We start from the raw sequence: 564,767 nt of genomic DNA on the forward strand, positions 1-564,767 counted from the left end.
TTTTCATTTTTTACTCTTAAAACGTAAAATTTCCCAATTTCTCTCTAGACCTTTTCAAAGAGCGTAAAAAACAAATAGTTAAGTATATCAAAGGGGTTTTGTACAATTATTAGTACAGTAACGGGGAAAATTTAAAAAAAATTGGAAATTTAAAATCCCCATGTTATTCTTATGGAGAATATGGTAAAAAGTTGTAGTTTCCTTGTTTATGGATATATTTTGATAAAACTTTGAAGATTTATTTATTTTATACTAAACAAATAATATTTTACTAAAAACACACGTATTTGGTTTCCTTGTAGCAGCAAACCTTGGTACTCGTTTCGTTAAACCTAATGTTATTTATTTAATAGACTAGCAACAGAGCCCATTGTGGTTAAATTAATGCAATGGTCTCTAGTAAAATAATGGTTATGAAATCCATACACCACTTTACTCACTAATATTTGGTACATATTAAGCTCATAACATTAGAATCACACACTTAACATAAGAAACACTCTTTAAACACAAATGCAAATTGTTAACAACAATATTTAATCAAGGTAAATTTAATTAAATAGCAATATAACAATAAGCTGTTAAACTATCAACTCATTTTCCGTATGGTTAGATTATGCATACTGGTAAATCAATTATTGCCATCTATAAAAATAATTGGTTTTTCTTTTCCGAGTCGGGTTAGCTCTTCTACCAGACCGATTTTCATAATTTTGGCCTTAAGCCGGGTTTACACTATGTAGCTAAACCTGCTACATTGCAGATTTGTGTAACATCTAGCAATGTTATATAACATTTGCTAGAAGTAGAAAAAGTAGTTTTACAAAAGTGCTATATAACACTGCTATATGTAGCAGATCCTGCTATATATAGCTAAAATTGTGCTATCCATCGGGAGTCGGTAAATATAAAAAAAAATACGTGCTACATCTAACATTGCCATATGTAGCAATGATATACATATATTTTTCGTCTAGCATCTGCTATATGTAGCGCTGAACGGTTTTGCTCATCGATCTTTGTTTACAACGGAAGGACTGGAAACGGAAAGTGGCAGTGCCTAGGATCGGGATGATATTATCGGGGCTATTGATATTATAAACTTAATTTAACTGTTCTGTGGACAACCGGTGTTGTGATCATACGTAAAACGTTTTTGAAGTTACCGTCGCCTTATTTAGCGTTTTAATTATGGATTGTCAGGGTATTCATCATCATTAAGGTCCCGTAATAAATCTGCTACACTGTACTTATTTCTCGAAGCAAGAAGCGGTCAAACCTAAAACTTGCTAAAATCTTCGCTCCTGTCTGTCTCTCTCTCTGACTTCCAAGATCACCACGATAGCTGCCACGAACAAGGTCTCTTCATCGCACATTTCGATACGGAATGCGAATGAGAATGTGCTACATATAACATATAGCACGAGCACCAGAATCACTAAAATTGTTTGTAAATTTTTCATACAGCAAAAGCTATAAAGCAATGTTATATAGCAAAAGTTATATAGCAGGTTTAGCTACATAGAGTAAATTCGGCTTTAAACTAAAGCTATAGACGCACCATAGATTTGTTATTAAGCATCAACACTCATTTTGACGTATATTTTGAGCTATGCACAAACTGCCTCCCTGTACATTACTTACGGGAGTTAAATTTGTTTTTTTTTTCGAGTTCGTTTGGCTCTTCTACCGCACCGATTTTCATAATTTTAGTCTCAAAGCTATGCAAGCACATATTTGTTATCATTAATCAATCAAATGTTTAACCCTACGAAAACAATTAAATTGGTTTTTTTCAATTTTTACTTCAATTAAAAATGAATTCCAGCAGTTACATTATCCTATATGTTTTTATCTAAAAATCTTCAGTGAAATACCAGATTCCATTGGAATTATTGATTATTGAGATTGGACGTACCTAAAGCACACTGCTAAATTATAAACGACCCAAATTGTTTAAAAATGGAGTTACCTATCATCGATTTTTAGTTAAAAAGATCTTACTTGCAAACTCAACAGTACCTAAGCTAATTGCCGACGTTGACGGGTTTCACCTAGCAAATCTTAAAAAATCAAACTTTAATAATTATTTGAAAATCTACACAAATTCTTTTCCAATGACCCATTAGGTTATAAAATCGGTCCAGTAGAACTCTAGATTTAGTTGTACAAAGATTTTTAAAACTGAATTACTAGATTTAATTGAAAATCAATTAAGACAAATGGAAATTCGATTAGTCTGCAGATTTGCTGCGGCGGGGGTATTTTGTACTACGATCGTATTTCTAAATAGTGCTTATAACCACTATTATAACATTTTTCAGCATTAAATTTCCTATAATTTGATACCCAAAAAGTTATTTTTACGAATATTAAAATTTTGACACTTTTTTCAAGGATGGCGGCCAAAAAACGTATATTGCGCCACAGTACGGATGTATATTTTTAGTATGTTGATTAGAAGCATACTACCTACCATTCACAGCAAGAATCATTTGTGTTGCAATTATTTCCACCTTAAGCTATATTTTCGATTATTTCTACTGCACTAAAAGCTGAACTTAGGCTTGCCTGTGCGTGACGCCTTCTTTAAAATTTGCCTGAAATCGTCGTAGCTGGAGAATGCTCCTTTATCTGTTCACCATTATGACAATCTAAAGTACCTTTCTCTTTTCCTGTCATAGAACAAGCAGCTATACTGAAGACTGCAGGCCTAGTGATGTCGTGGGCCTTGGGCCTCTCGTCTCACCCGCGCTCTAATCGGTTGGGTACTTCGTGGCTACGGGGAAATCATTTTTATCCGTGCCAGTTCCTGAATGGTCAACAAAATCTCTATACTGGAAGGGTAATGTGGGTTAACTTTAGTGTTAGTTCTTGCAGAAGACACGTGATAATGTTTATCAGGCATTCTTCGAGTGTGGACACTTTGTTGAAGAAAAGAGGCAGATCACCTTATCAGTGTGAGCTGCCACTACAGGTACGGTTATGGAGGTGAAGCTCAGAGGCAAGCTGGAGGACGGTTGCTCCTTCACGTACTCTAATCATAGGGGAAGGATGCTTGGACGAAACACAGTTTGTTCGAAGCGTACCTCGTGAGTAATTAGGACATGTGGACCAGGAATGAAGTCGTTCCCCAAGGCCCGTAGAAGGTTTGTTAAGTCTTACGCTGTTCATGTCCGGGTGCTCTCCTTTATGGATTCCCCCCACGTAAAAATCTACAGCATCTGTTTCTTGGATTAAAGATATCATGTTGCTTAGCTAAAATGCTTAGAGCGAATAATATTGTATCCAGAAGAAAATGTTGCAGCTCGTATTTTAACTGTTCTTTGTCACGAGTCATTTTTGAAATGTTACAAAAATAAATAATCTTATTACCTCACTTATTGTGAAATTAGTTTGATTTTCAAGTCTAATGCATAATTTTGTTTATTAGTGTAATATTTTCCGATTTAACTCTTTTTATGGCCATCTTAACCAAACCAAAATTGCCTACCATGTCCATGCCGTGCCGTTTTAATATAAACCACTATCATACATAGTACAGCATGTTCGCGGTTTTCACATAGCCTGCCGTGTCCATGCCATGCCGCTGCAGTGCCTATTCCGTTTTCATCTTATCGCTCTTGAGGGCGATTCGTGACAGGTGACCGGCTTGCGACAGTCACCAGCGGCAGCACGGCATGGACAGGGAACATTCTATAAAGATGACCGGCCGGGCGCCGAGTCGCCACAGTCAAACATACTTGGACTTGGACTTCGGTGCCCAGTCTGCGCCTCATCGGCTATTTTGTATGGAAATCTTCTGTCCGCTACGGAAACGTTCGAAGTCACCATGTGGAGCCATTAGCCTATTTTACCTAGCAGCTCGTTTGTTTGGGAAAGAATTTCATCCCGGTCTCATTAGTCAATATGGAAATGGCATTGAATGGTTCTAATAGACAGAAGGTTAGCGTTGCACAGTATGAACAAGAGTTTGAATTGTTCAATAAAATACCGTAAAATTCCCATATCGTTAATCGCCCTAATAAAAAAATACTCCAAATAGATATAAACATCTAGGAGGTGTCACGGCAGGGACACGACATGGACATGGCAGGTTACGTGTAAATCCACCTTAATTTTTACTTATATTGTAAAGGTATGGGTAATATATTTTCAACTGTTGAACTTTACGCGCTGTCCTCATTTTAAATTAATGTATTGAGATTTAATTTTATTTAGTTCAAAGGTTATTATTTGATTGAATGCTTAAAATTGGTCTCTTAATAGTAATTGTAATACATATTATCTTATATCAACTCAGTGATTAACAAACATTAAAGCTACGCTCTACCCGCCTGGCGCGCGCAAATGCAAGTGATTTAGTTCTTACTGCTTGTATCCCCAATTGTAAACCGTTTTAAAAGATATTGGTGTCATATTTTTCGTTAAATATTATTGTAGTTTTGCAATTTTTTTTATTTTGGGCTCAAAGGTTGGTAAACATGTTAAAATACACGTTTTTTATCACAAGTTTTAACGCATACAAATCATGTTTAGAGAAAAATAACAAACTGGGAAAGTGCAATAGACTCTTAAAAACAAGAATCTGCCGTTAGTTTATGAGAAATCCGAGCTGAGGTAGAGCGCACCCTTAATGTGTGTTATTTTCATCTTCCGTAGTAATATTTAGTGTGCGATTTGTATACGAGTAGAAGGCTCAGGCACAGGAACGGAGGAGTTTAGGAGGTAAGGATCCTCGTACTCTAATTCCAACTCCCGCCAATTTCATGGCCGGATGGCGCCGGCCATGTTATATCCTATCAGCTGATCCTCGGGGAGTGAGGTGACAGACTCGGATTATGTGTTGAGGGTAGCAATTTGCCGCTCCAGTTGTCTTCTGTTCACATTCTGCCTCCATCACCACGAGAGGAATTGTATATCTCTTCCCTGGAGAAATACATTTGCACACCCTTGAAAATACTGTTTTGTGGCTTCATCTTCCAATCTGCTTCATGCTATTAACTTTACATTTATGTCATTTTATTTCTCAAATCATTTGAATGAAGAATGTTTGAATAAAAATCCAGAATCTTTCTAGAAAGATTTAATATCGACAGATCACAAAATGTTTAATGTAGATATTCAATAGGTAGAACTTACTTTTTATGAAAAATATCGTTTGGTTACCTCCAGATACAGAGCAAATTAAAATAGTGGTATGTTTTATTCTATCCTTCCAAAATCTTATTTTATTATCAAAATTCTATTATTGCTGCCGTAATTAATTTTGTTCCGTACATTTTAGAGTGAAAGGAATTTATTAATAAAAATTAACTCATCTGCCTTACAAAATAAACTTGCCATTAACATAGAATTACGCTTAAAATATTGAATAATCAAAACAGGTATAACAATGATTAATTTTGAAGGTTACCATATAAATTATTGATCAAAGTTTATGAACCTCATAATAATTGTTTCATGTATAATACTAAATAATATTTTTGCTTATAATAATAAGCCAATCAATTTTATGTGAACACATTTTACAGCAATAAGATATAATTTCATTGGGTATAAAATGTTTTATAAATAAAATCAATGTAGGTAGTCCAAGTCGCGTTTATTTCAATATATTTTGTATTGTAATCAGCAATCACTATTTGTTAGATACTCGTAATAACGTGTTAAAAGGATCTTCGATTTAGTAATAGCATTGTAATAGGCATCGGCTAATCCACACGGCTCCAACACAGACCAGAACTTAAATGTTATTCTTAAGGGCATTTTGTCAGTTGAGATAATGAGATAATAATGAGTTAAAACAATGGCACACAACCAACACCAATTTTAACACTTAAAACATATCCATCGAAAAAAAATACAAAGTGGTAGTTTTGATTTATGGAAAGTAAAAGTGGTTTTGATGGTGGTTTTGATGGCATTTTGTCAGCTCTTAAATAAATCTTTCAGAAGCATTACAAAGTGTATATTTAAAAAATGGTACAATACCAACACCAATTTTAACACTTATAACAAATCCATAGACAAAAATACAAAGTGTTAGTTTTAATTTATGGAAAGTAAAAGTGGTTTTGATGGTTTTGTCAAACCAAAAATATTTGCTAAGTAGGTAGGTAAAAATACATCGGTTTGACAAATCTGTAAACAAGGATATTTTTTTAAATATTGAGTTTCTATTAGATGTAAAAGAAAGCCAAAGCTACTATAAGTTATAAGTTAAAGTTATAAGTTATAAGTTATAAGTTAAAGTTATAAGTTATAAGTTAAATATATATTTATTTATAAATAGCACAGAAATCAGTTATAGTTAATGCGTTATCATGAAAATTTTAGAATATTTAGACAATACATGTTTACGTAGTAATGTCTTCGACGTATCGTACGTCTTGACAAAACATTCTGATGGCGACAGCTTTTAGTTCTAGCTCTTTGAAATGAAATCCACATTAAACCTAAGCACTACCGGCAACTCTTTTATACCTAAGATATTATCAGCAATGCTGCAAACGTTTTTAATATTTCTTTAAAATCCCATTATTCAACAAAACTTAACTGTTTAATTGTCATGTGTCTTCACCTCTCTTCCAGAACATATTTTGTTACTTGTAATTATTAGTTCCAAATGTGAAATGTAAATCCACTGCATGTATTTGTTATATAGTAATTTATTTGTAAAGTTTATTGATACACATCTATTGCTAATTATGCTTTTTATTTATCACTGTTGAATTAGTAGTAGCATTTGGTCCTTTGGCTGTTATATATAAGTACATACTGTACTTTTAATTTGGTATTATAAATTTTTACTAGGTAATAGCAATGACGGTTTAATATTTATTGGCGCTTAACTAGATGGTGTTAAATAATTGCATAGTTTCATAGCTTTATGTACGTATTTTCCTACAATTTAATCATTTTCGGCATTCCTCAACGATGTTGACAGAATCCATAAACCAACATATAAAATGCAAACTATACCCTGATTGGATACATTTGTAAAATGAAAGCAAACAAAATATAAAACTATCCCAGATCCGCACGTGTATTCCTAGTTAACTACGGCGCATTTTATGGGCGATAGCGTCGGTGTCGGTGCTGTCGTATTTGAAAATAGAAAAACCGAGTTGAAATCAAAATGGAAATAATTCAACTGTGGCAGACCAAACTTATAATGACGTCAGTGGCGTATTCTCGCGGGGTTATGATTCAATATTTTACGTGATACACATCCCGATACAGTGGTTGTGGGGGAGGGGGGGGGTGATATTCTTGCCAATGTGGACGCCACCGCCACTGCCCGCCCGCGGATCCGCTTAATTACCCAATACGCTTTTGTTCTTTGACAGTTGTTTTCCATTTTGTCAACAAAGAATGAGCCGTCACAGTGCACGGTGTATTTTTTCAAATAACGAGCGCGTTTTTCACCCTCCGATACCGACTGCCGGTTTTTTGTGGCCGAATCAACCTCTCTCATCGGCAGATGTCAAATTAGAATTAGTTTGGGATTTGTTTTGTCCCGAGTTCCGGGCAAGGTGTATCGTATTTTAATTATCTCCCCTTCAGCGACGCAAATCACACTTTTTGTCCAGTAAAAGGCTTTTTGTTTTTCTCTCTTGGCTCCCTGATGGCCAATTTTCAATTTTCTATTTGTCAGCCGCTTTCTGATGCCAAGTTTTAATTCAAATTTCTTCCACGTCGCTGATTTCATTACATTGTATTTATTTTGAAATGGAAAATATTATATGCCGATTTGCTATAATAGCAATACAGTTTTTATCTGTATAATTCAGTTTTAAAAATCTTTGTACAACTAAATCTAGAGTTCTACTGGACCGATTTTATTAATTAATGGGTCGTTGGAAAGCTTAGGTCGTGTAGATTTGCAAATAATTATAAAAGTTTGTTTTTATTATGATTTATGGTGAAAAATTTCAAAAAAAACATGTTTTTCATAAGAAATACATTGAAAACGGTGTTTTTCACACTTTTTATTTGGGTGCGACTTTTAGCTGCCTTTTTTTTAGTGTTTCCAAGAAGTGTATGGTATCAATTTGTGGAAAATTTTACTCTCTTTCAGAATATCACCTTCCACTTTGGTTGATTTCCTCACCATTTAAAAGTTATTTGCAAAAAAGCTAAGCAACCTCCGAATTTATAATAATGAGAAAATATTGAGTTTGGGATATTTTTGTTAACCTTTGTACAACTAAATCTAGACTTCTACCGGACCGATTTTGTTAATTAATGAGTCATTGGAAAGCCTTACTCATGTAGATTTGCAAATAATTATGAAAATTTGATTTTATTTAATATTTGTGGTGGAAAAATCAAAATAACAAAAATACATTAAAAACTGTTTTTTTAGGTTTTTATTTTCAAGCTTATATTTGTATTCAGCTTTTGGCTGCCTTTATTAAATAATTTCAAGAAATACACAGAAGGTATTTGTGGGAAATTTTATCTTCTTTCAGAATATCACGTGCATTTTCTACAATTTACTCACCATTTAAAAGTTATTGTCAAATTAGATAAGTGACCTCCAAATTTTTAGTTGTTAAAAATACTGAATTAGGGATATTTTTGTTAAACTTTGTACAACTAAATCTAGACTTCTACTGGACTGATTTTGTTAACTAATGTATTGTTGGAAAGCCTAATTTGTGTAGATTTGCAAATAATTATGAAAGTTTGATTTTATTAAATATTTGTGGTAAATAAAGAATAAAAAGCAAAAATACATTAAAAACTGTTTTTTTTTAGTTTATATTTTAAAGTTTCTATTTATAGTTAACTTTAGGTTGCCTTATTTGAATATTTTCAAAAAACGCCGAAGTGTACTTTGTAGCAAATTTTATTCTCTTTCAGAATATCACCTTCCACTTTGGTCGATTTCCTCACCGTTTAAGAGTTATTTGCAAAAAAGCTTAGCAACCTCCTAATTTATTGTGGTGAGAAAATATTGAATTGGAGAGATTTTTGTAAACTTTTTACGACTAAATCTACAGTTCTACTGGACCGATTTTATTAATTAATAGGTCAATAAAATCTGTGTAGATTTCCAAATAATTAGTAAAGTTTGAGTTTTATTTATTTATGGTAACGAGAGGTCGTCCAGTGGTCGAAACTCGACCAAAAATATGTAATGTACTCACTTATCTATTTTCACCCCACACTGTAAATAAAACATGTGATTGGAGTTTCCTCCATTTGTTTTGATTTTCTGTTTATATTTCGTTGTTATTTCGTAACCAGCATAGCAACGCATAAGATCCATGTTAATTTTTTCAAATTTTTAAACTCATTTTTTGTGCTTATCTTTGAGCCTATTTAAATTTATAAAGGGATTCTGCACACCTACAGGAAAATAGCTTTCCAACGGTATGCGTAGATTTTCCCTACGATTCACACGAGCTGAGAAAAAAGGTTTTAAAGAAACATGCTTGCCTATTAATATATAGATAGATAGATAGATAATACGTTTGCCGGTATGAATAATCTAAAAAATTGTATGGTAGTAATAATGGGTTAGCCAGTATGCATCATCTGATCATATGGAACACATGTATTAACCTATAGTTTAACAGCTGATTGTTTTATTTTTATTTCCTTGATTTTTCTTTGTTTACATTTCGTTGTTTACTATTTGAATTGGTGGTTGAAGTCCGTAAAGTGTGTTTCTAAAAAGTGATGTTTTTAATCTGTACCATTAATAAGTATTGGTAAGTTAAGTGATGTATGGATTTCATAACCAAAAATTATTATTTTAAACTGTCAATTATAAATTATTCAAACAAGGACGTCCAGCAAAGAATAGAAAAAGGAAAACATGTTCAGGCAGACGTGAATCAACAGCTCATCACACAAGAATAGGAGGGGGAAATATTAGTGATGTAAATAATAGTTTACAGCTACCTATCACTTTTGTGCCTGAAGCCTTAAAAGATATAAACGATGAAAGTGAAATAAAGTTACACTCATGTGGTAGTCTTAGTGAAGTGTGTGAATTCTGTGGTGCTAAACACTTTGTCGGAGAAAGACCTGGTGATAAAATGTTTTCTAAATGCTGCTCAAAAGGAAAATTTACATTAGAACGGATTCAAACTGCATTATTACTTGAACAGCTTATGACTAATAACAATATTTATTCCGATAACTTTATGTCCAATATCCGTTCAATTAACAGCTCCCTGTCTTTTGCTTCGATGGGAGCACAAATAGTCCCCCCTTCAAGTTATGGTCCTTATTGTTTTAGAATAAATGGCGCTATTTATCATCGTGCTGGTTACATCCTAAAAATGGAGAGCAGCGTAAATATGCTCAGTTGTACATACTCGATCCTGATGAGGCTACTGCTCAAAGAATGAAAATCAAAGAAAACTCTGGATGCAATGAACATTTATTACAAACATTAGGCTTATTCATGTCAAAGTATAATTCATTTGCAGAAGCCTGCAAAATGATGTATGAAGTAGAGCAAGAATGCATGCAGGACACATAAGCATAAGCAGATAATGGTCCACAAACAGACCTTCATTATCCTATAGAATTTTTAAATCAGCTATCACCATCGGGAATGCCAATACACAAATTAAATTTAAAAATTGGAGCTGTAATAATGTTGCTACGAAATCTTAACACAAAACGGGGGTTATGTAATGGCTCACGATTAATTGTTAAAGAACTAAAGCCCAATTTAATAATTGCAGAGGTTTTAACTGGATCAGCAGCACGTGAAATTGTATTCATTCCAAGGATTGACTTAGCACAGACGGACACAGATTTACCATTTGTTTTAAAAATACGGCAATTTCCTTTAAAATTAGCGTTTGCTATTACAATAAACAAAGCGCAAGGCCAGACCTTGAATAAAGTTGGAATATACCTTCCAGCACCAGTATTCAACCATGGACAATTGTATGTTGCAATATCAAGGGTTAAAAGGTTTGAAGACATAAAAATTAAAATTATCCCTGGCAAAGAACAAGGAAGATTATTAAAACAATCAGATGAAGTCTTTACAAAGAATGTTGTTTACGATGAAATACTGTAAATAAAATATTTTTGTAAATTTTTATTTGTTTTTCATTATTTTACACTTTTAGAAAATTAGTTTATTTTCTAAACAATTTCATTCTTAAAAAAGTGTTCAGGTACTTAGCACAAAAGGACACAGATTTACCATTTGCATATATTATGTGCATATATTATGTACTACTGTACTTTTTAGGGACCGTTGTATTTAACTACAACGGGCTCTGTTGCTAGTTGGTATATATAATAAAGTTTCAACATACTACAAGAACTCATGTAAATTACTACTCATTTCCTTGGAAAAATCGTGAACACTACTTTATATTAATATTTTATATGTATTTACCGGCACGTTGAACTCAGGATAAGTGTAAATATATTTCCAAGTTTTATTAGACGATTGTATATTTACTCTCCGTAAGATAAAAAAACACGATCTATGCTGATTGAGTATTCTTTTTATCATTTATGCGAAAGTTAATTTTGAGTTTCTGATGCATTACCTAAGTCAATTGGAACATTAACACGTAATACTATACAAACTAGTAAAAATATACAAAATATCGATATTAATGACATTTTTTTTTACTTATTATGTTGCTTGTTAATCAAAGGTAATTGAACATGCGTTATACATATACGTATTACACATGTCTCCTTTGTAAATGGAAGATTAGGATAACCACTATTATATCCTATTACATCCTGAAATACTTAGTGATCGTGTGTTTGTGACAGGATGCCAGTCTACCTGTATAGAGTTAATAAAACTACCATTCGAGTAGATAACAAAATCTGTTTAATACATATACAAATATATATACAGGGTGTCCTGTAAGTAAACAGCCAAACTCCGGGAAATGGTTCTATGGATCAAAATAAAGAGAAAATCAAGAATAATATTTTTCCGAAATCTCCACGTTAACCAGATATCCACCATTTTGAATTTGTTATACAATATATATAAATATCATATACAAGTTTTAGTCACTTCCCTATTCTAAGAACTAATGTTAATACACCGTAATTTTAGCCACATACAAATAAGTTACCACGATTAATTCATACAAGGGGATTGAAGATCAGATACAAATATGAAGATCTCCCTGCAAGTGTTGTAATTTAGTATTTTAAAATATAATTATTTTGATTCGTGTTAACAAATCTGTTACGGTTTTCTTCTTCATTGGTTGTTCATCCGCAACATTTGTTTGACCTCTTCAACATCAATCAACATGTGTTAACATCAACCAACACTGTCTGCAACGACAGACGGTTATGTAAAACAATCCCTTCATTTGGCTTTGGCTGAAGTCCCTAGCCTCTCAGCAGGTGTCACCAAACAGCACATCACCCCGGGGACTGGGGTTGAGGCTATTATCATGCCGCGCTCTCAACCGTCTCAACCACGTAATCATTCCATTTACGCCTACATTCTACATTACATCCAAAGCTATCCCGCCTCGGATGACATTTTGGCGTGAAGCGTTTAGTTAGAGGTGACATGTGAAACCAACATCTTTTACCATGTCTTTATCATCTGTAGTGTTAACTTCTTCTCTTGGAAAAATGGCACAGTGATTAATATAATTAATTGTGAATCGGATTTGTAATCAATAACAATGTGTTGGATAAGTGTTAGCGATCCTATGCTTTGCCTGAGTTATAGTCAATTTATACAGAGCATTTTATAATGAAAGAGCAGATTTTATATCTATATATTAATAGGCAAGCATGTTTTTTAAAACCTCTTTTCTCAGCTCGTGTGCATCTCAGGAATAATCTACGCATACTGTCAGAAGTATATTTGCTTGTAGATGTGCAGAATCCCTTCATAAATTAAAATAGACTCAAAAATAAGCACAAAAATTAATTTAAATTAAAAAAAAATGACACGGACCTTATGGGTTGCCATGCTGGTGACGAAACGACGCATTATAAACAGAAAACCAAAACAAAAGGAAGAAATTCCAATCACATGTTTTATTTACAGATTTGGGTGAAAATAGAGAAGTCTGTGCATTACATATTTTTGGTCGAGTTTTCGACCATAGGACGACCTCTAGTATTTATTATTTGAAAGTTATTAATCAACCCAGTATGAGATAAAGCAAATAGATTAAAAACAATTAAACTTTATTATTTGCACTATCCAATATCGTATCATATTGTATCATCGGATAATAGGGTTTAGCTTAAAAAAACCTATGCAATACGCTCTTTAATTTGAAAACGCCGATGTTTGAATTAAGTCTCAAGTCCTTAATGTCAAGTCTTAATGACTTGTAGAGATAAATAAAGAAGAAGGTACTCTTTATCTTATGATAGTTCTGTATACAAAACACCGTTAATGTTATAGCTATAGGTACAGTATTTGTTATGCAAATCAAACTTAAACTCTTTGTTAATAATGTGTATGCATTAACATAGTTAAAAGAACGAATGCGAGTTCCGAGTTCTAACATTTTACAGTAGTCGTTTCGGCTACTGTTCCTTTAACCTGCTGTATAATATGTCGACATCATGTTAAAAATAATAAAACAATGGTTTTTGTAATGTGTTGATCGTTATCATATAAAACAACAATAGTACTGTACGTTAATATTATTCTATCTGTTATTACACCCTTAAGAATTTCCGATTTCTCTTCGATACAGTTTTAATGGAAGTTACATTCATATGGTACTTTTTTAGAGTACATAGGAAAAGTAAATTGTATAATGGTTCTTTTTATAAAGGGTTTAATCTTATGCCCCACAATTTTGAATCTATATTGATGAGTTTTTCTTTTAAATAGAAACAAAATAGTTTTTTTAATATCTTCAGTTCACATATTGAAATGTCACTGAATTATTTCAAACCCTCGTCACTTTTGTGACTTAAAAACTGCACGAATAATCAATCCTATTGTTAATAAATACAACAAAGGTTTCTATGAAAAAGTTACTGTAATCGCACCATCACAGAATCGTGTTTTTACAATAGAAACTAAATCCTTTACAAAAAACTAGCTTGTTTCAGTGATGCTAATTAAATAATCAAATAAAGTTATAAACAAAGGCACATCTCGGTGCTGTTATATTTAATGTGTTTCTGGCTATCAATCTCACTCTCTCTCTCTCTCTCTCAAACTTTTACTATTTACGATGAGCCTGGTTAGTTTTTTTTACAATTTTTATCATTTCGAACAAACAATGAGTTTCCGCTCGTCAAACTATGTTAACATAGACCGTGTGTCTCTATTGCTCTTTCATCTCTTTTGTGGTTAAACAGCTAACTTTTGTTTGATCTATTACATGTTTTATTAACAGTACTGCAAGATTGAACAATGAATGGTGTTTGGTTTTCTTTAGTTTTTGTATTGAAGGAATAATACACATATTAGTATTATTACATATTTTGAGTAAGTATGTGTGCGCGAAATAATAAAAAAATAGTGTGGCAATTCTTTCGGAGAACATACATATCCTTCACAAAACTCATAATGTTTTAATTAATCCTATTTTTATAACCGTGAATTACATGTTGAATTTTTATTGACAGTTAGTTCTACAAATTCATAATTAATAACTAACCGCAATAATGAATAAAATATAAGCTAGTTTTAAAAATTCCTGATTCTTTTGAGGCCACGGTCGGCTGCCCAAGATGAACATTTTCGCCCCCTTGGAGGTGGAAAGGGTAGCTATTATAGTAAGAGCAGCGCAAGTTGCAGACAAATTCAACCAGGACGAGGGGTAATCATTTCCGGGCGGGCAATTTATTTTATATTTTCCGAGCGGGAGAGAGTAAAAAGTTGGCGGGTTTATTTTGTTCCGAGTACGACAGGAGGTTTTATTTTTTAACTCCGGTAATCTTGCCCGAGTTACCGCTACCTTCTGATCCCATTTATTTCCCATTTAATTTTCATATATCTTCCAGAATCCCGCTTTACAGCCTCTGTATCCGTGGCTCCAAATCCCCTTTTCTACTTTCTGAAAGAAAGCGGATCTGTTTCTTTACTGAAGCCTTATAACTTGGCTTACAAGATTGGCGGTTACTTTACTTCTCTCACTCGCTCTCTGGTATCTCGTACACATTCACTTTATAACATCCATTTATAAATTGAGGTATTACAAACAATTCCGAGTAAAGAAACGAAAAATATTTATTTGAATATAACAGAAACATCAACAGTTTATTGAACAAATATGAGCAAACGTTTATGATCGCAAAATTTTAAATTACTGTATTTCGTTAACTAAATTGCAGTAAAAAATATTAATGATTTTTTTAAATAACAGAAAATACAGTACTATTTTAAGTTTCTAAAGAATGTAATTTAATACATGTGATGTGTAAAGTTATCTAACAATTTTATGGAAAACTGTTTTATTAGAAATAAGCATGCACCTATTTGATTGATGCGTTTACCTTTAAAAATAATTATTTTATGTTACTCAAATTCCTAAATTGGATGAATGGACGAATAGTGGCATATACATATCATAACCTATAAACGAACTGAAGCTCATTCATTGGTGGTGTTTGAACAGCGTTGGATGGAAAAGTACGTTTAGCCATGTTGAAACGTCCATGGATTATTAATCCATGGATTATTAATCCATGAAAACACCGATGGGTATTTCACATTTTATGAAAAATGGTAATTCAAATACAGAAGCTCATTCATTGGTGGTGTTTGAACAGCGTTGGATGGAAAAGTACGTTTAGCCATATTAATCCATGAAAACACCGATGGGTATTTCACATTTTATGAAAAATGGTAATTCAAATACGCCATCCGCATATTTTAGAAAAGTAGTCCTTTATTGGGCATCACCTCACATAGAATTGTGCTGTTGAGTTATTAACCAAAATAAGCCAACTGCCTTTTTTCAGAAAACCTTCATTAGGCAAGACCACGCATAGTATTGCCGTGTTATACAGGGTGTCCCGTAACTCTCTGGACACATGTATCACATGTATATAGCGTATTGCTTAGGTCAATACAAACACTTTTCACCGTAGGAACATGTGTCTGAGGTGCCTAGTTTTCCATGTGTCTGTGTTTATGTGTGTTTTACAAAGAAATTAATAGCTCCTAAACGGTTTAAGAAACAGTGTTAAGATTTTGCTAAAATTCTATGTTTATCTTATTGAGACCTATTTTTGTTTAAAACTATACTAAAAATCATCAACCGTTTCAAATTGGCGGCCATTTAAAATACTTAATGCCAAATTTCACGAAATCTGTTAACTTTACAAAAAACAATTGAAATGGACAACAAAGTTATTACATTGTATGTAGTTTTCAATGATACCTTATCTGTTAAGATTGGATAAATAGCAACAGAGAAATCTGTTCTTTTCGTAATGCATGACCACTTTTCTCCAATTCAACAATGCTAATTCTCCTTCTACATTGTCTAAATATCTTTACAATCATATGTTAAACGTCAATCAGGAGTTTTAAAACACAACAGCTGATGGAATCATTTTTTTTATAAGTATAAGTTGTTGTTTATTATAAGTAACATTAATATTTCTTTAAATAAATTTTTAAAACATTTATAATGTAAATTCTTTTTGTAATCAATTATAAAATACAATTGGACAATACCTTATGGCCCTTTTTATTTACAAGAGGCCTCCTTTACTTACAAGACCTGTTCAAAATGACGACCGTCACTTATAAATAACGAAAACAAATGATTCAATCAGCTGTTATGTTTAAAAACTCCTGATTGAGGTATAACAGATGACCGTAAAGATATTTAGAAAATATAAAAGGAGAATTATCATTGTTTGAATGGAGAAAAGTGGTCATGCATTACGAAAAGAACACATTTCTCTGTTGTTATTTATCCAATCTTAAAAGATAATGTATCATTGAAAACTACATGAAATTTACTAACTTCTTGTCTCCGTCAATACTTTTGTTAAGTTAACGGTTTTCGTGAAATTTGGTATCAAATATTTTAAATGGTCGCCGTTTTGAAACGGTTGATAATTTTTTAGTGTCATTTTAAAAGGAAATGAGTCTTTATAAGATAAACATTTTTGTATTGTAACACATTTGTATTGACCTAAGCAATAACCCTATATACATGTGTCCAGAGATTTACAGGACACCATGTAGAATTATTCACGTCTTGTTAAGCAGGAAACCCACTGGTCCGACACTCTCCGACACGTCACCTTCCGTCAAGGCTCCGACACGTTCCGACAAAATTGCTTTGCATTATTTTAAACGGACTGTAACCCACTAGTCAGACACGACACCTTCCGACACGTCACGTCACGACAACATTGCTCTCTGGGGCATTCTTGTCGGATGTCGGATCCGTCATTTCTCCACTCTGCGTGCACCAGGCCTTGATTTAGTCACTGTCTAGCTTTGTGTGTGATCACAATATGTGGAACAGATATGGAACATGTTATCACAAGTGTGTGATGTTTTTGTACAATTATTGGTTACGGAGAAAATTCAAAAAATTGTTATTTCAAAATTCTCATGTTATTCTTATGGAGAATATTGTAAAATATTGTAGTTTGCAAATGTTTTATTTTATACTAAGTTATTAATATTTTACTAAAAACCACACTTTTTTACCCTCCCTGTAGCAGCAAGCCTAGGTACTCATTAAACCTAATGTTAATTAAATACATTTAATTGAAAATAAACTCAGGTAAATATAAATTCGCTTAGTCGGCAGGTTTGCTGTGGCGGGGGTATTATTGTTTATGTTTTGTATTGCACTTTTTGCTAATTTCCCTGTAGTAAAGTAATTGTAACTGGAATTATCAAGGTGGGTCTAGGAAGGTCCTTGACCATAGTAATCTCTCATACTAACAGAGATCGTAATAAATGTTATGGTATTTTTTATTATTTGCTCTTGACTCCCTAACTACTGCTTGTGAACAGTATGTGATCACATGTTCCATCGAAACTGGCATCGTTGGAGTGATGGTGTATTTCTCGTCAGAGGCCTACTGTCGGAGCCCGTCGGACCAATGGGTTAATGCCTTAAAATTGCGGAAGGCGTCGGAAGGTGTCGGAGACTTGACGGAAGGTGTCGGTGTCGGAGAGCGTCGGACTAGTGGGTTTCCTGCTTTAAGACCACACAGTGACGCAAGGTGCGAGCCACATACAACAGTATGTATAACGCATAACGGCCCCAGCGTGGTCTCCTTTACATGCACGTCGGCATAAATCGTCCAGTTTGCGCACAACGATGTTTTATGTTCGGATCAGCAGGTACGGCGGTCCCCGGCGTCCGATAAATTAATCTACCTCTGTACCTCCGGACTAAATATCAATAAGCTATAATGGTGACGGATTGACGCGCCTTACCACTGACCAAATGTTCTTTGTTTTGTGAGTTGTTTCTTCCGTTTTTACCTATGATCTGAATCTTTCTATGTAAAATGTGTTGTGATTAGAAAACGCAATGTATTTAGTTGTTTTAGTATGCCTGGGATATATTTAAAGTGTATCATCTATACCATTATAAAAAAATCTAATGGTGTCTGTCTGTATGTGTATTACTAATATGTGCAAAAACTACTGAACCAACTGGGCTTAAATTTTACAAAAATATAGCTACCATACCAAGGACCATTATATGACTATTCAAACTTCGATACTGACCGTGGGCTTTGCCCCTTTGGCTTTAAAAGTAAATATTGATTGGTCTCCATGGCTGCGATGAGAACACTAATAATGTTTGTTTAAATTTGCTTTGACATCTAAATGTAAACAAAAAGAACTGCTAAACTGCATATTTCACAATTTCAGACAGCTGATACAAAGAAATTAAATATAATATTTTCCATAACTATGAGGTAGGTTTATTTTAACCTAACTTTTAATCGTTGATTATTTATTCTAAAACTATGTCAATGAATATAGAAAAAAAATTCTAGAACCGTTGCTGTATCAACTCCGGCTCTGCTTTGGCTTTTTTAAAGCGTCTAAGTTATGAAAATAATGTTATTGATATGTTTTCATGGAAACAGTATGAAAATTACAATGTATAGATGTTTTGTATGAATTTGGAGGCTACTTTAAATAAATTCTAACTGCTTAACATATGTTAGATTAACTTAACATAACTTGCACATCACATTGTTTTTTATATGTATATTTAGGTAAATTAAGTTATTGTGTTTTGCTAAACCTAAACTAAAGAATATCATCAATAACTAAATTGTACGTCGTTGATTTTTGTTTTCGGAAATCTTTTGTATATGTGTAACTATATTTAATTATCAAATGGTAATACAAAATACTCTTATTTAATCTTGACATAGCTGTCAGTTCACATTTACTTTATTTGATACATTTATTATTTGTGTTTTGGCACACCACTGATTAAATTAAACCAAGGAAAATATCATAAAACTAAGCAGTACAGTACACAGTGTTCTTTTGTTTCTAAAATCAATGAAATATCTGTTACTATGTTTACTTAATGGTAAGTGTGAAAATGTTAAAGGCAATGGACAATGGAACTGATTAAAAAAACTGGTTTGTATATTCAGTTGTTTGTTGATATGTTTGTAGAGTAGAGTCAGAGATGCAATGAAACATATACTGTATTTGCTATTACATTGTTTAGTCCTTGATGCTTTGATAATCATATTAGTTTAGTCTGCTGTCTTTAATGCTAAACTATTTGTTTAAAAGTTTTTATAGTACCTATAGATATACTTACTTACTTACTTACTCTTACTCCTGTGGCCACACAAATCCCAAGTGATTTTTGGCCTCGCCAACAATGCTCCTCCACTGCTGCCTATCTTCTGCTGCCTCCAAACTCGCTCCTAACCTCCTGAGGTCCTGCCTCACTTGGTCATTCCATCTTAATCTGGGCCGTCCCAGCGGCCGTCGTCCTTCTGGTTGCCCCATCCATACCTTCTTAATCATACTGTTATCATCTCTTCTATATACATGTTCCAGCCATCGTAATCTTCTGCTCTTTACCATTGCTATGATATCTGGGTCATTATAAAGTTCTCTCAATTCTTGGTTCTTCCTTATCCGCCATTCACCATTGTCATTAATAGGACCAAACACTCTACGTAAGATTTTATTTTCAAAAACTATCAATTTCTTTTCATTTTGCTTTGTAAGTGTCCAGACTTCTGCTCCATATAGTAGAACTGGTTGTATTATTACTTTATACATCTTTATTTTAGTTCTTCTGGTCAGGAGTCTACTTCTAAATAGTTTTGTTAGACTCCAATAGCACCGTTGAGCTGCTGCTAATCTACATTGGATTTCGTCGTCTTGTCTGCTTTCACTTGTTATTGTCACTCCCAGATATTTAAAATTGTCAGTTTTTGTGAATTTAAAATTTAAGACTTCCAAGTATGGTTGGTTATCAGGTAGTCTACTTATCTTCATTATCTTAGTTTTCTCTTCATTTATTTTTAATCCCACTTTTTGTGTTTCAGTGATTAGCTTTTCTGCTAGCTCCTTAATATCTTTTTTATTTTCTGCTATTAGTGCCACATCGTCTGCAAATGCTAGAACGTTTGTCTTCCCGCTAATCTTTGCACCTCCCTGAAGACTGCTCACCTCTCTCAGCGCTTCTTCAATGACTATATTAAATAATAATGGGGATAGTGCATCGCCTTGTCTTAGTCCTGTGTTAATTCTAAAGGTGTCTGAGTATTCATTTTCTACTTTTACCTATAGATATAGTTTCTTTAATATTTCAAAAGACTGTAAAGGCACAGGAATATTATTAAAGTTTATAACAGCTGACTTAGTTTTGCTATTGATTTATTGTGAGTGAAGAAACTGAAGATAGAAGAATTTGTGATTTAATATAAAGAAGAGTGAAATTTAAAAAATGTTCATTTTAATTTGATCATTATTATTTTCGCAACTTCAAAATTGAAATTTAAAATGCCAATAATAAATTAAAAGATACCCCCGCCGCAGCAAACCTGCAGACTGAGCGAATTTCCATTTGCCTGATTGGATTTACACTAAAATATCTCCTTAAAAATATTACATTTATTCCCTATTTAAATAGAATCAGTTTAACACATACTTAGGTTTGCTGCAACAGGGAGGGTAAAAGTGTCTTTTTTCATGTAAATAGTTAGTAAGAAATAAAAACCTTTTCCAAATTTGGGCAAAACATGTTAATAAACAACCAAACTACAACAGATTACTTATTCTCCATAAGAATAACATGAGAATTTTAAATTTACAATTTTTTGGAATTTTCTCCGTAACCATTAGGCGCATTATAACGCTTCAATATACTAAATTATTTGTTTTTTTAAGCTCTACAAAGTGGTTTGGAAATAAATTGCTAAATTTTATGTTTTTTGGGTCAAAAATGGGGTTTTCCATCAGACTGTTTATGAACGTAATGATCTTTGCACGTCGTTGAAATCGACATAAATGGCATGCGAGTAAATATAAAAATACCCCCGCCGCAGCAAAAGCCATAAAAGCCCCCATAAACCCCCGTTCCCATGGTCCGATCATGCTGGTTCGCGAACTCGTTCGAATAAACGTAGGTTTACACGTTTGTACCAAATTTCATCAAAATCGGATCATTTTTGCTCGAGTTATTGCGCTAACGGACACACACACACACACACACACACACACACATATATATATATATATGAATTTGAACGGATGGTGTTTTTGGCCTTTAGGGACCTCAAAACGAAAAAAAATCGGTCCTGGGTTCAGGTCTTACCATGAGTACTACGGTAATAGCTTATTCCCTATATGGGAAATTCGCTAATATGTAATTAAGGGAGATGAAGGTAAATCATGTATGTCAAAGATTTATTCGAAGATTTGGTCAGTTTTTCTCATATCAGCATACACAAGATTTAAAATCAATCCAAACCAAAATGGTGGTATCCACTACTTACGAGATTTAAAAGTCATAACTGAAACGTTTCTATTAAGGCCATAAAAGTTGAATTTTGTTTTTAAAAGCGTTGGCGGATGTGTAACTATTATATGCAACAGATGTAAAGATTGAAATGTTTCTATTTTGTGTCCTCTTCCCGTTGCAAAGCACGGATACAACAGCTAGTTGATTATATGGATAGAGTAAGCTTATGTACCCATGTGTGCCATTCATAGGCCTTGTTTGTGTGAGATTTACGTACACAAGGAGAATAAGTACACAATTTGTAAATATCGTTTATTGTGTTTATAAAAGTGAGAAAGCAAATGTTTTCACAGTTTCAAGTGATGCAGGGACAACTATACGAACATGAACATGACTGTTTATGAACGTAATGATCTTTGCACGTCGTTGAAATCGACATAAATGGCATGCGAGTAAATATAAAAATACCCCCGCCGCAGCAAACCTGCAGATTAAGCGAATTTCCATTTGACTAATTGGATTTACACTGAAATGTCTACTTAAAAATATAAGACTTATTCCCTATTTAAATAGAATTCGTTTAACAAGTACTTAGGTTTGCTGCATCAGGGAGGGTAAAACAGTTTTTTTTTGTAAAATATTAATAGGTAGTAAGAAATAAAAACTTTTTCCAAATTTGATCAAAATATGTTCATAAACAAGCAAACTACAACAGTTTACTTATTCTCCATGAGAGTAACATGGGAATTTTAAATTTACAATTTTTTGGAATTTTCTCCGTAACCAATAGGCGCATAATAACGCTTCAATATGCTAAATTATTTGTTTTTTTAAGCTCTACAAAGTGGTTTGGAAAGAAATTGCTAAATTTTATATTTTTTTGGTCAAAAATGGGAAAAACCTATTTTTACCCCATAAAACCCCCCGTAAGCCCCCGTTCCCATGGTCTGATCATGCTGGATCGCGAACTCGTTCGAATAAACGTAGGTTTACACGTTTGTACCAAATTTCATCAAAATCGGATCATTTTTGCTCGAGTTATCGTGCTAACGGACACACAAATATATATATATATAAACATATTAAATATATAAATATATATATATATATGAATTCGAACGGAGAGTGTTTTTGGCCTCTAGGGACCTCAAAACGAAAAAAAAATCGGTCCCGCGTCCAGGTCTTACCATGAGTACTACGGTAATAGCTAATTCCCTATATGGGAAATTCGCTAAAACGCGATCATTTTTGTAAAATAATATGAATTTATGCCGATAAGTTTTCTGGTTTTCGTACGAAGCGTCATGAATGGGCTTGATGAGGTTATACAAAAAAAAACAAATATTTTTGAGAGAAAGCCGATTTCAGCTTCAATAAGATATGTGGAATGAGTCAATACCCTCACTGCAGTAAACCTGTAGACAAGGCGAATCTTTTAGTGTCTGATTCTACTAAAATATTTTCATAAACAAGTTATATTTGTATTCCCTAAATAAAAAAACATTAGATTTAGCAAATACTTAGGTTTAATGCTACGGTGAAAGAAATACGTTTTTTGCGAACATCCAATAACAATTCTTCAATATGCAAATTGTTTTCAATCTCTACACAATGACTATTATACTGAGAATAATTGGGAATTTCCATGTTTTAAGGGTAAAGATTCGCTAACTCATTCTAGTTTATCACATCCTACAAATCCATGCAAAATTTCGTGAAATCATACTAAAATTACTCGAGTTATCGTATTCACGGACACACACGCACATATATGTGTGTATTTATATAAGCAGCATTTATATAAAAAGCTTAACGAACAGTGTTTTTTGTCGCTAAGGACAGCAAAATGTAAAAATTAAATCGGTTCCGTGTCTCTTTAAGTAATAGCTACTTCCCTGTAGGGAAATTCGCAAAAATAAAGGAACTCTTATATACACTCAAAATGAAATCTTAAATTTATACTCCTAATGTATTATTTTTTCAGATTATTTTAAAAATGGTATTCTTTAAATGTGTGTTATAACAACGTGTTGCAATTTTTTCATACATAAAAAATGCCCCATTCCTTGAGGTTAGTGTTGCTCTGCAAATCCCAAGTAACCAATTAACACAAAGAAAAAGGAGCGCTTACTGTATAGTGGAGAAAAATTGTAGCCAGCCAAAAGAAAATTTAGCAACTAATGTAGGCCTATTTCTATTTTTGTTTTTACGCAATTTGCTTATTTTACTTTAATGAAACCCCGTGTGAGCCAACAGATAGTTACTTGAGTACGTGGTTGTCCTTCTTGAGATAACAATGGAAAGGGTTGAGTCATAGTTTAGACCAAGAATCCTAATCTAAAATAGGAATAATTTAGCCCAGAACCCAAAGTACTACTGTGGGTTGATCCAATTTCGGTTTCCTATTTTGGCAACACTGACAATTGAACAGCTGTTAATATTGTTGCATGTTTGTAATCGAATACATCATAATTATGTCAGTTTATAACTAAATGGATCATTTTTTTTTAAACACTGCTCTACGTGTTAGAATTGTTCAATTGTAAAATACAGTTTAACAATAACAATATAACAAATAACTTTCCGTTATATTGTATTTAACAGTTCCGTACGAACTGTGTAACTTAATTTAAGAGAAGAGTATGGTCAATTTAACCGACCTACTGAGAGAACAATTCCGAACATAGTGAAGAAATTTGAGGAATCTGGAAGCATGAGAGATAACTATTTATTTTAGCGAATTTCCCTATAGGGAAGTAGTTATAAGACCTAGGCCCGGGACCGATTTACTTTTTCATTTTGATGTCCCTAGAGGCCAATAACGCTATTCGTTCAAATTCTTATATATGTATATATATACGTCCGTGAACGCGATAACTTAAATAATTTTAGTCCGATTTTTATGAAATTTACTTAAAAGATTTAAGGTGGGATAAACTTGAATGAGTTAGCAAACCAGCACGATCGGCCATGGGAACGGGCTTAATGGGATAAAAATTAGTTTTTATAATTTTTGACCCTCAAAACACAAAATTTTCAATTTCTCTCTAGACATTTTTAAGCAGATCAAAAAAAATAATTTAGTATATCAAAGTGTTTTTGTACGGTTATTGGTAACAGAGGAAATTCAAAAAAATTTAAATTTAAAATCCCCATGTTATTTTTGAGGAGATTATGGTAAAATGTTGTAGTTTGCTTGTTTATTATTGTATATTATGATCAATCTTGGAAAATGTATTTCTTTTATACCAAGCTACTAATATTTTACCAAAACACATTTTATTAGTTTCCTTGTAGCAGCAAACCTAGGTAGGCTACTCGTTAAACCTAATGTTGTTTCGTAGATTTAATTGAAAATCAATTCAGACAAATGGAAATTCGCTCAGTCTGAAGGTTTGCTGCGGCGAGGGTATTTTATTACAATAAAGTTAAAATTATAACTAACCAAACACTCATTTAAACTATTTATTCTCTTGAAGGGTGGTTTTGTTTGGATAAAATTTAAATGTTTGAGAGTAAAGGTGAAAACCCAACAGAAAATATTTGGTGTTTATATTCCAACTTTTTGTTGGTTATAAGAATACATAAGCCAGTCTACAGAACCCAAATTGTAGTGGTAAAAATACTATTGAGTTGTCAGCTACGTCATTACAATGGCGTCGTCCGACACTCACCATAAATCGGCTGTATATAGGCTATATTTATCCTCTGCACTGTTTATCGTGCACACTGATAGTAAATTCAAGCTGTATCCGGCTGATATCCCTCCCTGGCTATGGCTATTTACTGCAGAACGCCGTACGATGTGTCACTCGAGGCCACTCAGGTCTGCAGTATCAACCTGTGATTTGCACCTGTTGTTAACCTGTTGATCAAATATGTGGAACACTTGGAAATGTAAAACGTGATACGTTTTGGCTACTTTCATATTAAAAACGAGCTCTTTTGATGAAAACCCCCTTTAAATGCTTAACCTGAGCATTTCCCCAAAGAATTAGGTGTTCCTCGCACACACTTGCAATCTCGACCTCCACTTTCCAGGAATCAACTGGGCCAGGGGTGGGGACTAACCTAGGAACCTCCTTTTCCAAGATAAAGTAGTCATAACGCATCACGTTTAACGATATTTCTAGGTGTTACAAGGATTGGATCTACAGGGTTAGGCAAAAGTTTGGAACTCCCCAGTTAACTTTTTAACGCGTTGCAGTAGGAAAACCAAACTCGGCACATATTTACAACATAAGAAATTGCACTTTTTCATCCAAGTTACAAATTTGCCCCAGCAGGCCCACATTTTCAAATGTAAACACCTATCATCTGACCCCTCATTTTAAAGGTTTTATCAAGATAAATCAAATGGCGCAAACTAGAGGTCAATATCGCACCCCTGATCAAAATGGCAGTCATTTTAATTTAAGATGAGCAAGGCAGATAAAGTCTGGACAACCCCAGTTAACTTTATAACGTTTACAACATAAAAAAATGCTCTTTTTCATTACAGTTATAACTTGTACCCGACCCCCAAAATGGGGTATTCTGGGGGCAGCCCCAAATATTCAAACGTAAACACCTATCATGTGAACCCTCATTTTAAAGGGTTTCTCAAGACAAATTAAATGGCGCAAACTAGAGGTCAATATCGCACCTCTAATCAAAATGACAGTCATTTTGAAATATCTATAAGTATAAAAGAGGATGTTTGTATATATATATTTGTTTGGCAGTGATAAACTCAGACACCGCTGAACCGATTGCCACGAAACTTGGTACATACGTGTAGAATTTCATGGAATAGGTTTATACACCATCAATTTCGTGATCCATCCAATCGGCTCCGCCCCAGTGGCTCTGGAGTTTCCCATGTTAACCTTATGAGAAATGGAATTAATGAATCTTAACAGCTGTTTCAATTAAACAAGTTGGTTCTGTTCTATGATGTTCAATAGCATTAAAGTTACAAGGATTACCAACAGGGTGCAGCACTATTATTTCTTTTACATTTATGACAACAGCTAATTTGCAACCAAAAGGTGAGTGAGCGTAGCGAACGAACTTCAACTTGGAGGCGAGTTAGCGTAGCGAACGAGCTAACCTGAAGGCAAGTGAGCGTAGCGAACGAGCTAACCTGAAGGCAAGTGAGCGCAGCGAACGAGCTCCAACCTAAAGGTGAGTGAGCGTATCGAAAGAGCTCCAACCTAAAGGTGAGTGAGCGTATCGAAAGAGCTCCAACCTAAAGGTGAGTGAGCGTAGCGAACGAACTTCAACCAGGACGTGATTGAGCCATGCGAACGAGATCATCTTGAAAATTAAGAAGTTAAACGGGGCAAAGCCCGCGGGTTACAGCTAGTCCCCTGTTAAATTTTTAACAGGTTATAGCAGGAAAACTAAACTCAGCATACCTTTGTAAAAAAAAGAGAATTCACCTTTTGGTCAGTATTAAAATGATAAATTTTTAAAGTTAATGGGGGTGTCCATACTTTACCTTGCTTGCTCATCTTAAAAAATTAAAATGGCTGCCATTTTGATAAGGGGTACGATATTGACCTCTGGTTTGCGCCATTCAATTTCTTTTGATAAACTCTTTAAAATGAGGGGTCACATGATAGGTGTTTACTTTTAAAAATTTGGGGCTGCCCCTAAAATACCCCATTTTGAGGGGCTGGGGAAAAGTTGTAACTTTGATGAAAAAGTGCAATTTCTCATGTTGTAAATATGTGCCGAGTTTGGTTTTCCTACTTTAACGCGTTAAAAATTTAACTGGGGGGTTCCAAACTTTTGCCTAATCCTGTATAACAGCTAGCGCAACTTATAGCAGGGTAGGTTTTTACCACAGGTTATCAAATCAAATCAAATATTTCTTCATTGCCTTAAAAAGTTATTTGGCTCTCGTGTGCAGCAAAGGTAGTTTGCAGTCGCGTTACACATTCTATTTTTCCTACAGAAAGCATATAAATAATTAAGTCATTCAAACACTGTACAACACGTTTTCCATTAAGCGAATCCATTAAGTTCCTCATTTAAATGTTTTCTCAAAATCTAATAGTTTTATTTCAAAGCGTGAAAAGTGTCCAAAAAGCCTACTGTAACTCTGTAACCGTAGTATTAATAACTAGTGTACACGTTGCTCAAAATCGAAGTGTAATAATTAAATATACCAGATTTAGCATTACTATAGGGGCAAAATACGATAAGTAATAGCCGTTGTAGAACAAAGGGAATAGGCTGCGAGAGGCTGAATTTAACAGCAAGCGAATTATCACTAGAAGTAAAAAGCCGAAAATGGAGAATCAGTTGTTGATAAAAAGCAAAGAAGTAAAGTTTATTTAAAAACAAATAAAAGTCATCATAATTTCCGATGAGTTTAAGACTGAACTCATAGATTACGTACTTAACAGTTCCATATAATCAATATTTCTTGTAAATATTTCATTATTTTTCAAAAGCTGATCTGGATTTTTAAATGTTTCCCTCTTATAGCCGTATTAGGTTGTCCATGTTGATCTTCATCAATGATAATGTAATCTGCATGGTACCACCCATTTTCGCCAGTACGTTAACAAATTTCAGTAAATTTTTTATAGCGATAACATTTTGTTTACATGACTAAGAACTACCTGATTTTCTGCATAACCTCTCTGTCGCAATTTTATTTGCATCAATCAATTGGCATTCATTTGGCTAGTTACAGTTATATCGTAAATTATATCGACCTGAAAAAATGCAGAATTGAAAGGCCTAATGTCATTCAGATGGGTTTTTGTTTCCCTTAAATGTGAATAATAATGTGAATAATGTGGATCCTTCAATGACAGTTTTATTAAGGTTTCTTGTATGTAGTAACATTCTTTTAAAATCACTTGACTTTTATGAAAACATATATGTAATGATTTTTGTCCTTGCCATACCAGTTTAATTCGACTTAGAGGGGTTTTCTTTGCCAATCATCGTAAATTTAAGTCCATGTTTCCTACAAAATAGTAGCACTTCGGCTAACATCATTTTTAATTGTTTGTGGGAATCTTTCATATTGTAGCTGTAGGTGTTCTTCATTATATAGGTTGATAACAATAGTAATCTTTTATTTAATCTCTATTTCTTCTACTTGGTGGCGTTCTACGACTTTGCTATGGTTAACAAAATGGCTAACAAATAGTTTTTTTCAATGATTTCCCAAGAAATACAGTAGGCCGATAATGTCAATTCATTTTTATTATTTGGTAAAATATATAAAATAGTCCAGGCTTTTTCAATTTTTTCAATTACGAATGTAAATTAAAATTGTACATATTTAATTTCAACAAAATCAGTAAATGTACCCAGCGTTTCGTTGAATTGAAAAATAAATAACAGCAATTAAATTATACAGCTGATCAAAATGTTAACAATTATGTTCTTCATAAGGATAACATGGGAACTTTAACAGCCACTGGGCAGATCCGAAGGGATTTTTTTTCAAAATGTAGGGTCAGTTTGCAAATCTACACGACACGCTCTTTCCAATGAGACGTCAATGGATAAAATCGGTTAAGAAATGGCGGAGGAGTTCAACCGACAAAGTTTCATGTAACGTATTAATTATATAGATTTCGCAAATCAATCTAATTTCCACAATACCACAATTCATACCTATAGCATTGTTTGGTGTGATGGGCAGCGTCTCCTGTGATGTAAAACAATGTTTTGGTTATGTATTGAGGCATTATGGTAATTGCATTGATTTGCAAAAATTATTATTACTACTGGGTTATTTATTATAAGATTTTAGTAAAAAAGGATTCGTTTGATTTGGCTTTTAATTTTATGGGAAGTTAAAAGTGAACTCCTAACACCCACAGTAATAACCTTTATACTAGAAAATTGCTCAATATGTTTATTTGAAATATTACTCATATTAAGTTAAACGAATAATGTTATTAACAAAAAATTAGGTCTGATCAGGTTATTAAATATTTACATAGAATAGTTTGTTCTAACAAGTACAATGGGTAAAATTTATGCTATATATTAGTGTTGCGGAATAAAACTCCGCATGCGCCCGATCCTGTTTTACTGGTGAAGAGCCTCTTCGAGGCGAGGGTTAAAAATCAAAATTAAAAAAAAAATGAAACCAAATTTCATATAAAATTAGACAACGTGCATCGTCTGTAGCTCTGTCTGTACACAGACACACATGTACATACAGAGACATCATTTCGAAAACCAGTGGTAACCTTTTTTGCCGGATATATCCACTAAAAACTCAAACTCAATAATTTTGATGAAAACAATACTTTCTCCATATAAGTTATGGTATAGGAGAAAATTAAAATTAATATTCAAAAATGTACATGGGCCTTATGGGTTGCCATGCTGGTGATAAAATAACAATGAATTATAAATACTCCCGACGCAGCAAACCTGCCGACTAGCAAATTTCCATTTCTCTGAATGATTTTCAATTAAATCTATTTAAATAACATTATAGGATTAACGAGAGTCTAGGTTTGCTGCTACAAGGAAACTGAAACTAAAAATTGTGTTTTAGTAAAACAGCAGTGGCCAATCGTCACCGGGTGATGCTTTGCCGTTGATGCTTAGAATGGCCACCGTCACCGGGTGACGGTATGGGCCGAAATTATTTCGGTAGAAAAAACACTTTTACCTACGACCGTTTTTTAAAGTAGCCATTTCAGTCCAGTTCTTAGAATTGAAAAGTTTCACTTTACAGCTGTTTACTTTCATATCCGCATAGTTTCATTTCATATCCGCATAGTTTTCTCATATCCACACAGGTAACGGACCAATGAGGTTCAAGTATTGAGAGAAAATAATTAAAATTGTAATGCTTCGAACGTCAACTAATCAGCTGATCAGCTGATCAGTTGACCAATTTAATTGTTGATCCGACTTGTTCATGTTGATACTCGCGTATTCTTAATTAAGTGGGTGGAAGTCCAAAAATAAATGCAATATTTGCCGAATTGTACCTGATACAATATTATTTATGGTAAGAATGCTGCAAGCAATGTAATATTTAACGAAGTTTAACAAAAACGTAATTACAGGAAATCAGCTGATTATACAACAAGTCGTTGCATCACTTTCAGTGGCAATGACAATACACGAAAACATAACCTCTCTAAAAAGTTATCAGTAGTGATTGTAGGTAATTAAATCCAGATTGATAGTAATTAAAAAACGGTCGTAGGTAAAGTAGTGTACGCAACTCGCGTTAATAGTCTTTACGACACTCGTAGAAGTTTTTAAGGCACTCGCCAAGGCTCGTGCCTTAAATTTTCTACTCGTGTCGTAAAGACTCACTTAACGCAATCGTTGCGTAAACTACTAATAATCAACTCAGATGCAGATGAGAACAATATATATACCATTCGAAAGATCACATTCCGAACTTTCATTTTATTACATAAACAAAACCCTGTATCAGGTATATAACAATGTCACGACGATTAGAAATCAAATGAATTTTTTTCGCGGCACGACTTTTGCAGCCGACACTTGGGAACTGGCAAAACACGTCTTGTTTGGCATTACCACCCTGCTAGAGTAATTTCCGTCTTGGGATGTTGCGGGTGGTACCACTGGATAGTCATTGATTTTATCTTCATTGTGGTAGTGATATTTTAGAACTAAATATTGATTGGATAACCGGTACGATTTTATGAAAACAGCTGTTTTCGAAATTTCTAACAAATGGCCAACCGTCACAAGGTGACGGTAGGGAATACGAATTACATACAGTGTAAGTTATTATTACTAGTAATATAATATGTCATTTTGAAGAGGAAAACATGTAGCTTGTGATAGTGGCAGCCCTGCGCTCCGGGTTATTTCCGTTTTCTCTCACTAAGACGACGAAAGTGTGTCACTATTGTCAAGGTCTCATACACAAAGTGCCTTGTATTCGCCATTGCGTGTTGTTGCCGGTGAGTTTTCGCCCTCGTTTTATCCGCGATTGATTACTAAAACCGTTATTATTTCGTATTTTTAGAGAAATGTGTATGTGTATATAACGGTAATCTTCATGCATTTTGTTATACATAAATATTTACTGAATAGTGTCAAATTGTGTTTATAAAAGGTTGTATTTTTCTTTTGGTTGTATTTTGCAGTTTTCCGTTTATTTATATTATTATGCCCCTAGCACATAAAAACAAAAATTGTTACCCAACGACTCATACATTTTTATGTAGCAAGATGTTTATGTTGGTTTGAAGGAAAAACATTTGGTACAAAAGGTTTATACTAAATACTATGATTTTTTTTCTCACAAAATCGCTAAAATACAAAATCATTATTTTATTTATAAATAAAATATATTTTTACCATAAACTTTAAGACTTTTTGTATTCCTTACTTCATTAGATTTACAAACATGTATATATCATGATTAGTATACACATATATTATACTAGCAGAGTACCCGTCCTTCGTACAGGGTTGGCATATAAGTGTAACATAATTATTATTGCAGTTATACTCTAACTTAGCATTTGCAATGGGGGAGGACACAGTTTGATAAAATTTGCCTCTTTAAATTTACGGTATACTATAAGTATTACACATCTACCATAGCCATAATGTTTTAAATATTCTGCCACTTCACCTGAACAATAAAAAAAATATTAAAACTTCGCAAAATATCTCAAATTATTTATGCAATTAAAAACATAAACATAACTGTAGTGTAAACAATCCTACTTTGACAGTTCTCATTGCGTATCACAGTTGTTTGTTGCTGCTTAGTTCAAATTAGCTGTTTACATAAATGCAAAAAAATATAGTGCTGCACCCTGTTAGTAAATCTTATAACTTTTTAATGCTTTTGTATATCATAGAACCAACTTTTTTAGTTGAAACAGCTGACTAAATTCTTTAATTTCCTTTAAATATGGATAGCTGTTTACATAAATGCAAAAAAAATATAGTGCTGCACCCTGTTGGTAAATCTTATAACTTTTTAATGCTTTTGTATATCATAGAACCAACTTTTTTAGTTGAAACAGCTGACTAAATTCTTTAATTTCCTTTAAATATGAACTAGTGGAACCCCGTCGAAATCGACGGTTAATCTTGAGGTTTTATGTAAATTCAGCTAACTGCGTTGGATAGAGTGAAGTCATAAAAATCTTAGTTATATGAAGGGAGGATAAGCAATAATAAGTAGGCCTATGACGATTGTGTTCCCTAAAAAACGTGATTGATGAATTCGTTTAACACAATATTTCCTACCTTTCTTTTTATCGGCTTTAGGTTGCCCAAAAGGTTTTTTAGGAGTCTTATAATTGTTTGTTCATGAGTTTGTTTCATACCAAAGCCACTTTCACTATATGGGAGAATGAGTTCATATAATTAGTCTATCATGTTACGGAAAGAGTCAATATTTATTACTAACCACTAATTCCATCTGCTTTAGGAAAATCATTCAGATTGTACCCGGATTTATCTTAAAAGATGTAAATCTTCATCTTTTTTTTTTATAAAAATATATGATTCTCCAGAAAGCAGTAACTTTCTTACTTCGATCTCAGCAATTTTAAATCCTTCTTTTGCCACATCGACCCATGTATGTAATCATCCTGTTCTTACTTGATAATTCATTAACTTATGGGGTGGTTTTGACTTGGCCATATAGATCACATAAAGCTGTGCATGTATTTCGTTGATTGGAATGAACCATAATTGTAGAACATTTTATCACAAATCTTGAACATTTGCGGAACCAAATCCATAACCTAGTCCAGCATTGGTAACAAATTATGCAAATGCGATGAGATGTGATGACACTGTTGTGTTTCCGAATGTTTTGTATGTAGTGAGGTTTAGATGCGTTGTTCAACCTAGCTACATGTGTACATCAAAGTAAAAACTGTGTACACATTTTTTTAATACCTGAATTGACATTAGTTCACCTACTTTACCACAACCATAGACTCCGTAGTTAGTCTATTCCAAAACTTGAACACAGCTCTCATCCTCAACGTACTCATCTATGACACAATTTTCAACCCGATTATCAAAAGCTGTTATACCAATAAATGAATCTCAGGTGTTCTTTCTTGAATTTAAAAATAAATGGTGATTGAAAGTAGGAAAAAAGTGCCAACCTTACAATATGTATAAGCTAACCCGATAAGGAATGGTTATATGTTCCTTTAAAATTGATAAGTCACACTTATTTCATAATTTAAAATTTTCTTAGAGCAATAAAGCATAGATTTTTGAACAAAACATTTCAAACGTATCATAAATTCATCATTTTGTTGAAACTATAAAAAACTTGCCATGCAGTAAGAATCCATTTAAAATCATAAGTAATAATGTAAACATTTAATTTTGACAGTTTCAGTAAACCTTTGAATACAATTTTAATATTAACAGCTGGTTCATTAATAGTGTAAAATTATTCATATGGACGAAATGTAAACAAAATTGCAGAGTGAAATTTAAAGGCCTCTGTGGCAGAGCCCCAAGGAAATTTACATCGTTTCTCTTTTTAGGGCTCACCTACAGACCAATACACCCCTACCACCTTCTAGGGCTTTAGACACCCCTACCAAGTTTCTACGCCCAGCCGTTCTCTCAAATTAGCTGTGACAAAAACCTCGTTTTCCTCCATAATAATAACATGGGATGGGAATTTAAAGGCCACTGGGGCAGAGCCCCGAGGGAATTCTCCATGTTTCTCTTTTGATGGCTCATCTACAGACCAGGACCTTTCTTTAGACACCTCTACCGAGTTTCTACGCCCAGCCGTTCTCTCAAAATAGCTGTCACAAAGAAAAACAGTTTCAAATTAATATATAGATACTCATAAGGTTACCATGGGGAACTACATTGCCACTGGGGCGGAGCCCGAAGGGATTTTTGAGATAAGAATATGCCTATATGTTAATTGGGAATGTGAGCTATCATCATGCCAAATTTCAGCCCAATCCATCCAGTGGTTTATGCGTGATTGACCTTCAAACACACAAACAAACAAACACACAAACTTTCACATTTATAATACAGGGTGGGGCAATGAAAGCGCCCCAATTTATAAACAGTACAAACTCAATAATATTTACCCTATGGATATAAATAGCACACCAAAACACAGCTTATCTTTTGCCATTTTAACTTAACAAAGTCATTTTTCCATTTCTTGAGAACAAAATCCTACAAGTGACTTCATTGTCCTACTTGACATTCCTTTTTAGCCACTTGAAACTTCACCAAATACTCCTCCAGCACTTCTTCAGGAATCACTTTAGTTTTTGGATTATACTTAGCTTCGGTTCAAGCAAATCCGTGGGGTGACTTTGAAAAACCTAGAACGTCAAGTAGCTTATTAGAACAACCCCCCCCCCTCCCAAAAAAATTAGCCAACGTAAAGCTGTCAACAACAAAAGCTTCCTGGCAAATCTCTTCAGACTTTGAGTTACTTGGACTCATATTCTTTTAACATTTGCTGGTGTACAAAGAGTTTTGCGGCACCCACCGATTATTTTGTTGTTTAAGCGATTATCCTAAATAATTTTACCCAGTTAAAAACATTGTTTTCCAATCTAGAACAGCGCCATGTTGACCAAGGATGGAATACGGTCCAAACAATCTCTGGGTTTTTTGCACAAGAACCACTATTTTATAAATAGGTTTCCACATCAAAATCTCAGTGTTAATAGCCTCAGACATAATATTTACTAAAATGGCATAGTTTAACTGATGTTTTAAGCACAGCTGATCATTCATTGTTGCAACAATTCACATGTGACAGGTAAAACAAATTTTAGCGTTCTCATTGCCTCACCCTGTATTAGTAAGATTAGTAAGATAACTTTTTACAACACAAACGAACACTGTACGGTTTTAATTTTTTTCGGTTCTCCGTTTGTTATTATATTTCGTCCCAAAAACTTATTAAAAAAATATTTCCCTAACATGTTATATTTTTCTATGTTGGGAATTAGATTGTCTACAAAATGTATATAGTGAATTTCCCATAAAAATCCGTAGAAAAAAATACCGAGGCTGCTTTTGAAATTAAAAAAAAAAATCTTTTTTCTTTTTTTCACTTTACCGAAAAAATACACCGCCTAATTCATTATTATATCACTATTTATAGATTCTCCTGTTCTTTCCGAACAAAATGAATGTGAGGTTGGCTAGGTTTACTTGTACGGTTGAATTTATCGAATTTCCAGAAAAAGGTCTGCAAAATCGCCAAAATGGGTTGGCCATTCCCCACTTTTAACATTGGCCACTTTAACAGCTTAGTATAAAATAAATAAATTTGCCAAGTTTGATCAAAATATATCCATAAACAAGCAAACTACAACATTTTCAATAATCTCCATAAGAATAACATGGGCATTTTAAATTGACTTTTTTTGTTTTCTCCGTTACCAATAACCGTACAAAAACAATTTTATATACCTACTAAATTATTTTTTTTAAGCTTTTTAATAAGGTCTATAGATAAAGTGTTTGTGTTTTGAAGGTCAAAATGAGAAAAACCAATTTTTACCACATAAAACCCTGTTCCCATGCTCCGATCATGCTGGTTCGCTAACTCATTCAAGTTTATCCTGCCTTACACCTTTAAACCAAATTTCATCAAAATCGGACAAAAATTATTTTAACGAATGGTGTTTTTGGCCTCTAGAGACATTAAAATGAAAAAGTAAATCGGGAATTTCAATGAAATTTTAAAGTCTGTTAATATTTTTGGTTGAGTTTTTGACCACTGGAACTCTAGTATAACTTAATTACTTAATTGTAATATATTTGTAGCAGGAGACAATCCTGATTCCGTAGAAACCGTAGCCATACAATTTATAGAGGGTAGGGTAGATTTAGCTCGCTATTAATTATACTACATATTGTAGCAGTAGTTGTACACCAAGATAAGCGCCCAAGGCTCTGTACTGGTAAGACACTGTTGGTGGGGGGAGAGGGTAATCACAGTAAATGGCCCCCATTAGATCAATGGGCTCAATTGTAGGCCTAATTGATCGACAGTAGCCAGGTCAGATATCCTCAGGCCTCCTTGATAATGGCACTGCCATCTTGGATCTGACTGTTCCTATCTGGTGAACTCAGGAATTATAACATTAAATGGACTTAATTTTTACCAGTCCAAAGCTGAGTAAGAAAACTATACGGTATTTGATTTGACAATACAATGAAAAAGTTTAACGGATTTTAAGGCTATCACTCCATTTTAATTTTGGACTTTTACTTCATTTGCAAAAATATCAAACGGTAAGCTTATGTTTGGGAATCTGCAGGGGCTGTCTGGTCAGGTCTGCAAATTGTTCAAGCTCACCAAAAAAGGCGACAGTGAGTCTTTCAAATCAAAAAGTGGAATTTCAATAGTCAGCCAAAAGCACAGGAGATCGAGATGGGTCCCATTTTCAACCTCACTTGAGAACATTTTATCATTAAACTACAGTATAAGCTACCTTTATAAGTAGTTATGTTATAAAGAATCTACGTTATTCTTTGTATTGAATACACATCAACAAAATAGTGCTAACAATCATTATTATTACCACAAAACAGTACTGGCTAATCTATAGTTTTTCTGTCTCAGGAGGGGCTTCACATGGAGCCAGACTGTCCCTGGGAATCCCAAACACTGTGTCCATTAGAGTCGTAAACAGCAGCAATTTGTGTTATTATTTAAATGGTTTATTACCTGTCCATCAGTGATCCTATTGTGGAAAATAGGATCACCATGGACAGTTAATATAAACCATTCAATTCAATAAGAATAAGTGATTCTGGGCCACTAAGCATAATGCATTATTATTATTATTGTTCTAGTTTAAGTACCAACATTAACCACTTAAGTAATTTTAATGGGAAGGGTTCCTCTTTTTTTCTTGTCTTCTGTTCTAGGTCATTCAGTCAGATACCTTGTAGTTTTCTTTCTTCATCTGATATCACTCTTACTTTTCTTTGTTTATTGTTTCTTGTTATTATTACTTTTAGTCTGTTTATTAATATAGTCTGTAATGTTAAAAAAACTTTGTTATTAATTATGTAATTATATGTTATTGTAAACATATAACTACAGACTAAAAGTAATAATAACAATAAACAATAAACAAAGAAAAGTAAGAGTGATAACAGAAGACAAGAAAAAAGAGAATAGGTCTAAATCATTTATTTAGGAGACAAATGGCTAAAATGCCAACATGCATAGTTTTACCTAGAGGGATTATGAGCCATTGATTTAAAGTTTAAATGTGTTCCATTATGTTTATACCTAGTTTAAAACATTGAGACTGGCAATGGAACATAAATCGGAAATAAAACAAATAACATATTTTATTCTAAAAATTTTAACATTAGTTAGTTACATACATTAAACTTTTACACAATACTTAACTTGAAACACAACAAAATCACAAGAAACAAACAAAATGGACAAGTTTTCAACTTAGTAGTTTTTTAATAAAAGAAAATATTTTTTTTATCATCGCACAAAGGTCTTTAGAAATTTTATTCTATAAAATACTTTGGAAACACAATTAGTTGTTAATCTAAAAAGGAACTAACAAGTAACTGCTTGGTTATTAATTTGCTTCCAAGGCCAAGTTGGTCTAAAGCAAAAAATTATTAAACTAAAAATTACCTTTAAATCTGCAATACAGAACTAATACGTACACATTATAAGCAATTGATTTTATCCATCTATTTAATCTATCAGCCACAGTGAAACATTTATATACATAATTCACAGTATAAAGCTGTAGGACCTCCCCACTGGCCTCAAAAAGTGTAATATTTTAGACATAGGCTAAAATAAAATAACTTCTTGATCAGCATTGTACGTGTTATTAAATTTACGGAAAGTAAATAAAGATTTGTCTTGTAACACTTAAAACATATATTTACGCTTATACTGTTACTCACAAGACGGTAAATACACAAAAGATGGTAAGTGGTGATCGATTTCGATTGGACACCCCAATCATCATCAGACCCAATAGCCACCTAATAGGCGAATGACCCATTCGCCTATTGGGCCTGATGATGATTGGAGTGTCCAATCGAAATCGATCACCACTTACCATCTTTTGTATATTTACCGTCTTGTGAGTAACAGTATAAGCGTAAATATATGTATTAAGTGTTATAAGCCGTATCTTTATTTACTTTCCATAAAATAAAAGCATTGCACAGTGGTGGTTATTTTTTATTTACAGATTGTCTTGTTTCTGTTTTGTTATTGTTTTCATTTATTTGTTTGTAAGTTTAATATTATTTTTATTTGTTAAGACAAAAGTTGTTCTGAAAAGCAGTTGTACTGAAAAACGCTTCATCAATAAAGGAATTTGTATTTATTTATTTATTGTATATTAATAATATGTCATCCATAAACGATAGATAATACAGGTAGGTATCTAAGTAACTACCCCTTGACATTGTGCAAAGAATTAAAATAAATAATTTCTATACAAAAACCTTCAACATGATTTTGTTAAATCCATTTATGACACTAAGGTTTGAAATTCCTAACTTCAGTTTTCATACTGCATAAGAATATCAGTAGAAAATTTATAGGATTTTTAAATACTGCCAGCATTCACTAGAGGAAGTGTGTTTTTGTTACTTGTATTGAAACTTCAACCTCATTAGTACCAACTACTTCATATGTTTTAATCTATCATTTATCTTAAAGTTTGGAGCAAATATTATTAACTTTACTCAATACTAGGGTAATTTATATACCATCAAATCTATCATCATCACGACTAAAGAGTAAATCAGTCTTACACTACATGGTAAACAAAAGAAGTAACAGCCAATAATACTAGAGTTGATGTAAGTACGAGAAGAATCTCGGTTAGACTGCGATGCAATCTCTCTCTTGCAGTAGGTCAACGGTGGTTGATACTTTTTTCTTCACCTCGTCCTTCTTTGACTTCAATTCCTCGGTTTGCATCCTGTAGAACTTGAGTTGGTCCAGGAGTACCATCCTCTCAAGCTGAGCTGTAGACAATCCTCTAGTCTCCTCAGTCTCCACCAAAGTAGGATTAGGATATCTAAGAGCTTGAGGTGTAGGGGAACTTAATTTCTGTTGAATGTTCGGCACGGAAAACTTTGACTTAAAATCTTTCTTCTCGTTGTCCTTGTCATCTGGATTTACACACACCACTGAAAAGATTGAAGGGTTAAAATAGTGTTGGGAAAAGTCATACATAGTCTTATAAGTAATAGCGTAATAGTCATGTAAAATGTGCTTTCAGAAATTTTTTTTATTTTGCGGGCTTTGACAGTAGTTTTTATAAGTTATTACCTATTGTTATTAATAAACATTTTTCGTATAAAACTCAACTTTTATTAATACAATACTTCACACTTAAGAAACTCATACAACATAAACAATATTTCATTAGTAAACAAAATCAATAATAGATACAAGAAACCCTTCCCGACAGACCGCCACCATTAATTGATTTTCAATTAAGTAATCTATTGAATTAAAAATCATGTTTAACGAGTACCTAGGATAGCTGCAACAGGGAAACTAATAAAGTGAGTTTTTTTATTAAAATATCAATAGCTTAGTATGAAATAAATATATCCGCCAAGTTTGATCAAAATATATCCATAAACAAGCCAACTACAACATATTATAATATTCCCCATAAGAATAACATGGGAATTTTAAATGAAAAATTTTTTGCATTTTCTCCGTAACCAATGACCGTACAAAAACACTTTCATATACTAAATTATTTGTTTTTTTAAACTCTTTAAAAAGGTCTGGAGAAAAATTGCAAAATTTTGCGTTTTAAGGGTAAAAAATGAGAAAACCCCATTTTGACCCCAAAATCCACCCCCCTCCCCCTCTGTTAAACACCGTTCCCATCAAGCTTATCCCGCCTTACACCTTCTAACAGAATTTTATCAAAATCGGACAAAAATTAATTACTCAAGTTATCGTGCGGATGGACACACACACACACATATATATATATAAATTTTAACGAATGGGGTTTTTGGCCTCTGGGGACATCAAAATGAAAAAGTAAATCGGTCTCGGGCCTAGGTCTTACCATGAGACCTACGGTAATAGCTACTTCCCTAAAGGGAAATTCGTTAAAATTATATAATTGATTTTGAGACATTTATAATTTTATTTTATGAACAGAACTATTTTTGTTATTAGTAAACATTCATTTGATATTTTCATTATCAGCAAGTTTGGTTAGGTTATGACAGTTAAATTAATTTAAATTTAACCTACAAACGATATGTTTTGACAGCGACAGTGATAGAGATACCGGTAACAATTTCCCACGAACAGTTCGGCTATGCACGGTATGATGCGTTCTGCACGGCGCGGTGGTGGGCAGTGGCAGTCTGTCGGCAACTTCTCGTTAAATACAGCTGTGTCTTTCTTTAAATGAATTCAATAACAACAGTTGTTATTCATGCCTTTGAAGTATGCTACATTTTCAGCTGAATTAATTATTGAGCGGAGCGAGTGAAGCTCTTATACGTCGACTCTTATGCGTTTCGTAATACGCAAACTCCTCCTAGACGGCTGAATCAATCGTTTTCAAATTTTGCATGGAGATAAAGACCATATCGGTGAGTGCCAACATCTATACGGCGTTAAAAAAGTCTCTCAGGAATCCGCCCCACTGGATCTCAAAGTTGCAATGTAATCCTTATGTAAGTAGTATTTGACAAATAAACAAAAACATATGGTCAGCTGTTGACCTTTGAATGCAGTAGATAAAGAAATAGCTGATAGCATAGCATTAATCCACAGATATTAGAACAGAAACGGTATGGATCATAAATTATAATCAAATGACGACACTAGCTTGAGGTTCGTGACGTAGGAAGTGGTGAAGGAAGTAGTAAAGGTGAGCAGTCTAGAGTGTGGAAACTGTTTATGACGATTAGATTTAGGTATCTGCATTCCTAAAATTCTATGGGGAGGGAGGAAAACGGGTCCGCGACGTAGGATGTGGTGAAGGAAGTAGTCAAGGCGAGCTGTCCGGAGTGTGGGAACTGTTTATGACGATTAGATTAAGGAATCTGCATTCCAAAAATTCTATGGGGAGGGAGAAAAACGGGTCCGCGACGTAGGAAGTGGTGAAGGATGAAGTAAAGGCGAGCTGTTCGGGGTATGGGATCTGTTTATGACCAATAGATTAAGGTATTTGCAATCCTAAAATGCTATGGAAAGGGGGGAAAAAGGTCCGTGACGTAGGCAGTGGTGAAGGAAGTAGAAAATGCGAGCAGACCGGAGTGTGGGGACTGTTTATGACGATTAGATTAAGGTATCTCCAAACCTAAAAATGCTATGGGAAGGGAGGAAAACAGGTCCGTGACTTAGGAAGTGGTGAAGGAAGTAGTAAAGGCGAGTTGTTCGGCGTGTGGGATCTGTTTATGACCAATAGATTTTACGGTATTTTCAATCCAATAATGTTAAGGGAAGGGAGGTAAACAGGTCCGTGACGTAGGAAGTGGTGAAGGATGTAGTCAAGGCGAGCTGTCCGGAGTGTGGACACTGTTTATGACGATTAGATTAAGGAATCTGCATTCCAAAAATTCTATGGGGAGGGAGAAAAACGGGTCCGCGACGTAGGAAGTGGTGAAGGATGAAGTAAAGGCGAGCTGTTCGGGGTATGGGATCTGTTTATGACCAATAGATTAAGGTATTTGCAATCCTAAAATGCTATGGAAAGGGGGGAAAAAGGTCCGTGACGTAGGCAGTGGTGAAGGAAGTAGAAAATGCGAGCAGACCGGAGTGTGGGGACTGTTTATGACGATTAGATTAAGGTATCTCCAAACCTAAAAATGCTATGGGAAGGGAGGAAAACAGGTCCGTGACTTAGGAAGTGGTGAAGGAAGTAGTAAAGGCGAGTTGTTCGGCGTGTGGGATCTGTTTATGACCAATAGATTTTACGGTATTTTCAATCCAATAATGTTAAGGGAAGGGAGGTAAACAGGTCCGTGACGTAGGAAGTGGTGAAGGATGTAGTCAAGGCGAGCTGTCCGGAGTGTGGACACTGTTTATGAAGATTAGATTAAGGTATCTACAAACCTAAAATGCTATGGGAAGGGAGGAAAACAGGTCCGTGACGTAGGAAGTGTTGAAGGAAGTAGTAAAGGCGAGTTTTCTGGAGTGTGGGATCTGTTAATGACCAACAGATTAAGGTATTTTAAATCCAATAATGCTAAGGGAAGGGAGGTAAACAGGTCCGTGACGTAGGAAGTGAGGAAGGAAGTAGTAAAGGCGAGTTTTCTGGAGTGTGGGAACTGTTTATGACTATTAGATTAAGGTATCTGCAATCCTAAAATGCTATGGAAAGGGAGGGAAACAGGTCCGTGACGTAGGAAGGGTTGAAGGAAGTAGTGAAGGCGAGTTGTTCGGAGTGTGGGAACTGTTTATGACGACAAGATTAAGGTATCTGCAATCCTAATATGCTATGGAAAGGGAGGGAAACAGGTCCGTGACGTAGGAAGTGGTGAAGGAAGTAGTCAAGGCGAGCTGTCCGGAGTGTGGGAACTGTTTTTGACGATTAGATTAAGGTATCTACAATCTTAAAATTCTATGGGAAGAAAGGGAAACAGGTCCGCGACGTAAGAAGAGGTGAAGGAAGTAGTAAAGTGAGCAGTGTGGAGTGTGGGAACTGGAAACCATTTGTAGCAGTTAGATTAATGTATCTGCAATGGTGAAATGCAATGAGAAGGGATGGAAGCATGCCTACGACATAGAAAATGGTGAAAGAAGTAGTAAAGGCTAGCAGTGCAGAGTGTGGGGAACGTGTGTGGCAATTAGATTAACGTATCTAAAATACAAAAATGCTATGGAAAGTGATGAAAACAGGTCCACAATGTAGGAAGTGGCTTAGGAAGTAGTAAAGTATGAGCATAGTGTGAGAACCGTCTGTGGCAGTTAGATTAATGTATCTTCAATCCTAAAAAAAATGGTATGAGAAGGAAGGAAACAGCCCCCACGACGTAGGATGTGGTGAAGGAAGTAGTAAATGCTGGCAGTGCAGAGTGGGGGAACCGTTTGGGAAGTTGGATAAATGTATCTAATACTTAAATGCTATGAGAAGGAAAGGAATCAGGTCTATGACGTAGGAAATGATGAAGGAAGTAGTAAGGCTTGCAGTGCAGAGTGTGCAAACTGTCTTTGGCAATTACATTAATGTATCTGCAATCCTAAAATGCTATGGGAAGAGAGGGAAACAGGACCAAGACGTAGGGGGTGGTGAAGGAAGTTGTCGAGATGAGCAGTGTTGAGTGTGGGAATGGATTAATGCATCTGCAATGCTAAAATGCTATGGGAAGAGACTGTAGACTGTAGGTTAAAATGATTACAAAGCACGAATCGATACATACTTCGATACATGCAATCGTTTACAATAATTTTACAACTGAGTTGACAACAGCTGATTTTTACTCCATAGAGGCTAAAAACGATTTTTACTCCATAGAGGCTAAAAACGATTTTTACTCCATAGAGGCAAAAAACGATTTTTACTCCCTAAAGAGTAAAAATACTACTTTGGGTGCATTGCATGCATTAAAAACAACTGTTTTTACTGCAGTATGACAAAAACAATATAATATGAACCCTTGATGACTCCGCTCAATTTCGTGGATGACTCTGTGAACGCCACCTAGTTTACTTTTTAATGGTAGTCAGTTCAATCATTGACTGATACTGAAGTAGACATCCCATCAAAATGGACCAGTTGTCGCAAATCTTTTATCCAAAAGGAACATAGTTGTGTAAGCCAGTCACAGAATGTGCTAGCTTTGACTGATACAACTAGACATTCCATCCCAATGTTAAAGTTGTCGCCAGTTTTTTTGTCAGAGTTAATGTGAGCCACCGATAAATTTTGCTGATTTAAATTTCTAATTTCTGTCGAATTCACAGTCTTTATTACCGACTCAAACTAATGAAATGACTTATTGTGATCCATAGCAACTTTTATGACCCATCAACTATGTCACCAACAAAATAAAGGTAGAAATAGGGTTTTAGATACTAGCGCATTCTGTGACTGGCTCACACAACGATGTTTTTTTTATAAGAAAGTTGGCGACAGCTGGGCCATATAGATCTACTTCAGTATCCAATAGTCAATGGCACTAGATAAATCTAAAATTCTTTTTTCTACCTTATTTTTTGTTGAATGACATAGCTGATGGCTCTTAACAGAGTTGCTATAATAACAATAAATAACTTAAGTGAAACCACACCAACTCGACAGTCAACAGCTGATGAGCTCAGAAAACATAAATGATTTAATTTACCTATATGGAAAACAATAAACATTTGCTATTTAAATTAATAAAAAGCTGGCACCCCAGCCCCATCTTCAAACTCTCTAAAAAACTTAAATAATTAAATTACTTTAAATAACTTAAGTTGTTCCATCAGTTTAACTATGTAAAAAGTTTGAGTATTTGACAGAAATTAGTAATAATTTATATCAGCACAATCTGTCAGTAGCTTACATCAACTATGATGGTTTTGATAAAAAAATTGGCGACAACTTAAACATGGGAATGGAATGTTTGGTTGTATCAATATAGTGTGGTGGCTTAGAGACAATATCAGCAAGGATCATGACCTGATGTATTAAAGCTGCAGCTTTTGCAACTTTTGCACATTTCTTCCATACCCTTAATACAAACAATTTATGGGGGCATGCCCTGATTTTCAGGTCCCCCATCTTGAAATACCACACCATCTTTGTTTTCTATTCATTGAAAATGACCTAATATCACACAAAAGGACACATTTACGCCATTTTGTATATGACATGTTTTGTTCACAATTAAATTTCGCTACAAAATGAGACAAAAACAATTTGGATAGCTTAAATAGTCATGAAGATATGAACTGTTAAAGTTGAAAATTTTATATATTCATCTACGCTACATGTAGTTTTTGCTATATTACCTAAACGGTCAAGAGTACGTATCTGTTATAATAATATATTTGATTTGTAATTAAATTTGCTACAAAATCAGATAGAAATCAGGTCCTGGGATCAGGATGGTCTGGAGCAGCGAAAGTTGATCTGCTATCGAAGGTCCTCAATGGGTACATCCCTGAATGGGTATCCCAGACGAAGTCCCACGATTCTGAAAAAAACAGAGCTGTACTCTTTCGACGTCCTGTGAAAGGCCAACTGTATATGGGGACCATACAGGAGAAGAATATTCCAACAAGGGTCGCACAAGCTGAACGAATAACGTCCTTAATGCCCACACAGAGAAGCCATCTCTGGATAATTTCGGAATGAAACCAAGAGCTATGAGTTCGCTTCTCTTGTTATCCTTTTAACTTGATCATCAGGGTTGAGAGATGATGTGAATGATATTCCAAAGTCGTTGACAGAGGTGATTTTAACAAGTGAGTTCCCATTTATTGAATATAGTTAAAAAAAAGAGGCTATTCAGGTCTTGTTGAATGAAACTACTGTGCACTTGGATTAATTCAGAAGCATTCCATTTTGCATACACCACATTAAAATTTCATTGATGTCCTGCTGGAGGCACTGACAATCTTGTAATGACTTCATCTCTCTGTATACTTTGGCATCGTCAGCAAACAACAATAGTCTTGAATCTTTGACAACATCAGCCATATCATTAATGAATATTAAAAATAAAATTGGTCCCAGTAGTGATTCTTGAGGTACACAAGAAGAAGCTTCAAACTCACAAGACTTTGCTCCAGCAAATTTCACGGTTAAAAAGCGATTCCGCAAATGACGAGATAAGTGTGACTTACAGGGTCGAAAGCCTTGGATAGGTCCAAATACACAGAATCGACTTGATGGTTACGAGAAAAGGCTTGCATAATGTCATCCTGGTACAGAACCGAATTGGTCGAGGCAATCGCCCTTTCTTGGGGTCATGCTGACAGGGCACGATGACATTGTCCAAAGAGAAAGAGAGTATATGAAGTACAATTAATTGCTTTAACGATCTTAGCCAATGCAGGTTGTATCACTACTGGATGATAATTCCTGAAATCAGATGGGTCACCTTTCTTAAAAATTGGTAACACATATCCATTTTTAAGAACCCGAGGGAACTTTCCAAGCTTCATCAAGGCGTTGAAATACACAGTAATATGTGGAGAAAACACACTGCAACAGTATTTCAGTATCGCTGGAGGAATGCCATCCGGGCCAGATCCCTTCCTTGCATCCAAATGAGATAAGCGCTCCTCAACCTTACCACAAGTAACATGAAAGTCAGTCAAGCAGAGATCAAAGTCTGAATTGAAGGTAAATGTATCCACTGACTCCTCTTGATATACAGATGAAAAAGGTACAGAAAAATTACACAACTCCTCGGGGTTTTCAGTGACATCATCGCCGAGTCGTACTACGGTTGGAGTTGACTGTCTTCCTTTGGTTCTATTAAAGTTACCCCAGAAAGCCTTGATATTTGTTTGGAGATAATAATTTACTCTGTTGATATAGGGTTTATAGCACGCCTGAGACAGGATCTTGCACCGACTGCGGACATTACAAAGCTCTATATATACGTGTTCATTTGAGTATTGTTTGTACCGCTTGTATAGTCTCTTCTTCAAAAAAACTAGTTCTTTCGGTCCAGGAGGAAACCAACATGGGAATACACTTCTCTTGGTGCTCTTGAGGGGTGAACCAACTCATAATCTCTGCAATATATTTACATAGATCTGCAAATTCTTGGTCAACATGACTAGCAGGGTGCAATTGAGGGTAAGATAATCTCCGAATAAGGTAAATAAATCTCCTGGGAATTGCATCTTCTCATGTCAGAGGCCATTGTGCCATTGGCATTTTCTACGAGTAGTTTCAAGTTCTATCTCCATTCTCCAAACGTGGATGTTGTGATTCGCTTGGCAGAAGAGAGGTCAGTGTTCGATGTACTTTAGTATGCTCAACAGAAGAGAATACAAGGTCCAAAAGGGCACCATGCTCATTCACAATCAGGTTATGCAGGACTTAGAACAAAAAACAAAAAATAAATAAAAAAATAACCAAAATTTTAAAAAAATGACCAAAAAATAACTTAGAATAAACCCAAAATATCCATAAAAATTCCAAAAACCGGCATTTTATTGGGACATTAAAAATATATAGGCAATAAAAATAACGCAGGATAATTTTTAACTAGGTAAGGGATCTAAGGCAATAATAATAAAATAAACGGTATCAGCATTCTGACACATACTTTCTCCCATAAGTTTGTCAACAACCTTTATCATGTGTAAGCGATGAGACGGAAATGGGATTAGTACAATTTTGTTCAGAATTTAAAGGACTACATACTTAATTTTTATCAAAATCGTTCGGGCCATTTTTGTAAAAATCCGATTTTTCCGTTATTTTATGGGGTTTTTATGGGAAAATAACATAATTTACAATAACTTTTGAACCATAATCTTTACAGAAATGGGATTTGTACCATTTTGTTCAGAATATAAAGGACAATAACATACAACATTTTTATGAAAATCGTTCAGGCCGTTTTTGGGAAAATCCTATTTTTCCGTTATTTTATGGAGTTTTATGGGAAAATTCCCATTAAAAATAATTTTTTTTTAAATGAAAAACTATAAAAACTTTAAGGACTATAACATACTATGTTAAAATAAAACCGTGTTTTTTTTCTAAAATCCTATTTTTCGTTATTTTATGGGGTTTTTATGGGAAAATAACATAATTTACCATAACTTTTGAACCGTAATTTTTACAGAAATGGGATTTGTACCATTTTGTTCAGAATTTAAAGGGCTACAACATTCTCGACTTTTATCAAAATCGTTCGGGCCATTTTCGAGAAAATCCAATTTTTCCGGTTTTTTTATGGGTTTTTATGGGAAAATCCCCATTAAAAATCAAAGTTTCAAAAAAATGAAAAAAAACGCCTGGAGATACCATGGATTAGAACCTACATACCAAATTTCATCGAAATCGGACCACAGGTGTAGTCCCTAGCTCTGTACACATCCAGACACACAGACATACAGACACACGCACACACACACACACAGACATCACTTCGAAAACCACTTTTTTGGGTCCAGGGGGACCCAAAACGAATATATCCACTCAAAACTCAAACTCGAAAATTTTGACGAAAACAATACTTTCTCCATATACTATGGTATAGGGGGAGAAAGTAAATAAACGGTATCAGCAATCTGACACATACTTTCTCCCATAAGTTTGTCAACAACCTTTATCATGTGTAAGCGGTGAGAGTAAATATACAGAAATGGGATTTGTACAATTTTGTTCAGAATTTAAAGGAATATAACATTCTAAATTTTTATCAAAATCGTTTGGGCCATTTTTGGGAAAATCCGATTTTTCTGTTATTTTATGGAGGTTTTATGGGAAAATGACATAATTTACATTAACTTTTGAACCGTAATTTTTACAGATATGGGGTTTGTACCATTTTATTCAGAATTTAAAGGGCTACAACATACTAAATTTTTATCAAAATCGTTCGGGCCATTTTTGAGAAAATCCGATTTTTCCGGTTTTTTATGGGTTTTTATGGGAAAATCCCCATTAAAAATAAAAATTTCAAAAAAATGAAAAAAACGCCTGGTGATACCATGGATTAGAACCTACATACCAAATTTCATCGAAATCGGACCACAGATGTAGTCTCTAGCTCTGTACACATCCAGACACACAGACACACAGACACACACACAGACACACACAGACACACACACACACACACACACACACACACACACACACAGACATCACTTCGAAAACCACTTTTTTGGGTCCAGGGGGACCCAAAACGAATATATCCACTCAAAACTCAAACTCGAAAATTTTGACGAAAACAATACTTTCTCCATATACTATGGTATAGGGGGAGAAAGTAAAAATGAAAAAACAATAGAAAAAGTTCTATAGAAAAAAGTGGTTTATGTTACTAATCCTACCCCTCTTCATGGGGGGCATTTTATGAGTTTTAAAAGTTTAACGAGCTTCATCAAAATCAATCAATAAAAACCTAATTGCCCTTAAAAAAATAAAATAGTAACCAAAATCCCCCCCAAAAATTAAAGAAATAACCTGTTACAAGCCCTGGGTTGTGCGGCTGTAACTGAAAAAAAAACGGCAGATCTTATAAACAACATTGACTACCCGAGAGCAAGAAGAGCCTTCCATGTCATGCCAGTTAGCATGCGGCAGATTGAAGTAAGAAGTAAGCCAGTAAGACGTTTTTTAGTGGATTGCAAAGCATGATCTCCTCAAAAGTCAAACAGATTTCTAAGTACTGGGTATTAGGACGATTCGGAGGCAAATATACGCCCCCTACAATAAGTGTCTGAAGAGGTAGATTAACCAAAACGAAAACGCACTCAGTAGAGCAATTTTGGCGATCTACACTCCAAGATAATCGACTGTTTACAGCCACCAACACTCCACCACCACTCTTTTTGGAACTTGATATCAGAGAGCAGTCAAACCTATATATCTTGAATCCATCAAAGCTTATGGAGTTTTCATGCAAACTTTGACTGGGCAGCCATTTATGACTGGATCGTTCTTTTGAGCTTCAGATTGCGGCAATGTGTTTTACTGATTGAGACCTTTAATTTGATATTTATCATGAACTATGCTTTTATTTCAGATTTTCAACTTACTCCTTGTGGGCGGACCCCCCTTGGGGGAAAATGTCAAGAAGTACTTTAGAAAGTACTATTTAGGTTCAGTATTGTGTGAAGTTGCTGTCTTCTAATGCAATATGTGCGGGAAAAACAAAGGGGTCCCGGTCCCCACTTTTAAGACACACAGACCTGTTTATTGCATACAGGACAGGAATAAATAAAATTTATAACTTATAGTTTCTATCCTAAAAACTATTTAAGTTACTTAGAAGATTTTTATCTAATTTTGTAGAAAATTTAATTACGAATAAAATATATTTTTATAACAGATATGTAGCCTTGACCGTTTGGGTGATATATAGCAAAAACTACATGTAGGGTAGAGGAATATATCAAATCTTTTCAACTTTAACAGTTTATATCTTCAAGACTATTTAAGTTATCAAAGTGGTTTTGATCTCATCTTATAGCAAATGAAATTGTGAACAAAACATGTTATATACAAAATAACGTAAATGTGTTCTTTTGGGAAATATTAGGTTGAATTCAATTAACAGAAAGATGGCGTCTTATTTCAAGATGGCGGACCTGAAAATCGGGCAACCCCCCCTAAATTGTTTGTATTTAGGGTATGGAAGAAACATGCAAAGTCTGTAGCTTTAATCCATCAGGTCACGATCATTTTGCTAAGCCACCAAACTAATATTTTAGTCGGTCCTCACCCTTATGCAAGATTAATCTTGCCAAAGTATTTAAAAAAGTAGTGAAAGAAAATTGATAGATGCTTGTGCCAAGTATGAATCATGTTCTGAGCTTAAGTTCTGTAGGAAGGAGGTCAATCTCTATTCGTTAGTGTTTTCTAGTTGCCAGATTTTTATGCTTAAACTGTTTCGACATAGAAATGTGCATAAGTGGCTTAGGCAGTTCGTAGAAGGCTGTACACATTTGTACAGGGGCAGCAGCAGCACGTGAGTTTCCATCAAGACAATGAATTTTGGGAAAGAATATGCTATCAAGGGAAGGTAGCAATCGAAGTTTATGAAACTTTGCTTGCCAATTGGCGGGTTTCAGCCTACCAGGGCCATTGATGTCTTAAAGGGACTATATCTTGGTCCTTGACAGCATTATATAGACGTCTCATACCAGTTTGGAAATCCCTTCAGCCATATTGCGATCCGCAGGCAAAATTTTCTCAACTTTGGTTACTGCCTCACAGCACTGATGAACAAACACAACCAGCCTCATGCAAAACATTGTAAACACCTAATATGTGAACGACCATCTCGGCTTTAACTCCCTTCACCCCTTACGCCTATTTTCTATATCCATATACTTTACTCTGTGCACAAAGTCCGTCAACTGGCAATTTCTGTTTTACATCCTGAAATGCTAGGCCATAGCCTGAGGTAATTTTACACGTTACTTTAGGCTAGGCCTAGAAGTTGTGGTTACTTAGAGCCTTATTATTATACGAGGTAGCCAGTGACAAAACTGGCTGCTCCGATTGTTATGGGGCATTGATTATGGAGGTCATTCAAATCAAATCTATAACATTACACAAAGTAGCCAGCGACGTAGCCACACTTTGGTGACCGACTGGCTACCGAGCCCCGTCGCCACTCTGGTTGCCACTGGCTACCCATTCTGGTGACGCTGCGTTATAGCATTTGGAGCTTATTACACCAGGTCACCAGTCTCACGTTGCCACTTGGTCAGTTCACATTGCTGTTTTCTCTTGTGTTGTGACTGTTGTGAGTGAGTGAGTTATGTCCACACCAGTTAAAATATCTACAAGTATGTCCACGCCAGGTGAGAAAACGTCTAAACCTTCTGATTCAGTCGAAGGGATACGCGAAGGGAAGAAAGTAGAAAACAAGAAGAAAAAGTAGTGCCACAAAAAGGCAAACAAAAGAAGAAGCAAGAAGAGCTCGTGAATAAGTGCCACAAGTTGGCCGACACCGAATTGAACACTGAAGACCTTATTAGTGACATCAAAAAAGCACTTGTATTTGGGACTGTGCTGTCCCTTCAAAGTTCATCAAACAGTATGTAATATAATCCTTTTGATACTCTTGCACAAAGAATACGATGAACATGCATTTTTCTCATGTGTTGCCTCTTTTTTTTCAGAAGTAACATAATACGATATTTAGTTTCACTCGTGATTAATTCACTAAGCTGATAATTTACCATTCATACCAACACACTTCATTAGTTCGCAGCAAACTGACCAAAAAAAGGAATCATTCTGGCTACTGAACTGGCTACTAGGTTTGGTAGTCAGTGCGTCAGCAGCTACTGTCGCTGGTGACGTCGCCAGGCTACCTCGAGTAATAAGGCTCTTTGATAAAATCCATTGATGATTGGAAAGATTTGAACCCGAGGACTCAGGGACTGAGGTTCAGCACTTTAACACTAGACCAGCTCATCAACGTCAACTGGCGATGGACTTCAATAACGGATTATCACAGCTATGATAAAGAAATCTTAAACCTCACAGCTATGACAACGATACTCATCATATTCAGGTAGAAATGGGTTTGTATGGTAGTGGATAAACTAAATAACATGGCACTGGTCTTAAAAAGTTAAGCTAGCTTCCTTGGTAAAGACTTCAATTTACTGATATACCTCACAATCCCTAGGTTCACAACAGTAAACAACCTAATGCATTTGGCAAAATTATGTAAGACTAGCGGGGTAGCGGATTTTTATCCCCCTGGAATTTTACCCCCTGGGCAAACGTGACGTCACAAACCAGGGGGTAAAATTCCGGCCGCGAACTTTTGAGTTTCGCGACATCAGCTCGATGGATTAAACGCGGAATTAAACATATATTTTCACGGTTGTGAGTTTAATCAGAACACATCAAATTATAAAAACCTAGAATGTACGGCCCGGATTTTTACCCCCGGAATTTTACCCCCCGGAATTTTACCCCCTGGCCAGATATAAATTAGTGAGAATGATTAATTATCGTCATTCAGTTTTAATTTTTTGGTAAACATTTTATTATTAAGTATCCTATCTTAATTTATATGTAACATTAACTAATCGAACAGGGTTTTAATATTAATTTAGAGATTCAAGTGTCAGGATTCGATCTTTGAAGCCAACTGTTGGTTAATATGATCAAAATAAAACAGCGAATTCTGTTTACTTAGTTGAGATTACAAAATAAATAAATAAAGATAGGCTACTAAATAATGAAATGTTTACAATTAATTAAAAACAGAAATAAGAAAATCAATCATTCAATTTCTAAAATCAGCCAGGGGGTAAAATTCCGGGGGGTAAAAATCCGGCCCGTACATCTTCAATTGCCTAAACGCTAGTTATATGGACAGGGGGTAAAATTCCGGTTTTTATCACTAATCTTATTAATCACGCTCTGACTATTTTCATTAGACTTCCAAATCCGCGGGGGTAAAATTCCGGCCACGAACAAACTTTTGGCCGTTCAGGTTACTACGTCATAGTGACGTCAGCTTTGCCCAGGGGGTAAAATTCCAGGGGGATAAAATTCCGGCGACCCAGACTAGCAGAGTACCCGTCCTTTGTAAGGGGTTGGCATATAAGTATAAAATGCTCATTGCAGTTATACTCAAGCCTTGCGTTTGCATTGAGGGAGGACACAGTTTGATTTAAAATTTTGCTTCTTTAAATTTACAATATTCTATAGTATTACACATCTACCATAGCCATAATGTTCTACCACTTCACCTGAACAATAAAAAAAAAAATTATTACAAATTCACAAAATATCACAAATTATTCATGACATTAAAAACATAAACATAACTGTAAACAATCCTACTTTGACAGTTAGTTCTCATTGCGTATCGCAGTTTTTTGTTGGTGCTTAGTTCAAATTAGCTGTTTTCATAAATGCAAAAATATAGGCCTAGTGCTGCACCCTGTTGGTAAATCTTATAACTTTTTAATGCTTTTGCATATCATAGAACCAACTTTTTTAGTTGACACAGCTGACTAAATTATTTAATTCCCTTTAAATATGAATACTCATAAGGTTAACATGGGGAACTACAGAGCCACTGGGGCGGAGCCCGAAAGGATTTTTGAGATAAGAATATGTCTATATGTTAATCGGGAATGTGAGCTATCATCATGCCAAATTTCAGCCCAATCCGTCCAGTAGTTAAAGCGTGATTGAACTTCAAACAAACATACAAACCTTCACATTTATAATATTACTAGCAGAGTACCCGTCCTTCGTACTGGGTTGGCATATAAGAATAAAATTCTTAATGCAGTTATACTCAAGCTTAGCGTTTGCAATGGGGGAGGACACAGTTTGATAACATTTGGTTCTTTAATTTTACGGTATGATATAGTATAAACACATCTACCATAGCCATAATGTTTTACCGCTACACCTAAACAATAGAACAAATTAATTATGAAACATTCGCACAATATCACAAATTATTCATTAAATTAAAAACATAAACATAACCTGTAAACAATCCTACTTTGATAGTTATCATTGTGGATCACAGTTTTTTGTTGCTTCTTGGTTCAAATTAGCTGTTGTAAAATGCAAAAACAAAATAATAATAGTGCTGCACCCTGTTGGGAAACCTTATAACTTTTTAATGCTATTGCATATTGTAGAACCAACTTGTTAAGCTAAAACAGCTGACTAAATTCTTTAATTCCTTTTAAATATGAATACTCATAAGGTTAACATGGGGAACTGCAGAGCCACTGGGGCGGAGCCCGAAAGGAATTTTGAGATAAGAATAGGCCTATACAGGGTGAGTTTCTACTGACCGTGTTAACTTCGCCAGTGGGTTTTACTCACTAAAAGGAACAAAAAAGTTTATGGGAAGGTATGTCCGAAAATCCATATTTACCCAGATATCCGCCATTTTGTTTTTTATACAAAAATATTTTTATCTGTGAAGTTTTTTATTCGATGATTATGAAACTTGGTAAACATGTTACCATACACAAGACCTATAATAGAAAAAATAATAAAGTTGTTCCGATTTTAAATTTCAAAATGGCGGCCGTTTGAATTTTTCTAACTTAAATAACTCGAAAACGGCTAATTCTATGAAAAAATGTCAAGAATACTTTTTTTTACTGTAGCATTTTTAATTTCCTATCAAACGATACCAAGATCAAAAAGATCGGACAAAAGATAACTGAAATATACCGGTTTTTGTGTAAAAATAAGGCAAAAATTAAGGGTTCCCTGACTAACTTTGCCTTATTTTTACACAAAAACCGGTATATTTCAGTTATCTTTTGTCCGATCTTTTTGATCTTGGTATCGTTTGATAGGAAATTAAAAATGCTACAGTAAAAAAAAGTATTCTTGACATTTTTTCATAGAATTAGCCGTTTTCGAGTTATTTAAGTTAGACAAATTCAAACGGCCGCCATTTTGAAATTTAAAATCGGAACAACTTTATTATTTTTTCTATTATAGATCTTGTGTATGGTAACATGTTTACCAAGTTTCATAATCATCGAATAAAAAACTTCACAGATAAAAATATTTTTGTATAAAAAACAAAATGGCGGATATCTGGGTAAATATGGATTTTCGGACATACCTTCCCATAAACTTTTTTGTTCCTTTTAGTGAGTAGAACCCACTGGCGAAGTTAACACGGTCAGTAGAAACTCACCCTGTATGTTAATTGGGAATGTTAGCAATCATCATACCAAATTTCAGCCCAATTCGTCCAGTGGTTTATGCGTGATTGAACTTCAAACAAACAAACACACAAACTTTCACATTTATAATATTAGTAAGATGACCACTCACATGCATTTTAACAAACAAAAGCATGCTGCATCTGTAATTTAAATACAAACACAAGCAGTACTAAATTTCAAACTAATAACCTTTTGAATGACAAAGAAAAGATTTTTCAAATACTATTTTGGATTAAGATACACAATTGTTTTAAGCAGTAAATTTTTTGAGAAAACTCAGGCAAAATCGTATAATAACCCTTCAAAAGTAAATGGTTACATTATATCACCAATTTTTACTTTTTCCAAGATAGTAGCCACTTTCCAATTTAGGTTAGTTTATATTGATAATGTAAACATGATTATAGTAAACTACTAGCTGATGTACCTGTGCTTAGCGAGGGGAGGAAAATTCAGTACAGAATAACGTAGTACCATAGACTAACCAACACAAGGAAACTTCTCATCACATTGTACATTTTGAAGCTCGTTTTTCGTATCCATGGATAGCCTAGGTGGTATTTGGCCTCGCCAAAAAGTTGCATACATCTCTCCCTGTTCTCTGAATCTTCTTTCCTTGCTCTCAATTTTCACAAATATTTTTCCACCTGGTCCTTCCATCGATTCTTGGGTCTTCCTCAAGGTTTTTTTCCTGCTGGTTTTGTCTTCAAACTTCTTTAATTAGCCTGCCATCTTCCCTCCTAAATACATGGCCAGCACCTTAGTCTTCTGCTCTTTGCTTCTCCTGCTATGTCTGGGGAATGGTGCATGTCTCTTATTTCTTGGTTGTGCCTAATTCTCCATCCTTCTCCCTCTCTAACAGGTCCAAATATTTGTCTCAAAATTCTGATTTCAAATTAAACCAACTTCTTTTTTGTTTGCTTGTCTTAAATCCATCACTGATCACTAGTGTTGACGAAATGTTATCTCTATTATTTTAGGGTTAATTTTATCAATTTCATCATTTTGTGCTTTACTGTTCGGTTATAACTAGGCAATGAGTTATTATTTATGATAACATCGTTTTATTTGGTTGAACACGGTTTTAAATGACTGAAATAACAAGAAAAAAATTTTCAACAAAACACGACCCCTACTTAACAGTTCACTAGACTGAAACTAAAACTAAAATTGTTTTCAGCTGATCCATAAGGATGAGAATTCTACTAAGGGGGTATGTTTTATCTATGGTAGTACCGTCCAAGGTACCACCACCATTTGAATAAATATATTATAAAATATAAAATACACATTATAAATCATTTATACGAGGCTTGTCCAGAAAGTAAGTACCGTTTCGTTCTATCGCAGGCACAGCGCTAACAAGGATGTTACGCGCTAACAACAATGTTACGAGCATGCACACTAGTCTCCTTGGTTCATTGTTGAACAGCTGACGCAATAACGGAAAAATTGAGTTGTGTTTACATTAGTTAGTGTACACTCAAAATGTTTGAAACAATTTCTGATCCCGCGGACTGTGAAGTGCATTCTGTAACACGATTTTTGAACGCAAGGAATGTGAAGCCTGATGAAATTAATGGCCGATTTACAGAAATTTATGGAGAAAAAGTTATCATTGATGGAATGTTAAGAAAATTGGTTCGGCAATTCAATGATGGGCGAACCAATTTTCATGACGAGGCTCGCAGTAGGCACCCATCTGTTGTGAGTCAGGTTGAAAAAGTGAATTAAAAAATTCGTGAAAACAGACGTTTCACCACAAGAATGCCTTCTGATGAATTCCCACAAATTTCAAAATCTCTTTTGCATGATATTGTGGTTAATCGCTTGAATTATAGCAAGATCTGTTCCCACTAGGTTCCGAAAATGCTTACGGCAATGTTTCTCTTCAATGGCGGCATCTTTCTGTAAACAGGGTATAGAAAGGTGGAAACTACCTAGAAAAATAGTTTAAGATATCCTCTTTCTTGTAGAAATAAATTTTGTTGAAAAAAAAAATTATCCATGTTTTTTTTCCAAAACAGTACTTACTTTCTGGACAAACCTCGTAGTTAAATCTATCTCATAAATGATAGCATATAAAAATTTAATTACAAAATTACTAATCCATTATACATTTTTACACAATTTCTTTAGACATGATGTATAACAATTTGCTAAAGGTTAAAACCAGCTGTTAGTTAACTAGAGTATATTTTGTACCTAGGGCCGAAAATGAGCTCTTTCCTACAGTCACCCGACAAAGTTGGCTTCCTTGTATTGTTTATAGTACAGAAAGCTGCTAATTGCTGCATATTTATACTTTGCCGTACGGTTTATACTTTGTCGTACGGTTTATACTTTGCCGCACATCAGGATTCCAACGAAACAACGTGGTTCTATTAAGCACGTAATCCGTGTACGCTTGGAAATAGGTTGGCAACACTTAAAGATAATAATACTATGAGCAGCTGATTGACTATTATAACTACGATTTAACCTGTCATTTCGTGTTTATAGTTTCGGTATTTCTGAACTTTCTGGACTTTTCTTTTAAACGTTTTTAAAACATTCCTACGATCTTAATAAACAAGAAAATACCTTTAAAGCATTTTTTTTAGGCGCGGAAACCACTTCAAATTACAAAAGCATACGGAACTATATTCTCAAAACGCGGAGCACATTTCTTGCCGAGGAAAAACAGTGGAGTGATACGGACCGCGGGTACTACTTTCTTTAGGGCACCATTTGTGTTGCCAGCTGAACCTAAAAACATGTTGTATAGTGTTTGAAAGGCTAATTATTTATATGCTTTATAGTGACTGTAGGAAAAATGTAATGTGTAACACGAGTGAAAAAGGCCTTTGCTGCACTCGAGATCATTCCGCACGAGCCTGCGGCTAATAAATAATTTGCATATTTTGTTTTTTATAGTGTCCATCAACTTATACATACATTTTTTGTATGATAATTGCTATTGTGAAAGCGTTAAAATTAAGTAAATAATAATACATACTCTGAATGGTGTCACTCTATCATGTACGTAAAGAAAAAATTACGCATATAGTTAAGAGGCAGTATACATATTCAACAGCTACATGTGGGTCAAACGAAAAAAGTGTTAATGGGTTTTTTTTTATTACAATATGTAACAATGAATGTGATCCTAGAAATCTCCAAATGATTAGCTAGAAAAGGTTGCTAGTGACTGGCGACCTTTTAAGAAACCAATTACGGTTGTATATGACGTTCTAGAAATAATTATTTGATTTACTTATGTCATAAATTACATAGGCCCTAATATTTGTCATAGTATTAAAATTATTTTATGTAGTTTACTGTATTTGTATTCGTGGGGACTACTCACTATTCACTACAGCACTATTCAACTCAACTACTTGATGCCAAAACAGATTAACAGAATCATATTATACTGTAGTATCAAAAATATTTCAAGTATTGCAACCATTGCAACTGTCGGCTACTCTTACCATTTGAAAACTAAGACTAACAATAGTCGCAGATAGCTCAGAGGTAAGGCATGAGGCTCATAAGTCGGAGGACCCAGGATCGAGACCCATCCAGGTCAACAAAATTTTATCTAGTTTTTTCAAAATTTGTTTTTATGAACTATTTAATCAATTTACTCAACTGATAATTGTGCTTTTCATACTAAATCTTTATTATTTTGTGTTTTTATGTTTAGGCCCCATGGGATGTTTGGAAGTGATATTAAATACATTTTTTATTTAAATATTATTCACTAAAATATATTATTGGAACATATTTTTTGATATTTAATAGATTCAAAAACATATTTTTTATATATTTAATATATTTTAAATATTATATAAAATTGACATGAATATGCACTTGATATATATAAAATAGATTTTAAATATATTTATTCATATATATTTAATATATATTTTTGCTACTAGGGGAGCAAAATGTTAACATTGTCTCACTCCAGATTTGCAACATGAAGGCACGAAATAGTGAGCGCGTAACATGCAGACAAGGTCGTATGCGCACGAAATACGTTGGCAGCACTGGCTGTAAATCAGCTGGTCAGCTGTTGTACTGTGGTATCATTAAATGTCATATTAAAAGTTCACTTCTGTGTAAAAATATGTCACGTTTCTTTACCAATTTATTTGTTTTATGGTAACTGTAGGAAAAATATAATGTGCAACTCGAGTGCAAAGTGCAATTGCCTCACTCGAGAAACTTCCTCACTCGCCCACGGCTCGTGAGTAAGTATTTCTCTCGAGTGAGTCAATTGCTCCCTTTGCTCACTAGTTGCACAAATAACTATTGCCAACTTCGTCGAGAACTAGAAACGACTGATTGCTGCAAAACCCTTTTGGCCAGTGGTATGTACGCTATTTTTCACCACACTAGTAAAACCTCGCTAATCCGACCTCCGATGGTCCGACTGTGTCCAAGAAAAATGCCTAGAAAACTTTATAAATTGTGTTTTTTTTAGTCTAATGTGTTGAAATTCGTTGTATATTTAACCATTTCTGCCCATTATTAATATTAAGTAGGATCCCACATTGTTTTAAAAAATCACAGTTCATTTGACAAAAATAGATTGGTAGCAAAACAACGGAATGTCGATCAAAGTTTCAAGGTCAAGCTATCCGATTGTACTGACAATAGTCTGCTCCTTAGGCCTACACATGACACATCTGTCTGCTGTGCGCTTGCTATGTCACAACATTTTGTGATTGGGTATTTGGTAATCATGACAACTTTAGTAGCCTCTGATTGGGTGATTAGTAACCATGGCAACTTCTCGAATGGGTGGATGAAGAGAAACTGAAAAAAGAATAGAAGAGCAAAGAGAAAGAATAAGCGATTTTTTAATGTCATTGTTATCTTTATTGGTGTACAATTTTACGACTGTTGTTATGCTATAAGTAGGCTACTATTATTTTATCTAACCCGCCATGTTAAACTTCCCTATCCCACGTGTGATGTATACAACTTCTTTACTTCACGAGTGAAGTAAAGTTTAAAAACCTCACTCGGTGAGGTAATGAAACCCATTTAAATAACATTGAGTGCACAACTTAAAAAAATTCCGCTTCTATTCTCCCTGTTTGTCAATGATGTTGTGGATGTACTTGACTCCAACTGTCTCCTGTGTCCAGACGACTTGAAGATTTTTAGAACTGTTCGCTCTAGTGAGGACTGCCTTCGACTTCAGCAATGTCTTCGGCGTGTTGAAGATTGGTGCACCGATAACTGCATGAGGCTCAACGTTAAAAAGTGTGTGGTGGTTACATATAGTAGAGCTAGAAGGCCTGTGGATTATAATTACTCCCTAAGCAACCTGCCCCTCGCTAGAAGTGACAACATTCGAGATCTGGGTGTTGTACTGTCTGCGGATCTGAGTTTCTCACGCCATATTGAGGAAATTTATTCTAAGGCCACCAGGATATTGGGACTCATCATGAGATCCTCTAGATGTGGTCTGAGTATAGAGGCGCTTCGCACACTGTACATTTCTTTGGTGAGGTCAAGACTTGAGTATTGTAGCTCTATATGGTCACCCCACCAACAGTGCTACATTGATCGTCTGGAGAGCGTCCAGTGCCGATTTCTACGTCTTATTGGGTGTAGGATGGGTTACATGTACCGGGATGTACCTACCCAGGACATCAGAAGGTTTCTTGGACTTGATACCCTGGCCAAGAGGAGGGAAATCAGTGATGCCATGTTCCTGTTTAAGATACTAAATAAACGAATCAACTGTCCTGATCTGCTTGCGCTGATTGACCTGCATGTTTCCCCACCTAGATCCACTCGTTCCAATGTGCTGTTTGCTCGCCAACACTGCTCCACGAACTATGAACTTTATAGCCCTCTTCCTAGACTGCATCGACTCGGCAATCGGCTCTGTCACTATGTGGACTTCTTTGACTGCTGTCCACGGGTTGTCAAGAGGATTGCGTCTTCGGTTCTTGAGGAACAGTAATCTCGTTCTGCTGTGATTTAATTGTACAGGTCTTGTGTAATAATTTAATTCTTTGTCAATGCTTCCTTATCAATGCTCCCTAGTCATTATTGCCGTCTGTCACTAGTTTATTGATATTGCTTGTACTATTGATGTAGTATTATCTCTCTTGTTATCTCGTTGCATGTTTTCTTGTAGTATTTTATCGACTGTTATTGTTTCCAAATTTCTATCTATTGTTATGCTTGCTATTCAACTAGTTTTAGCGAATTTCCCATATAGGGAATAAGCTATTACCGTAGTACTCATGGTAAGACCTGGACGCGGGATCGATTTTTTTTTTCGTTTCGAGGTCCCTAGAGACCAAAAACACCATCCGTTCAAATTCATATATATATATATATATATATATATATATATATATGTGTGTGTCCGTTAGCACGATAACTCAAGCAAAAATGATCCGATTTTGATGAAATTTGGTACAAACGTGTAAACCTACGTTTATTCGAACGAGTTCGCGATCCAGCATGATCGGACCATGGGAACGGGGGTTTACGGGGGGTTTTATGGGGTAAAAATAGGTTTTTCGCATTTTTAACCCAAAAAACATAAAATTTAGCAATTTCTTTCCAAACCATTTTGTAGAGCTTAAAAAAACAAATAATTTAGTATATTGAAGCGTTATTATGCGCCTAATGGTTACGGAGAAAATTCCAAAAAATTGTAAATTTAAAATTCCCATGTTATTCTTATGGAGAATAAGTAAACTGTTGTAGTTTGCTTGTTTATGAACATATTTTGATCAAATTTGAAAAATGTTTTTATTTCTTACTAACTATTAACATAAAAAAACAGTTTTACCTCCCTGATGCAGCAAACCTAAGTACTTGTTAAACTAATTCTATTTAAATCGGGAATAAATGTTATATTTTTAAGTAGACATTTTAGTGTAAATCAAATGGAAATTCGCTTAGTCTGCAGGTTTGCTGCGGCGGGGGTATTTCTTTTTCTATTAGCATGTAATGTTAGTATTGATTTGATGTATGTATTATCTTTCTGTTATCTAGTCGCATGTTTTCTTGTAGTATTATCGATTGTTATTGTTACCAATTCTATCCATTGTTATGCTTGCTATTTAACCAGTTTTTTTTTCCATTAGCATGTGATGTTAGTCCCTATCTGCCTTTCAATAAATCCTACAAAAAAAAAAGTAAAAGAGCATGAGAAAAGGCAGAAGGGAAGAAAATTTAATTAGGATCTTCCAATATTGTATCTGATCAGCATGTCAACCCTGTAAAAATGGTGTTATACCGTATACAAATAAATAAATAAATAAATAAAATATACCTCTATGGAGCCAACGACCTTCAACCATTGACTAGACGACTAGACAATGGTTCAACGCTAGAAATCAGCTGTGCGCTTGAATTTTATTGTTACAGAATGTTCCTAACGTAGCTTTTGTTTGTAAAAGAACGTTACTGTTAGAATATGAGTGAAATGGATAATGAAAAATATTGTACGTAGCTCCCTGTATATTGTCGGGTTAGGTTAAATCTTGTACGTTACACGTTACGCAAGAGCGTTTTTACATCACTTAGGTGAATTATGCAACTCGCTTCCGCTCGTTGCACAACATTCACCTGCGTGATGTAAAAACACTCTTACTACACTTGTAATGTAAATAGCTATTATACTTTTTTTATGCGTCATCTAATGTTTTTATCGACATTCTTCTGTCCTGAAACAGCGTAGCAGTAGCCTACGACTAGCAGTAGCTTACTAGACTTTACTTAAATCTTGACTTTTAGACTTTGCTTAGAACAATAGTTCTGTTCTTTATTTTTCTGTACAATGTTTGGCAATTTGTTTGTTTGAGTAAAAGTTTGAAAAAGCTGTGATTTTAAAGTTACAGTTTTTATTACTGTACCAAGGCTAATGACATATAACATAATTATAATGATTGCGCAATAGCCTACAAATTGCATTTTTATGATGTAATATGCAAATTATCACATAAAAGTCCTTTTATACAGTTAGTATTAGGCGTTGTTTATGAGTTGGAAATAACTGTTTTATGTCATGTTGGATTAACCAATCATGTTGGATTAACCAATCATGTTGGATTGGTTATCATGGTCTGTTCAAAATACAGTTTTACTACGTTTTTATGTCAATAAACACGTTCCTCTGATAATCAGACCTTTTTGCTGTTTCGACCATCCTCCCGGTCCCGTAGGTGACAGATTAGCGATGTTCTATTGTACTATAAATTGAGAAAATATATACAATAACAGTCAACACAACTACCAACTTTAAGGTTATGTAAAGAAATATTATGAAGAATCAGCGACAATAATAATGTGTAAATAGTCACTAGGCAGCGGTGACAATAAAACAAGTCTATTAAAATGCATTTTATGTATACTACTTGTGTATTTAATATACATTAAGGTTTTAAGCAAATAAGCTAACAGCTGATTTTCGCCCCTAGCGCCATAAAAACCTGCTCGGCCCCAAAATAACGACGACAGCTGGCCTTTCCGCCCTTGACAGTAATACGTAGCTTTCAGCCTCCAGTTAATGTTTGTAAAGCGTCTACAAACATCTTAGTGTGGTGAAAACAAATTATTTTGAACTAAACAAACTTAAAATTTTAAGAGTCAGCTAATAGACTTAAAAAAATATTTTGATAAAGGTAGACTTTTATATAGATCATCCTTATCCTCTTACCAGACGAATAGAAGCATAATTAATTATGAAGATAAACATAGTACAGTAGGAATCTTTTTAACTAGCAGCTCTAGCGGTTAAAGTATGGTGGACTATTTTTGACAAACTTCTTTGTCTATAGTGTAACCATGTGATCGTGCTTGTCAAATTTTAAGGTTAAATCAAAACAAACAAATTGTCATATTCTTGGAACAGACAACATCTACCATTGACGACAGTTAATGTGAGAACTTACAATTGAAACATAAATCATTACTAACAACAACAACCCAATAGTTTATCTTGTATCTATCTCAGTTACATAAACTGCATTACTCTTATATCAAAATCATTGGCAGTATTATTTTACAAGTACTGTAACAATATTTCGATATTTGCTTGGTTCTGGTTGGTTAGTTATTTTTAAATAATCACACCACCAAGTATGGACCATAAATAAACACCATTCCCCTCGCCTGCATGTACTCCAACGCTCACGGTGGAAGAAGACCCTGTGCCCTGGGTGATAGGAATTTCCGCACAGTTCTCACCGCTCGGGCTCTTCCTTGCTAGTTAGATACAAGTATATTTCCGCCCCAACATACTTGAGCTGATAGAGCACGGTCCCTTAAATGAGTTTCCTCTGTACCTTACTTCTCTGTACCTTACCGTAGTAGTACAGTAGTGTTCCTAAGCAACAGGGTAAGAAGAATACTAGTTGGCAGTGAAACAAAATTACGCCAAATAAACATCAATATAAAACAGTAGGGATGGACGGGTCCCGAAATTTCGGGAATTTTTCGGGAAAAAAATATTCCCGATTATCGGGACGGGATTACATTTGACTCGGGAATTTTTCGGGACGGGATTTGGTCCGATCGTCGGCGATTTTTCCGCTTCGCGAGTGCCAATAACGCCGTTATTGCGAGCGATAGGTCCGCGAACGCAGGAGACGAAGTCATACCGACGATCGCGCCGTGACCGCGGAGTCCTACCGACGATCGCGCCGTGACCGCGAGTCATACCGACGATAACCCCGTGACCGCGGAGCCATACCGACGATCGTGCCGTGACCGCGAGTCATACCGACGATCGCGCTGTGACCGCGGAGTCCTACCGACGATCGCGCCGTGACCGCGAGTCATACCGACAATAACCCCGTGACCGCGGAGCCATACCGACGATCGTGCCGTGACCGCGAGTCATACCGACGATCGCGCCGTGACCGCGAGTCATACCGACGATCGAGCCGTGATCGCGAGTCATACCGACGATCTTGCCGTGACCGCGAGTCATACCGACGATAATCCCGTGACCGCGGAGTCATACCGACGATCGCGCCATGACCGCGAGTCATGACGACGATCGCGCCGTGACCGCGAGTCATGACGACGATCGCGCCGTGACCGCGAGTCATGACGACGATCGCGCCGTGACCGCGAGTCATGACGACGATCGCGCCGTGACCGCGAGTCATGACGACGATCGCGCCATGACCGCGGAGTCATGCTGACGATCGAGCCGTGATCGCGAGTCATACCGACGATCATGCCGTGACCGCGAGTCATACCGACGATAACCCCGTGACCGCGAGTCATACTGACGATAACCCCGTGACCGCGGAGTCATACCGACGATCGCGCCGTGACCGCGAGTCATACCGACGATCGCGACGTGATCGCGAGTCATGACGACGATCGCGCCGTGACTGTGAGCCATACAGACGATCACCCCGTGATCCGCGAGTTACAAGTTACTATAGGTACCTGTAAATTGTTACCCATTTTTTGTTTTTATAGATCAGTGCCACAAATGGTAAAAATTGATTTCGTATGTCTTTTTGGTAACTGCAATACAGTACGTTCTTTTCATGCACAGAAAAAAATCCCGTCTCGTCCCGTCCCGAAAATTGGGAAGGAAATAAAAATCCCGTCCCGTCCCGTCCCGAACTAAAAATTCAATCCCGTCCATCCCTATAAAACAGGTGTGCTGTATAATTTGACTATGATACTGAGGGAGATGTATAATAGGTGTATCTTTGGCCAGTGATCATTTGCATGAGACAACTCCTTTTGAAATTTAAATCAATGACTAACTATGATACAATCAAACATCAAAAACATGAATTATATGGACATTGAACATTCAATTCCAATCTTTAAAAGCCATGCTCTGGCGGAGTTATACAAACATAAAGCTACATATATTGATTTCCAATCTTACATATTGTCAACAATGACTATGACTATTATAAGTAACAATTAATTGGCACAAAGCAATAATATTTTGGACGTGTAAGCTATTATTAGACACAATTTTCATTGAAAAACTTGTGTAAAAGAACATATAATGCATTTAATACTGGATTATAATGCTTAGTTAATTTAACCCACTGATGATGACTGACGTGCTTAGCCCGTCACCGCATTTTGCGGCAAGATATCCTTACTGCTAGCCGACCAGGGCTCAAGTAGTTTATGGAATCTAATCTACGAGCACTAGTGTTATTGTGTGCTTATGTGGCAATCGACCCGTTTGGCCAACGGTGGCAAGGTAGCTCAGTTGGTTAAGGCTTCGCACTGACGAGTGTAGAGTTAAACCCTAACAACGTAGAATGTATACCGTACATGTGCAATCCATACTGAACTTACTAATGAGTGGTTAAAATAAACTGTATCCGGCTTGAGTAGAAATTGACGGCATTACTGGCTTTAATAAGGATCGCACAAAACACCTTTTTTTGCTTTTTTTACACTAGACTCTTCTTAAGGCACTTGTTTAAAAAGACATACTCCATTATGTTAATACCCCATAAGCTGCAAAATAAATTTTAGACGTGTTTTGATAGGAGGTTTGCACTTCACAATAAATGTGTTGGAAATATTTAAGAATGTTATCTTTTAGAAAAAGTTAACATTATGTTAAATTAGTGTATGAGGGCCGTCGAGAACCTAAACTCAGAATGCTTCCAGCTACAGTAACGTTACTATCACATTTCTCGTACTCCGTCTGCAATGGAGTGTTGAATTGAGTGCTGCCATTGCACTTTCCCGCCACTTGTGAGGTGATCTCTGAGATCAGATTTTGGTTTGCAAAAATTCACACGGAAATTAAAATATATCGCCAGGTTTAGGATTTTTAGGGAATGGGAGTAATGAGTGAAGACCAACAAAAATAGTGGTGGCCAAGTTGTTTTTTTTTTTTTTTTTGACAATTTTATGAAACAATCTCGGAGAAAATGTTCTATGAATTTCTCAATTGTGAATTGGTAGAAAACAAATAGAGGAAATAGATTTGAAACAGTGCTGGAACTGTAACTACCATTCTACCTCTAAAGAAGTCTCTGAAAGGGGCGAAATATTAGTTAAAATGTGTTACTTTATTGTGTTCTTTTAACTTCCTGGTACTCTTTCTTGAGAGTTAGTTGTGTATCCTCCCTTAATTCCTTTTCTTTAAGTTCTTAAAACCAAGTTGACTTTTCCCTTCATAAATTACAATTGTGAATCGGCAATTCTCACAGATATTGGTTATTGACTTCACCTACCAGTCAATAGCCACTAGACTAGGTGTAACACTGCTGTTATGATCGTAAACTGATATTTTTTTATGATCGTTTCTGATATTTTAAAGTTAATGCACCACTGTCTCACTCAGCCACTTCACTTCTTTGCCGTAAGCTTCACAAATCTGGTGATAGATTTCAATTCACTTTTCACTTTTCGCCAATAAAAACTGATCACAGAAAACAACTGCAATGATAGTGCAAATTTCAACACTGCACTGCAGATAAAAAGACACACACACTTCTGTAGCTGGATGATTAGTGTGTGTAGAAATATGTCGATGCTAGGATGGCGGGATAACACAGCCCCAAGTGGTGACATCTGTTACTTTCTAGATGGCCCTGCGATTGTATGTATGGGTTGTGTTTTACTTGCACTGTATATTTGTCATTGGTAGTGTGGCGAAAGTACCATACCATTGACTTTTGGACAATGAAGTAGACATGACCAGCTATCTCCAATTCTTTATTTTAAAATAATATAGTTGGGTGAGCCAGTTAAAGATTGCACTAGTGTCTAAAAATCCTATTTTCTACCTTATTGGTTGTCACTGAAATAGTTGAGGTGATATAAAGCAGAAGTTGAAAAAGTTCAAAGCTCTAAGAAAACAGAAAGCAGTCAAAAGGAGGTACGGGCCTTCTCTTTGGTATTACAGCTTAATGTCAACTATAACAGACCAAGAGATTGTACAATCGTTTTGAAATCCCTCAGAAAACTGATATTATATACTCGACTTGTTTGGTAACATGGTGGGCAGTGTGTGGGAAACACCCGATATGTCAGGTTGGTTGTTGGGTCCATCATCAGGTCAGGTACGGCGAGCTGTTCGATAGTGTGAGGGGGCTCTTAAACTCTTTTTTTTAACAATAGTATTGAGTAATTGACATCTTAAATCTTTTCACATTAAATATCTCTAGATGAAAATACGAAGGGGTGGATTGTAAATTAAAAACTGAGTTGGCTACAACTTAACTTTATTTTGTGGTTCAAAGTGGGCCTACAAAGAAAATCTAGGTTTAAGTACAAAATAATAAATACTTCATCATTCATAACATAATAAATTAATTACTTGTTAACTTTTTCAAAATATTCTTTTGAGCCATCAGGAGAAGGCTTTATGGTAGGAGATTCTGGTTTCCAATTGGCAGGGCAAACTGTAAAAAAGCAAAATCGCCTCCGTTACTAATCATGCAAAACATAAAAAAAAAACTGTATCAAACATTTAAATTATAATACTAGATTCATTTTAGAGTGCCAACTGTACATTAAATAACATTTTGTGGCTACCATCTTAAAATTATGTGACTAGATGCTTTCTCTGTATTGTCCTGTTTGATGATTTGGTTTATATTTAGATATAATAGATCTAGCAATTCTTGTAGTAGTAACCTGTTTAAAGGCTTAACAAACAATATGGTCGCAAAAAATATTACAATAATTTGTACAAAATGATATCTAACGTGGCTGATACAGTAAAAAAACCATACATATTGTTGAATATACAACACATTTTCATAACCAATATTTGAACATTCAATATTGATAGTGGGGAAAACATGTCACATAAATCATTATTTAGAGGAGAGTGGTATTTTAATAGTAGTAGTAGGTTTTTTGAGTAGTTACTAAGATGTAAATTAAGTTGAAATTAGAGTAGGCCTATCATGACATCAGCACAAATATATTTGAAGAACCAACAACCAACAGAATCTCTAACTAACTACTATAGGCCTACATAAATTAATTAGGTAGTGATCATTCAAACAAATCAAACTACACAAACACACAAGCTGCAATGAGGCTTACCTTCACCATGTTTGTCTGTGAACTGGAAAGCTTTCACCAGCCTAAGGACTTCGTCTACACTGCGACCAACGGGCAAGTCATTCACTGTTATCTGTCGCACTACCCCCTGCAATTGAATCATGCAAGTTACTTAGAAACCATCTATGTGGAGACCTGTGTGATGAGTAGAGCTCTGTTAGTTCAAGACAGGACGGGACAGGATTTTTTCTCCGTGATAACAAATTTGTTTTAAAAATCTTGATTAAACATTATTGATAATGGCAAAGCAAAATTAATTTTCAGTCTTAAAAACCAACAATAGATAAAAATACACATGTATAACAAAAGCTTGTGACTAAAAGATTCACATTATTAAATGTGAAACATCATTTTCACCAAAAAATACCTATAGCTAATCACAAACAGAAACTTAAAATGGACTACCACTGCACGTTTAAAAGCTTTAGATATAGAGTTTCTAAGGCCTCATATGGTTATCAGAAGAAAATCATTATATGGTGTATTGGCCTCTGAATCACTAAATTTAAGCTAAATAGTTTATGTTATTTGGGTTAGTCAAGTGATCCTTTTTTAGTAGTTTACTACTCTAGTTTCGGAAATCAGTAAAAGTCCATCATTAGGTAAAAAAATAAAAAAATATGAAAATTAAAGGAAAAAGATAAGGAAGGGAGACAGTTGAATCAAGTGTATGAAATATTTTGTTTGAAAATTGGTAAAATGTTCTCATATTAGTGTATACAATTTAGAATTAATTAAAACCAAATGGTGGTTTCCATTGTTTGATAGTTTGACAACAAAATTCCAAATGAAATTAAATCAGCAAAAAGCATGGTGGGATTTAAGAGGGGTCTTAAAACATTTCTCATCAACAAGGTATTGTATTCCCTTGATGAACTTTAAAATTTTAGGAGCGTTAATTTTTAATTTGTATAAACTTATGTTAGATTTTAAGAACTTTGTATCTATAGAATGTAAGAACATTGTAATATAAAAACATGTAAGAGAATGACACTATTCATGTACTTTGTGCTTTAATGAATAAAGATATATTGAATTGAATTGAATTACTTACCTGAATTAAAAGCCATAAAATTTTATCAAATAATGAAGTGGTATGGATGAATTTGGTTTCTAAAACCGTTGGTGGATGTGTAGGCCTAACCATTTTATACAATATGGAGAAGAAAACTAACTCTTCTCCTTCACGTCCTATTCCCGCTGCAAAGCACGATAGCAGCTAATTTATATTAAAAAATAAATATATTTATTTAAATCTAAAACTATATATCTAAACAATCTGCTTTGTTGCAGACATATTATTTAGCCACATATTTGGTACAGTTAGGAAGTTTACCTGTGGGTCAATAATAAACAGTCCTCTCAATGGAACGCCATCCTCCTCCAACAGAACATTGTAGTCTCGGGCAATACACTTGTTGAAGTCTGACAGCAACGGATAGTTCAGGTTACCCAGTCCTCCATGCTGTAACACAAGAGACAGTAGTCGATCATAGGGATTGAAAACTATTTCTTGTGGCATAATATATATTTTTGATATATTCTGGAACGTGTCAATGATATATGAAACACCCCTGTTGCGGCTAGTCTACATGCTTAGCAAATTTCCAATTGTTACGTATTGAATATTGATCTAGGTTCCCACGCCCAATTAGCCCAGCATCTATAGGGGGTTGAGTATCCAATGAAAATGTAACTCATTACATGACTCATGATTGATGTTGAAGACATCTTTGAGATGACCAAAACCGATGTTTTCGCCATCTCAGCTGGTGCACAACTTGTGGGGGGGGTCAGTATGAACACACAGGGTGCGTTATGAAACAGCGCTCTTATGTCACAAACTATACACGATAGAAACATGCTCTAAAGGGCATTTTGTTACACCCTTGAACTCTTTAATAATGTTGATTTGGACACAATAGAAACCTGTTCTAAACGACAAAAATCGTACTCATTTAAAATGTTATGAGAAAAAACAACATATCTATCTGCGATATTAGTAATTTGAGATTTTATGAAATTACTGACCGACTCAGTTAGGAAATTCTAGACCACTTCTCGATGAACAAGGATACGGTTGTTGGTCACGGGCCCAAACCCCTAGGAAAATTCTAAAAAGCCGCATTCTCAAGTTTTAATCCTGTGTAGTGAGCTGACAGATCTATCAGATGTCAGATGTTTTATTGAATTTTGGTTGCTAGGAAGAGAAAAATAAACAAGGAGAGATTCTTTAGGCTTTTCCAACAAAGTGGTTCATTTTTATTTGCTCTAAACAATTAATTGTTAATTACTTTTAAAAGTATGAAAAATTAAATAATAATATTTAGTGGAAACCTCTAGTCTTTTATTTAAGGTATTTCTCCTATTTAAATGAGGTTCTTTTCACTAAAATTGGTGACCCCGATTTGAACACATCAAGAAAACATAAGTCAATAGAAACCAATGAAGAAGTATTGGCAAGACTAAAACTGATGGGAGAGCAAAACCAAGATCTCAGAAAACAACTTAATGATGTCATTGGAGTTGACTCTGATTATTCAAGACAAAATCATGATTCAGAAGAAGATTTTTTGGTTAATCCAATGAATCAGAAAACTCAAGAAAGAAACAATTCAGTAAATCCAAGACCGTCTGACAACACAACTTTAATGCAATCTCCACAATTAAAATTTCCCCATTTTTGGCGTGAGAATCCAGCACAGATACAGATTCAGATACAGATACAGTTCATACAGATTGAGGTGATTTTCTCTTTATGGCACATTTTTGATGAGAGCCTTTGTTTCACATACGTTGTGACACACTTAGATGAGATGACTGCTTCCGAAATAGAGGATTTACTCTCAAACCCAAATCTGGAAAACCCTTACACGAGCCTGAAAGAAGAACTGATAAGAAGATTATCAGTCTCAGAACATAAGAGGATTAAGCAGTTACTCGTAGAAGAAGAACTCGGGACAGATACACCATCCCACTTTCTCAGAAGACTGAAATCGTTAGCTGGCAGCAGCGTTCAAGATGACTTGCTGAGGATCATCTGGATGCAGTGACTTCCTGCGCATATTCAAGGCATCCTGCAAACGCAGTTAGGCGCTGGGGTCAGTACCGAATCATTGGCCGTTACAGCGGACAAGATTCAGGAGGTTCAACCTTTGAGTTCACCTGCAATAAGCTGTGACGCTATTTTGTCAAACCGAGGTAAGCCAACGAATGTTAAAAAAACTTTTCCCAGACCCCACATAGTCACAACAATCTTAATCAAGGAGGAGGTTTTGAGGCAATTTTGGAGAAACTTTCAATGCTGGAGGAGAAAGTTAACTGTCTTTCAGATGACTTGATGACATATAAAAATAGTAAATTCAGATCACAAAGTCAAAGCCAGTCCAGTAAACAGCATAGTAACTCACCCCACAATGACATCTACTGCTGGTATCATAACCGTTATGGATCACGTGCCACCAAATGCGTGACTCCTTGCTCTTACTCGTCTACAAAAAACGAACTAGGCAACTAGATGCGGTGTCGACTAGTTGTCATGTGCCTAGACGCCAGGTTACAAGTAATTGATAACAATTCAGGCAATAGGTTTCTGATAGACACAGGTTCAGACATAAGTTGTATACCACTAAATTTAGTCAAAAGACCCTTAAAACCATTAAACAAGCTCTAAACAATTAATTGTTAATTACTTTTAAAAGTATGATAAATTAAATAATAATATTTAGTGGAAACCTCTAGACTTTTATTTAAGGTATTTCTCCTATTTAAATGAGGTTCTTTTCACTAAACCTGCAACTGGAATATGGGAACCTCTGTCCTTCTTTTCCCAAAAACTACACTCCCCTGTTGTATTGCCTGTTGGGTATTGAATTGCCTGTTGTAAAGTTACCGTCATTACTGCTTGTTACTTGTTACCATTATTACTAGGCATAGTCTTCTTGTTGTTATTTATTGTAGTTTTTAGGTCCCACTCATGTATTATTGCCAGATTATTATTGCACGATTTTTGTAACCACTGATATTAACTTATTATTTGCAACTTATATATAGTTCATAGTTTGACAAAATTGTATTAATGGAGAAACCGTTGGAATAAATAAATAAATAAATAAACTGGCAGCACGACTACAATAGTTGCAGGAGGTGATTTCTGTAGTGGCAGCGACTATGATAGTCACGTTTTTCTATGGTTTTGGTTAACTCTATATAATTGGTTGAAAACCATTGTAAAATCCGTAACCATTAGGCGCATAATAACGCCTCAATATACTAAATTATTTGTTTTTTTTAAGCTCTACAAAATAGTTTGGAAAGAAATTGCTAAATTTTATGTTTTTTGGTTCAAAAATGGGAAAAACCTATTTTTACCCCATAAAACAAATATAATTATATTTATTTATTTACTTATTTCATAGTCCCCCATAACGGGGGTTTCCGATAGTCCGATCATACTGGTTCGCTAACTCGTTTGAATAAATGTAGGTTTACATGTTTATACAAAATGTTGTCAAAATCGGAGCATTTTTGCTTTAGACTTATAAATTTGATATTTTTTAAAGTTGAACTATATAGCCTACTACTGATATCTCCATGTTCCCTATGCCAAAGAGTTATTTTTAATAAGTTAGGCCTAATTAATGTTTGTTTTTTTATACTGATGTTTTTTATTAATGTTTTTTAATAAAAGATTTAAAAAAATTTGGTCTATTATTATTATTTTTATATTTAACCAGTCTGTCATTAATTAGTAGGTATTTAAAAATGTTGAAAAATCAGGTTAAAATGTAGAACGTGCATTCGCCGTTAGTATGAGAAGGGAAATCCCATATCGACCTCGTCTCGAAATTTTATGAGAAATAAAAATTCCTGTCTTGTCTCGTCTCAAACTAAAATCTAATCTCGTCCATCCCTAGTTAATATTGCATATTTGTGACACGTTCTGGCCCTCGTAGAATAAAGTGAAAGTGGTGTGTGTTATGTTACCGAGAAGAATTATGAAGCATACAGTGGTTTGGGAATCAGGGGTGTAAGAATGGGCTGTTAACTGATTGTCCCAGACAATTAATAAGTCTAGTCATGAAAATACACACTTAAATAATTTACAACACTTCCCATATTAAAATTATGGTGAATATTTTCAGTTAAAACTTACAGTAACAAAGAAATGTACGTTGTCATTTCTGTTATAGAATTTTGGTAAATTATCAGTCGATCTGCATTATTGTACGTGCTCTTAGTTTTAGTTTTAAGTTAATTATATTATGGAGAGAATATGCAAACCCACAACAAAAATAAAACAAACTTAGTTGTGATATCAGTAAAATAAACAATGGTTAAAAAGATTACAAATGTTTTGCTATAAAGTCGCTCAGTATTGTACAATAAAATAAAGGCAAACAATTTTTTAAAAACCTTTGTAATTTGATGTGAGTTTAAAATCATATAACTTCATGTTGATGAGTGAATCATATACAGAAAATACCCCCGCCGCAGCAAACCTGCAGACTAAGCGAATTTCCATTTCACTGATTGGATTTACACTGAAATGTCTACTTAAAAATATAACATTTATTCTTGATTTAAATAGAATTAGTTTAACAAGTACTTAGGTTTGCTGCATCAGGGAGGGTAAAACTGTTTTTTTTGTAAAATGTGAATAGTAAGTAAGAAATAAAAACATTTTCCAAATTTGATCAAAATATGTTCACAAACAAGTAAACTACAACAGTTTACTTATTCTCCATAAGAATAACATGGGAATTTTAAATTTACAATTTTTTGGAATTTTCTCCGTAACCATTAGGCGCATAATAACGCTTCAATATACTAAATTATTTGTTTTTTTAAGCTCTACAAAATGGTTTGGAAAGAAATTGCTAAATTTTATGTTTTTTGGGTCAAAAATGGGAAAAACCTATTTTTACCCCATAAAACCCCCCGTAAACCCCCGTTCCCATGGTCCGATCATGCTGGATCGCGAACTCGTTCGAATAAATGTACGTTTACACGTTTGTACCAAATTTCATCAAAATCGGATCATTTTTGCTCGAGTTATCGTGCTGACGGACACATATATATATATATATATATATATATATATATATATATATATATATATATATATGTATATGAATTTGAACGGATGGTGTTTTTGGCCTCTAGGGACCTCAAAACGAAAAAAAAAAATCGGTCCCGCGTCCAGGTCTTACCATGAGTACTACGGTAATAGCTTATTCCCTATATGGGAAATTCGCTAAAATACTAAAATGCACTCGGATTCCTACAATATAGCCTACAATTAATTGTGTCATTACAATGTTAAGGTTGCTGGGGGAAGTGACGATGAGTAGTGGGGGGGGGGGGACTGATTTGCGAGCGCGGAGCAGGCTACCTTAGCACAGCGTGTCTCAATGCAGACTGAGCTCAGCGGCGTACTGCATTACCATATGATTACCGCGACCCAAGCGTCAGCGGCCCAAACTACGTCGCCAAAATCGGTAACAACTAATAGCATTAGGTGATAACTCTTATACGTGTATACTCAATGGTATAACTCAATGGCCTAGCTTAAAGTAATGTTGTAAGCAATTCAAGATAGGGTCTGCAGGTCAGACTTTTTTGGTTCGGGCGATAATCGGGTCGGGCCAAAAATCATTAACAGATTTTGTTTTGTTTTAACTTGTTATATCTGTGTTTATAATATTAATAGAAAATATAATATGAAAAAAGATTGCATTTATGTATATTATTTCATTTTCATATCTCATTTACAGCTTGGGAATTGCCTCAATTTCAGGAATGAAGAAAATAAAAATAGTAATAGGCTAAGCAACATGACAAGTGGAGAACTCATCGAAGAAAATATGTTGTGTAAACTGATTTACTATAAAACTCAAAAATAGTAATCAACACACACATTGTTAATGGTATAGTTAGTAAGGACTGTAACAATTGCATATCATGTCATACAGTAGTATAGATAGACCTACTGTAAGAGATTAAAATCTAAAAACAACTGATTTTGATGACTAATAAATGAAAAGAATTTAAAATCCATAAACTCAAGTCAAACAATATCACAATTAATTACAGTAGAGTAGAGAGTCAAAAATCCGAACATCAAAAATCTGAAACTTCAAAAATCGAACCGCTCCTTAGGGTTTTAATATATTGAATTAGCACAGAGGCAACAGATGTTTTACAATTTCGCGGGCCAAAGAGTCGACGCCTGGCAGGGAAATGAGTGAACGCGCCAAGCCAGTCTGTGTTTTGTTCGTTTCAAAAGTATAAGCTCTACATATTTTTCAAGAAACGATTACAGTTTAATGTAACGAAAATACCTAAGTAAAAAATCATTGTTTTTATTTCATTCACTGTATCCTAGAATTGTATTGTTACTAGTGTAGGCATAATTATGTGTCTATTAGGCATTACTTGGCTATGTTTGAAAATCCGAACAAATCGGTAATCTGAACTACCTACGGTCCCTATTGGTTCGGATTTTTGACTCTCTACTGTAGGTACCCAAAAAGGAACTCTTAACTAATAAACTGTCATAATCTGTCATACCTGGTCATAATAGGTCCAGAACGTACAGGATATGAAAACTCAGGACCCAATTGTTCATCCTTGAGTGACCCTGTAGTTGTATCGAGAAGGTGCTGATTTATTTTTTTATGCTGTGTCTTTTTACACCGATGACATTTCTACAGTCTTTTGTATGGGTAGGGTACAAGGTAAGTACAGAGTTTGTTTTCTTTGCACTGTTGCGTCACGGCTTTTGTCAGTAGATGACTGGCTCTGGCTAGTGGCAGTGCGACAATTGCTCTGTTGTGTCTTTGTCTTTATTTTTAAACGTCAGCAAGCTTAATATTTAATTCTCAGTTGACATTTTACTTCCTCTGCAATAATAGATACCAGTGGTCGTCCAGTGGTCGAAAACTCAACCAAAAATATTAAATGTACACGCATTGACTATTGGATGGATACTGAAGTAGACATCCCATCTATGTAGACCAGCTGTGGCCATTTTTTTAATTAAAAACATGTAGTTGTGTGAGCCAGTCACAGAATGAGTGTCTAAAATTCTACTTTCCACCTTATTATTTGTTGCTAACAAAAGTAATTCCAAAAGTTTAACTTGGTAAAAAGCATCGTGTATTCGACAGAAATTATTCTTTAGAACAATCTTCTTAGAGCAATCTGTTGGTGGCTCACATCAACTACGACAAATTTAATTTAAAAACTGGCGACAACTTAAACATGGGTATGGAATGTCTAGTTGTAAGTCAAAGGTATAGGCTTCCCTAATTTTCACCCCACGCTGTAAATAAAACATGTGATCGTAATTTCTTATATTTGTTTTGATTTTATATTAATATGTCATTGTTATTTTGTCACCAGAATGACAACCCATAAAGTCCATGTTAATCATTTTTTATTTCAAATTCATTTTTTGTGCATATATTTGAGCCTATTTTAATTTTTAAAGGGATTCTGCACATCTACAGGAAAATATCTTTCTAACCATATGCGTAGATTTCCCCTGCGATGCACACGAGCTGAGAAAAAAGGTTTTAAAGAAACATGCTTGCCTATTAATAAATAGATATATAATATAAGTGTTTCTTTGAAAATAAATTATTATTGTTTTTTAGACCCGAACAAATCTCTGACCCGACTCGATCTCTCGGGCCTTCCGCTGGCCCAACCCGACCCAAAAAATTCGGGGACCTGCAGACCCCTAGTTCAAGACCAGTGTCATGGGAGATAAGGCAGTAGTTTTAGTGGGTGATGTTTCCACAACTCACCACAATGACACTCAGTCTTGTACAATGATTCTCATTTTTTTTTTACCTTCCTTGGCGTGTTGATCCAGGCGAGATGGCTGAAGTGAGAGTCACACGACACCCCCACCACTGCTGTGTTGATAGCCTTGAACTCATTCATCCTATCACTAAAGGCGATGATCTCCGTAGGGCACACAAAAGTGCTGAAACCATTCATTTACTCTGGTCAATGTTTAGTTTTTAAATAATAAGCATCACCAACAGGTAAAAATATATTAGACGAAGCATAAAGAAAATATTAAGTTAAAGAACAGACTATATGAATAAACTATATGGCATACAGGGTCTAACTGAAGTTTAAACAGTGCCTCTTATTTGTGATACCTGACAAATGTTTATCATTATAAATTAACAACATTAAAATTTCAGAAGACTGTAGTACATTGCATCACCCTAGGTCCACGACTATGGTAGCGATGAGTGTACAATTGATTAGATGAAGCTCGGTTACTGAAAAAGGATGGATGAGTATTTGGAGATGAGTATTGTGAGGTAGGCCTACTTAATTGGAACCAAGGATTTGACGTTGACCTATTCCAAAAATAGCAAAAAATAAAAACTCATTGAATGCTACTGCGATGCAGATTTTGCTAAAAGTATTGAAGATAGGAAGAGTATCAGTGGTTATATGTTTAAAATATTTGGCAACACAGTGGCTTGGAAAACTAAGAAACAACCAATAGTGGCTCTTTCCACTTGCGAATCAGAATATATTGCATTTGCAACATGTGCAACGGAGTGTGTGTTCATAAAGAGATTATTATCAGAAATGCTACTTAAGGTTCAAATAACTCAGGTTGTTATTTGGGAAGATAATCAGTCCATAAAAATTGCTAAGACACTTGAAACTAATAGATCCAAACAAATTGGTGTGTAATTCCATTATATAAAGAAGCTGATAGAAAATGGTGTAGTGGAACTTAAGTATGTTACATCTGAAAACCAAGTTGCAGATATTTTTACCAGACTGCCTATCTTTAAATTCAACAAATTCAGGAGGGATATGGGACTTAAATGAAACTTGACATTCTTAACATTTGTGCCTGAAGGTTATAAAATTGCGGGGGAGTGTTGAAGCAATTTCAATAAGTCTGTGTATAATGTCATATTAATTATGATACCCCCGCCGCAGCAAACCTGCAGACTAAGCGAATTTCAACTTGTCTGATTACATTTTTATTAAAATATTTCCATAAATAACACATATTTGTTCCCAATTTAAATAACATTAGATTTAACGAGTGCTTAGGTTTGCTGCTACGGGGAAGGTATAAAGTGTGTTTTGACCATACGTCAATATTATACGATGAAATAAATAAATGTGCCAAATTGGATCAACATGTCATATATCCATAAACAAGTAAACTACAACAGTTTTCATTTTCTCCATAAGAATAACATGGGAATTTTAAATTACACTTTTTTTATTTTCTCTGTGACCGTTAGGCATACAACAGCGCTTCAAAAATTGGATCAACATGTCATATATCGAGAGTCGAGCAAATACAGTATATAGCAGTTTTTTTCAATTTTGTTCCAGGTCCATTGTATTGATAGCCGAGCAAATGCAGTTCCACCGGTAATAATTTTTACCTCCGTGTTATCCGAGTTTTTGATTATCCGGGGTAGTCTCGGTCTCGTTTAGCTCGGATAATCAGACTTCTACAGTACTGTGCCGCTAAAAAAATCACGATTGCTGATCGGGACAAAGCCGCTCCGGATGAGAGAGAGTCTACTGTATTCGGAAATCAGACGGAACTAAAAAAGCAACGATTCAAGATTCAAAAAGAGTTTATTCACACAGTAGAACAAATTTTTATACATGAATAGTGTATATTGTTACTTCCTACCTAAATTAGCAATAAGAAACAGTTAAACATAACAAAATACTATAGGCTACATTATTTAAAATTTAAATTACTAAAATCCTCTATAGTGTAAGGTGCAAGATCAAGTAAGAATGCCTTCAGTTTTTTTTATAAATTATACTGATTCTTATATTGTTTGTTTAAAAAAAAATCCAGCAAATTTAGTTATAGTATGTAAGAAGCATAATTGATTTATTTGAATTGTTTGTAGTGGTAACATTGTTTCTTTTTTCATTTCCCTCACTAAGTTTGATTTCATTCATAATTCTGTATCTCATGGCAGGCAAATCTCGTAGACATTGTAAGTACAAAATATTATTATCCATTATAATCTAGGAAAGTAAAATCTGAAATTAAAATTTGTATTAAAAATACTATTGAACATGGATATGGGAAAATAATATTCACTGTTGGTTAACCTCAAATTCTAGAATATGTTAAATTAGGTTATAAGTATGTTAACTTGCAAAAAGCACATTGTACGAAAGAAAATGGTAATTGAAATTTATATTTAGAATAGTTATATTAGTAATATTTATGCATTTGTATATTTTTTTTACAGACGAGTTCCTGTATTAAAATAGAGCTCTGCGGAAGGTCATCTTAAAGTAAGACTGTTTCAATTAAATAATTATTTAGGACTGAGATACAGAGGTATAATTTAAGTAAATCAAAAGTATATATTTGTTATGATTTCATTCATTTTATTAATAAAATTTCAGTGATGTACACGGAAATGAAATGGCTTCTTTTTAACTTAGGCTACATCCTATTGAAGTTATATAGTTCTGTAGTATAAATCATTACATTTATACTTTTATTGGACCTTACGAGTATAAATATATGCGCAACTCTGCTATACAGAACAACAAAATATAACAAAAAATCAGGAAATCACTATAGCCTACTTTTAAAGTTTTAACCAAGCCTAATTTTTACTAGCCTAGAGTGAAATATTACATTACAGCCTAGTTACTAAATGAGCATGAATCTATAGCAAGATTATTTCATAAACATGTCTAAATTTAACTTGAATTACCTTATCAAAGAAGAGCTAACATATGAGCTCTTATCAAGAGGACAAGATATTATTAACAATGATGTTCAGAGTTTAAGGAGGCAATTAAGGTTATGTCAAGACGTTCCAACAAATGTTATTAATTTGAAAGGGAAAATTATACTTAAAGATGAATTTGACACGATAGAAAACAAGTTATATAATGCAGAGGAACTAATAGGTCAGTGCAAGGAAGCTAATAGCAACTTATTAGTAGCCAAAATCAAAGCTAAGCTAGCCCATTTAGCCTTAAGAATTTCACATATGAAACTGTGTAAACTAGAAGAATCCTTTACGAATAGACTTACTGAATATGTGGATAAATTGCAAAAATTCACGTCGCTATTTGAAGCTATCCTAAATGACATCCCTCAGGAGGAGTTGGCGGAGTTTGAAGAAAGATTAAACACCTCTATTTTGGACGAAGAGGAAATCGACTCAGAGATAAATAAGCATGTTATTCACGGTAGACAAACATCTTCTACCCCTACCCAACATAACACACAGACACTGGAAGTCGTTCAAGATTTCAAGCCTATAGAAATTCCATTTAACAATCGCCTTGGTCCACAAGTACAACCACTAGCAGGCCCCTCTCAAGAGATTGAAAATGTAAATGTATTCGGAAAAATTAAGAATCCGTTAGAAAATTATCTCCAAAAATTCAGGATCTGTAATGGACTAGAAATCTATCCTCTGCTTGACTTTTTAAGAAACCTAATAACCATCACCATCGAGACCAATCTTACTTCACACCAACTGTTTGAAATCTTGCCTACATATACTTCTCAACCTCTCACGAATAAAATATTAGAACACAAGAACACAAATCAATCAATAGACCGACTACACACAGACATTATAAATACCTTCATACCAATAACACTGAAGGAGAAACTGAAACAAGAACTTATCTTTAGACCGCAAAAAACAAACGAACCGTTGTCAATCTACATAAATGAGGTCAAGACAAATCATCAAGTATTGAAGGGAAATCTCACTGAAGAAGAATTGGTTTGTTTCATCAAAAATGGCATCCACCCAGAAATCAGAAATAAATTAGTGTTTGAAAAAAATCCGATAACCTTCAGAGATTTAGACCAACTGTGCATTAACCTAAACAACGTTAATTTTAATGATTATGTCAGACACAATATGTTTCCTACAACGTCTAATACATCATCAGGACATATGCATAATAGGTCAATTGAAAATCAGGGAAATCATGGGTATGGACAAACGTCAAGTGGGACCTCATATCCACGAGACAGGGTTTGTTATAACTGTGCTAGACCAGGTCATACAGCAAGACAGTGCTTCAGAAAACCAAAAAACTCATAAACTTGGGAGGTGTAAGAACCGAACTTCACGTATCTTATCCTCCCAGAAAACAAAATGTTAGTGATAATACAAATCATAGTTTCGCATTCAAAAATGAATTAAGACAACTAGTTAAAGGGCACAACAAGTTAAAGAAACCTAGCATAACTAAAACCAAAGGTAAAACAATACATTCTTTACCATGCATGCAAATAAAATTAACTGGGAAGATACATGTAAAATCTCTACTCGATACTGGAGCCAGTAGAAACTTTATAAGTAAAGAGCTTTATGACAAACTAAACGCAGTAAATAAAATTAGAGGAACTAAGAAATGGACTGATATAATGTTAGCTGCAAACGAAGAACCATTGGACATCATAAATGAATGCAAGATAAAAATCAAGATAAGCAAGTATTCCTGGTATGAAAAATTTTTGGTGATAAAACAAAACTATTATCATATGATAGTGGGAGCTCCATTCATTCGGAACAAAGGCCTAATTATCGATTTAAATGACAACAGCTGTTATTTTAAATTCGCACCTTCAGACAAAATAAAGTTGTGTGGAGATGAAAATTGGCAGAAATTAGCAATAAATAATATTCATATCGGAACTCCAGAGATGACCACAGAAATAGAAGAACTAGTAAAATCATATCCCAATGTATTTACTGATAAGATTGGTGAGGCACTTGACCTACAAGTAGAATTAAAGCTTACTGATGATAAACCTATATGTATTCGCCCTTATTTCCTAAGTCCACCCACTTTGAACAAAATGAAAGCTATAGTAGACGATTGGTTAGCCCAAGGTATAATAGAACCATCCACTAGCGAATATAGCAGCCCAGCATTTTTAACAGCAAAAGATAGATTGGTAGTAAACTATTCGGAATTAAATAAGAAATTAGTGAAAATGAACTATCCAATTGGTGACCTCCAAAATATGTATCATCATCTACAAGGGGCTAGTTACTTTACAGTAATCGACCTAAATAAGGCTTTCCTTCAATGTCCTTTAGCGGAAAATTCTAGAGACATCACATCATTTTCTACAATTTTTGGGAAATATCGCATGAAACGTGTTTGTTTTGGACTCCAGGTTGGAAGCTCCGTTCTATCAAGCTACTTAGATAAAGTTTTTCAGGATATAAAGTTTAAATACATGGTAAATTTCTGTGACGACATAGTTGTTTACAGCACTAACAAGTCTCTGCATATGTCACACGTTAAGGAGGTCATTGACAGACTTGCCAAACACAAACTAACAGTAAACGTTGACAAAGCAAAATTTTTTTGTCGGGAAATCAGCTTCTTAGGACACTTAATTAAAGACAACACTGTAAGAATTGACCCAGAACGTACAACTGCCATTCAAAAGTTTCCCGAACCCAAAAATGTAAGACAAGTAAGGCAATTTACAGGCATGTGTTCTTATTGGGCTAAATATATCCCTAACTATGCCGATATATGTGCACCTTTACACAGTTTGAAACAGAAAGGAAATAAATTCATTTGGTCCCAAAAGTGTAAAATTGCCTTTGATACGTTGAGGGAGAAAATTTCAAACCCCCCAATTTTGCAGTTAGCTGATTTTTCAAAACCATTTGTTTTACAAACGGATGCATCGCAAATAGCGGCAGGAGGAGTTTTATTGCAAGAAAACGAAAATCAAGATCTACTACCAATTGCCTACTATTCCAAAAAGTTCAATGATAACGAGCTCAAATACAGTGTGTATGAGAAAGAAGCCTACAGTGTCATATTATGCATCGAAAAATGGCATGAATTTTTGGAAGTACAGCCCTTTAAATTGATAACGGATAATCAAGCTCTCAGCTACGTTCTAAACACTCGCAGGAAACTGGGAAGATTATCAAGGTGGGTAGAACGCCTGTTAAACCTCCCATTCACTGTCGAACATAAAAAGGGAAGTGAAAATATCTTAGCGGATACTTTATCCAGACTTTTTGATGAAGAAGACATCAATCATGACGAAGACATCACAACAGAAGTGGACTCTACGTTGAAGATTATAAATAAATCTGTAAATATTGTTAGGGAAGAAATGAGGAACAAGAAGAGAAATGTAAATAAAATAAATCATGTAAATAGTAGTAATAAGAAAATGATTAGAAACAAACGAGAAGATAGACATTTTTGTAATCTAATTCAAGAGATACCTATGGCATTAAATGACTTGAAATATCACCAGGGAAATGACCGAAAATGTACAGAGATAATTAAAAGCGTACAAAATAATACAAATCAAGAGTGTTACTACCTGAAAAATGACGTTTTGATGTACAAAAATCAATCTGGAAAAAGTAAAATTTATCTACCAGATAACTTAATAAATTTGGTTTTTACATTTTACCACAACACAATGATCGGAGGTCATTTGGGAATCTCTAGGACCCAAGGTAAAATAAATGAATATTTTTACAATCCAATTTTAAATGAAACTGTGAAACAGAAGATAAAACAATGTAAAATATGTGCTATGTCGAAGACCACGCAAAGGAAATACGAGGGTAAACTAATTTCAATTCCAGTTGAACAAACCATGAATACAGTTTTTATTGATATTCTAGGACCATTGCCAAGATCAAAGGGGCAAAATAAATATATTCTAGTGATCGTCGATGCATTCACTAGATATTTATGGCTTCACGCTCTTAAGGACTGTAATTCAAGATTGATAATCGCAAAACTTCAGCAAACCTTTGTGAATTTTTCAACTCCGAGGATATTAGTGTCTGATAACGCTTCATATTTCATATCCAAGGAATTCAAGGCCTATTTGTTTAAACATTTCATTGAGCACCGTCGTATAGCGATATATCGTGCAAATGGAAATCGAGCTGAGAGATTTATCAGAGATGTGTCTACACTATTGCGATGTTTTTACCACAACAATCAATCTAATTGGGATGACAATTTAGGTTTGGTCCAACTTAGTTTAAACACAGCTGTAAATTCGTCTACAGGTCAAACAGCCTTCCAAATGATGTTTTATCATGAATGTAATAACGCACTATCAAATGTTTGGAATATACAGGATTTGATTTCAACAAAGCTAACTGAAGATGAGAAGAAAGAAAATCTAACCAAAGCTATAAACAACATCAAGAGAAGCATTAAGAAAAATCAAGAACGTGCGAAATACAGGAATCCAAGATCGCCATTCGCTGTCAATTCTATTGTTTATGTCCGCACTCACTATTTGAGCAACAAAGTGAAAAACTTTTCTAAGAAGCTTGCTATCAAATATTCTGGACCATATAGGATATTGTATTTCATCACGGACGTAACAGTTTTGATACAGAACGTGAATAATTATCAAGACGTGAAGAAAGTACACATTGTGGACCTCAAACTAGCAGAAGACAAATGAATGTGATTCAAACCCGATGCTTACTCCGGACTGAGAGGACTGAAACTACTTCAGAAGATTGTATTACTTTTTTAGAGTAATATCAGGAAATGTATATTTTTATTAAGGAGATATACAGAAGGAAAAGCGAATTATTTTAGCAAACAATGGCGAAAGAAAACCAAAATTTCAATAATTAAATAAAATTAAATGTTAGTAAATATAGCGCATTCATTTAAAATAGTGAATCAGGATGAATGAATGTGTGAGTAAATGTATAGTTCAAATGTGAGTGTAAATGTGAGCAAATGGATTGATCAAATGGGTGAGAATGTGTGTGAAAGTTTTGACTAAAATTAGTAAATAAGGATACGTGACTCTGAACACTTGACACTAACTGTTACTTATACACTTATACGACAGGCCATACAAAACACACACTTTAACGCGCACTAAATATACTAAACTTATAACAAAAACACGACACATCACACTAAAACGCACGCACTTCAACTACTTTCAAACTAATGTGAGCAAACAGGATTTTAAATGAATGCAGTTGAAAGTAGTTTTATCTTATCTTTGGTATTCGTGATCATTATCATTCTTCCTTTTGGGCATAGTTTGCTAAATAATCCGTCTTGTTTTAAAAAGGGATATAGGAAAGTTTTGTTTGAATCAAATAAATGAATTTGTATTTATTTATATGTAGTTTTAAAATGGTAATTGATGAAATTACAAAGAAAAATGTTTAGTTAAAAGAAATGTTTTAAGTCAATTTTAATTTGGTTTCATGTAACAAAAAAAAGCAACAAAAATGAAGGCCTGCGCATTCTAGTGACAAACTATTTGCACTACATTAGGTTATCTGAACTAACCGGATATTGTATTCAGCCGAGCTATTCTATTATTCCATTATTGTGTATTTCATAGTATTGAATTTTGCAAATATTATTGTTGTTTGTTCAAGGGAAAAAAATTGAACTAAATTTACTATGATTTTTTTATTTTGAAGTGGCGGAAAATATATACTGATTCTTATATTGTTTGTTTAAAAAAAAATCCAGCAAATTTAGTTATAGTATGTAAGAAGCATAATTGATTTATTTGAATTGTTTGTAGTGGTAACATTGTTTCTTTTTTCATTTCCCTCACTAAGTTTGATTTCATTCATAATTCTGTATCTCATGGCAGGCAAATCTCGTAGACATTGTAAGTACAAAATATTATTATCCATTATAATCTAGGAAAGTAAAATCTGAAATTAAAATTTGTATTAAAAATACTATTGAACATGGATATGGGAAAATAATATTCACTGTTGGTTAACCTCAAATTCTAGAATATGTTAAATTAGGTTATAAGTATGTTAACTTGCAAAAAGCACATTGTACGAAAGAAAATGGTAATTGAAATTTATATTTAGAATAGTTATATTAGTAATATTTATGCATTTGTATATTTTTTTTACAGACGAGTTCCTGTATTAAAATAGAGCTCTGCGGAAGGTCATCTTAAAGTAAGACTGTTTCAATTAAATAATTATTTAGGACTGAGATACAGAGGTATAATTTAAGTAAATCAAAAGTATATACTTGTTATGATTTCATTCATTTTATTAATAAAATTTCAGTGATGTACACGGAAATGAAATGGCTTCTTTTTAACTTAGGCTACATCCTATTGAAGTTATATAGTTCTGTAGTATAAATCATTACATTTATACTTTTATTGGACCTTACGAGTATAAAATTTAGATTTGTCCTTTTCGTTTTTTAAATACAAAAGGGCAAATCAATCACTTTTTTTCCAATCAACGTATTATTGTAAAATAAATTAAAAGGTTAAGACAGAAATGGGAATTATAAGTTTCCCGTTTCTCCCCGTCTCTCTGGGGAATCTGCCGTGGCAGTTTCAGTGTTTCTAGCCCTCTCTAAAACACCCTTATAATCCTCACTAATTGCCGTGGCAGTTTCGGTATGGAGCATGATCTTTGGTGTTTATTTATTCTATGGTAAAACGTCGTGGCAGTTTCGGTGTCCCCAAACCAACACATAGCTACTATTACCAAATCCAGGGACAGCTGAACCTGTGTCAAAGGGAATGGTGTGACTTCATTATATACACAAAAAAGGGAGAACTTTTTACCGAGCGGATCAAAAAAGATGACTTTCTGTGGCAGACGAAAATGCTACCTAAATTAATCCAATTTTACAAAGAATGCATCTTGCCAGAAATCGTCGACAGCAGAGTGATTAGAGGGATGAAGATAAGGGACCCCAAGTACATAACTGACGCCCAGGAACTCGTGAAGGCGAGAAAACTCGCAGCAATTTCCAAGAAAGTTCAAATTAATTCGGTAGCTGATGTGTGAAAATAATACCAATTACATTTTGTAATGCCCAAATATTATAATTAGGCCTAACAATATTTTATCCTATTCATATTGCAATTTTTTAAATATCACCGCTCATTATCTGGACCAAAAATTATCTTATATTAAAATCAATGTACATAATTAATAAATTTGTTTTCATCTCTTTAGTAATTAACATTATACATTTCCCTTTTATTTACCCGGCTCTACTGGGCTTCCCCCAAGTTTATTTTATTTTGCAATTTTTAATTGTTACTCAACTTTGACATTTCAGTTTAGTACAGATTTTATTGTATTTTATTTTAGTAAATGACTTGTACAATACAATCTTACTAATATTATAAATGTGAAAGTTTGTGTGTTTGAAGGTCAATCACGCATAAACCACTGGATGGATTGGGCTGACAAGGCTAATAAGGACATGACACTATTCCATTGTATGATTACTCATGTGCACATTATGAATAAAGATTGATTTGATTTGATTTGATTATTATTCTATATTTGAAATACATTCATAAAATAGGACCGTGCACAATTTAATTTTTGTTTGAAATCACAAGGGTTCCCCCAATAAACTAATATTAATACTTACAAGTCAAGAGGATAGAAGAACAAGACCAAATATTGACCTCTAAAATCACTAAGATCTATTTCCTTGAAGTCTCCAGCGATGACAGCAGTTCCCTTGAAGGGAGGGGCTGGGTGTTGAACCTTAAGTGTGGAGCCATGTAGTCCTATAACCATACAGAATATGCATTATACACCCACCACCTAAAAATACTACAGGGTGCGGCAAAATAACCTCCTGATTTTTGTTGCGTTGTGGTGAGTAGTGGGAGACACTTAGAGTGGTGGGGATGGCGGCCGTCGACGCAGGGGAGAGGGAAGTTTATGTGGCATTCATTCGGCACGTAGACACCAGTCGCCATCATGGCGTGGACGAGTGAACACAAAGCCTTTGCGGTTGAAGCGTTCATTCGCAACAATGAGTTGGTTATCGCGGCACAGCGTGCTTTTTGAACGCGATATCAAATTCCTCCTCGTGGATCTGTACCGGACAGAAAGACTATTCTGTTGTGGGTAAAAAACTTCAGGGAGACTGGTTCAGTTGTGAAAAAACGGGGTGGAAGACATCGTAGTGCGCATACACCTGAAAACATCAATGCTGTCAGGCAGTCAGTGTTGCAGTCCCCTCAAAGATCAGCTCGCAAACACGCAGCCGCCCTTCGGATGTCTGACCATAGTGTTCGTCAAATCCTTCACATGGACCTCCATTTTCATCCTCATAAGATGGTTGTTGTGCAAGAACTGTCTCAACGTTATTGGCAGGATCGCACGGAAGCTTGTCAAAACATCTTGCAACGACTTCCACCAGACACCATTGTTTTTTTCAGTGATGAGGCACATTTTCATTTGTCTGGCAACGTTAATAAACAAAATTGTCGTTATTGGAGTCAAAACAATCCCAATGAAATCCACGAGAGACCACTTCACAGCGAGCGTGTAACTGTGTGGTGCGCTATTTCACGACTTGAAATCATCGGTCCATATTTCTTCGAAGAAGAAGGCGTTGCAGTGACTGTAAACTCACACAGGTATACTAACATGATTCAGAATTTTTTTTAACCAGCATTGCAAGAGAGGGATTTTGAACATGTATGGTTTCAGCAGGATGGTGCCACATCTCATACTGCTCGGTTAGCAATGGTCGTTTTGCGGCAGATGTTTCCTGGCAAATTAATTTCTCGGGGAGGGGACATCACGTAGCCAGCACGATCCCCAGATCTCACTCCATGTGATTTTTTTTTTTTTTGGGGGGGTTACTTGAAGGCCGAGGTGTTCAAACGTCGCCCCAGGAATCTGCCAGACCTGAAAGAGGCAATACGCCAGGAAATTCTGCGAATACCTCAAGCCATGCTCGAGAGAGTCCACGACAGCTTCAGAGTTTCGTCTGCAGCAGTGTATCAACAGCCATGGTCACCATTTAACAGACATTCTTTTTAAAACTAAGTAAAAGTAAACTTCCCTTATTAGAGAATAAGTAAAAAAAATAAAAACTGTTTTACAGTATCTTGAAAACCTGTTTTTTTTATTTACGTTTAAAAATAGGGAGGTTATTTTGCCGCACCCATTATTAGGGTATAGCCATGACTATTATTACTTTGGTAATCTTCTGCTTCTGTCATAGTTCCCAATTAAAAATATACATAGGTTAGTTTAATATAGTCAAAGTAATATGAAGTCATCAAAGATCTCACAGCAAGTGATCATCAGTACATAGTTTTTTGGGTTGACGGAATTTTACCACTAGAGCAGAACTGACGTCACTATGACGTAATAACCTTTAGCTCTCTCAAGTTTGTTCACGGGCGGAATTATACCTCCTTGATACAACTATTTTTTATCTGGGACGAAAGTAAAGGTAAATAAACCACTATTTATATTTGTCTTACCAGTTCAGAAGCCACAACAATGAGCTAATTGAAATAGAAAGAGAGTAAAAATTAGATTAGCAATGAAAGCCGGAATTTTAACCCGTGCCCATACAACTAAGGAAAACTGTAGATGTACGACCCAGAATTTTAACTGTTTTTCTAAACTTTATGTTTTGTAAACATTCGTGAATTAGAAATCGTGCTGAGTTAATTTGCGTGCTTTTATTAATCTATATAAATTAAATTAGAGTTTTGTTTGTACATTGCTCAGAATTATATATTTTTTTTTTATTTTTTAGTTTTATACATTAAAGAGGCCAAAAACAAGTCTTATCTTTAATTTCTGTCTGTCTATCTGTCTAACTGTCACAGCGCAGTAAGCATTTTACGTGGCCTTCTCCTGAAAAACGAAAGTATCGATCGGGATTAGAAATTTATGGAGGAACAAGTAAATTCAATTTAAACAAAGTTTTACAATTACAAAAAGAAGCCATTAGGTGTATCCTTAATCTCGATATAAACGAATCCTGTAAAAATCATTTTAAAGTATTAGAGTTCTTTACTGTTTACAGTCTCTATATTTATAAGACGATAATGTATGTTAAAAAACATGAATCAGAACTTCAAAGACAGAAAAAGGTGTAACGTAAAAAGCTCACACAGTGGAACACTAATAGCACCATTCGCAATGACCCCACCAATGAGACTGAAGCAACATGGCTGTGTTTTGTTTTTTACAATCATGATGGAAAATGTCCGCAATAAACCGAATAACAGATGATTAGTATTTCATAAATGACGTACCGTATGTGGTAAACATTGGGAAAAAACTTGACAAAATCAAACAAATTTGGGTTTTTGAACATCAGTTATTTTATTTCAAAAGTAGTGAGGCCATATTTTAATGGCAAAAGATACTCTCGCCAATCCAGTGAATACAAAAATACTATTTGAATCCCTATCGATGCTCTCGTTTTTCAGGAGAAGGGCACGTAAAATGACTTCTGGGCCATGACAGACAGACAGAAATTGAGATAAGACTTGTTTCGGCTCTTTAATGTATAAAACGTAAAAATACCCAAAAAAATATTTGATTTTTAGCAATGTACAGACAAAACTCAAATTGTATTTAGGCTATATAGATTGCATTTTTATTTACTGTTTCAATACTAGACTATCCAGGGTTTTATTTTTGTTGGGATGTTTGAAATAGACTAGGCCTACTATAATTAAATTTATTATAAGATAAATTGTTAGTTATTGTGATTTATTGAAGATTGTGGTAAAGAGAAACATTGTTAGTTTGAATACCATAATTCACCCAATAAATTAATAACATTTATTTAAATTACGCTTTACTTTCAGTAGCCTACAATGGCAAGTAAGTCTTCATTAGACTAAAACATTAACTTTAACGCAAACACAATTAAAAATAACATGAAACAAACCGATGAAGGGAAATATAATAAGGTGATTTATCCTTTAATAGAGATGAGTAAAGCTAATAATTGAGCGAAGCGAGCAAAGCTCACTTTCCCTCACTTTGTAACTTCTTTGTAAGGGCATCAGAATGTAATGGCTTGACCAATTGATATGAAATTTGGCCAACAGCTAAAGAATACTGAGCACAATGTTTTGTAAAAAATATTTGCAAATTTCCTTCTGGATTTTATTTTACGGGTCACGCAATTTCTTTTTTTTTGTTATTTTAATGTAAGTTGAAAGAAAAATTATATTGGGTTTATGACATATGGGTTTATCTAGTTTCATTTAAATAATAAGGTAAACATATGTTAATTGTTTGTAACTGTTTTGTTTACATTTCAATGTTTACTTTCATCATAGGTTAAAGTTGGAATGTAACAGTTTATCAATGGAAGTAACAGTTTAGCTATATTTGTTTTGAGCATGCCTCAATCAGGCCACGTCTTAATATTGGTCGTCGCACCGATAATGCAAATATTGTAAGAGAGTGGTGTCGTGAACAAGAAGAACCAGATGAAGCAGTGGCGGAAGAAGCTGATAATGATAGGCAGTTAACTAATCAATTCCAACATGAATTAGATGCATAAACAATTTTACACTTGCACTAACTGTCATCGCCAACAACTAACAGCTTCAAACCAATCACCGATTTGTTCGCGTTGTCGTTCAAATGCAACTAAATTCACGGCGTTAAATAATATGGATGTGTCAAGTGTCCTGAACGAATTAACTGACCTGACGATTGTAGAACAAATGTTGATTGCACGAGTACATCCTGCTATGCCCATTTACAAAGTACAAGCAAATGGTCAGGATGGCCAGTTTCACTACAAAGGTACAGAATGAACTATCAGATAAATTTATCATTCTTTAGAATTTAAATAATATCGGGCAAACAAACTGGTGAAAGGGAACATATTGTAGGTTGTTAGCTGCTTTAGCCATTGACAATCTTTAAATAATGCTTCGCTCATTTATGCGTCTAAAGTGTAACGGCAGACCACCCTAGTTTATAATATGGGTATACTTGTAATGAGGTATAGCCTAAAACAAGCCTCCATAATTAATTTTACTAGAGGTCGTCCAGTGGTCGAAACTCGACCAAAAAAATTTAATGTACAGACTTCTTTATTTTCATTCCACACTTTGAATAGAACATGTGATTGGAGTTTCTTCCATTTGAGAAAAAAGGTTTTAAAGAAACATGCTTGCCTATTAATATATAGATAGATTACAAATACTTAAACAAGGCACTTTTACTTTGCAATCACTAAGACATATAACCTCAATCTCAACCTCAGATCCGGTTTACCTCAGTTTCTCGATATTTATAGCAGATAAGATTAGCTGAGAAAAGGATCCAGAATGTGGAGCGAGAGGTTAAACTCCCTTGCTCCACTCTGCACTGTGATTGGTTCAAAATGACGTCATCTGTATATCGTGCAGTGTTGCCGCTTTCATTTCCAAACGAGTCATTCAACTAGTGACTACCAACTCACTTCTCAACTGTTGGGTTTCAAAAATACTAAATTCTGCTGTTGGTCGATTTGAGTGTTGACACTTGACTCAACAGTCAACGATTTCAAAAACAGGGCCCTATATGTGTGTTTTGTGAAATGTTATTAGCTGAGGATAAAATGAACCAATCTACCAAATTTGATCGAAATATACCCTACCATCATATCCTCATATAACCTACTACAACAGTTTACCTTTCTCTATAATAATAACATGGAATTTTAAATTTTAATTTTATACTGAACTGTAGGCCAACAAAAATAGGCCTTCAAAGTGCTAGGCTAAATGTTTAATTTTTTTAGCACTATAAAATGGTTTAAAAATAAATTGGGAAATTCTATGTTTTGAGGATCAAAAATTAGAAAAACAAATTTTAACCCCATAAATAGTCTGATGATAATTTGATCTAAGTTAGTTCTCAAACTCGTTTGATTAAAGGTAGGTTTACACGTTTGTACCAAATTTCATCAAAATCGGAGCTCGAGTTATTTTGCTAACAGACACACATAGGCCTACATATTTTTTATATGAATTTGAACACAGGGTATAGCGTTTTTGGCCTCTGGAGACCTCAGTACAATAATTAAATCAATCCCAGGTCTGCGTCTTACCACGAGACCTACGGCAATAGCTTATTGCCTATATGGAAAATTTCCTAACATGTATCACTTTACTGTTATATTCATTTTAGGTACCTACCTAACATAAAGTTTGATACTTACCTCTCATAAAACCAGCCAATGGAACTGGAGTTTGAACTACCGGTATTGGTATTTTTAAAGCACAAACAGAATTAGATGTTTCATGTGTGAATACACTAATATTGCTCCGTAGCTGAAATAAAAAATAATTACTGCATGATTAAAATCCATATTCATTCAATCCCTTAGGTTCTCTAAATTAAAATTTTATTTTTTAGCATTGAGATAACATTATCAATGGAACATCCAAAATAAGTTAATGTAAATTACATTTCAAACAACATTTTAAAACCAGTGTAGGCCTAAGCCCTTAAAAGTTAAACATAGAAAGAGATTTCATTTATAGTTGCCAAATTTGTGAGCAATTTTGGACTGTTAAAACTGGCTTAAAACTTCTACCAGTTTTGCAAAAACTAAATGTCTAAATGTAAAAACTAAAAGCATAACAGCTGCCATAGATTTCATTAAATCCATCGTTGATAGTTAAGAAAGTAAATCTACAGTCGTAGGGTTGTTTATGGACCTTAGTAAAGCTTTCGATTCCATTTCACATACCTACAGTAGACTCCCCAGGGTGTTCACAAAAAATGTGTCATTAATTTCCATGACTTTCCATGACTTTCCATGACTATCCATGACCATTTACCATTGATTTCCATGACTCACAAACTTTACCAGCAAATTATAATATAACATACACACACAAATAATACTGCCTGGACATGTTATTTTGCAGAAAATACTGAAATATGTAATAGCAGTTAACAATGGAGTACAATAGGTACAACAATGAACTAAAACAAACCGAAAACTCATAAAATAATACAACTATAATAAATTGAATTGTCGAACATTTGTGAAAAATCCTGAAAAATGCTACAACAGTCCGGGTTACGGCTGACTAGAGCATTGAATGGTCCCCTCAAATCCATCCATAATTGAAAATTTCCATGACTTCTTGCCTATTTCCCTGACTTTCAATGACCAAAATTTTTTTCCATGACTTTCCATGACTATCCCTGACTTTCCAGAATGTGGACACCCTGCTCCCTCTTATCCGGACTCCTCGGGACCAAGGCCAGTCCGGATAACGGTTTTCCCGGTTAAGCCGACGTCCCCAAAAATGGACCGTTTACGGTGATATTCGACTTAAATTTAGGAGAGCATTGTATTTAGACATGTGATCACTGGTCTCAAATCTTTCCCACGAGAACAGTCGTTACAGTACCACCCACTTCCTGCCGATCTAGTCCGGTTCTGACCAATGTTCTGATAAAAATTGTCCGGTTAAAGAGATGTCATTTCTGTCGAGTGTAGTCCGGTTAAACCGATGTCCGGTTAAAAGGTGTCCGGATAAGAGGGAGTCTACTATAGTTGTTACTTTCAAAGCTCAGTAAAGTGGACTAAATAGTACTGCATTGAACTGGTTCAAGTCAAATCTTTTTGATAGAAAACAATACGTAGAATTGATTCACTGTAATAATAAAATTATAAAATTGCTTAGGTACAATTTTTGTACTCGGGAAGTAAAACATGGGGTGCCCCAAGGATCTATACTAGGCCCTCTTTTATTCATCTTTTATTTGAGAAATTCTCTGCAACCCAATGATTAAGAAAATTTGAAATGGGACCTTATTGATCACTTTCCAAAATTTCATCTGGCCTATATGCACTAACAAGATTAAAACCCCTATGGGAAAAGGTAACTTTAAAAATAATATATTTTTCATACATACATTCAATCATATCATTTCGAGATTCACTTTATGGTGCAGCAAAAAAGAAAAATTAAAATCAATTCTAAAAATGCAAAAGAAAGCTATTAGAATGTTATGCAATTTAAAACGCAGAACTTCAGTCAAAGAATTATTTTAAAACTGAGAATATTACAATACAATACAATACACAATACAAATCATCTTTATTCATCAAGTATTTTATAGCAAATACATGAATTGCGTCACAGAAAGGAAAAGATAAGCAAAAAATTAGGTATACAAGTATCCTAAATAATAGATTACAAACATAAATCATAACATAACATATTTCTAATCATTTAAATTCCAAAACTCTTCTATTGAATATAATGATTTAGATTGCAAATAGTTTTTCAGTAGTTTTTTAAAGCTACTGTAATTATGTTCATTGAAAATATTTTTGGGTAGGCTAAATAAAAGTTTTTTGCCAATGAAACTGGTTTTTTTCTCAAATAACTTCAATCTGTGTTGTTCTACATGCCTGGTGTTTCGTAAATTGTAACTGTGGAAATTTTTAGTTTGATAATCTGAACTTTTTACATGTAGAATAGTTTCAAAAATGTATAAATCATAGACGGTCATTATACCCAATTTAGAAAAATATTTTTTAACTGATTCTCTGTTTTTTATACTAAAGATAATTCTAAGAGCTTTTTCCTGTTGACGTAGAATTTTGTCTAGGTTTTTTTTTGTGGTACCACCATATAAAGCTATTCCATAAGCTATATGTGAATTTATCAAAGCAAAATAAATAGTTTTAAGAGTTTCAATGCTTGAGACACGGGACATTTGTCGCAAAGCATAAATACCAGCTGTAGATTTTTTTACCACATGTTTCACATGCTCATCCCAGGTTAAATGCTGGTCTAATATTAGACCAAGAAATTTAGTGTGCTCCACTTGATTTAATTTTGAACCATTAAGATATATATCTGGTTGTAATTTTAATCTTGATTGCCTTGTGGAGAAAGATAAAATATTAGATTTATTTGAATTTATTAGTAGATTTTTGTTATTTGTGAATTCATTTACTGACAATAAATTTAAAAAAGACTTTAGTTCCACTTCTTCTTGAGATTTACCTGTAATTGTTATGTTTGTATCATCTGCATACAGACATACAGATCCTCCAGCATTTACAACTCCTGGAAACCCCCTTATGTAGCAAAGAAACAACAAGGGACCCAGTATAGATCCCTGTGGGACACCATACTTTACTGTTTTAAAGTTGGACAAGACATTTCGGGTGTATGCATATTTGCAATTTGGATAGTATGAGGTATGTCGAATTTGAACACATTGTTTCCGATTGTTTAAATATGATCTGAACCAATTATATTCTTTATTATTTATGTTTAGGCCATGAAGAATTTCAAGTAATTTATCATGTGAGACACTATCAAAAGCTTTAGAAAAATCCAAAAATATTCCAACAACTTTTTCATTGTTGTTAATTGAGTTGATAACTGATTCAATGAAGTTAATGCAATGAAGTTTATTATGACTGTTTAAAACTGTTAATACTGTTCTATGAAATGGCGACCATACAAAGTAGGTAGCCTATTTTAAGCCAAAGGAATGTATGTCTATGAAACAGTATTATTAGTAAAGAACAGATTTAATTAACTACAACTCATTGGAGACTATCACAATTACTTTACTAGAAATCAAAAAAACCTTGCCACAAGCTCGCATACCCTGCAACTTTTCACAAAGACACCTAAATATGCTGTGGTTCCAAATTTTATTAAGCTCCTAAAAAAATCAAATTTGAACCTTCAAAAAATAAATTTAAATTTAAATTTAAAAAATTTCTTATCAACAACGCTATAGCCTACATGCCTACTCCTTCGAAGAGTTTTAGTTCTTTGTTACTTTATTTTATATCTAGGCCTAAATTGAAACTTTTGATTTACCCCGCCGCAGCAAACCTGCCGACTAAGCGAATTTCCAGTTGTCTGAAATGATTTTCAATTAAATGTATTTAATTAACATTAGGTTTTATGAGTACATAGGCTTGCTGCTACAGGGAGGGTAAAAAAGTGTGTTTTTTAGTAAAATATTAACAACTTAGTACAAAATGAATAAATTTACCAAGTTTCATCAAAATATTCCATAAACAAGAAAACTACAACATTTTACAATATTCCACATAAGAATAACATGAGAATTTAAAAATAACAATTTTTTGAATTTTCTCCGTAACCAATTATTGTACAAAAAAACTGTGATATACTAGGCCTATATTATTTGTTTATTTAAGCTCTTCAAAAAGGTCTGAGGAGAAATTGGGAAATTTTGTGTTTAGAGGGTCAAAAATTAGAAAAACCAATTTTTACCCTATAAAACCCCCTGTAAAACCCCGTTCCCATGGTCCGATCATGCTCAAACCAAATTTCATCAACATCGGACAAAAATTACTCAAGTTATCGTGTTCATGGACACATATATATATATAAATCTATATATATATATAAATTTGAACGAATGGTATTTTTGGCCTCTGGGGACATGAAAATGAAAAAGTAAATCGGTCCCAGGCCTAGGTCTTACCATGCCACCTACGGTAATAGCTACTTCCCTATAGGGAAATTCGCTATAAAGAAATCATCGATAAAAATGAATGTTTCCTCTAACAGGAGAGTACGTAGGTGAGTAACCGTTTCATTTTATAATCAGTTGGTAGTTAAGTTAGTGTAAATGTGGGGCGTAAACTTAAGTGTACGCCTACCCGTTTGAACTCCCTTGCCTAGGCATCACTTTTACTGCTATCATTACAAGGGTTATAAACTTACTTGTTTGAACCTGGCAATAACTCAGCAATAAGAAGTGATCGCGCCTTATAAAATCTATTGCTGGCCGTTTTGCGGGAAAATACAGCCCCGTAGCATATAACCGATAATGTCACCAGATAGAGGACAAGACAGTGTCAATATTATGTACCTGCGGGGTACAGTTGTCGCAGCTAGCCTGGGGGCGCGGACCCTTGTGTACTAACCGTCCCCCGCGCCAAAGCCATGAAGACAGCGCTGAGGCACTGAACAACCCCAGAGAGCCGTGTGGGCCAGATGTTTTTGGAAATGAGCAATAAACACTCCCCTCTACACCCCGCACCATAGCGCGGCCGCGCGCCCAGACTAGCTGCGACTACTGTAAGTTAGGGGGGTAAAGTCAGCAAAAAGTAGTGTGCGCGCCCGAAAAAATCATAAATTATATGGTACGCAGCCGTATTTTCCGCAAAACAGCCAGCAATAGATTTTTTTGGGCGCGCACACTACTTTTTGTTGACTTAACCCCCCTAACTTACCCCCCAGATACATAATATTGATACTGTCGTGTCCTTTAAAGTGTCCTCGATCTGGTGACATTATCGGTAATATGGTACGCGGCCATATTTTTCAGCAAAACGGCCAGCAATAGGTTTTTTCAGGCACACGCACTACTTATTGCTGACTTTACCCCCCTCTAACTTACCCACCAGGTACATGATATTGATACTGTCGTGTCCGTTAAAGTGTCCTCTATCTGGTGACATTATGGGTAATATGGTACCCGGCCGTATTTTTCTGCAAAATGGCCAGCAATCATTTTATAAGGCGCGCACACTACTTATTGCTGATTTTACCCCCCTAACTTAACCCCCAGGTACATAATATTGATACTGTCATGTCCGTTAAAGTGTCCTCTATCTGGTGACATTATCGGTAATATGGTACGCGCCCGGATTTTTCTGCTAAACTTAACTGGGCTATGCTAATATTGATTGAAACTTTAAATATAGGTATCTATTATAAAATAAAACTATCACTAGTAGAACCTCGTCCAAATCGTCGGTTAATCTTGAGGTTTTATGTAAATTCAGCTAACTGCGATTGATAGAGTGAAGTCATTAAAATCTTAGTTAAATGAAGGGCTCCCACGAACAACGTTCCAAGGGCCAAATTTTTCAAAGTGGAGATATTGAGCGAACAATGTGCCTTCCTATAACAGTAGGGATATTTTGTTTTGTCATAACTGCAGTGGTACGCCTGCTACCAATGGTTTAGTGGAGCACAAGGTTTCCCAGACTCCAGCTACGCCGCACGACCAACGTCTCATCCGCCACAGCATGGATTCAGGGTCAAGCGTTCTATTGAGTCCCGGCGACCAATATAAGCTAAATGCCGGTAAAAAACGTAAATTAAAACTTGTTGTATGGAAGGATAAGATTCGCAAGAAGTCAAGGGATAGTGGGGAGCCTTACATTTCAAAAAAGAAAAAAGAAAGCAGTTCCTGGCATACTACCACCAAGTGAGGTAAGTGGAACAACGTTTCTATCGCCACCTGATGCTCATGTATAAGAAAGTTTTTTTTTTAACAATGTTTTTAATCTTATCTTATGTTTTATTGTGCATATCCTGCTAAATACCTAGTTAAAAAAATATTTTTTAAAGATGATCGCCTTTTGGCGAATTAACCACATTGTGTTTTAAGAATGCTTATATAGGACATTATTCTGGGGACTATTAAAAGAAGTTCGAATTTATTAAGTCAAATAAAATCAAATCATATCATTTATTTGTCTTTTGGATTTTTACAAATCATTGACAAAGTCAACACATCAGCCTATGTATAGGCCTACGTCATATACATACATACTACACATCTACAATAGTATAGGATTAAGTATCTAGAGGATGTAAAAATTAAAATGATAAATTAACTTAACTTTTTTTTCTTTTACGCTATCTATTAATAAAACATAAAAACATTTGAGAGCTTAGTCAATTTCTTAAAATGAAGGGAAAAAAAGAAAAAATAATGAAATAATATTAATTAGGAATAGTTAAATTCCAAAAACAGTAATTAAATACAAACAAAAATGTGTTCAAGTTTTTTTTTTTTTTTTTTGTGATGCAATCAAAGAAGTTCAAAGACAAATTTGTGTAAATCATTTAAGAAACTAAATTTTAAATACCTCTAAAAATCTCATGTAAATTCAATATAATAATATTAAAAGATAATAGTAATAACATAAATAATAATAATAATAAAATAAAAAATAAAATAAAATAAGTGCAAAGATTACATTATGTTAAAATTTGATTTCACTAATTTTAAAAAAGTCATCTAATGTATAAAATGGGTTATCTAGTACCGTAACCAATTATAGAGTTTTTTTTTTAAATTGATTTATTGAATATATTCTAATCATAGGCTCAAAGATATTGTAAATTTTTAAAGATATCACCACATGGCTATCCAACGATTTATTTAAGCGACAATATTGAATCACTGCTTTAGTTTATTTGTTTCAGGTATTATAATTATGAATTTTGTCTTTGGATTTTAATAGATGAGAGTTTTTTTAATATATAAACTGTGATTTCAAAAATATATAAGTCTATGACAGTTAAAATCTGAAGCTGCCTAAAAAGTGGTTTGCAATGTTCCCTAAAATGTACTCCAGCCATAATTCTAAATCACCTTCTTTTGGAGCAGTAAAATGTCCTGAATTCCTGAGCAGTTTCCCCACAGTATTAAACTGTATCGAACAATAGATTCAAAAAAGGAAAAGTACGCACTTCTGATGTAATTTTTAGGAATAATGTTTATAAGGCGTCTCATAAGATATATTACTCTTGATAGTCTCGTACTAATGTAATCGATATGTGAGCTCCAAGTTAAATGATTGTCTAAATAAATACCTAGGAATTTAGCATTTGTGACTAAATCAAGATTAAAATTATTTGGGTTGTATTTTAAACTAAAAAGCAAAATTGTGTTTTATCTGTGTTGAGCAAAAGTCCATTGCATTGAAACCAATCAGAAGCCTGAGACATTGTTTTTGTGACTAATTTATTTAGATAATTAATATTGTTATTAGAATTAAAGAAGGTTGTATCATCTGCATAAAGTGTAATATTAGAATCTACCGCAAATGGTAAATCATTTACATAAATTAGAAAAAGGAGAGGCCCTAGGACTGAACCCTGTGGAACGCCCCATCTTACTGTAACCTCATTTGACCATTGTCCATTAACCAGCACAGTTTGCTTCCGATTACTAAGATATGATTGAAAGAAATCTAGTGTTACCCCTCGGAATCCATAATAACTTAATTTTTTGTTTAATTTATCTTGATCCACGCAGTCAAATGCTTTGCTAAGGTTGCATAATGTGACCTGAGCTAAATCTTTATTTTCAAATGCCGATATTATTTTTCTTATTAAGCTATCTAGAGCATCAACCGTGGATTTATTCCTTCTAAAACCAAACTGATGGTTACTCAATATATTGCTGTTTTCTAAAAAAGTATAAATTTGATCATAAATTAATATTTCTATTAGTTTTCCAATAACAGGTATGACCGATACTGGTCGATAACTGTTAGGTTGGTCTTTTGGACCTCTTTTGTAGATGGGACGGACTCTAGAAATTTTAAAATTTTCTAAGAGCAATAAAGCATACGGTATATTTTTTATCAAAACATTTAAAACGTATCATAAATTCATCATTTTTAACCGACTTCCCAACTACCAACAAAAGGAGGAGGTTCTCAATTTGTTTGTGGCGATGTTTTTTTTTTTCTATGTATGTTCACCAATTTCTCTGTGATTCTTTTACCGATCAGTGTGGTTCCACCACCAAAATAACCAGGAGAGTTTCTATTTGGTACCTTATATATTATGTTTGAGTATAATATTTGTTTCGGTGAAAAATTCTGAAAACCTTAAATATTCAACATTTATTTTGTTTACATTTGTGCAGAGAAGGCAATAAATAATGATGACATTCCGACAGCTGTTAGTTGAAACCATTTAAATGAAGCTAGAGACAATTCTTCATGAAACAGTTGCTTCATATTGATCAATAAACTATTTCTTGCCATGCATTTTGTTTTGGTTACTATAAAAAATGTATTTTAACGTTTGATCTGATTTGTGTATACAGTAATTCTGTTTTTAGTATTGAATATTCTGACTTAAAAAAACATATATGTTTCAGTAAATAGCTGTTTGATATTGACAAATGAAGGTGTATTGTGATAACCAAAGCATTCGTAAAACAGGTCTAAATATAAATTAAATGCAATTATTCCTTACACGACCTAAGAAGTGTGACATTGCATAATCGTCAATTAATTGTCTTAAAAGTGTTAAATATTTTAATTACTAAACATGCATTTGCAGATGTGGAATGTTTATTGATATTCTCTACCCAGTTACTATATTATCATATCAATACTATTATGCCTGCTTCGGAAAGTCCTAGAGGAAGATGATTTACAATTTCGAAAGGCTATATCTTGATCAAACAAAACCACCTACATGGCTTGCACCACTTTTAGCTGAACCAATCGTTCATACACATATTTCATTTGCAGATGTGGAATGTTTATTAATATTCTCTACCCAGTTACTATAATATATCAATACTATTATGCCTGCTTCGGAAAGTCCTAGAAGAAGATGATTTGCAATTTCGACTAGGCTATATAGTAAACAAAACCCCCTACATGACTTACACTACTTTTAGCTGAACCAATCTTTTATATAATATTTTCCAAAGGTACTATACGTGTTATCGACTAATTTTCCACTTTTGAGAGATTTTTTACTGCTGGTAGCTGAGGAATAACTTTCATATTGTTCCAAAAGGCTTGAGACGTTACTGTATTTCTTTTTATAATGTAGAAGTACACCGATTGCAGGAAACGATGATGTCTGACATTTCAATGTATCAAGAAAAGACAATTAGTTTTTCATTAGGCCTAATGTAATGGACAACTCTCTCTTTCTTAGGGAATATCTAAAAATGTTTATTTTCATACCCATTGATTATGTAACCTGAACAGGTGACTCAAGCAGTTTTAAAATAATGATTGTTCTGTGGAACTTTTGATTGTTACAAACAGTTTTGCTTATCAAAAAACCTCAAGTAATTAATATATAAAAAATTATACAGTCACTAAAAATTATGAAATAATTTATTTTTGTAAAAAAATACAACCGACTTCAAACGCTCTAAAAAGAATGAAATAATTTCAATAAAGTAAACTTTTGTATTAGGCAAGTTCACGTATCTCAAGTCGGCTCAAACTGCAAATATGATTGAAATTAAATATTGTGCGTGTGTGTATTTTGAAAATCAATAAATTGTAGCTGCATAACATAAATATATAAAAAACATACTGAACTGTTTTGTTTATATATTAAAGGAAATATTTTATTGTGTTTTATGTTAACTTCAGAATAAATGCATTATGAAAATAACACACACAAATGTTCTATATGAATAGGAAAATAATTTAGTTTGATATTATGATAGGGAAAAGAAGCTTGTTTGGTGTTAAAACATTACTTTTCCATGTTAGAAACATTTAGATGCGTTATAATCTTTTTAAAGATGCTCGTTAATACCACTATAATGCCGATCTCTGATTACGGTAATAAAATAACACTTAACGCATAAATATGAAAAAGACATGCAGATTAACAACTTTAGTTATAGATAGTCACCTGCAATATGGACACCCTCCTTCAATTTTGTTTCAAAAATCATCATAGAGCCGCGCCGACTTGAAGTACGTGAGCTTGCCTAATACAAAAGTTTACTTTATTGAAATTATTTCATTCTTTTTAGAGCGTTTGAAGTCGGTTGTATTTTTTTACAAAAATAAATTATGTTGAAACTATTAAAAACTTGCCATGCAGTGGAGAATCAATTTAAAATCATAAATAATAATGTAAACATTTAATTTTGACAGTTTCAGTAGACCTTTGAATACAGTTTTAATATTAACAGCTGGTTCATTAAAAGTAGTGTAAAATTATCCATATGGTCGTAATGTAAACAAAATTTCAGAGTGAACTTTAAAGGCCTCTGGGGCAGAGTCCCAAGGAAATTTACCTCGTTTCTCTTTTGAGGGCTCACCTACAGACCAATACCTTTCTTTAGACACCCCTACCAAGTTTCTACACCCAGCCGTTCTATCAAATTAGCTGTGACAAAAACCCCGTTTTCCTCCATAAGAATAACATGAGATGGGACTTTAACCTTTCAGAGGGCGCATTGGTTTTCAAAACGGGAGAGGGCGCACCCGGAGGTTACTTCCAGGTCAATAAAAACAAACATTTATGAAGTAAAATTTGTATTTTAGTGCACAAATTAAGTTTTATTTTTAATTTTCAACATCAAAAATGTGTTTAGTTAACTCTTAATTATAAAATAACGTAATGTGGATTTTATGAATGTAAAATTAAACTATTATTCTATCAAATATTCTAACATAAAAGTATATGAAGAAATCTTTTACAAGAATATATTCATGAAATTAATTTAAATTTTACCACAATATCATAAGTTAATGTGGTTGTAGAAGATGATAACACTCTCAATACCTGATGTTTTAAGTAATTTAAAATAATGGGTATCTTAATACTAAATGACTCGTACATACGTCGTTCGTGAATCCCCCTTTCAGCACGGCTAAGAGTGTTGCAATTCAAAATTTAACTTCATCACTCATCTTGTAAAAACTATATATTTACTAAATAATGACATGAATCGTAAAAAAATAATTATTTACAGTAATTGTTTACACGTAATAATCAACGCACACAATAAACTAGAGGTCGCATCACGGAAGTTGCCTCCAGGCTGTAGGCTATAAGAATCGGCAGAGCGCACACGGAAGTTACTTCCAGCCTCTTACAAAACTGAACAAAACTAACAAATATAAAATAGTAGGGGTGAGTTTTGACCTTCACTCGATTCTAGGAATGCGGTGCACGAGGTACAGTGACACTCACACTGCCGACACCACTCAAAATAATATATTCGTGAAAAATAAAACATCCCTGGAGGTTACTTCCGTGATGCGACCTCTGGAAGGTTAAAGGCCACTGGGGCAGAGCCCCTAGGGAATTTACCACGTTTCTCTTTTGATGGCTCATCTACAGACCAAGACCTTTCTTTAGACACCCCTACCGAGTTTCTACACCCAGCCGTTCTTTCAAAATAGCTATGACAAAGAAAAACAGTTTCAAATTAATATATAGGCTAGATAACCTAGCCTAACCAACCAAACTTGCTGATGGTGAAAAAATCGCATGAAGGTTTACTTTTATTAAGGATAGTTTCAAACGATATTAGCAATGCCCAGTTAAGAAATTCCAATGCACACATCTATTTAAGCATGGTAACTTAGGCTACAATAAACAAAATTAGCATTGCCGACAATCCCTACTAACCCAGGTGGTTAAACTATCTAAACTTGCTGATAGTACAAAAATTTGGGTAATTCTGAGCAATTACTTGGTCAGCCCCAATTTTTTTCATATTTTACTACGGTCATCAGGATGTTCTCAGAAAGCAAGAAACATATAATTCAAGGCCTGCAAGGCCCAGTGTTGGGTAGTAGCAAACTTCAAGTAGCAACGCTACTGTAGTTTGCTACATTTTTTGTAGCAGTAAATGTAGCATTCACTACTTTTTTATGCTACTTTTTACAACAACAATATGTTTTTCTTTATCAGTACTTATAAATCACAGTGTGCTTTTAATTCATGATTTCAAGTCTGTAACCTGTTTTCTTAATGCTATATTTTCAACATGTGTTTTTAACAACCAGCTCATGTCTCTTGATGGACTACTGAATATGTTTGTCTGTAAAGTTTGGTTTAATATATTTTATATTTTGTTTTTAAACTATGCATAATTTAAGTGAGACATTTGCCAATTTATTTACGGTAATAATATTAAGTTACGAGTACGTTAGAGGAGTTGTTTTTTTTATAGGAGGTTAAGGATCACAGCTAAGGGGTCGTCCACATATTATGTAACACGTTTTTGCCATTTTTAGAATCAAGAATCAAGAATTTATTACAACAAATTACAAAAAAACATTTTGTATAGTTGAGGTCAATATGAAATGTCCAGTGGTTAGCATTAGGGCCTATAACATTCAATAACTAGGCTACTTTAAATAATTTAAACAACAAAGTTAGTCTAGTCAATAAAGGGATTGTAGAGGACATGGAGAGGGGGAAACCCTCTCCAAACCAACCTGATGTCCATTTTAAACCCCATTAAAAACCCCCGTTAAAATGTCCATTTTAAACCCCTCCCTCCCTCCCTGAGGTTGCACAATGCAAGCCTAAATCCCTCCTCCCACCTCTGTAAGAAATTTTCTTAAACCAGGGTGTGGGGTATGAAATCTAAAATCTATGAAATTTTCTCTTATACAGTAGTAAACATTTTTTAATTGGTTTTAATGTTATCAATAAAAACAAATTAATTACAACAAACTTAACAGTTTATATGAACACAATATCTAAACAGATGAATTTTTGTGAAATTTGGTACTAATCCATTAAATCTCCAGGCGTGTTTTTTTAAATATTTTCTTAAACTTATTGTTAATGATGATTTTCCCATAAAATAACGGAAAAATCAGATATTCTCAAAAACGGCCAGAACGATTTTGATAAAAATTTAGTATGTTATAGTCTTTTAAATTCTAAACAAAATGGCACAAATACCATTTCTGTAAAAATTATGGTTCCAAAGTTATTGTAACTTATGTTATTTTCCCATCAAACAAAAAAATAGATTTTATAAAAAAAGGCCGATTTAATTAAAATTAGTACCTATATATTATGGTCCTTAAAATTTTGAACCAAATGGTACAGATCCCATTTCCGTAAAAAGTACAGATCAAAAGTTATGACTTATTTTTTATTACCGTATGTTATTTCTCATAAAACCCCTAAAAAATAAAAAAATATCATATTTTAGGAAAAAGCCGGGTTTGTTTGAAATTAATGTTTTATGGTCCTTATAATTCTAAACAAAAATATAGTTCAAGCCCCCATTGCTGTAAGAATTACGGTCAAAAGTTATATTGCAACTTTTGTGATTCATCCCCATAGAATAATATGATAGTTAGCCCCTCTGGCTTACCCGTGATAAAGGTTTTTTTATGTAAATATGAAAGGCTATTTATTATAAATATTACAAATAAATAAGACAAATAAATCTAAATTACAGATATTACTAAAAATATTGGATGCCTGCTCCATCTTCGAATTCTGGAGCAGATCTCCATTTTTTCGAGATCTTCGCAGACTCATGCTTGTTGCCCTTAAAATTGAGCAAGTCAGTCTCGTTCTTATCCAATTAACTACTAGGCTGTAAGGCTTAACCCATTTTTCTGGCCATCTTTCAGCTAATGCTCTTATTAGTGTTTGAAAATCATTGCCTAGGATTCCGCAAACTGATGTTATCAAAGGAGTCAAAGAGGCATTACGGCTCTCACAGGCTGAAATACAAGCCTACAAGCTTATGGGGGAAAGTGTGTGTCAGCTTATACCGTTTATTTTAATGATTCATTACACTCACATTCTGAAAACTAGTGTTTTATTATTAAAAATGAAATGTAGCAAAAAAGTAGTTTGCTACAATTTGATTGTAGTTGTAGCTGTAGCAAGCTACATTTTGTAAAAATGTAGAAGTAGCAAAAGCAAGCTACATTTAGAGAATTGTAGTTGTAGCAGTAGCAAGCTACATTTAAATAGTAGTTTACCCAACACTGGCAAGGCCATCGTACAGGTTGCCGAGCGATAAGAATGTTCAAAGTCCAAGCGATAACAGTGGCTTGCGGGAGACGCGCGGAAGGCCAGTTGTGACAGTACCGTCATGGCTATGGCTAGTGGTTCCTCCGACTATCCTTTTCTATGTGACGGGTGTGAAAACACGTTACCTAACTTAAAATAACCTAACCTAACCTAACCTAACTTATTATGTTTTTTAGTCTCAAATACATCTCTAAGGCCAATTGTAACAGTACCGTTACGTTAGGTTAGGTTAGGTTAATTAATAACCTAACTTAACCTAACCTAACCTAACCTAACTTAACCTTGCGGGGCTTGAATTATGTTTCTTGCTTTCTGAGAACCTCCTGATGACCGTAGTAAAATATGAAAAAAATTGGGGTTGACCAAGTAATTGCTCAGAATTACCAAAATTTGAATGAAGGTTTAAGTTTTACTAATCAAATCAATATTTTCAATCAATAGAAGCCCAGTTAAAAAACTGTACCTACCATTGATGCTTTTGTGGGTCAGGCCTAGACCTACTACTTTAACTTTTACTTCATGATTGACCTAGTCATAAGTATTAGGCTATTGCTAGTTAAATTAAATACTAGATTCTATGTAGGTTAATTTTTGCACTCACTCACCAACTGATTGCAACCCCTTGCTACAAGTCTTCCAATCATTGTTTTGTTCTTTTTCAAATCCAATCAATATTCCTGACAAAATAATAAATAAGTTATAACTTAGCAGTTAAAACTTAGGTTACTTTTTGTTTTTGATCGTATTCTATTCTAAATCAAACTTCAATCCTCTTCCTCTATCTAAATGAATGAATGAATGAAAGAAAATGAAATACCGTATGGTATGTTAGGTAATTAGGCCTACCTTCTACCTAGTAGTAGTAACTTAGTAAATATTGAAGTTAACCTAAGGTCAAGGGTCGATTGAGGCACATTGAGGACGTGGGGTCTCATAGCTTATAATGTCATAGCTTATAATCGTGAATTTGTTCCATAGCTTATAATGTTGAAAATGTGGCATAGCTTATAATCAGTTATAAGCTATGCCACAATTTCACGAAAAATTATAAGCTATGCCACAATTTCTCTAAGACGTTATAAGGTATGAAACATTTTCAGTTTCACAACTTATAATGGTCAAATAGTGGCGCAGCTTATAATTCCGATTCTGTTCTATAGCTTATAATCCTGATTTTTAGTCATACCTTATAATTCTGGTTTTGGGGCATAGCTTATAATTGAGGAGAATGCTGCATTGTGGGAATGGCATCAGCTGCTCGCTTCAGTCAGGTCTACCATATATACGATATTTTATGGTAAGATACGATAATTGTACTCAACTATGATTTTATTGTATTATTTACAACATAAGATAAACATTTATTGATTTAAATGCTATACACGATTTTTACGAGAAATGGCAACAATGACATGCCATTGAAAACGAAGAGGAAGAGGATTGATTGCAGTGTTTCCACTTGACGGAAAATAATATTCCACGCAGAGTCACGAAATATCACACATTCAGTCACGAGTTATCCCACAAAATATCCCTCACTTTCCCGCTATTTTTCTTGGCTAGTTTCTACAAAAAATAATCTTACAACTTACAACTAAGTTAATGACTTTTTTGACATTAAAAGCGTGACAAAATAATTAATTTAAAAAGTAATTTGAAATATAAATAAATTGAGATATCCCATCACCTGTCTAAGGGAAATTCCTTACTACTTTGATGTAATTAATAGATAATATATATATATATATATATATATATATATATATATTGGTTTTCTGCAACAGGGAGGGTAAAAAAAGTGTTTTTTATGTTAAATGTTAAAAGGTACTGTAGTTTAGTAAGAAATTAATGTATTTTCCAAAACTTATTTTAAAAAACCCGATTTCGTGCGATTTTTGTCAAGTTTTTTTCCTAATGTCCATCACATAATCAAATAACGAACAGCTGTTCGGATCAAAATTATTTTTTCTAGCTGTCACTGATATGTTTACATTAAATGTTGTTTACAAATACCGCAAACGTTTCCAATAACGTTTTGAAAGCAAAACCCAAACCAAGTGAGATTAAAACGAGTTTCCTTACATAAAGGATTTAATTAATCGAAAGTTCATTCAATAATGTGTATTGTAACCGTAAATGAAATTAGAGATTCTTTGTGTATAAAATTGTTCTGAAGTTTTGATAACTGGCGAAAAAGACCTTGAATCAGTGTTGTATAGGGCTGGGAACTTGCATTTATAAAATCATCGTCGCCAATAGCTTACTAACAAGGCGTCACTCATTGACGGCGTTTCAATGGCGGTTGTGTGAAGTGTAAAGTGAAAAATCATAACTGCAATGGGTGATTGTAACAGAGGTTTGCCGGTTTACGGATGATGCTAAACTCGCTTTTCCAATGTGTCACTTTCGGTTTCTACTCACCGCTATGTGCTGCAATCGCTGGACCATACTGCCAATAAGCACTAGCGTCTAGACTGCCAGTGCAACTCCGAGGAACGAGGATCAGAGGCGCTAAAATTGTTATCTCTATCACTGTTGCTGTCAAAACGTATCATTTGTAGGTTAAATTTAAATTAAATATAATTAAACTGTCATAACCTAACCAAACTAACCAAACTTGCTGATAATGAAAAACTCGGATGAAGGTTTACTTATCGAAAAAATAGTTCTGTTCTAAAAATAAAATTATAAAATAAATGTCTCAAATTCAATTTTATAGTTTTTAAATTATAAAATTAAACTGTCATAACCTAACCAAACCAACCAAACTTGCTGATATGAAAAAAAATTGTTGACAAAAAGTTAGTGCTATCAGTGGGATTCGAACCCGGCACCATCCGATTATCAGCCCGACACGCTATCCACTTCACCACCAAGGCTCATGATTCAGTTCCGTATCGTTGCGGTAATGGTTGACGTCACGCCATCGGCACGGAGCGGTGGTGGGGGTTTTCCGATCTGATCCTCGTTCCTGGCAGTCTATACGCTTATCCAATAAGCCCATAGACTGTATCTTGGGTACGTAGGCCTACCCAAGGTTATTTGTCGCATGACAACCTATTCGACGACGATCCTTGATACCGGTACTTTTCCCTACAATACATGGCCTTACTACTTAGGAAATCAAATTAAAAAAGTTAAAAAACACAACATTGTGTGATTTTTTTCACATTTCCTTCTTATGTTAACTACATATACGAAACATAGTTTAGAGAATACGCAATCTTTTAAATAACAAAAAGCTGTTTGGATGAGATTGTTTTGTTCAAAATGTTTACATTAAAATTTGTTTACAAATAATTCAATTAATGGGAAATAACTTTGATTTTCGATAACTTTTTGTTACAAAATCCAAAACCAAGAGAGATCAATATCCTCGGAACTGGATTAACGCATTTAATTGGTCGGATATATTCCTAGCTGTAAACGTTGGTTTTTGGTACTGGTATTTTCGGGGTGGCGGAATTGTACCCCCCTGGAATTTGTACCCCCTGCAGGTTAGTGACGTCACGATGACGTCTCATTTTCTCGACCAAAACGGCGTGTACGGGCTGGAATTGTACCCCCTCATAAAACTTTGATATTGTTATGCACGAGTGGTTTGATTAAATCCACTGGCATCTAAAAAACTGTACGGACCGGAATTGTACCCCCCTGGAATTGTATCCCCGGTCAGTCTAGCCCTTCTTACAGGACCGGAATTGTACCCCCCTGGAATTGCACCCCCTGGTCGACGCAGAAGAAGATGTACGGCCCGGAATTGTACCCCCCCCCATTTCACCCAGGAGCTTGTCTATTATGATTACCAACTAAAATCAAAACAATAGCTATGTTGGATATTAGAGGGGAATCACACGAAAATGAACTGAAATGAAATGAAATGAAATGAAATGAAATGAAATGAAATGAAATGAAATGAAATGTCTTTATTGCTTTTAACATCATATAACATGCATTGCAATCGTCAAAATACTTAGATTATAAAATAAGTAGCATATCATACAGTGCAAACCATGCAAAAAAACTCAAACTTAAGTTAAAAAGAACAAAAACCATGCTTTCTACTCTACAATAAAACAATCCTGTTGAGGCAAACAAACCAATCTACTTACACAATAGGCATACCTTCAACTTAAAAAATCATTTCAAGACTGTCTGGGCATTTATTAATAAGCCATTTTTTTAAATTCCATTTTGAAGTTTTTACCTTCTAGTTTCTTTATGCAGTTTGGTAACTTATTGAAAAAAATTGTTCCCTTGACATAAGGGCTATTCTCTGTCCTTTTGAAATGTCTTCTCACTCTGAAAAAATCATTACACTGTCTAGTGTTATGGTCATGCATTTGTCCTACATTAGAAATTAAAATACCAGAACTACAGCTAAATTTAACTAAAATTGTAACCTGGTATACATACATTGCGTACAAAGTCATAATGTTGTTTGAAAAATGCCTTTGCTATGAGTCCTTGGGCTAACTTTTGCTACCAAACGTACAGCTCTTTTTTGTAACAGAAAAATTCTTTTGGTATAAGTGTGAAAAGAACCTCCCCACAGGACAAGCCCATAAGCCAGATATGGATACACCACTCCAAAATAGACTGAGCTTAATGTTTCACAGTCCAAATAGTTTGAAAGTCTTCTTAGCAAAGAAATACCACTCAAGGATTTAGCACCAACATGGTCAATGTGTTTATCCCATGTAAAATGTTTGTCAAAAAATATTCCAAGAAATTTACAAAAATCATTACCATCCAGAGTCATATTATCACCTGAGATGCTAAAAGCCGGAACATTGCGACCAATTGATAAATGTACAAGATCAGTCTTACTTAAGTTTACCTTTAAACCTATTTCCAAAAAATAAGCATTGGCAGCTTCAGAAAAATTGGTTAATAAAGCTTTAAGATTTACCATATTGTTTGCCTAGCACAGCCCAGAAGTATCATCTGCATACATACATGCAAAAACATTATCCATGACAATAAAACTATTTACATAAACTATATACAGAAAAGGTCCTAAAATTGAGCCCTGCGGAACCCCTGAGGTTACTACTCGTGTTTCCGACCTATGTTCTCTCTCTGTCGTACCATCATCAAAAGAAACTGTGGTGCATTGTTGGCGATTTTTTAAATAAGATTCCACCAGACTCACCAACCATCCTGGAACTTTATAGCCAATCAGTTTTGCCAATAAGATAGAATGGTCAACCCGATCAAAGGCCTTCGAAAGGTCTAGCAGAAGCGCTGCCACTTTACAACCTTCATCAAGTTTTTCAAGAGCAGTGTGAACAAAATCAACAGCAGCAGTGATAGTGCTCCGACCCTTCCGAAAGCCATGCTGAAAATCTGACAAAATTTTGTGATCATCAAAAAATTGTAATAGGCACCCAAGAACGAACTTCTCGAATACTTTACTAAAAGTAGACGTGAGAGAAATAGGCCTATAATTCTGAACAACTGAACCAAGTTACCCGACAACACCTAATGAATTGCTTGTTGTGAAAGGATATTCTAAGAAACTGCAAATTAAGGCCATTCCGAGTAACGTGCGAGAGACCTAACAGACTTCTTTGTACGTTATTCATCAATATTTTCTTAACCTTCCCAAGTACTAACTGTCCATGGGTTAGCTTAAATTCACAAAGGTTAAAACTTTGACAAACTGTGAAATACTTTGTACCAGATACCTACAACTAAATTTTACAACAGGTATTTGACTTGAACAAATAACCAATCCATTCTTATAGCGTAGTTATTGTATACAAACTAGTTTAGCTTAGTTATTAGGCCTAAGTGCAGTAATCAAAAGGTAAGTATTTCAAATTTATAGAACTAAGCCGAAATTCGCTGCTTGCGACTCCTCTTGAAAACAAAGTTTGTTAGGATCTGCACTGCTTGTATCGTTTTTAAAAAATCAATCAGCTTGGGTAATCAGGTTGTTCATGGTTAAAAGAAAATTAATAAAATATGCATATAGCCCGAGGCGAAGTAAAGGGGCGAAGCCAGATTTTTGGATAATCTCTTCAAGATTAATAGTTCCTTAGTATATTCTGTACAGGTTTGAAAATCCAACATATGTCACTGTAGAAGGCATTCTCTACTACTTCATTTTCATAATACCAATCAAGTTTATCGAGTGGGTGGGGGGTACAATTCCAGCCCGTACACAAGCCAAGCTAGCTGTCCAAGAGGGGGGTACAATTCCACCCCGTACACATTTGGCTTTCTGATGGGGGGTACAATTCCACCCCGTAAGTAAATATTTTGATGTTGATAGGGGGTACAATTCCGGGGGGTACAATTCCAGGGGGGTACAATTCCGAGCCGTACATCTCCTGCTCTTTTTAATATCTAATATAATTATACGGTTCACTGATCACTTGCCCACATTCAATAGATTAGATTTCGTTCAAATCAAAGTGTACGGGGTGGAATTGTACCCCCCCTAGGCGTGACGTCAGAATGACGTCAACGATCGCCGGGGGGTACAATTCCAGGGGGGTACAATTCCAGGGGGGTACAATTCCGGCGACCCGTATTTTCCTTAGAACCGGTGGTATCAACAAGAATAATTTTTACGTACCAACACATCACTATTTACAAATTAGTTATCGTTAGTGTTGCACTTTACAGCTATTCAATTTAACTGATGTCTTACTGTATAAGTTTTGCCTTTTCTTTATATGTCATAATATTAGGTTTATATAATAGTTTTGCCAGCACGTCCGAAAATATGCAAACCAACTGCTGTTCTTTATATAATAAGATTTCAACCACACAGCTAGTATATATCTATATATATAAAAGGCAAAGCCCTCACTGACTGACTGACTCACTCACTCATCACTAATTCTCCCACTTCCTATTTACCTAGGAGGCTGAAATTTGGTACACTGATTCTTTAGGCATTAAATAGGAAAACTAAATTGTTTTTATTCTGATCGGACTCTCGGGCTCCGCCCCAGTGGCTCTGGAGTTTCCCATGTCTACAAAAAGATAAAACATTGTAGATAACATAAAGTGAAATATCTTATCTTACTAATATTATAAATCTGAAATGTTGTGAGTGTGTGTGTGTTGTTCAATCACGCATAAACTACTGGACGGATTGGGCTGAAATTTGGCATGATGATAGCTCACATTCCCGGTTAACATTTAGGCATATTCTTACCTCAAAAATCCTTTCGGGCTCCGCCCCAGTGGCTCTGTAGTTCCCCATGATAACCTTATGAATACTCATATTTAAATGGAATTAATGAATCTTAACAGCTGTTTAAATTAAACAAGTTGGTTCAGTTTTATGATGTGTAATAGCATTAAAGTTACAAGGATTACCAACAGGGTGCAGCACTATTATTATTTTTTTAATTTACAGCTAATTTGCAACCAAAAGGTGAGTGAGCGTAGCGAACGAACTTCAACCAGGACGTGATTGAGCCATGTGAACGAGCTCACTTATGAAGTAAAACGGGGCAAAGCCCGCGGGTACAGCTAGTATATATATATATATATATATATATATATATTTAAATAAATCGATATAATAATATATATATACATATATACAAATTTGAACGAAAGGTTTTTTTGGCCTCTGGGGGCATCAAAATGAAAAAGTAAATCGGTCCCGGGCCTAGGTCTTACCATGCCACCTACGGTTATAGCTACTTCCCTATAGGGAAATTCGCTAAAAAGACGTCAAATTCAGGAAAAATCCCACATTATCCCACAATCCCACAAGCAGCCAAATTATCCCATATTTGGGATAAAAATCCCACAAGTGGAAACAATGATTGATTGAATTACGAAAAACATGCACGGCCACGACCTACCCGACCTACCAACCACGCCACGCCTACTGTACTGTGTGTGTACCCTGCTATAAAAAAATAGCGGGGTAGCGTAGCTGAAGCTGACTAGCGGCTAGTCCCTGCCCACCAAATCTGTTTGGGAGCGAAACTTCTACCCTCCCACCAGCCCAGCTCTTATTTGGGGGCTTCTGATTGACTGAGGGAACACCATTACGGCAACGACCCGGCTTGATGCCAACGGCCTTGGTAGTGTAGTGGATAGAGTGCCGGGCTGATGAACCTGAGCCGGGTTCGAAGCTCACCCGTGGCCGTATTTTTTAGTCTCGGATTTTTTTCATTATCAGCAAGTTTGGTTGGTTTGGTTAGGTTCTGACAGTTTAATTTTATAATAAAAAATATAAAATTGAATTTGAGGCATTTATAATTTTATTTTATGAACAAGATTAAGTTTTCAATTAGTAAACATTATAGTCAATCAGAAGCCTCCAAATGACACTGTTGGGAAAACTAATCCTGGAATAAAAATTCACCTGGAGGGAGGGTAGAAGTTTCGCTCCCGAACAGATTTGGTGGACAGGGACTAGCCGCTAGTGCTTAGCTGAGCTAGAGCTGCTGGCTGAAACCACTCTCAATTTATCTCGTTGGCTGATTGATTTTGTGTAAACTGAAACACAGGACTGACAGGAGCCTGTTTCATTATACCTTAAACTACAAAACTACTAATATTATTAGTAAATCAGCTGATCACCCAATTCAAATCAAATCTAAAGTTAGAGCTTGTAAGTGAACTTAACTTGTAGTTTATTATGTAACAGGCCCCAGTACAGTACAATTAAATATTACATTTACAATTCAATTAATCTCTTAATCAGAAAGTAATCTCCGCTCCTCGTCAGATGATCAGTGGGCAGTGCAATTGAAATTACCTACTGATATTAAATTAAATCTTATCTGACTAAACTGAATTTGAAGTCGATATTTCTAATTTCCAATCCAACTTATCCATCAGAAATTTAAAACTATAAAGCTGTTTATAGTCAAACAGTGAAACAGTTGCTAAGCTAAAACAGCTGTAAGCTGTAGCTGTACTCGTACCGACATTGCAAATAAATTGCAATAACAAAATGAAAATGTGACTAAGAAACTAAACGGGTAACTACAAATTTGTCATATAAATAGTGTAGAGGTTATTGTAATGTTAATTAATTCAGGCGCACTATTCTCACCCACAACGGCCACCAGTCAGTCACCAGCACCACAACTACAACAAGTCAACAAAAAAACAAATAAAGAACAAACAAAACACCACAAGCGTCTACAGCGGTCTGGCCACTGAGCCACGGCCGCCTTTAACTACAGGCCGTGGCCTGGGATCGAACCTGCAGCCCCTTTCAACTTCCAATTATATTGAATCTCCAATTATCTCACTAATGGCTATTATACTCTCGTAAACTACCGGTATGAATAATTCCCTATTCCTGGCCCTGGAAATCCTGATTCCTTTCGTTACCTAGTTTTTATAGGGATTTTGAGGAATTTTATTTTTTATAACCAACAGTACTGTTTAAGAGGCGGTCGGACAGAGATTCTCGGCTGCCGACACTGGCCGTCACTTTAACATGGAGCGCATATAATAATTCCTCGTTTTCTGGTCTATCCGTGTTCCAAAAAATATTTCCCACACTCAAAACATTGTAAATGTATGTAGGATTAAGACTGTACAATATAAAAATCATAATGTTTAATTATAAGCCGGATATAAAATAAATCATTTCTTACATTTCCCATAAGGAATTGCAATACTTTCTGCTAAAATATAAAATGACTGGCACTATGAATAATTCTGGTTCAAACGCCATATTGAAGAGCATATATTCATTAGTGTATTGAGTGTGACAGATATTTATTTTTCGATGGTTAACATTAAGTTTTGTATTTTTTTGTAAACGCTTGCAAAAAAGCCTTGCTTGCCGACTGAGTACTAGTTCGACGATGTCCCGGCCGATGGCAGCACAGTCGATTGTGGACTACAGACTTCATTGCTACAGAGCACGTTTTCAAACCGCGCCAAATAAAATGCATTTAAACTGGCCACAGATCTGTTTAAATAAATAAATAACGTTATGTGGTTACATCCCTGATGTATTATAATGCCAAGGAAATGATGATATTGAATTCACAGGAATCTAAGAATCTAATATTTTCGGACTGTGTATTTACCGTAGGTATGTATTAAAATATTACTGTCATCAGAGATAAAAGTAGTTTTACAACACCCGGTTTGATACAAACCATTCATCAATATAAAACAAGTTCCGTTAGAATAAACGTCTCTTTTGGTCATACTTAGTACGTTGATTAAGGACTTAGCTGTATAAAGATAGCTGCTGCAATTTACACGATTTGATACAAACTATTTGTCAGTAAGAAAACAAGGTCCAGTGGAACAAAAGCATTTTCTGACATACGTGGTATATACGATTAAGGTTTTCCAGGAACCAAATCCACCCTCCGGACCAGCACTGCGTCGTAGCCAAGCCGGCTTCTGACTCACGGATTATCTTGGAATTGCGATGTCCCGTTTTAGGTCTATAATATTCGAGCTAAGATAAAACCCCAAGTGCCCATCCGAAATCCTTTTTATATATTAGAGGCACAGGATAAGGCAAAATCTAGAAAAAAACATCAAGAGCAAGATTGCAACTTCAAATGGCTTTGAAACGTAAAAATACGACACATAGGACCTACTGTTTTTATTTTTTATATTTTTTTTATTTAAATCGTTCCATATATCTATATAAATAAAATACAGTTTTGTCTGTAGGCCTACATTGCTTAGAATCATGCAGTTTCTGGTTACATTAGGTTTCATAGCCTAAGAAAGCCGAAACGAGTCTTATCTCAATTTCTGTCTGTCTGTCCATTCTTTCATTCTGTCAGTGACGCCAAAATGTCATTTTACGCGGCCTACTCCTAGAAAACTAGAATACCGATCAAGGTTCAAATCATTTTCTGTATTTACTGGATTAGTGAGTTTCTTTGGCTATAAAAACATGGCCCCGCTTCTTTGAAAACAAAATAACAAACCATCAAAAACCCAATTTTGTTCGATTTTTGTCAAATTTTCTTCCAATGTTTACTATTAAATTTTATGAAATAACGATCAGCTATTTGGATTAGTTCTCACTTCTAGCTGTCACATATGATATGTTTACATTAAATACTGTTTACAAATACCGCAACCATTTCCGATCAAGTTTTGTAAGCACATCCAAACCAAGTGGGATTAAAAACGTTGTGCCTTACTTAGCCGGTTTAATTAATCGCAAGTACAACGATTGTTCTTGAGTTTTGATAACCGGGGAAAAGGCCGTGAATCAGTGTTGTATAGTGCTCAATGCTGGGAATATACCGATCATCGTTTAGAGATTACGTAATCTTTCAAATAAGAACCCTTTGTTTGGATAAGGGTTTTTTCTTCAAACTGTCATTAATATGTTAACATTAAAAGCTGCTTACAAATAATGCTATTAATGGGAAATAACTTTGATTTTCGAAAAAAAAATCCAAAACCAAGGTAGATTAATAACTTCGATACTGTTTGAATAGGTGAAACATGTTGTGAGTTCTACTTACTACAATTGAACTGTTGACGTACGTAAAGGTGCGTACCTCATATTAGTCTAATTAAACAGTTCAGGGGCTACATCATGAATTTTAATTTTACTTCGATACTGATACCAAGATACCACATCAAGTGAAAGATTTTTTGGACAAACCATAATGAATTTTTAAAGCGTTACGTTGTCAACGTATCAATGTTTTGTGGACTGTGTATTTATTTACTTATTTATATATTTGCCAACGGATGTACACCAATTTTACAGTTTGATTAGGATTAGGCCTAAATACGATTATCATAAAACTTGATGACACTATAACAACTTTTAAATAAATATCCCCTAATTCAATTCTGTATTTTTGTGAGTATGTCTGTTGATAACGCATTAATGTCCTTAATTCTCAGTGTTTCGTGGAAAAGACAAGAGCACCTTTGTAAATGAAAATTTCAACCTGAATAAAGTGTGCAGTAGTGAGGTTGATGTAGTAAAAGATGTGTGGAAAATGAGCATATTGTGCGGTGACGAACTGAGACCTGCTCCGGCACGTAATCGCTGAGACGCAAAGGGTGGGTGAGCGAAGGTAGCAAACCAGTGAAAGTGAAACATGCGGTGGGACAATAGACAAGGGCTAGGACACAGGCTGAGGGTAGTCGAGTTGATGCTTTCAAGTTTCTAGGTAACACAGGGTTGTCAACCATCTCAGATCCCGTTATGCGACAGCCACGAAACTGGTGGCCAAGGGTGGTACTATTACAAAAGTCTGTTTTGGGAGGACTGTGTTGTTGCTCGTGACGCCTGCAAAATATGGGATACGGGGCTCTATCCGACCGCCTCTTAATGGTTTATATTCAACATCCAACTGTTAAGGTGAAATTCTTTTCGTAATGTTGCCGCTCTGAGTTAGTTTTCTTATGATCTCCACTCTCCCTCCACCTCCAAACTCCACAACACAAAAAAAAATTTGTTTAATTTTGAATTGAAATGGACGTTGGTTTTGGTGTAAGTGTCGATTGTAGAACCTGTTCTGTGTTCTAAAGTTTCATGCTCGATTTTGCATTTTGCGTACAAAGCTAATGTCTGAAATGAAATTGTATAATAATTGAGGACACATTTGTTACGAAGAATGAAATTAACTGACTTAAACCTACTTATTTGGTATGTAATTTTTAACAGTTATAATTTCAATCTATTCCTAGCCTTGGCGTTATTGTTTTAGGCCTATTAACTTATGGAAGTTAGAAATTAGTTTCTAGCTGTAACTTGTAGATTTATGACAACCTGTTTTAATTTACCATCTCTTATCCTATCTCATGCGGCGTGGGGATCAGCACCTATTAACCAGATTGACAAAGTCCTTATCCTTCAAAAGGAAACCATCAGAACAATACTGCGGCTGGATTATCAGGAACACTGCAAACCCTTCTTTGTCCAAAATAAAATCCTCACCGTTATTTCACTTCATATTCTGGAAACCATCATCCTGGCCATAAATTCCTCGCCCAGTCTCAGACAAGATAAACACAACTAGGCTACTACAACACACGAAATAGGGCAAACATCGATCTTCCACAACACACACTCACAAAATTCAGCAACACCCCACTATACACTGGCTCATATTTCTATAATTTACTGCCGGACTATAAAAGCCACTGACAAACACAACACATTTATATACAAGCTTAAACAATACTTAATCAATAGGCCCTACTACACCACAGCAGAGTATATCGAGGAACACACTTTTCGACAGATTTCCAAAATGGGTACCTACTATTTGATCAGCTAGAAATATTCATTTGCGTTAAAAATGATGATGCATAGGATTCAGGAGGTAAGTAAAACTTTAGAATAAGATATCAAGATAATTGATTTGGGAAAACGCTTCGGTTTACTTACCCTCAACCAAAGACGTCATCACTTCGACCTCGTTGCCCTGCACAAGATTGTGAACGGTTTTCTCGACTGTCCCGAGCTGCTTAGCAGCATTGATTTGGTCACGCCCAGAGGAACCAGATCTAGAACTATCTTCAGGAGAAAATACCACTCCACCTACTACACTTACCATGTTGGACTATCACGTGTCCTGAGGATTGGAAGTGATGCTGCATCTCATCTAGACTTCTTTAATGAGTCGATTGCATCCTTCAAGCACAAAGTTCTTGCAAATTACACCTTATATCAGTATTAAATGTCTATGTATTATTAGGTATCCCATTTCACTGTATTATTTATTATCTTAGTTCCTTGTAGCTCTATCATACGTCCATCACATGTAGGCCTACTGTTTTCTTTTTGTTTTGTCTTGTTACCACAGTATTATTTATCACATTATTTATATCATTTATATTTATTGTTAATTTCCTAGGTTAGTCTCACTTGTCTCTGTTATGTACATGTTTCTTAGACTTAAACTTTTACCATTTATTCAATTACCGTATGTCTTGTATAATTTATGTCTTGTTACTCCTAGGTATAAGTAGTTTTTTTTCACTGTCTTAGAGCTTGCATGCATCCCTATTGTAGGCCTATTGTTCATCAGTTTTGCATTGTTGTACTTAGTTTTAGTATTTAGTCATGATGAGTATCTCACTATATTGTAATTCTTATTGTAAATTGGTGAAATCCGTTGGAAATAAATAAATAAATAAATAAAGATTAAAGATTTACGTGAAGGTATACACGTAATAAATACCTCGTAGACTAACTAAGTAGGCTTACAAATCTTTTTCTTCAGATGAATGCTCACACGGTTGCACCGGAAAAATAACAATTCGCAATTGAGCAAACATTCCTGACCACATTTCTCACACTTCGCTACATTGCTTAGAATAGCCTACTATGTTCTACCTCATCTTCATTTATTATTCGTGTAATATCAAGATTCTAAATGCACAAATTTTGCGGCCCAGTCACTTCTCTGGCATCGTTCTTGATGAGAACAATAGGCAAGATGAACGTAGTCAGGGCACTGAGCCGCTGTTTCGTTGTCATCCCCCCCTACCTGGCTACCTCCCAGGCACGAGCCTTTTAGTTATAGCTTATGTAAGTAATAGGCCTACTGTATTTATTGTAAAAGATAAATCAGAAATGGACATGCTTAATTTAGGCCTATAATTTTTTAATGTCGAAAGAACAATATATTTATTGCAGGGGTGCCCATCCCCCCCTAGACTCATGACGCAACCCCCCCCCCCCCAATTGAGCAACAGCATCAGCCCCCCCCCCCCCATAAATGAGGTACACAACAAATGAGAAAGATTTTTCCCCCGCCCAGCATTATTTGTAAAACTAAAAGGAGTTTTATACTTTTTTCAGTTTGTAAGCAAATCCAAAACCAAGTGAGATTAATAACCGTGTGATTTTGGCTCACATAACGGGTTTGATTTATCACGGGTAATATGTAACTACTGTAAATTAAATTAAATAACTAGCCATCATCCAGGTCGGGAACCGGAGATTCTGTGTGTATCAAGTTGTTTGAATTTTGATTACCGGGGAAAGACTGTGAATCAGTGTTGTACAGGACTGAAAAACTTATCTTTCTATATAAATAAAATTAGAGTTTTATAAGTCACCTCAATTTAAGGAATTTATTATTGTCAGAATATAGCGTTCGTAATCTCTGCTTAACGAATTGTTAGCGTCTTTCTCTTGATTTAACGACCCCCTATCCCTCCCTTTTGAAACATCACAGCTCCTTTGATGAAAATGAAATGGAAACAACGCTTGCGCCAACAATCGTCTGCTCAGTCTGTCTGCTGTGCGCTATGTTACAACAGCTGGGGAATCAAGGCTCTGATTGGGCAACGAGTAGGCTTAAATAATGGCGACTTGTTGAATTTGTGTATGAATTGAAGAGAAACCTAATAAATTACAGAAGAACAAAGAAAAAGAATAACAAGATTGTGCTCGTTACATTCTTTTTTTAAATAAAGAAATAGAATAGGTAACAAGATTGTTCTCTTTACATTCTTTTTTTAAGAGTATTTTTACTATCTCTAAATTTAATTTTACACTTTTTTATTACTTATCTATCAATTCCTATATTGTGATACAGCACCTACCGATAGCCTATCCGTCTATCATGAGCAGTAGCTTATAACACAAAATTTTTCTAAGGTTTAATATTTACGTTATTTATAGCAATGCAGTATTTGGCTAGTTATTAGTTGAGTGTTAGCTATAATTTTAAACGTTGTACAACTGAACCAAGATAAATAATTTGAAATGTCATAATTGCACAATAATAATGATTGTGCTATATTGCATTTCGTTTATAAAAATGCAAAACATGACGTTAATGGCTATTTACAGCGTTTTTAATTTTGTTTGGTTTGTCATCTGTTTATATACTATATGGGATTAACAGGCCCGTTTTTGACCCTGTCAGCGCCCTAGGCATATAGGCCTAGGTGTAATATTAGAGCCCCTTTAAAGGGTACCTTGCTTTAAAAAAAAATTAAGTTCCGGTGGGGGAGGACCCGAATATCTCACAAATTTATGAACCGATTTTAAATTTTTTTTCATCAATCATTTTCTTTTTTAATGCTCTTTTATTTGATATGTCACAAGGGGTACCTTGCTATTTAAAAAAATTAAGTTGGGGGCAATGGGGGGGGGGGAATATTGTCAATAGATGATTCCCGCCAACAGCATTTCAACATTTCAATTTACCGTGATCGCGCATGACAACAGTGACGTTTCCGTGACCGCGCATGACAACAGTGACGTTTCCGTGACCGCGGGAGACTATAATATGTCTACATACGGCCGCGAGGGATGATCAGAATTTTCCGCGATCGCAGAAGACGATGATGGTATCCACAAAACTGCAGGACATGATTAAAATTTTGCCGCAATCGCGGGAGAAGATTATCATGGATTCATGACTGAGGGATACGTATGATATCTACAGGACCGCGGGAGATACAATAACTATGGCCACGAGGGATGATCAGAATATTGCCGTGGTCACGGAAGACGATTATAATGTCCACACAACCGCGGGAAACAGCAAGAATTTTGCCGCGATCGTAGAAGACGATGATGATCTCCACACGACGGGAGGACATTATTAACATTTTACTGCAATCGTGGGAAACGATTACGATGTCTACAGAACCGCGGAATACAATAATGACTTCTACACGGCCACGAGGGATGATCACAATAATGCTTCCATCGCTCAAGACGATGATAATGTCCAAATGACCGCAGGAAAAGATCAGAATTTTGCCTCATTCGCCAAAATCGATTAACTCCATATGTCCGCGGGAGATTATTACCATTTTGCCACAATCGTGGGAGGCGATTACTATGTCCAAACGACCTACGGGGACGATATAATGATGTCTTCACGACCGCGAGGGGTGATCAGAATTTTATCGCAATTGCGCAAGACGATGATAATGGCCACACAATCGCGGGAAAAGGTCAAAATGTTGCCTAATTTGCGTAAGAGGATGTGATCTCCACAAGACCGAGGGAGATGATTAACATTTTGCCACAATCGTGGGAGTCGATTACTATGTCCACACGACCGCGGGGGACAATATGATGTCTTCACGGCCGCGAAGGGTGGTCAGAATTTGAACGCGATCGCGCAAGACGAGGATAATGTCCTCACGACCGTGGGAAAATATCCGAATTTTGCCTCATTTGCGGTAGACGATGATAATCTCCTCACGACCGCGGGATATGTTCATATATTGCCTCGATCATGGAAGACGATAATTTTATGTCCAAACGACCTGACTGCAAAACGCGGGAGACGATTACGATGCCTACATCAGAAGTACGGGTTATCAGAAGTTTACCGCGATAGCATGTAAATACTACCTCGAATTTCTTTTTAATTTCCAAATTTTTGGCGCCCCCCCAAAAAAGCCAATTGCCTCGCGCCCTAGGCACGTGCCTACCGTGCCTATTCGGTAAATCGGTCCTGGGGATTAACCATATTTTTCATTACCTCCCCACCCCCCCCCCCCCCCCTACTAGCTCAGGTAATCGAGTATCTACAAAGTTCCAATATTTCAATCAGGGAAGCCTTTTTATTATCATTATTTTTATCATAAAGAAAAGAAACAATAAACTGTAAAAAAGTGATGTACTGAGATATCTGAAGAAAATTTGATTCTTAGGTTATTTAAACATAATAATTGTTTTACATTGGAGCTTTTTAGGGACTTATGTCCCTACAAGCCACTAGTGTTATTTAATACTGTAATTATTTTTTGATATTTGGGTATCGGAATAATTTGCTTAAGTAACAATGGTATGAATAAAACTGTTTATCTAATAAACAACTCATGTTTACATGTTATGTTAATGTGTAGTACGTTCCAAAAATGCATAAACATTCATAGGCCCACGTGAGTACTAATAATTACGGTTATGAGGTATAATAGAACCAAGATACTTGTTCTTTAATTTTACTACTGTTATTCGTCTAGGAAACAAGCGAGCACAGCTTGGAAACAAAACAACGTTCTCGTGAGGTGTTGAATAGCAACTGTTCTCATTCCATTCAGACTGCCGACTCCGACTGCCGTTAGTGATATGATATCTGAAATACGATGTCATCTTGGAGAGTGGTGGAGGTGGGGGTTAAAGGGGAGCCTCTGTTTCCAGTTGAAGGGTGTATCAGAGGGTGTATAGTGTATACATTATATGTGAGGGAAACGAACACGGACATCGGTTTTCGCGGAAAATGTTATTTTATGTCACATGTCACACTGAGTACAAGTAAAAACTATCGCTACGTTCCTATCGGAAATTCCGTGAAGAAGTTTTAAACCTTCCATTAAGGTTCCAAGGTCTCACTCAAAATCACTTAATATTGATATTAAAATTATTCTCTGGCATCGAACACGTTTTCGGTTGTATTTGAATCCGAGGTCCCGCACCAGGACCTCGAAACCAGCGGGGACCTCGGACCCACGGTGGAAAATCACACCAATCGCCTCGGAACCGGCCTTATACGCACGCACGCAAAAATTCTCAAACTTTTAGATTTATAATATTAGTTGACTATATATGTGGTATAAAGTCAATGGATGAAACTATTTATTGGCTAAGTTAAGCTGAAATAAACAAAACAGAATCCTGAACACCAAGGAAACTAACAATGTTATTTTAACACCAACATTAACTTATTTCTGCCGAAATGATTTAACTTATTTCTGCCGATTGCACGATGGTTTTTTTTACCAATTTAAACTAATGTAATGATTTATTCTGAGCTATAGCAACTGTTATGGCCCAGCAACTATGCCAGTAACAAAAATTAAAGTATCCAATAGTTAATGATATAATATAAATGAAGATTTTTTTATATCTCCATCGTACTTGTAATAACGAGCTAGCAAAAAAATAGACGTGAGAGTTATTAAAACTATCACTAAGAATATTGCAACTCTACAAGTTGTTGCGTTATTGCCTGTCTGTATAGCCTTCATCTCTGGCGACGCAATGCCTGCCCGCATCTTAGACCTTCCGGGACTCGAATCTTAGACCTTCCGGGAATCGAATCTTAGACCTTCCGGGATTCGAATCTTAGACCTTCCGGAAATTAGACCTTCAGCAACTCTCATTTTATAAACATTTATTTTGAAAATATACATTGTGCGCCCAAGGTCTAATCCCGCAAGGTCTAAAACAGTATCAGTGGATGAGTTTTTTGCATTGACTGTAGGCCTACTCTTAGACCTTCCGGGACTTAGACCTTCGACATACTGCCAGATTAGACCCTCAGCAACAAGTACAAACTGCAAAATGTGTGTCAAAGGTCTAATTAGACCTTCCAGGACTTAGACCTTCAGCAACACTCCCCATTTACTTACTTTATGAATCCTCTCCTCATCCTCTCCCAGCTTCTTGTTCAAACGGCTAGACTATTCCAGGAACAATTCCATTTTACATTGAATCGTTTAAACTTTGATATTTAGTTTCTTAGATGGTACGACTTGAATTCGTCAAAAAAATAAATATAAAAATAACTTACTATTGATATTAGTTGCTATGATCTCGTTGATAAACTCTTCTTTTGTTGTTACCGGCAAATATTTTTCATTTTCACATTTTTAAGTCTTGAATTACACCCTATTTATTATACAGGTCTTGAATGATATGACAGGAGATTTGAATAGGCCTAGGTATATGATTCGTGCAATCACATTCTATTTTGTTTTTCAATCAAATAAGTTTGAAAAACAGAGAGATAGGCCTACGCAGTAGAGCCTGAAGTATGACTCACTGACCAAGCCACCAGCCAGCTACCTGTGCAGCTCCGAGCTCACACAATGTATAGACTCAAAGGTTCAGGCTATTACTGTAGTATAGTTGACTGGATTTACCTAACTCTGAAGTGGTAAATACTACAAATAGTACTTTGCTATATCTATTCTACATCACAGCAGCTTGGAGTGTAATTGGTTTTAAGATAGGCCTACATGTATCTTAAAACCAATTACACTCCAAGCTCTTAATAGCACCATCTGCAAGAGTTAAGTAATGTATTAACTCTAGCAGATGGTGCTATTAACAACTAAAATCAATTGAAGTTTTGTTTTCAGGGAATATGTCATTTACTGTAGCTGATCCAATTTACTACAACAAACCAGTATACCGTTTTGGTTTTTTAAGACCTAGAAATATGGATACCAAGAAGAATCTGTTGGACCACTACATTGAAGAGGATTCCATTAATCCCTCTGAAGATGCTATTAAAGTTTTCCTAAGGCTGAAACCAACTCTCATTGAAAGTGTAAGTAGGCTTCGATGTTTAAGTTATAAGCGATTTTACCAAAACACATACAATCACTCAGGCAATATGCTAAAGGCATCAGAATCAGTGCCTGGCATTACTAACTAACTTGGAACATCATTACAGAAACATCCCCACCACAGCAAACCTGCATACCAAGTGAAATTCCCATTATTCTGATTGAATTATTACCTACTAAAATATTCCCACAAACAAGTCATATAATTTTCCACTAAAATTAATATTAAATTTAAATACCAAGTTACCTACTTAGGTTTGATGCGATGGGGGAGGTAAAAGTGTTTCTTAAGCATAATACTGTAGGTAATATAAAGAATTTTCAATTTACATGACTTTATTACCGTAGTACTCATGGTAAGACCTGGACCCGGGACTGATTTACTTTTTCGTTTTGAGGTCCCTAGAGGCCAAAAACACCATCCGTTCAAATTCATATGTACAGTAGTCGCAGCTAGTCTGGGTGCGCGGCTGCGCTAGGGCGGGGGGTGTAGAGGGGAGTGTTTATTGCTCATTTCCAAAAACATCTGGCTTACACGGCTCTCTGGGGTTGTTCAGCGAGGCTGTGGGGGTGACGCCACCCCCGAAATCGTCTTTGTGTTCAGCACACGACATCTAGCCAGGCGCTTGGGTTCTACACACCCAGTATGGGCTAACTCCTTCTGCCGTTGTACAGGGTGTCTACCAACCGGGAAATCCGGGAAAACCGGGAATTGTACTTAAATTTTTACTGGCCATGAAATGTACGGGAATTGTCCTTAAATGCCAGACAATGTCCTTAAATTTTTAATGGGCCATAATTTTATTGATCGCTAGTTGGTTGCACATAAAAGGTTTATCAGATGTTTGTTTACATTTTCATAATTTATTACTAGAGTAATTATGCAATAAAAATCCCATTAACAATCTCAAACCCATTAATATTTTATCAGGACAATCAAGTGTCAAGTCAAGTACTTCCAAGAACTGTTGACTCAGCAGCTAGCTCATAAAAGTTATATCACACTTTTATTCCTTTACAACTTCTTTTTTTATTACTAGGGTAATTATTATAAGATCCCAAACCTATTTTATCGTGAAAATAATAGCTTTATAATGGCTGTTAAATTTCACTTCTTACTTGTACTTTCGGCTTGAAGATTCAATTTACCGCGGCCAGTGCCTACTGCCATAAAACTGTTTATGGTTTCATATTAAACATGTAAATAATCTACAGTCTCATTTTGTAAGTTAACCCCTTTTTTATGGACATTTTATCTTTCAATTGACAAAACCACAAGCATTGTTGTTTGCATTAATGTTTTATCACTATGTAGGCCTGCTTGGTTTCAAATTATGTCATTGCATTTTCTGTATCTTTGTCTTATATTGTTGGCTATTCAGGTTTCAATGTTTTTTGTTTCCCATATATTTATTTATTGAGTTGTATGCTTTAAGCAATCAAAATCTTATGAATTAGAATGATAGTAACTTTGCTGCTATTATAACCTCATTGTTTGTTACTCAGTTTATATAGGCCCTCCTAAATAATTATGCTTAGGCCTGGGTATTTTGATTCTTGAAAGAGTTGTAAAATATATTAAGAAAATGTAATTGAGCCTAAGATAAACAACTAATGATTGCTATGTGTCGATATTAACTTTACAAATGAAAATACAATAATCTTACTCTGTGCTTATTGCTTATTAATAGCCGCTTACCATACCTTGATTTTGTACTAAGAATTGAGTAACAATATGCATTCAAGATTTTTTTTTTCAAAAGTAGTCGAGAAACTAACGTTGTGCCAGGGCGAATCATGCCAAATTAATCCGCCTGGATCGGATAAGCTATGTTATGAAGTTTACGTGACGGATGGAGATATTTGTCGCTATCGCAGGAGACAATGATTGCGTTTCTCTGTTACACTATAAAAGCTTTAGGCCTACCTAAAGTATAGGTAGGCCTATGTTTGTTTACTTTCAATAAATTTCTATTTTGTAATTTTTAACTCTTATCTATTATTATTTACTTTTCTCTCTGGTACAACTACAGTGAATAACAAGATTAATACAGTTTGACAAATCAGGAAAATTATTCGGTAGGCCTAATGACACCGACAAAGGTTACGGCAAAGTGTCCTTAAATGTACGGGAATTGTCCATGAATTTTTTATCCAGAATGTAGTAGACACCCTGTTGTAGCCTGGGGTCCACGGTCGCTCTCCTGTCATCACAGCCGCAGGCTGAGGCTTGTTCCGTCCCCCCCCTCCCAGTCGTCGTAGTAGGCTGGGGCTCATCCGGCCTCACCTGGCCGTCGTTGCAGGCTGGGTCTGTTGTGACTACCGTCAATGCTACTGCAGACTCGGGTCATACTTCCAATCCGGCGCCGCTGTCGACTGGGCATCTGGTTTCTCACAGATTCCTGTCGGTGCTGTCATCTGGGAATCCGGCTCATCGCACAGACCCCCTGTCATTGTCGTCGTCTCATAATTCTAAAATACCATGATGGCCATAAATGTGACGTGCAACGTGGGGCTTTTAAAAGTGGGGCCCTGTTCGTTGCTCGTACTGATCGTCGCCTTCGTATGGGAATCCGGATCATCGCACGGACCCCTGTCTCTTCCGTCATATAGGTATCCTGCTCGTTGCAGGAATACCTTTTGTGGCCGTCGTTTTTGTCCCGTTGGTTTCTTGGACACTTGTCAATATTATCGTATGGGAATCCCGCTCATCGCACGGACCCCTGTCATTGTCGTCGTCGTATGGGAATCCGGCTCACCGCACGGACCCCTGTCTCTGCCGTCGTATAGGTATCCTGCTCGCTGCAGACCTTTCGTTGCCGTCGTTTGTTCGGGCGCCATAGATGTGACGTACTACGTTGGGCTTGTAACAATTGAGTCCCTTTTCGTTTCTTGGCCACTATGGTATGGAAATCTGGCTCATCGCACGGACCCCTGTCACTGCCCCTTCCACCGCAGTCAGACGTGATGACCTTCCATTGTTGTTAGTCGTCATCCCCGAAATTGTCTACATGTCCACATGTCCACATGTAGCCCCAGGAGAATCTGGTTCAACACACAGATCCCAGCGTCGTAGCGGTACTTGGGGAGCTCCGCCTGCCGCTGTAGTCGGGGTTCGGATCACCCACCTAACGTCGCAGCTACTACACCTTCACTGTAGGCTGGGCGTCCATCGTGGTCCCAATCGAGACTACAGCTGGTAGTCCTTGGCCCCGTCGGTCTCCGCCACCGTCCTGGGTGTCTCTCTGGTTCTGCACACAGATCCCAGCGTCGTAGCGGTACCTGGGAGCTCCGCCTGCCGCTGTAGTCGGCGTTCGGATCGCCCACCTAACGTCGCTGTAGTCGGCGTTCGGATCGCCCACCTAACGTCGCAGCTACTATGGCTTCACTGCTGGCTGGGCATCCATCATGGCCCCGATCGAGACTACAGACGGTAGTCCTCGGCCCCGTCGGTCTCCGCCACCATCCTGGGTGTCTGTCTGGTTATGCACACAGACTTGTGATGTCGCGGTAGCCTACCTTGAACTTAACCGACTCAACCCGCCACTGTAGCATAGGGTTCGAGCTCACCTGTCGACCACGGCTACAGGCTGAGGTACGTTCCACCCATAGAACTACAACAAGTGGAATGCCGACTCAAGCTGCACTAGGCGCTTAGAAACGAGCCGGCCCTACTCGGCTCCCCCCACCACAAGTCAGTGCTGTGGTGCAGAGTGTACTATAGGACACATGCTCCTAGCCTGTGTTTCGCATCACTATTTCACTAGTCTAATTTCTGAATTAATCACTTAATTCAAAACTGTTTAATATGATGACATGCCTGTATACTGCGTGGCACATAAAAACAAAAATTAAAACAAGTAACTAAGGCCAAAACAAATTATCCACTGCTGGTTTACATTGATCTCTAAAAGCTTTATGGCAAACCCGTCGTTAAAACCATAAAGCATCATAAAACACAGGCCTAAGGCCACTACTTCGACACGCCGATCGGGATTTGCTGATTTCGCACAACTAACCACAGTAGTCACTGACTACTACTAATAAATTTTGTATGATGAGATTAAATTGTTTTGGGCTTACTAAAATTTATTCAAAATACACTGACCTCGTAATATTGTATTCGTTACGTTATGGGTTTAACACACCATCGTTCGTAATCAACTCAACTTTGCCTAAGTCCATTGGTTTAACAGGAGTAAAAGTGTAAAATCTAGTAAAACTGATTTTAAAAACTAGTATTTTACACCTATTTAGTCATTAACTCGGTTTACCTTATATCTATTGAAATATAAGACTTACAATTTGTATTGAAGTGTCACACGAGTTAACTTCTAATTCACCAATGATCTCTTACGATTTCGACTCTGCTTTAGCACGCTAAGAGCTCTTGAGGTTATCGCTATCGTAGCTGGTGAGGAACCAATTATTCTACTTGCCGTCTGAGGGTTCCTCGGATCATTCCTCTCGCTCCCCTCTCTAGCAAAGTAGGGGGCTCAGCTGATCCGGAATGTCGCTGCTGTTTGCTAACCCGATAAAAGCTAGCCTGCCGCCGCTAAATAGTCAGACACTCGAGCTTGTTGTTGTTGTGTTGACTGTAGGTTATGTTGTGTTTGTTTCACACGACAATTAGTTTTAACTTCCAGTTGTCGGTTTATTTATCACTCCGCATTTCCTCACGTCCTTGAAACGGATTATTGGCCTAAGGCCATGATCTGCGGGTTTACTAAGTGTAGAAATTGTCGTCAAAGTACTAAGCCGGGTTGAGCCCTAGCTTGCGAAACACATCACTGGTGAGTCAATAAGCTATAAAACTCTGTATAAGGTTCATATCACACTCATACAGCATTAATAACTCTTGTTCTGCACTTATTTATTACCAAACACAGTGTATCATGCCTATAATTACTGATGATGTTATAAAACTAAGGTTAGCCTTCTAACCTATAACCTTAGTTAGTTTGACTCTCTTCAATTCATTACTTGTAAAGGAGGATTGGAGCGCAGTCTACAATGCAACTGTTGATGAAAAGTACAACAGTTTTGATAGCATATTTAAATATTATTTCAATCTTTCTTTTCCACGAGTTCTATTAAAAATAAATAAAAATAAAAAAACATGGATAACTGAGGAGTTAAAAGAGGAAAAAAACAATATTGTAGAACTTAGCCAACAGGCAAGAAGAACAAAGTCTACTGAACTTCATAAACAAGTTAAAACTAGAAATAGGCAGTTCAAAATAAATTCAGTAAATGCAAAGAAACAATTTTTCCAAAACAAAATTGCAAACTCCAATAACATCTCCAAAACAACTTGGGAAATCATTAACTCATAAGTAGCAAATAAAAAAATCAAATCTGGTGAAAATATTGTAATAGAATCTGATGGTAGACTGGTCTCCAATCCAACTCATGTTAGTAAGATTTTTAATGACTATTATGTAAATGTAATTGAAAATTTACTTGAGGATTTGCCTCCAGCACAGCCCGTGACTTTGACAAATAACTTGTTAAATCCACAAAAAGTGTTCCGATGCAATCCACTTAATGAGGACGAATTGGCTAAAGTAATTGATTCTTTGAAAAATAAAAACTCTTACGGATATGATGAAATACCAATAACAGTTATAAAATTTTCAAAAATCGCATTGATAAAGCCTTTATTACACCTGATAAATTCATCATTCATTTCTGGCATCTTCCCGGATAAATTGAAGATTTCTAAAATCATACCAATCTACAAAAAAGGGGATGAACTTAATGTAGAAAATTATCGTCCAGTTTCTATTCTCCCTTCAATCTCAAAAGTTTTTGAAAAAGCCATGCATGGAAGACTCATGCTATTTTTAGAACAAAATAGTCTTTTAGATGACGAACAACATGGTTTTTGCAAAGATAAATCTGTCACCACAGCTCTGATCAATTTTACGGAATCAATTATACAATCAATAGACAAAAAAGAATGTGTTGCTGGTATTTTCATGGACCTTTCCAAAGCATTTGATAGTATATCACATGAAAGGCTGTTACAGAAATTGCATTATCTTGGGATTCAAAAAACTCCTTTGCAGTGGTTCAGGTCTTATCTCACCAACAGGCAGCAATTTACAGAAATCAGTCATATAAACAACGCTATAATTTCAAAAATTCCCTCCGCAACACAAAGTATAAAGCATGGCGTCCCGCAAGGGTCTATTCTTGGACCTTTGCTTTTTATTTGTTACGTTAAGAATATGCCAAACTGTCTAGGTAACAATGTAATATATAGTTCTAAACTCGTACAGTATGCTGACGATTCTAATCTTATTGTATCTGCTAAATGTCAGATGGATTTGGAAGTAGCAGCTCATATAGAATTATCACAAATCCAAGAATTTTTTGTAAACAATCAATTAATGCTTAATTCACAAAAAACTAATTTTATTTCTTTCAGCACTAAGCAGAACAAAAATAAGTGTAGCCCTCATATTTTTATTGACAACAACACAATAAATCAAATTGATTGTACAAAATTTTTAGGTATCCATATTGATGAATGTCTTAGGTGGGATCATCATGTAGGAAGCATTGTGCGTAAGGTAAATTCTGGAATCTATGCCTTGAAAAGAATGTTTTATTTGAGTGACCTAGCAACATTAAAAATAGTTTTTCATTCCCATATCCAATCACATATATCTTATGCAATAGTAGTGTATGGAGGCACTTCCCAGAAAAATTTAGATAAGATACTTGTTTTACAGAAAAAGGCAATAAGAATAATGTTAAATCTAGATTATAATGAGTCTGTAAAGCAACAATTTGTCAATTTGAAAATATTAACTGTGTTTAGTTTGTACGTACTCGAATGTATAATACATGTAAAAAATAACCAGGAAAAATTTAAAACACATAGTGAAACCCATCAATACAACACTAGAAACAAAAATAATATAGTTCTACCGAAACACAACTTAGAAATGTATAAAAATAAGCCCTCATATGCCGGTGTAAAGTTTTTAAAGATAATACCAGATGAAATAAAAGATATTAAGGATAAAAAAAAGTTTAGACAAAAACTTAAAGAATTTTTGATAGAAAAACCCATCTACTCAATAGATGAACTGTTTATGAATGTATACAGCTATAGATAGTTTTATTTTCTGTATTTTTTGTTTAGGTTAAGTATTTGTACATAGTAATTACAAGCTTGACACTATTTATTGTACGTTTTGTACATAATAGGCCTATAAATAAAGATAATTTGAATTTGAATTTGAATTTGAATTTGACTGGTAGGCTATGCCTAGGGGTAGGCTAGACCAATAAATAGGCTAGTTTGACCCCCCCTCAAAATAGACACGTTACATTTTACAAACATAAAACAAAAAAAAACTTTTTACCCTCCCTTTTGCAGCAAACCTAAGTACTCATTAAACTATTTCTATTTAAATAGAGAATAAATGTGACATTTAAGGAGACATTTTAGTGTAAATTCAATCAGGCAAATGGAAATTCGCTTAGTATGCAGGTTTGCTGCGGCGGGGGTATTTAAATTTTCTCCATTACAATTAAGTGTAAAACAACACAAAATTAAGTTATTTGCCTTTAAAGCTCTTTAATATGGTATAAAAAAGTTGTGAAATTTTATTTTTTGAGGGCCAAAATCATCATGAGAAAACCCAATTTTTACCTAGTAGGGAACCCCATGTGCTGGTCTCAAAACCCACAGCCACAGGTCTACCTTTGTCAGTTAATAATTGTGTTGCAACGATTTACTGTGATCAATCTATAAAATCTGTAGTTAACCTTACTACTGATACGTAGACTAAATTCCATGATAATTATTTAGTTTTGAGGACTGTCTGCTCATAGACTATTCATGTAAGTCTCACTTGAACAGTTTAAATTTAAATATTAAAGGTTTTTAAAATTAACCTGTTGTGTTGATTGATCCTTAAGCTATAGCCTAAAATAACTACGGCCGTTTTGTGTTGCTAAGCGAGCACATCTTCAGGTTGTAGGAACGTTAAAATTAGTGATGGGTTCTGGTTCCTAGCCAAATTTGGTTCTCGGTTCCGGTACCATCGGTACCTCATTTTATTTTTTAGGATAGGCTACTTAGTTTTTTTATTTTTAAAACAGAAAAACCATAAGTATTTCAATTGAAAAGTATTTTGCATTAGTATTAGATTGGTACAAAACTTAAGGGATGAAGAAAATAAAACTTATTTGTACAAAAAAAAAAACACATCATTTAATCCTGCAGTCACGGAAACGTCATCGTGTAGACGTCGTCATTATCTCCCGCGATCACGGCAAAATCATGAACATCTCCCACGGCCGTGTAGACAACATCATGAACTCCCGCGGTCGCGGAAACGTCTTCGTCGTTGTCCACGGTCACGGCAAAAACCTGAGTATCTTGCGGCAATGTATAGACGCCATCGTCGTCTCCCGGGATCGCGGTAATACATCGTAGTCATCCGACATCGCGATCTTGGCAAAATCATCTCCCGCGGCCATGGAAACGTCATCGTTGTCTCGCGCGATCGCGGCAATATTGGTAAATTTTCGGCATTATCGGTACTAAGGGTACCGGTACCGTCTTTTCACCATCGGTTCTCGGTTCCGGTTCTTTTGCCAAGAACCGGCGGAACCGAGATTTGCCGTAAAGTACCGACCCATCACTAGTTAAAATAGGGTCTTCTCATGCATGGATGGAGGCACATTTAGGACACATAACACGAAACTCATACAACACATTTAAGTACCTATTTACAATAAAAAAACTTTGCCAAGTAGTCCGAACACGAGTTGCGTAACCGGTAGATGATGAGTCATGACTGACCCGTGTCGAGATTAGAAGACGCTTGGTAAAATAAACAGCATGGGTGTTTATAAAATTAAATGCGACGATTGTCCGAGTTTTTATATCGGACAAACTGCCCGTTCTTTCACTAAAAGATTCAAAGAACATCTACCAAGGAAAAACTCCAAATCTGCTTTAGCTAATCACCTCATTAAACCATAACTACTCCAACGTACACAATAATTCAGAAATCTAATAATAATAATAATAATAATAATAATAATAATATCACTTTATTGTCATAAAACATTTCACATTTCCAGCAAAGCTGGTGAAACAGATGACATTGTCATTTCTTAGCTAACAAAAATGAAAAACTAAATCTAAGAATTAAAATTAAAATTAAACTAGTCACTTTTTAAAAAACAATCATTTAAATACTCTTCTATTGTATAGTATTTCTTTTTTATAAGGAATAATTTGAATTCTTTCTTAAACTTTATAATACTATTGATGTTTTTAAAATGAGCAGGTAAACCGTTGTAAAGTCTCAGACTCATATAGTACGGTGATCTTTCGTAAACACATAGCCGATGTCTTGGATACTGCAAATTATTTTTTGAACGTGTTGGGTAGTGATGAATAAATTGATTTTTTATAAATAATTGTGGATTACTCTTAAAGTATACCAGAATTTTATAAATGTAAAGTGAAGGCATTGTTAAAATTCCATACGTTTCAAAAAGCGGTTTACATGACTTTTTTTGTGTGTAAATGATAAGATTCTTAAAAACTTCTTTTGTACCTTAAAAATTGTTGAGGCATATGATGTTGAGCCCCATAACTCAATACCATATTGCATAATGGAAAAAAATATCGCATAATAAACTATCAGCTTTGTTTTAGAATCAATTATGTTTCTTAAAACATACATCTGGAAACAAGCTGTATGTAATCTTTTAGCTAGTATTTCAATGTGAAGTTTCCATGTCAAATTTTTATCAATATTTATGCCTAAAAATTTAGTTTGTTCAACAAAAGCTAAAATATCATTTTTGTACGGTAATTCAAAAATTATGTTTTGCTTATTTTGTAGTGTTTGGAATTGCATAATATGTGTTTTAGCATTATTAAGTTTTAAACCATTTGCCGCAAACCAGTTAGTTAAGTCTACAATTGATTGATCAAGTTCTAATCTAAGAGTATGTACATCTTTTGCTTTTACTATGGCTGTAGTGTCATCAGCATATAATATTAGGTTTGATGATACATTGTTAGGTACATCGTTAATGAATATTAAAAATAACAAGGGACCTAAAATTGATCCTTGGGGTATACCACAATTGATGGTTTGCCATTTTGAAATGAAATTTCTACCATTTTTCTTAATGACAGTTCTTTGTTGCCTGTTTCTTAAATAAGATTGTATCCAAGACAGCGCCAGATCAGAGAAGTTATAATATTTAAGTTTATTGCTTAATACATTATGGTTCACACAATCGAACGCCTTGGAAAGATCGCAGAACACTGCTGCAGTACTCTGAGATCCATCCAAGCCCTCCGACACTCGATTTATGAAATCAGAGACAGCTGATATTGTGTTTTTTTCCAATCTAAAGCCAAATTGATTATCTGTAAACAGATCATTGTTTTCAAAAAAAGAGTACATTTGTTCATATGCTATTTTTTCAAAAATTTTAGATAGAGATGGTAAAATTGACACCGGACGATAGTTTTCTGGGTTTTCTACTGAACCTTTTTTGAAAAGTGGTTTCAGTTCAGCATTTTTTAATTGGTATGGAAAAATTCCTTCATCAAAACATTGATTTAAAATCAGACACAGTGGCTCCGCTATAAAGTTCATAATATTTTTTATTATTTCAACTGAAATCCCATCCCATCCTACAGATTTTTTATTTTTTAATTTTTTTATCGTAGTTTTAATTTCTGATACAGATACATGTCTGAATTTGAAATTATTTCTTTGATTAATCATAAAATTATTTACTAACTTGGATGCAGTATCCAAACAAGGTATGCAGTTAATATCCTTAGAGGTGTTTGCAAACTTTACATTGAGAAAGTTGGAAATAGCCTGACCATGAGTTATCAGCTTATCTCTGACACACAAATCAGGAAAGTCCATATCTTTAGATCTCAAGACACCAAGTTCAGACTTGACAACAGTCCACACTGCTTGGCTCCTGTTTTCAGCTGTGGTTATTACCTTACAGTTCAACATTTTACGGGCTCTATCACAAACAGCTTTAAATATTTTTCTGTAATTTCTGTAATAGTTTTGAAAATTCACATCCTTGTTAGTTTTAGAAATTACACATAATTCTCTTTTACGTTTACTTGATACAATGATACCTTTAGTCACCCAGCCTTTACTTGTATTCTTATGCAATCTACTAGAAAAAAATTTTGGTGGAAAGCAGTGATCAAAATGAACCAACAATTGATTGAAGAAACAATTGAAATTTGTCTGTGCATCCTGAGATGGCTTTATGTTCCAGTGAGTTTCAGAAATGCATTTGTAGAACATTAACTTATTTTTATTTGAAAATAATCTCTTCTTACTTATTCTTTTATGCAGTTTGGCATTACTATTTGAAATATCTATAAAAAGAGCCCTATGGTCTGAGACACCTAATTCGATATTCATTTTGGATCTCTTAATTTGGGAATTCAATTCTAAAAAATCACTAGTTAAAATGTTATCAATACACGTGACTGACTTTTGAGTAATCCTAGTCGGAGAACAAAAGTTTGCATTAAAACCATACATACTAATTAAATCTAAGAACAAATTTCTATGGTTGGGTAAGTTACAGGTTCTTAAAATATCAACATTGAAATCCGCTGCAATGTAGATCTGGTGAGTTTTAAAGTAAGTTTGCAACTTGGTTAAAAGTAACTCTAGTTTCTCCATGAAAGTTTTAAAATTATTTTCATAAGGTGTTCTGTTGATTGAAATTACAATAGCATTCAAAGAGGGTGATTCAATGCAGCAAACTTCAAAAACATGTTCCTCATTATAAATATAAAAATCTGTCCTTTCTTTAAAAACATAACCACGTTTCAGAAGAATACACGAGCCCCCCCTTGCAGTTAAGCCCCTACAAAAGTAGGCCCCAACAATGTAATTATTAAGACTTGATAAAAGATTAATTTGATTTTCTGCTAGACAATGTTCATTAAAACAAATTATGTCCACATTTGAATCTTGCAACAATATCTCAAGTTCATGGCATTTTTTAGTAAACCCTCCTTGTATGTTTAAATGCATCATCCAAACTACATTATTTTTATTGCTTACTTCACAAAAACCTGTACATCTTTCCCACTGTTCACTTTTCTTATATACATCATAATATGAACACTTACAAATAAAACAATAATTATCATCCTTTAAGAGGCTTAAGCTTGAATTAACATTAGGTTGAACAGTTTTGTTTTGTGAAAAAGATGAATCATGTGTTAAATCTATAGAATCTATTTCATTAAAACTAATTATATTTCTATTATTTATTATATCACATCTAAGAGGTGCATTCTGACCCATAACATTGTTTATGAACTCAGGGCAGTCAGAATTATTTAATTTGTAAAAAAAATTCATCTTTTTCACATTGGATAGAGTACTAGCATTATTTATAAAAAACTATTATTACTATTTACAATAATTTCACTGGTTTCAATATTTACACTTTCACTGCTCTGCTTTTTAAAAACACTTTCTGGTATCTTGAGCACTTCACTAAAAAGAAGATGACCTGGAACCGTTGGTGGGCTGCTGATGCTGATGGTAGGGTTGTCGTGTGTCATCGGCTGTGGTTGAGGTGAACTCTCGACGTTAGGTGGTTGGTTAGGCATTCCACTGCAGGGTGATGAGCCTGACATCATCGAAACATCAACATCAGGTGGAGCATGTCTGTGCAATCTAGGCAAACAAATGGATACTATAGAAGAATTTGAGATCTACAGAGTATCAAAACAACAACCTGACCATATATTAAATGAACAGCTGTCCTTTAAATCAAATCAAACATAATGACATTAACAAACCAAGTGACACAGCAGTGCCACAATATAACAGATGTTTAGGTTGGTACTGACTTAATTTCCCTAAATAGGAATCATATCCCTCAATAATTAGGGACCATTGTAAAAATGTCACATTTCCCCTGTAAAAATTACCCGTCTTTCTGTTAAATTACCCTTTCATCACAATGTTTAAGCAAGTTTTTCCTCCACTCAAAACCCACTAATTCCCACCGGTCCCCTAGTGAGTTGGGGTTATTGTTATTGCTGATATAATCCGATTGTAGTAATAAAAGGAAGCCTCGCCGACAAAAAACTTATTTAAGAAAGTTGTAGTTTTGATTTCAAAGAACAGATTTGAAACTTTTTTAGGTTAATTGGGGGTCGGAAACAATAACCATTTTGGTTATAGCCTACATAAAATCTATTTTTGAATCTGAAAATGTTTTTATTTCAGCTTTCATTATTGTCTTAGGAAACCTTACGGCTTACGGTATTTAACTACTTATAGTTCAATTCAATTCAATTCAAAACTACTTTATTCATTTCCTGTACATAATACATTGAATACATTGAATTGAGTTGTTGTTTCATTTCAGAATGTTATACAAGTGTTGGATGCTAAAACTATACTTTTCAAAATGCCTCAAGAATTTATGCAAGCACGTAACAAGCTGAATATGCCAGATCATTACAAGTAAGTAAATTATTACCAGTCAATCCATGAATTGCATTGTTATTTTGGAACATGGAATCTCATAATAACTTATAAGGTCTTTGTGTAGGCCATTTAAGTACCTATGGTGTTTTTGCAAACTGTATTGACCACAGATGATTGGATGAGTGATTGGACAGATTTCATTTTTTGGAAAATGGAAAATTAATACCACAGTTGTTGTAATGCGACCTAGGTTTTGGCAATCACTACTTTTTTACTTATAGCCCATAGAAAGCCAGAAGACAAAAAGATTGTGATTCCAGTAAAAACTGTGAATCTTAAGATGTGAATTTACAGTGTTTTTTTTTTCATTTCATCAATATTAGGGCCTACAGACATTTTCAGTGATTTTTATACCTAAAGATTGTGTGCAAATAAAAACACAAAACACATTAATGGCCTTCTAAATAAGGCACCCATAAAACACTTAAGTCATGGGTTTTCATAAAAAACAAAAAAAATTAGGGATGGTCAAGTCTCGAAATTTTGGGAAATTTTTGGGAAATTTTAAATCTCGTTACACGAGACGAGATTTCTTTTTGGCTGCGAAGGCGTTCTCATTTAATTAATTCTTTAAATGTAAATATTACTTTAATTATTTTAATAATATTACTTTAATGACATTTGAGAAGTTTTGTTAAGTGTAAGCAGTGTGAGTAATGTTTTATTACTATAAAAAGTCAAAACAAGTAACTATTTTATAAAAATTAATATTACTTTTATTTTATGATTTATTTTATTTTAGGATAAGTTGAACTCTATCCTAACTGATATCACTATGTTTCCTAATCATAGGCATTTTTAATAAGTTAGGCGTGATTAATAAAAAAATGTTATGCTGATGTTTTTTAATAAAAGATTGTAAATATTCTTGCCTATTATCATTATTTTTGTATTTAGACAGTCATCTAACAATGTAACAAAATCAGGTAAAAATTTTAAACGTGCATTTCCCGTTGTGTATGAGAAGGGAAATCCCGTCTCGATCTCGTCTCGAAATTTTATGAGAAATAAAAAATCTCGTCTCGTCTCGTCTCGAACTAAAAATCCAATCTCGTCCATCCCTAAAAAAATTATAACAATGTGTGGTGATTGGATAGCCTTCTTTGTTTGGTAAAAGGATAAAAAAATTGCAATTCTATCTGAAAATTTATTTGCATCTTTATTTTGAAGTATAATTTTCATTCATTTTTTCATTTTTTTTTATTCAAATCAAATCAATCATAAAAGTGCAGTCTCCCCAGTTTTTCCACCACAGTTCCATATTTCCACAGAAGAAATATGTCGTAAGTATTTTCTTGACTGCACTCTCCAATATTGTAATGTTGAATATTGGTTGTTGAGCCTAATTTTTGTCACCTTCATCTATCATTATCTCATTTTTGCCGGTTGACCAACTAAGCTGTACCTGTATGACATGGTAACCACCACAGCCACCTCTAATACAAGGCCACGGCGAGTGGCAGCGTCGCATCTGTGTCTTGGCGCGCGGTCGTCTTACCATTACAGTGTATGGAGGAGTCGCGTAACAACGTACTTATTCGCGTTTCTATTACCCTTAATCATTATTAATGACATTGAAATTGCTACTGCATCATGTCAGATAGATGTGTTGTGTCTGGGTGCAGGAGTAATTACGAAAGCTCGATTAAAACTGAAGGATACATGCAGTGTTTAAGATTCCAAGTAATCCGTTGCGTAAGCAACAGTGGACTCGTGACATTCATCGGTCTGATTGGCCACCTTCAAACAATTCTCGTGTCTGCATGAAACATTTTCACGAAGATGACCTTAGTTTTGTGGAAAAATACAAGAATAAAGACGGTTATTGGTGCGAATATAGACGCGAAAAGCCAGTTTTAGGTGAAAATGCCGTACCTAGACTTTTTCCCAATTTACCTTCGTATCTTAATATACGAAAAACGACAAAGAGAAAGACTCCTAAATAGGAGCAGGCAAGAAGAAGGCAACAGGATAAAGAATAGTCAACAGGATGAAGAAATTCAACAAGCAAAAGAAAACTAAGTTGGGGACTTAACTTAATTTTAGGGATGGACGGGATTGAATTTTTAGTTCGGGACGGGACGGGATTTTTTCCTGTGCATAAAAAGAAAGTATTGAGTATTTCAGTTACCAAAAAAGACAAAAGAAATAAATTTTTACCGTTTTTGGCACTGATCTATAAAAACAAAAACATTTTTGGTTACAACAATCTACAGGTACCTATAGAAACTTGTGACTCGCGGTCACGGTGCGATCGTCAAAATGACCGTGATCACGGGGTGATCGTCGGTATGACCCGCGGTCACGGCGTTATCGTCGGTATGACTTGCGGTCACGGCGTTATCGTTGGTATGACTCCGCCGTCACGGTGTGATCGTCGGTATGAATCCGCGGTCACGGGGTGATCGTCGGTATGAATCCGCGGTCACGGGGTTATCATCGGTATGACTCCGCGGTCACGGCGTGATCGTCCAAATGACTTCGCCTCCTGCGTTCGCGATTAGCGGCGTTATTGTCACTCGCGAAGCGGCATAATCGCCGACGATCGGATCAAATCCCGTCCCGAAAATCGGGAATATTTTTTTCCAGAAAATTTCCCGAAATTTCGGGACCCGTCCATCCCTACTTAATTTTGCAACAATTAAAGCTGTATATTTAATTAAAAATTAATTGCACATAATCAATAAATTAATAATAATAATAAATTGACGCGTATTATTAGCGTCATTTTGCACATTATAATGAATGTGGAAAGCCATATTAAGGCCTAGCTTCTGAGATCGTTTTCACAATGGCAAACATATTGCTAAATAATTATTAAAAGAAAATAAATGATCAATCAGTAGGCCTTCAAACAAGAAAAGAAAACTGAGAATTTTGTCGTAGCTATCTAGATTTATAGTTTGTTAGGTAGGCTAAACCAATAATATGAATATTTAAAATTGAAAGTAATTTTATTTAAACAATCCAAGATACTTTTTATTTTACTCTTTCATTTGTAATTGGAAGTTTTACGAGACATTTTCACATTCATTGCAATTATTACAAAACGATAAATAAATAGGCCTACAAGCAAACAAACATTGTTTGTATTTTAGTACAAAAACCACTGTTATAATGTCATTTAAATATCTTTCATTCATCTATACATATAGATAGTGAATATAGCAAAAGTCTCATTATTTAAGTTATAGCCTAGCGCGTGTGAAGACGGACCCAGAAGGGGTGTGATTGCGGCGTTGCCAGTTCGAACGTCGCGGGCTAGTATTAGAGGTGGCTGTGTTACCACGCTCAGTCGGTATTGCTCTTAGTATTCGGTTTTTGGCCCAAAAAGTGTTAACACATCATCTGTGTCTACTCTTAACTGTCACTCTATTGTTTGTTTACAGTAGTACTAAAAAAAGTAGGTAGTAATTAAGTGTTATACAGTTTGAGTCCTTTATTTATGCAATGATGTTTTAATGTAATATGAGAATATGTTATTTTTAGTTGTTTTTTTTTTACAAGTTAATCAATCTTAGACAAGTTTAAGCAAACAATAGGTTTTATAAAACTGTTAAAATCTGTAATTTAATCAATTGAGATTTAGAAAAAATGCTCCAAAAAACTTTTAATCGTGTTGAAGATATGGGATACGTGAGTTGTGATCATTGTCATGAACACCACAGCTCCATATTCTTTCCTCACTCACATGCTTAAAAAGGCTATTGTCACCTCTTTTACTAGGTCTATCACCTGATGTGATATTTGTTGCAGGTATTCCTTCTCACATATATACGAGCCGAACACAACCCAAAGTCAGATATACACTGGTTGTGTTGCACCATTAATTAAGAACCTGTTTAATGGGCAACACTGTCTACTTTTTACCTACGGAACTACAAATGCCGGGAAAACTTTTACTGTACTAGGTAAGTTGTTGTGACATGACTTTGGGGTGGATACAAAATAAAATATAATATTGTAGTCTTCATGTCCTTAACCCATTGGCGCCGACTTACAAGCGTTACTCGTACGGCTGCGGCAGGCCCTGCGGCTGACTTATGAGTGCCGCCTGTGTCGCCGCTACGCTACCACTAGTTATTTTATTATTATTTTTTTCCCCCTTTTTTAGTTTCTTTTTACTTTTATGGTGTTTATAAATATCTTGCTTCTTGTTTTAAAAGTAAACAACTTGTGATTTTTCTAGGGAATCAATTGAACTTTAGAATAGTAAGTGTAATTTGGTGTCTGGATTAATCTTGAAATTTGTAAATCAAGTTAACTTTCAAAAATGTTTTTTTAATACTTTTTTTAATCTTTATAATTTAATTTTTGGAATTTTACACTTTGATTATCCAGTTACCAATTTTTTTTGTAAATTATTTTACTGTGAACAAAATTGCAAAACAATTATCAATTTATTACCTAAAGTTTTCTTTATATAACAATTATAGTAAGAGAGTCTACAAATTCGGTAAAATGAATTGCCGACAGAGGGTGCTGCAGGCAGCACATTAATTCCTTCCCCAATGGGTTAATGGTTTTGATACCCCAAAATAGTCAGACATAGCCTTGGGCTTCCTTGGCCCAGGACTTCCTTGGGCTGGCAAACAAGTTTGTAAATTTATCAACTTCTTGATAAAATTGGCTCCTATAGTGTATTAAGCTTACATATTAATTGGAACTGGTGTGCTTGTTGCTCGAATTTGAGTGATTGCAAAGTATTACATAAGCTATTTCAAAACGAATAAGTCATAATTTCCAATGGGTTTAAAAGAGTCAACTCTTAATTGAAATGCTCACAATGTACACAACAGTTTGATATATTCAACATTTCTTCTACAAATTAATTGTTATAATTTTTCTAAAGCTGATCTTGGTTTTAGGGTTTTCTACGGATGTTTCCCACTCATAGCCGTATTATGCTGTCCATGTTTATCTTCATCATGTTTGTAAATTTCAGACATTTTTGTTTAATAGTAGCACAGGGTTGTCAGCGGCCGGGAATTCTGGGAAAATCGGGAATTATGGGTGAATTTTAACAGCCGTGAAAAAACTGGGAAATATGCGTGAAAATCGTATTATTCCGTGAATTTGATTGATATTGTTATTACAGTTTTTTTTTCAAGTAATTTTAATAGTTAAACCGTTTTGCAATACTTTCTTGATTGATTTTATAGTAAACCAAAATTTACGGTTTACTGGCGAGTGGCGATGGTTCGGAAGAAGCAGAAGGTAAGTTGGATGTACACTACCTACCACCATGAATAGGCCTACGCGGGAAGCCAACTCCGCCGGTCGCCGGAAGCAGACTACATTGTGCTGAACTGCAACTGACTTCCATCCAACTTAGTGTTAAGATTTATTTGATTCTGATATTACCTGGTGATACAGTACCTATTTTCAGCGATTATAGCCAAAAAGCCTTAAAAAAGTGTAGTATTAGGCCTACAAGTTATTTTTCCAACCCATTCCAAAAACTACAAATCTTCCTAACATTCCTAAACATTCCTAACGGCAATCCAGCTGGTGCTCAGGAAGCTAAAAAAAAAAAAACAAGGTCAGGAGTTGAGTCATAGTTATATACTGTAGGAATGTGGAGAGGCTAGGCATGTTGGTATGGATTAGGCATTCCCTGGAATGTAAGTCGTGTAAGGGGAGATGGACTGTCTTAACTTCTGGCATGTTTAATGCATATCAATATAAACAAGGGCAGAGTGATGTCATAGATGTACTGTAACTTCTGGTATGTGTTTTTGCATATCAATATAAAAATAATTCTGTAAGACAAAATCTTTACCAGAAAATTGTGGACGTCTGGTAAGTCGCAGATAAGTGGGAGTGGTCTTAAATTGAAGGTCTTGACCCCAGGGACTCGGGAAAAATAGCAGAATTCCCATAAAGTTACCAGAAAACGAGATATAACGTAAAATGTTCTCCATAAGAATAGCATTAGAAGCCATTTAATGCTGATTTTTGTTTACTTCAAAACAGATGATCGTGATTTATCATCAAGCCAGTACGCAATGTTAACATTTGGAGTACCCCACTTATTTGCCAGTCAATTCTGCAAAGTACTATAAAACCAGGGATAACGTTTTCTATAATAATTCAGACTTTTAGTTACGTTATAGAATGTCGAAATAAATTATTTCACTGTAAAACATTTTAAATTTGTGTATTTTTAAGTTTAACATTAAATAACCACTTTGACTAAATAATTAACGATTCAAGATTAATGGAAAACTTCTGCTTTGTTTTTATTTCAAAACATATGTTCTAGAATTATTCTACACTTTCTTTATTTTAAATTTGAGATTTATTGTAGTGTTTAATCAATATTTAGAATGAAGAGGAATAACCTTAACGGCCACTCTTAGAAAATAACCTGGGAATAAAGATGGAATAGGTTCGTACAGAAAATATATATATTTTGTCAATTAAGTAAGTACTCTGACAAGTTCCAATGGGAGGAAAAACAATATTGTTTGGAGATTTTAAACCGGTACTCTCTGTTGCTCGCAAAAAAGTTAAGAATCGGCCGATGATTAGGCGTAATTTGATAGAATATGTAACGACAATCGCACCTTGAAGAGGAACACCACCACACAAACTTACAATAATTGTAGTTTTTTATGTTGATCAGAAAAAAATCTAGGGTTAGGTTTGGTTAATGGGATGCCTTTACTTTACACTAATGTTGTTAAACCTTGACAAATGGAGTATAAACTTAGAAATATTAATTGGGTTGTGGGTAGGGATGCTAATTTAGCGGGTTTGGCCAAGAACTAAGCTTACCTCAACACACCTTTACCACTAGACCAAAGCTACCTTAATAAAACAGTTGTATTTATTCACAAACAAATAAACAATTATATGTCTGCTGTCTTTAGCAGATCTTAAACCTACGTAGTGATTCGAATGATTTATTGAAAGTTACATCAACAAAGGCAAACAAAGACAAACAACAAACTGTTTTTACACAAAAGATATGGCGTACAGGGATATCTATTCTGACTCATAGATAATATATTTCTTAGTTTGTTTAGATATTAAAATAATTTGTTTTATATTATTGAGCTTTTTAGGGACTTATGTCCCTACAAGCCACTAGTATCAATATAAACAAGGGCAGAATGATGTCATAGCTATGTACTGTAACTTCTGGTATGTGTTTATGCATATCAATATAAACAAGGGCAGAATTTTATCATCATAGCTATGTAGGCCTACTGTAGGAATGTCGAGAGGTCAGGACAGCTGGTATTGGCATGGCATTGCAAATAATTTGCAAGAAAACTGATGAAAATATTACGTTTCTTTGTCTGTATCGTATGTAAATACTGTCTCTAGTTTAGGCCTAATGTAACTAATGTTGTTTATCAAAATATATTATTGTCATTTGTTTGTTCATATCTAAGTTTTATTTTTGTTATAACTAAACCGACATAAATTTATTTTGTTTTGCAAACTTACATGTATAAGTTTATTCTGCAAAATGTTTAACTATGTTAATTTTCAACCTCAATTTTCAATGTGTGCTGAGTGAGTTTTAAGAGTTAATGGATTTTAAGAACTATCTAAAATAAACGTATATGTTTAACGTCTGTCTTGTCTTTATTATTTACCAAAATCCGTAATTATAATTAAATTTGTTTTTACATACATCATTCAGACATGGGTAAATTTAAGACAATCAACACAAGTTATTATTTGTCTCGTTAAACTCTGCCTTTTGAGATAGCTGTGCGCAATGTGAGGTTAGGACCTACCTTTACCATTGACTTCGAATAGCATCAAGTTTATACTTTTATCTTATCTTATTGGTTTTTTTTAGGTTATAATAATTTGAAAATAGTTTGTAACATTTTAACGTATTTGTGCACAAACTCTTTTATTAAATTATAGTTAACCCGTGTTTCGGCTTAACCGCGCAGCTGTTGTGTACTACTGTCTACTAGCCGTTCGCAAAATGTTCGGCATTTGTTTATTTCTTGTCAATTGACCTTGACATCGGCACAAACCTCAGCAACTTCTTTTCATAATCCATCATTGATTGGCACGCGTTTCGATCGATGTGCAGCTTGTTTCAAATTGAATGCTCTGTAATACAACTTTATAGTAACCTTTTAAAGCATTATTAAACAATTATTACACACAAGTAAGAAGAGTGGCCTTTATTTGAGTTTGAAACTGATCAAATGACTACTAGTCTACTGTACTAGCTTGATCAATTAATGTTTAAGGGAATAGAGTTTATAACCTCTGATAATTCTGAACAAATTATTAGCCAAATATAGTATTATGAGTGGATGTTATCAAAATGTCACCCATAATGACCCACCGCGCTACCCCTTACCCGCCCGACCATCAGTGCGTCACTAATTAATTATGTGTCACGAAGTGTTCACCGTTTCATCGGTCGGGGCTTACGTAGTCCCTTGGGCAATTTGGCTTGCTTTTTTTAATTTACTGATAAGTGTAACTTGTGTTGTGCCGTTCTTATAAGTATAATAGACGCCGGGAAAACCGGGAAAAATACGTGAATTTTGTTTGTAGATCCTGCTGACAACCCTGTAGCAGTAACATTTTTCACATTACTTAAGAACGTACCTACCTCATTTCTTGCATAACCTGTCCGTCACAGTTTTATTTTCTTTAATTGGCATTCTTTCTGGTTAGTTGCTGTAATAATGTATATTATATTTACCTTAGAAAATGTAAAGTTAAAAGGCCTGATGTTGCTCAGGTGGTTTTTTGTTCCCCTTAACTGAGAATAATTAAATCAAATCAAATCATCTTTATTCCAAGACACAAATTGTATACTGAGAAGTACAATAGTGTATAGGCTTCGTCAACTGCGGTGATGGTGGAAGAGCCAAAAAAAAAATATGTTAAGTCAGTTTGCACATCTACGCGACACGCTTTTTCCACTAAGACGTGAATGGTCAAAATTGGTTAAGAAATGGCAGAGGAGTTCAACTGACAAATTTTGTGTTGGCGTATTAATTATAAAGGTACCATTGATTTTGTTATTGGCCTCGATGTATTTTCTTGGGAAGAAGATTCTGTGCCTGTGTATGCTGGTTGCCCTATCGGTTATTAAGATATATAAGTGTGTGGCAGTGTTGTGTTATTTCTCGTTTATCTTCTTAAACTTTTTGAGAGTTCCTTGGTGTTTAGCATGTTCGATTCACATTTCTATTTAAAGTTTATAATGAGCAATTTGGAAGTTTTCAATTGTAAACAAACTACTAATCTGGAATACCATTATCAGGTAATGGAGATAATCCTGGAATCATCCCTCGCACATTGACGACAGTGTTCAAATCAATATGTGGAAAAGAGTACAAGAATGATCAAATAATGCCTGACAAGTTCAACTCGGCCATAGAAGTTACCGAAAGTACTCTGGCAGCAGAGAGAAAATTCAAAGAAGAAATTTTAACATGGAGCCACCGAACGACTCAAGTAAGTACTTGCCTAGTATAAGGACTTTATTTTTTAAACTTAAAATACTTTAACTAAACCTGAGAGCTATAACATTCTCCAACATCCCTTTAATTTACTCTCCTCTTATACAAATGCTTGTAAGGTCAAACAAGAAAACAATTGTCTGGGGTGCGCAATAATTCAATTTCGGATGAAGTGCTTTAAGGTCTCGACATGCCCCTGTCAGATAAGATAAGATAAGATATACAAATGCTCTACATTTACGATCAAATCAGAAATTATTTTGAAATAGCCTAAACAAGATCTTGAACAACAACCAATACGGTTTTAGAAAGAGAAAATCCACTCTCAATGCATTGGACGATCTAGTCAGGCAAGTTCATCTCTCTTTCGAAAATAAAACTTATGCTCAGGCCACCTTCTGTGTGACCTCAGTAAAGCATTTGACTCTTTTGACAGCAATATTCTCATCTCTAAATTACAGTATCTACTATGGATTTGATGGCCCTCCATTATCTTTTTTAAGAAGCTACTTGCAAAATCGGAAACAAGCAGTTTTTATAAAAGGAAGATGGTCAGATGAAGTGTCAGTCGAGTGAGGAGTGCCACAGGGTTTAGTCCTTGGTCCCCTTCTTTACTTAATCTATATAAATGATCTACCCTCTTTTGTTGATTGTAAAACCATTTTGTTCGCAGATGACTCTACATTTTTATCTACTAGTAAAAACTATAAAGAACTTGAAAAAAATTGGCTGATGAAACATTAAATAATGCACAAAATTGGTTTCATAGTAATGGACTTTTGCTTAGCAAAGAAAAATCTCAAAAATTGATGTTTTCCTTAAATTATAATTTAAGAGAGTTGTTTGAGAACAGTGATAAGGGTAGTACAGTTTTTTCAGCAATGTTTTTGGGAATATATGTAGATAGTCAGCTAACATAGGATTCTCATATAGACTATTTATATACCAGACTTTCTCGTGTACCTGATATTTTTACTAGGCCGTCTGAAAAAATGCATTCCACTAAACTATGTCCGAACAGCATATTTTTCATATTTTCAATCCATTTTCAGGTTTGGGCTAATTTTTTGGGGCAATTGTGCTAGGGTAGAGGAAATTCTTGTTTGGCAAAAGAAAGCGGTTATCTCTAATAAAGGCTCGAGAGACCACAGCAAACCACTTTTTCGTAATCTTCAAATCCCTACTATTATTAACATTTATATTTATGACTTAATAGTTTATATCTTGGAAAATCAACATCTTTTAAAATTTAGAAACCATACTCATGATCATAATACCAGAAATAAGAACCATACCTCAATAGAATTCCATCGTTTAAGTAAAACTCTTAATAGTCACATAGTTTTATCACTTAAAGTGTACAACTTTCTTGAATCCATAATTAAATTGGACGCGTTTGCAGAAAGTCAACCGTCCCGGAAGGTCAAATAATTTATACCTGTGCCGCTAGGTCAAAAACTACAATGTTTGCAGTGTCTGTAGATCAAAAATCCCAGTAAGTCAAATAGTACAGTCCGGGCTAAAAACGTAGTCTATGTTAAAGCAATTGACTTATTGGGAATTTGACCTAATGCAACAGCAGTTTTAATATAACGAAATAAGATAAAATATAAGTTCAGTTTCGCTGAGTCAACAGTGCCGGAAGGTCAAAAGTATAATCTGTTAAAAACAACGATAGTCCTCTCGACGCATGACTTCAATAATTTTGTGTTTTGGCGTACTTAAAGTTGTGCTAAAATTTTGAAATTTGGCACAGAGCTTCTTGGTTAGTCCTACTCGATGACTATTTTGTTGGAACTTTAAACTATTTACCGATCTAATTAATAAAAATTGATTTTTATGGTGAAATAGTTTTAAATCGTGATTTCTAACATGAAAAAGTTAGCATGCGAGATTTTTTTTTGTTTTTGGGTTAGAGAGGTTTTGTCAGTGGCAAAGTTGTAGCCAAAAGTGTGATGCGTAAAATATATTTTTTTGAATTTTTTACAATCAGTGGTTCAGTAGATAACTTGGGTTGAAGAGGACGGCAAATTTAGCATTTCGCAACGCATGGAAAGAACTACATCGTACGATGCGACTGCTGAGTGGACTTTTAATTTATAGTTCTAAGGACAAGAAAAAGATGAATATACAGATCACCAGTACATTCATATTATTTATAAAACATATTTCTTTATTACCAGCTTACATTTTTCACTTATAAGAATACATCATAAACAGGGTGTTAAAATAAGCGGGGAAATACTTTACCTAGTAATTCCTTGGGTCAAAATAAACAGAAAATCAAGGCTAACATTTTTTTCAAAATCATTTCGTTAACCAGATATCCACCATTTTGTATTTTTTACATACAAATATTTATCTTTGCACTTTTCCAACCGATGTTTATGAAACTTGGTATGTATGTTAAGGTAGGAGAGACGCATGTTATAAACAAAGATTCATCTCGATTCACCCTAAAATTTCAAAATTTAACACTTAACTACAATATAATATACTTTACTACACCACATTATTTACGTATCACCATAAATCTTTAACAAAATAAAACGTTAACATTTTTAAAATCCAAAGTAAATCAATATAATATTTCTTTTTTGAAAAATATATTTAAAAAAAAGGCGATGGTAAAATAACGACAGGCGAGTTTCGATCTGGGTGTTTCAGGTTTGAATCTAGGGGGATTTAACAAAAATTAAAATTAATGTTTAATCCTCCTAGGTTTGAACTGATTGAGAGGAATACATGAAACCGAAGGGGGGAGGTAGCAACAAGTTCACTAGTATTTACTAGTGTCCAATTACAATTTGATGGATTTAACCAAAACCTTTTCTATTTCACTTATTTTCAGCTGTTAAATTTCAAACGGTACGTTTTAGCGACTTATCATCATCATCGTTTGAGTTTGGGTTTGCGGCAATGTATTTTTATGAATAAAACCTTTAATTTGATACCAAACTTGACCTCTGCTGCTATTAATTGACTGTATGCACTATTAATTAACAGGACAACAAGATCGCTCCACTCATCCCACACTCATCTCCATTCATACTTGGCTTAAAATGCATACATTTGTATGGTCGTCATTTCAAAGCAACATGGCTACATTATCGATCATAGATATAATAACCATTTTATGAATTAGCATTATTCGGTGTAGAGTTTGAGACCATTGTCTTTAAATTTCAACACAAAAAAAGTTTTGTTGATAAATAGTTTAGTTTGTTCGTATTTTTCCGCCTACAGCCCACTCATCACACACTCATCTCCATTCATACTTGGCTTAAAATGCATATATTTGTATGGTCGCCATTTCAAAAACAGGTCAAATAGTATTAAAATTATATAAGAATTTTGTCTTAGTCTTTGTGGTCCACCCCCCTTAAGGGATAAAAAAGTGATAATAGCTTAAGACAGTAGATATTTATGGCTATTATTGATATACCAAGTCTCACTACTTTATCTATATTGTTAAAAAAATATAGCCAATCCAGGACTTTTCAACCATACTTTAACGCCAACACGAAATTTTTCCGTTGAACTCTTCCGCATTTCTTAGGCGATTTTGACCATTCACGTCTCATTTAGAGCGTGTCACGTACATTTGCAAACCAACCTTACGTTTTAAAATCCCTTGGGCTCAGCCCCAGTGGCTCTTAAAGAACCCATGTTATGCCTATGAAGAACATATTGATTTATTTATATAAGGATCAGCTCAATTAATTGCTGTTATGCATTTCAAGGAAATAATGTAGGCTACATTATTAACATGTTACTGATTTTTTTGAAATACTATATTTACTATTTCTATTTGGGTTTGCTGGATAATTTAATCCATTTTACCAAACAATAAAAATTAATTAAGTAATATATTTCATGAGCAAAGGACCTATTGAAGTCCTCATCAACCAAAAGAATGCCTACTAAAGCAAATAAAATTGAGACGAACATGTAATGCACGAAATCAGGTGGTTCTTAAGTATGTGAAAAAATGTATCGCTATTCAAAAACAGACGGAAAACTTGTAAACATATTCGTGACAACGGGTGTAACATGTCTACATTATCATTGACAAACGTGGACAACCTTATTCGAGTGTGAGTAAGTCCGAAACAACTCTAAAAAACAATAAACAATAAATTGCAAGAACCGTTGCTTATATCATTGGGCACGTATCTACTGACGTGTATACTCAATGCTTATATCGAACTGTTATATGTACATCGTGAGTATTTCCATTAGTTGTTCCATTTAGTTGTGTGTCCATTAGTATAATATTTTAGTTGACTCTTTTAAAGTCAGCGGAAATTGTGACTGTTATTACCCTTGAAATAACGTTTGTGTAGTACTTTGCAATCCTACCAATGCTTATAGAATCATACGATTAAAATTTTCTGGTTAGAATATGTCGCATAGAGTGGTGATTACTGTATCTTTTTGGTTTGCTTGTAAAACAGGATCAACAGAGATTTTCCATCGACTTAAACAATACGATACTCCCAAATTGTTCTTTGCAATAACAAAATATCACACAGTTTGATGAATATTTGTGTGTAAACTGTAAACCACATACAGTACACCTGTATTCTATCTATTTTACCTTTTATTTTCCCAAGACTTTATAGAAAATCACGCATTACGTGATCAGTGAAGAAAGGCTGTATCCCACGTGTTTTATAGGTTAAGAAGACAAGGACGGTCCTAGACATATATTTTGGGGGGGGGGGGGGTCACCGGGGGCCTGGGGGTATGGAATACCCCCCAAAAAGGAGGGGGGTCCTGGGGTTTCCCCCGGGAAAAATATATAAATAAATAAATATAGGCTATAAGTTAAAGGGTGATCAACTCAAGGAGGCCACCATTGGGATATCGGAAACGTTAAGAATTAGAGAAAACTTAAAATGGGGGACATTCCTTTATTTTTGTGGTAGTTAAAAATATGATTTTAACACCCTATATTTTATCATGTTTTCGGATAGAATAGGCAATTTAAAAACTTTTTTATCCTTCACATTTTTTCGATAAACCCACTCGTTTAGGAGTTACAGCATATGGAAAAATGACTTCCGGTGTACATTTTACATCATGTAGCTCCTAAACAAGTAAGTTTATAGCAAAAATGCGAAGAGTAAAAAAGTCTTACAATTGCATCCACATTCCAAAAAGACCATAAAATTCATTAAAAATATGAATTATATTATTTAAAAAATGGCGGCAAACTTGAAAAGTGGAAAACTTGTTGTTTTTTAGTCTTTAAGGAATGTAGATGCAATTCTAAGACTAATTTACTTTTTGCAATTTTGCTATACACTTACTCGTTTAGGAGCTACATGATGTAAAATGTACACCGGAAGTCATTTTTCCGGGGCCACACTCATCTTATCTCGCTGAATTCTTTCCACGGGCGTTACCCGTGGGTTTGAGAAATACATTACGGTATATGGGGCAGGCCATACTAGAGTAAAAACGTCCGTGAACGCGTTTGTCAGTCTCGCTGGTTTTATCAGCGAGACTGACAAACGGAATTGCACGTGTATTCTCTACTAACATCCCACGGGCGTTGCACGTAAAACTAGTCGCGGGGCATTGCGGCTTATGGGAGTGAACACACTCATCTTATCTCGCTGAATTTCTTCCACGGACGTTTCTAGTTTTAACCTGACTGATTTAGTACTTGGAGGGGGGGAGGCAGAACACGGACACGGACGTTTTTTATTGCCAGTGTGGCATGCTCTATCAGTCTCACTGGTTTGCCCGAAAAATATATCTCGTAAGACGAGTGTGGCCACGGTCAAACTGTTTCACGTGCGTCGCACGTGAAAACGGAAAAAAACAGTCTCGCTGGTTAAAAGTTACAAGTGTGGCCCCGGCCTAAATGAGTGGGTTTATCGAAAAAATGTCAAGGCTAAAAAAGTTTTTAAATTGCATATTCTATCCAAAAACATGATAAAAAAACTAAAATCATATTTTTAACTGCCACAAAAAATAAAGGAATGTCCCCCATTTAAAGTTTTCTCTAATTCTTACCGTTTCCGATTTCCCAATGGTGGCCTCCTTGAGTTGATCACCCTGTATATATGAATTTGAACGGATGGTGTTTTTGGCCTCTAGGGACCTCAAAATGAACAATTTAATCGAACCCGGGTCCAGGTGTTACCATAAGTACTACGGTAATAGCTTATTCCCTATATGGGAAATTCGCCAAAAACCTAATAGTTATATAGAACAATATTACATTCAACCAGCTGTTAGTTAAAACAAATTATATGAGACTAAAACAAATCAATGAGAACAAAGATTCCTTTAAAAAATCATTTGAACATCCTACTATTTTACTATGCATATTTAATTAATCTGCCATCCTCATACCTAAGAATTGAATGTATCAATGGTCAGCATTACACATAGTATAAATAGGTCAACTCTAAATATGTCTTTAAATTTGTTTCCAAATGCTGAATTTGTGTCACAAATGCTGAATGTTTACAGCTGTTATGTTAAGCAAATTATATTGTACTAAAAGCTAGCTGTTCTTATACTTAAGAAGGTTAGCGTCGGCTGCTAGACTTTTTAAAAATTAAAACTTAATTTCTAAAAAACTGGGACCCTTAATTATAATTATGGCTTTGACATTCCCTAGTTCTCAAAATTATCTTTCTTTCAACACAAAAATAATGAAAATCCGTCGACTGGTTGATTCAGAATGTGAAAAACCCCCATTTACGTTTTAATAATATATATGATAGTTTGGACAGGTTTCAACCCTTCCGAGGCGTAATACATTTACACAGTTGATGTGTAGTCTACATTATAACTCATTAAATAGTTCTAAAATTAAATGGGTCTCCTTTTACAAACGTATATAATAACCAGAAATTTTCAGATCGTCCTTGCGTGTATTTCATGCCACAAATTTGGACAAAAGGCGTTTCATTACATAAACTATACCTATTTACAGTGTTGACCAAACAGTTGGCAAGAAGCATTAATAGATAAGCTATGTACCAAATATGATAATTTTAGCTCTATTCTAATTATGACAAAACACGAAGTAACTAAAAGCGAGTTTTTTGGTGTAGTAAGCGTTGCAGGAGGTCTACTTTACACTGAATCGACGTTCACTTTTATTGCTTTTGATCTTCCGGCACTGTTGACTCAGCGAAACTGAACTTGTATTTTACCGTATTTCGTTATATTAAAACTGCTGTTGCATTAGGTCAAATTCCCAATAAGTCAATTGCTTTAACATAGACCACGTTTTTAGCTCAGACTGTATTATTTGACTTACTGGGATTTTTGATCTACAGACACTGCAAACATTGTAGTTTTTGACCTAGCGGCACAGGTATAAATTATTTGATCTTCCGGGAAGATTTCAAGGAAGAATAAATTGTATTGCTCGTTGGCTGACCGATAACCCGTTTTATAGTCTGGAAGATTTTTTTAAGAATAAGATTCCTCAGTTGTAATTGTGCATTTAGAATATGTATTATAATATGTCTCCCTTTGTTGAGTTAGCTATAAGTATTTTAGTGATGGTCGGATCCGGATATCGGACTACCGGATCCGCCGGATCCGGGCAAGAACCGGCACCGGATCGGATCCAAAAAATTCCGGATCTTGGGCTGGATCCGGTTTTGATGGATCCGATTTTTTCAAATTTTTTCCCGATTTTTTCCTAGCAAAAAGCTGTTTGTATCACTGTACATCACCGATTTTTTTACTAACACAAAGCTGTCTGTATCACTTTACAACCCCGAATATTTTTACTAGCACAAAGCTGTCTGTATCACTGTACAACCCCGATTTGTTTACTACACACAAAGCTGACTGTATCACTGTACAACACCGATTTTTTTACTAGCATAAAGCTGTCTGTATCACTGTACAACCCCGATTTTTTTACTAACACAAAGCTGTCTGTATCACTTTACAACCCCGAATATTTTTACTAGCAATAAGCTGTCTGTATCACTGTACAACCCCGATTTGTTTACTACACAAAAAGCTGTCTGTATCACTGTACAACCCCGATTTTTTACCAACACAAAGCTGTCTGTATCAGTGTACAACACCGATTTTTTTTTACTAGCATAAAGCTGTCTGTATCACTGTACAACCCCGATTTGTTTACTACACAAAAAGCTGTCTGTATCACTGTACAACCCCGATTTTTTACCAACACAAAGCTGTCTGTATCAGTGTACAACACCGATTTTTTTTTACTAGCATAAAGCTGTCTGTATCACTGTACAACCCCGATTTTTTTACTAACACAAAGCTGTCTGTATCACTTTACAACCCCGAATATTTTTACTAGCAATAAGCTGTCTGTATCACTGTACAACCCCGATTTGTTTACTACACAAAAAGCTGTCTGTATCACTGTACAACCCCGATTTTTTACCAACACAAAGCTGTCTGTATCAGTGTACAACACCGATTTTTTTTTACTAGCATAAAGCTGTCTGTATCACTGTACAACCCCGATTTGTTTACTACACAAAAAGCTGTCTGTATCACTGTACAACCCCGATTTTTTACCAACACAAAGCTGTCTGTATCAGTGTACAACACCGATTTTTTTTTACTAGCATAAAGCTGTCTGTATCACTGTACAACCCCGATTTTTTTCCTAACACAAAGCTGTCTGTATCACTGTACAACACCAAATGTTTTTACTAGCACAAAGCTGTCTGTATCACTCTACAACCCCGATTTTTTACTAACACAAAGCTGTCTGTATCACTGTACAACCCCGATTTTTTACCAACACAAAGCTGTCTGTATCAATGTACAACACCGATTTGATTACTAAACACAAAGCTGTCTGTATCACTGTACAACCCCGATTTTTTTCCTAACACAAAGCTGTCTGTATCACTGTACAACACCTTTTTTTTTAATAACACAAAGCTGTCTGTATCACTCTACAACCCCAAATGTTTTTACTAGCACAAAGCTGTCTGTATCACTCTACAACCCCGATTTTTTACTAACACAAAGCTGTCTGTATCACTTTACAACCCCGAATATTTTTACTAGCACAAAGCTGTCTGTATCACTGTACAACCCCGATTTGTTTACTACACACAAAGCTGACTGTATCACTGTACAACACCGATTTTTTACTAGCATAAAGCTGTCTGTATAACTGTACAACCCCGATTTTTTTATTAACACAAAGCTGTCTGTATCACTTTACAACCCCGAATATTTTAACTAACACAAAGCTGTCTGTATCACTGTACAACCCCGATTTTTTACTAAGACAAAAAGCTGCCTGTATCACTGTGCAACCCCGAGTTTTTACCAACACAAAGTTGTCTGTATCACTGTACAACACCGATTTGATTACTAAACACAAAGCTGTCTGTATCACTGTACAACCCCGATTTTTTTCCTAACACAAAGCTGTCTGTATCACTGTACAACACCTTTTTTTAATAACACAAAGCTGTCTGTATCACTCTACAACCCCAAATGTTTTTACTAGCACAAAGCTGTCTGTATCACTGTACAACCCCGATTTGTTTACTAAACACAAAGCTGTCTGTATCACTCTACAACCCCGAATGTTTTTACTAGCACAAAGCTGTCTGTATCACTCTACAACCCCGAATATTTTTACTAGCACAAAGCTGTCTGTATCACTGTACAACCCCGATTTGTTTACTAAACACAAAGCTGTCTGTATCACTGTACAACACCGATTTGATTACTAAACACACAGCTGTATGTATCACTCTACAACCTCGATTTTTTACCAACACAAATCTGTCTGTATCACTATACAACCCCGATTTTTTCCAGATTTTTTTACTAACACAAAGCTGTCTGTATCCATGTACAAGACCGTTTTTTCCCCGAGTGTTTGTCTCTTGATGCAAATAACTTATATGGCAAGGCCATGTCTCAGTGTTTGTCTTTTGATGCAAATAACTTGTATGGCAAGGCCATGACTCAGTATTTGTCTCTTGATGCAAATAACTTATATGGCAAGGCCATGTCTCAGCGTTTGTCTCTTGATGCAAATAACTTATTATATGGCAAGGCCATGTCTCAGTGTTTGTCTTTTGATGCAAATAACTTATATGGCAAGGCCATGTTTCAGTGTTTGTCTCTTGATACAAATAAATAACATATATGGCAATGGCATGTATCTTTCCGAACTGAATCCGACCCGATTTTTTTCCGAAGATCCGGATCCAAATTTTTTAAGATCCGGATCCGGTACCGACATTTTCTTGGATCCGCCCATCACTAAAGTATTTTATTAATTAATTAACTGGCTATGCTATAATTTTAGCTGTATCTTGAGTCTTGACATTGTGGATAATTTGTACAAATTCAAAAGACAATAAAGCATATTTCATTTCATCATAAATAAGTTATAAAACAAATAGTGATGGGTCGGTGTAACTTTTTCAAGGTTTACTACTTGGAACCGGTCTACTACTGGTACCGGTTCCTAATAATGGGCAATATGGAATTGAATTTTGGTGATTTTCCTCTCAATTGAAAGACTAAAAAAAAAGAATTGTGACCTTTTTACTACAGAAATCTTCATGCAAAACATTTTTTAGAAAATGGAATACCATGACTATTCCAAATTTAATAATTTACAAAAGATTGTTAGCTGTGCAGTCAAATTTTGATGACTACATTAGCGAAAACTAGGACCACATTTATAACACCAGATTTAAAAATAATTTTTAATACCCAAGAAGTTTGAAGCTTGTAGAAAAAAAAACTACTAAATATATTTGGGAAAAAGCTTTTTTATAAACTACCCTCAACTCTAAAAACTTTATTTTATAATAAATCTTTAAAAGCAGCCTTGCTGATTTTCTGACTAGTAAAACATATACAGGGTGATTGGTACTCAGTGTGACAAAACTTTTTTGGTGTAAGTACAAAGTAAATGAAGTGTGATGATGCATATAAAATGTTCCAAGTCTAAAAATTGGTTTCCCAAAAATTATTTTATGTTTTTCAAAAATAACCATGCTTTTAAAGTTAAACTTAATACAGCGATTTCTCAATTACCTGTATATGGATTTGAGTAGGCTAGATAATGTCATTTTTTTGTTCTACATTAAATTTTGAATACAGTAAGAATAATACAAAATGACAGAGGATCAGTTGTAAAAACTCCATTGTAAATATATTCAAAGATAAAAATTTTGATGTTTGATAAAAATTTAAAAAACAATTGTCTATTGCATTTTTCATGCCCTGTATACAAGAAAGTGTCGGAATATGTTAAAAACTGTGCCATTTTATAAGCTTTCCAACCATATGCTACACTATTGAGGTTTAGATATATTTTGTTTGTTTTAGTGGTTTGAATGCCAGAAAACAGGGAACTTTTTTACTGTTTTACTGTTCAAGCTGAAACAAAAATACAACTTTTGCTTAATACATGCCGACTTTTTATGTTTTAAATGTTAAAGACACCATGCTTTGTAGTCTTCAAACCACTAAAGCGTACATAAGCAGACATAAAGCTCAACGGTGTAGCATATGGTTGGAAAGCTTATAAAATGGCGCAGTTTTTAGCATATTCCGACACTTTCTTGTATACAGGACGTGTGAACAAATGCAATTGACCAATGTTTTTTTAATTTTTATCAAACATCTTAATTTTAACAACTGATCCTCTGTCATTTTGTATTATTCGTATTCAAAATTTACTGTAGAACTCGAAAATGACATTATCTACTGAAATCCATTTATAAGTAATTGAGAAATAGCTAAATTAAGTTTAATAAATAATAAATAAATTAATAAATAAATTTAGTTTAAAAACATAATTATTTTTGAAAAAACATAAAATAATTCTTTGGGAAGCTAATTTTTAGACTTGGAACATTTTATATGCATCATCATACTGCATTTACTTTGTACTTACACCAACAATTTTTTGTCACACTGAGTACCAATCACCCTGTTACATTGTAAATGAATACCGGTACCTTAATAAAACTAATGAATCAATATGACTTTTATTTTTTACAAGTTTCTTATTTGACTTACTCTTACTATTCATAGAAACTCATTTTTTACTTTTATTGTTTAACAAATTATTCCAAATTGTTTATAAGTATTTTAGTGCATAAGATATATTATTGTACATTTTAGGTTAGTTTTAATCTTGACAATGCCATCCGTTTTTTAGCTTTGCTATGATTCAAAACGTTGTATGCCAATAAAGAATTATTTATTCATTACAAAATATGGATATTTTCCAGATGGATTCCAAACTTCACAAAACCAACAGCACGGTTAGATCAAGTGTTGATGAAATATTTGGCAAGTATACTACACTCATTTATTTTTTTAAGTACCTAGGTCTAAAAAAGATTGTCTTTTTGCAGCTATTACCCTTTTTTACAGAGGGTAATTTTTTAACTACTTACCCTTAATTACTGTAATTCAATCTTACTTACTTAATTCAATGAGTTTTGGGGAATTTTTAATATCTAGCAATCATTGTTATTCTGATTAATCGTTAACGACCAAAAATAACTTAATAAGAGATTTTTTAAATCTTTTGTTTCTAGGGTAGAAAAAAAAAATTAAACTACTGTACTGGTATTTATAGTTCATTTTTAATATTATTTGAACTTGAAATCAAATTTCAAAAAGGTTATATAGTCCAGGAGCTGAGGGGGTTTGAGCATGCATGAAAGTAGTACGCAATGTTATTGCTGATTATTGTAATATGGACTGTGGTGATCAAAATTACGTATGTCGCCTATTTCAAAAGTTGTCGATAAGGTGGGTGGGAGGGGGCAAACGTGGCGGTTTGCGCTATGCGTTAAAACGCTGATAGTTCGAAAACGGTAAAAGATAGAACATCGGTTAAAACGTCGTTGGAATTCTAAAAATGTGGAAACAATAATGGTTATTGGGTCCGAGGTCGTATCCTTATAAATAAACAAGTTATTGTATAAAAAATGTAAAAATGGACTTTTCGTGTAGTTTTTTTTTTACCGAAAGTAGAATTAATTTGTGAGTGTCGCAAAGAAGTAATATCAAATATCTTTGCTGATAGTTGTAATATGGACTGTGGTGATAAAAAATACGAATGTCACCTACTTTTTAGGTGGTCGAGAACTTGGGGGGAGGGGGGCAAAGATGGCGGAACGCGCTATGCATCGAAACGACTGTAGCTCGAGAACGGTACGAGATAGGACATCGGTTCCAAAAAATATTACCAATAGAAAAGGTCATTGGGTTAAAAGTTGTATCTTAACTAATAAAAAAGTTATAACAATAATAAGTTTAACAAAATCTACATCGTACAGCTATTTTTTTCGAAAATCTTATGGATTGTTGATAAATAATAGTGCAATTACTTAATTACTCGGCTAAATATTAACTAGATGCATTTTCTTATAAGAAAAAAATATATTATTACGAATACATTTGGTTTAAAATGTAAAACACGGCCTCCAAACGCCTTGGGGTTCGTCCGATAGGTTGCGTCATAATTGCTGCGCAGTGCTGCTGATATCGGCACAACTGTTAATAAGAACTGAATAACTGGCATAACTGAATAAGAATCTGTTACATAATCATATTGTTATAACCTACAACTTTATAATAATTAAAAATGGATTTGTAGTGGTAGTCTGTATTATGCATTTGATTGCGGCGAAACCCCAAGTATTATATGTAGTTTGGAGGCCGTGTTTTACATTTTAAACCAAATGTATTCGTAATAATATATTTTTTTCTTATAAGAAAATGCATCTAGTTAATATTTAGCCGAGTAATTAAGTAATTGCACTATTATTTATCAACAATCCATACGATTTTGGAAAAAAATAGCTGTACGATGTAGATTTTGTTAAACTTATTATTGTTATAACTTTTTTATTAGTTAAGATACAACTTTTTACCCAGTGACCTTTTCTATTGGTTATATTTTTTGGATTAAAACTACGTTTTAACCGATGTTCTATCTCGTACCGTTCTCGAGCTACAGTCGTTTCGATGCATAGCGCGTTCCGCCATCTTTGCCCCCCTCCCCCCAAGTTCTCGACCACCTGAAAAGTAGGCGACATGCATATTTTTTATCACCACAGTCCATATTACAACTATCAGCAAAGATATTTGATATTACTTCTTTGCGACACTCACAAATTAATTCTACTTTTGGTAAAAAAACTACACGAAAAGTCCATTTTTACATATTTTATACAATAACTTGTTTATTTATAGAGATACGACATCGGACCCAATAACCATTATTGTTGTCCACATTTTTAGAATTCCAACGACGTTTTTTTTTTCCGGGACCGCGGGAGACGACGATGATGTTTACATGGCTGCGGTAAATATTAATGATTTTACCGCGATCGCGTACATCGACGATTACGTTTCCCTAACTGCTGGAGTCAATGATGATGTCTACACGGCCGTGGAAGATTTTCATGATTTGCCGTGACCGCGAAAGATGACGATGATGATTTTGCCGCGATTGCGGCCGACGACGATGACGTTTCCGTGACCGCGGGAGACGACGATGACGTTTCCGTGACCGCGGGAGACGACGATGACGTTTCCGTGACCGCGGGAGACGACGATGACGTTTCCGTGACCGCGGGAGACGACGATGACGTTTCCGTGACCGCGGGAGACGACGATGACGTTTCCGTGACCGCGGGAGACGACGATGACGTTTCCGTGACCGTGGGAGACGACGATGACGTTTCCGTGACCGCGGGAGACGACGATGACGTTTCCGTGACCGCGGGAGACGACGATGACGTTTCCGTGACCGTGGGAGACGACGATGACGTTTCCGTGACCGCGGACGACCACGATGACGTTTTTGTGACCGCGGGAGACGACGATGATTATGTCTACACGGCCGCAGATGTTTATGATTTGGCCTAGATCGGAACGACGGCGATGACGTTTCGATATCTGCGAGAGGCAATGATGATGTCTACACGGCCGTGGAAGATTTTCATGATTTGCCGTGTCCGCGAAAGACGACGATGATGATTTCTACACGGCCGCGTGATATGCTCATGATTTTACCGTGATTGCGGCCGACGACGATGACGTTTCCGTGACCGCGGGAAACGACGATGACGTTTCCGTGACCGCGAGATCAACGATGATGTTTACACTGCCACGGGAAATATTCATTATTTTGCCGAGATCGTGGATGACGACGATGACGTATCCGTGACCGCGGGAGACGACGATGATGTAGACACGGCCGCGGGAAATATTAATGATTTTGCCGAGATTGCTGACGACGACGACGATGACGTTTCCGTGACTGCGGGAGGCTATGATGATGTCTACACGGCCGCGGAAGATATTCGTGATTTGCCGTGACCGCGAAAGACGACGATGATTATGTCTACACGGCCGCCGATGTTCATGATTTAGCCGCGATCGCGGACGACGACGATGACGCTTACGTGACCGTGGGATCAACGATGATGTTAACACTGCCGCAGGAAATATTCTTGATTTTGCCGAGATCGCGGACGACAACGATGACGTTTTTGTGACCGCGGGAGTCAATAATGGTGTCTACACGGCCGCGGAAGATTTTCGTGATTTTGCCGCGATTGCGGACGACAACGATGACGTTTTCGTGACCGCGGGAGTCAATGATGGTGTCCACACGGCCGCGGAAGATTTTGCCTTGATCGATTTCCGTGATCGCGAGAGACGGCGATCATGTATACATACCGTGGAAGATGTCCAGGATTTTTCTATGATAGCGTAAGACTGTGATGACGTTTACGTCACTGTGGGAAGCGACCACACGACCGCAGGAAATATTCAGGATTTTGCCGCCGTTGATAATGTGTTCATAAAAAATGAAGATAATATTCAGGATTTGGCTGCTATCGAGAGAGACGATGTTTCCGTGGCCTTAAGTAATGATGATAATGAAAATTATTACTATAATAAGGATTATTACTTTTTAAACACTAGCTCAATGGACTTTGAAACAAATTAATGTAAGTTTATATTGTATACTTGAGCTGCAAGTCTTAAATTGATTATAGTTTAAGTGGAACCAACAAATACGCGGGAACCTGGAAAAACTTTGAAAAACCAGGAAAAAACCTGGAAAAAACCTGGAATTTCACTTTAATAAAATAGTATACACCCTGTAATAGTTATTATAAGTGTACGTATTCTTTTTTTTATGCTAGGGTGGTTGATATCTTTAATATAATATTCAGTGATTAAATGTCTTGTACATAAGCACTAAGTTCGACAGAATCCAGGGAGCCACACTTTTAAGTGTTTAAATATACAATCTTAATTTTCACCTAAAGCTTCCCATACATGGTCAGACCATCGATGTATAATACATAATAATACTCCACTGGATAGAGGACTGTGTGGTGGAAAAAAGAGCCATGCCCACCATTTGAATTGGTGGGATACTGAGGCGGACACAACAAAGATACATTGACTCAACATGATCTGCTACACTTACTTCTTAACATAATAATTTTAAAGCCAGTGCTTATTACTGTGTAGTTTGCTTGAAACTTAACAAATTTTTTTATAATTTATTGAGGCAGATTAAAACTGATGATCGTTTTTTAACACCACTAAAAAAGTAAAAACAAGAAAAATGTAGTGAGCAAGGAACTTTGGGTCAGAAAAAAATTTTTAAATTAAGTATGAATGAATATTTTTTTGAAGCTTTTTTTCATACGGAGTTTGCTTGTAGCATTTTTAAGCGATTACATATATATATAAAACCAGAAAATTTTTGCTTGGTGCCGCGGCATTGGCTCTAGGAGCTCGGCCTGCTCGGCATCAGTTTACGGGATTTAGATACTGAATTTCTGACATGTAATTATTATTATACTGTAGTTTAGCCTAAAGTACCTTTCTTACATCAGTATTTCTTATTTTTATATCTTGTTTACAGGAGAGTCTGTGTTCAGAGAAATGCAGAAACGTTTAACCAATGACACATCCATTGTTGAGTATGCATCAGAATCAGATGACCGATTTTCTGTGTGGGTCAGTTTTGCTGAGATTTACAATGAAGCAATTTACGATCTGTTGCAACCTGTCACTCCCAACTTCAAACGAAAACAACTCAAATTGGGTCAAGATAATCACAAGAATTATTACATTAAAGGTAATATTTTAATACACAATGTCATCATATGCATTTTTTGGCCTTCAAAAAATGTTAGTTACGAGTTTGAAACGTTTGAAGGCCATGTCACACCGACATCCGCCGCTTCCGCCGTGGGAGTACCGCGGAATGAGTACACACCTAAATCACATAAAAAAGGAGTTCCAGACAGTGGATGGCAGACAAAAAGTGCATACCACATTGAACTTTATATTTAACTAGCTGTAACCCGCGGGCTTTGCCCCGTTTAACTTCTTAATTTTCAAGATGATCTCGTTCGCATGGCTCAATCACGTCCTGGTTGAAGTTCGTTCGCTACGCTCACTCACCTTTAGGTTGGAGCTCGTTCGCTACGCTCACTTGCCTTCAGGTTAGCTCGTTCGCTACGCTAACTCGCCTCCAGGTTGAAGTTCGTTCGCTACGCTCACTCACCTTTTGGTTGCAAATAGCTGTTGTCATAAATGTAAAAGAAATAATAGTGCTGCACCCTGTTGGTAATCCTTGTAACTTTAATGCTATTGAACATCATAGAACAGAACCAACTTGTTTAATTGAAACAGCTGTTAAGATTCATTAATTCCATTTCTCATAAGGTTAACATGGGAAACTCCAGAGCCACTGGGGCACAGCCGATTGGACGGATCACGAAATTGATGGTGTATAAACCTATTCCATGAAATTCTACACGTATGTACCAAGTTTCGTGGCAATCGGTTCAGCGGTGTCTGAGTTTATCACTGCCAAACAAATATATATATATATATACAAACATCCTCTTTTATACTTATAGATTTCTAAGTAGGCTTCTTCAGAAGAACTAGGATAACAGTTACAAAATTTGCATCATGTTTAAATAGTATACATCTTGCCAAGATAGGCCTTCTTCTCACTACAAATGAAAATAGCCCATGCACATCTATGTATTACCATAATAATGCTTACGTTACTTGTATGGGATAGGGGTATGGAAAAATGTAGGCCTATCTAATATTTGAGTTAGGTTATGCTATACTTTGCTAGACCTGTTACACTGGCTTTTTAGGGGTTATTGCAAGACTTTGGTAGCGAAACAGTTGTCAAATTATAGGAAGGTGGTTGGACTGAACATATGACATTCACTGTCACTTTTGCGAATTCCAGGACTCAAACACGTGTTTGTCGAGTCGGAGGAGGAGGCGTACAAAGTATTGATGTTTGGTAAGACAAATCTCCAAGTGGCAGCCACTGGGATGAACACTAGGTCCAGCAGGTCTCATTGTATATTCAACATCAAACTGATCAAGAGTCCTAATGTGGAACACCCTGAGCGAGTGGTGGTTAGCAGGTAACACAACATTGAACTAAGCAGTTTACAAGTTAAAACTACTCTCCTAAGTTAAGGAAAGGTGATACATATGGTGGTCATTTGCATTTTTCAAACCTCTCCTACACAACACTTTCTAAATTTGAACCAATTGTCGTAACATGTTATTGTTCTAGACATGTTATGAGATGTAGACAGTCTTTAAGAAAATCTGTCACTTTCCTGCTAAAAAAACACTTGTCTAATGAAACTACGGTTAAATACATGCGTTTATTAAAAGAGTCACTAGATTAAACTCGGCTGGACTTTTTCGTATCCTTATTAACAATTCAAAACGGTGTTTTAAAATTTAAATCTTTGCAGAAAAGGTATTATAGTTGGTCTTTATTAAGTATATTTGCTTTGTTGCAAACCTTGTACATCCAGTATACGAGTGATTACTAATTAGGACAAAAAGTCAAAGTTTTCTGTATTTATAATTTCTTCCAAAACAAATCTTTTCTCTATTATTAATCAATTAAATCTAGAAATAACTTCTTAATTCAGATAAGGTTAAGATAATGTTTATATTGTAGTTAAAAAAATATTCGTTTAAACATTCCAGTAGACTACCTCTTATCCGGACTTCTCGTCTTATACTGTATACAGTATTTGACTTAAATTTAGGAGAGCATCGTGTTTAGAGACATGATCACTGGTCTAAAATCTTTCCCACGGGAACAGTCGTTTCAGTACCGCCCACTTCCTGCCGATCTAGTCCGGTTAAACCAATGTGCTGATAAAAATTGTCCGGTAAAAGAGATGTCATTTCCGTCGGGTGTAGTCCGGTTAAACTGATGTTAGGATAAGAGGGAGTCTACTGTTCATCCTTTATTATTTATACAGCTTCGCTATATGTGACTTGGCTGGAGCAGAAAGGCAGAAAAAGACTCTGAATGTTGGTCTTAGATTGAAGGAATCACAAAACATCAATTGTTCACTTCACGTCTTAAGTCGATGTTTTACAATTATCAGGTAAGTTGTATATTTAAGTTTTTTTTTTATTAATATAGGAAATTTATTCCGAAAATAAAAATTTACAAGTTTGTAATGCTCGTTTGGAGTTTTCTTAGCAAAAACCTTACACTTGTTTGAGTTTGGGATCGGTTTGCTGACAGGCAAAGCATGATAGAAATGTCTTTACAGTTGTAGAGCGATCATCTGTGCTCACAAGTGCAGTATAGCGTGTGCTTGATTTAGAATGATTTTTACTAGATGTGAGGGCAGGCATTGAGTTAGCCTTGTGACAAAAAGTTGTAGATTAGCATCCTCAATGTTTGGGCATTCTTCATTGAGAAATTTAATGATTTTTTTAACAGATGGCAACAAATGAGTTTCACATGATTTAAATGAGCGGTAATGTTCAAGTTTTTGCTGTAAATTTCGGTCATGTTTACGGAGCAAATGAGCTGACCGGAAAGGGATTGTCATTGGTAGTGATGTCACTTTCTAAAGCAATAAGCAGGGTGTCTACCAACCGGGAAATCCGGGAAAACCGGGAATTGTACTTAAATTTGTATTGGCCATGAAATGTACGGGAATTGTCCTTAAATGCCAGACTATGTACTTAAATTTTTAATAGGCCATAATTTTATTGATCGCTAGTTGGTTAGGAGCACATAAAAGGTTTATCAGATGTTTGTTTACATTTCCATAATTTATTACTAGAATAATTATGCAATAAAAATCCCATTAGCAATCTCAAACCCATTAATATTTTATCACGACAATCAAGTGTCAAGTCAAGTACTTCCAAGAACTGTTGACTCAGCAGCTAGCTCATAAAAGTTGTATCACTTTTATTCCTTTACAACTTCTTTTTTTATTACTAGGGTAATTATTATTAGATCCCAAACCTATTTTATCATGAAAATAATAGCTTTATAATGGCTGTTAAATTTCACTTCTTACTTGGGGCTTGTAGATTCAATTTGCCGCGGCCAGTGCCTAGTGCCATAAAACTGAATGAATGAATGAATGATTTATTCCGTCAAATTTGCTACAAAGTACTATGTTTACCTTTTTACTATAATATTAAGTTTACAACATAAAATAATCAAAAACAGAAAAAAAATAACAAAGTTGTGAACTTAATGTTGAATTATACTAAAACTAGCAAAACGAACATAAAAAACTTATAATTTTGTAGCTAGTTGTAATTAATGGTCTTGTGGAATCAGCAGACATAGGCGAACTCTGCCTGTGCGTCTGCTGGGTTGCATATAGTCTTAAATGACCTAAATTTGTTGATTGAAAATTCAAACAGAATAAATTGAATAAAAAACGGGAAAAAAGATTTTTTGAATTTTACTTGAGGATGAATGATATGCAATTGACATGAAATGAGTGTCTAAATATATATATACCGCTGAGGTTAACTGTTTATGGTTTCATATTAAACATGTAAATAATCTACAGTCTTATTTTGTAAGTTAACCCCTTTTTTATGGACATTTTATCTTTCAATTGACAAAACCACAAGCATTGTTGTTTGCATTTATGTTTTATCACTGTGTAGGCCTATGCTTGGTTTCAAATTATTTCATTGCATTTTCTGTATCTTTGTCTTATATTGTTGGCTATTCAGGTTTCAATGTTTTTTGTTTCCTATATATTTATTTATTGAGTTGTATGCTTTAAGCAATCTAAATCTTATGAACTAGAATGATGATAGTGACTTTGCTGCTATTATAACCTCATTGTTTGTTACTCAGTTTATATAGGCCCTCCTAAATAATTAGGTCTAGGCCTGGGTATTTTGATTCTTGAAAGAGCTGTAAAATATATTAAGAAAATGTAATTGAGCCTAAGATAAACAACTAATGATTGCTATGTGTCGATATTAACTTTGCAAATGAAAATACAATAATCTTACTCTGTGCTTATTGCTTATTAATAGCCGCTTACCATACCTTGATTTTGTACTAAGAATTGAGTAACAATATGCATTAAAGATTTTTTTTCAAAAGTAGTCGAGAACCTAACCTCCTGGATCGGATAAGCTATGTTATGAAGTTTACGTGACCGATGGAGATATTTGTCGCTATCGGAGGAGACAATGATTGCGTTTCTCTGTTACACTATAAAAGCTTTACCTAAAGTATAGGTAGGCCTATGTTTTTTTACTTTCAATAAATTTCTATTTTGAAATTTTTAACTCTTATCTATTATTATTTACTTTTCTCTCTGTTACAACTACAGTGAATAACAAGATTAATACAGTTTGACAAATCAGGAAAATTATTCGGTAGGCCTAATGACACCGTCAAAGGTTACGGCAAAGTGTCCTTAAATGTACGGGAATTGTCCATGAATTTTTTATCCAGAATGTAGTAGACACCCTGAATAAGTGATTGTGTATGTTCCAGAAAATGATTTAGAAATTCACATATTGATTTTGCATTTTTAGCTGTGGCAATGGGAAGATCCAATATAGCATTTAAATGCAAAGCAGTTAAGCGTCTGTGATTGTGGTATCGATCGTGCAACAATTTGTATGCGATTTCGTAGTTAGATTCACTAATGTTTAGGTTTTTAATTCAATTTCGAGGTTCTTCAGTTAGACAACTTAGTAGGTATTGCAATTTTGATACTGGAGACAGAGATGTGTTGAGGTGTGCAGCGCTATCAAAAAGATTGATGAAATTTATCCACTCGGCTGAGTTTCGGTTTGTGGTAGGCGGACAGGTTGCATGAAAGCTGTACAATTGGAATTATTCACCATTTGTTGAGAGGGAGATTGAGGTTCGTCAACAGGGATTAGTGACTCTATAGTACTACAAAGATGTATACATAATTCACCAATAGTGTTTTGGTCATCATTTAGAATAATGTCATCAAGTTCTTCGTTCTAAAACGCGTCTAAAATTCAGTTCAAAATTGTCTCATTTTTTCCTGATTTAATCTAAATAGCTATGAAGTGATTTTATTTGCACAGAAGATAGGTTGTTTGTTTGAGCACTTTCACTTATTGAAACTATATTTTCTTGAATCTTTCCAAGTCCAACCTTGAATTGTTTGGTTAGTCTTTCATAGGTAGAAACCTTAATAGGGCCTAGGTTAACAGGAGCCAAAATTGAACAAAAATACAGTCAAAATACACAGGACACAAAAGTTATTTCACTTCGTTACATTAAAATAAATTAATTATGCTAGTTCAATTTAAACAGTTTGTAGGCCCAAACTCGGAACCAATCAACAAAAAATATAAGCACTGCAGTATTGGTATAAAATATTTTAAAAATGGCTATACATGTCACAGAGAGTCTTTCAGTTATTGGAGTAGCCTAGATAGGCTAATGTAATCGAGAGAGTGAGAGAGATAAATAGAGAGGTAGAGGGAAAGTACGCAATATGCGTGAACGACAATAATGAGAGTAAATGAGGCTATGTTCGTCTGCAATCTTCAACAAAAGTCCAAATAATTAGTTGAATTGGTTAATCAATAATCCGACGTGAGTGGACCAAAGATGTAGCGTAATCCTAAGAAGGCTTTTTTACAAAAAAAGCGGACTGTATATGAAGGGATGATTAATTTAATTTTGGTTACAAAAAATTAATGTTTAGGACTTTTGATTTTAATTAAGGTACAGTTTCTGTTGCCACACATGATGTTCTGGAAAGTCTGGTAGAGGATGTATGAATATGGCATACGTTTCTTCTGGTGAAAGATAGCTTCATAAAAAATAACAGTTTTTAGCGTCCAAAGTTCCACACATACATAATTTAAATTCAAATTAAAGGGGTTAATTGGTTAGACAAGCACAAAAGAAAGAGTTAGGTGAATGAAACAAAATGAGAGGACAACAAAAAAAAAATCGTTACACAAAAACTATATGAAGACAGGTAAAAGCAAAGATTTTTAAAGAAGGGAATGTTTACATTTATAAATTTGTATTATTGTATTGTTGTGGCCATGTGGGGATTTTGTAATATGCTCTCTCTCTCTCTCTCTCACACACAAATGAAGTAGATTACGTTTTTGTCTGTATCCGCAAGGGACGGGATTAGAACGACCATCTTGGAGTTAGTTTGTTATGCAGCTCAGTAGGCATCTAGCCGTGCTAGTGAGAGGTTTCTGCTGTACTCCGTTGAGTTACTGTGACAGTTTAAAATGTCTGTGTTAATTGAAAATGCCGCGAACTGTAAAGTGCGTGCAGTTATAAGGTTTTGACTGCAAAAAACTGTAAACCGATACAAATCTATCGGCAATTTTGTGGAGGTTATGGGGAAAACATTATTCCTGAAGGTGGAGAGTGTGTCAGTGGGTCATACAACTTTAAAATGGCCGAAATAATGTTCACGACGAAGAGCGAAGTGGAAGACCCAGCATTGTGACTGCTGAACTTGTCGGAAAAGTCGATGCCAAAGTCCGTAAAACTCGAAAATTCTCTACGGATCTCTCTATGGATTTTCCACAAATTTTGCGAAGTTTGTTGCACGAGATCATAACTGAAAAGTTTGGTTAACTCAAGTTTTGTGCGAGGTCACAAAAATCAGCCAATGGCTGCAGCCCTAACGTTTCTGGACGCTTATGATAAAGATGGTTACTCACTACTCGATCGCATCGTTACTGGCGACGAAACATGGGTCAAACATGTGAACTGCAAGACGAAATTGGAGTTAATGCAGTGGGGGCATACAAATTCCCCCCAACCCAATAAATGCATGCAAACGGTGTCGGCTAGGAAGGTGTAATTTTTGTGGACTTCCTGGAAAGGAAGTACTTGGAACTACTTCACTCGACCTTAAGTACTCAACAAAACTATTATTGCCATGATAAATTATTGTGGGATTGTAATTGCATTATTACTCTAGTAATAAATTAAAAGTCTTAAACAACATCTGATAAACATTTTATGTGCTAGTGCTCCTAACCAACTACGATAAGGCAATAGATTATTTCACAACTAACCAATACCGTCTTTTCATGTCAATTCCTAGTTTTTTTTCTAAAAACCGGCAAATTGACAACTGAAATTAACAACTGACCAATCCCTAAAAATTAGGTTTAATGAGTAGTTATGTTTGCTGCCCCATTGACAGGAAAATGGGTTTCTTTAATAAAATTCTAAGAACTGGTGTAAATACCTGCTTTGATGTAATCCAAATTTCTGTAATATTACAACTATTTTCAACTTTCAAGAAGTCATCTTCAGGCGTTAAAGGATGTCATGATCACTTCATCAAAAGGTCGTAGAATCACATATAGTACATAGGCACATGAACACAAACATTGAGACGATAAAACAGGATATTTACAAGTAAGTCTAGACTTTAGACATCCACCCGGACGTGACACATCATTCTCCATACCGTTGTACAGTTTTATTTATTATTTCTACTCGTTGTTAATGTCCCATTATTTTGTTGTTGTTTATCTTCTCAATATTCGTGTTCCTTGTGTCTATGTATGTGTCTATATGTGATTCGACGACCTTCTGATATACCCCTACCTTGTAGCCAATTAGGTAGTATACTTTAATTTAGGATGAATCTAATTTAAGCTGGTAGTAGAAGTGAGATAAATTAAAAGACAAAGTAGGCCAAAGATGCATTTATTTTACGGATGTCAAATTTCTCAAAATACACTTTCCAAATGAAATTAAATATCCAGTTGTTACTTCCAAAAATTATACTAAATAATAAAATAGTGGAAAGATCTTACTTTAAACAGAGACACTGGTTTAATGGTCAGAACAGGCACTAGCAGATATCATGCAAACTAGAAGTGGTGCAAAAAGCTACTGGACCAATCATAAGAAGGTGAACAAGAAGTGGTAGTACCAAGAAGTGGTTGATTTCTGTCTGAAAACATCACACAAACCCAATAAAAACTATTCTCTATAAATTCTAATAATTAAAAGTAGATTTAAGATCTTTACAACTTCTTGTGAAAATGTGCTTCTCCTAGAACAAAACTCAACAGGTCTGTATAAACTTTACTTGTTTTCTTTTCTTGTAAAAAGCATTAAAAATTGATTTGAAAACTATTATTTACTTTTCATCTTTTTCCAAAAGTGATTTCTACAAAGCTATATACAATAAATCAGCTAAAATCTTATTACTAAACAATATTAAAACTACTTACAATTTTCTACAGCAACCACAACTTAGATGACCATATTTCCAGTGAACTTAAAACTGACAAAGTTGAACCTAGTTATCACTAACCACTACCAACCCTACAAAACTAAATCTTTTTAAACTGCTGGACACTCTTTCTTAATCTTTCCTAGCCAATGGTTAAATAATATGATTTTGTTTTGTTATTTCAAATAAAAACTAACTACCATCGGTACAGAATTTCCCCTCCTTAACTTGAAATTACATAAACAAAATTATACACTCTTTCTCAAAATTAATATTTACATTTCCTTTTAAAACAACAACTCTACAAAAGAAAATAAACAAACCTTTTAAAACAAATAATAAAACTCTAACTCCGTTTGACATTTCAACTAGCGCTACCTATCAACAAATTCTACAAACACTAACTCCTAGTTCAAATAGCCTCCACACGTTTACAGCACCTTACAGAACCTTCTACTCAAAACAACAACTTCTATTTACACAATTTTTCATTTTGAACCATTTCATTTTCCTATGACAAATCAAATATTATCAATCTTATTTACAAAATTTATACCTTAAAATAAAACCTTTCTTTAAAACCCCCAATTACTTAAGCGATCTTAAACAAGCCTATTTAAATCTCTTTTGAACTCTTCACATCCGCTCACAGTTCACTGACCCCTCCCAACATCAACTCCAGACAAGACAAACAACTTTCACTTCTCCAGTTTAGTTTAGTTATGTCGTTTGCGTGTGCTGTGTTTTTCTTTAGTTTTCCCTTAATTTATTTATCCCAGTGTGTTATATTCCCTGTTTTTATGTTCCCTCGTGTGTTTCGTGTGAAGTGTTTTGTGTTATGTGTTATTTTCCCTGTTTACAAGTGCAAAATTAATCAAAATGTTATTGTGCGTCCTTTAGTAAAAATCCCACTCATACACTACGTTCAGACTCCATTTTAGATTCATACAGATTCATACTACCTTTTGCTGCCACAAATACTCACACATTCACCAATACATACACATTTATACACTCTCTTACTAAAAACACTTTTAAAACTTTGAAAAATTCTTAAGAACCTAAAACAACTCCCACAGTACTAATTTACAAAATTTCAAATTCCCTCTTAGCTTGCTAAAATCCCTTAACTAATTAATATTTCAACTAAACAAATCTAACTTCTACTTTACAGACATTTCATAAAGACCAATTTAGCTTCAGTCTTCCGTAATCTTCCATTTAATTCCATTTTTCACATTTCCTCTTCCATCAATACATTGGTTACTTTTGGTCCTCTTCACTACTTAACTCTTCTTTAAATCAATTATATGAATTTTCTTCACGTCTTCTAACTTGCTAGGATTTTGTACTAGTACTGTTGAATCACTCAGAAAATAGCGTATTACGTAAGGTCCAACGTATCTAGGTGCTAACTTCTTGCTGAATTTATTCGCTGCATTACTTAAATAATGTGTCTTGATGTACACTTCCATATTCAACTTAAATGGATGGTTTCTCCGAGGATAGCTATATCTCTCCCTTCTTTGATTTCTGGCAATGCTTCTTCTGACGTTATTTATGGCTTTCTCCAAATTTTCCCTCCTTTGATCAGGAGTTAACTTCTCCGAAATAATGTCATTAACATTCCATAAGTTTGTCAGTGCATTGTTACAAGGATGGGCAAACATTAAACCAAAAGCAGTCGATTTAGTCGAACTATTTACAGCAGTATTCAAACTTGTGGCAATCAGTCCCAGATCTGAATCCCATTTATCATGTTGATTACCATAAAAACTCCGTAAAGCATTATTAGTCTCCCTCAAATATCGTTCCGACAAATTTCCGTTTGCTCTGTACGCAGCTAGCTTTCTGTGTTCCACATAGTTATTGAACATGAATTTCTTAAATTCCTTGGATGTAAAATAACTCGCATTATCAGACACAAGTATTCGGGGTACTGAGAAACTATCAAAAATTATCTTCAATTTTTCTATGATGAATTTTGTCTTGCAATCCTTCAGAGGGTACAACCATACAAAACGGGTAAATGCATCGACCACAATTAAAATGTACTGATTGAGTTTATTTGATCGGGGAAATGGTCCAGCTAGGTCAATAAACACTGTGTTTAGAGCTTGAGTTACAGGAACAGATATCAGTCGACCTTCAAACTTACGTTGTTCCGACTTAGACATCAGACAGATCTTACATTCACGGACTTTACCTTTTACGAATTCATTTAATTCAGGATGGTGAAAACTTTCATTTACTTTACTTTGAGTCCTAAAAATTCCCATATGACCACCAATTAATGAGTTGTGATAGAATGCGAATATTACACTAAACAGTTTCTTGGGCAAATAAATCTTCTTTTTAAACAATAAAACTTCATTTTTCAGGGTATAATTTTCATTATTAGTCTTATTCTTGATGCTTTCAATGATTTTCTTACACTCTTCATCGCTCTCTTGATGTACTTTAATGTCCTTAAGATCCAATGGTATTTCATTTAACACATTGCAAAAATAGACTTCATTGTTGATATTGCTTAACAGATTTGTTTCGTGAATTTCCGTCTCACTCTCTTTCTCTCCACTAAACATACGTGATAACGCATCAGCTATTATATTCTCCGAACCTTTTACATGTTCAACTGTGAATGGAAGACTAAACAACCTTTCAAACCATCTAGACAATCTTCCACGGCTTTTTCGAGATTTGAGCATGAAACTAAGACCTTGACAATCAGTAACTAATTTAAAACTTCTTACTTCCAAGAATTGATGCCATTTCTCTACACACAATATTACACTATAAGCTTCCTTTTCGTAAGTGCTATAACGCATCTCAGTAGGTGTGAATTTCTTCGAATAGTAAGCAATAGGCATTATATTCCCCTCCTCATTTCTTTGCAATAAAACACCAGCAGCTGCTAGGTCGCTTGCGTCGGTATGCAATTCAAATTCTTTAGAAAAATCGGCCATTTGTAGTATAGGCGGATTTGCTATCTTACTCTTTAAGGTTTCAAATGCATTTTGACACTCCTCGTTCCATTTAAATTTTACACCTTTCTTTTTCAGCCCAAACAGAGGTAAACATATTTCAGCATATTTAGGAATATATCTAGACCAATAACCACACATTCCTATAAACTGTCGCACTTGCCTCACAGTTTTTGGAGCAGGAAATTTCATTAATGAGTTAGTTCGCTCGGGATCTATTGTGATGCTATCTTGTTTAATAATATGTCCTAAAAAACTTATTTCCTTACAAAAGAATTTGACTTTTTGTGGATTTACCGTAAGTCCGTGTTTTGCTAATCTCTTAATCACTTCTGTAACGTGCTCAATATGGTTTCTCTTATCAGGGCTATATACAACTATATCGTCACAAAAGTTAATCATATACTGAAATTTGATGTCATTAAATATTTTGTCCAAATAATGTGATAGTACGCTACTGCCTATTTTCAATCCAAATGGAATTCTCTTCATACGGAATTTACCAAAAATTGTACTAAAAGATGTTAAATCTCTGGATTCTAAAGCTATGGGACATTGTAAAAATGCTTTGTTTAAATCTACGACTGTAAAATATCTAGCTCCTTTTAGATGCTGATACATATTCTGCATATCTCCTAGCGGGTAATCTACATTGATTAACTTCTTATTGAGTTCAGAGTAGTTAATTACAAGTCTGTCATCTTGAGTCAAAAATGCAGGGGCGCTATATGGACTAGTGGAAACTTCCGCGACATCTTGTTTTATCCAGTCATCAATTATAGCTTTCATCTTCTCTACTTTGGGTGGACTTAAAAAATAAGGGCGTATACTAACAGGTTTATCATCCGTCACTTTAAGCTCAATTTCCAAATCAAGTGCTGATCCTATCTTATCCGTAAAAACAGTAGGAAAATTCTTAATTAACTTCTCAGCTTCTTCACACATTTCAACATCTCCTACTTTAATACTACTTGAGCTTAATTCACTCAGGTTTGTACTTGGAATTAACTTAATTTCATCTTCAGGTTTAAATGTAAAATAACCCATTTGTCGATCCATATTTAGGTTTAACTTGCTTGCACACATAAAAGGGTATCCTAAAATCATGTCAAAATATTTTAACTCAACCACTAAAAATGTTTGTTTCCAGGTAAATGATTTTATCTTAATCAAAGTTTCACATTGCTTATTTATGTTCAAAGGTTCATTGTTTGCAGCAACTATGGTTCCCTGCCAAGTATTTTCACTCATAATTAATTTATTTCCCAATAATCTGTTGTATAAATCCAAGCTTATAAAGTTTTGACTAGCTCCAGTGTCTAACAAAGCTCCCACACTTAATTTGTTTCCTAAATCCACAGAAATACAGGGTAAATGTGTTACAGTTTTAGCTTTTACTTTCTTTAATCCAGGTGAATTTATTTTATTAAAATCCTTAACAACTCTTCTCAGTTCAGACTTAAAATTGGGACTATGAGAACTATATACAGGTTTATTATTTCCGAATTCTTTCTTGCCGTCCGGAAAAACAGATTTGTAGTCTAGGCTACGTGTTTTTCCTGGCTTAACTAGTTTTTTGGATCTGGTCTGTAACAATTTCGAGCAATATGACCTACTCTTTGACATTTGAAACAAACAGGCCTCTCATTGTTACGATTTGAGTAGTGACTTTTAGGTCGTTGAACTCCTGGGTTAGGTTTATCCATCCTAGGCTTATCATCAGTTGATAGATAAGGCTTGCTAACACTACTATTACTAACTGGAAAACCTTGATTTCTGAGGTAATCATTGTATGTTACATTATTTAAACTTATACAAAGATGATCTAAGTCTAAAAATGTTTCAGGGTTCTTCTCAAATATTAGTTTGTTGCGCAAATCAGGATGTATTCCATTCTTAATAAAACTAACAAGTTGACTCTCAGTTAAATCACACTTTAATACCTGGTGGTTTATTTTTATTTCATGCACATATATAGACAAAGGTTCAAGGTGTTTTTGAGGTCGAAAAATTAAATCTTGTTTCAGCTTTTCCCTTAAGGTGATTGGCAAAAATGTAGTGATTATATTAGCATGCAACAAATCAATTGATTTTGATTCCCTTTTGAATTCTAATATTTTATTCACTAATGGTGCTGTAGAATAAATTGGTAGAATCTCATACAAATCTTGCTCAGATAAAGAACTTTCATTTCGGACAGTAACTAGGTTTCTCAAAAACTGCAACAATGTGTTTGTTTCTAAACCATTACACACAGGAAAATTTTTTAAATAAATTTCCAATGGGTTTGACAACTTTGTAAAAAGGCTACTAGGACTTAGGCTACTATTTACAACTGTACATGAGTTTGGTTGATTATTTATGACTTGACCCGGCACATTTTGTTGAAAACAATCCATTTCTACTTTTTGAGGTGTTGATGAAGTGAAGTTTTCAGTTGGTGGAACTACAGATTTAGACTGGTTTAATTTGTCCCCAATTATTTCATGCTCAACTATAGAGTTATTCAGCTCCTCTTCAAAATCCCCCATTTCCTGGTCTGAGAAGGTATGCATTGTTTTAAATTGCTCAAAACTATTTAAGATTTGCTGATTTAATTTGTCTAAACTAACTTTCTTATCTGGATCCAGCTTACATTGTAATAGATTAGTAGTCCGGTTTTGTACATGCACTAGTTTAGCCTTGATTTTAGCTATTTTGAGTTTAGTCACATTTTCCCTACACTGTTCAATTAGAGAATCAATTTGTTCACACTTTTCCCCAATTATAGTTATTTCCCCAGATAAAGTGTATGAACCTTTTAAATTTGTTAAATCGGTATTCTGGTTAATACAAGATCTTAAAGTTTTTCTTAAAGAGTCTACATCACTATCACTCGTTTCTTCCCCTCTTATTCTTATCTCGTACAGAAGTTCTTCTTTGTTTAGATAATTTAAATTGTATTTTGACATGTTGAAAATTTTCAGCCTCTATTTATTTGCTGTAGTTCTTCTAACATAGGCATAATCCTCAATAATCATGTAGGCCTATGTATTTCTCACTTTTACCAGCTTCTAATTTTAAATGATTCATTAGCAGAGTAGCGCACTTGTATACCCCTACCTTGTAGCCAATTAGGTAGTATACTTTAATTTAGGATGAATCTAATTTAAGCTGGTAGTAGAAGTGAGATAAATTAAAAGACAAAGTAGGCCAAAGATGCATTTATTTTACGGATGTCAAATTTCTCAAAATACACTTTCCAAATGAAATTAAATATCCAGTTGTTACTTCCAAAAATTATACTAAATAATAAAATAGTGGAAAGATCTTACTTTAAACAGAGACACTGGTTTAATGGTCAGAACAGGCACTAGCAGATATCATGCAAACTAGAAGTGGTGCAAAAAGCTACTGGACCAATCATAAGAAGGTGAACAAGAAGTGGTAGTACCAAGAAGTGGTTGATTTCTGTCTGAAAACATCACACAAACCCAATAAAAACTATTCTCTATAAATTCTAATAATTAAAAGTAGATTTAAGATCTTTACAACTTCTTGTGAAAATGTGCTTCTCCTAGAACAAAACTCAACAGGTCTGTATAAACTTTACTTGTTTTCTTTTCTTGTAAAAAGCATTAAAAATTGATTTGAAAACTATTATTTACTTTTCATCTTTTTCCAAAAGTGATTTCTACAAAGCTATATACAATAAATCAGCTAAAATCTTATTACTAAACAATATTAAAACTACTTACAATTTTCTACAGCAACCACAACTTAGATGACCATATTTCCAGTGAACTTAAAACTGACAAAGTTGAACCTAGTTATCACTAACCACTACCAACCCTACAAAACTAAATCTTTTTAAACTGCTGGACACTCTTTCTTAATCTTTCCTAGCCAATGGTTAAATAATATGATTTTGTTTTGTTATTTCAAATAAAAACTAACTACCATCGGTACACTGATGACATCCTTTGACGCCTGAAGATGACTTCATGAAAGTTAAAACTAGTTGCGAGTGTTGCCACATTGCAACCATTTGGATTACAATCAAAGGGGCGAAGCAGGTATTTACACCAATTCTTATATTCAATATAATCCGGAGGCTAACAGCGAAGTGAAAGTAAAATTCTAATAATTTGCTATGAAATAATGAATGTCATTTACATACGGTACCTACGTCAGATCAGTTATTACTCAAAAGTCAAAACTAAACATTTTTCTAAAAGGCCTAGTGTTTTGGTATCCAACATCCAACATGTTACTTTTCAGAGAGAACCAGATGAACATGGAGAGCAAAATGATCCCATTCCGTGACTCGAAGCTGACTCAGCTGTTCAAACACGCTCTGACAGGCAAAGAGAGTGTTACCATGATTGTTAATGTCAACTCAGACTATCAGCTCTGTGAAGAGACCCAGCATGTGCTAAAGGTAAGTCACTTCCACCATTGAAACCAACAACTAATAAACAGTATCAGCAATCTGACACATACTTTCTCCCATTAGCTTGTCAACAACCATTTTCATGGGTAAGCGATGAGAGTAACTATGGTAGTTAATAGGTAAAATCTCAAAAGTTTCATTAACTTTTGAACAGTAATTTTAACAGGAATGAAGGGATGCACTATTTTGTTTAGAATTATAAGGACCATAACAGAAGAATTTCAATCAGAATCAGTTATTCTTCAAAAAATCCATTTTCCGTGTTTTAAATTGGTTTTTATGGGGAAATAACATAAGTTACAATAACTTTTGAACCATAATTTTAACAGAAATGGGGGGTTGCACTATGTTGTTTAGAATTATAAGTATTACCACATACTAATTTCAATCTAAACCGGTTTCTTTCAAAACTACGATTTTCTCTTATTTTACGGGTTTTTTTATTGGAAAATAACATACAATAACTTTTGAACCGTAATTTTTACAGTAATGGGAGTTCTACCATTTTGTTCAGAATTTAAAGGGCTACAACATACTAAATTTCATCAAAATCGTTCAGGCCATTTTTGAGAAAATATAATTTTTCCGTTATTTTATGGTAAAATTGACATTAAAAATCAAAATTTAAAATTAATTGAAACGCCTGGAGATACCATGGATTAGTACCTACATACCAAATTTCATTAAAATCGGACTACAGGTGAACTGAGAACACAGACATCACCTCAAAAACCACTTTTTTGGGTCCCCTGAAAACTCAAAAATTTTGACGAAAACAATACTTTCTCCATATATGGTATAGGTGGAGAAAGTAAAAAACAGTCAACTATTTACTTAAGTAACAAATATTTAAAGTACCTTTAAAATGAATTTGATCTTTTTGGGTGATAATTATCTTCAAAAAATTGTTCTAAATATTAATTTACAGTAGACTCCCTCTAGTTCGGCTTTTGTTGGATCGGCCGCCGGATGGTCCGGCCTGGTCTCAGGGGGTCAAGTCATATCGTCATGGGTGAATTGGCTTCGACATGATTCAACTTTAATGTTTAGTTTCCGGCCATAGAAGTAAACAATTCATGTCAGTTTACAGGGTGTATACCAACCGGGAAAACCGGGAGAACCGGGAAATAACCTTGAATTTGAAGGGACCTGGAAAAAACCGGGGAAAAGCCGGGATTTTTTGACCGATTCCGGGATTTTTATTTTGCCCCGGTAGAAGATTGTAGTCGTAAAATGCGTCTTGCCGCGATTGCGGGCGACGACGATGACGTTTTCGTGACCGCGGGAGACGACGATGACGTTTCAGTGATCGCAGGATACGACAATGACATCTACACGTCCGCGGGAAATGTTCATGATTTGCCGCAATTGCGGTCGACAACGACGACGTTTCCGGGACCGCGGGAGACGACGATGATGTTTACATGGCTGCGGTAAATATTAATGATTTTACCGCGATCGCGTACATCGACGATTACGTTTCCCTAACTGCTGGAGTCAATGATGATGTCTACACGGCCGTGGAAGATTTTCATGATTTGCCGTGACCGCGAAAGATGACGATGATGATTTCTACACGGCCGCGTGAAATGCTCATGATTTTGCCGCGATTGCGGCCGACGACGATGACGTTTCCGTGACCGCGGGAGACGACGATGACGTTTCCGTGACCGCGGGAGACGACGATGACGTTTCCGTGACCGTGGGAGACGACGATGACGTTTCCGTGACCGCGGACGACCACGATGACGTTTTTGTGACCGCGGGAGACGACGATGATTATGTCTACACGGCCGCAGATGTTTATGATTTGGCCGAGATCGGAACGACGGCGATGACGTTTCGATATCTGCGAGAGGCAATGATGATGTCTACACGGCCGTGGAAGATTTTCATGATTTGCCGTGTCCGCGAAAGACGACGATGATGATTTCTACACGGCCGCGTGATATGCTCATGATTTTACCGTGATTGCGGCCGACGACGATGACGTTTCCGTGACCGCGGGAAACGACGATGACGTTTCCGTGACCGCGAGATCAACGATGATGTTTACACTGCCACGGGAAATATTCATTATTTTGCCGAGATTGCTGACGACGACGACGATGACGTTTCCGTGACTGCGGGAGGCTATGATGATGTCTACACGGCCGCGGAAGATATTCGTGATTTGCCGTGACCGCGAAAGACGACGATGATTATGTCTACACGGCCGCCGATGTTCATGATTTAGCCGCGATCGCGGACGACGACGATGACGCTTACGTGACCGTGGGATCAACGATGATGTTAACACTGCCGCAGGAAATATTCTTGATTTTGCCGAGATCGCGGACGACAACGATGACGTTTTTGTGACCGCGGGAGTCAATAATGGTGTCTACACGGCCGCGGAAGATTTTCGTGATTTTGCCGCGATTGCGGACGACAACGATGACGTTTTCGTGACCGCGGGAGTCAATGATGGTGTCCACACGGCCGCGGAAGATTTTCGTGATTTTGCCTTGATCGATTTCCGTGATCGCGAGAGACGGCGATCATGTATACATACCGTGGAAGATGTCCAGGATTTTTCTATGATAACGTAAGACTGTGATGACGTTTAAGTCACTGTGGGAAGCGACCACACGACCGCAGGAAATATTCAGGATTTTGCCGCCGTTGATAATGTGTTCATAAAAAATGAAGATAATATTCAGGATTTGGCTGCTATCGAGAGAGATGATGTTTCCGTGGCCTTAAGTAATGATGATAATGAAAATTATTACTATAATAAGGATTATTACTTTTTAAACACTAGCTCAATGGACTTTGAAACAAATTAATGTAAGTTTATATTGTATACTTGAGCTGCAAGTCTTAAATTGATTATAGTTTAAGTGGAACCAACAAATACGCGGGAACCTGGAAAAACTTTGAAAAACCAGGAAAAAACCTGGAAAAAAACCTGGAATTTCACTTTAATAAAATAGTATACACCCTGGTTTAGTTGACAGGTGCTTCTATGGGTGGATTGTTGCATATTACCTATGTAAAACTATTTTACATAACCTCAAAAATATGAGAACATTTCATAAAAGTTGTTCGTTGGTCTAATATGTTGAAATGCAGTGTATAATTAAATATTTCGGACCATTTTTTTATGCGGTAGGTTCCCCCATTATTGCTTTGGAAACACCACGGATTATTTGATAAAAATAAATTAAAGCAAAACAAAGAAATAGCCATCGTTAGCTCAAGGTCAAGCTATTCGCTTGCACTGACAATCATCTGCTCTTTACACAACTGATGTCTGCTGTGCACTTACTTGCTATCTCACAACAGTTTGTGATTGGGTGATTGGTAACCATGGCAACTTGTTGAATGTGTGGATGAAACCAAAGAAAGAATAGAAGAACAAAGAAGAAAGAATAAGCAGAGTTTTACATCATCCATTGTTATCTTTACCCTATTTTACGACTGTCGTTATTATCTTTAAGACTAAGTACTATGATTTTATGCTGTTTTATGAGTTGTCTAATGTTTTTATCAACATTCTTATGTTCTGAAACAACATGTAGTAGTAGCCTATGCTGACTACGGTAGCAGTAGCTTGCAGTACTAGACTTTCTATTGTTTTGTTCTTTACGTGATTTAATGCTGTACACACAGTGTTGTGTAGTTTTTGTTTTGCTTGAGTAGGCGTGATTTTAAACATTACAGTTTTTATTACTGAACCAAGGTTATTGACCTAACATATCACGATTGCGCAATACTATTATTTGTATTTTGATTATGTAAAATGCACTACATCCGGTTAGTCCGGCCGTTTTGTAGTTCGGCCAGTGGTCCGGTCCCGAGGTGGCCGAACTAGAGGGAGTCTACTGTGATTTAAAAGCATCAAACCCTATGGGTTACTTCACTTCACCTTTTTTGTTGTTGCCCTCTCTGCACTTATATGTTTTGTGATAGGCCTAATAGCTCTGGCGAATTTCTGATTATTAAGTGGCTAAAAATGACAGTGCATTTAGGGTGAATCTCTCAATTAGAGAAAGCAGCAGTTTTTAGCTTTACACATTTTGGCAAAATCACAGTTAATTGTTTTGTTAAAATAGCATATCTATAAGCATAACCATATTAAAACTAAGCAGACTGCTGTTCTTCTCTTTGTTCAACCAAGGTTGCAACAATTTTCAAAAAAATCATACTTTTAGATTCAGATTTTAAATTAATTGGCTGAAAATTTTTTGATTATGATGTTAAAAAAGGCAGTTATATTTAATTTTTACGAACACATCCGGACAACTTTTTTAAAATTTAAATTGTCCTATACAGGGTGATTGATATAAGCGTGCCAGCTGCTTTATTCGAATACTATAAGAGATATAAAAAAAGTTAGATGGTAAGTGCCTTGGAATTTTTATTTTAAAATCTAAAGCCAAGTCGAAAAAATATTTTAGCCGCTATTTTTCCAATGTAGCCGCCAACTTTCATTTTTCTTATGGAACACCCTGTATTTTATTATGTATTCCGTTAGGAAATGTAATGTTAGGACAATTTTACTCTAGTGCTTTTTTTCATTAACCTAACCGTTTCAAAGATAATAATGGTTAAAGTTTTGATATTTTGGCATGAGAAAGAGTTTCGATAAAGGCCTAAGCAAGCATGCCGGCTGTTTTATTCGAAAACTATTCGAAATTTCTAGGGATGGACGGGTCCCGAAATTTCGGGAATTTTTCGGGAAAAAATATTCCCGATTATCGGGACGGGATTACATTTGACTCGGGAATTTTTCGGGGTGGGATTTGGTCCGATCGTCGGTGATTTTTCCGCTTCGCGAGTGCCGATGACGCCGTTATTGCGAGCGATAGGTCCGCGAACGCAGGAGACGAAGTCTTTTCGACGATTACGCCGTGACCGCGGAGTCATAACGACGATCGTGCCGTGACCGCGGAGTCATAACGACGATCGCGCCGTGACCGCGAAGTCCTACCGACGATCGCGCCGTGACCACGAGTCATACCGACGATCACGCCGTGACCGCGAGTCATACCGACGATCGCGCCGTGACCGCGGAGTCCTACCGACGATCGCGCCGTTACCCCGGAGTCATACTGACAATCATGCAGTGATGGCGAGTCATACCGACGATCACGACGTGACCGCGGAGTCCTACCGACGATCGCGCCGTGACCGCGGAGTCCTACCGACGATCGCGCCGTGACCGCAAGTCATACCGACGATAACCCCGTGACCGCGAGTCATGACGACGATCGCGCCGTGACTGCGAGTCATGACGACGATCGCGCCGTGACCGCGAGTCCTACCGACGATCGTGCCGTGACCGCAAGTCATACCGACCATCGCGCCGTGACCGCGACGATTGCGCCGTGACCGCGGGTCATGACGACGATCGCGCCGTGACCGAGGAGTCATACCGATGATAACCCCGTGACCGCGGAGTCATAACGACGATCGCGCCGTGACCGCGAAGTCCTATCGACGATTGCGCCGTTACCGCGGAGTCATACTGACGATCATGCCGTGATGGCGAGTCATACCGACGATCACGACGTGACCGCGGAGTCCTATTGACGATCGCGCCGTGACCGCAAGTCATACCGACGATAACCCCGTGACCGCGAGTCATGACGACGATCGCGCCGTGACCGTGACGATAACCCCGTGACCGCGAGTCATGACGACGATCGCCCCGTGACCGCACAGAAAATAATCCCGTCCCGTCCCGTCCCGAACTAAATATTCAATCCCGTCCATCCCTAGAAATTTCACATTAACCATTATTATCTTTTAAATGGTTAGGTTTATAAAAAAATCACAAGAGCAAAATTACATTTTCTACTGGAATACATAATAAAATACAGGGTATTCCATAAGAAAAACCAAGAGTTGGCATCCATATCGGAAAGATGGCGGCTAAAATATATTTTTAGACTTGACTACAAATTTTTAACCATAGCAGTGGTCAATGTTAGAAGTGGGGAATGGCCAACCCATTTGGGCGATTTTGCAGACTTTTTTTTGAAAATTCGTAAAAATTCAACCGTACAAGTAAACCTAGCCAACCTCATATTCATTTTGTTCGGAAAGAACAGGAGAATCTAGAAATAGTATAATGATGTAATATAATAATGATTTAGATATTGTATTTTTTTGGTAAAGTGAAAAAATAAAAAAAATTTGATTTTTATTTTAATTTCAAAAGCGGCCTCGGTATTTTTTTTCCTACGGATTTTTTATGGGAAATTCATTATATAGCCTACATTTTGTAGACAATCTAATTCCCTACATAGAAGAATATAACATGTTAGGAAAATAATTTTTTTTATAAGTTTTTGGCGCGAAATATAATTACAAACTGAGAAGCGAAAACATTGAAAACCGTACAGTGTTAGTTTGTGTTGTAAAAAGTTATATAATATATGTGTATACTAATAATGATATATACATGTTTGTAAAGCTAATGAAGTAAGGAATCAAAGAAAGTCATAAAGTTTATGGTAAAAATATTTTTTATTTATAAATAAAATAATGTTTTTGTATTTTAGCGATTTTGTGAGAGAAAAAAATCATAGTATTTAGTATAAAACTTTTGTACCAAATGTTTTTACTTCAAACCAACATAAACATCTTGTAGTGTATTCAATTACCTACATAAAAATGTATAACATGTTGGGTAAAAATTTTTGTTTTTACGTGTTAGGGGCATAATAATATAAATAAACGGAAAACCTCAAAATACAACTAAAAGAAAAATACAACCTTTAACCTTTTATAAACACAATTTGACACTATTCAGTAAATATTCATGCATAATAAAATACATGAAGATTACTGTTATATACACATTTCTAAAAAAATACGAAATACCATAACGAATTTAGTAATCAATCGCGGATAAAACGAGAGCGAAAACTCAACGGCAACAACACGCAATGGCGAATACAAGGCACTTTGTGTATGAGATCTTGACTTTTTTATATTTTTATGTTTATATTAAATTTTATATTGTTGAAAAACCAAACAATATTGTAATCATTTTTGTATGGAACTAACATGATGTATTTTGTAAATATTTTGGCGGAATAAATGCAATTTTGATTTGATTTGTTATCGAACTGCTTAACCAAAATGTCCCACGCTTTCTTAGCTGATAATCTTCCAGAAATACATTGATGTAGATCATCAATAACGCTCTGAGAAATGACTATTTTTGCCTGAGTGGTGGATTTGTTGAATTTCTCAAGTTCTCCCTTTTCGATTTTAGTCGGAGGATCAGAGAGGGTAGGCTTTTCTCTCTTTCCCTCGACGATATCAACTGCGTCGAACAACTCTAGAACGTCCAACACTCGATCTTTCCACGTCGGCCAATCTTCTGCTCCTTTCAATGGTTTTATACCTTTCACATATTCCATTTGTAGAGCTGGACAAACTCGATCGAAAGATTTACCAAAGAAATAATACTCTTGAGAAAGAAAATTACGTCAGAATAAATTGTTGTTACCGTGTGCATAGTAGACTAGATTTCCTAACACTGTTATGTACATAAAACGATGCTGGGCCCATAACCTCTTGAATTATTCTCCCAAGTGGAGGTGTTTAGGAATAATCTAAGTATAACTACGACGAAAAAACTAATTTAAACTATAAAAATAAGCAAAAGTATTTCTCATAAATCTTTATAATGAACAAATTTGGACAAACAAAAACAGACAGCTGATAGTAAAAACAACATTAACATCATCAGTATGACTATTACAAATAATAATAAAAAGGCAGGCATTTTCAACATAAAAACAATAAAGGTAGAACCTACTGCATATAAAAATGGTCATATAAACTTTTTGTGGTATTTTTGAGGTTATGTAACATAATTTAAGAGGCGTCTATTGACCACGGTTGATCGAAATTCTACTCCATGAGATTCTACTTTTTATATGTACAGCTTTAAATTCTGGTGGGGGTTTTAAGCATAGCACAGTCCATCTAGAATTTAAAACTCAATGTTTTTGGAATAACTTATTTGAAGCTTTTATTTTTATAAATTTCTTAGTTGAAAACAAGTCAACATAAATAAAGTTTTATTGATAAAAGTTTATAGTTTTTAATTTAAATTCAGTATTTGTAATATGTTGATTGTGTTTTGAAGGCATCAGCCATTGCCAAGCACATAGTTGTGCAGCAACGGAAGCCCAAGCAGCACAAACGGGACATACGACAGAGTGTGTTCTCTCAGATTGTCAAACACAATCGCAGTACTCTCATACGGTGGGACTCATGTGTCAAGCCTAAAGGTAAATATCAGCACCATAACATGAATGAAATAATTAATACACAAACTTTGTATAGCTTCATCTTTATTAGGAGACACCACATCAACTTTACAAGAAATTGGATTATAGGCTTTTATGAGAAAAGATTACTTATGCTGGGGTAGGTTTTATTATAAACTGCCTGAGGACATTTTGAAACTGGAAAACTTGAAGTTGTGTTCGATAATATTTAAATGGGACGCTAGGACATCCTGTTGTTTGGAACCAAATATGTTTTCTTTGTTTCAGCCAATGAGCTTATGCAAGAGGACATAATTGAGGAACAAAACAAAAATGAACGAGAACAGAAACAAGAACAGTATGAGGTAATCCATCAAAAAGCCTACGCAACTTAGTCACTCATAAACTGATACAAAATCTATTATATTTATTAAACTAGGGTCAATCTTTGATTTGAAACATTTATCTTCAAAATTAAAAAGATAATTAGTTGATGTTTAGTAGAATATTCAGATCTGTTGCATCTTGAGAAAATGACAACAATTTGTAAGTTACTAATTTTATAAATACAGTAAAATAAAAACCTCAATAACTCAACATTCTGTGAACCCAGAGGTTGTCAAGTTTATAGGATTTCAAGTTTCCAGAACATTGAAATTTTTAATCCGGGTTTAATAAATATGAATACATAAGACTTTTTTACAAATAAGTTGGTTACTTACATGAGTATTTTTATTAAATATTAAGTATACAATCTTCAAAGAAATGTCAAATATTCAACTATTAAAACTAAATGTCAGCTGTTGACTGTCAAGGTCCACAGACTTTCCTGTCACTGGGTGTCGAGTTGGTGAGGTTTTAGGGTTTTTTTTGTGAGGTTCCATCAAATAATGAATGGTCTGTCTAATCAAAGCAAATGTGTGACCAGATTTAAATTGGACAGAACCTGACTAGAAAAGTTCTTTCCAGTACAAGAAACATAAAAAAACTTAGTATACAAAAATTAGAATATGTCATAGCCTATTTAATTTCTGTGTACGTCGCACAGTTTGTTTTCTCTTATGCCAGAGTGAATACTTCCCATTCAGGTAGGAATCTTTCTACCTCTAATTACCAACCTTCCAACTTCTAGCCTTCAATTTTATCCATGCTTCAATGTTTCTTTTAGAATCTCCTGAGTCTAGTTGAAGAGCTCAAGGACAAACTAAAAGAAGAAAAGTTAAAGCACAATGAAACAAAAAAGAATTGGAAAGCTAAAGAGGAGGAAATCAGACAAGAAGTAAAAAGAGAACTAACAGAATATTTGGAGAAAGCCAAGGAGCAAGAAAAGTGAGTTTTGTTTCAGATTCAGATAATGTTTAATGTTAATGTCTAAATGTTAATTAATGTTTTCAGGGTGTATACCAACTGGGAAAACCGGGAAAAAACATTGAATGTAACATTGAGTGACCTGGAAGAAACCGGGGAAAAGCCGGGATTTTTGGAGCGATTTTGGTATTTTTATTATATTTTATCCCCGGCCCGGTAGAAGATTGCAATCCTAAAACCTGCATTTGCCCCAATCGCAGAAGACTATGATGGCGTTTCTGTGACTGTGGGAGACGAGAATGTTGTCTACACTGCAGCGGTAAATATTGATGATTTTGCCGCGATCACGGATGATGACGATGATGTTTCATTGACCTCGAGAGTCAATGATAATGTCTACATGGCCGCAGAAGATTTTTGTGATTTTGCCGTTTCCGTGAACCTCACGTTTGTTTTGGTTTTTGAACATCACGTTTCCGTTACCGCAAAAGACAATGATGACGTCTACACGGGGGCAGGAAATGTTCATGATTTTGCCGTGATTGTGGACGACAACGATTGCATTTCTGTGACCGTGAAAGAACAAATCGGATATGGCCATATTATTACTCCAAACATAGTAAAAATGGGAATGTTGCTGAAAGTCAACAGTCCCGGAAGATCAAATAATTTATACCTGTGCCGCTAGGTCAAAAACTACAATGTTTGCAGTGTCTGTAGATCAAAAGTCCCAGTAAGTCAAATAATACAGTCCGAGCTAAAAACGTGGTCTATATTAAAGCAGTTGACTTATTGGGAATTTGACCTAATGCAACAGCAGTTTTAATATATCGAAATACGGTAAAATACAAGTTCAGTTTCGCTGAGTCAACAGTGCCGGAAGATCAAAAGCAATAAAAGTGAACGTCGATTCAGTGTAAAGTAGACCTTCTGCAACGCTTACTACACAAGCAAAACTCGCTTTTAGTTACTTCGTGTTTTGTCATAATTAGAATAGAGCTAAAATTATCATATTTGGTACATAGCTTATCTATTAATGCTTCTTGCCAACTGTTTGGTCAACACTGTAAATAGGTATAGCCTTTCGTCAAAATTTGTGGCATGAAATACACGCAAGGACGATCTGAAAATTTCTGGTTATTATATACGTTTGTAAAAGGAGATCCATTTAATTTTAGAACTATTTTATGAGTTATAATGTAGTCTACACATAAACTGTGTAAATGTATTACGCCTCGGAAGGGTTGAAACCTGTCCAAACTATCATATATATTATTAAAACGTAAATGGGGTTTTTCACGATTCTGAATCAACCAGTCAACGGATTTTCATTATTTTTGTGTTCAAAGAAAGATAATTTTGAGAACTAGGGAATGTCAAAGCCATAATTTTAAATTAGGGTCCCGGTTTTTTAGAAATTAAGTTTTAGTTTTTAAAAAGTCTATAGCCGATGCTAACCTTCTCCAATAGTCAATGCTTCTAGCTAGCTTTTAGTACAATATAATTTGCTTAACATAACAGCTGTAACATTCAGCATTTGTGACACAAATTCAGCATTTGGAAAAAAATTCAAATACATACTAATGGTTGACTTATTTATACTATGTGTAATGTTTAAACAACACACATTTATTGAGAGTTACTGAATTGTCCAAAGGAAGTATTTGCAATGCTATTTTCTTGAACTCCTAGAGAGCCTTTGAATGTTATTAGGCTAACGAAAAAGCGTTGTGCATGTTTACTAGTGCTACTCAGCAACGAAAATAATTTAATTTATCTCTAAAAAACATATTCTAAAGTGCACTGAGCAGCAGTCTAAGAAATACTATGTAACTTTCTCATATAGTTACAAAATGCTCAAACTCGCATTGTGACATTAATTTATGAATCGGCTTATATTTCTCCAACAGTTATTCATCTGCAGAAGATGTTCAGTGTGCTTTTATCGTGTCTAATAACATCAAAACACAAAAACCTTGCCTAAAATGGTACCTATCTTGACACATTATTTGCAGTGGCCTATATTACGGGCCGTGGCCCACTGGGTTGGTAACATCATTGAAAGTAACACGATATTTTGGCTGGAAGAGTAAATACTATTTAAACAGCTACTGTCATGACAGGAAGGTCATATTTCTTTTAAACTAGATCACATTATCCTTTATAAGTTGATTAACAATGCATGTAAACGTCAATATTTACGTAACAGCCAATTTAAATCTCTTTGAAACTGCCATATTGCTATTTGATTTGCATTATTTGTTGCCAATGAAGCCACACGACCATATAAACGAGGAGGCCCCCAACCGTCGATTTCGACGGCTTTCACCTAGTTCCTTATATACCGGGTAACCGCTGTTCATGTGAAAACGGTAAAACCCAAACTCAAACGATGATGATGATGTAGCTACAACGTATTGTTTGAAATTTAACAGCTGAAAATAAGTGAAATAGAAAAGGTTTTTGGTTCAATCCATCAAATTGTAATTGGACACTAGTAAGTACTAGTGCACTTGTTGCTACCTCCCCCCTTCGGTTTCATGTATTCCTCTCAATCAGTTCAAACCTAGGAGGATTAAACATTAATGTTAATTAATGTTAAATCCTCCTAGGTTCAAACCTGAAACACCCAGATCGAAACTCGCCTGTCGTTATTTTAACATCGCCTTATTTTTTTACTATATTTTTCAAAAAAGAAAGATTATATTGATTTACTTTGGATTTTAAAAATGTGAACGTTTTATTTTATTAAAGATTTATGGTGATAAGTACGTAAATATTGTGGTGTAGTAAAATATATTATATTGTAGTTAAGTGTTAAATTTTGAAATTTTAGGGCGAATCAAGATGAATCATTGTTTATAACATGGGTCTCTCCTACCTTAACACACATACCAAGTTTCATAAACATCGGTTGGAAAAGTGTAAAGATAAATATTTGTATGTAAAAAATACAAAATGGCGGATATCTGGTTAACGAGACGATTTTGGAAAAAATGTTATTCTTGATTTTCTGTTTATTTTGACCCAAGGAATTACTAGGTAAAGTATCTTCCCTCTTATTTTAACACCCTGTTTATGATGTATTCTTATAAGTGAAAAATGTAAGCTGGTAATACAGAAAGATGTTTTATAAATAATATGAATATCCTGGTGATCTGTATATTCATCTTTTTCTTGTCCTTAGAACTGTACATTAAAAGTCCACTCAGCAGTCGCATCGTACGATGTAGTTCTTTACATGCGAAATGCTAAATTTGCCGTCCTATTCAACCCAAGTTATCTATTGAACCACTGATTGTAAAAAAATCCAAAAAAATATATTTTACGCATCACACTTTTGGCTACAACTTTGCCACAGACAAAACCTCTGTAACCCAAAAACAAAAAAAAATCTCGCATGCTAACTTTTTCATGTTAGAAATCACGATTTAAAACCATTTCACCATACAAATCAATTTTTATTAATTAGATCGGTAAATAGTTTAAAGTTCCAACAAAATAGTCATCGAGTAGGACTAACCAAGAAGCTCTGTGCCAAATTTCAAAAGTTTAGCACAACTTTAAGTACACCAAAACACGAAATTATTGAAGTCATGCGTCGAGAGGACTATCGTTGTTTTTAACAGATTATACTTTTGACCTTCCGGCACTGTTGACTCAGCGAAACTGAACTTATATTTTATCTTATTTCGTTATATTAAAACTGCTGTTGCATTAGGTCAAATTCCCAATAAGTCAATTGCTTTAACATAGACCACGTTTTTAGCTCGGACTGTACTATTTGACTTACTGGGATTTTTGATCTACAGACACTGCAAACATTGTAGTTTTTGACCTAGCGACACAGGTATAAATTATTTGACCTTCCGGGACTGTTGACTTTCTGCAACGCGTCCGTAAAAATGGAAATAACCTAATATTATTATATTTTGAAAAAGTTAACTATCTATATGTAAACTCACCTTTCCTGAAGTAAGGTCCCATACCCAACGATGCACTAACTACGCAGTATTAACTGTATTTTTAACCGACTTCCCCACTACCAACAAAGGAGGAGGTTCTCAATTTGTTTGTGGCGATGTTTTTTTTTCTATGTATGTTCACCAATTTCTCTGTGATTCTTTTACCGATCAGTGTGGTTCCACCACCAAAATAACCAGGAGAATTTCTATTTGGTACCTTATATATTATGTTTAAGTATAATATTTTTTTCGGTGAAATATTCTGAAAACCTTAAATATTCAACATTTGTTTTGTTTACATTTGTCCAGATTGTTTACATTTGTGCAGAGAAGGCAATAAATAATAATAACATTCCTACAGCTGTTAGTTGAAACCATTTAAATGAAGCTACAGACAATTCTTCATAAAACAGTTGCTTCACTGATCAATAAACTATTTCTTGCCATGGAGCCTTTGAATTACATTGAGAAAAATGCATTTTGTTTTGGTTACTATAAAAAATGTATTTTAACGTTTGACCTGATTTGTGTATACAGTAGGGGTCTGCGGGTCCCCGATTTTTTCGGGTTTGGTCGTGCCAGCGGAAGGCCCGAAAGACCGGTCGGGTCAGAGATTTGTTCGGGCCAAGATCGGTCGGGCCAAAAAAAATTATTATTTTCAAAGTTATAATAAGTAATTTTCAAAGAAACACTCTTATATATATTATTACAGAGGAATTAAAATATTAAAATTAGAATTAAATATTAAGTTTGCTCACGTTTAAGAACAAAGAAACAACAGAGCAATTGCCTTACTGTCACTAGCCAGAGCCAGTCGTCTACTGACAAAACAAAAGCCGTGACTCAACAGTGCAAAGAAAACGAAGTCAAAAGAAAGACTATTTATCCAGAGGTCCCATTTTAATTATTTATTGTTTATTCCATACCTAGTTTAAAATATATTTTAGTATTTTATTTACATAATAAATTATAAACAAAAGAAATATCTGATATAGTGTACAGATCTGTATCTTGTTCTTTTATTTTCCTATTGTCCTTTTTGTCATTCAGTAACAAAACAAAACAACACTTCTGATCGTCTGGTTAGGCATTGTATGGTCACTATTTCATTTTTTTTTAAGTATCAAGTATCAGCAAGTCTACAAAGAGGTTAGGCCTAAATATTTTATAATTTTATTTTATGAAAGTTTTCATCAGTAAAATTATTTTTTTCTTAGGTTAGATAGAGTTTCAAAAAAGATATTTCTAAGATCCAATACAATATTTACAAGACACAAACTACCATGAATTAATTTCTTTATAAATTATCTGTAACAGTTTTATATTTTTGAATAAAGAAAATATATCTTTTTGTCTCTACTTCCTTGTTTCGTTACTTGCATTTTGTCAGCAATTGGAACAACCAGGTGGTGTAATAGGGGCGGGGGAGGGGGAGGGTCTATGACCTTGAGTGTCCCTGGGCCTGGCTCGGGTTGTGTAAGAGGGGAGGGGGAGGGTCTGTAACCTTGAGTGTCCCCGGGGCCGGCTGTGAGAGTGATTCATGGTTTTTTGTTTACATTCTACTACCCTTCCTTCCGAGAAAAAGACCCTACGGTTTCAAAAACATTGACTTACAGTATAAAAACATTGATTTGTGTTGCTAATTAGGGCACTATAATGTCTGCTGTCTGCTTATGTTGCCACTTTCTTTTCTCTTTATTTAATATAATATTTTCTATATATTAAGAGTTCCTTTTTGGGTACCTAATAATTGTGATATTGTTTGACTTGAGTTTATGGATTTTTAATTCTTTTCATTTATTAGCTAAAATCAGTTGTTTTAGGATCTCTTGCAATACCTATAAATAACTGTGTCTATAACTGTGTATCTATAACTGTGTACCTATGACATGATATGCAATTTTTACAGTCTTTACTATAACTATACCATAAACAATGTATGTGTGCTATTTTTACTGTTTTAGAGTTATAGTAAATTAGTTTACACAATATCTTTTCTTCAATGAGTTCTCCACTTGTCATGTTGCTTAGTCTATTACTATTTTAGGCCCTATAAAAAATAATTCCTATGTAAAGCTGTAGGCCTACTAATGCCAATAATAGATAATTCTTTATTTATGATGATGTAACTAATAATGCTATTGTAAGTGTGAGGTTTTTGTACTTAGGAGGTAAGGAGGCAGGGAATGAATGATTCATATTGCATGGTGGAAACATAGAATTTTTATTTTCTTCTTGCTTGCAGTCTTGAAGCCAGTCCACAGGCCCTAAACTTGTGATAAGGTTAATTGATTTGTTTATGATCCTTTTATATTAAGTTCCATTACAAACTTGTTGTAATATAGCTGTTTAGATATTTCAACAGTTATGAAAATGGGAAAGAATGGCTTGATAAAAAAATTATTTTCTTCTTTCTTGCAGTTGAGGCAACTTCTAAGCTGTAAATAAGTTATGAACATGAAATAATATACATAAATACATTTTTTCCCATATGTTATTTTCAAGTAATATTAAAAACACAGATAGGAGTTAAAAAAATATAAAAAATCCGGTAATTAATAATTTTTGGCCCGAAACCCGAGGACCAAAATTATCGGCCCGACCCGACCCGACCCGAACCAAAAAAGTCTGACCCGCAGACCCCTAGTATACAGTAATTCTGTTATTAGTACCGTATTGAATATTCTGACTTACAAAAACATATATGTTTCAGTGAATAGCTGTATGATATTGACAAATAAAGGTGTATTGTGAAAACCAAAGCATTCGTAAAACAGGTCTAAATATAAATTAAATGCAATTATTCCTTACACGACCGAAGAAGTGTGACAGTGCATAATCGTCAATTGTCTTAAAAGTGATAAATATTTTAATTACTAAACATGCATTTGCAGATGTGGAATGTTTATTGGTATTCTCTACCCAGTTACTAGGCCTATATCATATCAATACTATTATGCCTGATTCGGAAAGTCCTAGGGGAAGATGATTTGCAATTTCGACTAGGCTATATCTTGATCAAACAAAACCACCTACATGGCTTGCACCACTTTTAGCTGAACCAATCTTTCATATGCATATTTCATTTGCAGATGTGGAATGTTTATTAATATTCTCTACCCAGTTACTATATCATATATCAATACTATTATGCCTGCTTTGGAAAGTCCTAGAGGAAGATGATTTGCAATTTCGACTAGGCTATATCTTGAGCAAACAAAACCCCCTACATGACTTACACCACTTTAAGCTGAACCAATCTTTTATATAATATTTTCCAAAGGTACTATACGTGTTAACGACCAATTTTCCACTTTTGAGGGATTTTTTAGTGCTGGTAGCTGAGGAATAACTTTCATTCCATAAGGCTTGAGACGTTACTGTATTTCTTTTTATAATGTAGAAGTACACCGATTGAAGGAAACGATGATGTCTGGCATGTCAATGTATCTAGAAAAGACAATTAGTTTTTCATTAGGCCTAATGTAATGGACAACTCTTTCCTTCTTAAGGAATATCTAAAAATTTTTATTTTCATACCCATTGATTATGTAACCTGAACAGGTGACTCAAGCAGTTTTAAAATAATGATTGTTCTGTGGAACTTTTGATTGTGTCAAACAGTTTTGCTTATCAAAAATCCTCAAGTATTTAATATATAAAAACTTATACAGTCACTAAAAATCATGAAATAATTTATTTTTGTAAAAAAATACAACCGACTTCAAACGCTCTAAAAAGAATGAAATAATTTCAATAAAGTAAACTTTTGTATTAGGCATGCTCACGTATTTCAAGTCGGTGCGGCTTAAACTGCAAATATGATTGAAACTAAATATTGTGTGTGTATTTTGAAAATTAATAAATTGTAGCTGGATAACTTAACATAAATATATAAAAAAAACATACTGAACTGTTTTGTTTATATATTAAAGGAAATATCTTCTTGTATTTTATGTTTAGGCCTACTTCAGAATAAATGCATTATGAAAATAACACACACAAATGTTCTATATGAATAGGAAAATAATTTAGTTTGATATTATGATAGGGAAAAGAAGCTAGTTTAGTATTAAAACGTTACTTTTCCAAATAAAAAACATTTAAATGCGTTATACGATTTTTAAAGATAATCGTTAATACCACTCTAATGCCGATCTCTGATTACGGTAATAAAATAACACTTAACGCATAACTATGAAAAAGACATGCAGATTAACACCTTTAGTTATAGATAGTCACCTGCAATATGGACACCCTCTTTCAATTTTGTATCAAAAATCATCATAGAGCCGCGGCGACTTAAAATACGTGAGCATGCCTAATACAAAAGTTTACTTTATTGAAATTATTTCATTCTTTTTAGAGCGTTTGAAGTCGGTTGTATTGTTTTACAAAAATAAATTATATGTTCCCCAATTAAGTGGGATGAGAGTTGTGTGAATGCTTCGCACAGGTCGGCTGGTAAATTCTTATAAAATTGTTATCGAACATATTTTGATCGAATTTGGAAAATGTTATTTCTTACTAACTATTAACATTTTACAAAAAAAAAAAAAAAAAAACAATTTTACTCTCCCTGATGCAGCAAACCTACGTACTTGTAAAAATAATTCTATTTAAATCGGGAATAAATGTTATATTTTTTAGTAGACATTTCAGTGTAAATCTAATTAGTCAAATGGAAATTTGCTTAGTCTGCAGGTATGCTGCGGCGGGGGTATTAAATGTCGTTACTAAACAACCATAATAAACTAGCATAATAATAATAATGCGGAAACTCTTGGCAAGCAGTAGAACTTCAGTCTGATGATGAATAAGGTTGGGGCAATTATGTAACAGGATACAATGATAATTGTTTGAATTAAATAGATAATTAATTGTATTAAAGGGGTTTATTTTTAACTTTTACTACATACACTGTTTCCACTTATTTAAAGGGTGTTTTTTAAAAGAATGCCGGGATTTTAAATGATTATAAATAAGTACTATTCAAGGAAACTAAACGTTTTATACGTCAAATTGAAGTTAAAATAACTAAGTTTTATTTCCCTTGTGGCAAGGGAGGAAACTTTGGCCTTGGCATGGGCAAAACAGGTGCGCGGTGGTGCCGCTATTGTGACTCATACGCTTGACGCCAGTCGCCAGTACGACAGTTTGCGGCACAACAGAAGACACAGATTGCAATCTGTGGTTAGCATTGTTTAAATATATATTGTTTTGCTAAATTAAACTAAATTTAAATCTACTTGATGATAAAGAAACTTGAACCTGGTTTACTGAGTTCGTGGCACCGAAGTGTTTTGAAAAGACATTCACCTGGCCGGCTAAAGCAAGCGATGGCATAGTCGAAGAAATCCGACAATTCTGCATCAGAAGCCCGAAAAAATCGATTGCCCGGCGAAGTCTTCAGTTGAACAATCCTAAATGGGTCACTTGATATGATGTTATCTATAAAATATAGAGTCGTGCCGAAAAAGATTAAGTTAAGACATCAGACAAACCCGCCGATCGCCTTAAGCGTACAAACTTTTCCAGTTTCATGCTTATATAAGATTGATGAAAATCTGAATTTTATTAAGTCATTCCGAATTGTATCAAATAATTAGAAAAAAACTTTATTCTTTTCCCTTCAATTTGACGTTGAAATCATTTAATTATCTTGAATAGTCCCCGAGCAACGACCGTTTGAAATCCCGGCATTCTTTTAAAAACACCCTGTTTAATGTCTTAATCCTTTGGTAAATTTCAATATCCATTCACTAAGATAATTGCCAATGCATAGGTGTTTTTGCTAGGGCCTTTTTTATGTTATTCCAGTAGTTAAATAATACATACATACCAAATCCCATCCTTCTGCCATAATGAACTCAGTATGGGATTATTATGGTAGTCTATCAACGAAAGCACCAGCAGCGTAACATTTCAAATGCCACAGCAAATATAAATGGAAAGGAAAAGAACTAGGGAATGTCGAAGCCATAATTTTAGTTTAGGGTCCCAGTTTTTTTGGAAATTAAGTTTTAATTTTTTTAAAGTCTAGCAGCCGACGCTAACATTTTACACTAACTTTTGGTATAATACCATTTGCTTAACGTAACAGCTGTTAACATTAAGCTTGTGTGACACAAATTCAGCATTTGGATAATAATGACATGCATAGGGTTGACTTATTCATACTATGTGTAATGCTATAGTCATTGATACGTTCATTTATTTGGTAAGAGGATGACAGAGTATTTAAATATTTGGTAAAATGCTAGATATTCTAATCTATTTTTTAAAGCTGTCTTTAAAATTTTAAGTTTGTTTTAGAGCAATATAATTTGTTTTAACCATCAGGTTAGTTGATCATTCTGTGGTTTTGTCATTGATTAAAGGAAATGAGTAAGATTCTATAACCACTGATGTATATAAATTGAGTCTTCAAAGGAAAGGTTATGCAAATTATTTTTCTGTTCGACTTTTTGAGGAAAGAATAGGAAAATAAAATGTTTACATGTTTTAAATCATCTTGGAAGCTTTTTGTTTACAATAAATGTTTAACCGCTTAAACTTTGCTAGGATTAGAAATAGAAATATTGACATAACTTAAGTTTTAGTTGACTCCTCAATTCCCTAACGTAGGACGGGCCAGCAGCTAGTCACAATTAATGTATATTACGAGTTTTTAAATTTATTTTCTAAATATTGCATTTTATGGCTAAACGGTTAATTATATCGAATTACTTCTTGTACAAAAGTTGTAGCTCTTTCTTTGGCGAGACATTCTTTACATTTAATGTTCTTAATAGTTTTTGAGTAATCGGGGAAAAACTTATTTTTAGACGCCATTTTCCAAGATGGCGGCCGTAGCACAAGTTTTTTTTTTTTCGAGGACTTTTGGTATGTTATTCCGGAAGCAAAATTCAATATATGTAGCAAGTTTTACACTTATAAGAGTTTTTTTTAGGTAATGGAGATATTTTGATTTAAAATGGCTACACTAATATATAGAGAGTTTGAATTATAGAGGTCAGAATAAATAAAATTTGAATTATGGTGGTCCCAGTTTTAAGTGTAGAGAGTTTGAGAGAACGGAGAATGGACACATTGTGGGAACATCAATAAGAGCGTCAGTTCATGTTTCAACAGGCGTATTTTTTGTTCTAAATTCGAATTACAGACTCTTACGGTGACAAAGTTTGAAATGTAGAGGTTGACTTCAAATTTTGGAGATAGCAATTCAAATTATAGCAACAAAATTTGAATTGTAGAGGCTCAAGTATGTGCAAATTTGAATTGTAGAGGCTGCATCAATCGTAAAAATCACTTCGAATTATGGGTATATTATTTTTAGAATTTTAGAGGTTTTCTTAGGGGAACAGACAAACATTACTAATTATAGAGGTTTTCAATTTATCGAGGTTCGAATTAGTGAGGTTCTACTTATTATTAGCATAGTGCCAATAAAGTAGATTAAAACATCTATACGTTATTATTTTTCAGCCTAGACAACAAGAGAACTGAAGCTACAAAACAAGAGATCAACAAAGACATGAAACGTAGACTTCATTCGCCCGAAGAGTGTGTAGAAATTAAGAAACCCAAGCCCAACCAAGCAGAGCTTGATCAGGTTTGGCTATTTATCTTTAATTTTTTTATTATTTATTGACACCTATGACATATGCAACAGTAGGCTTAATCATTATTATGTAAAGCAGGTGTCGTTTCTGTTACATTTTTTAATGCCATTAGCTAAGGCCCCAAGGAGAAATTTTTTTTTTAAGAGGTTGGCGGCCTCTTTTAACCTTGCATTTGCCCGTCCACATAGACTACAGATCTGTGCGTGGAACGTATCCAGCAAAGCAAGGGGTGAGCCGGTACAGTACAAAGGTGAACTGTATAAAAGTTAGTGACAGTGACCAGGATTAAATGAACTATTAAATGAAATTTAAATTTAATTTCAGTTAATTTAAATAATAATACAAATAAGTTTGCTTTTGGTAGTGACATTATTTCTTTATGACTTATACCGGTTCTGTTCTAATATTGTTGCTCTTAATCATCTTGTTATGCATTTTTTAAGTACGTGATTAATTCTTGGTTTCAGTTTGAACATGATTGAATATTTTTGACCTAAAGAACATTACTACGTGTGTTTGTATACGTGTCCCATTAGTTTTATCTTGCAAACAAAACATTGTTATAGCTGTAGGAAAAGGTCAGTAGTTATAAATGAGGTTGTAAATACAACGGAATAAACTTACAGTGACGGCAGTGCTCTCGTATTAGCACCAACTAGCTGTGCTGCTTCTAATGGCCAAACTCGGCATAGATTGAATATTCAAGATTTTAATGAACTACAGGAGGAAAATAAACTAAATCATGGGATTTGGTCTGAAAAAGTACGTGTCGAAGTTTACGATGAAATATGTGAGCAGAAGCTACTAGTAATTATCAACATTTACGTCAAGCAAACCCTGAAAACCAAGATGAAGTGTTTGGTGGTCTTAATATTTATCAGTGTGGTGATGTGGCTCAGTTACAATGGTTGCAAGATTGAGCTTGATCCCAAGGCATGACCCTAAACCAAGCAATTGTTGATTTTGGACCAATCCAGTGCTGGGTTGACATATGTTGCAGTGACCCACGTCTGAACTATCGACAGGCTGTTTTTCGGCCCAGTATTCCCAAAAGAAAGTATGATGAGCATTAACAAAAGCTCGGTCTGGAGAAATAAACTAGTTAAATATCAACATTTGTCGTTAAGTATTACCGTTATAACTGTTTCTTTTGTTTTAGTTTGAAATGTTCACATTCGTTGAGATAAATTGTCCAATCAATAAAATATAATATTGTACTAAATTCATGTTCAATCATTTAACTCAATGTTTAGTAAATATTGAATATCTAATTGTCCGGTTTGTTTTTTTTATCCTGGAGGTCTTAGACTTAAGAGAATACACTTTTGATATAAAAGAATGTTCTTTTGTATTTTCATTTGTATACTTGTAAAGTTGAACTGTTATTCAGTTATCAGTAACCAAAATAGTAGGATCCGAAACTGTTTGGGTTGAATGTAATCACTACACTTTTTCTGTTCAAGAAAAAGTAACTATACCATCCCATAGGTTTTAAGCTTAAAATGTAAATTAAGGTCTAAAAAACCCATATACAGTAGTAACATTTCTGTGTTTTTGACAAATCATTTCTTTTCACTGGGAAATAATTTGTAACTATTTTAACCACCCTAAAAATTTATTCCTAAGCACTATTCAAAATTTTAAAAATGTATGTCAATTTTAAGGGGATGAAAATGCAGTATATTTATAACGTCCACACTACTAATTTTTGCCGACTCCCATTCGCAGACTCTAGCCTAGTCAGATTCATTCCTTAACCTCAAAAATTCTAATAAACAAACAAACTTACCTTTTACTTCAAATAGTTACGAATTCTACATCTTGGAAGATAACACCATAAGATTATCACTATTTGAGTAGGTACTCATACGACAACCACTACAATATAAACAACACAATAAAAAAAGGTAGCTATTTACTTTCTAAACACGCATACAGAAGTTAAGTTAACCTCAACTGTCTGTCGGACTGTCGCTGTCGCCACTCGCTACTGTCGTTGTTCTCGTTCCTCCGTGGTGTGAGTTATGAGACCAGTGGTGCCACCTCAACCTCATTATGTGCTTAGTTCTTTAAAAAAATTCTACTAACTAAAATTCTGTTCATTCACATTGGTGCCGATCAAAAATAAAACTGTAAGAATAAGGAACGTCAACATATTCCTTAATCTAAAAAAAAAAAAATCCTCGGGGGGGGGGGGGGGCAATTGCCCCTAGTGCCCCCTCTCTGGATCCGCCCTTGCACCCAGTTTACTTATTGGAGACAAGGATAACATGGGAATTTTAAATTAACATTTTTTTTCTTCGTAACCAATAACCATTAGAGGACACTTTATTATAGGCTACTAAATTATTTGTTTTTTTAAGCTCTTTAAAATTATTTATAAAGAAATTGGCAAGTTTTAAGTTTTGTGTGTCAAAAATGAGAAAACCCTATTTTTACCCCATAAAATCCCACATAAGACCCTGTTTCCATGGTCCGATCATGCTGGTTCACAAACTCATTCAAGTTTAACCTGCCCTACAGCTTCAAGCCAAATTTCATCAAAATCGGACAAATATAAAAAATTGAACAAATAGTGTTTTTGGCCTCTAAGGGACATTAAAATGAAAAAGTATATCGGTCCTGGGCCTAGGTCTTACCCCTTAGGTATTACCTATGGTAATAGAAGTAAACATACTTCCCTATAGGGAAATTCGCTAAAAATGCCAAAATATTAGAAGTTGTAGTACCTATCTAAACTAGTCTAAAAACTTGTCTTACAAAGCCCTTAAAACGCATATAAGTAATTCAAAATTAAAAAAAAAAAGTGCTGAGAGACCCCCCACTCCCTCACTAGTAAGTTCCGCAAATCCTAGTCTATTTTTATGGAGGGTCTCTGAGAACTCTAACCTCGGGAACAGGTAGACAGGGCTTACTACATTTGCAAAGTAACCGATAAAGCGAACCGACTTTTATGTAAATTCTTGCTTTAAGAATAATAAAATTGTCATACTAAATTTTATTTGAGTGATAACTGTTCTAGCTAAACTATGTGTGTATTTCAGTCATTTGAAATACAAGATCTGCAAGGAGAAGTAAAATTGCAGCAGAAACAGATCGATGGCCTGACAGATCTAATCAACATCCTAAAGGAGGAGAAGAAAGAGTTGGGGATGGAGTTGGCGCTTGCTCGACTCAACTTGAGTCATAGAGAACGGGACATTACAAATCTAAAGGCTAAGATTGAAATGGTAATATTTATTACTAGTAGTACGCTTATTCTGCGCGTAGCGGGATGAGTGAACAAGAGCGCAATAATGAAAGAGCCCACCCACACCTATTTACTCCCACACAATCATAACTTACCGGTGTCACTGGTGAACGCAATAATGTTATTTGTATGGGCAAATCAACCAAATCTCAGTCAACAACAATCCTAACTTCTCGTCCATTAATTAATTAACCAAAGTCATTGGTAATATACGTAATGGATTTTCAACAGTTATCGATAGGAGGTAAATCCATCGTTCCTGCACAAAACGTCTTTTGATTAAATGAAGCCTATTTCCATATTTGTTATGAGGCCTATCATAAACAAAACTAAGCCAAACTGAACTAATCTAACTTAAATAAATTGCCAAAGCACAGTGTAAGGAATCTCCAAAAAATATCGTATTGCTTACAATGATGATTTATGTCAACGATAGCGCTATTATATCATCTAAAATGATTAAAAATCCAATAAATGCTCATCTAACTAATTAATCTAAATGCCATAAACGGTTCCCACACTCCGCACTGCTTGCATTTACCACCTCCATCGCCACTACCTACGTCGTGGACCTGTTTCCCTCTCTTCTCATAGCATTTTATTATTGCAGATACATTAATCTTAACTGTCACAAAGGGTTCCCACAATCCGGACTCCTCGCCTTGACTACTCCCTTCACCACTTCCTACCTTCCTACGTCGTGAACCTGTTTCCCTCCCTTCCCATAGCATTTTTAGAATTATTGCAGATACTGTACATTATTCTAATTATCACAAAGGGGTTCTTCACTCCGGAATGCTCGCTTCGACTACTTCCTTCAGCACTTCCTACGTCGTAGACCTGTTTCCCTCCCTTCCTATAGCATTTTAGAATTTCAAATAGATTAATTCAACTTTCACAAAGGGTTCCCACACTCCGGACTGCTCGCCTTGACTACATCCTTCACCGCTTCCTACGTCGTGGACCTGTTTCCCTCCCTCCCATAGCATTTTAGAATTGCAGTTACATTAATCTAACTGTCACAACGGGTATCTACACTCCAGAATGCTCGCCTCGACTACTTCCATTACCAATTCCTACGTCAAGGGCCTGTTTCCCTCCCTTCCTATAGCATTTTAGTATTGCAGGTACATTAATCTAACTGTCACAAAGGGTTTCTACACTCCGGATGGCTAGCCTTGACTACTTCCTTCACCACTTCCTACGTGTCATGGACCTGTTTCCCTCCCTTCCCATAGCATTTTTAGAATTGCAGATTTATTATTCTAATTGTCACAAAGGCTTCCCACACTCCGGACTGCTCGCATTGACTACTTCCTTCACCACTTCCTACATCGTGGACCCCCCACCCTTCTCATAGCATTTTTAGAATTGCAGATACATTATTCTAACTGTCACAAAAGCTTCCCACACTCCGCGTGCTCGCCTTGACTACTTCCTTCACTACTTCACTACTTCCTGCATCGTAGACCTGTTTCCCTATATTTCCATAGCATTTAATTATTACAGATACATCAATTTAACAGTCATAAAGGGTTTCCGTACTCCTTTCTTTTCACTGCTCACCTTTCTGCTTCCTTTACCACTCTCTACCTCTACGTCGTGGACCTGTCCCCCCCCCCCCTCTTCGCATAGCTTTTTAGTATAAACATATACCAACATCTTTGAATATTTAATATTCAATGCCAACACTAAATTGAATAATGTAAAATGCTGCTTTGTTCTAAATACATAAATATATATTTTTAATTTAAAGGTGAATTTTAATACTGAACATAAACGGTATATAACTGCCGACTAATATTGTTAAGTTCAATTTATTAATCTGAAAGTTGTGAAATTTAATTAGCTTAAATAACATTATTCTGAAAGCTGTGAAATTATAATGATATCTATATCTATACTATTATATAAAAATCTAATGGTGTCTGTCTGTATGTGTATTACTAATAGGTGCAAAAACTACTGAACCCACTGGGCTTAAATTTTACAAAAATATAGCTACCATACCAAGGACCATGATAGGACTATTCACACTTATGTTCAAACTCGTTCGCTGCGCTCACTTGCCTTCAGGTTAGCTCGTTCGCTACGCTAACTCGCCTCCGGGTTGAAGTTCGTTCGCTACGCTCACTCACTTTTGGTTTAAAATTAGCTGTTGTAAAATATAAAAAAAAAAATAATAAAGCTGCACTCTGTTGGTAATCCTTGTAACTTTAATACTATTTAACATCATAGAACAGAACCAACTTGTTTAATTGAAACAGCTGTTAAGGTTCATTAATTCCATTTAAATATGAGTACTCATTAGGTTAATATGGGAAACTCCAGAGCCACTGGGGCGGAGCCCGAGGCCCGATCAGAATAAAAACCACTTAGTTTTCCTATTTAATGCCTAAAGAATCAGTGTACCAAATTTCAGCCTCCTAGGTAAGTGGGAAGTGGGAGAATTAGTGATGAGTGAGTGAGTCAGTCAGTCAGTCAGTCAGTCAGTGAGGGCTTTGCCTTTTATATATATAGACTAGCTGTACCCGCGAGCTTTGCCCCGTTTAACTTCATATGTGAGCTCGTTCGCATGGCTCAATCACGTCCTGGTTGAAGTTCGTTCGCTACGCTCACTCACCTTTAGGTTGGAGCTCGTTCGCTGCGCTCATACGTCCTGGTTGAAGTTCGTTCGCTACGCTCACTCACTTTTGGTTTCAAATTAGCTGTTGTAAAATAAAAAAAAAAAATAATAAAGCTGCACTCTGTTGGTAAAGGTAATCCTTGTAACTTTAATGCTATTGAACATCATAGAACAGAACCAACTTGTTTAATTGAAACAGCTGTTAAGATTCATTAATTCCATTTAAATATGAGTACTCATAAGGTTAACTTCGGAAACTCCAGAGCCTGTGGGGCAGAGCCCGAGAGTCCGATCAGAATAAAAACAACTTAGTTTTCCTATTTAATGCCTAAAGAATCAGTGTACCAAATTTCAGCCTCCTAGGTAAATGGGAAGTGGGAGAATTAGTGATGAGTGAGTGAGTCAGTCAGTCAGTGAGGGCTTTGCCTTTTATATATATAGACTAGCTGACCCGGCGAACTTCGTATCGCCTAAGTTATAGGTTTCCCCTAAGACAGACCGATGGAAAGAAAGTACCGTTACGTTTAATTTTTAAGATGATCTCGTTCGCATCGCTCAATCACGTCCTGGTTGAAGTTCGTTCGCTACGCTCTTACCTTTGGGTTGGAGCTCGTTCGCTACGCTAACTCGCCTCCAGGTTGAAGTTCGTTCGCTACGCTCACTCACCTTTTGGTTGCAAATTAGCTGTTGTCATAAATGTAAAAGAAATAATAGTGCTGCACCCTGTTGGTAATCCTTGTAACTTTAATGCTATTGAATATCGTAGAATAGAACCAACTTGTTTAATTGAAACAGCTGTTAAGATTCATTAATTCCATTTCTCATAAGGTTAACATGGGAAACTCCAGAGCCACTGGGGCGGAGCCCTTTTAAGAATTTCGAAACGGGAAATAGTTTACGTCCGATTCGCATACCTACAGAATTTACACACCAAATTTCATAACGATCGGTGAAGTCGTTCCGGAGGAGTTTGCAGACAAACACTGTGACACGAGAATTTTATATATTAGATTATAGATTATCAAGGTATTGTTGATAGCAAATGTATGACAAATATTAAACAGCTGACGAATAATTTATAAACTGTGTATTATACTCTTCAATAAGAATTGTATTGACTCAACCTTTGAAGGGCTGTAGGTCGTAGCCCTTAGAAAAAACGTAAAATCTAAAGAAGTTCTGCATATCTACGCACTGCACTGTCCCCTTTAATTTGAAACATAAATCTTTTAGATCGGTCCAGTAATAACTGAGAAAACAGACTTACAACTGTGTTTTGAATATATAGATTCTTTTGGTATGTTGTTTCCAAATGCTGATTTTTATTTTAGTATTTTTCTTTGTTGTGTCAGTAATGTGTGTTTAGATACGTTGTATCTGATTTTAATGGTTTTTATGAGTTGAGCTGACAAAGAATATGAATAAAATGTTGTATAAATAAGACCAATACTTAAGCATGATCAAATGTCATTATATTATTCAGATTTCTTTATTAGGATAGCAAGCTTACCTGAATGACACAGGAGACACAAAACTTTATACTATTTTAAAACACAAAAAAAAGAATATTTCACTGTCACTGACAGCATTTTCAACTAAGGACTAAGAGGGGTGAGATATCTACCTCAGGTTTGCATCATTTTATTTCTTTTGACAACCCCTTAAAAATGAGGGATCTCTCAATAGGGATTGCTATTTGAAAAAAGTCACCCTTCCCGATTTGGAGTTTAAAAAATACTTTTTATTTAGAAGATCCCGGAACCTTTGTAAACAACCAATGCCACAAACAGGCTATTTCTATCTATTTTGGTTATAAAAAAATTATTAGTTTCCTTACTTAATTTACACACTAAATTAAAATTTCATTCAACGTATTTAACAAAAAAAAAAAAAAAAACAATTTACAATTTAGAGAAAATGGTTGGGGTCATTTGCCATTTTTGAAATCTTTGTGCGCACATTGCGCAAACTTGTTAACATGTTATTGTAGTACACGTATGTATAGTAACATGTTATTTGATTCATTCTAAATTTTACATTCTTTTCACAGCTGGGGGAGAAGAGTTCTCTGCATGAAAAGTTCCTATCTTTAGAAAAAGAAATGGAAGAAAAAATTATGGTAAGAACTCATGAAATATTTATAACATTCGTTAATCTAGTGATGGGTCGATGCCAAAATTATTCGATTCTGATTCTTAAATTTGGGATTCGATGTTCGATTCCAAATTTAATGGTTCAGGTTGACAAAAAGGCTTTTAGAAATTATTAAAAAACAAGCATTATTAGAACGAAACACAAGATTTTAATGTAGATAAACACAATAATAAGTGAAACCAAATGAACGTAAATTGTTAAACATAAACCTACAGTAATTTTATTTTTATTTTATGATGACTTTTACTTTTAAGTATAGGCCTAGTGTTATTTTTATTTATATTAGCTATATTTTTTAAAATTTAATTTATACATTGATTGTATTGTGTTGCTTGTTTTGTTGGAAAATACATTATGGATTTATGTGTGTTCTAACTTTTTTCTCACCTTTCCCTTTAGAAAATTAAAACTTAATTATATATATAGGCCTACCTCAAACAAGTAAAGCCTAACTAGACTCAATTGTGCTTTTTTTCTGTGTAAATAAACGTCTTTGACGTTTAGCTTTACAGTGTGAGTTTGCAATATATTTGTAGCTTATTATTGATTAACGCTGAACTATCCGAATCCGAATCCCCCAATATCTGAACCGATCCGAACCGAGCCTCAACTATCCGATCCTAAATGAAATTACACTATTTGCACACCTATAGGGGAGAGAAACGGGACACCATTCTTAATTTATGTTTTTTCATGAACGTTTGTTAAAGAAATTGCACACATGACGTATCATAACCTTAAACATTTAATAATAAACAAAAGAGCTGTTTTTACACTAAACTCAACCTAAACATGTCCAAAAAAAGTTTTACAAAAGCTTACGGATCCCGTTTTATCCAACCATGGTATATTTTTATCCTCAGATCTAAAAAAAAATTCTTAAAAATAAGCTGTTATCGTTTAAAACCCCCCAAAACAAAGTTGATTTTTCTTAATCTTCTTCATTTTCAGATGAGGAGGACTTTTCCTGTGCAATAGACTTTTTTATTTGTTGAACAGGAATGGTTTGGTTGGATTTTCTTGGTTCTTTCCTTTTTCTATCCGTTTGTTTTTACATTTTATTTTATTTATATCAAACCGTCCCCTTTTCTTAGCATTTTCTCTAATTTTTACTATTCTGGCATTTTCTTTTTTTATTCCTTTCTCTTTCTTCCAGCTCCAACCCTATAAATGCCTATTCCGTTTTGTCCAACTCAAAACCATCCCGTTTTGTCCAACTCAAAACCATCCCGTTTTGTCCAACTCCGACAGATTTGGAATCAAATATGGCTGCTGCCAGAACTAAGCAGCAAAACTACAAGGTGATCACATACAAATATTCAGAAATAAACAGCAAACAAAACATAATACTTAACAAAACTGTATTCCTTAACAAAACCTTGAAACATCATAACTCAAGCAAACTGAATTCTGGCCTTCCGTGTTCAACCACAGAAAACATACTACTCTAACCCAGAATGCCAACCGTACGGTAAAAAGAGTTAAGTACTTCGAGAGAGCTTAGCCTGTCAATTCGTAGGCAGCGCCACCAGCTGCTGAGTGCATAGCAAAGCTGGTGGCGCTGCCTACGAACTGACAGGCAAAGCTCTCTCAAAGTACTTAACGCTTTTTACCATGCGGTTGGCATTCTGGGTTATAGTAGTATGTTTTCTGTGGTTCAACTGAGAATGCCAAGATGGCGGCCAAGAGCTAAAACCTATGCTTTCCCGCTATATTGTAGTACTAGTATCGCTAGAACGTAGGGTATCCCGTTTTGTCCGACCGTCCCATTTTGTCCAACTCCCCCCTACTCTTCATAATATTAATAAATTTGGCAACTATTTGATCATTCTTCTAATCTTTGTTTTTAGCTCCGCGATCAACTTCTTAATGAGGCAAAAGAAGACTGGCTTACAGAAGTGCAAGCCAAAGAAGATCTTGAAGAAGAAATAGCAAAACTGGAAAAAGAACTAAGTGATAAGGTAAAATATTAATGATAATGTTATCCAAACAAATTGTAAAGTTGGATGTTGGACCAGCTAATAAGTGTAATGTGCTCATGTAAGTCTTACATAGCTACTTGAAGTGTAGTAACAGGATTTGATTAATTCTTTTCTGAAACTGCACAACATCTAAGACCATCGGTGATTTGTTTGAAATTATCTTGTCTTTTAAAACCACAAATTGACCAAAGGACCACGAATATTGATAAGACAGGAGTTTATAAAATCAAATGCAACGTAACTGCCCAGCTATTACATTGGACAAACAGCTCCTCACGAAGGTTAAAAACATTACTGTCTAAAAAAATCATCTAAATCAGCTTTTGCCAACCTTCTAAGGGCCGGTACACACACACCGACTTTTGTCGTGCCCCTGTACGACTCAAGAAATCGTATATCTGCACAACAAGTAGAGAAACAAAGTAGGCAATGGAAGTTGCATGGGGGTGTACACACTAGTGCGACAGCAGACGTAGAGGTGTTAAGGTAGTGGACGACAAATTTCAAGTCGCGCCCGGCACCGACTGGGGGTCCGACAGGCAAGTCGTGTTGTATGGGCACAACTGTTTTGAGTCGTAGCGGGACATGGCGTTATACGGCTGTCATGTCGGTGTATACACACTAGTGCGTCTCGGGACACTACTGCGGGGCGCCATGCTGGGAAACTCAGACCCTGCCCCGCCAGTCTGCATTGCAATCTGGCAGAGGAAGGTCGGTGCAATGGATAGTGTCGTAGAACAAGCCGCGAATGAATCTGAGGTACAGCAGACTGTTGATGGAATGCAGATTTCTGTGCAGATATAATACTCTGACAACTTCTAACATCCTCCCACCAAGTTCATGGAACATTTTACAAGTGAAATGAACTTAAATAAATTATTGATAAACAATTTGTTTAAAAAAGAGAAGTTATTAAGTTGCCTTGTTTCTTTCATTTTCAAGTATTGTTCTCAAGTTTAGTTTGTATATCTCTTCGGAACGCAAAAACACTATCTGTTCAAATCCATATATATATATATACGAGGGTTGTTTTTTTTTTTTCAACCTCCGATCGCTCTGTGCAGACGCTACACAGGAGGCAGAAGGCGGGCATGCGCCGTAGGCGATTGCGCAACTCTTCCACTACACCTGTCGCCATTGTTGACATTCGCGTGTCAGTTGGCGTTGTGCTACGGCCACATAAACATGGCTGCCACCATTGATGCTCCCGCCAAGCGCGGATTGCGGAGTGTTATTCGTTTTCTACAGGCTGAAGGCCATAGTGCTGCAGAAATCCATCGGAGAATGAATCGTGTGTATGGGGAAAACTATGAGTGATGGTGTTGTGCGTGAATGGTGTCGAAAGTTTAATGACGGCCGTAATGATGTGCATGATGAAGGGGGACAAGGACGCAAATCTGTCATTTCAGATGACCTGGTTCAACGTGTTGACAGAATGGTGAAAGGAAACCGCAGATTCACCATTACTGCTTTGTCTTTGGAATTTCCCGATGTTTCAAGGCCTGTTTTGTACTCTATTGTTACTGAACGGTTAGGCTACAGAAAACTTTGTTCACGTTATGTCCCAAAAATGTTGACGGATGGCCACAAAACTCAACGAATGGTGTCAGCTTTAGAGTTCCTTGAGCGTTACCATGATGACGGAGACGACTTTTTGAAATCGATCGTGACTGGGGATGAAACTTGGATTCAGTACGACACACCGGAAACAAAACAACAATCACAACAATGGATGCACTCAAATTCACCAAACAAACCAAAGGAATTTAAACAATCCTTTAACAACAGAAAGGCCATGGCTACTGTGTTTTGGGACCAAAAAGGTGTGTTGCTTGTGGAATTCATGGAACCTGGAACCACAATCACTGCGGCTGTTTATTGTGAAACTTTACGACGTTTGCGTAGAGCCATTCAGAACAAACGAAGAGGAATGCTGACTTCTGGAGTTGTTTTGATCCATGACAATGCCCGTCCACACACTGCTGGAGCAACTCAACAGCTTCTCGACCAATTTGGATGGGACATTTTCGATAACCCGCCATACAGTCCTGACCTTGCACCCAGCGACTTTCCCCTTTTTCCTAATCTGAAGACGTAGCTTGGTGGGAAGCGTTTTCAAAACAATGCGGAGCTCCAAACCAACGTCAAGGACTACCTAAATGCGGTGGCGGCAACCTTCTATGAGGAGGGCATACAAAAGCTTGTCCACAGATACGACAAATGTCTGAATCTCTATGGCGATTATGTCGAAAAGTAGCTGTAAGTGTACCTTTCTTTTGGTAATAAATGTATTATTTTATATGGACTTGTCTTTTATTTATAGCCTATCGGAGGTTGAAAAAAAAACAACCCTCGTATATATTTTCATAGTATATATATTTACTAGAGAACCTGTGCGGCTCAATGATCCGCATAGTATGAAACATAACTCCGAGAAAAACGTTATGCTTAAATTTGAGTAATTCTAGTTATATCTTAGAGTTTGTTAAACTCTTGTTAGAAACTAATTTTAAATACCTCTATTAGCGTCGTAAAGGTTCACCTACCTACATTATTTCTGATCTCAGTTTTAACTGATAACTTCTAATTAATGCTAAACGACCTGCTTCAATTCGAGTTAACATGTTACAACAAAGTTTTTCCAGAGTTGAGAATTGAAGAAAACTGTTGCCTTATGTATAGCCTGTGTTAGGTAATTTAAGTCTGGGTCATTTTATTTCTTTGATTTGAGACTTCCCTCTAATCAAACAAATTTTCTCCGTAGAGAATCCTGAAAAGGTGGGTGATATCAACCATTTCATGTGCTTCATTTTTTACACACAAACTCTGGGTTACCAACTAGACAGCCATAATCTGCTTTGAATAGGCTAAAGCAGCAACACCATTGAAAGTTGGTTAACATATTTTAACGTTTTGTCTGTCAGTCACAGTATATGCCCCTCATCAGAACGTTCTCACGTTGTTCAGTGGAATTCCTCATTTAATACCTGTACCAAAGTTTTGAAAGTATGGATTCATTTATCGAAATAGCTTGGATAATTCTTGTAGCTATAAAATTTGGATATCAATTTTCATCTTCTCTTTTTGAAAAGCGTATATTATTTGCCTCTCCTGAATCATAAATATCAACATGACCGTAACTACTCGATCGTTAAATACATAAACATAAACACGAATTCCTTCACTTATGTTTGGTCTATATTATAGATATATAGTGGCAATATTTAGTACAAAAATTGCCCGTAAAATCCCGTCTGGCAATGCTTTTGTCCCGTTTTCGGGTATTTTCTCAGTTCGAGCCATATTACAAAGACTCTGGTTATTGATCCAGGCAGTGCTGCTACCTTTGGGTGTTTCAGTGAACTACGTCCACTTTCGGAGTAACGCAGAACAATCACCACTGCTCTTTTGTGATTCGTCTTACTGAGATATTTCAATACCAATAGCGATCGCTGATTCAGTTAGCGCGTCGGGGCTCCGCCCGGGCCTCGCCGCCATTGGCGAGCGCCTGTTTAAAGGTTTCAGTAGCGAATGTGTTAAACTAACAAAATTTGTGCCATTATCTGAATAGATAACACTTATCCGGCCTCGTCTAGCTATAAACCGTCGTAAGGCTCTTATGAAGGCTTCTGTGTTGAGGGATTGGATGACTTCTAAGTGGACTGCACGATACACGGCACATGTAAATATTACCACCCAACACTTCTGATTATCTCTAGTGATCAATGGACCAGCCAAGTCAATCCCACATACTTGAAAACATGAAGAAATCTCAGTGCGGTCTGTGGGTAAGGGAGGTGATGGCATCTCTAAGGCTTTTGCTATGTGTCGCTTGCAGCGAAGACAGTTGTGAACTACCTTTCCAACAGCCCTTCTGCCTTTCAGGATCCACACTCTGTCACGAAGGATGACAATCAATGCTTGTACTCCTGCATGTTTATTCTGTAAATGGTACTGCCTGATTATTTTCTCAACAGCAGGGTGTTTGCTAGGTAGAATGGCAGGGTACTGGTATTCAAAACCTTCATCCCGATCTGATACTCTGGTTTTCATTCTTATGACGCCATCTTCATCCACAAATTTTTGTACACCACTTAGCTCTTGAGATTTTAGACCTTCAGGAAAGCTCTCTCTTTTAATCAATTTAATTAAATACAATCTTTTCTGTCTTCAAGAATTCTTCAGAACTGATGTTATTTCCCAAGTTCAATTTATTCTTGGGAGACATTCTCAAGATCCACGCTACAGTTCTTACTATCTAAGTATACTTCGAAAATCTATTTCCTAACATTTGAGCGATTGATATTGGCTCAACAGAACTAGCAGTGACGACAGATTTACGAAATTCTTCCTTAAGCTCTTCTGGATCAGGTGATGGGCGTTCTGATGGCCATTTATCAGGAGAAGCATATAGCCATTGAGGGCCAAGCCACCATTCAGAATTGAGTTATTTTTTAGGAGTGCATCCCCTGGAAAGAATGTCAGCAGGGTTGTCAGGTCCTGAAACATGTCTCCACTGTGAAAGTTGGGTCAATCTGTTAATTTCTTTCACTCGGTTTTCAACAAAAACAGACCACTTCCCTTGCTTTGCAATCCATGCTAGAACTACGGTGGAGTCCAGCCAATAATAAACTGGGACTTTGGGGTTGTTGAGACACTGTAAAGCTAGACATGAGAGTCTCACACCAGTAATTGCACCTATTAACTCAAGACGAGGTAAAGTAATTGGTTTGATTGGTGCAACTCGTGATTTAGCTAATATAATATTTATGTCAAGGATACCATCTACTTCGGTTCTTAAGAATATACTACATTCAAAAATATTCTCCTGCTCAATACACACCTTTCCAGACAGCCAAGTTCCTCGACCCATTTTTGAATCTGCACCTGTAGGTTTTGAGGTAGTTCTTCATCCCAACCTACCTTCAACGTCCAAGTCGTTTGCAAAATAATTTTGGGAATCAGTCCAACCGGAGCAGTAAAACCAATAGGATCGAAACCCTTTTGAGCACATGATAGCAATGTCCTTCTGGTAAGTACTGAGTCCTTGATATTCAAAGGTTGAAATGAAATGAAATGAAATGAATGAAATGAAATGAAATGAAATGAAATGAAAAAATATCTTTATTCATATGGTATACAGTCGCATACATTGAATGGCGTCACTAGGCTTAAAACTAAATAAAACTAATCTACAATTCATCGAAACCATAAAGTGTTTTATCAGTTAAGAAATGTTTAAGTTTTTTTTTAAATTTGGAAATATTATCAATATTCCTCACCTCAGCTGGGAGTTTGTCCAAAAACCTTTTCCCTGCACAGGTGGTTTTTTTGTTAAAGAGCTCCAAGTTATGGACACTGACAGCAATTTTGTTTCTGTTCCGGGTAAAATAATTATGACAATCACCAAGTTTAGGGACCAAATTAGCATTAGAAAGTTTTTTTGTGTGTAAAATTGTATGAAAAACATAAATACTATACACAGTCATTATTCCCAATTTTGAAAAATATTGACGAGCGGAAGTATCCCATTCTAAATTTAACATAATTCTGATTGCACTTTTTTGACGAGTAAGAATTCTATCCAGGTTTTGCTTCGAGGTACAGCCATAAATACTTATGCCAAAAGATATTGATGAATCGATAAAAGCAAAATAAAGAATCTTTAAGGTTTCTATTGAGCAAAATTTTGACATTCTATTAATAGCATGGATACCAGAAGTAATTTTGTTGACTACCTGGTCAACATGCTTATTCCATGTAAGATTTTTGTCTACAATTAATCCTAAAAACCTTGTTGTGGCCGTAAATTCAAGCTCAAAAGAATGCCTGACTAAAGAATGGCAGTCGTTCTAAGATTCAAAATGGCGGATTCAATAAATCTTTGAACACCTGCCATTTTGCGCAGGATCAACCTTTTGAAGTGCGGTTTGCGGCATTGTATTCTACTAAAAAAGACCTTTAATTTGATGTGCATATTGACCTATGCTTCAATTTAAGATTTTCTTCCGACTCCTTGTGGGCCGTCCCCCTGAAGAGTTATTGGATCACTGAATATGTGTTAAAATAGAGTTTTATGTCCTGTAACTTTGTACCAAGTACTGTAGCTCTATCTGCATTATTTTTTTAAATATTTAACTGTCCTGGGACTTTTTTTTACCACCCTGTATATTACCTGTGACATCACTATGTGACTTTTTAGAGTCAAATTTAATCTGAAAAAACTTCTTTTAATATTTATATTGTTTCTCGTATTGTGACTATGGATATCATTACATAAGGTTTGAAAGGGTAATTTTTTAAGCCTGTAAGCCATGATATCATATATGTACAAATTAATAGCTGTTTGGAATTCAAGTTTAATAAAAAGAGGTTTACAATGAGTATCAGGATGTTCATTACATATAATTCTAACAATATTTTTCTGAATCAGTAAAATATCCTGAATTCCTGAACTGCTTCCCCAAAATATCAAGCCATAGCGATAAATACTTTGAAAAAAGGCGAAATAAGACATTCTTACATAGCTACTGTCAACAAGTGAGATCAGTCTTCTAATTAGATAAACAACGCGAGATAATCTTGTTGATAATCTACGTGGGATTCCCAGCTGAGCTGGTTATCAATGTGCATACCTAGGAATTTCACACTGTGTTGTATATTATGAAACACGTGATCCGTGGGTCTTAATCTGAAAAGATTGTTTTGAGTTTTATTGTTGTTCAGAAGAAAATTATTTGACTGAAACCATGCTGAGGCATCACTCATTGCAGTTTGGGTTATTTGTTCTAATTCAATTATTGTTCTGCTCTTTGAAAAGAAAGTTGTATCATCTGCATATAAAATAGATTTAGTAGGTTTTGAAATGTTACTTGGAAGATCATTAATAGAAATTAAGAACATGAGTGGTCCAAGTACGGACCCCTGAGGCACTCCGCAATCCACTAATATCTCATTTGACATCTCACCGTTATCAGAGACAATCTGTCTTCGATTACTGAGATAAGATTTAAGAAACTGAAGAACGGTATCTCCAAAGCCATAGTGTTGAAGTTTCATCAAAAGATCCTGGTGATTCACACAGTCAAAAGCCTTGCTCAGGTCACACAGAGTGGCCCAAGCAAAGGCCCTTGACTCAAAGGCTTCAATGACATCACAAACTAAGGTATCAATGGCATCTAAAGTTGATCTACCACTTCGAAAACCAAATTGTGAAGTAGAAAAAAGGTTATTGTTTTCAAGAAACTCATAAATTTGTTAAAAAACTACTATGTCAATTACCTTAGATAGAATCGGAACTATTGAAATCGGCCTGTAGCTTTCGGGTTTGTCTCTATCTCCTTTCTTGAAAATAGGACAGATGCGGGATAGTTTTAATTGTTCTGGGAAATGTCCATCAGATAAAAGACTATTAATTACTATAGTTAAAGAGTGTACGATAGCAGGGATTATTTTTTTGAGAATATTATTTGACAAGTTGTAACAGTCCAATGAATTTGAGTTTTTCAATTTTTTAATAGCATCAATGATACATTTTTGGTTTACTAATTTGAAATTGAATTTTACTGGAGCAGCCTGAGCAGCATTATTGACAAAATGCTTTGGGAAAAGATTTGGGTTGCCTATGTTCCGTTTTATAGTCTGAACTGATTAAACAAAATATGCATTAAATTGAGATGGTGTAATATTTGGTGAAGGCTCATTTCTTAAGTTTTGGGTGTTTGATTTTATGATATTCCAAGCAGCTTTACACTTGTTACTACTATTTTCAATCTGCCTTTGATTAAAGTCTAGTTTTGCCTTAATGATTTTCTGTCTATACATTTTTTTAGATTTCTAAGTTGTTCACAAACCCTTGGATTAGAAGAAAAAGATTCTTTAAGGACCTTACTTACAACTAAAATCTCTTGCTTAAGACCTGCAAGTTCGGTTGTGTACCATTTTTGTTTTGGTAACCCTATCGTTTTGTTATCAGAACTATTTATAATTTTTTTCTTACAATAAAAATTGATTGAGTTGCAAATTTTCTGGAAAAAACATTAAAACAAAGATATAGAGTCAGTTATACCATACATAACCTGCTCCCAGTCAGTACAAAAAAGCATTTCCAATAAATCACTTAACCTACGTTGTGGTAAAATTGTTTTAAACATACTTGGTTTGGTACCATTAGATGCAGTTGGGTTTTTCTTAATATCTAGAGTTATGGTAAATTTTAGGCTATCGTGATCTGAAAAAGGAAATAGTTCAATAGCACAAAAATGGACAGATTCCCTATTAGTACGGTTAATAATAGAAGAAAAGGATTAATATAAAAGGATTAATTAATATTAAGGATTAATATAAAAGAAAAGGACTACACGACAAACCGAAGACAACTCTAGCATGGCGGTAAACGATCACGTGATTGTCTTCCCACCACAAAAATCGTAACATGTCTCGATCATCATGGTCAATTATAATTTGTAGAAAAGCCTTTTCAATATCAGCTGTTAAAGCAAATGCATGTAATCTAAAATTAGTCAGTACCTTAGGTATTAACTCTATCAAGTTAGGTCCAGACTCAAGACATCCATTAACAGAATATCCATTTATGTCTTTAGCGGAAGCGTCAAAGACAGGTCTGATCCTCGTGGTGCTTCCCTCCATGACAACAGCCCGGTGTGGTAAATAGTGACTTTTCAATGGCTGTGAAATGTTTTCATCTGTCACTCGCTCAATGATGCCTTTGGTCAACCAATCCTTCAATACTAAATCATAATCAAGATACATATTACACTGTTTCAACTTACGTGTTGTTGACAACAGACGTTTTTTGGCTATTTCACGGTTTGTATCCAGAGGGGGTGGTCTTCAATCCAAGGTAGTTTTACCTCGTAGCGTCCATCCACATCTCTGGCGACAGTGTCTTTGAAGAACGCTAAAATATCTCTATCTCTCTCCTCTTTCTGTTGTTTGACACTCGGATCCATGATACCCATTGTCTCTAGTTCCCAAAATTGCCTAATATCTTGTGAAGATTGGAAAGCCACAAACATGGAGGAGACAAAAGAAGATTCCTCGTCAGACGTGCCAACAATTGTCCAGCCCAATCGAGTTTTTACAGCTACAAGTTGCTCATTTACCTTATGAAACTCTGGAGTGATGATCTGTGTCTAAACGTCAGCTCCTAATAAGACATCAATACCAGTGAAGTCATCGCCGTTACAAGAAGAAACATCTGTCAGAAATATGTTTTCTTTCTCTAAACGAGTGATCGAGCTGTAATCACAAAACTTAGGAACATGATTACAGATAACATGTTGTTTTACAACGTTGACACTTGTCCGAAAGTTCTCATTTATTGAGCTCAAATTTAATTATAGGTGTTATGATATTTAGGACCGGTTTGTTTACCTCCAAAGGTTTCTTGCTGGATCAGAACCTTACCATTGCTTGAGAGACTCAATTTAGATACACAGAGACTAGAAATGAAGCTTTTCTGTGAACCTGAGTCACATAAGATTCTAACCCTTTTCGGTTCCCCATTTACATTTACAAAGGCATACAAAGTTTGTAAATAGGTAGTTTTACTTTTGTTGTTCAAAGTCGAAAATGAACTAGTACTTTGAACCGGAGTTTGTTTTGACTTGTCTTCACCACTCGGCTTGGATTCATTAGTGGTAGGGATCTTTTGACATAAGATTGCCATATGTTTACCCATACAGATGTGACATTTTACCTGAATCCTGCACTTATTTGCTAAGTGTCCCTTCTTTAAACATTCAAGACACAATCCCTTTTTCTTTGCAATCTCGGTTCTTTCTGAGGTTGTCTTATCAAAGATGGAAAAACAATCATATGAATTGTGAGTTTATTTTCCACAAAATGCGCAAAGATTCTTATTAGGGTACCTACCTGTGCTCATTTTAGGATCCTGATGCCCATCAGACGATACAAGAACTGCTGCTGAAGGTGTCTTAGGCTTACTAGTTCGTTGTTGTTTCTGTTAAAATAGTGTCCCTATCAGTTTCATTAGTTTCAAAGCGTGACTTTCGTCAGAAATGTCATTGCTTGAAACATGGTTTGTAAACAAATTATTTCCTTTAAATTTCATGCTTGCTGATAAAATGCATCTATTATTAAAAAATTATTATTATTATTAAAAAATATAGGAATTAGTACACAATTGTAAATTGTATTACATAGAGTATTTCATTCAACGGAGCAGAAAAGTCGGTTTATAGAGTTTCTTCAACTCAGCGGCAGCCCATTACCGGTATTAATATTTATCTTCTGCAAATAAATAAAATATATGATCACATCCATAGAATAGTTAAATTCTTTAACTTATATCACATATTATTAAGGTTAAAATTTAATTAGCTTTACAATAATCAAGTAGCAAAAACATAAAGAGTTGCTGGAGTGAGGAGGTTGGTGCGATATAAAATCAACCTTGTCGCGCTATTAATCGCTCTACTACAAACAAACTGCACACTCAATTGTAAATTGCTCGATTCACATGTTAAAAATCAACTCTTCAACTACAACTTTGTCGCTTAAAGTTCTTCTGGCCCAAAAATAAAATACTTCCTCGCATACTAACTTTTTCATGTCACAATGAAGACATTTTTGACTCTTTTTAACTATGGAAATTCTATTTCAAATCAAAAGTAAAAATTATTTATACCATTACATTCTGCATTTGATGCTGATTAAACAAATATATAAACATTATTGTACTTAATCATTGTTATTGCAGGCTAAAAGCGAGTTAACATAACAATTAACATAAAGAAGATAGAAATTGGACCAAATAACAAAATGGCAGCTATAAATGATTAAGACAATTATTAGTAAAAGTAATTTTGAACTTAATGGTGAATTTAATTATTAATGGTTCCATTTCTATTTTCTTTATGTCAATTTTTATGTTTTGTCAAGACCTGTAAAATGATACTAAACTCGACTATACTCATCATTTGGAAATTTTGAGCTAATCCCTACCCCCGCTACCCCTAAGGATAAAATTTTCAAAATTGACCATAATTATTGTAGCCCCTCATATCTAAAAAGGTTGCCGCAAACCGATTTCAAATATCTCAAATGGTTAAAAAGTTAAAGGGGGTGCAAGTTAATTTTCAGCCACCCTCATGGTTATTTGGATTTGAAACGTTTTAGGACAACATTTTGTTATTAGTGGGCCGAATTTTGTTTTCTTTATGTCAATTTTTATGTTTCGTCAAGACCTGTAAAATGATACCAAACTCGACTATACTCGTCATTTGGAAATTTTGAGCTAACCCCTACCCCCGCTATCCCTAAGAATAAAATTTTCAAAATTGACCATAATTATTGTACCCCCTTATATCTAAGAAGGTTGCTGCAAACAGATTTCAAATATCTCAAATGGTTGAAAAGTTAAGGGGGGTGTATGTTACTTTTTAGCCACCCTGTATAATTGCTATCTTAACTACCTTTTATTTTATATAAGCAATAATCCATTCTTACTCCTTCACTATAACTACATTCTTTCTAAGAAGCCAATTGCTACTAACTGTCAAGATTATATTATAAAATAATTATTGTGCTGTTCTGTGACGTAAAATAGTTCTAGGGGGGGGGGGGGGAATAAACTAGTATTCATAAAATCAGACTAGGACTACCCCTAGGACCAGCCACACTCAAATTTCTACCCCAGAGTGCTCAGAAGTAGCAAAAAAATCCAGGGGTTGAAACAAAGCTGTTCATGGTTTTGACTGCTGCTCAATTTATTAAATGTAATTGAAGGTTTAGAGCACTAGAAGCGCTCAGGAAATCCTGCAGACGCTCAGTAGCAGCTATTTCATCCCCACCTATGTTAAAGTGTTTTGGGAAATGCTTAACTTTTAGACAGACTCTGTAGGGCAGACGAGTATTCTTTTTTAGCCAAGTTGATAAACTACTCGTATTAAACTTTAAACTGTTTAGCTAAAAGACGTTGGTAAAATATAAAATAGAATATTACTTAAAAAATTCCTTCAGAGTCTACGGAGCCTAATTTTTATGGGATAGTGGATTTTTATCCCCCTAGAATTTTACCCCCTGGGCAAACGTGACGTCACAAACCAGGGGGTAAAATTCCGGCCGCGAACTTTTGAGTTTTGCGACATCAGCTCAATGGTTTAGACGCGGAATTAAACATATATTTTAACGGTTGTGAATTTAATCAGAACAGATCAAATTATAAAAACCTAGAGTGTACGGCCCGGATTTTTACCCCCGGAATTTTACCCCCTGGCCAGATATATAAATTAGTGAGAATGATTAATTATCTTCATTCTGTTTTAATTTTATAGTAATCATTTTATTATTAAGTAGCCTAAAATAATTTATTTGTAACATTAACTAACCGAACAGGTTTTTAATTTTAATTTTGAGATTCTAGTATTAGGATTCGATCTTTGAAGCTAACAGTTGGTTAATATGACGTATAAACAATCAACTGAATGATAATTGTTTCGAACATTTCTTTACAAAATAAATTAATACAGATAGTCTACTAAATAATGAAATGTTTACAATTAGTTAAAAACAGAAATAAGAAAATCAAAAATTCAATTTCTAAAATGGGCCAGGGGGTAAAATTCCGGGAGGTAAGAATCCGGGGGTAAAAATCCGGGGGTAAAATTCCGGGGGTAAAAATCCGGCCCGTACATCTTCAGTTGCCTAAACGCTAGCTATGTGGGGGTAATAGTCCAGGAGCTGAGGGGGGTTGAGCATGCATGAAAGTAGTACGCAATGTTATTGCTGATTATTGTAATATGGACTGTGGTGATCAAAATTACGTATGTCGCCTATTTCAAAAGTGGTCGATAAGGTGGGGGGGAGGGGGCAAACATGGCGGTTTGCGCTATGCGTTAAAACGCTGATAGTTCGAAAACGGTAAAAGATAGAACATCGGTTAAAACGTCGTTGTAATCCTAAAAATGTGGACAACAATAATGGTCATTGGGTCCGAGGTCGTATCTCTATAAATAAACAAGTTATTGTATAAAATATGTAAAAATGGACTTTTCATGTAGATTTTTTACCGAAAGTAGAATTAATTTGTGAGTGTCGCAAAGAAGTAATATCAAATATCTTTGCTGATAGTTGTAATATGGACTGTGGTGATACAAAATACGCATGTCGCCTACTTTTCAGGTGGTTGAGAACTTGGGGGGAGGGGGGCAAAGATGGCGGAACGCGCTATACATCGAAATGACTGTAGCTCGAGAACGGTACGAGATAGGACATCGGTTAAAACGTAGTTTTAATCCAAAAAATATTACCAATAGAAAAGGTCATTGGGTAAAAAGTTGTATCTTAACTAATAAAAAAGTTATAACAATAATAAGTTTAACAAAATCTACATCGTACAGCTATTTTTTTCGAAAATCGTATGGATTGTTGATAAATAATAGTGTAATTACTTAATTACTCGGCTAAATATTAACTAGATGCATTTTCTTATAAGAAAAAAATATTTTATTACGAATACATTTGGTTTAAAATGTAAAACACGGCCTCCAAACTACATATAATACTTGGGGTTTCGCCGCAATCAAATGCATAATACAGACTACCACTACAAATTCAATTTTAATTATTATAATGTTGTAGGTTATTACAATATGATTATGTAACAGATTCTTATTTAATACAGTTATATGAAATAAAAAACATTACTACAAAAGTAAATACCTTATAATAAAAAATACGGCAAATCTCTTCATTCTATCCATAACAATTACACTGGTTGTTCATATTATTTGTTGAATTTAAATAGGTACCTTTTTAATTTCTCTTAGCACCTGTAATACAAATAAAAAATTATAAATATTTTCTTTGATACAAATGTATATACATCTATATATAATTAATGCATGAGAGCGGTCAAGAAATTTAATGTTTATGGTGTTTATATTTACAATGGAATTAAACTACTATATATTATATTTCATATTTAATTATTATCTTATTTGTTTGATTATTTATTTATCATTATTTCATTTATATACTCAGTGTATAATGAAATACAAAATACAAGCAATCATTATTTTAAAAACAGCATCAATTATAACGCAACCTAACGGGCGAACCCCAAGGCGTTTGGAGGCCGTGTTTTACATTTTAAACCATATGTATTCGTAATAATATATTTTTTTCTTATAAGAAAATGCATCTAGTTAATATTTAGCCGAGTAATTAAGTAATTACACTATTATTTATCAACAATCCATAAGATTTTCGAAAAAAATAGCTGTACGATGTAGATTTTGTTAAACTTATTATTGTTATAACTTTTTTATTAGTTAAGATACGACTTTTTACCCAATGACCTTTTCTATTGGTAATATTTTTTGGATTAAAACTACGTTTTAACCGATGTCCTATCTCGTACAGTTCTCGAGCTACAGTCATTTCGATGTATAGCGCGTTCCGCCATCTTTGCCCCCCTCCCCCCAAGTTCTCGACCACCTGAAAAGTAGGCGACATGCGTATTTTGTATCACCACAGTCCATATTACAACTATCAGCAAAGATATTTGATATTACTTCTTTGCGACACTCACAAATTAATTCTACTTTCGGTAAAAAAAACTACACGAAAAGTCCATTTTTACATATTTTATACAATAACTTGTTTATTTATAGAGATACGACCTCAGACCCGATAACCATTATTGTTGTCCACATTTTTAGGATTACAACGACGTTTTAACCGATGTTCTATCTTTTACCGTTTTCGAACTATCAGCGTTTTAACGCATAGCGCAAACCGCCATGTTTGCCCCCTCCCCCCCACCTTATCGACCACTTTTGAAATAGGCGACATACGTAATTTTGATCACCGCAGTCCATATTACAATAATCAGCAATAACATTGCGTACTACTTTCATGCATGCTCAACCCCCCTCAGCTCCTGGACTATAAAATTCCGGTTTTTATTGCTAATCTAATTAATCACGCTTGTCTATTTTCATTAGACTTTCAAATCCGCGGGGGTAAAATTCCGGCCGCGATCAAACTTTTGGCCACTCAGGTTACTACGTCATAGTGACGTCAGCTTTGCCCAGGGGGTAAAATTCCAGGGGATAAAATTCCGGCGACCCATTTTTATATATATACATAGAAGAATTTAGCATCATACGGTTAAAATAAATGTAATAATATTATTCGTAATTAATTGTTCAAATCTAAACACTCCCAAGACTTGGTTCTATCACCCGCCAATGACGGGGTTCGGAACTCAGACAACGAGTCTCGGGGTATTAAAACGACGAATTAGTTAAGCAAACAGAGAAATTGTAATTTCGTAACTAGGCTAATTGATTTAAATCAAACTAAACAATAGCCACCACTAATCACTGGCAGGTCTAGACTCAAGTTGGGGAAATTTAAGTTATAAAAATTTTGATATTTAAAATCAAATTTGGAAACAGGAATGCAAATGTTTAACGAAAATGTTGAAAATTAAACGTAAGTAAATCGTGGTAATTTGATTAACTAGTAGCTAACCTTCAGTAAATGAATTATTGATGATCGTGCAAGCGTAGATAACGGATAAGTGTAATGACGAAGTTACTTCGAAGACGTAACGAATAATCTTGTCTTAAAGTAAAATCCTCTCATTCCAGTCCTGTCGAGGCTTATGCGCTCTAGCAGCGAACTTGATGAGGAATACTAGTCAACACCTGATCGCAAATTTACTTGTTTAGCCGGTCTGTTGCCTGTCAACGTCTACAAACAAACACCAGTTTGGGCTGTCATCGTCGGCGTTAAATATTGGTAAAATCGGTCGGTTTAACTGTATTTGACGAATTGGCCTGCTATTACTGATAACTATATCGTGTGAGTGTATGTATATATACATCACTGTGATTAAAACTAGGCCTACGTTCTTTGGCCCATAGCCCAAGCTGTGGCCAACACATAGGCCTAGAAGTAGGCTATTGTGGATAAAAACTGGAAAGTTGCGGTGTTCATTTATTCGTATGTTTTTGTCCCCCTTAAAATTTGGTAGGCCTACCTCACAGTTCTGCTGTTATTTTTATTTTTCTTAGTTTCCGATAACTGTTGTCAAATTGTTTCAGGAGGAAGACATGCTGAATCAGATGGAGGCATTAAAAGAAAATATAAGTGACAAAGAAGATCAAATTGATCTTCTTGAGGCTCGTATCGAGAATATGGAATATGTAAGTTATTACAAATGTGTTATATGATATTATCAGATGTAAATAGACACAACTGTGAGAAGTACAGTGGGTTTTAAGCTTTCAACCAGTCATTATATTAGGCTACTGTGTGCTGATGGTTACTTTTACGGAGTATAATCTTTTTTATACACAATAGTTTCTTGGTTAATTCATAAATTATGGTAAAAATTATTCCAATTTCAACATGTTTCTGACAAACAAAGGTTATGTATTTGTTTGACAAAACTTAATCATCGTTTAATCAACATAATCTTCTTGTCATTTGTGTAAATTATCACAAGCCAAACTACAGTAAGTAGTCAGTTGTATTTAACACTACTAACTAAACTGAAAACATAAAAATGATGGTTATTTGTTGTAGATGCATGAAGATGAAGTAAAAGAATACAAGACCAAATGTACAACACTGGAGGAAGAAATAGCACGCCTTTGCAAACTTGGAAAAACCAGTCTTTCCGATGACATGAAAATTGATTTTGAAAGGCAGATTTTGGAATTGACAGTCCTGAAAGAAGATTTAGAATCTGCAAAATTGACATTGGAACAACAATTAGCTAAACTGACAGAGGAAAACATTGATCTCGTAAAAGTAAATGAGTATTTAAGTCTTAATATTTTGAACATCTTTTCCACCAAGACTGATATTAGAATATATAATAGGTTACGTACCTTAGTCCGTCTTCAGTCTTATGTTAGTCTAGGGATGACTAGTTTCCGGTCAAAGACCCATTATCAAATCCTTGTAAACATCAAATTGAAGTTGGTCATCAATCCGACAGAAGTCTTCATCAGTACATAAATACAGTTCGACAGATAAAGTTCACAATTCACAAACAGAACTATCCGATATAGGCAGAACGATTTTGGTTAGTTCTGTCGTGTCCGCCGTGTAACCTGTGTCGGTTTGTCCCATTATCAATGTGGGAGGCCTATTGTCTTTTAAAAATGTTTTTAAATTGTGAACTTTATGTGTCGAACTGTATTTATGTATTGATGAAGACCCATTATCATATCCTTGTGAACATCAAAATGAAGTTGTTCATTAATCCGACAGAAGTCTTCATCAATACATAAATACAGTTCGACACATAAAGTTCACAATTTAAAAACATTTTTAAAAGACAATAGGCCTCCCACATTGATAATGGGACAAACCGACACAGGTTACACGGCGGACACGACAGAACTAACCAAAATCGTTCTGCCTATATCGGATAGTTCTGTTTGTGAATTGTGAACTTTATCTGTCGAACTGTATTTATGTACTGATGAAGACTTCTGTCGGATTAATGAACAACTTCATTTTGATGTTCACAAGGATATGATAATGGGTCTTTGACCCGAAACTAGTCATCCCTAGACTAACATAAGACTGAAGACGGACTAAGGTACGTAACCTATTATATATATCATAATATTGTCGGTTTTATTTGTATGCAGTAGTTAATGTTCCATTGGTTTAAAACAAGTTTTGTTTTACGTTATTTTCTATCAAATGACATTTCAGAAATAAGCCGATATAACATCCTAATGTAGTAAGAACATTTTTTTGTGGTTTTGTGGTTTTTTTTTCAATCTAAAAGAGCACAATAGTGATTTAGTTTTCAGTTTCTTTAAAAAATAAGTTGTTACTAACAGAGATTTATCAACTTGTTCATTCATTGTATAGTAAACAATAAAGAGTACAGAGGAGAGAGTCTGGCTACATATACATTTTTTTTTATTCATTCTTTTCAGATTCACAGGAATGAAATTCAGGATTTAAAGATTAAATGTGCGACACTAGAAGAAGAAATACTATGTCTACGCAAAGTAGAAAAGGACAGTACAACAGAGAGCTCAAAATCTAATCTTGAAAATCAGTTATCAAAATTAAAAACACAGAACGAGGCTTTGTTATGTGAAAAACTATCATTGGAAGAACAACTAGCAAGACAGACTGAAGGGTTTAAAGCTTTCAGACAAGTAAGTGGATTTATTTAAGGAATTTAATTTTCTTAGAATTAGGTATGGACGGGGTTGAATTTTTAGTTCAAGACAAGTCAGGATTTTAATTTCCTTCCCAACTTTTAGGATGGGACAGGATTTTGTCCTCTATGCAAAAAAGGGTTTGTTTTAAAAATCTTAAGTAAAGATTCTTGCATATATCAAAAATTACATACAAAATCAATTTAGTCTAAAGCTTTTGTGTCACTGATATATATAAAATACCTCAGCCGCAGCAAACCTGCAGAGTGCAGACCAAGTGAATTTCCATTTACCCGGCTTGATTTCTACTAAAATATTCCCTAAAAATTGTCAGATTTATTTCCTATTTAAATAACATTAATTTTAGTGAGTACTTAAGTTTGCTTCTAGGGGGAAGATATTGAGGTGTGTTTTTTTTTTTTTTTTTTGTGCTTAGTATGAAATAAACAAAATTGCCAAATTTGATTAAAATATATCCATAAACAAGCAAACTACAACAGTTTATTTATTCTCCATAAGAATAAAATGGGAATTTTAAATTTACAATTTTTAAAATTTTCTCCATAATCCTTGGGCATACAACACCGCTTCAATATACACAATTATTTCTTTAAGCTCTAAAAAATTGTTTGGAGATAAATTATGAAATTTTGTGTTTTTAGGGTCAAAAATGGGAAAAATCAATTTTTACCCTATAAACCCCCGTTACTGATTCGCGAACTCATTTGAATAAATATAGGTTTACACGTTTGTAACAAATTTCATCACATCGGATCATTTTGCCTTGAGTCATCGCTAGGGGTGTGCGAAGCAGCAAAAAATTTTCGATTCGATTCAAAAGGTTTTCAATTTGAAGCAATACGATATTTTTCTATTCATACTTGTCAATAGAGTGAAGTAACAATAGGCTAGGCCTAATTAAAATTTACCACATTTGTGTAGTAATCAAACTTTTGTTGATGTGGTATGTGGTACTAGGCCTATTCATACATATGACATAATATATGAATTTAGGCTAAAAAATATTTATTTTCAATCATATATTAGAAAGAACCAGTATTGTTAGAAATGTCAGTGAGCTGCTTTACTTGCCTATTTCATAATTTTTACTTGTAGAATCATATTTTTAAGCATGTTACCAATTTTATAATATTGATTTTACAAATAAAGATACTGTATGTTTTCGTGCAAACAAATATTAACATTTGCAAGATTTATACTGAAACTTTCAGTTGGTTCAAATTGATAAAATGATGATAGAATCAGACCTACAAACTACAAGGAATATATAGCAGACAAAGAAATACCAAATTTATCAGTCTAAAACATCAATTACTAGTTTAGTATCAAGTAACAATTAATTATTCAGACCTGTTATTTTTAGAATGATTTTGGAGTGACTTGTTTTAGCTATTACAGTAGTAAAACATGTCTCACACTGCTTACACTTAACAAAACTTCTCATCATTTGCAATATCAAAACAAAAAATTATAAAACAATTAAAGCTATTACAAGCAAAGAATTAATTAAATAAGAGCACCTTTGCAATGAAAACACAACATCAATGCACTTCTGTATTGCGTTGACTTTCTGCAGGCGTTTTTCGTATATGGCTACTGACTCCCTCATGAATCGAATGGTTTTTTTTTATCACTACTTAATCGAATCGCGATTCGATGCACCGAATCAGAATTTCACTCCTAGTCATCGCACTAACAGGCATACACACACACACACAAATACACATATATATATTCATATTCTCATTTTAAACACATTCTTTTCTTAAAAATCCTTTCAAGCTCCTCCCCATTGGCTCTTTCCCATGTTAACCATGATGAGTATTCATATTTAAAAGGAATAAACAAATGTCAGCTGTTTGAACTAACAAGTTGGTTCTGTAATATTAAACAGCATTAAAAAGTTATAAGGTTTACCAACAGGGTGCAGCACTTTTAATTTTTTATGGTAAGTCAATGTCACAGTACTGTATATTACGACGTCAATAACCTCTATGGTCAGGAAATGTTACAGTACTGTATATTGCCGACGTCAACAATCTCTGGCATTCTGTTAATTACGTTTTTAACCCGCCCCTATGACAGTGTGTATCTGGATCCGGATCCAAATTTTTCAAGATCCGGATCCAGTACCGACATTTTCTTGGATCTGCCCATCACTAGTGATTTCATATCTAATTTATTTTTTTTCAATCAGGCAAATGGAAATTCTCTTATTTCGCAGGTTTTTTGTGGCTGGGGTATTTTACAATTTATGTATCCTTAACATGTATTACATGGAATCGCATGAGTTATTAGTGGTATGTGTATTTATATTTTATTCATAAAAATGAAATGATAAAATAGTTATTTGTATCTTTAGGAAACCGCTGAAAGACTACAAACTTTAGAAAAGCAGCATGAAGAGAACATGACCGAATTAAGTGCCCGTGAAGAGAAAATAGTGAAGTTGAATCGTGAAATAAAAACTCATCTTGAAAATTTAGAATGCATTGAAGTGAAACTTATTGAAAGAATCAAAGAGGCTGATTGTTACAAATTGTGTATAGAGGAGAACCAGAAAGAATTTGATTTAGTAAGGAATAAGTTAGAAAGTGAAATAACTGAACTTGTCAAAAAGTCTGCAGAACAAACCGAACTATCTGTTAAAAGTAATGAACTTAAATCCAAATTTCAGTCATTAAGCGAAGCTTTAGCAAAAAAATCTGAAGAGATCGAAAATCTTCAAAAGAACATTGAATCTCTTAATATAGACAAGAAGAAGGTTGAGGAGGAACTTCGCTCTGAAATTTCTACTTTGGAGGAGAGTAAGTTTTTTCACAGCTGTTTTATTCATCCATTTAAGTCACAAAATCTTAGTTTTTAAAATTTGCAGCTTTGGCTGGGTTTGTGTGCTTATCTTGTTACTAGCTGTTACCCATTGGCTTCGCCCGATATAATTTTTTGTTTTATTACTACTAAGAACCCGGTGGAGGCTGGAATTGCCTTTTAAATTATTTACTGTCTTAACTGACCATTTACCAGGAGCTTAAAATTACTCCCTCTGGAACAACCTACCTAATGTTTTTCACCAAAATACTATTCCGGCTGTATCTCCTATCACTTAGACTACCCTTGAACTGAATTTGCCTGTAGTGCAGTTAGTTCTCTTTTTACTGCTTCACAACGGGAAGAGAACTTTAATACTTTTCATTGAAATGGCGACCTTACAACAGTAGGTATTTTAAGCCAAGGAATGGAGATGAGTGTAGGAAGCTGTCAGGGCAAAGCCTTATAGGACAGTATTAAAATGAAAGATGACTATGACCACTTAGCCTGTCTTGTGGTTATAGCCTATTGGCCCTTTTCATGCAAAATATAGAATAGAATATATATTTATTTTCTCAAAGAACTTACAATACATTGTACATATTTCAAAATTATTGTACATTAATTTTCACTTGAAGTAAAACAAAAAAAAAAAACAACTATGTTATAATATAAATAGACTTGAACTTAAATAAAAAGTCCGTTGTTCTCACCAGGCTGACAAAAGACAAGTTACAGTGATCTGAAGCACAAAACAACCATACTGTATGTACAATAAAAGTGACCTTTAAAATTTGAATCTAAAAAAATAATTAGAGCCTCATTAGGCAAAGCCTGTGGTTGAGGTTCCTTTACTTACAAATTTAATGTATACACAGAGCGATCAGATAGATATAAAAACAATACTAGTAAAAAACACAATGGTCTCATTCGAAATCGAAACCTAAAAACAATAAATGAGAAAGACAAATGATTATTCAAAACACCTGCCACATATGTTTGATTCTTATCATGTTTGTTATCTCTGGTTTGATAACTCGAAACCACGCACTGCACTAGTGCCAACAGGCAGCTGATAGCCCCAACCCAAGGGCCATCATAGCACACTACATACAATGTATAGACCCTGAGTGGCATAGCCCGCCAAAGTGTGTCCTTAACTGCTAAAAATTCAAAATAACTCATTTAAGATTCTAAGTTAACATATCAGCTCAACATATCAGTTTAACATAACAGCTCAATTAATTGGTCTAGTAGTTTTAGCGAATTTCCCATATAGGGAATAAGCTAATACCGTAGTACTCATGGTAAGACCTGGACCCGGGACAGATTTAATTGTCATTTTTAAATGTCATTATAATGAATATTTTACTGTCCCAAGTTTTTTCAACACTTTTCAATTAAGTTCATTGATGAAACATAGAAATACATTGTGAAAATAGAAAATAAATCCATATAATCCAATTATTAAGAATACCATTTATCATTAGACTAATATAAAGCATCTGGTTTGTTGGTACAGTGAAAAAATATGTTTTTCAAACTCAAAAGATAGTTGTAAAAGTAATTTGTTTAATTTTTAGGTTGTAAGAAGCAGTTGCAAGAAACAACAAGACTGTGGAACTCTCAAAGAGTGCAGGAAATTGAAAATGAAAAACTTGCCAAAGAGCTGTCAAAAGTTAAAAATATTATGGGTGATTTAAGCAGGTAAGTTGTACTACATCAAGTGGGAGGTGGTTTATTTTTAATGGTACGTGTCTATTGCAATTTTTGTCGTTTTGGTTTTTGACTTAACACCGACCCCTTAAGACTTAACCCTAAAGATAATTTTACCAAAAGTTTAGTTAGTGTAAAATGCACAGGCTTTTAAATTAAAACAGCTATTGGCATACTAACAGCTTAAAGCATAATCAATCGCGTCGGTGGTGACGAGATTAAACTGAAACTCTTCATGCACAGTGAACGTGTTTTAAACTTAGTTTTGTATTTCACTAAGTTCTGTTTTATCGAAACCCTATATTGTGCGTAGGGGTCTCAATCCCGGGATCCCGGTCAGTTTTTGATACCTAGAAATCCCGGGATTGGAGTCTTTTAATCCCGGGATTAAATGGATTGCAATACCTATGTTTATACTTAGTTTTTATTAATATGGTATTAGCTGTGCTCTATTTCAATTAGACAATTTAATTATCATTAAACTCAATAGGCGATCGTAGTGTAAATATATGTTTCAAGTGTATTAGATGTATTTAGATTTACCTTCTGAAAACGTTATTAGGCCTACATTAGTTAAAAGTTAATTAATAACAGTACCGGTATAAGTTATTTTGAGTTTAACTTTTGCCATTAAACGCAAACAACGCAATTGATGTCGCAACATAAAATATGGCAATCGGTAATGGAAGTATTGTTTTCTTAATACAGGCTTTTAGCCTGAGAATATAAACACACCATTATTATTTCATTATTAAGATTACTTATGTTTAGGGTCTATAACTTTTCTTCGTATTAGGTTTTAAGAGCGGTGATTAATTTTTTTATAATCCTAAATTACGTTTACACGTTAGTACATAAGCAGATGGTTTGTTGTTGTTTGTACTTTAAATTGTTTTATTGCTGTCAGTCAACATAACATTTTTACGCTGCAACTGATGATTCTTCCAATATTATCTCTTTATCTTAATATTTTTATTTATTTAGTTTCCATATTAGCATATTATTTTTAGTAGTCAAACTTCCAGCTGTGCTTCTTGGAAAGTTTAGTGTTGAGTGAAGCGTGATGTGTAGGCTACATGCGAGTGCGCTTGCTGCTGTTTTCTTTTATGTATTTATTAAATTCTAGAATGACATATCAACATTTATACACTGTAAATAATAAAGATGGATGATAAAAGTTCCGTGTAGTAATATTTTTTTACTGAGAAAACGGCATAATTGTGCAGTGTAACACTGGTAAAGGCATTAAAGGACTCAATAAACATTAAGGACTCAACAAGGGGACTTCACGCTCTTTTAAAATGGCTAAAAAGTTAAAATAATATAAACCCGGGATTTTGGGATTGGCTAAGAGAAATCCCGAGATCCCGGGATTGGATTTAAGGCCCGAGATTGAGACCCCTAGTTGTGCGGAACCGTATTTATATTTTATATTTTACTTCAAATCAAATCAAATCAAATCAAATCATCTTTATTCCATAGACACAAATTGTGAAAAGTACAATAGTGTATAGGCTGCGTCAACAATATAATACAACTTAAAACTAATCTAAGGTTGAGGCAAAATAATCTTCTATTTTATAAAAACAGTTTTTTAGAAGAATTCTCTTGATGGCTACTTTAAAAACATTTAATGGTAACTTTTTAACTTTAACTGGTAACTTGTTGTACAATTTGGTAGCGGTACTTACTTTATATTTTCCCGATAAATCAAACTCTTGATAATTCAAATCGATTTGCTTGGCCCACCAATTTCTTATTATCAAGAGTCTACTGTAAACCATTTGAATTACAGAGAGTTCTACTGTACAACTTCTGACTTGACTCCACCACTTTCTACAAAGTCTTCATTTTCCCGGACACGTCCTCTTTTTGGGTACATAAAAACGCCCGGGGGGGGGGGGGGGGGATTTTTTGCAAAACCTTATGTCATGGATTTAGGCTAAAAAATTAATAATTAAAATTATTCCTGGGTTGTTTTTTTTCCTGGAACGCTAGGCACGAGCCTGGGATTGTTAGCGAATTTGTATGACTTTCCTATGTTTCCATAGTTTGCAAATTGTCTCTTTCAATGATTGCTCAATAAATGCAGCACAGTGTTCATTCAGTTTTCTTTATAGTATATCAAATTGTCCATGCTTTCTCGCTTTTTTCCATTGTTTAATATTCCCCTCCCCCCCTCACAACACTAACCCAAATTCAAATAGTAAATATTTCACTTCAACCAAGTCAGTAAATGTTTGTAGAACTCGTTTCCCTTAACCCTTTCAGTGCTAGGCCAATTATTCATATTTTGTAAGACTTTTTTGTTTGCCTTTTAATTCCATTACCTGTTGTTGGATTTTAACTGACATGTTGTCACTATTTTATTAACCCTCCGAGTGTCATGCGTCGCTGCAGCGACTCGCGAACACTGTTTACGGCGAAGGCTCTATGACTGACTGAATCGGATTGAACTGGATCGAGTTAGGTATCGTTCTTTTCGTTAGATTCTCAGCTTTCTCCAGAGGTCTGTCTCAGCGCTGTATGTTCTCCGAGGCCGATCGTAATTGTAGCAGACAGCTGACGTTCGTGTTTTAGACAACTTGGTTATTTCACATCGGTGACTTGTGTGTTTTTGTACGTTTATCGTCGTTTTTAGTGGTAAAAATGGACAGTAGTGATATACGTAATGCACTAGAAGATGATATTAGTGATGTTGAAGGACTTATTGACGATCCGGATGAAGTTGGTAGTGACATTGATGTTAATTATCATTCAGATTCTGAACTATCTTTGCTAGACTTTTCGTCAGGGAGTGGAGGGGAGTATGTGCCCGATTTGAACGATTTAGAGACGTCAGATATTGACGAAAATCTTGAAATTGAAAATGAACAAGACCCTAATGCAGGTAGGCCTAGGCTAATACCAGTACAGCAAAACATAGAACATTGGATTAGGGTGTATCCCCCCGAACCTCCGAAAGATGTCAGACCTCAGTTTCAAGTTAGGGCTACAGGACCCAAAGATTTACCCCCCAGAAATTCTTCCCCTATCAATTATTTGAACTTATTTTTGACAGCTGCCTTTTGGAATCTCATTACTAGAGAGACAAATGTCTATGCTCAAAGAACATTAGATGAAAAGAGAGATAATTTGAGTCCACAGTCTAGGCTCAAAAAATGGTCCAATGTTTCCATACAGGAAATGAAAAAGTTTTTTGCTATTCTTATCAATATGGGAATGACAGTTAGAAAAAACATCAAATCATATTGGGACACTAGAAAAACAGAACATATAGCATTTTATTCAAACACCATGGCGATAAATAGGTTTTTACTCATAAGCAGTTTCTTGCATTTGACATCGGCCCGCGCTGTTGAGAGGGGTCAGCCTGGACATGACCATTGGATAAAAGTAAGGTGGTTGTTAGATCATCTGAATTCAAGTTTCAAAAAACACTTTGTACCAAATCAGGAACTCTCCATCGACGAAAGTGTAGTAGGAACAAAGAACCGATGCATATTTATTCAATATATGCCAAATAAGAAACACAAACAATACGGAATAAAAAAATTCGAACTTTGCGATAGTGCCACCAATTATGTTATGCACATGGAACTATACAGTGGACGTGATTACCTTGCTGAAGCTAATTATGATGAAGAGTTATTTACTGAGAGGGTAGTAAAGAACTTGGTTGAAAAATCTTCATTGTTTGACAAAGGATATCATGTCTTTACAGACAATTTTTACACAAAAATTCCGTTGGCTGAGAACCTCCTTGAACGACAAACGTTCATCACCGGAACCATAAACAAAAAGTCAAAATTTTTATCAAAAAGAATTAAAAACTATAACTTAGGAGAAAGGGAAATACTTTAGAAAGAGAAATCTGTTATTGGTTGGTTACCGTCAGAAACTGAGTAGGAAAATTGTGTATTTGATTTCTACAGCATACCATGCGGATGATCAAATTGTTACAAGTAAAAAGGGACTGAGAGGTATGAAACCGGTTTTGATACACCATTACAACCAGTTTATGGGTGGTGTGGATGTAAGCGATAAATCTGTGTACCATATGTCTTGCAACCGCACCACTTCTAAGTACTGTAAGAAGCTGTTCTTCAATTTTATTGATATTGCGCTCGTAAATGCTTACATTCTGTACAAAGAGAACACTGACAAACCTGTATCAAGAAGAGATTTCCACATATCTATTGTAGAATCCCTCGAAGGCTAAGCAACCTGCGATGCCTTACCTGGACCAGTTCCTGGACCCCGCGGAGATTGCGGTGACCACCGACTTGAAAAACTGCCTCAAAGACAAGAAAGAAAGTGTATCGTTTGTGGTCACACCAAAACTAGAGGCAGGTCTAGATTTTGGTGCCCCAGTTGTAATGTGGGTGTTCACAGAGAATGCTTCCACAAAATGCAGCACTTTTTGAGGCTTAAGAGGGGCAGAAAAAGGGCCAAAGTGACCCTAGACCAAAGTAGCGGTGAGGACTCTGATTAGGCCCATGTGTTAATTCTTATGTATATAATATTTCTTTTCATAAGTGTTTAGTTTTTATTTACAAGTGTTGAAAACTATTGACAGCAACAACTTTGCAAGTTTTTTGTCTAACTTTTGTGACTTTTTGTAAATATATTTTGGATACTTTGTAATTTATCAAGTTCAGCAAACGAATTCTTCAAGTTCGGCAAAGGATTCTGGCCCCAATCAAGGTAAAACCATGCTGTATTTTTCTCATTTACTAGTAGGCTGATTTTGTACTAACTGTAAATAAAATTTCATACAACATGAAATACTCTGGTTGGTTCAATATGTGTTTTTATGAAAGGTGTTGAGTCATTTGGCGATTTCGGTATTTTCTTTCAAACGCGCAAAACATGTTTTTCACTCATAACTTATTTATTTGATAACTTACCTCACTATATGATTATATATTTGTAATCCTCATAAAATTTAGAACAAAGTGGCTATTTTCAAATATTTATAGGCCTATAATTTATACAATTTCATTGAGCGCAAACTTCTTTTTTTTTTAATTTTCCAAATTATATTTTTTTTACCTAAAAAAATTTTGTTGAAAAAAATGTTCCTCATGTTTTATATATAATATTGAAGCCCATGATTTTCCAAACAAAATGGTATATAGAACAGTATAATTAACATTGTTTTTAAGCTTCTCAGATCCGTTTTAATAAAACCTTGCAAATGAGCAAAAAATAGGCTGACATTAAGGCCAAAACAAGGGACACTCGAAGGGTTAATTGGGCTAATTTTGAATAATAACACAATAAGAAAATATATAAGAAAGATAAATCCCGGTATTTGTAGTAAACATTAAATAAAACTTAGTTTTTGTTGTAATTTTCCTGGTTTTCCTATAAATTTTTATGTTCTGATAGCATTATTTGAAACCAAAATCTCATAAAATCAAAAGACATACAGTTTACAATGTAATATTGAATTTAACCTTGATTTAGTTGGACAAGGTTATCGTAATATAGCCATTTTAGGGAAACTAATGTTTTGCAGCAAAGTCTCAGGAACACATTTATGATCACTGTTGTGTTTAAACTAAAAAATTTCATCTAAATAGTCCGTGACTAACTGGTGCTGCTACCTAGTAACGCATTAAACAACCATCTGTAGCGCTATCTGTTTGCAATCGGTGGCGTCAGCTTAAATACCGGTTTTTGACTCCTCAGTCATCAAGCACAGATAGCCGAGAAGGCTAGGGCGTGTGTCACTTGGCTAGTGGCATTCGTCAGCTCGGGTTCGAATCCCGTCCTGTGTGGCAAATAATTGGTGACCTGTGTGTTTGTAGCGATATACTACAACCACTGGGGCATAGTGAGGTGTTCATAATCCTTGCTTTAGACATACACCTCGAAATCATCAGATTGGGCGAATCTTTTAGCTAAGTGGTTGTTAGTGTATCCTATGAACATGCAGGTCACCAATGGCCGTTTTGCTATTTTTTTTTTAAATAACCTTCCTCTCTATATCCCTTAGAGATTTTTTTGTAAACAAAAAATCCTTATTGTTTACAAAGGTTATCTTATAAAAAGATAGGGCATTTGCCAGGAATTATTAAGGAAATTGACAGGAAAGCAGGCTTACCTTTAAATAAGTCCATAGAGACACATAACACATCACAAAATTAAAAGTAGAAATTTTCACTGGAGATTGGAGAAAATTTTCTCCAATCTCCAGTGGTTGAAAAAGTGGTCAGTGACCACGAAAATTTCTACTTTTAATTTTGTGATGTGTTATGTGTCTGTATGGACTTATTTAAAGGTAAGCCTGCTTTCCTGTAAATTTCCTTAATAATTATTGTTTACAAACATTCATATAGCGTATTAATAAGGGAGTGTTGCACGACGTCCAAGTGCCACGACGTCCAATAATATTTTTTCAGTGCCACGACGTCCAAAACATAATTTTAAAGTTGTTGCACGACGTCCAAGGGCCACGACGTCCAAAAGTACAGTAACTGCCAAAAATATAGTCTTTCTACAAGCTTTGGACGTCGTGGCACTTGGACGTCGTGAAACAGCGCACTGTAGAATTGTAAAAAAGTATCATTTGCACCACGTCCAAAGCCTCTGCCAGTTGCACGACGTCCAATCAATATTTGACTGTTGCACGACGTCCAAGTGCCACGATGTCCAAAGTGCCTGCACACTGTGAACACTGTTTGCCGACCTCAGTGTATACAGTTCGCATTGCAATTATTGAAGGCAACTAGGCCTAGTCAACTGTTTGAAAGTTGTCAACCGCTTCGTCTTCGATTAATGTTGAAATTATTCAATATTCAATGGTTCTAATTGAACTAATTATTGCATTAGCTAAATTTTTTTATATATAAAATAAATACTGTGTCACCATAAAATGTAATGATGCAGTATTTCTGTTGTTATGATTGCATAATTGATTTCTACAAAATAGAGCTATGTCATAGAAACGAGATAAATAAATGACTACACTATTCACTATATTGTATGATTAATACAATAAATTGATCACTAGCCCAAAAGTAAATATGGTAGGTTTAATGTGAGTAGTGGTAGAATTCTAAGTACTGCAGTAGAATAGAATTGTCGTACTATATCAATTGGTAGCGAATTTACTCGTAAGATAAAATGTATGCACAGTTTTATAACAGCTGTAAGACTTCCCATTTAAGTACCGGTATCATTGAAATTGCATAACTTCCATTGAACAGAAATGAGATAAGTAGATATTGATACACAGATATATGAATTTTTATACACTTATAATATAACGAATTCAAAAAAGGTTTATCCGTCAAATGTGCTAAATATTATGTGAACTATCAATTATCAACTTTTTAAGCTATAATGGTGTTACTACAATGGTTAAAATTGTTTCCTGTGAAACATGTATTTTTTTAAACTAAAAGATGGTTTTCTTTTAGTACAAACCTTGCTCTATTAGTGTATACGAAAAATAATTTCACTATTTTACGAGATCAATGTTTGACAACAAATGGCTGAAGCAGATATTCAGAGAGTTTCTCCAGCTGATGCATTAATAAAAACGTATTTTAGCCATAGCATAGCACAGACAATATATAATACTATAATAGTAATCTATCTATCTATCTATCTATCTATACTATTATAAAGAAGAGGTGGTGTCTGTGTGTTTGTATGAGATAATCTCAAAAAGTATTGAACCGACTGGGCTCAAATTGCACGCAAATGAAGCTACAGCTCCGAGGATATATATTATACAACTATTCCCTCTTCGTTATTGTCCTAGGGCTCTGCCCCGTGGGCTTTCAAAAATTTGAGGTGAGAGATTTTAAAATATTGATTGATGGTATTCATGGTAACAAGAGCAAACCTACAAAATTTAATTTTTTTTAACAAGTATTTATTTACAATCTATTCTATACTAGAACAATAAGTAAATTTCATGACCATTTTAACATGGGTTAGAAACACTCCATCAAGTGCACTAACATACAAAAAATTTTAAAAAATTGAACTAAAAACGATTTGGAAGGTCTATTGGATTAACTCTTTTGAGCCTATAGCTTCACTATTATCGAGGAGGTTAACTACCAGGAAATTTGGATGGATTTCTAATTTTCTTTGATATTTTTCACTTCGGTTTTTTATTTCTTCTCTAACATAGGGTAATTTTGTATCTTGATGAATAACTTTATTTGTGACAAACCAAGGTGCTTGTAAAATCTTTCTTAGTGTTTTAGATTGAAATCGTTGAACTATTTCTATGTTCGAGTTTGAAGTGGTTCCCCAGAGTTGGATACCATAGGTCCAAATAGGTTTCAATTTAATTTTGTATAAAAGTAATTTATTTACAACAGATAATTTTGAATTTCGACCAATAAGCCAATTTAGTTTGTTTGTTTTTAAATTTAAATGAAGTCGTTTGTTCCAAAGGTGTGAATGCCATGTAACCTGTCTGTCGAGATGCATACCAAGGTACTTAACTTCGTTGGATTGTGGAAGCATTACATTATTCAATGTGACTGGGGGGCAAGTTCTTGTAGACATAGTAAATGTAACTTGAACGGATTTTGTTTCATTTACTTTAATTTTCCAATTCTGTAGCCACTGAGACAAACCGTCTAATGCAGCCTGAAGGTTTGATGATGCTAGAATAGGATCCTGATTTGATGACAAAAAAGCAGTGTCGTCTGCAAATGTTGCAACTGTAATACCCTGAGTACTTGGAAGGTCATACGTGAACAATATGTATACAAAATAGGTCCAAGAACACTGCCTTGTGGTAAACCTGATTCAATTTCATGTACATCTGTAACTATAGGTCGGCCGCTTAGAAAGCGACCTCCTCCAGCATTGGTTTAGCATTAGCGCGCAGGTCGTTTTCTAAGCGGCCAAACTATACATCTTGATATTTAATTTGAAAAAAGCGTTTGGACAAATACGATTTCAACACTCCATAGTGTGTATGGGGCAGCAAAGTTTTAATTTTGAACAATAGTCCTGTGTGCCAGACTTTATCAAACGCCTGGGCAACGTCCAAAAAGCAGATGAACAAAAACGTTTATTTTCTAGATCTTCCTTGATTACATTCACTATTCTATGCACTTGCTCAATGGTGGAATGCTTTCGGCGGAATCCAAACTGATGGGAAGGCAACAATTCTTTTTCGTCAATTATAATTTGGAGTCTTTTAAAAAAAGTTTTTCAAAAACTTTTGAAACCACGGAAAGAAGAGATATAGGCTGATACGAGGATGCTTGATTTAAAGGTTTACCAGGTTTCGGAATAACAACAATTTGTGAAACCTTCCACTGTATTGGGAAGTATTCGAGGCGTAAAACTGCATTGAAAAGTACTGTAAGGAATACTATTCCTTTTCTAGGCAGCTCTTTCAACACTTTACCTGTTATCAGATCATAACCGGGGGCTTTTTTGCCGTTTAAATCGTCTTTTATTACTTTAGCTACTTCGGATGGTGTAAACAATTTTATCGGTAAATCAAGTTGATTTGGAGAATCGAAGAATTCCAAAATTTCTTGTTCAACGTTTGAATTTATATCGTATGGTTTGAACACTTCTTTGAAGTATGAAGCAAAGACATCTGCTTTCTCGATGTTGTTTTTGGTCCAAGAACCGTCTTCTTTTAGAATAGGTGGAATGCAAATTTGTGGACGTTTTAAGTTTTTTTGTAACTTTCCAAAGGGAGTAGTCACTAGCTTCAGATGGAGAAAGGTTTTATGTGAAATCTTGAAATATCCCATTGTTTACTTTAAACAGTAACCTTTTTAGTTGTTGAGTGGCCCTGTTTAGATTTCTTTTATCCGTCTGATCTCTAGAGTTTTGCCATATTCTACGGAGTCGGCGTTTTTCGGCAATCTTCCTATTAATTTCAATTGGATAGCTTATTCCAGATTTTATATTAAGTTTATTCTGCTCTGGAGTTGCTCTCCAAGCGGAGTCTTGAACTGTTTTGTTGAAATGTTCAACAGCAAGATTCAAATCTTCTTCGCTCTTCAAACACACAGAAATCTTTAAAATTTGATTTATTAATTCACGAAAATAATTCCAATCTGTATTTTTGTTACATAAATGTGGTGGAATAGGTTTGAATATAACAGTTGAAGCGATCGTTAAAATTACATGTGAGTGGTCTGAGGAAAGGTCCAGAGATTGCTCGATTGTCACACAATCTCGGGATATACCTTTCGTAACGAAAAAATCAAGAAGGTCTGATATTTTTTACGATCAGAGGGCCAATATGTCGGTTCACCTAATTTAAATTTAAAAATGTAAACAACCAGACTAACTGTCAAATGAATTTTGATTTCACAATTCCACACAGCTGGTTCAAACATATTTAATAATGCACGAATATTAGAACAGAGAGGGTGAGGATTATAAATTAAAAATAATGATGTTACTAGCCCGAATGTAAACATTATTTTACATTACTTAAATGTAGCTGTCAAACCATATGTTATTGTAATTTAATTAGTATATGATTCTTTCAGTTACTTCATTTGTTTATGTTTATGATCTATTATACTTTTTTTTATCAGAATTTATTTTACAATCTGTTCAAATATGAGAACAATAAGTAAAACATATATCTAAAAAACAATGTCAGGAAGCAAGCACCTGTTCATCAACAAGGCTTGCCAAAAATTGGATTAATCATTTAAATATTTACAGAAATCTGTAGCTTAGGTCCAGCACATGCACAACACTTTTTAATCTGGTAATGCACTGACTATTGTCCAGCAGATTAACAGCAAGACTGTTCGGATGGTATTCTAATTTGTTTTGATAATTTTTGTTAAGGTCTGTAATTTCTTCTTTCACTGATTTAATTTTGAAGTCATTCCTAATTGTAGTGTTGGATACGAACCAGGGTGCGCCAATAATTCTTCTCAGTGCCTTAGCCTGAAATCGTTCAAAAATGTCTATGTTGGATTTGCTCGAGGTCCCCCAAAGTTGAATTCCGTATGTCCAAATTGGTTTGATCATAACTTTATACAGTAAAATTTTGTTAGCCAATGATAATTTTGAATTCGTACCTAGTAGCCAATTGAGTTTACGAAGTTTTAATTCCATTTGCTGTCTCTTGCACCAGATATGAGATTTCCAATTTAATTTTTTGTCAAGAGTTAGACCTAAATATTTTACATTGTCTGCCTCCCTTAAGGCTACATTATTAATAGTTACTGGAGGATTGTACCCTGTTCTCAGAGTATATCTATTATACTGAGTCTGTTCTATTTTTGTGAAATGCTGTAATAATATTTTACTGGGAATAATTCGTTTTAAAAGATATCATTTATCATGGATATAGGAAATAATTAAGATTCTATAATCGTTGCCCTATCAACCTAGGCCCTTTTCCTGAGTGTTATGAGGTTTATGTTTTGATTTATTTTTGTGTAAACCGTAATATAATCCCCCTGCCACAGCAAATCTGTAGACTGAATTTCCATTTGCCTGATTATATAATTTCACTAAAATATGTTAGAAAATTACCCTATTTTCCATATTTATTTACATTTTCCTATTTTTCTATTTGTCGGTTTGGAACTATTGTGATAGCTTTATGTTTACAGTGCAAACCATGGATGTATGGATGGATGGATGTTTGTGACAAGCAAACGCGAAAAATACTAAACCGACAAGGTTGAATCCCCGATTAACATATTCTTACCTCAAAAATTCTTTCAGTCTCCGCCCCGGTGGTTCTGGCTCTGGACTTTCTCATGTTAACTGTGCTTGTGATACAAATTAGTCTTCAGCTGTTTGATATTGTGAACATTTTTATTTGTTTATCTTTGGATGATTTTTATTGATTCTTGTTGTCATGGAGAAATCAATATTTACCAGAGTTGGATTGTTCTGATGTGTAGAAAATGTTAGTTTGTTAAAGCATTAAATATCTTAATTATTTTTTTTAATTTGCATGTTGATTTAATTACAAGCTATTTCGGCATTATGTCAGGTACTGGTGTTAAGTTCTCAGACTTGATTAAGCAGTATGATGGAAGTGGTGATTTTAGTGAGTGGTTAAAGAAACTAGAATTGGTATGTAAGCTCCAAAAGGTGAAAGACTTGCAGACAGTTCTCCCCCTATTTTTGGCTGGAGGAGCATTTTCTGTATATGACGGGCTAGCAGAAAATGTAAAGAGTAACTATGAGGCTCTCACCAATGCATTGCTGCAGGCCTTTTCTGCGAACTGTTTTCAGGCTTATGCAGAATTTACAGCTAGGCGTCTACTTCCCGGTGAGTCACTAGATGTATATGCTTCTGATTTGAAGAGACTGGCAAAATTGGTGGACCCTTTTGTATCTGATGAGTGGATTAAGAGCGCAGTTGTACATGGCTTGCCAGAAGATACTCAAACCCAGTTGAAAGCTGCGTGTTCTCTTCAAAGCATGGAGTTGTCGGATGTAATGACAAGAGCTAGGAATCTATTGGGCAGTGAGTCAAACTTTGGGGCGGTTGCACAGGTTAATGCCAAAGTTTTCAAAGTTGGTAAACAGTGGTCTAAAAAATGCTTTGTTTGTGAGAGGGAAGGCCACGTAGCACGTTCGTGTCCCCATCTAAATCGTGAGTCAAAAGTAACCTGTTACCGGTGTGGAGAGGTAGGACATTATGCCTCAAAATGTTCACAAATTCCAAAAAACGAGTGAATGGGGCTGCCTTATGTTGCGCGGGTGGCCCAATTTCTTCAGCGCAACTCCCTACATTAACAATAAGTGTGTCGGGTTTTAAATGCTGTGCCTTGCTGGACTCAGGTTGTTCAAGGAGCATTGTGTCACCTAGTTTAGTGAAATATGGAGTAGAACTGAAGCCAGTAAGTCAAAGGATTATAATGATGAATGGAGAATCAGTTGAGTGTAACATGACATGTATGTTACAAGTTTTGATAAGAGGTGTTCCGCTCAAACTGAGTTGCTTGGTTGCCAGTGTATTGCCAAGGTATCAGATGCTTCTAGGGATGGATGCAGTGACTGCAATGGGAGGTGTCACTATTGATGGAGATGGCACTATTACGTTCAGGGACGTTGGTATCGGAGCGATGGCTGAGGCCAAGAAGGAGCTGTGCGTGAAGGAAACCTCGGAGAATGGCAACGATGAGATCGCTATTAATGATTGTGACTTTAATGCGAAATTTGTTGATGGAAAATGGACTGTTGAATGGAATTGGAAAGATGGCGGTAAAACACCTAAGATAAATAACCAAGTACCTTCATACTCAATTTCAAAAGAGGCAAGGGAGGCGTTTGACGCTGAAGTGCATGATTGGATAAGAGACGGTTGGCTTCAGCCTTATGACGGGGAGTTTGATGGCTTAATTCCTTTAATGGCGGTCGTACAACATAACAAGGACAAAGTGCGACCTGTAATGGATTACAGGGAATTAAATCAGTATGTTTCAAGCCATACTGCAGAAAGTGAGGTTTGTGGGGAAAAGCTAAGGATGTGGAGAAAGCTAGGAGAACATGTGAGCACTATCGACCTTCGTAAGGCATATCTCCAAATCCATATTGCTCCTCATTTATGGAAATTCCAAGTGGTCCGATTTAAGGATAAGAATTATTGTCTAACACGACTCGGGTTTGGTCTAAATGTCGCACCGAAAATAATGAGCAAAATTGTTAATAAAGTGCTGTCAATGGACCCAATAGTCCGAAGTGCTACGGACTCTTATGTTGACGACATAGTGGTGAATGAGAACATTGTTGACGGTGATGTAGTAAAGAAGTTGTTGGAAAAATATGGGCTGTCAGCGAAACCAGTGGAGCCACTTGATGGAAGTAGGGTTTTGGGGGCTTAACGTCTCAAAAAGAGATGGCAAGTTGATGTGGACCAGAGACAACAAGATAAAAGCTTTGGATAAAATTGAGACCAAGAGGGATGTGTACTCCTTGTGTGGGCAGTTAATCGGACATTTCCCGGTGGATGGTTGGCTTCGACCAGCATGCAGTTTTCTTAAGAGGCAATTGACAGAATTGAAATGGGACGATGTGGTGGGCAACCGAATCAAGATAATGTTAGGAGATATAATGGAAAGCGTAAAAGAAAAGGATCCTGTGTTTGGAAAATGGGCAGTGTCATCTAGTGACAAAGGAACTGTGTGGTGTGATGCTAGCAGCTTGGCGATCGGTATTTGCATTGAAATTGATGGTGAAATAGTTGAGGACGCGTCTTGGCTAAGGAAAGAAGATGATTCGGCGCATATTAACTTAGCTGAGTTAGAGGCTTTGTTGAAAGGAGTGAACTTAGCTTTGAAATGGAATTTGAAGGAGTTATACTTGGTCACAGATTCGGCCACCGTTTATGCTTGGGTAACATCCATATTAACAGGAGACCGACGTATTAAAACACATGGGATGGGTGAAGCTCTTGTAAGAAGACGGTTGGGTTTGTTAAAAGACCTCATATCAGAATGTGGCCTTAAGGTGAGGATGGATCTGGTTAAATCGCAATTTAACAAAGCAGATCGCCTGACGAGAGTTCCTAAAAAGTGGTTGGCAAGAGAGGAGGAAAAGACCAGTATTGCAATGATGGGTGAAGAAGAGGATGAGGATAAACAAAAGTTGGTCAAAAGAATCCATGGTCTGCATCACTTTGGTGTTAATCGAACTCTTTTCACAGTTAGGCGTTGTTACCCGGCCGTTGAGTTTAGTAAACAGGACGTTGACTGCGTAGTCAAATCATGCAAAGAATGTTTATCTGTTGATCCATCCCCCATCAAATGGAAGCCGGGGCACTTGGATTGCGACAAGAATTGGCACAGGCTTGCGATTGATGTGACTCATTATGGGTCATATAAATTTCTTACAATTATAGATTGTGGTCCATGTCGGTTTTGCATTTGGCGACGGATCCCAAGTGAGACTAAAGAACAGGTAGTAAAAATCTTACTTGAACTGTTTTCAGAACGAGGTCCACCCCAAGAACTATTAATGGACAATAGTGCAACATTCAGATGTGAACAAATTGAACAACTGTGTGAGGAATGGGGGGTTATCCGTCTTTTTAGGTGTGTGAACCGTCCGTCCGGCAATGGAATCGTTGAACGAAACCATAGAACGATAAAGAGAATGGCAACAAGAACCAGAAGAAGTGTTCAAGAAATGGTATATTGGTATAATCTAACACCAAAAGAAGATTTGAATGAAGAGTCGACACCAAGCTCTAGATTGTTCTGCTACAGGTGGAGGTGTAAGGGCGAACCTGTAAATTGTGACGAGCAACTAAGAACTGAGTTTTTACCTGATGAACCTGTGTTTGTCAAGCCTAAAAATTCCTTATGTACTACGAGATGGAAGCCTGGTGTGGTCTCACGGCAGCTCTCACAAACCAGCGTAGAGGTTGATGGTATGCCACACCATATTGCTGATGTCCGCCGTGCTGGTGTTGACACCACGGGGGCGTGTGCTTGTGATACAAATTAGTCTTCAGCTGTTTGATATTGTGAACATTTTTATTTGTTTATCTTTGGATGATTTTTATTGATTCTTGTTGTCATGGAGAAATCAATATTTACCAGAGTTGGATTGTTCTGATGTGTAGAAAATGTTAGTTTGTTAAAGCATTAAATATCTTAATTATTTTTTTTAATTTGCATGTTGATTTAATTACATTAACCTTATGAGTATTCATATTTAAAGAAATTAAAGAATTTTGTCAGCCGTTTCAACTGTACAAGTTGGTTCTATGATATTAAACTGCATTAAAAAGTTATAAGGCTTGCCAAACATGGTGCAGCACTATTGTGTTGTTTGTTTGCATTAATGACCACAGCTAATTTGAACCAACTAGCAAAAAAAGTTGTGGTACACAATGAAAACTTTACTTTTTTCCATGGTTTAGGTGCAGTGGTAGAACATCAGGACTATGGTAGATGTGTGCTACACTATAGGATACCGTATAAATTAAAAGACCAATTTTTTTTAAATTGTGTGTTCTCCCATAACTGCAATAAGCATTTATACTTAGGCCTATATGCCAACCCCGTATGAAGGACGGGTACTCTGCTAGTAACACAATAATACAAATACAGTATACTAATACAATAATACTGTAGGTTTCCGTAGTCTGTGGCCATAGGTTCGTCTGAACTGTCAATCAATTCTGAGAAATTCACAGTTGTAAATTCTTACTAGTCTTTTTCTAAGTTCACGTTGCACTCGCAATTAGTTTGGATATTTTATCTAGGAAAGCAGGTATGCCCTAAGTCAGCATTTGTAGGTTAAGTATAATAACAACAAACATGCTTATCTTAGGTTTGTAGGCATACTTGTTCAAGAATATGCCGTTGTAGGTTTTGTTTATAAATTTTATTTTTTAATTCTTGTCTAATGACGATATTGATTTGTATTTTGTGCGAAAATGTTAATTTATTTGTCAAGGGCAAGAGCGGCCCTCTAGTCTATGTATGTTACATGAAGCACAACATGAAAAAGAATAAATTAAAGGAAGGTAAAAAACGGATCAGTTGCTGAAGGTCTAAATCTCGGAAGGTCTAATCAGACCTTCGACACACATTTTGCAGTTTGTATGTGGTTTGTACTTTATGCTGAGGATCCCATGAATGCTGACAAAACAAAAAAAAAAAAAGACTTCATTAAAACTACAAGTTTATTACTTTTCCGAGAACCAGCCTTTATCAGGACTTCCGCTCCCACGCTAGTTGGCAACATCAACTGTGCTATATGAAAACAATAAATCTTGAGTAAATATACTGTAATGTTGAATTTTGAGGCTGTGATGTTCCTTTGTAAACACATTCAATTATAATCTAGGAATATGTAAATTTATTGTTATACGTTAACTTTATTGATATTCCATTTGCTACAGTACTATTAAAACCTATAACATTTTCAATTCATGTGCGTTGTATTTTAGAGTTGGGGAAACAAAAGAACCCTGTGTACAACTTATTTATATGATATTCTCATTGGTAGCAATTTAAATTAAATAAATTTAAATTTTGGTTTTTTTTTTTTTTTTTGTTGCAGTGGTGTAGCAAAACACAAAGACAAAATTTATTGAAATAAAATTAAGTCAATGTTAAGTGAATACTATTATTCAACATATTTGCGACATAAGAACATTTAATTGAAGCCTAAAAACAGTTTGAAAAAGGCATTCTATTCTTTATACTAGTAAAAATTAAAATGAGGGTATAAAAAATAGTTTTCAAAGATCATGTTGATCAATGTACATTCATCTAATCTTGAAAAAATAAGTATTTAAAAGCTTACTCCAAACATAATAACATAAAACTATTAACTTTTCTGTAGAGAATGTAATATGTGAGAAGGAATTTGAATGCTGCTTAGCAGAATATAGATTCAATAAGTTTCAGTTTTTGCTGGTTGCTGTTTACCGTTCCCCCAGCACTAAAATTTGCATTTTTCTTGAGAAACTTAACTATTTATTGACTTTATTGATAAAAAGATTTAAAAATATTGTAGTTGTTGGAGATATTAATATAAATGTTCTGGATGTGACAGAAAGTTGTAAGCTTCTTGATGTACTTGAAATGTTCAGCATGAGATATTTGGTTAACTTCCCTACGCGCATTGCATGTTCATCAGAGACTGCATTGGACAACGTTCTCACCAATATTACAGATTATAAGCTAAAAGTAGATGGTATTAATACACAAATTTCTGACCATGATGGATTGTTGGTATTTATTGAATGTGATAATGTCAAGGATGTAAATTCAAGTAAAAATAAACTAAATAAACATATATTAAGAGATGCTAGGGATTTTTCTAAGGATAATTTAGACTTGTTTGTAAAATTAGTGAGTAAAGAAAATTGGATGCATGTTTATATGGCTACAGTCGAAGAAAAGTATTCTGTTTTTTACAATATTTTTAAGTTCTATTTTGATCAATGTTTCCCTAAATTTAAAAAACGCTGTAAAATCAAATACAACAATTGGATTTCACAAGGGTTAAAAAATGAAAAATCAAAGATTATTAGACTGAGTAAGACTGCTCGGGCTTGTAATGATAAAGATCTTTGTGATAAGGTTAAGAGATTAAATAAGGAGTTCAGAAAGAAAATTATACATGCCAAAAGACAGTTTTACACTAAAAAGGTTAGTAATGCTGAAAATGTATGTAAAGCTACTTGGAAATTACTTACTTAATGCTGAAATCTCAAATAAGAAAAAGAATGTTAGCAATATTGAAATAGATTTTGATGGAATCTTGTACAGAGACCCTAAAGAGATAAGTTGTATTTTTAATGACTTTTTTAATAGCTATGTTAATTCATCAATTATTCCTCAGCTAGCTCAAAATGATAGTTTTCATGGGGGTGAGACTTGTCCAAGCTTTCAGTGTCCTCCAACGGCTAAATTTAAATTGAATGCTGTATGTGATAATGATATATTAAGTATTCTAAACTCTTTCGATAATAAACTATCAACCGGTTACGATGAAATACCTATGACAGTATTAAAATATGCTGGCAAACAATGGTCAAACCACTTGTTCATATAATAAACTCCTCTTTCTTGAGTGGAATTTTCCCTGAAAAATTAAAAGTTGCCAAAGTTAGTCCTCTCTATAAAAATGGAGATCCAAAAAATATAACAAATTATCGACCATTATCTTTACTGTCATCATTTTCTAAATTATATGAAAAAGTTGTTTATAACCAATTAGTAACTTATCTAGAAGAAAACCATTTGCATGATGATGAACAACATGGATTCAGACCAGGTAGATCTGTTATAACTGCAGCAGTAGATTTTATCGATTCAATAATAAACTCAGTGGATAAAGGGGATAAAACAGTGGGCATATTTTTGGACCTGACTAAGGCCTTTGACAGTGTCTCACACCAGCTTCTTTTGGGGAAGATCCGAGATTTGGGTGCCGACAGCAGGTCATTGAAGTGGTTTCGATCCTATTTAACTCAGAGATCTCAGTATGTTGAAATGAAGCAATTAAAAAATAACGTTTTTTCAACCTCCTGCTCAAAGTTATCTATTATTCAACATGGGGTCCCACAGGGTTCGATTTTAGGACCTGTTTTATTTCTTTGTTACATCAAAGGAATGCCGGGGTCATTTCAAAACAATATATTTAATAAAATAAGTTTGTATGCAGACGATGCAAGTTTAAAAGTAAGCAGTACATCTGTTTCTGGTTTGGAATGTAACTCTTTGAATTGCCTAAAATCAATAGATGCTTTCTTAAACTATCATCAATTACTTTTAAATTCCAATAAAACCAACTTTATGGTATTTTCAACAGGTAAACAAAAAAATCCAATTGATCCAGTGATTAATTTTAAAAATTCTAATCTTAATCAAGTTACTACAACTAAATTTTTGGGCTTAGTAGTTGATGAAAATCTTTCATGGAACTCCCATGTTGACCATGTTGTCAGCAAAATCACATCTGGAATTTATGCAATTTATAGAATGTCTAAATTTTGTTCAAAAGATATTTTGAAAAAGCTTTATTTTGCTTTCATTGAATCCGCAATATCATTTGGCATAAGTGTTTATGGTGGAACATCAAAGAAAAATTTGGACAGAATTTTAATTTTGCAGAAAAGAGCAATAAGACTAATGTTGAATTTAAACTGGGATGTTTCCGTACGTGATCATTTCTTAGCCATGGGTATAATGACTGTGTACGGCATTTATGTTTTCCATACCGTTCTTTTAACAAAAAATCTTTTGTCTGAAAGTATGTTACCTAAACTAGGGGATAATCACGAATATGGCACCCGACATAGAAACAAAATTGCTGTTGGTGCCCATAGATTGGAATTTTATAACAAAAAACCGTCATGTGCTGGAAGAAAATTTTTGGAAGGGCTTCCAGAGGGGTTGAGGAAAATTGATGATAGTAAAAAATTTAAATCCCAGCTTAAAATATACTTAACACAAAAAGTACTGTATAATTTTGATGAACTGTACAGCTGATATTATGTTGTAAGTTTAAGTAGTTTTAAGAATTTTGACGCCATTCAATGTACATACTTGTATGATTTATGAATAAAGTTATTTTCAATTCAATTCAATTCAATTCAATAATGAAGTTTATCGGTTGTTAACAAAATGTCATCATTTTTCAAACCATGTAAACCTTATAGTTTTCCAACTGTTGCTTTGTTTATTTTTTCTTTTTATGTTATTTTTTTTACTTTATGATGTTTCAATTAATGGTACAAATATTCATAGTATCAAATCAAATCAAATCAATTTATTGTTGTAGACATTTCACAATGCATTAACAATCGTCACAAAATACATAATGCTGTTATTAAATACAGCAAATGAATACTTTCATGTAATCAATCAATATAATACGACAGTACAATAAAAAATTATATATATACATATAAAATACAGTCACAATTAAATAGAAATATTTTGACATGTGAAAAAATCCTCCACCGTATACGGGCATTTTTGTGTTAAATATGTCTTCATTTTTGATTTGAAAGTGTTCAAGGACAACTCCCGAGACTCCACTGATAAATTATTAAACAATTTAGCTGCCATGTATTGAATGTTTGTTTGACTCTTTGACTATTTACAAAGCACTGTTTGCAAGTTGTCTTTAAATCTGGTTTCATAATTATGTTTATTTGAATTTTCTGAAAAAATTGCCAAATGATTTTTTACATACAACAAAACTTGAAGAATATATATTGCAGGTAAAGTTAAAATTTTGAAATGTTTAAAAATAGGTTTACAGTGAGTTCTAGAGCGTACACCACTTACAAGCCTTATTGCCCTTTTTTGCAATTTAAATAACTTTTTGGAATATGATTGGAAACCCCACACCAATATTCCATAACTCAATAAACTATGTATCTGTGCATAATACACTGTTATCATAACATCTTGTGTTACACAACCTTTTAATCTTTTTAAACAGTATACACCTTTTGACAGCTTGGTTGAGGTTATGTCAATGTGATCCTTCCAATCTAGTTTTGAATTTAAATTAATTCCAAGAAATTTTAAAGATTTTATCTCATTTAATAGGGGCTGCCTATTTGAGAAACAAATTTCCAAATCTTGCAATTTATTTAGATTTAGGCATAATCTATTTGCATTACACCACTGATAGATCAGATCTGTAGCATTTTTCAGGATGTGATTCATTTGATCTCTAGATTCAGAACAAACATTCAAGCCTAGGTCATCAGCGTAAAGAAAACTATTAATATTTTCACCTAACAAATTGTATGGCAGATCATTGATGTAGATATTAAACAGTAGTGGCCCTAAAGATGAACCCTGAGGAACACCAACGTCTATATTTTTTCCTAGAGATAGCTCATTTTTGAAACTAACAAATTGATCTCTATTTTTTAAATACGAATTGATAAGTTTAATTGAATTGTCTTGAAAACCATAAAATTTTAATTTGTGTATTAATATGTTGTGATTAACAGTGTCAAATGCTTTTGACATGTCAAAAGAGCGAAAACAAACCAGTCTTTTGTTCTCTATATTTTTAACCACATCTATGACTAAACTAACAACAGTATCATTTGTGCTCTTCCCAGAGCGAAACCCAAACTGCCTATCAGTAAACATTTTATTACTTTCAATGTATTCATACACCTGGTTATACATTAGTAATTCAAACAACTTTGATATGGTTGGTACAATTGATATTGGTCTGAAGCTTTCGTAACTATCATTATTTTTCTTGGGAACTGGAACCACTTTAATTTTTTTAAGTACTGTTGGGTATACACCCTTTTCTATCATCCTATTAAATATTGTGGTCAATACTTCACAAATACTAAAAGAAGCGTGTTTAAGAATAATTTAATTCAATCTATAGATATCTAAACATTTACTTGTACGTAAGCTATTAATAGTTTTAAAAACTTCTTCAACTGACACAAATCTAAACTCAAAAATATGCTGTCTCATATCTACTTTTTCAAGAAATGAAGTGAAATCAGGTTCATGCTTATTTATCTGTATGTTTTTTTGCAATTTGATGGACACTTGATATAAAAAACTTATTGAATCCTTCAGCTGTAAGTTCTGAAATTCCCAAGGACATCCTCAAATGGTTGGATAGTTTTTTAACAAGCGACCACACAGCCTTTGTTTTATTTGTACTTTTAGATATTAAACTGTTATTGTATTCAATTTTGGCTTTCTTAATTTTCTGTATATATTTCTAAACAAGAACATATACCCATGTATATATAACTAATGAAGGTTCCATAAGCATTTTACACGAGAGAACACTGTTCGGCAAGTAGCCGGTCATCGTAACCGGTCATCATGAAGGAGCTTGGATGTTGTGCAACAGCGCTGAGCTATATTGGACGTCGTGCAACAGTCAAATATTTATTGGACGTCGTGCAACTGGCAGCGACTTTGGATGTCGTGCAAATGTTACTTTTTTACAATTCTATAGTGCGCTGTTTCACGACGTCCAAAGCTTGTAAAAAGACTATATTTTTGGCAGTTACTTTACTCTTGGACGTCGTGCAATGCATCCATTAATAATATAGATTCCATTGAAAAATTCAATTTTCCATTTCCATGTTACATATTTTTTCCTACAGGTCTTTAAAATCCAAAGAACATGAGTTGGAATGCTGTCGAAACCAAATGTTGGGATATGAAAGAATGGTGCCCACTCTACAATCAGAATTTGAAGTTCAGCGAAAAGAATTACTGGAATATAAAAAGAGGTGTGAAGACCAAAAAGAAACCATCATCAACATGGTAAATTTATTTTCATGCTTGAGAAATTTGTAACTACCCAAAACCCGTCAAGGGGTAAAAAAAATCAGATTTTTAAAGTTTCATTTTAACTTATCATAATTTTCTACGTTCGGGGTAAGCCGCGCCCGCGTTGTCAGCGGCATCGTAGGGGAAGGGGTCCTACGTCATCGTAGAGGGGAGGACGCTAGTTATCTACCCCGCCGCCAGGGGCAATGGCGAAGAAGGACCAGAAGAGCAGACCTCATGATCAGTTGTCCACCCGCTACCAAACCGTCAATAGGCTTGCTGTTTGGAGATAAAACCAACAGTCAAACGTCTTAACTTCCTGTCATTTTGGTCAGTTAAAGATTTCCCCCAAACCTGGTAGAGTCCTAAGGCACCAGGTTAGTGTGCTACCGAGTTTGTTTTGTTTATTATAATTGTGGAGAAGTTTTATTATTTTTATTTTATTGTGCCGTGGTCGTGCACACCCCGCACGCTTATTCACGTACGAGCACACCGCCTTTTGACTCTAACCAGCTTCGGAAATCATTTAAGTTGCCAGAACGGTTTACGTACAACTTATTCTATTACCCCGAACAGTCTTACGTTAATTTGATCTAAGAAACCCCGTATTGACTCTGGTGTTCGACCGAGTCTATTTTCCCGACACGTTTACTTTGGCAATAACCAAGGATAACGACCGATTCACACTTTATTTAAGTTTCTATTTAAATACGTTATGTCCACGTTCACGATAGGTTATTCAAAATTCTAAATTTAGCTTCACATATTTTTCGAGTGGCTATGATGAGCACTTGTTAAATGTAAGCTTAACATTGTAAGCATTATTGTTGTAATTAATATTCTGAGCCAATAAACTCGAAACAATAATTAAATAACGAACACGTTACAGTCCTAGACTATCTCATTGTAGGCTAGGCTATCTGGACAAATTTAAGGTGTGACCTAATTTCAGGTAAGACGACAATTAGGCATTCTAAAATTAGAGGTGTGCGGATAGTGAAATTTCATTTCGGATCGGATAGTTGAGGCTCGGTTCGGATCGGATCGGATATTGGGAGGTTCGGATTCGGATAGTTCGGTGCGGTTTATAATAAGCTGCATATGCATTTTTGATGAAATGAGGGAATAAAATACATAAAATATTTGATTAATAATTAATGTAAAAAGTAAAGATATTAAAACATTAACGCTTCAAACTGTGAACATATTAGGACAACAACAAAGTATAATCAAGCAGCTGATATTAAAAGACACATTATAAAGATATTTTATTATATAGCATTAAGCAAAGCAATACTATAAAAAATCCTCAACATTCCCCCTTAATCAAACATCTTTTTTTTATTTAATCTGAGTCTTTAAGTCCCAAGTCCGTCACAAAGTTATTAAATTTTTCACGTGACAATGAAATGGTTAAAATATCAGCCGTCATATTTTCAGTTGGCAAATACTTAATTTAAATGCACTTCTTAACCATATTCTTGACCTTTAGCAACAAGACGTGCTTTGAACTTCTCACGATCACCATCTACATTTTTCTTAGTTTTATAAACCCACTTGCGTTTAACCACATTTTCATTCTTCGGACGATCAACCAACTCCCAAACATTGTTCTTAATTAGAGAATTATACTCTTTATCCATGATATTCATCCATTCTTCTTTGAAATTGTTTTCAATTGCCTCATTAAAAGTTTGTGGTTCTGCGAAAACATCAACAGCTTGATATGAAACGAAGTCGTTCATCCATAATGGTTTTCTGCGATCACGTTCAGGTCTTTTATCTTCAATCAAAGAATTTCCTTCTTCCAAAACTTGCAAATTTTCATTATGTGAATTGTCTAGATAAGAATTTTCATATTCTGACACTTTCTGTTCACTTTCACTGTTAGAATGAACAAGACTTTCTTTGTTGTCAACAGATGTTATATCATTGTTTGGTTCTTCCACTAGTTTAGTTGTGCTACTGTTTATAACAGTGTATTCAACTTGTCGACTTTCATTTTTCAGGTCATCATTCACATCAGAGGAATGACATTGGTCTTCTTCAAAAACAACATCACGTGCTTTTATAATAGAATAAGGTTTCTTAGGATCAATTAGTCTGTAGCCTTTGGAATGTTCACAATATCCAACCATAATACAAGGCTTTGCTTTTGTGTCAAGTTTCTTTCTGTAACATTTGGGAATATGAACATAAGCTTTACAGCCAAAAACCCGTAAGTGACTTAGATCAACCTTTGAACCAGTCCAAACTTCCTCTGGTGTTGCATCCTTTAAAGCTGCTGTAGGACTACGATTCTTCAAATACATAGCTGTGTTTATAGCTTCTCCCCAGCTTCTCCCCAATATCGTTTTCCTAAACCTGAATCTTGAAGTAAACATTATATCAAGGTTAGACTGTATGAATTTTCTGTCATATCATGGGGACGTCCTGCAAGGAGTCAGAAGGAAATCTTAAATAGGAGCATAGGTCAATATGCACATCAAATGAGAGGTCTTTTTAGTAGAATAAAATGCCACAAACCGCACTTCAAAAGGATGATCCTGCGCAAAATGGCGGCCGTTCAAAGATTTCTTGAATCCGCCATTTTGAATCATTGAACGACTGCCATTTTTTACTCAGGCATTCTTTTGAGCTTGAATTTACAGCATTGTAATCTACTAGTGAAGACCTTTAATTTGATGTGCATATCGACCTATGCTTACATTAACCATTTTCTTCCGTTTCCTAGGGCTGTGCCCTCTGAGGAGTTTGCGTATAATAGCAATGCAAATTAAATTAATCTTTGAACAACTGTCATTATTGGCTCGGTTGTCTGTTTGAGTTCAAATTTGCGGCATTATATTCTGCTAGTAAAGACCTTTAATTTGATGTACATGCCAACCTATGCTTCTATTTAAGATTTCCTTCTGACTCCTTGCGGGACGTCCCCATGATATGACAGAAAATTGATAGTTCCTTGAAAAAGTAGATTTTTAGGTGTGGTGTTGATGTACCAAATCTTATTGATTTATCTGTTGTCGTTTAGAAAATATTAAGCCTGTGCGGGACTTTATATACACCCTGTATATTATTTTGAGTTGTGTTTTCCTAAGAAATTATGTAGAAAATATAGACATAGAAGGTGGTTTACTGATGAGCTAAAAATTTAAAATCAATCAATTATTGAGTTTGCTAATAATGCTAGAATCTTAAAAAGTAAAATTAAGTACAAACAACTAAGATTGAAGATTAAAATGTTTATAAATAAAGTTACTGCTGCAAAAAAAACTATATTATCAAAATAAAATAAACAACTCAAGTAACATGAACAAAACCAGCTGGCAAAGTATTAACTCTAAAGTCGGTAAGGCAAAAGCAGATAACCAAATTACTAGTGTTCATATTAACAACCAATGTTGTTCAGACCCTTATATTATATGTAATTCATTCAACAATTATTTTAATGATTTGGTTGACACACACATTGTTTCTAACTTGGATTCACTTATTGAGAATGTTTAGGACAGTCTAAAAGTAGTTGAGTTGGATCATATAATTCCGGGTATTCATTGTAGACCTGTTGATGAGAAAGAGGTTTACGAAATAACAAGTCATCTTAAAAACTCCCTGTGGTGCTCTTCAAAAAAGCAAAATTACCCCCCAGAAAACCTATAGCTTTTTTAGTAAATCCTTCCTTTGTATCAGGCATTTTTCCTAATAAACTAAAAATTTCAAAATTCATTCCTTTATTCAAAAATGAAATAGATATGAAATATCAATTTACCGTCCAATTGCACTGCTTTCCGTTATGTCCAAAATATTTGAGAAAGCCTTTATATAATTTCCTGGAAAGTAATCACCACTTTGAGGACTGTCAACATGAATTTCAAAGTGGTAGGTCAGTTTTGACAGCTGCTAAAAAGTTTATAGAGTCAGTTATTGATTGTTTAGATGAAAAAAAGGCTCTTGGTATTTGCATGGATTTAACCAAGGCATTTGACTATAAACCACAATCTGCTTTTAAATAAATTGTCTAGCATTGGGATAGATAATAAATCTCTTCAATTGCTAGAATAATACATTTCAACATTTGTAATAGAAAACAATTTGTAGAAACTATCTAATTTAATAATCAAATGAAAATTACTCATAAGTCAAAAATTAGAACTATTAAATATGGTGTATCACAGGGATCCATCTTGGGTCCCCTATTATTTATTTGCTATGTTACAAACCTACCAGGGCTGACTAAATCTAGCAAACTTTACCTTTATGCAGACAATGTAAATCTAAAAGTTACCGCTAATTCTGAAAGGGAAATTGAAAAGACAGCTTATGCTAATCTCGATATACTTTCAAAATTCTCCAAAACAATCAGTTACTTTTGAATCCAGAAAAAACAAAGTTCATAAATTTTGAGACCCGTCAGACAAGCATTTCAATTAATCCTTCACTATAAATTAATCAGAAAACTCATTCAAGAATTAGAAAATATTAAATTCTTAGGACAACTTGAAATTGATAAAAATTTAACTTAGAATTCTCACGCAAACAAAGTAATAAAAAAAATGTATCTGGTCTATTTGCATTAACTAGATTAAAAAATCTTTTTTATCAAGTAACATTAAAATCGATATACTTTTTGTACGTACATTCTGTTATTTCTGTTGGAATATCTCTGTATGGCGCTACATCTATCAATAACTTAGAAACAATCCTAAAATTACAAAAAAGAGCTGTAAGAATTATTTTGACCTTGACTCAAGAACTTCAAAAGAGCATTTTAGATCATTAAAAATAATGACATTATGTGGATTGTACATCTCTATGATACACTTCTATCTGTTTTCTAACAGATTTTCTCAATTGGCGTTAACTGGTGAACACCGTTAAGCGTGTACACTGTTGTAGTTTGCTTGTTTATGAACATATTTTTATCAGATTTTGAAAATGTATTTATATTAGCCTACTAAACTATTAACATTTCATTAAAATATATTCTTCCCTCCCTGTTTTGTTAAACTAATGTTAATTATTACAAAATAGGGACTAAATATTTAATATGATATTTTTAAAGAGATATTTTAGTGTATCCAATCAGGCTGATGGAAATTAGCTTAGTCTGATGTTTGCATTAGAGACAGGGGTTTTATTATTTTGATAAAGCATGGATTAGGCCCGCCAATTGCTGATAGTGTTGTTTTGGCATTGTATTAGAGACAGAGTATTTTACTTATTTTTTAAAAATATATTAGATAAACTAAGTTTGGTTTTCATGCTAATAAATCCTTAGGAGAGGGAGTTGGATTCATTCCAAGTAAATCAAAAGGAAATAATGGGGAAATATGAAGAAAACCTAAAGAAAACTAGAGAAGAAAATGACTCACTCAAAAAGGAAGTAGCAAGAGTCACTACAACGTTCTACAAATCTACACCTACTCCAAAAAAGATTCTTGAGGTTAGGGAGATTGTTATACTAATTTAGTTGACTTTCTTATTACCTTTGTGTTTGTTAATTGCTCTAAAAGAAACAGCTTGAGTAAGTTTTTACATTTAGTGGTCCAGTTAATTTGTATCCACACACCTCTAGTATTTACATGATGGTTGGCCTCTGGGTCGTTAAAATTAGCACTAATAAGGTTTATATTACCTGGCTTCTGTCTCGAGGATCGGAGACAGAAGCCAGGTAATATAAACCTTATTAGTTCTAGTATTTAATTTATGCTTAGGAAATATTTAATTTGTATTATATTCACTCTACAGTATTGGCCTATCTTCTTTTGTCCCAATTAATGTAGTAGAGCATTGATCTGGTTTGTTTGGAGATGCTATGAAATCATTGCATAAAAACTACCAGAAAACTATCGTGTGCAATATTAATGCTGCATTTTTAATCTAAGGCTATTCAAAAGAATAGAATATGTTGTATGTTAGGACAATACACACTATATCTGTTTAGTGTTTATAGTCCTAAAATACAACACATGGAAGCAAATAAAATATGGAAAAAATAACCACCTATTGTTTTTCTTACCACTTAAACTCACAGCACATCATGTTATTTACCAAAAAGCAAAATCTGCAACTAGTACATGCAGAAAATTAATAATCCTAATGTTAGCAACAGTATAGCAAAACCTAGGCTCTAATAGTCACAAGTCACAACATTTTATTTTATAAACATGTTTTTTTCACTTATTTTTATCATTTAGAAAGAAATTGAGGAGCAGAAAGCACAAATACACGACCTACAGAGGCAACTTGAAGACAAAGAGGCTTACTGTGAGAGACTGCTAAAAGTAAGTCAACAGACATCAGTATGTATGTAAATAAAATTACAGTTTTGTCTGTACATTGGGTAGAATCATATGTTTTTGGTTATTTTTATGTCTCATAGCCTAAGAAAGCCAAAACGAATCTTATCTCAATTTCTGTCTGTCTTTTCGTCTGTTACTGAAACTAGTTCCTCACTCTAAAGAATGTTATCACAAACTTCAAAATTGCACTAGACCTCTGGAGTTTATCTTACTTAGAGACCCATGCAACCAGATTGACTATCCTGGTCATCAACCTAAATATTATTTGGTGAGGTAGCCTCTGGATCACTAAATTTAAGTTAAAGGAGGATATCAGCTAGCTTACCTTGACAGTTTAGGTAGGCCATAGAACAAGTAGAAAAACACAGCTTTTGCACACAATATTTCGTCCCCTAAGGGACTTTGTCAAGTGTAGAGAAAGAGTTGTGATTGTTGGCATGGATGGCCACAGGTTTTTCTTTACCCGTTTTGACATCTTGGCGGTGGCCATTCATTCTTTCTCTTAGGGTGTTTTTGTCATGCCTATATATTGGGCCTGGCATTGTTGACATTCCAGTTGATGTATTAGGTTTGTTGTAGTGCAGGTGTGGTGTCATTTGATTCTGTACTCTGAATGATGAATATTGCTGTAAAAGGTAGTGACTGACTTATGAATATTGCAGGTCTTACATCTGTTACTGTCACATGGATATGAGCCTTGGGGGAGTGGTTCTGGTAGGTTGGTAGAAGGATCAGGTAGTTTGGGTTGGACGAGCAATATTCTTCAGGTTCGGAGGTTGTCTGCACACGAGACGGGGAGGTTCTTTGAAGAGATCTTTTGTTTGGCTGGAGTGTTGTAAAATTTTGAAGCCGGGATCATAACAACAACAGTTCACACAAAAGTCACTAACCACCAACAGTACCTTCACTTTGAGAGCTGCCACCCGAACAACACGAAACGTTCACTCCCCTACAGCCTAGCCCTAAGAGGGCCTCCGGATCAATAGTAAGGAAGAGGATGCCCATACCTGTAACCAAAAGCTCCAGACTGCCTTTGAGAATAGAGGATATCCACCTGCTTTTGTCGAATCCCAAATTAATGCAGCCACCAACAATTTCAAACACCAGAAACCTAAACCGCAAAAGAACGTTGAATCAGTTAACCTAATTACAACCTACCACCCTGTCCTATCATCAAAAATAAACAATCTCCTAAGCTCTGGCTTCAAAATTTTACAACACTCCGGCCAAACAAAAGATCTCTTCAAAGAACCTCCCCGTCTCGTGTACACACAACCTCCGAACCTGAAGAACATGCTCGTCCGACCCAAACTACCTGATCCTTCCACCAACCTACCAGAACCACTCCCCCAAGGCTCATATCCATGTGACAGTAACAGATGTAAGACCTGCAATATTCATAAGCCAGTCACTACCTTTTCCAGCAATATTCATCATTCAGAGTACAAAATCAAAGGACACCACACCTGCACTACAGAAAAACAAGTATATCAACTGGAATGCCAACAATGCCAGGCCCAATTTATAGGCATGACAAAAAACACCCTAAGAGAAAGAATGAATGGCCACCGCCAAGATGTCAAAACGGGTAAAGAAAAACCTGTGGCCATCCATGCCAACAATCACAACATGGACTTTGATAGTTGCTTCACAACTAAAGTAATAAAATCAATTCCAAAGGATGAATATAACCCTTCCATGTTAAGAAGGTGGGAACTGGCATTGCAGTATATAACCAACTCCAGAACTCCCCCCAACCTTAACCTAAGATAAACCTGTCCCAGCAGCTAGCTAAATACATAATAGGCCCAGTTTGTATATAAAATACTATATGCGTGTGTATATATAAAGTTGTGTTCATAGCTGTAAATAGTAATAGACTAATGAGATGTGGCAAACCTGCATAGTTGACAACAGCCATGACAGCAGCCATTTTGTAATTTATAAACTCTTTCTCTACACTTGACAAAGTCCCTTAGGTGACGAAATATTGTGTGCACTGTGTTTTTCTACTTGTTCTATGGCCTACCTAAACTGTCAAGGTAAGCTAGCTGATATCCTCCTTTTTCTACAATTCAAAATCCTGGCCTAGAGCCTTTCCTTGAACAAAATTAAATTTAAGTTAAATGGTTTATGTACCCTGGCTTCATCAAGTGATCCTTTTACAGTAGTTTACTACTATAGTTTCAGACTTAAAAGTCCATCATCAGGAAAAACAAAAACATCGATGAAGTCATGTAACAAAATTGGTTGACTAAGCCAGGTAAAATAAACCATTTAGCTTATATAGCCCTACAATCCGGGTTTGACTTAAGGGAGGTATAAATGAGGCAACGATGACATCATAGTTTAGTTAAAAATTTTCCGTGAACAGCGCTATAGTAGAGATCATAGCGCGTAGTTTTATTTCACTATTAGTTTTGCTAACAGTGTCATTTGGAGGCTTCTAATCCATGACGTCATACTTAATTATAAAATTAATCTTATAATTTTTTTTTATAAAATTAAACTGTCATATCCTAACCAAGTTAACCAAACGTGCTGATAATGAACAAATCGAATGAAGGTTCACTTATTGAAAAAATTGTTCTGTTCATAACATAAAATTATCAATGCCTCAAATTCAATTTTATAATTTTTTAATTATTAAATTAAATTGTCATAACCTAACCAAACTTGCTGATAATGAAAAAATCGAATGAAGGTTTACTAATCAAAAAAATAGTTCTGTTCATGAAATAAAATTAGAAATACCTCAAATTCTACCAAAAGATGTACTACAGTTAAGAAGTAATCGCATTCTAAGCTAAATCGTTGACAAAAAGAAAAAGTAAATGCTATCGGTGGGATTCGATCTGGCTACCTTTAGTGCATCGGCCAGAAACGCTTCCACTACACCACCGAGGCCAATGGCTCTATACCGTATCATTGCGGTAATGGTGTTCCTTTAGGAGAAGAGATCTGACAGCTGACGTCATCGAAGGCTCTTCTATACCTCCCTTAAATACCCTACAATCCTACCACCTCAATATAGTTTATAACTTGTATGATTTGATAAAAGGTGTTTATGTTAATTTTTTTTTTTATTTTCTTCAAACTAATGTCTAGAAATGGTTTTTAGGAAAATGAATGTCTGTGTTCTCAAATTGGACAAATACAAACTGCTATGGATGGTGCAAATAAAGAAAATGATTCCGTTTTTTGTGTAAGTTAAAGTTATAGTTACTTTTTGATGTTTTATTTGATGCAAAAATTCTTTAGTTAAGGGTGTAATAACGGCATGGCTCACAGGCGCTGGGAGTGTTTAGTTCCAGCATTGGCCACTACGCGCGCGACGTGTACTAAACCTAACTCGAACAAGCCCGTGTGCGAGCCTCTCTTGGAGTAGGAGTGAGAGAGAGCGCGAGATGTATTTCTGTCTCACTCTCACCTCACCCAACGTTGTTTGTTGTTACCACTCCCGCTTCTGTTCTGAGCCTCCGCGGCCCATCTCGTTGGAAAACGCATCACTGTTGGTTGCTGTCCCCCAGTTGACATTGTATACTGTTAAACCATTAACAAATATTCATTAAAAACTCTCGAAAAGTCTAAATAAAGTACTGTTTTATGGGTTTATTTATCGATGATTATGTTAATCAAATGTTTTCCTCCATTTGTTTTTATTTTATCTTTATGCCTTTGAAGTTGTAATCAATAATATAAATTAGGTTGGGATTTAAAACCAAAATCTCACCTTTTGAAAGTTGTACGGGACAAGCAAACATGGATTGGAAATTTAACAATATCTCAATATCTATTCAATATTTTTTTTCAAAGGTTTAACAAATAAAATTTTCAATTATTTACTAATTTAAGCTATTGCAATAATTGACTAATTTTACCATAAAAAATTAACTTAAAATTCTAGAAAAAGTACCATTTAACTGTAATAGAACTTGACCAAGTTAAATCTTAATTCCAGGAAAAATTATTTTTATTTTAATTACAAGGAATGGAATGATTTAGAGAAATTGTATACAAAAAGCAATGTTTGAAGCAGTTTTAATCAACTCTAAAAAATAACAAAGCAGGATCCCTGAGAATCGCCCATTATTTGTTTTTCTTTCTTGTCTTAGCCATATTTGCTTCTTCCTTACGAGTTTGGGCATCTATGATGTACGCTGGATCACGCACACGAAATGCCGATTTATTCTGCTATCTACCATTTCTGGTAGAAGGCAATAGTTGTAGAAACGGATAAGTTTTGGCAGCATTGTTTTACTCCACAACTCACTGTCTATTTGGATTCTCTCAATAAACAAGTCATTTGTTCTTGTATATACAATAAAATCACACCAACTCCTCTTCGTTATGTTAAGTTGGCCCTGTATTTGGAAGAAATAGTTGTGCGATCTCTTTAACATCAATCTCCCTTCCTTTAACTCCATACATGTTTGGTTTTTTTTAAAGATACAAATTCTTTCAAGTCTCCCCTTACCGACGACAAACATTTCACTTCAATAATACCTTCACTGCCCACTAGGCCATCAGGGCTTGCACCTAGGAAAGGCGTTTCCTTAGAACTATACCATCGAGGCCGATGGCATTGTCCCGTATCGTTACGGTAATCTTGTGAGCCGTTTGCGCCACCGCCACGGCACACGTAAACAGTGGCAGTGGCAACCCCGATCACACACAGGTGCCTTGTGCACATACACATGTACCATGTACCTTGACGCGTTTCAGTTTGTCACAAGTTGCATCGCATCCCATCACAGTTCGTTGGTGGGGGCGTGAGGAAATGTTTAACTAAACCCTATTTGAAGTTAGCATAAACTAGCTGTTACCCTTGTAGTTTTACTTGTATGTTGTACTAGTTTTTACTTGTAGTTTTCTCAAAAGTTCATGGGTACTTTTGGCTTCATATATATAGACGAGGTGTTAGCCCGTCCTACGTACGGGAATTCAGTAGTAGTCAGTTAAACCCATGTACGATTCAGATCAGCTAGTTTACACATATAAAGACAAAGTTTCTGAAAAATCATCTTGTAAACAAATGTGTGACCAAATATTTTTTTATTCCATCATAGGCCTATACGATATGCATTTTAAATCCGATAATCTATATAAATAAAATTAGAGTTTTGTCTGTACTTTGCTCAGAATTATATACTTTTAGGTTATTTTTACGTTTTATACATTAAAGAAGCAGAAACGAGTCTTATCTCTATTTCTGTCTGTCTGTCTGTCTGTCTTTCCCTTTGTCTGTAACACTCAAGATGGCATTTTACGCAATCTTCTCCGTGAAAACCAGAGTACCTATCAAGATCCAAGTCATTTTAATGTATTCACTGGATTGGCGAGAGTGTCTTTAGTGATTTAAATATAGCCTCACTACTTTGTAAATAAAATTACGGACGTTCAAAAATGCAGTTTTGTGCGATTTTTGTCAAATTTTCGTTCAATTTTTATCACATAATCGTCTATGAAATAACGAACAGCTGTTCGGATCAAGATAATTTTTTCTAGCTGTCAATGATATGTTTACAAATGTTGTTTACAAATACCGCAACCATTTCGAATCACGTTTTGAAAGCAAATCCCAACCAAGTGAGATTAAAAACGTTTTTCTTACATAACGGATTTAATTAATCGCAAGTGCAATAATATAGTCTAATAGTGTAACCGTAAATGAAATTAAATAACTAGACATCGTCCAAATCGGAACCAGAAATTCTTTGAGTATAAAATGTTTCTTGAGTTTTGACAACCAGAAAGAAGACCTTGAATCAGTGTTGTATAGGGCTGGACACTGAAATGATCGTCGCCAATAGCTTACAAAAAAGGTTTCCGCTCATTGACGGCGCTTCAATGGCGGTTGTGTAAAGTGTAAAGTAAAAAATCACAACTGCAGTGGGTGATTGTAACAGAGGTTTAACAGAGGAAGTGCTAAACTCGCTTTTCCAATGTGTCACTTTCTGTTTCTACTCACCGTGTGATGCAATCGCTGGACCATACAGCCAATAGGCCCATAGCTCATATCTTGGGTACGTAAGCCTACATATTTATTCATAACAACCTTTTTGACGACGATCCTTGATACCGGTACTTTTCCATAGAATACATGGCCTACCTACTTAAGAAATATAATTACAAATGACCAAAACCCCAACATTGTGTGATTTTCGTCACATTTCCTTCTAATGTTAATAGATATACTAATCATTGTTTAGAGAATGCGTAATCTATTAAATAACAAAAAGTTGTTTGGGTAAGGTTGTTTTTTTTTTCAAACTGACACCGATAAGTTTACGCTATAACTTTTTACGAGAAAATCCAAAAGCAAGAGATCAATAACCTCTGGACTAGATATTAATGTATTTAATTGGTCGGATGTACTAGGTTTTTACGTAGGTACTGGTTCTTTTCCTTAGAACCGTTGGTAGCTGCTAGAATCATTTTTACGTAGGTACCAACACATCACTGTAGTTTACAAATTAGTTATCGTTGGTGTTGCACCTTATTTATTAGAGCCGTCCGTATTCAATTTAAGTGATGTCTTAACTCTGTATAAGTTTTGCTTTTTCTGTCTGGATTCCAAATCTTAGCTTACCCGGTATGCTAAGAAAATGAAAATGATAACCTATTTGAGTAAAACATTTGTTGGGCAAACCATCATGAATTGTTTACGCCTTTATATTGTTTATGTATCAATAGTTCGTGGCCTTTTTTGGATTGTTGTGTGTATGTCTGTTGGTAACGCATTAATGTCCTTATTTCTCAGTGTTTCACGGAATGGACAAGAGCACCTTTGATACTGAAAATGTCAACCGGAATAAAGTGTTAAATGGTGAGGTTGAGGTAGTACTTTAAATACGTTTAAGTTAACCGATGTGGAAAGTAACTTTCAATTATAGGCCTACTTTAGGGCTACGCTTCATGGATCTATAAAACATTTTTTAGTTTAATCATTGGACATATGGACCATAACGATCCGGGTGACATTTAATTGCAAAGCATTTATTTTGGCTTGAACTGTCAGATACTGTATTTGCGAAGGTTTATATACAGGGTGGTCGCGAATAAGCGTTAAACTTTTTATTGGGTATAATAGGAGCATAAATGGAACTCGTAAACGTGGTTTAAAAAAATATATCTCATACACACCCCCAGAGATGACATGTTTTAAGTTTTTTGAAAAAAATTGACATAAATGCAAAAATGTTGCATTTTTTGGGTTAATTTAAAACTTTCAGCAACAATTAACTGTACCATCGCGTTCTCCACAAAATTTTGAATAAAAATACATGTATTTCAACTTGCCAAAATCTGCATAGCTACTTTTTAAATTGAATAGAAATAAAGATTTGTGTTTTTCAAAACTTTTTAAAAAAATACGTAAACATAAAACTTTTTTCAAAAAAGGTTTTAACGAGCAGCAAACACTTTTAAAAACTGCTCCATGATCTAAGGTTTCAAACAATACCATAAAACGTAATATTTGATCCCGATAAATGTCCGCTATTCAAGTTTGAATGGCGTAAAACACAGGTTACCCAAAACATTTTTACTACTGTCGCGTCGTAATAATGTTTTTTAGATTAATTAAAATAACACCATTTAAACGGATTTTGAAATCAATTTTTTGGCAATCTTTTTTCAAACTGGATGAATTAACTCAGCTATAAGGTTAAGTTTATACCAATTCAAGTAAGATATGTACCTATGATATGAAATTAAAAATTAATAATAATTCATTTCGTAGTAGAGAAATTAGTTTTATTATTTACAGTACAGCCATGATATGAAACAAAAAAAGACTTAGTCGTTTTCTCTTATTTACACTACTGCATACTTCACTAAAACGACAAGGCTGTGCCCTACAACCTAAAAAAAACACGATACAGATATTTGATAAACTTCAACTTAATAAATAAAAGCAGCCTTAAAATATGTTAAAATGAAAATATTACAGTAGTTGGGGATTAAATTGAACACATGAGACAAATAATTTAGTTTCAGGTAATACAAATGTTCAACATTTTGGATAGATTGTACAGACATTTCATCAAATTTTAATAAAAAACACAGTTAGCCCTAAAATATGGTAAAATTAAAAGATTAAATAATGGATTAAAATAAACAAAAAGCTATGAAAGACACTATTGATTTTGGGGTAAATATTCATGTTCAAATCTCTCGGAGAAGTGGAAAGTTGTGTGGACATTTGAAACAAGAGAGGTCGGCATTCACTTAAGAACATTTTCGAAATTATGGCCATTCTGTCTAATACAGGCTCTGGCTCTCTTTCTCATAAATTGAACAGTTACGCTATGGCTCATCTTTCCCCTGACCACTTCTGCTGCTCCAATGATCATGTTCAAAAGTTCTTCTTCAGTGTTTACAGGGGTTGCGTAGACGACCGATTTCATAAACCCCCAAACAAAAAATCCATTGGTTAAGATCCGGAGATCTGGCAGGCCAAGAAACAGTGCCTCCTCGTCCGATCCAAGTAGGGAAGTTGAAATGAAGCAATTCTTTTTTTGTTTATTTTAATCCATTACTTAATCTTTTAATTTTACCATATTTTAGAGCTAGCTGTATTTTTTATTAAAATTTGATGAAATGTCTGTACAATCTATCCAAAATGTTGACATTTGTATTACCTGAAACTAAATTATTTGTCTCATGTGTTCAACTTAATCCCCAACTACTGTAATATTTTCATTTTAACATATTTTAAGGCTACTTTTATTTATTAAGTTGAAGTTTATCAAATATCTGTATCGTGTTTTTTTTAGGTTGTAGGGCACAGCCTTGTCGTTTTAGTGAAGTATGCAGTAGTGTAAATAAGAGAAAACGACTAAGTCTTTTTTTGTTTCATATCATGGCTGTACTGTAAATAATAAAACTAATTTCTCTACTACGAAATGAATTATTATTAATTTTTAATTTCATATCATAGGTACATATCTTACTTGAATTGGTATAAGATTAGCCTTATAGCTGAGTTAATTCATCCAGTTTGAAAAAAGATTGCCAAAAAATTGATTTCAAAATCCGTTTAAATGGTGCTATTTTAATTAATCTAAAAAACATTATTACGACGCGACTGTAGTAAAAATGTTTTGGGTAACCTGTGTTTTACGCCATTCAAACTTGAATAGCGGACATTTATCGGGATCAAATATTACGTTTTATGGTATTGTTTGAAAGCTTAGATCATGGAGCAGTTTTTAAAAGTGTTTGCTGTTCGTTAAAACCTTTTTTGAAAAAAGTTTTATGTTTACATATTTTTTTAAATTTTTTTGAAAAACACAAATTTTTATTTCTATTCAATTTGACAAGTAGCTATGCAGATTTTGGCAAGTTGAAATACATGTATTTTTATTCAAAATTTTGTGGAGAACGCGATGGTACAGTTAATTGTTGCTAAAAGTTTTAAATTAACCCGAAAAATGCAACATTTTTGCATTTATGTAATTTTTTTTCAAAAAACTTAAAACATGTCATCTCTGGGGGTGTGTATGAGATATATTTTTTTAAACCACGTTTACGAGTTCCATTTATGCTCCTATTATACCCAATAAAAAGTTTAACGCTTATTCGCGACCACCCTGTATAATAGTTTTGCCAGCATATCTGCAAATATGCAAACTAACTGCTGATCTTAATCTTAATCTTAATATAAGAAGGTTTCAACTGACTACTATAAGATCCCCGTGCGTAGAACGGGCACACAGCTAGTTTTACAATAAAACAGCAAATCTGCAATTTTTACGATGTGAAAAGCGTTGAAGTGAGATTTGCAGCCGATTCGCACAGACGCACACTGATTATAAGTAGCCTACAGTAGAGAGAGTAATAGTCAATTGAGAAGTGTATACACTTAGTCAACGATACCACCTTCCATAGCATACTTGCCTCTTCCATAATTATTATCACCACAATACAACTACTATACACAATTTCCAGTAGGTCTGAATAGAAACGACCTAAAATAAAACGATAATATCCAATAAAATTCACAGTAGGCTACACATAAATCGTCACACCTATCCTTTATATCAATTTCACTGCATTAATTGCTAAATAAATAAGTGTAAACAAAGAAAAGTAAAAACAATAACAGCTTGTTTTGAAACAGCTGTTTGGTTCAAATAACATTCATTTGAAAAAAAAAGAACTCATGATTACTAAAAGAACTGGTCACATTTAGCAGGAATATAAAAAGTAAACACACTAGTAAAGCTAATGACGTAATTGTCAATGTTTATTATCCATACCGTTATCAGTTATATCCTTAATAATTACCCACCCTCATTGAATAAGTGTACATCGTAATCTCCCATATTAGTTAATTTAAACTACAATATATTCATATTTGAAATAAAAGTGATATTTTCACGTTTAGGGGCGCTGATAGGCACCTCCAAACGTAACCACACTGAACGCGATTTCATAAAAGGATGGTTTGTCTAATTGCAGTATCCTAGGTTAATGTTGACGTTGTGTTCAATCTTTGTATAAAACTTGGCTGATGTTGTGGTGGTAATTTAAAATCGTGATTCCTGATTATTCTTGATCTTCTTTTTATGACATCAATATTTCCGGGCCTAATCCAAACAAAGTTAAAGCAGACAGACATTAATTGCAAACAAAAAGCTACCATGAAGAATTAAATCATGTAAACATTGTTATTTTTCTATTCTTTCCTCGAAAAGTGGAATAGTAAAATAATTTGCATTTATCCTTTTTGTATTAAGACTCGTGTACAGAGCCTCGATTTGTACTGTGGTTTAATTAATTTTGGTTACAACCGTAGTTTAAACTGTGGTGTATCTACTAATCTTACTTATTTCCTATAATCAATGACAAAATAAGAGTAAATAAAATAACCTCATAGTTCCATAGTTTATATTTAACCAGCTGTTAGTTAAAACAAATTATATTGCTCTAAAACAAATCGAAGATTACAAAGATTGCTTTAAAAAATAATTTGAACATCCTAGTATTTTACTATGTATATTTAATTAATCTGTCATCCTTTTACAAAAGAATTGAACGTATCAATGATTAACATTACACATAGTATAAATAAGTCAACACTAAGTATGTCTTTACATTTTTATCCAAATGCTGATTTGTGACACAAAAGCTGAATGTTTACAGCTGTTATGTTACGCAAATTATTTTATGCCAAAAGCTTGTTTAGAATCATAGCGTCGGCTGCTAGACTTTTTAAAAATTAAAACTTAATTTCTAAAAAACTGGGACCCTAAACTAAAATTATGGCTTCGACATTCCCTAGTTCTCAAAATTATCTTTATTTCAACACAAAAATCATGAAAATCCGTCGAGTGGTTGATTCAGAATCGTGAAATAAAAAAACACTGTTTCGTTTTAATATTATAGATAATAGTTGAAGTGGTTTATAAGAATATTAACAATACTAACAATAACCACAGACAAGAGAAACAAAATGTAACTACAAAATACAAAACACGTGACCAGTGACAGGTTGGCAGCAGCTAGCTGAGAGCAGGTAGAGCGCGCGGGAACCAGGGCAGGCGCGGGGGATGAGGGGGGAGGGGCGTGCGCCCGCGCGCCGTGAGTGCGCGTATGAGCACTGTACACACTCACATCGCACGCCACGCTGGTTTTACGTGATTTCTGTTTTCTTTCCAGCTTCTAAACGCTTAAGAATTTTCCATTGGAGTATTTTTTTATACATTCTGTACATCATTGGCTTTGTTCTGATATGCGTCTTTTCTCGATTCATTTAAAAATAAACCAGTTATCGAATTTACAAAAAAAGGTACTTTTTTATTTATAAACGATATGGGAAATAAAATGTTTTAGCTTGTAAAGATACATTTTTTGGAATTTTTAAGAGTAGTTTGTTGAATATAGTCGAAACCGTTTTTGAGCTGGAAAGCAAACGGAGTTAGCACTTCAAAGCCCCATAACTCTCTTATTAGGCCACTAAAAAATTTCAGGTGACATTTTTTCTTACCCTTATAATGACCTTAACAATTATACTTTAAAAAATAATAGTATTTTATTTTCGTTCGAACACCCTTAAATTAAATTTTACTCCACAGCTGGGAAGAAATCAATCAAATCAAGTGAAGCAAGCAAAATACTTAAGATCCAGCCTCATGATTTTTTCAGTTACTCCACTCCCAACTGTTTAAATACTATAAGTAGATCTACAATATTGTTTAAACATACTTATCGATAGATTAAATGGTTGGTTTCAGGGATTCTAGCCGGAGTTAACACATGTAATTAGCCCAGAACACTTGTACCAACCAAGTGTGCATTCCACCAATGTTAAAGTCTTTCCATCAAATTTTACCATACCGATCTCAAATCCAACAATTTCTTTGTTATACAGTTTTACTTCTAAACTTACAATGAAGTGACATACAAATAATTTGTTGTATGTTTTAATGTTAAATATTAGCATATACACAAAAGAAAGTGTCACCATGATTAGGGTCTAATTAAATATCAAAAAAGTTAAAATTTTGCCTCAATCCTTTGATATAGTCAAGAGAAGTAAAAGAAAAAGAATTGTAAATTAAAAATTCCTAAGTTAAATCAACCACTTCACAAGAATTCCATAGGTTGTAAGTTATATGGAGAACTAGCTGAACCCGGCAGACGTCTTGCCTTTGACTATTTATAATCCCGCGGGCTTTGCCCTGTTTAACTTCTTAATTTTCAAGATGATCTCGTTCGCATGGCTCAATCACGTCCTGGTTGAAGTTCGTTCGCTACGCTCACTCACCTTTAGGTTGGGGCTCGTTCGCTACGCTCACTCACCTTTAGGTTGGAGCTTGTTCGCGGCGCTCACTTGCCTTCAGGTTAGCTCGTTCACTACGCTCACTTGCCTTCAGGTTAGCTCGTTCGCTACGCTCACTTGCCTTCAGGTTAGCTCGTTCGCTACGCTAACTCGCCTCCAGGTTGAAGTTCGTTCGCTACGCTCACTCACCTTTTGGTTGCAAATTAGCTGTTGTCATAAATGTAAAAGAAATAATAGTGCTGCACCCTGTTGGTAATCCTTGTAACTTTAATGCTATTGAACATCATAGAACAGAACCAACTTGTTTAATTGAAAGAGCTGTTAAGATTCATTAATTCCATTTCTCATAAGGTTAACATGGGAAACTCCAGAGCCACTGGGGCGGAGCCGATTGGACGGATCACGAAATTGATGGTGTATAAACCTATTCCATGACATTCTACACGTATGTACCAAGTTTCGTATCAATCAGTTCAGCGGTGTCTGAGTTTATCACTGCCAAACAAACAAACAAACAAACAAACAAAATACAAACATCCTCTTTTATACTTATAGATAAGTAAACCGTTGTAGTTAGCTTGTTTATGGATATATTTGGATCAAACTTGGCAAATCTATTTATTTTATACTAAGCTAAAAATATTTTATTAAAAAAACTCACTTTATTACCCTCCCTGTAGGCAGCAAACCTAGGAACTCGTTAAACCTAATGTTGTTTGAAAATATTTCATTTAAAATCCCACCAATATTTAAAAAGGGTGTGACGCAAAATTCTAGGGGGGGGGGGGGAATAAACTAGTATTCACCTAAGTCAGGCTAGGCCTACCCCTAGAACCGGCCACACTCAAATTTCTTCCCCGGAGTGCTCAGGAGCCGAGAAAAATCCAGGGGTCGATACAAAGTTGTCACGGCTTTGACTGATCAATTTATTTAAATTGTATCGAAGGCTCAGAGCTCTAGAAGCGCTCAGGAAATCCTGCAGACGCCCAGTTGGAGCTATATATCATCCTTACCTTCGTTTAAGTGTTTTGTTAAATTTTACCTAACCTTTGGAATGACTCTGTAGGGCCGACGAGTATTCAATCTTAGCCAATGTGATGTAAATACTCGTATTAAAATGTGACTAATTAGTTTAAGACGTTGGTAATCGATCTAATATCGAATGTAAGGTAAAACAATTCCTACAGAGTCGTCGGGGCCTAATTAATATAACTGAACGGATAATTTGGTGTGATACGATTTAATGTTCATCTTTTTTGTAGCTGATTGTCAAATCAGCCTACTCCCAGACTTGGTTCTTTCACCCGCCAGAGACGGGGTTTAGAACTCGGTGGACAAGTCTCGGAATATTAAAACGTTGAATTAACTAAAATAAACGTACGTAATAATTTTTCGTAGAAATCGTAATTTTGAAACTAATTAATTTAAATCAAACCAAACGATAATCACCGCTAGTCACTGGCAGGCAGGAACTGGCGGGTTTTATGCAAGTCGGCGAAAACTAAGTTATTAAAATTTAGTCAAATGTAATCGAACTTAAACGGGTAAAAATAAATGGCAGACGAGTATGCGTATGTTAAAAGAAATTTTAAATGAAAGTAAGAAAGTCTGAAAACGTAGCTAACCTGAATCAGTGGATAACGTGATATCGTATGGCGAAGTTAGTGTCGGTGTGCGAAGAGGCTTCTCGTGAACGAGTCGACAGTCGAACAGCGAATAATTTTTGTCCGGCTCAAACCCCGATTTCCTCGGCCGTGGCTTAAGCGCTCCGGTGGTGATTTTGGAAACTAGCCAACAGCTGATCGGGGATTCGGTCTAGTTATCGTCTGTCATCGTCAATCAACAAACACCAGTTTGAGGTTATCTCGTCGTCGTCGGTGATAAATATGCGTAAAGTTTGTCGGTTACCTTTATTTGGTGAAATGGGAGTGCTATTATAAATAAATATGCAGTTGAGGGTGTGTTTGTGTACTTCACTGTGATTAAGAATAGGCCCTACGTTCTTTGGCTCATAGTCGAAGCTAGGGCCAACACATAGGCCTAGGAGTAGGCTATTGTAGATGAAAACTGGTAAGTTATGGTGTTTATTGATTAGCAGTACGTTTTTTACCCCCCTCAAAATTTGGTACCTCACAAGGGCCTAAAATCGGATACTAACAATTACCGTCCAATTTCTGTATTGAGTAATTTTTCTAAAATATTTGAGAAAGTCATAAATTTAAGATTGGTTAGTTATTTTGAAAGCAATCATCTATTTTATAACAAACAATTTGGATTCAGGAAAAATTTAAGCACGAGTTCTGCACTCACACAGTTTATAAATGAGGTTACCCAGGCTTTGGACGGGTCTCAGGCTACTGCTGGTGTATTCTGTGACCTGTCCAAAGCTTTTGACTGTGTTGATCACTCATTCCTTCAGCTCAAGCTGAGTGATTATGGTATTAGGGGAAGTTGACACTCTCTATTGAGTTCTTACCTTTCTAATAGAAAACAAAGAACTGTAATAACACTGGATAAGATCAAGTACTATTTGCCATGGGAAAACCTATCGGCAGGTGTGCCCCAAGGTTCATTCTTAGGTCCTCTATTCTTTCTAATTTACATTAATGACCTTCCTAAAGCTATTGATCAGGAACTAATTCTTTTTGCAGATTATACAACAGCCTTGATAAAAAATAATGATACTTCTGAAATGCTATCTTTTCTTGAAAATGTGGTTCATGACATGGAGGGTTGGTTCTTGAACAATGGATTAAAAATTAATCTCGAAAAAACGCAAGCAATAAAATTTTCTGTCAGAAACAATGGTAATAAAATTAATCCCTTAAATTGGCAACCTCTCATAAATTTCTAGGTGTTTGTTTACATAGGAGCAGCCCAGGCTCTCTCACCAATACTAGAGTCTGAAGCTTTTACCCTTTCCCAAGCTAATAAGCTGTCAGCCATTGATCTAATTTTACTATCCTCCGATCTTGAGTATGCTATATAGTGGTTTTTGCGTGCAGCATCCGATTTATTTATGCCTGGATCCCCTTGCTTATCTCTTCCTTAAATTCGTTCCAGGTCCACAGAACTGATAGCCGGATATGTGAAATTCTACAGGTAAAATACCCTGTGTCTGTGTACAAGAAGATTATCTGTGTACTTACAGGGTGAATAAAAAGTCAATACTCCCCCATCTAATATTTTTCTAAGTTAGAACACAGTATAGTCTTCTTGTACACAGACACAGGGTATTTTACCTGTAAAACTTCACATACCTGGCTATCAGTACTGTGGACCTGGAACGAATTTAAGGAAGAGATTAACAAGAGGTGATCCATGCATAAATAAATTGGATGCTGCTTGCAAAAACCACGATATAGCATACTCAAGATCGAACTATTGTAAAATATTCACAGATACCCTTTTGTTGGTCGTGCGAACTTTGCACTAAGTTTTATTTTATGATTTTGAAAAGTTTTAGTGTCACCAAAAAATGAGGGATTATCGGCTCAACTGGAGATTACTCTATATATAAGATATATTAACCTTTAAACATTACCAATTTAATTTTAAACAGTATGATTTAAATTGGCATTCTGTTAATTACGTTTTTTTAACCCGCCCTTATATTTGTATCTGGATCCGGATCCGAATCTTTCAAGATCCGGATCCGGTACCAACGGAACATTTTCTTGGATCCGCCCATCACTAGAATATATATACACTAGAAAGGCAAAATAATAGAAGGGTGGTAGGGGTTGGGCAATGACCTCGGAGAGGGCAACAGTGAGTTGAGTAGGGTGTTGGAGGGGGAAGGTGTGGGTGAGACCTTTGAGCTATATTTAGACTAGACTTTCACCACTTCCCAAATGGCTGGGTAGGGGACTAGGGGGATTACAATAGCAATTTTTTCCTTGCCTAGTTTGACTTTTGTCTTTTTGCGTATGAGTTTTGAATCATCAAAAATATAATTTGAATATACCACAATTATTTAGCATTGATAAAACAATATGCAAGGGACCAGGAGAAATATTATTTGAATTAGAGTTAATGCCATGATTTGCATTTTTACATAAAAATACAACAATCCGCAATCATGATATTTTAGGTCATTGACCTTTATAACGCATCTCTTGTAAGTCGATAATTATAAATTGATGTTCCTGTGGTTGAAAATAATTATTCTGTAAACAAATTCTGAACAATTCCCATTTTTGTAAAAACTCAAAAGTTTTTGTAACTTATGTTATTTTCCCATTAAAATACCATAAAATTAAAAAATCTGATTTTTAGAGAAAAGCTGGTTCTAATATGTTAAAATAGCTGTAACAATTACGGTTCAAAAGTTATCGCAACTTTTGTGATTTTTGATTTTTAACTAAAAAATATCATAATTACCCTCACCGCTTACCCATGATAAAGGTTGTTGACAAGCTTATGGGAGAAATTATGTATCAGAATGCTGATACATAATTAATGATTATTAATAAGGTCGATAAATAGCTTTAAATTCCAACCAAACAGTCATCAAGTAGTACTAACCAAGAAGCTCTGTGCCAGTTTTTAACATTTTAGCACAACTTTAAGTACGCCAATACACAAAATTATTGAAGTCATGCGTCGAAGGGACTATTGTTGTTTTGAACAGAATATACTTAACCTAGCGGTACTGTTGACTTATAGAAACAGCAAAATCGTTTGACTAAATATTTCAATATTTGTTCCCTTAGGAACTGTTCACTAGAAGTCAAAATCCCATTAGGTCAAACTCGTATACACAGCCTACGTTTTTAGTACTGACTTTACTTGTCGACTCAATGGGACTGTTGACGTAACGCTACAGCAAAATATATTGTTTTTGATCTAATGGTACAAGAATAAATTATTTGACCTTCTGGCACAGTTGACTTTCTGCAACACATCACTCAATAGTCTCCCCCAAGATGATGGGCCTCCTAACACTAAAGATCTTGGTTGTTGCTGCATAACTTATTAACTTATATTAATTTTTTATTTAGATATTTTTGCGATTGTAGTTAATCCATTTGTGGATAATCAAGAGTATACTGTATATGTTAACAGGATTTATCTATTGGGAATAATATCTCATACAAATGTGTTTATCCATTACAGGCAAAAGGAGCAAAGCCAAAGACTAAGACTTCTAAACTAGCAATGGAATTGGATGTCAGGCGGAGAACTCAAAGCTGTGTAGGCGAGAGCAATAACATCTCTGACTCTCTGGATGGAAATAAATCAAAAAGTGCCTCCAAGTAAGTGAGGACTACAACTCAGAATTTTTTTTTTATATTTATTAATAAAAAAGGTGGAAGGAACCAAAAAAAGGACCATGTCTTATATTTGTAGTATTACATTATTTTTACCTTATAACTACAAGAGATATTCCCCTCCCCCAAATGTTTTTTGAGGGTTGCTGGATCCATCCTCTCTCTTTTTCTTAATGTCTTGTAAATAAATACAGTATGAGTATGTATAGTAGAACCTAGATTAACCGGGAGAACCTTAGATTAACCGGGGTCAACATAGATGCCTCTTTAATTTGTTACATAACATCAAATATACCAACAAAATGTTATAAATTATGTTTCTTTAGTCTTATATGTTGAAATGCTATGTATATTTAACTATTTCCAACCATTTGTATATGCAGTTTTATTGTTTTTGAAACATAACAGTTCATTTGACTAAAATCGAAGCAAAATATAAGTTCATGTTTTTATGGACATTACGACATTCTTCTGTCTTGAAACAGAATGTAGCAGTAACTAGCAGTGTAGGTACTAGAATTTATAAATCTATTCTCTAAGTGATTTATTGACAGTGTTTAGTAATTATTTTGTTTGAGTAAAAGTTTGAGTAAGCTGTGATTTTAAATGTTACAGTTTTTATTACAAGCTTATTAACTTGACATAACATGATTGCGCAATAGCATACTAATTGTATTTTGATGATGTAATAAAATGCAAATTTCTAGGAAATTCAATAAACCTCTTATTTGAATTTAAAGATAATAAATATACTTCACTAAGTGGTAAAATTGAGTTTTTTTTTATCCAAAATGAATTATGTGTAAGAGTTTCACATGGCGGAGTAGCTATTTGTGTATAAGGAGTGCATAGTATGTCATTGCCACTCGAGAACTGTAGATGAGAGCAGTAATGACTGTTTCTGCTTGTAGTTGTAATACACACAAGATTTTTCCTACCACCATAATTATCTTATCATAACACACAGATTCACTTTTTATTTGTATATAAAATGTCATTTTGGATGTGTTTGGTTTTTGATCCGCGGCTGCGGCTGGTGTGGCAATGTGATAATTTTGATACAGTGGTGGAGTGGTGGGGAAAATCTAAAGAACAGCATTATTCTCTTTTGAGTCATCTTCCTTTTACAAGCATGGGTAAGGGATGATATACCATCTGTATAGCATCACAAGAATCAAATATAATATACATTTGACTTAATTGTATTACAGATAATTACATTAAATCATTATGAATTCAAGTAAATTGATCTGCAAAAGTTCATTACCTATGCTGTAACAATGTCAAAATGAAAGTGTAACTGTGGTGATTTTTAAACCAAAGACCCAAATGGTCACATGACCACTTGTGATTGGTGGAGTAGGCTCGTTAGTTAAAGGATGTATCGTAGTAGTGCTAGGATTAGCTGAAGAGACTTCCTAAACGTTCTGTCTAGAATATGCTTGGTTTATTAAATTAAATTAGGGATGGGGAAGAGGTCACAGAGAATCAGCTAAATTATATGCATAATTTCAAATCTATGAATTTTTTTAACTTAACAGTTTACAATATTGTTAATATTTTACTAGGCCTATCTGAAAAACTTGTTACAGCTAATAGTAAGTGTAATACTCTATTTTAGTAATTGTGTAGATAATGGCTTTTTATTTGATTTACAGAGCTAGAACAAGAAAAACAACTCGAGCCGCTACAATTGTCCCGGCTATCCTTGTCAGTGAAGCCGGTAACAGCAAAGCTGGTAATTCCTATTATGATACCTATTCTCTGTACAAAAAATGTATCAGATGTTATCCAATATTATGTTGTATCTAGTTGTTATCCTAGACACGAACCATCACATAATGTTCTCGTATGGTTAAAGATTAACTTACACAGAAAATTCTCAAATTATACACTTAAAATGCCCACGTTACTCTTTTGGAGAAAAAGTCAACTATGTATTACTAACTAATAAATACATTATGTCCTTATTGTATTAAAAATATAAGTTTGTTTGTTAATAGATTTGGAATTGATCAAATTTGGAATATTGATTTATTCATCCTAAGCTATTAATAATGAATAATTCGAGTAAAAATAACATCAGACAATTTTAAATTAATTTATAGTCCTAGGTATGGTGTTTTAAATCAAAACCTTTTATTCACATTCTATGTTGTATCATGTGATATATCCTACTAATATTATCTATTATATTATTAAAGTGATACAAACAAATTTTATGTAAACCGTTGTTAAGGCCATTTACCAAATAAAAATATAGGCATATGGCATATCAAAATTAAGCTTAGAGTGTTTAGATTTGCCGAAAAGTATTGATATGGACGAACTCCCTAACGGCTCTGCCCCACAGGCTGATTTCCAAAAGGCTACGCCTTGCATGCTTAGGAAGTTATTATTTGATTAATTTAGTGAACAACAGCTGGCAATGCAATTGACAATATAGTTTGTTTGTTTACATTTTTGTTTACTTATTTTATTATTTACTTTTATGTTCTTAAAAGAGGCGCGGTGAATGGACAGTGAAGCTATTTATAGCTGTTTGTTACAAGTGAGTAACTAAAGGTGTTCGAAACATGATGCTATGAGATTTTTAAACAATGTTGTTCGTTCCAAGAGGTTGTCACCGATCTTTAACAGATCGCAATTTCATTGAAAAGTATTAAAGTAAAGTATTAAAGATGTCGTGAAAGAGAGCTGCGTGTTCAGGTACAACCTCGGCCAACCTTAGGACGTAAGGTATGAAGGTTCCACTGCTTTTAACGCCCTTTCAGATGACAATTTCTCAAACTTGGGCCCTTTAAATGAAATATAAAGTCAAAGTTGATTAAATTAATTTAATGGCGGTTTCTGTTCACCCGTGAATTCGCGGGTAGAACCTCTTGTATTATATTAAATTGAATATTAGTTGTGGATATGCTAAGACCACGACACAGAGATCTGGGACTTCCTTTTTATTTAGATGTACATCAGGCCAAAAAAAGTATATGTATAGGTTGTCTAAAGTAAATATTAAACATGTATTCCAGAAAAAGATTAGATGTTTGATATTATATTATTACTAGCCCATTTATGCTCTTAAAGCTTCGAAGCGTTGCACAGAGGTTTTCTGGCTATTATGTTGCTGAGGTTTAATCACCAATGAGCTGCCGGGTTTTCTGTTTTCACTCTTGTCCGTGAGATAAGCTGATATCTTACTTGCAACCACTTTAGCATCATTGATGTTGTGGTTATCCAGCGAGTCATAATAGTGAAACCTGTTATTATCCATTATGTACACAATGGTGGACCACTGTCCTCCAAAAAATATTTCCAATTTTACTCTTATCAACAACTACTAATTAAAATAACATACAATTTATATTTCATTGTTGCAGATAACAAGACAACAGACACAAAGAAACAGTATCGCAGAAAACTGTGGGATGCAACCCTCAATAATGAAGAACAGCAATTTGATGATGATGAGGTAGGTGTTTTTATTTGTATTAGAACTCAATGAATTGTGCCATAGCCACCTCTAATACAAGGCCGCGGCGAGCGAAAAGTGGCAACGTTGCATCCGTGTCTTGATGCGCGGTCGTCTTACCATTACAGTGGATGGAGGAGTCGCGTACTCGACGTACATAATCACGTTTCTAATACCCTTAATCATTAGTAATGACATTGAACTTGTTACTACAGCATGTCAGATAGATGTGATGTGCCTGGATGCAAGAATAATTACGAAAGCTCAATTAAAAATTAATAATACATACAGTGTTCTAAGATTCTACGTGATCCGCCGCATAAGCAACAATAGCTTCCTGCTATTCTTCGGTCAAATTAGACATCTTAAAACAATTCTCGTTTTTGTGTGAAACATTTCACGAATATGAACTTAAATTTGTAAAAAAAATGTAAGAATAAGACAATGATTCGTGTAAATATACGTTTTTTTCCGATAACAAAATAGCAAACTGTGTTAGTGCTAAAACAGCAATGCGGAAGTTGGCGCAAAACACGTTCGAAAGTTTGGTATGAAAAGTACGACCTGAACTAACTTACTCATGAATTTTTTCTGGTTGGACTGGTGGACACCTTGCCATTACCGCGGGAGTTGATGATGATGACTACATGGCCGCGGAAGATAATCAGAATGTTGTCACCATTGCGGAAGACAAGAGGATGATAATGTCAACACGACCACAGGAGATGATTAGAATTTTGCCGTGATAGCGGAAGTCGATGATTGCTTACAAGGAGTATAAAGATAAAATTAACATTAATTTTTAGGGACAATTTTGTATAATAAAAAAATAAAAAATAAATTTCTCTTTGGGGAAGGTTTTTGACAAGACCCAGGGTTACTATCGGGTCCGATTCTACGCATCGGTGATACGCCAGAACCTTCCCTAGGGGAACCCATGGACTCTCGCTTCCTCTTTCTCCTTTGTCTGTTGGGAATCCACGTGCCCTCCGCCACTTTCCTCTCTCTAACAGACATTCTATACTCAGTTCTGGTCATAACTGTAGAAACAATCTCAGAGTCAGACGATTCGCCCGCCAGAGACGGTGAATCGCCAGCATTGCTGGTGTCTAGTGGCGTGTGGTACATACTGAATTCAAGTACAATTTTCGGTGCCCAGGTTGGCTGGATAGTGGATACCCAGATAGCCTGTTTATGTTTATAAAACAACACCTCTATCACACTTCCCACCTTTTTTCCAATAAGAGAAAATTAGCAGTAAGCATGTGCAAGCACCTAGTGATCAAGCTAATACAGATCATCCAAAAATGAACCTTTGATTTGAATTGAAAACAGGACTATAAACTTTAATCCGGATTTGGCTGCCCTTGAATTGGCAGATACAAAATTGTCCCTAAAAATTACTGTTAATTTTATCTTTATACTCCTTGTAAGCCATTAAAACTTGACATCAAAACTTTCTTTTGAATTTGAATAATCATAAGCCTACTTATTATGACAAATTATAAATATGATAAAGACAAACCCAATTTATAAACTCATTAAAAAATATGTGAAGTAGGTCAATTATTTTGGTTGGTCACAGCATCATTCGCACTAAAATGTAAAAAAGAATTTGAGTTAGTCAAAGGTTATATAGTAACAAAAAAAATCGGCAACAAACATTCAAACTTCTTCGCTGAGCTCTTAATTAGAAAACTACCTCTATGTGGGTTATTTGCAGGTGGGCTACTTTTGAAATGAATTAAATTAAATACTGCTTTATTTACACATTTTTTGTACAAGTTTTACAACATTTCCATATTACAGAAAGGTCCATGTTTCACACAACAGGCTCACATTTTTTTCAACAGACTAGCAACAGGTGGGCTACTTTTCTACACTGAAACGTTAGCCACAGACTATAGAGTTATTATTGACTATTGGATACTGAAGGTTTAATTTATTGATACTGTTGTATTAACTAATAGTCAAAGGTTATAGTTTGTGCGTTAACATTCCAGCCCGCCTTTCCTCCAAAAGTTGTCAACCCTTGAGTAAAAAGGGTTGGAGCCCCTGGGTCTATAATATTAAATTCAAATTATGTAAAATTTCTACAACAATACTGTGATGGTTATAAATGTTTATAGTGTGTTATTAAAAGTAAAAGTATTGTAGACAAACCAGCTATACCTTAATTTAATACTCTGTGTATTTAAAGATAATTACAACAGAAGGGATTATGATGAATGAGATACTCCTTCCTGAGTACTGTATAGTGCAGTTGGTTGTAAGCTCGTAGCTGACTGTGTTGGCTGCTAGGCTACTGCATTTTGTGTTTTTCACTTTTACCTGCAAATTGATTGTGTCCCTGTCTCTTATCATAAATATATTTAAAAGACATTAGGTTTAATGAGTACCTAGGTTTGCTGCGACAAGGAAACTTATATAGTGTATTTTTTTGTAAAATATTAATTGCTTAGTATAAAATAAATAAATTTGTCAAGTTTGGTCAAAATATATCCATAAACAAGCAAACTACAACATTTTACAATATTCTCCATAAGAATAACATGGGAATTTTAAATTTACAATTTTTTGAACTTTCTCCGTTACCAATCACCGTACAAAAACACTTCGATATTACTAAATTATTTGTTTTTTTTTAAGCTCTTTAAAAAAGTCTAGAGAGAAATTGGGAATTTTTTTGTTTTGAGGGCCAAAAATGAGAAAAACCATTTTTCACCCCATGGTCCGATCATGCTGGTTCGCGAACTCATTCAAGTTTAAACCGCCTTACACCTTTAAACCAAATTTAATCAAAATCGGACACAAAATTACTTAAGTTATCGCGTTCACGGATGTATATATATATAAATCTTTCCCTATAGGGAAATTTGCTAAAAGGAACAAGAGAATATAATGAGATATTTTATTGTTTTTATTCCTTTGATATTTTAATTTAGGTGTTCACGTAATTCTTTATATTATATTCCTTTGATTTTATATTATTAATACAACTCTTGCTTACATGCTGTTGTCTGTTCACATTGTGTGGTAACCACGTAAATCCATTGTGCAATCTAGCTTGTCTCATTAGTTTTACTTGAGAAAAACTAATTTTTGACTAAGATAGTGAATTGAAAGTAATTAATTATTGTAGGCTGCTCCAAACCGATGGTGGTAGTACGGCCAGAACCGTACCGTACCGACTTTTTAGGTGCATCCCCTAGTTTTCTTTCATGATAATTTACACTGTTTAGACCCCAATATCTGACCACTTTCAACATTGTAAACTACAGTATTTGGATATACTGTACCTACATTTGATTGAATCTCCATCTAATCTGCTCCTGCATTTTATCTGATTGTTAGACCTCTCATCCCTCCAGTATTTTTCATATATATACATACTGTCTTATCACTGTCTTATCTATCAACAAATTTTCCCCTGTCCTTCACTTTAAAAGATATTGTAAGTTCTACTGTAACTTTTTGCTTTTCTTTTTACAGAGGTTGACAATACCAGAAGATTCACCTCATACCTACTACAAACGAACCCTCCGAACCCGCAACAAATAATGTAGACTGTTAAAAAGACTTATTCTTATTACTTGTTGTGTGCTTGATTCAAACTTTATATGTGTATTTTATAGTTTTATAATTGTACATTTTTAAATTTAAATATTATGCTCTAAAGAGTTGACTGCATTTTATTCTATAAAACTTGTTTTGTTATAACTATTTACTCCAATAAGTCCAAAAGTTTTGTTTATTCGCAGATGTAATTATGTATGTAGTATTAAGTATTTAAACATTTAAAATCATATTTGACAAAAATGTACACAGTATTTTACCTGCTAAGTAGACATAATAAACGTGATTTCTTTCCAATTTCAAAGCAGTTTTTGGGGAAGAAGATTTTACCACGACAGACCAACGCAAAGTTACTTTAAATTAAAGTAATTTGTTAACTAATTGTTAAGCCTATTGATCTGTGAATTGTGACACGTGGTCAGGTGTTTCCTCAATCTCTTCTTATCAGTTAATTCCATTACCTGTGTTTTCTTCACTCAGCTTTAGTTAAAATTTTGTAAAATAAAAACACGGAGGGACTGTAAAACCTTGATAGCAAGTCTCTCATAGGGATTATCAAACAGTACTTGTTATCAAGGTTAACTTCTTAACTTCTACCACTTTTGCAATGACATGTTGACAAAATTAAGGGTATATTTACACTTAAGGGTGACTTGCTACTAAGGGGCTTGTAATTGAAGTTCCACTAATAGCGTAGAGGTAAAGAGGCCTAAATGGCTTTATAATTTAGGTCAATAATATAAATAAGATTACTTACTGCCGTGGCTCCACAAATCTCAGTTGATTCTTCGCCTCGTTTACCAGCCTCTTCCACCCTTCTCTATCTTCAGCCAAGTTGACATTTGCACCCATTGTCCTGATGTCGTTCAATACTTGGTCAGTCCATCTCAATTTCGGCCTTCCCAATGGACGTTTACCTCCAGGTGTGGCTCTCCAAACTTCATACAGTCTTGTTCCTTTCTCTCTTCTTAGCACATGCCCTATCCAACGTAACCTTCTTCCTTTAACTATTGCAACAATATCTGGATCGGTGTATAGTGATCTTAACTCTCTATTTTTCCTTATTCTCCACATTTGTCCCTCCTGCACTGGACCAAAAATTTTTCTTAGGACTTTATTTTCAAACACCATGAGTCGGTTTTCATTTTTCTTGGACAATACCCATGTTTCACTACCATATAACAAAATAGGTTGAATTTTTTTTCTTATATAATTGTATTTTGGTTCTGTGAGATAATACTTTAGATGAGATCAACTTCTTGCAGGCTCCCCAACACTTATTAGCATTTGATAACTTAGTTAGTATGTCTTCATCTTCTGAGTTTCTACTATTTACAGTTACTCCTAAATATTTTAAACTTTCTGTACAATTTATAGTTAAGTTCTTTATCTGTATGTTTCTGTTTCTATTGTTTGCTTGTCTTCCAAAGTTAATGATTTTAGTTTTTTTCTACATTTACTTGCAATTCTATTTTGTTTGCTTCTGTGATAAGTACTTCTGCCAAACTTACCAAGTTTCCAACAGTTTCAGTTTCTGACAAAATGACCACATCATCATCAAATGCCAATATGTTTAGATCTACTCCAAGCTTAACACCCAATCCAAGTTCTTTTGTTTTCTGCAGGGCTTCTTCCAGTGCTAAGTTGAATTTTAAACAACTTTTCCACAAGCTGATTCTGTCTATGCTGTCGTATGCTTTTTTTAAATCTATAAATATTGCACTAACATTCTTGTTGAACTCCCAATATTTTGAAACTGCCTGCTTTAGAAGAAATTAAATAAATAAATAAGATTAAATCAATCTAAATTAAACATAATGATGACATTTAGTTCTGCCATACAATGTACTGTATATCAGTTATTGTATCATGGGCCTGCATTGTCTACAATGACAATCTTTTCACTTTGCCTGTATACTTTTACATTTAGATACCTCTTTCTCTTCATTTGTAATTTGTTATACAGTTTTGTACTCTTGTAATAAATTTAGTATCTTTTGTTTAATGGTGATGAGTGTTTTATTTTTAGTGCCTAGATATAGACCTGTTACTACTTCAACCATGCCGTTGGTTTGTAATATTGGTAAGGTGGTAGTGTTGTAGCCCAAGACAGCAGTCCCCAAACCTTTCAGTCTGGCAACCGCCCTTCATCATGGATTAGTTTTCACGACCCACCTAATATTAATTAATATTAATTATTAACATTTTATATAGGCCTAATTACATATAAAGAGTCCACTGAGAAATCTTATATATTAAAAATATTTGGGTTTTCTTTTCCGAGTTCGTTTGGCTGTTCTACCCGACCGATTTTCATGATTGAGGTCTCAAATTGAAGGTATGCACACACAGATTTGCCATCAAGCATCGGCATGTTTTTATCTATAATCCCATTCGGCTTATACGTAAACGAAATTTGCTCCCCATGTATTTCTTATGGGAGTTAAATTTGGTTTTTCTTTGCCGAGTTCGAATGGCTCTTCTATCCAACCGATTTTCGTGATTGAAGTCTCAAATTTAAGGTATGCACGCACAGATATGCCATCAAGCATTGGAATATATTTATATATAATCCCACTTGGCTTATAGGTAAACGAAATTTGCTCCCCATGTATTTCTTATGGGAGTTAAATTTGGGTTTACTTTGCCGAGTTCGATTTGTTCTTCTACCCGACCGATTTTCACGATTGAGGTCTCAAATTGAAGGTATGCACGCACAGATTTGCCATCAAGCATCGGCATATATTTATCTATGATCCCACTTGGCTTATACGTAAATGAAATTTGCTCCCCATGTATTTCTTATGGGAGTTAAATTTGGTTTCTCTTTTCCGAGTTCGATTGGCTTTTCTACCAGACCGATTTTCATGATTGAGGTCTCAAATTGAAGGTATGCATGCACAGATTTGCCATCAAGCATCGGCATTTATTAATCTATAATCCCACTCGGCTTATACGTAAACGAAATTTGCTCCCCATGTATTTCTTATGGGAGTTAAATTTGGTTTCTCTTTTCCGAGTTCGATGCGCTCTTCTACCCGACCGATTTTCTTGATTGAGGTCTCAAATTGAAGGTATGCACGCACGGATTTGCCATCATGTATCGGCATTTATTTATCTATAATCCCACTCGGCATATACGTAAACGAAATTTGCTCCCCATGTATTTCTTATGGGAGTTAAATTTGGTTTCTCTTTTCCGAGTGCGATTGGCTCTTCTACCTGACCGATTTTCATGATTGAGGTCTCAAATTGAAGGTATGCACGCACAGATTTGCCATCAGGTATCGGCATATATATACCTACTGCATTTCTCGACCAAAAAACATAATTTGATTCTTTTTAGAAGTCTTACTTCAATTTAAGATACCAGTTATATAATTATATAATCCTATATATTTTGGTCCAAGATCCTTCAGTGACATACCTGCTTACATTTAGGCTATTATTTTTTCAAATCGGACGAGTTTCAAGCAAACACGCAAGGTGAACAACAAATATTAAATTTATTTTTCATAAGGTATTTTATATGATTAAAAATCAATAGCTCCAGTATTGTTAAGGTCTTTTATATGATTTAGACTCAAAATAATTAGTAAATTATAGGCTTTAATCTGAGATATTGATCGTTTGAATCAGTTAAGCTCAAGATACTGTATTGCTCAATCAAAAATCAGGAATTTGATATTTTCTCGGATATTATATTTATTTTAACGCTGCGGAGCAGCATGGGTCCTCTAGTACATATTAAATGAAAATCTTTAAGTTGGTGTAATTGAAGCCACAATGACATTTAGTCCAAAACACTTATATTTCAGAAATGTTAAATCATTCAGACTTCTGAAGCAGAACTTAACTCTTTGAGACCAAATAATTATGTTGACCACAGTAGGATTTTTCCACTCAAAAGACGATTTCTGTTCTTGTTCTTCTTTGTTCAATATTCCTAAGTGGATGATCTCTTCTCACTAAAATAAAATGTTAAAATCTAATCAGATTTTGGATTTTACGATGAGTTTTCTCATTTTATAACAAACATAGATTGTGCTTTTATTGTAAAGCCACCCTGACTGTTAACCATAATCAAGGCACCATCGTAATAATCTCTGATGATTTCAGCAACGTGATCAAATCCGGTGTTCGCGGCAACACCATGACCATATCTCAAGGATCTTAGCAATATTATGATCGTTTTAACAATGGCTTGTGCTGATAGTGACAATACTGAGGATTTTTGTATAGCAATACTTTGCAGACTGTTCCACTATCTCAATATTGGAACGAGTACACAACTATAACAAATCTAAATTCTACTCAAACCCCACCTGAAATTTGGTAATAGTATCTTAATCTTTAAAAATTGTGTTTTTCCAAATTTAAGTTTCCAACCATCTAAACATCTAGGCATACAATTAAATAACTTACGTCATCAATCCATAAATTGCTGTGGAGTACGCGTTTCAACCATCAGGTCATCCTCAGCTCCACTGTCACTAGGTTGAATCTGTTTCTATGTTGCTTTGATTTTGTAGCAACAGCGTCGATATATTAAATAAATAGTCCAAACACATTTTACATTCATCACACATACACAACACGTACGAAACATTTAGATAACAATAATACTGATTATAACACCGTGCGCACGGCTGGACGGGCTCAGGTTTGCGGCTACACTCATCACATAAAAACACACATAACATATCTAGGCATATGTTAAATCCAAAACTGAAACTATGGCTTTGACATATAATCTTCCTTTCAAAATTATCTTTATTTCAACAGAAGAATGAAAATCTGTCACTTGGTTGATTCAGAATCTAACAAATTGCATAGAACGTGCAGCCAAACATATTTCTTTGTAAACTACCCTGTGGTCTATATTATGGCATAGTTTCACAATATGACTGAGCACTAAGAACTGATTTGTAATGTATAAGTATACAAAAGGAACAAATTTTCTTGGACCATGATAAATGAATTTTCTAGGTAAACTAATTTCCATGTGAGTGAATAAGTCCATGAAGTGTACGGGTATCTATTAAGAAAAATCCACCAATATAACTGTAAGAAACTGTTTTATTAACAACTATAATTGGCACCAAAAAATTAAAAATGTTTCAAAATGACTAGTCTCTGCCACATTTGTTATTCGTGTAATTAGATATACCACAAATTTAGAAACACAATTAATGACATATCACGCTTATTTTTCTTCTATTATGAACTATGGATTAATTGTTTGGGGATCTTCCTGTCGGGCTAAAAAATATTTGCTCTTCAAAAAAGAGCTATCAGACTGATCGCAAGAGTTCCTAAGACTGCACACTGTAAAGACTTTTTTATATGATTTAAAATTTTAACCTTATACAGTTCATATATTTATCAACTCGCTTTAATGGTGAAGGGTGATATAGGATTATTCATGGAAAGCCAACAAAACCATTCTCATAACACGAGATTTAAAAATTTAATCAAACCGGTTCAACATAGGCTTCAATTGTTCCACCTCTCCCCTCAATATATGGGACCACAAATTTACAACAAATTACCCACATTCATTAAAAACACAGAGTCTGTAGCTAGCTTTAAAAAAACTTTGAAAAAATGGTTATTGGAGAAGGCTTTTTACAAAGTTGATGAACTCTTATCAGAGCAAAAATAGAATTTAATTTTCTCATTTTTAATTTTAGTCTACTGTTAGTAATAATTAAGACTTATGGACAAATCACCTGTCAATTAACTTGAGTAATGTGATGCTTGATAATAAACCAAATAAAACCTACACAATACTATAAACTAGATTATTCAAATCATTGTTAAAATACAAGTTTATATACATATTAATATAAGTGATAGTTATATAAATCTTGTATGTGCTAATATATTGTATTCTTTTTACAACGTAATATCACAAATTAGTTATCCCAACCCTCTAACAAAGTAAAACTCTCATTTCACTTTTCAAAGATAATACCATTATCAAAGCCATACCATTATGTAATTAAAAAATAAAACATTGTTTAGCACTTGAATAGCGCATTAAAAAAATATGTATGTTAAAGAAACATAGTATGAAAATGTTTACCTTAAAGCTTGTTCCAGTGATGTGAACACGATTATCAAAGCTTTAAAGATGCCACAGACAAAAAAAAGACATTTTAAATGTTTAACCATGAACATGTTTTATATTATTATGTTTATTACAAAGAACTGTAGTATCTTGCTATATTAAGTATCAACTGAAAAGTAGCAACCTCTTCAAGGGACACCCAGTTTTTTTTTAACTTTTTAACAAATCATTTTATCTTCTTTAAACAGAAAAGTTAAATGTTTTTTACTATGTTGTCAATTTTAAAAATCACTTAATCAATCCATCGAACACAAATAACACAGTATACCGCCAAGAATAGCATTTAGTTTACTCTGCCTACAAAAAAATATTTTTGCTGAACAAGTCTCCAAGACTGTTCATCTTTTCATAAAAAGACATTTTCTTGTTTATCAAACTTTTGCATACACATGGGACAGATCTCTTTAACCCTCTTAGCACATTCGTTACACAAGCACACATGTTTGCATGGTAGAAGACATATTCTCCTTTGATTCTCCTTGCATATAACACAAGCAAATTCCAGTGGAATATCTATCTTCTTCTCTGTTTTCATATCCACAGTAGATGTTGGTTGGGGTTGACTCTGCTTGGGAGTGGGAGGAACCCAATAACTAGAAGTTGGTGAAGGATCAGAGGATTGCTTAGCTGGCAGCGTTGATGAACTTTGAAAGCTGTTCCACAATTTTTGGCCAAGAAACCCAACTAGAGCCACACCAGCACCTGCCAGTACAGCACTGGAAAAACATTGAATGCTGTAAATTGGATAAAGCATATAAATTACTAAATACCCCGGCCGCAGCAAACCTGCAGACTAAGCAAATTTCCATTTGCTTGTTTGTTTTCTGTGAGTTTAAAAAATTAATAGCATTAGTTTAAGCTTTTATAGGGAGCTGGCTGTGTAACTAAGGCTTTGGACAGTGTCTCACATTCTTTACTTATTAATAAATTGGCATAACTAAAAATCAAAGAACCTTTCCTGGCTAAAAAGCTCCTTAGATTGTTCTTTGCTAATGACGCACAAGATTGATTGATTCTGTCGGGGCGGACCTCGTCCTTTTGCACGTCAGCTACTGATGAGCTTTTTGTGCTAAGTGTGTCATCAGTATGTCAGCAGGTATACAAATATATGATGTATATAATTATATAATACTAGCAGAGGACGTCCTTCGTACAGGGTTGGCGTATAAATATAAAATGCTTGTTGCAGTTTTACTCGTGTTTTGCGTTTGCAATGGGAGAGAAGAAAATTTGTTCTTTTAATTTACGGTATACTATGGTACAGCGCATCTACCATAGCCATAATGTTCTACCACTGCACTTAATCAATAGAAAAAAGTACAGTTCTCATTGTGTATAACAGCTTTTTGTTGCTGCTTGGTTCAAATTAGCTGTTGTAATACATGCAAAAAATTAATAGTGCTGCACCCTGTTGGAAAACCTTATAAACTTTAAATGCTATCGATTATCATAGAACCAACTTGTTCACTGAAACAGCTGTTAAGATTAATTAATTCCTTTTAAATATGAATACTCATAATAGGCCGGGTACCAAATGGGTTAAGTATGCACTGAAAGTCTGACAAAGTTTGACTTTTGATTATTGTTGGGGATATCTAGTAGATTAAAAAATCGATGATGTCGAATTTCTAGGGTGGTCACAACTCGTGGAGAGGGGGGACGAAGTTGCGCGCGTGAGTGGTTTACGTTTCCGCGTCTAACTCTCAAACGGTTAATGGTTAATGAAAGGTGGTTTAACCATCTATCTACGCCTAAATATAATTTCCTTCAAAACGGTTATTACAAACTTTCTTCTATTTCTTATACTTTAGGCCTCAATCAATAATTCTTGCAAAAAATAAAATTTAAAACTACTTTAAAATGAAATATAGGAAATATTGTACGTGTTTAAGACATGTTACTTCATATGAAATGAAATGAAAATTGTCTTTATTTAAGAGGCGAAGTTAGGACTTGCAAGTCCTCTCTACCACTTAACCTCTAAAACATGAATAAATAAAAACTTATTCACTTATATAAGTAAATTTAAATAATCTAAAGTAATACATTAAATTTGTAAACATGAAAAAATAAGTTAAGTAATCCTAAAAAAATCCCATTCACACAAGCCGCCAACAACCCCTCACACCAGCGCCAGAGACTCAAAACTTATTCACTTATATAAGTAAATTTAAATAATCTAAAGTAATACATTAAATTTGTAAACATGAAAAAATAAGTTAAGTAATCCTAAAAAAATCCCATTCACACAAGCCCCCAACAACCCCTCACACCAGCGCCAGAGACTCGCTCAAGCCTGCTGCTCAATATAATAGATTTAATCTCTGCCCCAAACCTTGCATGGTTACCTATGGATTTGATATGGTCAGGAAGAGAATTCCACAATCGAATTGCAGATACCAAGAAGGATTTGTTAAAAACTGTTGACCGGTGAATTGGTGTAGATAAAAGGTGAGAGCCTCTACGAGTAGCACGGGTGCTGATGTCAAAAATAAAATGGAAGTTGTCTGATAAATAATTGGGAATTTTACTATTGATAATGGAGTGTAGAAGACGGAGGGTGTGAAATTCCCGAAGTTCATTTAACTTCATCAATGAAAGCAGGTGATCATATCTGTTAACTGTTACTTCATTTTCATAACTGTACAACAACACCAAGTTTAAGGAAATCTGTGCACAAAAAAAACAGAGCCACATTTAATTCTAAAAGAGTAGACACGCAAAATTTGTAGAAGTAGGCCTATCGAGACGCGCCATAGATAGCAAGTAGCCCAGTCAATATAGGTTTTATGTTTGAAGTAATTCTGGGAAAGCTGGATTTTTCTATGCTGTTAGACCATGTTGAGATGATCATTTTCCCAAAAGTCCCCACTCCTCCCCCTTGTGCTTTCCTCTAACCCCCCTTTTTAGATAAATTTACAGTCTCTTAGAAATTAAGCTATGTTTTTAAAACGGGTAAGGATAACAAAGCAATCTTTTGTTAATCCTTTTTGCAATAAGATTTTCTACAAAAAGTGTATTTACCATGTTAGCCTAAATATTCATAGTTTCAACAAAAAATAACTTAAATAAGGGATAAATTATGTGTTAGATTACCGATACAGTTTATTTTATTAGGAGATAGAGTTAACTTCTTCTGGGTCAATCCCCTTTATTTTTTAAAGATGTTTTTAGGGATGGCTACGAATTTAAAAAATATGTCCGCTATTTTCCAATATGCCTGACAACTTTGTTATTTCTTATGGAATATGCTGTATTAGTTTTTATTCTTGAAATTTTTTTTCTAAAGCTATTCCTTTAGGAGTTATAGCATGTTATATCTAAACAAAAAGGCTTGTGGTGTACATTCGGCATCCTGGAGCTCACAGCCATTTCTTCTTAGTAACACGATGTAACTCCTAAACAAGTAGCCTTAGAGAAAAATGTCAATAATAAATAAGGTTTTTAAATTGTCAGCCATATTGGAAAATGGCGAACATATTTTTAAAATTCGAAACCACTCCAAAAAACATCTTTAAGAAATAAAGGGGAGTGCCCCATAGCAAGTTAACTCTATATCTCATAGTACAAAATTTAGCTATTGGTTGACTTTAGGTGAGACCAACGAGCACATAATATAAATAGAGGGGCTATACCACCCTGCTTAGTGTCGCCAGTTCCGCCATATTGAATTGGTCAAGGGGCTCGAATTGGGTCGCGGCAGTGAACAACTTTTAATTGAACACGCACAGAATACACCGTGATTTAAGTGCCTTAGAGTGCACATAAAATTTTCAAATTTTGCACAGTTGAAGGTTAGGTCCTTCTTCCATGAACAGTACTATTTTAATTTTATCCGAAGTATTAATTTTTTAATTAATCAACGATAACTAATGTAATGTTTTTAAAATTATAGATTTTGACATCAAAAAGTTACTCTGTGAGGAAATTTTTTATTTTTTGGTCAGGTGAGTTTTAAGTTTTATGAACGTCAAGATCATTAAATGAGGTAATTTTCTCACTTGAAACATTTTTTTGTGGGAGCTTTAGTTTAGGAGTTAGGGCGAGCTAAATAACGGTAAATACTTACTCATTTCTGCCGCCGCGCGGGGCCCGTGTGGGTCTCGATCGGGCATCACTGGATATTTCTAACATGGCAACTTGAAAGTAGGATTGTTACTACATTGTAAACACTGCTATACTTAATATTAGCAAAACTATGTTAGTAATGAACATACAGTATTTCATGTGATGTTATAAACATCCAATAAATACTCAAAGCTTGAAACTATTTCAAAGTAGTGCGTAATTTGTCTGTTATACATTTCATATAAATTTCTAAAAGCTTATTCATATATTATAAATCATTTTAGATAAACTACCAAGTTAAACCACGAATTAAGGAAAGAACTTATATGGGAAGTGTTAATAATTATATTCTGGTTGTAGTTTTGCAATAGTTTATTATACACAGATAGAATTCTTTATTAATCTTCACTGACCAAGAAAGGTGATTGTTTTATTGAGATGGCTTCTGATTCTGCTTGTGTGGATTTGATCATTGAATTCATTGCTAAAATGATGTAATCTTGCAGTAAAATATTTCTTGCATATACATAGTAGTAAATTGTGGTGGTTTTGGTCGGCTTCTTGTTGAAAACAATGGTCTCCAGAAAAAAGTAGTATCCCTATAAACTGTGCCATAACAGTAGTGGTCATTTTCTGTAGTATATTTATGTCGTTGGGAATATTCCTGCCGTCTATATTTATTTTATTCCTAAAAACTGACTCACAAAGTCTGCACACTTTTATGACTGCATCTGACGGTTCAATTAGTCCACCTCTATTCTTAACAGAAATCAAGGTATTCACAGAGGATGGCGACGTTTTGACTAAAAGGTCACGACAGTCATTGCAAATTATTTGTTTTCTGATAGATCGTGCAACAAAGCCTATCAGTATTACTTGGACAATATTACTTGGAAAGAGTCAGATCCTTTATTACGATCATTAAACACGTACAGTAAAATATATCTTGTCATGCAACACGCAATAAAATAGAATGGCCAAAAACAATACATGAAAAAATATTCATATCCCTGTTACATTTTTATTAAAATAGACACTAGCCTATGCAGAAGAAGACGTTATAAATAAAAATATTAAAAACAAGGGACAGATACTGAGGTGTTAAGTAAAATTAGATTAAGCAGTAATGTAAGCAGTTAATGTAGTAGATGTTTTGATTTAAGTAAATTGTAACAGTGTTACTATTTTACCAAAATATAGTATAGAGTTGTTACATGTATAACAGATAGCTTATTCGTGTTTATTAATAACAACTAGAAGTATTTTTCACTTTCTCATTCCAGTTTCCATCAAGATTACAGTTTCCTCTGGTATAAGACATTTTTGAATTGACAGATTAAGAGGAAACACAAACGAATATTTTAGTTATTAGATCAAAATTAATTAACTATTATTCCTGCTAATATTAATGCTTACCTGTGAAAAGTAACATTGTTAGTTTTTCCTCTATTATTGCATCCGTAGGCAGCACAAGTTTGCGGCATTATTACTTTATCCTAACCTAAATAATTCACTGTTGAAACTAAGCTAAATAACTAAATAAAATGAAGTCAATACAAAATATGTTAAATATCACCATTCAACTCTACAGATTACACCTTACTACGGTTATAATTGTAAAAAATACAAGATTTACAACAAATACTGTATGTCTGTATGTGCGTTTATACGACGTGCGTCTATACAGTACAGTGGACTGTCGGATGCACCACCGCGGCACCGCGTAGTTCGACGCTCGCTAGTGTGGTGATTCATGCTTTCGACCGCCATCTTGGCTGGGTCGGGGCGCTCTGGACTGGCGACACTCCTGTGTACAACGCTTTAGCAGCGTGTCCTCTCTATTTATATTATGTGCTCGTTGGGTGAGACACCCTGTGTAATAAAATGAGGCCCTGACATTCAAAAGCAAATGCACAATATTCATTCATATGTATTCACAACAGTCCGTATATGTACTAAATGAACTACAGAACGTTAAATATTATCTAGATAAAGCGACATATTCAAATACAACAACCATGGTAATTGATATGTAAATTGTTTTCATCGTTGCGGCGCACAAAAAAGCCAGAGTTCTGTAAAATCTATTTATTGTACTATCTACATTAAGCACTACAGTAGACTCCCTCTTATCCGGACACCTTTTAACGGGACATCGGTTTAACTGGACTACACTCGGTGGAAATTGGCTTACCCATGTTGTTGACAAGCTAGTGGGGGAAAGTATGTCAGATTGCTGATACTTTTTATTTTATTTACCATTTACCCTTACTGTGTCTGAGACCCTATTGTTCCATTCTAAACCTAAATAAAAACTAGTTAATCTTATAAATACTAATACTTATATGTATGTTCAAATATTAAACTTACGTTCCAACTCCAAGACCTCCACTGCTATTTTCATTTTTCCCTGAAAAAATATATTCGGGGCGTAAGAAGTAAGTATGAAACTTTCTACTCATATTTTCTTATATCTATGAGGCTAAACATTCCCTGCAATACTCTGTGGCTACTAGGAGGTCACGAATTGTGGATTTTTATTGGCATGCACTGTGGATATGATGCTCCCTGGTGTGGATTAACGTCCGCACTAGTGAGTACTACGACTATCCGCAGTACTATCCTGATAATTAGACCAATTCGTTAATTACAAGGAAAAATGTGGTACGGATTCCACTATAAACTGTAGGTCCCTTAGTTGCCATTGTATTGTTGTATGGGCTATTAATTAACAGCTGTGTCTAAGGAATATGTCGGCCTTAGTCACTAACAAGACTACAAGATCGCGCCACTCATCCTTCGGGTTAAAATACGCACATAGTGGCGTCCCCATCTTAAATAATTGAATTGAATTAAATTGTGGAATCTCATTGATTGGTTCTACAAGTGTAAATTTCACCTAAATTCGACTAAATGACATTTCTGTGACCGCGGGAAACGACGATGACGTTTCCGTGACCGCGAGATCAACTATGATGTTTACACTGTCGCGGGAAATATTCATTATTTTGCCGAGATCGTGGACGACGACGATGACGTTTCCGTGACCGCGAGAGACGACGATAATGTAGTCACGGCCGCGGGAAATATTCATGATTTTGCTGAGATCGTGGACGACGACGATGACGTTTCCATGACTGCGGGTAGCAATGATGTCTACACGGCCGGGGAAGATATTAGTGATTTGCCGTGACTGCGAAAGACGACGATGATTATGTCTACACGGCCGCAGATGTTCATAATTTTGCCGCGATCGCGGACGATGACGTTTACGTGACCGCGGGACCAACGATGATGTTTACACTGCCGCGGGAAATTTTCATGATTTTGCCGAGATCGCGGACGACAACGATGACGTTCCCGTGACCACGGGAGTCAATGATGGTGTCTACACGGCCTCGGAACATTTTCGTTATTTTGCCGCGATCGCAGACGACGATGATTACGTTTCCATTATCGCGAGAGACGGCGATAATGTATACATACCGCGGGAGATGTCCAGGATTTTTCTATGATAACGTAAGACTGTTATTACTTTTACGTCACTGTGGGAAGCGACCACACGACCACAGGAAATATTCAGGATTTTGCCGCCGTTGATAATGTGTTCATAAAAAATGAAGATAATATTCAGGATTTTGCTGCCATCGAGTGAGACGATGTTTCCATGGCCTTAATGATAATGAAAATTATTACTTAATAAGGATTATTATTTTTTCAACACTAGCTCACTGGACTTGAAACAAAATTGATGTATATTGTATACTTAAGCTGCAAGTCTTAAATTGATTATAGTTTATGTGGAACCAAACAGATACGCGGGAACCTGGAAAATCTTTGAAAAACCAGGAAAAAACCTGGAAAACCCCGGGAATTTCACTTTAATAAAATAGTATACACCCTGCAAACAGCTGATCGGGCCGCTCTTATCTCTTGCCCATTCATACAGAGAACAATAGGCGAGCGCAACACTAGTGAACTAACAGATCGACTAGCCTTCTTAAAGCAGAACAAACCTTACAGAATATTCGGGATTAAATTGAAAGGCAGTGTTAATTATTTCCTACTTACATAATTATATTCAAATAACAATAAATTATCAGAGGAAATGTATAAACACTGGTATAAATAAATGAGATGTATAAACGGTTAAGTTCGAAGTCAATTAAATTCCAATAAATATCCTATAATTTTACCATACAAACGTAGCACGTTTAACAACAGTACGGACGTTAAATCGTATTTAGTTCTACGGTAGACAACCAATATTCCAATGCAATATTATGTCTCGTACACAAAATTGACTATGGTAATGTTCGTATGTGTAATATTTATTAAATTCTGAGCCAAAACAATTAATTATCGACTATGCCTTTGGGTGCCATAAGATATCGTTAACATACAATTAATGTCCCTGTTCGGATCGCCATTTGATATGACGAAATTTCGGGTTGAGAGACAAAATTTGATTTTTAAGTACGTAATTGCCGTCTCACCTGAAATTCTGTCACACCTTAAATTTGTCCAGATAGCTTAGCCTACTATGAGATAGTCCAGGACTCTAACGTGTTCATTAATTAATTATCGTTTCGAGTTTATTGGCTCAGAATATTAATTACAATAATAATGCTTACAGTGTTAAGCTTACCTTTAACAAGTGCTCATCATAGCCACTCGAAAAATATGTGAAGCTAAATTTAGAATTTTGAATAACCTATTGTCATTGTGAATGCGAATAAGCCTAATTAATTAGAAACTTAACTAAAACGAGATTCGGTCGTTGTACTTGGTAATCACCAAAGTAGACGTGTCGGGAAAATTAGACTTGGTCGATCACCAGAGTCGATACGGGGTTTCTTATATCAAACTTACGTAGGACGTTCCGGGGTAACGAAATAAGTACTACGGATATCGTTCTGGCAACTTAAATGATTTCCGCAGCTGGTTAAGGACAAAAGGCAGTGTGCTCGTGCGTGACAAAGCGTGCGGGGTGCGCGCGACTGCGGCACAATAACATAAAAATAATAAAACCTCTCTAAATATTAGATTAAACAAAAATAAAATCGGTAGCACACTAACCTTATGCTTTAGTATTCTACCAGGAACGGGGGGAATATTTAATTGACCAGAATTTCGTAAGTCAGGACTGTTGGATTTATCTCCAAACAGCAAGCGTCTTGACGCTTCGCCATCGCCCCTGGCGGCGGGGTAGGTAACTAACTATCCCCTCTACGATGACGTAGGACCCTTGCCCCTACGATGCCGCTGACAACACAGGCGCGGCTTACCCCGAACGTAGAAAATTTATAATATCTTAAAATGAAAACTTAAAAATCGGGTTTTTACCCCTTAGCGGGTTTTGGGTCGTTACAGATGTCGGAAGGTAGGATTGGTGGGTCCCACGAATTTCGGAAAAACCCATTGTTGTGTTAAACAGGAATCTTGATATGTCGTCAGACTTGATTAAGGAGTGACTATAGGTAAAGGAATGACTTTTGAAAAACATGTGGAGAAAATGGAGGAAAGCAAGAGTGCCAGAAGAGAGGAGACATTAGATGAGTGGCAAATGCGCTGGGAAACCCTTATGTGAAAAACAAACTCTAAAAGTTATATATTTTTCATATATCCACTCAAGTATATCTTTTGGGATTTCACTTTATGGTGCAACTAGTGATTACAATTTGAATTCTATTCTAAAAAAGCAAATGAAAGCTATTAGAATTATCTGCAATTTAGATTTTGAAACTTCTGTTAATAAAGAACATTGTAAATCAGAAAATATAATGACAATTTACGGAATGTACGTTTATGAAACAATTTTATCAGTAAAGGACAGACTTCATGATTTGGAACGAGTTGGGGATAGTCATAATTATTTCACCAGAAATCGGGAAAACCTTGCAATTGGCCACCATAGTCTAAAACTTTTTGAGAAAAAATGTATGCGGGATCAAAATTTTATAATAATCTCCCAATCAAAATTAAATCTGAGACTTCCAAAACAATATTTAAAAATAAATTAAAGAGATTTCTCATCAGCAAGGCTATTTTTTCTTTTGAAGAGTTGAATAGTCTTTGAAGTCAAAAACAAATTCAATTTATGTATGTTTTGTTTAGACTTAAAAAAAATTAAGTTTGTGAAATTTTGTTTTCATTTTATTATTATGTTAGAAATGTATTTAATAACTATTAGGCCTACTTGCAACTGTTGACACTATTCAATGTATTATGTACAGGAAATGAATAAAGTAGTTTTGAATTGAATTGAATTGAATCAGATAAGAAATAAAGGGAAATGTTCTGATACATGCCAAACATCATAAGGAGACTGGAAAAAGATTGGGAGATGGACCATTATTGAACGCAGTTTGTCACAGGACGTGGAACATTTCAAGGCGAATTTGTGGAGATTTAACTTGGTGGAAAAGGAAGTACGCAACTGCGCAAATAAAAAATAGAGACCACGAGTCACGTATTAATGAATTGTCTACTTCAGGAGGCAAATAGGAGAGAACAGGAAGAAGTCTTGGATAGGAAAGGTCAAGAGATGAGAAAATAAGCCTTGATGAGAGAAAAGGAAACCAATTGAGACGTTTAGGAAAGTAGCTAGGGAAATAGGTAGGACCAAGGATACATACATATGATGTGTCCATTCCAAATGTACTGGCTTATACTATATTTGTTAATTTACATATGTTCTGTTCAGTTGTTATTGTATATAAAATGATGATTGTGATTAAATAAAAAAACTTGAGTTGCTGCATTAAAATGTTACATTACTAAAATATCTATCAATGGCGACGAGAATAATGGAAGATTTAGAAAAAATAGCAGAAGATGTAAATAAAGTTAGGAAATTGAAATCATTGCGAAGAACAGTCAAGTTTCAGCTTGGAAATGTAAAGAAGTATGTGGACAAAGGATCATTTTCTATCAATGAAATCCAAACTAGACTTGATTTGTTAGCTGAGATTAAATCAAAGTATGACCTAATTCAAGACAAGATCGACTTCTATACAGAAGAAGAAGATTTAGAAAACGAGCTAACTTACAGGGAAAGTATTGAAAACATGCTGATTGATACAAAAGCAAGATTAATGGATGCCCAATTACTTCATATGTCAAGTATTCAACATAGCTCTATTCCCAATCAAAATAGTTGCACCACTGAAAATCTACAAGCTAATACACCGATTCCAGTTCTTCCTACTTCAAATTTGAGCTTTACTCCTTACGATGAAAGGGAAAACTTTTCTAATTTTGCCAGAAGACTGGAGGTTTTTATGACTTTAAAAGGTATAAATGATCCTCAGTTAAAAACTTTTACACTTTTACATGCCTTGACACCTCTTCTACATCAGAAACTATACGACCTATGTACACCAGACAATCCTATAAATAAAGAGTATGGGGAGCTTGTGACCTTGCTTGACAACTTTCTAGATCCTAAAAAAAGTATTTTGGCTTTTTTTTTTTTTTAAAAAAAGAGGTTGGCGGCCTCTTTTAACCTTGCATATGCCCGTCCACATAGACTACAGATCTGTGCGTGGAACGTATCCAGCAAAGCAAGGGGTGAGCCGGTACAGTACAAAGGTGAACTGTACTGATAAAAGTTTGTGGCAGTGACCAGGATCCGAACCCACGACACTACTGCCTTGGGCCCGAAGTCCGCGACGCTACCGACTGAGCCACTGACTCACCCAGTGGCTCACACGGTTTACAACACACATTTATTAGTCAAATACAGGAAGAAGGAGAATCTATTTCAAACTTTGCTACAGAACTAAAAAGGTTGTCAACTAATTGCAAATTCAATTGCAAAGCTTGTGGAAAATCTGTATTAGACATGCTTTTACGGCTACAACTCATACGTGGACTTAATGACAAAGACATTAAAACTCAGCTTTTACAGAAATGTGACCACAAACAATTTGTAGAAATTCTTAACACAGCTACTACGATGGAACTTTCAAAATTTGAAAGTACTTTGATATGTCAAAAGAGTGGAAACGTAGACATAAATCAAGTAAAGTTTAAAGCTAGAAATAATATTACATCCAATGAACAAATTCACAGACCTAGAACAAAATCATACAACACAGGATCTTATACAAGTACTGGTAATAAATTTCGTGTAACAGATTTTGAGTCACTGAAAGGAAAATGCTACCGATGTGGGAATATATACCATAGAGCGAATGTTTGTCCAATGATTGATGAAACCTGTAACACCTGTGGAAAGATCGGACACATTTCAAGAGTATGCCTTAGTAAACATAAAAACAGTAAAGGGCAAGTTCATTACACTGAAAATAATGACATTTCTGAAGACAATATCCATGAAATTAATTTACTGTCTGACAAAAAGAGAGATGACAAATTTCACATTGATATAAAATTGGAAGGTAAAAACGTTACTTTTGAGTTGGATACTGGAGCATCACTTACATCGATTTCATATGAAGACTACAAAAGACTAATTCCTTCCAAAAGACTTTACAAGACTGGTGTAGAGCTGCGCACCTACACAGGGGAGATCATTAAACCTAAGGGGGTAACATACGTAAAATGTGACTATAAGAGACAGTGTTTCATGGGAAAAATCTTTGTCATTAATCAACATGTCGATAGGATTTTTGGGCGTGAATGGATGAGAGAAATAAAACTAGACTGGGGAGAAATAAAATCTATACAAATGAATGAAACAAGGAAGCCGGAGCTGGACTCATTACTTGCAAAATATGAAGGTTTATTTGACAAAAACATAGGGTGTATTCCAAACTTTGAAGCAAAACTTAACTTGAAACACAACTCAAGACCTATATACATAAGGGCCAGACAGGTTCCATATGCCATAAGGACAAAAGTTGAAAATGAACTCAGCCGTCTGGAAACCCAAAAGATTATCACCAAGGTAGACAACTCGGAATGGGGAACGCCTATTGTGCCTGTCATAAAAACCAATGGTGACATTCGTATCTGCGCTGATTTTAAAGTTACTTAGAACAAAATCGTGAAAGACGAGAAATACCCAATTCCGAGGATTGAAGACATTTTTTCTACAATGAGTGGAGGCAAATACTTCTGTTCTCTTGATATAAGCAATGCTTATTTACATATGAAAATGGATGAAGAGAGTAGCAAAATGCAAACACTAAGTACTCATAAAGGGTTGTTCAAAGTAAATGGACTGATGTTTGGGGTTAAGGTTGCTCCTTCTCTGTGGCAAAAATTCATGGATTCCTTACTACAAGGTATGGATGGCGTACAATGTTTTTTCGACGACATTTTAGTCCAGGGGTCAACTTATGAAGAAACTCTTCTGAGATTAGAGAAGGTATTAGAAGTTCTACAGAAGCACAACTTACATTTGAATGGAGACAAATGTAAGTTTTTTGAAAAAAGTATCAAATACCTCGGGCACATTATTGATGAAAAAGGTCTACACAAAAGTCCTGAGAAAACTGTAGCGATTCAAAATGCTAGAAGACCTACAAATGTAAGTGAATTGAAGACATTTTTAGGCTTGGCCACTTACTACAGCAAATTTATACAAAACTACTCAACTAAAGTATATCCTTTGACAAGATTACTTACAAAAAATGCTAAGTTCATCTGGAGCTCTGATTGTGAAAATAGCTTTCAAAAAGTCAAAGAAGAAATAACAAGTGAACAAATTTTAACTCATTTTGACCCCAATCTGACGGTTACTCTTGCAACAGATGCATCACCTGTAGGACTCGGGCAGTTCTTTCTCACAGACTAGGAAATGGTACAGAAAAACCTATTGCATTTGCATCACGCACTCTGACAAAAAGTGAAGTAAAATATAGTCAGATTGATAAAGAAGCTGCAGCTATTTATTTTGGTCTAAAGAAATTCTTTCCATACATATATGGACGAAAGTTTGTCTTGATAACCGATCATAAACCCCTTGTGTCCATATTCGATCCTCAAAAGACATTACCTACTATGGCAGCGACTAGAATCTTAATTACGCTCATTTTCTTTCAGGGTTTGACTATACAGTTGAATTTAGAGGAACAGAAAAACACGGCAATGCAGACTTTTTGTCGAGATTTCCACATGAAAAGTCGCTACAAAACTCAATTGATGATTATTCTGTGTTTCAAATCAACCAATTAGAAACACTCCCAGTTACAAAACAACAGATTGCAGATGAATCACTGAAGGAAGAACACCTTAAAACCATCATTCAACATTTAGAAGAAGGAAAGAGCCTTGAGAATCTTGGATACAATGATTATGAATTTACATTACAAGACGGATGTTTATTTAAAGGTAATAGAGTTGTCGTTCCAAAAAATTTGAAATCAAAAGTACTTACAGAAATTCATTTTGGTCACTTGGGAATAGTTAAAATGAAGGCTTTAGCGAGAAGCTACTGCTATTGACAAGGCATCGATCATGATATTGAACATCTGGCTAAGACTTGTAAACAGTGTTGTTTAAAACAAAACAAACCACCTCAAACGACTCCTCATCCATGGCAAACCCCTGATGGTCCCTGGCAAAGAATACATATAGATTTTGCTGGGCCTTGTTTTGGAAACAATTATTTTTTTATTGTCGTTGACGCTTACACAAAATGGGTCGAGGTATTTCAAACAAAAAATACTTCTTCTGAATGGTGTGTCACAAAATTAAGACGATTGTTTTCTACATTTGGAATTCCACTTACTTTAGTGTCAGATAATGGCAGACAATTTTGTGGACATACTTTTGAAACATTTTTGAAGAACTACGGTGTGTTACACAAGACAAGTGCTCCATTCCACCCTTCTTCCAACGGTCAAGCGGAGAGATTTGTCCAAACTATAAAGAAAGGTCTACAAGCCATGAAAGATGAAGGAGGGAATATGGAAATTAAGTTACAGAGATTCTTGATGCAATCAAGAAACTCCACTGGATCAAACTCTTACTTCCTAATGTTTCAGAGAAATGTGAGAACGAGACTAGATTTGATGATAACAAATAACACACAGTCTTCAAACAGTGACTTTAAATGTGCAAAGGGAATAAGAGACTTTAAAAAGGGGGAAAGAGTTCAAGCTTATGATTTCAGAGACAAGAAAAACAAGTGGATGTTTGGTAAAGTAAAGAGCAAGGATGGACAGTTAATTTACGTTCTTGAAATGGATGATGGATCTATATGGAGGCGGCATATCAACCACATGTTACCTTCTAAATTTAAGGGGGAGGATTGATGTGTCCATTCCAAATGTACTGGCTTATACTATATTTGTTAATTTACATATGTTCTGTTCAGTTGTTATTGTATATATGATGATTGTGATTAAATAAAAAAACTTGAGTTGCTGCATTAAAATGTTACATTACTAAAATATCTATCAACATACATACTGGCATTCAGGCTTTTAAATTGAAAAAAAAAAAAACAAAAACAAAGAAAGAAAATCTTTGCTCTTCATGGGCTTCTAATTAATAACAACACAAAGTATATTTGTCTTTATTTGGGAAACACGTAAAGCTCATGAAAATTTATTTTTGCTACTGAACTTTTTGAGGAATGGTTGGGAAATAATAATGATCACATGTTCATAATTCATCTTGGCAGCTTTTTCTTTACAATAAATTTTGAACTACTTAAACTATGCTTTAATTAGGAATAGAAATATTCATATAACTATATACAGTTTTAATGGACTACTCGATTCCCGTACATAGGACCGGCAAACAGTTCGTCATCATAAAGTTAAGTCCATGTTTCCTACAAAATAGTAGCACTTCGGCTAACATCCTTGTTCATTGTTTGTGGGAATCTACATATTGAAGCTGTAGGTGTTCTTCATTATAGGTTGATAACGATAGTAAATTTTCTTAAATCTCAATTTCTTCTACTTGGTGGCGTTCTTTGACTTTGCTATGTTTCCATGGTTAACATATCGGTTCTTTCAATGATTGTCCAGCCATATATTCCAAGATATTTTATGGCCTGGTCATCAGGGTTCCACGGTAGAAAGTTGCCATATACTTATATTTGAATTTCATGTGGCGCTGTATGTTTTTTCAATGAAAATAGTTTGGTCTCACATTTAGTCGAATTTAGGTGAAATTTACACTTGTAGAACCAATCAATGAGATTCCACAATTTAATTCAATTCAATTATTTAAGATGGGGACGCCACTATGTGCGTATTTTAACCCGAAGGATGAGTGGCGCGATCTTGTAGTCTTGTTAGTGACTAAGGCCGACATATTCCTTAGACACAGCTTGTAAAGAAAAAAAGAAAAGAAGATTCTTCACTTATATTCAAAATATACTCTTTACTTAATTGATCATTCCATCAAGCAAAATCACCTCACACCTTTATGTAATGCAATTTGGCTATTCCATACAGGTGTGAGTATAACAAAAAGTTGCCCCCTGGTGGGGTTTTAATGAATTTAATTTACACTTTTAATTGAACTACTGAGGACATTACAATCACAGAGCTGCGCAGTGGAAATAAAGATGTTAAGTGTGGGCCCTGTAATTAAATATCCCAGAAGTCCGATTTATGGACCGTGAGAGGTCTGATATGTTGTCCTCCTTCACACCTTCTTCAGCTTAATTCTAACACTTCTTAAAACTAATAGATGTGTCTATTTGAACACTCCATGAATTAAAATGTGCTGTTCTGATGAAAGATTGTGATATGAATTGATACTCTGTAAAACTGTAAAATTGCAAATAATAATATTGAAATATTGATTGAAAATATTTGTGAAACTGTTTGTTCAGGAAATATTTATCAAAAGTATGACTTCAAGATGTTTATATATATTGGATTCGGTTAAGCCGATTGCTCATGAATTCACCAATTTAATATTAAATATTATGAACTGAGCTTATAAAAATTGCACTGTCAAAATATATTTACAAAATGTGATCATCAACACTCATTGTGAATACTTTGTATACCTCTTTCAGTTAAGCCATTTACCTCTTTACTTTACCAGTTTTATACTAATGATACTAACAGCTGAAACACAGGATAATGAAAAGATGGTGATTTGTAAAAATACTGTATAATGAGTCGAATTGAGCTGTGATACAAGTAACAAATATAAACAATATAATAACCTTTTTTTTGCACAATTTAACAATATTTCGAAAGAGAGAGTGAGAGAGTTGATTGTAAGATTGAATGTTCAAATTGGCGGTTTGTTCATTTTTTAAAACTGCAAAGTCTCGGGAAAACCTAGCCTTGATGATTTTATTTATTTGTTTTGGATCACCAGACTCCCCAAAGATGTCCGTAATTATCAAACTGGCCAGTTTACAATTTAATCAAACAGGGACTATTATGTAGGTTTGTGATCTACATCACTCCTTGCTGATCAGTGCAACGGGGCCAATCGACTGCTGAGTCGATTATTTGATAATTTTTTTATTTAATATTTAATATTTATGAATTTAATGGGAGTCTATCCTCATGACCCTTTATCAACCCTAGCCTTCGACCGAGCACTCTGTTACCCCCATTTACGTTACACAATCAAACTCTCACTATTTAAAAATGTAATACTGTTCAAAAATTATTCTACACATGAAATTCAAACGTTTTAAAATAATAATACTGATGATGATAGAATCTGACTTTACATAGAATACGAAAATAATGATATCACAGATAAACATTGCTCTTTAAATTAATATACCATTTCAATTCAATTTAATAAATAATTTTCATTTGACTAGGTTCACTATTATAACTTAAATTCTTTGTATGACATGACCAAATTTAATAAAACATTTTATCCTGAATCGTGACCATGTGCTCTAAGTAGACCAAATGAAACATGAAAATCTCAGACCAAACAAAACATGATTCATAACTTGTAAAACGAGTGGTACATGTGAAAAAATGTGGCAGATTGGCAAGACTATTTTAATACTAAAACACAAATAACACAAACATTTACTTACGTACACATGTCGACACATACACATACATTCCGACGAAGTTTCACGCGTACCGAACATTTAAAAACTGACTCGTGGTTTTGTGACTTTTTGTCTGGCCGAGCGGAATTTCACGACACGGTTTTTTTTTCTGGTGTAGGACTTATTAATTCTTGTTTTTTCGAGCTGGCGTTTAATGATTCAATTGAAAATACCGTCACGACGACCCGCGATTCGCTAGAAACTGACATTTGCTATCGATATGATGCATGTACGAATTTTCATCACGAACGCGAACAATCAATCCGGCATCTCAACTGTCTCGACTTAATACTAATAAAACACACCCCCAAATGCAATTCGGCGAAATTTTGACAATTGCGATCGTTTGATGCACGTACAATTTCCGCCCGAACGCTAATTTCCGAGCTACGAAATAAGATATTAATAAATTCGTCCTACACCAGCGACAAAACGCGACTTCACATGTTGACTACGCGAGTACTGAGCCACGAGTGACGAGGACGACGAGACGCTTTGCAGACGACGCGGTTCCCCGGTCTTCGTATCCTTCCGCGTTACGTCATGTTTGACTGACTTGTCCATTGCCTGTCGCGGATTTTAAATCTTTTGATTTAAAAATCGGCACAGAAATCTCCCCTGCCAAAAAAATTGGCCCGAGCGACCTTCAGGTCCGCACGAAGGCCTTTTCCATCCCGGGACAATTTCGACCCGGCGCGACGACGCTTGACGTGGCAACAGACGCTTCATTCATACGACACATTTTTTTGTTGATTTTTTTTCCATTGATTTACATTTAATACATTTAACACGAAACAATTTTACACATAAACATTTGAAATTTGAATAACAAAAATAGAAAATCTGAAACTTTAACAATAATAGGCTAAACATTTTGCTTTGAGGTCGGTACTGAGAAATTAAAAATTGTTGTCAACTAACACCTTGTGTCATAAACCAAAACTGCATCAATCCATCAACAATTTGAATGGTGTAAACGCGCACGCTTAACACACTGTAGAATTATCTAGCATTCAGCGTTGAGTAGATGTCAACAATCAGTTCATTGACCCGTAGCGCAGTCGACAGTCAGCTGTTGCCGATGGAGTTGGCGGGGGCGGGGGACATTGTTGTGGTGAACGGCCCGATGTCTGCCTGTCTGTGCGGGTAGGTTCTACTCTCGCCCCACCACAGCTGGAACGTGACCTCTGTTGGCCAGCCTTCATGTCGCTCACAGTGGTTACATAACATGACTCAGATGATTCATTGTTTCTCAAAATATGTAATTATGAAAATGTTTAAAACAATTGACCTCAGTTTGACTCTATTTACTCAAAAATTGAAACTATTGCACATGTAAATATAAATGTAAATATAAATAATCTCTGTACGAATATGACACAAATAAATAAACAAGTAAACAAACACAGAAATATCAATGTGGATAATTGCCTTAGAGATAACAACTGATACCCTTATCAATGCCAACCTGCCTTGGTAGTAATGCCAATCTGCTTCCTTGTTACCAGACCTCTCAAATTAGTGCTATCACTTTTTGTAAAGAAAAAAAGAAAAGAACACCCCCAAATGCAATTCGGCGAAATTTTGACAATTGGGATCGTTTGATGCACGTACAATTTCCGCCCGAACGCTAATTTCCGAGCTACGAAATAAGATATTAATAAATTCGTCCTACACCAGCGACAAAACGCGACTTCACATGTTGACTACGCGAGTACTGAGCCACGAGTGACGAGGACGACGAGACGCTTTGCAGACGACGCGGTTCCCCGGTCTACGTATCCTTCCGCGTTACGTCATGTTTGACTGACTTGTCCATTGCCTGTCGCGGATTTTAAATCTTTTGATTTAAAAATCGGCACAAGCTGTTAATTAATAGCCCATACAACAATACAATGGCAACTAAGGGACCTACAGTTTATAGTGGAATCCGTACCACATTTTTCCTTGTAATTAACGAATTGGTCTAATTATCAGGATAGTACAGCGGATAGTCGTAGTACTCACTAGTGCGGACGTTAATCCACACCAGGGAGCATCACATCCACAGTGCATGCCAATAAAAATCCACAATTCGTGACCTCCTAGTAGCCACAGGGTATTGCAGGGAATGTTTAGCTTCCGGCACTGTTGACTTCCAGCAACATTCCCCATTTTAAGCACGGACTGTATTATTTGACTTACTGGGATTTTTGATCTACAGACACTGCAAACATTGTAGTTTTTGACCTAGCGGCACAGGTATAAATTATTTGACCTTCCGGCACTGTTGACTTTCTGCAACGCGTCCCTTTTTACAAACATAGAATAACAAATAAACATATGATTGTAATTAATAGAAATTAACAGGTGTTATGAAATAAACTGTTCTCACAACAAATTGTTAAACACTTAAAATTTAAATCCTATCCATAATGGGGTCGCCGGAATTTTATCCCCCTGGAATTTTACCTCCTGGGCAAAGCTGACGTCACTATGACGTAGTAACCTGAGTGGCCAAAAGTTTGTTCGCGGCCGGAATTTTACCCCCGCGGATTTGGAAGTCTAATGAAAATAGTCAGAGTGTGATTAATTAGATTAGCGATAAAAACCGGAATTTTATCCCCTGTCCATATAACTAGCGTTTAGGCAACTGAATTTACCCCCGGAATATTACCCCCGGAATTTTACCGGGGGTAAAAATCCGGGCCGTACATTCTAGGTTTTTATAGTTTGATGTGTTCTGATTAAACTCACAACCGTGAAAATATATGTTTAATTCCGCGTTTAATCCATTGAGCTGATGTCGCGAAACTCAAAAGTTCGCGGCCGGAATTTTACCCCCTGGTTTGTGACGTCACGTTTGCCCAGGGGGTAAAATTCCAGGGGGATAAAAATCCGCTACCCCCCATAATGTTATTCAGTTACAGCTTCTATGTAAGCTATTGTTTTATCATTAGAACTAGTGGCTTGTAGGGGCAATAGCCCCTATATTCTAGTAATTATTGTGCACAAATTATTAGTCTCATGGGTTACCCTACCTTGATTTATCATTTAACTTTTAGCGAATTTCCCATATAGGGAATAAGCTATTACCGTAGTACTCATGGTAAGACCTGGACACTGGACCAATATAATTTTTCATTTTGAGGTCCCTAGAGGCCAAAAACACCATCCGTTCAAATTCATATATATATGTGTGTCCGTTATCGCGATAACTCGAGCAAAAATGATCCGATTTTGATGAAATTTGGTACAAACGTGTAAACCTATGTTTATTCGAACGAGTTCGCGAACCAGCATAATCGGACCATGGGAACGGGGGTTTATGGGGGGTTTTATGGGATAAAAATGGGTTTTTCCCATTTTTTACCCTGAAAACAAAAAAATTTGCAATTTCTTTTGAAACCGTTTTGTAGAGCTTAAAAAAAGAAATAATTTAGTATATTGAAGCGCTGTTGTATGCCTAACGGTCACGGAGAAAATTCAAAAATAGTGTAATTTTAAATTCCCATGTTATTCTTATGGTGAAAATGAAAACTGTTGTAGTTTACTTGTTTATGGATATATGTTGATAAAATTTGGCAAATTTATTTATTTTATTTATTTATTTATGGTCAAAAAACACTTTTTACCTTCCCCGTAGCAGCATACCTAAGCACTCGTTAAATCTAATGTTATTTAAATTGGGAATAGCCTAAATATGTCATGGAAATATTTTATTAATAATGTAATCAGACAAGTTGAAATTCGCTTAGTCTGCAGGTTTGCTGCGGCGGAGGTATTTTTATTATGATATGTATAATAGTAGTTATTACATACCTGCATAATCCGTTTTGATGTCTGCTCTATTTAAAATACAAATTCCAAAGGACATGCAGTGTGTTTATAATACAACTAAGGAACAGTTTCCAATAACAATCTTCATGACTAGTAATTAAACATATATAGATTTCTTAAAATATAGACAAATTCACTTAGAAAAACACATATAGAGATAATGTCATCATCCAAATTGTAAAATGCTAATTCTATAACAAAATCTCTCTGAAACAACATTTGTTGTATAGTATCCATTTTGGTCTATTCCTTGGCCTTTATTTGGTTCTAGTACTATTAACATCATCTACTCTCTTTACCCATCTAAAAGCAACATAAAGTTGACCATGGGTAAACACTGCGATTTTCAAATAAATGCCAACTTTTGTGAAGGTTCGGCCTTGCGCCACAATTTCACCAAATCAAATTGCGCAATGCACCACAATGAATACACCCATCGTTCATTGGCCCTGCGCTGTGTAATGCAATCTCATTTAAAAGTGGTAATCTACAGGAATAACTTCATGTTCATCCGATGCTCATTTATTCTTCTTCCATTAATATGGTGCCAAATCTGGCGCCTGTAGTTCTCATTTCGAGGAACAATACATCTGAGTGGTAGTCTTCGACATTATACATTACTACTGTGCAAGCCATTGTGTTAAGTATTAAGTTTAAAAGTATCAAATTGTTTGTTCAAAAGATTTTATCTAATTTTCACTTTGTGTTGTTTACTACTTCACTAAAAATTTTACAATAACAAAATAATGCACATTCAGGTGTGGTTATATTTTTTCAATTTATATAATCACAGCTATGTTTGCACTAAATAAAAATACATCAAATTAGATTCCCATGCTATTTAAATGAGAATTGTTTTATTCCGTAACAACCTGTTGGTGCATAATTAAGAAAAATGAATCATTTTCCCCAAAATTTCATGCCCAGACCTTTAAAATGAGATCCCTCCCAACATTCTACGGCCTCCCGTTCGCTCACAATTTCATTGTAAAATTTTGGGCTTAACACGTTGACTGCTAACGCCGACTCTAGTCTAGCACTTCAATGTGGCCACGCCGAAAAACGTCGGCACCAGACCAACAGAAATATATTGAGTCAATGTGAGCTTAGCCTCAGACGGAGACGTTATAATCGTTGCCAGCCTGCCAGCTTAGAATGCGAGCTTTACTTTGGTGTAGGTTGGTACTAAAATTTCCCGTAAAATCCTGTCTGGCAATGCTTTTGTCCCGGTTTTGGGGATTTTTTCTCTTCAACCCACATTACAAAGACACTGGATACGGATCCGTGCAGTGCTGCTACCTTTGGGTGTTTCAGTGAACTACATCCACTCTCGGGGTAACGCAGCACAGTCACCACTGCTCTTTTGTGATTCGTCAGACTGAAATATATGAATGCCAATTGCGTTCGCTGATTCGGTTGCGTGCCGGGGCTTCGCCCGCCACTGGGGAGCGCCTGTACGTTGTTTTCAGCAGTCATCGTGTAAAGGAATTAGATATATAGATGATGAAGTTTACAATACAAAGTAAAAATTAACAAAAGCAATAAATACAATTATTTTATTCAAGTAAGGATTGATATTTTTCCATGGTTACAGTGCCTATTATTTTTTCTTTTTTTACTTTCGTGTAGATATTTAACAAAAAATATTGCTCATTCTTAAAATAATTTTTAATACTATTTCCTTCAAATTTATTCCACAAATACAAACAGTTTCAGCTATTTCTGAAATATTGATATCTGACATAAAAACCACTGACGCTAAAAACCAGCCAACACAGAAGAACAACTGCATGCTAATTATATATGTTGTCGCTAATTTTAGTTATTCGCTAATTCCACCTATTCGCTAATTCCACCTAATTCAATCAAGATGGTGGTCGCCAAACCACTATTGGTTGATGAGCGCTAAATTAAAAGTTTCCGGCAGCCCCGCCTTCCGATTGTCTGTTACAAGAATATTATCAATGGATAGTTAATGGTTGCGCAATAACAGAATGAATGATGAAATATTTTTATTTCTCATAATACTACATAATAACGTGTAAATAAAAAACACATACTTAAAATTCATAACAAACTTATTAAAGCAAAATTATTAAAACTAAAATGAAAAGGCATTTTTGTTTTAGGCTACGGTATTTAATTATGAAGACATTAAGTAGTACAGCATTTGATACAAAAGTATTATTCTTGTGGATAACCAAAAGGCATATTAACCTGCTTGAAATAATTCAGTTGGCCTACATTAATTAATTATTAGCTATGCGATACTACACTGCAGCTTGCGAGCAGTGATACTCGCCGCACCACGCCATAAAACTGAGATTTAGTCGCTCTGTTCAACCCAAAATTTTAACAAAACTAAGCATGATAGAAAGAAAAGTTAAATACAAACAGTAAAGTATATTTAATTATCTACAACTTTCTCACAGACGAAACTTCTCTGACCAAGAAAAAAAATTTTAGTAGGCGACTAACTTTTTCACTTCACTTTTCCAAAAATGTTCTAAAAAATGTGTCTGTTATGTGTTTTTATAATTAAATAATATACATATATGCTACCAAACAAAATTTTAATTTTCAAAACCATACCATTGACATGAAGGGTTTATTCCCTAGCTCTGTACCAAATTTCAAAATTTTATCTCAATTGTAAGGGTGTAAAAATGCTGTATATGTAAACTGCGACCACTAGTTCCGTACTACCGTAATGGTGAAATGGCCAGAAGTTAATGCTCAGTGCGACGTTGCCAATTCTTGCTGGCCGCGGCCCATAGTTAAAAGGGGGCCGTGGCGGAGCCCAAAAGGATTTTTGAAATAAGGCTAGGCTTATAATTGGGAATATGGACTATTAATCATAATGCAAAATTTCAGCCCAATCCAACCAGTAGATAATGTGTGATTGAACTTCAAACAAACAAACAATTAAACAAACACACAAACTTTCACATTTATAATATTATTATTAAGCATGAAGTATGACTAGTGTACCTGTTGCGAATTTGAGCAATTGCTAAACAGGCGTTATTTTAAAATCGAACAACAGTCATAATTTCTGGTGACTTTAAAAGATTTGAATCAAAGTTTATGGAAATACTAAAAGATGTACATAACAGATCGATATAATCAACATTTCTTGTAAATATCTTAATATTTTTCAAAAGCTGTTCTTGTTTTTTGGCGTTTTGTACAAATAGCCTAACTCATAGCCACATTAGGTTGTCCACAATAATGATTATAAATTCTAAAAAAAACATTAGCCTATTTCTAATTCTTCTCCTTGGTGGTGTTCTATGACTTTCCTATGTTTCCACAGTTTGCAAATCGGCTCTTTCAATGATTACTAAAAAATACAGCACAGTGTTAATTCAGTGTTCTTTGAAGTACCTATATCAAATTATCCAGGCTCTCTCGCTTTATTCCATTGTAATATTTACGCCAACCCAAATTCAAATAGAAAATATTTCATTTCAACCAAGTCAGTAAATGTTTGTAGCAAACTGTTAAATTAGCAAACTGACTGTTTAGGCCTACAATTAACATATGTTCTTCTTCTCACTTTTAATATCTGACAACAGCTGGAGTTTCGTAACAATGTTTGTTTCCCATGTTAATCTTATGGAGAAATACGAAACTTTAAAGGACCCCAGGGCCTCACTCTCAAATTATTTCCATAAAAAGAAAAGTTCCTGCACAACTTCTTGTTACTCTCTTTCCAATGACACCAAAAACATGTCAATCGGTTCAGTAGTTTTGTAGGAGTAATTGTCACAAAAAACTTGCTTGCGTATTAAATAAGTACTAGTGCACCTGTTGCTCGAATTCGAGCAATTGGAAAATATTACAGGCGTTCAAAACTAATTACAGTCATAATTTCGGATGAATTAAAAGAGTCAACTCAAAGATTATGTAATCAATCACTCCACCCCAGTTATCGAAACTGCAAAGGAACTCACTCTGAAAACGAAAGCTCTTGTGTGTAAGTGTATCATGTGTTTACTATGAACAGCTGTAATTAACACAAATAATTTGTCTGTTTAAGTAAACAAAATGTTTTCTTAATAAGAAATACTTAATAAGAAAAGAAAGAAGAAATTCTTAATAAGAAATAAAGAAATGGGATTTTGATGGCCTGTGGGGCAAAGCCCGAGAACTTTTATTACAGGAATTGGTGAAAGGGGGTGTCTACACAAAAAATACTTAATTTTGACACATCGTTTGTAAAAATCTGATCATTATTAACGGAGTAGTAGTGTTTCGTAGAAATCGCCTTTGCGTATTATATATAAGCATGTAGATTAGTTATATGTACCCCACAGTCATTGTTGTAATTGGTGATAGATATGTAAAATATTCCTTATCACAAAGGTTTAACTTTCTAACATTGCCTCTGTTTGTTCCATTGCTAGTTATACATGAATGAAAAAATTACTTACATTGTGTACAGCGGTTGCACTGTACTCTCCATGAGAAGTTTACATTGTGGCAGTTATCACACGTCCAGTCATCATCTCGCTCTTTAAAACCTGAAAATATTAGAAGAAAATAAAGTATTGAATTTTGATGTAAAACATCTTTTCAGGAAAACAGAAGGCAATAGTAGGCCTTAATCTGATATCGTACACTAGACTGTGGTAGGATAGTCTTAAATTTTTAGTGATTAAATGATTAGTACAGTGCAGTGCAATTAGACCTAAACCGGGACACCAAAAAAAAAGGTTCCAAACCAGCGCCAAATTGTTAAATACACTTCCCTCAATATGTAAAAAAAGTTACACTGATTTGAGTGTCGGGTTAGGGGGGGAGGGGGTGAAAATGGGGTGAAAATAGGACCTTTTTTACTTTTCCACAAATTACTCCAAAACGATCCATTTTTCTCAAAATACAATTTATTCATAAGTAATTTTGTAAATTGTTTTAAATAGGCTAATACTTTTCATTTTCCTTTTTAACACAAATATAATGACAATTTAACTAAATATGACTTACCAACCTGATAAGACAAACCTACCTAGATACGTGAACAAAGTGAACTTTCTACCGTTTGAATTCTTAAGTGTGTTTTATCATTAGCCTAATCAGTTATTAAGTGAATATCCGTGTTACAATAGTTATTAAGGAACGCGGCAGCGTTCCGCCCCGCCAAGTCCTCCAGCGGTACACAGCTGCTGCAGTGTATATATACATGACGTGACAAAGTGGCTTTTTTACTCGTCTATCGCTCTGAAGAAACAAAAGCTATTAAAAAAATTATTCATCTACTGGATAGGGGCACTCATTCTCAACAAAATAAAAAAAAGAATTTAAAAAACGGTTGTGTTTGAGCCAAGAAAAACTAGTTTGAAAATTCACAAATTTTCCGTGTTCTCCTTCTTCTCCTTGAATGTTGACGGACCTACAGCCCAAACCACTGGCTCAATTTTAATGTTTTTTATGTCGTTTGAAAGCCCTTAACGTGTAGATGTGCCTTTTGAGGGTCTCAAGTCGGTGCGTTGACCCATAAACCCTTGGCAAGCCCTGAAAGTACGATTTTGGCCCATTTAAATAACATGGAATTAAAATCAAAACAAAGGAAGGATCAGCTGTGATTAAATCTCAATTAATTTAAATGTTAGAGAAATTCATAGGAACAGCTGAAAAATTATTTTAAAACATTAATAAAGTATTTTTTCACAAGATGACCATTGATGAAATTTGAAACTGAGTTTAAGCCCAGGGGCCCATTTCATAATAAACTACAAGTTACAAGTTACAACTTGTAACTTGTAATTTCCATGAGATTTGCATTGGGCGATCAGCTGATTTACTAATAATATTAGTTTGTACTTTATTATGAGATGGGCCCCAGGGGGTTTGTTAAATAGTAATTTTGGTACGTGTGTCAAAAAGTTTTTAATCGGTTTAAAGCAGATAAGACCAAAAATGTAGAATTTAGCTCTACACAAACAATATTATAGAAATTAAATGAGATGTAGTTGTGCCGTAGTCTATATATCCGACAAATGGATAAGTTACAATTAGTATAGTTATGTAGATAGATATAAGTACCAATTATGGTTGGCTAAGTCAGGTAACAAGCGGGGAGCCTTTCTGGCTCACCCGACCATTGAAATGTAGGAAATCACAACTCAGTCGGTTGGTTGCCTTCTGCAACCAACCTTAACAAACATGAAAAACTAAACCACATGTTCCCAGAATGTAGCTTAGCAATTATCAATCAAATTTGTACATATTCATATACATATACCATTCAGTATTCAATTTACATATTATTTCCCTCACTCATCAATATTAGTAAGTAATTATCCAAGTTCAGTTCATAGTTGGAAGGATAGGTTAATACTTAAATGGTTAGTTCAATTAGTGCAAATCAAGATGGCTAGGCAAGTGTTCTGATCTGCTGGGTAAAAGGTCTCCGTCCCTCTGGTCCCCAGCAATCTTCCTAATTTTATTGGTAGCAGATTCAGCATGCTTAAATTAAGTTTGGTCCAGACACACCTATTCCTAACCTATTAGTATTACCCTGTTTATTCCCTCCTGATTACCCGAATTCCCACCGATCTCCCTTCCCGGTACCATACCATAACCCCGGTAATACCCCCACCAAACGGCCCCCCGGCTACAGTCGGGTGACTGTAGGAAAATATAAATTTTTTTGACCTGATATTGTTAATTCATTCAAACTTACCTATACAGATACTAATATAAACAGAGTGTCCCTTTACAGCCAAACTCCGGGAAATGGTTCTATGAATCAAAATAAAGAGAAAATCAAGTATAACATTTTTTCCAAAATCGCTTCGTTAACCAGATATCCACCATTTTGTTTGGTTATACCAGCTTACTTTTTTCACACAGTTTGTACATTGTCATGCGGTTTTGACTTTGTCGCACACCAGTATTCCAACCAAACAACACAAAACAGCGTGCTTTCATTATGCGTGTAATCCATGTTCGCTTAGAAATAGGTTTGCAACACTTACAAATATTACAATTACAATCAGCTGTTGCAGTGTTTCCCATTTCGTTCAACGATTGGATTTAACCTTACCTAAAAAGGTGTTGCATAGTGTTTGAAAGACTAATTATTTATATGATTTATAGTAACTGTTGGAAAAATATAACATGTAACACGAGTGCAAAGTGCCTTTGCTGCACTCGAGAAACCTTCCACACTCGCCTACGGCTCAAGCGTAAGCATTTCTTTCGTGTGAAGCAATGTGCCACTTTGCCCACTAGTTTTGTATGGTTATTGGTTACGGAGAAAATTGTAAATTAAAAATTCCCATGTTATTCTTATGGAGAATAAGTAAACTGTTGTAGTTTGCTTGTTTATGCATTTGGATCAAACTTGCCCAATCTATTTATTTTATACTAAGCTATTAATATTTTACTAAAAAACACTTTATTACCCTGTAGGCAGCAAACCTAGGTGCTAAACCTAATGTTATTTGAATAGATTTAATTGAAAATCAAATCAGGCAAATGGAAATTCGCTTAGTCTGCAGGTTTGCTGCGGCGGGGGTATTTTTGTTATGTCCCCGTTTGCTCTTTTTTAAAGCTAATTGCACTGTACTAGATCTTTTTTCTTGTGGTTCTGATGGTTGTTTATGACGTGTGCAAGTAGTGACGTCAACTAATACTTGAAGGGGGGAGCTATGAGGAGACAATATAGACAATAGACAATATTCTTTATTACATATTCATCGAGAAGTACCTGGGGACCGAGCTTTGCTCGGGGAAAATCATTAGTTTACTCTGAAAGCAGTTTAGTATTGCAGATACATTAATCCACTCCCAAATACCACACTGATCACCTTTACTACTTCCTTCACCACTCCCTCCGTTGTGGACCTGTTTGCCCTCCTTCCCTATACCATTTTAGAATTGCAAATACATAAATGCCACAGACAGTTCCCACACTTCGGACAGCACGCCTTGACTACTTCCCTCACCACTTCCTACGTCACCAACCTGTTTCCCTCCCTTCCCACGGCATTTTAATTTGCAGATACCTTAATCTAATCCCCATTAACAGTTCCCACACTCCAGACTGCTCACCTTTACTACTTCCTTCACCACTTCCGACGTCGCGGACCTGTTTCCCCTCCTTCCAACGGCATTTTAGGATTGTAGACACCTTAATCTAATCGTCATAAACAGTTACCACACTCCGGACTACCGTACTTGAATGTACTACTTCCTTCCCGACTTCCTACGTCGCGGACCTGTTTCCCTCCCTTCCCATAGCATTTTGGGACTATAGATACCTTAATCTAATTGTCATTAATAGTTCCCACACTCCAGACTGCTTACCTTTACTACTTCCTTCACCACTTCCTACGTCGTGGACCTGTTTCCCTCCCTTCCCATAGCATTTTAGGATTGTAGATACCTTAATCTAATCCTTATTAACAGTTCCCACACTCCGGACAGCTCGCCTTTACTACTTCCTTTACTACTTCCTACGTCGTGGACCTGTTTTCCTCCCTTCCCATTGCATTTTACGATTGCAGATACCTTAATCTAATCGTCATATACAGTTCCCACACTCCGGACTCCTTGCTTTTACTACTTCCTTCACCCCTTCCTACGTCGCGGGCCTGTTTCCCTACCTTCCCATCGCATTTTAGGATTGCAGATACCTTAATCTAATCGTCATAAACAGTCCCCACACTCCACACTGCTAGCCTTTACTACAATCATAGATAAAAAAAAGTCCTGCTACAATGTATCGAGTAATCTTCAGTATAATCTTTGCTCAATAGTAACAACTGATGTTTTTCCTTTTGTACTGTATTTTATAATTGCTAAAATACTGTGGATAGACTACTTACAAGTCTTTTGTTTACTTTTTCCTTGTTATTCAATTCAACCAACATGGTTACTTAGCAACCCATAAGACTAATGTTAAAAAAATGTGACTTTCAGTTTCATTTTTCTACGTAATTCGATTTTTGTTGGCATTTCTAAGTGCAGTAAACTCGTTTTTAGGCCAAAAATAAGCTATTTACAAGATTTGAAGAAAATCGTCGGAGCCGTTTTCGAGATCTTTCTGCAAGCAAGCAAGCAAGCATACATACAAGCAAACATTGCTCGTATTAGAGTATAGGATAGGCCAAAAATAAGCTATTGGCTGCACTTTACTTGACGTCCTACACTCTTTCGAATGAAAATATCGATCGATATATCGATTAATCGATTGCTTCATTCGATATATCGTTTGGTTAGTTAGGTAAGGTTAACCTAACCTAACTAACCAAACGATATTTATCGAATGAAACAATCGAATGAAAATATCAAATCGAAAAAAACAATCGAATGAGTGTAGGACGTCAAGTAAAGTGCAGCCAAGCTATTTAGAAGATTTGAAGAAAATCGTCGGAGCCGTTTTCGAGATCTTTCTGCAAGCAAGCAAGCATACATACAAGCAAACATTGCTGGTATTAGAGTATAGGATAAGTAGCCTACAGCGTCATATTTACAGATGGATTGTACAGAAACATTTCATTTTAAGGTCCTGAGATGAATTCTTTTTCGGTGTAGAAAGGTCTTTCTAGCAGCCAGTGTGTAAGTTTTATCTTAAAAGTGCATGAATTATTTCGCTGTTTAAGTTGTTCTGGAAGGAGGTTAAAGTATTTAGCTCCGTTGTACAGTAGATTGGTTTTCTTTCAGTAGGCCTAAGTGATAGCTTGTGGATTGGAAGGGTGAAATCTAATGCATGTCTGGTGTTGTGATGGTGTAGGTCCTTATGTCTGGTTTGTTGGGTATTGCATGTAGGATGGTTTGATGGATGTGGAGTGACACCATAGTGAGTATCTTTTGCTCTTTGAACGGTCCACGGCAGCTGTCTTGTTGTCCAATGCCAACCAAACACCTGTTGTTGGATGAGAATAAGTTCTAGGTTGAATGCAGTGGATCCTCTATGCCATATCACAGATGAGATTCAAAAAGAGCGAAATAGGCTACCTTCGCTGCATCTGTTCCACTTATTTGTTTTAACCCCTACAAACGCAAGTGGCTAAAGAATTATATTGTATAATGGTTCTATGTGAGGTTTCTATGTTAGTTTGGAGTCAATATAGTCATGCCAAGGTACTTTGTCTTGATTTCCTTTTCAGACCAGGTAGGGTGATGTCTGTGGTGGCACTTCTGTTGTTGAAAATAATTTGTACGGTTTTATTTTTGTTTAGAACAAGGTAATTTTCTTTGCAGTAACTTACTTAGTGTTTGGCCTCTAGTTGAAATGTGCTAGTGTGTCTCTTTCTAATATTTCCATTGATTTATTTGCAAGAGTGATGACTGTGTCGTCTGCGTAGATGACCGTATGACAGGGGCCTTGCAAATCTTCTGGCAGGTCGTTTGTCAGGAGTAGGAATAGTACTGGTCCCAGTCCCTACTGACCAGTGTTGCCACCCGTCCCGATTCTGCCGGGACAGTCCCGATTTCAGTTCCTTATGCCCGCATTTAAGCCTAATCCGCGAAGACTCTGTAGGAGGAGATGTATATTTTACCAGCGCCAATTAGATAAAACTAACATAAATTACTCATGTTATGCTTTTATTTTGCGAGGGGCTCCAACTTAGTAACTTAAGTGGAATGTAAGTTACGTCTAGTAATTTACTGATCAAAATGTAACTTACTAACTTATAATTCCTAAGTTACAGAGTCTTCGCGTCCTGATCAAGTTTAAGTAGGTAAGTATTACAAGTAGGCCTATCGCCCACAACAACAGATTTTAGTTTTCTGATGATAAGTCTCGGGAAATGAAAACGCCGATTTAATTATTTTAAGTTTAACTAGGTTACAATAATTTAACTGTAATTATAACTTATTTACTAAATAATACGTTTACAGTAGCCTACTTTTTAAACATGAAAACAAATAGGACAAAAATTATTCCAAAAACTCACTGTGTTTTCTTCCTCTTCCACTCATTCTCTGATGCCAACGAACTTATTTGGGTAGGCACTGCTGCATATGATACTCCTTCGTCGAATACTCAAATGAATAGGCTAGGGTAGATAGCAGGTCAATGGACTAGCCTTAATAAGCCTAGTCTTAGAGCACTAGCACAAGATGTAGGGCCTACCTACTACCTACTAGGCTACTACCGTTTGGAGTACAGCCCACAGAACACAAAACCAAATCTGGGTTCTGTGATAACAGAGGCTACACGTTGAGGTTTAGGTTTTGAGTTTACTCCAAGAAACTGGTTATGTTTCTGGTTAGTTAGTGGTTCTGGTTACGTTTTCATGTTGATGACCCGTTGTTGGCCGTCAGTGACAACGACAACGACAACTGAACTACTGACTGAAACACAGTGACAGTGTTGCCACTTTTAGGGTAATTACCCTTTTTTAGGGTAATTTACTAGTCTTAGGGTAAGGTTTAGGGTAATGGTAGATTTAGGGTAATTTTAGGGTAAAACAAAAAGTTAGCATAACAATGGAAATTTAACCAAAAACATGAAAAAAAACTTGAAAATTTGGCAAAAAACGTACATTACATATTAGGGTCTATCGCCGAACCGTAATGCGATTCAACCGGTTTAAATCAATGATATGATTCATTTTTCATAATAAGTTAAATCGATCTTATGAGTAGTGAATTATCTGTTTTAGATTGTATTTGATTCTATAACACATTTTAATAAAATATGAAATATTATTCATTACTTCTTGATATTTAATTATGTGATTGAATTGAATTACACTGGGATTATTTTACGAATTGTGTCAAAAAATTACCGCCAAGGCTTTTATGGTACCGTACTGTATTATCATAGATAAAACATACTCCTTTAGGTATTATAAAGGTATAATTGACCAAAAAAAGTATAGTAATGGGTCGATACAGTAAAAAATACGATAATTCTTGTCTTGATTCGATATTTTTCACACACCGTATACGATAGAGCGCTGAATATCAACATTTTTGTTCTTCTTTCGGGTTGTTTTTGAGAATCGAGTATAATTTTACGTATATTGATTGATATTGAAACCTTATTTAGTATAATTAAACACCTCATGTAAGATTTATATAATTTTAACAATGTTATATAGCATTAAACGCAAATATTAACGTTTAGGGTAATTTTTAGGGTAACTCAAAGTAGATTTAGGGTAATTTAGGGTAATTTTAGCCTGCCTTTAGGGTAAAATCGCAACAACGAGGTGGCAACACTGCACAGTGACAGTGACGACCACTGAGCTAAAAATTATAACTGGAGGTTAGCGACCGTCGTGAAGTTAGCGGCTCTTTTCATCGGCACTTTTTCGGATTGTAATTGATATGGGTTGGTACGCCTGCGGACGCCACAAACGTGTTTTGCAGGGATGTCGGAAAAACGATTCAATGACAATACGGTGCGAAATGATGTTTTTACATTTATAAAATGTCAATTATACCTTGATAAAACGTGTATACACGTTAAAACTAATTAATTGGAGTATTTTAAAGGCATATTTGAGACCGTATTGTACATTATACGTAGCTATGGCCTAACATAACGCGATCAATTAAAACAACGAATTATTCTGTAGTGCATAATCTTTTTCCTAAGCCCATCACATCAACTTTGAGCTACCCTAATGGTAATATACAATGTGTAGAATAATCAGTATAAATATGATTGAGGCAGTCCAGTAAATTACGAAGCTATAAGGCAAAATGTATATGGTTGATAGGATCTTGCATCGGGAAAAAGTGCACAATGTTGACCCTAAGCCCATCACATCAACTTTGAGGTATTCTAATGGTAATGTACAATGTATAGAATAATCAGTATGAGTATGATTGAGGCAGTCCCCTAAATTACGAAGTTATATGGCAAAATGTATATAATTGATAAGAACTTGCATCGGGAAAAAGTGCACAATGTTGACCCTAAGCCCATCACAAAAATCAGATCAACTTTGAGGTATTCTAATGGTAATATACATTGTGTAGAATAATCAGTATGAGTATGATTGAGGCAGTCCCCTAAATTACCAAGTTATAAGGCAAAATGTATGGTTGATAGGAACTTGCACTAGGAAAAAGTGCATACTCTTATTCCTAAGTCCATCACATCAACTTTGAGGTATTCTAATGATAATATACAATGTGTAGAATAATCAGTATAAGTATGATTGAGGCAGTCCCCTAAATTACCAAGTTATAAGGCAAAATGTATGGTTGATAGGAACTCGCACTAGGAAAAAGTGCATACTCTTTTTCCTAAGTCCATCACATCAAATTTGAGGTATTCTAATGGTAATATACAATGTGTAGAATAATCAGTATGATTATGATTGAGGCAGTCCCTTAAATTACGAAGCTATAAGGCCAAGTCTATTAGTCTAAGACTGCCCAGACTGGAAAGGCTAACTGGATATGAGTACGGCTATCGGTTACCTGGTGGGAGTATACCTATGATACATAATTTATTATGAGCTATCCAAAAATGTATAACAATATATATTTTAATTTTAATCTACAGTAGTGGACATGTAATTATTTCGTACAGTAGCTTTAATAAATAGAATTAAACTTTTCCAAGTCTATGGTTGATGTCAATGAGTGTATTATGTGTAAAAATTGAATGTAATTTAATTATCCTTCTGATGGTATAATTAGTTTGTGATATATTTATTTATATATGACCAACAGAAACCATATTTATTTTGCCATATAACTTGGTAATTTAGGGGACTGCCTCAATCATACTCATACTGATTATTCTACACATTACATATTACCATTAGAAAACCTCAAATTTGATGTGATACACTTAGGAAAAAGATTGTGCACTTATTCCTGACGCGAGTTCATATCAACCACCCAGACAGCACACTTTATCCCAGGGACATCCCATAGTAGTCCCATATGTCCTGAGAATTTCTCGGGATATGTACGCTATCCTCAGGATATCCCGCAAAATCCCGGGATGAGTACGAAATCCACAGGATATCCTACAATATACCGTAATGTCCCGGGATTTGTAAGTTAACCTCAGGATATCCTGTAAAGTCCCGGGATATGTACGAATGCCATAGGATATCCCAGAATGTCCCATGACATCCCGGGACATGTACAAAATCCACTGGATATCCTGTAATGTCCCGTAATGTCCCGGTAACAAACTGAAGAAAAAAAATACTACCACTGATGAAATTTATGTAGAATATGGTTTATTTTACCTTGCCTAAAATGATCCTGTGTAGTCGTCAAACACGACAGCTGTTTCGTGCTACAATGAGCACATCTTCAAAGTGAAGGAACACAAAATCAATAAAATGTATGTATCTAAATTTAAATGTTCAACAAGGCCAATATATAATGATTTGTTTTTTTCACTAGCGCTTTCAGAAACTAGGTTTCCATCTTCAGGCTGTGTTTACACTAGTACAAAAAGTAAATATTTACTTAATAAATTAATTTTAAACAAAGTTAAAACAGATGATTTAAAGGATATTGGAAAAATATAAAATAATATTAGAAAAATTAATCTTTTGAATTTTGGATATATTTTAGTGTTGTTCTTGATGTAATTATTTTCAGTAATTCCGAATTTATAATTGGGCCGCCTTCATTATTTAACAAATAATTTTGGTCTGTTTTTTTTTAATAAGATTCCTACGCATTAAGATGTTGAGGTTTTATAATTTATAATTTGTTTTATAATTTGTTTTAAAAGTTTAAGGTTTCCCAGATTGAAAATATGTCTTGTTAATACTGTGGCTAGCAAGGGCTGACTTAACTTTACTGACATATTACTACCACTGAGTTCAGGAAAACTAGAGTTCTATCATAGTTGTGTGAAGTGTGAATTTAATTCTAACTTTAAATTAATAAAACAATCAAAAACTTATTTTAATCATATAACAATCAATTATAACAGTGCTAATCTAACGGTAATTAAATAATCTATATTCAAATACCAGTATCCTCTTCAACTACCAGAAAAACAATTCAACTACTTGAGGCCTAAACAGATTAATAGAATCGTATTATATACTGTAGTATCAAAAATATTTTAAGTATTGCGACCATTGCAACTGTCGGCTACTCTTTCACCACTTGAAAACTCCCATAATCATCAAGCGCAGATAGCTCAGGAGGTAAGGTTAAGAGGCTCATGAGGCGAAGGTATCAGGTTCGAGACCCGTCTGGGCCAAAAACTTTTTTCTCGTTTTTTTCTTCAAAATTTGTGTTTATTAACTATTTAATCAATTTACTAAACTTATAATTAAGCTTTTCATACTAAATCTACATTATTTTGTGTTTTTTATGTTCAGGCCCAGACCACACTTTATCCCAGGGACATCCCATAGTAGTCCCATATGTTCTGAGTAGTGAGAATGTCCTGAGGACTACCCTGGGATGACCTCGGATGTCCCACGGATATGCTGTGAGCTTATCCGTAGGACATCCCCGGGCGGGGACATTACGCATTCCTGTGGATATCCTGGGATATCCCAGGTTGACCATAGGACCACTATGGGATATCTTGCATATCCTGTCGCAATATCCATGGGATGTCCTGAAGAGAAAGTGTGCTGTCTGGGCATATACATTTTGCCATATAACATCGTAATTTAGAGGACTGCCTCAATCATACTTATACTGATAATTCTACACATTGTATATTTCCATTAGAATACCTCAAATTTGATGTAATGGGCTTAGGAAAAAGATTGTGCACTTTTTCCTGACGCGAGTTCATATCAACCATATACATTTTGCCATATAACTTCGTAATTTGGGGGACTGCCTCAATCATACTTATACTGATAATTCTACACGTTGTATATTACCATTAGAATACCACAAAGTTGATGTGATGGGCTTAGGAAAAAGATTGTGCACGTTTTCCTGACGCGAGTTCCTATCAACCATTATACATTTTGCCATATAACTTCGTAGTTTAGGGGACTGCCTCAATCATACTTATACTGATTATTCTACACATTGTATATTACCATTAGAATACCTCAAATTTGATGTGATGGGCTTAGGGTGAACATTGTGCACTTTTTCCCGATGCAAGATCCTATCAACCATATACATTTTGCCATATTACTTCGTAATTAAGATGACTGCCTCAATCATACTCACACTGATTATTCCACACATTGTATATTGTCATTAGAATACCTCAAATTCGATGAGATGGGCTTAGGAAAAAGTTTGTGCACTTTTTCCTGACGCAATTTCCTACCAACCATATAGATTTTGCCTTATAGCTTCGTAATTTACTGGACTGCCTCCCATCATACTCATACTGATTATTCTACACATTGTATATTGCCATTAGAATACCTCAAATTTGATGTGATAGGCTTAGGAAAAAGATTGTGCACTTTTTCCCGATACAAGATCCTATCAACCATATACATTTTGCCATATATTTACGTAATTAAGGGGACTGCCTAAATCATATTTATACTGATTATTCTACACATTGTATATTGCCATTAGAATACCTCAAATTTGATGTGATGGACTTAGGAAAAAGATTGTGCACGTTTTCCTGACGCGAGTTCCTATCAACCATTATACATTTTGCCATATAATTTCGTAGTTTAGGGGACTGCCTCAATCATACTTATACTGATTATTCTACACATTGTATATTACCATTAGCATACCTCAAATTTGATGTGATGGGCTTAGGGTCAACATTGTGCACTTTTTCCCGATGCAAGATCCTATCAACCAGATACATTTTGCCATATAACTTCGTAGTTTAGGGGACTGCCTCAATCATACTTATACTGATTATTCTACACATTGTATATTACCATTAGCATACCTCAAATTTGATGTGATGGACTTAGGAAAAAGATTGTGCACGTTTTCCTGACGCGAGTTCCTATCAACCATTATACATTTTGCCATATAACTTCGTAGTTTAGGGGACTGCCTCAATCATACTTATACTGATTATTCTACACATTGTATATTACCATTAGCATACCTCAAATTTGATGTGATGGGCTTAGGGTCAACATTGTGCACTTTTTCCCGATGCAAGATCCTATCAACCATATACATTTTGCCATATATTTACGTAATTAAGGGGACTGCCTAAATCATATTTATACTGATTATTCTACACATTGTATATTGCCATTAGAATACCTCAAATTTGATGTGATGGACTTAGGAAAAAGATTGTGCACGTTTTCCTGACGCGAGTTCCTATCAACCATTATACATTTTGCCATATAACTTCGTAGTTTAGGGGACTGCCTCAATCATACTTATACTGATTATTCTACACATTGTATATTACCATTAGCATACCTCAAATTTGATGTGATGGGCTTAGGGTCAACATTGTGCACTTTTTCCCGATGCAAGATCCTATCAACCAGATACATTTTGCCATATAACTTCGTAGTTTAGGGGACTGCCTCAATCATACTTATACTGATTATTCTACACATTGTATATTACCATTAGCATACCTCAAATTTGATGTGATGGACTTAGGAAAAAGATTGTGCACGTTTTCCTGACGCGAGTTCCTATCAACCATTATACATTTTGCCATATAACTTCGTAGTTTAGGGGACTGCCTCAATCATACTTATACTGATTATTCTACACATTGTATATTACCATTAGCATACCTCAAATTTGATGTGATGGGCTTAGGGTCAACATTGTGCACTTTTTCCCGATGCAAGATCCTATCAACCATATACATTTTGCCATATATTTACGTAATTAAGGGGACTGCCTAAATCATATTTATACTGATTATTCTACACATTGTATATTGCCATTAGAATACCTCAAATTTGATGTGATGGACTTAGGAAAAAGATTGTGCACGTTTTCCTGACGCGAGTTCCTATCAACCATTATACATTTTGCCATATAACTTCGTAGTTTAGGGGACTGCCTCAATCATACTTATACTGATTATTCTACACATTGTATATTACCATTAGCATACCTCAAATTTGATGTGATGGGCTTAGGGTCAACATTGTGCACTTTTTCCCGATGCAAGATCCTATCAACCAGATACATTTTGCCATATAACTTCGTAGTTTAGGGGACTGCCTCAATCATACTTATACTGATTATTCTACACATTGTATATTACCATTAGAATACCTCAAATTTGATGTGGTGGGCTTAGGGTGAACATTGTGCACTTTTTCCCGATGCAAGATCCTATCAACCATATACATTTTGCCATATATTTACGTAATTAAGGGGACTGCCTAAATCATATTTATACTGATTATTCTACACATTGTATATTGCCATTAGAATACCTCAAATTTGATGTGATGGACTTAGGGTCAACATTGTGCACTTTTTCCCGATGCAAGATCCTATCAACCATATACATTTTGCCATATAACTTCGTAGTTTAGGGGACTGCCTCAATCATACTTATACTGATTATTCTACACATTGTATATTACCATTAGCATACCTCAAATTTGATGTGATGGGCTTAGGGTCAACATTGTGCACTTTTTCCCGATGCAAGATCCTATCAACCATATACATTTTGCCATATAACTTCGTAGTTTAGGGGACTGCCTCAATCATACTTATACTGATTATTCTACACATTGTATATTACCATTAGAATACCTCAAATTTGATGTGGTGGGCTTAGGGTGAACATTGTGCACTTTTTCCCGATGCAAGTTCTTATCAACCACATACATTTTGCCATATAACTTCGTAATTTAGGGGACTGCCTCAATCATACTCATACTGATTATTCTACATATTGTACATTACCATTAGAATACCTCAAAGTTGATGTGATGGGCTTAGGGTCAACATTGTGCACTTTTTCCCGATGCAAGATCCTATCAACCATATAGATTTTGCCTTATAGCTTTGTAATTTACTGGACTGCCTCAATCATATTTATACTGATTATTCTACACATTATATATTACCATTAGGGTAGCTCAAAGTTGATGTGATGGGCTTAGGAAAAAGAGTATGCACTTTTTTATGTTCGTTGTTTTAATTGATCGCGTTATGTTAGGCCATAGCTACGTATAATGTACAATACGGTCTCAAATATGCCTTTAAAATACTCCAATTAATTAGTTTTAACGTGTATACACGTTTTATCAAGGTATAATTGACATTTTATAAATGTAAAAACATCATTTCGCACCGTATTGTCATTGAATCGTGTTTCCGACATCCCTGCAAAACACGTTTGTGGCCTCCGCAGGCGTACCAACCCATATCAATTACAATACGAAAAAGCGCCGATGAAAAGAGCCGCTAACTTCACGACGGTAGGTAGCACTGATTGTCAAAGATGCGTGTCGCCAGCCGCCATGTTTGCGTGAGGTGTGAGTTAAAAAGAAGCCATGTTATTGGATAAGAAAACTCACTGCTATACCAACCTAGTTATAGAAGCCATGTTATTGCTATGATAAGAAAACTCGCTGCTATACCAACCTAACAAAATCAACGACACGCTTTTGACAGACTTCTGCCATGGCGGTGCTACCTCCAGTTATAATTTTAGCTCAGTGCCGACGACAGACTCTAGTCAGTAGTATGGTTTGTTTTCTGTGCTCTCTGTGACCCAGTACCCACCCAGTGACCGTCGTGAAGTTAGCGGCTCTTTTCATTAGCGTGTAATAGATATGGGTTGGTACCCCTGCGGACGCCACAAACGTGTTTTGCAGGGATGTCGGAAACGCAATTCAATGATAATATGGTGCGAAATGATGTTTTGACATGAATATAATGTCAATAATACCTTGATAAAACGTGTAAACACGTGCTGAAATAATTAATTCATGTATTGTAATAGGCATATTTTAGGCAATATTGTACATTATACGTAGCTATGGCTTAACAGAACACGTTCAATTAAAACTCCCAACATAAAAGAGTGCATATAATCTTTTTCCTAAACCCATCACATCAACTTTGAGCTACTCTAAACTCTAATGGTAATATACCATTTTTAGAATAATCAGTATGAGTATAATTGACAGGCCTGTAAATTGAAGCTATGGTCAAATCTATATGGTTGGTAGGAACCATAGACTAACCAACGTAGGAACTCACGACAGGAAAAAACTGCACAATCTTTTTCTAAGCCCATCGCATCAACTTTGAGCTTTTCTAATGGTAATATTCAATGTGTAGAATACTCAGTATGTATGAGTATGATTGAGACAGTCCCGTAAAATACGAAGCTATGGTCAAATCTGGTTGGTAGGAACTCACGACAGGAAAAAAGTGCACACTCTTTTTTCTACATCCCTAAGGCACAATTTGTTTTTCAGGATTAATTTTGCCAACAGTGTCATTTAGAGGCTTCTGATTGACTAATGAAGTTTAGTAATTGAAAAATTATTTTTGTTCATAGAATAAAATTATAAATGCCTCAAATTCAATTTTATATTTTTTATTATGAAATTAAACCGTCATAACCTAACCAAACCAACCAAACGTGCTGACAATGAAAAAAATCTAATGAAGGTTTATTAATCGAAAAAATAGTTCCGTTCATAAAATAAAATTATAAATGCCTCAAATCCTATTTTATATTTTTTTATTATAAAATTAAACTATCATAACCTAACCAAACTAACCAGACTTGCTATAATAATGAAAAATCAAATGAAGGTTTAACCGAAAAAAATATTTCTGTTCATAAAATAAAACTATAAATGGGTCAAATTCAATTTCATAATGTTTTAATTATAAAATTTAACCGTCATAACCTAACCAAACCAACCAAACTTGTTGATAATGAAAAAAATCCAATAAAAAAAATAGTACTACGGGTGAGATTCGAACCCGGGTTCTTCGGATCACCAGCCCAGCACTCTATCCACTACACCACCGAGGCCGCTGTCAACAACCGTATCGTCGCGGTAATGATGTTCCCTCAGCCAATCAGAAGCCTCAAAATAATACTATAGGCAACACTAATCCTGAAATAAAAATTCAGCATCCCTAGGGCCGCAGCCCGCAAAATCAGCTGCCCGCTTACTTTCTTAAAACATGAATGCATATTAAATACACAATCAGTATCCATAGCATTGCAATAGAGTTGTTTTATTGTCACCGCTGCCTAGCAACTATTTATTATTATTTTTGCTGATTCCTCAAATAATTTATCCACATGACCTGAAAAATGTAGTTGTGTTGACTATATCAGTGTGCAGTGCATTATCATTGAGGTGAATTAGTGGTAATCGGGTATAGTGTGGTGAATAATAGCGTTCGTACCACAGACTGAAATGGTTTTGCAGTTCTCGATCGTTTTAAGTCCTCGACTTCGTATCGAACTTAAAAAGTACTGTATCTCGAACCAGCAAAACCTCATTTTTGGCCCTAGGCACGAAATATACTATTAAGTTTAGGCCTAGTAATATTTTTGAGACTGAAAATTCTACACTTATTTAAAAAGGACCAAACTCAGAAGTGGATTAAAGGGCAATTTAGAAAATATCTCAAACTTTTTGACATAACTTTAAGTACTTTCTCCCCTACGATTTAGGCCTAATATGGTAAAATAATTGTTTATGTAAAAACCCTGATCCCAAAAAAGTGGTTTTCGAAGTGATGTGTTTGTCTGTCTGTATGTGTGTATATGTGAATGTATGGTACAGAGCTACAGACCACGCCTGTGGTCCGAGTCCGATTTTGATGAAATTTGGTATTTTAGGTACCAATCCATGGTCTCTCCAGATGTTTTTTTTTTCATTTTGGATTTTTAATAGTGATATTCCATAAAAACCTATAAAATAATGGATGAATAAAATTTTCTCAGAATTGGACAGAACGATTTTGATTAAAAATTAACATGTTATACTCTTTGACTATGGCAAAAATTGTATAAACCCTCTATGCCGTAAAAATTATGGTTCAAAAGTTATTGCAACTTTTGTGATTTTCCCTTTTAAAACCTATTAATTCATGGAAAATCGGATAAAAAAACTACATGGCCAATTCTGATTCAAATAGTGTGCATGTTAAAAATCCAACTCATTTAAATTAAAACTAAACTAACAAATAGTTAGCTACTAGAGTTTTAAAGCAAAATTGTTCATTTAAATTGGGTTAAAAGTTTGATTCAATCGCTTAAATTCCCATAAATTTAAAGAAGTGTCGGGGGCACCCCTTCCCTCCCCGCATTATAAACATAACTATGGGTTAGCCCCTAGACCTTCCGGCATGGGTTAAACAATGAATTTGGGGGGGATTCTGTGACGTGAGCTTTGGGAGGGATGGGCACCCCTGTACAGAGCTGTAGCCTACCAGTAAAATGGGGGCGTTGTAATTATCCTCCCACATTGGAGGATACAGGGGAAAGGTGCCAGAGGAAGAGGAGATGGAGGATGGGGAGAAGTAAAGACTTAGATTGAAGAGAACTAACTTTGGTAAGTTTTGCCATTTCCTTAAATTTAATACTTATAAATCCAGGGCCTTGTCCATTGCCCCGAAGCATATGTCGCATAACCCTCCTGAAGAATTCCTAGTATAACCAGCATTTTAACTGGAGAGGTGCCAAAAAATTTGCTTTTGTTTTTTTAGGAAATGTAGGTTATATTTTTTGACACCACAATTATAATTATTCGGAATATGTCATAGTTTTTACATTTGGTAAGTACTGAAACAACAATTATTTTAAGAGAAATGGAAAAGCGTTGTCAACAGAAGCAGTTGAAACAAGTAGAAAAATTCTTAGGTATTTAGTACGAGTGTGGTTCAATAAGTCCTTAGAAAAACATAGAATAACAAAATTTTTTGGATTGATTTGATTTATTTTGTTATGATCTCCTTTTATTTAGCTCTATACAGTTTCTCCAACCTCCTTCAAATTATGTCCAAATAAATAGTACCCTATAAACTTGAAAAGCCTTCAAAATACTCTTCTGTTTCAGTGATGACCTCATCATTTGACAAACGTTGCCTACCAAGCCAATTTGTTATCTTATGAAATAAAAAATGTCATTCAGGGCGGTTGACAAACAAAATTATTTGATGGTTTTCTTTGCCGCCCTGTCAAGCCAGTGAGTGGCGGAGGGTGGTGGGAATAGGGGTGTTACAAACCCATTGTGTGGAAATTTTTTAGTAGCTATGGAGCTGTGGACTCCTGAGCACCACGTATTTTTGTAGTGGAAGTGTTTTTTTAAAAGTTGCAATACCTGTGTAGCTTTACAGTAGACGTTTCAATGTGAATCAAAGAAGAAAAGTCCCAACTCGCAACTTCATTTTGGGTAGCAACTTTAGAGCTACTAGTTCACCATTGAAACTAAAATCAACAGGCCATCCAAGGTCAGCCTATACGCCAGAGATCTTCAAGAGAGTGAGGAAGACTGTGTGTTGTGATTGAAAGTGTGATTTGTCGCTCATAACGCAATTTTGCCACGTGTAATCAAGTCCCCCTTCCCACCACCTTCCGCCAGTCACTCGCTCGACAGGGCGGCAAAGAAAACCGTCAGATAATTTTGCCACACTCTGTACATTATGTTTTGTCCTATACAAAATGGGTTATATGGGTCGGCAATTATATATTGATCCAAATGACTACTGCAATTGTGGCAAAATTAAACGATATTGTCCTCGGTAATGACCAAATCGTGAGCGTCTTCCGTGTTTGCAGGGTCATCATCTTCGTCTCCCACGGTCGCCAGTGGTTAAAATTGTGGGCATCCTCGGAGCAATCGTGAACATCTTTCGCGGTTGCGAGGTCTGATTATCGTCACCCGCGATCGCTGGTAGTCGTAAATTTCGATCACGCAATCTTTGCAGACGCTTTCGGCTATCATGAGAATACAAGACAAACTTGGATTATTGTACCCCCTAATTCTAACAGATTGTGGGAAAATTTATTTTCCAAGAGAAAAAGCATTCTTTTGAGGCCCCAAGTGAGTCCCCTTCCCAGGCCGAAGCCCTTGGCAATCGCAGTGTCCACCGTTAGGGGAATACGGCCCTGATTTGGAGGCCTATGTTGGTGTGGGGCCTGGTGCGAACCGCCCCCCCCCTCAGTATGCCACTGAGTACATTAAATAATGATAGAAGTATGCATAAAAGACTCTTTTTGTTCAGAATACTGTTTTTAATATTAATTTTTGTTCTGTTATATTCCAGGCCTGATGACAGAGTGGATGGCGATGGAGGCATGGAGGTTGGTGGGGGAGAGGAGGCTGATGAAGTGGAGACAAATCAGTTTAGATACATTATGTTGATTAGTTTAACATTTATTTTGAACATCAGTATTTAAATTTTTTTCTCATTTAGATTATTAAATTAAGATAATTTTATTGTTTTTATGAAGATTTTTTCTTAAATTTTTAATATTTGTTTGTACTTCTGCCTGGTAACAAAATACTGTTTATTATGTTTGTTAAAATGATTACTGTCACTAACTGACCTTGTCTTGGGTGAAAAGAGATATCTTGATATTTATAACTAGCAGGGTGCCTGTTCTATGGGCGGGAATTGTCAGTAGAAAGTAGAAAGTAGTAGAAACCTTCTAATATTTCAATACTTGGCAAATTAATCATTTCCAACTTTATATAGTATAGATCGCTATTCCTATATTGATGTACTGAAATGAATAAAATTATATTAAATGAAATGTTGTTTTAGCGAATTTCCCTATTGGGAAGTAGCTATTAGGCCTACCGTAGGTGGCACGGTAAGACCTAGACCCGGGACCGATTTACTTTTTCATTTTGATGTGCCCAGAGGCCAAAAACACCATTCTTTCAAATGTTTATATAAGTCTATATATATATATATATAGACTTATATATATATATATACATATATATATATACAGGGTGAGTTTTAATTGTCCCCCCCCCCAACTTTTTTCTACATTTTTTCAAATATCAATCCCAGACCACTTCCAAACATTGTTGGGTAGTAAGTACTTCATTTTGACAAGGTGGCCATTTCCGGCCGCCATCTTGGATCCGCCATATTGGATGCAAAATTTTTTTTTCAAATGTAAAGGTGAGGTTGTGACCCATTATTTCGAACTAAATTTTTACCCTGATTACAATGCCGCAAACCGTTTAAAAAAATCTTGATTCATTCTAAAGTTATGAGGGCTTTTTAAAACTTTATTTTTAGCCCATTTTAACATTGTGCATTTACAAACTAAGACCATAATCTCAAAATAGTGCTAGATAAAGATAAGTATACACTACCAGTAATTGTCAACCTATTTTCACTTGGTTATGACTGATGTATTTTTTTCGGCCGCCATCTTGGATCCGCCATTTTGAAATGTGATAAATTATTTTAAATATGAAGGGGGCGTTGTGACCCATCATTTCGAACTACTTTTTTAAGCTGAACTTAATTCCATGATCCGTTTTTCATTTTCATTTTTTGATTTTGAAATATTGACATTTTTAACAAAAAAATTTCAATATTTCATAAATAAAACTTGATAACAAAAAATGGATTGCGGCATTGTCTTCAGCTTAAAAAAGTAGTTCGAAATGATGGGTCACAACACCCCCTTCATATTTAAAATAATTTATCACATTTCAAAATGGCGGATCCAAGATGGCGGCCGAAAAAAATACATCAGTCATAACCAAGTGAAAATAGGTCGACAATTACTGGTAGTGTATACTTATCTTTATCTAGCACTATTTTGAGATTATGGTCTTAGTTTGTAAATGCACAATGTTAAAATGGGCTAAAAATAAAGTTTTAAAAAGCCCTCATAACTTTAGAATGAATCAAGATTTTTTAAAACGGTTTGCGGCATTGTAATCAGGGTAAAAATTTAGTTCGAAATAATGGGTCACAACCCCACCTTTACATTTGAAAAAAAAATTTTGCATCCAATATGGCGGATCCAAGATGGCGGCCGGAAATGGCCACCTTGTCAAAAAGAAGTACTTACTACCCAACAATGTTTGGAAGTGGTCTGGGATTGATATTTGAAAAAATGTAGAAAAAAGTTGGGGGGGGGGACAATTAAAACTCACCCTGTATATATATATATATATACGTCCGTGAACGCGATAACTTGAGTAATCTTTGTCCGATTTTGATGAAATTTGGTTTAAAGGTGTAAAGCGGGATAAACTTGAATGAGTTCGCGAACCAGCACGATCGGACCAGGGGAACGGGGCTTTTCGGGGGGTTTTATGGTGTAAAAATTGGTTTTTCTCACTTTTGACCCTCAAAACACAAAATTTCCGGATTTCTCTTTAGACCTTTTTAAAGAGCTTAAAAAAACAAATAATTTAGTATATGAAAGTATTTTTGTTCGATTGTTAGTAACGGAGAAAATTAAAAAAATTGTGGAATTTAAAATTCCCATGTTATTCTTACGGAGAATATTGTCAAATGTTGTAGTTTGCTTGTTTATGGATATATTTTGATCAAACTTGGCAAATTTATTTATTTTGTACTAAGCTATCAATATTTTACTCAAAAACACACTTTATTAGTTTCCTTGTAGCAGCAAACCTAGGTACTCGTTAAACCTAATGTTATTAAAATATATTTAACTGAAAATCAATTCAGACAAATGGAAATTCGCTTAGTCGGCAGGTTTGCTGCGGCGGGGGTATTTTATGTATTTTGATGAACACTATTGATAAGGCATAACAATATTCTAAAGTTTATAACAGCTAATGTTTGTGTTTTTATTAATGATTTATTGTGACTTTTGAGTGATTGAAGGATTTGTGATTTGGTTTTAAGGAGATTGATGTACCTAATTTTTTTTTAATCAATTTACTTATTTAATACGCAAACAGGTCTTTTGTGACAATTACTTCTCCAAAATTACTGAACCGATTGACATGTTTTTGGTGTCATTGGAAAGAGCATAACGTGAAGTTGTGCAGGAAACTTTCTTTTTAGGGAAATAATTAGAGAGTGAGGACCTGGGGTCCTTTAAAGTTTCGTATTTCTCCATAAGATTAACATGGGAAACAAACATTGTTATGAAACTCCAGCTGTTGTCAGAAATTAAAAGTGAGAAGAAGAACATATGTTAATTGTAAAATTGTGACAGAGGTTATGCAGAAAATCAGGTAGTTAATGCGGTGGGGCACACGGGAGGGACTGCGGACGTTTTAGAAAAATCGCTCCCAGAGCGATTCCGCCAAATCGTCCACGGACGAATTTCTGCATCCGCGGATGGACGCTACGTTTCAATGGGCGGTGTGAACGGTTCCATCTGATTACATGGGCAGCGATTTATTTTCGCATCCGTCCGCGGATGAAGAAATCGTCCGCGGATGCCAGTGTGAAACCGCCTTTAGGCTAACATATCTTGTAGTGTCAGCGTTCGCCTCTAGAACCGCTAAGTTGAAAAAATTTATTTATTTTTATTTTTAGTTATAAAATTAACTTTTTAATTATAAAATATTGTTTTAAAATTATAAAATAATTTTTTAAAATAAAACTGTCATAACCTAACCTAACCAACCAGACTTGCTGATAAAGATTACTTATAATTTTTAATTAATTATAAAATTAATTTTAAAATGTAGTATTATAAAATTAAACTGTCATAACCTAACCTAACCAACCAAACTTGCTGATATGAAAAATTTGTTGACAAAAAGTTGGGGCAACCAGCGGGATTCGAACCCGGGACCTCCTGAACACAACCTCGTAACGCTACGAACTATGCCACGAACGCCGCTGAAAATTCATCGTTTCGTTACGGTAATGGTGTTGCCTCAAGAGTAGACATTAGCATACATTAGCCACTAGAGATATGACGTCACTACACCTTTAGCCTTAGTCCCTCCCGTGTGCCCATTCCGTAGTCCATGGTTATTTGGTGCTATTAAAACAAAGACTGAAATTTGTAAACGTACTGGCGACAATGGGTGATACCATAGACTAACCAACACAAATAGACTTCTCATCCTATTGTAAATTTTGAAGCACGTTTTTCTTGTCTAGTTCATGTACGTGACACAAAGGCGCTAGTGTCGATGAAACTTTGTTTCCATTATTTTAGGGTTAATTTCTTGATTTGTGCTTTACTGTTTGGTTATATAACTAGGGGACAAGTTATTGTTTATGATTGGATTGTATTATTTGGTTAAACGAGGTTTTAAATGGCTGTAATAACGGGAAACAAATTGTAAACAAAACCAGTGCCGGATTTACCACTAGGCCGATTAGGCCGCGGCCTAGGGCCGCAAGCAAGAGGGGGCCGCAGAGGATTGCACAACAATTTTTTTTAGATAGACAAATAATTTTTTAACCATTAGTTTGTCCGCGATCACAGGTGACCATAATAATGTTTCCGTGATTGCGGCCCACAGAAGATGTTCACGATTTTGCCGCGGCCGTGGGTGGGTGTTGATGATAATGTCCCTGTGATTGCGGCCCACGGGAGATGTTCACGATTTTGCCGCGGCCGTGGGTGTCGATGATGATGTCCCCGTGATTGCGGCCCACGGGAGATGTTCACGATTTTGCCGCGGCCGTGGGTGTCGATGATGATGTCCCCGTGATTGCGGCCCACGGGAGATGTTCACGATTTTGCCGCGGCCGTGGGTGTCGATGATGATGTCCCCGTGATTGCGGCCCACGGGAGATGTTAACGATTTCGCCACTGCCGTGGGTGTCGATGATGATGTCCCCGTGATTGCGGCCCACGGGAGATGTTAACGATTTCGCCACTGCCGTGGGTGTCGATGATGATGTCCCCGTGATTGCGGCCCACGGGAGATGTTAACGATTTCGCCACTGCCGTGGGTGTCGATGATAATGTCCCTGTGATTGCGGCCCACGGGAGATGTTAACGATTTCGCCACTGCCGTGGGTGTCGATGATAATGTCCCTGTGATTGCGGCCCACGGGAGATGTTAACGATTTCGCCACTGCCGTGGGTGTCGATGATAATGTCCCTGTGATTGCGGCCCACGGGAGATGTTCACGATTTTGCCGCGGCCGTGGGTGTCGATGATGATGTCCCCGTGATTGCGGCCCACGGGAGATGTTAACGATTTCGCCACTGCCGTGGGTGTTGATGATAATGTCCCTGTGATTGCGGCCCACGGGAGATGTTAACGATTTCGCCACTGCCGTGGGTGTCGATGATGATGTCCCCGTGATTGCGGCCCACGGGAGATGTTAACGATTTCGCCACTGCCATGGGTGTCGATGATAATGTCCCTGTGATTGCGGCCCACGGGAGATGTTAACGATTTCGCCACTGCCGTGGGTGTCGATGATAATGTCCCTGTGATTGCGGCCCACGGGAGATGTTAACGATTTCGCCACTGCCGTGGGTGTCGATGATAATGTCCCTGTGATTGCGGCCCACGGGAGATGTTCACGATTTTGCCGCGGCCGTGGGTGTCGATGATGATGTCCCCGTGATTGCGGCCCACGGGAGATGTTAACGATTTCGCCACTGCCGTGGGTGTCGATGATGATGTCCCCGTGATTGCGGCCCGTGGGAGATGTTCACGATTTTACTGCGGTCGCGGGTGATGGTGATAATGTCCCTTTGTTGCAGCTTGTGGGGGATGTTCATGATTTTGTCGCGCTCTCGGATACCTATGATGGCTTTGACTTGATTTAGGGGAGAGATGTCCACGATTTCATCCACCATCACGGGTGTCAATGATGATGTCCCCTCGATGCATAAGAGATATTCACGATTATTTCCGCGATTGCAAGGAATTTCCAACACAGGGGGAGGGGGAGGGCCGCTCAAGTAATTTGGCCTAGGGCCTCAAGTATCCTAAATCCGGCACTGAACAAAACACGACCTCTACATAAACCGTACACGAACTAACAATAAAATTGTCTTCAGCTGTTCCATAAGGATGAGAAATCTACTAAGGGAGTATGTTTTATCTATGGTGATACCATGCAGACTACATTATCATTGACAAAGACCAACATGGACAACTTATGTCGGATATAAGTGGGAAACATTTCTACAACACACTAAAAGCCAGATCAGCTTTTGAAAAACGATTAAATATTTACAAGAAATGTTGATTATGTTGAACTGGTAAGTACATTGTGAGTATTATCATTAGTTACGTAATCTTTGAGTTGACTCTTTTAAACTCATCGGAATTTATAACTTATATTTGTTCTTAAACAAGTTATTTGTTTTTAAATAACTCCTTTATGTACTTCTTTGCGATTGCTCGATTTCGAGCAACATATACACTAGTTCAATTTATGGGTCAACTTTTTTTATAAGAACCGGGTTTTGTTATTCATGTAACAATTAGAACACTTTTTATTATAGTATCCATAATACGAGTAAAAAAAATACACATAACTAGAAAACACCACGTAGGATTCGAATCAGCTGCTTGATATTGACATTTTGTGGACATTGTGTGACTATTTTTATATATTTCAATCTACTGATGAGGGAATTAAATTAACAACAATTCATTTAGTATAAAAGTACAGTTAACTTCCGATTAAAAGGTTTATTATAATAAAATAACTGGATTTGTAATAAAACAACTATTATTATAATAAAAAGCTAGTGACGTCATTTTTTATGTTTATGAACCATACCGTTTCTGTTCTAATATCGGTGATAACAGTTTTTAACAGTTAGAGTAATTCCTTTTACCTACGACCTTTTTTAAAGTAGCCGGTTCAGTTAAGTCCTTTAATAAGTCAACAGCTGATCTTATGTCTTTGTTTTTGTGTCAAATACTGCGTCCATAAAGATTACATAAAAAATTTTAGAGCCAGTGGGGCGGATTCCTTAGAGAGTTTTTTTTAACGCCATATAGTTGTTAGCACTCACCGATATGGTCTTAATCACCATGCAAAATTTGAAAATTATTACTTCAGCCGTCGAGGAGGAGATTGCATATTACGAAATGCATAAGAGTCGACTTATAAGAACTTCGCTCAATGAGTTATACGATTTTAGATTTTTTTAACATAGGGTAGGTAAGGTGTTTACATATTTCCAGCACGAAGAACCATTTTGAACAATATTTTTAAAGATTTTCAGTGTTTGTTCTTGTGTCTGATTAACATGGATATGGATGTCACTGAAATAGCCACCCTGGAAAATACACCACACAAACTGACCTTGTGAAAATAGGGTCAGGAAAGTAAAAACCTGTCATTGTTAGTGTCAGCCCGGTTTTCTGGCTAGTCAAACTAGCCTATACTGAATAAGCTACACACACTTACCATGGTTGGAATATGGAGGCAAATCTCAATCATTCTTATTACTTATTTTAATGGACATCTCTTGTGTTTGCATTGAACAGTGTGACAGAACAAAAACCAATAACTTTAATTGTGGCAATGCAAACATCTATACAGTAATGAGAATTGAGAATCAAAGATTCATAATTATAATTATTATTAATAATTAATAATTCAGTCAGTAATAGAGTAAACAAAAAACAATAAATCTTCATAAATTAAGATTAAGATTAAATTTTGATTTTTAATGTAGATTTTTCCGTAAAACCCCGTAAAATAAAGGAAAAATCGGATTTTCTCTAAAATGGCCCGCTCGATTTTGATAACAATTTTAGTATGTTGTAGCCCTTTACATTCTGAACAAAATTGTATAACTCCCATTTCTGTAAAAATTACGGTTCAAAAGCTATTGTAAATTATGTTATTTCCCCATAAAAACCCCATAAAATAAGAGAAAATTGTATTTTGGAAAGAAACCAGTTTAGATTGAAATTAGTATGTGATAATACTTATAATTCCAAACAACATAGTGCAGCCCCCCATTGTTGTAAAAATTATGGTTAAAAAGTTATTGTAACTTGATATGTTTGTAACATTGTTTAATTGTAGGCCCTAGCTGACTTTTAAGTTGTTATTATTATTGTTTTTGTTTCTAGTTTTGACTCATGAAATAAGTTCAGTTCTATTTTATTAAACTAATTTACCTATCAATTTATGTATTTACTTCAAACATAAAATAACTCATGTTATTTTCCCATAAAAACCCATTTAAAAATATAAAAATGGATTTTTTGAAAAAAAACCCCGATTCTGATTGAAATCCTTCTGTTGTGGTCGTTATAATTCTAAACAAAACAGAGCATCCCTTCATTCCTGTTAAAATTACTGTTCAAAAGTTAATGAAACTTTTGAGATTTTACCTATTAAATACCACTATCATCGCTTACCTATTATAAAGGTTGTTGACAAGCTAATGGGAGAAAGTATGTGTCAGATTGCTGATACCGTTTATTTTGCATTTATGAAAACAGCTAATTTGAACTAAGCAGCAAAAAAACTGTGATACGCAATGAGAAATGTCAAAGTAGGATTGTGTTATCTTTACGTTTCTAATTTCATGAATAATTTGTGATATTTTGTGAATTTTTATAATTTATTTTTCTCTATTGTTTAGATGACGTGGTAGAACATTATGGTTATGTTTATGTAAACTGTAAATTTAAAGAAGCAAATGTTATCAAACTGTGTCCTCCCCCATTGCATACGCAAAGCTTGAGTATAACTCTTGAGTATATATGTCTATACTCCTTTTATCTATGGTCACAGAAAACGTACTACAGTAGTACGTTTTCTGTGCTATGGTATAACTGCAATAAACAGTTTATACACTTATATGCCAATCCCATACGAAGGACGGGTACTCTGCTAGTGGATTGATATATTTATAGTTAGTAGGTAGGCCATACATTCAATCTAATACATAATTATATGAAATATGAAAAGAAACTCAAATAAACCTTAGATTTCCCACATGCCTCTGTCTTAATCTGATATAGATGCTTGAAATAGATTTAACATCCACACACATTAAACACTAGAAAATAATTTATAAATATGTGGAGAGTATAAATACTTAAGATTTAAAACAAAAAACGTTGGGTGCATGCAATTGATAATAATACATTAGTTCAATAGGTGAAGGTAATTGTAAATTATCTATTGCATGCATGCAACCCACGTTTTTCGTTTTAATTCTTACAAGTATTTATACTCTCCGCATATTTATAAATTATTTTCTAATATTTAGTGCGTTTAAAAACGATTTGTTTTAAAAAGTTGTTTATTTATAAATTACTAGCTGGCCCGACAGACGTCGTCCTGTCCTAATGTGGTTTTATGTCAAATGCTTGTTCATTTTCAAGATCCTGGTTGAAGTTCGTTCGCTACGCTAACTCGTCTCCAGTTTGAAATTCGTTCGCTACGCTCACTCACCTTTTGGTTGCAAATTAGCTGTTATAAATTAAAAATAATAATAATCGTACTGCACCCTGTTGGTAAACTTATTAACTTTTTAATGCTATTGAACATCACAGAATCAAATTGCTTAGTTGAACCAGCTGTTAAGATTCTTTAATTCCATTTAAATATGAGTACTCATAAGGTTAACATGGGAAACTCCAGAGCCACTGGGGCGGAGCCCTTTTGACGGATCTGCACCAAACTTCACACAAACCATCCTTGAATAGTGCTTAATTATGCCTGAAAGTTTCATTACAATCTGTCGAGCGGTTTCGGAGTCCATAAAGGACAAACAAACAAACAAACAAACAAACAAACATACATACATACATACATTGGATTTTATTTATATATATATTGTTGATTATTTTTACATTTCATACATTAAAGAAGCCGAAACAACTCAAACAAGTCTTATCCCAATTGCTGTCTATCTCTCCAGCAGTATACAATGCCCGAGCGGAAATGCCGGAAATGCCATTGATATCATAAAGGCTCGTCCAACGATGTGAGCTTCCCAACGGCTTCAGTTGCGGTCAACCTAGTACTGTACTTTTATGATTCAAATTGTCTAGGTATAGGGTCTGTGGTATATAGGTCAATGCGGAACTTTCGCACGTTATTCAAATAATACTTGTACTGTAATAATCATTTCAAATATAAATAATAACAAATAAAAAATTATTTGATATTTTACTTAACTTCAAACAGAGACATATATTAATATTAATATTTCGAAGTGTAACAATAAACAACGTAAAATTGTTATTTGGGTTAATCTTTTTTAACACTAAGCTAGCAAGTTAAATGGAAAAACTATGTACTATATCATTATACAGGGTGTAAATTAAGTCTGGCACACATTTTTTATCTTTTTTTCTATAGTAGATAGAAGAAATCAATTTGCGGGAATGATTAATAACAAATGTTAGGCACTTTTAACAAATTTTGAAAATAAAAATTCCCTTAAGGGCGAGGGGGGGTGGGGGGTAACTAAAAATTTTCAAATGACAACCCCCATCTTGTGACCCCTCATTTTAAAGGTCATTGGAAGACAAATCCAAAGATGTGTCTAAAAAAATTTTTTTGCACCCTATCCAAGATGGCGGTTTAAAATGCACTTAGGGTTGAATGGGTAAATTAGGTATGGCACACATTTCTTATCTTTTTTACTCTTTGTAGATAGAAGGAATTAATTTGCGGGACTGAGTAAGAACAAATGTTTGGCACTTTTTCATAATTTTGAAAAAAAATCCCCTTAAGGGTAAGGTGGGGGTGGGGGGTAACTAAAAATTTTCAAATGACAACCCCCATCTTGTGACCACTCATTTTCAAGGTATTTGGAACACAAATTTAACGATGTGTCTGAAAAAAATTTTTTTGCATCCTGTCCAAGATGGCGGCTTTAAATGTGCTTGGGGTTAAACGGGTGGGGTCGGGAACACAATTTTATCTTTTTTGCCATTAATAGATAGAACTTATCCACTCGTGGGACTGAGCCAAAATTAGGCACCTTTTTATTTATTTTAAAAAATCCCCTAAGGGTAAAGGGGGGGGGCAACTAAAAATTTTCAAATGACAACCCCCATCTTGTGACCTCTCATTTTAAAGGTATTTGAGAGACCAATTTAACAATGTGTTTAAAAATGTTTTTTAAGCACCCTGTCCAATATGGCGGCTTAAAATGTGCTAAGGGTTGAACAAGTAAATTAAGTCTGAAACACATTTTTATTTTTTTACCAAAAATAAAGTTATAATAGATTTGATAGTTTATATCAGAAAAACTTGGACAATAGGACGAACTGCAATAAACAAACTTATGTAGCTCTTATCACTTAGTAAATAAATCTGATAATTGAGATTCCAGGTTTGGACGTTGCACTCACTTGGAATTCCTATCCTCTTTCTTAAGACTGCAGGCTAATCAGGTAACAATCTTATCAGTTTTTCCTTATTCCCCTTCAGTCTGTGAAGGTAGTTTCTTTGAAGTAGTCGTAAGTACATCTTTTATTATTTTTATTTTAACATGGCGTTGTTAACAACAAAACAGAAGATAGAAATACTTGTCATTGTTGGCTATGGAGATAAAAAAACGGACTCAACTTGAAGCGTGTGATATTTTTAACAACTTGTACCCTGATCGCCAAATTAATCGAGCTACAGTATCTAAGATATGTAATAAGTTTGCTGAAACGGGGGATGTTGCAAGTAAACCAAGAAGTGGTAGGCCAAAATCTGTACTCACTGAAGAAACTAGACTGAATATACTTCTTAGTGTTGAAGAAAATCATCACACATCGACAGGTAGGATTGGAAATGACTTTGGGATAAGTCACATGTCGGTCCACAAAGCCCTTAAAGCCGAGAAGTTTCATCCTTTTAAGGTTCAGTTAATTCATGATTTGAACGAGGACGATTCTGACCGCAGGATTGAACTCTGTGAACTCATGATGCAACGGTGTACTTTGGATCCAATGTTCAAAAATAGAATTGTATTTTCAGATAAGGCTTCATTTAGTCTTCATGGCCACGTGAACAGACAAAACTATAGGTATTGGTCTCCTGAAAATCCGCATTGGGCTCAAGAATGCCATACTCAAAATCCCCAAAAAGTCAATGTTTGGGCAGGCATTGTCGGGACCAAATTAATAGGGCCATTCGTGATCGAAGTAAATCTAAACGGAAACCGTTATCAGGAGTTACTGCGAGAGTCGATAGTACCTGCCATTGCCCATGAGTTTCCTCCGGAAGACGAAGAAAATGTTGTCAACGAGAACATTTGGTTTCAGCAAGATGGCGCACCACCTCACTATAATGCTGAAGTCTGAAATTACTTGGACGAAGTTTTTCCAGATCGTTGGATAGGGAGGCGGGGAGCTATTGAAGGCCTGCCAGATCACCCGACTTGACGCCGTTAGACTACTTTTTGTGGGGCCACCTAAAAAGTAGAGTATTTGTTAACCGCCCAGAAAACATCCAGGATCTCACAGCAAGAATAATAATGGAAGCACGATCTATTAATGAAGAAACGCTGTCCAGGGTGGTAAACGAAATTTACAATCGGTTAGGGCTCTGTCAAGTTACTCTTGGGCATCAGTTTGAGCATTTGTGAATATTAACAAGTACGTAAAGTTGATTATTCCAATTACATTTATTATTTAGTTTAGGAATTCTATTAATTTTGATTGCTATTGTGTTTTTGTTGTTGTAGGGTTGTAGTATTATTGTAATTATTTGGTATTCTATTTTATTGTAATTATTTGGTATTCTATTTTATTGTAATTATTTGGTATTCTATTTTATTGTAATTATTTGGTATTCTATTTTATTTTATTGGTAATCAATCTTTACACTATCAAACATTAGAGTATAAAGGAAAAAAGGTGTTCCAGACTTAATTCACCCGTTCAACACTAAGTACATTTTAAGCCACCATATTAGACACTAAGAAGTATATTCAGTCTAGTTTCTTCAGTGAGTACAGATTTTGGCCTACCACTTCTTGGTTTACTTGCAACATCCCCCGTTTCAGCAAACTTATTACATATCTTAGATACTGTAGCTCGATTAATTTGGCGATCAGGGTACAAGTTGTTAAAAATATCACACGCTTCAAGTTGAGTCCGTTTTTTTATCTCCATAGCCAACAATGACAAGTATTTCTATCTTCTGTTTTGTTGTTAACAACGCCATGTTAAAATAAAAATAATAAAAGATGTACTTACGACTACTTCAAAGAAACTACCTTCACAGACTGAAGGGGAATAAGGAAAAACTGATAAGATTGTTACCTGATTAGCCTGCAGTCTTAAGAAAGAGGATAGGAATTCCAAGTGAGTGCAACGTCCAAACCTGGAATCTCAATTATCAGATTTATTTACTAAGTGATAAGAGCTACATAAGTTTGTTTATTGCAGTTCGTCCTATTGTCCAAGTTTTTCTGATATAAACTATCAAATCTATTATAACTTTATTTTTGGTAAAAAAATAAAAATGTGTTTCAGACTTAATTTACTTGTTCAACCCTTAGCACATTTTAAGCCGCCATATTGGACAGGGTGCTTAAAAAACATTTTTAAACACATTGTTAAATTGGTCTCTCAAATACCTTTAAAATGAGAGGTCACAAGATGGGGGTTGTCATTTGAAAATTTTTAGTTGCCCCCCCCTTTACCCTTAGGGGATTTTTTAAAATAAATAAAAAGGTGCCTAATTTTGGCTCAGTCCCACGAGTGGATAAGTTCTATCTATTAATGGCAAAAAAGATAAAATTGTGTTCCCGACCCCACCCGTTTAACCCCAAGCACATTTAAAGCCGCCATCTTGGACAGGATGCAAAAAATTTTTTTTCAGACACATCGTTAAATTTGTGTTCCAAATACCTTGAAAATGAGTGGTCACAAGATGGGGGTTGTCATTTGAAAATTTTTAGTTACCCCCCACCCCCACCTTACCCTTAAGGGGATTTTTTTTCAAAATTATGAAAAAGTGCCAAACATTTGTTCTTACTCAGTCCCGCAAATTAATTCCTTCTATCTACAAAGAGTAAAAAAGATAAGAAATGTGTGCCATACCTAATTTACCCATTCAACCCTAAGTGCATTTTAAACCGCCATCTTGGATAGGGTGCAAAAAAATTTTTTTAGACACATCTTTGGATTTGTCTTCCAATGACCTTTAAAATGAGGGGTCACAAGATGGGGGTTGTCATTTGAAAATTTTTAGTTACCCCCCACCCCCCCTCGCCCTTAAGGGAATTTTTATTTTCAAAATTTGTTAAAAGTGCCTAACATTCGTTATTAATCATTCCCGCAAATTGATTTCTTCTATCTACTATAGAAAAAAAGATAAAAAATGTGTGCCAGACTTAATTTACACCCTGTATATTTCAAATAAATGTATGATTTAAAAAACTTTAGATGGATACCATATTCATTCTCTAGCAAAGTTTGGCCTCGGTAGCAAGTTTTAACTACCTTCTTACACGAAAAAAAAAACAGTTAATGAATCATAATACAAGTGCGACAAATGTCAAATTATTTTAAAGCCTTCAAACGCGGCAGAACACATTATTATTATTATTATTATTATATACACAAGATAGTTGAGATTGCATTGACAAATTTGAAGGAGACTGCAAGCAAGCGCCGTGAATAGAAGTCGTTCGGGGTTTAAAAAAAGGAGCGACTCTCATTATATAGGCATCCGTCCGGACTCAACCGAGCTGTTCAGCAAGAACTGTTCACCTTCAATTTGAATCTCCCGCTCTTTGTTGATCTATTTTGCTTGTTGACATTTGAGTGTCGATAAAGTGGGAAAATTTACACAACCGTCCCATATTGTCGACATCCCAATTTACAGACATCCCATATTACCGACACTGTCGATATTTTGAGATGTCGACAATATGGGACTATTTCAGTGTCGATCTTTTGGAATGTCGATAATTAGGCCCCTGAATATGTGGTTTGACCTAAAAATAATTAGAACACAGATGAAACCATTGTTGTTCGATAGTGAAAAGTATTGTGAATAACATATCAAAAGTCTCCAAAAATATCTTTGGTGGAACACCACCATTTTTCCAAAATGGCGGCCAAATCCAGTAGTTTTTTGCTTTTTATTGAAATTCTGACTTTCCAGTCAATATTGGTGAAAAGTCGTCAATACATTTAATGTTCCTCCTGAAATTACCTTTAAAATGATACCAAATACATGTACCTACAACAAAAAATAAACCCCGTAGAAATAATAAAATATTTCAAATAAAAATATTTTTTTTAAATTAATGTAATAGTCCAAGCAAACTAAAAATAACGTACACAGGGATCGTATAAAAATTTGCAAGTAAACATTTTATGGTTTTATTTTTATTGTTGTGGTGTGCAGAGTGACATACCAAAAGTTGCAAAAATCAGTCCACGGGAAACCCCTAAATTAAGGAAAAAATTGCGGCTTTTCCCAATATTGGACAAATTTTGCAACAAAATATACCACATGTTTTTTGTACATTTTTCGAGATATTGACTTGGAACCACGACCGATATTTATTGGATGGTCCGTACTTAATTTCAATAGGGGACGCTTTTTGGGCCGCCATCTTGGATCAGCCATATTGGATCTGCCATATTGGATATAAATATTTTTTAATGTAATTATAGTGTTGTGACACATCATTATGAACTAGATTTCCACGCTGATTTCAATGCTGAAATCCGTTTTTAAATAAGTTTTTTTTCGTTTCTTAAGATATATTAAAACGAAAACTCTCCCCTATACATCAGTTATTGACGTATCGTAAGTTACTTTGAAAATGTGTTTGGATTATTTTTCTCCAGGTATTATTATTGCTTGCAGTTCGTTCTAGCCTTAAAATATTCAGTGATAAAAGATCTTTCATTTTAGTTAGCTTTCATTTTGTTTTATTTATAGTTAAAACAGACTAGTTATAGACGAGGTACAAACCCCAACACAAAATTAAATTAAACTTTTTTTATCAGTTTTTGTTAAAAGATTTATATCTCGGGTTGTTAATATGTTAACAAGTTCGTTCTGGTATCAAAGTACTCAGTAAATGTTTGGCTTTAATTTTATTGATTATTAAATGACACATGACAAATTTAAAACGAATCATGTAGGCCTACCTTCAATGAACTATTGAATGAATTATTGTTATTTTGAAATTTGTCTTTAGTTAAAGACATTTATCCCTAATTCTAAATAACTCCCAATAAGGAATCCATAGCTAAAATAAAAGTCAATACTTGAACGAATAGCTATGATGAGTTTTTCCCGTTTTCACTCTGCACAACACTACAAAATAAAACCATAAAACGTTTTGTTGAAATTTTTTAAAGGCCATATCCTATATTTATCTAAATATAATTTCCAAGTTACACAGTTACAGTTATTTATAAGTACAGTTATTTATAAGTAAGTTAGTCAATTGTACCATCAGTCAAACACCACTCCCAATCTGTTGGATCTGCTGGTGAACTCTTTCCACGCCATACTTGAACCTGATAGTACAACCTTAGACTGTGGTAGTTTTCAATGTCTTTTAAATTGTCAAAGTACGAAACGTCCATAAGAAATGTATGGGGGAGAGTTTTCGTTTTTATATACCTTAAAATCGTAAAACGCTATTTAAAAAACTGATATCAGCATTGAAATCAGCGTGGAAATCTAGTTCATAATGATGTGTCACAACACTATAATTACATTAAAAAATATTTATATCCAATATGGCAGATCCAATATGGCTGATCCAAGATGGCGGCCCAAAAAGCGTCCCCTATTGAAATTAAGTACGGACCATCCAATAAATATCGGTCGTGGTTCCAAGTCAATATCTCGAAAAATGTGCAAAAAAACATGTGGTATTTTTGTTGCAAAATTTGTCCAATATTGGGAAAAGCCGCCATTTTTTCCTTAATTTAGGGGTTTCCCGTGGACTGATTTTTTGCAACTTTTGGTATGTCACTCTGCACACCACAACAATAAAAATAAAACCATAACATGTTTACTTGCAAATTTTTATACGATCCCTGTGTACGTTATTTTTAGTTTGCTTGGACTATTACATTAATTTATAAAAAATATTTTTATTTGAAATATTTTATTATTTCTACGGGGTTTATTTTTTGTTGTAGGTACATGTATTTGGTATCATTTTAAAGGTAATTTCAGGAGGAACATTAAATGTATTGACGACTTTTCACCAATATTGACTGGAAAGTCAGAATTTCAATAAAAAGCAAAAAACTACTGGATTTGGCCGCCATTTTGGAAAAATGGTGGTGTTCCACCAAAGATATTTTTGGAGACTTTTGATATGTTATTCACAATACTTTTCACTATCGAACAACAATGGTTTCATCTGTGTTCTAATTATTTCTAGGTTTTGCTAGTTATTTTCTTATTTTAAGGCGCCTAAATCTGGGACCCCACGGGGGGGACAGCTCACTTACTCTACAGATCATAGACTATACGAGCTTTGTAAATAATATTGAAGGTTCACTTGCACTACAGGCTCGTATACTATACGAGCCTATCGAAAATAAAAAAATAAATGAAGAGGGTTCACTTACTCTACAAATCATTGTGCCTATGAGCCTCGTGTATTATATTTAAAAATACAGTAGGAAGGTTCGCTTACTCTACAGATCATAGTGACTATGAGCCAAGCGTATGAATTATTTGATAATTCAGGAATCGGCTCGTATAGTATACGAGCCAAAATCATGAATCGATATAAATTATAGGAATAGGCTCGTATACTATACGAGCCTGCAGAAAAATATTAGATGGCTCACTTACACTACAGATCATTGGCACAATGAGCTGTAGAGTAAGTGAACCCTCTTCAAAATATTAGATGGTTCACTTACTCTACGGCTCATTTAGCTACTCGTTGCGCGGTTTGCGTTCGTGAAACTCTAGGCGCTATGCCCGGCTTTGACTGCTGCGACTGCCTACATAAGTGTATTGCATCACCTCAATTATTTATTAACACGAAATAAATAAGTATGCGCAAGTAAATTTATTACATTTTTGGACTGAATACTTCAAAAATGGAGGGAGCGTGACTTTAATGTTTAATTTAATTAAACGTGATAGAATAAAACATATTTTGAGTAATATCAGGTAATATAATACACACTTGTATGATCCAGATACAGATCTACAGACAAAACCTGTGGTCCGATTTAGATTAAAATTGGTATCTGGCTTTATCCACGAGTCACTAATTTTTTAAGCACGGGTTGAGAAATAATGGCAAAAATTTATAAAAACAGTTCAACGGTTTAACATATTTCTCAGTTATTGTGAGTTGCAAAATAAATTGTATACAAAAGCATTTGTGTACACAGAAAATATAGAGGACTAGATGTATACAGAAGATATATAAAAAATACAATACGCATACAACTATCAACGTTTACTTATGTAAAATTAATGAATTTGTTGTATTGAGTATTTTTTACATTATGACGAAGCCTTAACAAAAAATATTTTTTTAATGTTACTCTAAGAAGTTCTAGGGTGTTAAACTATATTGTAATTATCTTTTGTGGAAGATTCTGTCCACGATTAATGATTTCTAACAATTTAATACAAACATTTAAGTCTCTGTACGTGAAGACTAAATACCCCCGCCGCAGCAAACCAGCAACTAAGCGAATTTCCATTTGCCTGATTAGATTTACACTAAAATGTCTACTTAAAAATATAACATTTATTTCCTATTTAAATAGAATTAGTTTAACAAGTACTTAGGATTGCTGCATCAGGGAGGGTTAGTTAGTCTATGGTTAAACTGTTTTTTTTATGTTAATAGTTGGTAAGAAATAAAAACATATTCCAAATTTTATCAAAATACTAGCTGTTTGCCCGTTCTACGTACGGGAATCTTGTAGTAGGTTGAAACCTTATATTCAGAACAGGAGTTGGTTTGCATATTTAGTGTGCATTTTTCCAGATATGCTGGTTAAACTATTACTGTATAGGAATACATAATAAACCTTCGCAAACACAATATCTGACAGTTTCATAGCCAAAACGAATGCTTCGCAATTAAGTGTCAACCGATCATGTTAGTCCATATTTTATATCTAATGATAAAAGGAACTGCTTTATAGATCTATGAGGGATAGCCCTTAACTTACGGAGGCCTGTAATTGAAAGTTACTTTTCACACTGGTTAAAAGTAGTAAAAATACTACCTCAACCTCACTACTGCACACTTTATTCGGGTTGAAATTTGCATTAACAAAGGTGCTCTTTTTTCACGAAACACTGAGAAATAAGGAGATTAATGCGTTACCAACAGGCTTACACACACAAATACAGAAATGAATTAGGGGATTTACTACGCTTTAACCAAAGCAAATTACAATTATTTGAAAGTTTTGATAGTGTCATCAAATTTTATAATAACCGTTTTTAGGCCTAATCAAACTGTAAAATTGGTGTAAATCCGTTGGCAAATATATAAATAATTAAATAAATACACAGCCCACAAAACATTTATACGTTAACAACGCCAAGCTTTAAAAATTCATGATGGTTTGCTAAATAAATCGTTCACTAATGTATTATCATTTTCATAGCATAAAGTAACATTTTGGAGTCCAGACAGAAAACGCAATAAAATTATATACAGTAAGACATCAATTAAATTTAATAAGAAATAAGGTACAGCACTAACGATAACTATAGTTGTAAATAGTGATGTGTTTGTACGTAAATATTATTCTTGCTGCTACCACCAGTTCTAAGGAAAAGTAGCAGTACCAAAAACCAACGTTTACATTTAAGAAAAGAACTATAGTACTTACGATTACGACCAATTCAAACTGTCCTTCTAATCAAACTGTATTATAGGTGGTAATTTGTTGGAAAATATATAAATAAATAAATACACAGGCCACAAAACATGTAACGTTAACAACGTAAAGCTTTAAAAACTCACTATTATATTATTATATATGGTTTGCTAAAAAAAACATTCACTTGATGTGGTGCAGTACCGAAGCTATTAATCTCCCTTGGTTTTAAATTTTTTAAGTTTTCGAAAATTATAGTTATTTCCCATTTATTTGTAAGCAACTTTTAATGTTAACATATAATGACAGTTTGAAGAAACCACCTTTATCCAAACAAAGGTTTCTTTTTTAAAAGATTACGTAATCTCTAAACTATAATCGGTACACATATCTACAATCAATCATTGCAATCATTCGGAGGAAATGTGACAAAAAACGCACAAATCTGGGGTTTTGGACGTTTGTAGTTTTACTTCCTTAGTAGAAAAAGTACCGATGTCGTTGTCGAAATGTAAGTAAGTAGAAACCGAAAGTGACACATTGGAAAAAGCGAGTTGCGATTTTAGCTACATCTGTATGTTAAACATATGTTACGATCACAGTGAAATTAGAAAGAACTTCCAAGATCACAGCAACATCCACGATCACCCACTGCAGTTGATTTTTTTACTTTGCACTTTACACAACTGTCTTTGTTACGCCGTCATTGAATGGAAACCTTTTTTTAAACTATTGGTGACGATGATTAAAAAAATGTAAGTTTCCCAGCACTGATTCACAACACTGATTTTCAGTATTTTCCCCGGTTATAAAAACTTAAGAACAATCGTTGCACTTGCGATTAATTAAACCGGTTAAGTAAGGCACAACGGTTTTAATCTAACTTGGTTTGGATGTGCTAACAAAACTTTATCGGAAATGGTTGCGGTATTTGTAAACAGTATTTAATGTAAACATATCAGTGACAGCTAGAAATGAGAACTAATCCAAACAGCTGATCGTTATTTCATGAAATGTAATAGTAAACATTGGGGGGAAATTTGACAAAAATCTAACAAAATTGGGTTTTTGATTGTTTGTTATATTTTTTCAAAAGTAGTTAGGCCATATTTTAATAGCCAAAGACACTCTCGCCAATCCAGTGAATACAGAAAAATAATTGGAATCTTGATCTTTACTCTAGTTTTCAAGGAGTAGGCCGCGTAAAACGACATTTTGGCGTTACAGACGAAGTCACAGAATGGACAAACAGACAGACAGACATACAGACAGAAATTGAGATAAGACTCGTTTCGGCTTTCTTAGGCTATGAAACGTAAAAATAACCAAAAACTGCATGATTCTAAGCAATGTACAGACAAAACTGTAATTTTATTTATATAAATGTTCGTAAACAAGCAAACTACAACAGTTTACTTGTTCTCCATAAGAATAACATGGGAATTTTAAATTTACATTTTTTTTTATTTTCTCCGTAACCATTAGGCGCTTAATAACGCTTCAATATACTAAATTATTAGTTTTTTAAGCTCTACAAAATAGTTTGAAAAGAAATTGCTTAATTTTATGTTTTTTTTTGTCAAAAATGGGAAAACCCTATTTTTACCCCATTAAACCCCCCGTAAACCCCTGTTCCCATAGTCCGATTATGCGGGTTCGCGAACTCGTTCAAGTGTATCCCGCCTTACACCTTCATACCAAATTTGATCAAAATCTGACAAAAATTACTCAAGTTATCGTGCGGATGGACACACACACATATATATATATTGTAAGAAAGGGGATTAACCCCGTACCCACGGTGCTCATCTATGCAGACACTCTGTTCACATTACACTTAGTCGACCAGTTGGTGTGAACAGAGTTGAACAGTAGCATGAGCATCGATTTACAAATTCCTTTCCCAGCTGATGTGAGCTAGGCGATGACCGGTAGGGCTGACTTCCAAGAAACACCGTTAACCTATTAGCCACACACCCTATCGGTAATCAGCCAATGAGAAGGGCTAATGATGAAGATGGAGGGGTCAAGACTCTTGGAGCTGGAGGATCTGAAGGAAAACATCGAGGAGATCACCACGGGCCACCGGAGAAAGAAGATCGGGAGTTTGGGAGTGCGTGTATCGGTGTGTGTGCTTCTGGGACAATAGACAGTATGTAGAAAGAATAAAATATCTAACTAACACTTTGTCAAACATAAAAGTCATATAATTTGTCAGTAACTAATTCTTTTATATTTTCAATTGATTTTCTTTTCTTGTAAATTTAACGTTGCAAATTAATTTATCTTATTATTGTTGTTTTTTGCATTTTCAAAGTTTTCTTTTGCTGTTGTAACACTTTTAACTTTTGTTGTTTTCGTAATTTAAATTTTTGTTCATTACACGTTGAGTAACACCCTTAAGCAGTCTTATGTCTCATTAACCTAACACCTCTTCACTAAGCTAAGCGAGTGTAACATTTAGGAAACTTAAACTTAAAGTGAGGCATGGGACTCGCATGGTGGAGGCAGCCGCACGGCGAAGGCTGTCTTTGCATTTTAACTAAACAGTAACGATCCTACATTTATTTTAATAAATTATCTTGAAACAAATTATATGACTTGTGAATTATTTTAGTTTATTTATAGTCAATTATAGTCACTTAAGTTAATATCAGACTCACGTATCGTAAAATGTATAGGGTGTTAGTTTAAGATAAAACTTAAAGATTATGAACAAAACAATATAGGCCACTAACTCAAATAAAAACACGTATCTTAGCTAGGCCCATAACCTTCATTAAACCACCAAATGTAACAATAGCTTATGTAGGTTTGTCATATTACTAAAACTTAAAAGATAATTTATGGATTTAGATTTTGAAATTGTTAACATTGACATATATAGCTTAAACAAAACTGAGGCTTTACAACTAGCTTGTCAATATAAAATACAACTCCCACCCATCCCTGAAACCGAAACCCTAGCCAACCTAAGAACAAAATTAGCTTTCACCAAAGATGTTTTGAAGACTGCATTTAGACATCCAAGTTTTGCTGAGGCATTAACAGACTTGTTCTTTAACAACATACTAGAAGACAAAACAAAAGAACAGTTTAGAGATTTGCTAAAATTCAAGAAAATACTTCAAGAACCAACATATGACACTATAAACACTTCTGACGACCTAACACAACCTAAACCTGAACATTCACAAAACCTTTATGAAAACAGGTCAATAATATAACACGAACAATTGTTACATAGCTTTAATTCGTTAAACTTAAATCAAGAAACCCATCAAAATCACAACCAACCAGAAACCCCTAACACATCAACACAAATAGCATCTCACCCTAAATCATATATAACCAACAAAAACATGGCTGATGAGTCAAAAGAGAAACTTCCCCTAATAAAAGCAGGCACATACTCAGGTCTTCCTTCAGAAGATGTACATGAATTTATTCAAAAATTCAATATTGCATCAAGGTGCAACCATTGGTCCGAAAAAACTAAAATTGAACTTTTCCCCACACACTTAACGTCTACCCCGTATAAATGGTTTGCACTCTACAAACATGAAAACAATGAAACTAGTTGGGCAAACCTAGAGTCTGAATTTATTAAAGCATTCAGCCCAGTTGCATTAATTGATGACTTACAGACGGTCCTTGAAAATCGAACACAAGGAGAAAATGAATCTCCAATGCAATTCCTATACGAAATCATTCACCTTTCCCACAGAATAGATCCCAATATGAATGATGCAAAAATAATAAAATTCGTAATTCAGGGAATAAAACCGGAGATTTGTAATGACCTAGTGAGAATGGAAAACAACTCACTTAAACAGCTAAACGAAAATCTGCTAAAAATTGAATCTCAAAGAGCTATTAGGAATAAAGATCAGAGAAAATACCAAACCTCAGCTGAACGCGTTACCCTAATAAAACCTAAACCAAAATCGGTAACGTATGAAACTGACGAATTAGACAACTTAAAATTAGAACTTAGGGACATAAAAGATACATTATTAAGCCTCAAGGTCAAACCTGATGAAACAAACTACCCTAGGGACAACCCACACAAAGAAACTTATCATCGTTCAAGATCCACACAAAGAAGAGACATTTCCCCTCATCCCAGATATGACAGGTCAGCTGAAAAATATAGGCCCAGAAGCACTTCTCGAAACTCACAAAATTTATCGAGAAGCTCTTCACCTCACAATTCACATCACTCCAACAGACAACCTATCCCAAGAACCAGATTAGATTATAGATCACCACACCGATCACAAAACACTCCACTCTTTTGTCACATATGTAACATAAACAATCACGCCACAGAAAATTGTTGGTACAATGCTAGAGCTAACCGTAGGAATCCAAAATACTCAAATACACCTTCCAAATTTTGTGCATATTGCAAAAGAAATAACCACACCATTGACCAGTGCTTTAGGCGTCCTGCTAAAAGGGAACAGTTTCCAAAAAACTTCTAAAGCAGGGAAGTCAACTACCACAAAATAGATATTTGGCTTCCCAAGATAAACAAATACAAACGAGATATTTCTGGAACACAACTAAACGTTTACCACATTTCAACAAATCATCAATCTTAGAAGCATCCAATAATTCAAAATGTAATATATTTTCACCATTAAGCCCTCAATACCAATACAACTTTCCAACAATTGAGGATTCGTTTCGTGTAAAACATAAAGTTAAAGTAACCCCAATAACTAAATCACTTCCTCCAAGAACCACAATAACATCAAGAAATATTCAACACACACAACTCGAGAACCAGACCAACATCATTCCTACAGCTACGGCTGAACCTAAGACGACCTTGCAGCCAGCTGATGGAGAAGATAACGCACCACAACAAACGCCTACGTCACAAGCGTCGACCCACTGCTGCCTAGGAACACCGACCCAGCAACTGACGTCACAGCACCGCACAGCTGATCAGCCTAAGACTCAAGATGTGGCACGTACATCTGTTAACTCTTCACGACCTTCAACGTCGGATGACAACAACAGCTTCAGTACGAGTACATCACTTCCAGGAACCTCTACGGATAGACACGTGGATTCATCAACTGCAGGAGTTTGTTTAACAGCTAGTGAAGCAACAACCCTCCAGAATCAAATCGACAAAGAAGTTTTCCAACAAAGTTCTAAACACCTAAATTTGAGAACCCTAATTAAATGTGATAAAAGACAATCTAAATGCACACTATCGGATATTTATGACTTAATTTTTAATGTTAAGCAAACAAAAACATTCCCTACATTGACACTAAATATTGATATACCAGAAAATGGACAGACTTATTCAGCTACCTTAGATACTGGTTGCAACTATTGCCTGATAAAATCATCAATTGTAAATAACCTATCCTTTCAAACAGATAACTTACCCTTAATTGTAGCTGCTAACGATCAACCAGTCAAAGTATTAGGAAAACTTTTACTACCAATAACAATTAATGGCTGTGTTTATCCAACCAACTTTTACGTAATTGAAGATTTGGCAACTGACGTAATCTTGGGAAATTGGTTTTTATTCCAAAACTGCATGGAATTGGATTTTAAGAAACAGGAAATCAGACTAACGAATAAAGATAAAGTTCATTGCATCACAATGGACAAATCTTGGTTACTTAATTTAAAACCGTTTGTTCTAACAACTATAGCGGAGTCTAGTAATGACATGATTGAAATTAAAGTTCCTACGGACACAGTTATTGCTCCCCAACAACACTACAAATTAATGGAAATCTTGCCAGAACATCATCAATATGAACTTGATATAGATTTAAATTACCGAGACAAAAAGAACCTCCACTTTTATATCTCATCAGAAAACGAAAATTCACAAAAGTTTATTTACGCTTACAATGCAAGTAAATCTCCAAAATGGTTAAAACAAAACGTAATATTAGGTTATTTAAAACCAAATGCCGAAGTAAAAACAAGAACATGCACACATCCACCTAAAATAAAACCACTTCATCCTTCTAAAACAATTGCACTTGACAGAAATGGCAACCCACTTGACATAAATCCAAAATTGACAGTCAATCAGCATAATAAGTTAGCAGCAATATTATCTAAATTTAGCCACATGTTTACTAACAAGACAGAAGATTTAGGTCCAGCTAAACTACCACCAGTTAAACTTGACCTAAAATCAGATGCTAAACCAGTATCATCCTCCTTATAGGCAAAGCCTAAAAGAACGCAAAATCCTTCAAGAAGAAATTGAAAAACTAACAAAGGCAGGTATACTCGAAGAATCGCCCGAATACACAGAGTTCGCCAGCCCAATGTTCGTAATAACCAACTCTGACAGCTCATCGCGTGTAATATCTGATTTGAGATCAGTTAACAAATGTTTAGAACAACAAAATTTCCCCATAGTCTCAGTAGATTTGGTCTTGTCTTGTTTATCTGAAATGACTTATTTTACCCACTTAGATTTGAAAAACGCTTTCTTTCAGTTAGAGATAGCCCCAGAAGACAGAAAATATTTAACCGTTATCACACAAACGGGAAAGTATCAGTTTAGAAGAATGCCACAAGGGCTATCCATTGCTACAGTAGCTTTCCAAAGAGCCATAACTAGAATTTTATCAAAACATTTGTATAGCAGATGCATACCATTCATTGATGACATCACCGTGTTAGGAAAAACATTTGACGAACAGTTGGAAAACATAGAAATTATTTTACAAGAGCTAAACAATGTTAACCTAAAGCTAAACTCAAAAAAGTGTCAATTCATGTACGATAAAATAAACATACTTGGACATGAAGTAAGTTCTAAAGGCTGTTTGCCATTAAAAACAAATATAGAATCCATAATTAAATTTAAAACCCCAACTACCATTAAACAAGTAAGATCGTTTCTTGGAGCTGCAAATTACTTCCGTAGATTTGTTAAAAACTTTGCAAAAATAGCCATGCCCTTAACAACACTCATAAAGGAATTCAACGCAACGAAGAAGTTTCAATGGACAAACGACTGTGAGACTTCATTCCAGGAACTCAAGACGATTCTCACCTCACCGCCACTTCTCAGCCACTTCGTAGAACACAGAGAGACCAGAGTGTACACAGACGCATCAAATTATGCTATAGGAGCAGTAATGACCCAGTATGATCCAGAAACATCTACAGAACATCCTATTCAGTATTTAAGTAGAAAACTAAAACCAAATGAAGTTAACTACAGCGTTTCAGAAAAAGAATTCTTATCCTTAGTCTATGCATTGGTAAAATGGAGAGAATTTTTATTTGGAAGAAAAGTAAAGGTTTTCACTGATCATTCTGCATTGCAATATTATAAATAATTTAAAGGAGCTTCATCTAGACTCACCAGACTCTCGAATTTAATATGTGACTACGACCTGGAAATTACTCACAAGGCAGGCAAATCCTTAGTCTTGCCTGACTTCTTAAGCAGAAATCCGGTTGACAAGACTATAGAAGAGGATTTCACTTTCAACCTTACTTCAGTAAATGCCCTTCATCTCGTGGACTTGAAGAAATTGCAAGCTCAGGACGATGACCTAAAATGCATCTTACTTGCTTTGGAAAATCCTGATCTTCCCAGACAGCATGTGAGCTTGGACCAAACTTGGTTTTTACATATTTCTGAATTGGTATGACAAACTTGGAGTTTGGAACCCACTACAAATTTAAAACAGCTTTGGTTAAGTGAACTTGTGTGAATAAGCCAAAACTTAACTTGTTTTATTTACATATATAACCTGGTTGGCCAAGTCCGCAATTTAAACACCTAACCAGACCCATGACAAGCTTGTTCATGTGAGTCTAAAGTGAGCAGTGCCATATGACAAAAGAATTTTCCCTCCACCCCTACCTAGAACGCTCCTAAAACCTGTTTCTTTGTGCTGAACCACCATTTTTGTTGGATTTAGACTTCCTCACTCTCAGTTGTCAGTTCTCACTTATCTAGTTCTGGTGTTGTGAGTTACTCGTTTCGTTACTAGTTGTGAGTTTTGTTTATGGTTTTGATACCAAGACGAAGCAAAGAAGAATTAAGGGATTCCTGTAAAGGTAAGATTTAAACTCCATTGATAAAAAATATACTTGTGTTGGTTAGTCTATGATGATATAAGTAAGCTAAGTTAAGCAAACAATTAATTTCATTGCATCAAGAACCCTTAGAATTTTGTTTATAGCCTAAACCTTTTGTGCTTTAACCTTTGACATACTCAGTGCTTCACTGAATCGACAACGTCACTCACTATACTATACTCTAATAGTCTACTGCTGAACTCAACAGAACAGTGCCAAAATTTGTGTTTAACCTTAACCATTATAGTCAATGCCTTAACCTAGTCTACAGATAAAAACAGGCCAAACCATTAGTTTACGTATTAAAGTAAAATAGTAAGAAATAACAATTTTAAAAACAAAGGTAAGTTAACACCCTGTTTTTGCAACACCAACAAATTCCAAATAATCAAATAATTATAATAACAAATAAATACCCCCGCTGCAGCAAACCTGCAGACTAAGCGAATTTCCATTTGACTGATTGGATTTACACTGAAATGTCTACTTAAAAATATAACATTTATTCCAGATTTAAATAGAACTAGTTTAACAAGTACTTAGGTTTGCTGCATCAGGGAGGGTAAAACTGTTTTTTGTCAAATCTGAATAGTTAGTAAGAAATAAAATCATTTTCCAAATTTGATCAAAATATGTTCACAAAAAAGCAAACTACAACAGTTTACTTATTCTCCATAAGAATAACATGGGAATTTTAAATTTACAATTTTTTGGAATTTTCTCCGTAACCATTAGGCGCATAATAACGCTTCAATATACTAAATTACTTGTTTTTTTAAGCTCTACAAAATGGTTTGGAAAGAAATTGCAAAATTTGATGTTTTTTGGGTCAAAAATGGGAAAAACCTATTTTTACCCCATAAAACCCCCCGTAAACCCCCGTTCCCATGGTCCGATCATGCTGGATCGCGAACTCGTTCGAATAAACGTACGTTTACACGTTTGTACCAAATTTCATCAAAATCGGATCATTTTTGCTCGAGTTATCGTGCTGACGGACACATATATATATATATATATATATATGTATATATATAAATATATATATATATATGAATTTGAACGGATGGTGTTTTTGGCCTCTAGGGACCTCAAAACGGAAAAAAAAATCGGTCCCGCGTCCAGGTCTTACCATGAGTACTACGGTAATAGCTTATTCCCTATATGGGAAATTCGCTAAAATATTGAAAAATGATTTAAATGATAAATTTTAATAAACCAAATAATTCTAATGCAATTGTATTTTTTATAGATCTTCTGAAGCAGGCGGTGGAGTTGATGGGTTCAGAAAAGAAGTTGAAGGTCAAGTGGAAGATAGTGGGCATTGTATTTATTATATTAATAAATTGTCTTGAAATGTGAATGTCTTATTGCTTTCTAAACCTCACATATAACCAATATTTTTTCAAGATCACTCATAAAATAGACTTCATTTTATCATAAATCTTTCTTGGTAAAAAATTAATTATAAGAAAAAATGTGGGCTAGCAAATGAATGGTGTGAAACAGCTTATATGTTAAATAGGTATAAATTATATTACTATTACTATAGCCTATTATAATAATTATTATTAGTATTATCTCTGATCATGAGTAATTGAAGTATATAAAACTTCGTACCAAGTTCTGAGTGAGTCTATATGTGTGAGCTTGTTTGCCCAAGTCTAAAATGTGCTAAAACCAATTCCAATATGAGTTTAGGCCAAGTCCAATATGAGCCTACTAAAAGCGGGCTTGGGTCTCCAAGTCCATAATAAGCCTGTTTAATTTATCATTGTGAGCTTGTTTGCCCAAGTCTAAAATGTGCTAAAACCAATTCCAATATGAGTCTAAGCCAAGTCCAATATGAGCCTACTAAAATTGGGCTTGGGTCTCCAAGTCCCGAACAAGTCCATAATGAGCCTGCTTAATCCACCAGACCCGTTTTGTATCCATCATTCCAAGCTTAGAGTGGGTTTGTGCCCATGGGTTCACTGTAGGTTTAGGGTTGGGACTTGGGTTGGACTTGGGGAGCCAAACCCATAACAAGTTGAACAACTGCCAACTTCGGTCTCTAAAACAAGTCAAAACCAAGCCTACAGACTTTGGTCCCTGAGCAGTGCCGGATTTAGGATACTTGAGGCCCTAGGCCAAATTACTTGAGCGGCCCTCCCCCTCCCCCTGTGTTGGAAATTCCTTGCAATCGCGGAAATAATCGTGAATATCTCTTATGCATCGAGGGGACATCATCATTGACACCCGTGATGGTGGATGAAATCGTGGACATCTCTCCCCTAAATCAAGTCAAAGCCATCATAGGTATCCGAGAGCGCGACAAAATCATGAACATCCCCCACAAGCTGCAACAAAGGGACATTATCACCATCACCCGCGACCGCAGTAAAATCGTGAACATCTCCCACGGGCCGCAATCACGGGGACATCATCATCGACACCCACGGCAGTGGCGAAATCGTTAACATCTCCCGTGGGCCGCAATCACGGGGACATCATCATCGACACCCACGGCCGCGGCAAAATCGTGAACATCTCCCGTGGGCCGCAATCACAGGGACATTATCATCGACACCCACGGCAGTGGCGAAATCGTTAACATCTCCCGTGGGCCGCAATCACAGGGACATTATCATCGACACCCACGGCAGTGGCGAAATCGTTAACATCTCCCGTGGGCCGCAATCACAGGGACATTATCATCGACACCCATGGCAGTGGCGAAATCGTTAACATCTCCCGTGGGCCGCAATCACGGGGACATCATCATCGACACCCACGGCAGTGGCGAAATCGTTAACATCTCCCGTGGGCCGCAATCACAGGGACATTATCATCAACACCCACGGCAGTGGCGAAATCGTTAACATCTCCCGTGGGCCGCAATCACGGGGACATCATCATCGACACCCACGGCCGCGGCAAAATCGTGAACATCTCCCGTGGGCCGCAATCACAGGGACATTATCATCGACACCCACGGCAGTGGCGAAATCGTTAACATCTCCCGTGGGCCGCAATCACAGGGACATTATCATCGACACCCACGGCAGTGGCGAAATCGTTAACATCTCCCGTGGGCCGCAATCACAGGGACATTATCATCGACACCCACGGCAGTGGCGAAATCGTTAACATCTCCCGTGGGCCGCAATCACGGGGACATCATCATCGACACCCACGGCAGTGGCGAAATCGTTAACATCTCCCGTGGGCCGCAATCACGGGGACATCATCATCGACACCCACGGCAGTGGCGAAATCGTTAACATCTCCCGTGGGCCGCAATCACGGGGACATCATCATCGACACCCACGGCCGCGGCAAAATCGTGAACATCTCCCGTGGGCCGCAATCACGGGGACATCATCATCGACACCCACGGCCGCGGCAAAATCGTGAACATCTCCCGTGGGCCGCAATCACGGGGACATCATCATCGACACCCACGGCCGCGGCAAAATCGTGAACATCTCCCGTGGGCCGCAATCACAGGGACATTATCATCAACACCCACCCACGGCCGCGGCAAAATCGTGAACATCTTCTGTGGGCCGCAATCACGGAAACATTATTATGGTCACCTGTGATCGCGGACAAACTAATGGTTAAAAAATTATTTGTCTATCTAAAAAAAATTGTTGTGCAATCCTCTGCGGCCCCCTCTTGCTTGCGGCCCTAGGCCGCGGCCTAATCGGCCTAGTGGTAAATCCGGCACTGTCCCTGAGTCTAAACCAGGCTTGGGAACTTGGGCCAATGGACTTGGAACAAGTTCCCAGCAAGCCCATTGTGCTGTTGGGGTTGTGGAACAAAAGTACAGGAAAATGGCCACGTATTACAAGACGGAGAATGGTGTACTCTACCGAATGTACAACGATTCTGATCCTCACAGACATGTTATAGCAATACCACGAAAACTCGTCAACAACATCCTTCAGGAGTACCACAATTCACCGTTATCAGGAGGACATCTAAGTACATTCAAGACTCTCGGAAAAATCAAAGAAAGATATCATTGGATTGGTATGTCAACAGATGTCGAAAACTACGTGAAAACCTGCGAAAGTTGTCAGAAAAGAAAGAACCCTCCGAAGAAGAAGGATGGCTTCCTTAATCCTATCCCTCCCACTAACAAAATATTTGAACGAATCCAACTTGACATAATTGGTCCATTAAATCCTAGCAATAGATATAAATACATTTTAACAGTAACTGATGCCTGTAGTCGATTTGCATTTGCTTTCCCACTTGTAGTTGCAGATGGTAAATCAATTGTAAAATGTCTCTTAAAACTAATTTGTACTTATGGAACACCTTCTATTATACAATCAGATAGAGGTACTGAATTTAACAACAATTTGATTCGTGACTTAACCACAGCAATAGGTACATGCCAAATTCTAAGTAGTGCTTTCACACCACAAGTAAATGGACAAGTAGAAAACTTTAATAACACGTTGATAAATATGATTTCTCATTATGTAGCTGAAAAACCAAACGCATGGTCACAATACATTGACTATGTACTTTTTGCTTACAATAACAGTAAACACCAGACAACCAAGTACAAACCTTCGTACTTATTTTTAGGCTTTGAGCCAAGTTTTCCAAGTGATACTTTGTTTGTAAATCCAAATGTAGAAAAAGATCTGTTAGAAAACTTAAGAATTGTAAATGAAATTAGGGACACAATACCTTCTATCATAGCTAGTGAACAAAAGAAACAAAAAATGTATTACGATAGGAATAGGAGAGACTTAATCTTACACCCAGGAGACCAAGTTCTCATATGGTACCCTAAAAATTTAAGGGAAAATCAAACCAAATTTTCTTACCGCTACAAAGGTCCTTATACTGTATTAAAACAAGTTACACCAGTCTCATATCTAGTGGAAATCTTAAAAAATGGAAAACTTGTCAAAGAAGTAATTCATGTCTCCCGAATGAAAGTTTTTCAAACAAGACTTGTAAAATAAAAATATTTAGTTACGTTAGGTCAATAGATACTATGTTTATTTTATAAGATAATTTTGGTAACATACAATAATTCATAAATATATTTCACAAGTTAGCTATTTAACTGATTTTGATTTATTGCTACATAAAATAATTAACCACAATATATATATGATTCATATGCTTTGACCTTACCTAGTATTCACTTAGGTCTAGTTAGTCATACGTAAGCAATGTGTATTCTAAGAAACAATTAGTACGTCTATTCCCGAAGCACACGCACTCCCGCAAACTCGTGTAAATATTATGTAAATAATGTGTAGCTACACAAAACTCAAGTGTTAAGTCGACTTTTAATACAAAAATATCGCGTGGCCACGCAGACACACACAGACAATCGTAATCAAGTTTAGCATTGTAACTGTATTTTTAGTTCTTATAACAAGCAACGTACACGTGGACACTTAGTGAGTTTACTAGTGTGCGTAAGAAGAATAATAATCAGTGACAAACTAGCTGGTTTGGTGTACAGCACAAGGACAAACTCCACTCAACGAGAAGTAATTAAGGATTGATCACCCTTAATTATTCACTCAAAAATTTCCTTACAACTCCCTAGATTATTAAGGAAAGAAAGGACTTTCACGCAAGAATTCATAAATAATTAAAATAAAACATTTATGTTCAAAACTCCTATAACAAAGTGTCGTCATAAAGTAATTGTGTACCAAATACCATTTTGAACATAGTATTTATGTGTCTAACAACATCAAGTATCATACAAGTGACATATTTTAAGTTCCATGTAACATACATTTCAAACAACTAAATATTCATTACAATAAGTAGATAGATAGTCTTAGTAGGGAAAGCATATGAATCAATTAAAATTGTATGTTACCAAGTACCAACATTTGTGAATAAAACTATTACAACATGTAATAATTCCACTGTTAAGTAAGTTTCAGCAGTAAAAGAGTCCCTGAAGCCAACACCAAGTACAAGGTCACCGCAACACGACATGACTTCATCGTCATCGCATAGTCAGCACTCGCCGTCCATTCAACCCCGACGCCGTGATGCTGCCCATTTCACCGTCGCAGCTCTGCTCGCCGCTATCCTTCTCATATGGCAACCTACTCTATCAGCTGGCGCGAAAATTCCAACGCATATCGTGACCGGAATAATTTAATGAAGTCTCATAAATCGTAACTCCATATCATTTTGTTGCGCCACTAAAATAACCCAATCGATCCCTAAATCTCATCAAACATTTTATTAGTCTGGATAATAATATTAACAATCTTACTCATTATTTCAGCATATTTCATCCACATACTCAATATTAAAATGAATCTAATCACAAAACCTCAAACCCCTCAAAAAGACTATTAATGTAACAAAGTGTTACCCAGAATAAACCATTAATAATCTCAACATCAAAAAATAATTTATAATAATAATTTAAAAAATAAAACATCTTAACAAACAGCTAAAATTTAAATAGTTCAAAATTAATGAAACAATCAATTAACTTAAGGAGACTCGATGGGGCGAAAGAAGACGTGAGCGACTATGAGCTATACACCACCAGCTCATTCTACCGCGTCGCTGGGAAGGGTCGCGAAACAAGCAAATGCGCCGATCCTCAAGATCGCGTCGCGTCGCAGGAAGGGGGGAAGAAGAGTCGGAACGCACATCAAGATATCCGTTCGATTCCCACCTTCGCGATTGATGTTTCCGCGTATCTCCTTAAGTTGTTTTTTTTTCTTTTTTATTGTCAACCGGTGGTAGGTTGACGTTTTAACCAGGGGGGTGTAAGAAAGGGGATTAACCCCGTACCCACGGTGCTCATCTATGCAGACACTCTGTTCACATTACACTTAGTCGACCAGTTGGTGTGAACAGAGTTGAACAGTAGCATGAGCATCGATTTACAAATTCCTTTCCCAGCTGATGTGAGCTAGGCGATGACCGGTAGGGCTGACTTCCAAGAAACACCGTTAACCTATTAGCCACACACCCTATCGGTAATCAGCCAATGAGAAGGGCTAATGATGAAGATGGAGGGGTCAAGACTCTTGGAGCTGGAGGATCTGAAGGAAAACATCGAGGAGATCACCACGGGCCACCGGAGAAAGAAGATCGGGAGTTTGGGAGTGCGTGTATCGGTGTGTGTGCTTCTGGGACAATAGACAGTATGTAGAAAGAATAAAATATCTAACTAACACTTTGTCAAACATAAAAGTCATATAATTTGTCAGTAACTAATTCTTTTATATTTTCAATTGATTTTCTTTTCTTGTAAATTTAACGTTGCAAATTAATTTATCTTATTATTGTTGTTTTTTGCATTTTCAAAGTTTTCTTTTGCTGTTGTAACACTTTTAACTTTTGTTGTTTTCGTAATTTAAATTTTTGTTCATTACACGTTGAGTAACACCCTTAAGCAGTCTTATGTCTCATTAACCTAACACCTCTTCACTAAGCTAAGCGAGTGTAACATTTAGGAAACTTAAACTTAAAGTGAGGCATGGGACTCGCAATATATATGGCCCCAGCCTACGCTAATCTTTTCATGGGTCTATTAGAGCAAAATTTTCTTTCAAACAATCCTTTAACTCCTCTTCTTTGGTTAAGATATATAGATGATATCTTTATTGTTTGGCAACACGGAATAAATTCACTAAAAGAATTTCTACAAGATTTAAACCAATTTTCTTGCTTGAAATTCACTTGGAATTATTCAGACAACATTATTTCTTTCTTAGATCATTGACAATCAAAAACCTATAACAAAAATTCATTTAAAAGAAACTAACAAAATGCAGTACTTACATTATCAAAGTTGTCACTCTATGTATATGAAAAAATCAATTCCAAAAAGCTTATCAATTCGAGCTAAAACACTCTGCAGTGAAAAATCTGATTTTTAAAAATATATCACTAAATTGAATTCTGCTTTCATTGAAAGAGGCTATCCTCAAAAACTAATATCCAATCAGATCAAAAACCCCAAAAAAACTCAACTAAGATAATAGTTTTTCAAGTGATCCTAAATTTATAACTCAATACTATCCTGGGCTACAAATAAGATAAACAGTGTAATGAAAGTAGCATTCAATATTTTGAAATCTTCTCCCAGTACTGAAAAATTATTTTCCAGACCACCACGTGTTGTTTTCTAAAGGCCATAAAATTTAAAAAATATGTTGGTAAGACCCAAAATTCAAAATTCTCGGCCTTCAAACAATTTTACAGTTCCGAGGATACATATAGAACTATTTCCGCTTCGATATTGTCCTAGGGCTCTGCCCAGTGGGCTTTCAAAGATTTGAGGTGAGAGATTTAAAACAGTTTGTTGTTTGCCTTTGTTTGCTTTGTTGATGCTATTTTAAATAAATAATTTGAATCACTCCATATGTATAGGGTATCTGCTAAATGTTTTCTGTGGCTAAGGGCAGCAAGCATAATTGTTTTGAATAAATACTGGTTTACTAAAGTAGCTTTGGTCTTGTGGTTAATTGTGGTGAGAAATGGCTTCCCTGATTGGAATTTTGGAAATTGCCTCCGTGAAATGTGAAAATTAAAATAAATGTGTGTTGAGGTAAGCTTAGTTCAGTTCTTGGTCAAACCCGCTAAATTAGCAAACATGCCTACCCATTTATTATTTCTAAGTTTATGCTTTGTTTATATTTTGTAAAGGTTTGTCAAAATTAGTGTTAAGTAAAGGTATCTCATTGACAGAACTTAGCATACCTACCCAAGGAATTGTTTCCAAGCTACTTTTGTAAAAGGTTGAACAAAATTTAGTGTAAAGAAAAGGTATCCCTTATGACCAAACTCAACCAACCCTAGATTTTTCTGTGATCAACATAAAAACTACAATCAATGTTAAGTTTATGTGGTCGTATTCCTCTTAAAGGCGCGATTGACATTACATATTCTATAAAAATAGGCCTAATCATCGGCTGATTCCTAACTTTGCTGACTGAACTGATTAAGGTTCCACTACCCAGTTATCGAAACTAATCACGAAATTTCTTTTCATCAGCATTGACATGCATATTTTTGGTTTGTTTAAGAAACATAAAGAAACGGAAACTACCTCTAGGATTTACTGTTATATACGGATGATCCATTTACTATTATATACCATACATGCTAGTAACCTATTTTGCTCAAAGCGTAAGACAGCGCCTATTTAAAATCTCCTTTAAACAATATTGTTTTCCGCCCATTGGAACATTTCATAGTACTTACTTAATGAACAAATATATTTCCGTACGAATCTATTTAATCTTTATTCCCAGGTTGTTTTGTAAGAGTCGAGGTTATTTAAACAGCTAGTGTAGGTTATTCCACTTCAAAAAAAAACTATTGATTAAACACTACAATAAATCTCAAATTAAAACTGATAGTAAACTTACAAAGAAAGTATGTAGAACTAGCTGTTTGCCCGTTCTACGTACGGGAATTTTGTAGTAAGTTGAAACCAGAACAGGAGTTGGTTTGCATATTTAGTGTGCATTTTCCCAGATATGCTGGCAAAACTATAACTGTATAGGAATACATATAAACCTCCGCAAATACAATATCTGACAGTTTCAAAGCCAAAACGAATGCTTCGCAATTAAATGTCACCCGATCGTGTTAGTCCATATGAAATGAAAATGAAATCTATATAATTAATACGCTACATGAAACTTTGTCGGTTGAACTCCTCCGCCATTTCTTAACCGATTTTATCCATTGACGTCTCATTGGAAAGAGCGTGTCGCGTAGATTTGCAAACTGGACTTACATATTTGAAAAAATCCCTTGGGCTCTGCCCCAGTGGCTTTGAAAGTTCCCATGTTATCCTTATGAAGAACATAATTGTTTACATTTTGATCAGCTGTATAATTTAATTGCTGTTATTTATTTTTGAATTCAATGAAATGCGTTGAGTACATTTATTTACTATTTGAGTTTGTGTAGACATAACCCCCAAGACGGATCGTGTTAGTATGGTTGTATCTTGAATTTGTGTATTTATCGTTGTTTTGTGTCGCTATGACGGATCGTGTTAGCATGATTGTAATTTAAATTTGTGCATTCATCATTGTTTTGTGTAGCTATAATTTGTTTATTTGTTGTTTTTTTATGCCTCCGACGCGACGATAACGAAACATAAACAGGAGGCGTAATCGTGATAACGACCGCAGCTACAGAAACAGAACAGTGTGGTGCGTAATAGGCTTAACTCATCACAGTCAGCACCTGACCCTGGACAAACTCAACTATTAGGTTACAAATGCGCCCTTTACCACTACCCCAAAACGACTTTTCGTTCTCAATTAGTTCTCTATCATGAACTGTGTTGCCTGTACAGCGAGGCATTTTAAGAAGGAGAAAACCGGCCGGAATGCTTTAGGTTTATCAATAACGAAGATAAACATGGTCTGAGTTACAGTACACACCGGTAATTTTATTGAGTTGAGTATTTTAAACACATTGTAAATATGACTGTTATTCGTTTTGAAATAATTCCTGTAATACTTTGCAATTGCTCGAATTCGAGCAACATGTACACTAGTGAAATAATATTTTATTTCCCAACTGCATAATACAATTCATGGTATTTACATTAGTTATACAATCCTTAACTTAAAAAAAAATTACAAAAGTATATTATATATAAATGGCACAAAGAGGAAAAAAAGAATACCTTATCAAATTATGAGGAAAAGGTCTACATAGCCAGGGGCCTGTGCGTAGACATGTCTAAATGATAAAAGGAATTGCTTTATAGATCTATGAGGCATAGCCCTAAGGTAGGCCTGTAATAGACCTGTAATTGTATTGTTTGCGTATTACTAAATGCATAAAAGTCGACGTATAAGAGCTTCGCTCAGTAATATAAATAGTGAGTAGACACAGCAAAAAACCGGCAACCGGGCGCTCGAATGCTTGTACATGTACAATAGGAAACAATGCTATTGTTTGCGCTTCCGTTGGTAACGCAAATATTTAGAGCTCCTTATACTAGGAGCAGCACACTACTACTAGGCTAAAATATGCCCACGCTAAACTCCATATGGTTGCCTATCTCATTACATAACTTCATCTATGATTAGATTATACAGTACTATGCGAAACCCGACAAAATCGACTGTTACTTTCAAGGCTCAGGCTCAAGCTAATTCATCTAATTGCGATAAATTGAGTGAAATTAATTATACATATTTTGACCATTTAGCATTGATTAAAGAGTAATACGTGTAAAAACAATAATTATATTAATTGCGTTAGTTACCAAATATGGTTGATCATTCAATCAATAAAATATTTCCCGTGCCGTACGTCATCGGAGTTATTAGACTATTAGTTTGTTAACTGGTATCTCTTCTTTTGGATGAACCTTTAAAAAGTATTGAAATCGTATTGGTGGATCTATTGTAGTTAAACACTTTACCTGCTCTTGTTTAAAAAAAGTTTAAACGAGTTTGATAAAAATTTAGTATGCTGTAGCATAGATAAAAGGAGTCTTTTATCTATGGTTATAGTACTTTAAATTCTGAACAAAATTGTACAAATCCCATTTCCGTATATTTACTCTCACCACTTGCACATGATAAAGGTTGTTGTCAAACTTATGGGAGAAAGTATGTGTCAGAATGCTGATACCGTTTATTTTAGTAGTGATTTCTATATGTCCGATATTTTACCAGTGTAAAGCAGATTAATCTATGATTTTATTTGAGAAAAAATATCTGTTTGTTGAGAAGGCACGTTCTAACTTCAGAGGGATGTATATCCGTTACAGTGTAAGTTTGATTTTTCCTTCGTCTTGTCCCGTCAATTCATATCGTACTTCTGTGCCAATGAATAACCCTATATCATAGTTTTGAGAAATTGGTTGTGGTGTTACTGTTAAAAGCTAAAATTCATCAATAAATTGGTTTACCTTGACATGGGGGATGTCAGTTAGTTGTCTCAGGCTTATACATACATAAAGTTGTCAATTAATCTCTCCACGTAATGTTAGGGGCTTACTCGCTTTCGTTTATATGGTCACTAGCTGTACCCGCGGGCTTCGCCCCGTTTAACTTCATAAGCATTCGCATGGCTCATTCGCGTCCTGGTTGAAGTTCGTTCGCTACGCTCACTCACCTTTAGGTTGGAGCTCGTTCGCTGCGCTCACTTGCCTTCAGGTTTGCTCGTTCGCTACGCTAACTCGCCTCCAGGTTGAAGTTCGTTCGCTACGCTCACTCACCTTTTGGTTGCAAATTAGCTGTTGTCATAAATTAAAAAAAAAATAATAGTGCTGCACCCTGTTGGTAATCCTTGTAACTTTAATGCTATTGAACATCATAGAACAGAACCAACTTGTTTAATTGAAACAGCTGTTAAGATTCATTAATTCCTTTTAAATATGATGTACCGATTTTGTTGTAAAAGGCAACAAATCAATACAAATTAACGCGAAGAACAGTCAGCTGTTTTGAACAATAGATCAGTATAGACCAGAATGCACCACGCACTAAAGAAGTGGAGGGGATAAGGTCTAGTCGGATGGTCACTTGTTTCCAGTAATATCAGTCCCTCTCCAAATCTCAACGTAACTAGTTCGGTAACACTTTCGTTTGTGAAAATTAAATTCATTTCGCGGCGTTTGGTCGGGCAATCTCAAATTTCCTTAAAGTTGTTCAGCCTATATCCCTAAGGGATATAATTGCCTCGCGATCGGAAATTAGAATCAGTGTCGTTGTCAAAAAGTGCAAAAGTTCGTTACCGGCCAAACGCAGTCCGCCATTTGAAAATTTCTCAAACGTTTCACGAGTTCAATTGATCGCGTCTTGTAGAATACCGGCTAGTTACATTTCCCAATCCCTTCCCCTTTGTTTGTGTTATATTTGTGGACGTCCAAACTGTAAGTAATTTGTGTCATTTTATTTGTTAAATTTAGATTTCAGTGAGTCGCACTTTTGTAAATTTTCCTGTCTTGTTTTGTTAGTTCATGTAGAATAAGCACATGTTCACAGGTTCAATCTCAATTCGCTGATTTTTATATCCATTCATATTGTAGCAATCCGCTTTAGTTATTAGACTGTGATAATCAAATAGCATTAAAAATAAATAGATGAAAGTGTTTTTATAGGGTAATTCAAAGTTGCTTTGTAATATTTTGATATAGTATTGGAATTTTGCACAGAGTCATTATTAAAGGTACAGTTCGTTAAAGAGTGTCACAATCAGTATTTAAAGCTGGGGAATCAAATTAATATCAAAGGAGGGATTAGGTAGCTGGTTCGGCTGAATCCGGAAGTGTTGTCGGAGGATTGTGTCAGCTTGCATATAGATGAACCGCCAAAGTGCCAAATTAGCTATAAAACAGTAATCGACGTTCCAATAAATACTACGATTAAACGCAATACTGTTTAATCAGTTGACCTTCGAGAATCGACCTTCATATTTACATCGTTGGCCAACGAACAGGACTTGCTTGGCACTGGTCATCTCAAATTAAATTAAATACCACTCTCCCGTTGACACCTTCGAGATCGGTGTGAAACCGCGCCAAATATTACCCTTTGATAAATCCGTTCAACGTTTTCAAACAAATCAATTCAGTCTGATTGTGTCACTCAAGGTCATATTTTATATTACACAACACAATCAGAAATTGTCAAACGAAGTCATTGTAATTCTTTAATACTGCTCAATAAATCAAATTGTTACTCACTTTTTAGTTCTCAATAACCTTGGTAATTCAGTACATGCCATAGTATCTAATTGGTAAACAAAAGGTAATTGCATAAATCATAAGCCACTACAAAAGATTCACCTTTTAAGTGCAACACTAAACACTAGTGTAGTAGTGAGCAAGTAAATTCAGTGTAGAATTAAGACTGGTAAATTGCTCTCATTAAAGGTATTACATTTTTGGAAGAACCATAACAGTACCAAGGGCGTCCCCTAAGGACCTTTGGGGAATATTTATATTTTGCAGTGCCCACACATATTTTTTATAACATCAAGCTTCCACTGCCAAAAGCTCTGTCTGATATTTTTATTTTCTAGAGTTCTTCCAACCTAGGGGCAACCAACATTTGTAAAGAATTCATTAAAGAGCATTGCAAGGAGTAAATATATTTAAATACAATATTTAAATATATAAAAGTAGTAGTAAGAAACTTTTTTATTTTTCTTTACAATGAAAAACCATAAGATTAACATGGGGAACTACAGAGCCACTGGGGCGGGCCCGAAAGGGGTTTTGAGATAAGAATATGCTTTAATGTTAATCGGGAATGTGAGCTATCATCATGCCAAATTTCAGTCCAATCCGTCCAGTAGTTTATGCGTGATTGAGCAACACACACCCACACACCCACACACACACACATACGGGGTTTTACCGAATACTCGCAAACACCTAATTGTGGCATCTTTCAACCTGTGGCCACCAGTGGATGAAGGAAGGTGGTAGAAACATGTCTGCATCGATATTTTTAATGAACACTCCATTTTAACATCTAACATTCCAGTTTTTAAATTGTGGCACCATGCCACAAATCGGTATATATCAACAGTGTGTGGACAGGATGCCACTAATGCGTTGTAGTGCTTGAGCGGTGTGTGCGCCCCCCCACTTCTCGCGTGCGCTGTTGCCAGTTCTCCGTTCTAGTTCCTTCATTCCGTTCTGTATTCATGTGGCTATGCCCTAGCCGCTGTAGCTCATTTCCCGCGCTCATGACGTCGTCTTTTATTAGTGTAAGGATTTTATATGAAGTTTTTTTCAAAGCTCCAATAATTTTTACAATTATTGGATTTAAAGTCAATGGACCAAATGAAATGTCGTGAGGATTACATAAAACTACATGCTATTTTGTTGATATTTTATCGTCACATTGTATGTATGGTTTACGAACTGAGATACTTGGAATAAAGGCCTTAATGTGCTGGGTAAATTATCAGTTTCATGGGAATCTATATATTAATTACGTAAGCCGATTCTTTGCGTCAAAATTGTGGGCGACTGGGAAGTCGTAGAACGACGTGAGAGGGCTCAAATTAAAGGTCTTTATCCCGTGACTGCGGGAAAAATAGTGAAATTCCCAAAATCTTATAACAAAATTAGATATAACGTACAATGTTCTCCATAAGAATAGCATTAGAAGGCATTTACTGATGATTTTTGTTTACTTCAATCCAGTTGATCGTGATTTTATCATTAGCAAGTAAGCTTACATTTGGATTACTCATTTGCCAGTCAATTCTGGGTCCCCCTGGGCAAAGCTGACGTCACTATGACGTAGTAACCTGAGTGGCCAAAAGTTTGTTCGCGGCCGGAATTTTACCCCCGCGGATTTGGAAGTCTAATGAAAATAGTCAGAGCGTGATTAATTAGATTAGCGATAAAAACCGGAATTTTACCCCCTGTCCATATAACTAGCGTTTAGGCAACTGAAGATGTACGGGCCGGAATTTTACCCCCCGGAATTTTACCCCCGGAATTTTACCCCCCGGAATTTTACCCCCTGGGTGATTTTAGAAATTGAATGATTGATTTTCTTAATTCCTGTTTTTAATTAATTGTAAACATTTCATTATTTAGTAGCATATCTTTATTTATTTATTTTGAAATCTCAACTGAGTAAACAGAATTCGCTGTTTTATTTTGATCATATTAACCAACAGTTGGCTTCAAAGATCGAATCCTGACACTCGAATCTCAAAATTAATATTAAAACCCTGTTCGATTAGTTAATGTAACATATAAATTAAGATAGGCTACTTAATAATAAAATGTTTATCATTTAAAACTGAATGACGATAATTAATCATTCTCACTAATTTATATCTGGCCAGGGGGTAAAATTCCGGGGGGTAAAATTCCGGGGGGTAAAATTCCGGGGGTAAAATTCCGGGGGGGTAAAATTCCTGGGGGTAAAATTCCGGGCCGTACATTCTAGGTTTTTATAATTTGATGTGTTCTGATTAAACTCACAACCGTGAAAATATATGTTTAATTCCGCGTTTAATCCATCGAGCTGATGTCGCGAAACTCAAATGTTCGCGGCCGGAATTTTACCCCCTGGTTTGTGACGTCACGTTTGCCCAGGGGGTAAAATTCCAGGGGGATAAAAATCCGCTACCCCGCTCTCGTCACCTCCGCACGCACCTTCGCAAGGTAGGCTCTTTTTCCCCGGATTTCCCCTTGAAGATCTCGGTGAACCACGTAGCCTGTGTTCTTCAGCGTATTGACTCGTGACATGATGTACTGAATGTCTTGATCGTGGGGCAGGTGTGCGATGATGGTGCTACGATCTTTGCCTAAAGGGTGCGCTCTATTTACGTACAGTTTTTCATCCGTGCCCAAAATTTCCTTACAAAGCCTTCTGATGCACATGCTGTAGTTCGTAGTGCCTTCTGGTACTTTTAGGCCTCTAAAAATTAAATTGTTGCGCCTAGATCTAGCCTCTAGGTCCACTATCTTGCCGAACATCAGACTTTCTTGCTTCTTAATTGATGCTATTTCACGCCTTAGGGCTTCGTTCTCCTCCTGCAGAGCTTCAACTTCTTGGTTAAACCAACCAAGAATTCTTTCGTCGCTAACTTAGACATCTTCTCGTCCAACAGTGAACTAAGACAGGCCATAAGCTGTCCCTGTGTGAGTTGGCCTACCTTCTCTGTGTCCATGATCTCGCCGGTGGGTGATATTGTCACGTCGGGTGATGACGATGCACGCTGACGTTTGGTAGATCTAGGTGTCACAATGTTGAAGAAATCGTTGATCTTCCTATCACCCATATAAACTATCACTCCACTTGTATAGTAACAACACTGACTACACAAAACCCGTACACGCACGGACCGGAGCTATAAACGGCGTTACGACCACGTTGACGACTGGCACTGATACTGTTGATAACTAGTCTTGGGTAATTATCAAGGACAAAAACAACTTAAACGCCTGATATTGATACTAGTCTCTAACCGTTAACACAGAATTTACCACGCTAATGTAAACTTAAACAGTGTAAATATTAACTTAAATACGGAGCGTCTGAAGCCGCTGTCTACTCATTGGCTCAGTGTTTCGTATCAATTTCACTGAATTAATTGCTAAATAAATAAGAGTAAACAAAAAGAAGTAAAAACAATAACATATAGTTTGTTTTGAATTAGCTGTTTGTTAAAAATAAAATTCATTTGAAAAAAGAACTGGTCACATGTTGAAGGAATTTAAAAAGTAAACACGCTAGTAAAGCTAGTGACGTAATTATCTATGTTAATAATCCATACCGTTATCAGTTCTAATATATGTAATAATTACCAACCTGAATCAACCTACATCGTAATTTCCCATATTAATTTATTGAAAGTATAAGATATTTATAGTTGAAATAAAAGTGATATTTTGCCTATATCAGCGCCCCCAAACGCAACCACAACTAAACACACGCCAAACAATCTTTTTTATTTCATAAAAAGATGGTTTGTCTAATTAATTGCAGTATCCTAGGTCAATGATGCCGCTGTGATCAATCTATGTCATCCATCTGTTTATCTTTGGATAAAACCCGGGCGAGGTTGTGGTGGTAATTTAAAATCGTGATTACCGATTATTCTTGATCTCCTTTCCTATGACATCAATATTTCTGAGCCTAATCCAAACAAATTGTAAGCAGACTAACATTAATTATTATATCTTATATCTTATCTCTTATATCGTTTCTCTTATGTCTTCATTTCAGAATTATTAATAAATCTGTTTAGTGCTCAATAGGCCTACTATTCTAATCTTAAGTAATTGAACAACTCTAGTGCCAACAAAACAGACGGTTATTAACCATTGTTTTTATGTGTCTGTGTAAAAATGTATTCATGTTCTAAATTGTACAATAAAGCACATTTTCATTTCATGTATTTGCTAAGGATTATATGTATTCCTATACATTAGACCTAATAGTTTTGCCAGCATATCAGGAAATATTCATATGCAAACCTACTCTACTCCTGTTCTGAATATAAGAAGGTTTCAACTTACTACAAGATTCCCGTACGTAGAACGGGCAAACTGCAAGTTAATTATAATTTCAAAGGATTAATTATTATAGGAAACAGTAGACTAATTTCAAAAGATAATTATTTCTTCAATTTAATTTAAATACATAAATAAAATATTCACATTGTTGTATTATTTTCCACAGACTAACTTAAATCACAATATTAAATTCGTCAACATGAAAGCAATTCAAAATTCATATCTTCATCTTTTCACGACCCACTTCAACGGAAATAACCGCTTCAACTGCTTCTGTCATTGATTCTTCATCTAATTTCTGTTGATCAGTTTTTCTGGTATAATTTCTCACACTCTGGAATATTAAGACCAACACTTACTTTATATGCTTGCAAAAAAAACAAATTGGGGTAGAACGGGATACCAATGCATTCTGCCCTATCCCGTTCCACCCCAACAACACAGTTTAGGTTATCAAATTATGCTGGATTCAAAAGACGTCTATTTCACCTTAGAATATTACTAGGCTAGAGCTGAACAAGCACACTGTAAGGATATATGTCAGTAAAAGCTACAAACTTGATATTAAATAACTTACCTTACGCAAAAAACTGCTAAAAGTTGTAAAAAGTTGATGAAATACCCATGTCACAACAGTTCAGATGGTAACACTTTTCCAATAGAACCAAGATGGCCTCCGAGGCTGCCTTTTGAGTTGAATAGTTAGTAAAACGCTTCACTAGTAAGTTAGAGCACCATACAACAAAAATAATACAGCTATCCCGTTGTAAGTCAATAATACATTTTAACTAATGCACGTGATAAAGTAATATAACGATTTGTTTAAATACATGATATACAAAAAAGTGAAATAATGTAATAATGTAAATGAAGTACACTTTTTCACGTAGGTTAGGCCAATAATACAGTAAAATAACAATTAAAGTGATAACATAAATTAATACAAATCAAGATGAAAATGATTACGGGATGGAAATGCAATTTGCAAATGATTGCTGTACTGCAGATTAGAAGATATCCGATTTAAATATCAAGGCAATAAAGATTGATAGAATTAATGAAGTAAAAAAAGTTAGTTTACACTAGATTGGTCGAAAACTTAGATATGTGAGACATGTCAAATACCTGAAACTTCAAAGGGAGTTTTCCTTCGTCACAACGCGTCAGTTCTTATCGTACTTCTGTTCAACAAATAACCCTCCAGCATAGTTTTGAAAAATTGGTTGTGGGGTTACTGTTAAAGCTGGAATTGCGTGACATGGGGGATGGCAGTTAGATGTCTCAGCCTTATCATTTTCATAAAGTTGTCAATATAATCTCTCTACGGAATGTTAGGTGTAGTGGAATGTACTTGAAGTGGAGTTGGCTTTTATTCTTGAACTTTTAGGGACCTCCTTGTTTAAATGGTCGCGCAGCTTCATTGGCAACAAATAATGCAAATAACATAGCAATTTAACATTTCTAAAAATAAAAATAAGTACTGTAAATTGGCTGTTACGTTAATATCGACGTTTACATGCATTGTTAATCAACGTATCTTATATTAGATGATGTGATCTAAATTAAAAGGAATATGACCTTTACGTCACGACAGTAGCTGCTTAAATAGTACAGTACTTACTCTTTATGCTATTGTTTACAGTTAAAATGTCGTGTTATTTTCAATTTTGTTACCAACCCAGTGGGCCACGGTCCGTAATATAGGCCACTGCAAATAATTCAAGATAGGTATAACATTTTAGGCAAGGTTTCTGTGTTGAATGAATACATCAAAGTAACCTCTCTGAAAAGTCTGCAGTAAATTGAAGTTTTCCAGCTTAATGACTTTCTAAATCATACACATATTTCTACATAAATATTGTAAAATGTTTTATCCAGTTGCTCTAAACTATTATTCATTTAACAAAATATGGACACGGCTCATATGGGCAACGTGTCCTTTTGCACTAATATTATTGTGTATTGTATTACACAATCGAAGATTTTTCCAACGTTTGAAAACATATATGACAATAATTTCATGAACCTATGATGATCTGTCTAGAATAATATCATTGATAGTCAAAGATAATATGATAAAATATATACAAAAGTGGTGAAAAAGGCAGACAGCAACCCGTACAATAGATATAAGATAGTTCAATAAGAAATAATTGAAAGAGTTACTGTGGTAAAAGGATTTTTAACTGATTTCGTAATGAAACGTTATATTGAAAAACATGACATGATACAGAAGAAAATTAATTTTACCTAACCCACCATGTTAAACTTCCCTATCCCAAGCGTGATGTATACAACTTCCTTACTTCTCGAGTGATGTAAAGCATCAAAAACTCACTCAGTGATGTAATGAAACCCATTTAAATAACATTGAGTGATTAACTTAAAAAATATACCTCTATGGAGCCAACGACGTTCAACGCTAGAAATCAGCTGTGCTCTTGAATTTTATTGTTATGTTTTGAAGAATTTTCCTAACCTAGCTTTTTTTTGTAAATGAACGTTACTGTTAGAAGACGAGTGAAATGGATAATGATTAATATTGTTCGTAACCTCCTGTATATTGTCGGGTCAGGTAAAATCTTGTACGTTAGCGTGTTTATACATCACTTAGGTAAATTATGCAACTCGCTTCCGCTCGTTGTACAACCTTCACCTGCGTGATGTAAAAACGCTCTTACTACACTTGTAAAGTAAATAGCTATTACAAACAGAAAATAACGTTGCAAATACTTCTTTTGGACAGTTCAGTAACTCCTAATAAATGTGTGTTGTTTAAAATACAGTTTAAAAATTAACAGCTGTTTCATTAAAAAGTATTATCCACATGACCAAAATGTAAACAAATCTGTGGAGGGATCTTTAAAGGCTTCTGGGGCAGAGCCCTAAGGGAATTTACTTAGTTTTTCTTCTGATAACTCATCTACAGACCAAGACCTTTATTTGGACACCTCTACCAAGTTTCTACGCCCAGCCGTTCTCTCGAATTAGTGGACACAAAGTTTCCAATTAAATATTTAGATTCCTCCATGTTAATCTTATGGGAGAAAACCTAACTTTGATGAATAATCCTGCCCAAACTAATAAAGATTTCAAAAATTTAAAAACACTTTTCAAAACTACAGATCAGGCCAATTTTTTTACACTTTAATCATTAAAATCGAAATTCAATCTATGCCTGGCTTGTTCTCAGCCAGGTCTTTGCCCATGAGAACGTGACTTGAACTTGAGATCTTGCGATCATCTTTACTTTTCATTCCTATGAGGGGTCAGCGAGCGTTTTGTATTGTTCATGAGTTTGTAAAGAAAATGATTTAATAATTTAAATTTTTAATTTCCATACGTTTATAAGGGCATTTAACAACAGCGCAATTAATAAGTACTGTAAACCATATTACTGTAAAAGGCCGGTCTTTATAAATTATATAGTTCTAAAAGAAATTTCTATTTGACCTCTTTGTCACAAAAACATACTTCTTTGTATAATGATTGTTATGTAAATGCAGTTGTCATCGTAATTTACAATTATTGATCTGTCTAAGTGTTATTTTTTCAATAACAATACAACTTGACTTCCCATTGCAGAAGTTCAAACCATCAGAACTAAAATCAATCATCACCAACAATCTTCATTCTGACAAGGCTCCAGGTTACGACCTCATAACTGGTAAAATACTTAAAGAGCTCCCACGAAAAGGAATAATGTTTTTGAATATTTTATTTAATACAATGTTAAAACTTGAATATGTACCAGATCATTTCAAAAGAGCACAATTGATAGTCATTCCGAAACCTGGGAAGCCTCTTGACCAGGTAAGTTCTTACCGACCCATAAGTCTTTTACCAATAATGTCTAAGTTATTTGAAAAACTTCTTCTGAAAAGAATACAAGAACTTATTGGCGAAGATGTGATTCCTGCACATCAGTTTGGTTTCATACGGAAACACAGTACCATAGAACAGGTTCACCGAGTTGTTGACGTGATACGTCAATGTATGGAAGATAAAAAGTTTTGTTCAGCTGCCTTCTTGGATGTTAGCCAGGCATTCGATAAGGTGTGGCATGTTGGCTTGTTATATAAAGTAAAAAAGTTTTTACCCCATTCAATTTATAGCATTTTAAAATCCTACCTTCAAAACAGGACTTTCCAAATTAAATATCAAGACGTCCTCACTAACCTACGTCCAATTGAATCTGGGATTCCTCAAGGAAGTGTCCTAGGGCCGTTTTTGTATATTCTCTACACAGCAGATCTCCCAGAAAATGAGTTGGTTGAAATTGCTACATTTGCGGATGATACTGCGGTTTTGTCTGTTCATCGTGATCCATTTCAAGCTTCTTTAAATTTACAGCAAAATCTGGACATAATTACTGATTGGTTTAAGACATGGAGGTTCAAAATTAATGAAACTAAATCTGTCCACATTACTTTTACTCTAAATCAAAATTCTTGTCCTCCTGTCACAATAAACAACACCCAACTTCCCGAAGTAACTGAGGTTAAATACTTAGGTATCCATTTAGATAGGAAGTTAACTTGGAAAACACACATTTGGAGAAAACGGCAACAACTAAATTTAAAATCTAATCAGTTAAATTGGCTCATCGGAAGAAAATCAAAACTTAGTCTAGAAAATAAATTATTGCTATATAAAACTATATTGAAACCAATCTGGACATATGGAGTGCAACTATGGGGCTCAGCGAGTACTTCTAATATAGAAATTCTCCAAAGATACCAATCGACAATGCTGAGGAAGATAACAAATGCACGATGGTATGTCAGCAATAGAACACTACATCAAGACCTTAAGATGCCTACAGTTAAGGACGAAATCATGACCATGAGTGAACGATATATTACGAAATTGGAATCTCATCAAAATCATTTAGCTCTTAACTTATTAAACAACATGGATACAATTTACAGGCTTAAGAGGCCATCAATTCTGGACCTGCCCTACAGATTTTTGTAAAGTGTTTTTATTGAAAAATTTGTTGTTGAGAGTGCTTAACAGCTATTTTTAATGTTCCAAAGTCAATTTTTCGTATTACATAGTATTTACTTATTGTTCCGTATATAATAGAACAGATTGTAAAGTAAATAAATAAATAAATAAAAAAAAAAAAATTTTTCAATAAATGTAAATATCTTGTTTGGTAAACAAAGGATGTAATTGAATCTGTAAGTTAAGACAAGTATGCGAAAACTACAGTTTTCCATTAGCTCAAGCCTAAATTATATTGTATGTAATGTAGCTTGTTATATTTCGTTATTTTGTCACGTAAAAACATTTAAATTATGTATGATGTATAAATATAAAAAAATTTAACAACAAATCCATTTGAAAGTAAAGTTTAGACATTGGTACGGTCGACATTGGTACATTATCATTGGTGAAAATGCACATGCACATTAACATTAATGCGGCTATGTGTTTAAGTTGAGACACGTTTGTAGAAAACACTAAAAAGGCAATCTTCTAAACAATTTTAAAATATTTACAACTTTAATTATATAGAAATGTTCATAACACAGTAAGTAATTCCATTAGTTGCATAAGCTTTTACGTGAGTCTTTTTAATTAATTGAAAATTAAGTCTGTAATAACTCTTAAAATAGCTCCTGTAATACCGGTACTTGATAATTGCTTGATTTCTAGCAACGAGTACACAAGTTAAAAATTCAACAATGCATTAACATAACAAGCTCCCTTTCACGCTGCAAGACTAGTAAACGGCAGAAGTAAGGCAGAACGGCAGAACTGCGGTAATGGTTTACCATACACGCCTGCAACGATGCGCTGCAAACCACGCGACGAGTAGCTAAATGAACCGTAGAGTAAGTGAGCCTTCTAATATTTGTAGAGGGTTCACTTACTCTACAGATCATTGTGCCAATGAACTGTAGAGTAAGTGAGCCGTCTTCTATTTGTGTAATAGTTATCATGAAATAGGCTCGTATAGTATACGAGCCTACTCCTGTAATTTATTTAAATTCAGTATTTTGGCTCGTATACTATACGAGCTTATTCCTGAATTATTCAAGAATTCATACGCTTGGCTCATAGGCACTATGATCTGTAGAGTAAGTGAACCCTCTTCATTTATTTGATATGTTTGATCGGCTCGTATAGTATACGAGCCTGTAGTGCAAGTGAACCTTCAATATTATTTACGAAGCTCGTATAGACTATGATTTGTAGAGTAAGTGAGCCATGTGTTTTAAGAATTACATATTTAGAGGCTCATTGTGTCAATGATTCGTAGAGTAAGTGAACCCTAACCCCCACGGGTTGTTGTAACGTAGTTAAAGACGGCCGTGGTTGTAACACTGTCAGGTCGGCGTGAAGTGTTCCTGTCGGGAAGGTCTTGTACCCTTGTACTCGTACCATCTCATAGTGAGTGAGTGGTTCTTTGTGATCTTTGGTTTGTTTGGCTCAGATTCACACTTCATTTTCAGTTCAGTTCAGTTAAGTTAAGTTGTTGTTGTTATTTTCATTTCTTCATTTCAGGACTTCGGACTTCGACACTCGACAGAGAGGTGCATGTTGGTTGCAGTTATTGAGTTATTCAGTAACAATTAACAATAAAATAAATATTTTAAATCGTTAAACTTCCTGTAAGTTACTATTCAAGACAAAGTGAAGAGAAATATTGTCGTGTCCTTCTCTTCTATGTGTAGGTAGGTACTTAAAGCAGATAAGTTGGAGATTAGAATCCCTCAGAGTTAACAAAAGTCTAAAACTAACCTGAAATGTTAAGCTTAGTTGCCCTAGGCTTCATATGAAAATATTAAGATTATTTTTCCGTTAATGATGGACAGAAATCATTGCACTTTAATTTTATAATTTTTTTCTTATAGGTGTCCACTTTCCTTTAGTTTGATGCTTAACTTTTAGAGGGCATATAATTGTAGGCTCACAGCCTAGCCTAGGCCTAACTTAAAACAGAATATAAGTTAAAGGTGTTTGGAAGGTGTTTATATTGTCTTTGGTCATTTTAGTTTTTTAGATGTTTTTTAGTGCAGTTCTATATGCTCTGCATGTAACTTACACCTTACACAGGCCTAGGCCTAGATCCTATGTTGGCAGAACTTTGAAGTATGATCCAACTTTATAATCAATTGCTAACTTAGCCTCTTTTATGTTAGGCGCCTAATTTATAATCTATTTTTCCATTTTCAAACGATCTTGGTGAGAAGTTAATATTAGGTAGGCTAGGCCTAAATATTTCTGCCTCCAACTCACCCTATAATTTAACACATTCGATGCGGCGGGTCCACCGGTGGACCCCGCGCGTCTCAGCTGAGGAGCGGGGGGCCCACGGGTGGGGGAGCGCGCCATGTCATGTTTATTGTTTCAATGTGAGCTCAGCCATTGTCGGGGAACATTGTAATCTTTACCAGCCTGTAGCTTATAATGCGAGCGTTATTCTGGTGTAGGTTGGTACAAAAATTGCCCGTAAAATCCCGTCTGGCAATGCTTTTGTCCCGTTTTCGGGGATTTTCTCAGTTCGAGCCGTATTACAAAGACTCTGGTTATTGATCCAGGCAGTGCTGCTACCTTTGGGTGTTTCAGTGAACTACGTCCACTTCTGAGATATTTCTCAAAGTACGTCGTCTTACTGAGATATTTCAATACCAATAGCGATCGCTGATTCAGTTAGCGCGTCGGGGCTCCGCCCGGGTCTCGCCGCCATTGGCGAGCGCCTGTTTAAAGGTTTCAGCAGCGAATGTGTTAAATAGGCCTACGCACTTCCTGTAAGTGTGTAATTGTATAAAGTGTATTAAAAGAGGTTTTGTAATAAATTTAGGGGCGGAAAAGCAATTAGCCTAAATCCAATATGCCCAGAAGTCTAAAACCACAAAATAAAAATGTTTAACACAATTAAAATCAGTGTGTTGGACGGTAACTTAATGTAGGCGTGGTGTATAGTAAAGGAACCTGCCCGTGTGGTAATATAGGCCTAGGCCTAGAACGAGCCCTTCCGCTCTCTCTTTATATAAATGTTGTTCTTTTGTATGGAAACTAAATCTAAAACTAAATGGAAACTAAACTAAAGTTAACCTAACTTAACACTTATACCGAAACCCTACCCAGGCTGTCGCTAACCTAAACCCCCGGTCTGTGGTACCTCCCTTTAAAATACACTAAAACTGGGCTTCGGAGACTGGCATGTTATGAACAGACAACCTTTCAAGGTCACGGCACCCACGCAAAATGAACAAACAATATAGGCCTATCAACAAGTAGGGGAAGAAAAGGGGGGAAGGTATTGGGGGAAATGAATCCCCCAAGTAGATAGTATTGCCAACAGAAGTTTGTGAAAATTCCCGTGGGCCTGTCAGACCAGGGTTTTGGTAAAAGTATTAACCAAACTTGCTGCATAATTGAGCGAAGCTCTTTGAGATGGGAACTTATGCAAACTATTTAATCAGATAACTCAATAACGACTGAACATATTAAAGCCAAACTTGTTAGGGTTTTTTCGATTAACAGTGAACATGTTATTACACAAACAAATTTCAATTTGATAATGTCTGTCTGTATAAATTTAAACTAATCTACAATTTTTAACATTGGCCTTATGGGTTGCTATGATGGGCACCCATTAACAAAACATCGTTAATGTAAATAAAGAAAGACTAATGACATTTTGGTTATGACAAACCATCTACAGTAAGCTAACTTAGCAAATTACAAAATGCAGTAGCCTACAAAAGAGAACAGTCTGATTAATACCATTGATCATTGATTACTTACTCTTAGGTTGTTTTACTGAGCAATGGTGGGGCCTAGACCTCCCTATATAATATGAATGTTTCTAGGCTATGTTGTTTTACCGTTGGCGGAGAATATTTACTGTCTAGATTTTTATAATGATTCAAATGGTTGAATTCGCTGGATGTCGACTGAATGTTTTTTTATGAACATAACAAATAGAAATAATATTGATTCATATGAATAAGAAAAACAATTATTTTAATCAGCTGCTTTAAGGGGACTGTGACTGCCTATCTTATATAATGTTATCTATATGCTACATATCTAGAGAACTATGACAGGTAGAGCCTTAATTTTTTTTTTATTTTAAAGGCCATATGTTTATCTAGTTCCTCCTAGAAGATTTAAAAAATATATTTACACCAAGTGTTTTTTTTTGTAATTTTCAAAAAATTACAATTTTTTTCCTAGAAATTTAGTACAAAAAAATTTTTTTTACGACTCGTGGGTGTAATAAATCAAAATCCTTCTGGGAGGAACTAGTATATTAAGTATAAAAAATGTGGTAAAAATTTGGATACTCTAGTCCTACAGATAGCTGAGAAAAGTGACATCAAAGTTATAAAAAGCTAACTTACGGGAATCGCAGAAAACGTAGGCCCATGTGCAAGATAACTCAACAATGTTTTGTTGCTATGAGACCGGGTAAAAACATTTTTTTTTATTTTTTTTTCTAACTTCCAGTCAAGCTAGGAAAAAAATAATTATACCGTTGTAATCAGAAGATTTTAATTAATAATAAAAGACCAAAAAATAAAAATGTCAATTGTTGATAATTTTTACGGTCACAGTCCCCTTAACCAAAGATCACAGAATAATAACTTAGGCCTAATTCAATATTATAGAACGGGCATGAAAATCAAACAAAGCGATTCAAAATGTTGTGTTAATCTTTGGTTTGTCATAGTTAAGTGATGCAAGAATGATGTAACGCCTCGGAATCGGCAAAAAATAGTAGGTAGTGTAGACGTTATAAATTTACTCTGTACCTATTTTGACAACCTTACAAAATTGAGATCACATTTTTGAAATAGGTGGAGAGCTTGGAAATAATCCCTTCATACAAAGAGTATAGTTTTCAAATTAATACTTGGTTGGTTATGTTTTTAGGCTTATAAAGTTTATTTTGGATAAAAACTGGAAACGAGACATGAAACAGTTTGTCAATTACAAACATTGTCTTTTTTTTTGGTCATAGAAGTTTTATTTGTGGTAAAGTTGTAGATAGGCTAATTAAATATATTTTATTGTTTGTACCGGTATTCAATTTTTTTCTATCGCACTTAGTTTTGTCAAAATTCTGGGTTGAGCAGAGCGGCAAATCCTCATTTGAAGGATTCGGCGGATGCTAGCCGGGCCATTCTTCAGAAAAGGACAAATTTCAATTTTATAGGTTATTTTATTTTTTTTGTTTTATTTTTTTTAATTTTTTTAGATACCTATTTTAATGTATTACCCTTTTTATTATTTACCCATTGCAATGGTCACACTAAATAAAAATCCCAGATTTTTAGTATTTAAAAACTAGCATGTCCACGGAAGTGACTATCGCAACTGCAAATTTTACAAATAAAGTTAAAAAACAAACATAGAGTCTAGCAAATAGGTTAGGAACAATGTTTGCTCTTATTTTTGTAGAGAAACACATAAACTACTGTAAATTATTGTATTAGGTTTAATTGACATGCATAATTATCTTTAAAATGCGGTAACAGAAGTGACTATGTTAGCTCGACGATCAATTAAAACTCTAATAGTTGCACATGATATAAACAACTAATAACTAAACAGAACACAACCAAACTGATTCTATGTTCAAGATGGCTACTTCTTCTCTATAAAATAAATAATAAAAGTTGGCCAGTGCTGCCTGGGGTATTTTTCTGGAACTACATAAGCCTGTCCACAGGAGTGATGCAGGATTTGGTGACCGAGTTTCTTTGTTTTTTTTTTTTAACCTTTGAATAGAATGGAAAAAGTAAAATAAACAAAATATTATTAATAGTCAATGTCTATAGCCAACAGCAATTGGGTTTAATAATTTTTATTTCAAATTTGTTAGTAAAATCATGTAATCTTAAAGCTAAATCTAGAGGGGGTGACTGTCCACAGAAGTGATATGTCACCTTCTGTGGACATAAAATGTTCATTAAATTTAATTTAGATATTTTTTTCTTTACATTAAGTATAAAAAAAGTTTACCTAAATACAGGGAGCGGCAGAAATATCTGACGGTTTACAAGCGAGTACAGTCCGGCAGCCAAGTGGAGGAGGGTGGTGGGGAGCGGCTCATTCTCAAGGCCAAGTGACCCCATTTCAGTCCCCATAGAGCAGTGGACCGGTATACATCGCGCGTTTGTCGTGGAGGCGTATTTTAAAAATGGCGCGATTCTGTTGTTGATACGCAACGTAAGTTTCGTAGGCATTTTAATGTGGCTCGTGGGGAACCTATCCCATCCCGAAACACCATCAAATTGTGGGTGGATACCTTTAGATCCACAGGATCAACTGCAAAACGTAGGCCTACAGGCCGTCCAAGGTCAGTGAGGACGCCGGAGAACGTGGAGCGAGTGCGACAAACTGTGCTAACGAGCCCGCATCGCCCGGCGCGTGGACAAGCTGCTGCTCATGGCATGTCTGAGCGCTCTATTCGACGAATTTTGCACTCAGACCTTCACTTTCACCCATATAAAATAGCAATCGTCCAAAAACTTCAGCAAAATTCGTCGAATAGAGCGCTCAGACATGCCATGAGCAGCAGCTTGTCCACGCGCCGGGCGATGCGGGCTCGTTAGCACAGTTTGTCGCACTCGCTCCACGTTCTCCGGCGTCCTCACTGACCTTGGACGGCCTGTAGGCCTACGTTTTGCAGTTGATCCTGTGGATCTTAAGGTATCCGATTGTGTTTCGGGATGGGATAGGTTCCCCACGAGCCACATTAAAATGCCTACGAAACTTACGTTGCGTATCAACAACAGAATCTCCATTTTTAAAATACGCCTCCAGGACAAACGCGCGATGTATACCGGTCCACTGCTCTATGGGGACTGAAATGGGGTCACTTGGCCTTGAGAATGAGCCGCTCCCCACCACCCTCCTCCACTTGACTGCCGGACTGTACTCGCTTGAAAACCGTCAGATATTTCTGCCGCTCCCTGTATTTAACAACAAATTATGTAGTCCTATTTATTATCTTAGTTTTTATTTATCATTCCTTGGTGACCGTAATATGTCTTTTTCTGAAGAATGGCCCAGCCACCCGCGGCTGTTGTAGCATTGCATTCGCATACCTAATTATTAGACACAGTTGTATCATAAATTGTAAACAGCTACTTTAGCATAAATGAAAACAATCTGCAAGTCTTTTGAGAGGTTATCTTTACATGAAAAGTATTTTAGCTTACTAAATTAGTTTGCATAAATAATGTCTCAGTATGACATAACATATCGCCCCAAAAATTTATCTTACCCATAATTGGAAACTTGAATATATAAAACTGATCATGAGCTTGGCTCATAATCTGGTCAAGTTTTCTCGAATTATGGTACATAGCAAATGACTGGTGCATATCAAGTACTAGTAGGCGCCTTAAAATAAGAAAATAAATAGCAAAACCTAGAAATAATTAGAACACAGATGAAACCATTGTTGTTCGATGGTGAAAAGTATTGTGAATAACATATCAAAAGTCTCCAAAAATATCTTTGGTGGAACACCACCATTTTTCCAAAATGGCGGCCAAATCCAGTAGTTTTTTGCTTTTTATTGAAATTCTGACTTTCCAGTCAATATTGGTGAAAAGTCGTCAATAGATTTAATGTTCCTCCTGAAATTACCTTTAACATGATACCAAATACATGTACCTACAACAAAAAGTAAACCCCGTAGAAATAATAAAATATTTCAAATACAAATAGTTTTTATAAATTAATGTAATAGTCCAAGCAAACTAAAAATAACGTACACAGTGATCTTATAAAAATTTGCAAGTATACATTTTACGGTTTTATTTTTATTGTTGTGGTGTGCAGAGTGACATACAAAAAATTGCAAAAATTCAGTCCACGGGAAACCCCTAAATTAAGGAAAAAATGGCGGCTTTTCCCAATATTGGACAAATTTTGCAAAAAAAAAGACATCACATGATTTTTTCCATATTTTTCGAGATATTGACTTGGATGGAACCACGACCGATATTTTTTGGATGGTCCGTACTTAATTTCAATAGGGGACGCTTTTTGGCCACCATCTTGGATCCGCCATATTGGATCTGCCATATTGGATATAAATATTTTTCAATGTAATTATAGTGTTGTGACACATCATTATGAACTAGATTTCCACGCTGATTTCAATGCTGAAATCAGTTTTTTAAATAGCGTTTTAAGATTTTGAGATATATAATAACAAAAACTCTCCCCCATACATTTCTTATGGATGTTTCGTACTTTGACAATGTTCTGTATGTAATTAGAACTAATAATAAATGTCTTTGTAAAAGTACAATTTTAACCAACTTTATTCAACACAAATTAAAAACAAAGTGAAGAAGTAAACATTATAACCAGCTGGTGATAGTTATAAAATAAATAATCAATAAGTAAAGATAGACATTTAGGATGTAACACTTCCCCTTCTTAAGTGAGCTTCATAAATTGAGTCTATCCACGGGTTTATGTGTCCTTTTTGAACGTCTCACTGTAATAGTGGGAGTTGGTGCCACTGGAACATCTGATATGTTGTGATCGTTGGCCTCTGGAACATCTGATATGTTGTGATCGTTGGCCTCTGGAACATCTGGTATGTTGTGATCATTTGTTATGTGGTTTTCGGTTGGTATGTTGTGATCATTTGTTGCGTGGTTTTCGGTTGGTTCCTCTCTGACTCCTCCAAAATGGACTCCTCCAAAATTTGTTGGTATGAATACTTGATTTTGCTCATTCCTTAATGAAAACTCACACAAGTTTCGCCCTGAACGTCTAATTTGGTCTTGATGACGTCTGATTGTGCCACTGCTTGTGGATATTTCATAATTTCTTGGTCCTTCTTTTCTATTGATCTTTCCAAAGCCCCATTTGTTGCAGGTCCCATATAGGCGGTAAGCAACAGGGTCTTGAGCTTTAAATGATTTTTGCCTGTCAGAATATGATTTTGAGTCAAAATTTTGGTTCATTTTTTGTGACAAATCAGGATACAATAAATCAAGTCTTGATCGAATTTGACGTCCAATAAAGAGATGTGAAGGAGACTGTCCTGTAGTACTATGTGGAGCTCTTCGATAGGCCATTAAATATCTCTGTAATTTCAACTCAATTGAGCCTTCCTCAAAGTGCATGGCTCTGATAGTATCTTTCAAGTCTTGTACATAGCGTTCTACTTGGCCATTAGTTGCAGGATGGTAAGGTGCTGATCTTTTGTGTCTAATTCCGTTAGATTGAAGAAATTTTTCAAACTCTAACGAAACAAATTGCCTTCCGTTGTCTGACACTAATATGTCAGGGATTCCAAAAGAGCAAAAGAATTTCCGCAAAGCCTCAATGGTTTTATGTGAATTTATAGTTGTAAGTGTTACAATCTCTGGCCATTTACTGTAGGCATCCACAATTAGGAGAAAATAATGGCCATAAAATGGTCCTGCAAAATCAACATGAACTCTTTGCATAGGCCTTGAAGGATATTCCCAGTGGTGAACTGGTGCTTTGGGTGCTTCATGTTGTACTCGTTGACATCCCAAACAATTTAAGGTCATATTCTCAATGTCTGCATCAATTTTAGGCCACCAAACATACGAACGAGCTAGTCCCTTCATGCGAACTATACCCACATGAGCCTCATGAAGTTCTTTCAAAATTCTTGGACGAAGTTGTTTGGGAATCACCACACGATTCCCTTTTAATAAGCATCCAAGCTGAATTGACCATTCTTGTTCGTTAGAAGACATCGGGTGATGGATTGGCTCCCCTCTGATTAGTGATTGATAAATATCTCTAAGATCTGGATCAGATTGTGTATTTTTTGCTATTTCTTCAGCTGTGACAGGTAAAGTATAGATTTGTTCTATTTCATGAACATCGGCTGAGTCAATAACAGCAGCTTCTTCAACATTTTTAGGTAGTCTTGAAAGTGCATCAGCATTAACATTATCTTTGGTTGATTTATACTTTATGTCAAATGAAAATGCCTGAAGGAATATAGCATAATGTTGTAGTCTTGTTGCGGCCATAAGTGGTATTCCATTTTTCGGTCCAAATATTGATACCAGGGGTTTGTGGTCTGTAACTAGGGTGAAATGACGTCCATAAAGGTATTGGTAAAAGTGTTTAACTCCAAAATAAATTGCCAGGGCTTCTTTTTGTATGACACTGTACTGTTTTTGTGTTTGTGATAGTGTTTTGGAAGCAAATGCAACAGGTCTTTCGTTTCCATCCGGAAACACATGAGAAAGAATTGCCGAAATTCCAGATTGACTAGCATCTGTTGCTAGAATGAGTGGTAAGTGCGGGTCAAAATGGCATAGTATATTCTCTGACATCATTTCCTCCTTCACCAATTGAAAATCTCGTTCACATTCTTCAGTCCAATTAAAAGGTACATTAGCTCTTGTGAGATTAATAATAGCTTGCATCTTTTCACTTAAGTTTGGAATAAACTTTCGATAGTAACTTATCAACCCAAGGATTTGTCTAACTTCTTTCACATTACTTGGTCTCTTCAGGTTTCTTATTGCTTCAGTAATATGTTTACTTTTACTTATTCCCTTTGACGAGACATGGTAACCAAGAAAGTCAATCTCTGGTACAAGGAATTGAGATTTAGAAACATTAATGTGTAAATCGTTGTCTTTGAACCGATTTAATACAGCACGGAGTCTTTTCAAATGTTCTTCCTCACTGTGGGCTGTTATTTTGACATCGTCAAAGAAAACATCAACACCATCAATACCTTGTAGAATATTTTCCATTGCTGATTGCCAAATAGCAGGTGCACTTGCAATTCCGAATGGTAGACGATTTACTCGATATAGACCTTTGTGTGTATTGATTGTGAGCAATTCTCTGTATTCTTCTTTCACTGGCATGTGTAGGTAAGCTTCGGATATATCAATCTTTGTAAATTTAGTCGAATTACCCATTCTGGCCAAAATATCATCAATGCGGGGCATGTTGTGTTCTGGTATTACCAAATGGGGATTGAGGGTTACTTTGTAGTCTCCACACAGTCTGATATTCCCATTTGCCTTCATAATCGGTACAACTGGAGTAGCCCAAGAACTCTGATTCACCTTTGTAATTATACCTTCTTTTTCTAGTCTGTCGATTTCTGCACTAACTTTTGGTAACAAAGCATAAGGTAGTGGTCTAGCTTTTTTAAAAACTGGTGTAGTGTCAGGCTTTAAGTTAAGAAGTGCTTCTCCCCCTTTGAAACTTCCAACTCTTGGTTCAAATATGGATTTAAATTCCATTAAAATATCGTGTACTTTGGGATTTGAGTGTTTAACTCTATTCAAGTCAGCTCCGTGAATGTTATTTATGTCTGACCAATTTATTTTAATCGATCTCAGCCATTCCCTACCAAATATCGTATCTCTATTACCATCGACTATATACAATGGAAGATATTTGGTTTGATTACCGTAACCAACCTGAACAATGGTTTTACCCAATGGAACAAATTCATTTTTGTTGAAATCTCTTAATATTATGTCTGGATTCATTAAAGGTCTGTGTTTTGGAAAAAACTTGGAAAAGTTACTTTTTGACATCAAAGATACCCCTGCTCCTGTATCTAGTTCAAACGGAATAGTTTTCCCATTTATTTTTATGTTTAACATTATTTTCCTAAATTTATCTTCTGATGTATTCATAGAACAAATGTCAATAACATTAGTTTCCTTATAGAGGGATCTAACAGAATTGTTCATATTTTGTTGTAGTTTAAATATTTCACTTTGATCTTCAAACGAGTCTGTTATTTGTTTTACATTTCTTGAAGTAGTGTTAAATGTAGTCTTATTTTGTCTTTGCAATTTGATAGGTGCATTAGGATTCCTAAAACAAATCTTTGCTAGATGCCCTTTTTTTTTACAGAAGTTACATGTTGTATTTTTGTGTTTGCATTCAGATATGTATTCATGTAACTCTCCACAACGGTAACATTGTTTAAGATTGGTACTGTTTTTAGGTTTTTGAAAACTTTTCTGTTGTACAACATTTAAGTTAACCGGCAATTCATTGTTTTCATGATTGAATTTTGATTGGATTGTTATTGAATCGTTTTGAGCCTTTTCAATTACTTGAGCCATGTCTACAGCTTTTTCAAAACTCAAATCACTGTCACTTAGAGTAATTAACCTTGCCTGTATTTTTTCATCCCTTAGCCCGAGTATGAATTGGTTTCTCAGGGCTTTTGACAGAAATGTGCCAAAATTACAATATCTAGACAACTTTCTAAGATCCAATGAAAATTCAGAAACGTTTTCTCCTTCATATTGGTGTCTACAATGAAATTTGAATGTCTCTGATACTTCATTTGGTTTTGGTGTAAAATGTGAATTAAGAGTTTGAACTAATTCAGCATAGGATTTAGTTATAGGTGATACAGGATGCAATATATCCCTAAGTTTACTGTAAGTGTCTGATCCAATACAGTGAAGTAACGTAATTTTCTTTTTGTCTTCCGAAATGTTGTTATAAATGAATGATATCTCTAGTCTTTCCATATACATTTCCCATGTTTCATATCTTTCATTAAAGGGTCCAATCAATGCTGAGTTAATCATTTGAATGTTTTGAGATGTATTTGAATTACTTGTACTCACCTCCATCGTCGCCAAATTGTTCTGTATGTAATTAGAACTAATAATAAATGTCTTTGTAAAAGTACAATTTTAACCAACTTTATTCAACACAAATTAAAAACAAAGTGAAGAAGTAAACATTATAACCAGCTGGTGATAGTTATAAAATAAATAATCAATAAGTAAAGATAGACATTTAGGATGTAACAGACAATTTAAAAACACATTGAAAAATACCACAGTCTAAGGATGTACTATCAGGTTCAAGTATGGCGTGGAAATAGTTCACCAGTAGATCCAACAGATTGGGAGTGGTGTTTGACTGATGGTACATATGACTAACTTACTTATAAATAACTGTAACTGTGTAACTTGGAAATTATATTTAGATAAATATAGGATATGGCCTTTAAAAAATTTCAACAAAACGTTTTGTGGTTTTATTTTGTAGTGTTGTGCAGAGTGAAAACGGGAAAAACTCGTCATAGCTATTCGTTCAAGTATTGACTTTTATTTTAGCTATGGATCCCTAATTGGGAGTTATTTAGAATTGGGGATGAATGTCTTTAACCAAAGACAAATTTCAAAATAACAATAATTCATTCAATAGTTCATTGAAGGTAGGCCTACATGATTCGTATTAAATTAGTCATGTGTCATTTAATAATCAATAAAATTAAAGCCAAACATTTACTGAGAACTTTGATACCAGAACAAACTTGTTAACATATTAACAACCCGAGATATAAATCTTTCAACAAAAACTGATAAAAAAGTTTAATTTAATTTCGTGTTGGGGTTTGTACCTCGTCTATAACGAGTCTGTTTTAACTATAAATAGAACAAAATAAAAGCTAACTAAAATGAAAGCTCTTTTATCACTGAATATTTTAAGGCTAGAACGAACTGCAAGCATTAATAATACCTAGAGAAAAATAATCCAAACACATTTTCAAAGTACGATACGTCCACAACTGATGTATAGGGGAGAGGTTTCGTTTTAATATATCTTAAGCAACGAAAAAACTTATTTAAAAACGGATTTCAGCATTGAAATCAGCGTGGAAATCTAGTTCATAATGATGTGTCACAACACTATAATTACATTTAAAATATTTAAATCCAATATGGCAGATCCAAGATGGAGGCCCAAAAAGCGTCCCCTATTGAAATTAAGTACGGACCGTCCAAAAAATATCGGCCGTGGTACCAAGTCAATATCTCGAAAAATGTGCAAAAAATCATGTGATATCTTTTTTTGCAAAATTTTTCCAATATTGGGAAAAGCCGCCATTTTTTCCTTAATTTAGGGGTTTCCCGTGGACTGATTTTTTGCAACTTTTGGTATGTCACTCTGCACACCACAACAAAAAAAAATAAAACCGTAAAATGTTTACTTGCAAATTTTTATACAATCCCTGTGTACGTTATTTTTAGTTTGCTTGGACTATTACATAAATTTATAAAAGATATTTGTATTTTAAATTTTTTTTTATTTCTACGGGGTTCATTTTTTGTTGTAGGTACATTTTTTTGGTATCATTTTAAAGGTAATTTCAGGAGGAACATTAAATCTATTGACGACTTTTCACAAATATTGACTGGAAAGTCAGAATTTCAATAAAAAGCAAAAAACTACTGGATTTGGCCGCCATTTTGGAAAAATGGTGGTGTTCCACCAAAGATATTTTTGGAGACTTTTGATATGTTATTCACAATACCTTTCACTATCGAACAACAATGGTTTCATCTGTGTTCTAATTATATCTAGGTCAAACCATATATTCAGGGGCCTATAGTTAGTTCTGAATTAATGAACAAAATATTTATAATTCTGTGCAAATAAATTTACTTAACTTTTTTATAGGACAGTACTTGTCTTTATTAATCTTTGATGTTGACATATTTGATAAGAAATGGTACTTCTAAAGTCAACTTCAAAATTTTATCAAATTTACTTCAAGCTGGCCAGGGAAAGCATAACTAGGCTACTTCAAATCAAAAGTATTTTTTCTTACACTATTACAATAAAGCTTCTCATATATTGTTATGCCAATGAAATACGCATAGGAATAGAACAATAAACCAATTATAAGAAACGGTTTTATTATAAATTGTAATTCACTTATAGCCTAGTAGTAAAAAATTAAAAATGTAACTTTCTACCTTGGAACCCTGATGACCAATGAACAATAAAATATCTTGGAGTATGGCTGGACAAAAAACTTAATTGGAACTACCACGTCAATAAAAAACTGTCCCAAGGTTATGACACTTATGGTTTGAGCCTTGCAAAGCTTTTCCCTTTAACCAATAGGAAATCTACTCTGAAGCCAGCTTGTACAGTTCTAATCTAAAATTCAATAATTCGGCCTTTGATTAAATATGCATCCCCTATCTGGGGATTAGCTATATCAAAAAACAAATTCTTCAAAATTCAAGTGATTCAAAACAAAATTCTAAGAATAGCGGCGAATGCTCCCTGGTTTGTTAGAAACAGGCATATACATGAATAGCTAAGAGTGGAGTCTATCTCGGCCTTTATTGATAAAAAAACACCTCAAAATTTTGAGTCGAAGGCTTCCTCAAGATCTATTGGACGAATGAAGCCTAAAGAAGTTTAAATATATTTCTCCAAATTAATTGTGTTACAGGGTGTCTCAGGTCTGGGCGAATCCAAGGTGTTATTATTGTTAATTTCTTGTTTATTTTGTTAACACTACTGTGAATAATGTCATCATGGAACTAGAAATAAATGCTTTAAAAAACAAAATGTAACAACAAAACATAAAGATAACATAGATATGGTTTGCATAATCAAAGATATGTAAAACTATTATTAATGATAATGACCATTTTAACAGGAAAAATGTAATATCAAAGATAACTAAAGTCTAAACAAAAGTATTCTGAATAATAATCTGAGGATGACACCCAGCAATGGATATTATGTATCCGTAAAGTCTATACTGGATCTTCATTAACATACATTTACAACAATGTGATTACAAAATCTCAACAATATAATAATGGTAGGCTATAGCAAAAGTATCCTGAATAATAATCTAAGGATGACACCCGGCATTAGATATTATGCATCCGTAAAGTTTACACTGGATCTTCATTAACATACATTTACAACAATGTGATTACTAAAAACTCAACAATATAATAATGGTATAGCAAAAGTATCCTGAATAATAATCTAAGGATGACACCCGGCATTGAATATTATGTATCCGTAAAGTTTATACCGGATCTTCATTAACATACATTTAACAATGTGATTACAAAAAACTCAACAATATAATAATGGTAGGCTATGGCAAAAGTATCCTGAATAATAATCTAAGGATGACACCCGGCATTAGATATTATGCATCCGTAAAGTTTACACTGGATCTTCAACATACATTTACAACAATGTGATTACTAAAAACTCAACAATATAATAATGGTATAGCAAAAGTATCCTGAATAATAATCTAAGGATGACACCCGGCATTGAATATTATGTATCCGTAAAGTTTATACCGGATCTTCATTAACATACATTTACAACAATGTGATTACTAAAAACTCAACAATATAATAATGGTATAGCAAAAGTATCCTGAATAATAATCTAAGGATGACACCCGGCATTAGATATTATGCATCCGTAAAGTTTACACTGGATCTTCATTAACATACATTTACAACAATGTGATTACTAAAAACTCAACAATATAGTAATGGTATAGCAAAAGTATCCTGAATAATAATCTAAGGATGACACCCTGCATTAGATATTATGCATCCGTAAAGTTTACACTGGATCTTCATTAACATACATTTACAACAATGTGATTACTACAAATTGAACAATATAAAAAAACATTTGCAAAAAGTCTTTGATATCAAAATATAGGCTAACGTAGTCGTGAGGACACATGGTAAAAGATTTAATGATTAGTAAAGTGAAGACCTCAATCACTTAAATGGTTTTTGACGTAGTAGGCTAACTACTAGACTACAGAGCAACTTGGCGATCGAGCTAATACAATTTTATATATATAGATACATCATCAGTGATTCAGGAAATTCAACCACTTCACTCCGCAGTCCAACTAGGATCAGACCAGAACTACTCTTTTTTTTCATTGGTCAGTTTAGGGGATCTCACTGTGACCGGGTGTGTATGATCGGTGTGCGTAGGCGACGCGCGCGCGACGTGGTTCCGGATTTCAGAACTGCACACGCACACTATAGAAAAACCAGCCCAAATAAGATCCACCTGTTTTCGGCAAACTTCGGGTATTTCTGTGATCCTGACAAGCTCAGGAGGACCAATCAGAGGCTTTGGCGTTCCGAGATCCACCACCCCGGATCTCGAAGCGCCAACGGATCTCACTATGCCGTTACAGTGTAAACAAACTGCGGATCTCGTTTCGACACATTTGTAAGAGCACAGACACACACACACACACACACACACACACAGACATCACTTCGAAAACCACTTATTTGGGTCCAGGGGGACCCAAAACAAATATATCCACTCAAAACTCAAACTCGAAAATTTTGACAAAAACAATACTTTCTCCATATACTATGGTATAGGGGGAGAAAGTAAAAGTAGTCTAATATTTTTTCAGGCACGTATATGTACGGTAACGGTAGGCCTACCTATTTTTTTTTAGACATATATAAAATAGTGTAAACATATCCTAATCCTAAATCCGTACAGACTGTCCCAAAAGTCCCGGACCGGTTTTATATTTTCTAAACGACAACAGATAAATCAATAAGATTTTGCACATCAATGCCACACTTAAAAATCTACTTTTTTAAGGAACTATCAATTTCCTGTCATATCATGGGGACGTCACGCAAGGAGTCAGAAGGAAATCTTAAATAGAAGCATAGGTTGACATGCACATCAAATTAAAGACATTTTGTTTGAGTTAAGCCTCCGAATCACTGATCAATACGTGATGACTGATCAAAATGTTAAAAACTGTTTACTCAATGTTTTTTAAAAAACGACGTGTTCGCAAGAACGAAAAGACGATGACGACGTCCGCCTGAAGATGATCCCGTGAGGATCGAAACCGGTCGCCTTTCAAGGTCAAAAGGATCACTTGACAGCAGGTAATTTCACCAGTACACAAATTAAAGACCTTTACTAGTAGATTACAATGCCGTAAATTCAAGCTCAAAAGAACACCTTGGAGTAAAAAATGGCAGCCGTTAAAAGATTTCTTGAACCTGCCATTTTTTAAAATTGAACGACTGCCATTTTTTACTCAGGCGTTCTTTTGAGCTTGAATTTACGGCATTGTAATCTACTAGTGAAGACCTTTAATTTGATGTGCATATCGACCTATGCTTACGTTAACAATTTTTTTCCGATTCCTAGGGCTGTGCCCCCAAATGCAAATTAAATGAATCTTTGAACCACTGTCATTCTTGACTTGGTTGTCCGTTTGAGTTCAAATTTGCGGCATTATATTCTGTTAGTAAAGACCTTTAATTTGATGTACATGTCAACCTATGCTTAAGATTCCCTTCTGACTCCTTGCGGGACGTCCCCATGATGTGACAGAAAATTGATATTTCCTTAAAAAAGTAGATTTTTAAGTGTGGTGTTGATGTACCAAATCTTATTGATTTATCTGTTGTCGTTTAGAAAATATTAAGCCTGTGCGGGACTTTATATACACCCTGTATATTATTTTGAGTTGTGTTTTCCTAAGAAATTATGTAGAAAATATAGACATAGAAGGTGGTTTACTGATGAGCTAAAAATTTAAAAACAATCAATTATTGAGTTTGCTAATAATGCTAGAATCTTAAAAAGCAAAATTAAGTACAAACAACTAAGATTGAAGATTAAAATGTTTATAAATAACGTTACGGCTGCAAAAAAAACTATATTATCAAAATAAAATAAACAACTCAAGTAACATGAACAAAACCAGCTGGCAAAGTATTAACTCTAAAGTCGGTAAGGCAAAAGCAGATAACCAAATTACTAGTGTTCATATTAACAACCAATGTTGTTCAGACCCTTATATTATATGTAATTCATTCAACAATTATTTTAATGATTTGGTTGACACACACATTGTTTCTAACTTGGATTCACTTATTGAGAATGTTTAGGACAGTCTAAAAGTAGTTGAGTTGGATCATATAATTCCGGGTATTCATTGTAGACCTGTTGATGAGAAAGAGGTTTACGAAATAACAAGTCATCTTAAAAACTCCCTGTGGTGCTCATCAAAAAAGCAAAATTACCCCCCAGAAAACCTATAGCTCATTTAGTAAATCCTTCCTTTGTATCAGGCATTTTTCCTAATAAACTAAAAATTTCAAAATTCATTCCTTTATTCAAAAATGAAATAGATATGAAATATCAATTTACCGTCCAATTGCACTGCTTTCCGTTATGTCCAAAATATTTGAGAAAGCCTTTATATAATTTCCTGGAAAGTAATCACCACTTTGAGGACTGTCAACATGGATTTCAAAGTGGTAGGTCAGTTTTGACAGCTGCTAAAAAGTTTATAGAGTCAGTTATTGATTGTTTAGATGAAAAAAAGGCTCTTGGTATTTGCATGGATTTAACCAAGGCATTTGACTATAAACCACAATCTGCTTTTAAATAAATTGTCTAGCATTGGAATAGATAATAAATCTCTTCAATTGCTAGAATAATACATTTCAACATTTGTAATAGAAAACAATTTGTAGAAACTATCCAATTTAATAATCAAATGAAAATTACTCATAAGTCAAAAATTATAACTATTAAATATGGTGTATCACAGGGATCCATCTTGGGTCCCCTCTTATTTATTTGCTATGTTACAAACCTACCAGGGCTGACTAAATCTAGCAAACTTTACCTTTATGCAGACAATGTAAATCTTAAAAAGTTACCGCTAATTCTGAAGGGGAAATTGAAAAGACAGCTTATGCTAATCTCGATATACTTTCAAAATTCTCCAAAACAATCAGTTACTTTTGAATCCATATAAAACAAAGTTCATAAATTTTGAGACCCGTCAGACAAGCATTTCAATTAATCCTTCACTATAAATTAATCAGAAAACTCATTCAAGAATTAGAAAATATTAAATTCTTAGGACAACTTGAAATTGATAAAAATTTAACTTAAAATCTCACGCTTTTAAAGTAATAAAAAAAATGTATCTGGTCTATTTGCATTAACTAGATTAAAAAATCTTTTTTATCAAGTAACATTAAAATCGATATACTTTTTGTACGTACATTCTGTTATTTCTTTTGGAATATCTCTGTATGGCGCTACATCTATCAATAACTTAGAAACAATCCTAAAATTACAAAAAAGAGCTGTAAGAATTATTTTGACCTTGACTCAAGAACTTCAAAAGAGCATTTTAGATCATTAAAAATAATGACATTATATGGATTGTACATCTCTATGATACACTTCTATCTGTTTTCTAACAGATTTTCTCAATTGGCGTTAACTGGTGAACACCGTTAAGCGTGTACACTGTTGTACGATTTTGTGAAGATTTCACATGGTGGAAGAGGAAGTATGTAGATGTGGAGAAATAAAAACCACGAGTCACATATTTATAAATTGTTTACTTCAGGGGACGAATAGGAGAGAACATGAATAAGTCTTGGATAAGATAGGCCTACAAACAAAAACTAAGAAAGAAAAGTGATGAAAACTTGCCCATGAAGGGGAAAGGAAAGGTTAGAGCGAATCTCAATGATCCCTATCGCTCAGGGTGGTATGGGGAAGGGAGTCGTGCTGTTAGGCTTTTGGACACATAACGTGTCTGGAAGCCTAATGCAGCTATGAGTAAGGCTATTTGTAGAAAACACTATTTACAATGAATGTTGATTATATCGATCTGTTATGTACATCTTTAGTATTTTCATAATCTTTAGAGTCGAATATTTTAAAGTCATCAGAAATTATGACTGTTATTTGTTTTAAATAACGCCTGTAGTAATACTTAGCAATTGCTCGAATTCGAGCAACAGGTACACTAGTACATATAAATATACATACAAAATTCAAAATAATATAAGAATACTAGCTGACCCGGCGAACTTCGTATCGCCTAAGTTATAGGTTTCCCCTAAGACAGACCGATGGAAAGAAAGTACCGTTACGTTTAATTTTCAAGAAGATCTCGTTCGCATCGCTCAATCATGTCCTGGTTGAAGTTCGTTCGCTACGCTCACTCACCTTTGGGTTGGAGCTCGTTCGCTACGCTCACTCACCTTTAGGTTGGAGCTCGTTCGCTGCGCTCACTTGCCTTCAGGTTAGCTCGTTCGCTACGCTAACTCGCCTCCAGGTTGAAGTTCGTTCGCTACGCTCACTCACCTTTGGGTTAGAGCTCGTTCGCTACGCTCACTCACCTTTAGGTTGGAGCTCGTTCGCTGCGCTCACTTGCCTTCAGGTTAGCTCGTTCGCTACGCTAACTCGCCTCCAGGTTGAAGTTCGTTCGCTACGCTAACTCACCTTTTGGTTGCAAATTAGCTGTTGTCATAAATGTAAAAGAAATAATAGTGCTGCACCCTGTTGGTAATCCTTGTAACTTTAATGCTATTGAACATCATAGAACAGAACCAACTTGTTTAATTGAAACAGCTGTTAAGATTCATTAATTCCATTTCTCATAAGGTTAACATGGGAAACTCCAGAGCCACTGGGGCGGAGCCCTTTTAAGAATTTCGAAACGGGAAATAGTTTACGTCCGATTCGCATACCTACAGAATTTACACACCAAATTTCATAACGATCGGTGAAGTCGTTCCGGTTATTATTTTTAGCTATAAAATACTATAAATCATCATAAAAAATAATCAAATGCATATTTTTTATATTTTTAATGTTTCAGTGATACTGCGATTTTTGGTAAATAAATAAAACGGTGGAAATAGGTTGATACTTTTGTTGTAGTTTATTATGAATGTATTTGATTTATTCATGCTAGGTAATTTATATGCCAAGGCCTTAACAAACACATTTTCATTTCAAAAGTATCATGTGATACTTCAAAGTAATCTTTGGACTACTACAGGCATATGTAATGGTAGCATAGGACTGGTAGCTTCATATAGAAATTTACCGAAACAGAAAATTACATAGAAGATTTCCAAATTTGCATTCTAGTACAATTTGATTCACACACTTATTTTTTGAATTTTTGAAAAATAAATTGGACCCACATTTTACAACTGGCTGTTTGTTGCCTATCCCCCATTATGGTGTAAAATGATCTCAAAGGCAATGTATCCAATAATATTGTAAAAAGGTTAAAATACCTGTAACTGCCTCGTGATTCCTCTGTTCCTGTACTGGACTACGCGCGTTTCAATGTATTCACATCATCATCAGGTCACAAACTTGAAGAACTTAAACCATTCTTGAATTGGTCGCGTCAAAGTTTACAAAAATACACAAAACATTTAAACATTTAAAATACCCCCGCCGCAGCAAACCTGCAGACTAAGCGAATTTCCATTTCCCTGAATGGATTTACACTAAAATGTCTCCTTAAAAATATCACATTTATTCCCTATTTAAATAGAATCAGTTTAAAACATTCTTAGGTTTGCTGCAACAGGGAGGGTAAAAGTGTTTTTTTATGTAAAATGTTAATACCTAGTTAGTAAGAAATAAAAACATTTTCCAAATTTGGGCAAAATATGTTTATAAACAAGCAAACTACAACAGTTTACTTACTCTCCATAAGAATAACATGGGAATTTTAAATTTACAATTTTTTTGAATTTTTTCCGGAACCATTAGGCGCATTATAACGCTTCAATATACTAAATTATTTGTTTTTTTAAGCTCTACAAAATAGTTTCGAAAGAAATTGCAAAATTTTATGTTTTTTGGGTCAAAAATGGGAAAAACCCATTTTTACCCCATAAAAGCCCCCATAAACCCCCGTTCCCATGGTCCGATCATGCTGGTTCGCGAACTCGTTCGAATAAACGTAGGTTTACACGTTTGTGCCAAATTTCATCAAAATCGGATCATTTTTGCTTGAGTTATCGCGCTAACGGACACATATATATATATATATATATATATATATATATATATATATATAAACATATATATATATATATATATGAATTTGGACGGATGGTGTTTTTGACCTCTAGGGACCTCAAAACGAAAAAATCGGACCCGGGTCCAGGTCTTACCGTGAGTACTACGGTAATAGCTTATTCCCTACATGGGAAATTCGCTAAAACAGGGACAAAAACTGTAGGCCTACAGACACTGGTGTGCACATGACTGGTGCCGAGTCTCGACTGGTTCTGGAGCTGAACTTTGTCCCCTGGCCGCCTTTATCACGGTCCTTGTCCAACTTTATGAGTGATTCAAATAGAATATTAGTTTGCAGAGTGCTTTTGTCATTTAATATGTCCTGGGGATTGTTTTTTGCGGCTTTATAAATTTCAAACTGTTCCAGAGCTGTCATGATCCTGCCTTTGTTGCAAATGTGCAATGGTTTTAAGTTTGTTTCCAAATTAGTATAGTTGTGGTTGTTTAATACCAGATGTTCGGCATAATTAGATTTTTGCACCTTGGAGGCTTTTGGAATGTGTTCTTTGAATCTTTTCTCGAAGGACCGCCCTGTTTGGCCTATGTAAAATTTACTGCAGTCGTTACAGGATAATTTATATACTCCGGTTCTCTTGTTAACATCATCACCTGATCCTTTAGTGTTTATAAGCTTATCTAATTTGTTGGAGGTTTTAAAGGATACTATTTTTCCATGTTTTTTTTTCATTTCATTTTTTATTGTTAGAGAGGCAGTTGTTCGCCAAATTCTGCTGAAACAAACTCACGTTTATTTTGTGGAATTTGAGTGGGAGGATTGTTCAATTTCTTGCGGTGTTTTTTAATTAAATTATCAATCATAACAGGACTGTATCCGTTGCATGTTGCGATGTGCTTTAACCCTTTCAGTGCTAGGCCAATAATTCATATTTTGTAAGACTTTTTTGTTTGCCTTTTAAATCCATTACCTGTTGTTGAATTTTAACTGTCATGTTGTCACTATTTTATTAATTAGGCTAATTTTGAATAATAACACAACAAGAAAATATATAAGAAATATAAATCCCGCTATTTGTAGTAAACATTAAATAAAACTTAGTTTTTGTTGTAGTTTTCCTGGTTTTCCTATAAATTTTTATGTTCTGATAGCATTATTTGAAACCAAAATCTCATCAAATCAAAAGACATATAGTTTACAATGTAATATTGAATTTAACCTTGATTAAGTTGGACAAGGTTATCGTAATATAGCCATTTTAGGGAAACTAATGTTTTGCAGCAAAGTCTCAGGAACACATTTATGATCACTGTTGTGTTTAAACTAAAAGATTGCATCTAAATAGTCCGTGACTAACCGGTGCTGCTACCTAGTAACGCATTGAACAACCATCTGCAGCGCCATCTGTTCGCAATCGGTGGCGACAGCTTAAATACCGGGTTTTGACTCCCCAGTCTTCAAGCACAGATAGCCGAGAAGGCTAGGGCGTGTGTCACTTGGCCAGTGGCATTCGTCTGCTCGGGTTCGAATCCCGTCCTGTGTGGCAAATAATTGGTGACCTGTGTGTTTGTAGCGATATACTACAACCACTGGGGCATAGTGAGGTGTTCATAATCCTTGGTTTAGACATACACCTCGAAATCATCGGATTGGGCGAATCTTTTAGCTAAGTGGTTGATAGTGTATCCTATGAACATGCAGGTCACCAATGGCCGTTTTGCTATTTTTTGTTAAAATAACCTTCCTCTCTATATCCCTTAGAGATTTTTTAAAACAACGATATATCGTTTCATAGCACTGAAAGGGTTAAGATGTTTTTAACCTTTTTAAGCGATTTTAACCTTTTTACAATATTATTGTCAACGTGATTCGGAATAAACAACACAATATGAAGTTATGCAATAAATCTTGTCTATCGATTTCAGTACATTGCAGTCAAGAATGTACTTTAGATAAGGGCTGTGGTAGACTTACGAAAGTCAGAATTTTATTTTTACTTACAAGGCATTGTCAAGAGTTAAAACTTAGAACAATTGAGGGCTTGCTTATTGAGCCATTTTCTATAGAGAGAGTCAAAAGCATAAATAAGAGAAGCAAATGGAAAGTAAAGAAAAAAGAGATGGCAAGACTTCAGAAAATTGCATATAACGATGGGTTAAAATAATGAGAGGTTTATTGGTCAGTAACATTTACTCACGTTTTTATGTTGTAATCTATAATACTAGGTGAAACCCGTCGAAATCGACGGTTAGGGGCCTCCTCGTTTATATGGTCGTGTGGCTTAATTGGCAACAGAACAAATAATGCAAATGAAATAGCAATGTGGCAATTCCAAAGAGAAAAACATACTGTAAATTGGCTGTTCCGTAAATATTGACGTTTACATTCATTGTTAATCAACGTATCTTATAAAGGATAATGTGGTCTAGTTTAAAAAGAATATGACCTTTCTGTCATGACAGTAGCTGCTTTTCGTGAGTCTAATAACATTCAAAGGCTCTCTAAGAGTTAAGAAAATAACATTGCAAATACTTCTTTTGGACAATTCAGTAACTCTCAATAAATGTGTGTTGTTTAAAATACAATTTAAAAATTAACAGCTGTTTCATTAAGAGTATTATCCACATGGCCAAAATGTAAAGAAATCTGTGGAGGGATCTTTTAAAGGCTTCTAGGGCAGAGCCCTAAGGGAATTTACTTAGTTTTTCTTTTGATAACTCATCTACAGACCAAGAGCTTTCTTTGGACACCTCTACCAAGTTTCTACGCCCAGTCGTTCTCTTAAATTAGTGGAGACAAAGTTTCCAATTGAATAGTTAGATTCCCCCCATGTTAATCTTATTGGAGAAAATCCAACTTTGATGGACAATGCAGCCCGAACTAATAAAGAAAAAAAAAATGAAAATAAAAACACTTTGCAAAACTACAGATTAGGGCCCCATTCTTTTGACACTTTAATCGTCAAAATCTGTTCAAAAGTGAGGGAGGAGTTCTGTTCACAAAAATCGGCTTAGCGTATTATATATATAGATTTGTTATAAAAAATGGTATTTGTAAATAAGGTTATTTGTTTATATCGATGCTCACTCCGGTCAATTGGCAGACATGAGGCCATTGAGGCCGCATACCTAGTTTAAATTAGACTACTGATTCTGATTGTATTAATCAAAGGAAGCCTCGTAGGCAAAATATTCATTTAAGAAGTTGTAGTGTTGGTGTAAAAGAACAGTTTACAAACAAACAGAGCTCATCTTATAGGTCAAGATGGCAAGTCAATTATCGCGCATATACCTGATGACACTGACGTGGAATACATACTCCAAAAAACCTGAAGGGTACATGCCACGTTATTCACTGTGATTTCCCACGAGAGATAAGACTAAAACGTCCACGGCTGTCAGCGGTTAGCGAAGGAAATCGACCAACTCGTCGGAGGTTTGAAGATGCGACTGGTACACGACCATCTCCAAGTGAAGGGTACAAGGTTCACGGGGGAGGATGGGAAACTCAGGGCAGGACACTTGACGGAGCACTTGAATTAAGAAGACTATTCAGGCATGATTTCTCCAACTTCGTCATAGAACTCTCGCAGAAAGGCACTAAACAGAGAAACGAGTCACCCCTGTCAACTCTACAGACCTACACCAAGGTAACATCTCACGGGACGACAACAACAACTTCTCAGGAGACGTTACAGACAGCATCCCAGACACCATCAGGGCCAGGACCAGGCAGAGGCAACACAGATGACTACATCCCAAGACCAGGAGGCAGTGTGAGGGGTCCACGCAATTCCTCAATTCAGACATCGTGAAAATAGCGCAGGGCAGCGAGATGAAAGACAATATTTTAGAATACTAGTATATAATATCTGTGGATTAAAGAAAAATGTTAATAATGATTAATTTTTAGATTTAGGCCTAATAAGTAATTATGATTTAGCTAGTTTTTTTATTAGAGACTTTTGTTTCTCAAAAAGACATAGATTTTAAGTTAAAAAAATTTAAGCTATTTTTTCAAATTAGCAATAAGGAAATCAAATATGGGAAGATTTAGTGGAGGGGAACTTGTATTAATAAGATTAACTTCACCATTCTGTAATAGTCTAAATTTTATTAATGAACAACAGTTTAATTTTGCAAAAGCGAGTTCAAACCCACAGAAAGCTGTAGTATCTAAATTTTCACTTTGTATATAAATCTCAATAGTTTTGGGACCAGGATTTTAATAATTTGCAATATTTTTGTAAATAATCACAAAAATGCAATTTGGTTCTTTTGGGCGATTTAAATGCTCCTGCTTGTGCATTGTAATGCTCCAAATTATTTATTATATTTTTTAGAAACTGGATTTGATAAATTATATTTGTATATCTTAACCCTTTGGCCGCCGCAGTCCGATATATCTAACGTCTGCTAAATGTTTGTTTACTGCCACAAACGGTTTCACACTCTGCTTTGCCAGCCTTTACTACTTCCTTTGCAACTTCCTACGTCGCCATGTGGATTTTTGGTCCCCCTTCCTATAGCATTTTAGTATTTTAGATACAATTATCTAATTGCCACAAACGTTTCCCACAATCCACACTTATCGCCTTTACTACTTCCTTCAACACTTCCTACGTCTCGGACCTGTTTCCCTTCCTTCCCATAGTATTTTAGATAAGTTAATCTAACTGCCCCAAAGCATTCCCACACTCTGCACTGCTAGCCTTACTACTTCCTTCACCACTTCCTAGGTCGTGGACTTGGTTCCCTCCCTTCCTATAGCATTTAAATATTTTAGATACATAAATCTAACTGTCCCAATGCGTTCCCACACTCTGCACTGCTACCCTTTACTACTTCCTTCCTCACTTCCTAAGTCGTGGACCTGTTTCCCTCCCTTGCCATAGCATTTTGGTATTGCAGATACATTATGTAACTACCACAAACGGTTCCCACACTCTGCACTGCTAGCCTTCACTACTTCCTTCACCACTTCCTACGTTGTTGACCTGTTTCCCTCCCTTGCCATAGCATTTTAGTATAGCAGATACCACAGACGGTTCCCATACCTATACTGTTCGCCTTTACTACTTCCTTCACCACTTCCTACGTCTTGGACCTGTTTCCCTCCCTTCCCATAGCATTTTAGGATTGCAGATACATTAATACAACTGCCACAGATGGTTCCCACCCTCCGGACCTTTCGCATTTAATAATTCCTTCACTACTTTTACATCTTGGACCTGTTTCCCCCCTTCCCATAACATTTTAGTATTGCAGATACATTAATGTATCTGCCACAAACGGTTCCCACACTCCACTTTGCCATCTTTTACTACTTCCTTCGCAACTTTTTAATTCGCGTCGTAGACTTGTTTCTCCCCTTCCCATAGCATTTTAGTATTTTAGATTGGTTGATAATCGTAAGAGGGTGGACTCATGGTCCAAGCACGTCAACCGAAGCTTATTGTGCATCCCGCTTGCCACTAACTGGGTAAGCCTATGCCTGTGTCCCTAACTAGGTGCAGGAGCTTTTGCCCAATGTTAGCGTCTGGTTCCTCACCTGGCTGCTTTAGACCAAACAGAGCCCTTCTCCTAGCCCGTAGTCCATCTCAGTCCAGAATAATGTGTTTTGCAGTCTCATCGGACTGGTTACAAAGTCGACACTCCTGCTTGTCATTGACAATTCCTAGAGTGTGGAGATGTTTCCCGAAATGGCCGTGTCCAGTGATAAGAGCAAGTACCTGCTTGACCTGCCCTCTCCCCAGCTTTAGCAGCCAGCGAGTGAAGAGGGTGCTAGGTTCTGAGAGCAGTTTTTTGCCAAGTGATTGTCCAGGATAATTACGCCAACGCTCAAGATGATGTCCCCTGGACCATTTGTTTATTACATGTTTAGCAGCCGCTTTGCTGATGCCACAAAATGGCTCTGGTCCAAAGAGTGGCATGCTCGCACCTTTTTTTGCCAGCTTGTCTGCACTCTCGTTGCCGCCAATGCCTACATGGCCTGGGACCCAGCCGAGAGTTACAGAGTTCTGTGATGCAAGTCTGCAGAGGGTGTTGAAACACTCCCAGACCAGTTTTGAAGTGACTTCATTTGAGTCAAGAGCTTTGAGAGCAGCCTGACAATCAGATAAAATCACTATCCTTTTGTCTTGGTACCGTCTGGCTAGTCCTAGGTTGGCACAAGCCAAGATGCCATAGATTTCTGCCTGGAAGATGGTACAGTATTGTCCCAGACTTCCTGATAGTTCTGTTCTGGGTGATCGACAGTAAACCCCAAAACCAGATTTTCCATCGATTAGGGAGCCATCTGTGTACCAGACGAAGCTCTCCATATCTTGGAGATGCCCTTCCTGATGTTTCCACTCATCTCTGGAGCGGAATTCAACATTAAAGGGTTTGGTGAAAACTGCTTCCTTGCTTAGGAAGTCCGAGGTCGTGTCAAGCACAGGACACTCAGCCAAAGTCTTAGCAATGGCGCAGTGGCCTGCCCCTGACAGGCCTTCCCTCCACAGATTTGCAACCCTCAGACGGTAGCTGCCTTGAGGGCCTCAGATCTGATGAAGATGTCCAGTGGTAGCAGCCCAAGAGCGACTTCTAGAGTAGCTGATGGACTGCTCCTGAAGGCTCCAGTGGCCTGTAGCGTGCCGAGCCTTTGCATGCTTTCTAGCTTGGCTATGACAGTTACCTGATTCACCTTTGTCCACCAGACTAGTGAACCATAGGTAATCTGAGGCCTGACCACAGCCTCGTATAGCCAGAGTGCTATGTGGGGTTTAATTCCCCAGGTGGTTCCTGCAAACCTCCTGGACGTCATGAGCGCCCATTTGGCCTTGTGCAGCGCGTTATTCAGGTGGTTGTTCCACGTCAGCTTGGAGTCAAGTGTCAGTCCTAAATACTTGACCGCACTCGACACTCCCAGCTGAGTAGTGCCAATTTTCAGCCTGGAAAGAGAATCCAGGTTCTTTTTCCTGGTGAAAGGAACTACAACTGTCTTAGAAGGATTAATGTTGAGTCCCTCTCTGAGACACCATTGTTTAACACATTGTAGGTTGCCGTTCATGACGTCAGCTACAATGTTTGTGAATTTTCCTTGTACCATGAGGACTACGTCATCTGCATAGCCCTGGACAAAGATGCCCTTGCTGGTGAGTTCAGGTAGAAGACCGTCCACCACAAGGTTCCACAGTAAGGGTGAAAGTACACCTCCCTGTGGACATCCTTTTGTGGGTGCGATCACAATTTTTTCACCAAGAAAGTCGGCTACGGTGCGTCTTGAGTTAAGCATAGACTCTGTCCATCTACACAAGATTGCTCGAGTCCACGCTCACAAACTCCCCGCACCATTGCTCCGTATGTTACATTGTCAAAAGCTCCTTCAATGTCCATGAAGGTGCATAGGGCTATTTCCTTAGCAGCCAGGCTGTCCTCAATTCTGCTGACCAAATCGTGCAGAGCGGTTTCGCAGGACTTGCCTGGCTGGTAGGCGTGTTGATTGCGACGAAGAGGTGTGTTGAGAAGTACACCCTTTCTTATGTGCCTCTCCACCAGCCTTTCCAAGGTCTTGAGGAGAAATGAGGAAAGACTGATAGGACGGAATGATTTAGCATCAGAGTAGTCTGCTTTTCCTCTTTTGGGAATGAAGACCACCCTGCTGAGACGCCAGGCCTGAGGGATGTACCCGTAGGCCAAGCTCGCTCGGAAGAGTTCACATAGGAGGAGCTTGAGGGCATCCGGTCCTTGCTGAAGCATGGCTGGATAGATGCCATCTTCCTTGGGAGACTTAAATGGACCAAACTTATTGATTGCCCATTTAACTTTAGAGAGAGTGACAACCCTTCTGGCTGTATTCCAGCTTTCACGATCAGTTCTCGGCCAAGAACTTGTATTCGTGCAACCGGACACTCCTGTGTCGTCACTCTCAAAAATGCAACCAGGGAAGTGAGTCTCAAGGAGAAGTTTGAGACTTCCTCCAACCCCAGTGGTATATTGCCCTCCTGGTACCTTAAGAGATCCCAAGAGTCCAATAGGTTTGGACGCTAGAACCTGCTGAAGGCGGGCCGCAGCACTGAGACTGTTTACCTCCTGTGTAAACTGTCTCCATGAATTTTGTTTAGCTTTTTTTATTGCAAGGCTGTATTCTGTAAGTGCCCTTCTATATGGCTCCCACATACGGCTCCGTTTGCATTGGTTGAATAGTTTCCTGACACCCGCCCTCATGCGAGTCAAATCCGCAGTCCACCATCTAGTGCTGGTACTGCGTTTTCTCTGTCCCAGAGGGCAGTTGTCATGGAAGCAAGTGATCATTGCGTCCTGTAAGTCGGTCGCAATTTGGTCAATGTCTGCAAAGCAGCTGACCCTCCTACTCACGGATCCCAACTGGAACTGTAGGTCAGAGTTATACTGTGACCAGTCTGTTCTCCTGGGATTACGGAAGGAGGGGGTGACGGAAATGTCGGTTGGTTGCCCCCCTTTCCAGATATACAGATTGTTTGAAATTAGATATTGAAGGAGAGACTCACCTCTTGGATTGATGTCCGAGCTTCCCCATCCGTTGGCGTGGTGTGCGTTGGCGTCACAACCTAGGAGTAGTTGTTGACCACCAGCGCTGGTTGCTTCCACCAAGAGCTCAAGCTCTCTCGATGGAGGTGGTTCCCTAGAGTCGTATGGCAGGTAAACCGAGCCTACTGTTGTGCTCCATTCCCTGCCACCATTTCTCCAGGTCATTGACACCGCAGTGAGATCTCTGGAGCAAAATTCGTTTAAGGTTAGAAAGTTCAAGCCTTTCCTCACGAGAATACATGTTCTGACATTCCTTAGAGAAGTGCAGTAAACTAACTCACCCTTTGATTCTCCAAGGCCTGCAACTCTTCCTTGGTGCAGCCATGGTTCTTGAATGAGTGCCAGGTCAAATCCTTCTTTGAGGAAGAACTGGCAGAAGGCGGCAGAGGCAGCCTTGTTATGCTGTAGGTTGATCTGGAGGACCCTGAGCATTGTCCTTAACCGGAGTTGTGACAAGTGAGACCTGCCAGAAACCTAGATTGGCTCTGAAGTTGGTGGACTGCACAGCCTTGAAACAGACCTCATCCAGGAAACAGACGAATCCGTACCCTTTCGGATCTGGTTTGGCCGGCAGTATCTTCCACTCCTTGACATTGAGAGTGGGATTTTGCATAGTAAACATTTCTATGATTTTTTCTGGAGTTTTCTTCAGCAACTTTGGATGTGCTCTGAAGAATACTCTCGTGGATTTCAGGATGTCCTTTCTCAGCCCTGCTTTGAGGGTGAGTTGCTCCTCTAAAGGCTTGAGAGCCGGGAACAATCCCTCCAGCCATCGCTTGGTGGCGTCGCTGAGGCAGGCAATGATGAGGGCACCTTTTTCCATATAGATTCCAGCAAACGCTGGACTTGAACCATCCTCTAAGGGCTGGAGTCTTTCCAGGATTGCTTCCTCAATTTTTTCTCCTTGCTCGTCATTTAACTTAGCCTCAGGATAGTTTTCAGGGACAATGGCAATTTTGGTAGCGGTGATGTCCCTGTAGGATGTTTCATTGGGCGTTGCAGGCTCCCCTGCGTCCTTCACCCCTTCAGACCTCTGGGTAGAACACCTGGCCTTCTTTGTAGGTCCTTCTGCCGAGGGTGGAGTGACCGTTGCACCTCTAGGGCGCTTGGTCACCCTCGTCTCGACATTTGGACCCGCAGTTGGGCCTGGTGTCCTTACCTCCTGTGGTCTTTTGGGTTTTTTCTTTTTTCCCCTGCGCCATTTGTCAGGGTTGAATTTTTCCCCTCTTTCTAGAAGTTTTGCCTTTAAGGCCTCCCTTCTTTGTGCCGTGGAGAGGTTAGGTTTCTTCATCTTAAGACGACTAAGTCGCTCAGTGGCGTCATCAAGTGTCTCAGAGGAATTTGGTGTTTTAGGACTGCTTAAAAGCTCCTCTTCTCTTTCCAGTGTGGCTGGTGTGAGCGGGGATTCGTCCATAGCGGAAGTTCCTGGTTTTGAGAGCGTTAGAGCCTCCTGTGCTCTTGGTGCACTCATTTCAAGAGCGGGGTCTTGCTCTGAATGAGCTGACCCCTTAGGTGTGGGCGGTGCAACTTCTAGAGTTGCTCCGAGGTTTGGTTCTGGTTCAGATTTTTTATTCATATCCATGGTGTTCCCACGAGAAGAAAGGGAAATTGAAGGTCGAGCCCAGACAGAGCCCCGCATGTCCAGGTAAGGCTGATTACTCCAGAAGGTCGCCCGGTGTCCTGGAGGCTCCGTACGCACCACCGCTGGGGAGCCCGGTGGCATTCACCTCTTCGGCACGGGTCGCATGACACCACTGAGGTTGGCTGAAACAGAAAGCAAAAGCGAAAGGAAAAGGAGAAGGGAAGAAGATTCTTCAATAGGAAAGCGAAGAAGAAAGAAGGGCCAGCAAAAAGAGGAAGTTAGCTGGCCATACATACAGTACGTTCACAGTACATTTGTGAACAGCATGGTTTAAAACATCATTTTGTGGATCCCACAAGAATTACTCCATTGTCTAAATCATGTATTGACAATGTTTTCTCAAATAATAGATCTTTAACCAGCCAGGCTCATAAAATTGTAATAAATGCAGGTGACTCGGACCATGAAGCTCTATTATTATGCCTGGGTGAAATCAACACAAAAAATTTAACTAAGTCTAAATCTATTTTCAGAAGATTTTTTTCATGTGATAACATGGAAAATTTCAGAAACAATTTACAATCATCATTATGGCAATTTGACCCCTCTCTTGACTTTAACATTAACTACAATAGTTTTCTTTCAAATGTTTTGTTGAATTTCAATAATGCATTCCCTTTAAAACTATTTAAATCCACAAATCAAAAAAGTGAACACAAAAATTGGGTTACAAATGGAATAAAAATTTCGGCAGGGAATAAACGTTTGTTGCACGAAGAATCAAAGTGGAACAAAAACCAAGACTTTATCAACTATTTTAAGACATATAAAAAAATTTTCAAAAAAGTCACTACCCTTTCTAAAAAACTGTCAAATGAAAATTATATTAAAAAATCATTGAATATAACTAAAGCCACTTGGGCTGTACTAAACAAGGAGATGGGCGTAAATAAAAAGGACAATGAAATTCCATATCAAATTGAGAATACATCCCAACAGAATAGTTACAAAATAAAAAAAGAATTGGCTAATAGTTTTAATGAGAATTTTCTGAATGTAAAAAATAAGGTTCAATCTAATCCAGACGGAAAAAAGGCAATGAGTTTCATGGTCAGTGAGCAAAATAATATGTTTACATTTAATAAATTAAGCATATCTGATATAAGAAAGATAGTGTTTTCTTTGAAACCATCCAAGGCTTCAGGGTGGGATGAAATTCCGTTATTTGTTATTAAACATGTTATAGACTTTATCCAAGAACCTTTGTGCAAGCTCATAAACCAGTCTCTGGAGCAGGGAATTTTTCCTGATAAATTAAAATATTCTGAAATTAGACTATTATTTAAGAAAAACGACAAAAACAACCTAGACAATTATCGTCCTATCGCATTACTTCCATGTTTTTCCAAAATATTTGAAAAATCTATTGATATTCAATTAAGATCTTTTTTAGAAAGTAACAACATCTTAAACAATACTCAATTTGGTTTCCGAAAAGGGCACAGTTGTCAAACATCAATGGCAAGAATGGTTAACTGCATCACACGGGCTCTGGATGGATCTCAGAGAGCAGCTGGTGTTCTCTGTGACCTGTCCCGGGCGTTTGATTGCGTTGATCACGACATCCTCATTGGTAAATTTAAAAAAATTTGTATTAAAGGCAAAGAAATTAATTTATTTTCTTCTTATCTTTCTAATCGGTTTCAGAGAACTAAATTAACAAAAAATAATGAAACTGTTTATTCAACTTGGGGGAAAGTACCATGTGGTGTGCCTCAGGGGTCGATACTGGGCCCTAGTATGTTCATAATATATGTTAATGACCTACCTCAAGTCTCCAATATGGAACTCTTTCAGTATGCAGACGATACAATGGTGCTATGTACGGCACCCAGTATCAACACACACTCGACAGGGAGGTGCAAGCGCTCAGAGACTGGTTCCAGGTGAATGGGTTGGTTATGAATGATAATAAAACTCAGCTTATAGAGTTTAGTTCTAATAATAATCAATATAAAACAGGTAAAATTACAACATCAAAATCTAAAATGCCACTGCAGCAAAATGTGAATTTTTTAGGTATAACTGTCAATGAAAATCTTAACTGGAAATCACAAGTTGTTAATTTGATTAAACGATTAAACCGCTGTATTTTCCGCTATAAGACTCAGCTTATAGTTTATCATGCTTATTTTTCTTCAATAATGATATATGGTATTCTGGTTTGGGGAAACTCATGCCACTCCAACAAAATATTCAAACTTCAACAAAAAGCAATTAGAATTATTGGGCGAGTTCCTCGTAGAACTCCTTGAAAAAGTCTTTTTCAAACATTTTCGGTTTTAACATTTTATGATCACTATATTTTAGAAATTTCAAATTGGGTGTAAGACAATCTCTCCTCATTCATGAACCAACCCATTCATTCCCACCACACTAGATTTAAGAGTTATATTAAGCCTGAAACCCATAGATTAGAGAAATTTCATTTATCTCCCCAATATATAGGCCCACAAGTTTACAATAAGTTACCACTCCGCATAAAAAATATTGATAGTAAAACACAGTTCAGATCCACCCTGAAGACCTGGTTAAAAACAAACAATTTTTTTTCTATAGAATGTTATTTAAATAGGGACGTTAAGTTAGATTAATAATTTAGTAAGACATTTTTGTTATTTCTTAGTTTTAGTATATCCTGTGTATGACTTTATGACCTGTCAAAAAATGATGTAATGACATGTAGTAAATAAATAAATAAATACATAGAACCCAGAACGAAGAAGAGGAGAGATCTGGGGGTTGGCTAGGGTACCTCGGGGTTGCCAGCCTACCAGAGGCCTCCCGTGTAGTTGACAGACAACTACCCCTGAGGGTAGTATTTTAGATACAATTATCTAACTGCCACAAACGTTTCCCATATTCCACACTTCTCGCCTTTACTACTTACTTCACCGTCGCGGACCTGTTTAAGTTTGCCATTTATAAGATGGATCAATGAATGTATTCACCTACGGTTTGTTTAAGATAAAATGTTTTTCGTTATAACCTTATTTAGCTACGTAAATCAAATCTGTTAAATACTGTACCTAAGAAAGTATGTTTTATCCATGATTGTACCTATTCGATCAGTGGTCGTTTCCATATTGCGACTTAAATGTAAACTGACTTTCTCTCTAAAACTGTATTATTATGTAACTGACTGTCTCTCCGATTTTTTTCCCTTTGTAGGCTACTGTGTTTAGGTCATGGCTTGATTTGAACATATGCTATGATTCTTTGCTTTGTTGACATTTAGGTCGTTATTTTGTAACCATCATGGCAACCCATAAGACTAATGTTAAAATTTAAAAACTTTGAGTTAGGCCTACTTAAAATTATATAGGCATCATCAAAAATTGATATTGGTTACGGCTAAACCTCACATCCTCACATTTAGCAAAACAGCCTTGGTAAGTTTGGCTAAAATATTTTCAGCTGTTATTGAGATCAAGTGTTATAAAGATTGCATTAAAGTTGATCCCAAAGAGCTTCGCTTCGCTCCGCTCAATAACAAAAATACATGTATAAAATTTATATAACATTTATTCTACTATATTATTTAATAATATACAGTTGACCCCCTCTTAATTGCATTAACCGATAATAGGATTATCCGCCCTTGATCGTAAAATATTACAGTTTGTTTTAACCGACCTTGTTTTGACAGCAGTTTGGTTTAACCGCCGCTTTTTTTATGAATCTCGGCATTTCCGCTCCCACGCTCGGTAATGGGAACCATACGCTTATCTCCACAGGATGTGACTAAGATAAAACATTTGGTATTTAGGCCTATCCAAAAAAAATATTCCATATTGCCAGTTTGTCTTCATTGTTTGTAGCATGAGCACATCTAATTTGTTATCTGTGCGGTAGATTTCTAAAATCGTAAAGTGAAGGACTGGACAGGATTGGACAGGATCTTCCATCAAAGTTGGGTTTTCTCCCATAAGATTAACATGGGGGAATCTAAATATTTAATTGGAAACTTTTTTTCCACTAATTTGAGAGAACAGCTGGGCGTAGGAACTTGGTACAGGTGTCCAAAGAAAGGTGTTGGTCTTTAGATGATTTATCAAAAGAAAAACTAAGTAAATTCGCTTAGGGCTCTGCCCTAGAAGCTTTTTAAGATCCCTCCACAGATTTGTTTACATTTGGGCTATGTAGATAATACTTTTTAATGAAACAGCTGTTAATTTTTTAATTGTATTTTAAACAACACACATTTATTGGGAGTTACTGAATTGTCCAAAAGAAGTATTTGCAATGTTATTTTCTGGTTTTAAAATTGATTTTCTTCTGTATCATGTCATGTTTGCAAAACTTTCCATTACGAAATCAGTGGGAAATCCTTTTATCACAGTAACTCTTACAATTATTTCTTATTGAACTATCTTATTTCTGTTTAAGGATAGGAGTCTGCCTTTTTCACCACTTTATATATCTATATTTTATCATATTATTCTAGACGGATCATCATAGGTTCATGAGATTATTATCATGGAGTACATGTTTTCAATCATTGAAAAAAATCTTTGATTGTGTAATACAATACAGTACAAAATAATACACGGTGTTGACACCCATTTGAGCCGTGTCCATATTTTATAAAATTAATAGTAGTTTACAGCAACTAGATAAAACATTTTACAATATTTATGTAGAAACATGTGCATGATTTAGAAAGTCTTAAGCTGGAAAACTGCTTAATAACAGTATATTGTAGCTTCTACAATATACTGCAGACTTTTCAGAGAGGTTTATTTGATGTATACAATGCTAATTGATTAAAATATGTAGGCCTATAATTTTACTCAATTTATCGCAGTTATATGAATTAGCGTACGCCTTGAAAGTAACCGTCGATTTCGACGGGTTTCACCTAGTAAATCAATATTACATTACTAAGTTATTAAAATAAGAAGTTTTATTGACCCTTGCCTACATCTATAATTTATTCCATTGAAAGTATTTGACGTAACCGTGTTTTGTGTTTTTTTGTGACTTTTCTATCAATACAAAAAATGAGATAAATGTAGTTTATTTTACAAATAGTGCAAGTACGACTTCAAAATATTGATTATACAATTCCAAATGAACAGCAAATAATTATGTTATGTTTTTAGGAATTGCCCGTTTTAACCGACCTTTTGAGTTATCCGACCTAGGTCCGGTCCCATTAGGGTCGGTTAAGAGGGGGCTACTGCAGTAGAATAACTTTAAATTCATATAAATACATTAACTAAACCTTTAATTAGTCCAGTAAAATAAGACATTATGGTACGAAAAGGGTCAGGTAGTTTTTATTTATGGATATGTTGTTAGTGTTGGGCTCCGAAAACAGCTTTTTTATGACTTTGATTCTTAAGATAAATAGCTACCTCCACAGCATACTGCTAGTAACACTTGCTAAAATTTGAGTCACTTAGCATGCTTCTAGCCTTTAAGCGATTTCCACTTTAGCCATTAGCGAAAGTGACCTCTTTAACTCCTTCATTCGAGTTAAACGTTTGAAAACTTGCTTTACTTTTACCAACTTTCAGGTTCTACATTAACATCCAGGGCAGTTATCCAACTTATATTTATATTTTCGTTTTTACCATCTGACTTGCCAATTTTGGAAATTGACCCTATCTTTGAGCTAATTACTAATATTAGCTTGATTATTTTCAAGACAATCCCTTATCATCTGGCCTTTCTAAATTTTTAACAAGTAGGAATAAAAGGCTTCCTCGTCTTTGAGCTATTATTAGAATTAGCTTGATTGTTATTTGATTTTGATAGAAAAGGCTTCCCAGTAGTGCTTTTAAAAGTTGAAAATGCTACAGAGGACTCAGTGGTATCCTTTTCAGCCATGCTATTTAATTTATCTAGTACTTTACTACATTCTACTTTATCTGTACTCTCGACTGCCATAATCGAGGTAAGACTCAGGCAAACCTCTTAGAAGTAGACACGCCTTCATTTCATCGTCCACAGGTTTCTATATGTCAGCAAGTTGAGCATTGAGGTCAAGAAATTTATAAATATACTTACTCATGCTGTTGCATACTTCCAACTTTAAATCTAAAAGCTGGTCCGGCAGAAATATTCTCCTGTTTGTGCTATTGACTTCATACTGCTTTGCTAAAATGTCCCATGCTTCCTTCGCTGATGTGGCCGTCCTGACATTTAGTTTTGGAGCTGCCTCGAGGTGCATGGCAATCTTGGCGAGTACCCTCTCATCTTTGGATCCACAACTGTGAGCGGTATCGTCTCTGTAGTACTCCTTCGTGGTTCAATGCAATTCCACAATCCCCCATACTTTAGAGCAATCTTCATATCAAATTTCCAACTTGCATAGTTGGATGACCCTTTCAACTAAAAAATTCCAGGGGCTGATGAGGAGTATACATCTTTGTCTCCCATCATAGTAAGTGTCCATTCAATGAAATTTACTATACTATTTCTTAAACACTTCCCTAAAAAATTAAACAGTTCAAAATAGGCCACAGAGAACATTTTACAATAAAATTCAACCACGACGTGATTGAGCCATGCGAACGAGCTCATCTTGAAAATGAACGAGCATTTGACATAAAACCACATTAGGACAGGACGACGTCTGTCATGCCAGCTAGTTAGGAATAAGATGACAACACAGAATGGTTTCTAAAGTCCATAGTGGAAGTGAAGTTTATTTACAACGAAAAAATAAACATAGCAAACACATGGCATACAGTATAATACATGACATGTGTTATACACTTAAGACCAAGAATAATGAGGAACAAGATTAAAAATTCCAACAAGTCTTTCAGAGCATTGCATGAAATCAAGCAAAACTCACACAAAGATATAATATGAGATTTACGGAAAACGACGCTGAGCAAAGCAGTTATCCTACTGAATTTTGTAACAGCCTTTCTGTTAGCGGTCTACCACTTCATATACTCAAACTCAAGGATAACGTCATTTGTTATGCTAATCAGGAATTTTGATACGTCTTCAGGCTTGATGAAAGGAACATGTATCAAGTGTGGGGTAATGGGGCTCTTTTAGTCACACCATGGTCATCATCGGGATTTAACACTATCAGGCTCATCGTCTGGCAAGTAAATACTGATTCCCAGGATCAAACTGTAGCTATTTAATTTTCTCCTCCCTTTTGCTCTTGAAAGATCTGTTCCCAGTTTTTCCTTTGTTTATCATGAACATCAGTAAATCTCAATGACAGTCCTTAGTTACAGTTGTTAGTGACAGTTAAAAAAGTGCTAAAAGAAGCAGCCTTTCTTCATGGAATACACACTTTGGTGCACACGTAGTATCATTTTTAGATTTATTAACTATCAAAATCAATATTTACTGTATATAAAATCAAATTAAATCCGAAAGAATTATTTTGGTTAAAGTAGATTAAGCAAAAAACATTGTTTGCGGCTTTCACAAAAAACTTTTATTAATCTCACTTGGTTTTTGATTTGCTTACAAACTTAGATCGGTAATGGTTAGGGCCTACACAGTATCCATAAACAAAATTTATGTAAACATCAGTGACAGCTAGAAAAAGGAATCTTTTATCCAAACAGCTGTTCGTAATTTCGTATATGACATATTCTCTTAACACGTTCAGTGTGGCAGGAATTCCAACAGGCGCTCGCCAATGGCGGCGAGGCCCGGGCAAAGCCCCGGCGTGGTACCCTAACAGCGAATGCAATTTGCATTAAAATATTTCAATCTGACAAATAACAAAAGAGCAGCGGCGATTGTACTACGTTAGCCAGAGATTTGACGTAGTTCCCTAAAACACCCAAAGGTAGCAGCACTGCCTGGATCACTAGTCAGTGGCTTTGTAATATGGCTTGAAGAGAGAAAATCGCCGAAACCGGGACAAAAGCATTGTCAGACGGAATTTTAAGGGAAATTTTAGTACCAACCTATACCAAAATAAAGCTCACATTCTAAGCTAGACGCTAGTAACGATTTTAACGTTCCCCGGCAATGGCTGAGCTCATACTGAACTAATGTAGTGGGGGGGTGCGCAACTACATCAATTGATGTAGGCTGCTCGTGGCGTGACTACATCAATTGATGTAGTCAGCACTGAACAAGTTAACAGATGATTAGTATTTGATAAATGACGTATGTAGTAAACGTGGAGAAAAAACTTGAAAAATCACACAAAATAGGGTTTTCCTACAGTCACCCGACAAAGTTGGCTTCCTTGTACTGTTTTATAGTACAGAAAGCTGCTAATTGCTGCATATTTATACTTTGTCGTACGGTTTATACTTTGGCGCACATCAGGATTCCAACGAAACAACACAAAACAGCGTGGTTCTATTATGCACGTAATCCGTGTACGCTTGGACTGTAGGAAAAATATAATGTGTAACACGAGTGCAAAAGGCCTTTGCTGCACTCGAGATCATTCCGTAAACGTTGCTCTCGTGTGCAGCAAAGTGCCACTTTGTTCACTAGTTACACAAATAACTATTTTGATCGTCCGTTATTTTATTTCCAAAATAGTGACGCCATATTTGATTGGCAACGGACACTCTCGCTAATCCTGCCAAAACAATTAAACTATTAGAATCATAATCGGTACACTCTAGTTTTCCTTAGAGTAGGCTGCGTAAAATGCCTTCTGGGCCGTGACAGGCAGACAGAAATTGAGATAAGAAAGATTTCAACTTCTTTAATGTTTAAAACCTAAAAATAACCAAAAGTATGTATAATTCTGAGCAATGTACAGACAACACTCTTATTTTATTGATATACAGGGTGCGGCAAAAAAAACCGATCCATTTCCTGCAGCGCACTGTTCAGCGACAGGTCTTCTGAGGGGTGGTGGGAGTAGGCTCGTTGGTAGGGGGTTGTGTCTTGAGTCTAGGGAGGGATGGGTACCCCTGTACTATCATAATGTTTAATAGTGTAACTGTCATTAATTCCTTGTTGTATTTGATTTTAATTTACTGTATTTACTATTGTGGTAGTTATAACTGTTTCTTTTTATTATTACTGTAAATTAAATGCTAGAGTTTTTACTCATTGTATTGTTTGTCTTGTAAGTTATATTTCATTCAACCCCCGTTCGATGAACTGGTACACAGCTGGTTATTAATGAAATACTAATGTGATTTTTGTTTTAGGTACAATTAAGAGCTAGAAATATGGAGGAAGATGTGGAAATAGAAATGTTATTTATATCTAACAGAAAAGTATTGATGGAAGCAGCAAAAGAAACAGATGACTTTCCAACTGGAGAAAACAGCCTATTTGAAAATGGAGAATCGTGTCCCTTTGAAGATACCAAATCTTGCAATAGAGAAGAATTTGTACCTCAACCTAAATCCAATGATTCAATTGAAGTTTTAAGTAACAGCCATATTTCAAGATGTGAAGATTGTTTCATACAATGTGCAGATGATGAAATAAATCAGCGAGTTATGGGTTACATGGCTTCAGGAGTTTATAAATACCATTTATCACAGCAATCCTCATTCGATCAAACTGAAGGAACTAATGAACATGTGCCTACAAATGGAAATGTTGATAACATATATGAAAACGAGGATAGGCTTCATAAAGATCCTGTGTTGGAAGAACAGAAATTTGAATCCTCAAATGACATGGTCTGTGTCGGGAATGCATCCTTGCAAGAATTAAAGAAAAAAGTCCTACCGAAATTAATGGACCTGGGAAATGTTATATCAAAAAAGATAAAGTGTCTAACAGAACTCCAAAATCAGCTTATTGTTACATTAACAGAAATCAAATACAAACAAACTGAAGTTATTCAATTTATAGAATTAAATGAAAACAAGTCTATTGAGCTATGTTCTTCAAGAAGTTATTTTAGAAAATTTGGTGCCCCCTACTTCTCAGACCAGAGAGGCTTCAATGCTCCCTACAATGAAGATCACTATCAGAAACAAAAAAATGGTGAATTAGAAATCCAATCACTTCCCAAGACTTACAACTGGACCAAGACACACAAGCATATGATGCAAACTGCAATCAAAAATTGTCTTGTTTCTGAACAATCCACATTGCTGACCAAAGAAATCGCAGAACTTAAAAAAGATTTACGAGAAACATCAAAACGTAAAAAAGAGTCCAAATCATTGGTGAAGGGTATTGTGAAAAAAATAACTGAAAAACAAGAAAAATTAAAAGGGCTTTATAAAATGCCTCTGAAGGAGCTTATAGCGGGTGAAAATGAAAACAGAGATTATGATTGGATGAAATTTTCAAGTTCATTGTTTGATGGACAACATTCATCTGAAGAATGTAAGGTTTTTTGGAATCTTTACTTAAAACCTACAATAAATAAAGATTGTTGGAGTGATCAAGAAGATAAGAAATTAATAGAATTAGCGGCTCAACATCAATATCAAGATTGGGATAAAATTGCTGAACTATTGGGGACAAATCGAACTGGATATCAATGTATAGTGCACTATAAAGCTAGATTAGAGGGGAGTAATAACTTGTCTAGCGGCAAGTGGACAAAAAAAGAAGATAAGAAACTATTGACAGTAATAAATTCATCGAAACTGGGAAATTATATACCTTGGGGTAAAGTTTCCTCCTTCATGGGGAATCGAAACCATGATCAAGTATATACTAGATGGTCACACACTTTAAATCCAGATATAGTCAAAGGAAAGTTTTCAAAGGAGGAAGATCTGTTAGTTGTATCAGGGATTGAAGTGTTTGGTGCAACTTTCAAGCAGTTGGCGTTGTTCTTGAAGCATAGAACATCTACTCAAATCCGTGAACGATATGAGCGATACCTCTTACCAAAAACAACAAAGACAGGTACGTGGTCACTTGAAGAAGACGAGAAACTATTAAAGCTTTTAAATGACTGTGGTTCTCACAACTGGTCAAAAATTGCCAAAGAAATGAAAACAAGAACCAGAACACAAGTAAGGCTTAGATACAATTTTATTCAACGAATGATGGAAAAACATCCTGGTTGGACCATTGCTGATGTAAACCGGAATAAAAAACAAAAAAAAATCAAGAATAACACCAAAAAAGATGTAAAAAAGATCAAAGACCTTGTGAATAAAATTGAAAATGTGTTCCCTTTGTCAGATCTCGAGAAAGAGACCTATCTCCTAGACAAACTGTCAGAGTTGAAACAAAAAATATTTTCCAAAGTCCCTAAAAAAGTGTCCAAAAAAAGAGAATTTGCCTTTGATATCAAATCAGGTATAAATAATGATATTGTTGAACTGTTCTCAGTTTGCCACATCAGATCACCAAGAAAGAGTTCAAAGTCTTATGTTGCCCAATTGGAAACTAATAGTTTAAACGAACTGTTTCTCTTGAATAAATATTTTGGTCTTCAATTTGAATTGCCAATTATTGAAAGTGATATTTGGGATAATCCAAGATTAACCTTTGCGTTAAAATGTCGTCTTACAAATGCCTTAAATAATGATTCAAATGAACTCATATCAAGCTGTTCAATGTCACAGGCGACCGCTGTAAGACTTGAATCCACCAACGGAATCGACTGTCCAGTTTCTTCGCATGATAACACACTAATTATGTTGGAATGGTGGTACGACCCACCCATCGACATCACCAGGTTAAACTTCAGCGAATTTTTCAAAAGAACTGTTTTTGATTATTCCTATGGCATGCATTTAGACATCTGGCAGTCAAAAATGAAAAGGTCTTGGCAAATCTTAAATGCTCAGGAGTATGTTGTTAATATTGAGGAAACCCTTCCTACACCTGATTATCTGTTTCCTCCCAATCAGGCTACTGCACTAGGAATCAGGTCAGTTCATATCAGTGAACCTATTTTAGAAAGACATTTAATTGACAAGGATATTGCAGAAAAATCTCACTTCATTAAGAAAGAGAAAAATGAAGACTGGATAGGAAATGACAATTTAGAAGGTTTCACTGAAGCACTAGGACAGGTGTGTGACAAATATCAGAAACTATTGCTAAAACTCTTTACATGGCCCCATATTCTATCAATAAATAGCATGAGTAAAGGTCCAAGTAAAGATCATTCTTCCAGAAAAAGGTTGGAGGACTTGCGGGGTGACATATTTGGTGACTATGAGACAGATTTAGCCATAAATAACACATTTCAAGAAAGTGAACAAACCCCTTTGATGCCAAGTAACTCTCATCTCTCTTTGGATAAAAAACACAAGTTAAAAGATGCAAAACAGGCAAAAATAAAAGCAGAACCTGAAAGAAAGAAGGCAAAATTGATTGATAGTTCCAAAGTATTGGCAAACGAAGAAAATTATAAAAGCAATAAGGGTTTAAGACAGCCTTGTGAAAAAATGAACGGTCAGAAACATAATGAAGAAAGTTTTAAAAGCAATAATGGTTTAAAACAGCCTTGTAAAAATAGGAACGGCAAGAAACAGACTTCTAAGGAGAACAGTAATTTTCATGAAAATGAACTGTGTAATGTAGAAATGTCTTTGGCGTTACCAAGGCAAACTTACAAAAGAATAAATTCTACCAAAAGCAAGAAATGAAGAAACTATGTCGTCAAGAATGCATACTGAAAAATAAATGGGAAAATAAATTAAAAAAGCTCTGTTACCATATTACAAGGCTTTATGAATATTGAGTGCTCTACTACATCAAAATAAATAGGTAAGTTTTGTAAACAAAGTTCTCCATTTTCTTTCTTTATTACATTTTATATTATTATTGTAAATATTCTCTGGGGAGCGAGCTGGTCTAGTGGTTAGAGCGCGGGACTCCGGTTCCTGGTGTCCCGGGTTCAAATCCCGCCAAATCACCAATGGATTTTATCTATGTGATAATGCCGTAACCCCTAGGTTACCTGAAGTAATGTGAAAAACAATTCTGGGCTAAAAAAAATGTAAATATTCTGACTTTCTTTTTTTTCTAACTTTGTGACACCTTATATGAAATACGGTATTAATAATTACTAGCCAAACTGTTGCTTAAAACAAATTATGCATAAGCTCATTAAAATGTTTTTTTTTTTATTTTAGTAACAAGTCTATTAGATAGATTCTTTGTTTGAAGTTCATTGTTGGTGATGGTGAGTTTGGTACCTAATCTATTAGATTATAATACTGAACGAGCTGTTGGCCCGTCCTACTTACGGGAATTGAGTAGTCCATTAAATTGTTAGTGTGGCTATTACTAATTCAAGCTTAGTTTAAGCAGTTCAAAATTTATAGTAAAAAGAAAAAGCTGCCAAGATGAATTAAAACATGCGATGATTGTTATTTTCCCAACCTTTCCTATAATCAATGACAAAATCACAAGGGTAAATAAACTAACCTCATTGTTCTATAGAATACCTTTTTATTCAACCAGCTGTTAGTTATAACAAATTATATTGCACTAAAACAAACTAAATAAGAAGGAAAAACTAAATAAAAAAAAAATTAATTAGAACATCTAGTAGTTTACTATGTATATTTAACCCTAGAACGGCCAAACGACTTTTTTAGTCGTTGGGTTACGGTAAGATGGTGGCCAAACAACTTTTTTAGTCGTTTGCTACAGACTTTTTTTCTAGCAAATATTTGGAACTGATAATATGCAGGAATCACAACACGGATTATACCATTGGAAAGACAATCAAATGAGCTACAATTTCCATACATTTTATACACATTTACGTAACTAATAACGCAGGAAAAGTAAATAAACATAACACATATTTGAGTTTCGCGCCTCGCGGGCTTTATCGATCGGGCAGCAAAGGCAAAATCAGCCATTTTCTAAAATACCTGGCAAAGCTATTCTACGTCGTAGATCATTATGATTTGTACCACTGATTCCAGGGATTATTTCTCTACATTCTGTCCGTTGATAGATTTTGTCTAGCATTGTTAGTTTACAAGCTGTGATTTTTTTACAAAGCCTCTATAAACAAATTGCGTAAGAGTTTTCTATATGGCCAAACGACTTTTTTAGTCTTTTGGAAAACTATTCATGACTCTGCATGTATTTTGACGAGGAAAAAAAGAAACATATGAAAATAAAGGGGAAGAAATCCTCTTTCGAACTTACTACAGTTGAAAGTTTCCTTCAGTGATATTTTTGTTTTTCTTTTTGGTCAAACTGATGCAATGTCCAAACACCTGTCGCGCCGCGGTCAGATGTTTTCATTATTTGGGTGCGTGCAGCTGTTGGTTTATAAACTAAACATTTATTTTTGATTCTATGGTTACCTAGTATACAAGTTTTATTATTTTGCTAAATAGATCTTATTTTTTATGGTAAACAGCAACAATCATCCATTATAATCAAGAAAGGAAGAGTAATTTGTAGACAATTTTGAGCAAAACTTAGTGCTGGATCCAAAAATGTGCTCTTTTTTTTATATTTTGTTGCTTCAGAAAATAACAATATTTTTTTATATCAAATAAACTATATATTTTCTAAGTAAGCGTAACATTTCAAACATTTTGCATATCTTGAAATTCGTATAATCTAAATATTTATTTTTTTACTTACATTTGAAGTTTAAAGTTTTTTTGTGATTTTCCGTAAGTAAAAACAAATTTCTTTTTTCCAAGTGAAATACTATATTTATTTTTTAGCTATTGCATGTAAAATCATATGTTTTTTTTGTTTCTTGTGTACTTCCCTAACAGAAAATATGTGTTTTCATGTTTTTGATCTATTTCTAAAAGTAGGCCTAAAAAGTATATAAGTATGTAAAATTCAGAAAAAGTGCAGAGTTTTACACTTTTGAACTTAACTCAAAATGTTTATTAGTTTCAAATGTTTTGATATATTTATGTAGGGAAATCAAATTAAAACAATTTGTATATCTTGAATTTTTGAAAAGAAAAAAAATTTGATTTTTTGTGCGTCCATACTTTTGAAATGTTGTTTTTGTAAATTTAGGATTTTTGTTTTTTGTTAAAAAAATTAATGTTTTTGAACTAGATTTTTGTATTTGATTGATATATTTATATTCTCTAGAATGTCCCGAATCTGATGGTATAAAATATTATATGTTTTGGTAAATAAATAAGGGTTTTACAACTGTGAGAGTAAAATGCTGCACGGAAGGCAAAAACTGCCTGGTCCTACAGAAACACTCTATGTGGCCGTTCTAGGGTTAAATAATCTCTCATCCTCTTACCAAATAAATGAACGTATCATTGATTATAGCATTACACATAGTATAAATAAGTCAATTCTACATATGTCATTTAATTTTCATCCAAATGCTGAATTTGTGTTGAAAACGCTGAATGTTTACAGCTGTTATGTTTACAGCAAATGGTATTATATCAAAAGCTATAGTAAAATTTTAGCGTCGGTTGCTAGACTTTTTAAAATTTAAAACTTAATTTCTAAAAAACTTAAACCCTAAACTAAAATTATGGCTTTGAAATTCCCTAGTTCTCAAAATTATCTTTCTTTCAACACAAATATCATGAAAATCCGTCAATTGGTTGATTCAGAATCGTGAAACAAAAAAAAGCCTGTCTTGTTTTAATATATATGATGATAATCTGCTACATTCAGAACATGAAAATAATTTTACTACACGTTGACATGGGAACTTGAAAGCAGTGTCAGCAATAAGAACCCGCGGGCCCCTTCAAGTTTGTTCATAGGGCCCACCCTCTTCCAATAATCTTAAAATAGTGTTGGCAGGAAGCGGGTGGATGCTAGGCAAAGGACATTCCACTACTGACTCACAACATACTAAGTTTTCTTAGGTTTAACTAATGATGTAGACATCGCTTAGTAGAATTTCATATTTCATCTATTCTAGCGCTTTCACGCAGGCCGTGAGGACAATTGATGCAACCCTCATGACTGCAGACAATGTTTTTGAACTATGTTCGTAGAGAATATCTATCGATCGATAGATATTCTCTACGAACATAGTTCAAAAACATTGTCTGCAGTCATGAGGTCAAGTGTCAGTATAGCTGTCTTAAACTACTTGTCCTAGCGCTCTTACTGGTTTTAACTAATTTCCCTCATAAAAACTAATGGTAAATAACATTGTTATTCCTCTTAAACGTAGCAGTAATTTAGTATTAATGAGATTAGATTATTAATTTAACACATGACAAATTGACCGTATCATTCCAAAATCCTACTACAACTAAACAATACACATACTGTCCGACCACCAAGAGAATAGCTCTGGAAGGAATGGGAAGGAGTATCTGAACAGGTTCTCTTTTGTTGTAGTTGTGTCTTAATGGTTGAACCTATTTGGTTTGTACATAATATACTTAAAACATTGGTTGCGTCGCTACGATTTCGTACTAGCCCAATAAAGGCTAGTATGTCCGATTGTAATAAAACTATCATAAAGTTGTATTCAAAATTAGTACTGCAGTCCAATTTTTAGAAGAGCAATAAAAAGCAGTTTAGTAATTTTTTGACAATACTCTTAAAAGTATCGTTATGATTTTAATTATAATCGTAGGGGGACTCATGTGGCAAGGCCTTTTGCAAGTCTGGGCCCCGGTAAAATTTCCCTAAAATCCTGGTCAAGGCTCACGAGTCCCCCGCACTCACTCATTTTCCACTGAATTCATAATAAATTGGTATTAAGTTGCATTGAAGAATAGATTTTAGAATAACTAGCTGTTACCCATGGACATCACCCCGTTTGACTTCATAAGTATCGATAAAGCTATTGATTTGTTAAGTTAACAAACAAAACAGAATACAGTAATACAAACAAATAATCACACCTGATTTTAATAAGGCAATAATTAAAGAATAACATACAAATAAGTACAGCTGAGGTATTTTTAACATTAGGCATATGGAAAGTTCTCTTTGGAAAGGAATTACAACCTTAAAGGGCAATTTATGAAATAATTGATAGATTATCACAAGGTTTCTCGTCACGAAGAACATTTTAAGTATATAGGTCATGGGGGTCTGACTTGTAGTTTTCTCAAAAGTTCATGGGTACTTTGGGATTTATATACCTATGGATTTTTCATTAATGACATTATGGAGTAGAAAATAAATTTTAAAATCACAAAAACTATGTAAATATTTCATTTTGACACGTTCATTAAAATAATGCTTATAACACATGCCATTTGAAAAACTATCTTATAATTAAAACGTGACAGGATTTTTTTATTTTACAATTCTGAATCAACCACTTGATGGATTTTCATGATTTTTTTATCGAAAGAAAGATGATTAAGAAAGGAAGGGAATGTCGAAGCCATCATTTTAGTTAGGGTTTGAGTTTTTTTAGATTTTAATTTTTAAAACGTTTTTATTAGCTTGCTTTCTTGTCCGGTACAAATTTTGCAATCAATTTTATACAGTCCAACCTCAGTATAACGAATCTGAAGAGACCGAACTGAAAATTCGTTATATCAAGTATTTTGTTAAAACGAGGTTTGTCATATAGAGGTTAGGTTTGCAGGAATTTCGCTAAGTCGAGGTTCAGAACCAGCGTCGGTCAATATAGGTTGGGATTTGACCTCATTGAAATACAGTACAATTAAAGTAGCATAGGCTACAATACTTTACATTACAGTGTTTACATTGTACAGTAGAACCTAATTTTCCGGCATAATAAAGGGGAGGGATCTTGAATATTGCGCAATCATGACAATGGCATTGACCTTGGTACAGTTAAAAACTGTAAGTTTAAAATCACAGCTTGTTCTAACCCTCCTAAAACCTAGCCAAACACTGTATTGCATAATCATAAACCACGTAAAGAACAAAACAAAACAGTAGAAAGTTTTGTAAACTACTGCTCGCGATAGGCTACTTACAGTACAGTACTGATTTATTACAACAGAGGAATGTCAATAATAATCATTAACTATAGCACTGGTGTTGCTAGTTGAAACAAATCGTATTGAAAACAATAAATTATTAGATAAGTCATTATAAAAGTGTATAATCATAGCCAACTAAGGATAATAAAAACACTCGTAAAAGGAATGTTAAAATAACGATGTTGCTATTCTTTCTCTTTGGTTTTTGTTTTTATATTCTTTCTTAGGTTTCTCTTTATCCAAAAATTGTACAATTCAGCATAGTTATGCCATATCGCCCAATCACAGCTTACTACACATTACGTCGTCATCAGTCCTCAGTGAATGAAATCAGTTCTCAGTTGCAACATAGCGCGCGCAGCGACAAGTAGACAAAGATGTAAAACGGAGCAGACGAATGTTAGCGCAAGCGATGACGTGACCTTTCCCATTTGATAAAAAAACAGATTTTCCCAAAACAATAATTGGGTGGGGGATTTGTTATATAGAGGGAAAGACGTAGACAAGTCGTTATGCAGAGGTTAAATTCGCAATGTAGAGGTTCTGACAATGATAAATTCGTTATATTGAGGTGTCTTATTTTAGCCGAAATCACGGAAAATTGGTTAAATCAAGGTCGTTGTTATTTAATCTATATAATTTATTGTTTAATTTATAGAATACTAAATAAAATAACAATTGACGTGATTAACAAACACCTTTATATCTGCAATCAGATTGTTTATATCTTTATTTTGAAATTTTTGTTTTTATAAAGAATCTCTTGGGAGCATAACCTGTACCTCTTAACCTCTGCTCTTCGAACTGTCAAATTTAAGTTTTTCCAGCTGACTTAAATTAATTGATATATTTGCATTCTTTCAAAATGTAAACATGGAAAATTTGGTAGCTCATGGGGCGTAGCCCAAGGGAAATATGAAAATTAAATGATATAACATTGCATTGTCATCCATTTGTGAGCTATGTTTCAAATTTCAAGTCTCTGGCTCATCGGGATCTTCGTTTAAAATTGATATCAAAATTTGTAGGAAAGCGACTAGCGAGCTAATAAAAACAAGCCCAAGGGGCGTAGCCCAAGGGAAATATGAACATTAAATTATATAATATTGCATTGTCATCCATTTGTGAGCTATGTTTCAAGTTTCAAGTCTCTAGCTCATCGGGAAGTATCAAAATTTGCAAGAAAGCGAGCTACTGACTTGACTCACTCGCTCCTCGATTCCAGGCGAATTTTGCATGCGTGCGCATCAGGCCCGGACTGGCTAGGTCCGCGATCGCGGAGGGCCCCCGGCTCAAAGGGGCTCCTTCCTTCTCGCTTAAGAATTACAATAAAATATTGTTGCTTGTTATAAGTTATCATATGTTCTTAGTAACGTTTTGTTTACATTTTCCAAACTAGAGAAATGTGTTTAACAACTGTTTGTATCTTGCCGTTTATATAAAGGCATACAACCTACTGTAGCCTATTGTTAGGTGATATGTTGTTGTAGTGTAATACATCGTCTGCGCGGTGACGTGTGTTGTGGTTAGCAGACAACGTCAAAATGATGCTTTATCATATCAGCTGATTGCTCAGCATAAAGACAGGAAAAGAAGAAAAAGATACTGGAATCTTCCCGGTAGGGATGTGCCGGTTTTCGATGGCACCGATTCTGGAACATTAGTATGCGTATCGAGAATAATGATCGTCAAGAGTCAATGCCGCTACCGATACCTAGAAGTGGATGGGAATAATTAGAATGCGAAAATCAATTGACGAAATTCGACCATAGAATTTTGATTTTTTGAAGCAGTAAGATAAAGGTTTTACGTATATGCTCTACGTATATGCTTGCGTTATCGCACAAAACATGGCTAGCACATAAATCCAACTGTTAAAATTTCTAACAAGAGAAAGTTCAGAGAGTACAGCTAATATTGCACAATGACAATTCAGTGTCAGTCAACCAGCTACTGCATCGTCTTGCCTACATAAAAATATTGTGATATTAAGGGCATTATGCTCTATTGGAAAGAAATTTATATTTTAAATAAATGCTTTTATTAAGAACATAAAAGCTTTGATAATCAATACAACTAGACTTGGTTATTACTGGTAAATACAACCATAGACTAACCAGCGAAAGTGGGCTTCTTGACTTTCTTGTAAATTTTGAATGTCTTTTTTCGTGTCTAGTTCATGTTGGTGAGACTGATCACTAGTGTCGACAAAATTTTGTTCCTATTATTTTAGAGTTAATTTTGTGAATTTTTTCTTTACCGTTCAGTTATACAGGGTGTTTCGGTAAAGCGTAGCAGGCTGTGCAGATTCAGATTCTACATGCAAAATTAAGTCGAAAATATAGAATAACTTTTTTTCGATTTCGGCTTAGTTTAGCCGTAATCCGCCATTTTGTATTTTTTTGTAAATAATTAATAACTCAAAAACTCTTGGAGATATTTCTATGAAACTTGGTATAAACTTTTAAGCTACAGGTATAAACATTCTCCGAAAATATCTTTGATCAGGCTTATCAAATTTCAAAATGGCGGCCATTTAAAATCTTAAAAGTAAAATTCAATTAAAAACAGCCATTAAAACAAAATTCTAAATGGCCACCATTTTGAAATTTGATGAGCCTGATCAAAGATATTTTCGGAGAATTTTAATACGTGTAGCCTTAAAAATTATAAAGAGATATAGTAAAAAAAAGAGATACTTTTATATATCTAAGGGTTTTATATATCTAAGGGTTTTTGAAATATTAATTATTTTCAAAAAAATACAAAATGTCAGATTACGGCTAAACTAAGCCGAAATCGAAAAAAAGTTATTCTATATTTTCGACTTATTTTTGCATGTAGAATCTGAATCTGCATAGCCCGCTACGCTTTACCGTAACACCCTGTATAACTAAGGGACGAGTTATTGTTTATGATCACGTCGTTTTATTTGACATCATGCTTATGTGATCAAATAATAATTGTGATATATTTTGTTCTGGCCAATGTTTAAATATAAATAAACTCTTTTCATAATATAAAATTTCTTATGAGATTTACTTTTGACACAGTCTGTAAAGTGTGAGCAAGTACGTAGATTAATTATATCTGCTTATAAAACCTCCTTACGTTCGTTACAATCAATTATCCTCGGAATATTTCCACCAAACTAACTTAGCAATAAACGGCGAGAGCAGGCGGGACGCTCATCACTAGGTTGAGCCATGCCTTTATTCCCACTCCTGGCGGACAGGGCTAGGTAGTGACGGCCCGTTTTTCGAGCCCTACTTCAACCTGAGCGCGCAATCCAGGGAGTTATTATACATTGATGGTCTTGATACACAAATAGCTATTGTTTGTTATTTCGTTATTCTTGTTACTATTATTATTATTCCTATAGTATACTAGTATACTAGTATACTAGTTGTTGTTCATATAATTGTAGTTATTGTTTGTTGTTTTATCTTTTGAATGATTTTTCATTCCACCAATATATATGGTATTGTTATTAATAGTTTTGTGTGTATATGATTCTTATGTAATAGATTTTTTCTTGTTTCAGGTGCTTCACTTAGAAGACTTATATACTGTGCATGTAGTTTTACAATTATCACCAGTTTATGTACATGTTCTGTATCAGAACAAGTGTTTAAAGTTAGTATTGTGTAATATATGTTGTAAAGATTGTTTAAATGTGCATTTGTAATTTGTATGTTAAAATATGTTGAAGTTTATCGCCTGTTTGTTAGAAGAATGTAACAGCCTAGTTGTAAAACCATTTGATTTGATTCAGATTGAAATGTCCTGAATGGAACAGTCACAATGTAAATAGTTCCTTAGGCCTTAAAGATTTTTGTGCCATCTGTATTTATATAGGTATTTACTATCAATGTCCTTGTTCAATGTTCAAAAAACTTAACAAAAATTTGTTTGAGGTTGAATGTTATTACTTTGCATATGAAATAACAAGTATTTTTGCATAACCGGACCAATTAAATAGTAATATGAATATTCAAGTCTAGTTAAAGAATAAATTCCTGTAAAACTGTAATTTTAATTTATATTTTTGTTATTCAATAAGTATAAAATAATTACATCAATAGTAAACAACATCAATTTGTTGTTAAAGGTATTGTTCATCCCGATATTTCTTTAAAAAACTTGTAGACTTCCAAAGTTCACAATTTATCTGAGGAGGATCAAAGTGTATTTTCATGCTTGTCGTTCCAAGTTAAATTTCCATAATTTATATTATTTATATTTGCGTGTAAATGAAGAGCAGCAAATTTTAAGAGGTTTATTCATATGATGCCAAAAACTAATAAAAAAAAAAAACTTGTTTTAATAAAGTTTGAATGTTTTTCATATTTGTTTTTTATGTTAGTCCTAAAAAATTAAAATACTTTGAATTTATACTTCCTGTGTATTTTGGTATTTAGTGGAAATAGTCCGGTCAATAAAAGGATTGGAGAGGGGGGAAATTTTTTTCTGCGGGAATGTGTTCGGGGTAGTTATAAGATAAAAACACCAAAAGTCCCCGCCCCTGGCCCTGCTGCTTCAGCGTGGGGAGGGGGGAATACCCCTTTTTTCAGGTTTTTCCTTCTACACTGAAAAACGTGCATCGTACGGACAAAATGTAAATTATAAAAAGAAACATGATAAAATTCTCTACAAGAAATGTCATATTCATTTCTTCTGCACGGTATATGCATTAGTTTCCAAGATATTCTCAAAATAATATAGAAATTCTTTTATAAATAGATTTTTCTCGTGTTTTTTTGTTGAGAATAACAGAATAAGTTTATATAATCAATTAGCCTGTTGTTTTACATTAATCAGGATAGAACACAGGTTTTAGAGCACTAAACTATATAAAATAATATATATATATAACTAGCTGTTGTACCCGTGCTTCGCAACGGAGAAGCAAAAAAAAAAAAAATTGATCTTGAATTCCGTTATATAAAATAGTTACACATTCCCCTTTGGTTTCAGGAACATATTTCAACTGAAACTCTTAGTTTGAAAAATATCTTTCTTTAAGGCTAATAAGGCTACCTAGTAAGAGTTATATGAGGCGCTGATGTATTTATGGAAATGATGTAGGTACCCATAAGATTCAATTTTGAAATGATAAGCTTATCTAAACATTTATTTCGTTGAAAAACGTACATATAAAGTAAATAAGGAAAATAATCGCACAACATAAAGGTCACTGTAGTAAAGCAAGAAAACAGTTTATATTGATTTCACTATTCATTTTGATATAATTGATATATTTTTCCATATCCACTGAGCTTTTTTCAAAGTTTAATCTTCACCTGCAGATCAGTGTGTATATATCACAATAATAAGCAAAAACAAACTAATGGAACACTTGTATTACCTTGTGTTAGAAAGCCAACCACTATTATTGTTAACCAGGGCACAAATTGCATTAAGTTAATGTATAAATCAACAACATAATAAATAACAGTTATTATTTTAAATCACTCCATAGTTCAAAACGTGTATATATTTGCATTAACTTACATCAAAATATTTAAAACATTGAGTAAAGAAACATAGTTACGTTACAGATATTTAATTGATTTTAGAAACAAAACTGAATTGCTTGCAGTTTAGTTTTGGGATATTGTCCATAGTCAGCGAGCTGGTCTAGTGGTTAGAGCTCGGGACTCCGGTTCCTGGGGTCCCAGGTTTAAATCCCGCCAAATCACTATTCACTAATGGATTTTATCTAAGTGATAATGCCGTAACCCCTAGGTCTAGCCTGAAGTAATGTGAAAAACAATTCCGGGCTCGTGCCTAGCGTCATAGGAAGAAAGAAATAAGTTAGTCAAATTAAAGCAGTGTTGTAAAAACACAACTACTAAGGAGATTTCTGTAAATGTTAAAAAAGCGAATGTGAAGTAGATAGTAGAAGAAAATACAGGGTTAGTAAAAAGTGTGGAGACCCCCTGTTATTTTTTTAACGGCCCATACTAGAAAAACTAAACTCGGCACACCTTTATGGCATATTATGAAGTAATTTTTGGGCATAACCGTCACTTGGTGTACATGCCCAAAATGGGGGATTTTGGGGGAAACTCAAAAATTTCAAATACAAAGACCTATCGAGTGACTCTTCATTTTGAAGGTCCTTGTAAAAGAAAATCAAAAACGCAAACTAGAGGTATTTATCTCAATCCAGTAAAAAATGGCAGCCAATTGAAATTCTCAGAAGTTGAATTTAACTTGCAGCTTTCCAAGTCTGGAGACCCCCTGTAAATTTTGTAGCAGCTCACACTAGGAAAACTAAAAACTCTACACACCTTTTTGGCATGTTATGAAATACTTTTTAAGCCTAATAGCCACTTGCTTACCAAACCCAAAATGGGGGATTTTGGGGGAAACTCAAAAGTTTTTAATGATAAGCCCCATCAAGTGACCCCTCATTTTGATCGTACTGGTAAAAGAAAACCAACAACGCAAACTAGAGGTTTCTATCTCAATCCAGTAAAAAATTGAAGCTGATTGAAATCTTTCGAAATCGGAAATTACTTGCAATTTTATATTCATTTGGCTGCCATATTTTACTGTGTTAAGATAGAGACCTATAGTTTGCGTTGTTAGTTTTATTTTATTATGACCTTCAAAATGAGGGGCCACTCGATGGGGCTTATCATTTAAAATTTTTGAGTTTCCCCCAAAATCCCCCATTTTGGGTTTGTGAACTTATGAGAATTTCAATTGGCTGCCATTTTGTACTGCACTGAGATAGAGACCTCTAGTTTGCGTTGTTGGTTTTCTTTTACCAGGACCTTCAAAATGAGGGGTCACTGGATGGGTCTTTGTATTAGAAACTTTTTAGTTTCCCCCAAAATCCCCCATTTTGGGGATGAACACCAGGTGGCGGTTATGCCCAAAAAGTACTTCATAACATGCCATATTGGTTTGCCGAGTTTAGTTTTTCTAGTATGGGCCGTTAAAAAAATAACAGGGGGTCTCCACACTTTTTACTAACCCTGTATAAGAGGTAGCTAGACTTCTATCTCTGGACAGAATAAAAGTAACTTAGGTATAGTTGATATTTAGTTTGTAAATTGAATTAAAACACAAATAAAAGTGTAAACATTGAGTTAGTTAAATTTTTAAAACTGTAGGCCTACCTGTACATATATCTCATAGTTTTAATTTAAAACCTATTAATCCTGATCTAAACATTTTTATGAGTTCAAATTTGTTTACAAAAAGCTACCATATCAAGATTATTCCAAACAATTTATACATTTTAATGATTCTTTTGTTTCCATGAAAATAAGTACATTTTCATAAATATTTAATCAAACTATTCTCATAAGCATAAAACTTTAGAATCTTGGGAGCAGAACTTAATTATAGTATTTACAGCTGACTTCAATTAATATTTTTACTATTTACATTCTTCCAAAATGTAAACATTAAAACTTTGGAAGCCCATGGGGCGTAACCCAAGGGAATTATAATACAGTAACAGGAATATGCCTATAAGTTAACCAGGTATAAGCTACCTTCATACAAAATTTTATTTCAATCGGTTCAGTGGTTCTTGTGTTATAAAGTAACAGACACACACACAAACACACACCATCTCATTTTTATATTAGTATAGATAATATATTATATATATCTGTCGTGTATATTGTGTTAAAAATAGTTCATATAAATTTAAATAAGTTGTGTATATTTGTCATGGAAACAATTAATTTTAACATAATTATTACACTAAAATGAAAAATTATTTCTGTAGCTAAATTTGTGCAGTATTATTTTTGACAATTACCAAAACCAAGACCTAATGCCATTATTCATGATCTGGCTCACTTGGGACGAGAGGGCCAGACTTCTGTCCTAAAAACTGGTGCCATCTGGAACTGAGAACCTCCATGTATAGTGAGGTGATTATAGGCAGTGTATATATACTTCATCTTCCTCATTCATCAGAATGGGCATTCCATGTAAACAGTTCCCTTAGCAGTTCTGGCATTACGGAGAACAATATTGGACATTTTCTTGCATGCACAAATTGCTCATCTGGCACTGTTACAATCTTTAGTACATTTGCAAAAAACTTGGTTGGGGATTAAATGTTTCTGGTTATTTCGGTGTCTCTGTTCAAATGAATATCTACTGACCAGTGGCGGTCCCTGGGGGGGGATGGAAAGTATATATCACCTTCAAAATATTTTATTAGCTAACAATAAATATTATTAGCTGAAGATTTTTTAGAGCTCAAATACATATAAAAATACGTTATGCTTTCAATTCCACATTTTTTTTCTGGGGGGGGGGAGTGGACCCCCCAAAATGAAATCCTGGGACCACCACTGCTACTGACTTTTTCAATCTGTAGCGTCTTTCTGGATCTGTCATCTTCGCCCTGTTTTCTGCTATATCCGTCAAAAAACAATAATGCATTACCTTACAGGATAATGGGTATCCACGTACCTCACGTATCCATCACATATCGCAGACACTGAAGATCCCCTTTGCCAGATAACCTTATGAGTGAGAAATCCCCCATCGATAACCAAATTTAAAAGTTGTTAACTATTGTTGGTTGCTTCCAAAGAACTTGAACAGTACAGCCTTTTTGGTCTTTCTCATACCACTCTCATTAAATAAAGTGAAATGGAGCAAGTTCAAATCGTTAATAATCCTTTAAATCTTTATAACTTTGTTTTACTTAAATACAAATGCTAAATGGTTTGAAACAGAATCAAAGGTTTTGCTGCAACGTTTTAGTCATTGATATTGATGGTTGAACTCAAAGAGGACAAAGTGAGAGCCTAATTTTTCTGTGACAGCTTGATGTCTCAAATGATCATGAAATTTATGAAACATCCGTCTATGCTAAACAAATTCAATTGTCTTCCACTCCAAATAATACTGGTGTCCATAACACTAGATTTAAAATAGTTTGACCATGGCATAATCTGGAATTATTTAAAAAGAAAAGTTACTATTCAGGGTTAACATTTTTACAACACCTACCGGCTCCTTTAAAGATAGAAGAAAATATAAATAAATTCAAACGCACACTAAACAAGTTTTTAATTCAATATCCTTATTCTATAGAAGAATTTTTTAAGCACAAAAATCAGCACATAATATTAAATTTGAATTCCATAACATAACTAAGGGAACTTATTTTTTTGTATTTACTTTTTTTATCTTCACGGTGCTCTGAAATACATTATTGTTTTTATTTTATGTAAGCCCTCGACTAAATATGTTTACTTTCTAGAGGCGGTTCACGAGTACGGGGTTTCGTGACCCGCGGTTATCGTTGATCTCGACCAATTTTAACCGACGGTCAAAAAATGGGTTCACGACATAGAGCGTTAGCCGAGATCAAGCTTAGCCGAGACCAACGCTGGCCGTCGCTCAAGAGCAGGGATTAACTGGGAATTTTCGTTGGGAGGTTGGCAACAGCCACCTGCCGGGCCGCTGCTCGCGGTCGACGAGCCCCAAAACAAGAGGATGACATTGCGTCATAATGATTAATGATTGGTTCATAAATTATTATAATTAAACAGAGTATTTACTGATATCGTATAAAAGGTTGTGGACTTGCACTTGAATTCATTTTATACTAAAGTTTAAGGTTACTCAATTTATCATTGAATTAATACACTTTTACTGAATACATTGAATCGGGAAAATACAATTATGTTTTAAAAAAAAGTTTATACAAATCTTGGTAATGTTTGCAATAAAATTCGATTACCAATTATGTTCAAAAATAAGACATACTTTATCAGGTTTGCAGTTGTATCCAAACGTTCAAATTGTTTAATAAAATGACTGCTCTTTTCAAAGATTTATGAATATCTTTTATGTATCAGTAATTTGTATAAAAAATAAATTTTTAGCAACAACTGGCTATTATAGGAGCAGAGATGCCTTCATACGTATACAGTAATAAACGCAAATATAAAATGGCAAACCTACAATAACATTTTATGACACCAAGATCTTTTAAATCGGTTCACAATTGGGGCTACAAACAGCACAGACCTAAGAACTAAGCCCCTAAGAACATTTGCGCGTGCCAGACGGGCAGAACGCAGCCCTAAGCATGAGAAAACAGGTTATAATTTTTAAAAAATATTTTGTTGTAATACAACGTTTTGTATATTTAACTATATAATTTATCTTTTACCTCAGCAAATTGAAGCAATTTATTGTAAATCCCGATATGACAAATATTAAGACATTATCAGATGAAAAGGTCTTTCTTTAACAAATCTTAAATCATAAACATAATAATATAAAAATATAATTTAAAACATACGAAATAAAACTTGGATACTTAAATAAAATGACCTATGTTTTATATGAATTTTATGGCGGAACAAAAATTGAACTAATTTTATACAATAAAAAATCTTAGACAAACCTAACAGTGTTTGATGGAACCATTTTTATTTTGATATTATTCAGCTGAAATAAAAGGATTCAAAATTGCTAAAATAAATATAAAGAATTTACAAAATAAGATTCGATTGCAATTTAAATTTATATAAATATGTTAAGCTATTAGTTATATTTTTACTTAGTAATAATTAATCCAAATGCCTCAACAGTTACTTTTTACGATGTTTTGCATGTTTTCGGCTATCAGTAGTAAAAAAATTAAAAAAATAAATATCATGTTGAGGGTAATGAAATTGTTCGGAATTTAATGGCGAATCTGAATATAACATTCTTTTTGCTAACAAAAAAACAATAAACGAGCAAATGAGATAATCCCGACATGATGTCACCTTAACCCTGCCCCCTAGCAGGGTTAAGTTGAAGACCAAAACCATTGTTATTTACGCTCGAGATTATCCAGTTTGCGCTAGACCATGACTCGTGAACCCGACATTTAGCCCGGGGTTTTCTCTAATTGAACCCGTGAAGCCGACTTTTTGCGCTCGGGTTTATCCCTGTCATAATTGGGTGAAGTTTATCTGTCTGCGCTCGAGCGCGGGTAACCTCGTACTCGTGAAGCCGATTTCCAAGACGCGGCGCAAAAAACCGGCTATAACTGGATTTTGCGCTCGAACTAAGGATAACCCGTGACTCGTGAACCGCCTCCTAATGTTATTGACTTGACTCTATTCAACACATGTACTCTGTGTTTTATTGAATAAAGAATGATTTTATTTTATTTTATTACCATTTGATTAATTACTTGCTGACCACGTAATACAGCATTGTAACAGTTAACGGATTCATCTCCTACAATCCCAGATGCTATTGACATGATGTCTTCAGTTTCAGGGAAGAGTGGGTGATTTTCAAACATTGCTGTCAGTTTAGAAATTTATGACATTTCATCATTTGTATAATTTCATCAAGGAGAACTCTGGAAAACCCACTGCCCTCAGAAATGTGGGATTGGGAGCGCAAAAAAGGTAGTCTTTTCCCAGTTTTAACCAATGAACCACCTAACCCTTGAGAAATCTTGTGCTTGTTTTTTGCAAATATACTAAAGACTGTAGCAATGAAAGATATACATACAAGGAAATGTCCATTAATCGTTCCTCGTTGGCCGTTATGCCAGAACTGCTAAGGGGACCGTTTAAATAGAATGCCAATTCTGATAAATGAGGAAGATGAAGATTATATACACAGCACTCTCACATCGATAGCAAATATTGAGTCTAATAAACAAGAATTGGATTAAGGAGATGCCCTCGATGGCGATTCTCAGATCCAGATGGCACCTGTTTTCGAGGCTGTGAAGTCGGACCCTCTCGTCCTAAGTAAGCCAGACCATGCAGAACAATAGTATTAAGTCTTGGTTTAGGTAATTGTTATAAATAAAACTGGACAAATATAGCTACAAACATAATCTTTTTCATTTTTAATGTATTAATTATGCCAAAATTACTAATTTCCATGACAAATATGCATAACTTATTTCAACTATTTTTATCACAATATAAATGATTGATATATTATATTATATAGGTTAGTACTCTAAAACCTGTGTTCTATATGGTTCTATCCTGATTAATGCAAAACAACAACATGCTAATGGAGTATCTATCTATATATTAATAGGCAAGCATGTTTCTTTAAAACCTTGTTTCTCAGCTCGTGTGAATCGTAGGGAAAATCTACGCATACCGTTGGAAAGCTATTTTCCTGTAGGTGTGCAGAATCCCTTTATAAATTTAAATAGGCTCAAAGATAAGCACAAAAAATGAGTTTAAAAATTTGAAAAAATTAACATGGATCTTATGCGTTGCTATGCTGGTTACGAAATAACAACGAAATATAAACAGAAAATCAAAACAAATGGAGGAAACTCCAATCACATGTTTTATTTACAGTGTGGGGTGAAAATAGATAAGTGAGTACATTACATATTTTTGGTCGAGTTTCGACCACTGGACGACCTCTCGTATGAACTTATTCGACAAAAAAACGTGTGAAAAATCAATTTATAAAAGAATTTCTATATTATTTTGAGAATATCTTGGAAACTAATTCATGTATAGAAGAAATTAATATGACCTTTCTGGTAGAGAATTTGATCATCTTGCTTTTTGTCCATGCGATGCACGGTGTTCAGTGTAGAAGTAAAAACAGAACTTTTGACAGGTATTTTTGAGCGGAGCGAAGCGAAGCTCTTTGGAATCAACTTCAATGCAAGCTTTATGAACCATGCTTAATCTCAATAACGCCTGAACATATTTTAGCCAAACTTACCAGTGTTGTTTTGTCAAATGTTTGGATGGTTTAGACGTAACCAATTTCATTTTTCATAATGCCTATATAATTTTAAAGTAACTCAAAGTTTTTAAATTTTAACATTGGTCTTATGGGTTGCCATGATGGTTACAAAATAACGACGTAAATGTAAACAAAACAAAGAATCATAGCATATGTTAAAATCAAGCCACGACCTAAACACAGTACAAAGGAAAAAAATTGGATGATGACAACCATAGATAAAACATACTCCCTTAGTAGATTTCTCATCCTAATGGAACAGCTGAAGACAATTTTATTGTTAGTTCTGTACGGTTTATGTAGAGGTCGTGTTTTGTTTACAATTTGTTTCCCGTTGATACAGTAATTTAAAACCTCGTTTAACCAAATAATACGATCTAATCATAAATAATATATTGTCCCCTAGTTATTTAACCAAACAGTAAAGCACAAATCAAGAAATTAACCCTAAAATAATAGAAACAAAATTTTGTCGACACTAGCGCCCAGTGTGGCGTACATGAACTAGACATGAAAAACGAGCTTCAAAATTTACAATGGGATGAGAAGTCTACTTGTGTTGGTTATTCTATGATGACAACTTATCAAATACCACAGAGAAAGTCTTAGGTTTACATTTAAGTTCTGATTTGGAAACGACCTCTGACACGGCCGCCTTTAAAAGGTGGCCATGCCACTGATTGAATAGGTACAGTCATAGATAAAACATACTTTTTTATTTACAGTGTATTTAACAGATTTGATTTTTATAGCTAAATAAGGCTATAACAAATAACATTTTGTCTTAAACAATTCGTCAGTAAATCACATTCATGGATCCATCTCATAAATGGCAAACTTAAACAGGTCCACGACGTAGGAAGTGGTGAAGGAACTAGTAAAGGCTAGAAGTGCGGAGTGTGGGAAATGTTTGTGGTGTGGCAGTTAGATTAATGTATCTAAAGTATTACAATGCTATGGGAAGGGAGGGGAACAGGTCCACGATTTAGTAAAGGTGAATGAAGTAGTAAAGGCTAGCAGTGTGGAGTGTGGGAACGCTTTATGGCAGTTACATTAATGTAAATGCAATAATAAAATGTTATGGGAAGGGAGGGAAAAAGGTTTAAGACGTAGGAAGTGGTGAGGGAAGTAGTAAAGGCTAGCAGTGCAGAGTGTGGGAACATTTGTATCTATATATTTAATACGCTAGGCATATTTTTGTAATAATTGTTTTGGTGCGGTGGTGCTACCGATCACCATGTCCAAGGGGTCGTTAGAAAGGTCTTAGCATGTAGTTTTGCCATCAAACAAACTTTGGAATTCCATCAGGGCTCTGCCCCAGTGGCCTTCAAAGTCCCAGGTTATTCTTATTGAGAAAATGTTTGTTTACTTTTGAACAGATAAATACTTTGAAAATGACACTGTAAAGTGAAATTGAATTGAATTGTAAAATAAAAGATAGAAAATATCTAGTACATGTTTATTGAAAGTAGCAGTGGACTGTAATAATTATAAGTTTGTTTTTAAAATATGTATAACCAAACAAAACATATGATTTGAATCACACATTGATAAATATAGTCTTTTTGAGAAATAATTGTATATAGGCTATGTAAATTATGTGTTTTTACACATTCTGGCCCCTTGAAATATCAAATTTTGTTATTTCAATCCATTTCTTGACCTGGCAAAGGGCACAGTTTTGAAATAGATCTTTTTATCAGTCCATCCTTTGTTTGTAATGTAGCAACTCGCACAAAATTGTCTTTTCCTGGATGCACTGCGATCACTCGCCCAATTTTCCAAGTACAAGGTGGTAAATTGTCGTCTTGAATTGCTAGACAAAAGCGAAACATTAGGCCTACCAATTGTAGATAAGTTGGTGAATCAACCTGAACCCGAGCAAGTGCAGTGTGATAGTAGCCTAACTCTTGAGCTTTCCTATAATGGACTTGTTCCTAGCGAAAATGACTCAAATAATGGCGACCCGCAGAGTTCTGATTCAGATAGTAGTATTGTAAATTTTGCTGGTTTCCCTACACCTGAAATTACTAGGTCACAACAATTAAAGAACACCATGGCAAAAAACTTACAAACATCTCTACTAGATCAAAAGGCTTAGATAGTTGTAGGCCTACTGATTTTTCTGTAAATAGGACCATGTCTATAGTATGTACAAACCTACAATCAATCAGAAACAAAACTTTGCAGTTGGATATTCTATTAGAGGAATATGGTTGTCACATTCTCCTGGTTAATGAACATTGGCTAAATGAAGATGAAGCAAAAATCTACATTCCTGCTGGATACGACCTCGCCGCAGCCTACTGCCGACCTGGTGGCCAATATGGAGGAACTGCAATATACATAGTCCAGGGCCTGGACTTCAGGATCATCGACATTCATCGATGGACAGAGGTTAGCGGTTTCGAAGCAGCTGCAGTTCTTGTGAGTGACGTTTATCTTTTTATTTCTCTGTACAGAACGCCAGACTACTGTGTTTATGATTTTTTAGAGAGACTCGAAGAATTTTTAGTTTGGGTTGACTCCAGGTTTAAAAATAAATTCCTTGTTATTGGTGGGGACTTTAATATAGACATACTCGTTGATAGTCCTCAATCCAGAGAATTCTCTAATTTATTAAATTCTTTTAATTTAAGATTGACAAATTTTAAGCCCACTCATAATAAGGCCTGCCTGGATAACTTTATAATAAATATTGATTTCACCAAATTTGTTCAAGACTTGGTTCCTTATAAAATTTCTGACCACTTTTCACTTAATATGAATATTTTAGATGGCTTTGTTAATGCTAGATCTAGTCAAAATAATGATCTCATAGAAATTCGTAAAGTAACTAATGATAGTTTATGTAGGTTAAATGTATGTTTATTGAACACTGACTGGAGTGACTTGTTTTGTATTAATGATGTTAACGAGGCCTTTGATTATTTTTTAAATGTAGTTCTTTGTCAATTCAATGAGTTTTGTCCTGTAAAAAAAATTAAATCCAGTAAAATCCACTCTAGACCTAAGAAAAATAAAAATAAATGGTTTACACCTGAACTTGCAAAGATAAGGGAGTTTTTGACAATTTTTCACAACAGATTAATGGTAGAAGGTGATATAAGTAGAAATAGAGAGTTTTATGTTAGGTGCAAAAAAATGTACAAAAGCAAAATCAAAGAGGCAACGCTGAAGTTTAATGACCATAAACTCAATAAGTTACTTGTGATAACAAAAGTAAGGAGGCCTGGAATATTATAGATGTTGACAACTTCAATGACTTTTTTGTCAATGTAGCAAATTTTGATGGTTCAAACAACAATGCACTCTGCAACTCAAATAGGCCTAGTTCTTTTGATTTACTTAATAATCATCCAAAGCAATGTTATACTGAAAATCTTAACTTCATGTGGGAGCATGTATTTCCACAAGATATAGACTTAATCATCAATAATCTGAAAAACTCCACCAGCAAGGATTGTTATGGTTTAACAACAAACATTGTAAAAAAACTCAAGTATGCTCTTGTTCCCCCTCTGACATTCATTATCAATTTAGTTTTACAAAATGGTGTTTTTCCAAATAATCTTAAGCTTACAAAAGTTGTGCCTATTCACAAGAAAGGCGACACTTCATGTCCATCAAATTACAGACCGATTGCGCTTGTCCCGGTATTTGCTAAGGTTATTGAGTGTTGTATTTATAACCAAATAAGTGCCTTTTTTAGTAATCATAATTTTCTAAGCAACTCCCAGTTTGGCTTCAGAGCCGGTTTATCAACTATCGATGCTTGTAAGTCAGTTGTTGATGACATTCTGAATGCTTTTGAATCACACACCTTTTTAGAGTTAACTTTAGTAGATTTAAGTAAAGCATTTGATTGTGTTTCTCATAGCCTGTTGATTGATAAGTTAAGTTACTATGGTGATAAAACTTTAGATCTATTTAAATCATATTTAGGAAATAGATATCAGATGGTATCAGCCAACAATAAAACCTCTCAGTGGAAAGAAGTCACAGCAGGAGTACCCCAGGGTCTGTACTTGGCCCTTTTTTGTTTTTAATTGCAATAAATGATCTTCCATCTAATCTTCCTTCAAAATCAGTACTGTATGCAGATGACACCTCCTTAATAGTCTCAAGCAAATCTTTGCAAGAGGTAAAAATTAAAACTGAGGAGATGAAAATAGCAGCCGATAGTTGGTTTAAGGCAAATAAATTTTCAGTAAACAATGACAAAACTGTTTCAATTATTTTTTCACAGACAAATCTTGTATCTGAAGTATCAAATGCTAAACTGCTAGGAATCATATTAGACTGTAAGTTATCTTGGCGTAGTCATACTGAAATGGTTGTTGCAAGGTTAAGTAACTCTTTGTTTCTGCTCAGGAGGTTGAAAAATCATGTTAGTTTAAGTATGTTAATTAATGTTTATTATGCATTCTTTCATTGTCACTTAGTTTATGGGGTAATTTTGTGGGGCAGTAGTAGTGGGGCAGCTAACGTTTTAAAAAAACAGAAAAAAGCAATCCGTATCCTAGCTGGCATAAAAAGTAGAGTTAGTTGTAAGACCTTTTTTCCTGAATACAAAATTCTTACTTTACCAAGTGTGTACATTTTGCAGAATATTATTTTTGTAAAAACAAATATTGAACAATTCTCATCTCGCTCATTAACTCACAATCATTACACCAGACTAAGGAATAATTTAGAGTTACCATCATTAAGACTGGCCTCAACACAGCGCAGCTATAAATATTTACAACTTAAACTTTTCAATGCCCTCCCTGAAAATGTACGCAACTTGCCTATTAAGTCACTGAAAAATGTATTGACCGATTTTTTGAACAGAAAGGTTATCTACTCTATCGAGGAATTTTTATCTTTCAAACATGATGATTTTCTGTAAAATTCTAATTGTTAAGTAGGGTATTGTTTCTAAAGTATGTAATAATGGTTTCATGAACTGTGATATAATAGTCTTTCATAATAATGTTATTTCTGTGAACTTTATTTAAAAATTTATTGTTATTTAGTTTTAAGCTGTATCTTACTGCCAATTTTAGCCTTAATTATTTTGTTATAGGCACTTACCCAACTTGTTTGCTTAACTATAAACAGTATTATTATCATCATTATCAATACATCTCAAATACTTTTGTACAAAAACCCAGTATTATTAGTTTATTAGTATAGCATGTTCATCTATTTACACTTGACTCTGTACATTGTACTTTGAATTGTATATTATCTCCATTGACCTGGCCTATTGTATGACATGTATACTTAATGGCAATAAACTATTTGAATTTGAATTTGAATTTGAATAAGCATTATATCATCAATTTTTATGTTAGGTCTTGATGTATTCCACTTTGACATTTTCTGCAGTTGGTTCAGATATTCCTTGCACCAGCGGTTCCAAAAATGCTGCGAGAGTTGTTGAACATGTTGCCATCAAGAAAGTCTATTTAATTTCAGATCTTTAAGATTAGGTTCCGGAACACTGGTGAAAGAAGTTCCAATTAGGAAATGAGCAGGTGTTAAGGGAGTAAGATCATTTGGATCGCTAGATAAAGGTGTTAAAGGGCGTGAATTGACACAAGCTTCTATTTGTACTAATAAAGTGTACATTTCATTGAAAGTTAATTTTGTATTTTGAACTACTCGCTTAAGGTGGTATTTCACTAACCGCACTCCAGCTTCCCATAGCCCTCCGAAATTTGGTGAATGAGGGGGGATGAAACTCCAAGTGATCCCTTGTGTAGCTAAAGTTGACAGGACTTGGTTGTTGTGATCATCTGAACACCACAAATGTTTCAACTCTTGTAGTTCCTTGTCCGCACCAACAAATGTTTTAGCATTATCCGAGTAAATTTTGTATGGTTTTCCTCTGCGAGATACAAACCGCCTTAAGGCAGCAAGGAACGAATCTGTCGTTAAATCCTCAACTAGTTCAAGGTGAATGGCCTTTGTAGTGAAACACACAAACAGAGAAACGTATGCTTTTGTAACCGTAGTCCTTTTGTTGTTGCTTGCATGTATATATACAGGTCCAAAATAATCTAATCCACAATGGGAGAATGGTCTTGAAGGTTGAACTCTGTTTTGAGGTAGTTGACCCATTAGTTGATTGGTAGCCTTAGGTTTAGTCTTGAAGCATTTCAGGCATTTGTGAACCACACTTCTGACTAAACTTCTGCCATTTAATGGCCAATAAGTTTCTCGAAGGGAACTCAATAAAAGTTGTGGTCCTGCATGTAGTATTTGAACATGTAGATCTTCTGCAATTAACCGTGTTAGCCTATGTTTGTGATCAAGAATAATCGGATATTTATTATCAACACTTAAAGTTGAATGTTTCAGTCGACCACCTACTCTGATCAGCCCTTGGTCATCAAGAAAAGGATTTAGCTGTAAGAGTTTGCTTGATTTATCAACAGAATTGTTTTCCTTCAATGTTTTCAGTTCATGGGAGAATGATTGAGATTGAGCTAGTTTTATAAGTGAAAGTCTCGAATAATTTATTTCTGAACATGTAAGGGAACCTGTGAGACAATCTTTGGATTTTGTATTTTTATAAAACCTTAGACAATATTCTACAACTCGTACAAGTTTCTGCAATGATGAATACTTGCTAAATATATCATGACCATGAACATTTAAAGAGACGGCTGTTACAGTATTTGCCATACGCAATTCTAAAAGTGAGTTGACACTTGTATCAAGTCGAAAGTTTGAGCCTTCCTTCCAAAATTGATGTTCTCCAGATAACCATTGTGGTCCATTCCACCAGAGAGATGACGATAAGAGGGTTTGAACCAAAGAGCCACGAGATATTAGGTCTGCAGGATTTTCAGTGCCAACAACATGATTCCAATGGCTTATGTTTGTTAGGGATTGAATTGTTGAGATTCTGTTTGCAACAAATGTACTGTAATGAGATGATGGGGAATTGATCCAAGAAAGAACAACAGTAGAGTCAGAATAATAATAAACATTATTAGTATCAATGTTCAATGCTTTGATGAGAACTTGGGCTAATTGACTTAGTAGCAAAGCGCCACAAAGCTCCAATCTTGGAATTGAAGTCACCTTCAATGGAGCAACACGAGACTTTGATGAAATTAACGTCACATTTGTTTCTCCTTTTACATCTTGACACCTAAGATAAACACAAGCTCCATAAGCAGCCATGGTCCATCACAAAATCCATGTAGTTCTACAGTTGCAGGTTCATTGGATGACAATACATATCTGTTTATTGATAGTTTGTTCAAATTAGTTAATGATGCATGAAACTCAAGCCATCGATTATTCAAATGCGAGGGAAGTTTGTCATTCCAATCTAAGTTTTCCTTCCACAGTTGTTGCATTATAAGTTTAGCTAAGAGAATGACAGGTCCAATTAATCCCAAAGGATCAAATATCTTGGCTATTTCCGACAGAACTTGACGTTTTGTAATGCTTTGTGGTTGAGTATCTTGTGATAGTGAATATTTGAATACATCATGAGCGGTATCCCACATTAGACCCAACGTTTTGACTATTGAGTTGTTTATGTCTAAATTGTGTTCAGGATGAGCTTCAATATCTGATTCAGGAACGTTCTTTAGTAAGTTAACATGATTTGATGACCACTTTCTTAAATGAAAACCACCCTTGGATAGCAGTTCTATAAGATCACTTTGAAGACGTAGTGCTGATTCGATTGTATGTGCTCCACTTAGAACATCATCGACATAGAAATCATTGTGCAATGTTTTGCACGCGATTGGAAAATTTGAAACTTCATCTAGTGCAAGTTGTTGGAGTGTTCGGGTTGCTAGATATGGAGCGCTTTTGGTTCCATAAGTGACTGTCTTTAGTTGAAAGACCTTAATTGGTTCAGAAGTGTGTGATCTCCACAAAATGGATTGAAGGCTGTGTTGAGAGGGATCGATTTGTATCTGACGATACATTTTCTCAATGTCAGCTGTGAAGACGTATTTATGCATTCTGAATCGGGAAATAATAGAAAATAGTTCATCTTGTACTCTGGGGCCATTCATTGAAACATCATTAAGTGAAAGACCAGTTGAAGATTTAGCAGAAGCGTCAAAAACAACACGTAATTTTGTTGTGGTAGATGATTCCTTAATAACAGCATGGTGTGGAATAAAATAAGATCGTGATGAACTTTTATGAGGCATGCTAGCTGAACTGAGTTCCCCAATACATTGCATGTGACCTAGCCTTTCATATTCACTCATAAAATCCCTGTAGTCATTGTACAACTTAAAGTTTTTGGCAAGTCTGTTTTCAAGAGTAGCAAACCGCGATTTGTTTGTTATCACCTAGATCGGAAACAGTATCCTTTAAAGGAATCTTTACGACGTATCTACCGCTTGTGTCGCGCATGGTTGTAGATTCATAATGTTCTTCACAAAGAAGATCCTCCCGAGTTAATGTGGATTGAGATTGATAATCTTCTAATTCCCAGAAACGTTGAATATTACTGTTTAACGAGTCTAGAGATGATACAAAGTATGTATGATTGTCGTCAGAAACGTGTTTTCTTACTTCTTCTCTCTGTGACTAACCATCCTAATTTAGTTTCCCTAAGAGATGGACCATTGACTGATAACTGTATTGTTTTGTCACCAAGAACATCCCAAAACGCTTGAGCCCCTAGGATCATGTCTATTTTTGATGGGTTATAATAATAAGGATCTGCAAGAGCGACATCAGGGGGAATCTGAGATGAATGATTGAATAAAACACTCCCTGGTAACTTTTCTGTAAGTTTGGGAAGAATTAGAAAGTCCATTTGTGTAGTGAATTCTGAATTTCTAGAATTGACTGTAACATTTACGACATGGTTGACAGAAGTTGTATTACAATTTATGCCTGTTATTGATACTGAAGCCTGTCTTTTGTTTACTTGTAATCGCTTACAGAGTGATTCTGAAATGAAGTTTGATTGTGATCCACAATCAAGTAATGCCTTACATGAAACAATCTTACCTCTAGGACTGATGACATTAACAATAGCTGTAGAAAGGATAGTCTGAGTTGGTCTGCTAGAGGATTGATCATTGGCTGATGCGCCTACAGAAATAACTTGTTTATTATCCGCAGTGGATAACTGTTTGTTATCTGAGTGTGGTTGACTGTTCTTACCACAACTGTCTTTAGGAATTGATACTGACTTAAGGCAAAGTAAAGTGTTGTGTCTTTTTCCACAAGGTTTGCAAACACTCTTACTTTTACACTGATTAGTTTTGTGAAATTTCAGACAGTTGTTACACAAATTTAAGCTTCTTACCTTGTTTATTCTATCAGGTATTGCTAGGTTGTGAAATTGTTCACATTGAAATAAAAAATGTGAGGACTGGCACAGTTCACATTTAGGTTCTGAAGATGACAAGCATGGCTGTCGTGATTACCATGACTTGTTTTGAAACCCAGAAGCAGAAGTAGGTTTGTGTTTGACAAAGTTAACATCATTATGTTTAGGCAGTGGAGCAACTAAAGGCTTACTGTTATTGTAATGAATTGAGTCAAGTATATGAAACCTATGATTTAAGAAATCATTTAGGTCTTGCATTGTTGGAAAGCTATTAGGCTTAAGATTATCTAGCCAATTCCTGAATGTGACAGGATCAAATTTGGAAGAAATCAAATGAATAAGTAGAGTATCCCATTTGTCAGTGGGTTCTCCAAGTGCATTCAATGCACGAATGTGCTTGTTGGAACTGTTGATCAGCTCTTTTAAAGATTGGACAGATTCTTTTTCTAACTTTGGTAGATTGAACAGAGAATGAACATGTTTTTGAACTATTAATGTTTTGTTGTTATACCTCTCTTGAATGAGGTTCCAAGCTACTGCATAGTTAGTGGAAGTTAACTCCAAAGATGAAATTACGTCAAAAGCTTCCTTTTTCAAACAAGATTTAAGGTAGTGCAATTTTTCAACGTCTGTTAGAGATTCATTGTTATGGATCATCACCGAAAACATATCAGAAAACGGAAACCAATCGTCAAAGGATGGCAGATTTAATACCGGTAGGTTTAGTTTAGGCCCTGAAACCTTGTCTGAAGTTTTCATTTGAATTGAAGTATTCTGATTGTTCGTAGTGAATGATTTGGCCTTACCTATTATTTTGTAGTATGCCGATTCAAAGGTTTCCCTTTCTACCTGTTGGGCATCCTCGTCATCCTCCAGTTCGATGTCCTGTTGGATGAGGTCGAATTTGTCAAGAAGTGTCTCTGCCTTGGGAAGCCTGACGCATAGTTCATTCAAAAATCCAGGAGAATCAATGGAATTTTCCAAGAAATGTTCAAATCTTGTTAATTGTGCCTTGATTGTGCTTCTTTTCTTTATTAATGCGTCCATTTTGTCTTGGAAAGTGCTAAAGTCAAAGTCAAAGTCATCTTTATTGTCACAAAACGTTTTTTTTATGCTCTGGCACAGCCAGACAAAACAGGTGACATTGTCAAACTATACTAAAATAAACTAGCTTATATTGGTAAAAATAAATACATAGTAGGTAACAAAACAAACAATTCACATTGATTTATCTTCAAGAAACTGACCAATACTATAATAATTCTTTTCCAATAAAAATTCAAAAATTTTTTCTTTAAAAGATACTAATCCTATTATAGATTTGTAGTACCCAGGCAAATTGTTAAAAAATCTTTTACCCATATAAGAAGGTGTCCATAATAATACTGTTTTACTTCTCAACAAACTTTTGATTTGCGTTTAAGAAGACCACCGGAAGTGAGCATTCCTGTCAAGACAGGAAATAAGCTACTGTGTACAAATACAATGGAAACATTTTAGTAACAACCGAAATGCTTAAAAAGATGCTTTGTTCAATCTATAACTTTTACCAAAACTGTTTCCAGTTCAAACTGTTTTCAATCGTATAAAATAAACTACTATTGTTCTTTTTCCAGTCTATGTTGAACTGATTTCAGTCTTAAAACTCAATTCAGTCGAATCAGTCGTTCAAAAATTCAACCGATTGTAAAAACTACAACCGATCGAGTCGGTTTTTTACCAACAATCGATTGAATCGGTTGTTTTCAATCGGTTGTTCCCATCACTAGAATGTTCCCTTTAACAGGAAAGTACCCTAAAGGTAAACATGTTAAACATGGTATTACTAAACATGTGCTATAAGGATTTATTAGATTAGTTAAAAAGATTGATTTTTCACTATTTTAAACCAGGTTTTATTTGCACAAAATAAAAACATAACCAAAACAATTTTCAACATAATGGAGACTATGAGATGTTGACTAGGACAGCCAATAGGAGGAGGCCGACGAACTTTAACTGGTAGACGCGAACGAAATACAAATAATACTATAGTCGTTGATAGACGAATATAGCAAGCACCCTTCCATGTTGGGTTTAAGTGTGCTCTCCAATAGCCACCTGAAGATTTCACATTGAATTTAGGACTGGTAGATAATCACTGCATAACCTGTTGATTTTGGAAGAAAAGGAGGTGGGTAGGACTACATCGGAAACAGAACAGAGGAGGGTATTAGATGAGTGGCAAATGCGTTGGGAGCAGAGTGTTTAATGTTAACATTTTAAAGGTAAAAGCTCGGATATATACCTAACATCAGAAAGAGACTGGAACAAGATTGAGAGATGGGCCATTATGAAACGCAGTTTGTCACAGGACATGGCAAATTTCTAGGCAAATTTGTGGAGATTTCACATGGTGGAAGAGGAAGTATGTAGATGTGGGGAAATAAAAACAATGAGTCACATATTTATAAATTGTTCACTCCATGAGACAAATATAGTGGGGTCGTATAGCTGCATATAGTGGCAGAATATTTCAGTTCTAGCAGACAGGCTGCAATTTCAGGTGGTATAGTAGTATAGTATAGTATAGTAGGTAGTATAGTATACAAGTTTCTGAACCTAAAACCGCCCAGACCCCAATTTTTAAGGACCTCGGTCGTCCGTAATGACGTCATCAAAATGGCGGCCGCAAGAGGATGCTGGGTCCCCATGAATTGGCTATAACGACCGAATGCCTGAACCGATTTTCATTAAATTTGGCACACAAGTGCTTGAATACATCATCTAGGCCTGGGTTGAAAATGGTCAAGTTTCATCAAGTCATTTCAAAATGGCGGCTGATCAAAACTATAAAAAATTATGAGGAAAATAATTGTGAATTGTTTTATACAGGGAGAGTTTTTAAAGAGTTCCCCCCTACTTTTTTATACATTTCTTAAGATATCAACTTTGAACCATGTCAGATCATTGTAGAGTAGTAAGAACTTCATTTTGACTGGGTTTAAATTTTTGGCCGCCATCTTGGATCCGCCATTTTGGAAACAAAGTTATTTTTTCAAATGTAAAGATAGGGTTGTGACCCACCGTTTCAAACAAAACCTTTACGCTAAATACGATGCTGCAATCCGTTTAAAAAAATGTTGATCCATTCTAAAGTTATTAGAACTTTTTATAACTTTATTTTTAGTCCATTATAACATTGTGCATTTACAAACTAAGGCCATAATATCAAAATAGTGCTAGATAAAGATAAGTGGACACCACCATTCATTGTTGACCTATTTTAACTCAGTTATGACGGATGAATTTTTTTCAGCCGCCATCTTGGATCCGCCATTTTGAAATGTGATAAATTATTTTAAATATGAAGGTGGTGTTGTGACCCATCATTTTGAACTACTTTTTTTATGTTGAATTCAATGCCACAATCCTTTTTTCATTGTCATGTTTGGTTTTTGAAATATTGACATTTTAAATAAAAATAATTGTTATATTTTATCAAGAAAGCTTGATAACAAAAAACGGATACAATAAAAACTAGTCGAAATGAAGTAATCGCTACTCTACAATTATCTGACGTGGTTCGGAGTTGATATCTTAAGAAAAGTATAAAAAGTAGGGGGGGAACTCATTTAAAACTCACCCTGTATAAAACAATTCACAATTATTTTCCTCATATTTTTTAGTTTTGAATGGCCGCGATTTTGAAATGACTTGATGAAACTTGACCATTTTCAACCCAGGCCTAGATGATGTATTCAAGCACTTGTGTGCCAAATTTAATGAAAATCGGTTCAGGCATTCGGTCGTTATAGCCAATTCATGGGGACCCAGCATCCTCTTGCGGCCGCCATTTTGATGACGTCATTACGGACGACCGAGGTCCTTAAAAATTGGGGTCTGGGCGGTTTTAGGCTCAGAAACTTGTATACTATAACCACCTAAAATTGCAGCCTGTCTGCCAGAACTGAAATATTTTCCTGCTACCCAACCTGACTAATAGGAGAGAACAGGAAGAAGTCTGGATAAGAGAGGTCTAGATATGAGAAAATAAAACATGATGAGTGATAAGGAAACAATTGAGACTTAAAAAATAGGAAAAACTAATGTTTTGTTAGAATAATGTATAATTGTTATTATGGACAACCTAATGCGGCTATGAGTAAGGCTATTTGTAGAAAACACTATTTACAAGAAATGTTGATTACATTGATATGTTATGTACATCTTGAGTATTTCCATAATCTTTGAGTCGAATCTTTTAAAACCATCAGAAATTATGACTGTTATTCATAAAAAAAAAAACTCCTGTAATACTTAGGAATTGCTCGAATTCGAGCAACAGGTACACTAGTTTTGTATTATATCTATAAACATTTTTTATTTATTGCTTTATTAAAAACCATGAAACACGATTGCTCCGCTCAACTGGCTTTCATTGCTATGAAAACTACCCTGAACACATTCCTGCTGAAAAAAATGTTCCCCTCCATGTCCTCTACACCCCTCTTTTGAGCATTCATTGACTGGACTAAAAGAACATTGTCTTAAAATAAGACTTTATTTATACAGAAAAAATACCTGAAATGAAAAGTCTAAAGGTTTTCCACCAAATATGATTGATTTAATTAGACATACTTTTTAAAGTAACAAGCAATTGTTTGGTACAAATAAATGAAATCAGTTTTTGTTGGGAAGCCTAAAATATACTGATCCTTGTTTTGTTTTTTATCTTCTTCGTAACCAAAAATAACAAGACTATTTAAACATCTGTCGGCTGATAATTAGGTGACAACTACAATATAATATTTAACATTTTTAAGGCTCTGGTCATATCACTACAGGAGGCCCGTGTGAAGATTGGAAGTCCATGGAGTTTCGGGAGGGTTCCGAAAAGTCACAAAACAAAATAAAAAGAAATAAAATAAAATAACAACAAGAATAAACGTGATTTCCATCAAAACTGAAACTGGATTCTTGAATTTCACTTTTCCTCCAGACTTTGTCGTATACGACTTTTTAAGATCCACATCTTTTGAAGTTTGAGATACAGTTGTGGGCTTAACTTCATCATTCTGAAGGACATAGTCCGGTTTAACTCTGTCAAGACTAACTTTAACATTAGAACCATTCAGTTTTATTGTGATAGTTTTACCGTCACTGGATGAGGTACACTGTATGATTGTTGTAAAGATTTTCTCATAGCATCCACTCTCAGAAAAACGTGCAAACATGTATCCAAATCACGAAAAATGAAGCTTCGGTTGAGGCCGTGCTTGATATTTGTTGGTTTTATTGAGGAAAGCTTGACTTGTAATCAAGACACAAAATAAGTCGGATCCTCCGACTAGTAGGGGTGCAATAAGTAGGGGTGCCGTGCCGAATTGGTTGTTGGCATAACATACTCGCCGGGGAGATGTAAAACCTCTCCAGAAACCATTTCTGCAGACGAGGTGTTCAGATCCACATGGGAAGCGTTTCTTGTTCCAAGAAGCACTGTGGTTAAGGATTCGACCCACGTGGAGGCGGAGGGGCACATGATGGCCGCCTTGAGTTGTCTGTGAAAACGCTCCACCATGCCAATTGCGCATGGGTGGTAACTTGTTGTCCTTAATCTTGAAAATCCACACAAATTTCCTAACTCAGCAAAGAGTGCAGATTTAAATTGTTTACCCTGGTCTGTTGTTATTCGCAAGGGAACACCATACCTTGATAAACAATTGAAAAGAGCTAATGAGACTTCTTCGGCAGAGATACCTTGCAAGGGGTGTGCTTCCGGCCATCTTGTGAACCTATCTACTACTATGAGACAGTAGCAAAGATTTCCAACTTGGGGCAATGGGCCGATTATATCCACATATGAATATGTTCAAATCTACAATTTGGCAAAGGGAAATCGTTGATAGGTGTTTGAACATGACGAGTAATTTTTGAACGTTGACACTCTTGACAGAATAAGGATGCAATCCACTCTTTGCAATCGTGATTTATTGAAGGCCAAACATATCTTTAAGTTAAGATATGCATGCAGATCAATTTTACTAGTCTTGTTGAGAGAAATATATTCCATCCTAGAAAAACTGTCTGCTACTATATTTGAAGCACCAGAAACATGTTGAATGTCAGCCGTAAACTGTGAGATAAATGACAGGTGGTTAGTTTGGACAGGAGGTAGTTTGTCCTTCTTTTGTTGAAAAATTAAAGTTATGGGCTTGTGATAAGTATAGATAGTACAGAGGTTAGCTTCTAATATATGTCTGAAAGGTTTAACAGATGAATAGATGGCAAACAATTCCCTATAATAAGCGGGCCAACTGGCTTTAGTTAATACATCGGTCCAAAGGGACTATATGATTCCCTTTTAATGACGAAAGGACAGTGTGGAGAGGGGCTTGAAATTTTGCGGCGTGAGAAATGAAAAAGTTCAAGGTAAAAGGTAAAAGTTCATCCCCAAAAATCGCCTAAGACCTTTGGCAGTTTGTGGCAAAGAATAATTCTGAAGGGCGTAAATGCGATGATCAGGGACAGGCCTGGTTCCGTCAGCAGTGACTTGGTAACCCAAAAAAACTCTTGGTACTCCTAAAGGTTTTGTAATTTCTGGAAATTCCAATAACAGTGGAAAGTTTGATGGGTCGGAAGTAATTAATTTGATACTAAATTGCTGAATATTCATGAACTGACATTTACTTTTTAATTGTGTAATGTTGCCAATTAAAAAACCGCTACTACAATCAGGCAATAAAGAATAGTGAGCTAAAAACTCAGAGCCAATAATTGGAGTGCTTAGCCATTGATCTCTTTAGCTAATATGATATTCCAGACCAGAGTTCTTCGTAGACCAATATTTAAGCTGAGGCACAAACTACCATAAGTGGGGATTTCAGAGTTATTTGCAGCACTGAGTTCTTTCCCGGATGGTTTTAAGGATCTTTTGACTAAATTTAATGGTATATCATTTTAAAGCAGATAGCAGCTACAACTTTTGTTTGAAAAATATGTTCATAAAATTACGGCGTTAAAAGTTTTGCAAAAAAAAAATACAAGTCCAAAAAATATTAATCTTTACATTATTCTACTGATAACAAAAAACGGTAACAGTTACGACAAAAGTTAACTGGACATGATTGTAGGAAATGTTATTACAATGGGAATAAAACAGTTGCAATTCGATGTATGTTACATTTTTAGCTTCCAAAAATCTTTGTTCAAAGATAACATCCTTTAAAAATATTACATACCTAAAAAATTATTACATGCTTTTTAAATAATAAACCTTTGACATAAATGTTATTAATTTTACATGGGATTTTTGATTTTTTTTATAGACAATACAATAGTGTATCTTACTTAAGTAAGAAAACACTCACCACATTACAACAATGATAGTATTGCAACGCCGCGCCAGCCCCACCTAGCTCACTGATGAGTAAACATACTGCATTACACCGGCTGAATCTCGCAGGATCTCCATAAAAGTAAGTACTATTATACATAAATTTAAAGCTAATGAAAGCAGCTACAACTTTTGTTCGAAACATATTTTTATAAAACGTCAGCAAAAAAGCTAAGGCGACAAAAAGAAAAGTATGTGTCCAAAAAAATATAAATCTTTACATTTTTATACAAATAACGAACAAACGGTAACAGCTTCGACAAAAGTTAACTAAATAGGATTGTAGGAAATTTTATAACAAAGACAATAAAACTAATCTCAATTCAATATGTTGTTTAACAATCGAGAAAAACGTGACTTACGAAACCCTTACACTTGATATGTTTAGCGGGTCACAGGGCGGGGGGGGGGGGGGGGGGTTGAGGTGGGGACTTTTAGCTGAACACTTGTCCAAATGGTAGTAGTCTATGGGCAAAAAATCTGCCGAGGTACCAAAATACTAAACAAATATGCAGAAGTGGGGTTCTCTTACCAGACGAAGAAAATATCTTGTGGGCGTGTGGTGCTGTTCAGGATCCTGGCCATCTGCTGATCTGTCCACGCCTAGACCAGTCTTGCACATTAGATGATCTTTTACAAGGGAATGACAAAGCCATATCGGTAGCTAATTTTTGGAAAAGCAAAGTCTGATTTCCGGACACGGAAAGTAAGTAGTATGTACCTAACTTGAGGTACCTACTGTTACTTTGGGTGACGTAGCTCAGGAATGAAACTCGGCACTCGCTTGTTCAATGATCATATTACGATATAATTGGGAACAGTGCTTTTCGTTAGCCTTATTGTAAAATAACCTTGTTCAATAAACTGATATACAGTGTGGTAGAAAAGTTCCGGAACGGTTTAATATATTTTTTACTAATTTAGCTTATTTTATCTCAATCCTTGAACCTCATTGGTCCAAACTTGTTATGTAAAAGTAACATAACAATGCTGTAAAGTAAGTAAACAATACTGTAATGTGAATCTTTTCAATTCTATAAAAACTGAGTTGAAAGAGATATAGTTTAAAAAAACTGTCATAGGTAAAAATGATATGGTGGGGGTGGTTTTGGGGACATTTTTAAATGTAAAGGGGGGTCATGTTATACCTCATTTTAGCTAATTTTAATGGCTACAATGTGGTTTGTAATGAAACCCATGTTGCCATTAGGCATTTTTGAGACAAAACAGCTTTTGAAACTTCAAAAAGTTTGAAAAAGCGTAACATTAGGAAAAGGGTTTGAAACCACAGTTTTTTTGGAAGCTCATTAAGCAATTAAAGTGTTATCGAAATTTGAACCCCCACGAAATTCCACCTCTTTGGAGAGAAAAGTAGTTCATAGGTATATTTTTTTGTACGTTTTTAAACACCTGTAAATATATGGATAAAAAATTTAAAACTTTTTAACCAAAATACTCAGGAATAAAAGTCCATTAAAATAATGTATAACTTAAGACTACCCCCTTTACATTTGAAAATTTCCCAAAAACCACCCCCACCCCCAAAATCTGCCCTTTTGGGTGCTTTTTTGGGTTTAAAAATAATTTATCTGAATTCAAATAAGGGGTTCCAGTTACAATTAGGTTTCTATTTGCTTCATATCGGTGCTATAGAAGTAGGTTTCTATTTGCTTCATATCGGTGCTATAGAAGCCGGCCGGGTGTTCTGGGACATTCTGTATAGCTCCCATATTTAAATAATAATAAGATCAATACAATTTTTGCTATCAAAATATTCTATTCAATTTCTAGTTGACATCGGTGCATTCAAGCGTTTCACATAAATACAGGGTTCAGATTTCTATTTTACATTGGGGACTATATAATAGTCTACTTCCCACTGTCTAAAGTCAATAAGTCAATAATAAAACCTCACTGTCATGCCCAAGTTAAGTAAAAATAAGAATAACTATTTTTCAACAACAAAGCATAGGCCTACGTGAAACACAGGTCATAAAAGGCTAAAAAGATATAACAATAGGATGCAAAACATTAAGGTATAATCAAATAACGTTAAATATTTTTTATTGTAAACGAAAAGCTATCACAAGTTCCAAACCCATTAATATTGTAATTTTCTAACATTTTTAAGGAGATATCCTAATGAAAATATAATTAATCAGGCAAAGGGAAATTCGCTTATTTGCAGGGTTGCTACGGCGGGGGTATTTTATGACTGTTTTCATAAAAATATAGCATATCTAAAAGATAATTTTCATAAAACTCAGGATAACAGCCGAGGTTGATACGGCAATGTTTATAGAATTTAACTTATTTCATAAATTAATCATTTCTTTTACTAATGACTTATTTCATACGAAAAATTATTCCTGTAGGCTATTAATTTTTGTTTAAATAAACTTTGCGGAATTGTGAAATCAAGTGCATTTAACAGCTCTGCGTGTATACATTAAAACATTATGCCCTTTGTTTCCATGAATACAAATCAATATTTAGCCTACTTTACAAACTCTCACCTCAGATCATGGAAAGCCCATAAGACGGAATCCTAGGTCAATATTATCGATATGTCTCCTCGGAACTGTAGCTTTATTTTTGAGCAATTTAAGCCCAGTCGCTTCAGTAGTTTTTGAGTTTAGTTCTAGGCAATCTAAACAGGTTGCCGCAAACCGATTTCAAATATCTCAAATAGTTAAAAAGATAAAGGAGGGTGCAAGGTAATTTTCAGCCACCCTCATGGTTATTTGGAATTGATATGTTTTAGGGCGCCATTTTGTTATTATTAGGCCGATTATCGTTTTCTTTATGTCAATTGTTTTGTTTCGCCAATACCTGTAAAATGATACCAAAGTTGACTATACTTGTCGTTTGAAAATTTTGAGCTACCCCCTACCCCCGCTTCTAAGGGCAAAATTTTCAAAATCAACCATTATTATTGTAGCCCCTCATATCTAAGAAGGTTGCCACAAACCGATTTAGAATATCTCAAATGGTTGAAAAGATAAGGGGGGGGGGGTGCAAGTTACTTTTCAGCCACCCTGTATATCGCAATAAGCAAGAGGTCAGGTCGCTGTTAATTGATTGTTGTTCCTTTACCAGAGATCTTCAGTTTATTATTTTTGCAAAACCAGAGGGATGTCACTTTCTTCATCACAAGTCCAGGCATTCGTTATCAGAATCCGTGGAGAATGGCTGATCGTAACCTCAACCCATTGCGAAGCATGGGTGTTTCTGTTTATGCAAACTGTAGATCTAGTTTAAATACAATACCACGTCCACCTACACATAAAATGGGAGTGTTCACCTTTTGACTGACAAATATATATTTCAAGAGTCCAACGCACCTTTTGACGAATAGATACAAGTTCATAGATAACTTACTAGCCTTTAAAAAGTTAAAAACATGCAAATTACGTGGCTCTGTTGATTGTGGGTCTTGGTCTGTTTCTGTTGACGCAACAGAGATGCCAGGGACCGGCCACCGGCCAAGCAGGGTCATCAGTCACCGAGCTCTTCCTCTCGCCCTTTCCGGACCAAATCTGCACACTACCAAATCACCTTGACCCTATTCTCTAAATACTAGTCCGTTGAGTGTCTCAATGTCTAGACAGGTTCAAAGAAAACAACTCAACAGATTTTACCAACTTCATATTTCGTCACATTAAAATCTTATTTTTGGGAATTTAGCTTTGTTTTCCTAAGTAATTGGCACTAAGTTATGTTGAGACCTTGGTAGGTAGTTTGTTGATACGTATTAACTTTTAGTACCGGTATTAAAGCAATGTAAATGCCCAATATACAATATCAATAGAATGTCTGCTTTGGTTGTATCATGAATTGTAACGATCTCTAAGTTATGTTTCTCAAACTAAAAATGTAGGAGTTTCTATTTTCAATTAAAATGTTTATTTTACATCTATGACGAAGCTTAGGATACACAAGTACAATACCCAATTGATAAAACTTATAGATAAGAAGAACATCGGGTTTACATTGTCGGGCATCAGTCTGCTCACTAAGCAGATTTCCATTTGGTTGATTCTATATTAACTAAAAATTGGTCCTTTAGCAAGTCATTTGTACTCGCAGGCATATTCCCTAATTATATAATACAATTGTACCTGTTGCTCAAATTCGAGCAATTGCGAAGTATTACAGGCGTTATTTTAAAACGAATAACAATAACAGTTATAATTTCCTATGCCTTTAAAAGAGTCGACTCATAGACTATGGAAGCACTCACGATGTACACAGCAGTTCGATATAATCAACATTTCTTGAAAAATATCTTATCATTTTTCAAAAGCTGATATTTTTTTATTGTTTTCTATAAATGTTTCCCACTCATAGCCTCTTTAGGTTGTTCATAATAACGATTATTTAAATATATAAAAGGCAAAGCCCTCACTGACACACTGACTCACTCACTCACTCACTCATCACTAATTCTCCCACTTTCCATTTACCTAGGAGGCTGAAATTCGGTACACCGATTCTTTGGACATTAAATAGGAAAACTAAGTAGTTTTTATTCTGATCGGGCTTTCAGGCTCCGCCCTAGTGGCTCTGGATTTTCCCATGTTAACCTTATGATGTTTCATATTTAAAATGAATTAATGAATCTTAACAGCTGTTTAAATTAACCAAGTTGGTTCTGTTCTATGATGTTCAATAGCATTAAAGTTACAAGGATTACCAACAGGGCGCAGCACTATTATTTTTTTATTTATGACAACAGCTAATTTGCAACCAAAAGGTGAGTGAGCGTAGCGAACGAACTTCAACCTGGAGGCGAGTTAGCATAGTGAACGAGCTAACCTGAAGGCAAGTGAGCGCAGCGAACGAGCGGACGTGATTGAGCCATGATGCGAATACTTTTGAAGTTAAACGGGACAAAGCCCGCGGGTACAGCTAGTCTATTATATTATTAAAGTGATACAACCAAATTTTATGTAAACGGTTAAGGCAATTTACCAAATAAAAATATAGGCAAATGGCACATTAAAATGTTACCGGTATTCGATTAATTTAGTGATCAACAGCTGGTAATATAGTTTGTTTGTTTACATTGTTGTTTACTTATTTTAATATTTACTTTTAGCGAATTTCCCATATAGGGAACTAGCTGTTGTACCCATGCTTTGCAACGGGAAGAGGATACAAAATAGAAACATTTTGATCTTTATCTCTTGCATATAAATGTTACACATCCGCCAACGCTTTTAGAAACAAAATTCAACTTTTATGGCCTTAATAGAAACGTTTAAGTTATGACTTTTAAATCTGGTAAGTAGTAGATACCACCATTTTGGATTTGATTAATTTTAAATCTTGTGTAGGCTGATATGAGAAAAACTGACCAAATCTTCGAGTAAAACTTTGACATAGGTACATGATTTACCAGATTTACCTTCATCTCCCTTAATTACACATCTTTTAATTTATTATTGACATTTTAAATTTCAATTTTGCAGTTGCAAAAAATACTAATTATTAAATTTAAATATCTTTATGTTAAACACAGAGGATACGCGTCCGGTAACCAGACGTGGATTAGGCGTCCGGTAGTGACGTCACCGGGTTGTGGGGTCCCGGAACGCCATTACAACAACGATACGATGTTCGGCCAGCGTTGTTCGTGGTGTAGTGGATAGAGTGCTCGGAAACCCATTGGTTTCTTTAACTTTTTGTCACAGATTTTGCTTAGAATGTAATTTCTTCTTAACTGTAAATCTTTTGTTAGAATTTTTGGCATTTATAATTTTATGTTATGAAGAGAATTGAACCTTCATTTGATTTTTTCATTATCAGCAAGTTTGGTTGGTTAGGTTAGGTTATGACAGTAACTGCCGGACGCCTAATCCACGTCCTGTTACCGGCTGCGTATCCTCTGCGTATATTAAAAAAAAATATTAAATTACAAACCCTTTCATCTTCAGTTTTTTCACTCACAATAAATCATTAGCAAAACTAAGTCAGCTGTTATAAACTTTAGAAATATTGCTGTGCCTTATCAATACAGTCTGTTGAAATATTAAATAAACTATAGGTACTATATAGAATTTCAAACAAATAATTTAGCATTAAAGACAGCAGACAAAACTAATATGATTATCAAAGCATCAAGGACTAAAAAATGTAATAGCAAATACAGTATATGTTTCATTGCATCTCTGATTCAACTATACAAAAATATCAACAAACAACTTAACTTAATATACAAACCAGTTCTTTTAATCAGTTCCATCGTCCATTGCCTTTACATTTTCACACTTACCATTAAGAAAACATAGTAACAGATATTTCATTGATTTTAGAAACAAAAGACCACTGTGTACTGCTTAGTTTTATGATATTTTCCTTGGTTTTATTTAATCAGTGGTGTGGCAAAACACAAATAATAAATGTATCATATAAAGTAAATGTGAACTGAAAGCTATGTTAAGATAAAATAAGAGTATTTTGTATTACCATTTGATAATTAAATATAGTTACACATATACAACAGATTTTAGAAAACAAAAATCAACGATAATTTAGTTATTGATGATATTCTTTAGTTTAATTTAAGCATAGGTTTAGCAAAACACAATAACTTAATTTACCTAAATATACATATAAAAAACAATGTGATGTGCAAGTTATGTTAAGTTAATCTAACACATGTGAAGCAGTTAGAATTTATTTAAAGTAGCCTCCAAATTCATAAAAAAACATCCATACATTAATTGTAATGTTCATACTGTTTCCATGAAAACATACCAATAACATTATTTTCACTTAAGATTATTAACTTAAGACGCTTTAAAAAATCCAAAGCAGAGCCGGAGTTGATACAGCAACGGTTATAAAATCTTTTTTTTTATAATCATTGACATAGTTTTAGAATAAATAATCCATGATAAAAGGTTAGGTTAAAATAAACCTACCTCATATTTATGGAAAATATTATATTTAATTTCTTTGTATCAGCTGTCTGAAATTGTGAAATATGCAGTTTAGCATTTCTTCTTGTTTATATTTAAATGTCAAAGCAAATGTAAACAAACATTGTTAGTGTTCTCATCACAGCCATGGAGACCAATCAATATTTACTTTTAAAATGTTCACCTCAGAACTTTTAAAGCCAAATGGGCAAAGCCTACGGTCAGTATCGAAATGTGAATAGTCCTAAATGGTCCTTGGTATGGTAGCTATATTTTTGTAAAATTTAAGCCCAGTTGGTTCAGTAGTTTTTGCACCTATTAGTAATACATGGTAATACACATACAGACAGACACCATTAGATTTTTATATAATAGTATAGATACGCTATTATGTTCTTAAAAGAGGTGCGGTGAATGGACAGTGAAGCTATTTCTAGCTGTTTGATACAATGGATACTGAAGTTGTATTAATAGTCGAAGATACAAGTGAGTGATTAAAGGTGTTCGAAACACGATAAATATGAGATTAACAAACCATGTATGTTGTTCGTTCCAAGAGGTTGTCACCAATCTTTAACAGGTCGCCATTTCATTGAAAAGTATTTAAGTATTAAACACGTCGTGAAAGAGAGCGGCGAGTTCAGGTACAACTGCACCAACCTCGGCCACCTTAGATGTAAGGTATGAAGGTTCCACTGCTTTTAACATCCTTTCGGATGACAATTTCTCGAACTTGGGCCCTTTAAATTGAATATAAAGTCAAATTTGATTAAACTAATTTAATGGTGGCTTCTGTACACCCGTGAATTCACGGGTAGAACCTCTTGTAAATTCTACATAAAACATTATTCTATTTCTTGTACTTGGTAGTGTTCTATGACTTTCCTATGTGTCCATAGTTTCGGCTATTTCAATGATTGCTCAAGAAATTATTGCAGCACAGTGTAGATTTAGTTTTCTTTTTACTATATCAAATTGTCCAGGCTTTTTGGGTTTTTCCATTGTAATATTTACACCAACCCAAATTCAAATAGTAAAAATGTAATTTCAACCAAGTCAGTAAATGTCTGTAGCACACACATTTCCTCAAATTGCAACTAAAATATTAACCACAATTAAATTGCCCAGCTGATCATAAATGTAAACAAATATTTTCTTCATAAGGATAACTTGGGAACTTTAAAAGCCACTGGGACAGAGCCCCAAAAGGGATTTTTCAAAAATGTAAGATCTACACAGCTAGACGAACATTTTGGTATCTAATATATGGGGATAAATCGTTAAATCTTAAAACAAAAAGCCTTATTGTTTACAAAGTTTCATGTAGCGTATTCAAATAATACTAGCAGCAAAACCCGGGTTTGCCATGGTAAAATTATACAACGTACGTACCACGCAAGGTACTTAACAGAACCTACACAACGTACGTTGTACGTGGTTATAGAATTATATTTTTTCCGTTTTTATAGATGTACATATATCTTGGTAGGCCTACTATTAAATATAGAAATATGTTAAATATTCTTTTTCTAAGCACACGTTTCCTTATACAGGAATTATGAACTTAATTCCATAATCCGTTTTTCATTTCCATTTTTTGATTTTAAAATATTGACATTTTTAACAAAAAAATTTCAATATTTCATAAATAAAACTTGATAACAAAAAATGGATTGCGGCATTGAGTTTAGCTTAAAAAAGTAGTTCGAAATGATGGGTCACAACACCCCCTTCATATTTAAACTAATTTATCACATTTCAAGATGGCGGATCCAAGATGGCGGCCGAAAAAAATACATCAGTCATAACCAAGTGAAAATAGGTGGACAATTACTGGTAGTGTATACTTATCATTATCTAGCACTATTTTGGGGTTATGGTCTTAGTTTGTAAATGCACAATGTTAAAATGGGCTAAAATGAAGTTTTAAAAAGCCCTCGTAACTTTAGAATGAATCAAGATTTTTAAAAACGGTTTGCGGCATTGTAGTCAGGGTAAAAATGTAGTTCGAAATAATGGGTCACAACCTCACCTTTACATTTGAAAAAAAAAAATTTGCATCCAATATGGCGGATCCAAGATGGCGGCCGGAAATGACCACCTTGTCAAAATGAAGTACTTACTACCCAACAATGTTTGGAAGTGGTCTGGGATTGATATTTGAAAAAATGTGTTGGGGGGGGGACCATTAAAACTCACCCTGTATGTGGTCGAATCAATAGAATCAGCCAGTCACAGAGTGCCTCTAACTTTTTAGTGAAACGGTTAACGTGACATAAAATATGCTATAGTTGTGCTATCAGTTTGACTCTTGGTTATAAACCCTGTAGTCTGCAGTTTTGCTGTTTGCCCAAACCCAAATCACGAATATCAAAATTAAACAGCAAAACCTGTTTACTTAGTTGAGATTTCAAATAAATTAAGATAAGCTACTCAATAATAAAATGTTTACTATTAAATTAAAACTGAAAGAAGAAAATTAATAATTCTCAATAATTTATATATCTGGCCAGGGGGTAAAATTCTGAGGGGTAAAAATTCGGAGGTAAAAATCCGGGCCGTACATCTACAGTTGTCAAAACGCTAGTTATATGGACAGGGAGTAAAATTCCGGTTTTTAAAACGTTTTTATTAGGTCGCTTTCTTGTCCGCTACAAATTTTGCAACCGATTTTATACTAACTTCCCGATGAGCTAGGGACTTGAAACTTGAAACATATCTCACAAATGGAAGACAATGCAATATTATACAATTTAATTTTCATATTTCCCTTGGGCTACGCCCCATGGGCTTGTTTTTATTAAATCGATTTCTTGCAAATTTTGATACTTCCCGATGAGCTAGAGACTTGAAATTTGAAACATAGCTCACAAATGGGTGACATTGCAATATTATATCATTTAATTTTCATATTTCCTTTCGGGCTACGCCTCATGGGCTTGTTTTTATTAGCTCGCTTTCCTAAAAATTTTGATATCAATTTTAAACGATGTAACCGATAAGCTAGAGACTTGAAATTTGAAACATAACTCACAAATGCATGACAATGCGGGATCATTTAATTTTCATATTTCCCTTGGGCTACGCCCCATGGGCTTCCAAATTTTTCATGTTAACATTTTGAAAGGATGTAAATATATCAACTAATTTAAGTCAGCTGTAAATACTTAAATTTGACAGTTCAAAAAGCAGAGGTTAAGAGGCACAGGTTCTGCTCCCGAGAGATTCTTTATACAAACAAACATTTCAAAATAAAGATAAACAATCTGATTGCAGATATAAAGGAGTTTGTTAATAATGTCATTTGTTATTTATTTAGTATTCTATAAAGTAAACAATAAATCAAATAGATTGATATATTTATAGTTAGTAGTCATATGTACATATTACTCAATGGGTTTAATTATTGGTTTGAGGATGCAATCTAATACATAATTATATGCAAAGAAACTCAAATAAACCTTAGATTTCCCACATGCCTCTGTCTTATTCTGATATAGACGCTTGAAATCGATTTAACATGCACACACATTAAAACTAAAAAGTATAAAATAATTTATAAATAAAAAACTTTTTTTAAACAAAACGTTTTTAAACGCTCTAAAAAGTAGAAAATAATTTACAAATAATTTATAAATATGTTGAGAGAGTATAAATACTTGTACGATTTAAAACGAAAAACGTGGGGTGCATGCAATAGATAGTTTACAATTACCTTCACCTACTGAACTAATGTATTATTATCAATTAATTGCATGCACCCAACGTTTTTCGTTTTAAATCGTACAAGTATTTATACTCTCTCAACATGTTTATAAATTATTTGTAAATTATTTTCTACTTTTTAGAGCGTTTAAAATCGTTTTGTTTAAAAAAGTTTTTTATTTATAAATTATTATTGCTTATCTAAATTATCACGCTCTGTCTATTTTCATTAGACTTCCAAATCCACGGGGGTAAAAATTCCGCCCGCGAACAAACTTTAGAGCGCTCAGGTTACTACGCCATAGCATAGATTAAAAGAAGTAGATATACTCCTTTTATCTATGGTAATAGTGACGTCAGCTTTGCCCTGGGTGTAAATTTCCAGGGGGATAAAATTCCGGCGACCCGTTTTTACAAGTGTGGTGATGTTTTAATTTTCATGCAGTGGTAGGAAAACCCCATTCCTATACTTCCTACGTTTGACTGTGCTCTCAACACAGTTGAAATGTAGCGGACCCGGCGTAACTGCAAACATAATTGTTTCCCATAAAAATGTTTCTAACTGTTTGTAACTATCCAATTATGGTTTGATTTTATTTTATTTGTCCCTGAAATAGGACCCTACAATAAATTTAAAATCTGATAGATCTGGCATGTACTGTAACATTTTAAACACGATATTAGCAATAATTGAAGTCCGTGTTAAACTATTTCAAGGTATAATCTCGTTGCTTTTTGTAGTTTGTGGACACATCAAGTCACGCTGTACTGAAATGATCTAAACATTATTGAGAAATTCGACGAACTGTTGAATTTTCTCCGTGATAATTATGCCATACAGCGATTGTATGAGACGTAGGATACTGTCTATATTGTTTTTATCTAGGCCTACTGGTTTTGTTTACTAGCACCAGCACCAGCTCCAGCAGCGGCTGCTATTGGATCCTGTCTATACTGTAATACTGTTTTTGTCTACACCGCTACTCCTACCATTGTCGCTGTCTGTTTGCCAACAGTGGACACCAGGACGGACGTGGTCGATGTTACAACTAGTTCCTGTCGATGGCGTAACTCGAGTTTTGGCACCGAGGATCATCTTGTGTCACTTAACTAGGGCTACAGCGTGTTGACGATGCAATATAACACCAGTAGACTTCTCAATTCCGAGGATCATCTTGTGTCACTTAACTAGGGCTACAGCGTGTTGGCGATGCAATATAACACCAGTAGACTTCTCAATTCCGAGGATCATCTTGTGTCACTTAACTAGGGCTACAGCGTGTTGACGATGCAATATAACCCTAGACCAACTAACACCAGTAGACTTCTCAATTCCGAGGATCATCTTGTGTCACTTAACTAGGGCTACAGCGTGTTGGCGATGCAATATAACACCAGTAGACTTCTCAATTCCGAGGATCATCTTGTGTCACTTAACTAGGGCTACAGCGTGTTGGCGATGCAATATAACACCAGTAGACTTCTCAATTCCGAGGATCATCTTGTGTCACTTAACTAGGGCTACAGCGTGTTGACGATGCAATATAACCCTAGACCAACTAACACCAGTAGACTTCTCAATTCCGAGGATCATCTTGTGTCACTTAACTAGGGCTACAGCGTGTTGACGATGCAATATAACCCTAGACCAACTAACACCAGTAGACTTCTCAATTCCGAGGATCATCTTGTGTCACTTAACTAGGGCTACAGCGTGTTGACGATGCAATATAACCCTAGACCAACTAACACCAGTAGACTTCTCAATTCCGAGGATCATCTTGTGTCACTTAACTAGGGCTACAGCGTGTTGACGATGCAATATAACCCTAGACCAACTAACACCAGTAGACTTCTCAATTCCGAGGATCATCTTGTGTCACTTAACTAGGGCTACAGCGTGTTGACGATGCAATATAACCCTAGACCAACTAACACCAGTAGACTTCTCAATTCCGAGGATCATCTTGTGTCACTTAACTAGGGCTACAGCGTGTTGACGATGCAATATAACCCTAGACCAACTAACACCAGTAGACTTCTCAATTCCGAGGATCATCTTGTGTCACTTAACTAGGGCTACAGCGTGTTGGCGATGCAATATAACACCAGTAGACTTCTCAATTCCGAGGATCATCTTGTGTCACTTAACTAGGGCTACAGCGTGTTGGCGATGCAATATAACACCAGTAGACTTCTCAATTCCGAGGATCATCTTGTGTCACTTAACTAGGGCTACAGCGTGTTGGCGATGCAATATAACACCAGTAGACTTCTCAATTCCGAGGATCATCTTGTGTCACTTAACTAGGGCTACAGCGTGTTGACGATGCAATATAACCCTAGACCAACTAACACCAGTAGACTTCTCAATTCCGAGGATCATCTTGTGTCACTTAACTAGGGCTACAGCGTGTTGACGATGCAATATAACCCTAGACCAACTAACACCAGTAGACTTCTCAATTCCGAGGATCATCTTGTGTCACTTAACTAGGGCTACAGCGTGTTGGCGATGCAATATAACACCAGTAGACTTCTCAATTCCGAGGATCATCTTGTGTCACTTAACTAGGGCTACAGCGTGTTGGCGATGCAATATAACACCAGTAGACTTCTCAATTCCGAGGATCATCTTGTGTCACTTAACTAGGGCTACAGCGTGTTGACGATGCAATATAACCCTAGACCAACTAACACCAGTAGACTTCTCAATTCCGAGGATCATCTTGTGTCACTTAACTAGGGCTACAGCGTGTTGACGATGCAATATAACCCTAGACCAACTAACACCAGTAGACTTCTCAATTCCGAGGATCATCTTGTGTCACTTAACTAGGGCTACAGCGTGTTGACGATGCAATATAACACCAGTAGACTTCTCAATTCCGAGGATCATCTTGTGTCACTTAACTAGGGCTACAGCGTGTTGACGATGCAATATAACCCTAGACCAACTAACACCAGTAGACTTCTCAATTCCGAGGATCATCTTGTGTCACTTAACTAGGGCTACAGCGTGTTGACGATGCAATATAACCCTAGACCAACTAACACCAGTAGACTTCTCAATTCTCATCCCATTGTAAAATCAGAACCTTCATTTTTTCCAGTTTATTTCATCTTTGGGACACTAAACGCTATAGAGTCGACTATTAAAAAAAATACTTCGACTTCAGGGTTTAATATAATATTTGTGCTTTTTATCTTTTGGATGCAAAACAAAATGACAAACTAAGGTTTATAATAAGATAGTTTTAACAAATTTCCTATTGGTTAAAAAAATTGCTCAATAGCCATGGATTTAGGAAAAAAATATTTTGTGCATTTAAGCGTTGTTGTAGAATTAAAAGTTAGGAAGAAATTAAAAACAGAAAACTGTACATTTAAAATTCCTATTATGTTATTCTTCTGGAGAAAAAGTGAACCGTTGTAGTTTATTTGTTTATGGATATATTTTGGTCAATTTGGCAAATCTAATTTTTACTATACTATTAACAATTTACAATACCCCCACCGCAGCAAACCTGCCAACTAAGCGAATTCCCATTTGTCTGAATTGATTTTCAATTAAATCTACGATCTAAATGGGAAACGGAAGCCTGGCGAGCTCTGGCCCTAATCCGGGGTCGAACCCTTTTACGCTTCATTAGGCTTCAGTTCGCACACCAACTAGCTTTCCCCCCAAGAATATCTCTCTCCCCAAAAAGTACCTAACCCGTGGGTAAGAGAAGAGGATGACTTTGGTGCCCCGGTGGGGGGAGGGGTGCAAAGGGCAATGGCTTTGGGGAGGAAACACTTCCGTTACTGAGAGGGCAACTGATGGGATAGTGACCTTCCTAGAATTGAATTCTTATTGTTGAGATATCAAGTTAAACAAAATGTATTGCAGCCAATTCTTTGAATCACTAGAGTAATAGCATAAAGACGATTCAGGAAATGAGCTAGCTATTTCCGTCTTAAATCAAACTTAAGCATGAGTAATATATGGACGGCTCAGGAAATTGCCAAATAGTTTCTAATACATAGTTGTTTCTAGCCTTTATATTTTCTACTCCCTTAGTGCACTGTTTTATTTTACAATAAAAACCAAAAACTTAGCTGTGTTTTTTTGGGAATTTTATTATCACTTCATTATTATTGTATATTTGTTATTGTGAATATTGTTTTATATAATTTATCATCTATTTAGTCAATCAAATTCATAAGAACAATAAATAGTTTTATATACCTTGTTGAGTTCACAATAAAAGTATCTTTAATAATTAAAGTATTTAAATAATGATGATTAAATTTAAAACAATAACGCAGGCCTAGTAACTAGTGTTGCATATACAACATTCGGTTGTGAATTTTCTTGTGCTTTGCCTTGAAACAAAAATTAGTTATATATGAGCGGTCTCTGGAAGATCACGCGGGTTTGGATGAATAGTTTAATGATGCCTATTGATTTGTTTCTATTGTTTCCGTACAGATTGATCAGTTTGTTAAGCGAATTTTCTATTCAAAGGTATAGGCTATTAGCTATTACTGGAGATCTCGTTGTAAGACTCCCAGGACCGATTTACTTTTTCGTTTTGAAGGGTCATAACAGCCAAAAACACCACCCGTCCACATTTTTAGATATATGTCCGTCAGCACGATAACTCAAGCAAATATAATCTGATGTTGATGAAATGTGGTATAAACGTGTAAACTTTCGTTAAATAATAAAATAGGCATTTCCCATTTTTGACCCTAAAACATACAGTTTTTTTATTTCTTTCTAAACCATTTTATAGGGCTTATAAAAAAAATCATTTAGTACCACAAAGCGTTGGTTGTACGCCTAACGGGGAGATAAAATTCAATAAAAATGGTAAAGTAAATATTACTCTGTATTTTTTTTTTTTTTTATCAACTGTTGTAGTTTGCTTGTTCATTGACGGATACTAATCGGGGAAATTTGTTTATTTCATACCAAGCTATCGACATTTTAACCAGCAAACACACCTCTTTACTATCACTTTAGCAGCAAACTTAGGTAATCATTAAATCACTATCATTAGACAGTTTTAAGGGAATATTTTTGTGTAAATCTTGCTAGGTAAGCGAAAATTAGCTTAGTCTGCAGGTTTACTGCGGCGGGAGTACGTTATTTTATTATAAGATTGAATTTGTCTGTTGAAATGACATATTATGGAAGTACGTTGTTCATACAATTAAAATTTTTATAGTATTACATTCTTATCATTCGTTAGGTAGTGTTAATTTCCCCATTATGTGTAATTTTAATATTTAATTCCCTTATTAAATGTTCCCTACACTTAATTTGTCCTCACATATTTGTAATTTGTAAATAACCCTAATGTTGACAAATATTCTTTTCAAGCCAGCACAACACCAACTCCCAAATATAAGAGCCCCCATAATTATTTTAAGAACCCCTGAACATCTTAGTAATAATCCTACAGTATATTAATTACTAGCAGAGTACCCGTCCTTCTTACGGGGCTGGCGTAAGTATGAAATGCTTATTGCAGTTATACTCGTAAATAATATACTACAGTATTTCGTAAATTCGGTAAATTCCGAATAGGTAGGCCTAAATATAATAACAGTTAAAGTAAAGTTGGAGAGGTTAAATTATAATTTATTTTTTACATTTTAAATTGACATGTTTGCTTTAATATTACGGTTTAAACTTCCGCGAGGGCCACGTACATTTCCTAATCATGTACTTTTCACTGCTTACGCTTCTTCGAAACTGACCAAAGTATACATTTCATTATCTAAAGGGCCCTTTCACACGAGGCCACTGGTGGCCGCCACCGGTGGCCACCACTGGTTGCCCGCCACAGCTTTTAAATCATCGTATAACATCATAGTAGTCACTAGTTATCTCTCCCGTGAACTTATTTTACGCACCGACCATGTGTATTGTACGCAGTCTAGGAAACCACTCACGGCAGCTGCATTTTGGGACCTGGACAAAAGCCCTGCGGCACATCTATTACGCGTCTAGGAAACCACAGCCTTACGACTACGATCAGAAGGTGCAGTGTTTCCCATTTCGTTCGATGTTTGGATTTAACTTAACCTAAAAAAAATGTTTGAAGGACTAACTATTTATATGATTTGTAGGGAAAATATAATGTGTAACACCATTGACTAACACGAGTGCAAACTACCTCTGCCGCACTCGATAAACTTTCAACACTCGCCCACGGAACATGCGTAAACATTTCTCTCGTGTGCAACAATGCGCCACTTCGCCCACTAGTTACACAAATAGGAATAAGTACCTGGGGACCGAGCTTTGCTCGGGGAAATCATTAGTTTACTCTGAAAGCAGCCTTAGCATTGCAGATACATAATCCATTCCCAAACTCCACACTGCTTGTCTTTACTTATTCCTTCAGCACTCCCTACGTCGTGGACCTGTTTTTCTCTCTTCCCATTGCATGTTAGGATTGCAGATACATTAATGTAATTGCCACAGACAGTTCCCACACTCTGCACTGCTAGCCTTACTACTTCCTTCACCACTTCCTACGAAGCGGAGCTGTTTTCCTCCATTCCCATTGCATTTATAAAGATTGCAGATACCTTAATCTAATCAGTTATATCAGGTCATAAACAGTTCCCCACTCCGGACAGCTCGACTTGACTACTTCCTTCACCACTTCCTACGTCACAGACCTGTTTCCCTCCCTTCCCATAGCATTTTAGGATTTGAAATACCTAAATCTAATCGTCATAAACAGTTCCCACACTCCGGATAGCTTGCCGTGACTACTTCCTTCACCACTTCCTACGTCACGGACCTGTTTTCTTCCCTCCCCATAGCATTTTAGGATTTGAAATACCTTAATCTAATCGTCATAAACAGTTCCCACACTCCGGACAGCTCACCTTGACTACTTCCTTCACCACTTCCTACTTCGCAGACATGTTTTCTTCCCTTCCCATAGCATTTTAGGATTGCAAATACCTTAATCCAATCGTCATAAACAGTTCCCACATTCCAGACAGCTCGCCTTGACTACTTCCTTCAGCACTTCCTACGTCATGGACCTGTTTCCCTCCCTTCCCATAGAATTTAAGGATTGCAGATACCCTAATCTTATCGTAAAAAAACAGTTCCCACACTCCAGACAGCTTGCTTTTACTACTTCCATCATCACTTCCTACGTCACGTACCTGTTTCCCTCCCTTCCCATAGCATTTTAGGTTTGCAGATACCCTAATCTTATCGTCATAAACAGTTTCCACACTCCGGACTGCTCGGCTTGACTACTTCCTTCACCACTTCCTACTTCGCGGACATGTTTTCTTCCATTCCCATAGCATTTTAGGATTGCAAATACCTTAATTCAATCGTTATAAGCAGTTCCCACATTCCAGACAGCTCGCCTTGACTACTTCCTTCACCACTTCCAACGTCACGGACCTGTTTCCCTCCCTTCCCTTAGCATTTTAGGATTGCCAATACCCTTATCTAACAGTCACAAACAGTTCCAACACTCCGGACTACTCGCCTTGACTACTTCCTTCACCACTTCCTACGTCGCGGACCTGTTTCCCTCCCTTCCCATAGAATTTAAGGATTGTCTAAATCTTATCGTAAAAAACAGTTCCCAATCTCCGGACAGCTTGCCTTTACTACTTCCATCATCACTTCCTACGTCACGGACCTGTTTCCCTCCCTTCCCATAGCATTTTATGATTGCAAATACCTTAATCTAATTATCATAAATAGTTCCCACACTCTGGACTGCTCGCCTTTTCTACTTCCTTCATCACTTCCTACGTCACGGACCTGTTTCCCTCCTTTCCCTTAGCACTTTATGATTGCAAATACCTTAATATAATTGTCATAAACAGATCCAACACTCCGGACAATTTTCCTTTACTACTTCCTTCATCACTTCCTACGTCGCAGACCTATTTCCTTCCCTTCCTATAGCATTTTAGGATTGCAGATAACCTTAATCTAATCGTCATAAACAGATCCCGCACTTCGTACTGCTTGCCTTTTCTAGGCCTTCAATGTATTGAGCAATCTTCAGTATAATCTTTGCTCAATAGTAACAAGTGATGCTTTCCCTTTTGTACTGTATTTGTAATTTGCTAGTATACTGTGGGTAGTTGGCTTATTATGAACACATGCTACAACTTCAAGTCTTTTGTTTACTGTTTCCTTGTTATTTAATTCAACCAACATGGTTGCTTAGCAACCCATAAGACTAATGTTAAAAAAATGTGACTTTCAGTTTCGTTTTTCTACGTAATTAGATTTTTGTTGGCAGTTTTAACTGCATGAAACTCGTTTTTAGGCCAAAAAATAACTATTTACAAGATTTGAAGAAAATCGTCGGAGCCGTTTTCGAGGTCTTTCTGCAAGCAAGCAAGCAAGCAAGCATACATACAAGCAAACATTGCTCGTATTAGAGTATAGGATAATAAGCCTATAAAATGATCTATCATCATGCGAAATTTCAAACCCAATTCGAGTCATTTCTTGATTGAGTCCTAAACAAATAACGAACACACACACTTACAGCTTTATAATATCAGTACGGTATATAATGATGTTTCGATTGCCAATGTACTAATGCTGCCCAGGTTCTTTAATAAAGTCCTATAACAAGTACAGTTGGATTTTTTTAGCTAGAAGCAGTTAAGGTGTGGTGGAATATCTTTGAAGATGAACCTAATTTGGCAGTAGTGTGATCATGTGTTCAGACCTGTCAAATTTTGAGGTTAAATAAAAACAAACAAACTGACACAATAATTCTTGGAATTGACAATAGTTAAATATACTTTAAACTTACTCTAGCCTACTTTTATATAACTACTTGGCAATATACAGTATAGAATATTAAGGCCTACTGTGAAATAGAGACGTGATTCCTAATTCCAAATCAGCTAATGAATAAGTTGATACTTAATTATTTCCGCCAAATTATAGGTGATGGTTGCTTTGATAATAGTTAATTATATGAGTTAGTATTAAAATATTGAATCTTCTTGCATAAGTTTATTAATTTCGATCATTATATTAATAGAATAATATGGTTGCTGTGACTGGGATACACATAAAATAACCGTTGGGACATACAGTAATTATGATTTACGTCTAGTTTTGAAATATCTTAACATCTAAACATAGACTCGCCTTTTGGGTTTCATGCTAGAGATCAGAATTAAATACTCTAGAGATGACGAGATGAACCTTTATAGACTCACGTTTTGACCCATTTAAATTATAATTAACAGCTAATTGTATTGCTGATAATTCATTAATGCAATCACTAATTAAATAAGTTCACCTCATACAAACAGGATAACATTATACAATAGGCCAAGGAAGCAAGCATAAATTAAACAATGAAATATACTAAATCATTTCATTTGATCTTAAATGGCAATTCTTTCGTAAGTAATACAAAACGGCCTCTAAATGCTTAATTATTAATTGCCAACATGCCAGTTTGTTTGTTTTGATTTAACCTCAAAATTTGACACATATAAACACATTATCGTACTACAGCTAAATAGGTTCATCTTCAAAGATATTCCACAACACCTTAACTGCTTCTAGCTAAAAAATCCAACTGTAAGTAAGAATATTTTTGTATATATACGCTTCATAGGCTACACATATATTTTTAAAATTATATAACAAAAAAGATCTATAATTTTAGCATTAGTATTAACTTTCAAACGCCAATCAATAGATACTTTCTTGGAAGCTCTGTTTTCTGTTTAGAAACTACTTTGCATCTACTTGTAGTGCATACAACACACGGCCACGCTCTCGTGTTGTTCTCCTCTCGCCACAGCTCACATTCACCCTCTCTCTCCTTCTTCCACCCCTCTTTACTCGACCACCCCTTTCTCCCAGCGAAATACCCGGTATAGTACTGTTGGGGATAATAGGCTTATGTCAGGTAGTCTTCTCCACTCGCCTCGACACTCTAATGACCCCTTAATTTACGAGTTCGATAAGCCGGGTCGCCAGCGCTCCTACACTCGATTTAAATAACATTAGGTTTAATGAGTACCTAGGTTTGCTGCTACAAAGAAACTAATAAAGTGTATTAAAAAAAAAATATTAATAGCTTGGAATAAAACGAGAGCTCACCCTGTGGTCGAAAACTCGACCAAAAGTAAGTATTGTGCAAACTTCTCTATTTTCACCCCACGCTGTAAATAAAACATGTGATTGGAATTTCTTCCATTTGTTTTGATTTTTGTTTATTTTGTTGTTATTTCGTCACCAACATGGTAACCCATATGACCCATGTTAATACTTAAATTTTAAATTGATTTTTTGTGCTTATTTTTTTACCCTATTTTAATTTATAAAGGGATTCTGCACATCTACAGGAAAATATATTTAACTTGGCACCAGCCGCGTGTAATTAGTATGGTCAGGCTAGCTGTCATAAGTTTTGCAAAGCTTTTTAGTATATAAGATAGATAAATTTCCCAAGTTTGATCAAAATACACCCATAAACAAGCAAACTACAACATTTTACAATATTCTCCATTACAATAACTTAAGAATTTAAAATTTACAATTTTTTGAATTTTCTCCGTTACCAATAACCTTACAAAAAAACATTAATTTACTAAATTATTTGTTTTTTAAGCCCTTTAAAAAGGTCTAGAGAGAAATAAGGAAATTTTGTGTTTTGAGGGTAAAAAATGAGAAAACCCATTTTTAACCCCCGTAAAACCCCGTTCCGATGGTCCGATCATGCTGGTTCGCGAGTTCAAGTTCACCCCTCCTTACACTTCAAACCAAATTTTATCTAAATCGAACAAAAAATACTCAAGTTGTTCACGGACGTATTTACGTAAACGTATATATATAAATTTAGACGAATTGTGTTTTTGGCCTCTGGGGACATCAAAATGAAAAAGTAAATCGGTCCCGGGCCTAGTCCTTACCTACACAATGGTTCCTTACCTACGGTAATAGCTACTTCCCTATAGGAAAATTCCCTAAAAACCCCTTTATTCCTTCCCGGTAAGCTAAGAGTTCGTTAAATCTAATGTTATTTATATAGGAAACTAGCTGGCCCGAAAGACCTCGTCCTGTCCTAATGTGGTTTTACGTCAATGCTCGTTCATTTTCAAGATGAGCTCGTTCGCAGGGCTCAATTACGTCCTGGTTGAAGTTTGTTTGCTACGCTTCCTCACCTTTAGGTTGGAGCTCGTTCGCTGCCCTCACTTGCCTTCAGGCACAGAAAACATACTACTATAACATACTACTAAGGTTATAGTAGTATGTTTTCTGTGCTTCAGGTTAGCTCGTTCGCTACGCTAACTCATCTCCAGGTTAAAGTTCGTTCGCTACGCTCACTCACATTTTGGTAGCAAATTAGCTGTTGTCATAAATAAAAAAAAATAAATAATAGTGCTGCACCTTGTTGCTAAACCTATTAATTTTTTAATGCTATTGAAGATCACAGAATCAAATTGTTTAGTTGAACCAGCAGTTAAGATTCTTTAATTCCATTTAAATATGAGTATTCGTAAGGTTAACATGGGAAACTCCAGCCCTTTTGACGGATCTGCACCAAACTTCACACAATCTATCCTTGAATAATGCTTAATAATGCCTGAAAGTCTCATTACAATCTGTCGAGCGGTTTCAAAGTCCATAAAGGACAAACAAACAAACAAACAAAGAAACATACATTAGATTTTATATAGATAATCATCTAGGAAAGATTTATGTTAAAATCTAATCAGACTAATGGAAATTCGCTTAGTCTGCAGGTTTGCCGTGTTGGGGGTATTATTTTGCCAAAGTATTATTGCCATAACTAAAATAACAAGAAATAAAGTGTGAATCAAAAGGTCTTGTTGCCGTTTAACGTCGACTCTTCGATTGATATTATTAATTAGTATTTCAAAATAAAGTAACTTCTGGCATACGTAAATAGGAACCTTATAGCTAATAGAAGATTGGGGTTGAGTAGTATTTGCGCCGAGTAGTATTTGCGCCGCGTAGCACCAGCGCCGCGCCAGCTAATTAAATGAGGGTTAGCAGTTTTGACAGGTTAACAAAGGCGGAACCAATCAACTGCACTAATAGGATTATTGAGGACTTATGTTCCTACCACATTTTACTTTCAGCGTAAAGTGGTTGCATGCAGTCACCTCGTGACCCATGCTGGTTACACATAATTTTAAATCTAATAGGCCTAACTGCAAAATTGATGACACCAAACATATCTGCAAATATCGTTCACTGGTTGACAACAAAACACAGTACACTCCGCCGTTTCAGTATAAGGGCTACCTAAACCAATTAATTACCAATAACTCAAAAGAGAGGAAATTACGAAAAAAATAGTTTGTTTCTGTACCAGGTTTGGTACATTGCGCTTCGTGAAGCCTGGGAGTTGAGACAGGCCTTATATCAATTTAAGTTTATCTTAAGTCTAGAAATACAAGTACATATTAAGTTTACAAAATAACTCTCTAAAACGTGTAGTGGCAATACCACAAAGATACCCCACTTTAGGAGTTTTCCCCATAAAAATAACATGAGGATCATTTTTTAGCCACTAATTCCAAAAATCCTGATCTTTGCCTACATATCCCTACATATAATCCTCATATACTATATTCGAAATCAAGCTAAAAAAGCTAATTCTTTCATTTATTGACCCATTAAATGTAAAGAAGATATAATATGGTAATATGACCTCACTTTAGGCACTTTTTCATAAGAATAACATGGGTGAGTTTTTTTAGCCATTTTCTAAAAACCCTGCTTTCGGCCTATACAAGCCCATGCAAATGTTCAATACTATTGTACAACCCAATAAACATTACAAATCCCCATCCATTCCCACGAATATTTTAAATACCCCCGCCGCAGCAAACCTGCCGACTAAGCGAATTTCCATTTGTCTGAATTGATTTTCAGTTAAATATATTTTAATAACATTAGGTTTAACGAGTACCTAGGTTTGCTGCTACAAGGAAACTAATAAAGTGTGTTTTTGAGTAAAATATTGATAGCTTAGTACAAAATAAATAAATTTGCCAAGTTTGATCAAAATATATTCATAAACAAGCAAACTACAACATTTGACAATATTCTCCATAAGAATAACACGGGAATTTTAAATTTACAATTTTTTTAATTTTCTCCGTTACTTATAATCGAACAAAAATACTTTTATATACTAAATTATTTGTTTTTTTAAGCTCTTTAAAAAGGTCTAAAGAGAAATTGGGAAATTTTGTGTTTTGAGGGTCAAAAGTGAGAAAAACCAATTTTTACCCCATAAAACCCCCCGTAAAGCCCCGTTCCCATGGTCCGATCGTGCTGGTTCGCGAACTCATTCAAGTTTATCCTGCTTTACACCTTTAAACCAAATTTCATCAAAATCGGACAAAAGTTACTCAAGTTATCGCGTTCACGGACGTATATATATATATATATAAGTCTATATATATATACATATATAAAAATTTGAACGAATAGTGTTTTTGGCCTCTGGGGACATCAAAATGAAAAAGTAAATCGGTCCCGGGTCTAGGTCTTACCGTGCCACCTACGGTAATAGCTACTTCCCTATAGGGAAATTCGCTAAAATCATCAACTTGGCAGTGCGAGGTTTGCACGTGAACTCGGGCGCGCTCCCGGCCTATGCCTATCGCTTCTCGTGCGATTTTGATTAAATTTGGCATGAAGGTATCACCGATATCGGAATGAAACCTGTTGATATTAACCTACACATATAGGTATAATATAAATAAATTAACGATACTTACGTCTTCTGTACCATAATGTTAAATTCGCAAAAAATGGATGTTTTTTAGCAAATTCCCTATAGGGAAGTAGCTATTACCGTAGGTGGCACCGTAAGACCTAGGCCCGTGACTAATTTACTTTTTCATTTTGTATACATTTATATACGTCCGTGAACGCGATAACTTGAGTAATTTTAGTTTGCTTGTTTATGGATATATTTTGATCAAACTTGGCAAATTTATTTATTTTATACTAAGCTATCCACATTTTACTAAAACTCCACTTTAATCGTTTCCTTGTAGCAGCTAACCTAGGTACTCGTTAAACCTAATTTTATTTATATACATTTAATTGAAAATCAATTCAGACAAATGGAAATTCGCTTAGTCGGCAGGTTTGCTGCGGCGGGGGTATTGTCTGTTTAGTTTAGCTAAGTTTTAACACACAATGAAACTGTGTACCTGATACCATAAGGTTTTTTGTGAAATAACTTTTCACCCGTTTTGATTAACCAATGTTTTCGATGTAGGTGTCCTTGTACATCTTATGATATAGCAGAGGGACGAATGGTAGCTAAAAGTGTCATTTTGGGCTTGCCCCCCTCAAGTTATTGGTTTATTTACATGGATAACTTTTTTAGAACCTGTAATTATGACAAACCTTTTTATAATGGGGTTTTATGTATGAACCCGTGATCCTTTACTTCGATGTATAACCTTTAGATAGCAAACAAAATACGAAACCATATGGGTCTAAACTATATAACGTTTTAATCACCAGTAGTAAAATGCCTTTTTAGTCCCTAGGGAGTACAAGTCAACTGTTGTGAACAGTTGTAAATGTCGATTGTAAGCAATTGCATGGTTCGAAATTATTTATCGATTCATTTATTCGGTTAGAGGTTTCAGAAAGGTTTTATTGTAGCTTATTGTTGCATTCTTATCAATTGCACGACATATCGATGATATAATGTACAGTAGGTCAATTGTAGTAGACGAAATGATTGAAAACCGAGCCCTTCTTTGTGGATTCTACGATGTTCATTCTGCTAAATTCTACTCGAAACTGACAATGACAACACCATTGAGTGACCAAAGAAACATAAGGGACTGGGTTACTACGAAAGGTATGGGGATATATATACCCCTAGCAAATCCCCCTAATACCAAAATGCCGAGCTGTTTGCATTCCTCATAGCACCGCAGACTATCCTGGTGCAACTATTTTCTAAAAACTTCATAGGAAAACAAAAGTCCCCCTTTCTCCTAAATTAGTAATGTGATAAGTAGAAATGTCTACTGGTTATAATAATTATAGTTCAGGAAAAATATCTATACTAACTCAATACTGCATGTGGGGGTATACAAGTGTTTAATCATTTTTTATGTGCAATAATGCACTACTAGTACAAGTTAATTAGGAGCATGGAAAACGACACTATTTACAATCAACTCAGTCAAGTAATGTGTAAGTAATTATGACCCTCGTCACTTCTGCATCATTGAACTAATCTAACTCCGCGGCGCTGGAAGCACGATTTAATCCGCGGCGCAAATGCTACTCGGCGCAACTGCTACTACACGGAAGATTGGAGATTATTTTAACATCATTGTATAATGGAACCTGTCTTCTGACCCTTCGTCGTTCGTCGGAACTTAAACCAATGGCCAGACCCCAGGTAAAGGAGGGCCAGAAGACATAATCCGTCATACGCAGTCCATAGTAAACGTAGCAATGTTCTTACTCAGGTTAAACAATTTATCTTTTCCCATAAGAATGTTAACGAGCCGAAAAAAAAAAACTGGCGGTTGTGTTTCCCGGAAATGTTTCTTTGGAGTAGGTTTGCTTCCTTTGGTAAGTTGCCTACCTTGCATGGTGGTGTGGAAACCAAGTAGGAAACTGCTCTACAATCAGTACGGAGTGAAATAAAATACAATATACGAAAGCGTACATTTTATAACGTGACGTACTTCGTACTGCTACTGCACATCGTAAAACCAGCGGGCAGCGAGTGTAATAAGCCAAACTCAAACTAAAAATTGATGTAAATTTATGACATTTAAAAATTATATTTTGGTGTATAAAGCAGAAAAAAACATTACTGTAAGTTGTACTGTAAGGTCTAATTTTAAATATTGAAAACTGAGAGGATACTTTAGATACTAGTACTAGAATACCGTGAATTGTAACCATGGGTTCAGGTTAATGGTGAATATCTGAGTAATTGATACGTAGAGCTTTGGTTACAAATCTTATCCTAGAAAGGTCACATTCTACATGGATTGTGCATAATCCATGCAAAGTCCACAATAATAAATGCACCTGAAAGTGACTCGTTCTGTAGAACCTAAATTGCTATAAGACAGTTGGTTATTCTGCAATTTCGGTTTTACGTGTTGTGAAGCCACGTGGGGGGAGGGTTCAGAGTGTGTGTGCGTGTGTGTGTGTTTGGACAGTGTGCCAGGTATATAAGGCGAGGAATGACCAGTGGTCGCCACAGAGTACCACACCTCCATAGCTATGAGATCCACCGTAAGTACAACACTATGTACATCACGAAATTTTACTATCTATGTTATTAAAAGATTTTGTTGGATTTTTTTTATCAAAGTTTGTTTAATTTTTTATACAACATTAAATATTGTGTTGGAAAACTAATCACAAATTTATGTTCAGGGGTTGCTTGAAAATATTTCAAATCAGTGATAAGTAAACGCTTATGGCGTAAAAAATAGATAGTTTTCAACTTAACTAAGATAGAAAATTGTAAATTAATTCAAATATATCACGGCTTTTGGTGTAGTGACACCAAAGTGAATTGACGCCGGCTGCTAGTCTTTCTTAATAGAATTAAACTGTTTAAAATCTGTAACTTACTCGCATCATACATGCTTGCACTTACAACAGAGAAAGTAATTTTAATGGTAATGTAAGTGGTCAAATAAATTTAGATTAATACAATTTAAATCTTAATTATATATTTGGTAAAATCACGTAATTTGAAGTACCAAACAATCATTTTTTTATTATTTTTGCATTTCAGTCGATTTTACAAGTTAAATTGTTTGCTATGAGCCAATAGTTTTTTATTCAGTTTTTATATTCACACGTTATCAGAAAACCCGCAAATTTTTAAAATTCTACTAAATAATTCAATTTTTAGAATAATTTAACAGGCCCAAAGTCTATGTGGACGGGCATATGCAAGGTTAAAATAAGCCACCAACACCTTAAACATTTGTTGAAAATGATTTGGGAAACAGCTTCAAGCTAGCATAAAATATTTTACTAGGTACTATGCAAAAATGACTTGAAACCAGGATCTTGTTTACATTATGACAAACATCAGCCCCAATGATTATTTTTTTAAAAGACAATTTAAAATCATATATATAACTTTTGAAATGCATTCTAATTTTTAAAATAATATACACAAATTTTAAATTTTATTTAACGGTTATATACACTTTTAGCTGGTGCAGTAATACAACATTTGTATACCGTAAATCGTAATCATAATGAATGACTGGACAGAAAAAAAAACAGGGTGTCCTACGAGTAGGTTTACAAATTAGATTTTTATTGTTGGCCTATTTATGCAGTGAAAGCTTTTAACATTTACACAATTCATATAATATGTATTGAAAACACTCTTTAAAAGCTTTAAGCTTCCTAACGTTTTTTAGGACAGAAATTTTGGCATATTGAAAATTTCACTGATTGGGAGCTTCTTATAAAATAGTAAATGTCATCACTATTTACGCTTGGGCGTAAAGAGGCACAAGCTCAAGTAAAAACTAATTAAAGAAAAAGCGATGGTTTGAGAATGCACTGTTTGCCGTTGTAATGAACAACATTTTTCGTAATATCGCAGCATTATAAAAAAAAAAAAAAAAAAACTAAGTTAGGGAACAAGAATACGTTTCACCTAAAGATAACCTCTCAAAACGACTTCCAACTTTTTTTTCAATTTTGCTAATGCAAACAAGCATCTGCCTAGTAACCGATTAAAACAATCGATTTATACTTTCAAAACGTGCGATTGCTAACAATCGTTCTTTATCACCAAGTTTTTAACAGCTGACTTTTACTACCTATGCTTTTACAAGCTTTTTCGTCATACTGCAGCAAAAACAGCAGTTTTTAATAAATGCGTTGTGGGTCTAAAATAGCTATATTAATCCCCAGGGAGTAAAAAGCCTTTTTAGTACCTAGTGAGTAAAAGTTAGCTGTTGTACACAGTTGTTAATTTCGATTGTAAGCAATCGCATGGATTGAAATAATTTATCGATTGATTTCTTAGATTATGTTTGAGCTTATTGTTGATATTGTTGCATTGTTTCAATAGTCCGACATATCGATGGTATAATAAAGGCTACAGTAACACCCCCAAAATGATTGAAACACTTACTACACAGCTGCTTATTCACATTAGCAGAATTGAAAACAAGTTGGAAGTCGTTTTGGGAGATAATCTTTACATGAAAGTGTTTTTGTTTTCTAGCTTAGTTTGTTAATTAATTAGTGATGCAATATGGCGAAAAATAGAGTTTTAGCTATCCAACAATTACTAAGTTGACAACTATTTTTCTTGGAAACTGGTAGGAGAGCTGTAAAAGGTTAGTCTAACTGCTTCTGTAACTTTAACAAAAGGCATATCCTTTGCACAATGTTTTACTGTGTGTTTAACATCAAGTCATTTCTTCTAATTTGGTTTAATTAAACTGCGCTCGATAAAGTTAATAATAGTTATGGAACAGCATCCTTCAATCAAACTCCCAACTAAAAATAAGTATCAAAACTACAACGCAGTAAACAAATCAGGCAATGACTTGAACAATATTTTTGTAGGAAGTAAATTGATAAAATGTTCAACATTCCATTTTGTTTATAATACGTTTATATGAAGCTGAAATCTTCCCAAAATATCTTAAAATTCTACATTGTATATGTTGTTCCAAAGGGTTCTGTCCATAAATAGGATTGTAATATCAAATCAAACGTCGAAGCTTCTTTTTGAGACACCCTGTATTTATGTTTTGTAACAATAAACTGCTCAATGAACGGAAATTTTCTTTCATTGCAGTTTGGGAGGCCAATTTTAAGTTACTCGCCAAACAAAATTCTATAATTATATATTGCAAATAGTCTAGGCATTCAGAATTGAAAAAAATTTTATACTATTAACTTCATATAAAAGAATGGCCATTTAGTGCCGTTTGTCTATACAAATGCTTACAATGTTGGGCATTGGACAAAATATTGATAATTAATTACATAAACGATAAAAGCTTGAGTTTGTCAAGTAAAACCTAAATTCAGCAAAATTAACCAAGCTTTAGTTAGTTGAATTTTGTTGAAAGCTGTTGAATTTTCCATACTTGTTTTTAGAACTGAAGAGAATCGAGACACCTATGACACTGATGATTGGTGGGTCCTGTTTGATTAATTTCTAGCAAAACATTCTACAAAACATGCGTTCTGATTTTCCATTGGCGTTTAGAAAATAGTGATGATAGTGCTTTTTACAGTACTTTATCTAGGAAATCTAAGGAATAGAGTTTTGGCTTGCTGGGACACCGACATGAAATAGTTATAATTTTTCATTGTGTTTGTACCACCTTGTAAACTAGCTTCTTCACGACATGGGAATGTCAATCCTCGTCCTCCTATCTATCTTTACGAAAAATCACTTCTCGGCTGACTGGGTTTGTCAACCAGTATTGTTGTTGGGTAAAGTTGAAATTTTCAGAACGTAGGTTTTGTTGTAGGTTGCTACGTCACAGGTTGCATAACTCTTAGTAGAGAAATGTAGTAAAAGTATGTCAACCCTGCAAATTGCGATTCCCAGTGAATGGTCAACCTGTTCTATAGCGCGGGGTGTGGTGTGGAGCAAAGCTGCAAACTTGATACGGATTCTGGTAATCACTCATTAGTGAATGTCTCGCAACAAGCCGTCGCCGTCCAACACGTACATTGCAAACCGGTCATTTAATATTGCCGACCTCTGTCGCCTGTCACTCAATTAGATATATTTATGGTGACTTGTTAGCAAATTCATGTTTTCTTCTTTTAATCAATAGTATACGTTACTAGACCTGAAAATATGTGTTTACCGGACGAGTGTGATCGTTCCCGTGCGAGACGAAGTCGAGTGCGGGATTACCATAAGAGTCTGGTAAACACATTTTGGACGAGTGGCGTACGATATTTTACGCCATACTACTCTAAGCTAACGTGACGATAAAAATCTGTGCAAATCCTTGTTTATTCTTACCGACTAAAGGACTAACAATCACTACTTTTAACATCTAAGAGAGGTCATGTTTTTCTTTTTAATCACTCATTGTCAAATATAATCAGTTGATTGGTGTCCGGTAAAACTCATTACAGGACAGTAGTAGGTAATGAAACCCCATTTGATTAAGCTGGTGGCAAACAGCTGTTTTCTGGACTAAATCCTTGCGTGGGAAGTCTGTTAAAACAGTAGCGTGGCGTAAAACAGTATAAATGCCTATCATCCAATATGAATAATGGTTCATAGTAGTTAAAATAGTTATGTAACTACGGTACTATTAAAGCCAATAATTCTTTTCGTCCAAAAATCAGACAATTAATATATCTCTTAATACCTTCTAAATGACCGTGAAGATCCAAAATGATGCTTTAAGTTTACACATGGTTATAACTAGATAGCTTCTTGATTAGCATTGTACGTTTTATTAAATTTACGGAAGTAAACAAATACCCCCGCCGCAGCAAACCTGCAGACTAAGCGAATTTCCATTTGCCTGATTGGATTTACACTAAAATGTCTCCTTAAAAATATCACATTTATTCCCTATTTAAATAACATTAGTTTAACGAGTACTTACGTTTGATGCAACAGGGAGGGTAAAAAGGTGTTTTTTTTTGTAAAATGTTAATAGTTTAATATTAAAATAATGCATTTCCCAAATTTGATCAAAATATGATCATAAACAAGCAAACTACAACAGTTTACTTATTCTCCATAAGAATAACATGGGAATTTTAAGTTTACAGTTTTTTGGAATTTTCTCCGTAACCATTAGGTGCATAATAACGCTTCAATATACTAAATTATTTGTTTTTTTTTAAGCTCTACCAAATGGTTTGGAAAGAAAATGCTAAATTTTAAGTTTTTAGGGTCAAAAATGGGAAAAGCAAATTTTTGCTCCATAAAACCCCCCATAAACCCCTGTTCCCATAGTCCGATCATGCTGGTTCGCGAACTCGTTCGAATAAACGCAGATTTACTCGTTTGTACCAAATTTCATCAAAATCGGATGATTTTTGCTCGAGTTATCGTGCTAAAGGACACACACACACACACACACACACACACATATATATATATATGAATTTGGACGGATGGTGTTTTTGGTCTCTAGGGCCCTCAAAACGAAAAAGTAAATCGGTCCCTGGACCAGGTCTTACCATGAGTACTACGGTAATAGCTTATTCCCTATAGGGAAAATTTGCTAAAAATACACTTGAAACATATATTTACACCTAGATTGTTAACTCACAAGAGGATAAATATATATAAAAGTTAATTTATACCAAGAATAAGCGCTTAACAAACCAGCAGTTTGCATTGGGCGAGGCGGTGAAGAATCACTATATCTTCTCTTCGCCGTGGCGAGGCACGGGCAGAACAGCTAGTATTATATAAAAATGGTAAGTGGTAAGTGGATTTCGGTTGGGCACTCCAATCATCATCGCACCGATAGGCGTTAATAAGATAGTTCATTGTCAATAATGCATCTAATTGTTTGAATTGCAGATAATAATATTACATAAAATTCAATTAATTTAATTGGTAATGTGTAAAATCTAAATGTTTCTATACTGTTTCCAATATTGATTTTGCTTGTACTGCCCATGGCCAGGTGCTTGCGCTGCTGCTGGTCGTCGCCTGCTTTGCCGCAGTCGACGCAGGTTTTCTGGGAGGATATCATAGCTACCCCATCATCAAAAGCTACCATAGCTACCCCGTCTACAAGAGTTACAGCAGTTACCCCATCTATAAGAGCTACAGCAGCTACCCCGTCTACAAGAGCTATAGCAGCTACCCCATCTACAAAAGTTACAGTTCACCGATAGTCATCAAGAGCTACGGCTCAGGCTGGTGGTAGAACGTCACCACCAGAGAAATTGTTTGCCCAATTTCTTTATAACTTTAAACAACTAAATGCGTTTTTTGTCATCATGCCTTCATCTCAATCAACAAATGTTTGCCTTTTTTGGTTTCGAACAGTTTAATTTCACACCAATTTTAAGTTAAGCTAAATATGTAAACATGAAATTTGTTATATGTTCATTCTTTTTCCAATTTTCTATTTCCTGTATCTCTCGCTTGAATCTCTTTAAACAAGTTCTAGTCTCATGATGTCTTATGTTACCAATAAAATTCTAGTTATTAATATATTGAATTTCATCTGCTATACCCTCGTCAAAAATCATTAGTTATTTCGTAAATTGACTGCATTTTTTGTAGGTGCCTTAAGGTTGCAGTTAGTGGCTTTGAATAAATCATTGAATATTTTGACACTTCCTGAATGAATTACAGAAAAAGAAAACACCAGGCTATAGAATAGATTTTTATCTTGTAGTTCTTAACTAGCAATAGATTGATTCAGATTTGACTTTCGAGCAATTGATTGAATAAAAGTAGCACCTTCATTACGCTTCATGGAAAGTTTGTTCCCGATAAGACTTTTATGTTTCAAGACTTCCCCCACATTTTATACATCAAAACACGGGTCCAGACCCAAGCAGATGTGAAGTGTGCATATTTTTTTGCATTTCCCTATAACCAAATCTAGCGATTTGTAAAATATAAATTGCAACTGGGCGTATTTTAACGCAAGAGTGAAGTAAAGGTTAAAGTAGAATTATTCCCGTCTCGAAAAACGAAAATCGGTTCACCTAATGTTTTCTTTTTAAACTTGAGAAATATTACCGGTCAGACACGGATTGTAAAAAAATCAAAGAAAAACTCATTTGTTTTTCAATGGCTCGATTTATGGACTCGAACAGTTAACTTATTCTCCAAAAGAATAACATAGACAATTCAAGTTTACACCTTTTTGAATTTTTTCCGAAACCAAAAACCGTATTAAAAACGTCTAGGTTATTTGTCTTTTAAGCTCTTCAAAATAGTTTAAAGAGAAATTGGGAAATCTTATGTTTATTTTATTTACGTTTTAAGGGCCAAAAATGGGAAAACCCCTATTTTTACTCCCATAAAACCCCGTTCCCATAGTCCGATCATGCTAGTTCGCGAACTCATTTAAGTTTATCCCGCCCTACACACCCAAGCCAAATTTCATCAAAATCGGAAAGAAATCGTATTCATGGACACACACACACACACACACACACATAAATATAAATATATACATACACAATTTGAAAAATTAGTCTTTCTGGCCTCTGGGGACATCAGAATTAAAAAGTAAATCGGTCATGGACCTAGGTCTTGCCGTGTGGCCAACGGTAATAACTACTTCCCTATATGGAAATACGCTAATAAACTAAAATTTAGACACCTTTGTATACAGTTTTGAGACAAACGATTATATTTCCCTTGACCTAAAATAAGATAATTTATTAAAGAAGGCCTCCTCTATAAAAGGAGATGAACACAGTAACCAGGCCTTCCGCTGGTGGTAATTTGTATTCATCAATGGCGGTCGTTTGACATTTGTACTAAGATTGCTAAAGGTATAGAACCAATGTTTCTGATAAACAATTTAATGCAATATGAGGCAAAGGGATTGTAGACCTTTCCTAAATGTTTAAATCCACAAAACATTTTAGGTTTTAGATGTTATTAAATTGACATGTAACTTCCCATACTATTATTATTTACAGTACCGAAGAACTTCTTAAGCCTGGGCTGCCCTTAATGCAGACTTTCAAAACAAAATACTAATCGACTATCTAAGTTTTATAGAATTGGCACTTTTATTGGTAATTGATTTAATTGGTGAACTGCTATCCAACCACCAACATTTAAACAATGGGTATGTGGGTTTGGTTATTAGTAAACTTTATACCAACATCTAAACCAAAATTATCTCTTTACAAAGAAACGTGTTGATGTGTTGTATAAAGTTGGTGACATGAGGGCATTAACCTATTATGTTTTGACTGTCCAACGTTGAGCCCGCAGCATTGCTTGCGTAATTTCCGTAACTTGACATAAACCTCTATTTTTTCAATGATTTAACTGGAAAAATAAAAAACACAGAAAACGTGTAAAACACAATATATGTAACAGTAATTATAGATTGTTGTTTCACCGAGTCTAAAAATAGCATCTCAGAAAAATCCTCCACCAGCGTATATGTGCAGAAACCAAGCGTAATTTTGCTAATATCCACCAAGCATGTTAGCAGGTAAGGTTTTCGTAAACAGTGATTACGTAAAATCTAGATTGTGTTGAAACCAATTTTTATACCATGAAGTTTGTTGCAATATTTGCATCATACTTATTTTTAACAGCATTTAGATTATGTTCATTGTTTATTTATTTGTTATATATATATATATACGCAAGCAGTTTTCTTTTCACAGTCATAACGCAATAACGGCTTGATGGATTTAAAAGTTTGAGGTGTCAAATTAAAGGTATTTTCACGTAGATGTGCAAATACGTCTCAGAATGTTTAGAAAGGGCACCACTTAAGTACACTTAAGGGCTAAAGTTTGGAAGGCGGCGCTATCTGTTGACATCTGATCAATCTCATTTCCCTTTGTTTACAAATAACATATGAACGTAGTTTGAAATAGTTTTTAAGTTTAACCACAGACTGCAGAACTTAAAACTTCCAGAGCAAAGCTGGAATTTATATTTTGTTTCAATCTGTCAACTAAGTCTGGTCCATAATTAAAAAAAGTGTTTAAGAATAAATATTTAATAAATATTTAATTCTTTTTGTCTATGGTTAAATTGATTTACCTTACATCGTATTTGACTGATTATCATGTAGTTAGAGTTCGATTTGATGAAGTGAATGTTTAAAAGTGATTATTCACAGGGTAGTTATCCGTTACATTACCATATCTATATATATAATACGTGAAGCCGATTTTTGTTAACGCAACTCCTCCCTTATTTGTGGACCAATTTCAACGTTTAAGGTGTCAAAAGATTCGTCTCAATATGTTGTTTTGCAATAAGTTTTTAGAATTTTGAAATTCCTACTCTTAAGGGCGTGAGACCCTCTCAAAGGTTGATTTTTCCCCATAAGAAATACATAGAACAAAATTAAAAACAAAAAACAGCTGTTTATAAAAAGAAACTCCTTTGCTTTTTGGGAGTAAATATTAATGTTTGTAATATTGAGTAGGTTAAGACCAAGTTAAACCGGTAATCAGTTTTGTAGGAAGAACAGAAAATACCTCAAGTTCAAAGAAAAAGTATCGAAAACGTGATTAGGAGACAATTAATAATAAGATATCTTATGCGTATGAGGAGAGTAGAAAAAGAGAGGCCTGGTCTAACAGACACCCATCCAGATACACATTCACTTAGTGATATGAATAATATTTCACAGTTCTGCTGCTATACATCGATGGTTCTGCTATGCAACTCACTTTGGAAGTGAAAAAATATACGAAGCACATAATGTTGTCACGGTGGTAAAGTAAACTTGCCTAATGAATGCATGCAAGAAATGTTTCCTTCTGACACAGACAAAACAAGATATTTCAAAACACTTAGTATAAACTATATTAATGCCTTGACTATGATGAGTTCAAGTAGTAAGATTATACCAAATCTTGGTGGACCTTTTGTTTTTATTGTTAACTTTTGTATTACTCGCTCTACTTCAATTGAGAAAAACGCAGATGGATTGTTTACTTCTAGGTTATGTTGCCAGTTCCTCGGAAAAACTTATACAAGGTTTATTGACTGAATTTATCAACACAATCCAGACATTTCAAGTCAAAAATAAGAAGTTTCAACAACTCATTTGCTATTGAAAGTTTTAGTGGCAATAATAGACCAAACATAAGTGAAGGAATCAGTGTTTATGTATTCAACGATCGAGTTGTTACGGTCAATTTTATTTTTATGATTTAGGAAAGGCAAATAATATACGCTGTTCAAAAAGAGAATACGAAAATTGCTATCCAAATCGTATAGCTACAAGAGTTATCCAACCTATTTCGACAAATGAATCCAAACTTTCAAAACGTTGGGACAGGTATTTAGAGAAACTCCACTGAAAAACGTGAGACTGACAGACAACACGTTGAAATACGTTAACCAACTTTCAATGGTGTTGGTGCTTTAGTCTATTCAAAGCAGATTATGACAGTCCTGTTGGCAAAAAATGGAGCACATGAAATGGTTGATATCACCTCACTTTTCAGGGTATCCACGATGAAAATTCGTTTGACTAGGGGGATGTCTCAAATCAAAGAAATAAAATCACCCAACTTAAATTACTAAACACAGGTTATCAGTAGGCCTAAGGCAACAGTTTTCTTCAATTCTCAATGCTGGAAAAACTTTGTTGCAACATGTTAACTCGAATTGAAGCAGTTCGTTTAGCATTCATTATAAGTTATCAATTAAAACTGAGAGCAGAAATATTGTAGGTGGACCTTGACGACGCAAACAGAGATATTTAAAATTAGTTTCTAACAAGTGTTTAAACAACTCTAAGATGTAGCTACAATTACTCGAATTTAAGCATAAAGTTTTTCTCGGCATTATGTTTCATACTGTGCGGCTCATTGAGCCGCACGGGTTCTCTAGTTATCATGTAATTTACAATGTGTATCAAAATTCCAATTCCTTTATAGTGTTTTCTGTTGTTTGGTTAACTTTCCTCTTTCATTTCAATTTAAAATCAAATGCCACCAGTACGACGAAGAACTGTGAGTGGCTGGAGGGAACGCGAACGCGAACGCGACCGCTTGCATCAACCTCTCAATTGAAAATTTGATGGGTACATAGTGGTAGTACCACCGTTGTGATAGTCCAATCTCGGACAAATGAACGTTAAATGTTTACATTGTAGTGGCTTACATATTTTTAAGCAAGAAAAGACTGGCCGAGACAGTTAAGTTTGTAGGCTACTCTTTGTTGCCATAAATGAAAGGTTCGTTTACCTCATTTGTGCAATTCACCACAATAAACTTCGGGTTCTTAATGGAAACTCTCAATCTGAAAATAGGACTGTTAGACTTATATCCAGAAATTATTTGGATAAAGTTCGTCAATTCGGTTCTGCCTTTACCATGGTCAGATCCAAAGCTCATTAAGATGAGAAAGTTCCACAGGTTATCTACAATTTTAAGATCCGTGACACGTTTTACCACCGAGTGGGTCCTCTAGTTCCTCAAGAAGGTGATGATCCTGAATACGCACAGATATTTAAGTAAGTACGACAATGTCACTAGAACCCAAAGGAGAACTAAGCACAATTAAAAAAAAATGCAATGAAAACATATGCGGGAAATAGGGTCACAATGCCAACCCATTTGCAAATCTTTGAAGACTGTGGCAGACATTATGTAGGGACAAGAGCTCCGAGGAGTCAAGTGAGATTCTTATGTACATAATAAGAGACAGAAGAAGTGTCTTCCCTCGCTACAATGGTTCTACCTGTGTAGATTTCGCAGCAATTTCTAAAGCTGAAAACAAAGCACCACCTGGCCAAATAAATCGTATAGTTTTTTCCAACACTAATAATATTAAACGCGTATCCATTATAGATCTGTCGTTAGATCCACTTGCTTACCCTCTTATGTTCCCAACCGGAGACTTGGGTTGGGGCCCCTAATTTAAATACGCCTAAAACAGAACACATCAAAGAAATAATTTAACAATGCTAGAATAAGAGTAGCTATGGTTGGCGTCAAGAGAGGAATTGAGCTACATTAGGTCAAAAGCTAACTTTACAGTGTGTGGTTGACATCTACGTGCTCATAGAGTGCACCCGCCTACTATACATAAGAGATAACCAAAACAGTACGAGAGTGAATGTAAATTTAAATATTGTAGATTGCTTTTATATTTTTTACATCATAATATTTTTATATTTCTATAATCAGTCATATAAATTATTTTAGAGTGACTCTTTGATTAAGGTCTTGCTGTTTATGTTTTTTGTAAAAATTTTTAGAAAAGTTTCAGTTTTACTCGATTTCGAGCAACAGGTTATCTAGTTTGTTTTGTTATTTGTTTTTGTCCTCGTTTTAACGTAACGTTAAACGTAAAACTAGCGACTTCATTTTGATGAGCTCTAAAAACAAATTATTTAGTAACTTGAAGCATTGTTATACGCTAAAATGGTTATGAAGAAAATGAAAATACCTCCGCCTCAGCAAACCTGCAGACTAAGCGAATTTATACTTGCCTGATTTGATTTTACTTAAATCTATTTCAATAACATTATGTTGAAGGTTCGCTGTTACAGGGAGGTTAATACAGTATATTTTTTAGAAACATGATCATAGCTAAGTATAAGAAATTTAAGAAATGTTATGTTTTTTGGGGTAAAAATGAAAACTAACAGTCTTTACCTCATAAAACCCTGTCCCCAAGGTCCGATCATGCTGGTTCGCGAACTAATTCAAGTTTATCCCAGCCTACAACGTTACTCCTACAGAAATTACTAAATTTATCGCTTTCACGGACACACACATACATTATATGTATAAATATATATATATAACAGTTTGAACGAATCGTGTGTTTGGCCTAAAGGACTAACAATCACTACTTTTAACATCTAAGAGAGGTTATGTTTTTCTTTTTAATCACTCATTGTCAAATATAATCAGTTGATTGGTGTCCGGTAAAACTCATTACAGGACAGTAGTAGGTAATGAAACCCCATTTGATTAAGCTGGTGGCAAACAGCTGTTTTCTGGACTAAATCCTTGCGTGGGAAGTCTGTTAAAACAGTAGCGTGGCGTAAAACAGTATAAATGCCTATCATCCAATATGAATAATGGTTCATAGTAGTTAAAATAGTTATGTAACTACGGTACTATTAAAGCCAATAATTCTTTTCGTCCAAAAAATCAGACAATTAATATATCTCTTAATACCTTCTAAATGACCGTGAAGATCCCAAATGATGTTTTAAGTTTACACATGGTTATAACTAGATAGCTTCTTGATTAGCATTGTACGTTTTATTAAATTTACGGAAAGTAAACAAATACCCCCGCCGCAGCAACCCTACAGACTAAGCGAATTTCCATTTGCCTGATTGGATTTACACTAAAATGTCTCCTTAAAAATACCACATTTATTCCCTATTTAAAAAACATTAGTTTAACGAGTACTTACGTTTGATGCAACAGGGAGGGTAAAAAGGTGTTTTTTTTGTAAAATGTTAATAGTTTAATATTAAAATAATGCATTTCCCAAATTTGATCAAAATATGATCATAAACAAGCAAACTACAACAGTTTACTTATTCTCCATAAGAATAACATGGGAATTTTAAATTTACAGTTTTTTGGAATTTTCTCCGTAACCATTAGGTGCATAATAACGCTTCAATATACTAAATTATTTGTTTTTTTTAAGCTCTACCAAATGGTTTGGAAAGAAAATGCTAAATTTTAAGTTTTTAGGGTCAAAAATGGGAAAAGCAAATTTTTGCTCCATAAAACCCCCCATAAACCCCTGTTCCCATAGTCCGATCATGCTGGTTCGCGAACTCGTTCGAATAAACGCAGATTTACTCGTTTGTACCAAATTTCATCAAAATCGGATGATTTTTGCTCGAGTTATCGTGCTAAAGGACACACACACACACACACACACACACATATATATATATATATATGAATTTGAACGGATGGTGTTTTTGGTCTCTAGGGACCTCAAAACGAAAAAGTAAATCGGTCCCTGGACCAGGTCTTACCATGAGTACTACGGTAATAGCTTATTCCCTATAGGGGAAATTTGCTAAAAATACACTTGAAACATATATTTACACCTAGATTGTTAACTCACAAGAGGATAAATATATATAAAAGTTAATTTATACCAAGAATAAGCGCTTAACAAACCAGCAGTTTGCATTGGGCGAGGCGGTGAAGAATCACTATATCTTCTCTTCGCCGTGGCGAGGCACGGGCAGAACAGCTAGTATTATATAAAAATGGTAAGTGGTAAGTGGATTTCGGTTGGGCACTCCAATCATCATCGCACCGATAGGCGTTAATAAGATAGTTCATTGTCAATAATGCATCTAATTGTTTGAATTGCAGATAATAATATTACATAAAATTCAATTAATTTAATTAGTAATGTGTAAAATCTAAATGTTTCTATACTGTTTCCAATATTGATTTTGCTTGTACTGCCCATGGCCAGGTGCTTGCGCTGCTGCTGGTCGTCGCCTGCTTTGCCGCAGTCGACGCAGGTTTTCTGGGAGGATATCATAGCTACCCCATCATCAAAAGCTACCATAGCTACCCCGTCTACAAGAGTTACAGCAGTTACCCCATCTATAAGAGCTACAGCAGCTACCCCGTCTACAAGAGCTATAGCAGCTACCCCATCTACAAAAGTTACAGTTCACCGATAGTCATCAAGAGCTACGGCTCAGGCTGGTGGTAGAACGTCACCACCAGAGAAATTGTTTGCCCAATTTCTTTATAACTTTAAACAACTAAATGCGTTTTTTGTCATCATGCCTTCATGTCAATCAACAAATGTTTGCATTTTTTGGTTTCGAACAGTTTAATTTCACACCAATTTTAAGTTAAGCTAAATATGTAAACATGAAATTTGTTATATGTTCATTCTTTTTCCAATTTTCTATTTCCTGTATCTCTCACTTGAATCTCTTTAAACAAGTTCTAGTCTCATGATGTCTTATGTTACCAATAAAATTCTAGTTATTAATATATTGAATTTCATCTGCTATACCCTCGTCAAAAATCATTAGTTATTTCGTAAATTGACTGCATTTTTTGTAGGTGCCTTAAGGTTGCAGTTAGTGGCTTTGAATAAATCATTGAATATTTTGACACTTCCTGAATGAATTACAGAAAAAGAAAACACCAGGCTATAGAATAGATTTTTATCTTGTAGTTCTTAACTAGCAATAGATTGATTCAGATTTGACTTTCGAGCAATTGATTGAATAAAAGTAGCACCTTCATTACGCTTCATGGAAAGTTTGTTCCCGATAAGACTTTTATGTTTCAAGACTTCCCCCACATTTTATACATCAAAACACGGGTCCAGACCCAAGCAGATGTGAAGTGTGCATATTTTTTTGCATTTCCCTATAACCAAATCTAGCGATTTGTAAAATATAAATTGCAACTGGGCGTATTTTAACGCAAGAGTGAAGTAAAGGTTAAAGTAGAATTATTCCCGTCTCGAAAAACGAAAATCGGTTCACCTAATGTTTTCTTTTTAAACTTGAGAAATATTACCGGTCAGACACGGATTGTAAAAAAATCAAAGAAAAACTCATTTGTTTTTCAATGGCTCGATTTATGGACTCGAACAGTTAACTTATTCTCCAAAAGAATAACATAGACAATTCAATTTTACACCTTTTTGAATTTTTTCCGAAACCAAAAACCGTATTAAAAACGTCTAGGTTATTTGTCTTTTAAGCTCTTCAAAATAGTTTAAAGAGAAATTGGGAAATCTTATGTTTATTTTATTTACGTTTTAAGGGTCAAAAATGGGAAAACCCCTATTTATACTCCCATAAAACCCCGTTCCCATAGTCCGATCATGCTAGTTCGCGAACTCATTTAAGTTTATCCCGCCCTACACACCCAAGCCAAATTTCATCAAAATCGGAAAGAAATCGTATTCATGGACACACACACACACACACATAAATATAAATATATACATACACAATTTGAAAAATTAGTCTTTCTGGCCTCTGGGGACATCAGAATTAAAAAGTAAATCGGTCATGGACCTAGGTCTTGCCGTGTGGCCAACGGTAATAACTACTTATGGAAATACGCTAATAAACTAAAATTTAGACACCTTTGTATACAGTTTTGAGACAAACGATTATATTTCCCTTGACCTAAAATAAGATAATTTATTAAAGAAGGCCTCCTCTATAAAAGGAGATGAACACAGTAACCAGGCCTTCCGCTTGTGGTAATTTGTATTCATCAATGGCGGTCGTTTGACATTTGTACTAAGATTGCTAAAGGTATAGAACCAATGTTTCTGATAAACAATTTAATGTAATATGAGGCAAAGGGATTGTAGACCTTTCCTAAATGTTTAAATCCACAAAACATTTTAGGTTTTAGATGTTATTAAATTGACATGTAACTTCCCATACTATTATTATTTACAGTACCGAAGAACTTCTTAAGCCTGGGCTGCCCTTAATGCAGACTTTCAAAACAAAATACTAATCGACTATCTAAGTTTTATAGAATTGGCACTTTTATTGGTAATTGATTTAATTGGTGAACTGCTATCCAACCACCAACATTTAAACAATGGGTATGTGGGTTTGGTTATTAGTAAACTTTATACCAACATCTAAACCAAAATTATCTCTTTACAAAGAAACGTGTTGATGTGTTGTATAAAGTTGGTGACATGAGGGCATTAACCTATTATGTTTTGACTGTCCAACGTTGAGCCCGCAGCATTGCTTGCGTAATTTCCGTAACTTGACATAAACCTCTATTTTTTCAATGATTTAACTGGAAAAATAAAAAACACAGAAAACGTGTAAAACACAATATATGTAACAGTAATTATAGATTGTTGTTTCACCGAGTCTAAAAATAGCATCTCAGAAAAATCCTCCACCAGCGTATATGTGCAGAAACCAAGCGTAATTTTGCAAATATCCACCAAGCATGTTAGCAGGTAAGGTTTTCGTAAACAGTGATTACGTAAAATCTAGATTGTGTTGAAACCAATTTTTATACCATGAAGTTTGTTGCAATATTTGCATCATACTGATTTTTAACAGCATTTAGATTATGTTCATTGTTTATTTATTTGTTATATATATATATATATATATATATATATATATACGCAAGCAGTTTTCTTTTCACAGTCATAACGCAATAACGGCTTGATGGATTTTAAAGTTTGAGGTGTCAAATTAAAGGTATTTTCACGTAGATGTGCAAATACGTCTCAGAATGTTTAGAAAGGGCACCACTTAAGTATACTTAAGGGCTAAAGTTTGGAAGGCGGCGCTATCTGTTGACATCTGATCAAACTCATTTCCCTTTGTTTACAAATAACATATGAACGTAGTTTGAAATAGTTTTTAAGTTTAACCACAGACTGCAGAACTTAAAACTTCCAGAGCAAAGCTGGAATTTATATTTTGTTTCAATCTGTCAACTAAGTCTGGTCCATAATTAAAAAAAGTGTTTAAGAATAAATATTTAATAAATATTTAATTCTTTTTGTCTATGGTTAAATTGATTTACCTTACATCGTATTTGACTGATTATCATGTAGTTAGAGTTCGATTTGATGAAGTGAATGTTTAAAAGTGATTATTCACAGGGTAGTTATCCGTTACATTACCATATTATCATGTAATTTACAATGTGTATCAAAATTCCAATTCCTTTACAGTGTTTTCTGTTGTTTGGTTAACTTTCCTCTTTCATTTCAATTTAAAATCAAATGCCGCCAGTACGACGAAGAACTGTGAGTGGCTGGAGGGAACGCGACCGCTTGCATCAACCTCTCAATTGAAAATTTGATGGGTACATAGTGGTAGTACCACCGTTGTGATAGTCCAATCTCGGACAAATGAACGTTAAATGTTTACATTGTAGTGGCTTACATATTTTTAAGCAAGAAAAGACTGGCCGAGACAGTTAAGTTTGTAGGCTACTCTTTGTTGCCATAAATGAAAGGTTCGTTTACCTCATTTGTGCAATTCACCACAATAAACTTCGGGTTCTTAATGGAAACTCTCAATCTGAAAATAGGACTGTTAGACTTATATCCAGAAATTATTTGGATAAAGTTCGTCAATTCGGTTCTGCCTTTACCATGGTCAGATCCAAAGCTCATTAAGATGAGAAAGTTCCACAGGTTATCTACAATTTTAAGATCCGTGACACGTTTTACCACCGAGTGGGTCCTCTAGTTCCTCAAGAAGGTGATGATCCTGAATACGCACAGATATTTAAGTAAGTACGACAATGTCACTAGAACCCAAAGGAGAACTAAGCACAATTAAAAAAAAAATGCAATGAAAACATATGCGGGAAATAGGGTCACAATGCCAACCCATTTGCAAATCTTTGAAGACTGTGGCAGACATTATGTAGGGACAAGAGCTCCGAGGAGTCAAGTGAGATTCTTATGTACATAATAAGAGACAGAAGAAGTGTCTTCCCTCGCTACAATGGTTCTACCTGTGTAGATTTCGCAGCAATTTCTAAAGCTGAAAACAAAGCACCACCTGGCCAAATAAATCGTATAGTTTTTTCCAACACTAATAATATTAAACGCGTATCCATTATAGATCTGTCGTTAGATCCACTTGCTTACCCTCTTATGTTCCCAACCGGAGACTTGGGTTGGGGCCCCTAATTTAAATACGCCTAAAACAGAACACATCAAAGAAATAATTTAACAATGCTAGAATAAGAGTAGCTATGGTTGGCGTCAAGAGAGGAATTGAGCTACATTAGGTCAAAAGCTAACTTTACAGTGTGTGGTTGACATCTACGTGCTCATAGAGTGCACCCGCCTACTATACATAAGAGATAACCAAAACAGTACGAGAGTGAATGTAAATTTAAATATTGTAGATTGCTTTTATATTTTTTACATCATAATATTTTTATATTTCTATAATCAGTCATATAAATTATTTTAGAGTGACTCTTTGATTAAGGTCTTGCTGTTTATGTTTTTTGTAAAAATTTTTAGAAAAGTTTCAGTTTTACTCGATTTCGAGCAACAGGTTATCTAGTTTGTTTTGTTATTTGTTTTTGTCCTCGTTTTAACGTAACGTTAAACGTAAAACTAGCGACTTCATTTTGATGAGCTCTAAAAACAAATTATTTAGTAACTTGAAGCATTGTTATACGCTAAAATGGTTATGAAGAAAATGAAAATACCTCCGCCTCAGCAAACCTGCAGACTAAGCGAATTTATACTTGCCTGATTTGATTTTACTTAAATCTATTTCAATAACATTATGTTGAAGGTTCGCTGTTACAGGGAGGTTAATACAGTATATTTTTTAGAAACATGATCATAGCTAAGTATAAGAAATTTAAGAAATGTTATGTTTTTTGGGGTAAAAATGAAAACTAACAGTCTTTACCTCATAAAACCCTGTCCCCAAGGTCCGATCATGCTGGTTCGCGAACTAATTCAAGTTTATCCCAGCCTACAACGTTACTCCTACAGAAATTACTAAATTTATCGCTTTCACGGACACACACATACATTATATGTATAAATATATATATATAACAGTTTGAACGAATCGTGTGTTTGGCCTAAAGGACTAACAATCACTACTTTTAACATCTAAGAGAGGTTATGTTTTTCTTTTTAATCACTCATTGTCAAATATAATCAGTTGATTGGTGTCCGGTAAAACTCATTACAGGACAGTAGTAGGTAATGAAACCCCATTTGATTAAGCTGGTGGCAAACAGCTGTTTTCTGGACTAAATCCTTGCGTGGGAAGTCTGTTAAAACAGTAGCGTGGCGTAAAACAGTATAAATGCCTATCATCCAATATGAATAATGGTTCATAGTAGTTAAAATAGTTATGTAACTACGGTACTATTAAAGCCAATAATTCTTTTCGTCCAAAAAATCAGACAATTAATATATCTCTTAATACCTTCTAAATGACCGTGAAGATCCCAAATGATGTTTTAAGTTTACACATGGTTATAACTAGATAGCTTCTTGATTAGCATTGTACGTTTTATTAAATTTACGGAAAGTAAACAAATACCCCCGCCGCAGCAACCCTACAGACTAAGCGAATTTCCATTTGCCTGATTGGATTTACACTAAAATGTCTCCTTAAAAATACCACATTTATTCCCTATTTAAATAACATTAGTTTAACGAGTACTTACGTTTGATGCAACAGGGAGGGTAAAAAGGTGTTTTTTTTTTGTAAAATGTTAATAGTTTAATATTAAAATAATGCATTTCCCAAATTTGATCAAAATATGATCATAAACAAGCAAACTACAACAGTTTACTTATTCTCCATAAGAATAACATGGGAATTTTAAATTTACAGTTTTTTGGAATTTTCTCCGTAACCATTAGGTGCATAATAACGCTTCAATATACTAAATTATTTGTTTTTTTTTAAGCTCTACCAAATGGTTTGGAAAGAAAATGCTAAATTTTAAGTTTTTAGGGTCAAAAATGGGAAAAGCAAATTTTTGCTCCATAAAACCCCCCATAAACCCCTGTTCCCATAGTCCGATCATGCTGGTTCGCGAACTCGTTCGAATAAACGCAGATTTACTCGTTTGTACCAAATTTCATCAAAATCGGATGATTTTTGCTCGAGTTATCGTGCTAAAGGACACACACACACACACACACACATACGGGGTTTTACCGAATACTCGCAAACACCTAATTGTGGCATCTTTCAACCTGCGGCCACCAGTGGATGAAGGAAGGTGGTAGAAACATGTCTGCATCGATATTTTTAATGAACACTCCATTTTAACATCTAACATTCCAGTTTTTAAATTGTGGCACCATGCCACAAATCGGTATATATCAACAGTGTGTGGACAGGATGCCACTAATGCGTTGTAGTGCTTGAGCGGTGTGTGCGCCCCCCCTACTTCTCGCGTGCGCTGTTGCCAGTTCTCCGTTCTAGTTCCTTCATTCCGTTCTGTATTCATGTGGCTATGCCCTAGCCGCTGTAGCTCATTTCCCGCGCTCATGACGTCGTCTTTTATTAGTGTAAGGATTTTATATGAAGTTTTTTTCAAAGCTCCAATAATTTTTACAATTAATGGATTTAAAGTTAATGGACCAAATGAAATGTCGTGAGGATTACATAAAACTACATGCTATTTTGTTGATATTTTATCGTCACATTGTATGTATGGTTTACGAACTGAGATACTTGGAATAAAGGCCTTAATGTGCTGGGTAAATTGTCAGTTTCATGGGAATATACAAGAAATCTATTCTATCTATATATTAATTACGTAAGCCGATTCTTTGCGTCAAAATTGTGGGCGACTGGGAAGTCGTAGAATGACGTGAGAGGGCTCAAATTAAAGGTCTTTATCCCGTGACGGCGGGAAAAATAGTGAAATTCCCAAAATCTTAACACAAAATTAGATATAACGTACAATGTTCTCCATAAGAATAGCATTATAAGGCATTTACTGCTGATTTTTGTTTACTTCAATCCAGCTGATCGTGATTTTATCATTAGCAAGTAAGCTTACATTTGGATTACTCATTTGCCAGTCAATTCTGCAATGTAATCTATATATATAAAAGGCAAAGCCCTCACTGACTGACTGACTGACTGACTGACTGACTGACTCACTCACTCACTCATCACTAATTCTCCCACTTCCCACTTACCTAGAAGGCTGAAATTTGGTACACTGATTCTTTAGGCATTAAATAGGAAAACTAAGTGGTTTTTATTCTGATCAGACTCACGGGCTCCGCCCCAGTGGCTCTGGAGTTCCCCATGTTAATCTAATGAGCACTCATATTTAAATGGAATTAATGAATCATAACAGCTGTTTCAATTAAACAAGTTGGTTCTGTTCTATGATGTTCAATAGCATTAAAGTTACAAGGATTACCAACAGAGTGCAGCACTATTATTTTTTTAAATATTTGACAACAGCTAATTTTAAACCAAAAGGTGAGTGAGCGTAGCGAACGAACTTCAACCCGGAGGCGAGGTAGCGTAGCGAACGAGCTAACCTGAAGGCAAGTGAGCGTAGCGAACGAGCTGCAACCGTAAAGGTGAGTGAGCGTAGCGAACGAACTTCAACCATGACGTGTGAGCGCAGCAAACGAGCTCCAACCTAAAGGTGAGTGAGCGTAGCGAACGAACTTCAACCAGGACGTGATTGAGCCATGCGAACGAGCTCACGTATGAAGTTAAACGGGGCAAAGCCCGCGGGTACAGCTAGTGTATACTATATAAAACCAACTATATAAAGGGATAACGTTACCTTTAATAATCAAGACTTTTTAGTTATGTCAAAGTTGAAATAATTGTTTTCAAGATTTAAGAAACGATTCAAGATTAAAAGAAGATCTTCTTTGTTTTTATTTCAAAACATATGTAAAAGATTTATTCCATTTTTTTTTTAATTTACTAACATTTATATTTGAGATTTATTGTAGTGTTTAATCAATATTTTGTATGAAGTGGAATAACCTCAACGGTTACTCTTAGAAAACAATTTGGGAATAGAGAAGAAGTAGGTTCGTACAGGTATTTAAACGAACCAAAAATATTTATGTCGTGATTAGTTTCGATAACTGGGTAATGGAACCCTAACTAGCCGCAAAATAGTTAGTAATTAGACGTTGACTAGGCCCTTTTTTGGTAGAATATGTAAATCAATCGCACCTTTAGGAGGATTAACACCACATACCTACTTACACTAGGCTAATAGTGGTTTTTTTAATGTTGATCTCAAACAAATTTAGGTCCAAGTTCTGTCAATGGGATGCCTTTACTTAAGAATAATTTTGTTAAACCTTTACAAAATGAGCATAGACTTAGAAATAATAACTGGGTAGGGTATCTCAACACACCATTTTTTGCCTTTTCTTATTTGACGAAGACAATTTCCAATACTGTATTTCAATCGGGGAAGCCTTGTTATCAGCATTAACCAAAAAACCAAAGCTACCTTAATAAACCAATATTTATTCATAAACATGTTTGCTGCCTTTAGCAGTTAAACCTCTGGAATCATTCAAATTCTTTATTGAACATAACGTCATCAACAAAAGCAAACAAAGACAAACAACAAACTGTTTTGTTTTTTTTGCGCAAAAGATATGTTGTAGTGGGATATCTAGGCCTATCCTGACATATAGATAATTTGATTCTGAGTTTGTTTAAATATTCCAACAATAATTCCTTTTCCGTAGCTTTTTAGGGACTATGTCCCTACAAGCCACTAGTTTACGTTAAAATACGCAATAAGTATGACTCCGTTTTTTCTGTATGCATATAATTAATTCATGGTAATGTAAAAGTATGCGTAACGAATTTTTCACCTCACTATGATGTTTTTAGCTGTTTTACATACATTTAGCTGGTTTATATTGGTGGCTGAAAGTTACGTTATGCTGGCCATGCCAGCTGTCATCGTCATATGGGGACCGAGCAGGGGTTTACATCCCTAGGGCCGCAAAATCACTTGTTCGCCTATTTACTTAAAACATTAATGTATATTAAATGCACAAGCAGTATCCATGGCATTGCAATAGACTTGTTTTTTGTCACAGCTGCCTAGACAACTATTTATTGTTATTTTTGATTTTGCTGATTCCTCAAAATATTTCACATAAATAAGAGGGACGTTATATTGCAAAACATACTTGGGTGAAAAATAGCGCTCGTACCACGAGTTAAAATGGGTTTGCAGCTCTCGATCGTTTCACGTTCTCGACTTCGTCCCGAACTTAAAACCCGATATCGAGTCGGCAAAACCTCACTGTAGGCCCTAGGTACGAAATATACTATTTTTTTACGGTGGATTTAGAGACCCAAAGATTCTCACCCCGTTGCGAAGCATGGGCAGATAGTTAGTTATAAGATTATAAAGTCTTTACTGTTTTGTCTGTACATTGCGTAGACTCATGAAGTGTTTGGTTATTTCTACGTTGTATATAATAAGACAGCCGAAACGAGTCTTGTGTATATATCTGTACGTTTGTTTGATTCTTACTGTCATTGTGCCTGTAACGCCAAAATTCCAATTCACGTGTCCTACCTTGGGAAAACTAGAGTACCGTTCATGATCCAAATAGTTTTGTAATTGTTTGAATAAATTTGCCAAGTTTGATCAAAATATATCCATAAACAAGCAAACTACAACATTTTACAATATTATTTATAAGAATAACAAGGGAATTTTAAATTTACAATTTTTGAATTTGTCCTGTTACCAATAACCGTCCAAAAACACTTTGATATACTAAATTATTTGTTTTCTAAGCTATTTAAAAAGGTCTGGATATAAATTGGGAAATTTTGTATTTTTAAGGTAACGTTTCTCTCCATTTCATATATTAGTAACAATATGTATAGTATCAAATTCAGTAATAACATTGACTACTGTATTTAAACCTTAACACAAGTGTTTATATATTCATTGAGGCTACTGGTGCTACCGCTGATGGCTTATGCATGTGTACGTTAGTAGCTAGCAGACAATTTGCCAACTAGGAACATGAAATCAGCTGTTCCCCGTCCTCACTGTCGCGGTTGCTCGCCTAGCATGTCAACAGCTGACTGCTGTAAAAATTGGATGAGGCGACAGTAACTTTTTCTAGTACGCTTCTTTACCATGGCATCTGCCAATTCAATTTTGTCCTAAAAAATGTATACACATCTCTAAGATTTGTTGCCAACTAACAAGCAATTTAAAAAAAAAAAAAAAAAAAAAAACTATTGTTAATCATCCCTGCAAAACTGCTAATAATTCATTATCAAATTTTCATCAGAATTCCGTTAGTTTAAATCAACGATCACATAAGACCAATAGATGGAGCACATCTATATAACTAACATACAAGCAGTTGAAGCCAGGTCCGCCATCTTAGTGCAGGTTAGAAGTGGTAGATGCCAATGAAAACGGCACCAAAACTCAATGTCCAGCTTCAAAATAACTTGACATTTAGACTAAAGGTAAATCGTTGACACTTCGTGTGTAAGATGTCAATTAGTCTAGGACACTATTGGTTCTAATTAAAAGCTCAAAAGCTTATATTTTCTATTTTAAATCTTGAAATAAAGTCGGTACTTTTAAATGAGTTTTTAAATATGACATAACAAAGTTCGTCGGCTGCTACTGTTTTTATTTCTTCGTCAGGTAAGTAAAAAAACGGTGGATTTTGTGGCTAAAGAGCTCAATTTCTTGGATTATATATTTTTTTAAATTTTTATAAAGGAGAGTTGTATAAAGAGTTTCAGAAACCATCTTGTGACTTTGAAAATTTTTACATTGTAAACCAAACGCTAAACCTTTAACACACTTTAATACGATATAGATACATATATTATAAATTAATTTGTAGCTTTTTAGAATTTTTCTTTCGCCCAACAAGTTTTTGTAATTATTGTAAACTAACTTTTTCTAAGATACGGTAAACGCTAGGAAACAAATTAAAAGCGTAATTTAAAGGCCATTGTTCAACCGTCATGAATTGTTACATACCAACCTTTAGGGCCCATTGGTGACATTGGGGGGTGGAAGTCTAAATTTAGTTCATGACAATTACGTCAATGACCTTGAGCTCTGCTAGTAAGATGCTGTGGTATGGTAGCGTGTCGGGGAGAAGGGTAAAATTATTGTTCATGCTTACTCATTCGCTCTTACCCACAAACAAATTTATTTCAAGCCTAAAATGAAGAATGTAGATCTAACTTCTATATTCGTTTGGAAAACGTCAGTAAGAGGCAAGTCTAGACTGTTCCTATGTATGCGCGGTCCATCACTAGTTACTTTCTTTACTTATTTTTTTGTGTCGATTATGTATCTTGAGCAATGTAAAATCAAGATGACGTTGTTCAAACTAAGATATAAGTTTGGACTTCCTTGTGTGACCAAAATGGTCGCCTACAGAGCAACAGAAGAATCTACAATTTCTTATAAAATCAGTTTTATTGACATTTGCAGACAGTTTTATATAATTGTTTTAAGGAAACCCAAAATCTATTGGCAATCGTAAGTTAATATGATTTGAACTTTTTGCCTTATACAAATGAAATACCATGTGCATGGTCCTCTGGTCCTGTTAATAAAATTTTTTGAAGGGTTTCTTTTATAATTTAAAACTATGTCATTGCACAAGCATTTTCAAGGACTCTCTGCAGTTTTGCGTACTCTTGCAACTACTAATTCAAGAATCAGTTTGATGACCGATTAAAAATAATGTGTTTATACGTTATAAAGATTCAACTGTTAAATATCATAGTTTTTTAGGGTGGGACTGGAAATTTAGACTATATTAAAGATTTGCATTCATAGTAGAACATTATATACTTTAAGTAAACCAACAGAAAAAGATTGTTTAAAATTTTCAAGTTCATTTTAGAACAAACTGTTTGCTCCGCCTCCCAGTTAACTGAGAATTTCAAGAAGTAAAAACATATTAAATAAATAATAAGTGAAGTTAAATATATCCCACAGTGATTTTAAAAAACATTACACAAACTTCACGGATGCCAATATACTTCTAACAACCTTACTAGGAATTTCCTAAAACTGATATTGTACGTTGAAAAAGGTTTATCTATCTATCTATTCTATTCTATATTCTATTCTATACTATTATAAAGAAGAGGGGGTGTCTGTGTGTGTGTTTGTATGAGCTAATCTAAAAAAATACTGATCCGACTATGCTCAAATTGCACACAAATGAAGCTACAGCTCCGAGGGTACAATAGAACTATTGCCGCTTCGATATTCACCTAGGGCTTTGCCCCGTGGGCTTTCAAAAATCTGAGATGATAGATTTAAAAGTAAATATTGATTGATGGTATCCATGGTAACAAAGAACAAACCTAGTAAGTTTAAAAATGTAAACAAGCAGAACTATCTAACTGTCAAATTTATTTTGATTTCACAATTCAACACAGCTGGTTCAAACCTTATTAAATACTGCACGAATATTAGAACAGAGGGGGTAAGGATTATAAATTTAAAATAATGATGTCACTAGCCTGAATGTAAACATTATTTAACATTACCTAAAGGAGCTGCCAAACCATATGTAATAGTATATTTCATTACTAGGACCGAAAGTGGCATTTTCCGTCGCGCGCTCAAGTTTTTGTGTGAGGCGAAGCCGAACACAGGGAACCCCAATTTCACGTGCGAGGCGAAGCCGAGTATGTGAGAGCTATTTTCACGTACGAGGCGAAGCCGAGGACGGGAATAATGGAGCAAGTGCCGGATAATAACTTTTCGGTACGAGTAATGAACGATACTTTTCATCACGACACAAAAATACACAAACACAGATTAGCAAACCTCAGTAATATTACTACTATTTTATTTCTCAATTAATTTGATTGAACATCAAAATAAAATAAAATCCTCTAAAAGGAAACCTACGTATATTTCTCAATAAATTTTGTTTAAACATGAAAATAAAAGAATAAAACAACTTTTAACAATACATACACAGCTGATTCAAATCATTAAATTAAACCGTAACAAAACACTACTGTAGCGCGCGTAGAGAATAAATGGAGAACTAATTGAGAGCGAGGGAAAGTAAATTTAGAGCGAGGGAAAATCAGCTGATCGATTTTCCCTCGCCCTAAATTAGAGCTTGGGAAACGACTACTTTCATTGATGTCAGCTGTTATCGAAAATAGTTACTTTCGTTACGGAGTGATGAAAATGTAATTTCATTATTATAGGATTGTTTCGGTAACAGTACTTCATTTGTTTATGATCTAACTATACTGAGTCTGTTTGTTAATTATACTTAAATATACTTAATTTTGTGAAATGTTGTAATAATATTTATTTATTTTTATAATAATTCATTGTAAAAGAAATCATTCGATGGATATAGGAAATAATCAACATTCTATATTGCCTTATCAACCTAGGCCCTTATCCTGAGTTATGAGGTATTTGGTATTTAGTTCTTTTGATTTATTTGTTTGTAAACAGTAATATAACCCCCCTGCCCCAGCAAACCTATAGACTGAGCGAATTCCCGTATGCCTGATTATAATTTCACTAAAATATGTTAGAAAATTGCCCTATTAACATGTTTGGAACTATTGTGATAGGTTTTCGTTTACAGTGCAAACCATTAAACACATTCTTTTATTATAGGTATATGTGTGCTACACTATAGGATACCGTATAAATTAAAAGACCATATTTTCTTAAACCGTTTCCTCTCACATCACTGCAATGATCATGTTCTACTTATATGCCAACCCCGTACGAAGGACGGGTATTCTACAGAGAATACTAAAGGTTCTACAAAACAAAACATTGAATAATAAAAATACATTTGTATGAAAGTAACAGATAGATTGACAAAATTGTAAAACGATCGTATAATATCTAACAATATCAAATTATTTACAGTATCACGGTTACAACTTTTAAACTACTTTTGTTATGACTCAATGTTAACCTCTTTAGGACCTTTCATTTTATGCTTTTGTTAGTGGGGACTGGTTAAAACACCACAGTAGGTTTTACAAATATGATTGTGACATGATATTATAATCTGAACTAGATTATGCGTGTTGATAATAATATGTATTTTAATTTAAGTACTTTAATTGATTCGGTTATATGTTTACCTCATATAACATTTGAACATGGATTGAAACATTAGATGTCTTTGGAATACTCTGAGAATGAGAAGCAAAACATAACTTTCAGCAATGATGCATCGAAATCTACCTTTACTGACTGATTCAGAAATGTAATTGCAAAATATTTTGTCCACATGACTAAAATGTTAAAAAAAATAGATGTATCAGCACGAAATAGTTTGTAAGATAAAAAAAACAGTCTAGGACAACTTATATAGCGTTCTAACCTCAAACATTGTTATTGTTTCAGTGTACAAATTCAATTGATACAAAATAACTACGTTACCAATTTCTGTTTGTAAACAAAAATCAATTTTTTAATGGTTGCGTTATAGCTATTTACATTACAAGTGTAGTAAGAGCGTTTTTACTTCACGCAGGTGAATATTGTGCAACGAGCGGAAGCGAGTTGCATAATTCACCTAAGTGATGTAAACAGCACGCTCTTGCGTAACGTGTAACGTACAAGATTTTACCTGACCCGACAATAAACATGGGTTACGTACAACATTTTTCATTATCCATTTCACTCATCTTCTATCAGTAACGTTCTTTTACTAACAAAAGCTAGGTTAGGTAGGAAAATACTTTAAGCATGATAATAACATTCAAGCGCACAGCTGATTTCTAGCGTCGAACATCGTTGGCTCCATAGAGTTATATTTTTTAAGTTAAGCACTCAATGTTATTTAAATGGGTTTCTTTACATCACCGAGTGAGTTTTTGATACTTTACATCACTCGAGAAGTAAGGAAGTTGTATACATCACGCTTGGGATAGGGAAGTTTAACATGGTGGGTTAGGTAAAATCAATTTAAATTATTCTTTACTACACAAATTATTTGTAATGTAAAACATTGTTCAGCACTCGGAGCAAAAGTATATTATTTATGGTACTTAAATTGTTTTATAGTACGTGGCAGTATAGTATTATTAGTTTATTAGTTGCTTGTTGCACTGTTCTACACACTGCTCAAGCTCTACAACTCATTAAGTGGCATCCTGTCCACACACTGTTGATATATACTGAATTGTGGCATGGTGCCACTATTTCGAGTGTAGGCTGGCGCGAGAATTGGCAACGTAGCATTTGGAAAGTTATAGTTCCGGCGGACGGCGCGAGGCGCGCTAGCTACCTGTATGGTTTCGTGTTCCACAATTCGGTGTGTACCTGCGCTACTTAAACTCACATCAACGAGTTCAAAAATACTCAATTGTGGCATGTGATGTTTAAACGACGTAATAATGCTGGAAAACCTCAAAAATGATCGAATTAGCTGTGGCACCCTGAAAAAGGTGCCACAATTTTTGAAGGTGCCACAGTACGGCCGTGTGCCTGTGAAGGATGCCACTATTCGGTGAATACAAACACACACACACACACACACACACACACACACACACACATATATATATATATGAATTTGAACGGATGGTGTTTTTGGTCTCTAGGGACCTCAAAACGAAAAAGTAAATCGGTCCCTGGACCAGGTCTTACCATGAGTACTACGGTAATAGCTTATTCCCTATAGGGGAAATTTGCTAAAAATACACTTGAAACATATATTTACACCTAGATTGTTAACTCACAAGAGGATAAATATATATAAAAGTTAATTTATACCAAGAATAAGCGCTTAACAAACCAGCAGTTTGCATTGGGCGAGGCGGTGAAGAATCACTATATCTTCTCTTCGCCGTGGCGAGGCACGGGCAGAACAGCTAGTATTATATAAAAATGGTAAGTGGTAAGTGGATTTCGGTTGGGCACTCCAATCATCATCGCACCGATAGGCGTTAATAAGATAGTTCATTGTCAATAATGCATCTAATTGTTTGAATTGCAGATAATAATATTACATAAAATTCAATTAATTTAATTAGTAATGTGTAAAATCTAAATGTTTCTATACTGTTTCCAATATTGATTTTGCTTGTACTGCCCATGGCCAGGTGCTTGCGCTGCTGCTGGTCGTCGCCTGCTTTGCCGCAGTCGACGCAGGTTTTCTGGGAGGATATCATAGCTACCCCATCATCAAAAGCTACCATAGCTACCCCGTCTACAAGAGTTACAGCAGTTACCCCATCTATAAGAGCTACAGCAGCTACCCCGTCTACAAGAGCTATAGCAGCTACTCCATCTACAAAAGTTACAGTTCACCGATAGTCATCAAGAGCTACGGCTCAGGCTGGTGGTAGAACGTCACCACCAGAGAAATTGTTTGCCCAATTTCTTTATAACTTTAAACAACTAAATGCGTTTTTTGTCATCATGCCTTCATCTCAATCAACAAATGTTTGCCTTTTTTGGTTTCGAACAGTTTAATTTCACACCAATTTTAAGTTAAGCTAAATATGTAAACATGAAATTTGTTATATGTTCATTCTTTTTCCAATTTTCTATTTCCTGTATCTCTCGCTTGAATCTCTTTAAACAAGTTCTAGTCTCATGATGTCTTATGTTACCAATAAAATTCTAGTTATTAATATATTGAATTTCATCTGCTATACCCTCGTCAAAAATCATTAGTTATTTCGTAAATTGACTGCATTTTTTGTAGGTGCCTTAAGGTTGCAGTTAGTGGCTTTGAATAAATCATTGAATATTTTGACACTTCCTGAATGAATTACAAAAAAAGAAAACACCAGGCTATAGAATAGATTTTTATCTTGTAGTTCTTAACTAGCAATAGATTGATTCAGATTTGACTTTCGAGCAATTGATTGAATAAAAGTAGCACCTTCATTACGCTTCTTGGAAAGTTTGTTCCCGATAAGACTTTTATGTTTCAAGACTTCCCCCACATTTTATACATCAAAACACGGGTCCAGACCCAAGCAGATGTGAAGTGTGCATATTTTTTTGCATTTCCCTATAACCAAATCTAGCGATTTGTAAAAAAACCAAAAACCGTATTAAAAACGTCTAGGTTATTTGTCTTTTAAGCTCTTCAAAATAGTTTAAAGAGAAATTGGGAAATCTTATGTTTATTTTATTTACGTTTTAAGGGTCAAAAATGGGAAAACCCCTATTTTTACTCCCATAAAACCCCGTTCCCATAGTCCGATCATGCTAGTTCGCGAACTCATTTAAGTTTATCCCGCCCTACACACCCAAGCCAAATTTCATCAAAATCGGAAAGAAATCGTATTCATGGACACACACACACACACACACATAAATATAAATATATACATACACAATTTGAAAAATTAGTCTTTCTGGCCTCTGGGGACATCAGAATTAAAAAGTAAATCGGTCATGGACCTAGGTCTTGCCGTGTGGCCAACGGTAATAACTACTTCCCTATATGGAAATACGCTAATAAACTAAAATTTAGACACCTTTGTATACAGTTTTGAGACAAACGATTATATTTCCCTTGACCTAAAATAAGATAATTTATTAAAGAAGGCCTCCTCTATAAAAGGAGATGAACACAGTAACCAGGCCTTCCGCTGGTGGTAATTTGTATTCATCAATGGCGGTCGTTTGACATTTGTACTAAGATTGCTAAAGGTATAGAACCAATGTTTCTGATAAACAATTTAATGCAATATGAGGCAAAGGGATTGTAGACCTTTCCTAAATGTTTAAATCCACAAAACATTTTAGGTTTTAGATGTTATTAAATTGACATGTAACTTCCCATACTATTATTATTTACATATTTCTATAATCAGTCATATAAATTATATTAGAGTGACTCTTTGATTAAGGTCTTGCTGTTTATGTTTTTTGTAAAAATTTTTAGAAAAGTTTCAGTTTTACTCGATTTTGAGCAACAGGTTATCTAGTTTGTTTTGTTATTTGTTTTTGTCCTCGTTTTAACGTAACGTTAAACGTAAAACTAGCGACTTCATTTTGATGAGCTCTAAAAACAAATTATTTAGTAACTTGAAGCATTGTTATACGCTAAAATGGTTATGAAGAAAATGAAAATACCTCCGCCTCAGCAAACCTGCAGACTAAGCGAATTTATACTTGCCTGATTTGATTTTACTTAAATCTATTTCAATAACATTATGTTGAAGGTTCGCTGTTACAGGGAGGTTAATACAGTATATTTTTTAGAAACATGATCATAGCTAAGTATAAGAAATTTAAGAAATGTTATGTTTTTTGGGGTAAAAATGGGGTTTCATTACCTACTAACTACTGTCCAGTAATGAGTTTTACCGGACACCAATCAACTGATTATATTTGACAATGAGTGATTAAAAAGAAAAACATGACCTCTCTTAGATGTTAAAAGTAGTGATTGTTAGTCCTTTAGGCCAAACACACGACTGTTAGTCTTTACCTCATAAAACCCTGTCCCCAAGGTCCGATCATGCTGGTTCGCGAACTAATTCAAGTTTATCCCAGCCTACAACGTTACTCCTACAGAAATTACTAAATTTATCGCTTTCACGGACACACACACGACACACATTATATGTATAAATATATATATAACAGTTTGAACGAATCGTGTGTTTGGCCTCAGAGGAAATATCAATGAAAAAGTAAATCGGTCCCGGACCTAGGTCTTTACCGTGCCACCAACGGTAGCTACTTCCCTGTATGGAAGTTCATTAAAACGTGCAAATTAAAAATTTCCATGTTATTCTTAAGGAGTAAACTGTTTTAGTTTGTTTAATATCAAATTTGGAAATTTCTCTCATTTTTTACTTATATATTACTAATATTGTTTTACAAAAGCACACTTTATTACCTTCCCTGTAGCAGAACACCTAATTAATTATTGAACCTATTTTAATTTAAAAGGGAAGAAATCTGTTCTTTTAAAGGATTTTTTTTTGAGAAAAAATAAATCAGGAAAATTGAAATTCACTGAGTCTATGTGTTTGTTGTGGCACCCCCGCATTTTTAGTGTTATTACCCGCATTTAGAAAGGTAATTATAGAATATATTTTTAGAAATAATAGATAGATAATTTGGTAACTAAGCACGTATGTTTTAAGGAGCTAAACATTAGATTAAGAGGAACATTTTCCTCTGGTTTAACCTATGTTTAACATAGATGATCGCATTACAGATCCATAGTAAAGATTAGCGACAATGAGGTCCCTAGGCTTGTGGATATTTATAGGCTTGTGGTTCGGATTCCACTATGAACTATAGGTCCCTTAGTTGCCGTTAGCTGTATGGACTATTAATTAACAGATGTGTCTAAGGAACATGTCGGCCTTAGTCACTAACAAGGTTACAACATCTCGCCACTAATCCTACACTCATGCTTCACTCATATTTGGGTTAAAATATGCACATAGAGGGGTTCCCATGTAAAATAATTTATATAATTAATTAATTGATTGATAAGGCTCTGCGTTACTTTAAATTTGTAAGATGTCGTAAACTGTCCTGTCTTAGATAACTGAGTTTCCGACCTTTCAAATATTTGTTCTTTCGCCAGAGCAAGAGATCATGTTGTTTATCGTATCGATATGCAAATGTAAATATTAATCCCGTTATGCAATCGCCAAGTTTCAATTTGGCCCCTCAGCAACAAGACTAATAAATAGCCTGTCTATGTGCAAGTCCCCCATACATCTTCCTTCACACGGTGAATCAACGGAGCACAGCGCCATCGCAACGAGCGCGAGCGGTAAATAACTATAGAATGTCTGAATGCCGAACGGGGAAAGTAGTTTACGGCCTGGATAGTGGTATATTATTGGGACCCTCACTAAAGGACTACCTTCACAGAGCCCCTGTATCGCTGATATTGGTTTAATAGTGAGATTTGAGGGGTGGCGGAATTGTACCCCCGTCATAAACTTTGATTTTGTTATGCACGAGTGGTTCGATTAAATCCACTGGCATCGAAAAAACTCAACCATTTTGGATAGAGAAGAGATAGCGAACTTAGGTTTTCACCATACTTTAAGTTTTTGAAAACACTTCAAAACGAAGTGTCACTAAATGGGGATTTACACTTGTTACTTGCTACTTACTTGTTACTTGTGGGTGTTCGCCTCCGCTGTCCTTAAGAAAGGGGGCTCGTCCGGATTTATTTCTTCACATCATCTTTAGTCATCAATAGCCTCAAAGAAATCTTTTATTTTGTAGTAGGGTCTTGTTGAGAAGAAGTCTTTAAGTTTATTTTTAAAGCCGTTTGTGTTTTGAATATTTTTTAATTGATCTGGTAGGTGGTTGAAAAATAGATGGATATGACTGTTAAAATTGTATTGTTAATAAAGTATGGTTTGCAGTGTTCTTCATCTTGCAGATCATTGATTGCTCTTATAGACTTCTTCTGGACAGTTAGTATTTGGTCTAGGTAGATTTGCGGTGTCGCTCCCCAGGCTATAATACCAAATCTTATGTGGGAAGAAATTAGAGCGTGGTAAACCACAAGTGCGGTATTTTTCCCAGATATTCTTTTTAGCGAATTTCCCATATTGGGAATAAGCTATTACCGTAGTACTCATGGTAAGACCTGGACCCGGGACCGATTTACTTTTTCGTTTTGAGGTGCCTAGAGGTCAAAAACACCATCCGTTCAAATTCATATATATATATATATATTTATATATATATATTTATATATATATATATTTATATATGTGTCCGTTAGCGCGATAACTCGAGCAAAAATCATCCGATTTTGATGAAATTTGGTACAAACGTGTAAACCTACGTTTATTCGAACGAGTTCGCGAACCAGCATGATCGGACTATGGGAACAGGGGTTTATGGGGGGTTTTATGGGGTAAAAATGGTGCGCTTTTTGTCTAGTTTATAGTGAGATTGAGTTTTTTGAAGTTGTCGCTTGCAGAAATTGTTGTTGCTTCAATTCGGTTTTCCAGTTCTTCTATATTTGATGCTGGAACAATGAGGGTTGTGTCATCGGCAAACATTATACATTTTGTGAATTCGGGGAGGTTTTGTGGTAGGCTATTGACGTATATTAGGAAGAATAATGGTCCTAAAACGGAGCCTTGTGGTACGCCATTTTCCATCTTCCCACAGGTTGATTTTATTTTTTGTTTGGTATTGTTAGTATAGTGGGTTACTTCGACTATTTGCTGTCTATTGGAGAGATAACTTTTTAGCCACGTTTTAGCACTTTTTGTAATCCCTATTGATTCTAGCTTGTCAAGCAATACAAATTTACATACAATACTTTTAAAAGTTTTTAGTGCCCCCCCAAAAGGGGGATTTGGGGGGCTACTCAAATACTTTAAATGTAAACCCCCTGCAAGTGACACCTCATTTTGAAGGGTAAGATGACTCAGCTCAATTTTGTGGATGCCTCTGCGAACGCTACCTAGTTAGATAACCCGTCACTCGAAATAGAGCAAAACTGCGTCTTGTAATCCTATTCTCTAATAATACGAGCTATGTCTGTTTGTCTGTCCGTCTGTAATATATATCTCGAAATCCAGCGGAAGAATTTTGACTAAATTGTGGAATTAGGGACTTTTTGCCATAAAAACGTGATTGGTGACAGCCACTACCTCAGAAAAATTCATATTTCGCCACATAACCCATTTGAAAATTTTACATTGGCCTTATGGGTTGTCAAGTAACTATGTTGGTTGGACAAAATAACAAGGAAAAAGTCAACAAAAGAGTTGTCACTACTCACATGTGTTTATAACAAGCCATCCGCAGTATACTAGCAAATTACAAAATACTGTAAAAAGGAGTAAACATCAGTTGTAACTATTGAGAAAAGATTACTCGATATAGGTGAAAATACTGTGGTTACGATCAAATACTGATAATTTGACTTAGTCCTCTCCCGCCAAAACTTTATCCCTGAAGTACTGAGGCATTCCAAGTAATCTAATTACATCTGGGGATTTTAATTGGCATATCAATATTACCGTAAGCTAAATCCCAATTGAAAAAAAAAAAACAGACGTAATCTCAATTTGTTAAGAAGTAGTATTGAAAAAGGAAAAAATCACAGTGACGAGCAATTTTAAAACTAATATGATTTTGTTTATATTATATTTTATCTGCTGCCTTTAGTCAGGGTAAAAGTCGAACAACGGGTTTCAATGACTAGAGGGCAGAAAAAGTCTGTACCAGTAGATAAAAATGTACATATCTTATTTTTGTTTAATTGCATGCTTTTAAAGAGTTATTATTATTTCAGCGATCAAAAATGTCAGTCTATGGTTCGTAATAAAAATGTTTTTCGTAAATTAACTTATAAAATGTGTGTTTGCAATATTGTTTTATTTTAACTATTAAACCCAATTAAATAAAACCGAGTAAGGCTCGGTCCTCCGGTACTAAAAGATAAGGAACGAAAATATAACCGCTAGACCTCAATCAGTCGCTCTAAGGTTAGTAAAAGACTACACCAGTAATATTTTTTGCTATTTGAAAAGAAAAGATATTTTACAATGGTAGAGACTAAATAAATTGGTCGCCAAGTAAAAACCAAATACAGATAAATATTTGAGAAAGTATTTATGTTTGGATAATCTAATTCACCTTATAAACAAATCAGCTGATCGAATAACTTGAATCAGCACTTCCATAGGTCTTATAGGTGGCATTAGATATAGGAAAGTTACCAACACTGTCAAGTTTGAAGACTCTAGCACGTTTATAAACGGTTTAGATCTTCATTCCAAAGCCATAAACTTTCAATGTTATTTCCCATAAGAACAACATGGCCCATGGGGGGATTTCTAAATTTAGTAGGGGTTAAAAAAGTGCGACTTTTTAGGATTTTCCCAAGGGTTTGGGGCCAAGACCTACAATCGCGCCAAATTTCAGATCTCTAGCTATTCTAGAAGTGGGTATACATTTGTATCACCAGTGAGTGAGTGAGTTACATATGCATGTATAACTTGTTTTCTTGATGAAGGAATGAACTCACATGAGTAGTTAAAATGAATAGATCTACCGCGAATCTGACTAATAGAATAATGAACAATTATAAAATAATATGAACACATAGACATACACAACGCCCTGATTAACACTCCTTCTGATGCTGATTCGCACTATATGTGCTCCGTTGTTGCGTGTTTTGTGCATTTGCTTACTTGCAGGAACTTAGTAAACACGCAACGTATAAATATGAAATCGACCAATTAAAAAAAAGATATATTCGCTGACTGGCGTTGTATTTTTAAACGGGTGTTTAAAAAAGAATCATCGAATTTCGTTTTGATTTGAAAACTAATAATCATATGGACATGAGGTAATTTTAGATTAAAGAGTAACAAATAATTTTTGTTTACATACCTAGATTAGTAATCGTGTTACATACCATTTACATGTGCTCACTATGGCGCCCTCTAGATGCACAGCATATGTGCAACTTGCAATAAAAATATACTTAGGTAGAAAAAAGTTGTGAAAACAATTGAATATTCTAAAATAAACGCCAATTTTTGAATGTGAGGCGTTTTTTGGTTGGTGTGGGGGGGGGGTGTGATTTTTTGAAAACGCCTGAGAGTGTCTTGTAGAAAATTTAATTCCTGACCGCGGAAATGCTTTCAAATCTTTGCTAGCTCTTACCGCATTCTAGTTATAGCCGTAAAAAAAAAAAAAATGGTTTTGTCGTTTTCAGATTACCACCATTTTGGATTTTAGGGGGGGGGGGGTTAAAATTTTAAAATACGACACTGTGTGGATGCATACTCGTACAATGGTCGTGGTCCAGATACTTGATATCAGGTAGAAAGTGAACGCGGTTGAACGACCTAGGAGAGGCAGAGGACGAACTTGCAAATAAACCGGCCACTATGAGGTCATATGAGGCAACAGGGGTATGAGGGCGGCGTAGTCCACATAGCCCACAAGTGGGTCACACACGGGATGAGGTAACAGAGGTTACTGAGAGTGCTGGCACTGGGAGGATGAGTCAACTGGGGTATAGGGTGCAGAAGTGGTTACAACGACATGACAGATGTAACCTAATTACTGTATTGAGAGGTTGAATAAACGTGAGTAACATTGACACTTGACAGAGTACAAAAGCGGTAACTGCGAGGTAACAGAAGTAGCCTTCCGTACTGCGAAGATACATACAATGTTATAGCTTTGACAGAGTGCAGAAGTGGTAATTGCGAGGTAACAGAAGTAGCCTTCCGTACTGCGAAGATACATACAATGTTATAGCTTTTACAGAGTGCAGAAGTGGTAATTGCGAGGTAACAGAAGTAGCCTTCCGTACTGCGAAGATACCTACAATATAGCTTTGACAGAGTGCAGAAGTGGTAATTGCGAGGTAACAGAAGTAGCCTTCCGTACTGCGAAGATACATACAATGTTATAGCTTTGACAGAGTGCAGAAGTGGTAATTGCGAGGTAACAGAAGTAGCCTTCCGTACTGCGAAGATACATACAATGTTATAGCTTTTACAGAGTGCAGAAGTGGTAATTGCGAGGTAACAGAAGTAGCCTTCCGTACTGCGAAGATACCTACAATATAGCTTTGACAGAGTGCAGAAGTGGTAATTGCGAGGTAACAGAAGTAGCCTTCCGTACTGCGAAGATACATACAATGTGTAGCTTTGACAGAGTGCAGAAGTGGTAATTGCGAGGTAACAGAAGTAGCCTTCCGTACTGCAAAGATACATACAATGTTATAGCTTTGACAGAGTGCAGAAGCGGTAACTGCGTCAACTGCGATGTAACAGAAGTAGCATACTGTACTGCGAAGATACATACAATAATGTGGTAGCTTTGACCACAGAAAACATACTACTATAACCCAGAATGCCAACCGCATGGTAAAAAGCATTAAGTGTTTTGAGAGAGCTTTGCCTGTCAATTCGTAGGCAGCGCCACCAGCGTTGCCATGCACTCAACATAGCAACGCTGGTGGCGCTGCCTACGAATTGACAGGCAAAGCTCTCTCAAAACACTTAATGCTTTTTACCATGCGGTTAGCATTCTGGGTATAGTAGTATGTTTTCTGTGCTTTGACAGAGTGCAGAAGCGGTAACTGCGAGGTAACAGAAGTAGCCTACCGTACTGCAAAGATACATACAATGTGTAGCTTTGACAGAGTGCAGAAGTGGTAACTGCGAGGTAACAGAAGCAGCCTGCTGTACTGCAAAGATACATACAATGCAATAGCTTTGACAAAGTGCAGAAGTGGTAACAGAAGTAGCCTTCACTACAGCGAAGCTACATACAATGTGTAGCTTTGACAGAGTGCAGAAGTGGTAACTGCGAGGTAACAGAAGTAGCCTGCTGTACTGCAAAGATACATACAATGTGGTAGCTTTGACAAAGTGCAGAAGCGGTAGCTGCGAGGTAACAGAAGTCGCCTGCTGTACTGCAAAGATACATACAATGTGTAGCTTAGACAGAGTGCAGATGTGGTAACTGCGAGGTAACAGAAGTAGCCTACTGTACTGTGAAAATACATACAATGTGTAGCTTTGACAGAGTACAGAAGTGGTAACTGCGAGGTAACAGAAGTAGCCTGCTGTACTGCAAAGATACATACAATGTGTAGATTGGACAGAGTGCAGAAGTGGTAACTGCGAGGTAACAAAAGTAGCCTACTGTACTGCGAAGATACATACAATGTGTAGCTTTGGCAGAGTACAGAAGTGGTAACTGCGAGGTAACAGAAGTAGCCTGCTGTACTGCAAAGATACATACAATGTGTAGCTTTGACAGAGTGCAGAAGTGGTAACTGCGAGGTAACAGAAGTAGCCTGCTGTACTGCAAAGATGCATACAATGTGGTAGCTTTGACAGAGTGCTGAAGTGGTAACTGCGATGTAACAGAAGTAGCCTTCTGTACTGCGAAGATACATACAATGTGTAGCTTTGACAGAGTGCAGAAGTGGTAACTGCGAGGTAACAGAAGTAGCCTGCTGTACTGCAAAGATACATACAATGTGTAGCTTTGACAGAGTGCAGAAGTGGTAACTGCGAGGTAACAGAAGTAGCCTGCTGTACTGCAAAGATGCATACAATGTGGTAGCTTTGACAGAGTGCTGAAGTGGTAACTGCGATGTAACAGAAGTAGCCTTCTGTACTGCGAAGATACATACAATATGTAGCTTTGACAGAGTGCAGAAGTGGTAACTGCGAGGTAACAGAAGTAGCCTGCTGTACTGCAAAGATACATACAATGTGGTAGCTTTGACAAAGTGCAGAAGTGGTAGCAGAAGTAGCCTACACTGTACTGCGAAGATACATACAATGTTGTAGCTTTGACAGAGTGCAGAAGCGGTAGCTGCGAGGTAACAGAAGTAGCCTACCGTACTGCAAAGATACATACAATGTGTAGCTTTGACAGAGTGCAGAAGTGGTAACTGCGAGGTAACAGAAGTAGCCTGCTGTACTGCAAAGATACATACAATGTGGTAGCTTTGACAGAGTGCAGAAGCGGTAACTGCGATGTAACAGAAGCAGCCTACAGTACTGCGAACATACATACAATGTTATCTTTGACAGAGTACAGAAGCGGTAACTGCGTCAACTGCGATGTAACAGAATTAGCATACTGTACTGCGAAGATACATACAATGTGGTAGCTTTGACAGAGTGCAGAAGTGGTAACTGCGATGTAACAGAAGTAGCCTATTGTACTGCAAAGATACATACAATGTGGTAGCTTTGACAGAGTGCAGAAGTGGTAACTGCGATGTAACAGAAGTAGCCTATTGTACTGCGAAGAGACATACAATGTGGTAGCTTTGACAGAGTGCAGAAGCGGTAACTGCGTCAACTGCGCTGTAACAGAAGCAGCCTACTGTACTGCGAAGATACATGCAATATTATAGATTTGACAGAGTGCAGAAGCGGTAACTGCGTCAACTGCGATGTAACAGAAGTAGGATACTTTACTGCGAAGATACATACAATGTTATAGATTTGACAGATAACCCAGTAACCTTGTTATAAAAATCAGGGTCTACCTTGCATGAAATTGGGTAGTAGGTTTTTTTTATGTTGTTTGTAATAGTACCGAAATGCTAAATCCAAATTTTCGACCTCGGCGACCTTCCGGATCACCTCCAAAAAGCTTAAAAATCGGCGGAATTTCGCACTATTTTTACGTTTGTCTAATTTTGACCCTGAAGCATTACTTTTTCATAAAGAACAATAATAACCTTTTTTAAAGTATATTAAATTACCTACCATATAAGACCAAAATGGTTATTACAGACCTAATATTTTTCAAGATATGCCTCCGCAAACAACGGCTAAAATTACCAAATTTTGAATTTTTTTTTAAAGTTTGGCTAACGTTAACCCTAAAGCATGACTTAATCGTTATTTTTCATTAAAACAACCATAATTACTTTGAAACTCACAATTACTCACAATTTAAGACCAAAATGGTGATTATAGGCCAAACACATTGAGAGATATGCCTCTTCAAGAATCAATAAAATAAATGTTTGTATTTTAAGATTCAACTTTCAAGCTATTCAATTTGGTCAAGTTTTATAAAAGAACCATAATAAGAAATAAACAAATTTATTTCATTTCGAGTACAGATTGTGTTATAACAATTTATTTTTAAATGGAAATAAATATATTGTACTGTATCTATCTTCATAAACACACACGTACATTGTTACAATAAATGGTTCTCGGGGATAGAACACCGGCCTCTAACGAACGGTATTTATTTATTTTTACGTAATTTTGATTTTAAAATAAACTGTTTACAACATAGAAATATCTAATAATGGCTTTAATACTATGATTTTGAATACAGATATGGCTTTTGTAATAGCATAAAGAGTGTATAAAAGGATTACAATTGTATTTTTTCAAAATAAACCCCATTTAAGGGGTCAAAAACATTACGTAAATTAACTAATTTGGCCTAACAAATTGTCTGTCTTGAACTTTGAAATGCTTAAAATTGGCTTAAATATAATAATTTTGAATACAATTATGGTTGTTTTATTGCTTAAAGAGTTATAAAATGAATACAACTATAAGATATACAAATAAAGCTCATTTAATAGGTGAAAACATTACGTAAACATTGATTTTGCGTAACAGATTTTCTGATTTCAACTTTAAAATGGCAAAAAAGCTTTAATTTAATAATTTTGAAATTATTAATAATAAAATACCATAATCCTATATTTTAAATTACACAAAGAGTATATAAATTGAATACAATTTTAACTTAGACAAAAAAAATCATACTTAATGAGTGATAAACATTACGTAAGCAAAATACTCAAATTATTTTTGCTAACATTTTACTTTATTTGTTTATTTTCTTACAGTTTAAATATTTTTAACGCTTGAAAATGCTTTATTACACTAGAGGACTTTATACTTAATGGTATAAAACGAATTGAGACTATAAAAAGTCAATAGTTTGCTTCATAATTCAAAAACAAAGTCAGATTTACAAGAATTTAAGCTAGTTTTGTTGTGCAAACCATACATTATTTGTTAATATTTTTCAAATTTATCACTATTGACTTTTTTAAACCTCATAGGTATATCAAAAGAATACTAGTTGGAGCAAGATAAGAAACCAAAAAATACCAATAGTTTACGCAGGAATTAAGTTTTAACACAGGAAAGAGCAAAAGACCACCCACAGTGCCAAGGGGACTATGGACACATGTGGTACACTATTACTTACAAACAACCATGATATGACTCATGATGACATATAGTTTTTTTTTGTCAGATATTGTAGATATTTGAATTATACATACAGGGTGATTGATATAAGTGTGCCAGCCGTTTTATTCAAAAACTATAAGAGATATCAAAAAAAGTTAAATGGTAAGTGCCTTGGATTTTTTATTTGAAAAATTGCAGTCAAGTCAAAAAAAATATTTTAGCCGCCATTTTTCCAATTTGGCCGCCAACTTTGATTTTTCTTACGGAACACCCTGTATTTTATGATGTATTCTGGTAGAAAAAGTAATTTTAAGACGATTTTATTCTTGTGTTTTTTTTTTTCATAACCTAACCGTTTCAAAGATAATAATGGTTTAAGTTGTGAAATTTTGAATGGTTTTCGAGCAAAACAGCTGGCATGCTTGATTAGGCCTTTATCGAAACTCTTTCTCATGCAGAAATTTCAAAACTTAAACCATTATTATGTTTAAAACGGTTAGGTTTATGAAAAAAATCACAAGAATAAAATTACTTTTTCTACCAGAATACATCATAAAATACAGGGTGTTCCGTAAGAAAAATCAAAGTTGGCGGCCATATTGGAAAAATGGCGGCTAAAATAGTTTTTTTGACTTTGACTGCAATTTTTTAAATAAAAAATCCAAGGCACTTACCATTTAACTTTTTTTGATATCTCTTATAGTTTTCGAACAAAACGGCTGGCACACTTATATCAATCACCCTGTATACATCCTGCAGTTAATCCCATACTGATGGGTTGAGCCGTTCAAAAGTTATAGGACTTTGAAATTTCAAATTGAGACAACTTTTTTCGCCCAAAAAATCATATTATTAGTATTATTTTCAATTAAATTCTCAAAATGTGTTACAATTTGTCCTCTTGATTTAATTCTTAAAGGTATAGCATACCTAAAGGTTGTTTAATCTTATTCCTTATCAAGAAATTGTGAAAATTTATAAGCATGCAGGCAGGCAGATCCAGTGTAAGAGTTCCTTATCTGTTATCAGGCTCATGTAAGGATACCTATATCCATGTCCTTCTAGTGTCTGTGCTGTAGTTTGAAAAAGTTGGTCCTTCCCCCACTACTTCTCAATTCATACAGCCCAGACAGGACAGGGGGTCCTGAGGAGTGCCAGTATATCCTGGCATAAAAGAAGTAATATATTGCATGGCAGAACGACAGCAAAGTTGAAACCTTTTTTCACTGTTGCATCTTAATTCTTTATATCAATTCCTCTTGATAGTATAAACATTTTAATTACAATAGATTTATTTCATAAAAAACTTATAATATGTTGTTGAAATGAAATAAATTTGTTTATATTCTTATTATGGTTCTTTTATAAAATTTGACCAAATTGAACAACTTGATTCTTAAAATACAAACATTTATGGAAGATTTTATGAACCTTGAAGAGGCATATCTCTCAATGTGCTCGGCCTATAATCACCATTTTGGTCTTAAATTGTGAGTATTTTAATGCAGTTTCAAAGTAATTATGGTTGTTTTAATGAAAAATAACGATTAAGTCATGCTTTAGGGTTAACGTTAACCAAACTTTAAAAAAATACCAAATTTGGTAATTTTAGCCGTTGTTTGCGGAGTCATATCTTGAAAACTATTAGGCCTGTAATAACCATTTTGGTATTATATGGTAGGTAATTTAATATACTTTAAAAATGGTTATGGTTGTTCTTAATGAAAAAGTGATGCTTCAGGGTCAAAATTGGACAAACGTAAAATTAGTGAGAAAATTCCACCGATTTTTAAGCTTTTTGGAGGTGATCCGGAAGGTCGCCGAGGTCGAAAATTTGGATTTAGCATCACGGTACTATTACAAACAACATAAAAAAGAAACCTACTACCCCTTTTCATGCAAGGTAAAATGTGTTAGCTTACTGAGTGCAGAAGCGGTAATTGCGTCAACTGCGATGTAACAGAAGTAGGATACTTTACTGCGAAGATACATACAAGTAGTGGTGAACTAGGAAAGAGTCGTCACTTGGGGCACGTTTTCCCATAAGAAATAACATGGGATCATTTTTTGGCCACTAAAACCAAAAATCCTGATCCCATGTTATTCTTATGGGGAAAAACATGGGGATCATTTTTTGGCCACTAAAACCAAAAATCCTGATCTTTGCCTAAATATCCTTATACAGGGTGAATTATGAAAATGTGTGTCAAATTGTGTGAAATGTGTGTGAAATTTATAAAAATTTTGTGAAATGTGTGTGACGAAATACACGTAAATTCACATCACAGTCACAGTCACAGTTAAATTCACAATTCATGTGACATTTGTGAAAATAGTGTGAAATTTGTGTGATGAAGTAAACAAGTACACAAAAATTCACATCACAGTCACAGTCAGTTGTTGTATTTGATGACACGAATAGTCCAAATATTACACCATTTTTGTCAAAAGGTCGACATAAAAATATTGACTGTTTTTACTTGTGTTAATCTTGCAGCAAAGTACACAAACATTTACGTGATAGTGTAAATTTCCTAATATTATCCAGACAAGACGATTTAAGTTTTAAAACATATGTATAACAATCATGTTGGTAATGACGTTTCATTTAACGAATTTAGTGATCTCTTCCTCTAAAGTTGGAATAAAACTAAATATGGGTTTTTTCATAATAGAAGTGGAAAGGCTAAATAATAATGGCAAATATAGATTTATGTTTAATACATTTTATAATGACTAAGAGCAAGAGTACTGATGTCATCTTCCAGAATAAGCCGCTTGTTATCATCAAAAGATAGTACTTTCTTATTCATTGTGTTTTTAACATTTTTGCACACCTAAAATTGTTTAAGTCCATAATATAGTTTTAAAATGCTTGTATCTTGAAAACGGCTTGAGATACGACAAAACGGTTGAAATTCTGGCACACATAGTGGGTGTCAACTTTTGATTATAAACAATAATACAACATAAAAAAATATAAAATTCCAAAAATATTTTAACATTATTTTATATGGGTACAAATAAAAGTTACTATGAAAAATCTTCAAAGTCTAGACTTTTTGACATTTTTGCACACCTCGAAATTGTCTAAGTCCATAAAACTGTTACAGTAAAACGCTTATATCTCAAAAATGGCTTGAGATACGGCAAAATGGTTGAAATTCTGGCACACATAGTGGGTGTCAACTTTTGATTTTAAACAATATTACAACATAAAAATATCAAAAAATCCAAAAAAAATTAACATTATTTTATATGGGCGCAATTACAGTTATCACGAAAATTTTCAAAGTCAAGACTCTTGACATTTTACACACCTCAAAATGTTCTAAGTACATAATATTATTTTAAAATACTTATATCTTGAAAACTATTTGAGATATGGCAAAATGGTTAAAAGTCCAGCACTAAATATATATTAACTTTAATAGATACATTTTCTAAAAAAGCTTATGCTGCTCCACCAAAGAATAAGACAGGGTTAGTAGTTACAGAAGCCATTAAACCCATTCTACCAAAGGGGGTTAGAAACATTCAATCTGACAATGGAAAATATTTTTTTACTTATATCTTGAAAACTATTTGAGATATGGCAAAATAGTTAAAAGTCCAGCATTAAATATATCTTAACTTTAATAGATACATTTTCTAAAAAAGCTTATGCTGCTCCACCAAAGAATAAGACAGGGTTAGTAGTTACAGAAGCCATTAACACGTTGGGTGCTAATGACGGGAATTCCCGCAATTGCTTAACATTGAAATAAATGCAACTTTTATGTTCAAACATGTCGACAGCACGAATAGTGTTAAAACCATTCTACCAAAGGGGGTTAGAAACATTCAATCTGACAATGGAAAATAATTTTTTAATCAATATTTCAGCAAACTAAATATTAATCACTATCACACTTTTTCTTAACTAAGACTACAATTGTAGAGAGGTTTCAGAGAACCTTAAAGAATTGGTTATTAAATTCGAAAATCGAGTTAATTCGAAAATATAATAATAAGGTGCATAGATCTATAGGAATAAAGCCTAACCAAGTGAGTATTAATAATAGTAAATATGTGCATGAGAGGTTGACTTCTAAAGTAGTGCAAGTTAAAAAGCCAAGATATAAGGTAGGTGATAGCATAAGGATTTCCAAGAATAAACATGTTTTTAGTAAAGGATATACCCCGAATTTAACAGGGGAGCTATTTATAATAGCAGAAGTTAAGAATACAAAGCCTGTGACTTGTATCTTGAAAGATGAAAAAGGTAATATAATCAGAGGAGGATTCTATACAGAGGAGTTGTTAAAGACATGTATTTGGTAGAGAAGATAATTAGGAGAAAGGGTGATTTATTGTATGTCAAATGGCTTGGGTTCCCAAGTAGCCAGAACTCATGGATTTCCGCAAAAGATACCATTTCACAGCCCGCCACTAGAGGCAAGAAGCAGGAGCCGGACCATGGGTCGGGAGCATGCCCACGCCATGAGCCGGGAGCGCGCCCGAGTTCGCGTACAAACCTCGCTCAATTTTGTGAATGGATATGAATTTTTAAATGTTACAATATAGATATGGAGTTGTACAATGGTATTGAACATTTATATAGAGGTGTACAGGCCAAGAGCAGGATTTTTTAAAAAGTGGCTAAAAAATTATCCCCATAAGAATAACATGGGAAAACGTGCCCCAAGTGACGACTCTTTCCTAGTTCACTACTACTCTACATTTACACTAGTAAGGGTTAATAAATAAAAGAAATAGCTTTTTTAGCTTAATATCGAATATATTTATAGGGAATAAGTAAGAAATAAGGTTTGACAATTATATAAGGATATTTAGGCAAAGATCAGGATTTTTGGTTTTAGTGGCCAAAAAATGATCCCCATGTTTTTCCCCATAAGAATAACATGGGATCAGGATTTTTGGTTTTAGTGGCCAAAAAATGATCCCATGTCATTTCTTATGGGAAAACGTGCCCCAAGTGACGACTCTTTCCTAGTTCACCACTACTCATACAATGTGGTAGCTTTGACAGAGTGCAGAATAATGGATTAAGCTGGGAACAATGCAACAGAAAGAACCTGTGGGAGAGTTAATTGATATAGAACTTACAGGAAAGGTATTTGGGATTTTATGTGGTGGATAGAATAAGAAAATTAACAGGGACTTCCTGTTGTACTGGGAGGTGGAGTTATTTGATTCGACATAAATGTAGTACGAATCGTATTGCCTTTTAGGTTTATAAAATAGACAATAAAAAATCTCAAGAAGGCGATTATCCAATTATCAGAGTCGCCGGTGTAGTCTAGCTAAGATCCAGAGTTCACTATCGCGCATGAGCAGTAGACGCCCACCCATCTTGGGAAAGGGAATTGAGAAATAATATGTTTTAATCCTTAACAAACAACTGTTTATCTAGAATAAAATGCCCCTGTATATAAATAATGTTCGTGTACGATTAGGAAACACACGAACATTAGTTATATACAGAGACATTTCATTCTAGATAAACAGCGGTTTGTTGGATTTCAAAATCGATTGTTTCTCAATTCCCTTTCCCAAGATGAGTGGGCGTCTACTGCTCTTGCGCACTAGTCAGCAACTATACGCGATACATATTGTACCCTTTTAGTAAATGTGTTTCACACACTGGTCACAAAGACATATTTTAAAATAATAATTTCAGTTCATGGAACGGAAGGAATTGAGTAACATTCACAGGGGGCAGAAGCGGATGTTAGATGATGATTTTTGATTTGTGATGAAACCTTTGGCCACAAAAAATTATGATAATTAACATTTTAATGTGCTTCCCATGATTGATTAATAGAACATTGAGGTTAGGTTGAGAGGTACAGATCATAACATTTCACACACTTTCTGCAGAGTAAGTGTGTTAAATAAAAACACACTGTTTACTCAGTTTACAAGTGTTGTGTTTTGACAGAAGTATCAGGCGCCTACAAAGTTTGGTTACTAATATAGCATTTTACCAACTGTTTATGCAGTATATAATTTTATCTACGGTCGTTATTTTAAAGTAGCAGTTTCAGTTTAGTTCTTAGAATTGAGAATTTTCTCATAACAGCATGGTTTACTTTCATAACATCATAGTTTTGGCATCGTCAGTCGAGTTGTGTTATATACTTCGATGGTCGAGACTCGAGAGTCAACAAAACAAGTATTTGAGCATTGACCTCTTAGAATGTGTTAAACACGGCGAGAATCTTCTACACCCAGACTAACGAAAAGGAAGCGTGATCCATGCGCAGGCCCGAGGAGCGGCTCACAAAACTTTACTTAACAAAATGAGAACCATGGATGGAGGCTCAAGAACAACACGCCATTTGAGATAAACGAGCTGTAATTAACCATTTAAAAGAATAACACAACAACAATAATTAACAATAATACATGAATTAAATACTCTCAATTAAACTTTAAAAAATTTTGATACCCGTTTACCCTACTAACTTACAATTATTTCATTAATCATTTTCAAATAGGCTAAATTTCAAAAATAAATCTTACTAGCTTTTACCTTTCAAAAAACTTTTAAATTAACAAATTACAACAATGATATATATAATGACTCTTATAATAAATTCATTTTATCTGGTAACTATAGAAACTTTAGGGGCCCCAAATTAGAATTCAATAGAATATTTAATAAAATTATAAAATTTAAAAAGATCAACAAGTAGCCTAAAGAATTAAAATTTAAAAAGAATAACAATTAATAAACTATGTATAGGCCTATAACAATAATAATTTCAAATAGTCTCTTGGGTTGCTTTTTTTTTATAAATAAAATCAAAAAACATAACGACAGTGGGTAACTTGCGGTAGTGCGGTTGGGTTTTGGGCCAGGTCTAGAAGTTCAGCACCGGAGGGGGAACCAAGCAGGGCGGAGAGGGGGCCAAACTCTACGAGGCAGCCATGAGTTACAAATTTCCTCCGCCAAGGTCGAAACGGTCCAGTGCATAGTCCTCCTCACGGGCCCCAAAAGGCGCGCGTGGCGCGATAAATTTACACCATTGCGTAGCAGAACAAAAGTAAAGAACAACTAACAAAACTGCTTTGCAAAAAATAAAGCATAGAAACAGATGTTAAAGGATAAATTTGTTCTGAAAATCCTCTGCGAGGCAAACGGCTCTGACGTCGCTGAACCTATCAGTTGCTGGCGGAAAGAGTAAGAAAAACAAGACTCACAGCCTTGTTCGGGGTCGTGAAAGTGACAACGAAACACTGAACTAGCCTACAATAAAAAAAACACTTGAACCATTGATCATGAGTCGTGACATTCGCCCGGTGGAAATAGTCACGGCTCAACCTCCCTCCCCAAAAGAGGACACTCCTCTCCAAAAGGGACAAACAAACAAGCCTCTCCCCCACTTCCTGAAAAGAAATTGACCTGAAAGACAACTCAGGTGTCTGTGGTGGGGAACGCCAAGGGACTGCCAAACTGAGGGGAAAACTCACCCCCAGGGTTTGCTCTGGCCAGAGCTGGAAAATTTTGTGAGGGAAATTCCTTCGCAGAACACAGGGGACAGGAGAAGTGATCAGGTTCTCTGGCCCAGTGCACTTCCCACCCAGACACAAGAGGAAAGAAAATTGCCTACGGAAGAGTTCCGCGGAAGGGCTTGAGATGAGCAATGTGCGCCCTCCGGAACACTTTTCCAGTCCGCGGATCTCCAAGCTCCGCCGTGACAGGCGTCAAAAACCTCAGGATGCGGTGGGGACCTGACCACCGATGACACAACTTTGCAGCTCTCTTGTCCACAGCCGAACTGGCTGGATGAGCTTTACAAAACACCAAATCCCCCACCTGGAAAGGGTTGTCTACTCTACCACGATTGTGCTTCCTCCGGACCAATTCCCTAGCTCTGATCAAGTTTCTCCTGGCCGCTTGCCAAGTTGCCTTGACATCAGCCGCACCAGGAGGTGGCAGAAGGTCGCCAATTCCCCACACATTCGCTAACGGGTTGTTAGGCGGATAGCCTAGAAACAGCTCGAAAGGGACCGCCTTGTGACTCTCATGGTGAGCAGTATTGAAAGCAAACTGAAGCCAAGGGAGTTCCTGATCCCAGGTGGTCTGCTTGTCAGCATGGAAAGCTATGAGAGCGGAACGAAGATTGCGATTGAACCTTTCAGCATGAGAAGGCTGTGGATAGTAAGGGGAAGTAGTCACATGGCGGATTCCGTGCCCAAAGCACATTCTTTTGAACAGATGGGAAACAAACTGTGTTCCGTTGTCGGAAACAATGGTGGCGGGTATTCCAAAATGTTGGAAGAGGTGAGTTCGAAGTACCTGCACGGTGAGCTGTGCAGTGGCATTCCTTAAGGGAAAAAGCCAACAAAACTTGGAGAAGGCATCCACACAAACAAGTAGGAACTTATTTCCTGACTTGCTACGCGGGAGAGGCCCTACATAGTCAATGAAAACCTTCTCCAAAGGTCTTTCCGCCACCTCAGATGACAACAAACCAAACTTAGAGTTTTGAGCGGGCTTGCTCAGTGAGCACGTTTGACAAGAACGCACCCTAGCAGCAAGATCCCGATCCATACCCTTCCAGATGAACATTTCCCTAACCTTCGCAATGGTCTTGTGGATACCTAGATGCCCACCCACAGGAGAAGAATGAAAATACTCAAAGACCATAGGGATTAGAAGACTAGGCAGCACAACTTTAGGTTTACCTCGCTGCCGAGCGCGACAGCAAAGGGCACCCTGGGACAGAAAATATGGGGGGTGGGCTCCCCCATTTTGAAGCTCACCAATGATCTTTGCCAGCTCAGGATCCTTCAGCTGATGGGGAATGAAATCAGAAAAGGCGAGTGGAAACTCCAAGAGCACGGCACAACCCGGTTGCTCTTGGTCAGAAGGAGGATCGTCGGGTGAATGGTACATCCTAGATAGTGTGTCCGCAATCACGTTCTGTGTGCCTCGAACGTGTTGCACTTGGAACTTAAGGGACGATATTTGGACAACCCAACGACCAATTTTCCCAAGCTGGCGTGGATGTGCAAGAAGCCACGAGAGTGCCTGGTTGTCGGTTTCCAATAAAAACTCCTTGTGCTCCAAAAAGCGTCTGAATTTATTGACTCCAAACACGACAGCCAAACACTCGAGTTCATACACAGAAGAGCTTTTCTTTTCGCAGGGACTCAAAGTGCGTGAGGCGTACGCAATTGGCTGCCTAACACCATCCACCTCTTGTGACAACACAGCCGCAATTGCGACGGAGGAAGCATCTGTTTGCAAGACAAAGTTTTGATTGAAATCCGGCATTGCCAAAACAGGGGGCTGCATGATAGCCTCCTTGAGAAGGTCAAAAGACGTCTGCTGCGCTTCACCCCAGACAAACTTGGCGCCCTTCTTCCGAAGCTCATTGAGAGGAGCCGCCAATTCAGCAACATTGGGTATGAAGCGTCGGTAAAAACCTACCATGCCGATGAACCTAGCAATACCCTTGACATCTCTGGGAGGAGGAAACTCCCTGATAGCCTGGGTTCTAGCGGGGTCGATGCAGACGCCTCTATGAGAGATAAGATGACCAAGGAACGAAATTTCCGGCTTTGCAAAACTAACCTTGTCAGGATTCACGGTAAGGCCAGCCCTATTCAATCTACTCATGACTTCTTCAAGATGAATCAGGTGATCTTCAAAGCTCTCACTGTACACCAAGAGATCGTCGAGGTAATTGAACACAAACTTGAACTTGACATCATGAAAGATGGAATCAAGGAGTCTGGTGAGAGTCTGGGCCCCCACTGCAAGACCCATCGGAACTCTTGTGAACTGATACAAATTCCACGGAACGCAGAAAGCAGTGAGAGGTCGAGACTCAGGTTTCAAAGGAATCTGATGATAGGCCTGATTCAGATCAAAAACAGAAAAATACTTGGCCTTACCGAACCAATCAAACGCAGAATGCAAATCGGGGAGAGGCACAGAGTCGATTTCAATTTGCGCATTCAATTTGCGATAGTCCAAAACCATTCGGGACTTGCCATTGGGTTTTGGGACGAGAAAAGCTGGACTAGCGTAGCTCGAACGGGAAGGTTCAATGACACCATTTTCCAGAAGTTCGTCAATGATTTTTCTGAGAGTTTCCATTTTGGGTGGAGCTAATTTGTATGGGTGAGAGCGAACGGGACGGGTATCTGTTAGACGAATCTCGTACTCTAACAGGTTAGTGACTCCAAGCTTTGGCGTCAGCACATCTGGGAAACGAGAACACAAGGTTCTGATGGCTTCAGCCTCGCAAGTAGTCAGATGCCCTAACGGATCAATTGTTGGCTTGCTGGGTATCTCAGGCTCGACTACCGCAGCACCACCACCAATTTCATCAGCAAAAGATATTAATACCCGCCTCGCAAATCGGAAAAAACACTGACCTCTGCCTAAATCCAAAATTAGGCCAGTGTGCTTGATAAAATCCGCTCCCAAAATGACAGGGAAACAAAGGTCCTTAGCCACCCAAAAACTCCAAACCCAAGAAAAATGTTCAATTTTGAACTTGAAACGGGCTTCATAGATGATGGGAAGGGGTGAATTTGACGCAGTCCAGCAGATAGGGGTTTTTCGCTCAACTTGCTTGATAAGCCCAGACGATTCAAGTTTTTCAAAAAGGGACAAGGAAATGAGGCAACGGGCTGACCCAGAATCCACTAGGGCCTTCTGCACCGTGGAACCTATGAAGATGTTGAGACGTGGGCAAGTTGAGCGCGCCGCTTTCACGCCCATGGAAGCAAGGCCCGCAATCCCCCGCAGCAGAGGCTCGGTCACAGGCACAACACTCCCAGAAGGGGAGGCAACAGAAACATTAACTGACATTAACTTAGACTTTGACTTACTTGAAAAAACATTCAAATTATTGCCCTTTACATTATCACCAACAACCTCACAGGAAGGATTGGGCAATTTTTCCTCCTGTGAGCAAACTAGTTTTTTGGACCACGTCCAAAATTTCCACCTTGACGGCAATGCCGCCGAATGTGACCTGGTTGCCCACAACCAAAACAAACAACAGGTTGCCTCTGCCACTGCGGCGGTTCAGGACCCAACCCCACGGGTGCTACGACAGCATGATGACCAGCTAGGGGAAGATGCCCCGCCGCTTGGTCTCTCTGAAAATCAGCGTCCTGGACAGATCTCGAAAGGATGGAAAGTCTGTCCAGATCTGCAAAAGATGAAGGCCGTGGTGCAAAAACCAGACGGGAGCGTTCCTCAGGCTTCAACCCCTGAAGCACAATGTCAATGAGCTCAAGCTCACTGATCCCCAAACGCAAGACCCTTTCCACCGTGCGAATGTCCCCCACGTACTGGCTGAGAGACTCGGCTGGCTGCTGAGGACGAAAAACTCTCTCAACTTTCAGCTTCTCCATGACCCGACGGGGCATGAAAAGCTCCAAAACTTCTTTATGAAAAACATCAAAGGTGACGCCTCTGCGCAAACAATCAAGCAATCTGTCCCCCAACGGTTTCAGACAGTATGGAGCAATGAGTTCCATCAAAGTTGCGTCTGACATGCCAGGGTATTCACGCATGCGCAAAACACTCTCCAGAAAAAAACAAAGACCATTCACATCTAACCCGTCCACCGGCCGGAAACCACTCAGGACAGAGGCAAGGGGATGGGGAAGTTTGCCAAAGGAGTTAGAGATGGAAGGGGAACTATGAACTTGAGAAGGAAAGGGAGATGGGGACTGGACATTCAGCGTAGCCGCAGCCAAGGTGGACGTGTGAGAGGGGGACGGTGTGACATTTGCATTTGACATTTGAACATTTGCAGGCAACTGGAGCAGTGTACTTGGCGTAGGCGGAGCCTGGGGGGTACCCACTGGAGTCACAACTTCAACAACAGACTTTGGCACTTCGTTTGAAATTTCCGAAGAACGGTTGTCTTCAAAAATTTCAACTTTCTCTTTGACAGACTTTCCTGCCTTAATACTCTCCAAAATTCCTTCCAGCTCAAGAATTCTGGCTTCCACCCAGCTCTTGTCCTCATCTTGGATTTCAGGTTGCCCCAAAACCAAGAGTAGACGCTTACGCCAGTGCGTCAGCTGTGTGATAGCAGAACCCTTAGCTGAGCCCGTAGGCAAACTACTCCAACTATCAATTTCCCCACTTAGCTCTTCCATCCTCTCTTTACATGCCTCCAGTTCCTCATCCAAACTGAGCGACTCAACCCAAGCTTGAGGCATGCTAGCAATTTGTCTGAACTGTGTACGCAAAGTGCGTACATCAGTTCCAGGAGTCTCCCCCCGGGACCGCACCTCGTACACCAGCTCCGGCTTCCTCAAATATTCCGGCACAATTGACGCCATACCGAGTCTCAACCAGCACTTGACTCAAAATAACAGCCAACAAAATTTTTTTTACAAAACAAACACAGAATTTTAATTCCTAAGGCTTCTGGACGTTGATGCCTGCGCACCTGATGGGGCCCAAAAGAAGAACCTGCCCATTCATACCGCAAGTACCGCAAGAAAAAACAACAACAAATGACCCACGAACGTACACACACACAAACATACACCGATACATACACTAGACAACACCTAACACTTGTGTGATGGGGTGTACACACAAACCTTTTTTTTTTTGACACATGACCATGCTTTTGACACTCTTGCTCCCGAAGGATGCAAGTCATTACCACCGATTCCACCCGGTGCCTCGGCCAAAGGGCGAGCTCCTAATAAAATGTGTTTACGCCCCACCACAACAACAACAAGACCTTTTTCCAAAACTGCCAGGCCAGAACATTTCCAAGAAACCAATCCATCCACGGCTCTTCAAAACAAAACAAAAAACAGAACGCGGACAGTGATCGCATCTCTAAGTATCCGAGTCGTGAAACCAAGTTTCACGACAAGGCACCCAGGACGCAACCCACTAACCACGCTCTGCTACCAGATGAACCATGCCCTCGTGCCTGCACCCAGACTAACGAAAAGGAAGCGTGATCCATGCGCAGGCCCGAGGAGCGGCTCACAAAACTTTACTTAACAAAATGAGAACCATGGATGGAGGCTCAAGAACAACACGCCATTTGAGAGAAACGAGCTGTAATTAACCATTTAAAAGAATAACACAACAACAATAATTAACAATAATACATGAATTAAATACTCTCAATTAAACTTTAAAAAATTTTGATACCCGTTTACCCTACTAACTTACAATTATTTCATTAATCATTTTCAAATAGGCTAAATTTCAAAAATAAATCTTACTAGCTTTTACCTTTCAAAAAACTTTTAAATTAACAAATTACAACAATGATATATATAATGACTCTTATAATAAATTCATTTTATCTGGTAACTATAGAAACTTTAGGGGCCCCAAATTAGAATTCAATAGAATATTTAATAAAATTATAAAATTTAAAAAGATCAACAAGTAGCCTAAAGAATTAAAATTTAAAAAGAATAACAATTAATAAACTATGTATAGGCCTATAACAATAATAATTTCAAATAGTCTCTTGGGTTGCTTTTTTTTTATAAATAAAATCAAAAAACATAACGACAGTGGGTAACTTGCGGTAGTGCGGTTGGGTTTTGGGCCAGGTCTAGAAGTTCAGCACCGGAGGGGGAACCAAGCAGGGCGGAGAGGGGGCCAAGGTCTACGAGGCAGCCATGAGTTACAAATTTCCTCCGCCAAGGTCGAAACGGTCCAGTGCATAGTCCTCCTCACGGGCCCCAAAAGGCGCGCGTGGCGCGATAAATTTACACCATTGCGTAGCAGAACAAAAGTAAAGAACAACTAACAAAACTGCTTTGCAAAAAATAAAGCATAGAAACAGATGTTAAAGGATAAATTTGTTCTGAAAATCCTCTGCGAGGCAAACGGCTCTGACGTCGCTGAACCTATCAGTTGCTGGCGGAAAGAGTAAGAAAAACAAGACTCACAGCCTTGTTCGGGGTCGTGAAAGTGACAACGAAACACTGAACTAGCCTACAATAAAAAAAACACTTGAACCATTGATCATGAGTCGTGACATTCGCCCGGTGGAAATAGTCACGGCTCAAACTACTAAAGAACCTTTGCCACAGTATAGACATAACAGACCAGATCATTCAGACCATTACACTCCACTGATACGCAAATTCACAATTTGTACCGGTCCAATTGAACAACATGTCTCCAGTGCGAGAAAGTAGTGTGCAGTGGGAGCTGCACGTCATTAGCCCAGCAGTGAGATGGGACGGAATGATGGAATAGCCGACGACACACTTGACCTTTGAGTAAAGAATACCTCATCTTTGGATTTTGGAACTCCGTAGTCATTGATTCGGAATTACAAACATTAACTCCAAACTGCCATCAAAACACTTTCACCAGATTTAAAGATGCAAGACCTCTAGGTAATTAGAAATTATTTTTGGCACATTCTCACATATTAAATAAAATCCTCTTATGATCAAAATTGAGGCTTTTTGGCGAAACCATAAGTATTGAATAAAGTGGCTACATTCTCGTCATACTGCACATTCTTTTGCTCTTTTCTTCGCAACTAAAGTTGTATGCTTTATTAAATTTGCTTTAATGCTTACCTTTAAAAGTTAGTTTCATAAAGGACAATAACATTATACATTATTTATGCTATACATATAGAATACTAGCAGAATACCCTTCCTTCGTTCGGGGTTGGCGTATCTAAGTGTAACATGCGTATCTATTACAGATAGTTATACCCGTGCTTCGCGTTTGTATTGGAGGAGGACAAGGTTTTCGAAAATTTGGATCATTATATTTACGGTATGCTCTGGTTACACATCTACCATAATCATAATGTTCTACCACTGCACCTAAACAATAAAATAAACCTTATCAGCATCTGACACGTACTTTCTCCCGATAGCTTTTCAACAACCTTTATCGTGGGTAAGCTATAGGAGTAACTATGATATTTTATAGGAAAAATCACAAAAGTTGCAATAAATTCTAAACCGTAATTATTACAGCAAAGGGGGAATGCACTATTTGGTTTAGAATTGTAAGAACCATAACACATTAATTTTAATCAAAACCGGCTTATTCCTAAAAACCTTTTTTGTTTTTATTTTGTGGGGTTTTATGGGAAAATAACATAATTTACAATAACCTTTGAACCGAAATTTTAACAGAAATGCGTGTTATACCATTTTGTTCAGATAAAAAGACTTGGGAGGTCACATTTTGTCGTGGTTTAAATCATACTAGTGAACCTGTGCGGCTCAATGCCCCGCAAAATTACATATGAATTTAGAAGACAAATTCATCGTGTTAAATGTATTGGCTCAACGTAAAAAATTAAATACAGTAATAATAAATCCTTAGAAGAGAAGCAGTCCAGCCATTTAAGCAGTTATAGCTGTATGTGTATTTTATTTAGTAAATTAATAAGTGTTCAAGTATGTTATAGAGCTGTTATTTTTAAAGATTTTTTTTAAAACACATTTAACAAAACTTTTTATCATATCAAACCAATAGGCCTGTGTAGCGTATTTTGAGGATCATAAAAATGCTGCTTGAAGAAAACACTTTTAAAAATAAACACTAAAAACAATATTTTAACCACAACAGCACTTCCATGAATACTACGATTTTAGTCTTGAAGTTACCTTCAGGAAGATTACCCTCGTCAAAATTTCCCATAATGAATATGTGTAACCGTGTAACCTATTAAAAGATGTAGCCTTACTTAAAACAACATATAATATAGTTGTTCATGACTGAAATCGGTCTGGGTAAGAACAGTGCTGATCTTTAATTAAAGTGCTTAAGTTACTTGGCTTGGTGCTTTCATAACTGCAAACTCACAATTCACCTACAAGTAAAAAAGAATCAAGTTATTGGTTGTGTAACCTATTTTTGTGTAACAGCATTATCTTATATATTAAAAAAATTTGGTTTTTCTTTTCCGAGTTCGTTTGGCTCTTCTACCCGACCGATTTTCATGATTGAGGTCTCAAATTAAAGGTATGCACGCTCAGATTTGCCATCAAGCATCGGCATATATTTATCTATAATCCTACTCGGCTTATACGTAAAAGAAATTTGCTCCCCATGTTATTCTTATGGGAGTTAAATTTGGTTTATCTTTGCCGAGTTCGATTGGCTCTTCTACCCGACCGATTTTCATGATTGGGGTCTCAAATTGAAGGTATGCACGCACAGATTTGCCATCAAGCATCGGAATATATTTATCTATAATCCTATTCGGCTTATAAGTAAAAGAAATTTGCTCCCCATGTTATTCTTATGGGAGTTAAATTTGGTTTATCTTTGCCGAGTTCGATTGGCTCTTCTACCCGACCGATTTTCATGATTGAGGTCTCAAATTGAAGTTATGCACGCACAGATTTGCCATCAAGCATCGGCATAGATGTATCTATAATCCCACGCGGATTATACGTAAACGAAATTTGTTCCCCATGTATTTCTTATGGGAGTTAAATTTGGGGTTTCTTTGCCGAGTTCGTTTGGCTCTTCTACCCGACCGATTTTCATGATTGAGGTGTCGAATTGAAGGTATGCACGTACAGATTTGCCATCAAGCATCGGCATCAATGTATCTATAATTCCACGCGATTTCTACGTAAACGAAATTTTCTCCCCATTTATTTCTTATGGGAGTTAAATTTTGTTTCTCTTTGCCGAGTTCGTTTGGCTCATCTACCCGACCGATTTTCATGATTGAGGTCTCGAATTGAAGGTATGCACGCACAGATTTTCCATCAAGCATCGGCAAATATTTATCTATAACCCCACTTGGTTTATACGTAAAAAAATTTCCTCTCCATGTATTTCTTATAGAAGTTAAATTTTGTTTTTCTTTTCCGAGTTCGTTTGGCTCTTCTAACCGACCGATTTTCAAGATTGAGGTCTCAAATTGAGGGTATGTACGCACAGATGTCCCATCAAGCATTGGAATATATGTAGCTACAGTCCAAACCCGGATTATACGTAAAATAAATTTGCTCTATTGGTAGTTAAATTTAGTTTTTCATTTCCCAGTTCGTTTGGCTCTTCTACTCGACCAATTTTCATGGTTGAATTTTCAAATTGAAGTTATGCATGTCCAGATTTCACAACAAGCATCGGTTTAAGATACAATATACAAAATACAAAAAAAATAAAAAATACAAGGTTAAACCCGTCGAAATCAACAGGTACTGTTGAGGTAATTCTATTTTGGAACCATTTGGTTTGTTTGTGATTCAGCACTATGCCAATCTTAATAATCATAATTAATTACACAAATGATGCCGGAATTTTACCGAAGGTTCTTATATGAAAATAAATAGGATAACGTAATTAGAATTGAGTATAGATATCAACTTTCGTTTTTTCGTTTCGTTTAGTTTTTTGTTTTGTTTTTGTCTAAATAATCTACTTTTATTTGGGCTATCGGTATAATATCGGGCTATACTTTTATTCGGGCGGAGGGTATGTTGAGTTGAGCTGACTCTGAACTTTAGTTTCAAAACATTTTCCAATATCTTATCTTAGACACAATTTGAGATTCCTTCAAAAAATATTTACAACTGTCTTTTGAACATATGATTGAATATTTATTTAATTCCGATAAGGTGTTTACATTTTAAATGCATTTTCGTTTTGTTTACTAACACGTTTACGATTTTATCTGTGGCATTTATGATGAAACTGCGAATTACGTAAATGAGTCGATTATTATTGTTCGTTTTATTATTTTTTTCCAGTTATTGCTTTTTGTGTGTTTACTCAAATTTATTTGTATCTACGATGAGTAATTTAGATGATGGGCACTACAGCGTCCTTGAACATAAAAGTGACAGTTCTTCTTGCGTAACACCAATGCAGTCTTGGGTGTACTGATAAAAATGTTATACCTTCCCAATACCATAATAAAGGGGATCAGATTGTGGTCACAGTTCCTGCAAAGAAGCGTAGGCGCAATTCGACTTTAACAGGGAGGCGTGAGAGAGGTGTCAATTTCACAAGAAAGACTTTAGTTGAAAAACCATTCTTGAAGACGTCTTCAAGCAGTGCCTTTTCAGACAAAATTACAAATGAGTCTAATGTACCTTCCCAATCCCATAGTAAAGCTGATCAGATTGAGGTCACAGTTCATGCAAAGAAGCGTAGGCGCAATTCGACTTTAACAGGAAGGCGTGAGAGAGGTGTCAATTTTACAAGAAAGACTTTAGTTGAAAAACCATTCTTAAAGATGTCTTCAAGCTGTACCTTTTCAGACAAGATTCCAAATGAGTCTAATGTACCTTCCCAATCCCATAGTAAAGCTGATCAGATTGAGGTCACAGTTCATGCAAAGAAGCGAAGGCGCAATTCGACTTTAACAGGAAGGCGTGAGAGAGGTGTCAATTTTACAAGAAAGACTTTAGTTGAAAAACCATTCTTAAAGATGTCTTCAAGCTGTACCTTTTCAGACAAGATTCCAAATGAGTCTAATGTACCTTCCCAATCCCATAGTAAAGCTGATCAGATTGAAGTCACAGTTCATGCAAAGAAGCGAAGGCGCAATTCGACTTTAACAGGAAGGCGTGAGAGAGGTGTCAATTTTACAAGAAAGACTTTAGTTGAAAAACCATTCTTAAAGCCGTCTTCAAGCTGTGCCTTTTTAGACAAGATTCCAAATGAGTCTAATGTAGTACCGATGTCACACAACGCTACTTCATCAAAGATAGGGCAAATTACC

At 35.2% G+C, this 564,767-nt stretch overlaps 6 protein-coding genes across 9 annotated transcripts; 3 read left to right on the top strand and 3 right to left on the bottom strand.

The window, feature by feature from the left end:
• Positions 1-38,192: 38,192 nt before the first annotated feature.
• LOC128983417 (peroxiredoxin-1-like) lies at positions 38,193-110,502 on the bottom strand. Of its 3 annotated transcripts, none has more exons than XM_054402704.1 (7): positions 110,245-110,501; positions 95,284-95,395; positions 89,716-89,857; positions 79,126-79,261; positions 71,603-71,731; positions 70,249-70,354; positions 38,193-40,043 (listed from the first exon to the last, which is right to left on the bottom strand). In XM_054402704.1, the coding sequence occupies exons 1-7, from the start codon at positions 110,281-110,283 to the stop codon at positions 39,733-39,735; spliced, it is 975 nt and encodes a 324-aa protein (XP_054258679.1). In that variant the 5' UTR covers positions 110,284-110,501; the 3' UTR covers positions 38,193-39,732. The 3 variants fall into 3 exon arrangements, with proteins under 3 accessions (XP_054258679.1, XP_054258696.1, XP_054258687.1); XM_054402712.1 differs by lacking the exon at positions 38,193-40,043 and adding an exon at positions 69,400-69,596 and having other exon boundaries at positions 110,245-110,494; XM_054402721.1 differs by lacking the exon at positions 95,284-95,395 and having other exon boundaries at positions 110,245-110,502.
• An 11,525-nt stretch (positions 110,503-122,027) lies between these two features.
• LOC128988520 (kinesin-like protein KIF20A) lies at positions 122,028-295,958 on the top strand. 2 transcript variants are annotated; one of them, XM_054409920.1, is made up of 30 exons: positions 122,028-122,231; positions 129,653-129,843; positions 143,297-143,394; positions 147,175-147,329; positions 152,678-152,871; positions 165,131-165,191; positions 169,810-170,025; positions 171,166-171,349; positions 172,214-172,342; positions 185,704-185,863; positions 194,028-194,172; positions 194,440-194,516; positions 195,320-195,480; positions 206,913-207,039; positions 210,094-210,279; positions 214,976-215,044; positions 216,930-217,040; positions 233,162-233,263; positions 233,646-233,873; positions 235,022-235,249; positions 237,636-238,080; positions 239,665-239,788; positions 262,371-262,533; positions 267,818-267,982; positions 268,737-268,823; positions 271,963-272,046; positions 286,750-286,889; positions 288,563-288,642; positions 290,282-290,373; positions 293,866-295,958. In XM_054409920.1, exons 2-30 carry the CDS (start codon positions 129,658-129,660, stop codon positions 293,932-293,934), a joined length of 4,266 nt encoding a protein of 1,421 aa, XP_054265895.1. In that variant the 5' UTR covers positions 122,028-122,231; positions 129,653-129,657; the 3' UTR covers positions 293,935-295,958. The 2 variants fall into 2 exon arrangements, with proteins under 2 accessions (XP_054265895.1, XP_054265974.1); XM_054409999.1 differs by lacking the exon at positions 267,818-267,982.
• A 3,052-nt stretch (positions 295,959-299,010) lies between these two features.
• LOC129005106 (baculoviral IAP repeat-containing protein 7-B-like) lies at positions 299,011-333,247 on the bottom strand. The gene is made up of 4 exons (XM_054433914.1): positions 332,855-333,247; positions 326,378-326,467; positions 306,521-306,560; positions 299,011-300,798 (listed from the first exon to the last, which is right to left on the bottom strand). Exons 1-4 carry the CDS (start codon positions 332,877-332,879, stop codon positions 300,429-300,431), a joined length of 525 nt encoding a protein of 174 aa, XP_054289889.1. The 5' UTR covers positions 332,880-333,247; the 3' UTR covers positions 299,011-300,428.
• Positions 333,248-398,068: 64,821 nt separating this feature from the next.
• On the top strand, positions 398,069-451,036 carry LOC128992712 (uncharacterized). The gene is made up of 3 exons (XM_054416435.1): positions 398,069-398,221; positions 438,498-441,990; positions 450,664-451,036. Exon 2 carries the CDS (start codon positions 438,519-438,521, stop codon positions 441,867-441,869), a length of 3,351 nt encoding a protein of 1,116 aa, XP_054272410.1. The 5' UTR covers positions 398,069-398,221; positions 438,498-438,518; the 3' UTR covers positions 441,870-441,990; positions 450,664-451,036.
• On the bottom strand, positions 424,796-425,518 carry LOC128983598 (uncharacterized). Its single transcript, XM_054402943.1, has one exon. The coding sequence runs from the start codon at positions 425,516-425,518 to the stop codon at positions 424,796-424,798; it is 723 nt and encodes a 240-aa protein (XP_054258918.1).
• A 52,371-nt stretch (positions 451,037-503,407) lies between the features above and the next one.
• On the top strand, positions 503,408-509,393 carry LOC128982208 (uncharacterized protein C10orf62 homolog). The gene is made up of 2 exons (XM_054401273.1): positions 503,408-503,476; positions 508,858-509,393. Exons 1-2 carry the CDS (start codon positions 503,465-503,467, stop codon positions 509,101-509,103), a joined length of 258 nt encoding a protein of 85 aa, XP_054257248.1. The 5' UTR covers positions 503,408-503,464; the 3' UTR covers positions 509,104-509,393.
• Positions 509,394-564,767: the final 55,374 nt, after the last annotated feature.

This window comes from Macrosteles quadrilineatus, unplaced genomic scaffold (assembly GCF_028750875.1).
Source record: "Macrosteles quadrilineatus isolate MER2022 unplaced genomic scaffold, UCM_ALF_1.0 Scaffold_1__1_contigs__length_201487025, whole genome shotgun sequence".
In the NCBI taxonomy this organism is placed as follows: Eukaryota; Metazoa; Arthropoda; class Insecta; order Hemiptera; family Cicadellidae; genus Macrosteles; species Macrosteles quadrilineatus.

What these genes read in the sequence shown, in the direction of transcription:
- LOC128988520 (XM_054409920.1), top strand. Translation starts at nt 129,658, where the DNA reads ATGTCATTTACTGTAGCTGATCCAATTTACTACAACAAACCAGTATAC. An exon ending in AGACCCAGCATGTGCTAAAG is followed by an intron (nt 185,864 to 194,027) that starts GTAAGTCACTTC and finishes TGTGTTTTGAAG; the next exon opens with GCATCAGCCATTGCCAAGCA. An exon ending in ATTATGGGTGATTTAAGCAG is followed by an intron (nt 239,789 to 262,370) that starts GTAAGTTGTACT and finishes TTTTTCCTACAG; the next exon opens with GTCTTTAAAATCCAAAGAAC.
- LOC128983598 (XM_054402943.1), bottom strand. Translation starts at nt 425,518, where the DNA reads ATGGAGAGCTTCGTCTGGTACACAGATGGCTCCCTAATCGATGGAAAA.
- LOC128992712 (XM_054416435.1), top strand. Translation starts at nt 438,519, where the DNA reads ATGGAGGAAGATGTGGAAATAGAAATGTTATTTATATCTAACAGAAAA.
- LOC129005106 (XM_054433914.1), bottom strand. Translation starts at nt 332,879, where the DNA reads ATGAGTGGAAGAGGAAGAAAACACA. An exon ending in TGGAAGAGGAAGAAAACACA is followed by an intron (nt 326,468 to 332,854) that starts GTGAGTTTTTGG and finishes TAATATTTTCAG; the next exon opens with GTTTTAAAGAGCGAGATGAT. An exon ending in GTGCAACCGCTGTACACAAT is followed by an intron (nt 306,561 to 326,377) that starts GTAAGTAATTTT and finishes ATATTTTTTCAG; the next exon opens with GGAAAAATGAAAATAGCAGT.
- LOC128983417 (XM_054402704.1), bottom strand. Translation starts at nt 110,283, where the DNA reads ATGATTGGAAGACTTGTAGCAAGGGGTTGCAATCAGTTG. An exon ending in GGATCAACACGCCAAGGAAG is followed by an intron (nt 71,732 to 79,125) that starts GTAAAAAAAAAA and finishes CTTGTGTTACAG; the next exon opens with CATGGAGGACTGGGTAACCT. An exon ending in CACAGACAAACATGGTGAAG is followed by an intron (nt 40,044 to 70,248) that starts GTAAGCCTCATT and finishes CAATCTTTTCAG; the next exon opens with TGGTGTGTGTAAATCCAGAT.